General features: G+C 41.0%; 6 protein-coding genes, 2 long non-coding RNA genes, 2 other non-coding genes and 2 pseudogenes across 26 annotated transcripts; 6 read left to right on the top strand and 6 right to left on the bottom strand.

Moving 5' to 3' along the window:
* The first annotated feature begins 17,139 nt into the window (after positions 1-17,139).
* On the top strand, positions 17,140-38,008 carry BMF (Bcl2 modifying factor). Of its 6 annotated transcripts, XM_070468998.1 has the most exons (6): positions 17,140-17,289; positions 17,672-17,801; positions 18,725-19,480; positions 19,919-20,215; positions 21,734-21,894; positions 34,100-38,008. In XM_070468998.1, the coding sequence occupies exons 4-6, from the start codon at positions 19,924-19,926 to the stop codon at positions 34,199-34,201; spliced, it is 555 nt and encodes a 184-aa protein (XP_070325099.1). In that variant the 5' UTR covers positions 17,140-17,289; positions 17,672-17,801; positions 18,725-19,480; positions 19,919-19,923; the 3' UTR covers positions 34,202-38,008. The 6 variants fall into 6 exon arrangements, with proteins under 6 accessions (XP_070325099.1, XP_070325100.1, XP_020728011.1 ...); XM_070468999.1 differs by having other exon boundaries at positions 17,703-17,801; positions 18,725-20,215; XM_020872352.2 differs by having other exon boundaries at positions 19,268-20,215.
* Positions 38,009-81,746: 43,738 nt separating this feature from the next.
* Positions 81,747-84,982, top strand: SRP14 (signal recognition particle 14). 2 transcript variants are annotated; one of them, XM_020872376.2, is made up of 5 exons: positions 81,747-81,857; positions 82,007-82,079; positions 82,600-82,712; positions 83,898-83,930; positions 84,431-84,982. In XM_020872376.2, the coding sequence occupies exons 1-5, from the start codon at positions 81,834-81,836 to the stop codon at positions 84,518-84,520; spliced, it is 333 nt and encodes a 110-aa protein (XP_020728035.1). In that variant the 5' UTR covers positions 81,747-81,833; the 3' UTR covers positions 84,521-84,982. The 2 variants fall into 2 exon arrangements, with proteins under 2 accessions (XP_020728035.1, XP_070325098.1); XM_070468997.1 differs by lacking the exon at positions 83,898-83,930.
* EIF2AK4 (eukaryotic translation initiation factor 2 alpha kinase 4) lies at positions 84,665-185,522 on the bottom strand. 4 transcript variants are annotated; one of them, XM_020872373.2, is made up of 39 exons: positions 185,304-185,521; positions 170,224-170,336; positions 166,984-167,086; positions 159,792-159,944; positions 157,713-157,793; positions 156,111-156,259; positions 152,733-152,848; positions 149,498-149,655; positions 148,079-148,614; positions 143,147-143,253; positions 142,395-142,552; positions 138,317-138,744; positions 137,706-137,775; positions 135,533-135,616; positions 133,488-133,610; positions 131,193-131,297; positions 129,012-129,069; positions 128,205-128,284; positions 123,460-123,561; positions 122,180-122,233; positions 119,302-119,538; positions 117,381-117,456; positions 116,722-116,843; positions 113,212-113,261; positions 112,113-112,281; positions 110,751-110,867; positions 108,969-109,034; positions 105,178-105,348; positions 104,634-104,768; positions 101,521-101,628; positions 100,828-100,956; positions 99,211-99,297; positions 93,415-93,527; positions 90,396-90,454; positions 89,406-89,503; positions 88,146-88,214; positions 87,424-87,468; positions 85,978-86,096; positions 84,665-85,500 (listed from the first exon to the last, which is right to left on the bottom strand). In XM_020872373.2, exons 1-39 carry the CDS (start codon positions 185,445-185,447, stop codon positions 85,443-85,445), a joined length of 4,950 nt encoding a protein of 1,649 aa, XP_020728032.2. In that variant the 5' UTR covers positions 185,448-185,521; the 3' UTR covers positions 84,665-85,442. The 4 variants fall into 4 exon arrangements, with proteins under 4 accessions (XP_020728032.2, XP_070325093.1, XP_070325094.1 ...); XM_070468992.1 differs by lacking the exon at positions 159,792-159,944 and having other exon boundaries at positions 185,304-185,522; XM_070468993.1 differs by lacking the exon at positions 119,302-119,538.
* LOC110124047 (myosin regulatory light polypeptide 9 pseudogene) lies at positions 124,898-125,796 on the bottom strand (annotated as a pseudogene).
* Positions 164,379-164,483, top strand: LOC139035744 (U6 spliceosomal RNA). Its single transcript, XR_011488463.1, has one exon. It is a non-coding gene; the product is annotated as a U6 spliceosomal RNA (small nuclear RNA).
* On the top strand, positions 182,727-309,367 carry GPR176 (G protein-coupled receptor 176). Of its 2 annotated transcripts, XM_070468996.1 has the most exons (5): positions 182,727-182,959; positions 183,141-183,306; positions 184,745-184,837; positions 301,528-301,780; positions 306,478-309,367. In XM_070468996.1, the coding sequence occupies exons 4-5, from the start codon at positions 301,536-301,538 to the stop codon at positions 307,598-307,600; spliced, it is 1,368 nt and encodes a 455-aa protein (XP_070325097.1). In that variant the 5' UTR covers positions 182,727-182,959; positions 183,141-183,306; positions 184,745-184,837; positions 301,528-301,535; the 3' UTR covers positions 307,601-309,367. The 2 variants fall into 2 exon arrangements, with proteins under 2 accessions (XP_070325097.1, XP_020728033.1); XM_020872374.2 differs by lacking the exons at positions 182,727-182,959; positions 183,141-183,306; positions 184,745-184,837 and adding an exon at positions 194,918-196,007.
* A 1,927-nt stretch (positions 309,368-311,294) lies between these two features.
* On the bottom strand, positions 311,295-322,463 carry LOC110124049 (uncharacterized). Its single transcript, XR_011488224.1, has 3 exons — positions 321,816-322,463; positions 315,369-315,447; positions 311,295-311,353 (listed from the first exon to the last, which is right to left on the bottom strand). It is a non-coding gene; the product is annotated as an uncharacterized lncRNA (long non-coding RNA).
* Positions 320,536-542,883, top strand: FSIP1 (fibrous sheath interacting protein 1). 6 transcript variants are annotated; one of them, XM_070468991.1, is made up of 13 exons: positions 329,701-329,785; positions 330,064-330,175; positions 330,760-330,904; positions 338,956-339,139; positions 343,927-344,081; positions 345,629-345,722; positions 369,190-369,288; positions 371,419-371,543; positions 373,010-373,120; positions 380,647-380,805; positions 390,914-391,054; positions 523,254-523,764; positions 539,744-542,883. In XM_070468991.1, the coding sequence occupies exons 3-13, from the start codon at positions 330,878-330,880 to the stop codon at positions 539,788-539,790; spliced, it is 1,653 nt and encodes a 550-aa protein (XP_070325092.1). In that variant the 5' UTR covers positions 329,701-329,785; positions 330,064-330,175; positions 330,760-330,877; the 3' UTR covers positions 539,791-542,883. The 6 variants fall into 6 exon arrangements, with proteins under 6 accessions (XP_070325088.1, XP_070325087.1, XP_070325089.1 ...); XM_070468987.1 differs by lacking the exons at positions 330,064-330,175; positions 330,760-330,904 and adding an exon at positions 320,536-320,634 and having other exon boundaries at positions 329,653-329,785; XM_070468986.1 differs by lacking the exons at positions 330,064-330,175; positions 330,760-330,904 and adding an exon at positions 322,485-322,609 and having other exon boundaries at positions 329,653-329,785.
* Positions 327,502-338,649, bottom strand: LOC139035603 (uncharacterized). The gene is made up of 2 exons (XR_011488223.1): positions 338,103-338,649; positions 327,502-328,575 (listed from the first exon to the last, which is right to left on the bottom strand). It is a non-coding gene; the product is annotated as an uncharacterized lncRNA (long non-coding RNA).
* TRNAC-GCA (transfer RNA cysteine (anticodon GCA)) lies at positions 332,956-333,027 on the top strand. Its single transcript has one exon. It is a non-coding gene; the product is annotated as a tRNA-Cys (tRNA).
* LOC110124046 (kinesin-like protein KIF11 pseudogene) lies at positions 351,690-353,645 on the bottom strand (annotated as a pseudogene).
* THBS1 (thrombospondin 1) lies at positions 542,324-558,135 on the bottom strand. Of its 2 annotated transcripts, none has more exons than XM_020898499.2 (22): positions 557,976-558,135; positions 557,324-557,419; positions 556,420-556,979; positions 555,420-555,495; positions 554,935-555,134; positions 554,697-554,819; positions 553,600-553,693; positions 552,014-552,190; positions 551,524-551,700; positions 551,056-551,229; positions 550,697-550,824; positions 550,441-550,593; positions 549,807-550,025; positions 549,240-549,347; positions 548,515-548,674; positions 548,246-548,364; positions 546,404-546,638; positions 545,992-546,219; positions 545,551-545,822; positions 545,043-545,140; positions 544,802-544,941; positions 542,324-544,421 (listed from the first exon to the last, which is right to left on the bottom strand). In XM_020898499.2, the coding sequence occupies exons 2-22, from the start codon at positions 557,388-557,390 to the stop codon at positions 544,414-544,416; spliced, it is 3,516 nt and encodes a 1,171-aa protein (XP_020754158.2). In that variant the 5' UTR covers positions 557,391-557,419; positions 557,976-558,135; the 3' UTR covers positions 542,324-544,413. The 2 variants fall into 2 exon arrangements, with proteins under 2 accessions (XP_020754158.2, XP_020754159.2); XM_020898500.2 differs by having other exon boundaries at positions 552,014-552,187.
* Between the last annotated feature and the right edge of the window lie 996 nt (positions 558,136-559,131).

Here is a 559,131-nt window from a genome sequence, read left to right as displayed (position 1 = left end):
GAAATGGCAAAAATGCAAGACTAACCCATAGTGAGTTACACGTGGCCGCTTTCTGGGTCCTCTCTGCTTGCACCTCCCTTTACAAGAAGGGTCCACATCTGAGTCTTTGCGCACCACCCTCTATTCCCCTTCTTCTAGCTCATTTCTCCAAGCCTCCCCAAGGCCCATCATGGGCCCTCTTTGACTATGGGAAAACGTCTACACTGGCCTTGACGCAATGGTGGTTTCTTCCTCTCCAGCAAATTCCATTAGAAGGGAGAGAAGAAAAGTGAGGACCCTAGCAGCATATTCCTCTGGATCACACAGATGTCAGTTTCATCCATATTTCTCTATGCTTTTGTGCCTCCCAGCTCTCTCTCTTGCCAAATGTTCTTAGGCATTAAATCTGTCCAGTAGCTTGAGGTCTGATATGTTGCACTTTTTGATTGAAACCAATGAAATCAGGAATGCCCCTGAGGTCCAGTGGTTAGGACTCTGTACTTTCACTGCTAGAAATTTGAATTCAGCAGGTCAGAGTCATAGTCTGCTTTCTTTCTTTCTTTTGTAGTGTAGTGAACAGCTTACTTTCTTAACATAGTCTATATAGGCTCCTGTTTCTTCTCCACCTGTAATAGCTTTCTATATGTGTTTATAATCTCTTATCTGTACCCTTGGGGCCAGATAATATGGTGTATATACCATGGGTTTTTTTTTTTTTACCACACAGGGTCTGCGCCAGCACTCCATTTGTAAATACTTTGCTAATTTGGCAGAAAAAAATATAGTATTAATCACCCTAAGTGGGATAGAAATCATGAATAGCTTCACATCATTTTAATAGGCTTTGATGCCAAGTGGTTTTTTGCTTGTTTCTTTAAGATTTTGGAGCATTTTAGAATTTTGGATGAGGGGTTGTGAACATGCACCTGTCTTTCTCCTCCTTGTGGCTGTAACAACCATCCTTCTTAGCAGGCTTCATACCCCACTTGCTGATTCCTTTTAGTCACTTACAAGGAACACTGTACTAAACCAGTTTGTCCAAGGATGGCCAACTGAACACGTCGGGTGTGAAGCCCCATGTGGAAGTGGAGGGGAGTAAAACGGGAAATTTGGGTCTGTGGCTTTTGTCAAAGGAGGAAACAAACCCCTTAGCCCTCAGGAGGAGGTTGTGGCTGAACTTTACCCCAGATAAACTGGAGCACCTTCTATAGGGGAGGCCTCAGCTCTTTTCTCCAAGCCTTTCTTCCAGCAACTGCTGCATCTTAAGTAGACCTTCCGATACTCCAAACGGATTCCAACTGTTGGATTTGCAGGCCTCAGAGCAGGCTATGGGAACCGAGAGCTTTGGGGACCCTTCTCAGGTCATTCTGCATGAACACCTAACTTCTTGGCCTAAGTATGGACAATCCTGTGAAGAGAGAAGGTAACTTTCGCAATGCTGTGTGGGTGGATCTGGCCTGAGGGTCTTGTAGGATCTAGAGACATGAGTCATGGTTGGGCTCTGCCCTCAGGAGATCAGGTAACTCAACAGCTTAAGGGCACAGAGCTCCTTGAGTGTGGAATTTGGGGCCAGATTTCAGACTTCCTTCTTACCATGGGAGGCTCGGTCCCAGCTGTGGATGCAGCCACACATGCTGTCCCCTCCTACTTCCTCCAGGCACTGCCAGGCTTCTAGGACAGAGGAGTGACAGCTCATTAGATGCAGAGAGCCTGTGGAAGTTCAAACTTTAGAACAATCTGTCTGTCTTTTTCTGGAGCCAGGCTGGTCAGCAATGGCCAGAGAACAAAGGGCTCTGCAGGAGAAAACAAAATGCCACTTTAATGGTGTACTTTAAAGGCAGGTGTAATGGATCAGGGCCGAATCCTGCCCCCTCAACCCCACCCTTCAGCCCACCAGGGTCTGCTCCTCCGCCTGCCTTCCAGGAGATTTCCTTACAAGGCTCCATGCTACTGGCATGCTGCTGCATGTCTGCCCTGCTCTAACTGCTGTGTGTAGTCTCTTGGGGGGATGTAGGCACTGCCAAAGGGATGTGTGACTGGCAGGTTCTCTCTTCCCAGACTGAGGCACTCCCTGCAGTCTGAGGTTCCATGGGGGCTCAGGCCTGCCTTTACTCAGTGCTTTCAGGAGGGAGTCACTGAGCCATGGCTTCCCTGGATCTGGAGGGAGAAGAGGGAAGAACAGAGGGGTCTGGATCTGGAGCAGGGCAAAGGGGGAAGTAAAGAGGGTAGAGAGGTTAATAGAGAACACTCAGTTTCTGTGGCACTGGGTTTCTGGCCTCATTTCAGGGAGCTGCCCCCGAGAGCAGTAAGAGCTTCTGGGCTGTGACACTGTCCCGCCCTGGCCTGTGGTCATGCCACCTGTTTCACAGGCCAGCTTGTAATATTAGGGTTGATTGCAGTCACCACTGGGCGCCCTGATTAATTCACTCTGCACGGTTGCTTATAAGTGTATGCAAATGTATGCAAATAAGAACAACATCTGGACTATCCCAAGAGTCTTAGTGTTATTTTTGTTCAGGTTCCTGGGCTGGAAATGCGGGGTTCACGTGGGGTTCATATGGGCTAGGGGCATTTAAAGGACAGAACTGTTTCCTTTTTAAAACAGTCCATTCTCCCTCTACTTCCTTTTCTTCCTTCTATTAGAAATTCAGCCTTAGACTTGGTGAGGGAAAGGAGAAATGTGAACCCAAACCCAAAATTGAAAGTCCAGGAAAAAAAGCCCAAGTTTTCATGGGAATGGGTACAGCCTGGAAGCACTGTCTCTCCATTAAAGAAATAGGGTCATAAGGTTGTCATATTACTTTTGAATAATGTCATAATCATTTTGGAATTAAAACAAAGTTTATACTCAGCTATTTGAGTCTCTAAATTATGTGCTGAAATGTAGATTGTAACTGAAAGTGGATTAAACCACAGGTTTGCTGCAGCCCTGGCTGGGTAGTTACTGAAGAGGTATTTAACATGTAAATCTTATCCTGTTTTTAATGAGCAGTAGCTCTGAAAGACACAGATGCTGAGTTACAGGGACACTGGTGGTTCTGGGAGGTCATAGAGGAGACTCAGGCGACTGGCCTATCATACCCCTGGCTGCTCCTTCCCTTTTCTGGGAAAGGGAAGGGAAACTAACATTTTCTGAGCATCTATATGATCAACACCAAGCTAAGGACGAGCATGTGCGTCATCTCATTTTTAATCCCCAGTTTTTAAAAACAGATGAAGAAACTAGGATGCAAAAATGTTAAGTAACTTATAAGGGACACAGCAGGATTTCTTCCTGTCTGAGATTCCAAACCCCACCCTTCTTTTACTAACTAGCTACTTCCCTAAAACTGCCTGTAGCAGAGGAAGCTTCTGCTTTACTGGCAAGCCCAACCAAGAAGACTGGTGGCTATCCTCATAATCGCTGGCAAGGCTAGGGGCAAATATCTGCTGCCTCCAGAGGCTGTATCTTGCACAATCACTTGTATAGGTTGATAAATGAGCTCTAGGCCACCCTGGCTTCCATTTCACTCTGATAGGCTGACCTCCATACCAAGTTCTCTTTCTGTCTGAGAAGTAGTCTTGGACTTTGGAAGCATCAAAGATACACCAGATCAGGCAAGGTGTACATGCAGCGTACATGCAGCGAACAGGCTACATGCTGGAACAGTCTGGATTAGACTTCTGTGGTGCACGATTGGGGCAGATGAAGGATTTTTCTGGTTTCATGAATAAGGTAAGGATTTGAATGACATGAGACCCTCTGAGTTCAAGGCAGATGTCTGCTAGTCCTCCAGAGGGAATTAACACAGGTGATTAAAAATGAACATCAGCACCATGGAATATTACTCAGCTGTTAAAAAAAATTCATTTGAATCAGTTCTAAGGAGATGGATGAAACTGGAGCCCATTATACAGAGTGAAGTAAGCCAGAAAGATAAAGAACATTACAGCATACTAACACATATATATGGAATTTAGAAAGATGGTAATGATAACCCTATATGCAAAACAGAAAAAGAGACACAGATGTACAGAACAGACTTTTGGACTCTGTGGGAGAAGGCGAGGATGGGATGTTTCGAGAGAACAGCATGTATATTATCTATAGTGAAACAGATCACCAGCCCAGGTGGGATGCATGAGACAAGTGCTTGGGCCTGGTGCACTGGGAAGACCCAGAGGAATCGGGTGGAGAGGAAGGTGGGAGGGGGGATCAGGATGGGGAATACATGTAACTCCATGGCTGATTCATTTCAATGTATGACAAAACCCACTACAATGTTGTGAAGTAATTAGCCTCCAACTAATAAAAATAAATTAAAAAAAAAAATGAACATCAGGTTCAAACTTGCAGTGTCTGTTCCCCGGGATGGCAGTCACCCTAAGGGAAAGGGGCAGAACACATTGTTCCACACCCACTAGCTCAACCTCAGGTTAGGGAGTGGCTCTGTTTTCTCTTGTTTTTCTCTTCTTGTAGGGCATATTTAGGAGGAGGGGGCATAGATGGAAAAGGGGCATTATAGGACTTTATCTACAACCTGCATTAGTAAATTTATTAATTTTAAAGGCTGAATCTTCTTTTCTCCTTTTTAATGCAAGTCTCTATCTAGAGTTGTAGCCCTAAATTTCAGATGTCTGTTTGAATAACCTAGAGTTTTTAAAAATTCCAAGGCCTGGATCCCCTCCCTAGGGGGGATGGTCTGAGGGGAAGCATGCATGCGTGCTAAGTCGCTTCAGTTGTGTCTGACTCTTTGTGATCCCATGGTCTGTAGCCCGTTAAGTTCTTCGGTCCATGGGATTTCCGAGGCAAGAATACCGGAGCGGGTTGCCATGCCCTCCTCCAGGGGATCTTCCTGACTCAGGGATCAGACCTGCATCTCCTGCATCGGCAGACAGGTTCTTTACCACTAGCACTATCTGGGATGCCCAGGTGAGCAGAGGCGTAGGGATTTTTTCAAACTCCCCAGGTAATCCTACCATTGAAAACCACTGTATCCAAATCACCTGGAAGCCTTATTAAACCACAGACTGCTGGGCCCACACTCTGAGTTTCTGAGTCAGTGAGTCTGAGAAGATCAAGAATTATTAGCTGGGCTTCCCTGGTGGCTCAGTGGTAAAAAATCCACCTGCTAATGCAGGAGACACAGTTTTGATTCCTGATCCGGAAAGATCCCACATGCCTCCTAGAAGCTGAGCCCATGCATCACAATTATTGAGCCTGTGCTCAGAAGCTGCAACTATTGAAGCCCGTGTGCCCTACAGCCTGTGATCCATAAGTGAAGCCCCTGCAATGAGAAGTCCATGCATTGCTACTAAAGAGTAGTCCCCACTTGCCACAACTAGAGAAAAGCCCATGCAGCAACGAAGACCCAGCACAATCAATCAATCAATCAATCAATATTTTTTTTAAAAAAAGAATTATTAGCATTTCTAACAAGTTCCATGTGATGCTGATGCTGCTGAACCAGAGACCACACTTTGAAAAATCACTGTTCTAGAGAGACTCTTAAGGTAAAAGCAACTATTAATAATAATAACTACTATCATGTATTGAGTACTTATTATATGTCACTTAACACTTTGGTATTAAGCATTTTACATATTATAGCCTCATTTATTCCTATTTCTATACAATGAATTTTTAGGTACCTTATATGCTGTTTTTATAACGCTACAGTTATTTTATATGTGCTAGCTTGGACTCCCTAACTGGAACATGCATCTTCTGAAAATAAGGTTGATGACTTTTTCATTCTTCTTCTGGACTTTATTTTACTCGACTATGGTTGTTACACAGTACTGAACGCATAGTAATAGCTATGATTTGTTGAGCATCTAACATGTACCAAAAGCTCTCTGCTAGATGTTTCATATAATTTATTACAATTTCTACTTCCCAACAACTACCTGAGGATGAGTGCTATAATTATCTCCATCTGACAGACAGTGGAGCTAAGTTCAGAGAGATTAATATACTCGTTCCAAATCACCAGTAGGTGCCTTTGCTGGAATTTGAATCCCCATTTGTCTGACTCCAAAGCTTTGTTCTTACCCTGTTATTTTGGCTTCTTAACTGAGTCACAGCATTATCTCTGGCCACCTAGTTAAATCCCAAGGAGTCCTGGTCCTCTTTTCAATGGACCCTGGGAATGACTGCAGTGGAGAAGGGGTGGGAATGAGGATCTTGATGACTTTGAAGCTGCTGGCTAGAATGGCAGGGAGGCATACTCACTAAGGCCCCTTGGCTCCTGTAGCTTTTATCTCCCCAAACCACAATACCTGCCACATAGTTGGTACACAATAAATATTTATTAGAATAGCACTGATGCTCTCTACCTTATAGTACTTGGTTATATACTGTTGGTGTTAATGTCCTCTATTTCTTCTGTGTAAATTTTATCTCCTCAAAAGCCTATAACAGAGCAAAAGACAGGCAAACTAATATTAGTGATATATAGAAATGATTATACGTGAAGTGGAATTTGTAAGGTTGCAAGGTTGGTTTAATACATAAAATCAATCAGTAACTAATTCAATATCAATAAAATAAAGAACAAAATCACATGAACATCTCAGTAGAAACAAAAAAGCATTTGGTAAAATCTAAAAAATTTTCATGATAAAGACACTCAATAAACTAGGGATGAAAGGGAACTGCCTCAACCCGATAAGGGGCATCTACAAAAACCCTACAGCTAACATCACACATAATAGTGAAAGACTAAGAGCTTTTGCCCCAAGATCAGGGACATGACAAAGATGTCCACTCTTATCACTTCTTTCTTTTTTTTTTCATTTATTTTTATTAGTTGGAGGCTAATTACTTTACAATAGACTCTTGTCACTTCTGTGCAACATTTTACTAGAAGTTCTAGCCAGGGACGTTAGGCAAGAAAAAGAAATAAAAGACATACAGACCTTGAAAAAGTAAGACTATCTTTACTCGCAGATGACCTAATAGTGTACATAGAAAAGCCTGATGCCTTTAAAATAAAAAAACTATTGGACTAAATAAATGAATTCAGTAAGATTGTAGAATACAAGATCAATATAGAAAAATTAATTGTATTTCAATTGTATTAATTGTATTTCAATGCTCTAGAAATGAAATTTATATAAATTTATATAAAAATAAAATTAAAAAAACAATTGTATTTATAGCAGCAGCAAAAAAGTAAAATACTCAGGAGTAATTTAATGTGCAGAAGCATACACTGAAAGCTGTAAGACATTGTTGAAAGAAATTTAAAAATATGTAAATGAATGGAAAGATATCCCATTGTCATGAATCGATCAGAAGACTTAATATTGTTAAAACGGCCATACTTCCTGATTGATTTGCAGATCAATGCAATCTCCAATCAAAATCCCAGATGGCTGTTTTGCAGAAATTGACAAATGTATCCTGAAATTCACGTGGAAATATAAGAGACTAAGAATATCCGAACGATCTTGAAAAACAGGAGAAAAGTTGGAAGATTCACACCTCCCAATTTAAAACGCTACTATACAGCAACAGTAATTCAGATAGTGTGGTAATGGAATAAAGGATAGACACATACATGAAAGGAAGAGAAATACAACATAGTGACCAACACCATTCAATGGGAGAAAGAATAATCTTTTCAATAAATGATGCTGGGACCGCTGGATATCCATGCATAAAAAAATGAACTTAAATCCCCTTTTGAACACTATAAACAAAAGTTAGTTAAAATGGAGCCTAGGCCTAAGTGTAAGAGCTAAAACTTATAAAACTCTTGGAAGAAAACATAAGAGTAAATCACTGTGGCCTTAGGTTAGGTAATGGTTTTTTAGATATGACACCAAAAGCATAAGCAATATAAAAAGAATAGACAAATTGAACTACATCAAAATTAAACATGTTTGTGCTGTATATGACATCATCAAAACAAGAAGTCAAAAGATAACAGAACAGGAGAAAACGTATGCAAATCATATATCTGATAAGGGACTTGTATCCAAAATATATAAAGAATTCTTACAGAAAGTTAGAGTTAGTTGCTCAGTCATGCAAGACTCTTTGCGACCCCACGCACTGTAGCCCACCAGGCTGCTAGGTCCATGGGATTTTCCAAGCAAGAATACCAGAGTGGGCTGTCATTTCCTTCTCCAGAGCGTCTTCCCAATCCAGAGAGCAAACCTCGGTCTCCTACATTACAGGCGAATTCTTTACTGTCTGAGCTACCAGGGAAGACAGCCAATAAAAAGACACATAACCCAATTTTAAAATGGGCAAAATATTTGAATAGACATTTCTTTAAGGAAGATATGCAAATGACCAATAAGCTCAAAGTCCATGAAAATATATTTAACAGCATTCAGTTCAGTTCAGTTCAGTCACTCAGTCGTGTCCGAATCCTTGTGACCCCATGAACTGCAGCAGGCCAGGCTTCCTTGTCCATCACCAACTCCCAGAGCTTGCTCAAACTCATGTCCATCAGGTCCGTGATGCCATCCAACCATCTCATCCTCATCTCCTTCTCCTCCTGCCTTCAATATTTCCCAGCATCAGGGTCTTTTCCAGTGATTTAGTTCTTCACATCAGGTGACCAAAATATTGGAGTTTCAGCTTCAGTATCAGACCTTCCAATGCAGTATTAGTTATTACTTAAATGCAAATTAAACCCACGTGATTCTTCAAAAGATTAAACATAAATCTACCACTTGACCCAGCAACTGCACACTCCAGGTATACACTCAAAGGAATGGAAAACAGGTATTTAGACAAAAACTTCTATATGAATGTTAATAATATCAAATGGTGGATACAACTCAAATGTACATCAACTAATGAACAGATAAACAAAATGTGACAAATTCACGCAATGGAATAGTATTCAGCCATCAAAAAGAATGAAGTACTGATACATGCTACAGCATGGATAAATCTTGAGAGGACTGTAAGTGAAATAGACCAGTTACAAAAGACAAGATTGTATATGATTCCATTGTTGAAGTGTCAGGAATAGGCCAATTTATAAAGACAGAAAGTAGATCAGTGATTACTTGGTTACTTGGGCTGGGGAGTGACTGATACAGGGTATCAGGGTACAGGGTTTATTTTGGGGGTAATGAAAATGTTCTAAAATTGTGAGTATTTTAAAGAAACATTAGACTGTATACTTTAGATCAGGGATCCCCAACTTCTGGGATCTATTGCCTGATGATCTGAGGTGGAGCTGATGCAATAATAATAGAAATAAAGTGCACAGTAAGTGTAATGTGCTTGAAGCACTTCGAAACCATCTGCCCCACTGCCCTGTCCGTGGAAAAATTTTCCTCTGTGAAACCAGTCCCTGGTGCCAAAAAGGTCGGGAACTGTTGCTTTAAGTGGATGAATTTTGAGGTAGGTGATTGTAACTCAACTATATCTCAATAAAGACTATTTGGCACAGGCAATGAGAAGGCAGGCAGGAAATGTGTCTTATTCCTTAAAGCCTCTGTAACTCATATAGTTAGAGGCACACAGTATGTGTTCAATAAATATTCAATGTAAAGGAGATAATTTCTTTGCAGAGAAGTAATAATGATTTCAGTCAAACCTGTTGGGAATGTGTAGAAATAGGAAGAGACCTCCCTTCATTAACAAAGAATCAAAAGAGATCAAATAAAACAAGATCTCTAAAACATAAGACTAATTTTTTAAAAAGTGATATTTCAAAGATAATGACACAAACTTTATTTCAAGCACAAAGAAATGGAACACAGAAGCTCTCTGCCTACAGGGAATATTTGAACAACAAACATTCAAGCAAAAACTTCCTTCCTGCAGACAAGGAAACTGGTAAACTCCAGGGATCCTTTTAGAGGAACTGCATTCTAAACCCAACATTGTTTTATTCTCCTCTTCTGGGAGCTTACCTAGTCCAAAGGCACAGTGAAGGTCATAGCCTGTGATCCTGTCTTGGAGCTGAATTAGGCTGGGAAACAGTTTCTCCCTAAAGTCAATAAGAATTTATGCCTGGGGCTTTATACAGAGGTCAGTTTTGTATATTTTATATCCTCATTGTGAGAGTGATCAGGATGGAAAAAATAATTCTACTTTGAAGCATCTGGGAATTTTTGATATTTTTCTCCAGTTGTGAAAACCAGGATTGACCCCAATACTTAAGTTTCTTCATCATAAGTTTACATAGTCTCAGATGATAATGCTTAGAAGTTTGTCAAACCTGGAACAGGCTCCATAATCTGGTCTGATCTGGGGAAAGAGTTGAGGGTCTTTGGCTTCCCCCTTTATCCCTTAGAAGTTATCACATCTAGAACAGGTTCAAGATGACCCTGAATCCTTAGGAAAGAGACTGAAATGGCCATATCGTTACCTAATTTCATGTCGCAGTTTGACATTTCTTTGAACAAAGTTAACCAGTGTTGGTAATTTAAGGCTGGGCTGGTCCTAAAAGAACAACCTGCTATTTACTCAAATCAATGATTTCTGTGTCCTAACACCTGCCAAGGAGTAAGTCAGGTTTGCGTACAGAGAACATCTGAGAGCTGGGAGAGATCCATATAGTGATCACTGGTTTAGCATAGCTACCTCTCCAGTAATAACCCCACTTGTAGAGCTGTTTAAAATGTCACCCAGATGGAATCAAATCATTTTCAAATGGGAATGATAACATTAAAAGAAGCAGCCTCTAGCCTTTTCCATTCCTTCTCTGAGACAGACCAGCATTTTGGAACTGGAGACAACTCAGTGGTCTACATGAGGACTTTGGATGAATGCAGCTTAGACATATGGTAAAGAGTATCTTAGAGTGAAACAACAGATTAATTCTCATTCATTTTTATTTCAGCTTTGCTGTATTTTCTGCTTTTTTGTCTTTAATGACTGGTTATGAACATAATTCAATAATACATGATTAAAAGTAAAACAACATAAAGTAAAAATAAATTTTAGAAAAGCAGTACACATCCTCCACACAGGATGTCTCCACTAAAATGCTGAGCATCTTATGAGCTCATGAAGGTTGACTGCTGTGGCTGTGACCCAAGGTGAGGCCAGAGAGAGGTGACAAATCCAGAAGGAAAGCAGGGTAGGATGAGAGATTAAGGAAACAGAATCTGCATGGCAGATAGAGAAAAGGAAGTTGGCAGAGAGGGAAAGGAAGTCCAGGATGGGCAGAAGAGGAACTTTGGGGGCAAGGATCTATCCTTAGTTCCAGAAAATTCCATAACCATTTAGAGAGCGCAGCAAAGCCCAGAGCCATGTGTCTGCCTGTTTAATGGGCTTAAGACATCCTAGCTGTGTTGGCAGGCTCTATAGCCCCTTCCTCTCTGACCCACCTGAGAAGCTCACGCAGACCAGACAGAAAGTCAGAGGTGAGGTAACGGTGGCTCCTGGGACTAGTCTCCTGCATCCAAGAGGGCTTTTTCTTTGAGCTTACAGGATCTCTGATTGTTCCTTGGCTGGGAAAGCCCCTTCAGCCTGACTTACTCTCCCCCATCCAGCAGTGTTCAGAAAAAGGGTGAGTGGCCCCAGTACATCCCTACAAACCCATCCGAGTAACAAACCACAGTCCCTTGTCCAGACATGCACATTAGCCTGAACCTACAGGGCCAGCACAGGAGTAAGAGATAAGGTAGTGTGCTCGATGTATGCAAGGATAGAAGCAGGAACTGAAAATGTGCCCCAGAGCTGAGGCTGGGCTGCTGGACCGCTTCCTGCGGGTGATGCAATCGCTTCTGCCGCAGGTGGTGGCGGTGGTGGGAGTGTCTGCAACTGAGAGAGGTTGGAATTTACCTAGCTAGGTTGCCTCTGGCTTGGCCTTCCAGTTCTGGGGGCACTGGGGACAGAGTGTTATTGAGGGGGAAGGGGGATGAATCTTGCCTGTGGGGAGGGGCTGGGCGTGTCTTTTGGGCGGTAGATGTAGGGGATGTGAGCACTGGCTTTCATGCCAGACAGATGTGACATTAAATCAGGGTTCTATTGCCTGTCTTTGGAGAAGTGACCTTAGCTTAGCTTACTTAGCTAAGGAAGCTTACTTAGCTTCCTTGAATGTAAAATGGCACCGATGTTGATAGATCCCTGTTGGGATTGTTTAGGATTAAATGAACTGTGCCTGGCATTCAGTAGGTGCTCAACAGGTGAAAATTGTTTTGATTAGCACCCAGGGACCTCAGGCAGGCCTGGGATAAGAGGTTCGTGCTGCCCCAAAGTCCTAATCCCTACCCAGCCCACCTGTTTACCTAAATTATGCCACCTCTGAATCTGTCAGGGCAAAGATGTAAATGTGAGTGCTGGAAGGTCACTTATTGATGGCAGAGCTGGGAACTGAATTCTTTCTACTTGGCCTGATGATAGTGGGGCATCAGGCATTTCCCAGATACTCTGTGCATGGAAAGGCAAGACCACTTCTAGGGATGCTCAGCCTTCCTGGAAAGGCCAGTTTCCCTTACCTCGTGGTTTTGCAGCTCTTCCTGCCATACCCTCCTCCTACCCCCAGTTTCTCTTTGAGCTTGTGTGTAGGTGTGCAGATGAGGGTTCATGTTTGGGATGAAAGGGTGCGGATATATTCAGTGATCCCCGCAGGGATTTATCTGCACCTCCAGCTCTTGGCGTGGAGCCTAGCACGTGGCAGGTGCTGAGCAAATGTCTGGTGAACTCACACATGGGTAAGTGAACGCCTGGCTCGTTTTCAGATAGTGGCCCTCTCCCACTCCAGGACAGCGGGGGGTTGAGCGTTTGGCTGAGAAACAGCTGATCCAACTCATTTCTTGGCCCAGCACCTCTTGAACACCAGATTCAAAAACTGAGAGGCTCTGAGCTTGGAAAGCACAGGTCCCCGGCGCTTCTGGTGGCAGGTTTCCTTGATAGCAATTGATTGTACTCTGGCCTCAGCTGGAAATTTATGAAATGTTCATGCCAGTCCCAAGGAGACTGGGATGTAACTTTGGGATTACTGGGATGTAATGTACTGATGTAACTTTGCCCAGGAAAGAGGATGCATCGTGGGAGGAATAGAGTGAAAGGAAGAATATTTTGATTGGATTTCTTCATTCCTTGGCAGGATAAAGCCAACTTTTTTTCCCATGGGCTGAGCAGGCTGAGTGTTGGACTGGGCAAGAGGCAAGAACACTTCCTGAGGGCCATGCTTATAGTTTTTCTGTAAATCTGTCTCCATAAGCTTAGTAAACTCCGTCATGTGCCAGATCTGGAGGAGCGTAGTCTGAGGGTATCAAGATGTTGATGGCATCAGCTGTGCCTCTTAGGGGGAGGCTCTGCTGGTAAGAAGAAACATGTAAGCCAAGACAATGTAGATAGGGCATTCATCAAAAATTTTCCACTGAAGCTTTTTTCCCCACTCTTCAAACACAGGACTGTTTCTATTTTCTAGATGTGGAGAGGCACATTCATTCACTCATTCAGCAAATATTTTTTGAGTATTCCCCCAAACAAAACTGCGTACTGTCATAATGCATGTGATCCCAAACTTCACCTAATCTTTTAAGTTCCATTCGGCTTTCCCATGGTAGCCTCAGTCTCTGCATTTGCCTTTACATCGGTCTTGGAATTCCTAAATTTTTTCTCTTTAGCCGCGCTTTTTTGATTTGAACCCCACTCTCCAGTGATTGGTAAGGAGGGAGTTCAGTGACTAGGAAATCAAGTCTCTCCACTTGCTTACTCAATTAGAAGAAGCCACTCTGTTCTGTTAGGTTCCCCTCCCTCCCCAACTTCTTGCCCCTCCTCTGTGCCGCGTGCACACATAAACACACACACACACACACACCTCTCTGCAACTCAGAAGAGACTATTCCTTTACACACAGATGGAATAATGCACAGAGGGATAAATTCACTGTTAGAGCAAGTCCACCAAGGAAGGACACCATGCCTTCCAGCTTCCTGGACTTTCTTACACACACAATCCCTCCCAGAGGGAGTTAAGAGGCAAGAGGGTCGAGCAATATGGACTTCTCCACCAAGACCCCCACCTTACACATAAATCAGTTTCCAATCTAACCCCTCCCTAGGGGTTGAGTTACAAACCTCAGTAACCCCAGGGCGGCCTGCCTGGTAATTCCTATTATTCAGCTGTCAGCTGGTTTTTTTAAAAAACCTCCCTTCCCAGTGATCCAGTTACTAGAGGTTTAGAGCCCATTCCTTGTCTCAGAGAGAAACCCTATAGCCAGGTGAAACAATGGAGAGAGCTCAGCGGCTTTCTATGGGGAGCTGGGTTTTCTCTTCTGCTGAAAGCAGCCTCCCCTTAACTCTTTGCATTCCCTCCCCAATCTTCTGTGCCTCCCTCTCAGGCACCCAGCTGATGCCTTTCGGAGTAACGTGGCTTTTTTTTCGGCAAAATTTTGCTTCCCAGAGCCAGCATCAGTTAGCAGAGGAAAAAATAAAAAACAAAAAAACTGGGGCAAAGAATGGTTTCAACAGAGAAAGAGGGAAAGGAGATTCTGCTGCAGATGCAAGATGCATGTGCTCTGAACCACAAGTCCAGGGTTCTTCTGTTCCCAAGGTGCTGCTGTTGGTAGGAGACTTGGAGCTAAGACTAGCCTGGTAGGTCCTGATGCTTTGGGCTGAAGAGTCTACCCTGTGCTGGAGGGGAGAAAGGGTGCAGGGAGGGGTCTGCTTTGACAGTGATGAGAAGTGGGGAGTGAGGCTTCTGACCTCCCTGACCCCTTTATCCCTGACAGTCTTTTTCTGGTCCCTCTAGCTCATAAGGCTGGGCCCCTGCTGCTTGACCTTAGAGACTGAGAGCAAAGGAGGCCAAATTATGGGTGTCTTCACAGGGAGCCCATGGGGGCAAGCTGGGAAGGCCTGGTAGAGAGGTCTGTGAAGAAATGTCACTACAGGATATGACCCTTCTTCTATCTTCCAACCTGCTCAGACCCACTAAAATGATCCCCTCTGCTCCTTAGCTCCATTCCCCTACAATGGCGAATTTAAAGCTTTTACAGGGTCACAGACCCCTTTGGGAAACTCTTCTAAGCTACAGAGCCACCACCCCCACACAAAAATGCTTGTGTGAACCCACAAATACAATTTAGCAAGTTTCTCTCCTAAGGCTGAGGAGACTCTGGTGAGCCTGGTGAATACATGGACCCCAGGTTATAAGCTTTCTCTACCAGATTCCTTGCCTCGTGGACCCAATTCTACCTCACAGGGCTGTGGTAAGGCAGACAGAGCTTCAGCAGCTCAAGTGGGTCAGGAGATCCATGTACCCCAGGCCTGTGTTGCCCCAGAGGACAGACTCTGGCTTGTCCTTCAGTTCTACTCTTGACCCTAAGTCATGCCCATAGGCCCAACTGACCCACCTGAGATACGGACCCAGGAGGCAAGCCAGTCAGAAGAGAAGGATGATGGCCCTAAGGACGTATGTGTAGACTTAAGCAAATGTGGTGACGGCTCCTCAGTGCCCCGCATAGAGGCTGGTCTTGGCCTTCTCATCTGCTCACATATGGCATGACTGCTAGGTCACCCTGACCAGCTCTGACACTCCTTCTTGGCCAAGCCTCCTGGCAAAATAATATACCTCCTTTTGGCTCCAGCACCTCTTTTTGGACATCTGTCAACTTATGTGAGGACTGGGCTGATGGCCAAGCTTGACTCTTGCCCTGTTCTCTTTTCCTCTTCTCCATGTTTTGGGGATAGACTTTTCCTACTCTAGCTACCACAACCCTTATTATGCCTGGTCCACTTTCTTAGGTACCCTTTGAAGGAGTTAGGGACAGAATGAGCAGCAAAAAGGGCCAAGGAGACTTTAGGCTCCACTGGGCTGAGTCCCAGCTCCACTAGGCTTTAATCTGAGTTTACAAACTCAGAGAGAGCAGCTTGGTGTTCCCCACTGCCAGTCCCCACTGTCCCCTAGGTCAAGCCCCATCATCCCTCACCTAATCTGTTGCAGGGACTGGCTCCCTCTCACTGATATCTGGCCTCTTCATTTATCTTCCCGAAAATCCAGGCTTGGTCAAGTCAATCATCTTCTACGAAATCTTTGCTAGCTGACCTATGCCTCTGGAATAAAGTGCAGATTCCTCAGCTGCCATTCCAGGGACACCTCTGTAATTTGATCTGAACCTCCCTGCCCATGCTCACCCTTCCTCAGTCCAGGTGTGCACCCAATGATCCTATACGTTCCCCTGCCCTTGATCCCTTGACAAATTCTCCAGTTCAGCGCTTGATCGTGCTAAAGCTAGGTCTCGGCTATTTTATCTGGTATTCCTAATTGAAAAATTGCCCCATCCTTCAAGGTCCAATTCAAATGCTACCTCCCTAAAGCCTTCCCCAGCCTTAGCATTCTGAATTTTTCTGCATTCCCAGCAGTCATTATCCCTGGCATTACCACATTTCTTGTTGCTTTCCATTATCTTCTGGTAAGCTCCCTGAGGGCAGGCAACAGGTTTTTGTACCTAACCCATTACCTCGCACAATGCGGGTGTTTAAGAGATGTTTGTGAACTAGCCCATAGACTCCCCTGCCAATAGTAGGTGGTCTGCAGGACACGTTGCTTTCCTTGCAGCCCTAGCACCATCTCTCAGTGCTGCCATAAGCAGGATGTGTGTGTCAACTGCCAGAGAAGCCCCTGCATTCCTGATCTCTCCTCTCCTCAGCCAGATGCTAATTTTGTTTGATTGTCCGTTCCCAGTCAAGAAGAGAGCCTGTGGGTCCCTTTGGATATGTCTGATCTGAATGTCACTCGAGATAACAGTGTCAGTCACACATGTTTTCAAGTTTCCTACAGCTTTGGGGGCTGGAGTTTGCTTCTGACCTGCCCAGCAGCCGGGAAGTGCTTTGCCACCAGGTGGCCGGGATCCACCGGCACCCGTATCTTTGGCCCTCTGGATACTGCCAGCCTCATCATCTAAAATCTCCCCGCTTCCTTCTCTTCCTCTTCCTTTCTGGAGGCGCCGAAATTATTCAGACCATACCCATGAAAAGAGAAGACAAAAATCACTTTGGCGCCCCCTATCTCCTTCTTAATAGGGAGGACTAAAAGGCTCTCGAGTGCTTCCAAAGTCCGTGTTAGGAACCGAATCTGCGTGGGCGACGGCGCTCCAATTGCGTTTCTGGCGGAGGCCGGAATTTGGCTCGGTCCCTTGCAATGTTTCCAAGGGAAGGTTCGTACAATCGTGACAGTCCCTGGCAGCCGCTCAGCCCGGGACTTCGGGCTCCACTCTCCATTGGCCAGCCATCCGTGTGACGCTCCGGAGGCGGGGCCTCATCAGCTGTTTGCGGGATGCCCCGAGCGGGCGTATTTTGGAAACAATACCGCGCGGTGCAGAGTGGCCTCCACCCGAGCCTGCCCGCCTCCTGCCGCCGCCGCCCCTGTCTGCGCCTCCCGCCGCCCGCTGCTGCCCGGTGAGCGCCTGGGCGGCCAAGGGCCGGGCGGAGTTGGATCTCACCTCCTTGGGGAAGTGGGGAGAGGATCGCCCTGCGCGTGGGGGCCCGGGAAGGGTTGGGCAGCGGGCGTCTGGAGTGACCATGGACTGGGGCACTGTGGTGTGGGAACGGGGTACAGAACCCACATGTAGGTGCGCTGCTCCACGAAGGAATGTGGGGCTAGTAGCATTTGAGTCTCTAATGGCTTGGGTCCAGGTAGGCAGGGGAACCTGCGCTTCCCCGCTGAGCAGATCTGGGCGCCCGAGAATGGCCCCGTCTCTGGATCTGACATTGGGGTAGGGCAGGCAGTTGTGGGACGTCCTACATCCCTGCGGAGTCTGAAGGCTCCTCTCCTTAACAGCTGGGCTTTCCCCCCCTCCTTCCCAATTGAGTTTGGGCGCCAAGCCCCCGAGTGCTCGTCACGCTGGACCCTGGCACGGAACCCTGGCATCACGACTCGGAGGCCGAGATTCTCCCCTGGAGTCACCCAGGTCTGCTGTGTGTTGTGTGAGTGCGTGAGTGTGTGTGTGTGTGTGCGTTCCCAGATTTTAGCTTTCGAAGAGGTTCAGAATGTCTGGCTACTGCCTTCTCCTAGGAGGAGGAGGTGCCCGAGTTCAGCATCCCTGTTAGCGTCCGTAAGGGCTGGGATGGCTCCAGCAGGTTTTAGGTCTCCTTGCTAGGACTACTCCTCTGGTAGTGCACTTAGGAAGTGCACCCCTGCTGCCTGTTTGGACACCACCTCTTCAGCTCGGGGGAAGGGGAGAAGTCTCTTTACTGTATCCCAGTTTGCACTTGATCTTGCCCAGCACCCCTCTGAAGGCTCCCACCTGCAGAAGAGCCCTCTGTAGTTCCTGTGGAGAGTGGGAAGGGTCCCCCTAGGCTGGCAGACCCACACCCTCTGACTGCACCTCCCCCACTGTCCAGTGCAGGCAAGGGCTGAACTTTGGGGCTTTGCTGGGAGGGGGTGGGAGAGGTGATAAGCTTCAAAGGAAAAGCCAAGACAATGACTGCTGCTTGCTATTGGCTTTGGAGGGCCCCATCTTAGGTTGGGATTGCCAGCTTGCATAGAGGAGGTGGAAGGGCAGGAGGGGAGTCCCTGCCAGGTGACCGAAAGGACAGTGCTTGGTCCTTTCTGCAGGATGCCTTGTTTCCTGGCACTGATAAACTAGTTCTGTCACACCTTTTAGGAAAACACTGTCCCAAGAACACCATGTGCCTTTTTTTGCCATCCAAATGGGCAGCGAAGAGGTCAGGATAGGGACCATAGATAGCTCAAGGACAGGATGGGACGGAGGGAGAGTTGAAGCAGGTGCCTTAAAGAAAGCTTGCATTTGAGAAAGCCATGATTCTTGAATTAACTGAGCTTCCTCTAAGTACTTTACCAACCCAAAGACCATTTGGCTTGTTCTTCAAGGGCAAGAGACTGGAAGACAGAATTCCCAGGGGACCTCTAATTGACTCTGGCAGTGACAAACACCATCTCTCCGTATCCTTAGCCATTCAGGTGGTTGCTTTTCTGACTGCCCCAGGGACCCTGAGGGGTTCCTGGTGTGTGTATAGGGGACTGACTTTGAGCGCAAGAAGCTGGGTGACTGCAAGCTCATACTTCCAAGAGCCATCAAGTGGCGCAAGTGGAACTTCTTTGTCACCAAGAAACTCATATCAACAACCTGAGTTCAGGCCACAAGTGAGGTCACAGAGAGAGGGCTGAATTTCACTTCCTTCTATGAGGCAGGTTGTATGCATCTCAGGTTCGGGTGCTGGCAGGAATGGTAGGCTGTGGGGAAGGATTTGAAGTTGTGGAGATTAGTGACTCCACACTGAGCTGGGGAATTCTGGGCACTTTGCTGGATGCCAGACCTCTCCTCGGCTAAGCTGTGGTAGGCAGATAGCTCTACTCTGCTGAGAGGGCAGCTGCAATGACTAACTTGGGTTTTTCTCCCCCTCTCTCTCCCAGGACACACTCTTACCACATCGTTGAGCCTGTTTGTTGTGTTGAGCAAGCAGCGGGTGGAGACTAGAGTCTTGGGCGGGGCTTAGCAGGTTTGGAGGGAACCTGGCCGGGCTAGGATTGCTGGCTTTTGTTTTTGCTGCCCAGCCTGGAGCTCTGCTCAGAGTGAGATGAGAACTTGATGGTTACTCCTCAGACCAGCAAGGGGGTGTGTGTGTGGTAAGCACTGTGGGTACAGCCAGTCACAGCACCCTCTGCCCTCCCACAGCCACTCACAGAGGCTAGTCTTGTTGACATTTCTCCAGGTACCCTCAGTGCTTGTAGCAGCTGACCATACCCCTGCTATGGCTGAGAGTCAGTAGCAGTCCAACTGTGTGACTGTGACCAGCCTGGGTCAGAAGGAGGCTGAGGGGAAGGTGGCTCCAAGTGGGTGCAGGGAAGAAACATGGAGAATCCTGGAACTGCGAGGCAGCCCACATTTGGGGGTGGGTTGTCACCCTTGGCAATGCTTTATCTGTAGGGTTGACTGTCATCAGTGCCTGAGCCCACTTCTCCACATAAGAAGGGGGAGCAGGAAAGAAGGAAAGGGAGGGAAGTCCTTCCAGGTAGAGCCTGGGTGGGGGCAGCCTCCCGGATGCCTGCATTGCACCCTCACAGGGGAGATGGAGCCACCCCAGTGTGTGGAGGAGCTGGAGGATGACGTATTCCAGCCAGAGGATGGGGAGCCGGGGACCCAGCCCAGGAGCTTGCTCTCTGCTGACCTGTTTGCCCAGAGCCAGCTGGACTGCCCCCTCAGCCGTCTGCAGCTCTTCCCTCTCACGCACTGCTGTGGCCCTGGGCTTCGACCCACCAGCCAGGAAGACAAGGCCACCCAGACTCTCAGCCCAGCTTCCCCGAGCCAGGGTGTCATGCTGCCTTGTGGGGTGACTGAGGAGCCCCAGCGACTCTTTTATGGTGAGTGCTCTTAGCCTCAGGACTCCTCCCTTAGAGACTGGGGGAAAAGAGGGGACTTTCCCTCCCCAAACCTGCTCTTTGCTATTTCCTTCCCCAAATTGAGCAGCAGGGGCTATTGATCCCGCAACTCTTCACCTGCTGTCTCTCTGCTCATATACTGCTTCTTGCCTGTGCTCCTCAGGCCACAAGCAGGACAGATTGCCTTGCCATTCTTTTCTGCTCATTTGTCCCTTCCGGGAGGGATCCTTGGATCCCTAGTGTCTCCTTGGGTTGGAAGAAGGGCACCTGGGTCTTGGCTTTTACATATTGTGGCCTGTTGAGTGGCCCAGCCATTTGTGTTGTAATAGTGATGTACCTTCCGTAAAGTGGCTAGTGTTGCCCTGGAGAAGGCTGGGAGATCTGTGACTCGCTGTTGACACTGAAGGGGAAAACCCAGCTTGTTCTGGGAGAGAAGTTTCCTGGAGGCAGAAGGTCCCCCGCCCTGGTTGTCACTTGGGACTTTCTGTGTTTGGAAGGGGAACTGGAGAAAGAGGTTGGGCCTGCCTAGGCTCACTGCCAGCAAAGGGGCTGTTTCCAAGGCTCAGTCAGATAAGACCCCTTCATTTGTGGGCTTCAGTGGTTGGTTTTATTAGCAATTTGCCCTCCTCTGGCAAAAGGGCAGGGTTAGATAGCCAGTGTTCTTCATTTAGCACAAAGCTTATGGAGGGAAGGGTGGTTCAGAGGCTATCTTGCTGGGTCTGATGGAGCGGATTGAGGAGACGCTGCAATTATTCCCAGAAGGAGCTGCCCTATAGGACAATTCAGGCAAAGTAGTTCTGGCAGGAATCTGAGAAGATGGATAAGGCAGGCGGGCCGGGAGGAGGGAAAGACGGGAGCAGGCGGGCGCCCCTAGCGGCAGCTCGGTGACCAGCACTTGATCAGTGGGGAGAGCAGGTCTAGATGTCTGGCCTGGGGCTGGCTCCAGAGAGCAACTTGGCTAATCTGTGGCTCAGAGGAGTCTTCTCTCCCTATGTTTTTGTGCCACTGCCCAGAGCTTCAGGACCTGAAACCAGCCTTTCTCTGCTACACTAAAAAGTGAGGTTACTTTCTGATTTTGTTTCTCTGTCCCTTACTCTACTCAACTCAGGATCTCTGGAGAGCTGCCTCTGATGTTTTCCTAGAGAAGAGCTTCAGCCTGCTACTACCATATGAATAATGAATAATAAATTGTGGTCAAGCGTAGCTGGGTAAATAAGGACAGAAGGTTGGCAAGTTCAGCCACACTTATTACCTTTGCCATGGCACTGCCAGTGAAGGGAGGGCTGAAGGGAAGCCTGGCATCAGCTTTCATACTCTCGGGCAGCAGGCAAGTCAGGCTGTCCACATTTGGCAGAGTGCCCTGAGAAAGGCAAGCTCAGTTCCTCTCCCTTCCCACACTAGAGTCTACCCTTGACCCCGGGTCTTGACCAGGGGTGGCAGGCATGGGGAAGATGGGGCAGTGGTGGAGCTTGCTGAGATGTGGGCCCTCTGTCTTTGCAGGCAATGCTGGCTACCGGCTCCCCCTTCCTGCCAGCTTTCCTGCAGGCTTGCCCCTTGGTGAGCAGCCCCCTGAAGGGCAGTGGCAACATCGAGCAGAGATACAGATTGCCCGAAAACTCCAGTGCATTGCAGACCAGTTCCATCGGCTTCATATGCAGCAAGTAGGCACTGGGTCTTGGTTGGGGGAGGTGGTGTGCATTTGCTGGGGCTTTGGGGCTGGGGCCTGCCTCAGCAACTCTGTCTCTGCCAGGCCCCACGTTTAAGGCCTCATGTTACCGTGATTCTCGTGGACTGGAAATCGAGAATGGGCCCGGCTGGATGAGTGCTCTTGTTCTCACCTCTGAGATCCAGGTTGTTTATCTGCCCACTTTCAGCTCAGGTCCCTGGGAAATGCTCCGATCTCTTCTGGAGAATGGCGTAGCTTCTTGCAGCCTTGACTGACACCCTATCTCTTATTGAGTTCATCAGTGGGAGATGGTCCCTTGCAGACCTAAGGGGAAGATTTTCATGGTGCTGAGGAAAACTGGACAGTCGGAGGTACCTGGCTGCCGTGCAGTGGGAAATGGGTAACCAAGGCCTGGACGGGTCTGAGTTGGGGAAAGTGGTGGAACCGGTTGTAACCTGACACTTTCCAGCTGGGGAGGCCGCTCCTCATTGTCTCTGTCTGGAAACCAGGGCCGGGACTCTGGAGAGTGTGTACCTCAGAGTCTCTCCAGACCAGCGACCGGGTGCTCGGCGGGCAGCCTGGCACCAGCCCGCCAGGGCGGAGCATCGCGTGTCAGTGGAGCTTGTGGCAGAGCCCATCAACAAAGGCGGCGGCTGGCGGGCTCGTGTGGAGGAGCCCTCCGTGCCTCCGGGCTGGAGGCTGCCTGGCTCTGCAGCGGCAGTCTGGCCCGGCCCCTGGGCACTTAACCCTTCCTCCCTGGGCTGACTTTCTGGATGGCTGCCAAGGCGGGGAGAGGAGCCTGAGGCTGGATCCCTGCTAGTACAACCACCACTGAAGCAAAGTCATGCCACCTGGAAATGAACACATTCCCTGCCTCTGGAACAGTGTCCTTGCCTAGTCGGCTGTGTGTGTGTGTGTGTGTGTGTGTGTGTGTGTGTGTGTGTGTCTATATCTGACTGTATATCAGGAAATCAAGAGAATAATTAATCCACCATGATTGGACAGACCCTGAGGTTAGACAGGGAAATTCAGGTGACCAGAGGAGAGCTATTGATAATAGGTTTGACTTGAGGACCAAAGCATGGCCAGCACCTGGCAGGAGGTGGTGTGGGGAGACAGAAATTGAATTTAGGTTTCCTGAGATCCAGCCATAAGGGGTTAGTCTCTGCCAAGGTGAGAGTCTCTGCCAGGGGGTTCTGAGGGACACGTGGGGCTAGACCTGATCCTGGTGGGTCCCCCAGTCCCTCAGGAAGGGAGGGTGGCCCTATGCTTAGGTAATAAGGCAGCCTGGCTGCCTCCTCTGGCTCCAAGCTCCAGCCCCTATTCCCTCCTTTGATTGTTCTGTGGAAACTTGGCTTAGGGTTTTCCCTTCAGTCTACTCTAATTCTTGATTTCTGCCTCTTGGCCTTCTTCCTGCCCATTCACTTTACTCTGGTTGTGTAGGCCTGTGGTTGGCCTGAGCTCGCAGCTCCTAGCCCCAGTGCTGTAACTGAGAGGACACAGTGGCTCTGGGTTTCCTGGACTCACCCGGGGGACCACCTGGAAGTCAGTTTTCTGCATTCCCATTAGACCTGATCTCTCTCAACCGTTGTTTCCCAGAATGTTCCGCCATTCACTGGTGAGCCCTTATAGGCTTGGGAGCAGGCTGGGAGGCCTCTTTTGCCCAGTTGAGCCCTGGCACAGGACTAGAACTCAGCCCAGGGCCATTTCTTCCCAACTCAGTCCCGCACAGGAGAAGCTGGCCCTGATCCCAAGGTCTGACCCTGCCCTTTGTTGTTTGGTGTCACTGACCCCAGTGCAGAGCTGTCTCTTTGAGGGCCTGGTTCAGCTTGGGAGGAGGAGGGGCAGAGCCACAGAGTGGGAGGAGAACCAGAGGAGAGTCTCCCCAGCTCTGCACCTCCTCCACTGCTGGCTCCTGACTTCCCAGTGCCCCTCACCATCCTGCCAGCTACCTTCTCCTACCGTGCAGTGGCGGGAGGCCGGCCAATGAGGCCTAGAGCTGGTTTTCCCAAATTTTCCATCGCAAAGAGCCAGGCTTTTTGTCCATGGGAGTCTTCTTACATTTATCCCCCTCCTCCCCACTCACCCTGCTCACTTCCCTGGGAGCCCATCCTGTGGGAAGGACTGGGATCATGGCCATGGGCAGATGGAGTGCTGGCATGTGTAGGGCCTTTTAGCAGCTAGTTTTAAGAAGTGAGTCATTTTCTGAACTTGATTACAGTATAAACTAACATCTAGATATTTCGTATCCACACAAAACTGTTGTCACTCTTACATTCTTATCCTTCATCTTCTCTCCCTATTCCTTCCCCTCATCTTTGCAAGCAGGAAACTGAGGCATAGGGGTGGAAGTAATTTAGGGTTAAGTCTCGAGGCTTCAGATACAAAGTCTGAAGGCCCAGGTTTGAATGCCAGCTCTGCCAGCTACCAGCCACTGGGAAGACACTTGATCTGGCAGAGCCTATTTCCTCTTCTGTAAATTAGACCTAATGTCACAGAATTTGATCATGAAGATTCAGTGAGAAAATACCTATCTGAGTTCCAGGCACACAGTAGGTATTCTTTAATGCTTGTTTCCTTTGTCTGTATAATCCTGATCATCCCCCACATTTGTTCTTGTCAGTTCACAGTGCATCTTCCAGCCCACCTGTCCAGCTAGTCCCTAAGCAAAGTACCTCCTGTGGGCTCCCTTCCACCTGCCCTGTTCAGAGAAATTGGCTTCCAAGCTATTCACTTATGGGCCTTGTCCTTGTACATTTCTCCTGGGGGAATGATGATCAGTCTCCATCACTGTGGGTTGAGTTTTTAGATAACCAGGAAAGACAACTCAAGACGCAATAAGGTTGAAGGGGCCTGGCCATCTCCTCTCTTCTCAGGTCTGGGATGGTGTCCCAGGGCCAGACAGTGGCCATGGGTCCCCGAGTCCTGTAGGGAAGGTGAAGCTTCTGCCTTTTGGCCCTGGTTATTCTTTTTTTTTTTGGCCACATCAGGCTTGTGGGATCTTAGTTCCCTAACCAGGGATTGAACCCATGCCCTCAGCAGTGAAAGCATGGAGTCTTAACCACTGGACTACAAGTTATTTCCAGTTATTCTTTTTCTATATGAGGGGAGGCCCTAGGAGATGTGGAGCACAGGGAAGTGTGTGATGATGGTAGTGCATTATAGGATGGCATTATGGCAAAGTGAGTGTGTCAGCATGACCCTAAAGCCAACATGCTCCAAATTCCCCCTGGTGTTGGTTATTGCGGGCTGGAAACCGTCCCAGCATGTTTCTCGAGGAGCTTACTGGATGGAGGTCTAGCCTGGCTACCCACGTAATCTGTTCAGGATGGCTTCTCTGGACCAATGGGCAAGGACTGGAGACAGAAGCTGTGCTTGCTGTCAATGCTTTGGGTCTCCAAAGCAGCAAGAGAGTTGGTGGCAGGGTGAGTGGAGATAAAAAGCCTTTCCAAACCTGGTCACACACCTCTAACTTCCTCTGGCTGGGTCAGGAGTGAAAGATTCCCCTCTTTGCTCCTTTGTGAGCTTAGCTTAGCTGCAACATGTGATCTGTGGTGGTCTGGTGACCTTAGCATACCTTGACCTTGGCTCTGTGATGGTGCCTTGGTGTTTCTTGTCTGTCCAGCTTCTTCAGGGAACGTGGCAGTACAGGTTTACTTCCTCCCTGTGCTCAGGGGCTGCTCTGGCCCAGAAGGTGAGTCCCAGCTTCTTTCCATTCCCCTTGCTGTGGTCTCCTCCAGCATGAGTCAAAGAATGGAAAGAAGCTGGTGTCCTCTCCCCTTAGGAAAGTCTCCTGTCCCAATGGCACCATCTTAAACTTTGTGGGGTATTTCTGGGCAGTGTTAAGAAGCCAAGAATCTTTGGGGGAAAAAAAAAGTGGCTACTGGAGACCACTGAGTGAGTAAAGCTACAGGAGAATTGAAATTCTTGTTGGAAATGGCTTTTTCACTCGGACCAGGAGTGGCTCCATTCAGAAGAGTCAGATTTGGAAATTCCCTGAATAGTAATTAGACTTTATGGAAAATGAGATCTGAGAAAAATTTCTGCCACTCAGTGGAAACCATCTTTAGTTGCAAGGTCAGAGAAAGGATCCTGGAGTTAGACATAAAGTCTGGTTCAAGTCCCAGCTCTGTCCCTTACGGGTTCTGTGTTCATAGGCAAATCATGTAACTAACTTATCTGAGCCTCAGTTTCTCATACACACCTTGCAGAATTGATGTGAAAGCCCTTTGGAAATTGTAATATGTTTAACTATGAATTCCCTGGTGGCTCAGTAGTAAAGAATCTGCCCACAATGCAGAAGACCCGGGTTTGATCCCGGGGTCAGGAAGATCCTTTGGAGAAGGGAGTGGCAACCCACTCCAGTATTCTTTTCTGAAGAATCCCATGGACAGAGGAGCCTGGTAAGCTACAGTCCAGGGGGTCACAAAGAGTCAGCCACGACTGGGCAACTAACACACAATAACTATTAATGCCTAGACAATTTAATACTTTTGAAAATGGGTTTTAGGATTTTGTTTGGACCTGGTTTTGGAGTTCTTCGGGAGCTGTTTTGGAAGTTGTACCTGAGCTGGTGTTTTCTTGGTTTATTAACTAGTGACTTCTCTGCCAGCAGCCTGGATCTTTTGTTCAGGGAGCCCCTCACTGCTTCCTGACCCTTTGGGATGCTCTCCTTGTTGGTGAGTGGTTTTCTGAGTTCAGACTATGCTTAATAAAGTTGTTCAGGCTCTAGATGGGGAAGCCGGGGGCAGGAGCCCCAGAGATACTTTCTAGGGTAAGAAGGGTCCCTAGGAGCCAGCCCCAGAGTGGGAGGTGCCCCTCGGACAGTTCCTGGGGAAGAGTGAGGCTGGGGGAGGGGCCGTGGAGAGTGCTGTGCGTGAGAGCCAGTGCTGGGGCTTGGGGGCCCTGTGTTTGCTCTGTGGCTGGCTCTGTTTATATCGCTGGCTATATTTAGCTTCTGAGTCATCAGCGTGGCTGACTAGAGCCGAGTTCCCCACACAACTCTGCACCTGACTACTCTCTCTTCCAGGAGAAGGGCCTTGTAGTTCCGGACAGTCCATTCCCTCCCCACCAAGGCAAGCCATGGGGATGGGGTTTGGCTTTGGGTTTTTTTTTTTTTTTTTCCCCTCTTGGGGCAGGGAGGGTGATGGGAGGGAGGGATTTGGAGGAGGCATTAGAAAAGAAAGACAAAGAAAAAAGTCTGGTTTGCCTTTTGATCTGTGTCAGGCAACGAAGAGGGCATGTTCCATGACCAGTACAAAAACAGCCAGTGTGTGGGGTGAGGAGAAAAGTCTGGCCTTCGGTGCTCAGCTTTCCCATCCTGTCCAGGGAGTGGCCCCGGGCGGGATGAGAACAGTCAGCTGCAATGCTCACGTCGGGAGGCAGAGCCTTGGGGGTTCCTTCTCCCACTCCTTGTAGACCCACAACGGGCCTGGCCCCTCCTCACTCCCCTCTCTCCCTCACTTTTTAAAAATAATTATTTATTTTTTATTTGAAGTATAGTTGCTTTACAATGTTGTTTAGTTCTGCTGTGTAACAATGTGAATCAGCCATATGTGTCTCCCTCTCTTGTGACCAGAGCGAACATACCCCTCTTCCTCTCTGAGTTCTTAAGAAGCTGCTCAGTAGTTTGAAGGAGCTGTTCTCAGACTGGGAGAGACAGAGCCATCCCTAGGGGAAGCTGGGTCAGGGCCTCGGTGCTTCCTGTCTCCAGGCCATGGAGGGGCAACCCAAGGCTCTGGGGCATGGGTGACCCAAGGCTCTGGGGCATGGGTGGCAAGCACAGCTGGATCCCTCACCCCCAGGGACTGAAGTCGGTGGCCTCCAATTATGTTAGAGGAAGCCCTCCTATCTTGGACTGAGCTGGGCCCAGGCTGCCCTTTTGGGAGAAGCAATTGGTGTTGCCATGGTGGCGACTGGTGGCTTCAACGTCTGTTAGTGCTACTGGCTGAGGAAGCTCTTGGTGAGAATTTTTTTCCTTTTCCGTTTTGCCACGATGCTTGTTCCTCAGTGTCTGGGTCAAAAGCCGCCTGGGACGGGAGACCCACGGGGCCCATGGGGCTGCCTCTGGAGTCTCAGAATTCCTTGCCCAGCTTGGCAGCCTGGAATTCTGAACCTGGCTGCCTCTGGCTGCCATGGCCCATCTCAGAGTGAAAAGTCAGGGATTCCCCCAGAACTTCATGAGCCTGCCTAGAAGATAGTGCTCCTGGGGCAGGTGAGGAGCACCTGAGGTTGTCTGAGCTGAGGTTGTTGAGGGAATTGCTCCACAAAGTCGAGTCTGGACCAGGTTTCCCTTGTCCTCACCATGGAGTGGGGAGCTGCTCCAGGTAGCCATTGGCCCAATGCTTTACAGATACTACTCTCATTTAAGCACCACAGCAACCTTGTACTTCGATACCTCATTACCCCCATTTTACTGGAAGCCAGGGCTCCGAGAAGTGGGGTAACATGCCCATGTGACACTGTTGATCCTAAAACCATGGTCTTCCCATCACCTACCCCTGCTCCTCAGCAGGTGCAGCCCAGAAGGTAAGAATCTGATGGAGCTCCCACTCTCCATCCCAGCCCAGCTTTGCCTCCTGTGAAACTGAGTTCTTGCTTTTCTCCTCTTCAGACTGTAAAATAATTGAAGACAAGGCTTACAGCCTGCTTATCTTTGTGTCCTTCGTAACTGTTAGCTCAGCTGGGTACCTGGTAAAAGTTTGCTGAATCAAACAGAAACATCTTCCCGACTTCTTTTATGTGGAATTTTCCTGAAGTCTTCCTTAGCTCTGTATTCCTGTTGTCAACAGCAAGGCTTTGTGCTTCAGCCTCACTATGGTCGGTTTAGAGTTGATGGGGAAAGGAAAGAGGTGCAGTAGGAAAACGGCATTTTATAGAGAGTGTATTGCCCTATATTTTAAAAGAAACTGAGCATGGTTTCAGACAAGCATCTGAAGCTAACATTTCAGGCCAGTTTTAGCTTTATTTCTGTTTGATCTTCAGTTAGCTCTGCCTCTGAAAGGTTTATTGTCTTTCTAGTCCACAGCATCCTTACTAAATAGTTAATGATCTGGAAACAATTTCTTTAAACATACTAAGGGGAGGCAGTTAGGTGGTGATTCTCTTTGAACAGTTAATGTCATTTTCATAATGTGAATAAATACACTAATATTTTAGTGAAAGAACACAACTCTGGAGTCAGGGATCTGAATCACCCCCTCCCAACTAACATTAGGGGTAACTTTTCTGAGCCTCTACTTCCCCATCTGTAAAATGGGATTGAAAATAATACCTGCCCTTCCTATGGCCCAGATTTTTGTGAAGAGCAAAAGAGATGATAAGAAAGCATTCTAGGTAGGAGACTGTTATAAACTGATCTGTTTGGTCAATTTGCATTTTGTGTGTTTGGTTCTTTGAAATCAGAGCTACAGTGTAGCTTTGCTCCTTGCCCGAATTCTTTGGGGTGAATTAGCTCTTGCTGGAGCATCTGGTACACCAGTGACACACAGAGTCCCCAGCGGGTGTGAATTGGATACGAAGCGGGGAGAGACAGAGGGAGATTCTTATCAGGGGAGGGCAGGGAACACTCTTTGTGCTTAGAGCAGGGGCCATGTGGGATGAAACAGAGTTTGATATGTGTAATACAACCTTGTCAGACACTGCAGCCAGCTCTTAAAAAAAATAAAAAAGCCTTTAATAGTTGGGCCTCTCTCTAGGCAAGAGGCTGATCCTATCACTTCAAGTACATCTTCAGACCTGGCCAGACATCAGTTGTTCCTGGCTTCAGACAAGCAGGTTATCCTGGAATGCTGACTTTTCTATAGTCAGTGCAGCGTGCTTGTTGTATACCTACTGTGTGCCCTACATGTTCCCCGTCTTCCAGGATGAATGACCGGGTATTCAGTCACAGTGCCTTGCGCACAGTGGGGATGACGCCAACACTTGTCAGCTGACTGCCTTCATCCGCTGACCACAGAAGGAAAATGGGGCTGAAAGGAGAACCCCAGGTCTCTCATCTTGGTCGTGCTCTCTTAACTGAAGAGAGCATTTTTATCCACCATATGAGGACCCCTTCCTTTGGGGCATTCACCTCGATTCTTGCTTTCTGCGCCTTGGTCCTACCTTCTGGACCAAATTTGAAAGCTCTGGTGTACACTTAAATACCCATCAGCTTCCTATCTTCTGAGCCCCAGTCTTCTACCCCTGAGGACACCCTGGCTATGCACTCTGGGAACCGCCATTCTTTGTAGATGCCCAAACTCGAGGGGTCCCAAGCAGCTTGGGAGAGCTGAGCCTTGTGCCAGGTGGTTAGCACTCACTGATCTCAGGTGATGTGCCAGGTGCCTGAGAATCAGAGGCCAAGCGCACTCTTTCCTGGTTCCCTTTCCTTCTCCCTTTCTCCCCCACACCCTCTCCTGGAAGGATCCCGCTCTGTTGTTCCAGTGTCTTTGTGGACCTCATCCTGTTCAGTGAATGTTGATGGCCTTTCTTCTTACTCTTTCTCTCCCTGGCCTCCCTTCAAGTCCTTTTTCTTTCCTTTCTAGTCATGTCCTTTTTAAAAATTTTTAAAAAACATTTTATTTATCATTGTTCTTCATAATCAGGGCATTCTTTGGTTCTCTTACTATGTGGCAATTTGATGTCCTTTCAGAAAAGGGCCTTCTGGGGCTTGCCCTGTGGCAGGAGAAGGCTCGACGGGGTATGTGTGGCATTGCTCATGCTCGCAGAAAGGGTTGCTGGGACAATAGATGGTTTCCCAGGCCCTGGTCTTGCTGTGTCTTATGGCTGCCTGGGCAGCCTGCTTGACCCTGTACTAGGCAGCTTGTTCTCCAAGCCCACCCAGACCCTCCACCAGGCTGGATTTAGTTGTTGGAGCTCTGAGTTATAATCCTGAAGGTGATTGTGGGTGACAAACTCCGAATCACCAAGCTTTACAGTTGGAAATCACCTCAGTGGTTTCCAAATGCCTGTGTGGCCTGGCTGCCTTAGAAGCACCTGGGCAGGATTAACCTCCAGCTTTGCCAAGTCATTACTCTGGTGGGAGGAGATTGAAAGAGACTAAAGAAAATACCAAATCATGAAATGTTTTCTTCTAGGCTATAGGATCGTGAGTGATTTTATTTTCTCCTTTTTAATTTCTTGTATTCCAATTTTTCTAGAGTTGTATTATTTTTATGACTAAAATAGACAAGAGATGTTACTTCTGATTTTAAAAAATGTCACTCAGGGAAGCATTTCAATATACAAATTCTTGGGCCCTTCCCTGAAGATTCTGCCCCAGTTGTTCTGGGTGAGACTTGAGAACTCTGTATTTACAATAGCACCTCAATGGATTCTGTGACATAGCAGGTGTGGGAACCACTAATACCATACCTGCACTTCACCTATGGGGAGAGGGAAGACTCAGGCTGGCTGGTGAGAGAACTCAGCAGACCAGGTCCTCTGATTCCAGGCCCCCAGGAGCCACCCACTGTCTAGAGTGCCTCCTTCCTGATTCAGGAGCCCTGAGGCCTGTCCCAGGCAGAGGCACAGAACCTAGGTCCTTCCTAAGGCTGGTCCCTTGTGGACCTCAGCCAGTCTGTGTCTCCCAGTAATGTCTCCACCTTCCAGTCTAATATCACTGTCTCCTGGGTCCCTAGAACCTGCCATGATTAGAGTGAGGATTCTTTCTTGCCTTATCTGCAAAGACCATGGCCCAGGAAGTTACCCAGAGCAGTAAGTGGCCTCCATTAGGGGAATGGGGAGAGATTGAGGCCTATGGAGATGGCATTGGTTCAGGCCCCAAATCGTAGAGCTGTGATCTCCTTTCCTTGGCCCTTGAGCTGTTTTGAGACGATTTAGAGAACAGGAAGATGGAGGGCCTGCTCTGGTATAAAGGTATGTGGTAGCACTTGGAGCACAGTGGTAATGAGTAAGGACGTTGCTCTAGGGCCAGGTGGTCTGGGTTTAACCCAGTCCCTGCTACTTACTATCTATGTAGCCAGTTGCCTAACTCTCTAAATGATCTCATCTGTAAAATGGGCATGATAGTATATACATGTGTCATAGGGTCGTTGAGAGGATCAAAGGAGCTTAATGTGTGTAGAGCCCTTCTTCTAATACTCTAATGTGTCTTAAAGTCACCTGGGGATCTTGTAACAGATTCAATAAAGACTTTAAAAATGGCCCATATAAAAAAAAAATTCTTTGGAAAAAATGCATTCTGATTCAGTACATCTACGTTTCTTATAAGCTCCCAGCTGATGCTGAAGCTGCTGGTCCGTGGACCACACTTTGAGAACCAAGGACATAAACCAGAACCTGACATACTCAGTTTACAGTGACTGGATCGTGGTTATTATTGTTACTTGGCCTTTTCAAAGAGGCACCTGAGGAGCCTCTAAATTCCAGCAGACTGGCCTCCCTAGAGACCAGTCTTTTCCTGGATTTTCCTCCTATTCCACCCATGACCTTTGCACCTGTCCTGGGTAGCAACTGGGGAGGGGAGACAGGAGGAGGGGGTGCTCTGTCCAGCTGCTGCAGGCAGGCCTGAGTCTTCAGGTTTGCAGCTGAATCCGTTTTCATGCTGCTTTACTCTAACCAGATTTTGTTAAGCCTGGTGTGTTTCCTCTTTTTACTCGTCTTTGTTTACAAAACACAAGGAAGCCATCAGTCTCTGCAGTCTGCCAGGCCTCCTCTGTGGCACACCCTGCCTTCCCTCCCCTTCCTAGCAGGAGCTGTGCCTCCAGCTTTCTGGGTTTTCCAGTCTCCCCTTGTGCAGGGAAAAGAGCAGCGCTGTTGCTACAGATGGGGGGTGTGGCTGTCGGGGGGATATGGATACGTGACAGGGCCCTGAGGTCAGCCTCAGTTGACATCTCACCTCTCCTCTCTCTCTGTGGCCTCAGGCAGGGTGACAGGGAACCCAGCAACCTGCCCAGTTGCCTGGGGACAGGTCAGGGGGGTCAGGGCCTGACGTCCCTGGGAAGCTCTGGGAGTCCAGGAGCTCTGGGGACTGGCTTTCCAACTCTGCACTGACTTACTCTAGCCTCTTCTCAGCTGACTGGGAGTTGCCTGGTGGGGGCCGGGGCTGTGGTTAACGACTGCAGGGGCTCCAGCTCCCCTACACACGCACACCTCACCTAAACGTGATTGCTGCCCAGGCTGCTGCAGCAGTCCAAGTCCAGCCTCTGTGCTGGCTCCCTTTCTGCACACTAGGTTTTTATTCCCCTGTCCACTGAGAACCCCGTGGAGAGGGCCCCAGCCTCGTCCTCCTGCCCTGGCAGATAAAGAGAGAACAAAGACCGCCTCTCCCAGCACCCCTCAGTCCCCTCCAGGCCTCTGCCAGTACCTGTGTGGGTGGGGCACCAGCCACAATCCTGTGAGTCACTGACCCCTGACCTTTGCCCCAAGCTTCCCTGCCTGACAGTAGGACCTGGGATAACCTCCAGAGAGTAGTGTGCATTCTTTGTTTTTGTTTTGTTTTCAAGTATGTTCTTGCTTAACGTTTAATTGGCTCCAGTCAGTAGGAAAGCGCTCCAAGAGGGATTATTTATGGCTTACTGTCAAGAGCAGCTATAAAAAGGGCAGCGCGGAGCTGAAGATGCTGGGAAGGGAGAAAGGGCAGGCGCCCAAGTGTGTGTGTGTGTGTCTGTGTGTGTCTGTGTGTGTCTGTGTGTGTGCGTGTTTGCACTGGATGAAATCAGATTTTTGCTGCCTCAGCAGTGTGGTTTAAATGGAAGATTAACCCTTTGACCTTCACAGTGTCAAATCACTTGCAGATGGAGGCTCCCCCCCTTTCCCCCTTGTTCTCTGTGTTACTTTGGAGTTGGGGGAGAGAGGGGGGCACTTCTTCTCTTTCTTTCTGAAGAAAGTTTGTTGTTCGTGCAGCTGAGGTTTGAGGAGCTCAGGAGCCAATCTGATTAAAAGCAGCACTTGGCTAAACTCTGGAAAATCCTGCAAGCAGGGGAAAAAGTTTAATCCTCTTGTGCACAGTGCATAAAGAGCCTGGTCTTTTCTTTTTAACGTTCACACTGCAATTGTATATGGAGAACTCTGCTATCTCCCCCTCATCGCCGCTTCTCTCATCACTCCCCCAAATCCCCTATGTCCCCGAGTTTGTTGTCCTGATGGGATTAAAGTGCTGCTCTGGGACATGTGGATCTGAACTTCTGCACTGGAAATGATAAGCTGTCATCTAAGGTCGCGTTTAGGAGTTACATCATCTGTTTTTTTTCTTTTAGCACCAGCAGAACCGAAATCGCGTGTGGTGGCAGATCCTCCTCTTCCTACACAACATTGCTTTGAATGGAGATGAGAACAGGAACGGGGCAGGTCCCAGGTGAGGCTGGGCTGCCCCCTTCGCATGGGCACCATGGAAGGACATCGGCGAGGACTGATACTGCGTCTTGTGAAGTTGTTGTTTTGCGTTTTTATTTTTAAAATTTCTCTGTGTACATAAGACATACCCAAGCAGGACCTCTTTCCCTGTTCAGGGCCTCAACCAGGAGTGGGGGCCTTCGTCAAACACTGTTGAAGTAGAGGCTGGTGTGTCTGTGACGTGGAACCTCCTAAGGGCTTGGACAAGTAGATCCTTCTGTCATCGGTTGTTGAAGATGACCAGGTAGTGATCTCCCACGAGTGGACTGTAGTTTTCCCACAGGAACTTAAGAGATAGGAGCTTGGATTAGCCTTGTGGTTCCACCAAACCTGTCAGCCTTCCACCGTGAATGGAGCCCCTATCCGACGGGTCACACTGCTTTAACCGCCCCCACCACCCCAGGGCCTCAGCCAGGGGCTTTCCAGCTGTGCATGGCAACTTCACTAGGTCGGTCAGCCAGCTCCATGTCTGGGCTCTCATCGGGCCCAGGCATCGCCCGCCCCAAGGGCTCAGGGATTCTTGCCCAGCCCCTGTCATCTCCAGCAGACCTCAGGGAGGGTTGGGTTTCTCCATGGACCCTCAAAAAGTGCCGCAAAAATGAACCAAACTTCTGGGTAGGCCTCACGTCTGCCTTGGTTCCACTTGGAAGCCCAGGATTGGTCCTGAGGTGCAGAACCACTGCCCACTCTGGCTGCCCGGGACTGGCTGGGTGTCAACCATGGAGGAGCCAAATAGCCAGTCAATGTGCTGTAGCCAGCAGCTGGTGCCTTTGTCGGGTCTTCTTTTGAAAGAGCCAGCCAACAGACTGCGTCCCACCCCCAACAGCAGCACTCTAGGGCCGGAAGAGACAGGACCGGACTGTGGAGGTGCTGGGAAACCAGGCGGCCATCCCACCCATAAGAGTAAGCCCTAGAGGAACCCAGACCCCTTGGTTTCCTTGGAAACCAGTTACCTCCTCCCTTTTATCCCCATTCCTTTCTCACACCTAGTGGGATCCAGGAAGAAGCCAGCATAGTGGCTTTGTCAGCTGAAACCTGTCTTTTAGAGTAACAGACCGTGATCAGAGTGAGGAACTGTCAAAGCTGGGTGCACATTTCCCGTCTTCCTTCAGCTTCCAGCCAGGCCAGAGAGGCAAGCTCTGGAACTCAGCAGGATCACCACTGCCTCTGAACTCCTTCTTTTCTCTCCCTGCTGTGGCACTAATGGAGAGAATTTAAAGCAGCCCGCCTGGCAGATCTGAGAGCAGACACAGGGAATCTGAAAAGATGCAGGGAATCTGTTAACTGGACACCTAGAAATTAAATTATCATTTTTTCATATGTGAGCAAAGTTAACATTGGTGCTAACGGTGAAGCAAGGCCCGAAGAAAAGATGGCTTCCCTGGGCAGAGAAGGCCCCAGGGCTACCCAAGGAAACTGGAGGAGTCCAGAGCAGACTCTCGTATCTGAACAAGTCCCAGCTCCTCTGATTGTGCAGAGAGGAGGTCTTCGTTACCACTGAAGGACACACTGATCTGGAGGTACAGTCAGGCAGGTTGTTCACTGCACAAGGGCACCGGCAGAGGAAGGTGATGGAAGCTAGAATCTAGCCCATGCTCTGCTCACTAAGTTGTATGCCCTAGTGTCGGGCTGTGCCCACTTACAAGAAGGGTGCCTTTCCTAATTTGCACAAAGGTGCCCTATGAGCTCACAGTGGCTTGAAGAAGGACTTCAATCTGTGCATCAGCCTTGGTTTTGTTCTGCTTGGATATTCTAGAGGTATTACCTACCTATTCTTGGCCAGAATTGTATTCTCAGGGTGTGTACCATGGTTTGTCTGCTAAGAAGATAGGTTCCTTCTTAAAGAGAAGGAACCCAGGGAACAGGCATGGAGACTGGTGCTGGGATAGGCTGACCATTGTGAAATCCAGCCTTCTCTGTGGGTCTTCACACCATTTTTCTGATGTGCAGGGGACATGTGTTATTTTTCCCTCTCCTGGACCAAGGCTGTGACTGGCAGGGTGCCGGTATATCTTGAGTGGCACACATAAGAAAACAGGATTATTTTTATCAGCCACTTTTACCTCCTCTTAGCAGACTTTCCATGTGAGCTGCGTGAGAGTGCAAATAAATGGTCCAGGCCTTGGTGCCTAGGCAATGCCATTGGCCTCAAGAGACCTTGCTGGGCTGAGCAGGATGTCCAGTGGCCTGTCCTGAGAACTGAGCCCACAGTCTGAGAAGCTCAGTTGAACATTGCACCTGGGGCTGGGTAGAGGGTGGTCTGACTGCATTGTCTCCATATTCCATGAAGCCAGGAACTAATTCACTATCCTAAGCAAGCCAGAACCAAATGTGAAACGCCCCTCCTTCCCTTCCCGCCAGAACCCAGCAGGTAGAATAGTCCCAGGAGGAAGAGGTTCCTCCTGGCTGGCTGTTTTTAATTGGTGTAGCGATCTAGACTGGCCTCTTCCCCCTCTGCTTGGTGACTTGGTCTGAACATTCCTCAAGTTCAACCTCAGGAGACCCGTCCCTCCCCCTGGGCTCCCTCTCCCCAGCCCCCACCCCCAGGAGCTTGGCTGTCTCCAGTTAAGGGGTGGAGAATCGGTTAGAGGGAGGGAGAGTCTGACCTGGCTCCTGACCTGTAACGGACTTGTGGAGCTTTTGTGGTTTGCTGAGGGTGGGGTTCGGGAGAGGGACTGGAAACTCTTCCCTGGTAGGAATTGCCCTATGGAGGGAAGGGAAGCCTGATGTTCAGGGTCAAAACAACTCTCCTCATTAAGAACCCCAGAGTAGGGGCTTCTGGAAGGTGGTAGAACTAGGGAGGGACCCCCCTCAGGCCAGCTGTCTGACTCACTCAGACAGTTCCTGGACTCAGCTGGGCCTCTATGTTTGCCTGCTTCAAAGCCTGGGCTGGTGGAAGGCTGCCCTGGGGCCTTTTCTTGCTTAGTCCAAGGATCACCTTCCTCAAGCTCCCAGGGCAGGGGGCTTATGTGACAGGCATGTCCTGAATGCTCAGAGGGGCCCAGCTGACTTGTCTCTCTGTCCCCAGTAGCCCAGCCTCATCCAAGGATGGGTTGGACATGGCAAGGAGGGACATGGTTCAGCCAGGGCCTCCTCTACTTGGGGGCTGGGGAGCCACTGTGATTGTCCTGGTTAGCACGCAGAGAGTTCTGATGAAGTGAGGTGGGGCAAGTGAGGGATAGCAGAAGCAGATCGGTTCTGTGGGGGCTTCTGCACATTGGTGCTGCAGGGTCCCTCTGTGTGTGGGTGGGGACACCTTGGTGAGAGACCACTCAGGCTGACTCCTTAACTCATTAGCCTGTGAAGCCTCCTGGGGACACTGAGCAGTGGGTGTCCAAGGCTGGTGGGCACTTTGAGCCTTGAGGGAACAGCAGAGCAAGCCATGCACTTCGCAGATGCGTCAGCCTCTCGGGCTGAAGGTGCTGAAGGCTGCAGGCTCCTAGTCTGCGCTGCCCTTCTCTCTGCTCAGCAGACCAGCGCCTCTCCCTGCTCTGTGAGCATCGCCCAGCAGGTTGCTCCATCCCTGGGTCCACAAGGTCTGTGGGGGGAGACCTAGTGAGAATGTAGCATTTTGTCCCTCCCAAGTTAGCTGTCCTGGGTTCACTGCACTCTGCCTCTGGGAGAGAGACAACAGAAGAGAGGGAGGGGATGGGAACTCATTGTTTCTAAACCTGTACAGGATATTTGGCTTTGTGTTCTTCACATGCATATATGTGTATATATCTTTATCCCCATCAATTGGTACAGTTTTTAATAAAACCATTTAAAGCAAAGCTGGTCTTTTTCAAGGTGTAGTCAAAATGCAAGGGGGTCTGTTAACGGATTAGAGATTCCCAACTTGCTTCTCCCAACTCGCTTCTTGCTGCCCTCATGAGTGACACCCCACCCCCGCCCGGGACCCCAGCTTTTGTCAGGACTTCCTTTCCTTCTTAGGGTAGTGAAGAGACATTCTGATCACACAAGAAGCACAGCAGAGGCCCCATGAAGTGGAAAAACACAAACTTTGGATCCAGACCTGGATTTGGATTCAGTTCCAGCCTCCACCAGGTGAATGACCATAGGCAAGTCAAATAACCTTTCTGAGCCTTCAGTTATTCTGTGTGTAAATTACTGGCATGCCTGCCCTGCAGGATTAAAGGGGGTGTGGACAAAGGGTCTGCCCTGGCGCCAGCCCTTGGCAATGGCAGCCTTAGTGACCAGAAGTGCCCTGGTGGCCCCTCCGCACGACTCCCCACCCCTGTCATTCTAGGCCTCGCTTTCCTTTTATCAAGGTAGCATCTCACAAGGTAGGCTAGTTGTAGGAGGACTTACTGGCTTGTCTTTGAGGATTAACAATGTGTCTGACTCAAAGGGGTAGATTAAAGCGCTTGACAGAGTTCTAAAAATCCTTGGGAAAAACCACTCACAGCAGTAAGCTGTGAACTGAAGGGCCAACTCACTCAGCCTGTGCTGGGCGCCCCCATGACCTGGGAAGGTGTTGACTCTCTGAGGACCAGCCTTGGACTCTGGTTCCTAGCCTGGTAGAAAGTGGGCACTTGAAGTGATGTCAGTTGTCTTGTCTAACCTCTTCATTTTAAGGAGGAGAAAACTGAGGCCCAGAAAGGGGATGCAGTTTTCTCTTGGGACTTTTTAAACGGCTGAGTCAGTCAGAGTGGGTTTCACCCCATCCATCTTGGTTTCCATTTGGAAATTGCAGTGCTCTTGCCTAGATCTGCAGGGAAGCCAAAACTCATCTATTTTTAATGCCAAATAACTGCCTCTTCTCCTGTAAAACATGGCACTTCTAACCACTCTATATTTGGACAGCAAGGTTTATTTTTACTGGAGTGTGGTAGAAGTGGGGCCTGGTGCCATATCCGGATGTTATTCTACATTTCACGTGCGGGGTTGAAGTTGCGCCCTTAAAGCAGCTCCTCTGAGGTTCGCGGGGTATTAGGTGATTGTGACAGAAATGACTTTCTTTCAAGTTGTCTATGCTTGCTTTAGGTGAGGCTGCACTGAGGTGCCCAGCTAGAAACCTGATAGCTCACCTGTCCTAGCCAGGCCCTCCATTCTCTCTCTGATCCCTCCAGAAGTCCAGTGAGAAGTTAAAGGCACAGCTGCCCAAGCTTGAACCCAGGCCCTGCTGTTTGTCAGCTGAGCCACAGTGGGCAGGTCACATAGTCTCTCTGTGCCTCGGTTTCCTTGTCTGTAAAATGAGATGAAGATAATCTCATAAATTTGTTGTGAGCATTAAATGTGTGACTCTGTGTAACGGACTTAGAATAGTGCTTGTTACATGTTCATTTTAAAATGTATATTAGCTGTTAATATTATTACTTTTATTATTATGATTTGTAGGCAGATGACCAATAAGCTCTGACCATTCTTATCTGGAAATAGCCCCCGCACCTATCTTCTGTCTACCTCTGCTACCCTGTTTCAGGGTCAGCTTTTTCCCTGGACAGCTGCAAGCCCCTACCTGGTCTCTTTCCCTATCTTGCCGCACCCCCAGCGCCTTCTCCGCTGCCAGGGCACCTTTCTAAAAGACAGACTCCATTCCACCCCTCTCCACTGGAAAACTCGTTCTACTCTATCCAGTCCATATTCATTTCTTAGCCTCTCCAGTCCCCCTTGTATGAGTATTCCGACCCATAGAAACTTGGGTTTCTATGGATCAGAATAGAATGGTTTGCCATTTCCTTCTCTACTGTATGTGTATTCTTATATGTGTATTAAGCATGACAAATTATCCCTAAATGTAACTGATTAAAGGGATTCCCAGGTGGCTCAAGTGGTAAAGAGTCCAGCTGCCAATGCAGGAGACGTGCGTTCAATCCCTAGGTCGGGAAGATCCCCTGGAGGAGGAAATGGCACCCTACTCCAGTATTCTTGCCTGGGAAATCCCATGGACAGAGGAGCCTAGTGGGCTACTGTCCATGGGGTCACAGAGAGTCAGACACAACTGAGCAACTGAGCATGCACGCATGTAAACCTCTTAAAACCACCAGTCATCTCACAGTTATTTATTATCATCTCACAGTTTCTATGGGTCAGGAAGTAGCAGCCCAAGGAGGCAGTATGTTGAGAGGCTAGTATAAAGATGGAGATTCCTGGAGCACCCATTCAGTTTACACTACACAAGTTCAGTGAGATGGGGGAACGGGGAGAGAGAAGTACATTCGCTAAGGTAGTGCAGCAGACAGGTCTCTGGCCCTGCATGCAGGGAACATGTGGTACCTGGAGTGAGTGTAACATAGGAACAGGATGTGACATAGGAACATGCATGACCTCTTATCACACCAGCATCTTATCCCTCAAAGATGCTTTTTTCTGGTCTAGTCTGGCTCTAAATGTCTGGTTTCCTCGGCTGCTCAACCGAGGCAACAGGACTCTCTTCCAACCTGAAGGAAAGCTGGCTGTCTGGGGTTTCCTGAGCAGTGATCCTGTTGTGCTTCATGGGTGTCTGACAGGATTTTCAAGGGCAATTTTCACTTCCTGTGATTTTGGTCTTACAGGAAGCCTTAGAAGCAGTCCCTGTGGAAATTGAGACTCCACTGGACCCTGAAAGCAGTCATTCTGCCCTTAATCCCCTGCTTTCCTGGAGAAGTTTTGCCCTAAGTGGGAAGGGTCTGAATGGAATTAGAATTGGAACTGCCCTGAAGGGAGGGTGAGAGTACTGATGGAAGTGGCATCCAGTCTGGCTGTGGCTTTGCTGCCGTTCAGAGGTGCCCTGGCTCCGTGCTACTCTGCAGGCAGATCTCTCACGGGCATTTGAACTAATGCCGAGCCCTGCCTGTGAGGCAACAAGGTTCACTGAACAAGTTGACGGCTCTGGCTGAGCCCCTTGCCAGGAGCCCTTCATCATGACGCCACTGTAAGTCCATGCATAGATTTGAAAGAAACGCATGATCCTTGCCCTCGACATTAGGTCCCAAAGAAAACCAGTTACTCTGAAGCAGTAAAAAGTTCACTTGGGTGGGATTAGGATTAGGGAGACAGGTTTTTAAGTTGACTCCGTCACTAACTGGCTGAATGACTTTGGGCAGGGAAGTGACTTCACCTCTCTGGTCCTTGGTGTCCTCATCTGGACATTAGGGTGAAATCAGACTGCCTGTCTGTGACCTGCCCAGCATTTTCTTCTGCAGTTTCTTTGTTGGGTCTTAAGCTCTTTTAAAAGAGATTCTGCTGGAACTGTATACCAATCCTCTCCTCAGGAGAAGGCACAGAATGCACAGACTCAAGGATTTTTGTGTCAGATCCCAGGCAGGTTACTTGGTCTCTTAGTTTCCAGATTTAAGGACTCTAAGGACAAAAGCAAAAGAACAAGTAATGCAAAAACTCAGAAACCAAAGCAAGCTCTTTCCTCATTCTTCCCTTGCCTTTGCTTATCCCACAAGAAGTGATCCTCCCTCCCAGACACTTCACCCTTGTGTCCACTGTGAGGGAGAGTGGCGTCATCGCTGGAGGGACTATGTTTACTGCAGTCTTGATTTCAGAGATGCCCACTTCTCCATCAGCACACAGGGGACTGAAGCTGTGACAGTGTTGTAGCCCTTCGATCTCATCCAGCTTGAAGTGGGGCAGTGAGTCTGGGCACCTTCCTATAAACTCAGGGAGGAAAGGGGCTTCTGAAGAAGGTGTCTCGGAGGATCGTGCTGAAGGAGCTGGCAGGAAGCAACTGGACACTGATGATGAAGGAAAGCATGGCCTGTGGCTATGGCAGACCCAGGAGCTGCCAAGGTGAAAGGCCTGGGAACCCTGAGCACCCCTGATAAAAGGTTCTTGCTTTATATCTGAGTGAGTCCAGGGTTCTGCCTGGTGATTCTGCCTTTGAAGTGGAGAGGGATCAGTGCCTGGCAGCAACCTCATTTCTGACACATCATTACATTTGCCCAGAGTGCCCTTGAGCGCCAGGTACAGACTTTACAGGGACTGTACACGTACACACACACACACACCACACACACACACACACACACACACACACACACACACACTCAAGTGGGCTGAGTACTGGCTTAAACAGCGACGACAGTCTGGTAGATCAGCCCTGAGTCTGGTAGATCAAACCTGCAATCAGCGAGCCTTTTGCTGGAGCACTAAAGCTGGATACTGCTCAATGTGCCGCTGCTGTTGCTGTGCACCTAACCTCAGTGAATCCCTTCTGAAACGTAGAGAAGAGCTGGTGGTATTTCCTCAACTGAGGAAACTGAAATTCACCTGTAAGAATGGATGTCATACCATCAGGACCGCCTCTTGCCACTGGCAGCCACCATTTACCCAGAACAGGAACCAGCATTTTCTTGATTAGCATGTGAATGACTGTGTGCCTGTGTAGACAGGACTCCTGGTGGCAGGAACTGGTCTGTCTCATCCACCACTCTATCCCCACTATCCAGCAAAGAACCTGACACTTGCACAATGCTCAGAAACTTTTGTGGAAGGAAGGAGTGATGAATAAGAACGGGAGGAATGGAATGAGTACCAATGTGATATTCAGCGAGATAGGCCATTCTCGCCATATTTATTTCTGAACTCCTCCTGAGTCCCATGGGTCCAGGCGTTAAGTGGCAAAATGAATCTTGTTTCCTTTTCCTCCCCTGCCGAAGTCTAGAAGTCAGATTTTTGCAGACTTTCAGGAAACTTGACTTGCTCACTTTAGTAAGATTGAATGCAGGGATTTCTGGGCAGAGGTGGGGTCAGGGAAAGGGCGTGCTGGCACTGGGGCAGATGGGCTATGAGCAGTATAGGATGGTGGGTCAGGCTCAGTACTGGCTGTGAGCAGAACCCAAGCTCACCCAAGCCCATGGTGAGTGATGCTGCCATGGGCTGCCAGTGCCTGAGTGTATAGCCAGGGTGGGCTGAGTCAGCAAGCTGCCAGCCTTTCTCTGGCAGTGCCAACTCTCCTCCCCTGGAGGGGGGCATTGAGGGGAGAGATGTGGTCCAGGCTGCCGTGTCGCCCTCTCTGGTTCGTCCCAGCCATCCACAACAAGGAATGGGAGGAGTTGGGGGAAGCACTGGCCCTGGAACAGTGTTCAGATGTTAGGATTCCAAGGAAGTTCTGGTGCCTCATTTATCAAAAACTCTCCCCCTGGACATTACTCTTGCTTTCAGTTGCTTCAGCCTGCCTCTTCCCCATACTGGCTATAGGAGTACTTGTGTCCCTTTGCAAGCCACAGAAGCTCTATTTATTTATTTACTTATTTTTGAGGTCCTCTGCTCTACCATGAGCCACAAATAGAAGCTCTCCTCACGGAAGCCTTGGAGCCTGACACAAAGAGTTAATCTCCCTCCAGTGGCATCCTGTCAGACCCCTGAAACCTGTGTCAGCCCACTCTTTCCCGGTTCCCCTGTGTTTAGCCTCAGGACAGCCTATTGCTCGCTTCTTGCACACAAAGGCTTCTCTGTTTCTGGCCAGGCTGGAGTCACATGCTTTCACTCTTAACCCCAGAGCTTTAAAACTAAACACCCACCCTCTTTGGCCCCGGATGACCCTGTTTACGTCTGCTGAGCCAATTCCAAACAGCAACGGTAGTGAAACTTCGATTGGGAGAGACTTCTCGACTACTTGGTGTAAGAGAGCAAAACTTCACTTTGTACAATGTGAGGACTTCAAGAAGTTTTGGGAAACAGCTTAGAGGGGAAAAAAAAAAAGCAAAAAAAAACAAAACACAAGGAAGCCGACAGCCTGCCCCAACTTCTCTATTTTCTGAAGTGTCTCTCACCAGAGACCCCAGGGGCTTAGGACAAAGCTTGCAAGAAGCAAAATGGTGAGCCAAGTTTTAATGGGTGAGGCGAAGGACATTCTGAATTTTCTTATTGTGATCCTGCTTTTTTTTTTTTTTTAACTCTTAAGGAAAGGAGTATTATCTTTATTTTTAAATTTATAATTTTTTTTTTTTTTTTAAAACAAAAGATGTTCTCTTCACTCCATGCTACTGAAAATAGGAAGGAAAAATTCCCTTTCTTGGTCTAAGGGAGTGACTTATGAAACTTTAGAGGCTGTTGGAGAGGAGGTCTGGACCGATCCATTTCAAAGTTCTGGGTCAGAAGGACCTGAGTTTCTGTTTTTTCCCTAAAGATTTCTTTTCTTTCTGTCTTTGTGTTAGCCCATGTTAGCTGTGAAGGAAGTCAAATTTCCTTTGATTGTTTTTTACCCTGATCAAAGTGGTAGAAGTTGAAGAGAAAAATACCAGAGCCTGAGATCGCTGGTAACACAGGAGGCCCCAGATTAGATATCTGTAAACAGTATAGAAATCAGAAATGAGTGTCTGTTGGTCTCATGTCCATCCCCAAAGAAAGTAGTAGGGGTGGAGCCAAAAAAACCAGTTCTGTGTTCAAGGGGTCAGTGAAATTCCAAGACAGGGAATGGCAAATAAGTTTCATCTCAAGTGATAATACTGACAAACTGGCAGCCACCTATGTTGGGAAGGATTCTGATGGTCTATCTAGACATAGCAGAAAAGAGTGCCTTGATTAATCAGTGCTGTCTGCTGGGCATGAGGAGGAAATGACAGCACATGTTTGCTGTCTCTGTCCTAGTGCAATCTCAGAAAGTTAGAGTATTGTACATACATAAAGATGACTAGAAAACAGGCAGTCCCAGAGAGGAAATGGCAGACAAGATGGGAGAAGACATAGTAATTATAGCAAAGACACTGGTGCTCACTAAACACTGTATTTAGTCCTGCATTTTAGGCAGGCCATGTCACAATTTCTGAGCAGTGAAGTAGAAGCAGAAATGCTGTGCGTCACCTCCAGGTTGGAGCAGAAAATATCTGTGAGCCGTTTTTTAATTCTCTTCCCTTGTTCCAGTGACTTGAGGGGGACTCTTATTCAAGTAGTGCCGCTACCACATGGTATAACCTTTGTTAACCTGGGTCCCTGAGGACTATGTGGAGCAGAGGCCCTGGCCACCCTGGAATGAACACATAACATAAGAAAGAAAGAAGACTTCTTGTGTCCACTGTATTCAGAGTTACTTTATTACTGCAGCATATCCTATCCTGACTAACAGAGTTAACAAGGGGGAACAATTTTTTTTTTTTTTTCATTCTCTGCCCATATTTGAAGTTACTATTTCAAAAAAAATGAAATGATAGAACTTTGAATATCAACTCTGGTGTATATGAGTGTCACCAATCTGGAAGATACTGTCTGCAGTAGGGATTACAATTCTACAAAATAGTGAAAATGCATTTGAAAGTAATTTGAAAGTATTGGGTTGGCCAAGAAGTTCATCAGGGTTTTTCCATAGGATGTGACAGAGAAACCCAAATGAACTTTTTTTGGCCAACCCAATATAAGCAACATACAAATAAAGTATATTTTAGACATAACTTCCAGGACTAGTGCTTACTCTGCCAATACTACCATCACTGCCTGGGGCCAGAGAGGATGGTGAGAAGGATAACTTGTGGGAAGGAGAAGAAAAGATTTCAGATTCCTGAAAACCCTAGTGTTGGGGTACTTGGGCTGGAAAACTCTAGATATAAAAGGTAAAAGATATAAAAGGTAATTTATTATACACCAAAGGATTTCTTAGGAAAAAATGCTGATTACCACCAATCACAATTAACAAAGTATTCCCATGCCAGAATCTGTTCACCAACCTCTTCCGAAATGTTTGCACAGATGGTTCGGTTTATGCACTTGTTATTAATAACCAGCAGCCTTGTTGATCAGTTTTCTTATTTTCTTCTCAGCTGTTATTCTTCCTTCTTCCCACCACAGCTATCAGGATTTGTACTACAGTGCAATTGCCCAATCTATTTTTTTTCTCCTCAGCTGCCCACTTCCCATTCCCATATCTCAGAGTCCAATGCAGTGTTCACTGAGATCATACCCATTTAAGGTTCTGCTCATTCTTCTTTGGCTCTTTAAATCTTTGCATCTCTGATGATTTCTATAAGTGTGATAGCTAGGTCAGAGATATTAGGAATGCTAACTGCCATATTATATAGCAACCCCATGGCCAAATCTCAAGGGCTTACCACACAAAAGTTTACTTCTCATACACAGCTGTCTAATGTGGGTACTAGATGGGTGATTCAGGGATCCAGACTCCTTCTAGCTTGTCACTCATCTAGCTTCAGCATGCACCTTTAAAAGCCCCTATTGATGGGTGAAGAGAGGGTGAAGAAGGCATGTCTGCTTCTTCACCACATCAGCTTGGAAATGATACTCACTAGCTCCATTCATTTTCCATTAGTGAGCTCTAGTCACATGGCACTGTACTTATGCCAGGAAAACTGAGGGATAGAGCTCCTGGCTGGGTGGGCACTTCCCAGCATCACCTGCATGCTATGGAAAGTGAAAGTGAAAGGGTTAGTTGCTCCATTGCGTCCAACTCTTTGTGACCCTAAGGACTGTAGCCCACCAGGCTCCGCTGTCCATGGAATTCTCCAGGCAAGAATAGTGGAGTGGGTAGCCATTCCCTTCTCCAGAGGATCTTCCTGACCCAGGGATCAAACCCAGGTCTCCGGCGATGTAGGCAAATTCATTACGGTCTCAGCCTGCATGATATGGAAGGGGACATAATTTGTGCACACTAACCATTTCTGGCCACAAAGGGTATTCCAAGTCCATCTGCATTAATTCAGTAAGGAAAGTCCCCAGCACTGCCTGGTCACACGATTAACTAAAGTGGCTAAAATTCCCCCCCTCCCCCATACTCTATTCCCCTCCTCTCCTCATTAGGCTCAAAGTGAATCACTTTGATTCTATGGTGTGATTTTCCTGTCCTCTGGACCTCCTTCCCCTTCCACTTTTACCCGGCAGCTTGACAGTCTTGCTTAGAGGGAAGTTCCCACCTTACTCTTCTTCCCTTTCAGGCAAGTGACTTGCTGAATGCCCTGGTTTGCTCCTCTGTTCTTCTCGTACCCTCGGTGCTGCCCCCTTTCCCCGGAGCCCCAGCATATATTCCTCTACTGTTTGAGTCTTCTCCACGAGGCTTCTCCTTTGGAACCTCTCTGGAAACCAGTTCCCTCAACTCTTAGAATTTTGATTTTCAGAGAGTGTTCCTGCTGATTCGGGCCTGCTGTTCACCTCATCTCCTGGCCTGCTTGCAGTCCTACTTATTTAGTCCTGTTCCCATCTCCAGGGACAGCACACAGTTTGTGTCTGGCTGGCTTCAGTGCTGATCTGGAAAGGTAGACTCGAAGCCCCGGGCTTGTCCCTGGGCCTGGCAGGCTCTCCTTCGATGAGTGGTTATGGCTGGCATGGGAAGAGCAGGCAAGGCACTTCTACCCCCAGGTCCTGCTGACCATCTTAATAGAGGAGGCGGGAGGGAGAACAGGGAAGGAGGCACGGTGTTAACTGTGCATGTGCAGGTCCTGAGCGCTGTGCTAGGTCTTCTGAGTTAGACTGGCCAAGTTCAGTGCCGAGCAGCACATATGCCTTGAGAGAACCAGGGAACTCCCAATCTGGGCTGGGAGTGCCTGCCACACATTCTGGGCCCAGAAGCCCCTTCCAAGACCCCTGGAATCCAAGGTTCTTCCCAGTGAATAACGTCTTTGCAAAGCTTCTCCCGCAGGAAGGAGGCATGTGGGGCAAACTCCTGTTTGTCACTGGTCCCTAGGAAGTGTGAACAGGAGAAGCAAGTTATAAACAATCCATTACCTGCTTTCGGAACTGGCGATGCAGGAGCTCTAGTGAGAGGAGCTAAGGCTCTCCTAGCTCCAGGTGCTCCCTCTTTCCCTCCTTCTTTCTCTCCAGGCCTCCGAGTGTCTAATCTATAGGAGAGTGTTGGCAAAGAGACCCCCAAGCCAGGGTATTGACTGAACTCTGAGTTGCCTTGTGCTTCAGACTCCCTCCCCCCCTCCCCGCAACATACCTGCTTTCAGTATAACCCTTAGGAATGAACCTTATGCGGGGGAGGGAAGGAGTGGGAAAGACATCAGTTTCCTTGAGAGAGGTGGGGCAGGGGAGCCGCAGCGAGAAAGCTGCTCTGTCTGCAAAGGAAGCCAGAAAGGAAGACAGAGTCTCTTTGAACTTCTCCCCTCCAAGCTGACAGGAAAAGTGCAAAAACACCATCAGACTGGATCAGGATGCAAAGGCAGCAACCAGGAAGACGTGGCTCCTTTGAAGGTTGCCCGCTCTGCGCGAGGCATGCTTCTGGAGGGGAATCCCAGCTGGTGCGGTAAGCAAGCCTGGCTGCTCAGACTGACCCCCGGCTGGAAACAGGCTCATGGGGCTGTTGGGTTCCTGGCATCACCAGAGCCAGAGGAAAGGGGGATGTAAGATGTATATGCCAAAGAGCTGGCCAGGGACAGTGGAGGATCTGGTGAGGAATGCAGAGGCCAGCACAGAAGAAGGAGAGTTAAGCAAGGGCAAGCTCATCCAGGCCCCTGGGGAGATACTGCGCTGATGAGGCCCAGCCGTGAGGGATTGGGAAGGTCAGCACTGGCCTCAGGTGGGGGGACTGGCAGGATGTGAGCAGAACTTACTATGTGATTTGTGGGAGCCAGTGCAAAATGAAAATGCAGGCCCATTGTTAAAATGTGATGAAAAATTTTAAGATGGCGACAGCAGACTATTAAACCAAGTTCAGGCCCTTCTAAGCACATATGGGGCCCTATGTGGCTGATCAGGTCACAGGTCTGTGAAACCGGCCCTGGATGTGGAGGTTATCCAGTGTGAAAGGCCTGCAAGCTCCTGGGCCAAAAGGATGAGTCCAGACTATAAAAGTGAAGGGCAGAGTGGAAAAAAAAAAAGAGTCAGACTCCCTGAGGAGTCTTTTGGTTTTTAAAAAATACTGGGGAAAAATAAAGACTCTCCATTAACAACACGTTTTTAACTTTTTAACAGGCCTTCTCATCTCTAAAACCATATAACAAAGGTGACAATTTTATGAGCCAAGTTATACACAGCACATTTTATGTTCCTAAACGACCTAAGTGATTTTTGTAGGTCCTCAAAGGACACTAAAAAAGTAAGTGCAGTGGTTGAGGGGGGGATGAATTGTATGTATTTCTATTTCTCCATCAAATGTCCAAACTTGTTTTACAGGAAAGTCATCTCTCCCACTACTCCTCCCTTTGTCCAAAATGCCTGGACACTTATCCTGAGTGCAGACCAGTGTGTCTCTTACTTGTCACTGCATCTGTTTTTCACAGTCCAGAGGCTGCAAGTCCCCAGTGTGGTGAGCACTAGGTCACTAGATGGATAGTACATCCCCCTCCAAATCCCCCACCCCTCACTCCCACCCCATCCCAACCCACCCACCCTCAGCTAGTCAGTCATTCCACTATCAGATCCCTCTGAGAACAGGTCACAGAAAAGTAGAGGATCCAGCCCCAGAGCTTGAAGAGGGAAGTGAGGGAAACTGAGGGTTAGAAAGAGAACTCAAGATGGCATGAGAACTCGCTGTTCTTCCTCCACTGTCAGAGGGCTGTTTCAAATGCCTCTCTCACTCCCTGTTTCAACCTCCCTCTCTGGGTCACAGTGGGGTTAGGGTTCCTCTCACTGTCTCCTGGGCTGGGATGCACTTGTGCGCCTGCATCTCTGAGGATGTGGGACCATCAGGCTGCCGCAGGACCTGACCTCCCTGCTTTCCACCCCAGGCCTCAGGGAGCAGGGACTGTATGGACATGTAGCCAGGTGTTTTCTCTCCTCCAGGTTTATTTTTCTGAACATCTCAGGGGAGAGATGGACTGACCCCTCCCTAAAATGTAGAGACTCTTTCTGGCAGGATGATGTCTCTGATATCAGACCCAATCAACAAGACTGTGATTAGCATAGATCTCCTTGAACAGACTGAAGAGTCAACTTGAGATGGAGACACGTGTGGTGGTGAAGGGTTATACTATACTTCACTGCCCAGGGGAGAGCCTCCAGGGAAGTCTGGGAGCTAGAAGTAAACTTAAGAAAGCAAAGAATTTCCCTTGCACCCAGCCAAGCCCCCACTCATAAACTGCAATGCGAACAGCTTCACAGCAGCCAGGCTCGAGAGAGAGGCCTCAGGTTGGTTTCCCTGCCACCCCTCCCACTCCCTCTTCAGGGGCGGGGGGAGCTGAGGTGGAGCTGAGCCAAGTGGCCCTGCAGGGTTTTCGAGGGACAGGAAAAGCAAGCCTCAATCTGGAGAGCAGAAGGGAGGGCTGCTTCACCTGCTCTTCCTGCTGACAGACACCAGCCAAGCTCAGAAACCTCCTGTGGTCCTCCTGCTCTCACCGTCCCATCCCCGACTCCCCACCCCACCCCCATCCGTGGGGCCACTGTGAGCCTCGGAGGCAGCCAGGGACAGGAAGAGGCTCTATCAGGGCAGTCCCCTGGGGAGGACCAAAGGTCAGAGCCGGGGGTCTGGAGCCTCAACAGGCGGCCCTTCCCCACTGACAGTGACGCCTGCAGCTGGCTGGGGCCCGGCCAGCGGGTGGCAGCAGCCCCCGGGGCAGGCCTCATGCCCTCGTGGCCGGGGTGACTGAATCTGCCAGCTGTGGGGCCCGCCCGTGCCAAGTCTGCCCTGGCTCCGTCTAGGCGTAATCGATGCTGGCGCCAGGCCAGGCCCCCTGCCAGCTCCGGTCACACTCGGCTAACGCCAGAGGCCCAGCCCATTAACTCCTCGCCAAAGCCCATTGTCTGGGTCCCTGCCCGGTGGTTTATTTACTCCGGGGCTGGACGGCGGGGGCGGGGAGGAGGTGGCCCGGGCTGGCGGGCCGCGCGGGGAGGAGGGGGAGCGTGGGGCTCGGTGGCTGCTCGCGGGGAGGGGCGGAGGGCTGGCTGAGCCCTGTTGGCCCGGCGTCCAGAGCCCAGAGGCAGGGCACGCGGGGGAGGGTTTGGTTTATTTTTTAGTCTTTTTTTTTTTTTTTTGCCACATCAAAGATTCCCTGTAAAGGCGGAGCAGTACAGATGCATTTCCAGAGGTTGATCGGTACCCTAGGGTGGGAGCAGGCGCTGTAGACGCTGGATTCTTAACTCCCAGACAGTGGCCTCCAAATCCTCTAAAAGAATTTTTAACATTACTTACCCTCTTGTATTTTTTAAGTTCACATTTAAAATTTTTCATCGCAAGTTTAAATAGTCCCAAAGGATATCCTTTCTCGCATCCTATGAGCATTGATTTTCTTTTCACTTAACATGTGCCTTTTTTTGATTAGATATTATAGTCATGAAAATTCAAAGAAAAATGAATGTTGACACTTCAAAATAAAAATTTTAACTTCTCTTTTAAATGTTCAGTTCAGTTCAGTCGCCCAGTCGTGTCCGACTCTTTGCGACCCCATGAACCGTGGCACGTCAGACCACCCTATCCATCACCAACTGCCAGAGTCTACCCAAACCCATGTCCACTGAGTCGGTGATGCCATCCAACCATCTCATCCTCTGTCATCCCCTTCTCCTCCTGCCCTCAATCTTTCCCAGCACCAGGGTCTTTTCAAATAAGTCAGTTCTTTGCATGAGGTGGCTAAAGTATTGGAGTTTCAGCTTCAGCATCGGCCCTTCCAATGAACACCCAGGACTGATCTCCTTTAGGATGGACTGGTTGGATGGAAACTAAGTATCATGGCAATTTGATACCCTTCATTATCCATTAAAAAATAGAGAAATAGACAAATTTTTCAACAGTTGGAAATTTACATTGTTCTTTTTCTCCATGAGCTTGTATTTCCGTTCTACTCCTGTTATACATTTTATCCTAATACATTTTTTATGATTGAAAATCTTTTGAGTAAAAATATCAATAAAAGCTTTTAAGTTACAACTTCCTTAGCTAACAATTTTTGTTATGGTTTTAGTTGTCACAGTGATTAATACTAATTGATCATAGCCATGTAAATAATTATACAATTTGATAAACTATTAAACATAAAAAATAAACTTTTTTTGGAAATACATCTCTTAATGAGGTGGCAGGGGCAAGTTTTCTTCCCATTAGTGCACCTATAAGTAAATAACTATGATTTACTGCTAGACTGAAAGTTCAGCATCTATTTCATTCCATGTTTTATTTTTATGGATTTAAACATTGTTCACATAAGTAAGTAAATAAATGGAAACCAATGAGTTTTGTTACAGGAATGACATTCAATTCTTCGAACGTCTTCCAAGTTATATGCTTAATATCTGACTCTTCTGCTAGGAGTGAGCTCCAGACATGATTTAAACACACAGATACTTGTGGCCAAACTCTAATTCATGTTTCCCAGTCCAAGCTCCTACTGCTCACCTCACTATAGGCCACTCATTGAGAGATGAGGTGTTGGGGCAAGGAATAGCAGACTGAGAAGGAGCATCTTCCCTGAGTTAGAATTTAGGCTTCTCTTATACTAAAGGGGGAGGGGGTAAAGTCCAGGTTCCCCATATTTGGTTGGGGATGTGTTAATTTCTTCCTTCCTGCAGCCATTCACAGGTGAGTCTGGTTAAGATGTTTCTTGTGAGTTACACAATGGTATTTTAGCTTAACACTCATTATGTGGGAGACAGGGTTCCCAGAAATGGGCCAGTCTGTACAATTTAAACTGATGGGCAACATACCCTTAGTAATTGACTCCTAATAGAATACAAAGATTCTTCCCTGTTATATTCACAGCCCTCAGACTGCCCTTAGCAGAGCTCATCTCCCTCTAGTCCAACCTTCCTGAGGCTCCCACCTGAAACCTGCTATTTATCAGCATTATTTATCAAGGGTCCCCTGAACTGAGGGAATAAAGTGGCTGGAAGCTGAGAGAGACCTGGTTCATCAGTTAGAAGCATTAGTCTATCTCAGGGTCCTAGAGAAGCAGTTTCTAGACAGTTGGCAAAAGCTGAGAGGCAGCATTCCCAGATATACAAGTTATGTACATATACGGCTGTCAGTCCCTACATTATGTGGATTACATTTTACTTTAGAAATTAAAAACATGAAATTTGTTTTAGTCCCCACCCTTCTTTGTAACCCAGTGCTCTAGAGCTTTCACTCTGGGGTATCCTCAAAGCCCCAGGGAGCGTGTGGGGCTGGGGTAGGACGTGGCACTGGAATTTCTGCTCTGGCTTCTCAAAGAATGGTGTTTTTCAGTCCTTCAGCCGGTGTTCCCTACGAGTACATGCCAGGTGCTGAGCTGGTGTCTGAGAACACAAAGTGATACGCCCTTTTGTTGTGCAACAATGTAAATATAGTAACAGTACTGCATTATACACTTAAAAATGATGAAGATGGAAAATTTTATGTTATATGGGTTTTTTTCTGTACACAAAAAAAGGCGGTATCTACTCTTAAAGAGATTATAGAGTAGTGAGGGGAGACAGAATTTGCCCATTAGTTTATCTGGCAACTTTTCATTAAGGAATGCCAGTCACATTTCCGGCCCTGAGTAGGTGCTGAGGAGAAGCCTGTAAGTAAAACGGGGCACGTTTGTGTCTTAGGCAGCTGACGGTCCATGACCAGGCAGCAACATACACCTGCATTGCTCAATACAGTAACTACTAGTCACATATGACAGTTTAAAGTAATTAAAATTAAATACATGTAAAATGCAGACTTCAGTGTCACTAGCTACATTTCAAGTGCTTGATAGCCACAGGTGACTGGTACTACCATATTGGAAGCACAGAGAGACAACTTTCCCATTATTGCAGACGGCTCTAAAGCATGAAGTATTGTCACTGCAATGAATGAGATGAGCCAGATCATCAAGTAGGATCCTTATCAGCTGATCCAGTGCCTCAGGGGCAATTTGTAAGATTTCCTGTGTAGGGAGGTGCAGGTCTAGGGATAATGTGGTTCTGGGCCCAAGAGAAGTCCACATCTCAAAGAACAAGCAATGTAAATCACCATGTGGTTACCAGGTTCCCACTTGGGAGCTCTGAATTATGGCCTAATCTCCTCTCACACTATACTCTTCCCTCAGTATATCACATGACCTTGCTTGTGCTGTTTTGTCAGCCTTGGTCCTTTGCACTAATTAAATTCTCTTCAAGGCCCAGGTGAAACACCACCTCCTTTCTCCCCACAGCCTTTCTTGAGCCCTGTATGAAGCTGATTAATATGTACTGAGCACATATTGTATGTGTTATAGGTGAGCATGGATGGTGGAATGTGGTCCTGTGGCCACAAGATGAAACAGGAGCCCTCAGATTTTCAGTGTGAGTGGTTTAAAGGTCCCTGAACCATGTGGCTGGCCATGGTGGCTTCACCATTATCAGCACGCATGCCTCAGCAACAGATGCTGTAGATCCCTCTGTATGGTTAGGCCACTCAAGATGGCTGTTCTCTTGCTCTCTATACATCCCCTCCCTGACCAGTACCTGTTTCTCTCATGTGACTATCCAGTCTTCTTAATTATAGAGCTTAATTTGTCCCTGGTAACTGATGAGTCCATCTGATGTCAATTCCCTCTAGAAATGGTAGCCTCCTTCTCTCCAGCAATGAAGTCTACTGCCATGTCCTGCCTGTTATCTGCCACACATGGTGGGGTATTACTCCAGGAACCTTTGTGTAGGATCCCCCTATCCAATAATTCATTAATGCTTCTGTCACTGTCTCCAGGCTCTTTCTTCAGTCTCAAAGCTGGGCAACAAGTCACTACAAGGCTTGCAGGCCTGTAGCCCAATAATCCCTTGTCCGGCTCCTAAACTGTGGATTCTGAAGAACAGCAGCAACCTGACACATCCTGTCTCTACCTCCTGCCTCAGGTTATGCATAAAATACACCAGAAAAGGATTCGGTGAAGGAGTCTGCCCTTTCATGCCTCAATTATCCAAACTGAGAGATGGTGAGTTGAATCTTTACCAGCTGACCATGACTCCAAAGTCTCCAGAGATTCTCAAAGAAGTCCTCAGAGAAGAGATGGGGGCCAGTCTGATTTCCTATGCATCAGAAAATCTACCTCCTCCTGGTGAGTTTCAAGAGGAATAGGCATTGGACTTCTCTGGTGGTCCAGTAGCTAAGAATTGGCCTTTCAATGCAGGGGATACGGGTTCAATCCTTGGTTGGGGAACTGTGATCCCACACGCCATGGAGCAACTAAGCCCACAAGCTCCAACTACTGAGCCTGCACACTTGACAGCCTGTGCTCCACAACAAGAGAAACCCTTGCAGCAATGAAGGAGACCCAGTGCAGCCAAAAAAAAAGGGATTGGTATTGCTGCCTGAGTTCTGAAGTGATGCAGATTTTGTTGTTTAGTCACTAAGTTGTGTCCAACTCTTTGCAACCCCAGGGACTGTAGCCCACCAGGCTCCTCTGTTCATGGGACTTCCCAGGCAAGAATACTGGAGTGGGTTGCCATTTCCTTCTCTGAATGATGGAGATGTATGCTAGCAAAATGCTTCCTGCCAGCATCTGGCTAGCTACCTTCTCCAGCCTGCAGAACCTGGCTGAGTGAGAGTACAGTTTCTTTGTTTACACAGATGATGCCTTGGGCAGGGCAGCCTGAAGATCCCTGCCCCTCCCCACCCCTGCTAATGGTGGGGATGCTGTGTGGACCAGTGACAAAAGGATGAGCTATGTAGTCAGGCTTGGGTTCAAGTCCTGCTTCTGCCATCAGCAAGTCCACTAGCCCTGGGCAAATAACTAAACCCCTCCACATCCATTTCCAGATTTGTAAAACGGACAATGATACCTGCTTCCTAGGGAACTAAACTGTGTGTGTTTTAGAGGTTGAAATTCTCTCTCTGCCACTTATTGGCTGTTGGACTTCAGATGAGTAACATAGATATTCTGAGTCCCTGTCACTCCATCCCTAAAGGGGGGATCAGACAGGGTGCTGTGAGGAGTACTTAATGCCTGATGCACAGAAAGTGCTTCATGCATGTTGGCCTTCATTGTTTGACCTTTCCTACAAGTGAGGTAAGCAAGGTGGATATAACTCTTTTTGCCCAGTGGGTCAGGGAGGATCACACTTGCTTTTGGGGAAGCCTAGATGAGAATATGGCTCCCTCACATCCTAGCTTCAAATCAAGCCCCCTGGCTGAAGCCTTGTTCTGGCTGTTTCCCTGGGCTGGGCCCCAGGTGCCCAGAGTTGCCAGATAGTGACCAGCCCATCCCTGAGCCAGGGCTTCTGGCACCGCTCCCTTCCAGAGGGTCTGGGGAGCCTCTCCATGTCAGTCTGTGGCTCTGTCACTTGTCCCTGCTTGTCTTCCCCATGGCCTGGTGGGAAGTTCTGGCTCCTCACTCATGCCTGAAGTTTCGTCCAGTGCCCAAGGGAAGGCACGCCTACCTTCTTGGTTGCTCAGGATCAGAGCGGCATGGGATAGTGCAAGGGGCATTTTAGAGCAAGGGAGGAGAAAGAGAGCTCTCCTGACAGTGGGAATGTGGTTAATATAAAGCAAGGCCCCCAAGGAAAATAAAGCCTGGGCTAAATGGTGGGGCATCTGAGAAGACAGGTGGTCAGGGAAAGGAGACAGAGAGAGAGCAAGATTTACAGGGCTGGGACTCACCTTGTCTCTTCTCCATTTTATAGGTAAGGAAAATGATGTCCATTTTGTACAGTTACACAACTGTTTGTGAGAAAGGTTGGGACGATATTGATATTCTAGCCTCTTAAGTGTCCACTCAGTTTCCCTTCCGGTACCCAAAGCTGCCCTCATTTTCCATTCTGAACAGTTGGTGTCTGGGAAGATTTCCCCTCCCCCAACCCCAACATTGCTACCTCAGGGTCACATACCACCCAAGGGACCAGGCTGGGATGAGACTTATGCAGCTCCCCCAGAAAGACCATCAGGATAATCCCATTCATGCCTTGCACCCTTGCCCAGTCACCTCCTGGAGTCTGAGAACCTTGGTCGCCCTCTTCCCCCAGACTTTTACTTTCATAAAGCTCTGTAATCATCCTAATCTGATCAATCCCCCAAATCCTTTCTCTTTACTCTCTGGAACTCATGGTTTACCGTCAGCAAAATCTCCCCATATACTCAACCTTCTCTTTGAGCATTTCTTTACCTTCCTGCTCTTAATGGAAACCTTCCTAACCCCCAAAACACAACTCCCTTGTAGCCATGCCCTGTGGTTGCTCTTTCTTATACATCCTTCATACCAATGAGTCTGGAGGTGGGGAGTTGTCCTCTTCACTCCTGTTGGGGATTTCTAGGATTTTTCTCCTTCCTCCTCACCCTAAAACTTCATCTCCTTTGAAGGCATCAGAAACGCTGTCTCCTCCAGGTGAATTTCAGGAGGGCAAGATAGTGCCATCAGACCAAATCAGCCACCTCCTCTTTGAGTTGAGGAAGTTTACCATACTCTAGGCCATTCCACTCAATCCCAGAATATTTTCGTGCCTGGCTCATGATCTTCCCCTCCACCCCCATGCCTTCATTATTTTTTGAGACCTTAACCATCATCCTTTCATTCACCAAATATTTTTGAGCATTTACTATGTGCCCAGGAAGCATTCTTAGAATTGAGGATATAGAAGTAAACTAGAGAGAAAATGTTCCAGCCTTCAAGGTTTTTACATTCCCATGGGAGTAAGGGTAATTAACAAGTAAGTACTGCATAAAATAATGTCCCTGGTGGCTCAGTGGCAATGCAGGAGCCGCAGGAGCCGCCAAATTCATTCCCTGGGTTGGGAAGATCCCTTGGAGGAGAAAATGGCAACCCACTCCAATATTCTTGTCAGGAAAGTCCCATTGACAGAGGAGCCTGGTGGGCTGCAGTCCATGGGGTTGCAAAGAGCTGGATATGACTGAGCAACTGAGCACACAAAATAATGTTAGGCAGAGATACGATGAAAGGGAAAAAGGCAGGTAGAGGGTTAGTGCAGGTGATGAGGAGTTGTCTTAGACACAATGGGCAGGGAAGGACTTCTACACAGATAACCGACCCAACACCTAGCCTTGACGTCCTCTCTGCACCAGTCTTCCTCCCACCTTTGCCACACACACCCATGCCCATGGCCTGAACTCGACACTTCTGAAGGCCCCACTCCCTGATCACCACTTCCTGTGTTTTTAGCTCATCAACTCTATCACCTCCGTTCTATTCTTTGTCCCCTTTGGGACCACCATTCCACTGAACTCACCCTCTTTCACTGTCTGTCAGTCCCTTGATTTCCCATTAACCTCCTTCTCCAGCTTGAGTCTGTGGTCTGTGACAATAATCACCTTTTTGCACAAGCCCTTCACTCTCTTGGCCCTTTCCTTTCGGTTGGACTCTACTGACACACCTTGACCCTACTTAACCCCAACACCCTTCCTACTCTGCACCTGTGCTGAGTAGCTGAGCATCGTGGGGAAAAATTCACAGCCATGCCGACTAGCTACACTCTACGTTTCTGACCACAAACCTCAAGTGGGCACTCAGCTTGCCCAGTAATCCTATTGTGTTTCTCTTTTAGATTCACTGCCCCACTTTCCAGATGAGTGTTTCACATCTCCTCTCTTCTCCAGTCCTCAACACCTCCTGTTTGTTCCCCACTGTTAGCTAACAGTGCTCCTTATTTTGCTAAGAAAATAGATGCAATCATATGAAAAGTATTTGTCTTCTCACCGTCAACTCTCCCAGGGTGCCTGCAACTATATTCTAGTCACTGCCTTCCTTTCTTACAATGAATGGCCTCCTCTCTAATTCCCAGCCAGCCCCTCTTCTTGTTCACCAGATTGCAATCCCTTGGCTCCCTCCAGGACTTTGCCCCAAATCATCCTCTTTCCTGCACTACCCAACTGCCTTTCTCCACCAGATCGTTCCCTTCAGCAGATAAATGTGCTGTCATCGCTCTCATCATAAAAGCAAACCCTCCCCTGACCCTATGTTCTCTCCAGCTCTGCCCTGTTTCCTCCCACCCCACATTCTCACCCCATGCCTTCTTAGCCCACTCCAGCCAAGATTTGTCTCTACCACCCCACTGAAACTGCACTTGTTCAAGTCTCCAATGCTTTCCTCTTTGGCATCTCCAAAGATCAGTTTCCTGTCATTTTATTCCACCTCTCAACTGCATTTGCATAGTAGACAAATCGCTCTGGTTTCCTCCTACTTGCATAGCAGCTCTTTCCTGAGTTTCTTCACTGGCTCTTACTCTTCTTGACCTTTAAGTGTTAGCACGGTATGGGGACTTCTCTTCTGCTTATAGTCTCTCCTGCTTAGATCCCATCTTGGCCTGTGACATTCAATGCCATCTAGAAGTTGGCGTCTTTAAGAAGCAATGATGGGGGGAGGACTTCCCTGGTGGTCCAGTGGCTAAGACTCCGTTCTCCCAGTGCAGGGGGCCCTGGTTGGGAAACTCAGTCCTACATGCCACAACAAAGATCGAAAATCCCATGTGCCGCAACTAAGACCAGCTGCAGCTAAAGAAATAAATCAATAATACTTAAAAAAAAAAAAGAAGAAGCAATGAGGAACAGAGTAGAGGATGAAACAGCAGCTCCAGCTCAGGACCCGCTGTCTAGATATGAGTCCCACTCCACCCCGATGAACTCTGTGACCTTAATCATCTGTGTCTCAGTGGGATCTCCCCCAAACAGAGTCTGAGACAGAGGCTTCAGTGTATTTGGGAACATGACCCAGGGAACAGGAGTGAGGGAGAGGAAGAGAGAAACACAGGTAGAGGGTTGCTGGTCTAGACGTGAAACTAGTTGGCCGTCTCTAAGTGTGACTGATGCTCCATCCTGCAGGATCTTCTGAGAAGCTTTATGAAATGTACTTCAGAACCTCCCAGAAGAAAGGGGGAGGGTCACTTGTACATCGGTTCTTATGAAGTCACCCCAGAGATATTAACTACCTGCCCTTCTGGGTGGCTCATGGGTCAACACCAAATGGATTCCATGGGTGTCCCCCACACCAGGATGTTAGGAGGCTTTAAGACAAAAGCAGAAGGATGCTGTTGGTGCTTTTGTGTCTTGATGCTGGTCAAGGCCTGTGCAACGCTGTTTACCACAGTGGGGTCAACTCTTCAGAAGGGAGGCCAAGGGAATCTGAAGTGGTGCACACGATGTGCCCAGCATGTGATCAGCGTGAGCTCAGTTGCTCAGTCGTGTCCGACTCTTTGCGACCCCCTGGACTGCAGCCCACCAGACTCCTCTGTCCTTGGGATTATCCCAGCAAGAGTATTGGAATGGGTTGCCATTTCCTCCTCCAGGGAATCTTCCTGAACCAGGGATCAAACTGACATCCCCAGTGTCTCCTGCATTGACAGGTGGATTCCTCACCACTGAGCCACCTGGGAAGCCCTTGTGTCCAGGACAGATGCGGGTAATTGTAGAGCTCTCCTCACTGGACTGCTAACCCTCAGCTTGCGACCGTTGGCATGGTGGTGACTCTGATTCTGATATCTCCCTTACCTAGGGGACATCTCAGAGGCCTGTCATGTTCAAAACTGAGCTCTGAGCCCTGTCCCTCCCCCAACCCAACTCTTCCTCCAGTCTTCCCCATTGTAGTTTAAGAGCCTGGATTCATCTCTCTCCTCCTCCCCTTACATCCAATCCATTATCAAATTCTAGTTTCTAAATACCCGAGTCTGACCTCTTCATTAATTTCTATCACAAAGTGACCAGCCCAGGCCAAGTCACCATTCCCCCACGTATCCCTCACCCCTGAGCCTGGCCCAGGGCAGTAGCCTCCCAGCTATCTCCGCTTCTGCTTATGATCCCTTATAGTTTATCCTCCCGCAGCTCCCTGTGTGATGATGCTACTCCCTGATTAATGCAGGCCTCCAATAACTTCCCATTATCATTTTTTATAACAGCTTTATTGTATAACAGCTTTATTGAGATATAATCCATATACCATGTAATTCACCCTTTAAAGTATACAATTTAGTGGTGTTTTATTTTTAGTATATTCACAGGATCGTGTGAATGACCATGGCTGTAAGCAGTATTAGAACATTTTCATCAACTGCCCCCACCCCCCGCGTTGTATCCATTAGTAGTCACTGACCCATTTCCTCCCAACTCTCCCAGCCCTGGGTGAATCTACTTTAGAGACTTATCTACTTTTACTCTCTATGGATTTGCCTATTTTAGATATTTTCCATAAACAGAACCATGTCTATATGTCTTTGTGACCAGTTTCTGTTTCCTGTTATTCTTAAAATAAGACCCAAACTTCTCGCCATGGTCCAGCGCCCATCGGAGGCTCCCCAGCTCACTGCCTGTCTCATTGGCTGCCCCTTCCAGCCTCACTTGATGCCTCTGTGCTGTGAGCAGTCTCACTCCTTCACCCTCAGGACTCCGACCTTGCTCTCCCCTTCATCCGTCCTGGACTCTCTTTCTCGGATCTGTGAATGGGCCACTTCTCTTGACTCGTGTCTGTCCTAATGTCACTTCCTCAGAAGGATTTCCCTCTTTTCCATCTCATCTGCAATCTCTAACCCTTCCCCTTACAATCTGAAATAGTTATTTGTTTACCTCTTTGGCCTCTGTAGACCTCTGTAGCACAGAGTTGTTTTTTGTTTTTAATTTCATCCTTTTTTGGATTGTCCTCAAGTCATCCTTTATTGAATTGTCCAACTCTGAGTTTTTTTTGGACACACCATGCAGCATGTGGGATCTTACTTCCCTGATTAGGGTCAAACCCGCACCCCGTGCAGTGGAAGCCTGGGATCTTAACCACTGGACCACCTGGGTAGTCCCCTAGAGGGAAGATTTTTGTCCTATTAACGTTTGTATCTTCAGCAAACAGGGCAGTTCTGGGTGCCAAGTTAGGGCTTGACATTTGCTGCAAGAATGATTGGGTGGTGCTTCTGAGAAGTCCCACTGAGGAATTTCCACAATTCCTTCCACCTCCTTAAATAGGATGAGACACATTCAAAGTTACAAGTTCTTCCCTGAGTTCAGTTCAGTCGCTCAGTCGTGTCCAACTCTGCGACCCCATGGACTACAGCACTCCAGGCCTCCCTGTCCATCACCAACTCCCGGAGCTTACTTAAACCCGTGTCCATCATGTCAGTGATTCCATCCGACCTTCTCATCCTCTGTCGTCCCCTTCTCCTCCTGCCTTCAATCTTTCCCAGCATCAGGGTCTTTTCCAATGAGTCAGTTCTTCGCATAAGGTGGCCAAAGTATTGGAGTTTCAGCTTCAAAATCAGTCCTTTCAATGAATATTCAGGACTGATTTCCTTTAGAATAAACTGGTTGGATCTCCTTGCAGTCCAAGGGACTCTCAAGAGTCTTCAACACCACAGTTTAAAAGCATTAATTCTTCGGCACTCGGCTTTCTTTATAGTCCAACTCTCACATCCATACATGACTACTGGAAAATGAAAACCCACAACATTATAGTTGTCGTTCATTTTCTTTTTCTGCTGGGTCTTGTGATCCTTGTTCATGTGCCATGCACCCCATATACCAGCTGAGCTCTCTTCCCTGGGGCTCTCTTCACGAATTCTCTTCCTGGAGTCCCTTGCTCTCCTAGGGAACAGCACCCTGATGATCAGTCCTGAGGCTTAAACACAAATGAAACACCATGGCCTGGACCACACAGTCCTCTGCTATCTGTGCACCTCATCTGCCAAGCTGAGTGCTCTGGGCTTCGGCTCCGGACTTGGTCTTCTTCTTCCCTTGCTTCTTCGGAGCCTAGACATTGCCTCCTTCTTTTCGCTTTCAAAAGCTCAGCCTGGTGGGAAAACAGGCCTTTTCACATATTGCTGGTGGGAATGAATGTGGCACAATCTCTAGAAGACAGTTTGCAAGTCTCTCTAAATTACAACTGTCCCAACCCTTGGACCCTGTGTACCTATGCATATGGGAAAGGACAGATCCTGTACTGTCTGACAGCAAGAGATTAGAGACTATCCAGTGCTGTCAGAGGAGGACTGGCTTAGAACAAAGAACAGTTTGCTAAGTGTAAGAGAAAATGCAGAACCTTCCATGTGTGGATATAGGACAATCCCCAACATGTAGTGTCAAGAAAATTTATGACTGTGATAAACTACCTCTTGAATAATAATGAGGAAAACCAAGAAATATATTTATATAAAGAAATACTAGAAGGAGAAGCATTTTTTTATATCAGGGGATGAGAACTGTTAGAAAAAAATTAGAAGGAAGACTTCCCACTGAGATTTTTAATGTTGTTTTTGTATTTGAACCATGTGACTATAATTACATATTTAAAGATAAAGTAACAAAATATATTGAAAGATCACAGTCTTTTTTTTTTTTTTTAAGATCACAGTCTTATTTGGGGGGTTCTTGTCTTCTAAGGACGCTAAGATTTTTCTTTCAAGAAATTGAAAGTGTTCAATAGTCATGACTGGGTGCAGAGAGAAACCCCCTATGTTGCTGGCTGTGATGTCTGGGGTGCAGCCTGTCACTCATCAAGGAAAGGCCTGGTTTTATTCATCACATGTTCCCAACACCAGCACAAGGAATCATACAGAGCAGGCTCTCACTAAATATTCGTCGACTGAAATACAGATAAAAGTGTGAATAGAAAGATTCCTAACTCAATAATGGAGAATTTCAGTCTTGGTAAACTGTCCATACTGATATAAAATTGTCAAAATGGGTGACTCTGAGCAAGAAGGAAAAGGGCAATGCTGTTTAAGTCAGAAATCAGAAGGTGGCATTCAGACATGGGCTGCAGCTCTCCCAGCCACAGATTTACTGGAATTTTCTTGACACATGGGGTCTGGACAACCACAATGAGTAAATGCCCATGATAGTGTAATAAGAGCAATAAAGCAAAAACACATAAATCAGTAGCCCAGTGAAGCAGGACCACCTCATTGAGGGCCTCCTCATCAAGGTCCCTCTTCTCAGGAGCTCAAAGTGCTTTTCACGGGGCTTTGCCTCCACACCCCTGAGGGCAAACTGGGCTCAGTGGCGACTCTCAGCCAGAGCTCCGTGCTTGTGGCCACGTGGCACTGCTGCAAACCAGCCAAGCACAAGTCTGGAGCTCACAGTGAACTCTTGGCACTGGCCTAGGTGGTTGGCATCAGCCCTACCCGCTTAGGGGTGTCAGTTTACGCAGGAGCCAAGATTGAAGCTTGCCCAGTGCCCGCCCAGCACACACCCTCACCTCCTCCGGCCTGGCCGCCTCCCTGCAGCCGTCCCTGTCCTGAGGCAAAGGAGTGAGGACCGCACTTGCGGCCGGTGCTGGGCCCTCTGTTTCCCTCCTCCCCACTTCTGACTCAGGGGTTTCTGCAGATGGGTAGATCTGCTTCCTCTCAGGCCTTCTTTGCCAAATCGCCTGCCCCGCTGCTTATCCTGGGTGAGGGAGCTGTTTCTGAGGGGGAGCTGGGCTTTTTCTGCAGACTGGAGGCCACAATAGCCCTGAGCCAGAGGCCATAAGGTCTCAGAGGCAAAGTGTTGAGCTGAAGCAATTTGCCTGGAACTGGACGTGAGATAAGCCAGAGACTTGAGCCCTGTCACCACCTGTGCCTGTCAGACCCCAGCCTCCCCGGCCCTCCATCTCCGAAGCCTCTGGACCCAAGTGAGCGTTGCTCCATTGGGACCTGGGCAGAGCACCTCATGTGGCACCAGCCACATGTCCCCCTGGGATATGGGTGTGTGCCCAGCACCCAAGGGCAGGGCAGTGGGCAGGCTGTTAGCATGGGCTGAGCCTCTGGACCTCATTCCCTCATCCCAGGAAGGTGGGGGGCGGGAATGTCTCAGCAGGGAAGCTTCCACATTTTTTGCTTCATTGCCGCAGAGTGAGTAGGGCTCTGAGGTCCCTTGAGCACACTGGTCTGCCCCAGAGGGCAACTGGGGCAACCTGCCCTTTTCCAGGCAAGACAGAGAACAGCGCCCGCCAGAGTCTAGCGTTGTGGGTTCAAGGCTGCCTTGACCAGCAGAGGCCTGGCCCCGCCAAATCTCACTTCCTCCTCTTCCTTCCTGTCCATCCCACTCACCTCTCACACTCAACTCACCCTCAGCTTCAGGAGCCCCTCTCCCTCCGCTCCTCCCCTCCTCACCCAGGGGATGCCAAGCCGGCACTAAAAGAGGCCACCAGCTTCTTCCAGAAATCAGTGGAGTGGAGCCAGGGAAGCGTTAAGAGGCCCTGTGGAGAGGGTCTGCGGTTGCCTCTGAAACGGGAGTCTCTGCCTTTGGCCTTAGGGAAACCCGGCAGACCCCTCCCAGGTTTGGTCACTCAGCCAGAGCCCTCCCTGTGGCGGGTCCAGGTCCCAGGGCTGCCAGACTCTGCTCTGCCACCCCCAGCAGCTGGACCAAGGCTGAGGCACCCCTCCCAGGGGCCTCAGGCCTGGGGCCTCTCAGGTTCCCTCAGCGGGAGGGAGGGGGCTGCCGCAGAGCCAGCTGCAGCTGTGGGAAACCACACACCACAGCCTGCAGGTGCAAGGGGCCTGGGGGAAGGGGAGAGGATTCATTAACTATTTCTTGGAAGCAGGCCTTCTCCATTCCTTCCATTCCCAAACTGTGGCTTCCCTAAGATGCCAGGTACCATGCTTGGTGGTGTAGGGTGGGTCCACGGCCAAAGAAAAATCAAAAGACCTCTGATGCAGGGAATGCAAGAGACAAGCCCCCACCCGAGACGTCCAGAAGCCTGCAGAGCGAGGCCAGGGGACTGTCACTGACTCTCAGCTAGCTTTGGGGGCCGCTGAGAAACCTTGATGTCATTCCCTCTTCCTGTCTGGATCCTTGGAGCAATTCCGTGTCATGGGGCACTGCCTGGGGGGCTGGACTGGAGCCTCCTCCTCAGGGATGGTACTCACTACCCACCGCCCCACCAGTCTGCCCACTGAGGACCCCTCAGGGGGCAAAGGGCCTAGTCTCAGAGGAGGGATAGATGGCCAAGTAGGTCTGCTCACACCCAGCCCAGGCCTTGGGGTGGGAACTATTACTATTGAGTAAACTGTGGCTTGGATGCTGCTTGGGGTTTCCAGGGGCTGGAAGCCATTCAAGGGGAAAGCTTTCACACAGTCCCCGGAAGGGCTCCTTTCTGCTGGGCCTGCCCCCAGAGCTTCATCTGGTGCTTAAAGCTGCCCATCTGCCTGCCTGCCTGCCTGCCCACATCGGTCTGACTTCTCATCCTGCCCGTCCAACTGCCTGCCGTGGAGCACCCATCAAGGTCTGTCTTCCTGCAGGGGGCCCAGGAGGTGCAGGACCCTCTGGGAAAAGGCAGTCTTGCTCTTGTTTAAGCTCCACTCCCCTTCTCATTCTCATGAGTGATGTATAAGTCATCACTCATCCCCCTACTCTCTTGATCATTCCTAAATGTGAGCAAGGTGATATTTTCTAGGAGGAACCAAGTTCATTCTGCACACCTGTCTGAGCGCGCACTGCTTGGCAGGCTGTGCTAAATCTTGGAGTGTAGAGATACATCTTTGCTCTACAAGAGCTCACAGTCTGGCAGGATAGACGTTCACAGTCTATTCAGAGAGAGAAGACTCTTCAAGGGAAGGTATCCCATTCTTCAAGGTCAGAGGAGGATCAGAGGAGGGGCTGATGATGACAACAGATGTCTGCAGAGAGCTGGCAACTGTTATACAAAATGTTGCTTCTACTACTTATCCTCTACCACCACCTCCTTGGGAGGGAGGGGGAGATTGCCATCAATTTCTGACCTTATCAATTTGCCCCATCCTACCTTTCTAACCTCAGCTTCCTCCTCTTTGCCTTACAGGGAACATCCATTACAATTGCAACATAATACAAAAATGTATTTGGTCTTGATCTTACCTGGCACAGAACTTAAAAAAAAAAAAAGCATGCTATTTCCTAAGTAATGGGAGTTTTTTTGGAGTTGACAACCAATCCTTTTGGTCACAATTGAGTTTTTGCTAATGAGGAGACTGGTGGTGGGTCCTTAGATAGTTGGAAGTGGGGGGGACTGGCCCTTCCAGAAAGAAGGTGGGAAGTTTCATCCCCACCCCACTCCCAAACTCTGGAGAGAAGAGGGCAACTGGAGATGGAGTTTAATCAATCATGTGGTCAGTGGTTTAATTAACCGTGCCTGTGACATGAAACCCCACATAAAAACTCTGGACATTGAAATTCAGAGGACCTTCCTGCTTGGTGAACACATTGATGTTCACCAGGTAAGGTGACACACCTGATCCGTGAGGACAGGGCACAGAAACCCTGCCCCCAGACCTTCCCTGTATGTCCTTCAGTTTGGCTCTTCCAGAATTAATTGTACTTTATAGTAAAACTCTAAGTTTAGTACACTTAGTAAGTTCTATGAGTGATTCTAGCAAATTGTTGAAGCTGAAGGGAAGTAGTGGGAACTATTATAGACAGAAGTGTGGGTGGTCTGGGGACCCCATTTGCATCTGTGATCGGAAGTAAGGGCAGTCTTCTTGGGGCCTCTGCCCTTTAATTTATGGGATCTGAAGCTAAGCCTGAGTAGTTAGTGTCAGAATTGATCCTGAATTCAATTGCAGGACTCCTGGTTGGTGTCAGAATGTACAGCTAAAGAGGCCTGCTTATAGCCTTCCCTCTAAATCACATGCGTTCCTAATCCATCCTCCTGTCTGAAATGTCTCTCTTGGCTCCCATGTTCACTAGTCCACTAGCCTCAGTTTTTCCAAATCGTTCCTATCCTTCAAAGCCCACCTCCTTCACAACTTTTTGGCAGTAGAGGTGCTGTCCTGAAGCCCTTCCTGGTAGGCAGAAGTCTGACCCTCCTGCTAGGTGGCATGTCTGGGGAGAGGGATCTGGTGCTGGGGAGCACTTCAGGTCAAGGAGTGAGTGAAAGTCGCTCAGTTGTTTCCGACTCTTTACGACCCCATGGACTATGCAGTCCATGGAATTCTCCAGGCTAGATTACTGGAGTGGGTAGCCTTTCCCTTCTCCAGGGGACCTTCCCAACCCAGGGTTCATACCCAGGTCTCCCGCATCGCAGGTGGATTCTTTACCAGCTGAGTCACAAGGGAAGCCCAAGGAGCTGCTCTTTAAATGCTCCTGGTCAAATAGAAGGAGAAGGCTGAGTCAGAGTAAGGGCGCTGCTGGCCTGGCTGAGCTCTCCTTGAAGATGCAGCCTCTATACAGGCCTGTCCACCTCTCCCCTTCCTCTGATTCTGGGAGAAGCAGTGTCTTGGGGTAGGCAGGGACTGGGAGTTCTGGCTCTGCTGCCCCAGCACCACTGGTCCTGATGGTAAATACAGAGTTTTGTCACCTTCTCCATGGTGGCGCTAGTGGTAAAGAAACTGCCTGCTGATGCAGGAGATGTAAGAGATGCACGTTCAATCTCTGGCTGGGGAAGATCCCCTGGAGAAGGGAATGGCTACCCACCCCTGTATTCTTGACTGGAGAATCCCATGGACAGAGGAGCCTGGCGTGCTACAATCCATAGGATTGCTCAGAGTTGGACATGGCTGAAGTGACTTAGCATACACACACCATAGTGATGGGCAGCACTCACCCAGGTCAACACACACCTTCTTGTGCATGTACACTTGGGTGTGTGTGCACACACACACAAACATAGACACACAGAGGAGCATGCCAAGCCCATGTCTGCATTGCTCTGGGTTACAGCTGGGAAGCGCCACATGTCGGCTTGGTCTGGCCATGCTCCTCTCTCCCTTTGCTTTTTTGCCAACATTGGTCTTGGCAGAGCACAGCCCCGCAGGCGAAAGGCCAGTGGAGACCAGCATGCTCCCCTCCCCCACACCCTCTAGCCTTCCTCCCATCCTACACACTCCACCCTGTGCTGAAGCTGCCTCCAAGAGCCTAGGGTTGTGACTCCAAAACAGCTCAGACAGCATCTAAGTCACGTAGGTGATCTGGTGGGAGGCCAGAGAGCAGTGTCATTCAGTCTCCTGGCCCTTACACTGGATAATGAACAGGTAGTAGATGGATGAGAGCTAAACTGGACTCTTCTCTTAAGGGCTGCTGAGGCCTGGGAAGCAAACAGGTAGTGTTTCAGAAAGTAACCCAGAACCCCAAGGCCTTCTGCCTCTTCACTGCCCACAGGGAACAGGTCTGAGCTACCAGACCTTGGTCTGGCTTCAGAAAAAGCAGGTCTCCTGTGATATCTGGACTGCCCCCCTTCTCTCCTTTTTCCAGTCCCTACCCTGCTGAAAGTCTCTCCCAGGATACTTTGGGTCCTTGAAAGGCAGAATCTTAACCATTTATTTTTAGCTTGACTGTGGTCTGAAGGGCTTGGTCCCCATTGAAGGAATTTTAAGGAGCAGCTTCCATGAAGAAGAGCATTAGGAAGGCTGGGCTTTTTCCTTCTTTGTGTTACTGCCCCTTGCTCTGCTCTCAGGTATGTTCCTCCTCCCAGCTCATTGTAAGTTGGGGGTGGGCAGCTGTGACTGATGAACAACCTCAAACTATCTAGAAGGAGTCTAGCTCTTCACTAAGTGTTGGGGAGCCTTCTATAAAATGAGCTTCTCTTGAGGTGTTCTCAGTCCAACAGATCCACTTCTCGTTATCGTGGGGATCTGGGGGAAACAAAACTCTACCATCTCAGGTCCTAAATTGAATCCCATTCCTTTTCTTTTTAAAATTTATTTTCTTGGCCATGCCATCTAGCATGTGGGGTCTTAGTTCCCGGACCAGGGATCAAACCCACCTTCTTTGCATTGGTCTCAACCACTGGACCTCCAGAGAAATCCCGAGTTCCATTCTATTTTATCTAGCCCTCAATCAGAGTCTTATCCTAATTTCTCTCCGTTACTCAAGCCCTAGTTTTCACAGCAGCCCCAAAGCGTCCTCAGAGCATGGGTCTCTCACATTTTAAACTGGAAGTCACCCAGACCTCATCCACCCCAGCTCTTCGTGTTACAAAGGAGACTGAAGTCCGCCTAGGGGAAGTGACTTGTCCAAGGTCACACAGCTTTTCCCTGGCAGGATTAAGATGAAAAATCCTGCATTTTGATTTTGTGCTCTTTCTGAAAAGCCACACCACTCAGCATCTCCACTCAGTTTGGAGTTTGGGACTCGGAGTTTAGGTCCTATTTTTAGAGACATCATTAGAAATTCAAGGGTGAGGTCTTTATGAAGAGACAGCGCTTGTTCCCCTCCCCGAAGCTCTTGTTTTGTGTTACATTGCATCATGCAAGAGAGGGGGTGAGGGGGGCTGCTGGGCTGTGGCACGCCTCTGCTGACTTGTCCAAACCGACCTGGGGAGCAGGTGTGGGCCCTCTGTCCCCAGAGCTTCTCGAAGAACAGTTTGTTCTGCGGGGGCTGTTGCCGGGGCAGAAGGAGAGTGACAGACACCGCACACAGCCCTGGAGCCTGCTGCAGCTGCTTCCTGTTGTCAGATGCTCCCCGGCTGAGGGGGTGAACTCCCTGGCACCCCCCTCGCCCCTGCCTAGCTCTCCACGTGGCTACCTACCTCCCTAGGCCGCTGACATCCCATGGATTCAGAGGAAGACCAAGTTCAAGGAGTGAGAGCTCAGAGGAAGAAAGCGGCCTGGGGCCAGGCACACTTCCAGTGTCATTCTGTGCAAAGAGAATCTGTCCTGAGAATATGCCTGTTCACTCCTGCCTTGTCTCCCCTTCCCCAGTGGAAGACCTTTTTCATCATTCCTGCTGAGCCAAACTCTCCCCAGGGGCGTCCCCTGGGCCTGGTCCACAGTGACTCCCCTCTTCCCCTCACCCTCCGCTGGCCGTACTGGACTGTCCAGTATGCAGCATGAGTGTGTGGGCCCCAACCTCACACTGCCTCGTCTTGTGGTTTGGCTTTTCACCCGGGTTTATTTTGTCTCCTCTTTAAGACTCAAAGACAGGAGAATCTGGGTCCCTGACCACTGCCTCCTACTTCAGACAAGATCCCGCACAGAGCTGAGCTCATGCTGACCCAATTGGAGGAACATGATGAATCCTCATTGAATGTCCCAATGTCCCTGCCCTGGTTCCCATGTGAACCACAGTCACCCCAGCCTGGGGTGTGTGTGTGTGTGAGTGGGGGAGGACCATGATTTCGGCTGCCCTGCCCGGAATTTTCTGTTTGATCGTCACCATGCCTCATTACAGGAAGCTGCCCAAGGCCTCCTTGCTCCAAGCTTGCTTCCAGATTCCCCTCTGACTCATAATGAGAGGACTATGGGGCTGACCGAGTGGACCATCTCCTGTCTACACAGGGTTCCCCCAGTGTGAACGCTGGACAGGCAGGGAAAAGGGAGAATGGTTGGTGCCTGCAAGGCAGCCACTGCTCACCTCAGGGCACCGCTCAGAACACTGCCAGGGGAGTTCTCTGCTTTATCCTACTTCATCCCCAATCTCAGGGAGGGCCTGGCTCATTGTGCCCAGGGGTTCTGAGAGGGGCTGGGGTGGAGGTGGAAGGAGCCCTAAGCCCAGACTCTCAGCCCAGCGCTCTTCCCTGCGTTGTGAAATGGCCTTGAATGAGGGCCAAGCAGGAAGCCATCTCCTATAGCCTTTAACCCAGGGGTTAACCTTGGGGTGTAAGGCTGGGCCCCAGGCTCTTCTGTCCCCAGGGGATGGCTGAGCTTGACATTGAGCCCACCTGCTAGGAGACAGCCTGATCTGCCCTTGGCTAAGCAAGAGGGTCCGTGCCTCCTCACACCTACATGGGACATTCAGAGGGGTGTGAAAGGCGGTGCAAAGTGTGTGGGCCTGGGGCTCAGGGTCTCCAGCCTTTACTCTGCCTTGAGGAGCTTCATGACCTTGGGCAAGTCACTTTCCCTCTCTGGGCCTCACTCAGTTTTCTTATCTTTGAGCAACTAGAAGGGTAAGCGTTGGACTAGAATGATCTTGGAGGCCTCTTAACAGCTTTATATTGTGACTCACTAAGTCAGTGGTCTAGTGATGTTATTTACCAGGACCTGGCTCTGATCTGGCAAGGGGTCAGTTCACTGTGTCTGTCTAGGTTTTGCCATATAAATCTGCATCTGCTGGTCTCTCAGAACGCTGGAGTCGGCTTCCCTGGACAATCAAGGATAAATGATGACAGAAGACAAGAGATGAAGAGCATCTGTTACTTTGGGGATTTAGGACACCTGGGTAATTTGCACAGAAACTCTGGCTACATAATTTCCTGTGCTTCACTTCCTGGCAGGAAATTTAAAAATTTAGGATCCCTAATCGTCATGAATAAAGGGGCTCCTTGTCCCACTCACTAAACTCTTAAAAGTAGGGGGAGGAGGAAGGCAGGAAGAACACAGGGTTCTTCATACCCTAGACCTCCAGCCTGCCTGGGATGACTTGAACTATAACCATGCTGGCTTTTCTGGGCCTCAGTTTCCCCTCATACAAGCTGGGGTGTGGTGGCCTCCCCTTCCTGAGGTTCAGCAAGGAAGGAGAGCATTGGTGAGAGGGGTAACTCTGTTAAAGGTCACATGTATTTCATGAGGGCCATTACCCAATTCTGCACACTCTGACCTTCCAGAGGTGTGTGGCAAGGTGCCCATGGGGTGTCATCTGTGGGGTACTGGGAATTGCTTTGAATCTCCCCAAAGCCACAGCCACCTGAAATCCTACCATTAGAGTCTTTTCTTTGTCTAACATTGCCCAAATTGCCTCCAAAAATGGAGTGTGTGTGTGATGTATCTAACCATCTGTCGTGAACACGTTAGCATGATTTAGCTACCAGATGGGTGGCCTGTGCACCACTAGCTGAGGTTAGTGAGAGACTGGGGTTTTGGTGGGGGTGGAGGGGAAGGTGTTTTGGAGGACTGAGCGCTTGTACTGGGGCACTGCTTGAGTAGGAGGGGAAAATAACTGAAACCTGGCCTTCCTGCCAGACTTTCTCAGGTCCTACTCCACCAAAACAGTGTGAGCAGAATATTCCCATTTTACAGTTGAGGAAATGGAGGCTCATATAGATGAAAGAAGTGACTTTTCTTCAGAAACACAGCCAGAAAGTGCTGAGTTGGGCCTAAAGTCCAAAAATTGAGAAGCCAGGAGGCAGGATTTTGTCTGTGTGGGGGGTGGGAGCAGGGTGGGAAAGGGGATGGAGTGTGGGAGGGAGGCAGGGAAAGATGAGAGATGGAGAGCAGAGTCCTGGGTTTTACTACTGTGCCCAGAGCTGGCCACCTTTCTGACTTCCCTCCCTTCTCACCATCTCCTACCCCTTTCCCACCACTGTCTCTGGTCTGGGCTGCCCTCAGTTTGCACCATTTACCCATTCTTCACCCTGTCAGGGGCAGTGCAGCGAGGTGGCTGGCTCTGAAGTCAGTGAGCCCAGGTTCAAACCTCCACTCCACCTCTTACTAGGGTTGTGACCAAGTCACATCTTTCTACTTGCTGGTGCCTCAGTGTCTTCCAGAAGCTGGACGTCAAACAGCACTCACCTCATAAGACTACTATGAGAGTTCAAGAGATAATACATTGGGTTGGACAAAGTGGTAAAGAATCTACCTGCAATGCAGGAGATGCAGAAGACCTAGGTTCGATCCCTGGGTTGGGAAGATCCCCTGGAGGAGGGCATGGCAACCCACTCCAGTATTCTTGCCTGAAAGATTCCATGGACAGAGGAGCCTGGTGGGCTACAGTCCATGGGGTCATAAAGAGTTGGACACAACTGAGTGACTGAGTACACATGCAATATTTGAAGCAACCAGCAATAAGCCTGGCACTAATAATTTCTTAATAAATATAAGCCAGGTATTGTGTGAGAAAAAAGGAGTTCCTCCTCACAGAGAATTCGGTCCACTTCCTATGACCCCAGCACCTAGAATGGGGCCTGGCATGAGTGGTTGCTTGTTTAGCTCACATTCAATAATTGAATGAATGATATCCATTACAGAGAAACTCCTAGCCTCAGCAGAAGGCTGAATTTTCACTATTTTGAAAAATAATGGGAACATTCTTGGATTTTTTTATGTTCTAAGGTCATGTGACAAGATCTGGGAAGGTTAGGGCTGCCTGTGGCCGCACTTGTCCGGTGAGATTGGGGCGTCCCCTACCGGCCCCAAGGAGCACTGCAGGCAGGGCCCAGGGAGGGCCACTCCCACCCCTGAGACTCTTGCCTGGAGGGGGCCCCCGGTGGCAGTGCCTACTTCCCTTACCTTGCCACGCGCAAGGGGGAAGGCCAGTGCTAACCACAGGCACTCATGGGCTCTGGAAACTTCCCTAGGGCTCTCAGGTGGGGCTGGGGCAGAGAAGCATTAGCTCCTAAGTTTGCAAGTGGAAGTGACTTCAGCAATTTAGTCTAAGTCCTTAACGTAATGATGAAAAACAAATTATTAATAAACACATCTGTTGGACACTGTGAGCTGTTTACATGGATTATCTCACTGAAACCTGAAAACAACATTTTGAGCTATGTATTGCACAGAGGAAACTATAGACAGGCACGTTGCTCAAGGTCGCACACAAAGAAGGGGACCAACGACAAACCCAGGTCCCCTGACTCCCAGTCCGGTGCTCTCATGCTGTCTTTCCAGGACACTAAATCCAGGACTACATCCTGGGGGCACAGTCGGGCAGAAGGCTCTGGAGGCTTGAGTCTCCAAGAAGACACACAGTGAATACTTGTTGACTGACAGAAAGAATAAAGGAAATGGTAGCTACTCCAGGTGTTTGGTTGGATTCAGCCCAAGGCATGGTGATCAGGAGGCTCTTCTCTCACTCTGGGGACCCAGACATCTAGAACACATCTGGGGGATGTTTGGCCATCTCCCTCTAGTCACCTCTCTCTCAGATGCCCGCACACCTTCTGTCAGATGCCCCCACCAGACCTGACCACCTCTCACAGACCCAGGAGGGCTCCCATCACCTCACTTAGGACCTTAGGACCTGACTGCCATCACCCTGAACCCAAACCTCCCCAACATCACTTCCTATTGCATTTTGCTGCTACCCTCTCTCCTTTCTTCTCTTAAGCTGATCTTAAAGTCAGCACACTGGGGTTAGAGTAAGGCAGGTCAAACCTGAAATGTGGTCCCCCTCGGTAACTGGAACTAGTCAAACTAGCACAGTATCTGCCAAGATGGACACTGATTTATGCTTGTTGTCATGATCTGTTTCTGTAGAATGAACCTACCTTGACAAACAGGAAACGGGAACAGCCAACTCCCACCCAGGTGAGTAGGATATGATAGTGCCCACCTTAGCTCATTTCCTCCTCCTCATGGCACTTGAGTCTTGAACTTCATCTCCATTTTACCAGTGAGGAAATTGAGGCATAGAGGATTTAAGTAAATTTGGAATAAGCAAAAGAGATTAGTGGGTGTCCAATAGAAAACTTTGCAGTGTTTAGAGCTCATTCTCTGGGCTGATTAGAGCCTTTGATTGCTTCTGAGCTTGTTTGCTATTCTAAATTGCAGAGAAATGATGGCAATGCAATGATTCCTATCCTTGGTTACTCAAATTCTGTTTGTTTGAGGGACAGTACCCTCCTCTTGTGGAAAAGTCAATTTGCTTCCATGTACATTGATTTCAATATTCCTGTTCTGTATGTGTGTTTGTTCTTTGGAGTCTCCTTTGAATGGATTGTGACACCTACCTGGTTTCCTCATTATAATGCTAAGGTAAATAGCTCTTAAATATGAGTCATGATTTTACCTTTTATTTTTTAGATTATCTTTTAATAGGGATAAAAGGTAATTTGTTTCTGGTCATTTAGACAAGGAGAGGAAGACCTGGGGTTCAAAACAGACAGCTTGGATGCAGCATCTGTGTTTATAGCTGTCACTCTATGTTCCAGGTACCTTAATTGCATTAGAGTGGCTGCAGCTGTAAATTAATCAACCCTTGCCTAAATAAGACCCTTGATCCTAAGTCAGACCCTAGCTCTGATTAAAAGCTAATAAAGTAAATGGTGGACACGTGTGACCCCAGCATTCGGGAGAGACGACCTTAGGTGGTATAAGCAGGACACTCTTCCAGGCCCTACCGCTGAGGAGCACTGGGTCTTTCCTCCCAGGTTTTCTGGTAGTGGCCTTGCACTTGACCTCAAGGAGATGGTGGAGTTCCAGGCTGATCTGTGTTGCCCAGGCTGATCTCTGTGCAGGCCTTTGCTGAAGACCAGGATGTGGGAGGGGATTTGGGAACAAGTTTTCACTCCCCAGGTCTCCTTGGGTGAGGGAGAAGGAGCCAGAAGCTGTCTGGGTTGTACAGCTGGGAGACAGTGACCGAGCTTCCTGCCACATATGCTCCAAAAGCCAAAAGTCATCGACCTGATTGCAAGGTAGGATTTCAGGTGCTTAACAACATTAGAATTTAACCATGCCTTATTGACAGAGACTTTCAATATTTTTGTTCACTGAGCAACCTTTACTCCTAACTGGATCATAAACGATTCCATTTTTTTTTCATTGGAGAGTTTATTTTCACATGTTTGTTTTTATAAATTGATTCATTCCCTTCTTGTTTTTATTCATTATTTTTACTTTTTGAATCTAAAGTTTTAAAATTTAGCCACATTTATCTTGTTTCACAGTACTTGTTTTTGTCATCTTTTATTTATGGCAAAAATACATGGTTTCCGTTTATAATAATGATTTTTTTAACTTTTCTATTTATTTTTAATTGGAGGATAATTGCATTACAATATTTTGTTGGTTTCTGCCATACATCAACATGGATCAGCCATAGGTATACATGCCCCCTCCTTCTTTGGACCTCCCTCCACCTCCCACCCTATCCTACCCCTCTGGGTTGTCACAGAGCACCGAATTGAGCTTCCTGAGTCATACATCAAATTCCCACCGGCTATCTACTTTATATATGGTAATATATATGTTTCCCTTCTGCTTTCTCAATTCATCCAACCTTCTCCTTCCCCGATTGTGTCCACAAGTCTGTTCTCTATGCCTGTGTCTCCATTGCTCCCCTGAAAATAGGTTCATCAGTATCATCTTTCTAGATTCCATATATATTCATTAATATTCAATTTTGTTTTTCTCTTTCTGACTGACTTCACTCTGTACAATAGGCTCTAGGTTCATCCGCCTCTTTAGAAGTGACTCAAATGCATTCCTTTTAATGACTGAGTAGTATTTCATCATATGTATATACCACTGTTTCTTAATCCATTCATCTGTTGATGGGCATCTAGGTTGTTTCCATGTCCTAGCTATTGTAAATAGTGCTGCAGTATACACTGTGGTACATATATCTTTTTCAATTATGGTTCTTTCAGAGTATTTGCCCAGTAGAGGGATTGTTGGGCCACATGGTAGTTTTATGATAATGATATTAAATAAACTTTATATACAAAATGAGTCAACTTAAAAGTGTTAACTAATAATGCAGGAGGTAATTGGGTAATGGCAGAAATCAAGATGGTGGTATCCAAATGATGGAAGGTGCCTGTGTGTGTGCTCAGTCATGTCTGACTCTTTGTGACCCCATGGACTGTAGCCTGCCAGGCTCCCCTGTCCATGGAATTTTCCAGGCAAGAATTCTGGAGTATGTTGCCATTTCCTCCTCCAGGGGATCTTCCCAACCCAGGGATTGAATCCTAGTCTCCTATACCTCCTGCATCTCCTGCATTGGCAGGCAGATCCTTTACCACTGCACCACCTAGGGAGCCTCGGTAGGAAGGTGGCTGGGCTATAAATTATAGCACTGCTTATTACTCTTTACTGAGCATTCATTGCATGCCAGCCTCAATGTTATCCACAGCAGCGCTGTCCGACAGAATCTGTGCTAATGGAAATGCTAATCTATACCTGCACTATCCAAGCTACATGGGGATATTGAGTCCTTGAAATGTGGCTAGTGAAACGAAAGAACTGAATTTTTTCTTTCAATTTTTTTTTTTTTTTTTTTGCTGAACCACATGAGCTTGTGGGATCTTAGATCCCTGACCAGGGATTGAACCTGGGCCCACAGCAGTGAAAGCACTGAGTCCTAACCATTGGACTGCCAATGCCTGATATTAATTTAAATGCAAGTATCCATGTTTACTATATTAGAGCAAGCTGAAGGGTCAATGGACATGAGTTTGAGTAACTCTGGGAGTTGGTGATGGACAGGGAGGCCTGGCGTGCTGCAGTCCGTGGGGGTTGCAAAGAGTCAGACACGACTGAGCAGCTGAAGTGACCTGAACTGAAGGGTCTTAAATATAGTATTTTACAAACTCTTTATAACATCTATGAACTGAGTGTCATTATCACTACTTTGCTGATGAAGAGATTTAGACTTGAGAGGTTGCCTGAGGTCACATAATTAATAAGTAGCAGAGATGGCCATTGAACCCAGACCCGTTGAACTACAGAACAGGTGCTGTTAATCACTTCCCACAGAAAAAGCCCAAAGAACATTTTGTTGGTAGTTGAATTGTACTGGGCCACATGTGATGCAAAACTGGCAGACTATGGTATTTCTTTTACTAAGAGTGGCTTGTTCTGTCACAGGATGGCCTTGGGGTGTCACACAGGATGGCTTGCAGGACTGTTGATTCTTGAGTGGAACTGAGGTGTGACTGAGCCCATGGGTAGCAGTGAGAGGTGTCTACCTTGATGGCTAATCCTGACAAGGCCCCAGATGGGTCATGGCCTCTAGGCTCTGTGCTCCTTGAGCACAGGGTTCTTTCCTTCATCCTGGTATCAGCAGCACCAAGCCCATACCTCTAAAATACATTTCTCAATGTCCAATGAATAATAGAGGGTCAAAGCACAAGGAACATCATTTAAGCCAACCTTTGGACCACACAAGTCTGTAACTAGTTTCATGACCATAATTAAATTCATGACCACAAATATCAAGTGAGCCCTCGCATTCCCTGGCAGTCTACAGCACAAATATGTTCAGTCTCTGATGATTTCACAGTTTCTTCCACATGTCCAGCACCTTGAAGATCTTGTGTAGCAGATATATGCTGGCTTTCAGTTCTCCAGGATCTGAACCTATTTGTAATCCTCCATTGTGTGGGTCTTGGTGAAAGGCAAGGAAGATAAAAGGGTCAGAGAGTCACTCCCTCATCCACCCCAGAACTAGGGCTCAAGCATTGTTGCTCTTGTTTAGTTGCTAGGTCATGTCCAACTCTCTTGTGACCCCAAGGACTGTAGTGTGCCAAGCTCTTGTGTCCATGGGATTTCCCACGCAAAAATACTTCAAGTTGCCATTTCCTTCTCTTGGGGACCTTCCAGACACAGAGGTTGAACCCAAGTCCCCTGTATTGGCAGGCGGGTTCTTTACCACAGAGCCAGCAGGGAAGCCTGGGCTCAAGCATATAATCTGTAATTGGCCAATCTGGTGCTTACAACCAGGACTCTGATTTCTGAGCTAGTGACAGCAAGGCCCAGGGATCTTTAGAGGCTATTTATAGTGGTGGGCATTGCAGAGTGGTCTTGTGCTGGCAGCTTTATAGGAGGGGTTTTCACCAGACTGTTCTAGTGCCATGGGCCTATGAAGATGCCTTCCCAGTTTTCAGTTATAACTTTTACCTTTTCACTGAACTCCAAACTTGTGTATGTAGCTGCTTACTTAATAGTTCCACTTGGATATGTAATAGGAATCTCAGATATTACAAGACCAAAATAACCCCTTTCTTCTTCTCACAAAACTTTTTACTTCTCAAGTTTTTCCTGTCTTAGCAAATGGCATCACCATCACCTAGTTGCTCAAATCAAAAGCCTATAGTCATCCTTGATTCCTCTTCTCTTCTTAATGTTCACAGCCAATTGTGTATGAGTCCTATTGACTCTACTTTTGAAGCATACTAATCTGATTGCAAATGTTGCAAGCACCTAGAGTTTTGTGATAACCTCTAGGGTCACCCCCATCGCTCCCCCAAGTTATTTATGTCCCAATACTGGGAACTTGTGAATAGGTTACCTTGCATGTTTAAAGGACTTTGTGATTAAATTAAAGATCTCTTGACATGGGGAGATTATCCTGGATTATCTAGGACAGCCTAATATAACCACAGGGTCTTTATAAAAGGGAGGCAAAAGGATCAAAGTCAGTAGTAGGAGACGTGACAATGGAAATAAGGGGTTATAAAGAAGTGAGGAAGGGAAGGGATGCCATGAGCCAAGGAATGCAAGTGGCTTCTAGAAAGGCAAGGAAACAGATTTTTCCCCTGAAGCTTCCAGATGGAATGTAGCCCAGCAGACACATTGATTTTAAACTTCTGACCGTCAGACCAGTAAAACACTAAGTTGTGCTCCAACTCCAATCACAGTGCTTGGCACAGGCTAAGAGACCCTTAGTGAAAACCCATTGCATGATTTCATACTTGACTTTATTAAGGGCTTAAGGTTCAACTTGGCAACAGCAGGGCTGGACCTAGACCCCAGGTCTCCTGACTGAACTGAGGTGAAACTAAGACCTGGCTCCGGGCCTTCCTGCTAGAGCTGGGGCCACCTAGCCTGGTCAAAGAGGAATAGTTCAGAGGTAATACAATGGCAATTTGATCTCTGGCTCCCCTGCCTTTTCTAAAACTAGCTTGAACATCTGGAAGTTCATGGTTCATGGATTGCTGAAGCCTGGCTTGGAGAATTTTGAACATTATTTTACTAGTGTGTGAGATGAGTGCAATTGTGCGGTAGTTTGAGCATTCTTTGGAATTGCCTTTCTTTGGGACTGGAATGAAAACCGACCTTTTCCAGTCCTGTGGCCACTGCTGAGTTTTCAAAATTTGCTGGCATATTGAGTGCAGCACTTTCACAGCATCATCTTTTAGGATTTGAAATAGCTCAATTGGAATTCCATCACCTCCACTAGCTTCATTCATAGTGATGCTTTCTAAGGCCCACTTGACTTCACATTCCAGCCATGAAATTAAAAGATGCTTACTCCTTGGAAGGAAAGTTATGACCAACATAGACAGCATATTCAAAAGCAGAGACATTACTTTGCCAACAAAGATCCGTCTAGTCAAGGCTATGGTTTTTCCAGTGGTCATGCATGGATGTGAGAGTTGGACTGTGAGGAAAGCTGAGTGCCGAGGAATTGATGCTTTTGAACTGTGGTGTTGGAGAAGACTCTTGAGAGTCCCTTGGACTGCAAGGAGATCCAACCAGTCCATCCTAAAGATCAGTCCTGGGTGTTCATTGGAAGGACTGATGTTGAAACTGAAACTTCAATACTTTGGCCACCTCATGCGAAGAGCTGACTCATTGGAAAAGACCCTGATGCTGGGAGGGATTGGGGGCAGGAGGAGAAGGGGATGACAGAGGATGAGATGGCTGGATGGCATCTCCGACTCGATGGACATGAGTTTGAGTGATCTCCGGGAGTTGGTGATGGACAGGGAGGCCTGACGTGCTGCAATTCATGGGGTCGCAAAAAGTCGGACACGACTGAGCGACTGAACTGAACTGAACTGAATACAATGGCAATGATAAAAACGACAAGAGCTAGTGTTTATTGAGCAGGCTCTATGAGCCGCGCACTGTTGTGTTTAATATTAGCTCATTTACTCTTCAAAGCCACACTGTGAAGTGGAAACTATTATTATAGGTTGAGGAAACTGAAGCACCGAACTGCTAGGTAACTTGCCCAACACACAGCTGAATGTACACAGCTATAAAGGGAAAGTCTCTCTATCGTGTCTGACTCTTCGAGACCCCATGGACTTGCCCATGGGATTCTCCAGGCCAGAATACTGGAGTGGGTAGCTTTTCCCTTCTCCAGGGGATCCTCCCAACCCAGGGATCGAACCCAGAACTCATTGCGGGCGGATTCTCTACCAGCTGAGCCACAACTATAGGTTTCCATCAAATCCTTCCGCGCTCTCACTCCCTTCCGCAGCTTGCGTGAGGGGATTGCTTGTATGTGAAATCTCGCACACTCCAAAGGCCCTCGGGGTCGTTGCTCTCCCGGAACAGAAGGGGGCGTCCCTGAGCGCGGGCGCGAGGTGGGTGGGGCGGGGAACGGTGGAAGCAGGGATTGGGTGAAAGAGATAAGAAACCTAATGGCGGAAGTCCCGCCCAGGCCGGGTGAAACTTCCGGCTCCAACGGCTTGGGGCTTGTGCTGACCGAGCGGAGCCAGCAGCGCCAGGATGGTGCTGCTGGAGAGTGAACAGGTATAGCCAGAGCTGGCCGGCTGAGGGACCGATGCTGTTTGGGGCTTAGCTAGGGACCTCTGTCTCGTTCTTCGGGAGGGACAGGGACTTTGACTAGGCGGGAAGAGGGTTTGTGGTTGCCTAACGGGGCCGGGCTTGTTGTGTTCCAGTTCCTGACGGAGCTGACTAGGCTCTTCCAGAAGTGCCGGTTGTCGGGCAGCGTGTTCATCACCCTGAAGAAGTGTAAGCAGCTGTGGACGCGGCAAGGCCGGAAGGGGGCTGGGAGGCCGAACGAAAGACCGGCCCGGGTGCCCAGTGACTGGGAGCCTCAGGCAGAATCTTTCTGCTGCCCATCCTCTGCTTCCCCTACCTTCCTCCACCTTCTACTGGGCCCATTCAGAGCTGAGGGGCCAGAGAGTATTAGGGATTGGGGCTGGTGCGGCCCCCAGCACTTAGCCACCTAAGTCAGTTCCGGTTCCAGTGGGCCCCAGTCATGTCAGGGCTGTCCTTGTCAAGGATTCCAAAGCCGCGCCATGATTAGTGAGATTTAATGTGCTTTGAAATTACAATGTGCCCATCGTGGGAGTAGCAGGTAGGTTCCCAAGGTGTGACCAAGCCATCTATGATAGCAGATAATGTGGTTAACAGAACTAGATCAGTGGAGGTGGATTAGGTATCCTCTTTGTATGCCTTCCCGACTTATAACTTTTTGTCTATCTGTTAAGTCTGTGGCTGTGTTCACCAGGATGTATTTTCCATGCAGATGATGGCCGAACTAAACCCATTCCAAGGAAGGGTACTGTGGAGGGTTTTGAGCCCTCAGACAACAAATGTCTGTTAAGAGCTACTGATGGGAAAAAGAAGATCAGCACTGTGGTAAGTTGGATTCCTAATACTCCTGTTTTGGAGTTTAAAGACTTGAACTTAACTGAGGATGGGTTATATTTGTACCCGGTTTTGTGGGGTTTTTTTTGGTAAGTTACTAAATAAAGCCTAGTGTGTAGTTCCCTAGCTGTTTTGAAATCAAGATCTTTTATTACCTTGGTAATAGAAAGGCCAAGAGCAAAATTAAAATGAAGAAGGTAGAAGTCAAACACTTGTTAGAAAAAAATATTAGCGCATTGGTCCTTACTCAGAGTAGCACTGAAAGGAGCAGCTGGCAGTTGATTCCTTATTCTCTTACTGTGCTGGGGCTTCAGTGAACAGTTTCTTGGTACCAGATGCTTTTTACTTTTAAGCTGATATTCCTTTATGGTTGTGGTTCAGGTACCAAACATGTATTATATCAGGTTTTGAATTTGAGTATGTAGCCTGGCATGCTACAGTCCATGGGGTTGCACTACTGAGCATATGGCACATTGAATAAGAGTTCCCTTTCAAAGTGGAAGTTGAATATGGCAAAGCAAGAGACTCCTTGGATCAAATGAATACTTCTTTATTCTATTGGGGCAGAACCAGACTGCCCTCTAATCAGTATAGGATATTCACAAAAATATGGGCCATAATTAGTTGATTAATGTTCCATTACTAGGTATCTTGAGAAGATTTTTACAATAAAGCAAGCATTTATGTGGCTTAAAAAAAATAAAGTTGGGTGTCATGAAATACAAAAAACTAAGGAATCTTCAGACATAAAATTTCTCTTGTGGTAGCTTGCAGTTTGCTTAAATGGGCCTGAATTAATGGAAGGTAGGTTTAAAATAAGATGGGGAGGGTGTAATTTAAATGTATCTTGCACAAAAGGTTAAGTTCTTTGACATCTCTTAGACTCCTTAGAAAAAGTCAGTGCAATGTGTTTAAGAGATTTCAACATAGGCGAGAAGCATAGCTTCTTAAGCAGCCCATCTTTCCCATCTTGGTACAATTCTAAAAGTGCAGAGCTACTTTACTTGTTCCTCAGGCAGAGGAAAGTGGAGTAGAAAAATAGCTTTCCCATTCCTACAGTGGGGAAGAAATATTTTTAAAGATTAGGATGTCTTCATGAGGCTTTTGAGTTTTACTGGTGAGGCAGATGATTTTTTTTGTGGTAACAGGGGTGATCTTTTCCCCCTTATTTTCCAGGTGAGCTCCAAAGAAGTGAATAAGTTTCAGATGGTGAGTTTCTGGTGTTCTCTGGGTCCCATTTCTTGAGGCAAGAGTCAGCCTAATGTTTAACACTGGGTTGGGTTAAGATTGTGATTTAAGTTCACTGCTCTCCTGTGATACTGTATTTTACCAATAGTTTACAAGTAAAAGCTGCCAAGCTACAAATTTTACTTCAACACTGACATTGTCTTTTTAGCTAAATTTTGTTGTCTTAGGCTTCATATATGCCATACTTACAGTACAGTTATGTAAGTTGCCTGCAGTCTTCCATTTTTGCTTAAAAGAAAAGTAAAAAATGTGCAGCTCACTAGTGGGTGTTGCTGAAGCTGCTATAATGTGAGGGTGTTTCCCTTACACCATGTTGCTTAGGCTACAAGTGTCCCATAGTATTCTATACTTTAGCAGTTAGGCTTTCTGATTTTGGCAACCCTAAATCCATTACGGAAGTAGGGCAGATGCTGCACCAACTTGCAACTGTTCCCACTAAGGTCACTCTCTGTGTCTTTTAGGCTTATTCAAACCTATTGCGAGCTAACATGGATGGGCTGAAGAAGAGGGACAAAAAGAGCAAGAGTAAGAAGAGCAAAGCAGCACAGTGAAGGGCACCAGCTTTCCCGCTTTCACCAACTAACCACTGAATTGCTATTTTTCCTTTGGTTTTTATTTTTGGCCACAAAGCTGAGTTTCTGACTCCCTTTAATGACTGTTTTCATGTGAGATTAGGGTCATTTTTGGATGAAGGGCTGCAGTGTTTACAGGGTAGTTACAAGAAGCCAGTTTATCTTAGATCTGGCTAAGTGGTTTGTGTTGGACAGTTGTATATTCCTGGATAATAGTTTACAGACTCTCTAGCCATTTGTGAAGAGCAGTGTATTATTTAACCTGTATTTATCAGCACTGACCAACTTTGATTCTTTTTCCTGCCCCATAAAAAGGTTCTGGCCACAGCTCCTCATTCTGGAATGATGTGATATGAATAGGCTTGAGGCCCTGTCTTGTGGTTTACTGGAACTGAAATCTGACAATTTTATTAAAAGTTGCGTTATTTCATGGGTTTCCCAGCTGGCTGTATAATTTTATCATCTTAGTGCCTTTAGCAAATTTGAATGAGTTTCATAGCCAAATAAGAGTTTGCTTAACCAGACTAAGGATAAGCTTATTAGAGAATCATCAAGAATAAAGATTCCAAGTTAATGATGATACTTGATTTCTTTATGCCCTTTACTTTGGACATTTTCATATGCTTGGTATATAGGGCTAAGAGAAGAACAAAGCTGTTTTCTTGTGTTCTAGCTCCATAAACCCTGCAGTGTTAATAGATTTGCAATTAAAAAGCAACAAATATATGAAAACATTTATTCAAAAGATAAATTTATAATATATTACACATGAAAAACCTACAAAGCTCAGCTTTGTAGGATAGCTTAGAATGTAAAGCTAATTTAAAATTACAATGAATGTACAATATTTTGTAATATAAGCTCCTGTCTGTTTGAACAATGTAATGATAGTTCTTTAGGATTAAAATAAGATTCTGTAGTAGTCATCTCTGTAGCTGTACAGGAAGAGCACAGACACCCTGCAAGAGGAGGGAGAAGACAGGATCAGTGTAATGCGTAAAGAACGGGGCTGATAATTTATTTTTAGAACACTTAACTGCAGGAGTTCTGTGTATTCAAAAACAAGATGGAAGGCTAGTCACTAGAAACATTTTAGTGTTTGAAAACATGAACAACGCATTCTGACAAGGGGACATAAAACATAGGAGTTACCTGGGTGATTAAAATGGTAACTGGGATAGCTGCTACTGAGATCACTGTGTTGTTATTGATAAGATCATGACTGTGATTCACAGTCCTGACATGTATTTACTGGTCACCAACTGCAGTTCTAACATAGTAACTTCTTAGTCATCTAACCTCAACAAGACAATAACATATTTGTCACTCCAAAACCCCTTCTTGGGGAAAAACTCCTAAAAACAAACAACAGCCCCCTGACCCCAGCTTGAGTTTTAACCTATATTGAAACCCGCAATGCCTAAGTGATAACTTACTTTTTTTCTACTTTGATGTTATAAATCTCATCACAGACTAATTTGAGGTATCTCTGCTTTGGCAGGCGTGACAGCAGCTGCTTCACAGTTGTGTTAAATGCCTGTTCATCAGCATCCCACTAGGAAAAAATATAGATAAAACTTAACAGGTACTAGGGTTTATTAATTGGCTTTTCCTGGGTCACTAATGAGGTGTCAATGCCATCCCCCCTCTAAGTACACTGAAGAAATCAGTTACAGGGGGGAGAGAACTAGTGGGGAGACTGTTAGTGTTCTTCCTTTGAAGAACTGAATTTCTTTATAAAACCAGCTTACTAGATCCTGCCTAAGAATGATGCAGCCCCAGTGTGTTAATGTGACTACACCAGTAATTTCTGCCAACTGTTGACTTTAGGTGAGATGGAGATGCCACTTCTGATGTGCACCCATTTGAGTGGCTCATGAAGCAGTAAATTACCAGTATCATGCTATATGCTTATTTACCAGATGGGAGAATACCAGTGGGGATGGAGGACAGGGGAGGGGGAAGTCAGCTTATAAGAGAAGCTACAGGATATATTGTACAGCACAAGGAATATAACCAATATTTTATATAAATGGAGAATAACCTTAAAATATAGCATGAAATGTCAGTTCTGGGGCAGAGTTCATTTTTCATCTAACTTAATCTGACTGAACACTCTGGATAGACAAAAGTATTCTTTGGTTAGATATGCTGCAAAAATCACATGTATCTTTTCTTACAGTTAAATATTCTTATAGCAAAGGTAAATATTAAATTTTTTAAAAAGTTCAGTTAGGTTATTTGATAATAAAGGTATGTACCTACTAAAAAAAAAGCATATAAAAAAGGACCTACATTCAGTTTTTACAGAAAAAGCTTCCATATAGTTTTAGTTATGCAGATGAGCTTTTCCTGGTTGGAGTGAAGGTTTGAAGCAGCACAGTATAGTGGGTGAGAGTGTAGATTCCACTAGTTTGCCTAGGTTCAAATCCTGGCTCTGCAACTCCCTAGTTGGGTGACTTTGAGTAAGATGTTTAACCTCTCTGCTTCCATTCTCCATAAAATGTAAAATAAGGATCTGTAAAAAGGTAACGGTATGTATCCCTTGGGGTTGTTATGATTAAACGAGTTAACATTCCTAAAGTGCTTAGAACAAGGCCTGTTAGAGCTCTACACACAAAAAAAACCCTAGGTGTTTGTTAAAAACATCTCTGAAACGTTAAAAAAAAAAAAATTAGAACACTAGAAAAGTGTGATTCCCTCAAAATCTGATTTAGTAATACATGTCACATAAAAGAAACAATGTTCCTAAATTCCTGGGACTGCTAGAAAAATACCTCATATCAAAGAAAATAATGCCACTTTCAACTTTCTTTTAGCAAATCAACAGCAAACTTTGGGATTTTAAAGACTAATAGTGCAGAAAAGTTCATCTTGCTTACCTCTAATGACAGAAACTGTAAGATTGTTTCTTTGGGTAGATCCACCTGTTGATACACAAAAATGTACATCATGTCAGGGATCCTAAGCAGCACATACTGACTTGTGACTGTGGTGTCACTTTGGATGGAGCAGCATGAATGGGATGCTTCCGTGCTGCTTACTGAATTTGGCAGTGATGTGATCTCAGCACTCAGAACTAACACATCATACCGCAAAGCTTTGGCAGCACTACCTGCAAAGGCCTGCAAAGTGAAGAGTGAAAGTTGCTCAGTCGTATCCGACTCTGCAACCCCATGGACTATACAGTCCACGGAATTCCCCAGGCCAGAATACTGGAGTGGGTAGCCATTCCCTTCTCCAGGGGATCTTCCCAACCCAAGGATCAAACCCAGGTCTCCCACATTGTGGGTGAGTTCTTTACCAGCTGAGCCATGAGGGAACCCCAAGAATACTGGAGTGGGTAGCCTATCCCTTCTTCAGTGGATCTTCCCAACCCAGGAAGGGAACCAGGGTCTCCATTGCAGGCAAAGTCTTTACCAACTGAACTATCAGGGAAGCCTGAAACATTTAGAAAAATGATTTTCATTTTCAGTCCCCCTCCCAATCTTTCAGAGGAAGAAACTAGGAGAAACAGGCTGGTATCCCAATTCTGTTGACAATGAGCAAAAATTTGACAGTGTGGACAGAAGCCATCCTCAGAAAGTTAAAGAAAGTGACTTACAGCCAAAATTTCAATTTCGCTGCTTTTCTGATGTAAGTTAGCAAGGGAGGTCTGAAGTCGGGTTTGTACCTAACAAGAAGGAAAGTGTGTTAGAATTCCAATCAAGCCATCTTTCTTGCCATTTCAGTTCTTATTCTAGGAAACAATCACAGTTGACAAACCAAATATTATATAAGGATTTGCTCTTCATCCACCTCAGTAAGATGAGTGTCTAGTGTATTACAACCTCAGGGAAAATGAGATTTTATAGCCTACCTTGATCATTTGTTTACTAATCTGCTTATTTCTTTATAATTTTGAACTGACATGTAATAAAAGCTCAGTACTATAAAACAGTGCATGTGGAAGCAGGGAGACTTTAGTATTAAGCTAAATTTAAGAAGAGGACAGTGACAGCATTGAGAACATGGAACTGAAATGTCATAGATATGAAAAGTGAGTTTCCACCCAACACACTGAGAAACAGCCAGGAAAGCTAACAAAATGAGGTAACTTGATCTTTTGTGTTTCAGTCTAATTACACTCCTCATAATGGCTACCCTCTCATACCCCACTTCCAATAAGGCCTGTGTCCTGACTCCGCTCATTAGCTCTGTCCACACCGTTCTTCCCTCCGTCCCTCCCATTGGACACCCGCACCTCTCTCTCTGCCTACTGGAGTCCTTCGGGGATCACCTCCATGAAGCCTGTCTTGATCATCCATACAAACACTGATCTTTCTCTCCCCCCATGTCTGTAGCATACTCTAACCCTTATTCAGTATACTTAACTCAGCATCCTATTACTGATCTTCTTCTATTCTCCAACTATATATATGCTTCTAAGGTTATAAAGTCTTTGAGGACGGGGCCATGTCATGTGTTTTCCATTTTACCTGGCACTTAGCACAGAATCAGGCAAATAACAGATACCAGAAACATGTATGCAGTGAGAAACCTGCTACACGTCTTGTGGTAGATCTCTTCTGCTTTGTTATGTACAACAAAACCAAATGGGATCAGAAACTTTTTGCTTGGACTCGGTAATTCTGACAACAGCTGCTTCTGGGTGTCCACAGTGTACACTGAGGCCTCTTTGGAGGACAAACGGGGCAGAATCTTGGCACCTGTGATGCTTTGTGTTGGTGAACTTTTCAGAAGTCACCAAGTTCAGGAATTGGGAAGAAAAACATTTCTAGGAAACTGTTCCTTCGTTCCCTTTCTTGTTTTCTTCCTCCTTTGTGGCTCATGTTAGAAAGCCAAGAACACTCTGACCATGTACCTGAGTCTCATACCGCCTTCTGGTGCTGGCTGACAGCTTTTCGGGGGCAACCACACTCACAATGGGAACAACCGTTGCTCCATGGATTTCAAACAAACCTGAAACAGAGTTTTAGCAGTTATGGCCTTATCTGGTCCCACTTTCTATCACACACCACAGAGCTGGCAGAGATGATTAGGATCCACTTGGGGGTGATTCTGTGGACTGGATTATGTCTAAAGCTTTGTTTTCTGTCTCTGCAACTGTCTGCACTTGACCAGAAACCCAGGACCCCACTTATCCCCTAGTAGTTCTGACACTTCTGTCAGGATCACCAGCCTTCCCTCCTTCAGTGGGAGGTGACAAAGGCACAGGAAGGCAATATGAGTCAAACCTCATGAACCTAAGGAAAAAAAAGGCAAGCTTAACATTTCCCAAACTATAATTCTTTAAATTCCTCTAAGTATTTGAAATCTGATGGTGGCAGAAAGCCTTCTAACAGAAATGAACCCAAAAAGCTTAATTCTGTTAAAAGTCAAGTAATGTGTTCTCGTGGACTTCACTGGGACATTTCTTTTTCACCTGGGTTGACAAATGTAGTAAAACTAAAGGTGTAACTATCACCACTGCTTCCTCTTGGCTTTCATGAAAACAAATGTACATAATGTCTCCAGGGCACTAAAAAATCCTTTTCTTCAATCTTCTATATGGGAAAAATTTATCCACATTTGATCTACATAATAAACTGAATCAAAGGAAGATTAAACCACTTGTAAAAATCAGACAGACATATCAGGACCAGAAGAGTCACCAAACTCCCAGTGGTTTTATCATTTTCTAGAATGTAAGTTTCATAGGGATTAATTCTTTTTGGTATAACTAATTGTACATGTTACTTTAAGAGGATATTACTGATGCAGTGAGTTAGCCACAGTTCTAAGTATTTAAAGCAAACATGTACACACACACACACAAGCATTATTATGTTTAAGTTACAATTAGTTATTATACCTGAAGCATTAGAAAATGATCCCTTCAGATTTTGTACTGTAAGATTATCGGAAGCTTCTCTAAAAACAAGCAAACAAAAACAGTTAGAATAAACAGTCACTAAGACAAAAGCAACACATAATTTATAGTGAGCTACACTTAGAGGCTTTCTATTAAATATAAAATACTGATATTTAATAAATATTGATTAGCGGAGGAAAACAAAATTTGCCCTTAATTATGCTTTTGATTAAGAGCAAATAAAAATTATAAGGGATGTCACTTCAAATTAACAGTCTTAGAGACAACATTCTGATTTATTCAGCTGGGTTTGGATTACTGGCTCAACATAAGAAGCTAATTTCAATGAAATACAATGGGTGTTCTTTCTGCTCTCCTCACAATACAAGGAAACATTAGCAATGCCCCACCTTCATTATGGATGCAACCTTGGTAATCACCCACAAGAGAGCATTTAGTAAATGAGATTCTTTCAGAAGCTGTGAATGGATGTTCTTTCAAACACTGAATTAATTTATAGCCTTTGAGAGACATAATAGCACTCTATCTTGGGAAAACAGGGAAATAATCATTCACATGGAAGAAAGATTTTAAGCCCTTCCCTGCTTAAACTAAATCCCATCTGGCCTGTTAAGTGTCTTAATAATGTTTGCCTGTACTATTACTAATAGTTGCTATTAATTAGTTGACTATTTTTTGTTTTCTCTTCTAAAGCTCTGCCTTTGATTTGGATTCTTAATCCTAGTATCTAGAGACTTCAAGAACATTATATATATATATACACACACACATATATACCCTTAGAAAAAGCCTGACAGTGAATTTATTCAAGCTAGGTGGAGATGGGTGGGGGCGGGGGTGGGGCCAGGGAAGGCCATGCAAGCAAGAACATTGATTTTATATAAGTCAGGATTTCTCAGCCTGACATTTGGGCCAGATAATTCTTTGTTGAGGTGGAGGTGGGGAGTCAGTCCTCTTAATTATAGGATGTTTAACAGGAGCCCTGGTGTTTACTGGGCTTCCCTGGTGGCTCAGTTGGTAAAGAATCCACCTGCAATGCAGGAGACCGGGTTCAGTCCCTGCGCTGGGAAGAGATTGCCTGGAGAAGAAAATGGCAACTCACTCCAATATTCTTGCCTGGCAAATCCCATGGACAGAGGAGCCTCGGCACAGTCCATGGGGTCACACAAGTCAGACATGACTTAGTGACTAAACCACCACCACCCTCGTGCTTACTAGGTAACAGTAGTAGATAACAACCAGAAATGTCTGCAAATATTGCCAAATGTCCCCTGAAGGGCAAAATTGCTGACAGAGAATTTACTGATGTAAGTCAAAAAAAGTATTTAAAAAAAAAAAATATTTATTTATGGCTTTAGATCTTAGTTGCAGTATGCAGGCTCCAGAGCACCTGGGCTCTGTAGTTGTGGCATATGGACTTAAGTTGCCTTGTGGCATGTAGGCTCTTAGTTCCCTGACCAGGGATTGAACCAGTGTCCCCTGCACTGCAAGGAGGATTCTCAACCACTGGACCACCAGGGAAGTCCCCCAGTAGAGTACTTTTTTTCTAAGCATAAATAAAAGACTTAAAAAATATAGAAAAGCAAGGGAAATGATCCTTTGTAATCCCACTAATCAGAAATAACTGTAATGAAAAATTTGGTTCATCATTCCAGACATTTTTCTGTGTATGAGCTATATATTTTGATTGCAGCAAAAATGGGATCATATCTTATTTGTGGACATCCTTCCTTATAAACTCAGCTTTATTAGAAAAATAATTTTTAAAGGCTGCACAGTATTTCACTGTATTTACTATAATTTGAACAATCTTCTATCATTGAATTACTGTGAATATAAGTGAGGTTCCCCCTCAAAAAAAAGAAAAAAAAAAAGAAGTGAGGTTCCCAAAGTGTGGTCCAGAGACCCTGGAGGTCCCTGAGATCCTTTCACAGGGTATTTGCAAGGTCAAGAGTATTTTCACAATAATCCTAATATGTTAATTATCCTTTTATTTGTATCCTTTCATTAATGTGTAATGGAATTTTCCAGAGACTACATGATGTATATCATAAGAGACTGAATGCAGAAACAGACAACATAAGACAATAATAGTAATAATAATAAAACAATATAGTTTCTTCTACTTATGATTAGAGATTACAAAAATTAAAACAACAATATCTGCAAAAATTTAAAACAATGCTACCTTTTCTACTAAATTTATTTTGTTTTGGAAAATAGTTATTTCCATTAAAAATGTTATTTAGGTTTGCATGTCATGAGTTTATTATTGTTATTTTAGAATAAGCATTTTTAAAATGTTTACATTTTAGTCTAACATAGAAATATTGATAGATATAAACCACATAAACGAAGCTCTTAGGGGGTCCTCAAATAATTTTTAAGGGTATGAAGTGGTTCTGAGACCAAAAGTTTTGAGAACTGCTGTTAGAAATAATGTGTGTTGATAGACATCTTTGTACTATCCCTATGGAATAATTTTACTGTAAATTCCTGAAGTGCAATTGCTGGGTCTTTTTTTTTTTTTTTTAAGTTTTAAGGCTTTTAACTGTTAAATTCCTATGCAGACAGTTGAACCAATTTGCATTGCTATGATGAGTGAGAACTTTTCCCAGAACATTATTTCCCAAAATATTAGATCTTTCAAAACCAGTGACAAAACACTACTGCAGGTCACTGATTAACAGACCAAATGAGATAACGGCAGCTAGACTGTGGTTCCTCAGGCTTTTCAAAATGATAAAATAATCTTTGATGTTTTATGAAGGACAAATGCTGAGAGTAAGTTATGACTAGTTTTACAGAGTCATATAATTAAACTACTGAGTTATTCAGAAGCTGTACTATGGTTCATTAAAAGTTACCCTGGAAAAAAAAAGTTATCCTGACTGGTCTTTATCTCCCCAAAGGATCAAATTGACATTTAAAATAAATGTATGAAAATTCTATGTAGGCAGTTGCAGCTGGTTTTCTGGTCTTTTGTTTACTAAGTTACCTGGTAGTCCTCTCATCACTGACTTTAGTCCTCAGTTTCTGTACAACGTGGTCCACGAGATCAGACTCCAGCACACGTTTCTCTGTTTGCCTGTCCTTCTCAAAAGACTTAACCTTAAAAAGAATGAAACAGATCCATCATTTCTGAAGGCAACAGGCTGAAGGGTACCATAGTAAGACTCTTCAGTCAACAGTTCAGGTTGGTGGCTCTTAGCCGGGGGTGATTTTGCTCCCCACAGGGCATGCGGCAATGATTAGAGACATCTGTGGTTGTGACAGCTGTGGGGGGTGACACTGGCATCTGGTGGGTCGACGCTAGGGATGCAGCTCAACATCCTACAACAATATCCTACAACAGCCCCACAAGGGAGCATCTGGCCAACAATGTCAAAATGTGGCTGCTGAGAAACCCTGTCTAGATTTTATTATAGACAACAGAATTTAAAAACAAAAAAAAAGGCCAAGACAAACCAGCTCCTATTTCATTAGATTCTTTCACATGTTTTCCCCTTTAAACATCCTCGGGTCAGTCACCAAGATTTCTACAACTCCTCCCCCTCCTTTCCAAACCCTAGTCCTGTCATCCCACTTTTATGGTGCCCGTCTGTTCATCTTCACTCCCATGGCCCATGCCCTGCCTTGGCTTGGGATAGTCTGATATTCTGCCCTCAGCTGTCCCCAGCTTCAGTTATCCCTCACTCCGTGACATCTCTCTGCAGGTTAATTTTTCTTATATAGTCTGATGTTCCCTACTGTCCAAAAACATCCACCGGCTCCCCACTAGCTGCTAAATTAAGTTTGAATTCCCTAGTTGGGCATTTGGGCTCTGTATGATCCAGCTAGAACCATTCTCTCCTGCTCAAGTGCCCCTCTGCACAATTCTGCTTCACTCCAAATGGACTATTTGGGGTAATACCAGAATAGTTTTCTGCTGGCCTGCCTCTATCTTTGGGACCACCTACTGAAAGAACTGCCATTACCGTTGTTATTCCTTTGCTTAAAAAGCCTTTTTAGTATCCTGCCCATCCATGGGGGTCCGGCATTAACTGCACCTCCACTCTGAAGACTTCCCTGCTACCTCTGTAGTAATCTCTCAGGTTGAGGAATCCTCAGAGAATTTTCTTATAGGACTCTCATGGCATTGAGCATTTTCTAGCTCATAATCATGCGTGAATGTCTTCTGTTCCCCACCAGATTACAGGTTCCTTGACAGCAGGACCTGTGGCTTATATGTCCCTGCATCCCTCATGGCCCTAAATTCAATCCCTTCCACACTGTGAATGCTTAATATGCACTTGCTGAATGGGTGAACATAGTGATGTCTTGCCCTTCAAATATAAAGATGATGCTATTTTATATTTAAAAATATACATATATATATGCTGCCACTAACAGAGGCAAAAGAGTCAAAAGAGCTGGATGAGCTGGAACAATGTACTGAAGTGAACAAGATCACATGTAACAGAGACAAATATGAGGTCCTGTCGTCAAGCCTTCACTGCAGAAGACTGGTCAGATATGGTGACAGCTGTGGGAAGGCCAATGGGTTTCAGCTGATGATGACTTCAGGAGGACCAAAAGAACTACATGGTAGATAAAGTTAGTTTACTTGTAGGCTATATTAGGAGAAATATGTTATCTGGATTGAAGGAGTTTACAGACCCTTCTTGTTTAGTCAGAATATGCTTAGAGCACTTGTAGAATTCTAGTATCACATTTAAGGACAGACACTGACAAAGTTAAATGTGTCTAGAGGAGGTTAACTAGGAGGGTGAAGGATTTGGAGAATCACTTTATGAGGAATGGCTTAAGTAACTGGAATGATTAAACCAGAAAAGAGGACACTTAAAGTGGTCCACTGCATGGCAGTGGTATCCTAAAATTCATGCGAAGGTAGTTAAGAGAAAGAGGAAGAATTAGACTTGGTATTTTGACCATTCTAGTGGCAGAACTAGGACCAAGGAATGTAAATTTGGGGAAGCAGATTTTTATTCAAGATTTTAAACTTTGCTGATCATTATAGCAGGGGGTTATGATGCTGTAATTATCCAGCAGAGGCTAGACGGTCATCTCTTGGTAATATTACAGGAGCAGTCACTGCTCTGGAAGAGGTGTGATCAATAGGACTAGGGTCATTTATGATTTTGTGACTTATCAAGCAGGCTAGCAGTGGAGACTTACAAACATTCCCATAAAGAATTAACTTCTGTAAGAACTACCTTCCTGCCTTAAATGACTAGAAAACCAGACAAAATATATAAATACTGTTTTTCAGACAATGGACAACAAGCAGTGGAGGACTGTTATCCTGAGAGGAGGGGAATGAAGTGAGCCTTCGAGTGCCCTAGGTAACTGTGCTGAGGAAGTCTGCAGACTGCAGTGCAGGGAGAAGGAACCTAACCAGAGGCCAGGAGTCTTGCTGAGCTGGGGAGACAGACTAGAGCTTAGGTAGGCCAGGATAACTAGAAACTGTGGCAGAGGACTGAAAAGGAGAGAGTTACACCCAGAGAAAGAAAGATTTCTGAAGCTCTGCAGAGAAGTCCACTCACATCTTTGGCAGAGAACTGATCTGTGCATGGGAGATAGGGAACTATCCAAGGCTGGGGAGACAACCAGCAGAAATGAGTGGGCATAATAATTCCTGAAATCCACAGAGATGGGAATAGTTCTTGTTCTTACAGAGTGGAGAGACCTCATAATACATGGAACCTAAGGCAGAATCCTCCAAAGGGCATTGCCTTAGGTGTGGGGCTAAATTAGATCTAGACTAAAGGCTGCCCTAACAAAACTTAAAGGCTGGAAAGGATGAAGCAAAAGTCAAGGAAATTAACTACATCCCAGAACAAAGTCCAGCAGTATGTAAAGGAACATAAGGGTAATTCCCTGGCTGTCTAGTGGTTAGGACTGGGAGCTTTCACTGCCGTGGCCCAGTGTTCAATCCCCATTCAGGAACTAAAATCCTGAAAGCTGTGCAGTACAGCCAAAAAAAGGGGGGACATAATAAAACACAGTACAAAAAATGTAAACTTCACAATGTCTAATAACTACTCACAAGTTAACAGGCATAAAAAGAGGAAGGAAAATATGATTCATAACCAGGGCAAATTCAGACCAAAAATGTCAAGATGATGGAATTAAAAATGACTATTATAAAGAATATAAAGGAAACAAGAACTATGATGAGGGAAGAAATGGGAGACATTTTTTAAAAAAGACACAAATGTAACTTATACAGATGAAAAAACCAGTACCTGAAATAGGAAATGCACTGGATGGGATTAATAGCAGATAAGACATTGCAGAGAAGATCGGCGAATGATCCAGAATAAAGCACATACAGAGAGAAAAAGCAAACAAAACCCACAAAAGAACAGCCTCAGTGAGCTCTGCTGCTGCTGCTAAGTCGCTTCAGTCGTGTCCGACTCTGTGCGACCCCATAGACGGCAGCCCACCAGGCTCCCCTGTCCCTGGGATTCTCCAGGCAAGAACACTGGAGTGGGTTGCCATTTCCTTCTCCAATGCATGAAAGTGAAAAGTGAAAGTGAAGTCGCTTGGTTGTGTCCAACTCTTAACGACCCCATGGACTGCAGCCCACCAGGCTCCTCCATCCATGGGACTTTCCAGGCAAGAGCACTGGAGTGGGCTGCCATTGCCTTCTCCCAATGAGCTGTGGGACAGTATCAAATGATTAACTTCTGTAATCAGAGTCCCAGAGGAAAAGGGACAGAAAAATATTTGAGGAAATAATATCTGAATAATTTCCAATTTTATGAAAACTGTAAGCCTACAGTTCAAAGAAGCTCTATGAATACCAACCATTAGAACACAGAGCACGACACCAAGGCACGTCATATTCAAGCTGCAGAAAACTAGTGACAGAAGAAAATCTTAAAAAAGGTGCCAGAAGATAAAAAGGTAAATCACAGAGGATCAAAGCAGACTTTTAAACAGAAACTATCAGATCAGAAGACAATAAATCAAGACAATGTTCAAAGTGCAAAAGGAAAAACATAAATCATGAATCATATATCCAGCAAAAATCTCTCAAAAACAAAGGTGAAGTGAAGACTTTCTCAGACTAGTAACAGTTGAGAGAATTCATCACTTGCAGACCTGCACTAATCAGAGATAATAAGAAATTCTTCAGGCAGAAGGAAAATAAAATCAGAATGCTATGTGGCTGAACACAAAGGAATAAGCAGTTCCAGGAATGGTTAAATATATGGGTAAACATAAAGGATGTGCATGCATGCTCAGTTGTGTCTGACTCTTTGTGACCTATGAACTGTAGCCTGCCAGGTTCCTTGGTCCATGAATTTTCCAGGCAAGAGTACTGGGGTGAGCTGCTATTTCCTCCTCCAGGGAATCTTCCTGACCCAGGGATTGAACCCACATCTCCTGCATTGCAGGTGAATTTTTTTTTACTGCTTAGCTATAGAGGAAGCCCTATAAAGGACATTCCCTCTTTATTTCAAAAACCCCTATAAAAGGTAATTGATTAATTAAAACCAAAATACAATGTATTATGAAGTTAGTAACATATTTAGAAAACAAATTGGCAGCAATAGCACAAAGGATGGTGGGGGAAATGCAAGTATTTGGTTGTAAGGTTCTTATACTACATGTGAAGCCATATAGTAGTTTTTGAAGGCAGAATGTGAAAGTTGTATACTACAAACCCGAGAGAAGTCACTAAAATATACCACTAAAAATAAGAGTTATAGTCAGTAAACTAGTGATAGAGATAAAATGGAATAAAAATTATTTGATCTAAAAACAAAGCATGAAAAGAGAAAAAAAAATGGGAGAAAAAAGAACAGATGGAACAAACAAAACAAATAATAAAATGGTAGATTTAAGCCCAACCATTTCAATAACTGCATAACATATCAATTATTTAACCATTTCAATAAAAGGCAGGGACTGTCAAAGAATGGATAAGGAAAGCAAACCTCAACTTAGTGACTGTCTCTAAATCCAAATTTAGTAGAATGAAGAAAAAAAAGGAAATAAGTAAAACAGAACACAATTGAACAAAAAATAGAGAAAAATCAATGACATAAAAAGCTGGTTTTCTATAGACAAAATTGATAAACCTCTAGCTAGGGTGATCAGGAAAAAAAATCGGGGGGAAAGATATAAATTACCATATCAGGAATGAAAGGGACTATCACTACAGATAGTAAAGGTCCCAGTGTTTTTACTGGTGAATTTTAGCAAATATTTAAGAATGAAATAATACCAATTCTACAACATTATCCAGAGAACAGAGGATTCAACTCATTTACAAAACTGAAATCACTCTGCTATCAAAACCAGACAAAGATATTAAAAGGAAAAAACAAAGGGAAAATATATTGATTTTTCTCCCTTTAAAAAAAGAAATAAAGGTTATGAGGTAATCTATTTATGAACTTTTTTGGTTAAATACAACATAGTAAAATTGGTTAAGAAGTTAACCAGAGATATGTCTGCCAGGAGATATTAGCTATAGTTATTATTTTTATTTCCTTAGATGGAGAAAGGGAACAAGGGGGAAAAAGGTAGAGAAAAAAACCTAGTCATAGCTTTTTAATTTTTTTTCTAAGTTCAAAGAAAAGTGTTCAGATTCAGATTCTCTCTTCTTTATTTCATACACTTTCTCCAAAACACAGGCCTAGCAATTCAAAAGGAGAATGAAATAATGGGTTTCCCAGGCCCAAGGCTAGGACCTCAGTGGGAAGGTTGGGCATTCCATGGTTAATACAGTTTGGGAAATCTAACTGTTGAATTGTGAGAGGTTTCCTCTGGTCTTTACCTTGACATGGCTTCCTTCTTTATCCGAGACCAGGGCCACATAGGTGATTTCATGATGTCTGCAGTACTCCTGTAATTCCTCTTGGGACTGAAACAAATAAACACAAAGCACTTGGAAAAGCTTCGAGTAGTTAAGGAGAATGAAAACACTATGTTCAGTGTGTTCTCAAAGTGAGTAACTAAACATGTTGATCCAATGGTGTATATAAATAAATATTAAGCAAGAAGAGTATAGGATTCAAAGGAGGAATAAGATTTCTTTTGTTTTCTGTGTTTTCACTATTGTTCTAAGGGGCCATATCACTCAGTGTGGTCAGGACATAGTAAGAGGTTTTCAAAAACTTCATATGTTGATTGTTGCTAAATATTCACACACACACACACACACACACACACACACAGAAAAGGCCTTCGGGGAAAACAAGGGCAACAAAAGAAACAGTAGAAGGCGAAAAGCAGAACTGAAGCATAAAGCAAAGAAGTATCAGAGCAGAGAAGCCTGCAGGGGACACCCCTGTGCTGGGCTGAAGTCACCATTACTGAGCTTATAATTTTACTTTAAGACAGAACACTGCTCTAACAATTTCTGAAACAAGTAAATGGAAGAGGATACTGCTCTGTTAAAGGATTATAATTTATTGCTCAGCATACTTCTGACATGAATTTTTATATAATACACACAGAAATGGACAGCAGCAGCTCCTGGCAGGTGATGTGGCATAAACAGGTGAGAGGGTCGGGTTCTGTTTCCCTGGGCGTCTCTTCATGCTCTGGGGCCCCCTGAGTGAGGGTGAATGTGTGCACACCTTGGAGGACCGGCTGGGATTGCAGCCCCTTCTGATCTGCTTGTAGAGAAGTCAGTCATCTGAAGGCCCCCCATCTAAAGGGGAGGCCGGGTGCTCAGTGGTGCCATTCTTCTCATCTCCACACCCAGAGCAGGTGTTAGGCCAGTTGTGAGAGGCCTGAGGATACAGAGCTAAAAACACGAGACACAGAATGCCTCTGGGAAGTGTGCTGGGCTGGATAGTGGCCCTGCAAAGATGTCCACATCCTCACCCCTGGGAATCTGTGACTATGGTATCTTATATGGTAAAAGGGATTTTGCGGATTGATTAAAGATCTTGAGATGGGGAGATTATCCTGGGTTATCAGGATGGGCCCAGTATAATCACAACGGTCCTGGTAAAAAGGGACGGGAGGGTCAATTAGCGATGGAAGGACAGAAACAAAGTGCAGAGGAAAGAAGATGCTACCCTACTGAGTCTGAAGACAGAGGAAAAAGCCACAAGCAGGCATGCAGGAGGCTTCTACGCACTGGAAAAGGCAAGGAAGTGGGTTCTCCTAAAGCCTTCAGAAGGAACCAGCCTTACCAGACACCATGATTTTAGCCCAGTGAAACTGATTTCAGGCTTCTGAATTCCAGAAGTGTAAGATAGTAAATAAGTGTTGTTTTAAACCATTTAGTTTGGTAATTTGTTACTCCAAAAGTCAGAAACTCCTACAGGAAGCAAATGAAATCATAGAGACAGTTTGGCAGAAACTAAAGCCATAGACGCCGATTTGCTGTTGAAGCCATGACTAGGCACCCTCCACTCACAAGTGCTTTTTGTCTCCTTACCTGTGACCAGTCATACATGATTTCTGCTGTGATTCCAGCTGACCAGAGTTTCTGGGTTAGGTTGATGGCCCTGGACATGGACATCTGACCAACACTTACAACCAGAAGGTCACAAGAGCTTACTGTAACCTGGATCAGAAACATTGATTACATTTAGAGGAGGGAGATTCCGGGCATGTATGTGAGACCATGGAGGCAGCACTCATGAAAACAGGCATCTTAAAATCACATACGGCAACATAAATGCACAAGTCTTTGCTTCAAAATGACATGGTAAAAAAAATGACACAGAAAATTTTTATATTAGTCTTTTAAGATAAAAGACTTGAAATTATTTCTAAGTTATTAGGAAGATATTCTTTTTCTCTGGGAAAACTAATCTTGCCTGAAACACAGAGGAAAAAACCATTTCTTTGTATAATTATGACCAGAGGGCTTTGATATGAGTCTGTTAACAAGTGTAATCTCTCATATTTACATAGCATATTACAGATAAGAAGAGTCAGGCTACCAGACTAAGGTCCCCCAGCTAGAAAGCAGAGGCTAAGTATCGACACCAAGATTTAGGTTTGTCCCTCACAGCAAAGACAGTCTCCCTAAACCTCAGTCTATAGCCCACATCTGGGGCTCCATGTGAATGACCGCAAAGGAGAGCCATCTCAGAGCATGCTGGAAAGCAGAGCTAGTACTTACAGGCTCTTCCATGTTGAGGACAGCTGTGGTTATCTTGTCTATGGCTATGCTGACCCCGATGGCAGTAGGAACTGGCCCCAGAGCCTGTGGTCCTCTAAACTGGGGAATCTGTGGAGACACAGACAGCTCTGGTTATGAAATGGAGAAGAAAGTGTGATGATAGGAAAAGCGATGATTTGGGGGCATGCACTCTAATAGCAACTTATCAAAGGGTTCAACAAAATAAAGTGTGTAAGAGTGTGTGCGTGTGTGTGTAGCAAGAGAGAGAAGCAAGCATACTTGCAAATTCAGGAAATGTTAATGCTGCACCGAGCCCTGCACTGTTCAATTTGGCAGCTGCTAGCCACATGGGGCTTGAGCATGTGAAATGTCTAATCCAGACTGATGTTTGCTGTATATGTAAAACACACTGGCTGCAAAGACTCAGAATGGAAAAGAATGTAAAATAGCTTCTTAATAATTTTTAGATATTCAATTACATGTTGAAATAGTATTTGGGTATACTGGGTTAAACAAATGCTAACTATAAAGACTTAGAAAAAATGTAAATAGCTCCTTAATAATTAAAAAAAAATTGATTACATGTTTGCATATTATTTTAGATATACTGGGTTAAATAAAATACATTATTAAAATTAATGCCACCTTTTTCTTTTTACTTACTTTATGTTACTAGATAATTTAAAGTGGCATACATAGGTTCTGGACCAAGATGGGTAGATACACTTCTCCCAGTTCCTCTAAGTACAGCTAAAACCCCTGGACACTAAAGATAAAACAAACATAAGACGACTCTGAGAGTGGAGAGAAGATGGCAGGGACCATGGGATCCGAGGAACCACATGTGGTGAGTTCCCTGGGTTTGGTTTTTGCCTCTTATACCCAGGACTGAGTGCTGCAGAAACTGTCATCCCAGAAATGCCAAGAACAAACAAAAAAGCCCCAAGGAAAATCTGATCTCTCTGGTCAAAAAAATCAAACAGTGGCAACCCAGCAAGAGAGATAATCTGTAGACAATACTAGCCCCGGTCGACCAAACGTCTCAAAAGAAGCACAGACACTCCCACTCATGATGGCTGAGTGGGGTCAAGACATTCCCCCTCACCCAGAGAGGCCCCACCAAGTCCCAGGGAGTGGTATCTGAGAACACTGGGGGGAGCCGGGACTTTCTATCTGTCTGGGAGTAATGCTTCCCCCAATGGTGTCCGTGGAGACCAGGAGCCCCAACTTCCACCCCACCCAAGTGGTAACAACGTGCCCCTCCCCTCCTGGGTGGTGCCAGAGGACACTGAATGGACGCTGAAACTTTCACTACTTTCCGGCAGTAACAAGGCTACCTGCCAACTCCCCAGCCCCCCACCCCTCCACTATACTACCAGTGGAGGCCTGTGGGAAGCAGTAACAAGGCACCCCTCCCACCCTGGGGATGTAGAAGGAGGCCGAGTAAGGAACCTGATCTTCACCCCCAACTGACAGCAGGAAAGTGGAACCCCCTGCCCGCTCCACCCCGCCTCCACTATGCAGTATCAGAGGAGGCCTAAACCGGAAGGTCTAGGTAAGTTCTAGAGTCTAGTCACGCAAGACTCAAAATGTCCAGGATACAACTGAAAATCAGGCATCATAACAAGAGCCAGGATCTCAAAGTGAATGAGAAAAGGCAAACCGACAGACACCAACAAAAATGCTACAACAGGAATCATAAATGGGCTTCAAACAAATTAAAAAAGGTAAAGTCTCAGCAAAGAAGTGGGAGACAAAAAACTCACTGGATGGGCCCAACAGCATAAATGGAGGTAACAGGAAAAACAATCAGAGAAACTGAAGATAAAATCACTGTAAACAGCAGAGAAACGAGACTGTAAAGAAAGATGTCCCAGAACCACAGAAGCATAACAGAAGATGTAACATTTGTGTTATCAGAGTTCTAGAAAGAGAGAAAAAAGAAAGTAAAGCTGAAAAAATTGTGGAAAAAATAATGCCTCATACTATGCTGGATAGTGGTCAAAGTTCCAGCTTCCCATTCAGCCTCCTCCCGAACACCCCAGAGGGGAGGAGGGTCTTGTTCCTGCTTGGGTGGGGGTGGGAGTCAGGGATCCTGGCCTCCACTGACTCTGCTGGTGTGGGGCGCACTACCCCAAGGCAGATATGGAAGCCCTGGCTCCCCACTGAACCCGCTCTGAGGCCTGCTGGTGCCTGATAGGAGACTCATTAGCAAAAGACAAACCTACAGATTCAAGAAGCTGGGAAAAATCAAATAACAGGACAAATGCAAAGAAAGTCCTGCCAAGATACATAACTGAACTTCAAACTAAAAACAAACAAACAAAAAAATCTTAAAAGCATCAACAGTCATCTTTCCCATAGCGGAAAAATAATTCAAATAACCCAGATTTCTCATCAGAATCCGGAAGTTTTGGGTAAATACAGTAAACTTCCTTCTTTTCTTGAGTTTTTCAGAGTTTGACACTGGACGCAAAGAGCACAACACCGTGTGACGTGGCCTCAGTGTGCGACAATCACACACAGGGGATGGGGCCGAGGACATGAGGAGTTAAGGCTCTGTTAGTAGATCCCACTGCATCTCAACCGTGGTGACAATTACAGGAGTCTACACATGATAAAACGGCCCAGAGTTCGACACACACACTGTATGTGGAGGTCCGTGTCCTGGGTTTGGTGTTCTATTACAGTTATACCAGCTTCAACCACTGAAAGAAACTGGGTAAAAAGTACATAAGACCTCTCTGTACTATCTGGGCAATAGCCTGTCAACCTATTAGCTATTTACACAAAAGTTAAAAATAGTACAAATGCATTTCATAAGACATATCTATTCCTAGTTGAAATATATATAGGTGTTCAATAATACCAGTGATTCAATTTTTCTGTAGTTTCAAACGATTTCTTCCCTGGTAGTCCAGTGGCTAAGATGCAAAGCTCCCAAGGCACAGGGTCTGAGTTCGATCCCTGGTTTGGGAACTAGAGTCCCTATGCCACAGCTAACAGTTTGCATGCCACAACGAAGATCAAAGCTCCTGCGTGTGGCAGCTAAGACCTGGTGCAGCCAAATAAGTAAATATTAAAATGACAAGCTGAGGAAGAAATGCCCTCACCAGCAGGTCATATCTACCACCAGCTGCAAGGATTTCAGATATAGCCCTCTGCCTCCGTCTGATGAACGCCACAAACTGGAAGATGATTCCGCTGTGCTGCTGCACCTTGTAAACCAAGCCCAAATTGATCAGGACCTGTCAAGGGAAATGCCACATGGATGTGTCAAGGGCTTGAAATGTAAACAGTGCACAATGCTGAAGACCCCATTTTCCATCATGAGCATCAGAACAATCTATTTAGTATAAACAAAATATTCAGTAAGATTTGGTACATGGTCTGTTGGACTACAGCCCACCAAGAAAGAGGAGCTCTGTTCTCTTCAAGAATAACCACCTCTCTTGAGGCCGACATAGTAAGAATTATTGCACAATAGGAATTGTGATGCTCGCAAAGAAATTCTGATACAAGCCAAAATTATTACTAGGTATCAAATGTTCCAAAATGTAGAAAGCAGCATTCTTCTGGAAAAATAAAACCCATTTCCTCCTTGCACTATTATTAATGCTACAAACTGGCGCTGTCAGAATCAAACAATTGCCAAACCTGTAACTTTATGCCAAGTTTCTTTAACAGTCCAACAACCTCCTCCAGATCTTTTAAGCCGTACTTCACCAACTGGGCGACACCTGTTTTTTGTTTTATTAATGAATTTATGGTTGGGGTTAGATCTTGTAGCTCTCCCTTCTGCTCGATAAATTTGTAGAGTCGACACAGCTGGAAAGCAAGGAGGCACAGTTAGCTTCCAAAATCCATGGCAGCAAAGGCTTACTTTGCTGCATGTTTCCTATACACAAGGGGAAGTGGCAGAGCTTTTGCACCTCCAAGAGGGTGGATTTTGTGGTCAAGGCTAATTTTAGTCCCCACTAAGGATTACTGTTTTCCAACAACTCTAAGGCACCTTGCAGAAGTGCTCCAGGTCCCTACTCACAGTTCATTTTTAGTCCCACACACAGTGAATGCTGACCCCAGCAGGGCAGACCCTGACACTAGCAAAGCCTCCATTATATATATTTTCAGGCCAGTATTGTTCCTCTTTGCCTTCCTCATGCTCGTGAATTTCCATGACTACAGGCACGTCAATGAGGGACAGGAAGGCAAAGTCTAACACTACACTGAGTTAGACAGGACAGGAATTCCCTGTCCTCCCTTGAATAATTCCAACTTGTAGCTTTGAGATGCATTTTGGATGCCACCTCCTACAGGCAGCCCCCACTGCCTTCTCTTCTGGCTCAGACCTTATGCCAGATCCCAGCTCTCAGCACCTGTACTCGCGGTCTCCGCCAGGAGGGGGCAGCAGCTAACAGTGATCTATCTGTGGACTGGGCACAGGCCCTGGCCCAGTGCGCCTTGAAGAGGAAATAACTATGATCATAAAACCAGAAAAAAAGACTCCAGGGGCCAAAGTGGAAACTAAGAAACAAAACTATAGCTACTTTGAGACTATAGGCAGATAGAACCTGGTTCATCTATAAACAGGCATTCGGAATTGAAGAGCTGAATGAAGACTTATGAATGAAGCTTAAGGTAGTTTCATAATCATAAATCACTTGTATTTTTAAAAAAATCTCAAAGTGTTACTAATTTCTTTAGTTTCTTAAAGATAACATTTTAAAATTTTATGTCTTCGATTTTATTTTCTTAATAAAAAAATCTTTTAAACATTATCAGTTCAGTTCAGTCGCTTAGTCGTGTCTGACTCTTTGCGACCCCATGAACTGCAGCACGCCAGGCCTCCCTGTCCATCACCAACTCCCAGAGTTTACTCAAACTCATGCCCAGCGACTCGGAGATGGCATCCAGCCATCTCATCCTCTGTCGTCCCCTTCTCCTCCTGCCCCCAATCCCTCCCAGCATCAGGGTCTTTTCCAATGAGTCTTTAAACATTATACTACCCCATTAATTGGAGAAGGAAATGGCAACCCACTCCAGTGTTCTTTCCTGGAGAATCCCATGGACAGAGGAGCCTGGCAGGCCCCAGTCCATGGGGTCGCACGAGTCAGACACGACTAAGTGACTAAACCACCACCACCACCCCATTAATAAACTGCCAGAAGCATCAGAGTTTACACCCCCAGATTCTGGTCCTCAATCTATCACCAACTAACTCCATGTAACCTGGGATAAGTCATGCATCTCTTTGGGCTTTAGGTGCCTCATCTGTAAAATATGAACACTGGGCCAGATATTTGAAACTTTCCTGCAGCATTTCTACTCCCTCTTCTAACACTCTTAGGGTTCCCTTTAAAAATAATGAGAGTACTAAATGCCTATGCGTGCTAAGTCAGTTGTGTCTGACTTTTTGAAACCCTTTAGCCCATCAGGCTCCTCTGTCCATGAGAATTCTTTAGGTAAGAATACTGGAGTGGGTGACCATGCCCTCCTCCAGGGGATCTTCCTGACCTAGGGATTGAACCCACATCTCTTATGTCTCCTGTGTTGGCAGGTGGGTTCTTTACTACTGAGCCACCTGGAAAGCCCACCAATGCCTATATTAGATACTAATTTTTCCATTTTGAACTAATCAGACACACAACTTTGAATTAACGCTTAATATCAAATGACTGGGCTTCCCAGGTGGTGCTAGCAGTAAAGAATTTGCCTGCCAATGAAGGGACGTAAGAGATGCAGGTTTGATCCCTGGGTTGGGAATATCTCCTGAAGGAAGGCATGGCAACCCACTCCAGTACTCTTGCCTGGAAAATCCCATGGACAGAGGAGCCTGGTGGGCTAGGGTCCATGGGGTTGTGGAGTCAGACACTTCTGAAGCGACTGAGCATATACACAAATCAAATGACTAATGGATAGAAATTTAGCAAAAAGCAAAGAAGCTGACATTTTAGCAACCAATGTGGCTATCTTCTGCAAGCGTGAAGTATTTTGAAATGTGGTATTAGTTCAGAGAACCTTTTGGGCTTGAACCATTTTAAGGAGTCACTGAACTGGGCGGTTTCTTGGACAGATTCTTTGTGTCTTTAATACACAGGACTATTTCTGCACATGGCTATGTGCTCTGTACATATCTAGGGTATTGCATAAAAAACTGTCCTTTGTACTAGAATATTATTCCATTGAGTCACTTTATAATTATTAGTATCTCCTATAATAGTTAACATTTAAAATGTAATCTGGTTTAATTTCCAGAGTTCCTAGTGCTATGTATCTGGTTTACTTTCCCAACCTGCAAACTATTAATATTTGAGTGAGTTCTTTAAACTGTGACGCCCAGTGAAAGTTGTGAGCTGAGGGTAGACACATACTGGACGGATCCCCTCATGGCTTTTAAAGGCCAGTATGAAAGAAGAAGTTGAAAGCACGCTGTGGACTCTTCCACTGACATCTCTTTACGTCCTGAACACTGTGCCTGACACACGGTAGGTGTCCTAGAATCTAAATAACTCTGCCTGGCCTGCATATGATCATATTTTATTTTATCCCATAGGTGAATTTTGCTCATCACCAAAGGGTTCCCAGGTTGGCTCAGTGGTAAAGAATCTGCCTGCCAAGCAGGAGACACGGGTTCTATCCCTGGGTGGGACGATCCCCTGGAAAAGGAAATGGCAACCCACTTCAGTATTCTTGCCTGGGAAACCCATGGACAGAGGAGCCTGGTGGGACACAGTCCATGGGGTTGCAGGAGACTTAGTGGCTAAATGACAAGAGGATTACGTAATTGAGTGTCAGACCAGGTCTAGAAGGGATCTGGGAAAGTTAGAAAAAAAAATCTTCTCTTAAACTTCTCTTGAATAAATATTAAGGAAAATGTAAGAAATCCCTGTTGTCTTTTGCTTTTCAGGGACTCAGTTAAGTGTCGGTGACTGGTAAAGATCTGGGCCCAACCTGATGCTCAAAAAGAGAACTGACAAACCTATTTACTGTGAGATTTCCTCACTGCCAGTGCGATTTTAGGAGTAGGTAATGCCCCAGAAAAGCCAGAGCTATAATGCAGCTCTGAGGTGCTGGAAGACCAGGAGGTGGGGGAGGCCCGTGAGGTGGAGCTCTGGGCCGCAAACGATCCTGCAGAATCTACTTCAGCAGAGGCCAAGCAGTGTGAGGTACGCTCGGCAGGAGGCTCCACCGAGCACAGCCTTGGCAAGGAGTGTGAAGAGAAGGACATGGTGTCAGGAAAACAGCATGGGGACGCATTCTTTGATCATCATGGCCCTGATTTCTCTTCCGCTAATTCCAGACGTTGCCATGGCACCTATTAACACTTGAGGGAAAAGCTGTCTGAGGTGGCGGGAAGCGCTGCTGCCTGACTGCAGTAAGAATTTGGCATTTTCTGGAATTACAGCATTACAGAGAGAGCCGTAATCACACCATTGAAAGATACTTACACTATTTGACGACAAGGATAGATTACAAAATTTAGCTTCCACTTCTCTCCTCGTCAGCTTTTCTGTCTAATGGAGAAGAAGAAGGTAACAATGAGAGTCACCACATTTGGCTGTGAACAAGATACAGTTTCCACGCTAATTCTGATGGGTGTATCCTTCATTTTGGACAAACCGCTCCTCAACATGAAAGACGGATTAACTGATTAAAAGACTTTTTTTCCCTCCACAATTCACATAAGCTATAACTAACATGGTTTTAAAATGTGGGAAACATTGAAAGCAAGAGAAGGGGGCAAAGAGGATGAGATAGTTGGATGGCATCACTGACTCAATGGATATGAGTTTGAGCAAACTCTGGGAGATAGTGAAGGACAGGGAAGGCTGGTGTGGTGTAGTCCATGGGGTTGCAAAGAGTTCGACACGCCTGAGCGACTGGACAACAATTCCTGACATAAAAGAATTAAGAAGGGGAGAGCTGTACTTGCTGACTGGTGAGGTGACCCAGAGGCAGAGAGGCCTACCCAGGGGTGCTTATGCTAGAGTCGACTGACCATATCCCCTAATGAAAGCCACGTGTGGACAGGCTCTGAGTGCCACCCCATGCTGCCAGGCAGCCAACAGGATATGAACAAAAGTGATGGGAAGCTCTCTGCACCATCCCTGGGCTTTCTGCCAGCCTCTCGCTGACACTCTGTTCTGTCTGTCCCTGCCAACAGCAGCAGCACTTTGGGAGGAGAAAAGAAACATGAAGAAGCAAACACTAAAGTTAGGACCCTTGATGTGTCCCTGGCAGATGAAATAAAAGCTAGTAGAGCTATTTAGTGTACAAAAAACAGTCAACCATTATGAACTTCCCCAGCTTATCCTGTCTTAATCGTAGGCTGTCTGGCATGGCTAGTGACTGTGTCTTCTTGATGTTCTTATTTATTATAAAAATAATATTTAACATGAAAAGAAATTAGAAAAGATAAGGAAGGATTCACCTCCACCCCAGCACCGTAATATTTAAGATCTTCACTGTCTCCCCTTCAGGCTTTGCACAAATACCAGAGAGTAATAAATACAACGATGTGGCTAAATTCAGAAGGGCAACGGGAGGTGATGCTGCCCCAGTTTCACATAATGAGGTGATAAATGAGGCCCCAAGAGAAGTCTAAACCAGTTTCCCCCAGTCTATAAATGACTTCACTGATAAGCTCAGACAGGCTGGAAGTATTAAGGGCAGGACATAAGTCTTTTACTATCAAAACTAATACTCCCTTTCTTGGCTTCTCTAAAGGACAATAACAGTGCTTGTGAGATTAACTTAGGCAAGTTACTCTCCATAAAGGGTTTAGAACAATGCTTGGCACATATATTCTGAGCACAGTGCATGCTTAGTAAAGGCTGACTATTTTTAAACTTATTACAGGCAAGTATCAGGACCAATTACTTAGTGACTTTTTTGCCTTAAGAAGCAAGTGAGTGAAGAAGTTTATTATCTTATAAATTAAATAAGATAATTCAATCTTCAGAAGTTACCCTTGCAAACACACCATGAAGGTCACTAGCAGCACAAGGCTTAGCACAGAATAAAAGCTCCACCAATATTTGTCAACTATGGATAGAAAAACAAAACCAAAACTGCTGGTAGAATTAAAGCCAACTGGTTCTTTTACCTTAGAGCAATGAGGGGAAGGAGATAAAATTCCCAATTCAGTTTTATGGTTACATCACTAAGAAAATTCTCATCAGCTATTATTATTATCCTTCAATATCAACTCAAAGGAATTAAAGGCTTACCACAGCATCATACAAAATAACATAGACTTGGCTGAGTTTATCTTCTGGGATCCCACAGTGTAAGAGTATTGCTTTCAGTAACATGGTATGGTTCAAGTAAATACTGTAATTTCTTTCCTAGGATAGAGAAATTATTATTTTCATTATAAAAGCAACACAGGCACCTGATGAAATCTAGAATCTTATCCCCAGTTTACCAACCTGACACAATGGAAGAAATTAATTTTAGCACATTGCCTTCTAGTTTACTTTTTCATACACATTCTTCTTACATTGTTGTGGTCAGAGTATAATATATTAATAATTTCATCTTTATCGTACACATCAGAAATACTTTCACCTCCAGCTACGTTCAAAAGCCTGAGCAAGGTGACATAGATTTCGAACAGGGAGAAGACCTGGTTCAATACTGACTGACCCATAAGGCTAGCTGGTGGAGTATAAGCACTCACAGGGTGGTGAGCTGTGTGCTGAGCCAGGCACAGTGGGCTGCAGACAGTGCGCCCTGAAAGAGTATGCTCTGCCTGGAGGAAACAGCTGGCCACTAACATGTGGGTTCTCATCTCACGTGCTGTGAGAGCTGAGAAGGAAAGCTGGCTGGCCAATCAGGGAGGCTGCAGGCAGGCTCCCGGGCCCCCACTGCGGCTGGGTAGAGGTCTGTCTGGACAGGGGCGCACGGTGACTGATGGGAGGTCAGTGGGGATGGGGAGGGAAGGCCGAGGAGAGCAACCACTGTGCGCAGAGGAGCCACCACTAGCTGGGGGGTTCCACAGAGACCACACAACGTGAGGCCAGTCGTTAAGAGCCTGGGCGGGCACTTCCCTGGCAGTCCAGTGGTTAAGACTCTGGGCTTCTAATGGTGGAGGCATGGGTTTGATCCCTGGTTGGGGAACTAAGATCCCATATGCCATGCACTGTGGCTAAAAATTTTTAAAATTAAAAACTGTTGCAAATCAACTAAACTTCAATTAAAAAAAAAGAGAGAAAATGCATTCCATGTAATCTAAAGCAATAAAATAATTAGTACATATTTTTAAAAAAAGAGCCTGGGTGTAGGAGGTAGCTAAGGGTTCCCAACATGCTCAAAGTATACTAAGATTCTTAGCTGAATTCCTCAAATTTTGGAAGAATGAATGGAGAAGCTACAGCTTCCCCCCAACCAAAGAAACAAAACCAAAATTCATTCCTCTCTAGGCAGAGCATGAGACCGTCTCAAAGGCTACATCAAACTTTCCCAAGGACTTGAGTAACAACGTGATTCATGGCCAGCACCATCTGAGGAGCTGGTGGTGGTCCCACGGAATCTGGTGAAGGACTCTGTCTAGCAGGATAACCTTGGGATGTTAGGGTATGGGAAGGAACCTGAAGTGCTGGAAACTCCTGGATGATTTCGTAGATGGTGTAGATGACTTCAGCGGTGGGCAGGGAGCTGTTGGTAGTAGAGGTGACAATATCAAATGCACACTCCAGAAGTTCTTTGGGATGAAATCGGTCCAATTTTCGAGGTCTGAACACACGTTCTATGCAATATCTGTGGAGAGAAGCCCAAATTTCTAAGGTCATTGCTTGCTGGAATTACATATGTATAAGAGATTGTTGAATAAAAGAAATAATATGGAAAAATCAATCAATAGTATGATTAAGAGAACGTAAAGATAGATTTGCCCAGAATAATCATGCCTTGTATCTAGGTTTTAATTCCCAGTGTTGCCATTATTAAGCAATGAGGTTTATTTATTTTTAAAAGTCTGAAATAGATATGAAATAACACAGAAAAATAATTTTATCATAAGTGCTTGCTTTCTACATAGTGATACCCACACTTTATGATTAGGAATTATTTACTTGGAATTGAGAATAAAGGCATGTAAAGAGCTTTGACTTTGTTGAGGAGAGGAGCTGCAAAGTCAGGTGCCTTGCTGACAATGACATTGCTCCAATTTATGAAGATCTTGGTGTTTGACCCGTGGTATTTGAATGAAAACCTTTCCCCAGAGGTAAGTGCTTGGAGGTCCTTGGTGTTCAGCACTCCTGTTGGGTTTCCTCCACTTCTCCACAAGCTGTTTTTATTCAGTTACCTGTGCAGGCAGTTTTCACACAGAGACCACTGGCCACTTGTCCTTTCAATTAAATTTTAAAAGGGGCCATCTGTGATCAAGAACAGCCAGATGTTTTTCCAAGCAACCATTTGTGAAAGTAATTAGTCAAGTGGCTTGGGGACATTTAGAAGGCACAGAAAAGACTGGGAGTTTCAGGTTGCTACCCAAATGCAATATTCCTACAAACAGGAGGATGCCAGTCTTGATCATACAAAGGGGTACTGGGGCTGGGCTTTGTGACCATTCTCCAAGCTCAGTACTTTAAACTCCAAATACCTGACTATGTAATGATCACAGTAGATGAAATGCTCTTTTTGGGTTTCTTTGTCACATGCACCAAATGAACCCCCATTTTTTCTTACCGCTTTAAATTCAATATATTATTTCTCGCCACATATCTTGCAAAAGGAACCTGAAAAATAAAGTTTCAAAGGTCGGTATCAAGACGTGACAACCACTACTCCTTTTGTTTTTTTAACCTTTGAGTTGTAAGTCACACACCACAGAGTTCACCTTTTAAAGTTTACAATTCAGTGGTTTTGAGAATGTTCACAAAGCTGTGCACTGCTCGCCACTCACACTCCTTGGAATGTTTCTGAGTTGGTCAGTTAGCAGCCGATCTCACTGCTGGATGTAACACCAACCTTATTCGCTGTGGCATTTCTTGGGTTTTTAGATTTGAGAAAAAAAATCACTTTTAGTGAAATATACTCTACCAAATTTTATTCTGTGCAAGTTATATGATGACTTATGAATTTTTTTTAAGTGTCACATAATACTGCAGTCAAAATGGGTATTACCTCTTACGAATTTCCCGACTTTCCCATAGATCTTACAGAAGAAATTCTTAATAACCACCAGCTAATAATCACCACAGCTTATAAAACCATTACCAGACTGCCTCAAGAGATCTGACATGGTATCACTAACTAATAGGTCAAATTCCCAAAGGGCAATTATTTTTTATTTGGGGGGATTTAATATATTTTCTCACAGAAAGAAAGCTAATGTTTAACAATCTGCATTTTAGTGTCCTAATGTCTAGACAATAAGGAGCCAGTTTTAAGTATAGCTATGTAAATGTTTGCCCTTCTGTACTTTCTCTAACAGAGCCCAAATCTGATATGCTACCTACTCACCTCTCACTCAAAATAATTCCAAACCACCTGACTTACTGCAAAAGAAAAACTAAATCCAAGGGCATAGAAGAAATTTCCTCTTAAACCATAAAAGCAAAACATGTTCTTACAATATGCTGCAAAACATAGATATGAAAAAAAGACAATGTCCTGATTCCAGACCTCCCTCCAGAAAAATACAGTCAAAAGTTCAAGTTTTTGACACTTCAGTCTGGGGATACAAACAAGCTGATATGTGTCATTATTCACACGCATGTGGGAGCACTATATATATCTCAAACATACCAGGTGCATTCAAACACACATCTTTGTGCACCTGCTCAGCTGTTTTTTAAAACTTTTTTCTTTCTCTGTATAGTGAAAATGGAATTGTTCAGTTCAGTTCAGTTCAGTCACTCAGTCATGTCCAACTCTTTGTGACTCCATGAACTGCAGCATGCCAGGCCTTCCTGTCCATCACCAACTCCCGGAGTCTACCCAAACCCATGCCCACCGAGTCGGTGATGCCATCCAGCTATCTCATCCTCTGTCATCCCCTTCTCCTCTTGCCCTCAATCTTTCCCAGCATCAGGGTCTTTTCAAATGAGTCAGCTCTTTGCATCAGGTGGCCAAAGTATTGGAGTTTCAGCTTCAACATCAGTCCTTCCAATGAACACCCAGGACTGATCTCCTTTAGGATGGACTGGTTGGATCTCCTTGCAGTCCAAGGGACTCTCAAGAGTCTTCTCCAACACCACAGTTCAAAAGCATCAATTCTTCAGCACTCAGTTTTCTTTATAGTCCAACTCTCACATGCATACATGACCACTGGAAAAACCATAGCCTTGACTAGATGGACCTTTGTTGACAAAGTAATGTCTCTGCTTTCTAATATGCTGTCTAGGTTGGTCATAACTTTCCTTCCAAAGAGTAAGCGTCTTCTAATTTCATGGCTGCAATCACCACCTGCAGTGATTTTGGAGCCCAGAAAAATAAAGTCAGCCACTGTTTCCCCATCTATTTGCCATGAAGTGATGGGATTGGATACCATGGTCTTAGTTTTCTGAATGGTGAGCTTTAAGCCAACTTTTTCACTCTCCTCTTTCACTTTCATCAAGAGGCTCTTTGGTTCTTCTTCACTTTCTGCCATAAGGAATTGTTAGGTAGTTAGATTAGGAAAAAGGAGTCCAGAATGAAGTGGCTTAAACACAAAGAAGGGAAAAGCCCATGAAAATAGAACAAAGGAAGGTCTGAGGACTGGAGTGAGAATCTCAGGTGAAACAAACAGCCCTCCTGGCTAGCCCAGTTTACATAGGGCAGGCTTAGGGGGAGGAGAAAAAAACATAAAAAGAGGAACCAAAATTGAGCCTTTGGCTTCTCTTTTCTTTGTGTCTTTTGGGTCAGCCCGCCCTCATGCTGTGAGGGTGTATTTTCCTTTCCTTGTCAAATAAAACTGAGTTGTAACACTGAGCTGTAACACTGATCTATCCATCACTTCAAATTTTTGCTGTGGTGAGTCAAAACCAAGGAAATTACACACTCTCCTGACATAAACTGAGCTGTAACACCAAGCTGTAACACTGGTCCATCCATCACTTCAAATTTTTGCTGCAGTGAGACAGAATGAGGAAATCATAACCTCCCCCCAAAGAATCATATTAGAGTTCTTTTGAAATGTACATTTTTTTCCAGCTAATAGGATACCATGGATATTCCTACAGATGAAATATAGATATGGATCTATGTAAATATATATAAAATATGCATTTTGATATTTTACCTCTTTAATATTCCATAGTAAATTATTCAATCATTTTGCTACTGATGAATATGCAGTTTTCAGTTTTTGACCACCATGATAAATTGGCAATGGATGTCTTTTTAATATTTGTATATCAATGTGTTATTTCTTTAAATAAATTCCTCAAAGCGGGATTGCTAGCTCAAAGGGTGTAGTATATGCGTTTACTTTATTAAATATGTTCAGATTATTTTTCAAAAGGTTCAGCAACTTACATTGTCATCAGCAATATATTAAAGTACCTATTTTCCTAAACCCTAGTCATCTGTGGGCATTAAAGATTTTTGCCAGTCTGAGAGGTGAAGTTCGGACACCTTGGCTTTGTGTTTCCTTATTAGTGAGGTTGAGTATCTGTGAGAAGATTATTAGCCCTATGCATCTTCTCTTCAGAGAACTGCCTGGTTACAGCCTTTACTCTCCTCTCTACTCGTAAGTGCTTTCTGTACAAGAGGAATATTAACCTCTTGTCTGTCACATGCATGTACAGTACAGATGGGCTTGCTAGCAGCCAGTACCATGTGAGTGATAACCAGTAAGCGTGCTGATGTCAAAGGGAGCCCTGGGGATAAGAAAGCAAGCTTGAGCAGACTTCAGCACACACTCAGCAGTGACACTTGCTGTTACAAGAATTCAACGGTTCTAGACATTAACGTATGGGAAATGTCTGGGTTGGCCAAGTTAACCTGCTATGATCACCGGGCGGAGCTCAACACTGATGTGCAGACATGGCACCTGCAACGCAGGGGTCAGGCTTCTACATAAGCACTAAGGTGGATGCACACACGGTCAAAGGTATACCATGATGCTCTCACCCTGATAACTCTCTTAACATTATGTTTCCTAGAGGTGACATTAAGAAAATAAGCCTGGGGGGAAGAATGATTGGTGGGGGTATTCCTTTAATATGATACCAGCCCTGGGACCACACTGTCAGCAAAGCCTCCCAGCCTCACCCGCAGGTCGAAAGGCAGCATCACCAGCATCCCGCTGTGGTCCATGAATAAAGCAGCTTCGTTGTGCTCATATATTTGTCTGTTTCGGGGAAGCAGCAGTGGGGTACACAACTGGACAGCTCCTACACCAAATGAGAAAAAATATCTAGTCACTGTTTCTCATGCTTTCCAGACACAAAACAAACACAAACGTGACAGTTAAGAATCTGCCACTGGGACTGCTGAAATTACTTTATCTTCAATTCTCTAAGTTTACTAATGGAAAGCTCATCTAAGGTTAAGTTTGTTAATTTAGTCACATTTCCTTTTTTTTGGCTGCACCACACAGCTTGAGGAATCTTAGTTCCCTGACCAGGGATCGAACCCAGGCCCATGACAGTGAAGGCACTAGGTCCTAATTGCTGGACTGCCGGGAAATTCCCTAGTCGTATTTCTGACTCCACAAACCAACTGTATTTTAGCAACAAGGTTATAATACTCAAATCTGTCTCCCTTTCACAAGCTGAATTATGAAAATAAGCTTAAATGTCATGGGTGTCAAGTGAGTATAAATGAATTGAAAAGTAAAGCATGGCTGCACCCAAGTCCATTAACATGACTTTCTGAAGAGGAAACAAAATGTCTTTTGAGAAGGTCCATGTTTTTAAAAGAGGACATACCGTGTCTTTTGAAGATGCGGATGATGGTTTCACACACGTGCTGCTGTATCTTGGCTGTGCGGATGGAGAAGTTGCCCTAAAACATGACCAATTCAACTGTCATTAAAGCCTGATCAAAGGAATTGCCCAAAATATCTTTCTGTGGGTGGTCATGTGCATTATATTGCTTATTCCCAAGATCACAAAAGAGATCTGAACCCCTTTTGAACATATTCAGGAAAGGAGAAAACTACATGTCTTGCAACATGTCCTATTTTGGGAAGGCTTCCTCAGTTCAAAGTCCAAGCTCTCAGCAACAGTGATGCGTGCCTTTCAGAGACAGCTAGTCCTACACACAACTCTCCAAAAGGACTTTCAGAGATACTGTGGCAGTCAAACATCTAACAGCATCAAACCCCCTCCCACAGACTACAATATTTCATAGTGGGCCTCTTGAAAGCTACATGGCATTTACATATTTTGTAAATAACTTTCTTTTTCATTTTTTCTTATAATACAAGCAGCACTATTTCACTACAGAAAATTTATTAAAGACAGCAGAGAAGCAAAAAACCAACAATTAAAAAGTCAACCACAATCCTGTAGATATCTAATATACCAGTGAAGAAAAACCACTTAGCCCCTGAAATCTATACTGATCTTCCACAAACCTTACCACGACTTTCTCTGCTACTCTTCAAATTCTATTTTAAGCATATGGAAATGTAGAGAGAATATAACAAATATATATTATTAACTCACCCAACTTTCTAAAATTTTAACATTTTGCTATACTGTTTCAGACTGTTTTTGCTTTTAAGAAAGAAAACGTTGAAGTCTCCCAAACCTGCCTGTGCTTCAGAAACCACCTGAAAAGCTTTCAAACTGAGATTCTTTTTGCATATTTATTTATTTGGCTGCAGTGGGTCTTAGTTCCCTAACCAGGGACTGAACCTGGAGCCCCTGCACTGGGGGCATGGAGTCTTAAACACTGACCACCATGGAAGTCCCCGAACAGAGACTCTTATTAAAGTGCCTCATACTCACACTCCAAGTCTCTATACTGGATGTAGGGCCTGAGCTTCTGCATTGTAGGGCCTCACAGGGGACTTTCATGTGCAGCCAGTATTGGGAGCTACTGGCTGTTTGACCTGGATCTGAACTGGTTTTTTCAGCACTGGGCAGCTGGGCCAGGGCTTGGTCTCTAAAAGCACCCCTGCTTACTCTCTTTGGTTAGGGGGTGGATCAGGAACTCCTACAAGTAAGTGATTAAAAGTGTGACTCTTCCTAGAATAATGCACATGCACACATTTTGCATACACAGACCTCAAACTAAGAGCTTATGTAGGACCAGGACCTATGGTATAGCACAGTTTGGAACTATAGTCAATTTCTTGTAATTATTGTTGATCGGTGGCTAAGTTCTGTCTGACTCTTTGTGACCCCATAGACTGTAGCACACCAGGCTCCTTTGTCCTGTGCCATCTCCCGGAGTTTACTCAAATTCATGTCCATTAAGTTGGTGATGCTATTTAACCATCTTATCCTCTGCCATCCCCTTCTCCTTTTACTTTCAATCTTTTCCCAGCATCAGGGTCTTTTCCAGTAAGTCGGCTGTACATATCAGGTGGCCAAAGAACTGGAACTTCAGCTTCAGCAACAGTCCTTCCAGTGAATATTCAGGGTTGATTTCCTTTAGGAAAAAACCTATAATAAAACCTATAATAACCTATAATAAAAAAGAATCTGAAAAAGAATATATATAACTGAATCACTTTGTTGTATACCTGAAACGATTACAGTACTGTAAATCAACTATGCTTCAATTAAAAAAAAAGAGAATTTATGTTGGAGGCATTAAAGGAACCCAGGAAAATTCAGGAATGGGACTCGATCCTTTTGTGGAGCAGGTAAAGCTCTTTCAAGCCATGGCTTACCCCACCTTCAGTATGTCACTGTCGTAGGTGTAGTCGATGGCGGGGGAGATGCGCTGGGCGAAGATCTGGCCCATCATGGTGCGGTAGGCCTTCCCGTCCACGTTGGCCAGGGTGTGGTGCAGCACCTCATGCAGCTCCGATTCCTCCATCTGGGGCGGGGGCAGCAGCTCGCTCTTGAGCAGTTCTGTGGCCGTGGGCCGCTTCGCCGGATCGTGGTTCAACAGCCAGGAGATGACAGATTTCTACAACACAATACTGGGAATGGGATGCGATGGACGGTGCTCAGGAATTCTCCCAGCAAGCTGGTGGTTGGTTCAGGTCCCAAAGGACACACTTCTTCCCCGTAGATGGTGCATTTTACTTGGTATTTCTGAAATTTCTGAATTTGTCATTTCCCCTCAATAGTTCATTATGGTCACAGAATGGTGCAACAAGGTAATATTAATATAATATCTTTCATAAAAGGTAGAGGCCCTTTTTGTACTTCACCGTTACAAAGGACCAAAAAAACCTTCAACAATGGCATAGAAGCAAAAGTTAGGCTTTCTAAATACTGTATCTAAAATACAGCTTTTTGGGTACAGTTCTTAAACCAGACAAGATATAAGAACATAAAACAAGCTATTTTTAGGTGCCTAATTTTAGTAGAAAATATAACGCTTAAGAGCTGCTGGAATTCCTAAATCAGTAGAAAACATCTTGTTTTTATGTTATCTGTATTAATACCATTCCCTTGAATTCTCTTCTGTTACTCCTTTATTAAACCTTCATAGCTACTACCTGATTAAGCAGGGAACTATTTGAAGATACTATAGTTCCCCGCTTAAACCTTTGAAAGGCCCCAGAATGATTCTGTAATTCTCTTGTTTGTAAGGAGTTAGAGGAATATTTGAGATCAGAAAACCTCATCTATATGATGAATCTCATTAAGCACCTTTAATTATATATCTTTAAAACACCCTCCCCCACAATCCTTAATCCTGGTTGAGGCTAGAATAAAAAACACAGGTAATTATTTTTCATATAAAGAAAGGAACCGACATGATATAACTTTATGAATATATATGTTAAACTGGTAAAAATAATATCCTATTCAGCAAAATCAATAGTAATACTTAATTTCTGTATGTGGCAATAACTGTTATACTCAGTCAATAAGCATTTTCTATGCTGCCTTCTTGCAGATAAAAAGCAACAATGTGATATGGGAGGCAGCAGTGGCAGTGGCTGCGGTGGTTAAGTTCATACAGTTTATATAAGATTAAGTTTATATATGGTTTATATATGGTTAAGTTTATCCAGCCCCAGTGCAAATGCTCCAGGGAAATGCTATGATTTGAGTATTTACGTATGACACCCTAAAAAACACAGGGAACAGCTCAGTTCAGATCAATGATAATAGCTAGTAAAAGAAGGAGAAACAGGACTCAATGTATTTTTTAATGTATGCTCAGTCGCTCAGTCATATCCAACTCTTTGCAACCCCATGGACTGTAGCCTACCAGGCTCCTCTGTCCATGGGATTTGGAGTGGGTGGCTGCTTCCTACTCCAGGGGATCTTCTTGATGCAGGAATCAAAACTTGTGTCTTCTACACTGGCAGGCAGTTTCTTTACCACTGAGCCACCTGGGAAGCCACTTTCTAATGGTTCTTCACTAATTCAACATTTGAGGCAGAATGGGTCCCTCAAACCATAAACAAATGTCATATGTTAAATGCTACCAAATTATAGGATATTAGTGCTAATATAAAATAAAGGATATTTAATATCTCTATTTTACAGGGGAGGAAAAGTAGTCTAAATAAGTTAAGTGACTTGTCCATCCAGATACAAAACTAATAGTAAAAAAATAGCAAATTAATGCAATATTCTAGCTAGGTTTCCGTTCTCAACATTAAAATTTAAATAAGGGATTCTGCCTTGATTATAATTGTTAAGAAATCAGTTTAAGGAATAAACTTCTGCATGTCAAGAGTATTAACCATGGAAGGTTCCTCTAAGGCAAACAGCCAGCACTAAGAAGAAATGCACATCAGAAGCACTGTAATAAATTCACTAATAATTATTCCTTCATATTAGCCACATGCTAATAATTTACTATGACATACATATACTACAGGGGCTTCCCAGGTTGTGCTAGTGGTAAATAACCTGACTGCCAATGCAAGAGATGTAAGACATATGGGTTTGATCCCTGGGTCGGGAAGATTCCTTGGAGGGCATGGCAATCCACTCCAGTGTTCTTGCCTGGAAAACCCACAGAGAAGCCTGGCGGGCTACAGTCTATAACATAGGAGAGAGTCAGACACAACTGAAGGCGGGCTACAGTCTATAACATAGGAAAGAGTCAGACACAACTGAAGCCAACTTAGCAGGCATGCATGTGTATACACACACATACACACACACACATTTATAGTATGGAGAAAAAATTATTTTGTTTAAATTACTGTACCATCTGACTATCTGGTCTTCCCCTTTACAATATGAGCTACTTTAACCAACATTAGACAGGACAAAATTACAGTTTTAAAATGTATTTTCTTTTTCTTAAAGTTTCAAGCTTTATCTCAAACAACGAGCTGTTAAGAGTATTCTCTTTCTTCAATAGCTAAGACCAAAGGTCCAAATAGTACTTCAAAAGCATGATGAATCACAAAAAAGAACCCTGGAGTTTGTTAATTTTCTATGCCAGCCCTTGGCATTTTTACAGTGTATTTCAAGTCTAAATACATTATAAGTACTCCATCTTTTGATATTTTCCCCCCACGTTGTTCCCACGACACAAGAGAATGAGTGGCAGAAGATTACTAATTGAAGAAGAAAAATAGTAATTAAAACTCCAGAGTGAGAACACAGTAATTAAAGTATCAGAAAATTACCTGCTTTGTATGCTCTCCATCATCGAAGTCTTCTGGAAACTTAGGCGAAGTGGGCTAAAAAAAATATTATATTCAAGTCAGCAAGTGCTTGGCAGACTGCCACATTTTCACAATAAAATGTGAAAGCATTGTATTCACCAGAGGTAAGAAAATCAAATAGAGAAATGAAAATTTGCTAACAAGGGGAGATGGACAAGAAACTCATCTTGAAACCCAATGTCCATCCTTTCAAGGACATATGTATTATTTTAACACTAACTTCACCCAAATAACAGCCTAGGTGACAGAAAGCACTTCGTTTGAGAACAAAGTATTTTAACATCTAACGGCTTCAGAGAAAGACAAGAGTAGCTTTATTAAACAAACAAGGGTAAAAACACAAAATGGTCAACACAGAGTAAGAGAAAACCAACATGAAAATCTCTACCCACCCCCTCGAATTTCTCACCTTTCTGGTAAATAAGACCTCAATCATGACATTAACCTGGCAGTTAAACTATCACACTCCTTCCTGAGATACCTCACGGGGGTATTCTTAGTCACACTGTGTGTGATTAACACCAACAGACATGCATACTTGGTTCTGCTCTAGGAAGGAGGAGGAAGATTCCCCATCTCTCTTACACAGGAATATGTGAATCTAAATCTTCCTCATGCTAACCTTATTCTCCCCTCATCTTACTGCTGATGCCCATGGGCACCCTTGACCTCACACACTCCAACATTAGTCCTTTTTAGTTTGGGAAGAGGCAGGGATCAAACCCAAGAAGACTGAAGGAGATCTCATTGTGAAAAAAATTCAAGTGGCTGATTTTTACCCCAGACCCTACTTACCTTCTGGTCATAGTGGTATTCTTTTTTTTCTTTTCTCATATAGTGGTATTCTTTAGGCATTACTACATCCATTCAGCTGGAACCTTTTAATTTCTAGATCTAAATATTTGCTATCCTTATAACCCCTTCCCACTGCTATAACTGTATTGATATTATGCAAAAATTTAAAATTCCTATGTTTTAAAATCAAGAGGAAATCTCAAAATATTTTTAAAAAGGATAATCTAGCAATATCTCTAAAAATAAATCAATTTAGGGTAAGTTTCTTATCACTGTAAGTGCATAAGCTGAGATGAATTTCCATTTACTAGAAAACATAGAAAACTATAGCAGGACCACCTCTTTCTATATTATAAATAACAGATAAATACCCAGCACTGAATTCTAATGTCCATGCTAAGATTCAGGTTACTGGAAATGGAGGCACTAAAGCATCTGATACATACATCTCTGAGTTGGTTGAGAACAAAGATTCTTTCTGAGGCTGTGACCATGGGGTGATAGGACATCTCAAAGAAGATAATCCCCAGGCTGAAGAGATCCACTTTCTGAGGAGGAAAAAGAATTACATTTAGAGCCTGGATATGAAAGCATAATCTAAAAGGGAATTAGAGGATGAGCACTGTTAGATGGGATAATGTTCACCTAAGTGAAAAATAAGCCACATGGAAAAAATTCACTGTCCTTAAAAAAACCCTGTAAAGTATAAAATAAAGATGAGATTTTTTAATATTTAGATGATAAAATATTTGGCATGACTTCAACATTTTTCTTAAAAATGGATTGTAACTGGTTCAGCCCTACCCACAGACATAGATAACCCTTGGCCACACACTTGAGAATAATCATTATAGAGCAAGGACAACTGAGATCTTTAAAAGAGTTAGCTTTGTATCTTTACAGGGCTTCCACAGTGGTTCAGTGATAAAGAATCCACCTGCAATGCTGCAGATATGGAGACACAGATGCGATCCCTGGGTCGGGAAGATTCTCTGGAGTAGGAAATGGCAACCCACTCCAGTATTCTTGCCTGTAAAATCCCATGGACAGAGAAGCCTGGTGGGCTACAATCTATGGGGACACAAAGAGTTACAACTGAGCAACTAAATAACACAACAACAAAATTGCATTTTTATTCATCATCTCAAAAGGGAAACACAGCACAATCTGCATCTGATAGCAAGTATCAGCTACTGATTGCAAAGCCATACTGATGAGGACAGAAGCATAGCACAACAGAAAGATCATGTGACAAGTCCTCACAAAATATGGAAATACAAGTAAAGAGGGCAAAAGGCAAGTCAGTGCAGAGTCTCAGGTAGGGAGCTGCCAAGGGGAAGAGGATGTTCAGAAGGTCCTGTGCCTGTGGCAGCCGAGCACAACCAGGCCAAGGGTAAGACTGCTCATGGTACACTGCACACAGGCACAGAAGCAGTTTGCAAGGAAAACTTGAATGCATTTGGACTCAAGCATTAGTAGGAGAGCCTCTCTAACCAGTGACTGCCAAAGTCTTAAAAACAAACATTCATCATGTCATTTCCTACATGTGGAATATACAGAAAAGCACCAAGAATAAAATAGCAACCACCCATAACCCCATTGACTAAAGATATTTACTACTGATGGCTGAGATATGCCCATTTTGTGCCTTTTAAAAAAATATCTACACACACACACACACTAAAACTAGAACCAGTGTCATCTGTAACTTTTACTCTAACACAAAAGAATATTTTAATACTATAATGTCATTTTTCTAAAATGTGATTTTAATGACATATTCAATTACATGGAAGCCCCATAATTTAACCAGTTCCCTACTTTTTTTTTTAAGTTTTTATCATAAAGTTTAATTATGGTTCAGAAAAAATTGAGTGAATAACCTTCTCTGAAAAAATATATTGACTCTGTAGACTGCAGTTACTGGGGGCGGGGAGGGTAGACTGCAGCTGGTAAGTTAAATTACCCTATTTTCTATTCTTAAAATGACAAGAAGTCCCACATCCAGTCTGATTATAGAGATGCATGTGCCCCAAATGGCTGAGAATAAATACAACAAGAAAGGCAGAAGCTGTAAAGCTAAGGGCATGCAATAGGCTCTAAGAGAAAGTCTCAGAAATACCCAGAGTGGCAACAAGGAACGTTCGGCTGGAATTTGAAGTTCTTTTTAGTCGTCTTTGTCTTTCGCTCCATGCTTAAGGATGCGAGTGAACTCGATGTAATTGAAATTTGCCTTTTTGTCAATAGGTGCTTCTCTGTACAGCTCGTCCACTTCCTCATCTGTAAACCGGTCTCCCATTGTGGTCAGCAGTTCTCTCAGGTAATCCTCCTGAATGGTGCCAGTTGCTTCTTCATCAAAGCAAGCAAAAGCATTTCTGACGACATCTTCTGGATCTGTGCCATTTAACTTTTCACCAAACATCGTGAGAAACATGGTAAAATTTATGGGACCTGGAGCCTCATTCATCATGGCATCCAGATACTCATCAGTTGGATTTTTTCCCAGGGAAGCAAGCATGTCATGCAAGTCTTCCTTGTCGATGAACCCGTCCCTGTTCTGGTCGATCATGTTGAAGGCCTCCTTAAACTCCTGAATCTGGGACTGGTCGAACATGGCGAACACGCTGGAGGTCGCGTGCTGCGGGCGCTTCTTGGTGGTCTTGGTCTTTGCTCTTTTGCTCGACATGGTGGCAGTTAAATCCCTAACTCTGCTGCGAGAATCCGAGAGCTTCTGGAACCTCCTCGCTGCCTCAGCTGCCGCTACCAACCCCCAGTTCCCTACTTTTAAACACTTATTATTCCGCACTGTTATAAACAATGCTATGACAGACCCCTTTCACACCAATCTTTTTGGATGTCCCAGGTTGTTTCCTTAGGATACATTTCCAAAGGTGGAAATTCCATTACCCTCTTGCAAGCTAAACTGGAATGGTGACACTAAAGGTGCCTCCCCTCCCTCAGGGTGGGCATGCCCATCTCTACACCCTCATCCTCGCCTGGTGTTTGGAGGTCTCCTTCAATTCTGTCACTGCCTGGTGCTCCCCTGTCAGAATCAAAAAAAACCACACTAGAGTTGCCACCACAAGCTTGAAAATATGCTTTGATACAGACTGCCTGCCTCATGTATTTTAAAAATTTACCTCTATGGGTCTTGCTCTAAGTGATCTCATCTGGGCTCAAGCTTTTAAATCCCATCTATGTGCTGGTGACTCTCAAATTTATACCTCTGACTTTGACCTTTCTTCTGAACTTGAGTCTTTAGCAGCAGACTGGACCTCTCCAGTCAGATTTCTCATCTGGCATATCCTTCTTAACATGCCCCAGACAGGGTTTTCTTTGCCATCCTCTCCTCCACCTCCCAGGTCTTTCTTCAGGGTTCCTTGGCTCAGTCAACCACCCCTCCCCTCGCCTCTCCAGGCAGAAAGCTGAGTACTGTCCTGTTTCCCTTCCTTTTCTTCACCCAACACCCACTCCATTAGGAAAACTTGTCACTTCCCCTCCAACGTGTATCTCATATCTGCACACTTCAGAGATATCACTTTGGCGACAAAGGTCCAGATAGTCAAAGTTATGGTTTTTCCTATAGTCAGGTACAGATGTGAGAGTTGGACCAGAAAGAAGGCTGAGTGCCAAAGAATTGATGCTTTCGAACTGTGGTGCTCGAATAGACTCTTGAGAGTCCCTTGGACAGCAAGGACATCAAACCAGTCAATTCTAAAGGAAATCAACCCTGAATATTCATTGGAATGACTGATGCTGAAGCTGAAGTTCTAATACTTTGGCCACCTGATGCCAAGAGCTGATTCACTGGAAAAGATACTGATGCTGAGAAAACTGAGAGCAGGAGGAAAAGTGGGTGACAGAGGATGAGAGGGTTGGATGGCATCATTGACTCAATCGACATGAGTTTGAGCAAGCTCCAGAGATAGTGAAGGACAGGGAGGCCTGGCGTGCTGCAGTCCATGGGGTCCCAAAAAGTCAGACACGACTGAGCAACTAAACAAACCCGGTCTCTATTGCCACCATTCCAGTCCTAGCTCAGCCGCGCCATTTGGATTTCTCCAAGGCGTCCGGCAGCAGGTAGAGTGAACTCTCTCACTCAAGATCCTTCAGGGTCTGCCGGTGCTCACTCCTCATCACGGCCACGCTGGCCCTGCATCACTGACGCTGGCATTCCTCCCAGTTTTGCTCCGTGCCTTGTGCCCCCATGGCTTACCTCGCTCTAGCCAGTCTGACCTTCTTTGGGACTGTCCTAAGTGCTCCACGCCATGCCAGCTTAAACCCATGCTAACACACTTCTCTCTGAGGTGCTATTTCCTCTGCTTACCCCTCTCCCCTCCCAGCCAAGCTCCAGGCCCCAACTCTTGTGACTTCTCCCTCTTTTCCTCTTTTATCAGGACAGCCGTCCTCTCGGGGAGGCTTTCTGTAGTCAGTCAACCTAAAGACGATGCTCCTTTTTGACCTCTGGTCACTGGATCCCATTTCTTTTCTTCTTAGTTCTTACACAGTTTGTGATTTAAGAATTTTACTTGTTTGGTTCATCCATCAGTGGACAAGCCCCCTGAAGGCTGGAATAAGATGTCTTACTAGTTGACTGCCTTGTTCCCTGTGGTCCCAGGGCCATTAGTTCAAATCTTCTTTAGATGGACAGAAGGACTGCAAGCTCCTCGGCAGCAAGAGTGCCAGCTTCAGTCACTGTCTTTGGGCATCACGTGTCCTACCTGGAACAGTCACTCAATACACACATGATACAGACTTGGACTTCAAGGAGATGAAATCAGTCCATACTAAAGGAAATCAGTCCCGAATATTCACTGGAAGGACTAATGCTGAAGCTGAAACTCCAATACTTTGGCCACCTGATATGAAGATCTGACTCACTGGAAAAGACCCTGATACTGGGAAAGATTGAAGGCAGGAGAAGAAGGGGACAACAGAGGAAGAGATGGTTGGATGGCATCACTGACTCAATGGACATGAGTTTGAGCAAGCTCTGGGAGCTGGAGATGGCAGGGAAGGCTGGCATGCTGCAGTCCATGGGGTCGCAAAGAGTCGGACACGAATGAGTGACTGAACTGAACTGACAGAGTAAACGAATGTTTCCCGCTATCTCAGCTGGTAACTGAATCCCAAGTGCTGTGATCTTCATCTCTCGAGATCTTTCCTTTTCCCCCCACAGCTTCTTTTTTACCTGGTTGTATGCAGATTTGGTGCTTCCTTGGACCTCAGGGCTTACATATAAAGCAGTGCCAACCATCCCAGTCAAATGACCTGCATGGAAGAAGGCAGGGAAAAGGTGTCTAATAACAGAACTTACAGATAAGGCAAATTTTTATTAAAAAAAAAAAAAGTTTCTTAAGAGTGAGACACAGTCTGTTGACACTATTCACGGGAAGAAGCAGCATACATTTCACCAAGCTGTCAACCCTAGATCATGGCTGGCCGGCCACATACCTTGGCTCTGCTGTGGTAAGAGCAGATCTCAGGCAGGGAGAGCTCAGACAGGCCAGGTCACGAAGTGACCTCCCATTACCACCTGGGGTCACAGCATGACTGCCTGCCCACAGAACCAAATTATTCTAACTGAAGATCTAATTTCTTAAGAGTCCTCAAGAACAATCAATATAGTGAAAAGGGGAAAAAAATTAAAAGAATGTACATAATTTTGTTAACTTAATGAATAATTATAATTTGCTTTAGAATAAAATCTTTACAAATTAAAAACAGGTTTCAAATTGAGAAATTTTATACTGTGTTGCATATTTAAAACTGTCCTGTTAAGTGTTCTTAAGTAAGAGTGCAGGGAGAAACTTGGAGGTGATGGATATGATTATGGGGATGTTTTCTTAAGTGTGTATGTACCTCGAAAGGCCTCAAGTTGTATACATTACATACGTACAGCTTTTTGTATGTTTAAAAAAAAAGATAAAAGAGGAAAAAAGAAAATTTTGTGGACTGCTTATTAACACATGAATTAAATACAGTCTTCTGGATTTACCTGAAGGGTCTGATTTAATCAAGTGATCTCCTGATGTATCATCTTGTTTGCCGTCAGCCTAAAAATATAAGTAAGCCAAATATCAAATTAAAATATTATTCCACAGGAATGGATTATCACTTCCAAATGAAGACTGAATAAAAAATACCACAAAGAATCCAGGACAACTACAATAATGCTTTTCTGAGCTATAAATTTTTTTAGTTCAGTTAGCCTACTAACGTAGGGTTCACTGGAAACCCAATGAGGTCAAGGAGAGGGGCAATTCACCACAGACCTCCTTTGTGGCAGAAACCCCTTAAAAGTTTACCAAAACTAATTTATTTTCATATTTCAAAACAGAATCTATTTACTGGAAACAGTAAAAGAAGACTAGTAACAACAAACTCACTTTCTAACTTTCCCACTGCTATTACTTTATCTGGATCAATTTTCACTCTTCTCTCCCAGAGGCTGGTCACCAAATGTATCCCTCTAGAGCTGCTAATACCTCTTAGGGAGCCTTACCTCCTCCACACATCTGTGACAGTGCTGTCTTGCATTAACCCGAATCACTATTTTTCTGACATCACTCCATGGATTCCTGTTATAAGCACTGCCACTGATAACAACAGCTGTAACATTCTCAGAGCCGGGCACTGTTCCAGGGCTCACCTAAATTCTTATTTTATTGTGGTGACAACTCTGAATTCAGTACTTATATTAGGCATATGTTTTAGAAAAGATACTATGAGGTTAAATAACTTACCCAAGGTTTCTGACCCAGGGCAGTGGGCATCCAGAACTTGAGCTCTTATCTACTTCATGTGCATGTGATCAGTCGCTCGGTTGTGTTTGACTCTTTGCAACCCCATGAACTGTAGCCTGGCAGGCTCCTTTGCCCATGGAATTTCCCAGGCAAGATACTGGAGTGAGTTGCCATCTCCTTCTCCAGGGGATCTTCCCGACCCAGAGATCGAACTTGCATCTCCCGCATTTTCTGCATTGGCAGGCAGATTCTTTACCACTGTGCCACCTGGGAAGTCCCCCTTATAGGGGAGGCCCCTATATACTAAAGGCCGACAGACATAGACTGAATGTCTGTTTATAAACTAAAGCCAACAGACATTGACTGTCTATAGACTAAAGACTAAAACTGACAGACATTGGCTATAGACTAAAGCCAAGACATCAAATTAAATTTGTTCGTTTGGTCTTAGCACTCTTTGAATTCCCCGCCATTTTGGTCAGGATCACGTCCTTACTGTCCCCCTTCCACTCCCTCCCTCTCTGTTCCTTCTAACGTCACCTTCTAATTTAGCTCCTTTGGTGCTTCTCACCATTCATTTCTTCCTCTGACCACCCTTAGAATTAACTGTGTTTACCACAGACTTTGGTGCCTTAAGCTCTGGCTCATGATGTTAAGTAAAATTCTCCCCCTAGTATTTAATCACCTCCAAGAACCCCTAACCTTAAGCCATCTTCTTTCATGGCTCCCCTACACACTCAACCAACCAGACAACAGGCTGGCCTTCGACAGTCATGTCTGCTTACCCTAGGGCCTCTGCTTATTATGTTCTTTCTCTTGGAGCCCCTGACTCCGGTGTCACCAGGCCCTGCCCTCGATCCCAGCCTACTGGACTCCCACCTGTCCTTCCAGGACCATCTGAAATGCTGTTTTCTCTATACAGTCTTTCTTTATCCTCATAACCATATGTAAATCTTCACTGTCTTTTAATCTTATATAACTATTTCTCTCACATTATTTTAGCTTTATTAAACTACAATGTTGTGAATAACATTAATACTTTCTGACTTACGCTGTCTAGAACTCATTCTCCTGATGTTTCATGTTTTTGAATCTTATTTCCTTAAGTTAAAAGTCCCTAGAGTGTAAAACATCTTGCCCAGTGTCTGGTATGGCAGACAAAAATACCAAATCATTTCATAAAGTATTATATGCCTTTGCCCTAAACATCACCCACAAACTAATAATTGTATGTCTCTCAAGTGGAATGTACTCACTAAAACATATTCACAATCTCAAAGTCTGCAAGATAATTTGCAGCCACCCCTTCAGACTTGTAAACTTCCTGGGGATCACACAGCAGAGTTCAGGGAACTCATGAGAATGTTAGAAGACAGGATAATCAAGGTACATGTGTCCGTTTTTAGGCACACTTGAATAAAAAAAATACTCACAGCAAAGGCTAGATGGTCGGTCGCCAAACCAAAATCACCTATTTTGACGTGGTCATCAGAATCTAAAAAAATGTTGACAGGCTTCAAATCTCGGTGAATCATTCCCTGATGGAAGAGAGCAAAGAAACCAACAATATTTTTTCCTAAGAACAGCTTATATTATTCCTGTTTCCTCGTTTAAAAGGATAACCTAGTGATAAAAATTAGATGAGGCCATATCCTGCAGACCACGCTAGTCTAGGCTGTCTCGCCTCTGTAATGTCTCCCGACTGCCTTTGCCACCCTCTCCCAGTCGACCTGCTGGTGGTCCTGATCAGGTCTGATCCAAACGGTTCCCTTTGGCATCCCTCTATCAGACTTTCAATGATCTTTCTCTCTATTGCATCATATCTCCCTGTTCTGGTCAGAGAGACAAACACCATTTTCATTTCCTTCTCTGTATATTAACTCAGTTCAGTTCAGTTCAGTCGCTCAGTCTGGTCTGACTCTTTGCGACCCCATGAATCGCAGCATGTCAGGCCTCCCTGTCCATCACCAACTCCCGGAGTCTACTCAAATTCATGTCCATTTGAGTCGGTGATGCCATCCAGACATCTCATCCTCTGTCGTCCCCTTCTCCTCCTGCCCCCAATCCCTCCCAGCATCAGGGTCTTTTCCAATGAGTCAACTCTTCACATGAGGTGGCCAAAGTATTGGAGTTTCAGCTTCAGCATCAGTCCTTCCAATGAACACCCAGGACTGATCTCCTTTAGGATGGACTGGTTGGATCTCCTTACAGTCCAAGGGACTCTCAAGAGTCTTCTCCAACACCACAGTTCAAAAGCATCAATTTTTCGGCACTCAGCTTTCTTCACAGTCCAACTCTCACATCCATAATGACCACTGGAAAAACCATAGCCTTGACCAGACGGACCTTTGCTGGCAAAGCAATGTCTCTGATTTTTAATATGCTATCTAGGTTGGTCACAACTTTCTAAACTAGACATCTGTAAATTATAGTCCTGGTCTTTTAGTATAAATATAGTACAGTATAAACATTTTAAGGTTAAAGAAACTTGAGGAACAGGAAAAAAAAACATATTTATGCTAATACATTAGACAATCTCATGTTTAAAATGTAAGCCGCGTCTCATCCTGAAGCTAGGTCCATCAGCATTTACACCATGATGACAATTTCTAGTTTTAAAGTGACATTTGATACACATGGCAAGCTATGTTACTCAGTCTCATCTCTGTTCTTGCTAGATGACTTTCTGGTTTTCCATGTTCCTAGGAAGGGCAGCACTGAGTCAGAATCACATACCTTGGCATGAATCAATTACATTCTCACTTTATCTAAACCACTCAGGGAAACATTCTCACCTTCCATACTTGTTCAATTATTCCACCTAAACCAGAGGCTGGCAAACTTTGTCTGTAAAGGGTCAGATAGTAAATCTTTTAGGTTTTATGGGCCACACAGGCTCTGTCACAACTACTTAAGTGTACAGTAGCAGCACAAGCACAGCCACGGGCCACACATAAACTGTCAGGACAACGTGACTAACGGACACACATAAACTGTCAGGACAACGTGACTAACGGACACACAGAAACCGTCAGGACAACGTGACTAACGGACACACAGAAACCGTCAGGACAACGTGACTAACGGACACACAGAAACCGTCAGGACAACGTGACTAACGGACACACAGAAACCGTCAGGACAACGTGACTAACGGACACACAGAAACCGTCAGGACAACGTGACTAACGGACACACAGAAACCGTCAGGACAACGTGACTAACGGACACACAGAAACCGTCAGGACAACGTGACTAACGGACACACAGAAACCGTCAGGACAACGTGACTAACGGACACACAGAAACCGTCAGGACAACGTGACTAACGGACACACAGAAACTGTCAGGACAACGTGACTAATGGACACGCACTTGAATTTCACAGAATTTTCAGGTGTCATGAAATATTACCCTTCTTTCAGTTTTTTTTACAACCACTTAAAAATGTAAAAGCCAGCCTTAGCTCACAGGCTGAAGAGAAGTGGGTAGGGATCCTGTGGGCGCCATAGTCTGCTGACCCCTGTCCTATCCTTCAATGTTTCCTTTTAACCGTGAGGTTTTATGCTATTTTCTTATCTTTTGATATGTTCTATTTCCTGTAAAAATAGATTATTTCATAATACCCATAATTTCCCCCTCTATTTCAGTTTTTCTCAAGTCTCACATTTACTTTTGTTATAAATTTTATGTGAAATATCTCAGATGTGAAATGTTGCCAAGCTTACTTTCTCATGGATATAAGCCAATCCATCCAGAATCTCTCGGAAAAGCCTCCAGAGCCTGACAGTGTCTCGATACAGCCCCTGGTCAATGGTGTCTCGTAAAGTGCTCTTTTCACAGTACTCCATCTATAGATAAGAACAAACCAGGCAGGATTTGATGACAGAGTTTCAGTCAAGGAGAACAATGGCAATTACTGTAATCCTGTATTTTAAAACATGTACCACAGATTTTAAGTACTTTCAGGAAAGGCTTATCTTTTTTTAATTAAAAAAAGAAACCAATAGTATTAAAAAAAAAAACTGGGGGGAAGAAGCATAATCTTAGCACTCCAACAAAATCATTCTTATTTTTCATATTATTGTTCATTAAAAAGTAAGACTTGAAAAGCCCTGTCACAAGTAATACAAAAACAGAATTAAATAAAATTTTATTTAGTTTTATAAGATCATTACCAAGCCCACATTTTCAAGAAGGGCTAATTAGTAATTCCATGATGTCACTAGCTTCTCTCATCTGTAGGTTAAATTAATGACAATGGCCTTCAAGTCTAGAGTGAAACTCTGTAAATATCAAAATATTCAAGAAAGGGCTCTATCTCATCCTGCTTGACTGTATTAACCTATCAGAAAACAATGCAATGTCATTTAAGTCTTAGATTAACATATAGCATTTGATTTATGAAACCAGACTGTATGTTTCAAACTAGCATCAAAATTAAGATTTCTCACGGAGGATTTTTTTGTTGTTGCTTTTAAAGAGAGGAACATGTCATTTTAAAAGCGAGAAACACCCTCTCAAGCTCAGAATGATATCTACAGATTCTGACCTGTCTTCCAGAGGGCCTCTGCCTCCCACCCCATGCTGGTACCCGCACTTCGCACACCTCCCTTACTTACTTCTGCCTCACTGTAACTGTTCAGAGAGTCCTGGAATGGAGAAGCTACTCAATAGTTAGCAGTTTGGGGGACAAACACTTTACCATGAGTGTGAGTGGTTTATGTTAGGAAAAACCTAAAACCAGCTGCAGCGTCTGTAAAGTAGCCACCTAACTAACCTCTTTTGAAACATTACACTTGTCTGAGGGTTCCTTCTTTGGCATAGTACTGAATCTCACATTTAAAGATCTGCCTCCTTGCAGATGTGATTGAAAACACTAATAATGACCCACAGTCCTGTTCTCTTGGGCCAGAGGCACGTTTTCCTCTTTGGTTTGTGGCTGTCCCTCTGCTGACAGGCTCCCAACTGTCCAGAATGTGCTCCTTGGGAGAGGGAGCAGGACAAAGGCTTCCCTTTAGCAATGCCTCATTGGAGCTGCTTCTCCTCTCCCCCAGGGGTTCCAGGACAAGCCACTTTCCTAAAGCCAGGCTGGTGTGTCTTCTGTGCACACGAGGATGCTATATGCCTCGTAACTTACTTGCCCAGATTTAACTTGTTAGACAAAACAGAATTTCTGTACATGTACAGTCTAGCGCCTGTGGCCTCGGGTATGGTTCTAATTACTTTACACACATTACTGTGTTTATTCCTCACAGTCATTAAAGTTTAGAAAGTGAATGTTTAGTCGCTCAGTCGTGTCCGACTCTTTGCGACCCCATGGACTGTAGCCTACCAGGCTCCTCCATCCATGGGATTTTCTAGGCAAGAATACTGGAGCGGGTTGCCATTGCCTTCTCCAGAGGATCTTGGTACCTGATATTGTTTAATTTACAGGTGATTAAATTAAGTTACAGGTGATTAAATGTCCCAGCATCCTGGCACACAAGATGCTGAAGAACTTTGCCTGAGCTCACATAGCTGTGACTGGTGGATCCAGGAAGTGAACTTCCACAATCCACTGGAAACCACTGCCTTATGCTGTCTGCTGCTTTAGTACCAGAGACCTCGGGTTCAAGGCTGAGGGAAAGGGCCTCCACTCTGCAATCCTCTTGGCCAATTCATCCCTGGCAGTGCTGCTGAGCCCTCTTCTGCTCGCTCTCATCTCTCAAAACCTACTCGGCAGCAACTGCTGGGAGTTGCTGAGTCACTGAGCTGTGTGCCAGGGCCTCACCTGGATGTATAGGTAGTGCACAGCCTCGGTGGTGGCTGGTGGCTCACTTTCATGACAACTGTTCTTTCCATTGCAATCTTCATCCTAACCCAAGAGGAACACAAGAGAGCTCAAAATGAGGCTGAAATGAAACAAGGTCATTACTGTCACCAAGTTGTTTATGCCTGCCCTACTGCATACACGACCATCATGCTGCCTTGGAGGGGAGGTCTGTGAGCAGAACAACCACTGTCCTTTTTGACGCTCACTGCACTTAGAAGGCAACTTTGCCAATATCAGAATCTAACGCATAGTTTATAGGTCTATTACTGTATAGAACAATGAAAGGGACAACAGGAAATAGGTATTAAAGGTGCACAATCCACAGAAAGATTCGAAGTCAATTCCTTCTTACCACTGTTATCATCCTATGGGTAAGAAGGGGTAGAATGTATACAGGTTTATATTTTAAGGCTGCAGTTTTACTGGAATGTCACCTTTGATGGTGGGCTTCCTTTGGAAATAGAAACAATTTAAGTATGATCATGTTACCAAATGGCACACTACCCTTAGCTACAGCACTCAGGAACCACCACCCAGTTGCCACTTAGGGTGACCAATCCCCCACACCACTTTTCCACACGGCTGTCCCCTATAGCTATTTTTCTAACTCATGTCCCTTCAAAAAAAATTCTTTCTTCTTCTAAAAGACATATTACCCTTTCTTACTCCCAAGTATGAAAAAATATTAGGTAGTATTTGACTGTTTCTGATTTGCATTTTTTTATTTTTTTATTTTTCAATGTTTTATTTATTAAAGGAAAAATAACTCATTATGGAAACAATCAAGTTCTACCTTTTTTTTTTTTGGTGGGAGGAGTGGGTGGAGGTGGATCTTAGTTTCCTGACCAGTGATCGAACACTGGGCCCTCAGCAGTGAAAGCTCAGAGTCCTAACCACTGAATCACCAGGGGATTCTTCAAATTCTACTCTTGAATTATTTATTCATTCTAGGGATTACCTGTAGAAAATTGTTAATCTCTTAGAGGCTTCTACCCATCAATTAGAGTGCCCCATAGGATATCTCACTTACTTGAGCAAAGCCAGAATTGTAAATTTGGTGCCCCCTTAATAATTAAATGCATAACTAATGCTAAAACCAAAGCAGTTAACTTAGACTACTTATGCTATTATTCCTTAAACTTCCTCAGGGGTTTAAGGGGGATTTTAATAGAAAAGAGAAGTACTTACAAAAAATGCTGGCTAATGCATTCAAACCTCATTCAAACCAATTTAACTGCTTGTCTAAGAGAGTCTATGTGTAGACTTACCTTTATCTACTGTGAATGCACCCTGCTTGTAACTCTATTTTTATTTTTGGTAATAAAGTCACTGTATCCAGTCCCCAGCTATGGAAGCTTTCTCTAGCAACTACCGACAGCCCTAGAGATCACAAAGCCTCACCCTGAACTCCAAGTCATCAGCACTGAGGGGCTCTGCTAGCCTGGGTGAAGGAAGATACAGAACTGAGTGGGGTCCAGGGCTTAAAGCAGTGCTTTCAAATCTTTCAGAGCATGTTATATTTTACAATACCATACTCATAAGAGACAAGTCCTGTGAGCAGTTTACCTTTAGTAGTGTTATGCATTTTGCATTCTATACTCCTCTCTATAGCAGTGAAAATAAAATGAAGCTGGTTGTAACCCTTGAAACTGATTTTATAACCTGTTACAGGATCATGACCTACAGTGTTAAAACACTGTTTTAGAGGATGGTTTATGAGAGTAAGTCATCAAGATTATAACTGATGTGAGAGAGACCCACATAACTCCACAATTAGGCTGTTTATCTCCCCAAATAATTTGCATTCAACCTTCATTCCCAACCACATGTTTCCCCAAGTCCTCTAGGAAATGGTTTTCACTAAAAGCAAAGCAAAACAAAAAAATCCAGCATGTCAATTTATTCCTTTCTTCTAAAAGCAGGCATATTTTATTTTGTGGATAAATTAAGACATATAAGTAATCACAAGGATAGTGTATTTTAAATAATCATGCTTTTTAAATTGACAGTTTCTATCTTTGCATGTCAGATTAAGGCTTTACTATTTTACCTGAGGTCTATAACATCAAATATTTGCTATGTTCCCATCCCATGAAGAATAAAATGGTATCATTTCCATTTATATATTTACCTGATTTTGGCTTTTACTGTTCTCATCTTCATTGTCAAAGATGATATCACTGTCAGAATCTGAAGCAGGCCTTAAAAAGAGAATTAGAGAACGACTAAAGAAACCAAATTCCCTGTTATATATAAATCAATAGCTAGGGGTCATAATAAACTGCATCCAATCAGATACAATGAAATAAAACCACGAATGTAAATAACTAGGATGGATTCTGAGATGAATTAAACTTTATTTTAGGACCATTAATTATTGGTTCTGTAACCCTTTTTAGAACTGCAGTAGGCCCCATGTCAAGACTCCAAATTAGTTCCTTTATTTCCAGAGTTAGAAGCTCTTATCTAAAAAGAATACTCTTTAAAAATCCTATTAAATGTATTAACAGGAAGAATTGGAAGAAGTTTCTACTTTTCCTTCCTCCAGGACTTGGATTTTGGAGATCTCTTGAAGATAACAGGAGGTTAAAAAAAAAAATCTTTGGACTGAGTTTGGTTCCTCTCTAAAATAAGCTCCATGTACACGTATTCCCACATGATCTACAGGACTGGATTTCTAACCTAGTCCCCCTTCGCCTGCCCGGGCCTGGCAGGGAGGCAGGATGCGCCCGAAGCTCTTACAGGAAGGACTGTGAGAAGACGCCCTGCTCCTCGTCATCGTCCTCGTCGCTGCTGGAGTCTGGGCCTGCGGCAGGGAAGCGGGTGCTGGCCGAACGCTCCCCGGACGTGCTCCACTCCACCGAGCTGCTGAGGATGGGCGGCGGCGCGGCCGCCTCCACGCTGCCCGGGCCGTCCGGGTCACTGTCGCCCGCTGGCTGGGTTAAGGCTTGCCCGTCCTGGGCCTGAGGCCCCGAGTTCGGGGGCGGGGTCGCCGGGCCCGCCGGCCGCTCGTGTCTCTCGATCCAGGCATTGTAATAACGCACGATGTTCTCATGGTGGAGGCGCGACAGCAGCGTCACCTCGCCCTTGATCCTGCGGAAGTGCCTGCTGGCCGGGTTGATGGGGATGCGCTTCACTGCATAGCAGCAACCGTCCAGCTTGTTCTGCACCTGCCGCGCGAAAGGGAAGGAAGAGGGGTCCAGCGGGTCTGCCACTCGGAACTACACAAGGATTGGCATTCCTACTGCACCAGCCCGCCCCTCCCAGGGGAACCCCTTAGCCAGAATCCACAGCTACAGTCGAGGACCACACATCTGAAGCTCTTAGGCTGAACAAAGTTGTGACTGCCAAAAACTTAGAAAACATCTCACCCCAAGCTAGATATATTTGGCTTGCTAGGAGACTCTGAGGAAAAACATAATATCCATTTTACTGTATAAGCCTTTTGGAGAGGAGGTGGCACACCCCATGGCAGGCAGGATTCATGGCACTGGGGATGGAACACAAACCCCCTGCAGCAGAAGCATGGAGTCCTAACCACTGGACCACTAGGGAATTCATAATCTCCATTTTAATTTACTCACAATTATATCCCTGCCTTTCCAATATCACATCTGCTATCTAAATTTCCAAGTAAGCCTTGTTGCTTTTCCAACTTTGTTTTTAAAAAATTATTTATAAACTCAGTATAAAGTTTTAGAAGGTGATTTTAGTTTCTTTTCAATATTTTTTTTACACTTAAAGTCACTAAACACAAACTGAACTCCAATAGTTATAACAGACCTGCATGCAAATTCTAAACATCAGCTTATAAAGAATTTGGGCAAATGACAATTGCCTTGAAACTCATTTTTTTAAACTATAAAATGGAACTTATACCACTGTCCTTACCTCAAAGGTGACTGAAGATTAAATGAAGTGATGTGAGTGAAGCACCTGTATCAAGGCCTCACAGAGAAAAGTGCTCAGTAAATATTAATAAAAGTAACTGGCAATAACACATTTACTGCCCATTGATTTTTATTACTAAGATTGAAGATTTACAATTGATGTTATGTAAGGAAACTAGAACAATACAATTTAGAATAAAAGAAAAATACAAGAAAACATTTCAAAGGCAAATCTCCGTATATTACATAGAGGCATCCTTACCCTGGGCAGTTTCACTACACAACTGAATCGACTGAAGAATTTTATTTAAAATTTTGTTTTCTGAACATTCCAATCCCAACCATGCAGGTCAACTGAAGTGATAAAAACTAACAAGTTGCCCATAGCAGAGGGAGAAACTAGTTGGTTACAAAAGATAGCATCATTCTCTTGCTTGGCTCATGGGCTTCAATTTCTATACCAAAACTACTTTTAGGAATGAGAAAGGAACACTATAAAAATGAGTTTCAGATTATCTTTTTTGGGGGTATGAAAACAGTGGTACAAAAGATGTTTTTGAGTAAAACAGGTCAGTCTGAATGCTGGGTGATATCTCTTAGTGATGCAAGCAACCTCAGGCAAATGAAATAACTTCTCTGAGCCTCAGTTCCCTCATCTGGAAAATGGGATAATACCTATTCTAGAATATCATAAGATTAAAAGACAAGGTTTGTGAGCCACCTAGCACAAGCCTCAAATAGGGAATGTTCACTCCAAAAATGACAGCCCTTTTACTGCCATGTTAATAGAGCGGAGGATGGTGGGAAGTTTTGGCACTGTCTTTCAACCTTATGTCTCAGCATATATCACACATATCACATATATAACCAAGCAGGGTTCCATAGGGCCTTCCCAGGATAAATCAGTCATAAAGTCCCCAGCCTGCCTCTTGTTTGTAGAAAAGCTTGAGTCACAAAAGGCTGCTCAATAATGACTGAAAGAATGTGAACACAGAGTGACCAAAAAATAGTAGTTGGGCCAGGAGAACTGGGATGATTTAAAAAGTGAATCAGCCATAGAGCAGTCAGAGAATCTTTAGTTCTTTCCTGAAGGACATAGATAACAGTGTCTGAAGCACATTCTTGAATTGTTTTACAGATACTAAAACCCCCACCAGATGGAAGAAACTAACTGCATGATGAGCATGAGCATGTAGCCCCCCAGACCAGGTGGAGTCCAAGGACTTAAGATGTTAAGTCCTGTGATGCCACCCTGTTACCATGTCATCAACCAATCAGAGAACTGTTCATGAACTGATCACTCACCCTGAGGTTCTTTCACCTTGACATTAGAAAACTGCTTCCCTGGAATTGATTGGGGAGTTTGGGTCTCTTGGGCATTAGCTACCCTTACTCTTTGCTTGGCGCCTGCACTTTCCCTCACTAAATCCTGGTGTCAGTAGATTGGCTCTACTGAGAGTGGGTGAGCTGACCCAAGTTTGGTCTGGAAACAACTGTGAGTCACTGGCTGTGGTGTGGGGCCTGGTACACTGGAACTCTTAGGAATTCATTTATTAAAATGCAGAGGTGCATGAACAGTAACAGTTCCAATTGCTAATGAAATGCCAGACCTCTGAGCAGAAAGCCCTACCTTAATATGAAAATAGAGATGGGGTGTGAGGGCTGTGAGGTTCTCAAAGTGAGAAACCACAGGAAAAACACGGGGGCTTAAATTACTGAAATGTTTTTGTTATATGAGTTTACTAATCACTCCAGAAGGCAGTGAAGGACAGGAAAGCCTGGCATGCTACAGTCCATGGGGTTGCAAAGAGTCGGAGACAATTTACCAACTGAACAACAACAATAATCATCATTTTTAAGTCTTATAAGGAAATGAAGTTTGATCATGTTTTGCATTGAAGAATCTAAACATAGAGAAGTTAAAGAAGTAGATCAAAATTATGCTGTGAGTTAAAGGGGTAATATATATTTCAATCATCTACTCCTCTTAAAGATAACTGTGATTACCTGATCAGAATATGTCTGCCCAAAGCAGATTTATTTAGTCATCTAATGTCTACACTTTCAAAAAAGTTGAAAATTTTCCATGATATTATGACTTTGTTTTTTGGAAAACTAGCTGAAGTTTGTCTTTCTGTCCCTGATTACTACAGAAAAACTCATTTGCTTCTTTTTTCAGTGTAAAAGGCCTTCCACAGTGAGACAGGCAAAGCTTTTTAATAAGACTCTCAGAATCCTAAACAGACATTTGCTCTATTGATGGTGGGCTACCTTCTTATGGGTAAGATGACATATTTCTCATATGGATTTGATAACGGTAATCTGGGTCTGTTAAATTCTAACAAAATAGTTAAATTACACAAAAAAGAACTGAAGTCTGTCTCTCAAGGGGAAGATGATAATAAAAGTTGCCCAAATAGCCTGGAATGAGGAAGGCAAGACCTAACAGCAGCATACCTTACTAACGTGTCACTAGTTTTCCATCTTGGTAAGAGCTGGAAAATAAAAGCCATTAAGACCATCTGGGCCATTTCCCAGTTTGAATTCCATCTCAGTTCTAACCTTGTAACTCTCTGAGCTACAGCGACTCTAAAAGCAAATGGGAGAGAAAGAGAGCAATCTTCTTTCTGAAGCAAAGCACACAAAAACATTCTTCATGCAGAGGTCTTGACTCCACTTGAGGGGCTGTTATAATCATGTGGTTATCATGTTAATGCACTGCATCAAGCAAGGGAAGAGGAACGATGCATTCTTAATGTGTCTAGTATAACTTTAAATAAAGCCTTTAACTACATTAAGGGGAAGATGATCATTGTCTCAAATAGTTGTATTCACTTTCCTCCCTACCCTCAAAATATAAATCCTTACCTCTACAGAGATGGAACAGGGAAAGAGCTCTAAAAGGGGCTGGGGACAACTCTATATCACACCTTGATGACGGCTCCAAAAGCTCCTTTGCCGAGAAGCTGTAATTCTTCAAACTCAATGAAATAGCGGGAAAACTGTCTCTGGGTCTCACTGAAGAATGCAGCACTGGGTAGCTGGTTGCTAGGAATGACAGTCTCCACATAATCTTGTCCTCCAGAATCTGAGATAAAACAAGAGAGGCAACTGAGTAATTGAAAATAGAGAAGAGCTGCGACATCCAACCACGATGCAGTGTGGGAGGAAGGGCCCCAGCCGAGGAGCTTTAAAAAGTACCTCTTACCTGGCTGACCCTTTAATACTTTCCTCACCTCGTATGCCTTAAAGTAAGTAGAAACATTTAATTAGCCCAAGTCTACAGGGAGGGTAACTGAGGGTAAAGAAATGACTGAGCAACAGAGCCAGGAGCCAGATCCAGGTCTCTTGATCATCCCAGTCTCTACTGAGGCTCCTTCATCTGCTACTTGAGTAACAGCAGGGAAAACTAGTTCCAAGGCAGTGAGGGTGACATGATAAGGGTGAATCCACATGAAGAGGCTGCACCGACAGACATTCCATCAGAGGAGCTATGAAAAACCAGCTATGGCCAAACACCTCCATGTACACAAGACACAAGCACTGAATGGATTTATGTATAGCTCAGCATAAAATAGATAAAATAAATGATCCATGCAGTCCTTTCCAGTCTTAGGTTTATGTAGACTTTCAAAATAATTATGTTAAATAGGCTATCAGAAAAGAATGGTAACAGACTCACCTTCGGGACTTTGTTCCAGTAAAGGTATTTTAGGCTGAGGATTTATAAAGCTGTGTTTTAACAACTGCTGAGGACTCCATCTTTCCTTGTCATCTAAGCAGACACACCTCAGTGAGGGAAAAAAGAATCTCAGCAATGCACAAAATAAATGCTAAATAAAGTAATCCAAGGCTTTTAAGTATGGGTTTATCTTTCGAAGATACACATTAGAAAAATCAAGTTACTTGCGGACCAAAACGTGCCCCTAAGTGAATTTAATTTAATAAACGTTCTTGCAGGATTTATATGCTAAGCACCAGGCTGCATAAGTGGGAGAATAAAAAAAGTATAGTTTCCAGAGGCCAGAAGACTGACTCGTTTTTTTTTTTTTTTTTGACTTTTCTTTTTGCATATCTTTTATTTATTTTTTATTTTTCGTTTTTTAGTATTTTTAAAAGTCTAGTATAAGATAGCACAAGTAGGTCATGAACTCTCACTCCCACTAATAGCTTAATGACCTGCCCGGCTACACGAAGCCTTTCTGGGGACCAGTTGTCAGAGTTTCCAAAGGAAAAGCAAATCAGACAGCTAGCTGATGCAGGGCTGGGGCCCAAAGTGACAAACTTCAGATGCAGCCTGCTCATCATAGTTTGAAGTATGCTGGTAACAATTAAAAACAACTTTTCAAAAGTCCCACATTTTATCACCTGCGTATGTGCTCAGTCACTTCAGTTGTGTCTGACTCTTTTCGACCCTACTGACTACAGCCCAGCAGGCTCCCCTGTCCATGGGATTCTCCAGGCAAGAATGCTGCGGTGAGTTGCCCTCCTCCAGGGGATCTTCCCTACACTGTGTCTCCTACATTGCAGGCAGATTCTTTACCTACTGAGCCGCCTGGGAAGCCCATATTACCACCTAGTTTCTTTTAATTATCATTCCTTGAGCCTTTCTGTTTAATGTTTAATGTTCTAACAAACAATTTGTTTAATAATAAAAACAAGCTATACTTTTAAGCTAGTGTTTTTCAAAGTGGGACCCCTCGAGCAGCAGCATCAGTATCACCTGGGAAATTTGTTAGAACTACCCATTTTCTACCCCAGTCCTAGTAAATCAGCAACTATGGGGGGTTGGGCTGTAATCTGTGCTTTAACAAGCACTCTAGTTGGATTCAATCCAAGAGAAAGTCTGAGAATCACTGTTCTAACTAATCCAATAAACTGCTTGGCTTTCATAACAATGACCCAAGTAGCACTGCTTGGTAGCACGTGGCCCTAATTATAAAAAGGTATTTAAAACAATCAATCATCATTGTGAATTATGGACTTAAATCTACACCTATGAAGTGGTGACAGCAACTACCATAAAAGGTAATATTTAATTTTCTCATGGCACAGTACTGAAAAGTAAAGCACTCCTAATTTCATACCTTGAGAGGAAAGAAAAGACTGCAATAAAAGCATTTGTAAAAGATATTGTATTGCCCCTAAATTAAAAATTAACTTTTAATTACATCACTAACATGTGAATACTTTCTCCTTGCAAATATTAAAACATTACTGATAAGGATAAAGTCTTGGACAACCATTCAAACAAAAGATATAGTTTGAATTTGTGAACAAAGAGTTAAAAAAGACATCATCCTGTACATATTTTTCATCAACTGATTTCTTCATCTGACTACATAAAAGGTTTTGCACCCAATTTTACTGAGACGAGGGTGTATCCCCACACCAAGAAGCAATTTCCCAATACCAGTTGAGTGTCACACAGTTCAACTCAATTCTGACACTATCTACCTGGAGAGAGCATCAGATCCCAGAGGTTAGGGGCTCAATCTAATGAGACTTCCTTCCCTACCCTGACTAGAGACACCGATAACAAGTCCATGCTGTCACCTGGCTACCGATGGAATGGAGAGTCCAATGACCTCCTCCTTGGGTTCAATTAACTTGCTAGAGCAGCTCACAGAACTCAGAAACATTTTATTTACTAGTTTATCAGCTTAATGTAAAAGGCTATATAACTCAGGACCAGTCAGATGGAAGAGATGCAGAGGGCAAGGTATATAGGAAGGGGCTTGGAACTTCCTTGCCCTCTCTGGGCCACCACCCACTCATCACTTCCATGTGTTCACCAACCTGGAAGCTCTCTGAATCCTGTCTTTTTGGTTTTTAACAAAGGCATCACTACATAGGCGTGAACAATTAAATCACTGGCCATTGGTGATCCATTCAACCTCTAGCCCCTCCCCTCTCCACAGAGGTTGGGGGTAGGACTGAAACTTTCAAACCCTAAATCAAGTGGTTGGTTCTCCTGGCAACCAGTCCCCATCCTTAGGTGCTTTCCATCCTCAGGTGTCTTGTTATGTTATTTGCTATTATCCCTGTCTTTTGGAGGAAAAGACTCAGAGTAGGGAGTTTAAGTCACTCAACCAGTGAGGGATAAAGGTAGAATATGAACTGAGCTGTCTGGCTTCGACTCTGGACTCTATCCTATCACAGAGACTGATCTAAAACAAACCTTTCTTCAAAGGATGTTCACCAATAAGTAAAAATGTAACTACAAATGAAATGCTACTACACTTGTCTGGGAATGATTTTTTGTTGTTGTTGTTAACTGGGGTTAGACAGCAAAGGTAGTAAAACAATACTATACATCTGCTTCTTAAATAAGCGGTCTATCAAACCACTTTAGGAAGACAGAGAAATATATGACTCAATCTAAAGGACAACCATATTATTAACAGAATAAGAAATGGTGCTGATCTCAAGTTCAAAACCGACAGAGCATAGAGCTGTTCTCTAAGAGGAGAACTAGGAAAGTTTTGGCTACTTTCCTAGTTCCTAAAATAAAGTCCTTCATTTTACTATTAAATATGAAAGATATGTTCTACTTAAACTTCCCAGTATTGTTTGTTTATATTACTAACCTTTACTAAATTATTCTTGACCAAGGAGGAAGGGCAGAAAGCTAAAGGTGACATTCTGAAGGAGGAAATGAATCTTTTCATGAGTGGTTCTATCCCCATTTTCCCTCTGATGTCATTTTAGTCAACTTCATCATCAGGGTGCTTTTATAAATAGTTTAAAAGTTCTACTGCATTAAAGAGAAATCATAGAAGATTTCTTTAGAAATTTTAGATGTTTACATACATTGAGAGAACACCACATCAAGAATCGTTAGCCACTTTCTACAACTTTGTGTATTGTGTCTCTTCTATTTATTTATTTCTTAATTAAATTATAGGTGATTTACAATGTTGTGCCAATCTCTGCTATATAGCAAAGTAATTCAGTTTTGCACACACATACATCTTTTTAAAAAATATTCTTTTCCACTATCGTTTATCCTAGGAGATTAGATGTTGTTCCCTGTACTATACAGTAGGACCTTGGTTTTATCCATTCTATACATAATAGTTTGCATCTACCAACCCCAAACTCCCACTCCATCCCTGACCCTGGCTATCACAGTCTGATCCCTATGTCTGTGAGGCACATCTACTTCTATTTAATGGTACACACAAACTATCTATTTAAATATAAGTGCAGCTACTTTCACTTCTGTAATGGGTAAGAACAACTGAGTGACAGGAAATAGTAATATTATAGATCAGGCCAAATGGCAGCTGGAATAGATGAGAAGAGAAGAAATGTAAAGGGTAAAAGAAATGTAGGGAATGATGAAGTGAGTAAAAGTGAATGCTTGGGGGGAAAAAAAAGGTGGAAAATATGGTAGTGTCAGAAAGGGAAGAAACCAGTCCAGGTTCACTTCTGCAGGACCAGGGGAATGTCTAGAAAAACCCAGACTAAGGGATCTTATTTTATAGAGAAACTGACAGAACCAAGGTGTAGCTTAGACAGAGGCAGGGCAAAATAAGGAATCACTAAATCGAAGGACCAGGACAAAGACTTTTGGCCAAAGGAAAACCTCAGTAAGGACTATCTCAAAGTAGATAGAACAGGCAAATTAGAGGTATGGTTTTAAAGATACAAACTACTATATATAAAACAGATAGGCAAAAGATTTGCAACAGATAAACAAAACAGATAAGCAACAAGGTCGTACTATGTACCACAGGGAATTATAGCCATTTTCTTGTAATAACCTACCATGGAGTATAATCTGCAAACATCCTGAATTACTCTGCTGTAGGCCTGAAACTGGGCATCCCTTGTAAAGAATCAGCTTGCAATGTAGGAGATCTGGGTTCGATTCCTGCGTCAGGAAGATCTGCTGGAGAAGGGACAGGCTACCCACTCCAGTATTCTGGCTGGAGAATTCCATGGACTGTATAGTCCATGGGGTCACAGAGTCAGACACAACTGAGTGACTTTCACTCACCATACCTGAAATTAACGCACTGTAAATCAACTATATCTTAATTAAAAAAAAACAACACTTGGCTCTGTAATTAAATCTGTACCTGTAATTTATGGATGTTGAGACTCCTCTGACTAGGGCAAGGAAGTCATTTGCTTTCTACAACTTGGCTGAATGGGACACTGCTAATGAAGGAGAATGGTTAAGAAAAACTAGGGGCAGAATCGTACTCCTAAAGCTGTTTTATAAATGGAAGGTGTCGTCTTTGACCCCTTAGGAACCAGCAGTAAAGGTGGCCTTTACCATTTGGAATACCTGGGGCATTTCTCCCCCTAGCAGCAGTCCCTACTGACTTCTTAGCGTATACCAGGCAGTCCCCAAAAAGTAGTTTGAAAGTCTATTCTTAAGCCCAAGTGAATTTAAAAGAACATAGGAGTTATGAGAACAATAAACCTAAATGAGAAAATAGAACATATGTGGCTGGGAAAGGACTGGGAGAACAAAGACGTAAGTTGAAACCTGTTCTTCACTTTGCAGATTATACACATGACTTAGATGTTAAGCACATTCCAGCACAATCAAAAGGAAAGGAGTAAAATGCAGTTAGAGAAAAATCTCAATGACACTCACTTCTTTAGAAAATCTTGAAAATCAGCTGGTAAGTCACTAGGGATGGTCACAGGATACTCTTCACACTCTTGCCCTTGGCTGAGGGAGAGCAGCAGAAGGCCGAGACGCCAAATATCCCCTTTCTTCCCAGTTTTATAAGGTAGGGCACTGTCACTGAAACGAACCCGGGTCTGCTCAAACACGTCCTCCTTGCAAATGTCTGCCAGGCGCTTAGAAATGCTGTAGTCCGTAATCTTGACGGTGCCCTCTGCATCCACCAGGACATTCGATGCGCTCAGAACCTTGTGCACTACGGAATTGCTGTGCAAGTAGTCGAGGCCTGACAAGAGCTGAGCTGCATACTTGCGAAGCTGATGTACTGGGATCGGGCCTGAGTGGCCCAGGTGGGCTGCAAGGGAGATCCCGTTCGTGTGCTCCACTAAAATATCCACCACGATGGAATCGTCTTGCTCTTTGAGGTTCATCGCAAAGTAGCGTACTATGTTTGGATGGCTCAGTTTCACCAGGGAGCTGAATTCCGTTTCTGCCCCTTGAATCTGGAATGGATAAAAACAGTAAGATGATGATAGCTGGGTTGGTCAGCATTAACTAGTGTTTCACCACAAAAGTGAAATATCTGAATAGAATATGTGCTTTCTGACAGCAATGAGAAGGAATATGCCCTGAACTGAGTCCTCCCCTAAACCACATGGTCAGCTTAATAGTTCTTAAAGATGGACAAGTTTCAAAAGCAGCTTCTTTTGCAATATGGCCACCAGAAAAAAGAAACATTAATTTTAAAATGTTTTCCTGATTATAAATATTCACTGTCAAAATTTTAATAGGTACTAATACAAAAGAAAAATCCCACAATTTATCTTTATGGTCACCACTCAAAGACAACTGTTATGATTTTAGTGTATTTACTTTCAGTTTTTCTTTTTGTAATAAATACACATACATTTCCAAACATGATGCTTCACCTATTGTTTTATAACCTCTTTATTTATTATGTAGCAATGCAATATTAAATGTTCTCCTTAAGCTAAGTATTATGAATGAATTATACAATTCTCCAGTCCCCTAAAATGCAGTTGTGAATATTTCAAGAGACTGAGAAAATGCAAATAATTGCAAATAGCGCAGTTATGAAGTGCTCTTTAGTCCCTGTTGGAGAGAGAGAGCTATTAATGGAATAATAAGAGCTAAGAAAGGAGGTTGAGAAGCAGCTGCAGGAGTCTGGACCATGCTCTGAAACTTCCGAAAGAGGCAGCAGGGTCTGGGAACACTTATGATCCTCCATCATCCCCTCTGGTTGAACAGATCTCATCGCATTCTGGGTTTTCTTTGCTGGCCAGTCAAATGCTGAGTACTTGGTTTTGTCATTCTCTTAAGCTCCAGGTGAGTCCTTTTGCTCAGTGAGCCATCTTGGATGCCTACCTGCTTTTTGCACTTATCAATCTTCTCTTTTTCTTGACTGGTAAGGAATGGACCCATTTTTTTGTGCCATTGAAGGACCCACTCATACAACAAGACAAAGTTGCCAGTAGCTGTTTCCAAAGCATTGTAAACTAATTTTCCAAGCTGTTCATCACTGCCTGCACATTGAAAGAAAATATAATTAAGTATCATTGGTACATTTTCTGTGGGCATAAAAAACAACAGGGAATAGTCATTTGTTCAACAATGGATACCATGTACTAAGAAAAATGTGATTTCATGTAATACATGCTCTTTTGTAACCAATTTGTGGTGTTTTAACAATATACTCTGAACTTTAAAATATTAAATTTTATAAAGGGACAATATTTGACAGTGAGATCTTAGTATCAGATCAATGTTTTCTTCCACTAGCTGGTATTCATAATGTTATTTTCATAACCACCTCTGACAATTGTGCCTGCTGGTGTGGTAGTGTAACCTTCATATAGCTAAATACCAACTAACATTGACAGAAGGAGTTTGGAACCAGGAATGCTCCATCAATGAAGATCAGCATGCATAGTGAAAACAGGTTTTAGTAACTCAGAAATTTGAATACATCAATGATCTTCTAAACACAAAATCTGAATATGCTCAGTAAAGACAAAGTGGCCAATGGCTTTGAGGGAAGGAACAAGTCATGACAGTTTAAATTTGAAGTGCTTGAGAGAGACATATTTATTTTGTGATAGGCATATGGTGTCCACCTATGCCTGGGAGAGCTAAATTTTTGTAATGCCCTAAAATTTTTTACAAAAATCTAAATTTTTATTAAAGACTGTAATAGAAAATCACCAAAAAATTGGAAGTGGAGAAAAATATCACCCACAATATCACCAATTTGTCTTTTTCTTCTAGAACCTTCAACCTTTTTTCCCCCAATTTACCAAATTGTAGCATATATAACAGGGTTTCTCACCCTCGACACTACTGACATTTGGAACCAGAAAACCCTTTGTTGAAGGGGGTTGTCTTGTGTACTGTAAGATGTTTAGCAGCAGCCCTCTCCTCTATCCATGAGATGCCAGTAGCACCTCCACCCTAGTGTTAATCATCAAAATATCCAAATATTAACTAACGTCCCCTAGGGAACAAAATTACCCCAAATGAAAACTACTGATCTATTCTTTTTCTCTTACTATGTAAATAATAGTTTTCCATGATGTTACATTATCTTTATAATGAAAAGTAAAGTAACCTGTATACACAAGACAAAGTAGTTTTTGCAAAAATAGTCTAGAGAAATGTGGCTGAACTAACTCACGAAAGAGGCAGTGATCCTTCGTAAATATGGGGACAATTTAAGAGATTTTTAATTTTAATTGAAATGATTTGTTTTACTAGTTATAAATAATTCTGGACATTCTTAGCTAAGGGAAAATAAAAATAAAAACCCCTAGTGTTTGAAAATCTGTCAACCAAAGTAAGCAACCTGTGGAATGTAGGATCTATGAAGCACATGTTGGAGATACAGGATAGTAAATATTAACAGGATGGAATGTGATGTGATGTACAGAAAGCCTAATTAAATTTGTGAATTATATGGCACAATGTCTTGCAATATATATATCCCCAGCTGGGACTAAGTGGGTATTTCGTAATTGCTGGCTGCATTTTTTTTTTGTATTCTAATTCTATTATTGCCACCCACCTTTTGTCACTTCTGTGTTGTGGGGATAATAAAAAGGACAAAAGAACACACTGAAACAAGTCTGAAGAAAATGCTACCATAAGAGCTCAGACCAATACTCCACTGTGTGATCATTTATATAGAAGTCTTTCCAGTGCTTTAATATTAATATGTAGGGAATAATATCTGGGGAAATTCTTGATTCCCTCTAGGTCCAACAGCTTTAAATTGAAAAGCAAATGTTAATTAGTTGATCTTTCACAAAACCATTTCTTAAAAAATTAGGACCCATTTTAGAAATTAAACCCATTGTGAGAAAACATAATAAATAATTTACTTGGTGGTTTTACATTAAAAAAAGTTCAGATTGCAAATGTGTCTCCTAATGAGGGTATTAACAAAGGTGAATCTGTCTAATGAGTACCAAGGAGACTAGGAGGCCAAGGTAAGGTAATACACAGTTGGATTGATTTGCCTTCCTGATTTCCCCAGACCATTAAAAGTAGTGAGTTTTATGTTGCCAATTCATGAGTCAGAAATGCCTTAGAGTCAAGGACAGCCTCAAGACCAAAGCAAATCATCTCTAGCAAGGTCTTAAACCTTCCCAAATGGTGGCTGTGTCTGAAGAGGACAGGCTCTGCATATGTGCAGAATCCTGCACAGTCCATGCCGCCTCCATCAGCCCAGGTTACGTGTCCAGATCACGGACTCTTCAGATGCTTGCTTTCTTTTCTCTCTACCTGCTGCCCTCTCCCTGGCAACTTCCCTTTCTGTGTACATCTCCTCAAAGAGGAAGGGAAAAAAGATACCTTTAAAAGAAAGAAAACTTGATTTAGGTAATTTAGCTGCCTATTAGCTCTGGTAAGAATACTCATGGGATTGAAAATGAAACTTAACTGTCAAATTCACCATATGCAAGTGATCCCTACACCAATTAGTGGCTGTATCTGTATGACTGATAAAAGATAATGTACATTTAGAGCAAAGGAAGTAGACACAGAAAACTTGATTTTAATATAAACAATTCAAATAAATTTTTGAACAAGAGTCACTACAAATAGCCATCTGCTAAATAAGATGGCTAGACTGATAAATAAAACAAATAGAAAATAAAGTGAATTTCCTGGTCTGGTACAGGATGCCAAGCAAGAAAATGCTAAGCAGGTGAACAGCAAATTAAGAAAATGAGACTTAACCCTCAAAGATCACAGGCATTAGAACTCATTTTTCTAGACATATTTCTTCAGTAACAGATGTACATGATGCAAAATTACAGATTTATAATATTTCAACCAACTTGGTTTTGAAAAGTTTGGCTAATTCTAATGATGACAAATTTTGTCTTTCTGCCAACAATATTTCCAGTATCCTGGGGTTTTATTTCTATCTTACAGAAATGGAAAGCTTTTGGTTATCAGTAACAGGAGCTAGAATGATTGTCAGCTTACCGAGTTTTTCTGCAACCACGCTGGTCTAGACGATGTAGCGTCTATTCTCCCCTGTTCCTTCATGATTAACTTGTGTAATTAGAATAATTTAAACGAGTTTAGCTAGTTTACTCACCAATACATTTCCCTTTGTGCACCATGAGCTGATCAGGACTACCCACCGAGAAACACAGGATTTCACAAGAGCCAGGAGAATCTTCACTACTACACATAGAATACTGACGTTCTCGCCTTCAAAATAAATTTGGACAATGATTTTTTTTAAGATTAACACAGGAAATTTGTGCCCCTCCATTTTCTCCTGCTTACTAGTCAATTCACTGTCCAATAGCAGTCTCTGCTGGGAATTGTGCTGAAGGTGCTAATGGGAAAGCTGTCCAAGCCCCCACTCCCCACGGAGTCTTCCCCATGTGAATTCTACAAACCCTGTTCTAGATGGGCGCTGCCCTGTAGGGTAGCCACACGTGGCTACTTAAATTCAATCACAACTAAATTAAATTAAAAATTCAGTTCTTCAACTTGAGTAGGCACATTTAAGTGCAGGGATTCCTCATTGTATTGTGATATTGTGCTTTACTGAACTTCACAGATACCATGGCTGCTTTTTTTTTTTTTCAAACAAATTGGAAGCTTGTGTCAACCTTGTGTTAATAAGTCTATCAGCACCATTTTTCCAATAGCATTTGCTCACTTCATGTGTCTGTGTCACACTTTTGTAATTCTTGCAATAGTTAAAATCTTTTCATTATTATTATGTATTTGTTGTGGTGATTTATGCTCAGTTACTACCATGACTCACTGAAGGCTCAGATGTTTAGCATTTTTTAAGTAATATTTTTAAATTAAGGTATGTAAACTGTTGTTTTTTTTTTTTTTTTTTAAGATACAGTGCTATCACAAACTTAACAGACTCCAGCATAGTGTAAGCATGACTTTTACATGCACTGGGAATCCAAACATTGAAGTGACTCACTATACAGTGATACTCATTTCATTGTGGTGGTCTGCTCCTGCAACATCTCTGAGGTATGTCGGTACTCAACAGCCCCAAGTGACTAGTGGCTACCACAGTGGGCAGCACTGATAGAGGACATTTCCATCATCACAGAAGTTCTATGGAAGTGATTTAACACAAGTTCATGTTGATCCCACATCCTGTGTACATGCATATCTGGAGAAAAATGCAAAATTGGGGCTTAAGAACACTACAAATTCCTAGTCACTAACTGGGCCCCACACTACAGAATGCCCAACCCCTACACTCAAAGCCTAACCCTTCTTTCTCTCTTTCCCTTTTTTTCTGAGTGGAAAGCCAGATTACAATGCAAAAATTACAACTAAATTAGGAGAGCTCTACAGGGACGAGGTAAAGAAGAATGCCCTTGATGGTCAGGATAGGACACTTGTTAGAAATGCTATGATGAGGCACAAATCTCTAGGAGCAGTCCTCTCATTGTGAGTGTGATTCTGACCTCCATGTTCACTGAAGCCATGAAGCAACGAGCAGTGAAATCCACAATTTCTGCGGGTCCGTCCGCCTAGAAAGTTACTTGGCACCTGAGCCATTTTTTCTTTTTCTCAGACTCAGAGGAAGGACAGCCACCCTGTCCTCAGTTTCTCCTCTGGGACCCTGGTCCATCAGTTAGTCCCTCTCTTCTTTATGTTCAATCTGTCCCTCTCCATTGGCTCCTTATCTTCAGCCCATAAATCTCTCCCATGTCCATCCTCCTCTCCCTCAATCTCCTGCACCATCTTGTTTTTCATTTTCTAACTTCTACACTTGCTGTCTCCATGACTGTCCCTTCCATTCACTCTTCATGCTACTGCAAGGTCAATGAAACTGCCACCTACCCCTACTCACTCTCAATTGGATTTTTCTCCTGGGCTCTTTCTTTGGTTGGTGGCATAGTCACCCATTCTGTCTCACTAGTCAAAATGTGCACGTCTCCCTGAGCTCCTAGATCTCCTGCAACTAACTGATTCCTAAGTATGAGCCTTTCTTCTCCAATTTCCCTGCCTTGTTCAGGTCATCACCAAATTTCTCCCCATTATTAACTGGTCTTGCCACTTTCGATTCCCTCCCCTAAAACCTTCCCACACTGCTGAGAAAACCTATTATGATTTGAGTCTCTTGTACTACATGTGTGTCCACAAATTCTTAAGGCCAGGGAATGATTAAGCACATAGAAAGTAAAGTTGCTCAACAAAGGCAAAAGTGCATCAGTGAAAAGCTGGGCCAAGGGGCCAGGTACTTGAGACTCAAGCCTTTAAGGTCTTTCTACTAGAATAGTCAGGGGTTTTCTGTTCTCTTTCTCTTGTTTTACACAGTGTAGACTTTTCATTACATAAAGACTTACTGGTTTTTGATGTATCCCACACAAAAAAGAAGAGCAGAGCTGCCCTGGTTAAAGAGACTGCAGACCCTACCAGGGCCAAAAAGACAATCTGTCCCTTTCTATCATCCTTCCTGCCTCCCTCCCTACCTTCATCAGATGTTTACTGAGCTCCTACCCTGTCCCTGCCAGGCACTGTGCCAGGCCCTGAAGAAAACAGAAGCAAGAATCCCATACTTTCACAAAAGAAGAAGACAATTACAAAGCAAACAAATGAAATGAAGTTTAGCTAGCAGTAACTGCTATGGAGAAATTTAATAAAGCAGGAAACTGGAGAACAAGTAGCTAAGGTGTGGAGTGCTCAGGGAAGGCATCGGAGATCACGTGTGAGGGGAGAGCTGGGGGATGAGGAGTCGGCCACGCAAAGCAAACTGAAGGGGAGCATCGCAGGTCGAGAAACTGGCCGAGGCCATGAGACGGGAAGGAAGCCCAGTGTCCTCAGCAGCAACGGGAGGGGGGCCCTGGCAGCAAACTGGGGCTCCCGTCCTCACGTAAAGGATCTCCTCCACCTGTGCCCACGGCAGCGCTCTCCCCACACCTGTGGTGAGACCTAAGGCGTTACAGACTGAAAACAGTGTGAGTCTGACTGGATGATGATTCTGATGGAAGAAAAGCTTTTAAATCACTTACTGAATGACTGGGCTTCCCTGATGGCTCAGACGGTAAAAAATCTGCCTGCAATGCTGGAGACCCAGCTTCAATCCCTGGCTTGGGAAGATCCCCTGGAGAAGGAAATGGCAACCCACTCTAGTATCCTTGCCTGCAGGATTCCATGGACAAAGAAGCCTGGTGGGCTACAGTTCATGGCGTCACAAAGGGTTGGACACGACTGACCAACTAACATTGAATAGTTAGATCATCAAAAGTCAGATCAAACTGCACTGGAGGCAAGATTGTTAAGGTTAATAACTGTTATATAAAGGGAAATAAAACTGGCTTCATGAAAGATATGTGGAAAGTATTAAAGCGAATGAAAAATTTTATATTACTAATATATTAAGATATACAGGCTTTGAAAAAGTTATTAAAATTGTCATGTGACAACTCAACCAAATTTCACTAGAAGTTGTTTTAAGGGACTGGAAATCTCAGGGACTTACCTGGACCTTCCAGAGGAGTTGGTCCGATGTTTACCATTTCCTACAAAGTCAGGAGAGCCTCCATGTAGAATGGCAGCTGTTCTGTGTCCTCCTGGGTCTTTTTTAGAGGTATGATCTTGGTTTGACAAACTAGCTATTTCTAAACGTTCCTTAAAAAAAGAAAAGTAAAACCTACTTTAGACCTAAATCATAATGGAAGACAATCATGGTAATCATAAATATGTAGAGCATGCAAATTTCATTTAAGCTGAAGATTTTCAAGTGTAATAAAGTTGAACTCAACTTTTTAAAATTAGTGTCCAAATATGTACTGTTTCAAGAACTGAAGGTCAAGGTTACAGTTTTAAGAGAATGTGAATTTTATAAATACTTAGAATTGTGGAATATGCATGAAAAGTTAGGGAGAAGAGCAAGAGATGAACAGAAGGAGGCATTCAAACAGAGCATACTCAATATCCTGTAATAAACCATAATGGAAAAGAAAAAAAATGTTCTAGTACTATTTGCAAAAAGGGCTATCCTTTCTCCAGAATTATCTTTGTACCTTGCTCAAAAAATCAGTTATATATAAATATATGGGGTGGGGGGTCTATGTTTAGATTATCTCTTCTATTGATAGAACTAGTATTGTTTTATTATCTATTTTGACTCCAATATTAAACTATTTTGAACACCGTTTAAAAAAAAAAAGAAAAAACAGACAGCAGAGTGGCTGTCAGGAAGGCAGATTAGATGTAAGAGAGGTGAACAGTCGTATCACCTTAAATTTGTATATAGCTTTGTACATTCACAAAGGGTGGTACATTTTTCTGTAGGAATGGTTACATAAGACAGACAGGAAAGCATTATCTGTACCACATTAAGGGGTGAAGAAAACAAGTTCAGAGTGTCACCTGTCAAGGTCACCAAGCCAAGGCAGTAAAAAAGCCAAAGCTTTCAGCCAGGTTCTGTTTACTCCTATAGCAGTACCTCCTCCCACTGCACCTCACTATTTCCCTAAGGGGAAATGCCATTTCTTTAAAGGAGAATGAGCAAAATTCTCTCTGGATTTCTACAAACATGTGTAACTGGTTTTCTGATTGAGCTGGACTCAGGAAAAATACAGGACAAAGGACTATATCCTTTTTCTACCACTGCTTTTTAAATCTGTTTTCAATCACTCAATGAAATCTCAGGCAGATCCATCTGGTTTCCATTCACTCTTCAGTATGAACAAATAGTTTTGTTTTCCAAGTAATAATTCCAGTCTGGGTTGATTATCAAAGCTTCAATCTCCCATCTCCTTCAACTCTGTTGATAAACTACTCTAGTTACGTAAGCCTAAGTCTTCTACAGATAATACACAACTCAAAGTTTGGTAACTATCTGGAGAATATAAAATACACAATGAATGATATCTGGTAGACTTTTAAGTGCCTCATTTTAAACTTTACTACTGATAGCAACAAAGGAGGGAAAAAGGAATAGTGAAGAATAAAGGACAGAGGTCCTGACTTCTGAGATATTCAAACATTATGAAGATACAGTAATTCAATGGAAAGAAAAAGACTGTATATTTAGCAAAATGTAAACTATTTGACCATGGTAGAAATTCTAGAGTACCTGCTTAGCCATTTCTTTCCTTTTTTTCTCCTCTTTTATCTCTTCTTTCCTTTTCTGAATCTCATGAAGGATTTCACGTTGCTGAAATAAATCATACTGCCATCAAATGCTGATTTCTGAAACCCACACAACACACAAATTCTGAAATCACAAAAAGTCTTTTGAATTTCAGTCCTAAGAGTATGTAAAAGCTTAGTACATACTATAGTTTCAGCAGTTTTATCAGAGTTCTTATGCAGCAGGCTTCCCACTTAAATGGGTGTTAAGACTGTGTGGGGAGGGACACTTCCTCCCCACTTTTATGTGGAGGGACTTGTGGAAGTTCAGAGTCCTAACGACTGGACCACCAGGAGATTCCCAAAGTGGAGGGATTTTCACTGTGGCAACACCACTGGCCTCTCACTTCACCCCACTCTTGACTGGACCCCTCCCTTTTGGTATCTGCCTGTGTGCAGAAAACAGGCACTTGTACCTACTCTTTGCCCAGGTGGAGGTGGACTGAGCCGGCACCACACCCGTAAGTCACAGACCTTCAGCTGCACTCCCCAACCAGCTTTCTCATTATTAAAAGTGGCATTTTGATCTATTCATTTGACCCATGTATCTATTACTCAAATGATTCTGAATTTATATAAAGTAGTGTTTTTATGAGCCTCCTAAAGTTCTAGGTGATAAATATCAAAACCATTGAGAGACTAACCAAAAAAAATTACAGCAATAATATAAAATGTAAAAACATATCCAAAACTTACAGGTAGCTACAGCAGCACATTGAAACAAGACTGTTAATTAAATATCTTTATCTTCTAATTAAAATGTCTCTGCCTAAGAGGTAAGGAACTTTAAACTTTAAATGATAACTAGGCTACACAATTAAATAGGAGATAAACAGTAACAAAATGAATGGAACTCACAAAGACAGTGCTAACATAAGCAAAGGATGAACAAAATGAAGTAGGAAAAAAAGAGCAAGGAATATAACATAAGAAAAGTAGGAATAACAAAATCCTAGAAGTGGACTGTAACATCTAAGGGGAGAAAACTAAAAAGCCTCACTGAGAGATAAAAATATATGGAAAAACTATTCCTGGATCGGAAGTCTGAACATTGCCATGATGTAAATTCTGCCCAAATGGATATATAAGTACAATTTTACTGAAAATTCCAGAGGTGGTGTTTTGATCTTGAGAAAGCAATCCTATAATTTCTCTGTAAGAATAAATGTGTGAGGATAGCTGAGAGAAAAAAAAGGACAATGAAAGATGAAGGGACAGGGGTCCTGACTCCTCAGATAGTCTAACGTTACAAAAGATACAATAATTCAAAGACTGTGGTACAGACCTGAGAAAAAAACAGATGAATTGAACAAAAGAGATAATTCACAAATAGAACTAAGTACAAATAAGTAGGTAAAATACCCTTTAAAGGAAGCATTACAAATCACCTAAGAATGATTATTTAATAAATGTGTTAGGAAAATGTCTGGGGGGCACTCAGACCCTCATTTTCACAATCTACACCAAAATAAGTTCTAGACAAGTAAGTTTATTAAAAGACTAAATAGAAGAAAAAGAACAAAAATCAAGAAGGAAATTTATATACATGTATTATGTTTGATGAAAGGATTTTTAAAATAACACAGGAGTGTACATCCTTATGCAGACTAAAGAAAAAATACAAATGGTGAGTGAACAAAAAAAGAAATGTTCGGTCTCTGGCTTTGGCAACTCGTTTGGGCATGAGATGCTTGTCCCACAGAGGGAAGAAGGTAACAGCCTCTGAACTCTGCACAACTTTACAAGCACACAAAGAAGTTTGCTTAAACTGACTTTTTTCTTTCATTTAAAGACCAGGACTAAGGGTTCTAGGGGCAGCACTGATACTTGTTGGGAGGGACTCACTCATAGTATTTATTTTTTGGTCACTCCTAGGGCTTCCTTTCACATGAATTCATGGTTCTTAGATCAAATGCTGAGCAAAACTTAATAAATATGGATAAGTAAGTAGGCAGAGACAGAGATTAAAAACCTATAGGGGCTCTCAGTCCTCTGGCTGGCCCCGTGGTGACATGGGTCTCACCTCCTCTTCCTCTTTCCGCTTGGCCTCTAACTGCCTCCGCTGCTCCTCCTGAGCTCGCCTTTCCAGCATTTCTTCATGAAAAGACTTGGGAGGGGGCTTGTTGTGCTCGCAGAGAAATGACTGCACATGGTAAGCCAGTTCAAATATCATCACCTAAACACGTGGATGGAAATCAACCACAAATGATCAAGTGATGCGAAGACAGGGTCCAACAGCGAGACTACAGAAAAACATGCAGACCATCCGAGACCATTCACAATGATGATATTAATTTTGATGCGACACATTCTAAATTAGTTATAGGAGGTAATCACGGCAGGAAATAGCTTTTCAGCACTCATCTCATTGTGTTGCTATCAAGACAAATCACTAAATAAATAAAAAGCATCACTTTTCTTTTGTAGTCCTATTCAATTTACTGGTGTTTTCTATATAAATAAATCTGATAACATACTTAAGATTTTTAAGATTGCATAAAAGTAAAAAGTTTTTACTTCTTAAGGTTTTCCTTAAAAGGTTTCCCTGACTGGAAAACCTGCCTATATAAGGACAGTTGAGCAGAGAATAATCATTGCTAACATGAGTGCTTACACCTATTCATGAAGCCTACTGAAAACATTCTAGTGAAGTACACATGTGAATATTTAACGGCCTCACTCTCTACCTGCTAGCAATGGGCCAGCAGAAGGCGGATCAATACTTGGAAAGCACTTCATTTCCACTTAGGGAAGCATTCACAGTATCAGAAGGAGAAAGCCTCCCCTCTCAGACATCAGATGTGAATGTAGGAAGCCACTCTCCCCAGCCCCGTGGAGTCATAAATTGTAGCTTGGTTGGTAAATCAACAGAACACATGTTTCTGGGACCCACACTGAATGACTTTCCCAACCCCACAGAGGTCAAGACTGCCAAGTGCCTTCTGCAGACGAAGACCGCCACTCTGAAACTCCTTTTTCTTCAATGACAATGAAGCAGATGGAAAGTTCTCATTTCTAAAAGGACTTAACAGGGTGGTCGAAAGTAATAGATGTCACTGTACACAAAAATATACAGTTCTCCTGCTGTTCACCTTTCTCTTTTTGAGAGAAATCACAGAGATCGTTGGCAGCACATATGTACAGCAATGATTGGAGGAAGTTGTATTTTTTCATTGTACTAGAAGCTGTGGCTTTCATTGGATATATTTCTGTTTACAGTTGAGAAACACCAGTCTGGAATCTAAGAGGCAAACTATTGTATGACAAGCTCTCTTACAGAAAGCAGGTGAAAGGAGGCAGTCTCTGTTACAAAACCATTTCTATACCAGAAAGAAGCCAGGAGCCAGGTAGTGGAGGACTTTTCTTTTGCTAATCTATATAATTCACTAGCATTTTCTATACAAGTCTGACAAATCATATAAGACTGGATGTAAATAAGAGCTACTCACCATACTGACTCTTGTCCTCCTCCTCCCCACATCTACACAGTTCACTGGCTTGCTTCTCTCAGGCCTCTGCTCAAATGTCACCTTATCAGGGGTGCCCCCGACCTCCTTATCTGCAGCAGCTACTCTGCTTCATGGCATAGTACACATCTCTATTAGTCAGGGTTCTCCAGAGAAACATAACCAAATAGAAGGGGCGCACATGTGTGTGTGAGTGCTATGTGTGTATGTGTATATGCACACACAAAGTCTCCCTTGGTATCCAAAGATGCTCAAGTCCCTTATACAAAATGATGCAGTATTTGCATATCCCCTACACCCATCCTCCCATATACTTTAAATCACCTCTACACTACTTACAACACCTTCTAGAATGAAAATACTATGTAAATGCTATGTAAATAGTTGTTGGCATGCAGCAAACTCTAGTTTTGCTTTTTAGAACTTCCTGGATTTTTTTTTTTTCATGAATATTTTCCATCTGTGGTTGCCTGAATCCAACTGCTGATGGGTGCTGATGGAGCACCCACAGATACAGGGAGCCAATTACATGTTGTAGAGAAAAAAAGAGAAGAGAAAAGAAGAGAAGAAGAGAGGGAGAAGGGAGAGGGAAAAATCGATTGAGATTAATTTTAAGGAATTGGTTCACAAGATTAGAGAAGCTGCTAAGTCCAAATTCTGCAGGGTAGGCCAGCAGGCTGGTGACCCAGGGCTGAGCTGATGTTGCAATTCAAGTCCAAAGGCCATCTCCTGGCAATGCCCTCTTCTTCCAAGGAGGCCAGTATTTTTCTTTTAAAGCCCTCAACAGATTGGGTGAGGCCCACTCATATTATATAAACTGCTTAACTAAAAGTCTGCTGATTTAAATGTTAATTTCATCTAAAAAATACCTTCACAGAAACATACAGAATGTTTGGTCAAATATCTGGGTACCATGGCCTAGCCAACTGAAACATAAAATTAACCATCACAACTTCTATTAAAAGAGCTAAAATAAAAAAGTCACAACATTAAATGCTGGCAAGAATGTGGAGAAACTGAATCACCTACATATTGCTGGTAGAAATGGAAAATGGTCGGTCAATCTGGAAAATCTCAGCAGTTTCTTAAAAAACTGAATACAGAGTACCATACACCTACAACTGCACACCTGAGCATTTATTCCAGACAAATGAAAACATGTTCACACAAAAATCTGACAGAAATGTTTAGAGCAGCTTTATTTTTAACACACCCAAACTGGAAATAATGCAGATGTCTTTCACTGGTGTATTGCAAAACAAACATCTTATATAGACATAAAATGTCTTATATAGACATAAGATGGAATACTACTCAGCAATAAAAAGTAACAACTATTGACGCATGTGACAATCTGGATGAGCTTCCAGAGAATGATGATGAAAGCAGGGAGCCAATCCCAAAGGTTACATACTAAGATGCTACTTATGTAACATTCTTGAAGTGAGAAAGTTATAGAAATGGAGAATAGATTAATGGTTGCCAGGTATCAAGGAGGGTGTGGGGATATAAGGAAAGAAAGTGAAAGTCACTCAGTCGTGTCTGACTCTTTGCGCCCACAAACTATATAGTCCATGGAATTCTCCAGGCCAGAATACAGGAGTGGGTAGCCTTTCCCTTCTCCAGGGGATCCTCTCAACACAGGGAAAGAACTGAGGTCTTTCACATTGCAGGCAGATTCTTTACCAGCTGAGGCACAAGGGAAGCCCAAGATACTGGAGTGGGTAGCCTATCCCTTCTCCAGCAGATCTTCCCAACCCAGGAATCAAACTGGAGTCTCCTGCATTGCAGGTGGATTCTTTACCAACTTAGCTATCAGGGAAGTGGGATAAAAGGAGGTGGCAACAAAAGGGATCTTGTGGTGATGAAACTATCCTGTATCTTGACTTTATCAATGTCAATATCCTGTTTATGATATTATAATACAGTTTTGCAAAATGTTACCATTGGGGCAACCTGAGTAAAGCGTACATGGCCTCTCTCAGTATTATTTCTTACAAGTGCATGTGAATCTACAGTTATCTCAATATAAAAAGTATGTTTTAGGAGAAGGAGGCAAAGGGAGGAGAAGGGGACAACAGAGGATGAGATGGTTGGATGGTATCTCCAATTCAAAGGACATGAGTTTGAGTAAGCTCTGGGAGTTGGTGATGGACAGGGAGGCCTGGTGTGCTGCAGTCCATGGGGTTGCAAAGAGCTGGACACGACTGAGCAACTGAACTGACTGAAGAAGTATAATTTATTTATTTTTATTGGAGTATCATTTCTTTACAATGTTAAGTTTCTGCTGTACAGCAAAGTGAATTAGCTCTATGCATACATGTATCCCCTTTTTTGGGACTTCCTTCCCATTTAGGTCACTGGAGAACATGAATAGAGTTCCCCATGCTATATAGTAGGTTCTCATTAGTTATCCATTTATACACAGTAGTGTATAAGCCAACTCCAATCTCACAATTCATCCCACTGCTCTCCTTCCCTCCTAGTATCCATGTTTATTCTCTGCATTTGTCTCTATTTTTGCTTTGCAACTGAGTTCATCTGTAACATTTTTCTAGATTTCATATATATGCGTTCATATACTATATTTGTTTTTCTCTTTCTGACTTAACTCTGTATGACAGTCCCTAGGTCCATCCATGTCTCTGCAAATGGCTCACTTTATTCCTTTTATGGCTGAGTAATAGTCCATTGTATATATGTACCACGTCTTCTTTAGCCATTCCTCAGCTGATGGACATTTAGGTTGCTTCCATGTGAAGGCTATTGTAAATAGTTCTACAATGAGGACTGGGATGCATGTACCTTTTGGAATTTTGGTTTTCTCCAGGTATATGCCCAGAAGTGGGATTGTTGTGTCATAGGTAGTTCTATTTTTAGTTTTTTAAGGAACTTCCATACTGGTCTCCATCATGGCTGTACCAATTTACATTCCCAATAGTATAGGAGGATTTCCTTTTCTCCACACCTTCTCCCAGAATTTATTGTTCATAGATTTTTTGATGATGGCCCTTCTGACCTGTATGAGGTGATACCTCATTGTAGTTTTGACTTGCACTTCACTAATAATTAGTGATGCTGAGCATCTTTTCATGTGTTTGTTGGCCATTTGTAAAAAGTATAATCTAAAATAAAGTCAATGTGCTCTCTTCAGCAGAACATATGCTAAAACTGGAGCGATACAGAGAAGATTAGTATGGCCCCTGTGCAAGGATCACATGTAAATCTGTGAAGCATTCCATGTTTTTTTGGTTACCAAGGGAGAAAGAGAGGGGGGAAGGAGGGATAGAGAGGCTGAGATTGACAGGTTCACACTATTACATATAACACAGATAACTAGTAAGGACTGAGTGTACAGCACAGGGAACTCTTCTTAAAAGGCAGTAATGACCTGTAGGGAAAACGAATCCAACAAATAGTGGATACTGTGTGAGTAGCTTATACACTGGAAATCAGTACAACATTGTAAATCAAATAAACTATACCATAATAAAAATTTGAGTAAATAAATAAAATAAAGTCAAAAAAAGGTGGGGCTGGGGTGAGTGGGACAACAAAAGCAGAAATAAACAAGTGGGACTAAATCAAACATTTCTGCACAGCAAAAAAAAAAAAAAAGATTCTGCACAGCAAAGGAAACCGTCAAGAAAATGAAAAGGCAAACTACAGAATGGGAGAAGATATCTACAAATCATATATCTGATAAGGGGTCAATATTTAAATATATAAAGAACTAATACAACTCAGCAGCAAAAGTAAAAAAGAAACCCCAAACAATCCAATTAAAAAATGGACAGAGGAACACAACAGACATTTTTTCGAAGAAGACATACAAATGGCCAACAGGCACATGAAAAGATATATAACATCACTGATCATGAGGGAAACACAAATCAAAATTACAATGAGCTATCACATCACACATCAAAAAGACAGCAAACAAGTGTTGGTGAGGATGTGAAGAAAAGGGAACCCCGGTACACTTTTGGTGAGAATGTAAATTGTTGCAGCCACCCTGGAAAACAGTATGGAGGTTCCTCAAAAAATTAAAAACAGAACTACATATGATCTAGCAATCCTACTTCTGAGTATATATTCAAGGGAATGAAAACAAAGGAACTTGAAAAGTTATCTATACTCCCATGTTATTGCAGCATTATTCACGATAGCCAAGCTAAGTGTCAATGAAAAAGTGAATAAAGATGTGATATAAGTATACATACACAATGAAATATTCAACCATGAAAAAGAATATCCTCCTGCTTGCAGGAACACAAATGGAACTTGAGGCACTATATTAAGTGAAATAAAGACAAATATTGCATGATATCATTTACAGGTAGAATCTAAAAACGCTGAAACAGGGACTAGAATGGTGGTTACCAAGGGACTGGTAGGTGAGAGTAAAAGGGAGATATGTAGGTCTGAGTATACATACTTTCAGTTATGAAATAAGTAAGTTCTGGCAATCTAATGTATAGCATGATTATATTGCTGTTGTTCAGTCGCTAAGTCATGTCCAACTCTTTACAACCCCATAGACTGTAGCAGGCCAGGCTTTCCTGTCCTTCACTATCTCCTAGAGTTTGCGTGATGATTATGTAACAGTTATATAATACTGCACTGTAAAAATCAAATCAAACACAGCAAAGAATTTTACAAAAAATGACAAATCATGAATCCAAGAAACCAGAGGATTCTGTAGCTGAATTTTCAATATAACTCTGTATTATTTTTCAGTTAGACATTAGACTACATTAGAAAGAACTTAAAACTAGAAAGAACTCTGGAGTAATTCCCAAGGCCTATTTTTTTGTCCAAGCTGTTCTACAATCACTTTATCTACCACAACAATCACTGAAGTTCTTGGAAACACAGCTTAGGTGGGCAAAGGTTTTACGGGCAAAAAGCACTCCAGAGGGCACACTCTAACTCACTGTGGAAAGGAATGCAAGTGAAAAACTACCCAGTCACTTTCCTAGTGACATAGAAGCCTAGGGCTAGTCCTTACTTAACTCTTCTCAGTTTTTATAGGATGGGATAAGTTAAAAGTGATGTGCATAGGCAAAAACACTGCATAATCTTACACAAAAGTGAGGAGAAGACAATTATACCTAGGATACTCAGTGGGCTTAAGGAACAGACTGTAATACTTGCCCTAAGAGGTCACCCAGCCTGGCCTTCCAGAGAGAGTTCTTACCCAAGGAGGAGCTCATGCAGACCCGAATGTCATAGGATTAAAAAAGCATCAGTATTGAACTAGGTGTAAATGTGCAGGTATAAAAGGGACATTGATGGAGCAGAGTGAGTCCCTAATTATTGAGAAGTAAACAATTAGTTCTTCTGATATGAAAAGGGGAGATGTGCCATAGTTTGGTCAGAAATCACTTGTTTGTAAACATTTTCCAACGTAAATGTTCAAGTCAAGATGAGGTCATGATGCCAGGCTCACAGTGTGCAAAAAGTCTGGTCAGTTTCATATAGAGTGTTTCCAGAAGAATTAAGTATCAACAGTACTGTCTATATACACTCTACAATTTGTAATTCATAAGTACTGTTAATTAAAGCAATACAAACAGCAATATTCCCCTTTGTAGATACCAATAAAAAACAGAACATTCTGGTGAAAGTTAGATCTGAGGTGCAGTGGGAAAGCCTTTAAGTCAAAGAAAAGACTGGAAGGCAAACACTAGTGAATATGATGAGATTTTTATCATTCTGTCATAATCCCAGTTTTACAAATCATACCTCGCCACAGTGTTTTTTGGCCATTTCTTCTAGGCGGGACTTTAACAAATTAACACTTTCATTTGACAGACCTTTGGCATTCTTTAATTCTATTTCAGGGACTCTGGAAAAGAAAAAAAAAAAGAGTTACTCTAAAAAGTACAGATTGTTTGCATTAATATTTGCTAATTTTCAAGCTCGGAGCCTGGGGTTTCCGTAAAGGCCTCACTTGTGGACTTCTCTGTACCCCTAGGAACATTTCCTTTCATCTCAAAAGGATTTCAACTTTACCCCAGCAACTCTGTTGACACAGCACTCAACATGGAGTCGCTGGCAGCCTGTAAGGCAGAAAGGGGGTGGCCAGGTGTCAGGATGGGCTTTCGAGTGCCCTGCTCCCCAAGAGGACCAGACTTAAGTGGGGCTCGATCGGCTGTCTCTCCAGCTCCTCTGTCTCTGATTTCAGCTTTACAACATGATTCAAATTTCTAACATCAATAACTATTTACTGCCTTTTAACAAATGACTCCAGCTGTGTGTGATTCTAGCCTAGTAACTTCACCATGCACTCCCTTCTATGGTAATGCTCGATCCTGGCTTGCCCCCTAACATCAGCAAACTCTGACAGCTCACCCACAAGGGTCTAAGCACTCTGTGATCATTTGTCTGCTCCTAGCATAAAGCAGGATAAGAATAACTATGTGTGAGATGGAGGCACAGTGTTCTAGCTAGTACTCCTACAACAGGCTGTGTCCCAGGAACTCATTCTGCTATAAATGAGCTCACTCACTCATGTCATGCACACTCTGCAAACTCTGCTAGTCCAAGGGTGCCTACCACATGCTCTTCTTCATCTCTACAGGGCGCAACTGACAGTCAACACCTTCTACCCAAGGAAAATACCATCAGCCCGCCCTTGGAGTTCCTCTCTTTTCCAATCACAACACATCCAATAACAACTCTTGAGATTAAGTAGGCTTTATTTAATTTTACAGATAAGAAAATGATTCATCACTTCCCACCCAGCATTTCTGAGTAATTCATGGCATTTTACCTTGATGAAGCCTTTACTATTCACTTATCTATGCATTCTTTCAATGCTTCATTATAACAGATTACTACAGTCATCATCTACCTGGATAGATGGAAATCTTAGAGAAAGTCTATGTAAGGTCCATTTAATCCAGGATTCTCTTTCTCATATAAAGGACTCATATAAAGGTATAAAAGACTATTTTGCAGAAAAGGAAAGTTTTCCTGCATGATATTATCTCAAAAGATAGGAATGTTTTCCCAAGTCAAGACTTACATAATATTTTTTTAAAAAAATCAAGCAGTCATTATATAGCAATATTAACTATTAAGCAATATTAAATATTAAGAATAGCGAAAAATTTGTCTGCAACACTAATTAAACACTGTAAAATTTCCAATGTTCTCTTCATGCCCTTGGTACATAATTCATAAGTTTATGTAGCTGATATTACAATGTTTACTTTTTAATTTTTGTAAACACTTGCACGCTGTTTCTTAAATGATATTTTTATCAAGGGGACACATCAAGATTTACCTGATGAGTTCTCTAACATAGTGGTTCTCAAACAGGGGTAATTATGTCCCCCCTCCAAGGTGACATCAGTCAATGTCAAGAAGGCAAAGAAGCTCTGTGCCCCTCTACATATTTCTTGCCTAAGCATCTCTTCCATCTGGCCAGTCCTGAGTTGTATCTTTGATAACAAACCAGTAACAGTAAGTGAAGTGCTTTCCTGAGTTCTGTAAACTGTTCTAGCAAATGATCTGGGGCGGGGGCCGGGGGGTGGGGGTGTCATAGGAACGTGCAAATTTATAGCCAGTTCATCAGAAGTACTGGGACTTGCAACTGGCATCCACGTCTCGTCATGGGACAGAGCCCCTAACTCAGCTATCAAAAACTATGGACAGTTAGTGTCATAACCAAACTGAATTGTTTAGACACCCAGTTGGTGTCAGAAAAGACACTACCTATTTGGTGTCATGAAAAATAAGACCGAGAGAGGCACTGTCTTATTTTTCTTTCATAAAATTAATTACTTTTCAATTAATGCATAAATTAACTTTCTGAATGTCTACTATATTCTACTCTAGGCACAGAGGTTGGGCTAAAATTCAGTTACTAACTTCAGGGAGCTCATCTTGACCTACCTGTATTTTCATAAACTCCATCACCTCTTAAGGTAACAAATTCCATATATTTACCACCCCAGTGGGTGGTAAATATACAGTACATCCTTTTACTCGTCACTTTCCTTCACTGGCTTCCTGCACAACAAGCTCAATTAAAAAACATCATCCAGGCCAAATCTGCTTTTCTGCATGGAATGTCTGGGAAAAGATTACATGGAATATGCATGGTACTTGAAATGAAGAATATTTGAGCCTTGACAGCTAATGCTTTTGTTTTACTAGTGGATCTGAACCTGAGCGGGTGTTACCTTCATGGGGAGTTTAGAAATACATGAGGTTTTTGGCTGTCTCATTGACTGGAAAACTCTTTAGGCATTTAATGGGTAGAGGCCAGCGATGTTACATGACCTTCCATCTTCCTGACCCTGAAAGAGGGCAAGTAAATCCTTCTCTACGTTAGGAAGTCAAGGTCCCACTAGGCTCGGAAGTCTACTCTAAATCCTAATGTAAACTGTACTTTAAAACTAAGTACACAAGGCTTTTATAGTCACTGCACCTTGATCTTTTCTCCCCTAAATTGTTCCTCTTCCTAGTTTGTGAAAAAATTAAATGAACGAAAGTTAACACAACAGAAGAAGCAAACATTAGTCATGGAGCAAACAAAACCACCCATAGAGACTATTAACTAGAAGCCAACCTAACAGGAGACAGGCTTCATGAAAACATCTATTGCTGATGTAGTTCTGATGAATTGCAGGTGATAGGAAATAAAATTTTAAATGGAACAGGGGCCAGAAGGAGAAAATACCATTAACTTCAACCTGTTCCTATGTTTTCAAAACCGAGAACTGAAATCACATCAAAGCTATTTATAAACAGACTTCCCTGGTGACTCAGACGGTAAAATCTGCCTGCAGCAAAGGAGACCTGGGTTTGATCCCTGGGTTGGGAAGATACCCTAGAGAAGGGAATGGCTACCCACTCTAGTATTCTTGCCTCAGGAACTCCACGGACAGAAGAGCCTGGTGGGCTACAGTCCATGGGGTTGCAAGAGTTGGACATGACTGAGAGACTAACACACACATTTATAAGTGAACTCACACATCTGGATAGGTGGGTGGGCATTTCACTCTCAAATCCACTTTTACGTACACTTCTTCACCAGTCAGGCCTCTAGGGTACAGAACTAAATTGATTTCAGGAGGCTCTTTGACCTAAAAGAGAAAAAGAAAAAATTTTTTTTTCTCTAGAGAGCCAGTCATTTACGATTAAGATAATAATTATTTCAGCTCAAAAGTTCTACTTTTTAAATATTACACATAGTTTTACTTTATACAGGTGCTTTGGTCACATTTTCCTAAAGCATGGTTTAAAAACAAAACTTGTGCCAGAGAGAGTACATTTTCCTTTTCAGTTTTCTAAGGAGTGACCTGAAATGTCCCACACAGCCTCCATTTATTCAAGTAAGCAGGTGTGCCCTAGAGACTGACAGTGCAGGAGCAAATCTCCACAGACAGGGAGCCAACCAGCTGACACAAAGCAGGAGACATACAAATATTTTCAAAGAGTGACCAGTGTTGTGAAGAAAGCAAAGCTGAGTCATGGAGCAGACTGGTGGAGGAGGAGAAAGGACTCAGACAGGTGGGTCAGAGAAGGCCTCCTGAACAGGGGCTACTTCAAATACTGAGACAACACGTGAAAATCTTGACAAGCAGAAATCTGATAGCTCTTCTAAAACTGTGTATGCTTTCAACCAACTGTTTTTCCCCAAGTAACTACATATTCCATTATCCTTTATTTATATATGCTCTTTCCAAAAAGGATTTGAGGCAGTTTAGATAATTTATAAACATAAACCTACCAACTCTGTGAGGTAGGTGTCATCTCCACTTTATAGACAAGCCGGTTCAGGCTCAAAGTTTCTTCCCCACAAACATATGGTGGCAAGGCTGGACTTCAAATCCAACTAAGACACCTAAACCTGTGTGTTTCCCATCAGCCCTCCCTTGTTAACACCAATCCTGAGTTGCTGGATTGCTAGACTAAGGAGCTGAAAGGAGCTGAAGCTTGCCTTTGCCTTGGAATGTCCAGGCAGCCAGAGCAAAAAGAGAAATGTGGCCTTATCAGAAAAGAGAAAGCATAAAAATTCTTCCAAGAGTGACAAAGTATTGAGAAACATTAAATTCTGACAGAACATGAACCTTACTTGTGGCACTCTGAAGTATACAGTCAGCTGTGTATATAAAATACATAAACTCGGTTTTCATTTATAATAATCCTTGATTTTTTAAAAAAAGCTACTGTAAAAATTCAGTCTGTGTTGGTGGCACAGGAGAGAGAAGGTGCATTTGAGATAAAGCTGACAGAGAGACTGGGCCCTGAGAGAGGAAACCAGAAGGCTAGTGTCTTGTAGATCTCTGGCTCCTTGATGCGGAGTAGGATGAGGAGAGAGGACATCCACTGAGAGGAAACCCGAGGACTGCAGGTGGCCATGCCGAGAGCAGACCCGAGCATGAGAGGAGTGGATGTTGGGTGAGGATGAGACCACAGCAAGTCTATGACAACTCTTTCAAGGAGGTGTCGGTTTGAGTTAAATTAAAGGAGACAGGAAGTGGGGCCATAGACTGGAGGTGAGGGGTGAAATCAAGGGATAATTTTATTTTGTTCTGTTTTAAAGAAGAGAGATACTATAGAGTATGAGGATGTTGATGGAAATATTATGGAAGAGCAGGAAGGAGACCAAATTAGGATCTGAAGTTGATGGATCCTGGGCAGAACAGAAACAGGCTAAACTGATTGGAGGAGGGGCTCTCCTAGAATGACAGGAAGATGTGAGGGAAAAAAAAAAACAAAAGCAGGTAGAGGAGGCTTTCCTCTGAGGATCCTCACAGGAGTGAGAATGAAACTGAACCTGTTAGATTCCCAGTTTTCTGTTTCCTCTTCAATCAAGACAGGCTGGCTGTTATCTGCTTTACATATCAGACAGAATTTAACAGGGCAAGCATTTATTTGCTAAAAGCAGCAAAAATACCAATTCTCACTTGCTAAGAAGGAAAGGACAAACTATTATTTTGACCAGTCTTCTAAACAGCCTCACTTCTGGAAAAGCTTTTCAGTATGGAAATTTTCAAACAAAGCTGATAATGATATAATGAACTCCATGTGCTTACCAGCCAGTTTCAATAATGACCCAATTGCGGCCAATCTTGAGTATCTATGTGTGCCCTATCCCCACGTGCCATGTTGGGTCATTTTGAAGTAAACCCTATCAAACAGTCTGCCTGTGTTGTTATTATTCACTTCCCAACATCAATCCAATGAAGTAGAAAAAGGTATATGTCTCCATTTTAGAGATGTAAAAACTAAGAGAAAGGCTAATTAGACAGACTCAAAATTTCCCCAATGCTTTCTCCATCAGGTTGAATCTTTAGATTTCTCATCTCATAGGCCTCAAATTTTAGAGAGACACTACAGTCACCAACTTACACTTTTGTCAAGAAAATACTTTTTTGCTCCCTCCCTACTGCAGATATCACTTCAGAAAATAGAGAATATTTTAGTACCAAAAGTAGAAAAGTATAAAAACAGAATAAAGTGTAGTCAATTTAGCTTATATTACTATATCTTCACATATACATTATTCTGCCTTTCATTTTCTAGTTTGGCTGAAGACCAACGAAAACTATATTTTAGAATACAGATGGGGATACTGCTGTAAGTCCATACTGACCCACATAGCTTAAAGAGTCAAAATAAATATGAAAGTAAGAATACACACACACACACACACACACATATCTGTAACTGAGTCACTTTGCTGTAAGGCAGAAATTAACACAACACTGCTAATCAACTATACTTTAATAAATTAAAAAAAACAAACGGGAAATGCCAAACAGATAATCTTCTTGAAGTAAAATATCCAAGACCCTGCAGGCCCAAGGTGAAAGAGGTGGAAGCCAAGGTGTTAAAACACAAGCACAGTATCTAGGAGCAATAGCAGATTCTCTGTTTTGAAGTAACAACATTGCAGTAGTCTTCTATAAATGAAAGGAGCAAGAGTCACCTAACTACTAATATATAAGCAAGTTGTGTAAGTAGAAACTACGAATGCAACCAACGGATGGACTTTCCTGGGCTCGATATAGAGATAAACTTGTAACAGACAACATATGCCATAGGAAGGGGGTTACCTCCGCACACATAAGATAACAAATTTGGTTTAGCATTCCCTTTTCTCTTTATGCAGTAAGTGCAGCGTGTACCTGAATGTAACTGACCTTCTCAGGAAACAGTACAGGGAGGCCCGCATTTCATGTCTGGAGTCACTAGAACAGAAGCCAGCTTCAGAAAAGAGAGGCCACTAGGAGACTACACATTTTGAAGATATTCTTTACAAAGTGAAAGTAAAAGTCGCTCAGTCGTGTCTGACTCTTTGTGATCCCATGGACCATACAGTATACGGATTCTCCAGGCCAGAATACTAGAGTGGGTAGCCTTTCCCTTCTCCAGGGGATCCTCCCAACCCAGGTCTCCCACACTGCGGGTGGATTCTTTACCAGCTGAGCCACAAGGGAAGCCCAAGAATACTGGAATGGGAAGCCTATCTCTTTCTAGGGGATCTTCAGGACCCAGGAATTGAACCAGGGTCTCCTGCACTGCAAGCGGATTCTTTACCAACTGAGCTATCAGGGAAGCCCATACCATTCTTCTCTAAAGGGGATGCTTAAGGTGATGCTTAAGAAGGAATAATGAATCAAGGTAAAGACTCCTGGAAAGCATCAGGGAAGGTCTCTCTCAGTCACCAGGGGACCACCAGGCAGAACATCAGTATATAAAACAATGGCCTAAAAAAGTGGTTGCTGCTGCTAAGTCGCTTCAGTTGTGTCCAACTCTGTGCAACCCCAAAGACGGCAGCCCACCAGGCTCCCCCGTCCCTGGGATTCTCCAGGCAAGAACACTGGAGTGGGTTGCCATTTCCTTCTCCAAAAAAAGTGGTTAGGATCCTGCAAACATTCCTGGGATGACTCAGCCTTAGGACAAATGCAAGTCTAGTGTTCTAGTTACATCTACTGCACAGCAACACTAGCAGGACCGTGGTGATAATAGTGGTGAACTCAGATAATGCCAAAGCAAACGCTGAGGAAAGAGGAAAGAGTTTGGATACAAAGTGAAGACACTCCTGGATGCCTAAAGGTTTCAGCTTTAAGAAATGCATGAGTCCAGTTATGGTGGTCTGGATGAAGGAACAGACCCAGGGATGCTGATGAACGACCTATGTTGGACAAAAATCTAACAACTTGTCTGGTTCTGAGTACCAAGTGAGACCAACCCAAAGAGCAGGACATTGAAGCTACCAGGTGACTACCAAAGCTTTCGTCTTTGGCTGACAGCTTGATTGGGCCAGAATGATATTCCTCTTCATGAAGCACAGACTTTGGAGTACTGTTTCCCCAATATCCACTCTCCTTTTATTTCTTTGTAACAGAATCCTCAATTTTTTTAGCTGAATACATTTCCCCAACTCGTCTGCAGCTCAGTGTAGCTACTGGATTAATTTAAAGCCAGTAATATGAAAGACTCATTTGAAAAGACCCTGATGCTGGGAAGGATTGAAGGCAGGAGGAGAAGGGGACGACAGAGGATGAGATGGTTGGATAGCATCACTGGCTCAATGGACATGAATTTGGGTGAACTCTGGGGAGTTGGTGATGGACAGGGAGGCCTGGCGTGCTGCAGTCCATGAGGTCACAAAGAGTCGGATACGACTGAGTGACTGAACTGAACTGAATATGAAAGAATTGTAAGATACAATTTCCAGGAAGTGAGCTTTATTAAAAGAAAGGCATGAAGCTTTTTCATCCCTCTCTCCTTCCAGCTGGCAGGATTGCAGATATGATGACTGGAAGCTAGACAGCCATTTCAGACCATGTAGGGGGCAGTAAGGTTGGTAGAACAGTAATTCAGAAAAAGCCCTCAGCTCGACTTTTACATATAAAAAAATAGACTCTGTTATTTGAAGTTTTCTGTCATATGTAGCTAAACTTAATTTTAACCAGCATAGGCTCACTGGGGAAAAAAAAAAAAAAATGACAGTCAGGGAACAGTGCTTTCAGAGGTAAGAACAGAAAATTCACCAGGCTTTTCTCAAGCAACCTGAGAGTCTCCCCTACATGTAAAGAAGCTCTTATGCAAAACATGTTTAGGATACCAAGCATTAGCTCATATTAGGACATTCAGGGATTCCTGGAACTGAAAAAGGATTTCATTTAAAAGTTCAACAACCAAGATATATTAAAGATTAAGATTGGGTAGGGCATCTTCCATGCCTTTAGAAGATAAACTGTCATTAGAATTTAATATTGATAAAATCTTTGATCTAACCTGCACAAGGAGATAATGAATTCCTGGAAAAAATATTTGCAGACAGAAAAATACATAGTAAGGGGTAAACAAAATTTTTTGAGAGCACGTAATGAGAGGAAAGCAATGTAGAATGTATTGCTACAAAATATACAAAATTCTACATGAGGAAAAAGATTTGTTTTGAAGATTGAAAATATAAGTGACAAGAAGCAGTCATGGAAAGAAGGCCACACTGTAATGAAATATGAGAAAAATGCTTTTCAATGAGATCATGAAGTTGGATACTCGTTTGAAGTATAATACTGTCTACGGCCATACCACCCTGAACGCGCCCGATCTCGTCTGAAGTATAATACTATACATGTACTCAGTTGCTCAGCTGTATCTGACTCTTTGCAACTCCTGGTACTGTAGTCCACCAGGTTCTTCTGTTGATGGAATTTTCCAGGCAAGAATACTTGAGTGGGTTGCCGTTTCCTTCTCCAGGGGTTCTTCTTGACCCAGGGATCAAACACACATCTCCTGCACTGGCAGGCAGATTCCTTACCACTGGGCCACATGGGAAGCCCTTTAATACTATAAAACAGTAAAAAAAAAAAAACAAAACCCTCAAGGTATAAAATGTGAATGAGTAATACAAACTCAGTCCTAAAATATGAAAGGTAATACTCTAGACTAATTCCCACCAGAGTTAAAAAAAAGACATTAGCTCTTCAAGAAATAAACCCCAAGTACATTACTATACCCACAGGACTAGCAACGCTGACCTGGGGACCCTCTTTTCAGCAGACTACACACCACCTGGAGGAGTGCCGAGCCAACGCCAGCAGAAACACCAGCTTCTCAGTCTCAATACGCTTCTCTTGGGTACCTCCTCACACTCACCCCAAAATAAACTGGTATAAGCATGTGTCTATTTCTGCTAAAAGTACCGAAATGAAGGATGAGTGTGTGCTCAGTCATGTCTGACTCTTAGCGACCCCATGGACTATAGCCCAACAGGCTCCTCTGTCCATGGGATTTTTTAAGCAAGAATACTGGAGAGAGTTGCCATTTCTTCCTCTAGGGGATCTTCCTGACCCAGGGATCAAACCCTTGTCTTCTGGGTCTCCTGCATTGCTGGTAGATTCTTTACCTGCTGAGCCATAAGACTGTTAAAAAGAATTTTATCAGCCATTCCACATAGGAGCACAACTTTTGGTTCCAAGGCATGAGGGTTAATGACAGCCTGTGATTAAAAGTCACTGGTTTACAAGATGAGTAGCAGAGTGAAGACAAGGTTTGGGAAATTAATTAAAAATACTAACACAAGAGGGAGAAGGATGGACTGGGAATTTGGGGTTAGTAGATACAAACTATTACGTAAACAACAAGGTCCTATTGTCTAGCACAATGAACTATATCCAATTTCCTAGGATAAAGCATAATGGCAAAGAATATTGAAAGAAGAATGTATCTACGTGTAAAACTGAGTCACTCTGGTGCACAGCAGAGACTGGCACAACATTATAAACCAACGATACTTAAAAAAAGAAAACCTAACACAGTCTGCAATTAACCACGTAAACACACTAGACTATACACTTAAAAATTAAGTTAGCATACTTTATGTTATGTATTTTTATCCACAAGCATATAAAACAAGCTACACAATTCAAACCACTTTCAGGTGTTTGGTCTAGAATTGTTATCTAGACTCTGCTAATCAAATTCCCCTTAAATTTTTTTTTCCATGTATTTTTATTAGTTGGAGGCTAATTACAACATTGCAGTGGTTTTTGTCATACATTGACATGAATTAGCCATGGATTTACATGTATTCCCCATCCCAGTCCCCCCTCCCACCTCCCTCTCCACCCGATCCCTCTGGGTCTTCCCAGTGCACCAGGCCCGAGCACTTGTCTCATGCATCCAACCTGGGCTGGTGATCTGTTTCACCATAGATAATATACATGTTTTGATGCTGTTCTCTTGAAACATCCCACCCTCGCCTTCTCCCACAGAGTCCACAAGTCTGTTCTATACATCTGAGTCTCTTTTTCTGTTTTGCATATAGGGTTATCGTTACCATCTCTCTAAAGTCCATATATATGTGTTAGTATACTGTAATGGTCTTTATCTTTCTGGCTTACTTCGCTCTGTATAATGGGCTCCAGTTTCATCCATCTTATTAGAACTGATTCAAATGAATTCTTTTTAATGGCTGAGTAATATTCCATGGTGTATATGTACCACAGCTTCCTTATCCATTCATCTGCTGATGGGCATCTAGGTTGCTTCCATGTCCTGGCTATTCTAAACAGTGCTGCAATGAACATTGGGGTGCACGTGTCTCTTTCAGATCTGGTTCCCTCGGTGTGTATGCCCAGAAGTGGTACTGCTGGGTCATATGGCAGTTCTATTTCCAGCTTTTTAAGAAATCTCCACGCTGTTTTCCATAGTGGCTGTACTAATTTGCATTCCCACCAACAGTGTAAGAGGGTTCCCTTTTCTCCACACCCTCTCCAGCATTTATTGCTTGTAGACTTTTGGATAGCAGCCATCCTGACTGGCGTGTAATGGTACCTCATTGTGGTTTTGATTTGCATTTCTCTGATAATGAGTGATGTTGAGCATCTTTTCATGTGTTTTTTTGCCATCCGTATGTCTTCCTTGGAGAAATGTCTGTTTAGTTCTTTGGCCCATTTTTTGATTTGGTCATTTATTTTTCTGGAGTTGAGCTGGAGGAGTTGCTTGTGTATTTTTGAGATTAATCCTTTAAATCCCCCTTAAATTTTGATGACAAGACTCAGTTCAGCATGGCCCCATGTTTATTATTTGCTTCTGTTCTCATATCCCGTAATGTGTGAAAGAAATTAGTCTGTGTAAAAAAACAACAAATCTAGAAATAAAGTAACATGTGAAAGCTAGATAATCTGAGCAAGTCTTTAGTTTTAAGTCTGTAAAGATGCCCCAAACAAAACAATAATGATAGTAAAAGCTTTCAGTTACTTTCTGTAACTGACCTTATAAAAATCACCAAGCTCATTCATTCATCTTCTGTTCTCAAGCATCTGCCTATTTGTCAAATGGCCAAGAACAAAAAAATAGCAAACTGCTAGATTCCTTAAAGTTTAATAATTATGACTCCATTTTAAATAAACATTAAAATATTCAAATCTGAGTTCTCCCCAAATTAAATACAAGTAATATAAGTGGAGGTGACGAATAGATTCAAGGGACTAGATCTGGTAGACAGAGTGCCTGAAGAACTACGGACAGGTTTGTAAAGCTGTATAGGAGGTGATGACCAAAATCATCCCCAAGATAAAGAAATGCAAGAAGGCAAAGTGGTTGTCTGAGAAGGCCTTACAAGTTGCTGAGAAAAGAAGAAAGTGAAAGGCAAAGGAGAAAGGGAAAGATATTCCCAACTGAAGCAGAGTTCCAGAGAACAGCAAAGAGAGATAAGATAAGATAGAATGGGAAAGACTAGAGATCTCTGAGAAAATTGGAGATACCAAGGGAACACTTCACGCAAAGATAGGCACAAGAAAGGACAAAAACAGTATGAACGTAACAGAAGCAGAAGAGATTAAGAAAACGTGGCAAGAATACACAGAAGAACTGGACGAAAAAGATCTTCATGACCCAGATAATCATGATGGTGTGTTCACTCACCTAGAGCCAGACATCCTGGAGTGTGAAGTCAAGTGGGCCTTAGTAAGCATTACTACAAACAAAGCTACTGGAAGTGACAGAATTCCAGCTGAGCTATTTCAAATCCTAAAAGATGATGCTGTTAAAGTGCTGCACTCATTATGCCAACAAACTTGGGAAATTCAGCAGTGGCCACAGGACTGGAAAAGGTCAGTTTTCATTTCAATCCCAAAGAAAGGGACTGCCGAAGAAGGTTCAAATTACCGTACAACTGCACTCATTTCACATCCCAGCAAGATCATGCTCAAAAATCCTTCTAGCTAGGCTTCAGCAGTACATGAACCGGGAACTTCCAGATGTACAAGTGGATTTGGAAAAGGCAGAAGAACCAGAGATCAAATTGTCAACATATGCTGGACATAGAAGAAGCAAGAGAATTCCAAATAAACATGTACCTCTGCTTCATTGACTATGCTAAAGTCTTTGACTGTGTGGATCACAACAAACTGTGGAATATTCTTAACAAGATGGGAATATCCCTGAGGAACCTGTCTGTAGGACAAAAAGCAATAGTTTAGAACTGGACATGGAACAACAGACTGGTTCAAAATTGGGAAAGAAGAACATCAAGGCTGTATATTGTTACCCTGCTTATTTAACTTATATGCAGAGTACATCATGCAAAATGCCAGGTTGGATGAAGCACAAGCTGGAATCAAGACTGCCAGCAGAGGCAGAAATACCAACAACCTCACATATGCAGATGACACCCCTTTAATGGCAGAAAGTGAAGAGGAACTACAGAGCCTCTTGATGAAGGTGGGAAAGGAGACTGAAAAATCTGGCTTAAAACTCAACATCCAGAAAACCAAGATCATGCCATTTGGTCCTATCTCTTCATGGCAAAGAGATGAGGAAAATGTGGAAACAGTGTCAGATTTCATTTTCTTGGGCTCCAAAATCACTGCAGATGGTGACTGCAGCCATGAAATTAAAAGACGCCGGCTCCTTGGAAGAATAGCTATGACAAACCTAGACAGTGTATTAAAAAGCAGAGACATCACTTTGCCAACAAAGTTCCGTCTAGTCAAAACTATGGTTTTTCCAGCAGTCATATATGGATGTGAGTGCTAGACAATAAAAAAGGCTGATCACCTAACAATTGTTGCTTTCGAACTGTGGTGCTGGAGAAGAGTCTTGAGAGTCCCTTGAACCGCAAGGAGATTAAACCAATCAATCCTTAAGGAAATCAACCCTGAATATTCATTGAAAGGACTGATGCTGAAGCTGAAGCTCCAATACTTTGGCCACCTGATGCAAAGAACTGACTCACCAGAAAAGACCCTGAGGCTGGGAAAGAATGAAGGCGGGAGGAGAAGGGGGCGACAAAGGATGAGATGGTTGGATGACATCACTGACTCAACAGACATGAGTTTGAGCAAACTCAGGGAAACAGTGAAGGACAGAGAAGCCTGGCATGCTGCAGTTCATGGAGTCTCAAAGAGTCGGACAGGACTTAATGACTGCACAACAATAACAACATTATTACAGTAAAAATGCCAGTGTAATTTTTTAACCAGGCAAGTTGACTCTAAAGTTCATAATGAAAAACCAAAGTAAAATTAGTCAGGAATATTCTGTAAATGATGACTACATTAAATACCAAAGCTGGTTATAAATCTACAGTAATGAAAGTAATATGGTCACAGAACCTAAACAGATTTCTGGGATAGAGTGTCAAGAAATACACCCCAATACAGTTGGGAATGGAAGCGGGGTCCCCTGCACTGCAGGCAGATTCTTTACCAGCTGAGCAACTAGGGAAGCGCATATCAAGCAAACAACCAAACAAAAATTGAGAGCTGTTTACCAGGCAGTAGGCATGTAGGTGTGAACAACAGTGAGAGACTTTATTTTTTGGGGCTCCAAAATCACTGCAGATGGTGACTGCAGCCATGAAATTAAAAGACGCTTGCTCCTTGGAAGAAAAACTATAACCAAACTAGACAGCATATTAAAAGGCAAAGACATTACTTTGCCAACACAGGTCTGTCTAGTCAAAGCTATGGTATTTCCAATAGTCATGTATGGATGTGACAGCTGGACTATAAAGAAAGCTGAGTGCCGAAAAATTGATGCTTTTGAACTATGGTGTTGGAGAAGACTCCTTAGAGTCCCTTGGACTGCAAGGAGACCCAACCAGTCCATCCTAAAGGAGATCAGTCCTGAATATTCACTGGAAGGACTAATGCTGAAGCTGAAACTCCAATACTGTGGCCAACTGATGCAAAGAACCAACTCACTGGAAAAGACCCTGATGCTGGGAAAGATTGAAAGTGGGAGGAGAAGGGGAGGACAGAGGATGAGATGGCTGGATGGCATCACCGACGTGGTGGACGTGAGTTTGAGTAGGCTCCAGGAGTTGGTGATGGACAGGGAAGCCTGGTGTGTTCCAGTCCACGGGATCACAGAGTCAGACATGACTGAGTGACTGAACTGAACTGAACTGATCCTTATGAAGCCAGTCTACTCTTATGCAATGTAAAGGTGGCATTTCACATTAATGGAAAAGATTCATACTCGGAGGTAAGAACTTAAAAAAAAAAAGTTGAAGGAAGCTTTTTAAAAAGTCATGAAAGATTTAAAAGAAAGCCTTGAAGAATTCATTTTTGGTAACACTGGAGCAGGGAAAAAACCACCACAGGGACCATGTAACAACAATAAAGAAAAAAAGATCATTTTGACTATATTGACTGTAAGTTTTTAAAAACTGCATATATTACCTAAATATCAAAATGCATAATCATTAGGGGAAAATATTTTCAATATAATAACCTAAAATGCTAATTTTCTTAACACATAAATTAACAATATATGGTATGCCTCAAGATATAAATAGCTCTGACAAATGAATGAGAGAATAGACAACAGAGTGTAAAAATAAACTAAACAACATCAAAAAGTTCACAGAAAAAAACCATGGCTTACAGACAAAGGTGGTCCTAATAACTTATAACTAAAGAAGTAAACATGTTTCATCTATTTATTGGCAAAGATGAAAAAAGTCGGACACCTACAATGTTGGTGAATATGTAGGTAAAGAGGTACTTATACACCACAGTATAAGTGGGCCCAGAAACAGAAGCAAGGTTTTAGGAGGGAGGTTTGTAATAGCTATCAAATTATAAATGAGCAGGCCTTTGGCTGACGGAAAATTAGCCAAGATAATTAAGTTAACAATACATTTATAACTTCAGAGGATATTCCATTTTAAACTAGCAGTGTCCAAACTTTAGTATGTAAAACAATTTTTAGCATGTATTCCCAAAGTGTTTATTTATTAATGAGATATATATATATATTATATATATGCTACTAAACCAAACTCTATAATACATCTCACAAAAAGAAGTTTAAAAAACTTCAGATGTTTAAGAAATTAAAGTTTACTCAGGTCAGTAATCTTGAGCTGAATTTACTGGCAGCAAATTTGGCCTGAACTGACATGAGGCTATTAATAGTCTTTACACATCCCACTGAGGGTGAACGCTTGAATATTCACACGTTTCACTGCGCTTGATTCTGGATGCTGCTCCAGACACTGAGGGAAAGAAAGTGAAGCTGCTCAGTCGTGTCCGACTCTTTGCAACCCCATGAACTGTAGCCTACCATGCTCCTCCGTCCATGGAATTTTCCAGGAAAGAGTACTGGAGTGGGTTGCCATTTCCTTCCCCAGGGGATCTTCCCAACCCAGGGATCGAACCTGGGTCTTCCGCATTGCAGGCAGATGCTTTACCATCTTTATCACCAGGGAAGCCATTGAGGGAGGTACTAGGTAAGTATGGAATATGCACACATGGCCATGAACACAAATACTTCTGAAACCTATCAAGCCTCAGGGTTTGGATAAAGGATTGTGGACTTGAATAATCTTCCTCTAAAGACTGGCAAGTAAAAAGTACCTGTTGAATTATTACATTTTTTTTTTTAACTTTTTAAAACTTTTTTTTTTTAAGGAGGAGGAGCTAAGATGGTGGAGGAACAAGACGGGGAGACCACTCTCTCCCCCACAAATTCATCAAAAGATCATATGAACGCTGAGCAAACTCCACAAAACAACCTCTGATCGCTAGCAGAGGACATCAGGCACTCAGAAAAGCAGCCCACTGTCTTCGAAAGGAGGTAGGACAAAATATAAAAGATAAAAAGAGAGACAATAGAGTTAGGGACAGAGATCTGTCCTGGGAAGGGAGTCTTAATAGAGGAAGTTTCCAAACACCAGGAAACCTTCTCACTGGCGGGTGTGGGGGAAGTTTTCAAATCCTGGAGGGCAACCTAACTGGGAGGAAAAATTAACTTTTTTTTTTAACTTTTTTTAAAAATTGAAGTATAGTTGATTTACAATGTTGTGTTAATTTCCACTGTAAAGACGAGTGACTCAGTTATACACATATATACACTTTTTATATTCTTTTCCATTATGTTTTATCCCACGATACTGAATAGAGTTCCCTGTGCTATACAGGAGGATTTTGTTGTTTATCCATTCTATATGTAATAGTTTGCATCTACTAACCCCAAACTCCTAGTTTACCCCTTCCCCATCCCCTCCCTCTCGGCAACCACAAGTCTGTTCTCTATTGAATGACTACCTTCTGATTCATTCTTATGATTACCAATTAGCTGCTTGTGGGGCCTAGCAAAGTGTTAAGGATATTTGCCCATGTACCTCAGGGTACAGCTATCTGAATTCTTCTACCTGCCTCTTACAGTCTTGATTTTTATTTTTATTTATTTATTTATTTATTTAATTTATTTTATTTTTCTTTTTTCCCGGCCCCCAGTCCTCTGCGGCTGGGGACGCCCAGTCTTGATTTTTATTTACTATACTATCTTGTTATAAAGGCCACCAGCCATAAATTGAGATTATCAGTATCCCCACAAGCAGTTCCTTGTTCTTTTCTGTTTTCTTGCAGTCTTAGGACCAGATAATTAAGCTGTGTAAACTAAATACACTGTCTCTGAATGAAGTCTTAGGAGCTTTGTATTGAGTACCAATGTATACTTTGTGACACATACTTTAGTTACACTTCCTGGTTCTCAAGGGAACTGAGAAGTTACCAGATCACCAAAAAGTTACGTTATTATTTTAAGTATGTATAAGGGGAATATTAAGGTTTCTACTATTTCAGTCTTAAAATAACTCTTGAAATTAAGTACTAGGAAAGTAAGCTCCCTGAAGGATGAGGGTTGGGTTTGGTTTGTGCTGGACTATATTCCAAATACCTAGAACAATAAATAGTTAAAGAAGGAACACATTGGGTGAGAGGGAGAATGTTTGGCCCTGACAGCTCCAGGAGATTCCAGATCTTTAGCAAATCCTGCATGTGCTGATAAAGTGCATGTTGTAAAATGCCAAGACTTAAAGGCAGATGAAGAAAGGTAATACTTTTTGAAAAATACTGTAGATAACAACAGCTTGGTAGATAATGTTTCAAGGATGAGGGAAAAACTGTATCAGCAGCTTAAAATGTGTCTTATTTCCAGACAAAAAGGAAACTATTTTAGTCAAATGCCGCTTTAAAAGGTTTGGACTCAGCACACTCCCTCTTCATTACAGCTAAGAAGAATATATTCCATACTCTTGAAGGAAGGCACAGAGGAAAGTTCCTCCACACCGCAAAACACAGTGAGGATGCCTGAGGAGTACAGGGTAATTACACGGCTAAGAGTTCTGAACACATACCGGAGGGTGAGACTTCTGATTAAGGACATCAGTAAGATCTGTGCAAGAGCCCTCAGTTCCCAAAGTTGCAATGGGTCCCCATGAATGCGCTGTGGTATCAAATCCAAGGAGACAAGACAGTAAGGAGGCAGGTATGGTATGGAATGTCAGAGGGAATAAGAAGCAAGGCCAGGTAAGACGAGAGCCGATTTAGGGGAAAGGCTGTAAGATAACTTGTCCCAGGCAGAGGTTCTGGAGACCCGCCGTGCGGCTGCGGGTGCAAGGACAAAAAGTGAGAGCGGGTGGGTCGCGAGGGATGAAAGGACTCCAGAATCCGAAGTGGGGGTCGGGTGTTCCCTTCCGGCAAGGCCGGGCGGGCCTAGCCGCGGTAGACCGCGCCAAGGGAGGCTGGGCCGCAGCACGCCAGCCCCGACCAGACACGCCAAGTTCCTACCCGTCCGCGCGCGTCCGGCCGCAGGTCCTGGAAGTCGGCGCCATAGATGGCCTCCAGGGCCTGCAGCTCGTGGTCCTGTCTTTGCGGGTAGCTCTCCGGCGGCTCGTCCCGGCCACGCCCGGGGGCCCCGCGGCCCCCGGCCATAGCAGTGCGGTGAGCCAGGCAGAAGGGCCTGGCGGTAGCGGGTGGGCCCCAGGCTCCACTCCGGGGGCGGGATCGTGGGCGGGGCTTCTAGCCGGGGCGGGCCTTCTAGCCGGGGCGGGCCTGGGGCGAGGCTCCGAACCGGAGGCGGGGTCAGGGATGAGGTTAGGGGCTCTACGCTGGCGGGAAGGATCCGAGCTGCAGCTCCACGCCCGCAGTGGGCGTGTTGGCGGGGCGCTGAGTCGGGGGCCCGGTCAGAGTTGAGGTGGGTCCCTCCGGCACGAAGACTAATCTAGTACGGCTGTGTGCTCAGTCGTGTCCGACTCTTTGCGACCCCATGGACTGTAGCCCACCAGGCTCCTCTGTCCGTGGGACGTTCCAGACAAGAATACTGGAGTGGGTTGCCATTTCCTTCTCCAAGCTAGTACTGTTAGCGCGCTAACAGCTGTGGTGTGTGAGCGAACCAGCGGGAGTTTGGCCTACATTTTTCCGGGGGAACCTGAGCGGAGGAACTTGCAGAAACAAGAGAGATCAGATTAATCAGAATGGAATGATAATGCCAAAGGGTATGGTTTTCACGAAATAAGTCTCTAACAGAAGTGGCTGTTGGAACTCCTTTACTCTTGCAAGGGTAAGAGACGAAACAACAGACTTTGATGGATTTTCCAGCTGCTTTGATTCACCTTAAGCCTTCAAGAAGACGACCAGGAGTAAAAATTGTGACCAATACTCCTTTGCCCCTGTTTTATACCCTCACACTCGTCCCCTTAATCATAGATTCAACATCGTAGTGCCTGTTCTTTGTCCCTGTCTGCCCACCCTGTACCACCATGCAGTTTCAACTGAAAATGTTGTTCTACTCAGACATCTTATGAGCAACATTCCCAGGAAGAGAATTACATTGCTTGCCCAGTTTGCTTGATGTAAATTTAAGAGGTCTCTCTGTTGTGTCCTGTCTCCAATCATATTTTTTCAAGTTTATAAAATAACCTATCTACCTGGACCTTGTCATTGCATTTCATCTTCAGTTGGCTACTAATGCTGCATATTGATTTAGAATAATCATATCATTACCTCAAGTTAGAGTTAAGTGACATTTCCTTCTGTCTACCTTGCTTACCCATATGTGTGTGGTATTAAGGCGCTTCAGTCGTGTCTGCCTCTTTGTGACCCTACAGACTGAAGCCCACCAGGCTCCTCTGTCCATGGGAATCTCCAGGCAAGAATATTGAAGTGGGTGGCCATTTACTCCTCCAGGGAATCTTCCCTACCCAGGGATTGAACCCACGTATCTTATGGCTCTTGCATTGGCAGGCGCGTTTTTAACGGTGGCGCTACCTGGGCTTACCTCTGTGTTTCTGTTGTTGTTGTTGTTAGTCACTCAGCCGTGCCTGACCCTTTGCAACCCCATGGACTGAAGCCCACCAGGCTCCTCTGTCGATGGGACTTTCCAAGCAAGGATACCGGAGTGGGTTGCCATTTCCTTCTCCATATACTGTTTGCTAAATAATGATTATTTGATTTTCTTGCTGTCATCTATATACTCAATTTTGGCCAGATAATACAAGGCACTAGTCTGACGAAGGCCCCTTCAAATCTTCCCTCCCTGGGGGACCTGTTTGTTTTTCTTCCAGTGATGCCTGTCTAGGTAAATAGCACCACCGCCTCCCCAACGCAACCCAAGTAAGAGTAATCCTGGACATCAAGAGAGCTGCCATTTCTTTCATTCATCCACTTCACTCTATCCCCATGACACTAAGTTGGTTCGGTCACCATAATCTCTTCCCTGGATGACTTCAGCAGTTGGGAAACTAGTCAGTGCTTTCATTCTTGCCCCACTTTAAGCCATTCTTCCTATTGCAGCCAAAGTAATGTTTCTAAGTAAAAAATATGGTCATATCACTCCAATCCCTAAAATCCTTCCATTTCTCCATTAAAAAAAACTACAGTACTCTAATTATGGAAATTTTCACACATACATTAAAAGCAGAGGAAATATTATCACCGGCCCATACTCGTCACCCAGTTTCAACAAATTTAGATATTTTACCAATCTTATTTAATCTCTCCCCTCTTCTCAGCCCCTAACATACACACACACACACACACACACACACACACACCCTCCCTAGGGATGAATCTCAAAGAAAATTTCAGATATCATTCTTTCTATAAACACTTAGGTACATATCTCTAACAGATAAGGATATTTTACAAAGATAACATAATACTATCCTTACACCCTAAAAAATAAAAATTGCTTAGCATAATTTAATATCTAGTTTATATTCAAAATTCTCCATCTGTCTAAAATTAGAATCTGTACTGGATGCTGGACCTATCAACATATTTTCAGAACAATCAGCAAAATTCAAAGAGGGTCTTGTGGATTAGACAGCAGTATTATATCAGTGTTAATTTCCTGACTTTAATGGTTGTCCTGTGGTCAAATAGAAAATGTCCTTGTTATTAGGAAATTTCCACTCAAACCTTAAGGGGTTATTACATTTCCAATTATCTCCCAAGTGATAGAAAATAGAGGCATGATAAATCAAGCGTAGCTGTCAACCACTGGGGGATTTAGGTGGAGGATATATGAGAATTCTTCAAATAATTCTTATCTTTTATGTAAGTTTGAAATTATTTCAAAGTCAAAATTTCACAACAGCAACAACAAAAAACTTGGCAAGCTGTTTTCCAAAGTGGGCATTCCCACCAGTTTATGAGAATTCTTGTTAGTCTACATCTTTGCCAATAATTGTTAAATTTAAAAAATTGTAATTGGTGTGTAGTAATATCTCATTGTGCCTTAATTTACATTTTCCTGATGATAAATAATGTTTGTCAGCTTTTCATGTGCTTATTTGTCATTCATATATCTTGCCTGTTCACACCTTTTAATCATTTTACAAATTAGGTTGTTTGTTTTCTTATTATTGAGTTTTGAGAATCCTTTATATATTCTGAAGTAAGTCCATTATCAGATATGTAATTTGCAAAGATTTTCTTCCAGTCCGTGGCTTGCCTTTTTATTTTCTTAACAATGCTTTACGAAGAGAATAGTTCTTACTTTTGAGGGAGCTCGGTTTATCAGTTTTTATCTTTCATGAATCATGTTTTATCGTCCTATCCAAGACATTTTTGCCTAACTCGAAGTCACAAAGACTTTCCTCCATGTATTCATCTAGAACTTTTGTTGTTTTTGGTTTTTCATTTAGGCCTATCATGAGTTTTAGTTAAAGTGTTAAACATATACCGACCATATAACTAGGGATTTATTTATCAAAGAGAAATGAGAGCACATGTCCATATAAAGACTTGTAATTGATTGTTCATAGCCCTTAATCACCAAACTGAAAACAAAAAGTGATGGACAAATTGAGGTAAAAACAAACTGAGATGTATCAATAAAATCAACAGAACACTATTCAGCAATAAAAAGAAATATGCTATGTATAGTAATAACATGGATGAATCTCAAAATAATTTTGCTGAGAGAATCCAGACAAAAGAGTACGTACTGTATGATCCCACTTACACAAAATTCTAAGAACAAATAAACTTAGAGATAGAAAGAAGGTAAGTGATTGCCCGGGGTTAGGATGACAGAGGTGAGCCACAGGAAGGGATTCCAGAAGAATGGAGTAATGGATATATTCATTATCTTAATTATGATGATAATTCCACAGGTGTTTGCATATATCAAAACTGATCAAACTGTACAATATGTGCAATTTGTTGTATGTAAGTTATACCCTTCCCAGGAGTGTCAGTGGTAAAGAACCCACCTCCCAGTTCAGGAGATGCAAGAGACTTGGGTTCGATCCCTCGGTCGGGAAGATCCCCTGGAGACGGGCATGGCAACTCACTCCAGTACCCATGCCTGGAGACTCCCATGGACAGAGGAACCTGGTGGGGTACAGTCCAAGGGGTCACAAAGAGTCGGACACAACTGAACAAATAACACTATTGTATGTCAGTTATACCCTAATAGTCTGTTGAAGAGATTTGTTCTGTTTTGTTTTGTTTTGTTTTACAGTGCTTTGTATTAGGATCCAAACAAGGTCCACACATTGTATTTGGTTGCCTTGCGTGAAATAACAGCAGGCTTCGGATCATTCAAAAGTAAAGACTGCCCCTTTGCCTGGCTGCCAGCAAATAACCTCTAAACTCTTGGAGCATTCAGCCTGCTAACAGTGGGCTTCACATACAATTTTCAGGACACCCCAAGATTTCCTTATTCTCTAGCCCTTCCTTAAATCCTTAGATCAGTTCTCCAAGGAAGAGTCTCTATTTACCTGTGCCTTCCTTGTTTCTCCAAAGTATCAATACATCTCCTGGACTTGCTGTTTACCCTCAGTTTTCCAAGGGAAAACTCCCAGATTATTGGTCATTGTCCCAAATTTTAAAATTATAATCTCATTCATTTCTAAAGGATATTTTCACTGGATATATATAGAATTTGGGGTCAGTGGTTCTTTTCTTTCAGCACTATAAAATGTTATGCCACTTCTTTCTGGCCTATGTAGTTTGAATTCAGTTCAGTTGCTCGGTTGTGTCCAACTCTTTGTGACCCCATGAACAATAGCTCACCAGGCCTCCCTATCCATCACCAGCTCCCGGGGTCCACCCAAACCCATGTCCATTGAGTCGGTGATGCCATCCAACCATCTCATCATCTGTTGTCCCCTTCTCCTCCTGCCCTCAATCTTTCCTAGCATCAGGGTCTTTTCCAATGAGTCAGCTCTTTGCATCAGGTGGCCAAAGTATGGGCGTTTCAGCTTCAACATCAGTCCTTCCAATGAACACTCAGGACTGATCTTCTTTAGGATGGACTGGTTGGATCTCCTTGCAGTCCAAGGGACTCTCAAGAGTCCTCTCCAATACCACAGTTCAAAAGCATTAATTCTTCGGAGCTCAGCTTTCTTTGTAGTCCAACTCTCACATGCATACATGACCACTGGAAAAACCATAGCCTTGACTAGACTGACCTTTGTTGGCAAAGTAATGTCTCTGCTTTTTAATATGCTGTCTAGGGTGGTCATAACCTTCCTTCCAAGGAGTAAGCGTCTTTTAATTTCATGGCTGCAATCACCATCTGCAGTGATTTTGGAGCCCAGAAAAATAAAGTCAGCCACTCTACTATCATTCACATTTTTTTTCCCTATAGATAAAGTGGCATTTCACTATGGATACTTTTAAAGATTTTTTTCTTTGTTTTTGTGTCCAGAAGCTTGATTATAATGTGTCTTGGTATAGATTTCTTTGAGTTTATCCTGCTTAGAGCTCACTTAGCTTCTTGAATCTGTAGGCTTATGATTTTTGCCAAATATGGGAAATCTTCATATTCAAATCACCTCTTTGAATACTTTTCCTGCCCTGCTCTCTTTAGGTTCTCCTTACAGGAAGTAAAAGCATTTACCTGTTCTTATAGCTGTCTCTGGCCTGGCAGGAGTAGGAGAGGCAATGTGGCTCCTGCTGCTCAAGAAAGTGTGAAATAAAAACTGCCCTTTTTTGGCATCACTTTGTGGGTATTTGTATGCAGCTACATATTTATATACCCAAATGAATCTTGTCCTTTAAATTATGGAATAAGTTAACTATATATTTTTAATCCACAACTATGCCACTACTTCCCAGTCATACTATTTTATAATCATATCTCCTCTTTTAGCAAAGAAGATACTGTCTTGATCTCTTAATTCGCCAGAATTGATCTTTGATAATTTTTGGCTCTTTCAAAAAATTTCAAATTTATTTTTAAGGAGCATATTTGTCACCAAAATGTTTCTTTTTATGATGCAGGAAAGAACAGTCCAGCTTCTGAAGTTAATTATAAAAGAGAGTCCCCCAAGTATTGAGAAACCATACGTTCTTCAACAGTTAAACAGTTTCCCAAGGTGACTTTTTTAAAGGTGATAGATAATATTTATGGATATTTTATTTTTGGCATACTTGCTATTAAGAAATTAGGTTGCTTTATAATCACTAAGTGTATATGTGTGTGTGAAATTACTGAGGCTTTCTGGGGGAAGAGGTATTCAGTCTTTCACCTTCTAGTTATTCTGGATGAATTTAATAGCAATCTATAGGTACAATGACTATTAGGGATTGAGAAATTGCATTAGGAATTATAGATGCATATCAGTAGAAAACCATTTCCTAGTCCACATATTGATAATCTGGAATATGAAAAGGACTGTCTTAGGATCTTTTAAACAAATAATTGCTTTGATGATAATTTAACTTACCCCAGACTAAAAACCATAAAGTAAATGTATTTAACCCAATAGTGTAAAAGCTAAATTCTGGACTTCTAAATCTTCAAACAAAATTTCTCTGAAAGCCAATTGTGTCCTTTGTTAGTAACAAAGTAAGTGGTTCTTCCATTTTTTAAAATACAGGACTTGTTCAGCAGTATTTTATTCATATCTGCAAAGAGAGAATTGTTTAAAATATTGACAGATAATGCTTTATTTTTATATTTATCATCTTTAAACATCAACAAACAGGATTCAATCTTACATAGTTATACTTTATTGATTTCCTATGATGTGCAAGGTACTGTTAGAGATTTTCACTAATTTAGTATCTTATTGTCCTCTAAACAGCCTTGCAAAAGAGGCATTTTTTTATCCCTATTTGATAGAGGAGGAAACTGAACTTAGAGAGGTCATATAACTACCCAGTGTCACAGGTAGAAATGGGACAATGGGCATTAAAACCCAGGTCCAACTGACACCATCATGTCTCTCCTCCTTGCCCCCTCCTCCATATGCTCTTTACCTTGAGGGAGTTGGTAGGTTTGCCTGTGTAAAGAGACAATCTGAGTATGCTAAGCTTAAATACTCCCCAAAGAAGCTATTTAAATGACAAATTTATCAGAGACCAGTAGGTTTTTGGACATGAAAAATCCAATAATTTAATTCAGAGATGCCCAGGGGCTTTATTATGAGCTACCACTTTCATTTTACAAGCACCTAGGATATCCTTATTGCCACCAATATACACAGATTTTTTTTTTAAAGTCCTGACTCGCCTTCTATTCTCCAGAAATAAAGTCTATGCTCTCTTAAATATGCAAGCCCCAGTTTTCAGGATTCTATCTGCCAGGATAGCCTGGTTTATGCCCTGATAATGAGCAGCTCCAAAAATCTTGGTTGTTTAGTATAATAAATATTTATTTCTTGCTTATATAAAATTTTATGTTATGTCTGGGTGGATCTTGAGGGCATCTGCAACACCCACCCTCCCAATATGGTGACTCAGAAGCACAGGCTGCTTCAGTATTTCAGCTCTTCCAGTTCAACACAAATCCCCTTCCACAATCACAATGAAAGGCAGCAGAGAGACTTGAGAATCACAACCGGCTTTTCACTACCATAGGCAAGAAATGATTTGTCACTTCTGCTTACATATCATTAGTTATTGTAGTCACATGACCTTGTCCATTTGCAGGGGCAGATGAGAAAAATAGTTTTCTGTGTGACGATAAGGCTTAGACAGTCTAGAATCTGCCTGCAATGCAGGAGACCTGGGTTCTATCCCTGAGTCAGGAAGAGCCCCTGGAGAAGGAAATGGCAACCTGCTCCAGTATTCTTGCCTGGGAAATTCCATGGACAGAGAAACCTGGTGGGCTGCAGTCCACAGGGTCACAAAAGAGTTGGACATGACTTAGTGACTAAACAACAACTACAAATGCCGAAAAGGAGAATGAGATACCACTGAACTCTAGTAATGTTTGCATAATAACCTGCAGTTGTCTATGTCTGTTGTATAGGTATAGAAATAGCCATTTGGAAATAGAACTACTTAGTCCAGATGAGTAGCCAGCAGCCTCTTTTCTTAGCACACTGCTGCTTGGGTTTACTGATGCAAAACACTGCCACCAAGCTTTTTTCTTCTCTCCACCTTTAGTGAGAGGCCATGCAGGGACATGTGACAGTGTAGTGTTGGGGACACAAGGGAGGAGGAGTAGACAGTCAATAATGAAAGGGAAGAAGCAAGGGTGCAATAAAACTCACAGGCTCCTCACTTCCCCCCAACCTTCCCCTTGGTCGTTGCAGTTATCTCCAGTCCTATTCTATCTCCTCTTTCCCCTATCCAAGTCCCTTCCTGCTCTTTGATACATAGCCAAGAAAGCTGGAATCCAGGAATATTTTTGAACATAAATGGATCCTATATCTTTCTATAGGTATGGAAATACTTATCAGCACCCATATGCTAACACTGGGAAGACTGAAGAAGGTAGGTCTTTGGAGAGCCCTTCCAAGAAAAGTAATTAGGTGCAGAGGGAGGTGGGAGGGAGGTTCAAGAGGAAGGGGACATATGTATGCCTGAGGCTGATTCATGTTGATGTATGGCAAAATCCATCACAATATTGTAATCATCCTCCGATTTAAATAAGAAAAAAAAAGAAAAGTAATTAGGGAAACTAGGGAAAGAGAAGTAGCCCTATGGTGGCATGATTAGCCTTCAGACAACCAAGAAATAACTGTAATTTTAATCAATTCGTAAGTTACTGTCCTGGGACCTAGTCCTACCCATCACTATGTCAAAGCCCTCTACTGTGTCCTTCACTTATTTAAAAAAAAAAAAAATAAGGTCAAAATAGGCAAATTTTTAGTTGTCTTTTCATCTCATTTCTCCTTTTCTCTTTCCCCCCGATGCTCTGTTTGGATGCCATACCTGTTTTTTTTCCCATTAGGCTTCTCTGTGCCATTTTTTTTCTCATTTACTTGGTCATCCCAGCTTCCCAATTGTTTGCATCAGCGGGCAGAAAGTTGCTTACTCCTCAATCCCAGAATTCACCCTGTTGGGGTTGGGGTCTGTGTATATGTCCCTATGGACTGTATCGTATGTGTGAGTGTGAGTGAGTGTGTGTGTGTATGTGTGTGTCCCTATGCGTGTGTGGCCCATAGACTGTAGACCTCCAGGCTCCTCTGCCCATGGAATTTTCCAGGCAAGAATAATGGAGCAGGTTGCCATTTCCAACTACGCAGGTTCTTCCCCACCCAGAGATGGAACTCTAGTCTCTTATGCCTCTTGCATTGGCAAACGGATTCTTTACCACTGCACCACGAAATGGGACTAAATGAAAAAGGCCCAGGAAACTAGTGCACTGGATTTCTAAATCCCATCTTTCTTAAATAACTTCAGCTACACCCAAGGCCTGACGGACGAGACTGGGCTCCGTGCCCAGGTGGCAACGACGACGTGGAACTATCAGCCTCAGGCAGCCCCAGCTGAAGAGATAAGGAGTAGTTAACGACAGCATTAAAATATGAGAAGCCCCGGAGGAGCACCGGGCTTGTCCACCGGAGCCAGACCCGGCTCCTCAGTGCTGTCAGGCTCGTTGGTGGGGAGGGGGGCAAGATGGCGCCATTCTTCCCTTCTCCCAGGCTGAGCGTAGGGCGGGGCCGCGCGCGTCACGTGACCGCGCTCGCCGGCCGCGCGCTCCCCATTGCCCCAGGCGCACGGCAGGGAGTCCGGTGCCATCGCAGACGGTGGCTCTTCACTCCTACTAGGGATGTCTTCTCGTGTCCCCGCAAAGTCTGGAGGCGCTCTCGCTGCAGCTGAGAGCCGGAGCGGGTCCAGGAAACGGGGCACTGGGCCGCGCAGAAGCAAAGGGGCTGCAGAAGAAGATCCTTGCCGCCCGCGCCGAGGCGGGAGGTCTGAGCACTCAGCGAGGGGCTGGGCAGGAGACCTCGCGGGCATTCTGAGGGACAGCCGGGCCGGGCGTTGAGGGCGAGGCTGTTGGGGAGGTTCAGAGCTTTCCACCCTGACCATGAGCGCTGTGAGGGGCTCCAGGGTCCCCTCGGGACGCCAAGCATTTGACTTGGCCATTTTCCGGGTTTCCCATGGCCATCTAGCCTCGAAGCCAGCAGGACTGAAATGGGCTTCAGCCAAATGTTTTCTTCCCTCTGAGGAGAGGGCCTGAGTCTGTCAGTCTGAGGAGACTCGAGAGGGCTGTCCTGGCCTTCGGTGGTGGGAGCTGAGGTTAAAGAGGGCGGCGGGAGCAAAGAGCGCCCTCCTTGACTATCAGAAACCTCCTGTGTTTCCCTCTCTGCTAAGTGGGCTTGGCCGAGCTGACCACCCAGGAGGGACGGACGACGCTCGGCGGGCTCTGACCGTGCCGCCTTCATGTGGCTGCTGACAGGGACCCGGGAGGGAGCGGGCATGGGGCAAAGCCTCGCCCTCTCAGCTCCCCGCCTCCCAGGAGCCGGGGCTGGCGATGTGGAAACCTGAGGGGATCCGTGGCTGCCCGGGGTTCTCCAGGACTCCACCAGGCACCCGCGCGTTTCTCCGCGCACGGGGCTGGAGCAGGTGGCGCCGGGGTCTGAGGCGAGCGCACGGGCGGGCGACGATTGAGCGGGAGCCCCAGCCTCGCCATGGGGCATAACGGTAGCTGGATTTCCCGAAATGCCAGCGAGCCGCGCAACGTGTCCAGCGCCGAGGCGGCGGGCGGCAACCGCAGCGCGCTCGGGGAGTTTGGCGAGGCGCAGCTGTACCGCCAGTTCACCACCACCGTGCAGGTCGTCATCTTCATAGGCTCGCTGCTCGGTAAGCCGGCCGCCGGGGCACCTGCCAGGTGGGCTTCCCCGAGAGCTCAGGCTCGGAGAGCCGGGATCGGGGGTCGCTGGAGCCTCCTTGGGTTTCGGGATGCCTGGAAAAAGTGCAGATAGTTGAAGGAGGTTTAAGAATGCCAGGGTAACTGAAGGGAAGTTAAGCAGGGATGGTCGACCGCAGCGCCCAAGCTGGAAACGGAAGAGTTTCGGTAGGGTTTGGTCCCGAGTGTAGGTCAACCTGGAGCCTCCCGGAGAGGCGGCTCTTTGCGGACCGCTTTGGGATGGGCACGGGGTTGTGCCCATCATACTTAACATCTTGGGTACCATGGCGGGGCGCTGGCCCCGACCTTTTGTTTACAAATACAGAGCCACAAAGCTTCAGTTTTGTTGCCGATGACTGATGTGTTTTGCGCTCCTATCTATTCTTTGTATACATTTCTGGTTTTTTCCCCAAGAACCTTATTTTACGCGCTTAAAAAAAAAAAAATGACTTGCTTCTTTGGAACACCGACCTCCGAGTAAACAACCTTGTGGAGTTAAGCTCTGTGTTGCCTTAAGATTTTTTTTAAACCCCGAAACGAAATAAATCCCAATACACTTTTCTCCGCAGGTTTTTTTTTGTTTGTTTGTTTTTAAAGTACAGGATAAAGGTAGGAGAAAAAACACAAAACACTACACACAACAAATTTAGGAATACTTGTTGGGGGACGAAAAGACCAACGAAATGAAATGAGTGGTTAGTAAAAGTGCACTAATGTGAGAATTACCTGAACTTCTGGTAGCTACTCTTTAAATGATAAATGATACAATGAATATTCATTTTTGTTGAAATTTGTTGCATGTTGCATATTACTTGTAAATATGTGGCTTCCTTTCAAATATAAATTCTCTGATAATGACATTTATAACGTTGTGAAAAGATTGTTTATAATTATGTGTGATATTATGGCCAAGAGCAGTCTTAAAGTTTCAAAGTAGGAATAGATTACTTTTTTGTAGACACTTGTGAATTTCCATGGAAACCAAGATAATTGACATCAAAAAGACCATGAAACATCAACTATACCTTAATTTAAAAGAAAAAGAAAGAATAACACACTGTAGTAAATTAAAAAAAGACTATGAAAGAATTGTTTTTAATTTCCTTATGTAACTTCTCTAATTGTCATCATCCTGTCCCATTCTGGCATATTTATCTTTCACTTTTTGTCATGAGGACATTTTCAGGAGCTGACACTAATGGGCTATATGTAGATTTATGTGTGTATGTTATGTGTTTTTATGAGTGGAATATATATGCACAATAACAAAGCAAAAGCTTGTGTCCCAAATATTTTCAATATTCACTTAACAAACAGTAAACACTGGACACCACCTGGGTATCAGGCACAATGCACTAGAGATTTTTTAGAGTTAAATTCTAGTATTGCCACATTTACTTAAAGAGTAGATTATTATTGGGGAGGCAGTAGAAGTGGCTGCATTTTTATTTCTGCATTTATTCTGCATATATCTGCATATACATATATATGAGAGAGAGGAGAGAATGTTTTGTTTTTTTCATTGATAACTTTAACCCTGAAGAAAGATGGTACCTAGAGAAATTTTCTCATAGGTTGAATCTAAAAACTTCAGTGCTATTGAAATAGAAAACAGAGCATGTATATAAAGGACAGAACAAACAATACACAGTTAACTAATGCTTTGCTTCCCATGTACTTTCAGTTCTGGTAACTTGCATTGGATTCAGGAATTCCTAGGTAAATATGCCCTTAATTGAACTTTTTCCACACAGCACTTTAATTGCCATGCAAAAACTGCTTTTATGGATATCTTCAAAGAGAAAACTGATTTTGCTCCTGATCTTTGGTTATACTTGACTTGACCTAGTCAGGATTCCCCCTTACACATGACTTAAGCCCTTCTAAGAAAGAATTCCATTTGCTCCTTTTTATTTTTTCTAAGAAGTATAAATATGGTTAAATTTCTAGAAATCAAAAGTCAGAGAACTTGTGCAAACATGAAAGGCATTTCTGGTTTTCATAAAGCTTAGCTACATAGCATTGCCCTGTGCACTTGTTACAGGTATTATTGGTTCATTGTTCTCTGGGGATTTGACCCATACAAACATGTCTGTGTCATTAAATCCTGGTAAATGCCAGTTGAGGCTCTCAGAGCTTAAGTTCCAGAGCCATGTGTAGTCAGTTGCATGGCAAGTAAACTTGGGAAGCTTGGTTTCGTGAAGCCCCAAAAGAGAGAAAAATTATCCCAGAAGAATCTAGGATAAAAAGTAAACAGAAGAGTGAATAGTATCTGGAGTAGCATATGACACTGATTTAATCTGCTTGTTTCCCCTGTCTCTGAACATGGGAGAATGAATTTTTCCCTTTAAGTAAATTCAAATATACTTCCCATATTGTCAAAATTGATTTTCGTTGGGATTTCCAGAAACCTGCTATATATGAAAATTTCTTTGTACTGTTGACATCTTACAGCTTCTTTTGAAAACTGTTTTAGTGCCATATGAGAAAAAATAACATCAAGGAATAGCTATAATATTTCAACTCAAGGGAACATTATTTGCTGTGTTGAAAATGAACTCGAGAATTGCATATATTATTATTCAAGTAATGCCTTTTGAAGATTTGTGTGAGTTAGTGTCTCTCAGCTTTTTTGTGCAACATCTTGGGATATACAGGTAGATGTTGAAAGAGAGTCAAATAGTTCAGATTGCCCTTTGATAAATATATAGCATTAGTAGTGAGCAATGTGAAATCAAAGACTAAGAAAGAATTGAAACCATCGTTTCCAATAAATGTGTTGGATCTAACTCCTCAGAGTTGAATTTTTTCTTTTCCCTTATTCTCTTTGGATTCACAATCCAAGGACCTGGAGAGTGGGACCCATTCTGGTGCTTTGACTTGAAAAAGGTCAGTGGCTGTGACCTACTGGATTACCTCTCAGCTGCTTCTGGACAGATTGTCTCTTACCTGTTATTATCATCATTGGAGGCATTTAGATTTTTATAAGTGAAATTTCTCTTATTTAAAGAAAATTAGCACTGCAGAAAATAGCCAACAAGTGTGTATCCTACCCTGAAATTTATTTTAAAATAGAGAAATCAGCCTGCTGTCCTTTTGCCAAACCACCATATGTACAGTTCTTAATTTTAACCTATCTCCGTTTTCCTTAGCAATAGTCTACAGTAAACAGACTATACCTATATGAAGTTGATGACCTCAAATAAAGGTTCAAGTTGTCTGTTGCGTGATTTCTTGAGATGGTCATTGAAGTAATAATTTCAAAGGAAAGAGGGAGGGAAATTATATGTTGAATTGATTTGACAGATATGGAGGAACACTATTTTTGTTCATGATTGTCTCTAATCATTCAACAAAATTATATTGAGTATCAGCAGTATTCATGGCACTTGTTTGACAGAGAAATATATTTGTGCTTTTGATACTAGTTAAAATTAACCAGTTAATAGCTGGATAGTTCTTGGAGCTCCTTAGTTAAATTTTTGAGAGAAACAATGTTACTGCTAGTTTGTGTTCATAAAGCATATATACAAGAATGATTTTTCGTAATTATGTACAATATAGTATGTTGGCCATAATTATAGCCAATAACAATGTAATATCAACAGTCTGTATACATACATACATACATACACATACACATACATATATATATATATGGCTTCTCTGGTGACTCAGTGGTAAAGAATTCACTTGTCAGTGCAGGAGATGCAAGAGATGTGGGTTCAATCCCTAGGTCAGGAAGATCTCTTGGAGTAGGAAATGGCAACCTACTCCAGTATTCTTGCCTGGAAAATTCCCTGGATGGAGGAGCCTGGCGATCCACAGTCCATGAGGCCACCAAGAGTCAGACACAACTTGGCAGGCACACACACATACACATGATATATATGATAGTAAATATGATAATATATATTATACTATAATATAATAAATATATTGTTGTTGTTGTTCAGTTGCTCAGTCATGTCCAACTCTTGGCAACTCCATGAACTGCAGCATGCCAGGCTTCCCTGTCCTTCATCATCTCCAGAGCTTGCTTAAACTCATTTCCATTGAATCGGTGGTGCCATCCAATCATCTTGTTTTTTGTCATCCCCTTCTCTTCCTGCCTTCAATCTTTGCCAGCATCAGGGTCTTTTCTAATGAGTCAGTTTTTTGCATCAGGTGGCCAAAGTATTGGAGCTTCAGCTTCAGCATCAGTCCTTCCAATGAATATTCAGACTGATTTCCTTTAGGATTGACTGGTTTGATTTCCTTGAAGTCCAAGGGACTCTCAAGATCTAGTCTTCTCCAACCCCCACAGTTCAAAAGCATCAATCCTTCAGCACTTAGCCTCCTTTATGGCCCAACTCTCACATCCATACACGACTGCTGGAAAAGCCATAGCTTTGACTAGATGGACCTTTGTTGGCAAAGTAATGTCTCTGCTTTTTAATATGCTGTCTAGGTTGGTCATAGCTTTTTTTCCAAGGAGCAAACATATTTTAATTTCATGGTTGCAGTCACTGAAGTGGTTTTGAAGCCCAGAAAAATAAAGTTTGTCACTGTTTTCATTGTTTCCCCATCTATTTGTCATGGAGTAATGGGACTGGGTGCCATGGTTATAGTTATTTGAATGTTGATAGTTATTTGAATAGTTATTTGAATGGTAAGCCAACTTTTTCACTCTCTTCTTTCACTTTCATCAAGAGGCTCTTTAGTTACTCTTCATTTTCTGCTATTAAGGTGGTGTCATCTGAGGTTATTGATATTTCTCCCAGCAGTCTTGATTCCAGTCTGAGCTTCATCCAACCCGGCATTTCTCATGATGTACTCAGCCATGTAAGTTAAATAAGCAGGGTGACAATATACATCCTTGATGTACGCCTTTCGTGATTTGGAACCAGTCTGTTATTCCATGTCTGGTTCTAATTGTTGCTTCTTGACCTGCATACAGATTTCTCAGGAGGCAGGTAAAGTGGTCGGGAATTCCCATCTCTTTAAGAATTTTCCACTGTTTGTTGTGGTCCACGCTGTCAAAGTCTTTGGCATAGTCAATAAAGCAGAAGTAGATATTTTTCTGGAACTCTCTCGCTTTTTAAATGATCCAGTGGATGTTGGCAATTTGATCTCTGGTCCTTCTGCTTTTTCTGAATCCATCTTGAACATCTGGAAGTTCTTGGTTCACGTACTATTGAAACCTTGCTTGGAAAATTTTAATCATTACTTTGCTAGTGCGTGAAATGAGCTCTTGCCCGGTAGTTTGAACATTCTTTGCCATTGCCTTTCTTTGGGATTGGAATGAAAACTGACCTTTTCCAGTCCTGTGACCACTGCTGAGTTTTCCAGATTTGCTAGTGCATTGAGTGCAGCACTTTTACAGCATCATCTTTTAGGATTTGAAATAGCTCAACTGGAATTCTATCACTTCCACTAGCTTTGTTTGTAGTGAGGCTTCCTAAAGCCCACTTGACTTCCCAATCCAAGATGTCTGACTCTAGGTGAGTGACCACACCATCATGGTTATCTGAGTCAGTAAGATCTTTTCTGTATAATTCTGCGTATTCTTGCCAACTCTTCTTAATATCTTCTGCTTCTGTTAGGTCCATACCATTTCTGTCCTTTATTCTGCCCATCTTTGCATAAAATGTTCTTTTCATGGTATAAATATATATATCATGATAAATATCTTTACCATAATTATAGCCAGTAATAATGTGATATCATCAGCAGCCTTATACCTGCTTTTTTCTGTTTTTGGTATGTCTAGAAACCTAGTAGACTACTTCAAGAATAAGGTGTTCTGAATTGACCTAAGGAGTTTGAAGTGGTGAGGTCAATAGTTATCAGCCTGGGTAGATGAACTCCTAATATACTGACTCAAGCTTCCTCATGTTTCCTTTGATTTCCATATGCTATATGCATTTCGCCACCCCATTCTCTTATAATGTTATCTGTAATATGCAGGAAAGCAGTCTGACTTCCATCTGAATGAAATGCTTTTGATAATCCTTTGTTTTTCCTTTCTAGACCTTGAATTTACCAATTCTTCTGGAAATTCTACTGTGAAAAACATAAAAACTTTATTAAAATTAAAATTCATGTATTACACATTTCACCCAATTTTAGTATACAGTTCAATGGTTTTTAGTATATTCATGGAATTATGCAGCCATCACCACTATTGAGTTTCAGGAAACTTTTTAATACCCCCCCAAATAAATCACACATCCATAGTAGTTGCTTCTCATTTCCTCTATAAATACTCTGAGCCTTAGCTATCCACTGTACTGCACAGCCATTCCTATCTGTTTCCTTCTCCTTTCATCTCCGTATTCTCTGAGACACAACAGTATTGAACTTAAGCCAGTTAATAATCCTGCACTGGCCTCTAAGTGTTCAAGTGAAAGGAAGAATTGCATGTATCTCACTTTACATCAAAAGCTAGAATGATTAAGGTTAGTGAGGAAGGCATGCTTAAAGCTAAAATAGGGTGAAAGTACGGCTTCTTGTGCTAAACAGTTATCCAAGTTGTAAATGCAAAGAAAAATTTTTGAAGGAAATTAAAAATGCTACTCCAGTGAATACATAAATAGTAAGAAAGTGAAACAGCCTCATTGCTGATATGGAGAAAGTTCAGTGATTTGGGTAGAAGATCAAACCAGCCACAACATTCTCTTAAGCCAAAGCCTAATCCAGGGCAAAGCCCTAACTTTATTCAATTTTGTAAAGACTGAGAGAGGTAAGGTAGCTTCAGAGGAAAAGTTTGAAGTTAGCAGAGGTTGATTCATGAGGTTTAAGGAAAGAAGCCATCTCTGTAACATAAAAGTGCAAGGTGCACCAACAAGTGCTGATATAGAAACTGCAGTAAGTTATCCAGAAGATCTAGCTAAGATAATCAATAAAAGTGACTACATTTGTAGACAAAACAACTATATTGGAAGAAGATGCCATCTAGGACTTTCATAACTAGAAAGAAGTCAGTGCTGGGCTTCAAGCTTCAAACAGGCTGACTCTTATTAGGGTTTAATGCAGCTGGTGACTTGAAGTTGAAGCTGGTACTCATCATTCTGAAAATCCTAGAGCCCTTAAGAATTATTCCAGATCTACTCTGCCTGTGCTCTGTAAATGGAACCCAAAACCTGAATCACTGCACATCTACGTACGTGGTTTACTGAATATTTTAAGCTTACTGTTGAGACCTACTGCTCAGATGAAAAGATTCCTTTTAAAATATTACTGCTCATTGACAATGAGCTCTTGGGCACCTAGTCATCCAAGAGCTCTGATGAAGATATGCAATGAGATTCACGTTGTTTTCATGCTTACTAACACAATACCCATTCTGCAGCCCGTATATCAAGATGTACTTTAGACTTTCAGGTCCAATTCTTTAAGAAATATATATTTTGTAAGGTTATAGCTGCCAGGATAATGATTCCTTTGATAGATCTGGGTGAAGTAAATTGAAAACCTTCTGGAAAGGATACACCATTCTAGACGCCATTAAGAACACTTGTGATTCATGAGAAGAGGTTAAAATATCAACAACAACAGAGGTTTAGAAGGAGTTGATTCCAAGCCTCATGGATGACTTTGAAGGGTTCAAGACTTCAGTGGAGGAAGTAATTGCAGATGTGGTAGAAACAGCTAGAGAGCTAAAAATTAGAAATGGAGCCTGAAGATGTGACTAAATTGCTGCAATCTTATGATAAAACTTGAACAGATGAGAACTTACATCTTATGAATGAGCAGGGGAAGTAGTTTTCTTGAGTTGAAATCTCCTCCTGGTAAAGATGCTGTGAAGACTGCTGAAATGATAGTAAAGGATTTAGAATATGACATAAATGTATTTGATAAAGCAGTGACAGGGTTTGAAAGGATTGACTACAACTTCAAAAGAAGTTCTACTGTGGGTAAAATCCTATCAAACCATATTGCATGCTACAGAGAAGTCATTCGTGAAAGGAGAAGTCAATCAATGAGGCAAACTTCATTGTCTTATTTTTAGAAATTGCCAAAGCCACCTCAGCTTTCAGTAGCCACAATCTGATCAGTCAGCAGCCATCAGCATGGAGGCAAGATCCCTCATCAGCAAAAATATTATGGCTTGTTGAAGATTCAGATAATCGTTAGCATTTTTTAGCAATAAAGTTTTTTTTTGGTGTATCTGAACATCTATTAAATAGATTTTCTCTTGTAGACACTTTATTTTATAAATAGCAGTATATGTAATTGGTAGTATTAAAGTAGTGTGACCTATGAAGTTTGTAGACATTTTTAAAAAGAGTTTGGAGTAAATTATATAGATTAAAAAATTTGAAATATAGCAATAAAGTATTTTTAATTGAGGTATGTACATTGTGTTTTTAGACATGCTATTGCACATTTAATAGACTTACAGTATAGTATAAACATAACTTTCATATCCACTAGGAAACTAAAAAATTCATGTGACTCACTTTACTGCAGTATTCCCTTGTTTGCATTGGTCTAGAACTGAACCTACAGTATTTTGGGGGTATGCCTGCATATGTTGAGAGTTAAAGTATAGTAGGTCTTCCTAGGTGGTGCTAATTGTAAAAGAACCCGCCTGCCAATGCAGGAGACATAAGAGACGTGGGTTTGATTCCTGGGTTTGGAAGATCCCCTGGAGAAGGGCATGACAACCCACACCAGTATTCTTGCCTGGAAAATCCCATGGACAGAGGAGACTGGCAGGCCACAGTTCATAGGGTTGCACAGAGTCAGACATGGCTTAAGTGACTTAGCACAGCAGAGCACAGAACATTTTAATGCTGGTAGACAAAGCAACTGACTAATTTATTGTCTGAAAATTTCACCTTTAATTATTATTATTTTTGATCCCCGAGTCTCAACTCCAGATATTCATGATTCTGCAAGAAATATCCTTTTACTTTATTGGAATTTTGTAGAAAGGGAGGAAATTTGTCTCAAAATGAGAACAAACAGATATGGCTTTGCTTTTCTCTGGGGTGTCCAAGTCTCTGAAATTATCTCTTCCATCGAGTTTGCTCAAGGGTTTCTCTACATGTAATTATTCTGAATAAGTCACTTAGATGGTTGTGACTGGAAGCTGTTGTGAAAACTGTTTTATTGTCAAGGAACTTCCAGATTGGCTGGGTGGGAAATCTTTGTTAGCAATAAAGTATAAAATCTGAGAGGAGTTTTTGACTAGGCTGAAAGACATGAGTAACTCTAGGTGAAATCTAAGAAGTAAGTATTTACCCTAGGCAAAACTGAAAAGTAAGAAAACTGTCTTTGAAAAATCAACACCCATTTTCAGAGTTTTTATGTTCTCATATTCACTCCATCTCTTTCAGACACCTCTTGTTTTCTTCTTGTCCTTTTGGATGCCCAGTGACCTTGTTCTGAATTGCTTACTTGTCTTCCTTCTTTCAAACTTAAAGGGAACTGAATTCCATTCCCTCATGGTGGCGTGCTAAATAAATAAGCCACTTCAGATGTCAATGTTTGCAGATATTGTTACATTAATACATTGACCTTAAGAGTACTTTTTAAAGAATTCACTATTTTAAGCAAAAAGGGTGACTACATTGAGCATTTCATATATTGACAGGAGTTGAGAAGAAATGGATGGAGTGGATCTTTTTGGAACTTCTAGTGACATCATCATGTAGGCAAGACTGTGATTGCATGTAGGGCATTTAGAAAAGTTGAGGGTATAAGTGCACACCTGGCATGTAGAGGAGCAGGAGGGTATCAGTTTGTACTAGTGTCTTACTCTCTTTTTCATGGTTTTATTTCCCTCTTGTATAATTTGAGATGTATTGTGTCAGATTGTTATCTTGGGATGTTTATTGTGTCTGCTGATTCTTTCTTGTGGTGAATCGTTTCCTTGAATGCTTGTAAGTTTTTAATTGTGAGTCCATCTCCTTTTTCTGAAGGATTCTGTGAGGTCTGGGCTACAAGTGACCTTCAGTTTCACATTTGTTTCTGCCAGGTATCATAGGGCCATCACTAGCCCAAGACCTCAACTGCAGGAAAAGGTTCATTTCTTTGTCATCTCTTTGAGGTAGAGGATGCAGTTTTTCACCCTCTCTTTCACTGAGGTGGCCACTCTTGGAGGATTCTGGCTTCATGCAGGGATTTCATTCCAACTACCTGCTTCAAGGAGTGTCCAGCCTCATTCAGTTTGTGTGTAGCTGTAGACACCCAAAGTTAACTGTTAGAGCCTATTTCCTGATCTGAAAATTGCCCCTCAATGCAAGCTCTTTGGTCTCTGTTTTAGGCAATGGGGGATTTCCCTTTTATTTCTTATGAGGTTTGCAATGAATTTAAAGATCTCTTTTGTTTTATCCAACACTTTAGGTGTTTGTAGCAGTGTTCTAAGTTCTGCCATGGAGCCAGAATTGGAAGTTGGAGAATTGTTGTATTGTTCAGTCACTCAAGTCATGTCTGACTCTTTGTGAACCCATGGACTGCAGCACGCCAGGCTTCCCTGTCCTTCACTATCTCCAGAGCTTACTCAAACTTGTATCCATTGAGTCAGTGATGCCATCCAACTATCTCATCCTCTGTTGTCCCCTTTTCTTCCTGCCTCCAATCTTTCCCAGAATCATGGTCTTTTCCAATGAGTCAACTCTTCAGATCAGGTGGCCAAAATATTGGAGCTTCAGCCTCAGCATCAGTCCGTCCAATGAATGTTCAGGATTGATTTCTTTTCTGATTGACTGGTTTGATCTTACAGTCAAAGGGACTCTCAAAATTCTTCTCCAACACCATAGTTCAAAAGCATCAATTCTTCCGCGGTCAGCGTTCTTTATGGTCTAACTCTTACATCCATACATGACTGCTGAAAAAACCATAGAGACCTTTGTTGGCAAAGTAATGTCTCGACTTTTTAATATGCTGTCTACATTTGTCATAGAGCTTTTCTTCCAAGGAGCAAGTGTCTTAGTTGGAGAATAAGCAAAACATATTAAAATAGAAGCTGGAATGATTGCTAGATTTGATTTTAGGAGATACGCTACCTTAAAATGGGGTGATGGCATTAGCTCAGAATAGGGAAAATAAAGTGGATGAAGAAAGAGAGCTTAAGAAGGTTGAGGAATCTAGTCTAAAGAACATTAAGAGTACATAGGTTGTGTGTTTAGTTGCTAAGCCATGTCTGGCTCTTCTGTGACCCCATGGACTGTAGCCACCAAGCTCTTCTGTGCGATACTAGTTATAGTATAGCGCTATACCTAGTATAGCTTCCCTGGTTGCTCAGCCAGTAAAGAAACTGCAGTTCAGGAGACCGGGGTTCAGTCCCTGGGTCAGGAAGATCCTCTGGAGAAGGAAATGGCAACCCACTCCAGTATTCTTGCCTGGAGAACCCCTTGGACAGAGGAGCCTGGTGGGTTACAGTCCGTGGGGTCACAAAAGTTGGACATGGCTTAGTGACTAAACCACCACCACCAGTGCTGTACCTATTGTATAACTGACTATCTCCTAGCCAACTCCTTTTCCTAGACTTAGGTCAATTAATATATTACAGGACTTAATTATGCGATCTTGATTTGTGTTAGTTTAATTCTCCTAAAATTCTACCATGAAGCTAGGGTATTATAAAGCATTACTGACAAAAGGAAAATAAGTGTAAATAAAGCTTGCTTTAACACACTGTAAGGCATGGCCAAGATTCAGTAAGCCAAAAGTGTAGCCCTGAACCTTGTCATTTAACATCTCCTTCCCCACAGTATGTACACACACTCACACTTACACACACACACACACACACACACACACACACACACACACACAGGATTTCTTTCAGGAGGCCTCTAGGAACAAAAACACTCAGGAATTTTGTTGTTTTCTTTTGCTTTTGCATTTACAAGCAATTTCCAGGGAAATGCATTCAAATGGCCTCAAGCAATATTTCAATTGGTGAACACACTTGATTCTGAAGAATGTTGGGAAACTTATTTTTTTGGCCTGCACTGCATACTTGCTTCACCAAATCTGAGACACTCTGAAAAACTTCCAGTTTAATCGTAACCACTGATGTCTAGGCACCTTCCCATTTAAAATAAATTTCTAACAATGGTTTAACATTAATTTTAGAATTCAGTTTGTTTTTTTTTAATTACTATTTTTTCTGATGAAAGTTGCCTCTGAGGAGCAAAATTACAGTGATAGAGGCAAAGCATGAAACGTATATACCCTTTCTGTTTCTGGCTGCCTCATTTTTTTGTCTTTTGAGAAGCTTTAAAAATACAGAAAAATATTAACAAATTACAAGCCCACTATTTAGAAAAAACAAATGGTAACATTTTGTCATACTTGTTTTCTGTACATTAAAATGTTACAGATAACAGGAATCTCCCCTTGAGCCTCTTCCTAACCCACTACCCCCTCTTCTCCTTCTCTTCAGTGCTGATGGCTGCATTGAATCAGGTGTCCAGAATAATCTTCCTCCCTGTCTGTGTCCTGGTGTTGCTGCTTGATGCTGACCTGTGATCATGTTTTGTCAGTTGATGCTTAGTCGATACCTATGACATGGATAGTTGACTCCATGTGCAATGTTAATTGCCATAGGATGGTCACATTATCTAGGAAGACAATATACATGGGCAGTTTAGGAACTTCCCAAAGGGTCTTCAAAAGGCAAGCAGAGTTTAGTTAATGGGAGATGGATGCTACCCATACAATGTAGGTGCCCTTGACTTACCTGCCAAATGGTAGTTGCCAATCAAGAATACTGCTTTAGCCTTATATGTACACTGGATTTTGTAGTTTACAACAATACTACATTATTCAAATCATAATATGAATTATGAAACATTGTAGGGACAATTTTCTGTTTTCATTTTCTTAGCTCATCCCATCCCTCTAACAGTACTGCTTTCCCTTAACAACACATGAGCATCCACTGGTGAACTTCCCTTCCAGTATTTATGAGGGCTTTTAACTGCAAATAACAGAGCTTATTGTCAAAAGAAGACACAGCTATAAAAGCATTCTAGAAAGAAAAACATTTTATTTACAAAGGTGGATTGCAAGGGAGTTCAGGTTTTTGAAGGACTGGCTTCCCAAATGAAATACACAACAAACAGTTATTTTTTAAAAAGCAACCACAAGATTGGGCTGCCCTGGTGGCTCAGTGGTAAAGAATCTACCTGCCAATACAGGAGATGCAGGTTCGATCCCTGGGTCGGGGAGATACCGTGGAGAAGGAAATGGCAACCCACTCCAATATTCTTGCCTGGGAAATCCCATGGAAAGAGGAACCTGGCGAGGTACAGTCCATGGGATTGCAGGAGAGTCAGACACAACTTAGCGACTAAACAACAAACACAGGATTACCATGTTTACAGTTACTCTGCTCACTGTGGGGAAAAAGGCAGTTATCTCACATGAGTGTTGTAACCTCAGAGATTGTGTCATATCTTCAGATATGTCATATGTGTGTCATGTCTTCCTGGGATCCTATTTCCCTGTCTTCAGTGATTAGTCCAGGAATGGGTCATGGGGTCTAAGGTTGGTCAATGCCGTTGGTGTAGAGAACCCCTCTTTTCCAAAGGGATTGCTGAGCAAAGATAAAGGAAGCTGATCCATAGAGAATGAGGTGTAGAGTTGAGGGTGAAAGTAAAAGAGGTGACTGTAAAAGTCAATAAAGTTGCAAAACAATTAAGCTGTCTTTATTGAGTTGGTAATTTACAGGAAAGAGTCACAATTTCAATTGTTTTGGGGACCAGAGCTAGACAGTGTGATCCTATATCTTTTTATTGTCTTTAGTTTGGGGGAGTGGTGGGACTCAGAGAACAGACATATATTTGTTTACTCCTGACCAGGTGGTATAATATGCACATTTTGGCATAATGCAATGGCGCAAGGTGTGTGTTTTTCTTCTACATCAAACTAGCCTGCTGATAATGAGGAAAGAAATTTCCTTCAGGATATTAAGTTGCTTATAAAATGTATGGGATTCAGGTAACCAAACCTGAATGCTACAGGGCTGAGACCTTGTCAGGAAATATGCACAGCGTACCACTAGTTCTAGCAGAAATGAAGCTGTTGTTGTGTACCACCAGTGATGTAGAGATTAGACTCTAGAACCCTGTGACATACCTGGCTGTGAAGGACTAAAGACATCTGTCATTCTTCTGTACTTACGAGGAAATCTGATGACTGCACCAGCCACCACCTCATGTTAATCATGTCTGCTTTTCTTGGGAACATCTGCTGGCCAGAACTTGGATATAAGCCTGTGCTCTAACTGCAAGGCTGTCTGAAAAAGTAGTATTTTTAGCTTTCCAGCCTTTGCTGCAGAGAGTAGCAGATGGTTGGAAGATTATGGAATGAATATTTAGTGAACCAAACTGTAGTATCTACCACTTTCTTCTTTGTGCAGTTCCTTATATGATAGCCTCTCATAGTACTCTGCTTGACTTCATGCAATCTGGGAGATAGTGGAGGGCACATGACCCAGGCCTTGCTGGTCCTGGGATCCTATTTCCGTCTTCAGTGATTAGTCCAGGAATGGGTCATGGGATCTAAGCTTGGTCAATGCCACTGGTGTAGAGAACCCCTCTTTTCCAAAGGGACTGCTGAGCAGAGATAAAGCAAGCTGATCAGTAGAGAATGAGGGTAGAGGTAAGGGTGAAAGGAAGGAGAAGGGTGACATAAAAGATATCCTGGTGATACTGTGCGAGTCCCTGGAGGTTCAGAAATTGTCTTCTCCAACTACATGAACCCAAAACTCCCAGCATCTCCCTTTTTGCTTCAACTTCAGTGAGTTGGCTTTTTGTCATGCACGACAGGAACATCCTGCTTGATATGCATAGTATTGCCTTCACCATTCATACCCTGCATTTGTGTAAACAAGTTCGGAGGGGGAGTGACATGCACCTGAGCATATTCTCACAACCAGGTAGGGCCTGATGCCTTGAACGTCTGATGCCCAGGAAAGAAGAGCAGCTGAGACCCAGAGCCCTGAGTTGAATAAGAGCCAGAGATGGGCTGGCAGCTGGAGAGATGCTCACATACACTGAGGGTGACTCTAAGTCTAGCAGTGCCAGAGGTCAGGAGTGGAAAATAAGCCCAGGAATGTAAAAGAGGCTGAAAGCTGCCTGTGCGTGTACAGGGGCAGAAGCCCAGAGGAGATTCTACTGGACCAGAAAATACAGTGATGTTGGTTCTGAATGAGCGCAGAACTTCTGTTGCTTTTTCTCTCTCAGTTAAACATTGTTTTAAAAAATCAAGTTACTTACACATAAATAGTTGTTAATAGTTAATTAACATAAAAATTTAATTCCTAATATAAAAATTTAGAAGCTCGGGAAAAAAATCTGTATTAGAAGAGGAAAAAATTGCCGTTGTTAGGTGGAGCCTCCCGGGAGATGAGGAGCTCACCAGGCCTGGGTCATAAACTGGCTTCTGCTTCCTGAGTGCTTACAGAGCTTCTGGGGAGGCCAGAGGGCAAGGCTGTGGCTGAGTCCCAGGGAATACCACCCTCACCACAATTAGCTGTGGCGTGTAGTTAGGGTCCTGGGCACTTGACAGGTATATAGTTGGGGAAATGAGCTGCTCCATGTTTTCTGCTTTAAATTTCACCATGGCCAGTGTCTAGCTCTGATGACTGTTGAAGCCAATCACTTCTGTAAGGGGTGAAATAAATGTCCTCCATTGATCCAAGCCTAGGGCATGGGTGGGACAGTGGGAGGTTTGTCAGCACAAAGTCCAAGCATTCAAGTGCAGGGAGGAACCCGGGCCAGACCCATGTGGGCATTGTCAAGCTAAACAGATAATACTTAAGTTCGTTTTCTAAGTCTGTGAGTCTGTTTCTGTTTTGTAAATAAACTCATTTGTATCATTTTTTAAGACTCTGTATATAAGCTATATCATATATTTGTCTTTCTCTGTCTGACTTACTTCACTTAGTATGATAATTTCCAAGTCCACCCATGTTGCCACAGATGGCATTATTTCATTCTTTTTAATGGTTGAGTAAAAAAAAATGCAAAAAACCAAAATGGCTATCTGAGGAGGCCTTACAAATAGCTATGAAAAGAAGGGAAGCGAAAAGCAAAGGAGAAAAGGAGAGATATACCCAATTGAATGCAGAGTTCCAAAGAATAGCAAGGAGAGATAAGAAAGCCCTCCTCAGCAATCAATGCAAAGAAATAGAGGAAAACAGTAGAATGGGAAAGACTAGAGGTCTCTTCAAGAAAATTAGAGATAGCAAGGGAATATTTCATGCAAAGATGGGCTCAATAAAGGACAGAAATGGTATGGACCTAACAGAAGCAGAAGATATTAAGAAGAGGTGGCAAGAATACACAGAAGAACTGTACAAAAAAGATCTTCACGACCCAGATAATCACGATGGTGTGATCACTCACACTCACCTAGTGCCAGACATCCTGGAATGTGAAGTCAAGTGGATCTTAGGAAGCATCACTACAAACAAAGCTAGTGGAGGAGATGGGATTTCACTTGAGCTATTTCAAATCCTGAAAGATGATGCTGTGAAAGTGCTGCCCTCAATATGCCAGCAAATTTGAAAACTCAGCAGTGGCCACAGACCTGGAAAAGGTCAGTTTTCATTCCAATCCCAAAAAAAGGCAATGCCAAAGAATGTTCAAACAACTGCACCATTGCACTCATCTCACATGCTAGTAAAGTAATGCTCAAAATTTTCCAAGCCAGGCTTCAGCAATACGTGAAACTTGAACTTCCAAATGTTGAAGCTGGTTTTAGAAAAGGCAGAGGAATCAGAGATCAAATTGCCAACATCACTGGGTCATCGAAAAAGCAAGAGAGTTCCAGAAAAACATCTATTTCTTCTTTGTTGACTATGCCAAAGCCTTTGACTGTGTGGATCACAACAAATTGTGGAAAATTCTGAAAGAGATGGGAATACCAGACCACCTGACCTGCCTCTTGAGAAACCTGTATGCAGGTCAGGAAGCAACAGTTAGAACTGGACATGGAACAACAGACTGATTCCAAATAGGTAAAGGAGTATGTCAAGGCTATATATTGTCACCCTGCTTATTTAACTTATATGCAGAGTACATCATGAGAAATGCTGGGCTAGAGAAAGCACAAGCTGGAATCAAGATTGCTGGGAGAAATATCAATAACCTCAGATATGCAGATGATACCACCCTTATGGCAGAAAGTGAAGAGGAACTAAAGAGCCTCTTGATGAAAGTGAGAGAGGAGAGTGAAAAAGTTGGCTTAAAGCTCAACATTCAGAAAACTAAGATCATAGCATCCGGTCCCATCACTTCATGGCAAATAGATGGGGAAACAGTGGAAACAGTGGCTGACTATTTTTCTGGGCTCCAAAATCACTGCAGATGGTTATTGCAGCATGAAATTAAAAGACGCTTACTCCTTGGAAGGAAAGTTATGACCAACCTAGACAGCATATTAAAAAGTAGAGACATTACTTTGTCCACAAAGGTCCATCTAGTCAAAGCTATGGTTTTTCCAATGGTCATGTATGGATGTGAGAGTTGGATTATAAAGAAAGTTGAGGGTGGAAGAATTGATGCTTTTGAACTGTGGTGTTGGAGAAGACTCTTGAGAGTCCCTTGGACTGCAAGGAGATCCAACCAGTCCATCCTAAAGGAGATCAGTCCTGAGTGTTCATTGGAAGAACTGATGTTGAAGCTGAAACTCCAATACTTTGGCCACCTGATGCAAAGAGCTGACTCATTTGAAAAGACCCTGATGCTGGGAGAGATTGAGGGCAGGAGGAGAAGGGCATGACAGAGGATGAGATGGTTGGATGGCATCACCGACTCAATGGACATGGGTTTGGGTGGACTCCAGGAGTTGGTGATGGACAGGGAGGCCCGGTGTGCTGCAGTTCATGGGGTTGCTGAGAGTCGGACACGACTGAGTGACTGAACTGAACTAAATACTCCTTTGCTTATATGTACCACATCTTTATCCATTCATCTGTTGATGGATATTTAGGTTGCTTCTATGTCTTGGCTATTGTAAATAGAGCTGCAGTGAACACTGGGATGCATGCATCCTTTCAAACTATGTTTTTCTCCAGATATATGCCCAGGACTGGGATGACAGTATCACATGGTAGCTCTATTTTTAGTTTTTTAAGGAACTCCATCCTGTTCTCTGTAGTAGCTGTACCAATTTACATTCCTGCCAACAGTATAGGAGGGCTTCCTTTTGTCCATACTCTTTCCAGCATTTACTGTTTGTAGATTTTTTTTTGATGGCCATTCTGACAGGCGTGAGCTATATCACTTTGTAGTTTTGGTTTGCATTTTTCTAATAATCAGTAATGTTGAGTATCTTCTCATAGTTGAGGGGGAAGGATGTGGGAGATATAAATTGGGAATTTGGGATTGACATATACACACTACTATATTTAAAATATAGAACTAACAAGGACCTACTGTATATCACAAGGAACTCTGCTCAATATTCTGTAATAAGCTAAATGGGAAAAGAATTTAAAAAAGAATGTATACATATATATGTATAACTGAATCATTTTGCTGAAACTAACACAGCATTGTTAATCAACTAAGCTTCAGTATAAAATAAAAATTTTAAAAAAGACCATACAGAGGCAGAAGGTATGCAACAAATGGCAGAAAGTTGAAAGGAGCAGAGCAGAGATGTCCCACATAAGTTTCTGAACCACCTTTCAATTTAACATTGTCTTTGCTGTTCTCTTTGCTTTGGAATGTTCTTCCCAGACACATCCTGTGGCTGGCTTGTGTTCATCCTTTAAATTGCAGCTCAAATGTCCCCTCTCCACTTCTATCACATCATCCTGTTTATTTCCTCTATAGCAGTCACAACCCCTGAAATTGTCTTGTTTGTTCAGCATTCTATCTCTCTCACTGGGATGCACAACTACAAGTAGAGAGTTTAATGTACCACTGTGTCCCCAGCATCTGGAACGGTGTCTGGTGTATAGTTGATGCTCAGTAAGTATTTATTGAGTGAGATGTTTGGGGGCAACTAAACACAACAATTAATTAAATAGTCACTATCCTGATTTGCATGAGGCTTAGGAGCTTTCTGACCGTGAATTTTGCCCACAGCCAGGACTCAGATACAGTCATATCCAGTAGCCTGGAGTGGTGCTCATAAAAGCCAGATATCATGAGGGACAGCAGGTCCCTTGATAGGAGATCCACAAGGACAGAAGTTCTAGCCTGATTTAATTTAGAGGGAGCCTGAGAAGTAAGACAGGCAGCATTTTGAACCTGGCAGCATAATGTGTATGAGGATGTCACTATAGCTTTTACAGGCTTTTGGATCCTAGACAAAAATGACTGCTGAAACAGTTTAGGGACAGGATGCTCCCTGTGGGAGGGTGGCTAAGAGGCTGTGTTGTCATCATGGAGCTACAGGTGGCATTTGACTGTCTATACTGAGACAGGTGGCTCCTAGGTATGTGAAATCAGAGTGGTGCCCTGGAGTTTCTGTCAGTTGTTAGGGAACCACTGTCTGTTCATCCAGCTCTGTGTTGGGAATGGGGATGTGAATAAAATATGAAAAGAAACAATATTTTGTTTCTAGCCAAGTATTATAGGTTGTATATCCCTACTCCCCTCGAAAGATATGTAGAAGTCCTGACCCCTAGTACCTTATGTGACAGTAGGTTATTGTAGATGTAATTACTTTCAGTGAGGTCATACGGGAGTAGGGTGGGCCTTTAACCCAACATTAAAAGACATGTCCTTCTCACAAGGACATGTCCTTATAAGAAGTCTAAGTGAAGTCTAGGTGAAGAACCCAGGGGAACAGAGACAGAAGTAAAGATAGAGATTGAGTTATGCAACCATAAGCCAAGGAACACCAAAGATTTCTGGCAAGCCACCAGAAGTTAGGAATAGACAATGAAGGATTCCCCTACAGGTTTCAGAGGGAACATGGCCCTGCCAACACCTTGATATCAGACTTCTAGCTTCCATAACTGTGAGACAATAAATTTCTATTGGTTTAAGCCTCTCGTTGCCCCTTTGTAACCACATCCACTTTCCTCTTGCTCCTACCCTTTCTTACTCTGCAACCACTAATTTGACCTCAGTTTCTATAATTTTGTCATTTCAAGATGATTATATAAATAGGATAATATTGTGTGGAACCTTTTGGGATTGGTTTCTTCACTCAATATAGTTCCCTGAAGATTCATCCTAATTGTGTGTTTCAGTGTTTTGTTCCTTTTAATTTCAATTCCATTTATATAACTTCTTAAATGAAAGTATGAGCAACTCTGCAACTTTTCTGGTTATTCTTAAGTCTTAAAACACTCCCAATTTAGTACATAGTGTGTGCAAGTCTGATGAAAGAGGCAAAACACGAAACTTGATTGAAAATGAAAACTTCTCCCTTTCCCACAACCCCCAGTTCAGGTCTGTTGCCTGGGAGAAGCTTGAAGTTGGGTAAAGCTGTCTGGTTGGCTTCCTTCCCTATCTTGAGCTCTGGCCAAGGTTTCTTGACTTTTTGGATTGAAGCCAAAGTTGTGCCTGATAGTATAGGGGTGAAGGGGGGAAATGTAGGAGGGACAGAAAAGACCAGAAAGACTCATCCTGTTGTAATTGGCGTCATGCTTTCTGGACTATCCCTTATCCCTTGATGGTGGTGGTGTCTTCCCATATTCTTGTTTGGTAGCCCACTCTCTCCTCAGCTTCTGTGAATGCTGCTGGACCTCCAGCTTCTTTCTGCTGAGGACTGTTTATCCTTGCAGGTGACCCTCTTGGAGAAGTCATGAACTGAGCCCATGCCATTGCTTTTAAACCATAGCCCACATTTGATCCAAGGAAACTCACATGCATCCTTGGCCCCCAAAATTCTGGGAGTGCAGTCTGCCCACTTTAGCCTCTTCTTTAAGCAGCCCATCAACCCATCTCTTGCCCTGTAGGTTTCTCAGATGGGAACCAGTCGCCATTCACTGTGAACCTCAGTTGTAAGGGACACACACCAAGCTGTCTGCATGGGTTTGTTGAAGCTTCTTTCTAGGTTTGAGGGGAGAGATGGGCAGCCCCTCCCTTCTCACTTGGGTTGGTGAGACTCAGTGGTGGGCACAGCTCTCCATCTATTCTTGCAGGTGAGTGAGGAATCAAGTGTTAAAACCATTTGGACATGACTTTGAAAAATGTGTTTCTTGATCTGACTTCCTTACTTTGATATACTTTAATGTGTCTTGATGCCTTGGTCAGTCAGTCAGTCAGTTCAGTTGTGTCCGACTCTTTGTGACCCCATGGACTGCAGCATGCTAGGCTTCCCTGCCCATCACGAACTCCTGAGCTTGCTTAAACTCATGTCCATCGAGTCGGTGATGCCATCCAACCATCTCATCCTCTGTCATCCCCTTCTCCTCCTGCCTTCAATCTTTCCCAGCATCAGGGTCTTTTCAAATGAGTCAGTTTTTTGCATCAGGTGGCCAAAGTATTGGAGCTTCAGCTTCAGCATCAGTCCTTCCAATGAATATCCAGGATTGATTTCCTTTAGGATTGACTGGTTTGATCTCCTTGCAGTCCATGAGACTCTCAACAGTCTTCTCCAGTACCACAGTTCAAAAGCATCAATTCTCTGGCACTCAGCTTTCTTTATGGTTCAGCTCTCCGATCCATACATGACTACTGGAAAAACCATAGCATTCATTAGACGGACCTTTGTCAGTAAAGTAATGTCTCTGCTTTTTAATATACTCTCTAAGTTAGTCATAGCTTTTATTCCAAGAGCAAGTGTCTTTTAATTTCATGGCTGCAATCACCATCTGCAGTGATTTTGGAGCCCCCCCAAATAAAGTCTGTCACTGTTTCCATTGTTTCCCCATCAATTTGCCATGAAGTGATGGGGCAGGCAAATTTGACCTTGGAATACAGAATGAAGCAGTTGGCAAAGGCGAATAGAGTTTTGCCAAGAGAACACACAGGTCATAGGAAACATCCTCTTCCAACAACACAAGAGATGACTGTATACATGGACATCACCAGATGGTCAATACAAAAATGAGATTGATTATATTCTTTGCAGCCGAAGATGGAGAAGCTCTATACAGTCAGCAAAAACAAGAATGGGAGCGGACTGTGGCTCAGATCATGAACTCCTTATTGCCAAATTCAGACTTAAATTGAAGAAAGTAGGGAAAACCACTAGATCATTCAGATATGACCTAAATCAAACCCCTTACCATTATAAAGTGGAAGTGAGAAATAGATTCAAGGGATTAGATCTGATAGACAGAGTGCCTGAAGAACTATGGATGGAAGTTCATGACATTGCATAGGAGACAGGGATCAAGACCATCCCTAAGAAAAAGAAATGCAAAAAAGAAAAATGGCTGTCTGAGGATGCCTTACAAATAGCTAAGAAGAAAAGTGAAAAGCAAAGGAGAAAAGGAAAGATATACCCATCTGAATGCAGAGTTCCAAAAATAGCAAGGAGAGATAAGAAAGCCTTCCTCAGTGATCAGTGCAAAGAAATAGAGGAAAACAATAGAATGCAAAAGACTAAAGATCTCTTCAAGAAAATTAGAGATACCAAGGGAACATTTCATGCAAAGATGGGCACAATGAAGGACAGAAATGGTATGGACCTAACAGAAGCAGAAGATATTAAAAAGAGGTGGCAAGAATACACAGAAGAACTATATAAAAAAAGATCTTCATGACTCAGATAATCATGATGGTATGATCACTCACCTAGTGCCAGACATCCTGGAATGCAAAGTCAAGTGGGTCTTAGAAAGCATCACTACGAACAAAGCTAGTGGAGGTGATGGAATTCCAGTTGAGCCATTTCAAGTCCTGAAAGATGATACTGTGAAAGTGCTGCACTCAATATGTCAGCAAATTTGGAAAACTCAGCAGTGGCACAGAACTAGGAAAGGTCAGTTTTCATTCCAATCCCAAAGAAAGGCAATGCTAAAGAATGCTCAAACTACCACACAATTGCACTTTTCTCACACGCTAGTAAAGCAAGTCTCAAAATTCTCCAAGCCAGGCTTCAGCAGTATGTGAACCAAGAACTTCCAGATGTTCAAGCTGAATTTAGAAAAGGCAGAGGAACCAGAGATCAAATTGCCAACATCCGTTGGATCATTGAAAAAGCAAGAGAGTTCTGGAAAAATATCTATTTCTGCTTTATTGACTATGCCAAAGCCTTTGACTGTGTGGATCACAACAAACTGTGGAAAATTCTTAAAGAGATGGGAATACCAGACCATCTGACCTGCCTCTTGTGAAATCTGTATGCAGGTCAAGAAGCAGCAGTTAGAACTGGCCATGGTAAAACAGACTGGTTCCAAATAGGGACAGGAGTATGTCAAGGCTGTATATGGTCACCCTGCTTATTTAACTTATATGCAGAATACATCATGAGAAATGCTGGGCTGGAGGAAGCACAAACTGGAATCAAGATTGCTGGGAGAAATATCAATAACCTCAGATATGCAGGTGACACCACCCTTATGGCAGAAAGCAAAGAAGAACTAAAGAGCCTCTTGATGAAAGTGAAAGAGGAGACTGAAAAAATTGGCTTAAAGCTCAACATTCATAAACTAAGATTATGGCATCCGGTTCCATCACTTCATGGCAAATAGATGGGAAACAATGGAAACAGTGACAGACTTTTTTGGGGGGCTCCAAAATCACTGCTGATGGTGACTGTGGCCATGAAATTAAAAGACTCTTACTCCTTGGATGAAAAGTTATGACCAACCTAGACAGCATATTTAAAAGCAGAGACATAAACCGACAAAGTCCGTCTAGTGAATGCTGTGGTTTTTACAGTAGTCATGTATGGATGTGAGAGTTGGCCTATAAAGAAAGCTGAGTACCGAAGAATTGATGCTTTTGAACTGTGGTGTTGGAGAAGACCAATCCATCCTAAAGGAAATTAGTCCTGAATATTCATTGGAAGGACTGAAGCCGAAGCTGAAGCTCCAATACTTTGGCCACTTGATGTGAAAAACTGACTCATTTCAAAAGACCCTGATGCTGGGAACTATTGAGGGCAGGAGGAGAAGGGGACGGCAGAGAATGAGATGGTTGGATGGCATCACCAACTCAATGGACATGAGTTTGTGTAAACACCGGGAGTTGGTGATGGACAGGGAGGCCTGGTGTGCTGCAGTCCATGGGGTCCCAAAGTGTTGGACACGACTGAGTGAGTGAACTGAACTGAACTGATGGGACCAGATGTCATGATCTTCATTTTTTGAAGGTTGAGTTTTAAGCCAGGTTTTTCACTCTCCCCTTTCACTTTCATCAGGAGGCTCTTTAGTTCCTCCTTGCTTTCTGCCATTTGCGTGGTATCATCTGCATATGTGAGGTTATTGATATTTCTCCCAGAAATCTTGATTCCTGCTTGTGCTTCAACCAGCCTGGCATTTTGCATGATGTACTCTGCATGTGAGTTAAATAAGCAGGGTGACCATATACAGCCTTGACATACTTCTCTCTCAATTTGGAACCAGTCTGTTGTTCCATGTCTGATTCTAACTGTTGCTTCTTGATCTGCATACAGATTTTACAGGAGGCAGGTAAAGTGGTCTGGCATTCCCATCTCTTTAAGAGTTTTCCACAGTTTGTTGTGATCCACACAATCAAAGGCTTTGGCATAGTCAATAAAACAGAATTAGATGTTTTTCTGTAATTCTCTCTCTTTTTTAATGATCCAGTGGATGTTGGCAATTGATCTCTGGTTCTTCTGCCTTTTCTAAATCCAGCTTGAACATCTGGAAGTTCTTGGTTTACGTACTGCTGAAGCCTGGCTTGGAGAATTTTGAGCATTACTTTGCTAGCATGTGAGATAAGTGCAATTGTGCGGTAGTTTGAACATTCTTTGGCATTGCCTTGTGTGCTAAATTGTTTCAGTTGTGTCTGACTCTTTGCAACCCTGTGGACTGTAGTCCACCAGACTCCTCTGTCCATGGAGATTCTCCAGGCAAGAATACTGGAGTGGGTTGCCGTACCCTCCTCCAGAGGATCTTCCTGACCCAGGGATTGAATCCGAGTCTCTTCCATCTCCTGCATTGTCAGACAGATTCTTTACCACTAGGGCCACCTGGGGAGCCCTGATGCCTTGGTTAAATTTTCCAGTTCCAATGACAAATAGTAGGTTAATTAATTAATTAATTTATTTATTTTCGACAAGTAGTAGGTTAATTTAGAACTGCCTTTTTTCCTACTTAAAATTGATGAAACGATTTTTTTCAAATTTTATACATATCTCTTTCATATCAGCAACTGATTTTGCCAAAAGCATTTTAGAGCCACTTTACAGAGTTTTTCTTTGGTTTCCCTGGTGGCTCAGACAGTAAAGAATCTGCCTGCAATGTGGGAGACCCAGGTTCAATCCCTGGGTTAGGAAGATCCTCTGGAGAAGGGAATGGAAATCCACTCCAGTATTCTTGCCTGGAGAGGTCTGTGGATAGAGGGGCCTGGCAGGCTACAGTTCATGGGGTTTCAAAGAGTTGGACAAGCTCGGGCGACTACACTTTCATGTTTTATAGTTTTAAGGCCCATCATCACTTCTAAGCTGGGTAAGAGAGACACTGCTTTTATTTTATTTTTTTTAAACTTACACTGAAATTTCAACCTACACCACAAGTAAGCATTCTGATTCCTTTAGGACATTTTTTGGTCTCCATATTTATCTGGTTGCCATTCACAAACTCTGTGACATTATCATGTATGGCTTATTAATGAGAGCTGATAAAACTTGCAGTTGTGAGTTCACATGCCCATGAAACCTGAATGATACTGTTGCCTCCTATTAAAATACTGATATTTCATCAGATAACCTTTATAAGAAGACTAAAATAATATTGAAATGATAATTTTAGGTCATTATGCCTTCTGCAGACAAAATTCCAAATTAAGTAATTTATTAATTACTTGTTCCAAATAAAGTAGTTGAGAGTGTCTTGTATTAAGAGTGACTTTGTATTTTCTGAGTAAGAATGTCTGAGGATACCTCTGCCTCATGTTAGAGGGTTTGTGATGTTTATTCCCTGGCTCCCTGAGCATCCCTGTGTGTGCTCATTTACACCTTTAATTACAGCTTCTTTTTGTGGGGGCTTCCTGTGCAGTGTCTTAGGACAAAAAGCACTTCCAAATGCTGCTAAATGGAAAAGAAAGAATAACTGTCTGAAGTCAACCTGAGTGTGAATGTAATTTCCAGGAACATAAAGTTCAAGCGAGACTCAAGCTGAGACAAAATAATCAAATTTCGGTTTCTAGACCCTCTCACTGATTGATGAAAATAGCACCTTTTGTGTTTGTCCTGTTGTTTCCATGGCCTTCTCCCAAGGCTGTGAATCTTCAGCAGTGGTAATTCTACAAATTATCAGAAGCCCTAAAATGAAGCTTTCTGCCTCTGCCACGTGAAAGGCAGGATTGAGGACTAGACGGCTATTTCTCTGTGGGATGCCATTATTGTTAAGACTGGATGGGACTTTTCTCTGTAGAGCGCCAAATCATTTTTTCTATTTGGTACCAAGCCCTTGGGCTCTAGTTGGTGAAGTTCATACCAGGTGCTCAGGAATGGTGAATTCTAGCCTTGGCCCTGCTGTTGAGTGATGGGTTGACATGGTAAATCACTTCATCTCTTTGTGATTGTCATTGAGAGGCAGAGATTCTTAAAGGTAGTGGGCATAAAAATCACTCGTTAAAAAGTACAGGTTCCTGAGTTCCACCATCAGAAATTCTGTTTCAGTGGGTTTGGCCTGGGATCTTTTTTTATTTATTTATTTTTGACTGTGGTGGGTCTTCATTGCTTCACATGAGCTTTCTCTAGTTGTGGCAAGCAGGAGCCACTCTTCACTGGGGTGAGTGGGCTTCTCATTGCGGTGGCTTCTCTTGTTGCAGAGCACAGGCTCTAGAGCCCGCGGGCTTCGGTAGTTGTGGCACAGGCTCAGTAGTTGTGCTGTGTGGGCTTAGTTGCCACATGGCATGTGGGATCTTCCTGGACCAGGGATTGAACCCATGTCTCCTGCACTGGCAGGCAGATCATTGGCAGGCAGGTTCTTTACTACTGAGCCACAATAGGTTCCAAGACCCCTGGCCTGGGGTCTTGCAGCCCATATTTTTAATGAATGCTCTGTGATTTTGATGCAGGTGCTTCACACTTTAACATTCATCTGAGGGATGCCCAGCCAACTTCCTAGTGTCTTCTTAGATGGGCATCATGCAGGTTAACTCCCAAGTTATAGCCCCAGGGGCCAAGCAGTGAGGGTAGATGTTAGGGGAGTGAAAGGAAAGACTGGTTATTTATGTGTCTGGATCATTAGAAGATGTGTTTTTTTCCTCCTACGGGAGTAGTAGCATTAAGTTAAAGAAAGTGAAGTTGCTCAGTCATGTCCGACTCTGCGACCCCATGGACTGTCCTACCAGGCTCCTCCATCCATGGGATTTTCCAGGCAAGAATACTCGAGTGGGTTGCCATTTCCTTCTCCAGGAGATCTTTCCAACCCAGGGATTGAACCCAAGTCTTCTGCATTGTAGGCAGACGCTTTACCGTCTGAGCCACCTGGGAAATAGCTTTTAGTCAACTCATATTTGCAAAGAGCGGTTAGGATGGGGAGGAAGTAGTAATTTAAGTTTGGGGTTATTGGCACCAGTTCTACTCCTCTTTGAATAGCTGCTGCTGCTGCTAAGTCGCTTCAGTCGTGTCCGACTCTGTGCGACCCCATAGATGGCAGCCCACCAGGCTCTGCCATCCCTGGGCTTCTCCAGGCAAGAACACTGGAGTGGGTTGCTCTTTCCTTCTCCAATACATGAAAGTGAAAAGTGCAAGTGAAATTGCTCAGTCGTGTCCAACTCTTTGCAACCCCATGGACTGCAGTCTACTAGGCTCCTCTGTCCATGGGATTTTCCAGACAAGAGTACTGGAGTGGGCTGCCATTGCCTTCTCCATTTGAATAGCTAGTGTTACTTAATATCTGAAGGTAATATGGAAAAGGTAGATATTCAGGATTTGAATAAGCAGGGCCCCTTCTCAAATCTGACTTAGATAATGAAACTTACCTCAAAATTTTATGAGTGAGATTAGTTTCCTAATTCTGCCTCTGCTAACCATCTCCATCTCAGCCCATATCCTATAAGTAATAACTAAATTATTTATTCAAAAGACAGGAGGTTGGTTGCCTTTTGAGGTATATCCTTTATAAAAGTAGTGGTGGGGTAACTTGAGTACTTCATCTTATTTTCAGGTGCTCTGTCTCTGTCTCGCAACCTCATATCTCCATATGGAATTTCAATTGGAATAGTTAGCAGTCAGAAACATGATAGAACTGTCTGAAGTTACCTAAATTGGAAAACACTAAATCATCCTTCCATTTGTACTATGCAGAATTTATTTTTTACTCACAAATCTTTGAGATTGAAATAAAATTTTAGACAATAGGCAGTATCTTATGGGTATGTGTCATATGCCATCCCTAGTATTTTGGGCTTCTTTTGCTTTCATTCCTTTCATTCATGCTGGACTCCACCTTCTTGGGGCTTCTTAATACTTCAGTAATTAAGGCCTTGAAGTTCCATCCATCTGTCACTAGTCTGGATTTCCCAGGCCAACAATATCCCTGAGATGCTTTAAGCCTAAATGTGCCCTGTAAATATCCAATATGTATGCAGTAAAGATCCCAGACTGGGAAGTTAAGTCTTTATAAATAAAGCCACAAGCAGTGTAGTTATGGGAACACACATAATACAGTCAAGGGTCATGTTAAGTTTGGCACAAAGGAGAATAGAGAGGCAAGTAGGGGATCAGAAGGACCAATTAAAGGCTATTTGACTTTGGGGAGAATTATGACTCATTTAGCATGCAAATCTCTTGTTAGACTATGAACAACAAGGGAGTATGTGGGCATCTCTAAAGTACACTTCAATTTGGTCTGCTTATTAGGACTTCTTATTGTTAATATCAGGCATCTTTAATTTTTACTATGGGATCTTTGTGTACTATCTCAAGTTACAGAATGCAAAAGGTAATTTAAATCTCTGCTGCCCTCTTTTGTTTTTATCATTTATTTATTTTTTTTTGCTGCCCTCTTTTAATCTAACATGAGTCTTGTTAGGGAGTTTGGCAGGTAGGTTGAGCTGAACTCACATCCTGTTGACTTCATGTTAATGTCTCATATTGAATATTGACTCATATTGAATTTAGCATCTCTCAAATTCCCAAGCCTTTATTTCGCTGCTGTTATCCTTCTTTTTCATCAACCTGTCTTTATTGTTTAGGAGCCCAGGTTAGTTTCATCATTTAAATTCATCTAAATATAACTAAGATGTTTTAATTCTTTGTATCAACCTGTTAATTTTGTGGGGGAGGGGAGTGGATCTTGATGATGCCAAGTAACATTTTTGCTTTCAGTGATAACCAGCTGTGTATCTTTGGTGGTTGTTGTTGAGTTGCTAAGTTGTGTTCTATTCTTTGTGAGCCCATGGACTGTAGCCTGCCAGGCTCCTCTGTCCTTGAGATTTCCCAGGAAAAAGTGCTGGAATGGGTTGCCATTTTCTTCTCCAGGGGATCTTCCTGACCTAGGGATCAAACCTGCATCTCCTGCATTGCAGGTGGATTCTTTACCACTGAGCTACCAGGGAAGTGTATCTTTGGTGTCTCCTAAATTATCAAAATTTTAAAAAGTGTTGAATGATCTAGGGAGAGAAAGTTGGAAGTCTTGTCATTAGAGATCTGGTAAAATCCAGTCTACTTTTAATTTGCTAGTTAAAACCCTTTTGAAATAATTAGTAAACCAATTATGAATGGATTGAATAGAACTATTACCCAGTCCATACATATCTTACTTGCCAAAGTATTTTGAGACATTTTATCAGATGCTTTGTTGAAAACCAGATAGGTCTATTGTATCTCCTAGGCTTACTGATAGAATATAAAGAGAATCTGGCATGATTTATTCTTTTTCCAAATGGAAGTATAGTTGATTTACAATTCTGTGTTAATTTCTGCTTTATAGCAGTGACTCAGTTTTATATATTCTTTTTTGGTATTTTTTTTCCCACCATCATAGTTTATCACGGGATATTGAGTATAGTTCCCTGTGATACACAGTAGGACCTTGTTGTTTGTCCATTCCATATATAATAGCTTATATCTACTAACCCCCACCTCCCACTCTATCACTCCCCCAACCCACCCCCCCTTTGGCAACCATAAATCTGTTCTCTGGGGCATGATTGATACTTAGTGCATCTGTGCTGGCCCTAGTGATTACTTCTGGTCATCCTGTCACTAGTGTCAGGTTGACCAATATGAATTTTGCTGTATATTCTCTCCTCTTTTTCCTGTCTCTAGTCTTCTGGTTCCTTTCCTGTTCTTCATAATTCCTTAAAGTTCTCCAGAGTTTGTAGTTGTGCTTCTCAAACTTCAGTGTGTAAGTGAATCTGCCAAAGATCTTGTTACAAGAGAGGTTCTGATTCTGGAGGTCTGGGATGGAGCCTGAGATTCTGCATTTCTAACAAGCTTCTAGATGCTGTTGATGCTATTGGTCCTCAGACCACAGTCTGTGTAGCTTGAAACCAGAAGACTTGGCGTTCTGGATGAGAAATCTAGATTTGAATGTTCCTTTAGAACAGGAAGGAGGTCTCTGGTGAGTAAAGCTTTCAAGTTCTTATGTCTACTTACAAGCTCATTAGTATCCATATCCTCCAACAGTCTTCTGTCTCATTCCTTTACCTTTAATGTCTCTTACTCCACCTGGCTCTTTTGCCAGTCCCTTTTACCTTTCTCCCCCTTTAGTGTCTTTCTTCTTCTGTTCACAGTTAGGCTTCTTGGGAGAACAAACATGTTTTATACTTCTATTTTCACCTGTCCTGATTATCCTTCAATTAACAACTCTGATCATGTCACTCTCCTATCTGGAACCTTTCCCTGACCTCCTATTCCCTCTGTTTCCTTATAGTGACATTCTGCAGCCTGGCCCCTGTTTCCCTCTCCAGCTCACCTCTTCCACTCCAGGAATTCCAAACCACCCATGGTTCCCAGGGCACATTATTTTCTTCCCAGTCTCCTCAGCTTATCTTCTATTGTTCCTTTATCCATAAAAGCTCTTCCTTGGCTAACTGCTCTCATTCTTCAGATATTCCTTTCACTCTCTGTCTCCTCTTAGAAACATAAGCTCACATCTCTGCTTATAGTTAATTGTTTACATAATTCAAGAATGATTGAAAAGAGAGGTACTTGTATGTTTCCATTCTGACCTGCACCTGTAACTGTGGAACTGGTGTAAGGAGGTGTTATCTTGCCATGATGGTGATCATTCTTACTGAAAGATTTTAAGAATAGCAAGTCACTTGGTAAAATCACCATAATCTTTTTAAAAAAGGAAGATTTAACTATAAATGAAGAGGAAGAATATTTTAAATTAGTTTTCATTGTGTGAATTAGTCTACCTGACCTATGTAATATTTATTGACCTTATAACTTCAAATAGTTCACATATTTTATATTCGCTCCACACACATTTACAGAATACCTATTGTGTACAAAGGATTAAGATTTATCTCTGAAACACATACATTAAGACCATTGACATTAAGACCATTAAGACCATATTGACATTATAACTTTGTAGGAATGAAGCAATAAAATAAGAATATTTTATCAGATTAAAATATTGTCACTAATGTGGCCCACAGAGACAGTGATGAATGGTAAGGTTTTCAGATGATAATTCAGAACTTTGACAACGTCTTACATTGGCCACCCTTGGGAGCAGAGTGACAGAGTCTCTTGCTGGCTTAGAGTGGCCTCATGCAAATCACGGAATGAATCGGGGTTTCTTGACAGTAACGGAGTAGAGATGGAAAGCTGCCTGAAAAGATGCAGACACTGAGGATGGATTATTAGCTGATTATTCAAGCTCTAGATGCTCTGAACGTGAAATAAATTAAGTCCAAAAGAAATGAGGCTATGACCAGATAAAATTTTTTAATAAAATTTTAAAATGTTTTCCATAACTATGGTCATGATCTCACAGGCAACAAATGCAATTTGCTATCAGATGCATTATTGCCATGGCACTTGCAGATATGAGAAGGCATGGGGAAAGGTGGAAGTCAAAGGGCTAATAGACTTAAAACCTTATTTGCAAAATGGTCTTAATGTGCGTGTTTCAGAGATAAATATTAATCCTTTGTACACAATAGGTATTCTGTAAATGTGTGTGGAGTGAATATAAAATATGTGAACTATTTGAAATTAAATGAAGGGTTTTCATTAGGGAACTGTTCGTGGTAGTGTGTTGGGCTTCCCTGGTGGCTCAGATGGTAAAGAATCTGCCTGCAATGCAGGAGACCAAGGTTCAATTCCTGGGTTGGGAAGATCCCCTGGAGAAGGAAATGGCAACTCACTCCAGTACTCTTGCCTGGAGAATTCCATGGGCAGAGGAGCCTGACAGGTTGCAGTTGATGGGGTCTCAAAGAGTCAGACACAGCTCAGCGACTAACACACTAACACACTTGGTAGTGTAGTTTTCTGCCTGCTGGACCATGTTCTATCCTAGAGTTGCAAGGAAACCTAGAGGAAGACATGCAAAAGAGAAGAGGGATGGTCAGCTTCATTAAGAATAGAACATCTGCTGGTATAATTTCCTTTTCACTAGGGATGTGGAACTGTTGATGAATTACTTTCCAGCCGAAATGCCTGGAGTGGGAGCTCTGGTCTCCATTCTTTGCATTGGTTTCCTGGCCAGTCTATCTCTGGGCAAATGACTCACTTGGTTTATGTTGCCTTTTGGTATAATAACATTTATTCACACTGAACTCTGCCTCTGGTACGTTGCACCAGAAAACTAAGGAAAAAAAAAAACAACAACAACCAGAACTAGAAGCAATATTTTGAATTATGAAAGCTCAGTCATAATAGTCTATTTTGTGAAAAAGTAGGTCATGCCAAACTTACTCCTTTTTTGAGGATAATGTTCTTTGGATAAAAATAGGACTTGTGGCTCAGGTGGTAAAGAATCTGCCTGCAGTGCAGGAGACCAAGGTTCAATTCCTGGGTCAGAAAGATGCCCTGGAGAAGGAAATGGCTACCCACTCCAGTATTCTTGCCTGGAGAATTCACTCCATGGACAGAGGAACCTGGTAGGGTACAGTCCATGGGTCTGCAAAGAGTCAGACATGACTGAGCGACTAACACTTTAGATAGGATCAGTGTTGGATAAATGGGCCAAAGGGCTCTAGAATTAGATAGTTCTGGGTGTTCTGTCCTTGTGCTAACTGCTATTATTTTTAAGGTAATGTTTGTCTCACTGTAAAATAGTAGAGAATTTAGAAAACACAGAAACTTGTGAAGAAGAGAAGAGTAAATATTCATGAGCATTTTCTTATATCATTAAACATTTGTTAAAAGCACCATTTCATACTTTGTGTGGTATTTAGGTATTTAATCATTTAACCATTCTTATATTTTTGGACATGGAAGATGTTTCTTTTTTTAAAACATGAAGAGTAGTGCTGTGATGAGTATCTTTTAATTAAAAAAAAGTATTTGTTCAAGTTTTTTTCTCAATGGGGTAATTTCCTAGAAAGGGTGTTATGGAGTTTTATTTGTACATTTTTTTTTTAATTAAATTTTTGTTTCTCTCCGACTGCCGGCGACGGCCGGGTATGGGCCCAATGCTCCAGCGCCATCCATTTTCAGGGCTAGTTGATTCGGCAGGTGAGTTGTTACACACTCCTTAGCGGATTCTGACTTCCATGGCCACTGTCCTGTATTTGTACATTTTTAATATTTGCTTTTGAAGTTCTTGATAACTGAAAGCAGAGTAAAGGATAAACAATTATGCTGAGCACCAGTTTTCTTATTTATCTGTATCATAATCCTGGGAGGCTATACGCTAATATCTGCAGAGAACTAGCACGATGACTGGCAAATACGCAAATATTGTCAGTGTTTCTAGTCTTTGCCTTAATATCGCTATTGTCCATACTGTCAGTCTCTGTAATATAACAGCCAGATATTTTACCATAAAAGCAAGATTATTTAAGAACAGCCAGAGGAATTGCAACTTAGGGTATGTGAACTATGGAAGACTATAGGCAAATCCAGAGAACAAGGCAGGGGAACTTGCTATTATCGGGAAGAGGAGGGAAAGGGCAGGGGCTGTAATAACCAAAAAGTCCATTGGAGGAAGCTGTGAGTCCAAAGTATGGAGCTTCTCGCCATACTTAGAAGAAGAATCAACCAATTCATTGGTTGGATTACTAGAGTCCCTGGTCAGAGTGTATGTATGTGTGTGGGAGGTGGGAGGGAGGATTTTCTTCTTCCTGCTGGATAGTGAAGTTGCTGTTTAGACTCTAAGTTAAGTTGGATTCTTTTCAACCCCATATACTGAAGCCCACTTGGCTTCTCTGCCAATGGGATTTCCCAGGCAGGAATGCTGGAGTGGGTTGCCGGTTTCTTTCTCCAGGGGATCTTCCTGACCCAGGGATTGAACCTGTGTCCCCTGCATTGGCAGACAGGTTTTTTTTTTTTTTTTTATTTTTTTTTTTTTTACCACTGAGCCACCTGGGAAGGGAGGTAGGGTAGTAAGGAAGCCTGGATAGTAAAGTAGGCATCACCTTTCTGCTACAGATGTAGGTGTACATCGCCTTTTCCGAGTAATTGACTATCGCCGTGAGGCATGAGAGCTCCCCCTACAGGCCTATCCTCACTACAATTTTAGTTGAGATTTTTTAATTCCACCATACCAAATCATTAAGTGCTCAACCACCACAGTTATCTGTTGTTTAAAATAGAAAATAAACTCTAACTGAATTGTATGTCTGTGTTGTGATAGAGAATTTGTCTGTGTGAAAATCTATCCCAGTGCTCTTTTTTGAAAACTGCCTTTAAAAATGTGTGTGAAGGTGGAAGGTTGAGGGGAAAGACAGTGTTGGGTTTATTTAAAGTATTTCTTTTGAGTTAAAAAACAAACAGAAAATTGTTGCAGTCCATTGAAAGATTGGCACAACTGACTTCTATATCTATCTTGGTTTTAATATGTTAAAGCTTGTAGTTCACAACTGTGTGAATTTAATGTGCATTTCAGTTATGTGTGTTGGCTAGTGGGAAAATCAAGAGGGGGGAATCAGTGTTCTTGAAACCCCAAGTTGCCAGTGTAAATTAATATAATTTAAGAGCTGTGAGTCACTTCAAAAGATGTCATAAAATGGTAATTATAATAAATGAATCAGGGGATAATGAAACTTCATATCTGATTTCCAAAATTCTAGTTGTTTGAGAATGGGTCCATCTTGATAGCTTAAATTATTCAGGTAGACTATTGTTTTCTCTTTGATTTAAAATTTCTATTTAGAGCATCAGTATTGTATTTTAGTCTCATTCTGGGGTTCTAGCCTATTTAGGCTCAAAAATAGCATAAGCAGATTCTCCTGGCATATCATGAACTGTTTAAGGAGATTTTGTTGTTTATTGTCAATACCGTTCTGGGTCTGAGAGATGATTTCATATTGGGGTGTAATATCTGAACAGGTGAATAGAACCAGCTTTATAGTTTGTTTTGTCTTTATTATCATTATTGTTACATAGCTGGAAAAGATTTAAGAGGCTTCCTAATCTAGTCTTCTACCTTTTCAAAAAGGAGAAGGCCTCTGGCAACACTGACTGCTTCCTTCTCCGTGGCTTCTGTCTTTTCCCACTAAACTCCGCAGAAGACATATACCGTGGTGCTAAATTTAGTCTGTGGCCCCTAAGGAGATCTAGTCAAGTCCAGCTCATCCATGGTCAGGTGGACCTCAGCTTCAGTTTTCTCATCAAGTCCAGAGTCATTAAATGGGTGATGGGCAGATTTGTGTTTCTGCTTTTTTGTGAGCCAAAGGGTAAAAGTCAAAAAGGTTTCTTTAGTTTGGGTAATACTGGACACTTGTATGGAACTTGCAGCTAAAATAATGAGTAAACATTTGCTAAGCAAATTGACTGTTGCTTGTCACATAGTAAATGCTGTAAGCATGTTTGAAAATACAATAGAAAGTGTAATTTATAGTTAAAATCATTGTCTATGATTCCATACTGCCCAGCTCGGAAGAGCTTTACATTTGGTGGCTCCCTAGGCTTTTAGTGGCCCAGGCCTGAGGCTCATCTCCTCAGGCTTTCCTTCATCCTTGTTATTGTATTTTCTCAGTTACCTCTCATTAACTGTAACCTTCTGCAGATGGGAAACATCCTCACAGTGGAGCCCATTCAGATTTCATTGCAGTCTCTTGTATAGAGCTGTGCAGGGAACCCGAATCAAGGACTGGGGTGAATTGATTGTTTTAAAAAATAAATAAGAGATTCTTTTACATAATACTGCTTTCTTTTTTATATTGGAGCTGCCAAAAACTGAACTTCGTTTTTTCTGGCCTTTGTATTCACTGAAAGGAGATGTTTTGGGTCTTAAGTGCAGTGGTATATTGGTAAATGGTATGTTGGTAAATGTTTAACAACCAGCTCTCTCTTGGAAAAAAGCCTTGATTTGATGTGTTTGCCAGTTTTGATGGTGTGGATGTTCCCACCACAAATTTCAAGCTACCCATGTGACCTCAGTGAAGTGGAGCTGGGAAGAGATATGTACGTTCAGCTTTCCTGAGCTGGGAGCAGGTTCCTGCTTGCCACTGTAGGTACAGGACTGAGGGGATGTGCCTTTGGAAGGTCTGTGGAGATGCTGAGTGTGAATCTTCCTAGTGTTATTTGTCCACCTGCTATATGTCATGCACTGCTCTAGGTACCGGGGGTGTAAGAATGAACAAACTGAAGTCCCTGCCTTTGTGGCATTTATATCCCAGCAAGAGGTTTCAGAAATTTCCAATTTCAACTTTTTGAGATGCTAGCATTCTCATATTTGGGGACAGTTTGAGTGAAGGTCCCATAACACTTTATTCAGTGAGGAAAATAGAATGGGTTCATTTAATTTTTCCTGGGCTTAAAGCAGGGATTGTGAGGGAGAAGGTAGCATTGCTCTCTGAATTGTCCCCACCTTGAAGTGGCAGAGACCCTAAACCTTACAACACTGGGAGCATTAGCAGTATGCCACAAGGGGTGGGAATTAAAATGGCAGAGAAGATAAGGGTCTTGCTTGGAGTTTTAGTTCCCTAACTAATCCAGAGAAGGCAATGGCAACCTTCTCCAGTACTCTTGCCTGAAAAATCCCATGGTCGGAGGAGCCTGGTAGGCTGCAGTCCATGGGGTCACAAAGAGTCGGGCACGACTTCGCTTTCACTTTCACTCATTGGCGAAGGAAATGGCAACCCACTCCAGTGTTCTTGCCTGGAGAATCCCAGGGACAGGGGAGCCTGGTGGGCTGCCATCTGTGGGGTCGCACAGAGTCGTACATGACTGAAGCGACTTAGCAGCAACTAATCCAGAGGAGGTGACTTAATTGCAAGCCATTAGTCTTCCTCATTAAAAGTTAATGAACTGGAAGCTTATAAAGTGAACAAGATTCTGGTAACTGAAATCTTATCAAAGAATTGCAAAGGTCTACATCTTTAAGAAGGGTAAGAAAGGCATTGAAGAAGCTACTGGAAGAGCTCAGGGAGAAGGATAACAATACATGCTCCTTTGGAAGAGAAGTTAGGATTCTTCGTGAAGAACCTCAAATCAAGTGAAATTTTTGTCTAGGAATGTAGGTCGTTAGGAAACTCAAAAGCTTTAGATAAGCAAAAGCAGAAACAGTTAATTTCCAACAACAAACTTTATTGGAAATTAACTGTTTGATACTTTGGAAGTCCTGCTGGGGTTGCAGGGCTCTCCAGGACCTCTGCCCTTGCTGCTTTTCACCTGTCAAATGAATGATTCGTTCATCAGTTCAGTTCAGTTCAGTCGCTCAGTCGTGTCCGACTTTGCGACCCCATGAATCGCAGCATGCTAGGCCTTGCTGTCCATCACCAACTCTCGGAGATTACTCAGACTCATGTCCATTGAGTCAGTGATGCCATCCAGCCATCTCATCCTCTGTCGTCCCCTTCTCCTCCTGTTCCCAATCCCTCCCAGCATCAGGGTCTTTTCCAACGAGTCAACTCTTCGCATGAGGTAGCCAAAGTATTGGAGTTTCAGCTTCATCATCAGTCCTTCCAATGAACACCCAGGACTGGTCTCCTTTAGGATGGACTTGTTGGATCTCCTTCATACATAGTGTCTAATGATACTGCTGCCTTATTCAGTGTCATCATTCCAGTGAATGTAGATTGTAGACCATTCATGTCTCTGTTTATCTGGAATATGCATTGCTCATTCATGCCCAGGCCATCTCCATCTTCCTGAGAAGCAGGTTCTTCATGTTGGTTTGGAATTTAATTCTTGACTATGCAATTTTTAGCCAAACAAAGGAAACCCAGGCCCTTTTCTAGTACAAGGGTCCCTTTTAACTGTTTTGGAATGACCAATGTGTCTTCCTGGATGACTCAGCAGTAAAAGAATCTGCCGGGAAAGCAGAAGACGCAGGACATGAGGGTTCGATCCCTGGGTCGGGAATATCCCCTGGAGGAGGAAATGGCAACCCACTCCAGTATTCTTACCTAGGAAATCCCATGGACAGAGGAGCCTGGTGGGATACAGTGCATGGGGTTGCAAAGTTGTACTTGACTGAGTACCCATGTAGAGTGTGTGTCTTCAGCTATGGGTTTTGGATTACCTGTATCACAGTTGCCTTCTGGTACATCTCTAAAATACCCATTCCTGTGATGATCTGTGCCAAACCTACTGAACCAGAGTCTCTAGAGTGGGTTTAGGAATTTGCATTTTTAACAAGTTTCTCAGGTGACTCATGGGTACACTAAAGTTTGACAACCCCTGGGTTAGACTCAGAGACTGTTAGGAATTAGCCTCAGAGTTTCCCTGGGGTCCAACCTGAATCACATTGGAACAAAAGCTGCCTACCTATCCCTGCAGGCAAGCCTGGGAAAGGGTTGGAGCCTTATTTTTCTGTTTAAATTAGGATACCCACACCATTTGTTAGGCCAGTAGGGACAAGTCCCCTTCCCAAAGATCACTATTATGTGACACACTGGTGCTAACAGGCCCAGGTCAATTACCCATTACAGCTGGAGGTGAACATAATCAGTTATTTTGTTTTTAGCTGCTAAAATTTAATTCTGCTATTATCATGTTATGGAAATTTGCATGATGGTTGTCAAAAAGGAAATCAGTGTGAGTTAATACATTTTGTGCCCTTTACCTATTCTCTGACATTCTAGTATTCGTGTACCAAGTGTTGTTTCTTTCAAATCAGTAACATTTTAAAAATCATTCAGTCCCACACTTTTATGCCTCTGACCCTTTGGCCTGCTGCTGAGGTGAAATAGCACAGATATCTTTAGTTATGTCCAATGCCATCATTTTATAGATGTGAAAATCAAGGTTGGGGGAGAGGAGGTGACTTATCTGGGTGTGTGGAGGTGCAGCAGGCCCCAGGTCTCGCCTCTTCTAGGTGAGTGTTCTTTCCTTCCCTGGGCTGCTTCCCAGCAAGAGGGACGTGTTCCTGACAAGTTCTTTGATGAGTCTCACAGTTCTTGGCAGACAAATCCAAGATTCCCATTTCTAAAGACACATTATTTAGCATTCCCCTGTGAAAGCAGGGACATTGTGTTGAATTATAGATTTAGTCTAAGATTTGGAGAAATTGTGTCTTTCTCTCTGCATCTTGTTCCGCACTGACTTTCTGGAAGGGAGGAACAGTGCTTCCCTGATTATATGGGCCAGGGGACTGTCTTCAGTGCCTAGGAGGGCAAGTATGTTGTGATTACCAAGTCTGGTGATAGTTGTGCCATAGTCAATGTATCTGAAGCCTTGTCTCTAATTTACTTTGGAGACTGATAGGTGATTCGGAAAATGGGCAGGAGAGGCTGCTTGGAGCGAGAAGGTGGGGGAAGCTTTCTTTTGTTTTGCATTTCACATTCCTCCCTCTTTACCTGACTTGCTTTGGAGACCATTCTGGCTTTACAGGGGGGCACAGACACATCTGAAGGTGGAATCAGCAAGAATACACATTCAACAAACAGAGCAAAGCTAGAAAGTTTGGCTCAGTTCCTTCAGGTAGTGATGATGAGCCAGTGAATCTTGGTTACTAACATGATGTTTTCTAGAGTCTGGTCAATCTTTTTGGGGGAGCAGGGTAACATAAATCAGTCATGCACAGTAAGTTTGATAGAAAATGATCAAGAACTATTTCTTAGGGGAAAAAAAACCTCTGTAGTTAGTAAAGGTCTGAATCAATGACTTCTGACCTGTTAAACTTGAGCAAAACCCAGTGTTCTTTATCATGTGGCTGTCACAGCTTATTCCCCATTCAGTGTCTATCCTCTTATTATTTATTCCTTTCTTAAAAGATTCTGATTTTGTTTAGGGTAACAGAGTGCCTAGATAGAAGTACCTTCCAGATTCCTTTGCAGATAGGGGTGCTCAGGTCACCCAGGTCTGGCCAATTGCTAGTAAGTGGAAGTTTACTGGATGGAGCTCTGGAAATATCTTCCTTTTTTTCTGGTGGTAAGGGACAGGTCAAGCTGGGACATGCCTTTGTCTTTAGCCTAGGCCTTTTCTGCTTTCTTTCTAGCATATAAGTGCCACCCCTTAACCATTAAAAAATGATCAGAAGACCTGAAGAGACATTTTTCCAAAGAGGACATTCAGATGGCCAACAGGTACATAACAAAAAAGAAACAGGCTCACAGATTTAAAGAACAAACTACAGGTTGCCAGTGGGGAGAGCAAAGGTAGGCGGGGCAAGGCAGAGTAGGGGATTAAAAAGTACAAACTGTTATGTAGAAAATAGATATGCTATGGAGGTATATTGTACAACACAGGGAATATAAACAATATTTTATAATAGCTATAAAGAGTGTATAATCTTTAAAAATTGTGAATCACTATTTTATACACCTGTAACATATAATATTGTACATCAACTATATTTCAATTAAAAAAAGAAATCCCTTTCAATTAAAAAAAAAGAAAAAAGAGAAACAATTAAAAAATTCCATGTTTATCAGCAGTTTGGTAATAAATGTCTATTAAGCTGGCAAAAAAGCTTGAAAAATTAATAGTAAATGCTTCCCTTATATAAGTGAAAGCTATTATTTGCAATTTAATACATAATGTTTAGCAAGATGATCAATTTCATACCCAGTGATTTTTTTCTTTCTCCTTATTTTACTAAAATAGAAAATACTTCATAATTTTTGTCAGGAGTGGCAGCAAGAATATGATAACTCTGTCAGTTTAAGAAATTGGATAATTCAAATTGAACTTGTGTCCAGAAATGATAGACTTTTCACATGAAGAGTAGTCAGTGTTTCATCAGATGATAAATCTGTAAGTCTGCAAGAACATCTCCCTCAAACTTGCTCTTCAGTCTTCTCAAAGAACCTCTATAGTTTATTCTCAATATTCAAAATAAACATGTTGTATTCCTGAATGAGAGGATCAGGAAAATCAAACGACCAACTGTACTGCTGACATTTGCCACCTGAAACCACAGAGCTACTTCTTCCTGATGTTATCTGTGTAGAACAGGAATGCTTTAACCCCATCCCTTGGTTCAAAAGTTGGCATCAGCGCCCTTGACAGTAAGAGCACTTCTGGCGGGAACAACTAATCTAGGACTCTCTGTCCATTTTGTTGCAGAGCATGCTGAGAAGACAAATGCACAGTGGCTGTCATTTGATTATACTCATGTTTTAAACTATTTCCTGACACCCAGGTTAAGATCAGGAGGCATGTTGTTGTGTGTTATCCATTGTAGTGAACAAAGTGGTGGGTGTTTTGCATAAAGATAAAGCTTCTTTTATTTGTGTAGCACTCTCCTCCCTCACTGGAAACATAGCTGATTATTCCATCATTATTGATTCTAAGGCACCTTTTCCAATGAAAAATGTCTTTTGTTGATAAGTTTTTTGGTGAGAGACAGAAGCAAGAGTTTTAAAGTACTTCTCCCTCAGATATGTACTGTTGTTGTTCAGTGGCCCAGTTGTGTCAGACTCTTTGTGACCCTATGGACTGCAGCACACCAGGCCTCCCTGTCCCTCACCATCTCCCAAAGTTTGCCCAAGTTCATGTCCATTGCATCAATGATGCCATCCAGCCATCTCATCCTCTGATGCCCTCTTCTCCTTCTGCCCTCAGTCTTTCCCAGCATCAGGGACTTTCCCAATGAGTCAGCTTTTCACATCAGTTTACCTAAATACTGATGCTTCAGCTTCAGCATCATCAGTCCTTCCAAATGAATATTCAGGGTTTTTTTTCCCTTAAGATTGACTAGTTTGCCACAGTAAGCATTATCCTCAATGGCGAAAAACTGAAAGCATTTCCTCTAAAATCAGGAACAAGACAAGTGTGCCCACTCTCACTACTACTATTCAACATAGTTTTGGAAGTCCTAGTCACGGCAATCAGAGGAGAAAAAGGAAAGGAATCCATATTGGAAAAGAAGAAGTAAAACTCTCACTGTTTGCAGATGACATGATCCTCTACATAGAAAACCCTAAAGAAATGACCAGAAAATGACGAGCTAATCAATGAATATAGTAAAGTTGCAGGATATAAAATTAATACACAAAATCCCTCACATTCGCATACACTAACAATGAAAAAACAGAGAAATAAAGGAAACAATCCCATTCACCATTGCAACAAAAAGAATAAAATACTTAGAAATAAATTTACCTGAGAAACAAAAGACCTATATGTAGAAAACTGTAAGACACTGAAGAAAGAAATCAAAGAATACACAAATAGATGGAGAAATATACCATGTTCATGAATTGGAAGTCTCAATATAGTGAAAATGAGTATCCTACCCAAAGCAATCCATAGATTCAATGGAATCCCTATTAAGCTACCAACAGTATTTTTCAGAGACCTAGAGCAAATAATTTCACAATTTGTATGGAAACAAACAAAAAAAAACCTCAAATAGCCAAAGTAATCTTGAGAAAGAAGAATGGAACTGGAGGAATCAACCTTCCTGACTACAGACTATACTACAATACTACAGTCATCAAGACAGTATGGTACTGGCAAAAAGAAATATAGATCAATAGAATAAAATAGAAAGCCCAGAGATAAATCCACACACCTATGAACACCTTTTCTTTGACAAAGGAGGCAAAAATATACAATGGAAAAGAGACAATATCTTTAACAAGTGATACTGGGAAAACTTGTCAACCACCTATAAAAGAATGAAACTAGAATAGTTTCTAACACCATACCCAAAAATAAACTCAAAATAGATTAAAGATCTAAATATAAGACCAGAAACTGTTAAACTGTTAGAGGAAAACATAAGCAGGACTCTCTCTGACATAAATCACAGCAAGATCCTCTATGACCCACCTTCCAGAGTAATGGAAATAAAAACAAAAATAAGCAAATGGGACCTAATTAAACTTAAAAGCTTTTGCACAACAAAGGATGCTATAAGCAAGGTGAGAAGGCAGCCTTCAGAATGGGAGAAAATAATAGCAAATGAAACAACTGACAAAGAATTAGTCTCCAGAATATACAAGCAGCTCATGCAGTTCAATACCAGAAAAATAACCAACACAATCAAAAAGTGGGCCACAGGACTAAACAGACATTTCTCCAAGGAAGACATACACATGGCTAATAAATACATGAAAAGGTGCTCAACGTCACTCATTATCAGAGAAATGCAAATCACATCTCACACCAGTCAGAATGGCTGCCATCAAAAAGTGTACAAACAACAAATACTGGAGGGCATGTGGAGAAAAGGGAACCCTGTTACACTGTTGGTGGGAATGCAAACTAGTACAGCCACTATGGAGAACAGTGTGGATATTCCTTAAAAAACTGGAAATAGAACTGCCATATGACCCAGCAATCCCACTACTGGGCATACACACTGAGGAAACCAGAATTGAAAGAGACACATGTACCCCAGTGTTCATTGCTGCACTGTTTACAATAGCTAGGACATGGAAGCAACCTGGATGTCCATCGGCAGATGAATGGATAAGGAAGTTGTGTTAATATACACAATGGAATATTATCCAGCTATAAAATAGAATGCCTTTGCAGTCAGTTCCAATAAGGTGGATGAGACTGGAGCCTATTATAGAGAGTGAAGTAAGTCAGAAAGAGAAACACCAATACAGTATATTAATGCACATGTATGGAATTTAGAAAGACAGTAACAACGACCCTATATGCAAGACAGCAAAAGAGATACTGATGTAAAGAACAGACTTTTGGGCTATGTGGGAGAAGGTGAGGGTGGGATGATGTGATAGAATAGCATTGAAACATGTATATTACCATATGTAAAACAGATGACCAGTGCAAGTTTGATGCGTGAAGCAGGGCACCCAAAGCTGGTGCTCTGGGACAATCCAGAGTGATGGGATGGGGAGGGAGGTGGGAGGGGGGTTCAGGATGAGGGGGCACATGTACACCTATGGCTCATTCATGTTTTGGTGTATGGCAAAATCCACCACAATATTGTAAAGTAATTAGCCTCCAATTAAAATAATTAATTTAAAAAAAGCTTGACTGGTTTGATCTCCTTGCTGTCTAAAGGACTCTCAGGAATCTTCTCAAGCACCACAGTTCGAAGGCATCAATTCTTTGGCGTTCTGTCTTCTTTACAGTCCAGCTCTCACAACCATATATGACCACTAGGAAGACCATAGCATTGACTTTACGGACCTTTGTTGGCAGAGTAATGTCTCTGCTTTTCAACACACTGTCTAGGTTTGTCATAGCTTTCCTGCCAAGAAGCAAACATTTTCTGATTTCATGGCAGCAGTCACCATCTGCGGTGATTTTAGAGCCCAGGAAGAGGAAATCTGTCACTACTTCCACATTTTCCCCTTCTATTTGCCTGATATTTGATCTATTTGATTCTATTTCCCCTTCTATTTGATCTGATAGACAGAGTGCCTGAAGAACTATGGACTGAGGTTTGTGACATTGTACAGGAGGCAGGGATCAAGACCATCCCCAAGAAAAAGAAATGCAAAAAGGCAAAATGGTTGTCTGAGGAGGCCTTACAAACAGTAATGAAAAGAAGAGAAGTGAAAGGCAAAGGAGAAAGGGAAAGATGTACCCATTTAAGTGCAGAGTTCCAAAGAATATCAAGGAGAGATAAGAAAGCCGTCCTCAGTGATCAGTTCAAAGAAATAGAGGAAAACAATAGAATGCAAAAGACTAAAGATCTTTTCAAGAAAATTAGAGATACCAAAGGACCATTTCATGCAAAGATGGGCACAATAAAGGACAGAATTGGTATGGACCTAACAGAAGCAGAAGATATTAAAAAGAGGTGGCAAGAATACACAGAAGAACTATACAAAAAATATCTTCATGACCCCAGATAATCATGATAGTGTGATCACTCACACTCACCTAGTGCCAGACATCCTGGAATGTGAAGTCAAGTGGGCCTTAGGAAGCATCACTACAAACAAAGCTAGTGGAGGTGATGGAATTCCAGTTGAGCTATTTCAACTCCTAAAAGATGATGCTGGAAAAGTGCTGCACTCGATATGCCAGCGAATTTGGAAAACTCAGCAGTGGCCACAGGACTGGAAAAGATCAGCTTTCATCCAAATCCCAAAGAAAGGCAATGCCAAAGAATGCTCAAACAACTATGCAATTGCACTCATCTCACGTGCTAGCAAAGTAATGCTCAAAATTCTCCAAGCCAGGCTTTAGCAATATGTGAACCATGAACTGCCAGATGTTCAAGCTGGTTTTAGAAAAGGCAGAGGAACCAGGGATCAAATTGCCAGCATCCATTGGATCATTGAAAAAGCAAGAAAGTTCCAGAAAAACATATACTTCTGCTTTTTTGACAATGCCAAAGTCTTTGACTGTGTGGATCACAACAAACTGTGGAAAATTCTTAAAGACATGGGAATACCAGACCACCTGACCTGCTCTTGAGAAACCTGTATGCAGGTCAGGAAGCAACAGTTAGAACTGGACATGGAAGAACAGACTGGTTCCAAATAGGGACAGGAGTATGTCAAGGCTGTATATTGTCACCCTGCTTATTTAACTTGTATGCAGAGTACATCATGCGAAATGCCAGGCTGGATGAAGCACAAACTGGAATCAAGATTTCTGGGAGAAATATCAATAACCTAAGATATGCAGATGATACCACCCTTATGGCAGAAAGTGAAGAACTAAAAGCGCCTCTTGATGAAAGTGAAACAGGAGAGTGAAAAAGTTGGCTTAAAGCTTAACATTCAGAAACCTAAGATCATGGCAAATAGGTGGGGAAACAGCGGAAACAGTGACAAACTATTTTTGAGGGCTTCAAAATCACTGCAGATGGTGACTGCAGCTATGAAATTAAAAGATGCTTTCTCCTTGGAAGAAAAGTTATGACCAACCTAGACAGCATATTAAAAGACAGAGTCATTACTTTGTCAACAAAGATCCGTCTAGTCAAAGCTATGGTTTTTCCAGTAGTCATGTATGAATGTGAGAGTTGGACTATAAAGAAAGCTGAGCACTGAAGAACTGATGCTTTTGAACTGTGGTGTTGGAGAAGACTCTTGAGAGTCCCTTGGACTGCAAAGAGATCCAACCAGTCCATCGTAAAGGAAATCAGTCCTGAATATTCATTGGAAGGACTGATGCTGAAACTGTAATACTTTGGCCACCTGACGTAAAGAACTGACTCATTTCAAAAGACTCTGATGCTGGGAACGATTGAAGGCAGGAGGAGAAGGGGATGACAGAGGATGAGATGGTTGGATGGCATCACTGACTTAATGGACATGAGTTTGAGTAAACTCTGAGAGTTGGTGATGGACAGGGAGGCCTGGCGTGCTGCAGTCCATGGGGTTGCAAAGAGTCAGACATAACTGAGTGACTGAACTGAACTGAACTGAGTAGGGCTTGATGTCATGATCTTAGTTTTTTTAATATTCAGTTTTAAGTTGGCTCCTTCACTCTCCTCTTTCACCCTCATCAAGAGATTCTTTAGTTCTCCCCTTTCTACGATTAAAGTGGTACCATCTGCATATCTGAAGTTGTTGATGTTTCTCTCACCTATCTTGATTCCAGCTTGTAACTCATCCAGCCTGGCATTTCTCATCATGTGCTCAGCATATAGGTTAAACAAACAGGATGGCAGCAGACAGCCTTGTTATACTCCTTTTTCAATCTTGAACCAATCAGTTGTTCCATTCTGAGTTCTAACTGTTGCTTCTTGACCTGCATATAGGTTTCTCAGGAGACAGGTAAGATGGATTGGTATTCCCATCTCTTTAAGAACTTTCCACAGTTTGTTATGATTCACACAGTGGAAGGCTTTAGCATAGTTGATGAAACAGAGGTAGATGTTTTTCTGGAATTACTTTGATTTATCTATGATCCAGTGAATGTTGGCAGTTTTATATCTGGCTCCTCTTCCTTTTTTAAACCCAACTTGGACATCTGGAAGTTCTTGGTTTGCATAATGTTGAGGCCTAGGATGCAAGATTTTAAGCATGACCTTACTAGCGTGGGAGATGAGTGTATTTGTCTGATAAAACATTCTTTAGTAGTACCCTTCTTCAGAATTGGGATGAGTATTGACCTTTTTCAGTCCTGTGTCCACTCCTGGGTCTTCTAGATATGCTGATATGTTGAATGGAACACCTTGATGGCATCATCCTTTACGGTTGTGAATAGCTCTACTGGAATTCCATCACACCCACTAGCTTTGTTAACAGCAGTGCTTCCTAAGGGCCACTTGACTTCACGCTCCAGAATATCTGGCTCTGAGTGACTGACTATACCATCACAGCAATCCAGTTCATTAAGATCTTTTTTTGTATATTTCTTCCATGTTTTGTTTCCATATCCTCTTGATTTCTTCAGTGTCTACTAGGTCTCTACTCTTCAATCATGAGTGAACAGCAACTGGGTCTCACAAGGCTGAACCTGACTGTGAGGAAGCTTGGAAATTATCCTTTGGGCCTCAGGAAGCCCGAGTTCAGTTGCTTAGTCGTGTCCGACTCTTTGCGACCCCATGGACTGTAGCACGCCAGACTTCCCTGTCCATCCCCAACTCCCATAGCTTGCTCAGACTCATGTCCATCGAGTCAGTGATGCCATCCAACCATCTCATATTCTGTCATCCCTTTCTCCTCCTGCCTTCAATCTTTCCCAGCATCAGGGTGTTTTCCAGGGAGCCACAGTGTGGTCTTAAATAGGTCAGGACAAGTTCAGGTTTATATTTTAGTCAGATTATTCTGTTAGCTGTGTTAAGGATAGATTTGATGGCGACAAGTTTAGAAGCAGTAAAACCAATTAAGAGGATGTTGTTGAATTCTAGGTAAGATATGATGAAGACTTAGACCAAGGCATGGCAATAGGGATGAAGAACTGGTGACCTATTAAGAAACATAGGACACCCTTGTCTTGTTCCTGATCTTAGGGGGAATGCTTTCAGTTTTTCACCGGTGAGAATAATGTTTGTTGTAGGCTTATCATATATGGACTTTATTATGTTGAAGTAGATTCCTTGTATGCCCATTTTTTGAAGAGTTTTAATCATAAATGGGTGCTGAATTTTGTCAGGCTTTTTCTGCACCTGTTGAGATTATAACATGGTTTTTATCTTTCAATTTGTTAATATGGTGTATCACATTGATTTGTATATATTGAAGAATCCTTTCATCCCTGGAATAAACCCAGCTTGATCATGGTGTCTGAGTTCTTTGATGGGTTGCTGAATTCTGTTGGCTAAAATTTTGTTGAGGATTTTTGCATCTATACTCATCAGTGATATTGGCCTGTAGTTTTCTCTTTTTGTGTGTGTTGTCTTTGTCTGGTTTTGGTATCAGGGTGATGGTGGCCTTGTAGAATGAGTTTGGAAGTGTTCCTTCCTCTGCAATTTTTTGAAAGAGTTTTAGAAGGAGAGGCATTAGCTCTTCTCTAAATGTTTGATAGAATTCTCCTGTGAAGCCATCTGGTCCTGGGTTTTTGTTTTCTGGGAGATTTTTGATGACAGATTCAATTTCAGTACTTGTAATTGAGTTATTTGTAATTTCTATTTCTTCCTGGTTCAGTCTTGGAAGATTGAATTTTTCTAAGAATCTGTCCATTTCTTCCAGGTTATCCATTTTATTGCCATGTAGTTGATCATAACAGTCTCTGTATTTCTTTGTTATCTGTTGTAACCTCTCCTTTTTCATCTCTAATTTTGTTGATTTGATTCTTCTCTCTTTTTTTCTTGATGAGTCTGGCCAAAGTTCCCACTATTATTCAACATAATTCTGAAAGTCTTAGCTACAACAATCAGAGAAGAAAAAGAAATAAAAGGAATCCAGATCAGAAAATAAGAAGTAAAGCTCTCACTGTTTGCAGATGACATGATACTGTACATAGAAAACCCTAAAGATAGTATCAGAAAATTGCTAGAGCTAATCAGTGAATTTAGCAAAGTTGCAGGATACAAAATCAATACACAGAAATCACTTGCATTTCTATATAGTAACAATGAAAAATAAGAAAGAGAAATTAAGGAATCAATCCAATTCACTATTGCAACAAAACAATTAAATATCTAGGAATAAACTTACCTAAGGAGACAAAAGAACTATACAGAGAAAAGTATAAGACACTAATGAAAGAAATCAAAGATGACATAAACAGATGGAGAGATATTCCATGTTCCTGGGTAGGAAGAATCAATATTGTGAAAATGACTATACTACCAAATGTAATCTACAGGTTCAATGCAATCCCTATCCAATTACCAATGACATTTTTCACAGAACTAGAACAAAAATTTCATAATTCATATGGAAATAAAAAAGACCCCAAATAGCAAAAGCAGTCCTGAGAAAGAAGAATGGAGATGGAGGAATCAACCTTCCTGACTTCAGATTATACTACAAAGCTACAGTCATCAAGACAGTATGGTACTGGCACAAAAACAGAAATATAGGCCAATGGAATAAGATAGAAAGCCCAGAAATAAACCCATGCACCTATGGGTACCTTATATTTGACAAAGAAGGCAAGAATATACAATGGGGCAAAGACAGCCTCTTCAATAGATGGTGCTGGGAAAACTGGACAGCTACATGCAAAAGAATGAAACTAGAACACTTCCTAACACCATACACAAAGATAAACTCAAAATAGATTAAAGACCTAAATCTAAGACCAGAAACTATAAAATTCTTAGAGGAAAACATAAGCAGAACACTCAGTGACATAAATCAAAGCAAGATCCTCTATGACCCACCTCCTAGAGTAATGGAAATAAAAACAAAAGTAAACAAGTGGGACCTGATTAAACTTAAAAGCTTCTGCACAGCAAAGGAAATTATAAGCAAGGTGAAAAGGCAGCCTTCAGAATGGGAGAAAATAATAGCAAGTGAAACAACTGACAAAGGATTAATTTCCAAAATATACAAGCAGCTCATATAACTCAATACCAGAAAATCAAACAACCCAATCAAAAAGTGGGAAAAAGACCTAAACAGACATTTCTCCAAAGAAGACCTCCAGATGGCTAACAAACACATGAAAAGCTGCTCAGCATCACTCATTATTAGAGAAATGCAAATCAAAATGACAATGAGATACCACCTCACACTGGTCAGAATGGCCATCATCAAAAAGTCTACAAACAATAAATGCTGGAGAGGGTGTGGAGAAAAGGGAACGCTCTTGCACTGTTGGTGGGAATGTAAATTGATGCAGCCACTATGGAAGATGGTATGGAGATTCCTTAAAAAACTAGGAGTAAAACCACCATATGACCTAGAAATCCCACTGATAGGCATATACCCTGAGGAAATTTGAAAAAGACACATGTATCCCATTATTCATTGCAGCACTATTTACAATAGCTAGAACATGGAAGCAACCTAGATGTCCATTGACAGATGAATGGATAAAGAAAGAAGTTGTGGTACATATAAATGATGGAATATTACTCAAGCATAAAAAGGAACTCCTTTGAGTCAGTTCTAATGAGGTGGATGAACCTAGAATCTATTATACAGAGTGAAGTGAGTCAGAAAGAGAAAGATAAATATCGTATTCTAACGCATGTATACAGAATCTAGAAAAATGGTACTGAAGAATTTACTTCCAGGGCAGCAGTGGAGAAACAGACATAGAGAATAGACTTGTGGACATGGGGAGAGGGGAGGAGAGGGTGAGATATATGGAAAGCTTAACATGGAAGCTTACATTACCATATATAAAATAGATAGCCAATGGGAATTTGCTGTATGGCCAAGAAACTCAAACAGGGGATCTGTATCAACCTAAAGGGATGGGGTGGGGAGGGAACTGGGAGGGAAGTTCAAAAGGGAGGGAATATTTGTATACCTATGACTGATTCAGGTTGAGGTTTGACAGAAAACAACAAAATTCTGTAAAGCAATTATCCTTCAATAAAAAAATATAGGAGATAAGATTGTCAGGGCTTGATAATTGAGCAGATGTGGGGGTTAAGTTTGGGTTAAGGCAGAGTTGAAGGTGTTGATTAGTTTTCTAGATAGGATATTTGTGGTGGTGTCATTAATAAAGAGAGATTGAGTTCAAGGGGAGAAGCAGGTGGGATAAAGTAGGGTGTGAAGGGAGAAGATTTTAACTTTGGTACAAGTTGAGTTTGAGGTCCCTGTGGAATACCTAGTGAGCTATAAGAATCTAAACTTGAGGGTAAAAATGTAGAAGTCACCATAGTAGATGATCAAACCACGAGAGTGTGGATGAGTTCACCTAATGAGAGGATGTCGAGGAGGCATTTTAAAAAGCAAGTTAAAAGGAATCTTGTGAAGGAGACAATGAAGGGATGGTCACAGAGGTGGGAGGAGGATCATGGTTGTGAAGTGTCCCAGAAGCAAAGGGAGCAGAGAGTTTCCAGAAGAGAATGACAAATGGCATCAAACCCAGTGGAGAAAGACTAGGTGATGTCCATTTGATTGACAAGGAGGAACGCATGATGACCTTGAGACAGAATAGTTTCAAAAGAGTGGTGGGGTAGATTACTGTGGTTCAAGGAATAAATGGAAGTAGGAAAAGTGGAGGGAGAGTAAGCTTCTCCCTTAAGCCACCTGGGCTCAGAGGGTAAAATGTCTGCCTTCAGTGCGGGGACCTGGGTTCAACCCGGGACCCAGGACCTGACCTGGGTCAGGAAGATCCACTGGAGAAGGAAATGGCAACCCACTCGAGGACTCTTGCCTGGAAAATTCCATGGACGGAGGAGCCTCGTAGGCTACAGTCCATGGGGTCGCAAAGAGTTGGACATGACTGAGCAACTTCACTTTCACTTTAATCTATTGTGGTCAATATTAGTTTTCCTAGCCAGAGAAGTTCAGCAATAACAAGGTTTTGAGGGTATTCACTATGTGAGTGAGTGAAGGAAAGAGAAGGTCAAGTTCACTGAAGTTGACAGGTACAGAAATTGTGGGTCTGGTCACTTACATGGGCCTTTGAAATTATTCTAGATAATGGTAAGGTCTGGAGGGTTCAGAAGCTATGAGTTAGGCACTAAAATCTTCAGCAAATAATGAACAACCTAGAACTTTGCAGATTACAGAAATGAAGAGGAAGCAGAAGGAAATATAGTCAGAGGACATGAGCCTTAAAGGACCCATGGTTTACAAGAACATGGAAGGACAGTGCTCTAGATGTGGAGTGGGGAGTGAGGAATCTGATGATCCAATGCCCAGCCCTGAGGTGGAGTGCATAGTAGAGTCAATAGTAGTACCCAGTGGGGAAGCAGGACTCTTGGATTTCAGTTAAGGCCCAAGGCTACAGGGAATAGTCTGTGAAGCAGGCACTTGATAGTGTCAAGTGTTGGTCTTAATCTTGGAATAAAAGTTGCAGAGGGTACAGTGAGAGGTAAGAGAAGAAGGAGAGGAGAGCTAGGGCAGAGAGAGGCATCCCTGAGCAATGTGGTGATGAGAGTACAAAGCAGTACAATTTTGGATATATGACAAGGATGTGAAGTGTGGTAGAATTCACTGGCCTTAACATTTCAGTAGATATTTGCGATAAAGTTGCTTTAGGTGTTGCACAGGCATCTAAAAATCAACTGATGACCACTGACTAGTTCTAGTCAGGAATGTGTAGCTCCTGTTACCATAACAGAATGAGGTTAGATGGGCTTTTCCATGGATCAACACCGTACTTCCTCAACATTCAGCACTGGACAGAAAGATCAATATTAGGTTTTAGTCCGAGATCTTCCTCTGACCTCGTTTATGGTCTTGGGCAAATTACTTACCCTTTTAGTGTCTTCATATTTAAAGTGAAGGGGTAAACCAGATAGTCTGTGAAATGGTATGTTGATCCCATTTGTCCTCTGGTATTCTTCTACTAGATGTGGTGCTTTTGGTACCATTGTGATACCATTATAGCACTCATTAACCTTTCACTGTAATCTCCACCAGGATGGACCACCTTTCAGGCATAGACACACACATGCAAGTCAGGTACTCCCTACTCTCATTTTACTTCGCCTGTGACATTCAGGAAGGACTGTGTCCTCAGAGCCTAAACACATAGGGGTTTCTTGAGTGTTCCATTTGCCTGACTGCAAAGGATAGACCTTCAGCCAGCCAGCCCTCCCTCACTGTCATTCTATTCATTTTTTTTGGTCTCTTTCTCTTCTTTGGTATAATGATGAGCTTTATTTTCCAAAGAGCTTTAAATTGGTTTTGTAACTAATGGCAGGAAATATTTGTAGTGAAGGAAAATGCACATGTCTCAGTTTCTAGAACACTCCTATCAGGAAATACTGCATGTACAGTAAAAAGAGCAGGGAGTCAGGAACCAGGAGACATGGGTTTAATATACCTGTTACCAAGTTCAGAGGTGGATGCTGTTTTGTTTTTGGCTGCACAGCATGTGCAATCTTAGTTCCCCAACCAGGGATCAATTCTGTGACCCCTGCAGTGGAAGCCTGAAGTCTTAACCACTGAGCTGCCAGGGAAGTCCCAGAGGTGGATGCTAGTCGGATAAAGGGCAATGATATTTAGAATAGCATTTGCTCGAATATGATGGGGGCATCTTTTGTGTTTACAGCCTACATTTGGATATGGGTGGGTCTGAGTGAATGTGATTATAGATGGCTATGTGTTCAGAGATGTTTACTTGAACATATCTGTGTGGATTCTGAGGGGGAAACATGAACCTATTCTGCTCTTAGCTTTTGTTCTCAATCTTGTTCTTAGGTTTCCTGGCAACAGTAACTTTGTTAAAAGAGATCTCCCCAAGGCTAATGAGACAACAAACCAAAGATTGAAAGAAGAGAGAATATAAAAAGCACTGGGGACCAACATGGATTTTTGTTAGGTGTTTTCAGAGCTGCTAGACAGAGTAATTGGTTGGGTTTGTTTTTTTTTGGGGGGGGGGTGTGTGTGTGAGACTTTTAATTGAATTATTAAGAAAAATAGGATAAAATAAAGCAGCCAAGCTCTGGAAATGGAGAGGTGACACTATTTGTAAGTTGAATAAGGAACCATTTTTTCCCCCTTGATTCCAAGACCACTTTGAAGGAACAAAAGATATTGTAGACCATGTATTCTTGGATCACCTACTTGGCCTTTGCAAAAATTTCCCACCGGAATATAAGCTAAGAAAAATGTTAGTTTCCATGAGATATTGAATAGGGCACCCCCTAATAACAGCAATATTAATTAAAGTATAAAAATCTTTAATATAAACAAAAAATTGTTAATGAGCTTCCCTGGTGGCTCAGTGATAAAGAATCCTCCTCCCAATTCAGGAGACATGGGTTCAATCCCTGGATTGAGAAGCTCCCCTGGAGAAGGAGATGGCAATGCACTCCGGTATTCTTGCCTGGGAGATCCCATGGACAAAGGAGCCTGACTGGCTACAGTGCATGGGGTTGCAAAAGAGTTGGACACAAATTAGCAACTAAACAACAACAACAACAAAAACCGTTAATATTATATGTCTTGTATTGGAATATGCAAACTGGTAGGAGACCAGTTTGAGAACTGCAGCCCATACCAATCTATGATTCTAGAGGATGAGAGAGGTGTGGGAAATCCAATCTTATTGAGCCTGAATTCCCTGTGTACATTCAGATGCTAGCAATGAGATTTCCCAAGTGCAAAGGAGAAGAGATTCCTGAAATTTCCCCTTAATGGAGTATTGCATCTGTTAATTATTTTAGTTGTTTAACATCAATTTTAAATGCATGTTACTAGGACCTTGAAAGGGGTTACAGGTGTATGAATGCTGAAATAGTTTTTAAAATAATACTGCCCAATATTCTTCTTCTTTTAAAAACAATAAACTTTGGGAGGAATTTAGAATAGATTCATATATCTGCAAAAAGTACACACCAGATAAATCAGTCGATAACAGTTGATGAGTGTATGTGTACATATGAGAAACTTCTTTGAGTTAAGCAAAATGATAATGAGACTATTTTAAATGTTTACCATACTTCGCAGTTTTCAAAACATTTTCACATATTTTATTTCATTTCTTTGACACACCCATGAGGTAAAAAGGATTGGCATTATAATCCCCATTTTATATGTGAAGAAAAAGGGAGGATTTGAGCACGCTCCTAAAACCAATCTCATAGATTTGACCAAGCTCTTAGAGTGGCAGATTGGAGGGGTGTCTCGTTCTTGACTCTCAATCTCGTGATCTTTCTAATACTCTGTACTATCTTGGGGCTTCCCTGGTAGTAATGAATCCACCTGCAGTGCAGGAGACAGCATGCAATGCCGGGGACCTAGTTTCAATCCCTGTGGAGAAGGAAATGGCAATCCACTCCAGTATCCTTGCCTGGGAAATCCTATGGACTGAGGAGCCTGGCAGGCTACAGTCCATGGAGTCACAAAAGTTGGACACAACTTAGCAACTAAACCATTATCACCATCTGCAAACATGGCATTGAAAATCTCAGCATTTATGAATGAGTCAACTTTTCTTGTGTCCAAACATATGCATTTATCCATGAATGCCTTTTATTTTTTTTATTTTTTTATTTTTTCCAGGTGTCACTACCGTAGTCTCCAGTTTATTTATTTTTTTTTTCTTTTTTTTTCCATTTATTTTTATTAGTTGGAGGCTAATTACTTTACATCATTACAGTAGTTTTTGTTATACATTGAAATGAATTAGCCATGGATTTACATGTATTCCCCATCCCAGTCCCCCCTCCCACCTCCCTCTCCACCCGATCCCTCTGGGTCTTCCCAGTGCACCAGGCCCGAGCACTTGTCTCATGTACCCAACCTGGGCTGGTTATCTGTTTCACCCTAGATAATATACATGTTTCAATGCTGTTCTCTTGAAACATCCCACCCTCGCCTTCTCCCAGAGTCCACAAGTCTGTTCTATACATCTGAGTCTCTTTTTCTGTTTTGCATATAAGGTTATCGTTACCATCTTTCTAAAGTCCATATATATGTGTTAGTATACTGTAATGGTCTTTATCTTTCTGGCTTACTTCGCTCTGTATAATGGGCTCCAGTTTCATCCATCTCATTAGAACTGATTCAAATGAATTCTTTTTAATGGCTGAGTAATATTCCATGGTGTATATGTACCACAGCTTCCTCATCCATTCGTCTGCTGATGGGCATCCATGAATGCCTTTTAAATGTGGCTGTTTGTGCAACTAGTGTGAATTCTGCAAAGACAAATATTCCTCTGAAGACAAATCTTACCAAATTATAACACCTTTGTAGTTAAATAAACAAATAGACATTGACATGCTTATTGTCATAATAATATAAGATGTTTTCAGAAATGGTTGCTTTTACTTTTACTGTGCTCAAAAAATAAGATAGCACCTCTTATATTTAGGAATTAAAAAAAAAAAAAACAACTTGGACAGTTAGAAAGAAAGCAACCTTCCCTAACAAAAGGGAATCAACTATGCCTGCCACCAACAGATGCGTTATTGGAGTAATTTCCCTTTTTTATTAGTCTTTGCTGGATTCATGTTTGCTGGACTTGTACCTAATCTTGACGGGTTTTATGAACATCATTAAGTTCATATAATGTATATGAAAGTTATGAGGAGTATTCTATTACTCCAATTCTTACTGGCTCTGAAGAAAGTAAAAAGATCAAAGGTGAAGAGACAATGTTGAATTCTTCAAGTATTCAAGATGACTTATTTAACATCAGGAAGTTTCCTTTTTAAAAAAATAATTTTATTTATTTATTTTTGGTTGCACTGGGTCTTCGTTGCTGCTTGGGATTTTCTCTGCTTGCAGTGAGTGGGGGCTACTCTCTAGCTGTGGTGCACGGGCTTCTTACTGCATGGCTTCTTTGTTGTGGAGCACAGGCTCCAGTGCATGTGGCCTTCAGTAGTTGTGGCACATGGGCTCTAGAGCACAGGCTCAATAGTTGCAGTGTGTGGGCTTAGTTGCTCCGAACCATGTGGGATTTTCCAGATCAGGGATCGAACCCCTGTCTCCTGCATTGGCAGGCAGATGTGTAAAAAAGTCCCTCCATGGGACAGAGTTGTGCAATAATAAAAAAAAAAAAAAGAGAGAACCAGTCCCCCAGGAAGACTGGCTGGGGTCTCAGTTGCCCAGGGCCACGACGTGCCCAGGCTGCTGCTGGGTACACTTTCTCCTTCAATTGTGCTTTCTTTTTCAAGTCTTAATGCTCTGGGGTTGTGGCCACTAGAGGGGCTGGGCGCAGTCCCCAGCAGCTAGGAGGCCTGGCTGGCAGTGGGGTTTTTGCCACTAAGCTACCAGGGAAGTCCTAACATCAGGAAGTTTCTAAAATAATTATGTAATACATGCAAAACACCATCCTTATGCAATTAACAATACACAACAGGAATAAAAAAAAGTAATTGACAATGTGGAAAAACTTTGATGTTTGTTATTTAAGAAGGTATTGTCAGTATTAAAAATAGATACCAACTTTTATATAATACATTTTGAGTTTTTCATGTTATGTTTTAGTAAAAAAATGGTTGGTTCATTTCACAAATTTCATTTTATCCAGAAGTTTTAACATCTAGCCTGCAAAGTCTTTAATCAGAACCATTAATGTGGGTAAAATGTATCACTTGGAATTTCACCATCTGGCTTTGCACATTTCTGCTTGGTGATAAAGATATGCTTAATGAATAGACTTGGAAGAAAAGCTATGACAAACCTAGACAGTGGATGAGGTGGTTGGATGGCATCACTGACTTAGCGGACATGAGTTTGAACAAACTCCGGGAGATAGTGAAGGACAGGGAAGCCTGGTGTGCTGCAGTCCATGGGGTTGAAAAGAGTCAGACAAACTGAGTGACTGAACAGCAACAATAACAGCAACTTCAGCATGTACTGGGTTCAGTTCAGTCGCTCAGTCATGTTGAACTCTTTGAGACCCCATGAACTGAAGCACACCAGGCCTCCCTGTCCATCACCAACTCCTGGAGTCCACCCAAACCCATGTCCGTTGAGTCAGTGATGCCATCCAACCATCTCATCATCTGTTGTCCCCTTCTCCTCCTGCCCTCAATCTTTCCCAGCATCAGGGTCTTTTCCAATGAGTCAGCTCTTTGCATCAGGTGGCCAAAGTATGGGAGTTTCAGCTTCAGCATCAGTCCTTCCAATGAACACCCAGGACTGATCTCCTTTAGGATGGACTGGTTGGATCTCCTTGCTGTCCAAGAGACTCTCAAGAGTCTTCTCCAATACCACAGTTCAAAAGCATCAGTTCTTCTGCACTCAGCTTTCTTTATAGTCCAACTCTCACATCCATATATGACTACTGGAAAAACCATAGCCTTGACTAGACAGACCTTTGTTGAAAAAGTAATGTCTCTGCTTTTTAATATGCTGTCTAGGTTGGTCATAACTTTCCTTCCAAGGAGTAAGTGTCTTTTAATATTATGGCTGCAATCACCATCTGCAGTGATTTTGGAGCCCAGAAAAATAAAGTCAGCCACTGTTTCCCCATCTATTTGCCATGAACTAATGGGACTGGATGCCATGATCTTAGTTTTCTGAATGTTGAACTTTAAGCCAACTTTTTCACTCTGCTGGGTACTTTAAAGCCCATGAGACCTGCCTTGAGGGAGGGAGGTTATACATTTCTTTCTACAGAAATACTTTGCAATGACATATACTCCTACATCTCCACTCTTCACTTTTATCTTGTGTGGTAAGAGATGGAAGGATATTAACAAAGAATTGTTTATTAGTCCCTACTTTTTCTTTATAGAATCTCTCTACTCTCTGATACATGCCAGATGGAGATCTCAAAAGAAATACCTCAAAATATTTTTTGATTGCTCCACTAGACCCCTAATTTAGCATTCTCTGTTTGTATGGGTCACTGGTTTGTTGAGAATCTGATGGAAATTGTGGATCCATTTTCATGTGATTTCAGATAGTTCATTGACCCTCCCAAAGCCTATCCATGTAACTCCCTGTTCAAATTTCATATTTGCCGACTGTATTAGTTTTCTATTACTACATAACAGATAGCCACAGACTTAGTGGCTTGTGTGTATGTTCAATCACTCAGTCGTGTCCATCTCTTCGTGACCCTATGGACTGTAACCCACCAGGCACCTCTGTCCATGGAATTTTCCAGGCAAGAATACTGGGGTGAGTTGCTATTTCCTCCTCCAGAGGATCTTCCTGACCCAAGGACTGAACCTGCATCTCCTGCATTGGCAGGCAAAATAGTGGCTTAAAGCAGCACAGATTTTTTAAATCTCAGTTTTTTTGTGAGTCAGGAGTCTGGGCGCAGGTTATTAGGGTCCTCTGCTCAGAGTCTCACCAGGCTGAAATCAAGATGTCAACTGCAGCTGTGATCTCCTCTGAAGTGGGAGTCCTCATCCAAACTCATTCAGGTTGTTGGAAAAATTTATTTTCTTGCAGTTCTAGGACAGTGCTCAGAGCCATTTTCTTGTTGGTATTGCTGGGAGTCACTCTCAGGTCGTAGTGACTTGGCCCTCTCAAAACAGCAAGTTGCTTCTTCAAGGTTGTCAGGAGAATCTCAATCTAGTCAGCTGTGATGAAGTCTCATGTATCATACAATGCAATCAAGGGATTGACATTTCATCATCCACAGGTTCCACCCATACTCAGGGGCAGAAGATAATACAGGGTACATATACCAAGGTGGGGAGTGGGGGTCATTTTAGAATTCTGCCTACCACACCAATTCTCCATTTTATTAGTTTTCTAATGATGGTGTTAGGACACATGATAAGTTGTAAGATGTTACAGATAATGCGCTATTAATAAAGTACTGGAATTTACCATTTTCTCCTGAAGAGAGCAGATTCATGGTTATCCCCGAATGCGGTCACTCCCTTTCACTGGCTCGCCTGTAAGGAACAAAAATGGATGGAATTTCTTAAGTCCTCTGTGCTAGGCTGAATAATGACCTCTCAAAATATCCAGCTCCTAATCCTTGGAGCCTATGACTACTGCCGGATATAATAGAAGGGATTTTCCAGATGTGAAAATTTTTTCTTTTTTAATTATTTTTTGGGGGGAGTATAGTTGAAGATCCCCTGGAGGAGTAAATGGCAAGCCACTCTGATACTCTTGCCTGAAAAATCCCGTGGACAGAGCAGCCTGGTGGGCTGTAGTTTACGGGGTTGAAAAGAATTGGACATTAATGAGCAACTGAGCAGACATAGTTGCTTTATAGTGTTATGTTAGGCAGATGTGATTAAGTTTAGGATTTTAAGATGAGATTATCTGAGATTACCTGAGTGGGATTTAAGTGTGTAATCACAATGTAGGAAGGTAGAGGGAGATTTAACTACAGAGGAGATGTGACAAGCAGGAGGTTGGAGGGATCAGAGGTACAGGTCATGAGCCATAGAACACAGGCAGCCTCCAGAAGCTGGAAAGGCAGGGCCTCAGATCCTCCCCCTTGAGTTTCTGAAGGACCCATCCTCGTAACTCTAGCCCACGGAAACTGATTTTGGACCTCTGACCTCCAAACTGTGAGAACATAATGCATATTGTTGTAAGCTGCTCAATTTGTGGTGATTTGTTATAGCAGTCCTAAGATACTAACACACCCCTTATTAACTCCATAAAATTCTAGATAGGTCAACACCCCACATATTTGTTAATGAGACAGCTATGATGTCTGCATTTCTTTTTCATTGAATGTACTGAGATTATTTGGAGACAAAGTTGGAAGAGATGATGGGGGATATCTCTAAGAATAAAATGTGATTGGGGTGAAGGATTAATATTGTGCTATTGCAAGGAGGCAGTTAGCCTTTGAATAGGAACTCGTTGAGAGGGTAACATGGAAACGTGGATTACCATAGCCAATGGGAATTTGCTGTATGACCCAGGGAACTCAAACCTGGGTTCTGTAACAACCTAGAGGGCTGGGATGGGGTAGGAAGTGAGAGGGAGGCTCAGAAGGGAGGGGACACATGTATACCTATGGCTGATTCATGTTGAAGTTTGGCAGAAACCAACACAATACTGTAAAGCAATTATCCTTCAATTTAAATAAATTAAAAAATTTAATTTTTTCCCTAGGTCAGGGAACTAGATCCTACATCTGCAACTAAGAGATCCTGCATGCTACAACTAAGATGTGGCATAGCCAAATAAACAAATAAATATTTTTAAAAAAGAAAATGAAAGCAAGGAAGGCTTATAAAGAGAGAAAAAGATTAAAAGAGGAGGATATGAAGACGAGGGGAAGAGAGAAAAGAGGAAAGAAGCGACTGAGAAGTACAGTTTGGCTATGTAGACTTGCTCTGTAAATAGCTTGTGACGAGTAGCCTCCATCTGGAGGGTTGGTGGCTCAAGGTTGGACCTTTGGGAGCCAAGAGACCTGCCAGAGGTGAGCACAACAGAGCCCTTGCCTCTCCACAGCTCGGAGGGGATGTCACAGGAGCAGCTTGCTACAGCCTCCCATGGCTTGTCCTGATGAGTGTCTGGGGCTCCTGATCTAATAATCTCTACTTCCCTTTAAACAGATTTATGGAGGAAAAGGTATTGAGTACTTTTCTTTAATTTAACCAAGCCTAAGAATTTTTGAAATACCCATAACAGAATCCTAAGTAAATTAAAATTATAGGCCCTAAAAATGCAAAACAGAAAGCTCACCAAAGGGTTCTCTACCCTTTAACTTGCAAAAACAAACAGATGTATGAGGTGAAGGGGAGTGCTGCTACTTGAATGAAATGAAGAGGGGAGTGTATGAACAGTGTTTTTGGAACCTTAGATGTCTCATAGAACATTCTGTTGGGCTAAGGTGCTGACTTGAGGAACACTTATTTCAGTAGCAAGTCCATTCCTTCTTCTCTGTAGTCAGACCCTGTTATGAAACTGAACCTGCTACCTTGCTGAAGACAGGTCACTCAGGTGAAGGTCAAGTGTCCAAAGAGGGAGAGACTCTGGGCTGGCCCCTTTGCTCCTTCCTGCAGGCACAAACATTGTCCAGGCAGTGAATGATCAAACTGGTTACTGAAATTTTGGTCTAGTCTCACCTTTAATTATAATCACATGATTAATGGACTCATATTAGTACTTAATTAAAGATATGTGTCCTAATAAAGCCTCTGTCTTGAGAGCCCATAAAAGCACAGCAAGCATTTTGGAAAAGTAGTTTTTAAAATTGGCTGTAAGCATAAAGCATTACTCTGTCTTGGGGTGACCTCTTTGACTGCTCTACATAAGATGCTTACTTTTTTAGCTTTTATTTGTAATAACAAAATGCCACATACTGGGTATCTTAAACAACAAATACTTTACAGTTATGGAGACTGAGAATTCCAAGATCAAGGTGCCTGCCAGCAGTTCTCTGTGAAGACCTTCTTCCTGGCGTGCAGATGGCCGCTTTCCTGCTGTGTGCTCACATGGCCATTCCTCATTGTGTGCACATGCCAAGAGACCTCTTTCTCTTCTTCTTCTTAAAAGGGCACTAATCCCATCACGAGGGTCCTACCCTTATGTGTGTGCGTGTGTGCTGAGTAGTGTTCAACTTTTTGAGATCCTGTGGACTGTAGCCCTCCAGGCTCCTCTGTCCATGGTATTTTCCTTGGACAATACTGCAGTGGGTTGCCATTTCTTTCTTCAGGGGATCTTCCCAATCCAGGGATCAAACCCATGTCTCCTGTGTCTCCTGTATTGGGAGGTGGGTTCTTAAGCACTGCATCACCTGGAAGCCACCCTCATGATCTGATCTAAACCTAATTCCTCCCAAAGGCCCCACCTCTTAATAGCATCACATAGCCATTAGAACTTCAACACATGAATTTAGGGGGGACACAAACATTCAGTCCATGGCACTTTCAGTTCATTCAGTTCAGTCCCTCAGTCAGGTCCAGCTCTTTGTGACCCCATGAACTGCAGCACGCCAGGCTTCTCTGTCCATCACCAACTCCCAAAGCTTACTCAAACCCATGTCCATTGAGTTGGTGATGCCATCCAACCATCTCATCCTCTGTCATCCCCTTCTCTTCCTGCCTTCAAATTGTCCCAGCATCAGGGGCTTTTCCAATGAGTCAATTCTTTGCATCAGGTAGCCAAAGTATTGAAGTTTCAGCTTCAGCAGCAGTCCTTCCAATGAATATCAGGACTGATTTCCTTTAGATGGACTGGTTGGATCTCCTTGCAGTTCAGGGAACTTTCAAGAGTCTTCTCCAACACCACAGTTCAAAAGCATCAATTTTTCGGCACTCGGCTTTCTTTATGGTCCAATTGTCACATCCATACATGACTACTGGAAAAACCACAGCTTTGACTAGATAGCAAAGTAATGTCTCTGCTTTTAATATGCTGTCTGGATTAGTCATAACGTTTCTTCCAAGGAGCAAGCATCTTTTAATTTCATGGCTGCAGTCACCATCTGCAGTGATTTTGGAGCCCCCCAAGTTTCACTGTTTCCATTGTTTCTCCATCTATTTGCCATGAAGAGATGGGACCAGATGCCATGATCTTAGTTTTCTGAATGTTGACTTTTAAGCCAACTTTTTCACTCTCCTCTTTCACTTTCATCAAGAGGCTCTTTAGTTCTTCCTCACTTTCTGCTGTAAGTATGCTGTCATCTGCATATCTAAGGTTATTGATATTTCTCCTGGCAATCTTGATTCCAGCTTGTGCTTCATCCTGTCCAGCATTTCTCATGGTGTACTCTGCATATAAGGTAAATAAGCAGGGTGACAGTATACAGCCTTGACATACTCCTTTCCTAATTTGGAACCAGTCTGTTGTTCCATGTCCAATTCTGACTATTGCTTCTTGACCTGCATACAGATTTCTCTGGAGGCAGGTAAGGTGGTCTGGTATTCCCATCTCTTTAAGAATGTTTGTTGTGATCCACATAGTCAAAGGCTTTGGTATAGTCAATAAAGCAGAAGTAGATGTTTTTCTGGAACTCTCTTGCTTTTTTAATGATCCAGCAGATGTTGGCAATTTGATCTCTGGTTCCTCTGCCTTTTCTAAATCCAGCTTGAATATCTGGAAGTTGAAGCCTGGCTTGAAGAATTTTGAGCATTACTTTGTTAGCGTGTGAGAGGACTGCAATTGCACAGTTTTTTTGAGCATTCTTTGGCATTGCCTTTCTTTGGGATTGGAATTAAAACTGATCTTTTCCAGTCCTGTGGCCACTGCTGAGTTTTCCAAATTCTGCTGCATATTGAGTGCAGCACTTTCACAGCATCATCTTCTAGGATTTGAAATAGCTCAACTGGAGTTCCATCACCTCCTCTAGCTTTGTTCGTAGTGATGCTTCCTAAGGCCAACTTGACTTCGCATTCCAGGATGTCCGGCTCTAGATGAGTGATCACACCATTGTGGTTATCTGGGTCATGAAGATAGTTCTTCTGTGTATTCTTGCCACCTCTTTTTAATATCTTCTGCTTCTGTTAGGACCATGCCATTTCTGTCCTTTCTTGTGCCTATCTTTGCATGAAATGTTCCCTTGGTATCTCTAATTTTCTTGAAGAGATTTCTAGCCTTTCGCATTCTATTGTTTTCCTCTATTTCTTTGCACTGATCACTGAGGAAGGCTTTCTTATCTCTCCTTGCTATTCTTTGGAACTCTGCATTCAAATGGGTATATCTTTCCTTTTCTCCTTTGCCTTTCACTTCTCTTCTTTCACATATATTTGTAAGGCCTCCTCAGACAACCATTTTGCCTTTTTGCATTTCTTTTTCTTGGGGATAGCCTTGATCCCTGCCTCCTGTACAATGTCAGGAATATCCATCCACAGTTCTTCAGGCACTCTATCAGATCTGATCCCTTGAATCTATTTGTCACTTCCACTGTATAATTGTAAGGGATTTGATTTAGGTGAAACTTAAATGTGTATGTCCTGGTGAAAAAGTGCTCAAGTTGTTAGTTCCTATATTGTGTCTTACTGTATGTTTTGCTAAAATCCTCTGACTCTGCCTGCTGCATTGCTTTAATTTAGAAGATCCCCTAAACCCACAGTTGACACTGGGGCCTATTAGCCAGATTTACAGATTGGTTTTTCTGAGTAAAGCCTGTGTTTTCCTACAGACTGTGTTCTGACCACCTCACCAATCACTTACTCTGAACCAACTACCAGGTTTATCAAAAAAGCAATAAGGACTCCAAGAGTCTGAAGAAATCAGTTGGTGGATGGCTGTTCATGCTCCTAGACTTATTTTCTGTTTGTATCTTCCGTCTTCTGCTTTCTTCTTGGGCCAGCATAAACCTTAATTCACTCATTTTTGCTTACATTCTTGCCTAGCAGTATCTAGGTGATAGTGAAAGGTCCTTACAGTCCCAACCCACTTTTCTAGTGAGATGTCATTTATTGATGCTGAGGGTGGCATCATGACCTCCATCTTGGTTGGATCAGCCTGAGCAAATAGCTAGAATCCAGTTAAGACTGGAAGAGACTTCAAAGCTTATATAAAATCTTGTTTCCCAGGTACCCACGTTGTCTCTTATTCGAGAACTACTTGCGCAAAGATGCTTCAGTTCTCATCACTCATTGTAAAGGCTGGTCAGGACACTCCAGGCTCCTCCCTCCACCTCAGCCCTGCTTCCACTCTCTATCCTGACGCTCTGGCTGTCTGACTCATGCTTACTCCTCTATAATCTTATCTCCCTCTGCTGAGAACTATGTTTCTGTGCCTCCTGTCTGTCACACTCTCCTCTGGTTGTTCTAAAATCTATATCTGCTTATTTCACTCAGCTGTATGAAATCCTTCCATGGCCTTCCATAGCCTCAGAGTGAAGTTCAAACTCCTCAGCACCTTTCACATCTGACCCACCCCCTTGCCACCCTCATTATCAGCAGTTTCCTGAAAGGTCATGCATTTCCAGACCTCCATGTCTGGGCACATGCTGTCTTTGAGGCATCTTCCTCTGCCTCATTCTCATCCTCAAAATCTGGAGCCTGAACGCCAGCTTGAGCCTGCTGTCCTGTTTCCTACTTCTAGATTATAAAAGAACTCACTATCTTTTCTTCTAGTACTTGCGTGCTTTCATTTTTTACATTTAAATCTGATCCATTTAGAATTATTCTAGTGTATGTTATGAAGTGTGGAACTAAAATGATTTTTTGTAAATGTTATCTAATTGACACAGCCCTATTATTATAAACTCTCTTTTTTGCTCAGTGAGTTGTGATGCCTTGTTTATCATAATCTAAATTTCCAAATGTAATTTGTGTATTGTTTCTATCTGTTCCATTTTTTTCCCCATCTGTTCTGCTTTAATCAAAGAAGCTTCTTGGGTTCTTTTTAACAGCAATAGAACTATTTCCTCCACGTTTCTCTTCTTTTTCAGTTTTCATAATTTTTTTGGATCAATCATTTTTTTTCTTATGAAATTTAAAATTGATGTATCAAATTCCAGAGTAAAATAAACTTACTTGTTTTTATTACTGGATTCATGTTAAAATTATATGTTAACTTGAGAAAGTTGATAATCTTTATAATGTTGAACAGTCTTAGGTAAAATCAAGTAGTATCTCTTCATTTGCTCAAGTTTTGGCGTAAAATTTTCAGGGATCTTTGGAAATTTAAACATAGTGGCAACATTTCCAATGGTTAAAAATACATTTTGGCAGTTGAGACTTTATTCATATTATTTCAAGGGCAGAAATAGATATCAGAAATCTTATTAAAATATGGCAAGACATCATTTCTCATTTGATGATCACTAAATGATTTCAGAGCCTTCATTTGAACTGAATAAACATAAACAAGCGTGAATGATTTTCTAACATGAGCTGCTACATCTAGTTGAGGATCAGATATGTTATTTATAGAATTGTTGCAGATTTGTGACTTGCAACTAATTGTAGTGAGCCACTGACATTTGGAAAGAATCTTAGAATGTGTATGAATTTCAGCTCTGTGTTTATTTTTTTTAATTTATTTATATGAACCAGATCACATGCCAGCAAACTCATCAGTGAGCCTGCTTTTCTTATTTCATCAGGTAGAATATCATGTTTAAAAGTTCCTACCTTTTGTTTCTATAGGAAGGCTTTTTACATTTTAGTGAAATGACTCATAAAGCATGACATTTTGACCATTTCTGAATGTTTTATTTTTATTATTTTGAGCTCTGGTTTTAGATTGTGCTAGTAAAAATTTATGTTCAAATAATATGGAACAAAACTTCCCAACCAAACACAAAAAACAGTGTGGAAATCGGTTTAGTTTCAAATTGTATGTGTGTGTTTCGAATAGGTTAGCCACTCTACTTCTAAGAATGAGGATGTGTTAGCCAAGAACTAGGGACAACACATGCTGGAGCCAGGGGACAAGGACAGTGCAAACACTGAAAGTCAAACCAGGAGAAGTAAATTCTCACTCCAAGGGCAGAGGCAGCATCAGAAATGGAGACTAAACCAAGGGTCAGAAGTCAAGCAAATAGCCTGTTTTAGTCTGTTTAGGCCACTATAACAGAATACCATAGATGTGAAAACAGTGAGTGTTAGTTGCTCAATCGTGTTTGACTCTTTGTGACCCCATGGACTGTAGCCTGCCAGGCTCCTCTGTCCATGGAATTCTCCAGGCAAGAATACTGGAGTGGGTTGCCATTCCTTTCTCCAGGGTATCTTCCTGACCCAGGGATCAAAGCCAGGTCTCCTGCATTGCAGGCAGATTCTTTACCACTGAACTTCTAAACAACAGAAATGTATTTCTTACAGTTCTGGAGGCTAGGAAGGACTGGCAGACGTGGTGTCTGCTCAGAGCCCACTTCCTGGTTCAGAGATGGGCATTTTCTTCTTGTGCTCGAACAGGGTCGAAGGGCCCAGGTAACGCTCCGAGTCTCTTCTGTAAGGGCCCTAATCCTGTTCAGGTGGGCCTCCCTGGTGACTCAGATGATAAAAATCCGCCAGCAATTCTGGAGACCTGGGTTTGATTCCTGGGTTGGGAAGATCCCCTGGAGAAGGGAACGGCTACCTGCTACCCACTCCAGTATGCTTGCCTGGAGAATTCCATGGACAGAGGAGCCTGGCAGGCTACAGTCCAAGGTTGCAACGATTCGGACAAGATGGAGCGATTTTCACTTCACTTTATCCTCCTAACCTAATCATCCTCCAAACTGCCCCACCTTCAGTTACTGTCATAGTAGGGATTAGGTTTCAACAAGTGAATTTTGGTGGGGTCACAAACATTCATTCCATAGAACTGCCACTGGAATGGAAGTTCCTAAAGGGCCCCAAGGGAGAAAAGAGTCCTAAACAATTGCCTGGAACAGAGGGAGCATGCCCAAGGGCCCCATCTCAAACCCCCAAGGGTACTTGAGTAAACACAGTAAAATGCACAGGGTTTGGGTTGATAGTTCAACATTGAGTAAGAAGGTCTGGAACAGTCATCTTGTTAAGATTTGACATCAAGTCACTGCTTCTTTTGTGAAACACGACTCAACATTTTTTATGAAAAAAATTTGAATTGAAATACTAAAAGCTCTCCAGCTGACAGCTGACTGATGTTTCTGTGATGTGGACTGTCAGGTTTCCTGCTGCGGCACGGTTTATCCCACTCATAAAGGGCATAGAATGTTAAATGGGGATTGTCACAGCTTTAAAAAATGATTTCTTTTTCAAAGACTTGATAAAGGTACAGTTTCTTAGTCATGTTGATACTAAAATATAGTTTTATAATTATTCAAACACTTTTCATACTATAGGTAAAATAACTTATACTATATATTAATAATTCCTGAAAACATTTGCTTCCATGACTGTAATATATCAATCCTAAAGGAAATCAACCCTGAATATTCATTGGAAGGACTGCTACTGAAGCTGAAACTCCAGCACTTTGGCCACCTGATGAGAAGTGCTGACTCATTGGAAAAGACCTGATGCTGGGAAAGATTGAACGCAGGAGGAGAAGGGGACAACAGAGGATGAGATAGTTGTATGGCATCACTGACTTGATGGACATGAGTTTCAGCAAGCTCCAGAAGACACTGAAGGACAGGGAAGCCTGCCGTCCATGGGGTTGCAATGAGTCAGACATGACTGAGCAACTGAACTGAACTACATTACATCATAGTTGATAAGATTTTCAAGCTCTTACAATTGTGTGAATTTTCTTTCTTAACATAAGGAGAATGTTTGGAGGCTTTCCATCTAGAGGTTATTGACTTCATTCTGTCACAGTTCACTGAAACATTGAAATTCTGGAACATTTCAGAGATTTATTGAGGCCATGATGAACAGAATGTTCACAATCAGGACTATCTCAGAGGTTCTCTTCTTCAGTTAATTAACTGGTGCTAATTCCTTAGTTGGTCCACCTGTTTCCTGCTCTCTAAATGGAGCCAGTTTCTGGATATTCCAAAGCATTGTAATAATTAAGAACAGAATTGATGTTTCATTTTCAGGTTGGCCTTTAGCATCGGGTAATGTAAATACATGAGGAGGGCATGGCAACCCACTCCAGGTGTTCTTGCCTGGAGAATCTCATGGACAGTGGAGCCTGGCAGGCTACAGTCCATAGGGTCCCAGAGTTGGCCACAACTGAAGGGACTTAGCATGCATGCATGCAATGTAAATACGAAAAAGAGCAGAGTCAGCAACGGTTCTCCTGATGCAGTGGAGCATCATCCTAAAATCCCTGTGAGCAAGCAGGTTGAAATTGGCTTCTCTCATCCATGCTAGAGCCAGCCTGCATTCTGAGCCCTCAGATCTTATGATCTTTCTTCTTTATTGCCCAGTTTTAACCAACTACAGGAGGTGTAGCCAATAATTAGAAAATGATGGCAAATTAAGTCATTTCCTAACAGACATTCCAAAATTACAGATCACAAGAGGATGAAATCTGTAGGAAAACACACCACATTGTGAGTACTTGACACTGTGTGTGTGTTTCAAAGAGGCCATCTAACTCTCCTGTTATGTACTTGTAGCATAGCTATTTAGAGTTAAGGACATAATCTCTGGGCAACAGGAAAAGCTAACAGGCTCTCCCTATGACCTTGTTTTCATTAGCTAACACATTTCTAAATAACCCATAGGGCAAAGATGGGAGTCTCAAGGTGAATCAAAGAATATGTTTGATAGTTGATAACTGACTGGCTGACTTTGCAAGTGAGTGACCCAGCAAGTAACAGACTAGTTTTAAGCTTGTTTTTCAAAATCTTAGGATTAGTTTTTGACTGCTATAGTCAAACAGTGTGCTGCACTTGATTTTTGAAACATTGGCTAAGATTCTAGCCCCAGATAGCAAATAGGTGTCAGTGTTTTACATCTCCAGTTGATTGGTAGCAGCTGCATGTAGTGCAGTGTTAGGAAAGATTCTGAGGTCTTGTACTGGGCTCCAAGGCAAAGAGAACCGTGGCAGTTTTTCAGCGTTTGCTATGTTGAAATTTGGGGTTGTTTAGTTGCTAAGTCTTATGTGACTCTTTGCAACCCTGTGGACTGTAGCCCCCAGGCTCCTCTGTCCATGGGATTCCCCAGGCAAGAAAACTGGAGTAGGTTGCCATTTCCTTCTCTAGCTGGGAGTGGTAGTATTAATACATATGCTTTATTTGTGCTCTGGGGCCATTGGGAAACTGTTCTTGAACAAGAAACCATTGCTTTCAGGATTCTTTTCCCTATTTCTCATAATATTAAAGTTGAGCCAGTACATCATTCTTTTTTCTTTTCTGGGCTAGCAGGAAATAATAGACCAGAAGAGTAAGGACAGTATGATATAAAGGAATAAGTAGGTCCTTTCTTTCAGAATATATCAATAGATTATGGTGGCCTGGTGGGCTGAATCTGATTACATGGCCTTATGTTACCCTGGAACCACAATATCAAAAGGAGATTGTTCAAGGGTAGATAGCAACCAAGGGAGCAATTACAATCAAAAGCCTAATTAAGAGAGAAATCTGGCAATCCTTTTTTGGTCTTAGTCTTCAGTCACTGGGGCATTTTAGAAAAGAAATGAATATACTTGAGATGGAAGAAATGACTGAAAATGGTACTGAATCCTTCATGTGCTAAAATAAAATACATGCTCAAAAAAAAAGTGCTACGCTAAGTCTGTGTTCTGAGCAAAACATTTCATGTGTGAAATTTCAGTTGCTATGACAACCAGAGGCGGCAGCCCACTGACTTGTGTTCCTGAGGAAAATAAGAGTTGATGTTTATGGTTGAGAATCCAACACTGCCTTAGAGGAAGAGTGAACCTGGCATTTGTTGAAGTGCTGGGCCCTCAACTTGTGCCTCAGAGGAGATAAGTTCTCTGATGCTGTATGGTCATCTGTTTTTTTGGGTTAGGCCCTCCAATTATCTTTAATTATATGAAACATCAGGAAGAAAACCCCTCAACTAGAACATCAGTTTGAGTGGGAAAATTTTTTTTCAGTAGACAACTCACCTGAAATAGTTGATTTACAAATTCAGAGTAAGGAACAAAGTCCTGCTGTCTCTTACTCTTGATATTCTAATTCTTGAAGAAATGGTGGAAGCAAGGGTTTCTGACCCAGCAGTGCTTCCTTGTTTCTGGTCTTTCAGTCTTATGTTTTCTTCATTGCTTTTCTTGGAAGCAACGTAACCTGTGTAGAACTTTGGCAGCTCTAAATGTGTAGGGGCAACAACTGACATCCAAATTGTGAATGATGTCCAAGAAGAGGATAAGCTAACTGAACAATAACCTCAAATTCCAAATATTTGTGGAGAACAGACTGTTCTTCACTTCAGTTAATGGGATCATTATCTAGTTAGTTGTTCAGGTAAGAAACCTTGGAGTCACTTTTTACTTTTCTCTTTCACTCTCCACAGATAACCCATCAGCAAATACTGTTGCTTATACCTGCACCGTGCATCCCCAATCTACCCACTTCTCTGTTTCATTTCCCACTGGTAGTTGTAGGACAGTCATCTCTTACCTGGATGACTTCATGTTCTCCTAACTGGTCTCTCCCTCACTACCCCTGTTTTTTACCATTCATCCTCCCCACAGCTGACAGGATGATTTTATATACATATACATCATCAGTTCAGTTCAGTCACTCGGTTGTGTTTGACTCTTTGTGACCCCTTGGACTGCAGCACACCAGGCCTCCCTGACCATCAAAAACTCCCAGAGCTTGCTCAAACTCATATCCATTGAGTCGGTGATGCCATCTAACCATCTTGTCCTCTCTTGTCCCCTTCTCCTCCTGCCTTCAATCTTTCCCAGCATCAGGGTCTTTTCCAGTGAGTCAGTTTTTCCCATCAGGTGGCCAAAATATTGAAGTTTCAGCTTCAGTAGCAGTCCTTCCAATGAATATTCAGGACTGATTTCCTTCAGGATTGGTTAGTTTGATCTCCTTGCAGTCCAAGGGACTCTCAAGAGTCTTCTCCAGCACCACAGTTCGAAAGCATTAGTTCTTTGGCGCTCAGCTTTCTTTATGGTCCAGCTCTCACATCCATACATGACTGCTGGAAAAACCATAGTTTTAACTAGATGGACCTTTGTTGGCAAAGTAATGTCTCAGGTTTTTAGTATGCTATTTAGGTTTGTCATAGCTTTTCTTCCAAGGAGCAAGCATCTTAATAAATAAAGCTATTTATTTTAGCTTTTCTTCCAAGGAGCAAGCATCTTTTAATTTCTTGGCTGCAATCACCATCTGCAGTGATTTTGGAGCCCAAGAAAATAATATATGTATATTACTATATCCTTATATATTATCATATATATATTTGAAGTTAAACATTTTATTTTGAGATTGCTGTTGATTAACATGTAGTTCTAAGAAATAATACAGAGATCCCATGTACCAGTTTCCCCAAATGTTAACATCTTGCATGATTATAGTAAAATATCACAACTCAGAAAGTGACATCTCTACATCAAGGTACAGAACAGAACATTTTCATCACCAGAAGGACTTTTATAATGACAATTACTTCCCTTTCACCACCAGCCTCACCTTAACCCTGAGCAACCACTAATCCAATCTTCATTTCCTTAGTTTTTGTCTTTTCAGAGATGTTGTATAGGTGGAATCATACTAGTATGCATGTCTAGAACTTTTAGCATTATTTTGAAGAGTGGTGATTGTGAACGTGCCTTAATTGCTTCTGGTCTTAAGAGAAAAGCATTCAGTCTTTCATCATTATCTGTAATGTTAGCTGTAGATTTTTGGTACGTGTTCTTTATCAAGTTGGGGAAGTTCCTCTCTATTCTTATTTTTCTGAGACTTATTATTTTTAATTGGGTGTTGAAAGATGGAATGGGCTAACTTAAGGGAGGAGTTAGCCCATTCCATCTAAATTATTTTTAATTGAGTTCTTTGCTTCCTGGATTGATGTAATCATCTTTCTTCTTTAGTGTGGTAATATAGTGGATTACATTGATTGATTTTCAAATGTTGAAGTGGTTTTGGGAATAATGCATATTTATTTTTATGTATTGCTGAATTCTGTTTATTAGAATTTGTTAAGGATTTTTGTGTATATATTCACAAGGGATATTGTTTTATAGTTCTCTCTCTGTCTCTCTCCCCTTTCTTCTCTTTCTTTCTTTTTGTACCTTTTTGGTTTTTTGATATTTAGATAATATTAGCTTCGTGAAATGAAGTGGGAAGTGTTCGTTCCTCTTCTATTGAAAATTCTGTAAGAGATTGTGTAGAATTGATGTTAAATTTTAAACATTTGGTAAAATTCTCCAGTGACACTTACTGGGCTTGAAAGTTTCTTTTTGGAGAGATTTTTAAAGTACAAACTAAATTTCTTTATTACTTATGTGCATGCGTGCAAGCGTGCTAAGTGGCCCTGTGGACCATAGCCCACCAGGCTCCTCGGTTCATGGGATTCTCCATGCAAGAACACTGGAATGGGCCATGCCCTCTTCCAGGGCATCTTCCCAACCCAGAAATCAAACCTGTGTCTATTACATCTTCTACATTGGCAGGCGGGTTCTTTACCACTTGTGCCGTCTGGGAAGCCCCTTGTTAGTTATATGTTGTTCAAATGATCTGTTTGAACTACTGTGTTTTTGTTTCTTGAGGAGTTAGCCCATTCCATCTAAGTTGTCAATTTTATGTGTGTGGAGCAATTTCCTTATTTATTATGCTTACTATGTGTTTGATGTCTGCACAGTCTGTATTGATAGCGCCTGTATTGATAATACCTGATATTGGTAATGTGTATCTTCTCTGTTTCCTTTGTTATTTTTGTTAGAGGTTTGTCAATTTTATTGATTTTTTCAAAGAACCAGCTCTTCATTTCACTGATTTTCTGTGCTGTTTTTCTCTTTTAAATGTCATTGATTTCTACTCATTTTTATTTCCTTTCTTCTTCTTTTGTGTTTATTTTGCTTCTCTTTTTATAGATTCTTGAGTTGAGAGCTAAGATTATTGACCTGAGATCTTTCTTGTTTTCTAATGTAAGCACTTAGTGCTACAAGTTTCTTTCTCAGCACCACTTTGGCTGTGTCCTACAACTTTTGTTATGTTGTGTTTTCATTTTTAAACTATGTTGCATTTTTTGTTTTCACTTAGTTCAACATATCCTTTGATTTACTTTGAGACTCTCTCTTTGACCCAGGGATTATATAGAAATGTATTATCTAGTTTGCAAGTGTTTGGAGATTTTGATTTTATTTTTCTTATCAATTTCTAGTTTGATTCCATTGTGGTCAGAGAATACATTCTATAATTTGAAATTTTAAAAAAATTTTTGAAGGTTTTTTTTTTAAATGACTATGGCTGTGGTATATATGTGGTATATATGTTCCATGTGCACTTGAATACATATTCAGCTATTGTTGGACAGAGTATTCTGTAAATGTTGATTAGATCCTGTTGGTTGATGGTAGTATTAAGTTTTTCTATATTATCCAAGATTTTTCTACTAGTTGTTCTGTCAGTTGCTTGAAAGAGAGATGTTGAAGTCTCCAGCTATAACTGTGGATTTGTCTATTTCTGTTTTCAGATCTATAAGTTTTTGATTCACATATTTTGTTCTTTGATTCACCTTCATTTGAGGTTACTATGTCTTCTTGTTGGATTTACACTTTCATCCTTGTATGGGTGGTGTTCCTCTCTGTCTCTGGTAATTTTTGTTGTAGTTCTGAAGTCTATACGATATCGGTATAGCCACTTGCGTTTTCTTTGATGTTTGCATGGTACATATTTTCCCATCCTTTTACTTTCAACCCATGTATATCGTTATATGTGAAATGAATTTCTTGAAGACTGTATATAGCTGGATCATAACTTTTTAATCCTGTTTGCCAGTCTCTATCTTTTAAATGATTTATTTGGACCGTTTGCATTTAATGTAATTACTGATATGTCAGAGCTTAAGTCTGACTTTTTTGTTGTTGTTTTCTTTTTGTTCTCAGTTTTTTGTTTCTTTATTTTTCCTGCTTTTCTGTGGATTTCTTGATCATTTTTTCAAGTTCCATTTATATTCATCTGTAATGTTTTTTACTGTATCTCTTTGGATAGTTTTTTAGTGGTTGCTGTAGGTGTTACATTATATACATATAACTTATTAGTGTCTATTGGTGCCATCATTTTATCCATTCATGCTATATAAACTTTATGTCCTTTGCTCTTTCCTATTTATAGTATAATCCTTGTAAATATTTCCTCTATATACATTTAAAACCACATCAGTGTTATAATTTTTATTTCAACCATCAAACATAATTTAGAATTCTTAAGAGGAGAAGAAAATTTGTTGTATTTTCCTATATTTTTACTGGTTCCATTGTTTTCCTTTCTTCCTGAAAATCCAAGATTCCACTCTATCATTTCTTTTACATTTAAGAGAAATTTATTTAATTATTCTTTTGGGGTATGTCTGCCTGCCCTTCATTCTTTTTAAAAAAATTAATTAACTTATTTATTTATGACTGTGCTGGGTCTTCATTGCTGTGTGGGCTTTTCTCTCATTGTGGCAAGTGGGAGCTACTCTCTAATTGGGGTCCACAGGCTTCTCATTGTGGTGGCTTCTCTTGTTGCTGAGCATGGACTCTAGGGCCTGTGGGCTTCACTAGTTGTGGCATGTGGGCTAAGTAGTTGCAGCTCTTGGACTCTAGAGCATGGGTTCAGTAGCTGTGTCCCGCAGACTTAATTGCTCCAAGGCATGTGGGATCTTCCCCAGATCAGAGATCCAACCCATGTCTCCTGCATTGGCAAGCGGATTCTTTACCACTGAGCTATCAGGAAAGCCCTGTCCTTCATTCTTGAAGGATATTTTCACTAGACAAATGATCCTGGTTTGACAATTCTTTTATTTTAGCACTTGGAAATTGTCATACCACTTGTTTTGGGCCTCTTTGATTTCTGGTGAAAAAAATCCACTATCATTTAAATTGTTTTTTCACTGTAGGTAATGAAGTTTCATTTTTCTATTATTTTTTGTTTCTTGATGTGGACTTCCTTGAGATTATCTTCTTTTGGGATTCACTGTACTTGAACCTTTACATTTATGTCTTTTGAAAAATCTGGGAAATTTTTAGCCATTATTTTTTTGAGTTCTTTTTCAGTCTCACCATCTTTTTCAGCCTCAGCATCTTTCTCTTCTGCTTCCAGAATCCCAGTGACATGAATATTAGATCTTTTGTTACACAGATCCCTGAGCCTTGGATCATTTTTTTTCAATCTACTTTCTCTCTTATGTTCAGATTAAGTAATTTCTATCATTCTATAGTCCAGTTCACTGTTTCTCCCCTCTGTCCCTGCCCTGTTATGCTATCGAGTCTTGAATTCATCGAGTTTTAAAAAATTTTGGTTATTGTATTTTTCAGTTCTAAAATTTCTATTTGGTTCTTCTTTATGTTTTTTATCTCTTTTCTGATACTTTCTACATTACTGTTTATTTCAAGAATGTTCACAGTTGCTTACTGGCATTTTTCACGATGTTTGCTTTAAAATACTTGTTAAATAATTGTACCATATGTCATCTTGGTATTAGCATCTGTTGATTATCTTTTTTCATTTAGTTAGAGATTTTCATGGTTCTTGATATGATGATTGATTTTTCAGTTGAAACCTGGGCATTTTTGGAATTATGTTATGAGGCTGAGAATCTTATCCTCTTATTTTAGTTGGTGCTTTCTGATTCCACTATGACAGGGGAAGTGAGAATACGTTTGTTAGTGTAAAATGAGGATAGAGGCCTAGGTTCCCCACTGTGTCCCGTTGATGCACAACAGGGAAGCTGAATAGGATGTAAGTTCTGACTCCCTACTAGGCTCCTACTGATTCCTCCCTAGATGTGAGGGGTAGAAGTATCATGTTACTGTTCTCTTTATGACCTTCACAGACCTTATTGGCCTCATTGCCACTGGGACAGTCAGTGGTAAAAGTTCTTACTCTCTCCTTTGCCTTCTCTGACACCACTCTAGTCGGGGTGATGGAGTCCCCTTACATCCTGGCCAGGCTGGAAGCCCGGGCTCCTCACTTGGCCTCTGTTGGCAAGTGTGGCTGGAGTAATGGTGTTTTCTGTGTTATTTGGCTGGAAAGTGAAAGTGTTAGTCACTGAGTCATGCTGGACTCTCTGCGATCCCATGGACTGGAGCCCACCGGGCTCCTTGGTCCATAGAATTCACCAAGCAGGAATACTGGAGTGGGTTGCCATGCCCTTCTCCAGAGGATCTTCCCAACCTAGGGATTGAACCTTGATCTCCCACGTTGTAGGCAGATTATTTGCCTTCTGAGCCACTAGGGTAGTAATTGTCTAAAAGTTTTCCATCTTGTTAGGCTGCCTCTTTTCTAGTCTTTTGCTAGAATGGAGCAGGCTTTTTGATTGTTTTGTTTTTATCTTGGCCCATTGGTGTTTTCAGTTTACTGACACGTTCAGCTCTGAGAAACTGGAGGTACAATGAAAACACAGAGAATTCACCACTGTATTGGTTCCTGGGTCCCAAACTTCTGACTTCTCTCCCTTTTCATAGTCGTCTTCTTCTTCTTCTTTTTTTTATATCATGTCCAAGGTTTTAAATTGTACTCGGTGGGAAGAATAGAGAAAAGTGCATCTGTTTCATCTTCCCAGAAGTCCAGAATGATCTTTAAAAAAAAAAGTAATCCACATCACTTTCCTGTTTAAATCCTCCAATGTCTTCCACTGTACACACAATAACGGCTCCCCTATGGCCTTCAGAAGGACCCAATCCTGGCCATGCCTGCTTTTCCTTCCTCCGCCATATGCCTCCCTCCCTTTTGGTCATTTCACTCCAGGCATTTTGGCCTTTTTAAAATTTAATTTTCACAACAAATATACGTGAAGCCTCTTTTATATTCTAGGCACTGGGTGGGCATATTGTCTAGGCACAAAGCCCCTGCCTCCTAGGGCTTACATTTTTTCTATCCTTCCTACTCAAAAGCTTTGCACTTTCTCAGGTGTTCTTTCCTCAGCTCCCTCCTGTTCATTAAGGTCTCCATTCACAGGTCTCTTTCTCAGAGAGACCCTCCATTTCTACTTTAAGCAGGGGTTTTCTATTTTGACTGCATGTTGGAAACAGCAGGGTAATGTTAAATAAAATCTCTAAGCCCAGGTGAATTCATCACAGACTGATTAAATCCCGACCTCTGAGAGTGGCTCAGGTATCAGTTTCCAGAGCATTCAGGAGGTTTCTGGTGGTAGCCTAGGTTGAAGTCACTTAAGATTATCTAGTAAGTACCTCCCTTCTTTACTTTATCACTACTAGGTACTGTCTGAAATTTATCTTTTGTTAACTTGTTAGTTTTTCTCTAACTTAGGTCTTATCTAGTAGGAAAAGTAAAAAGTAGGAAAGTAGGAAATTTAAAGTCTGGTGAATGGGAAACTTTCTTACTTGTAATTACTGGGTTTCTGCTGAAGATTCTGGATGCTGAAACTCCATGCAGATTCTGGCTATGAGAGCAAGGACTAGATGTGACTTGATCTCTCTGAGTGCTCTGGTTGGGCTTCAGAGTTATGAGGTTTCTACTTTTGAACCAGAACTTTTGAGTGTTGTTGTTGTTTAGTTGCTCAGTCATATCCAACTCTTTGTGACCCCATGAACTACAGCACGCCAGACTTTCCTGTCCTGCACTATCTCCTGGAGTTTGCTGAAACTCATATCCATTGAGTCAGTGATGCCATCCAACCATCTCATCCTCTGATGCCCTCTTCTTCTTCTGCCCTCAATTTTTCCCAGCATCAGGGTCTTTTCCAATGAGTTGGCTCTTTGCATCAGGTGGCCAAACTATTGGAGCTTCATCTTCAGCATCAGTCCTTCCAGTGAATACTCAGGGTTGGTTTTCTTTAGGATTGACTGGTTTGATCTTCTTGTTGTCCAAGGGACTCTCAAGAGTCTTCACCAGCTCCATAGTTTGAAAGTACCAGTTCTTTGGTGCTCAGCCTTCTTTATGGTCCAACTCTCACATTTGTACATGACTACTGGAAAAATCATAGGCCTGGTCTAGAAATGGCCTCTCGAGTAGAATTCTAGCTGACCCTGCCTCCCTCTGTCTGAGATCCTGGTGGAGTTGCTCCCTGGTGCTGGTGACTCACTCTGTGTGAGTATTAGACCTTGGGGAATGTTTAAAGTAGTTTCAAACCAGGTGAGGATGGAGAGGTTATCTGTGTCTAGTAGGAGCCAATCAACATGACTGGTGACAAGTTGTGACCCCTGTTTATTACTGAAGTCAGATATCTCATCTCAGTTTGCCCTGAATTCTCTCAGTTTCATCCGTGGAAGTCCTGCATCCCACAAAATCTCTTTGTTCTGAGAAAACTAGGATGAGCGGTCACACTAGGAGAGTCTGAGAGTTATCTCAGCACATTTTCTGGTTGGATCTGGGGAGGGAAAAGGTTGAGAGGGCACTGGAGTGGTTTGAGATCATTGCTGGGCTGTCCAATTTGATTTTTCAAAGCCTTGTACAGTTAAGGGCTAGCTTTACAGGCCTCCCCTAGAACTGAAGGGAAAGTTAAATGAGTGAAGTGAGTCAAAATCACATAGAAAAGAGTACTTGCTACCTTATGTTCTGAAACTGGGCTAAATTCCCAGATCTTTAAACTATTTTTTGTTGTTGTTGAAGTCAGCATTTTCTTCCTTGTTAACTGCATCTGCTGCCATTGGATGTCTGGTATTTTAAAAATCATACCTACTCTAGAAAGAGATTTATTGCATTTTAAATCCCGATGACATCTTAGCTGGGAATTTGGCTTTTTTCCCTCCTCCAGCAGAGCTATGCTTATATAATAATCTTTTGCACAAGCAGAGTATGCTATTGGTTTGTCAATCAACTGATAAGTTCAAACACCAGATGTAGGCTAACTTGCAAAATATGTTTCTGAGAGTGGCTGTTTGATTCACTGTCACTGGGGCTGATCTGGAGTTCTGCCGTGGTATATGGGGTGGGAGTGGCTAGTTAGTAAACCTCTTAAAAAAATTTTTTTTTATTGTGGTAAAAGTCACATAATATAGAACATATTATTTTAACCATATTTAACTATACAGTTCAGTGACACTAAATATATTCACACTGTTGTACAACTCTCACTATCATCCATCTCCCCAATTTTTTTTCTTCCTAAACTGAAACTCTGTCCTCATTAAACACTAACTCTTTATTCCCCTCCACCACCACCCCTTGGCCCCTGACATCTACCAAGGTACTTTCTGACTATATGAATTTGACTATTCTAGGTACCTCGTATAAGTGGAATCAAGCAGTATTTATCTGCATCTAATATATATAGGAATCTGTTTTTAAGGTTAACTTATATATGTCCTACAAACAGATTGTACCTTCTTTTTTCTCCTCCTGTGCTATATAGTAGATCCTTGTTAGTTATCCACCTTATATATAAGTAGTATATATATGTCGGGGCTTACCTGGTGGCTCAACAGTAAAGAATCTGCCTGTAGTGCAGGAGCCACAGGAGATGCGAGTTCAATCCTTGGGTTGGGAAGATCCCTTGGAGGAGGGCATGGCAATCCACTCCAGTGTTTTTGCTTGGAGAATTCCATGAACAGAGGAGTCTGGTGGGCTATACTCCAGAGGGTTGTAAAGAGTCAGATACGGTTGAAGCGACCTAGGCATACATGCACGCACATATATATATGTCAATCCCAATCTCCCAATTTATCTCAACCCCCTCCCCCTCTTGGTGTCCATACATGTGTTCTCTATGTCTGTGTCTCTGTTTATGCTTTGCAAATAGGTTCATCTGTACCATTTTCTAGTTTCTACATATATGTGTTAATATACAAAATTCATTTTTCTCTTTCTGACTTACTTCACTCTGTATGAAAGTCTCCAGGTCCAGGCACAATTTTGTCCATTATTGTGGACAAAATTGAGTAATATTTCACCTGGGCTTCACAGGTGGTGCTAGTGGTAAAGAATCTGCCTGCCAATGCAGGAGACACAAGAGACATGGGTTCAGTTCCTGAGTTGGGAAGATCCCTTGGAGTAGGAAATGGCAATACACTCTAGTGTTCTTGCCTGGTAAATACCATGAGCAGAGGAGCCTGCTGGGCTGTAGTCCATAGGATAGCAAAGAGTCAGACACAACTGAGCAACTGAATACACACAATATCCCATTGAGTATACGTACCACATCTTCTTTATCCATTCTCTGTCGATGGACATGTAGGTTGTTTCCATGTCCTGGATATTGTAAATAATGCTGAAATGAACATTGGAGTGCATGTATCTTTTGGAATTATGTTTTTCTATGGGCAAATAGATGGGAAAACAGTGGAAACAGTGGCAGACTTTATTCTTTTGGGCTCCAAAATCGCTGCAGATGGTGTCTGCAGCCATGAAATTAAAAGATGCTTAGTCCTTGGAAGGAAAGTTATGACCAACTTAGACAGCATATTAAAAAGCAGAGACATTACTTTGCCAACAAAGGTCTGTTTAGTGAAGGCTACGGTTTGACTAGACCATAGTCAAATCCATACAGTAGTCATGTATGGATTTGGGAGCTGGACTATAAAGAAAGCTGAGCACCAAAGAATTGATGCTTTTGAACTGTGGTATTGGAGAAGACTCTTGAGAGTCCCTTGGACTGCAAGGAGATCCAACCAGTCCATCCTAAAGGAGATCAGTCCTGAATATTCATTGGAAAGACTGATGTTGAAGCTGAAACTCCAGTAGTTTGGCTAACTGATTCGAAAAACTGACTCATTAGAAAAGCTCCTGATGCTGGGAAAAATTGAAGGCAGGAGGAGAAGGGTACAACAGAGGATGAGATGGTTGGATGGCATCATCTGAAGGAGAAAACAGAACAGGCTCTATCTTGAGAGCAGGACTCCAATTTGGGCCAGACTGTGGACTTTGAGCTATATGCCCAGTATCTATGGAAACCACATACCAACTGGAAAATCAGGCCCCCAGAAGGAAGAGCCCCTCCATTGCTAAAAGAATACCCTAATTATCTGTGTAACCAAATAGAATCATACATTCTATTATGTTTAATGGGGTATGACCACAGGCCTGTTGATAATTATCCACTGTTAACTACCTAGGCTTAAGGCATATGAATCACGGGTTAACTTTGATTGTATCTTTCTTTTCCTTTGTTCAGACTAGTTTCAGGGAATTTGGGGAGGTGGGTTTGGGCATGTACACTTAGGGTATATAAGGTTTCAACAAAAACTGGTCGGGGTCCTTGGCTAAGAGGAGACTCTGCCTTGGGCCCGCCAGTGTAATAAACTGCACTCTACTATCTGCATTGTCCTTCTGAGTGAGTTTGTTTCCTGGAATGTGTGGCTGCAACACACCAACTAAACAGACATGAATTTGAGTAATCTCCAGAAGTTGGTGAAGGACAGGGAAGCCTGGCGTGCTGCAGTTCATGGGGTCTCAAAGAGTCAGACACAGAGCGACTGAACTGAACTGGGTAAATGCCCAGGAGTGGGATTGTTGGGTCACATGGTAGTTCTATTTTTAGTGTTTTTTAAGGAACCTCCTATTGTTCTCCATTGTGGCTGTATCAATTTACATTCCCACCAACAGTGTAAGAGGGTTCCCTTTTCTCTACACCCTCTCTAGCATTTATTGTTTGTAGATTTTTTGAAGAGGGACATTCTGGCTGATGTGAAATAGTACCTCACTGTAGTTTTGATTTACATTTAATGCCTAGGTTATTCTAATGATGGACTAAACTAAGGATAATAAAAATAATGATTTAGAAGTATAATATTTTTTGTTTATAATTTATACATACATACAAGTGAGGCCATTTTGTGCTGGTTTGTGCTACTTGTAGGGCACCAACCCTCTTCAGATTCAAATGGGACATTTCACACATGCTTTTCAAAGTCTGGGTGCTCTGTGACATCAGGGTATCAGTCACACTTATTTCCCTTTCCATTTCAACCATCAGGTTCTGATTCTACATTGTCTTCTTGTGTCTTCTTCATTTAAATTGCATCTTCTATATACTTTCTGCTAAGCTGAGATTATCTCTGTCTCCCAAACTCCCAGAAATTTGTCTCTTTTTATCTCCGTGTGTTCAAAGCACTGGCTAAAGTTTCTTGTAAAGTCTCTGAATTTCTCTTTCTTGTACAAAGAGAGTTGGGAAAGGGCTATGGGACTAGAGTCTCCTGTTACAGAGCAGTTTAAGATCCTATATTACATAGTGAGTCAGGAATACCACATTTCATTCAGATGATGAGAGTGCAGATTTACACATAGCAATGGAAGAGATAACATGGAGAGGTTAAAGTGTTGTGGAGGCATTGTAATCTGTGGGGAGCTGATGGCTGTGATTATCACCCTTTCAGCACAGAATGACAGACATGTATACATTGTCATGGGCTTCCCAGGTGGCTCAGTGGGTAAAGGATCCACCTGCAATTCAGGAGACGCAGGCAGACGCCTGCCGGATTGATCCTAGGGTCAGGAAGATAGCCTGGAGGAGGGCATGTATTCTAGTATTCTTGCTTGGAGAATCTCATAGACAGAGGAGCCTGGTGGGCCCAATCTATAATGTTGCAGAGTCAGACGCGATTGAAGTGGCTGAGTATGCACACATGCATACATTGTCATAATTAGCCTAGGCAATTAGGATTACTTCACAGATATTTGTTTTAATTGACTTTAGTAGGAAACTAAATGACAGTCTTATGTAAAAATAATTCCACAATGACTGTCTAGGTATCATGTTATATCATTGTTTAAAGTAATTTTTAAATTACTTTTGTCAACTTCATTGTATACTTTTGTCATTGTATACTTTTTGTATACAAAATTGTGTGCTGTTGTATACAAACTTGTATACTTCTGTCAACTTAAAATATGTTGTTGTTATTCAGTTGCTCAGTTGTGTCTGACTCTTTGCAACCCCCTAGCCTGCAGCACATCAGATTTCCCTGTCCTTCACCTGTCTTTCACTTAAAAAATAGTCACAACTTGAAAGTTGAGAATTATGTTTTATTCAGTGGGAATTTTTAGGACTTCAGGGCCTGGAGACAGCATGTCAAGTAACCCCAAGAGAACTGCTGTGAGGAGGTGAGGGGAGGAGCCAAGTAATATATAAATTTTGCAATAAGGGCGGGTAGTCTGAACATCAAAAGATTATTGTTAATTAAAGAGAACCAGATATCTCAAGCTAAGGAATTTAGTGCTTTTTTATGTATAGGAAGATGCAATAGTCTGGGCTCACTGAAATCGTTCCTTGCATATGCATCTAAGCTATCCTAAATCGGCATTCTGTGTTTTTTTACATCCTGAACTCCCTTGGAGCTTATAATAGGGAATAGCTGCAGTCCTGATGGCTGTTAGATAGCAGGTTTTCAACCCCTTCCTAAGGGCCCTTGGGTGCATGCTCAGCCACTTCAGTAGTGTCTGACTCTTTGTAACCCTCTGGACTGTAGCCCTCCAGGCTTCTCTGTCCCTTGGATTCTTCAGACAAGAATATTGGAGTGGGTTGCCATGCCCTCCTCCAGGGGATCTTCCTGACCTGGGATCAAAGCAGCCTCTGCCTGTGTTTCCTGCATTGTGTGCAGATTCTTTACCCTCTGAGCCACCTGGGAAGCCCATTGAGTGCCCTTTGGCTCAGAAACTCACACTGGAGGGCTGGAGTCGTGGATGACTGTGTCATCCTTGTTTATTGATGCGGCAAGAAATATTCCATTCTCACTTTCTAAAAAGAAAATCTGTATTTGTCTCTATGATCAACTATTTATTACATCCTTATTATGGTTATTAATAATTTTATTAATAAAATCTGAAAATAATTATATATCTGTATTTATGATTTTTTTATTATATATAAAAAGCACTTTATACATTATTTAAAGCAGCATAATTTAAACCAGAGTTTATTCATCTGAAATCTATGGAGGTCATGAACTGTCCACTGTTCTCCACTGTACTAGAGTCTGATAGTTTGGACTATATGAGTTACTGCAGGTAAAAGCATCCTCTCCAAGAGCTGGGTCTACCGTAGGAGTTTAGGCGGAATCTACCAGATTCAGCAGCATAGCCCATTTAAGTGATTGTTTGATGTCACATGTGGACTGTCTCAGGTGATGCATTAAGTGTAAGAGCTTGACAATAAGGATTTTTTTTTTTTGGCTTGTTCATTTTTTTTGCTTATTTATTTAATTTTATAGTTTTATTTATTGTTTATCCTGTACTTGATAATATTCTGGCTATTTGGGGGTTAGGATAATTGCATCCTTTCTCAAACCTAAAGCAGAACAAAGGTAAAAGTTTGTCCCAAATTGTGGATAATAGGGAGGTACTCAAATATCTCTGAGTGCCCAAAGTGCGAAAAATTCCTTTCTCTTTCTCTCTCAGTTTCTGTGCACTTTTTATAAAAAGAAACGCCTTTTGAAGTGTCTGTCCAAGCAAAAGAAATGAGTATTGAAGATAGTGGCAGAGACTGTGGCATGGTCTCCAGTAGCCTTTCCTGCTCCTTCCGTCACGATAGAACCCCTGATTTTTAGATGGGCGCATGGCTGCTTAGGGGCTTCCCAGGTGGCTCAGTGGGTAAAGAATCTGCCTGTAATACAGGAGAGGTAGGTTCAATCCTGGGGTCGGGAAGATCGCTTGGAGGAGGGCATGGCAACCCACTCCAGCATTCTTGCCTAGAGAATCCCATGGACAGAGGAGTCTAGTGGGTTATAGCCCATCGGGTCGCCAAGAGTCGGACACGACTGAAGCTGGTGAGCGTGGACACATGGCTGCTTAGATAAAGACAGGCTCCATGGCAACGAGTGTGGTCCTGTAACCAATGCAAAACATCACATGATAGATTCCTGGAATTTTCCTTAAGGACAGTTGACACATGCTGCCCTTCTCCCAGCTCATCCCTTCTCTCACCCTGCTGCCTGAAATACTGCTGTGTTTCATGGAGCTTTAGTTGTCAGTTGTACTGTGAGGATGGGGGTTCCCTATTTGGGATGATGTAATGGTGAGTTGGAAAGAAGTTGAGAATTTTGTTGGGCAGAGCCACTGTAAGCAGCCCTGAACTGTCGCCAGATTCTTAGATGAGACAAACACTTTTTTTTTTTTTTTTGCCTTGCTTGAGCTCCTGTTTCATATTTAGCCAAATCTGATCTCAAGTGATAACAATGATACTGCCCTTAAGGGAAGGAGATTTTATAGCCTTTCCAGTAAATTTATTAAAGGGCTTAATCATCCTTAAGGACAAAATATTCCTTTTTTTATTTTTAAAAGAGTTTCTTTGATGCAATCAATTCCTGTTTTCTCTTGTTCAAGTCTCTAAAAATGGAGAATGATTGATTTCTTTCTTGTAATAAATCTTTGTGGAATGTAAGATTTTTGTTTTTACCTTAATTGTATAGCTTTTTGCCCATCAGTGGATTTAGAACTCTTAAGCAGTTATTCTTTAATTTTTTGAAAAATATTCATAACCAGACTTTTTTAAATAAGAGTATTAGCTATGCTAGGCTTGTGGTTCTAATTATGTCTGTGATTTATTATTAGTGGGTTGCAACAAACTTGCTCTTATGAAATGAGTAAGCTGTTTGCTGAACTATGAAAGGAGGAAACAGAGAGACAGAGAAGGTACTGTAACATTGGGGAGAAGTAGTAGAAAATGGGTTTTCGGTGTGTGCATGTGAGTGGATGAGAGAGAAAAAGAGAGAGAATGTCTTCAAAGCAAAACATTGTATGTCTATTTGCTGCCCTGTTCTGTGGCTTCCTGGGGAGCAGGAGGCTCACCCCACTGGGGGAGCAATGCCAAATTCCTCTGGTGCATGAAATAGGGGACCCTGTCTGAGATGCTAGACATGCTTCTGTACCAGCTGTCTTTATATTCTCTCTGATTCAGGAGACCAAATTCCCTGCAAAATTGTCACTAAAAGCAACGTCTAAGGGAAATGTAATTAATTACATATTAAGACTTCTCTCTTTTCTGTGCCCCAAACCTTCAGGCACACAATGAAACTTTTTCTTTTTCTTTTTCAATAACAGCCTTATTGAGATAAACTTCACTTAACCGGATAATTCACCTTTTTAGAGCATATAAGTCAATGGTTTTTTAGCATATTCACAGAGCTGTACGACCAGCACCACAGTTTTAGGCCATTTTCTTCACTCCAAAAATGAACCCCACACCCATTAGCAGTCAGTCCCCATTTTCTCCTTACAAAGTGCACATGTTGTGTTTAAAGTCTTAGGCAGTAAGTGCTTCCTGAAGTTGGTGAGCAGTCATTCTTTCTAAAGTTTGTGCTTCTGCTTCCCTTCCAGTTACTCCAGCCTGAAGCAACAGGCCCGCAGGCGATGTGGGAGGAGGGCAGTTTGGTCTGTACTTGTCCAGGCTGAAGAGCCTCAGCCCTGTGGCTCACATCAGCATGGAAGCAGTGGTTTGTATTCCCCGTAGGACTTGCCGAAGTCTCCTCAAACTTCTTATTGATTCTTCTGATTCTCATTTTCATTTTATTGGAGCTGAGGAAAATCACACTTTCATGATTACTTGTCCTATTTCCCAAGTTGATTGCAAAAAACCATGTCTGGCACCTTTGATCACTGCTGTTGTCTCAGCCAGTGCTAATCTGTGGCTCCCTTGAGGTCCCTGTGGGCTGCCCTTTTAGCTGACAGAGGGCCAGCTCCGTGCTGATGCTCACCCCCAGTGAACCAGGAAGGGAGCCTGAGCAGCATCATACTGGCCTCAAGTAAAGCTGGGAAACACCAGGCTTATCAACCTCTCCATTCAATGTCTCTCCCTCAGGGTCAGCAAGATGCGGGTCTGTCAGCCAGGAGCTGGGGGGCATCTTTGCCCCTTTCTTCCCCACACAGGCTCCTACCTGTCCTAGGTAAGGAAGTTCCCCCAGCCTGCTGTCGCTGCTGGAAAGTGAGCAAAACATCATCTTTCCAGGTGGTAAGGGCCAACAAACAACTTAAGAAATATCTGTATTTCAACAATAGACTTTTGGAAATAAAAAAATTAACTCCTAAAGCTGACATTTTCGGCGTCACACTAAAGCTGGCTAGAAATAAAAGTTGTGTGTGTGTGTTTAAACATATTTCACTTCTTTTTTTTAGTTTAGAAACAAATTGTTACACATATGTATTATGTGTGCATGCTTGCTAAGTCGCTTCAGTTGTGTCCAACTCTTTGTAATCCCATGGACTGCAGCCTACCAGACTCCTCTTTTCATGGGATTCTCCAGGCAAAAATACTGGAGTGGGTTGCCATCCCCTTCTCCAGGGGGTCTTCCCAACACAGGGATCAAACTCGTTCTCTTGCATCTCCTGCCTTGGCAGGCAGTTTCTTTACCAGTTTTTTTAATTATGTCATCCCTACATCCCACTTTGCTTGAAGTAATCACTGTTGACAGCCTGAGATGTATCTTTCTGTATATTTCTGTATCTTCCTACAGGGACATGCCACAGTTTATCCTAATGATGGGCATTCAGATTGTTTTCAATTTTGGGAATCATGGTTAACAATCCTTCAGCAAATATAGCTGAATGAACAGCCTTAAATGTTTTCTTTTGTTTGTAGGATAGTTTCACAAAAGTAGGACTGCTGAAGATACATGCACTTATTTGATACTGCTAAGTTACTTTCCATCACTATAGCAATCTACTTGTCCACCAAAAACATATAAAGATGTTCATATCCCCACACTCTTTTTTTTTTCCATTTATTTTTATTAGTTGGAGGCTAATTACTTTACATCATTACAGTAGTTTTTGTCATACATTGAAATGAATTAGCCATGGATTTACATGTATTCCCCATCCTGGTCCCCCCGCCCACCTCCCTCTCCACCCGATCCCTCTGGGTCTTCCCAGTGCACCAGGCCCGAGCACTTGTCTCATGCACCCAACCTGGGCTGGTGATCTGTTTCACCCTAGATAATATACATGTTTCAATGCTGTTCTCTTGAAACATCCCACCCTCACCTTCTCCCAGAGTCCACAAGTCTGTTCTATACATCTGAGTCTCTTTTTCTGTTTTGTATATAGGGTTATCGTTACCATCTTTCTAAAGTCCATATATATGTGTTAGTATACTGTAATGGTCTTTATCTTTCTGGCTTACTTCGCTCTGTATAATGGGCTCCAGTTTCATCCATCTCATTAGAACTGATTCAAATGAATTCTTTTTAATGGCTGAGTAATATTCCATGGTGTATATGTACCACAGCTTCCTCATCCATTCGTCTGCTGATGGGCATCTGGGTTGCTTCCATGTCCTGGCTATTATAAACAGTGCTGCGATGAACATTGGGGTGCACGTGTCTCTTTTAGATCTGGTTTCCTTGGCGTGTATGCCCAGAAGTGGGTTTGCTGGGTCATATGGCAGTTCTATTTCCAGCTTTTTAAGAAATCTCCACACTGTTTTCCATAGTGGCTGTACTAATTTGCATTCCCACCAACAGTGTAAGAGGGTTCCCTTTTCCCATACTCTTTTATACTTGCTCTTATACATTTTTATTTTAGTTTTGCTAATTAATGGTGAGAAATGTTTTCTCCTTTTTATTTGAATTCTCACTTTTGCCATTCCCCGAGGATACACTGTATCAGTAATCAAGGTTCTGTCTTGGAGATGAACTTGCTAGCACATTTGCAGCTGCTTTTAGGCCTCCATTGGCTTCAGTTTCTCCAGGCAAGGGCTTTGAAGAAGCAGCTTTGATGAGAATGATGGATTTTGATCATAGATGCTGATGTGTTCTGTATGATTTAAGAACCATTGACAGGATGAATTTTGGAAAGGTTACAGGAACAAGAAGGAAACAGGCCATGTGTGTGCGCAGATGTTATAGGTGTTCTGGCTTTGCCCCAGCTCTGCAGTGGTCATGCCTTGCTCTACCCTGCTCTCTGCAGGACCTGGAGGAGCCCCTTGCACAAGGGGAGGACTTTCCAGTGGCTAGCATGTTGGGCTTAGAGAGAGGAGAACACGAAGAGGTGAGGACTCCCAGAGCCCATCAGCTTCTGAGCCTTTCTCCCATATTCCCTACTGAAACTAGATCCATCTTCCTGTGTGGTCGCCCTTTCCGGAAATTTTTTTTAGCTCTCAAGCATCCCTGGGTTCAGCGGTGGATACTTTTCAGAAGTGTACGCTCTCTCAACGTCCTTTGCTGAATAGTAAAATTTTCAAGGTTTTTGATCATCTTTACTATCATTATTCTGAATTCTTTTTTAGTTAGTTTGCCTATTTCCTCTTCATTTATTTGGACTTCTGTGTTTCTAATTTGTTCCTTCATTTGTGTAGTATTTCTCTGCCTTTTCATTATTTTTTTAAATTTATTGTGTTTGAGGTCTCCTTTTCCCAGGCTTCAAGGTTGAATTCTTTCTTCCTTTTGTTTTCTGCCCTCCTAAGGTTGGTCCAGTGGTTTGTGTAAACTTCATATAGGGTGAGATTTGTGCTGAGTTTTTGTTTGTTTTTCCTCTGATGGGCAAGGCTGAGTGAGGTGGTAATCCTGTCTGCTAATGACTGGATTTGTATTTTTGTTTTGTTTGTTGTTTAGATGAGGTGTCCTGCACAGGGTGCTTACTGGTGGTTGGGTGATGCTGGGTCTTGTATTCAAGTGGTTTCCTTTGTGTGAGTTCTCAGTATCTGATACTCCCCAGGGTTAGTTTGAGGTGCCAGGACTTCCTGAAAACACTGACTGGCTGGAAGGAAAGCCTTTATGATGGCTACTGAGCTAGCTTCTTGGTCTGCCCACCAAGTCCATCTGGAATGGTGCTTCCAGTGGCTCAGTCATGGGCTCTTCTGCCTCTGGATCAGTCTTCAAGCTCAGAGGGTGCTTACTGGAGTCTAAGATCCTCAGTTGATCATAAAATGATATAACTCGGGCACAGCCAGATGAAAGGGAAGCTGAGGGCAAGGCCTGGGGAGTGGAAGCAGGATTTCCATGACTTCTTCAGGCGCACCCCCACCTCTCTCCCTCACCTTCCAGTAAAATTTTGTAGAAGTGATTTTCCATTTCTGCTTCTAGCTGGCACCCTCGATTCCCTCATTTCTCGTCCTACTCTGACTTTCTCTGAATGAATGTTTCTTGGATCGGAGTTATACTACAATTCTAGGGACTGGCTTGTTGTGGATTGTAGCTTTCCTCTGGTGCATACGACTCCTTTCTTTTTTCCTCTCCTGCCACTCTGCCTGCCTCATCTGGCATGCAGTGGAGTAGGCACCCCAGTGTAATGCATGCTAACATTCTTGTGGGTCCTAACCCCCACAGATCAGTGTATATGATCTGGGAGACAGAGCATGATGTAGGAGGGCCTGCTTGACTCAGGTAGATCTGTTACTGAGTTTACGGTGGATTAGAGCAGTGTTCAATCCCAAACTGGCTGGATGGGTTTCCAAAAATGTTACAGTAATCTATTCTGAAAAGTGTATGCCCTACAGGATGCCTCGTCCATGAAGCCTAGGGCACTGCTCTTAGGGACTACCCCTTCCGGGTCTTTATATAACTTCTCAGCCATTAATTAGCAAAGATCAATGAGAAGTGATGGTACCTTCCACAGGCAAAAATTTTGGAGGAAAAGTTTCTATACACATTGCTGGTGGAAATGAGAAATCAAAATCACAGAAATAAAAACATCAGAAAATAGCATATATGTTCAGTATTTCTTGTAATATTATTTATAATGGCCAAGATCTATAAACCAAGTGAATGCCCATTTGGAGCACAAAGGGTGAATAATAAATTGTGATACACTCATATATGTCTGTAAATACAGTGTATATATTTATTTATGATTATATAGTGAGAAAATCATGCTGGTATCCACAAAGAAGGACAGCATGTACAAGTGATATACCATTTACTTAAAACTATGTTTATACACATAAAGAGAAATAGAGATGATGACCAGAATATTAATCATATTTATAAGGTGGTGGGATTCCAGGTAATTTTTCTTTCTTCTTATACTTTTCTGAACCATTTGAATTTGTAATAGTGAACATGTGTTAGTTTAAAAAAAAAAACACTCAGAAATAAACTGAAGATGTTTTCATTGTGAAAAAGCCGAGGGATAGAGGAAGGAAAGGCCAAACTTGTGATGAGTGGCCAGACTCTTCTGGTTTTTCCCAAGGCACATGATTCCAGAGATTAAGACAGGAGTGGTGATGTCTTTTATGACCCAACCTTGGGAGTCTTCCTGTCATTTTTCTGTACTCCATTATTTACCTATTCAGTTGTAGGAGAAGCCTACAGAGGGCCGTGAAAATCAGGAGGTGGGGATCACTGGCCATCTTGGAAGCTGGTTACCATAGGGAGCCTGAAGGTATTGCTTTTTCCAGAAGTCTTAACAGTTAGCAAAAATAGCTTTTCTCTGCATAAGACTTACATAGTCTTCTGTGGGAGCAAAGATGACTTTTCCAGGTTCCTTCCATTCATGTGCGTATAAAAGTCAATTTAGTGTTGTGGATTACCTTCTTATTCCTGCTAAAGAACTATAGAGTTTCTAATTGGAAAAATGACAATTTAAAAATGTAGACACTTCCCTGGCAGTCCAGTGGTTAAGACTCTGCACTCCCAGTGCAGGGGGCATGGGTTTGATCCCTGGTAGAGGAACTAAGATCCTGCATGCTATGTGGTGAGGTCAAAAAAATTAAATAAATAAATGTTGTAGCATGTCACTGTTCCCCTGAACATTGTATATATGCTCACTTTTATTTCCTTACTTGGAATAATATTAAATTTTGTTCATTAACACTTATTAGCCAATATTCTGCCTTCATCTATGGTGCTTACATGCTTAAACCTTTATAAGAAAAATGTTAGGAGCAAGACTAATGGAAACTGAGGCTTATTGAAAGTGAACAGATTTTATATTTTATCTTTTTTTAAAATTTTATCTTACTTACTTCAATCACATTGAATCAGTGACATTGACTGCACTCTTAAAGCAAGCAATTTACTAATGCAGAAAGTGGAAAATCAATATCTCACAAGATAAAAAATTCTTCCCCCTTTTGTTTTAGAATGGGAAAATAAGAGTTCATATCTCTTCATTGATTTTAGTGCTTTAAATAAGGTAATAGTATTTCATGCTGATTTTATTTTGAACCAGCAGGAAAATTACATGGTAAATAACTCAGTATTATTCAAATCAACTAATATTAGAGGAAAAAACAGGAATTGGAAGCTAGCTGATTATTCATGAAATGCTAAAATATTAGGAGAATTCTCCTTCTCTGTTTATCTGTACCACTGTGATTACCATAAACATGAAGCCTGGATTCTGAGAACATGATACAAAGAAAAAAATCCTTTTGCCAGTTTTCAGCAATGAGACTAATGAAGATTCAAGAAGATAAGGCCTAGGTTGCCTTAAATAATTACTGGGAAGCGCACATATAAAAATAGGACTTGGCATGGAGATAAATAGAATTGAAATTATTCTCCTTATTATTTTGCTCTCAGTTTTTGTTCTCTTCTTTCTCCATCCTCTGATACTACTTGAAGGAGACAAAAGAGGAAAAGAGACAAAGAGAAGTGTTAAGAGTATGCTTTCTGAAAGGTTTTATTCCTGCATATTCATTAGGAGTATTTCTAAAATCATATTACACCTGTGCTGCACCTAAATACATCTTGTTGGTTCAGTTCTTGTCTCACAAGGAGTCATATCCAAGTTCAGAGTCCAGACTGAGGCTGTCTCAACTCTTAAGTTCCTCTCTTGTTACCCACATGCCACTTCCCTGCTTCCTACAGAACTCTTGATTCCTAGTATTTTGTTTGACCATTTATCCCATTTTCTCATGTTGGTTGGCTTTGATGGGCTGTGTGCTGTAACTTATCTTTTCATTGTCTCTGTTGTGTGTCCTATTTTCCACCTTGCTCTGACTTTCAGATCCATCATTTCCTTCCAGAACCTTCCCTGCCTTGACCATGTTTCTCTGGCCTTGGACTGGATCTGGCTGCCTCCACCTTTTGTACCATCTGCTGCTCTGGGTCTCCCAGTCCCAGCTCCTCACTCTACAAACACCCCTCTGTTGCTGGCCTCCTCCTTTCCGTCAGGAATTGGAGAAAGTGGTGAAGGAGAGTCTACTCTAGAGTAAATGGAACCTCCTCAGCAGTGAGGAAGTGGTCTGAGATCTGTTATGAGAAGTTTTAGAATGTCATTTCTTGTTCCTCATCTTCCAGCCTTTCCCCTTCTCCTGCCTCTCCTTCCAAACTTAGCTAAAGAAAAAGGTATGGAGTTTTCAACTCTGAATTAGTGTCTTAGTCAGATTTGTGCCAGTTCATGAGGAGTAAGAGACTCATTTCCAGAATCTTACTCCCATACCTCTTATTAGTCATGCTGGGTCTCCATGGACTAAAGCAGGATTGGGCTCATTTTCCTTTCTTAGCCCTCTAATTATCTTACTCTTGTGTTCTTTGGAAATATTTCCAACATAATTTTCCCTTTCAGACCTCACAATTGTAGTTACTGGAAAAGAGAGAGTAGGAGAATAGAATGCATGAATATTCTGTGTACATTCGCTAGACTAATTACAGTATTGCGTGATGTATCCTTGAATGTGTCTCCCTCAAACTGCTCTGACACTGTGTGCTGGTGCTGGGGAGATAGTAAGCATTCAGTTTGTTGATCAAAGGCAGTTGCCATCAATAGATGTACCTACAAAACTGAGTACACAGAAAATAATTCTGATAGAGACATATAGAACTTCAAGCTTTTATTCATTCATTTATCTGGGTATTTATCTAGGTATAAAACCATTGTTGGTGCTCATGAGGGTCAATAAAATTTCCAGATAAGGTTACTCTCAGGCTTTATAATCTTTCAATGTTTTATTGGAGAAATAATCCCTCTAGGCTAATGTTTCCTAAGGCCCACTTGACTTCGCATTCCAGGACATCCGACTCTAGGTTAGTGATCACACATCATGATTATCCGAGTCATGAAGATCTTTTTTGTATAGTTCTTCTGTGTATTCTTACCACCTCTTCTTAATATCTTCTGCTTCTGTTAGGTCCATACCATTTCTGTCCTTTATTGTGCCCATCTTTGCATGAAATGTTCCCTTGGTATCTCTAATTTTCTTGAAGAGATCTCTAGTCTCTCCCATTCTATTGTTTTCCTCTGTTTCTTTGCACTGATCACTGAGGAAGCATTTATCTCTCCTTGCTATTCTTTGGAACTCTGCATTCAAATGGATAAATCTTTCCTTTTCTCCTTTGCCTTTTGCTTCTCTTCTTTTCTTAACTATTTGTAAGGCCTCATCAGAACCATTTTGCCTTTTTGCATTTCTTTTTCTTGAGGATGGCCTTGATCCCTGCCTCCTGTACAATGTCATGAACCTCCATTCATAGTTCTTCAGGCACTCTGTCTATCAGATCTAATCCCTTGAATCTATTTCTTACTTCCACTGTATAATCATAAGGGATTTGATTTAGGTCATACCTGAATGGTCTAGTGGTTTTCCCTACTCTAAGTCTGAATTTGGCAATAAGGAGTTCATGATCTGAACCACAGTCAGGTCCTGGTCTTGTTTTTGCTAACTGTATAGAGCTTCTGGGAAACATCACTATGAACAAAGCTAGTGGAGGTGATGGAATTCCAGTTGAGCTATTTCAAATCCTAAACGATGATACTGTAAAAGTGTTGCACTCAATATGCCAGCAAATCTGGAAAACTCAGCAGTGGCCACAGGACTGGAAAAGGTCAGTTTTCATTCCAATCCCAAAGAAAGGCAATGCCAAAGAATATTCAAACTACTGCACAATTGCACTCATCTCATGTGCTAGCAAAATAATGCTCAAAATTCTCCAAGCCAGGCTTCAACGCTCAAAATTCTCCAAGCCAGGCTTCAACAGTACATGAACCATGAACTTCCAGATATTCAAGCTGGATTTAGAAAAGGCAGAGGAACCAGAGATCAAATTGCCAACATCCTCTGGATCATAGAAAAAGCATGAGGGTTCCAGAAAAACATCTAATTCTAATGGACATGAGTTTGTGTAAACTCTGGGAGTTGGTGATATACAGGGAAGCCTGGCATGCTGCAGTCCATGAGGTCACAAAGAGTCAGACATGACTGAGGGACTTAACTGAACTGAACTGAAGAGCCTTTTCATTCAAAGCAATTATTTAAAATTCACCATGAATTTTAATAAACTAATTTCATAGCTTCTTCCTGCTAATCCAATTTCTGCTTAATTTGAACCTTCTGTATCATTTCAGAACAACTTCTGGAATCAAATTAATTATAATTAAAGTGACAGTTTTCTCATGCTAATAATGATCAGTTTAAAGAGTTGGGCAGATATCAGAGAGTTTAGTCACAAGTTATAGCAAATTGACACTTCATTAGTGAGGGAGAGGCTCAAACTTTTAAACTCAGAAGAAGAGCAAATTGTATTGAAAACCACCAGGTACAGAGCTCTGGCTACAAGCTGGTTTCCTCCACATTCTTGCTGCGGCCATAATTCTTAAAAATACCAGTAGCTACTTATCACCTTGCCAGTGCTGGGAAATTTACCCATGTAGGTTAAATGGAGAAATGTTTTAAAAATCAGAATAAATTAGAATCCTTTTTGTGAACTAGTTAAGCTTTCCTTTGGAAGTGTGAACTTTGTAACTCAATTTTAATGTTTGTATTTCCAGGTTCACAGAGCTTAACAGTGTCTTTTTTTTTTTTTTTTTAACTTTCCAGGATTTGCATTCTTTATTCTGAGGAATTCTTTATTCCTATCTTGTCTTACCATCACTCTCTCTCACTCTTTCTAATGAAAAGGAGTTCCCTTTGAGGGTTTTGCTTAGGCAGCAGGTTAAAGGGTTCAGAGAAAAACATGGATTTGCCCTTTAAATATCTAGGCTAATTTCATTCTATCCTGATGCTGCAACTTTGAATAGTATTTCTGGGAGCAGCCAGGGGTCTTAAAGGTTGCATCCCACCCCCCACCGTGCCCCACATTCTTTTAAAACTAACTCATTGCAAAAATTAGTTTCATAATGAAACTGCATCTGAATCATGCCTAAATAAAATGTAGCAATGCCCTTAGATATTTAGAGACATCTTTACTTTCTAATAAAGTGGTAAGAAACTGAATACAGTTGACCCTTGAACAACATGGGTTTGAACTGCATGGGTCCACTTAAATGTGGGTATTTTTCAGTGGTAATTACTAGAGTGCTACATAATCTGCAGTTGGTTGAATCCACAGATGTGGAGAAACTCTGGGTATGGAGGGCTGACTATAAGTTACATGAAGATCAACCTCTGCCTTATTCAACAGCCAAATGTAGTTTTTTTTTTTTTCAAATAATTCTGAATAAAATTTTTTCAAAATTTAAATTCTGATTAAAATTCTTAATTGCTTAACCTGTGTGTCTAAATGCACAAGAGTAGTGTCTACTTAATTGGGAAGATGGTAGGTAATTATTGTTTTTAAAAGTTTTTAAATAAATAATGAAGTATAGTTATAATCATTGTTTTATTGCTTGTACCATTATTATTGGCCAGATAGCATTTAAAAAACTTCCCCATAATGATACAAATACTCTCTTGATGGTTTCCCACTGTTTACATAGTTGAATTGAAAGCATGATGAGAAAGTCATCATTACATTGAGATTTTTCATTTTTCTTTATGAAACCATGTCAAGATCATTGATTCCGTTTTCAGTTTCCTTGACCATTTCTGATTTTTAATTCACTGTGGGGCTTTATTAAGATATATCATGTCTGTGTGCTCCTGCAAGATTTCTGTAGGCTGTTTGAAATGTCTTATAGTAGACTTGATGGATTCTAGGAGCAGGACTGCATCTGGAGAAGAGATGTCTTTGATCTGAGACCTGTCATTGTGATTCAAATGGAGGCTGGACAGCCTAGGAGGGAGCAGGTCTCGCAGTGGCCCCTGCCCTCCCTGCCAGGGAGACAGGGCCTTAGTGAAGTCACTGAATCCACAAGACAGCAAAAAGGAGAGACAGGTTGTGTGTGTCCCACACACCTGAGAACAGAACTCTAAAGTTGTCACAAATACCCAAACACATAGTCCCAGGAAGTATTGTGAACCCACGAGAAGTCTGCTGCGATTTTGCCAGCACCATCCAAGGATTTTTTTTTCCTTGGTGGACCCTAGTGTTCCATTTGAAATCTGCAGGCCAGTCAGTCCTATCTTGTCTCCCATTTCTGACTGCTTATTAGTCCCTCCAGGGTGCTGTCCTCTTCTATTGTCTCTATATACTGCTCCAGGTTTCTTTTCCTCTGGCCCAGCCTCTCTTTCTCTCTATGTCAGACCTTTCTTGGGAACTGCTGTGCAGCTAAAAGTAACAGTGACATATCTCCTTACACAGCACGTTATTAGGCATAAGAAGCTGTTCTAAGTGCTGTACGTATGTTACTTGTATGGGCTCATTTAATCCTTGTAATGGCTCTGAGACATAGGCATTGTTATCATGTCCACTTTACAGACAGTGAAATTGAGGCACAGGGAAGTTAATTCACCCATGATCACATAGTTAGTAAATGGTAGAACTGGGATGTGAATATGAGAGGAAGTCTTCAGGGTTTGTGCTCTTAGTCATTAAAGTATCCTGCATCTCCCTAGGGTAAAAATTTCCCCACGCACTAAACTTTTCTCAGAATGGTCCATGACCTGGTCTATAGCCTGCTCCAGAAAAGCAACCCCCATATAGTATGAGCTCATAACTGGACATTAAAAACCATGTGAGGGAAACCATAAAAAGAGAGCCAATATAGCACACAAATGGCAAAATGAACATGTTGAGAACGAAAAACAATAGAATAATCTAAAAGAAAAGTATAAGCAGTTTAAAAGCATGATTTTAGAGTAAAAAAGGAACAAAGCCATAGTAAGATGACTAGACACTAGAAATAAAGAGTAGGTAGTTTGCAGTAGACCCAAATATAAATTTCAAAAGGTTTAATGCCCAATAAGCTACCAGAAAGAAAGATAGTTTTACTACTTCTAGATGAATTGAGAATTGATAAAATGGAAGGAAAACCTGAGAAATAGCTTTCAGTTTGCAGAAGATAATAAATTAATGGAAAGTGGAGAACATGAAAGAGAGGTTAAGAGACTAGAATGAAGTTTAATGTAAGTCTGTTAGGAATTTCAGAAGAAGATAATAGGGAGAAAAAGGATAGGGCAAAAATTCAGAGGCCATGGATGAAAATTTTCTACAAGTAAGGAAAACATGAATCCTAGGATTGAGGAAGCATGCAAAATTCCAAATATTCCAGTAAGACCACAGAATTTTTATGAATGTGTGGGAAAAACAATGCTCTCATATGCCTTTTATGGAGGGTCATTTTGCTATATATATATATATATATATATATATATATATATATATATATAACATGCAAATTCTTTGACCCGGAAATTGTTTCTAGAAATTTATCTTCAGTAAATAATCAGTCGAATTCCTCCAAATTTAAATATATAAGGATGTTGAACTCAACATTGTATACTAGAGATGTATTGAAAACAGCTTTAGAAAGCTCATCAATATGCAATAGACAAAATACACTAGTGTATAACCACGGAAGCATTGTTGCTCTTATGGAGTTGTTAAAATGATGATATTGATCTATTTTTATTTATTGTCACAGAAAGATGGTTGATACGGAAAAAGATCTAAAAAACTATGTGAATAGTTGGTCCAATTGGCATAATAAAAACATCTGTATATCTAAATAGGAGTTTGGAAAGACAAATACTTTAAAGTTTATAGATAGTTATCACTGCATCGATAATTTTTACGTTCTTTTTTTGTCATTTTACGCATTGTCTTATATCAAGTTATACTTTGTAAAGGGGAGTCTTGATTTGTAATTTAGCTGAGGAGGAATGATAGAGTAATAGCAGTCCCAGGGAGAGTAGATTTGAACCAATGCCATCATGTTCTACCTCTCATTTCCCTTTCGGTTGTGTGTGTTATGAGTGTGTACTAACTGGTACTGTGCCCACAACCCTGGCACTGAATGTTGTCAAGGACTCCGGCATTAGGAAATATAACGTGAATGTGTAGGGAGAAAGAATGGATACAGAAACTTGAATCATCTCTAAAAGGGATTGGGTGATTTAAAACACAAGACGTCTAAAATAAAAAGTATCTCAAGGTTGAATACTCTGTTTAAAATATATACTGAATTATCCCTTGGTGTACCTTGTAAAGCTAAGAATCTAAAGTGCTCATGAGATTAAATGATCAAATATGTAATTTTCATGCTTTGTTGTTGTGTATGTATTTGTGTGCATGTACGTGTGTGTGTGTACTCACGTGTACACACACACACTTTTTTATAAAACATGTGACCGATCAAACTTGAGTATGGGTGCCCCTCACCTGATACTTTCTTCTAATTCAGGTTCTTAGAGCCAAATGCATCAGTTTTTAAGTGAGGAGAGAGAGAAGTAGTTTAGAGAAGGAACAGAACAAAGAGGCTTAGCTGTAGTTCTTAATAGGAAAAGGGGTTAGGTTTCAGATGCCACCTAGAGTTTTGTAAATAAGTGAAGATAAAATGTGACTACAGCCATTTCAGGTTTTTCAATAGTAACTCGATGAAAACAAGTTTTCTCATTCATAAGTGTAGACATACTAATAAGATGTGTGATTTAAAAAAACAATAAAAAGTATGCCCTTCATAATTGGGAGAGAGAAAGATGAGAGAGTTAGAATATGAAGGAAATGATATCTGAGATTAGTTTCAGTTAAGTTGCAAAACAATTTACTGTGTACATGCGAGACCCTGGCACACACCCTCTCCTCTCCTTTGTAATGAATTTTCTTGTTTGTTACATAGAATATTTTATTCAGCGTAGCCTCAGTTCAGTTCAGTTCAGTCACTCAGTCATGTCCGACTCTTTGAGACCCCATAGACTGCAGTATGCTAGGCTTCCCTGTCCATCACCAATTCCCAGAGCTTGCTCAAACTCATGTCCATTGAGTCAGTGATGCCATCCAACCATCTCATCACCTGTTGTCCCCTTCTCCTCCTGCCTTCAATCTTTCCTAGCATCAGGGGCTTTTTCAAAGAGTCAATTCTTTGCATCAGGTGGCCAAAGTATTGGAGTTTCAGCTTTAACATCAGTCCTTCCAATGAACACCCAGGACTAATCTTCTTTAGGAAGGACTGGTTGGATCTCCTTGCAGCCCAAGGGACTCTCAAGAGTCTTCTTCAACAACACAGTTCAAAAGCATCAATTCTTTGGCTTTCAGCTTTCCTTATGGCCCAGCTCTCACATCCATACATGACTACTGGAAAAACCATAGCTTTGACTAGACAGAGGTTTGTTAGCAAAGTAATGTTTCTGCTTTTTAATATGTTGTCTAGGTTGGTCATAGCTTTTCTTCCAAGGAACAAGTGTCTTATAATTTCATGGCTGCAGTCACCATCTGCAGTGATTTTGGAGCCCAAGAAAATGAAGTCTCTCACTGTTTCCATTGTTTCTCCATCTACTGGCCATGAAGTGATGGGACCAGATGCCATGATGTTAGTTTTCTGAATGTTGAGTTTTAAGCCAATTTTTTTAGTCTCCTCTTTCACTTTCATCAAGAGGCTGTTTAGTTCTACGCTTTCTGCCATAAGGATGGTGTCATCTGTGTATCTGAGGTTATTGGTATTTCTGCCAGCAATCTTGATTTCACCCTGTGCTTCAGCCAGCCCAGCATTTCGCATGATGTATTCTGCATATAAGTTAAATAAGCAGGGTGACAATATACAGCCTTGATGTATTCCTTTCCCAATTTGGAACCAGTCCATAGTTCCATCTCCCGTTCTAACAGTTGCTTCTTGACCTGCATACAGATTTCTCAGGAGGCAGGTAAGGTGGTCTGCTAGTCCCATCTCTTTAAGAATTTTCCATAGTTTGTTGTGATCCACATAGTCAAAGGCTTTGGTGTAGTTAATAAAGCAGAAGTAGATGTTTTTCTGGAACTCTCTGGCTTTTTCTATGATCCAATGGGTGTTGGCAATTTGATCTCTGGTTCCTCTGCCTTTTCTAAATCCATCTTGAACATCTGGAAGTTCTTGGTTCACGTACGTTGAAACCTCACTTGGAGAATTTTGAGCATTACTTTGCTAGCATGTGAGATGAGCACAATTGTGCAGTAGTTTGAATATTTTTTGGCATTGCCTTTCTTTGGGATTGGAATGAAAACTGACCTTTTCCTATGAAAAGGCTTTCCAGCGTAACCTACGAGGTGACAAAGATTAATAGTGTTAGAGAAAAAGAGAATGCTAAGGGTGTTCATTTATGTCTTATAGAAAGTCCCCTGGTGGACTGGAGACAGCCTCAGTATTAACAACTGATGATATTATGACAATCTCTTCATGGTAGATTTCTTTAAGTGGGCAGTTTTGTTATTAGATGGTTACCAGATTTTAAATCCTGTCTGTAAAACTTAAGTGAGGAAAGATGCTTCAGCAAGATCCTATTCTGCGTTTCAGTGGAAAAAGGCCAGGAAAAAAAATCCCAATATAGATGGAGCTTCAAATACATCATTATTGCTCAGCTTATAACCTTGGTGACAGGAGAGCTTGAGGGGCCTGAGGTAGTGGTATTAGTATAAACAGCTTTTCTATTGAACACGTGTGTATACATTCCCACGGCAAATTTCATCTCACTGAGGCAGCATACTTATGTAAGCAAAGTTTGTTAGAAAATTTCCTGGAAGCAGCTGGCCTACTTACCTAAACACAATGCCCTTTTTTTTTTTCCTGGCAAATAAGAAGTAGCTGTAGAATATTGTGTTTGAAAAGAGACTCTTGACAGAAAGTCATGTCAACATCTGAGGCACTGAGGCAGCTCCTGGGGTGACTTTGGCTGCAGCCCTGAATTCTGCTGTCCCCTCCCCTGGCACCATGGCTCTCCTTCTGTGTGAGGCTGAGCTGCCAGCTCAGTTCATTAGAGGGCATTCTCTGTGCCTGTACTCAAGAGGCAGCAGTATTCTTGGGTCATGACTGATTGGCCACGTGGACCTGGGTCTCTAACCAGGTCAAAGCCTCCCTAGTAGAATAGGCTGCCTGGTATACCTGAGCACTTGGGCCCTGTGAGACCCTGGGGATAAGGGCTATAGTCTCTGTCTAGACATGGCAGTTAGTTCTGAAACTCCAGTCTGGGGCCAGCTTGTTACAAATGCAAGTTTCCAATTCTATACCTGTGAGTCAGGATGTCTGATATAGTAATCCTTATGCATAGTAAGGTTTGAGAACTACTGCCTCTTGTGATATTCCAAATACAAAAGGGTAATTTTATTTATTGCAGGGACTTTTTGTTGTTATTTGTCCTTTTACAAATTCATTCATCTAAATATTTGTTGAACGCCTATTCTGTGCTAGATACTGAACTAGGCAGTGGAGTTATAATGGTGAACAAGATTGACATTTTTTTTTGTCTTCATGAAATGAAGGGAAAATGAATAAACAAATGAATAATTATGAAAGCTAAGAAGGCCACAGTATTATAACAGAGTATAGTGAGGGGAGGAACAGTAAATGTTTAAAATAAAAATATGGTTAGAGAAGGCCTCTCTGAGGAGGCAGCAATTATACTAAGACCTGGATTAAAAGGAATCAATCAGACATACAAGAACCTTGCTAGGCAGTATAAAAGCTTATACACAGGCACTGAGACTGAATCAGCCTCGATGTGTTTCAAGAACAGAAAAAAAGAGCAGCGTGACTATGCCCAGCAAGCCAGGGGCAGCATGGTGTGAGATTAGGCAGGTTGGTCCTGGATTGTGTAGGCTCTGGAGGACAATGGATAGGCAGAACAGACTGAGAGGGAAGGGAGAATCCAACATTTAGTGGCAAACAGGAGTCTGGAGTTGGGAGGAGAGGCCTAGTCTGGGGTGTGAATGTGAGGGTCATTAGTGTTTCAAAAGCAAGACATCTCAATGGATAGTTCAACCTAGGAAGAGGCTGCAGAGAGAAGATGGGAAAGGGCCTGGTAAAGAAGACTGGGAGCCTCCAGGACCTGGGAGAGGTGGGAGGGTGGGAGAAACACCAGGAGACTGTGGGCCTGCGGAAGCCACAGGAGAGAGAGACAGGCAAGTGTGTTATAGATGCTAAAGATCTAGATGAGTGCAGGCCTCTTCAGTGGCCACCAGCTGTATGTGGCTCTGGAGCACTTGAAATGTGACTAATGTGAAATGAAAATATGTTGTAAGTGTAAAATAAAATGTGCACCACGCACACCTAAAATGAATATAATGCTATGTATTAATTATATTTCAGTTTTAAAAATGCATGCCAAATTTGTGGTAAAAAAATAAGAATGGAAATATTTCATTAGTACTTTTTAAAGTAGTAATGATATGTTGAAATGATATTGTTTAGCATAGATTGGGGTCAATAAAATACACTATTAACATCTCACCTGCTTCTTTTTAGTTTTAAAAAATATGGCTAATATGGCTAATAGAAAATTGTAAGCCACATGTGTATCTTTTGTCCTGTTTCTGTGGCAGAGTTTGGTAACTGGAGGTCATTTGCAAGCTTTAGACTGGCTGAAATTTAGTAATCCCTAGCCAATTGTTTATACTCAGGTGTGACAGGATCATCATGATAATATTTATTATGCCCGAAATTAAATTAAAAAACTCACCAATAAAAATTCTTCTAGACTTTTTATATGTATGAAAGTGATTTAATAATTTCACATAAGTTGATAATATAATATCACCTTTAAGTTCTTTGAAATGAACTCTCAAGTGTGGTTTTTCAATCTTTTTTTTTAACCTGTATTTTCCTTCTTTCCTTTCTGTCTTCTTTCTTTTTATCTAAAAATTCTTTTGTTTTTATTTTTGCCTATCTGGCCAGGAAACTTCATGGTGTTATGGTCGACTTGCCGCACAACCGTGTTCAAATCTGTCACCAACAGGTTCATTAAAAACCTGGCCTGCTCGGGGATTTGTGCCAGCCTGGTCTGCGTGCCCTTCGACATCATCCTCAGCACCAGTCCTCACTGTTGCTGGTGGATCTACACCATGCTCTTCTGCAAGGTCGTCAAGTTTTTGCACAAAGTCTTCTGCTCTGTGACTATCCTTAGCTTCCCTGCCATTGCTTTGGACAGGTAAGATTAAGTAGCCAGGGGCATAACGTTTTTTAAGTGTACTGAAAAATTACCACTGTGAAGCAAATAGTGAATAGCTGATGTTCCAAATATTGCTTGTGGTCAAGAGAAAGAGAATCAACTGCTGAAACAGATGCCTCACAAAAGCCAGCAGCCCTGGAAAATTGGGCTGTTGAGAAAAGATGTGGTGTTGAGGAGGCTACATCATGAGGATGCCGGGGCAGAGCTGGGGCATGATATAATTTCAGTCTGGTTGGAATTGGCCATATTTGCTTTGCAATTGCAGTAGATTGCTCATCAGATTGCTAACTCTGCAATTAGGGCCTTTTGATGATGGATGAAAACATTTCTGGAAGCACAAGAGAACAGACAATTCAGTAGTTATTTAACAAGTGATTAGACAGTCCAGTTGGACCTGGCCAGATAGCACCAGAAATTCCTTTGTAGGATTTATTTCCAAGGTTTTATACTGTGATGGTGATTGCTTTCTCTTCCCATAACTTTTTAATGGATGTCCATTTGAAATAAATCTTACATCTTACATCCTAGCTATTGCTATTATACATAATTTGATCAAATTTATCACAGTGAAGTGTAAAGATCTCAGTAATCAACAACTTCCTGCCTTTTTTGTTGTTGTTGTGCTAGCACTTAAGGGATACAGCTGAGATAATAATACATTTTAGAGAACAAAATTAAATAAGCACACAAGAATTGAAAAATATTTTGTGTCCACAAGAATTTTTGATTTCAAGATTTACAAAAAGGAGAAGTTGCTGATGTGAGATGTGCTGATTCTTCTGACTTTATGTCCTGTGATAAATTTAACCGTTTTAGGTGTTAGAATTTTAACTCTTTGTCTATTTAAAACATGCTTAAACCTTAATGACCTATTGAGGGCATAGACTACAAAATCCATCTGTGGAGTCACTTCACCCTATCTGACTTGGAACCCAGATTTCATTAGCTGCCCAGTGTCAGCTGCATGACAGGACACAAAGTCATACAAAGCCTTCTGCATACTAGGAGAAACCATGGACTTTGTACTTAAAAGAGGGATCTTGGAGCCAGAAGTCTGACTTTAAGTCCCACCTGTGCTGTTTCCTTGCTGGTGGCTTTGGGCAAACCTCTCTGAGCCTCAGTTTCCTCAGGGGTAAAAAGAACTAAATGAACTATTTGTGGCCTGTGTTTAGATAGGCTGCACCAATATATATATATATATATATATTTTTTTTTTTTTTTCTCTAGTCTTCTCTTCTGTTTGGCACATTCTTTCTCAGATGAATTGCCTGCCATCCTTTTACAGCCACTGCAGCTCTTTGACAGTTTCTCCTTAGAAACTGACCATCCACAGGAGCAGACGAGGCAGGTGACAAAACCAAGTGACATGGACCAGTTTGGAGTTGTGTCTGCCTTCTTTTACATGGGGGTCATCACTCAACAGGTCCTTTACTACAGCATTGTATAAATTTAAGGCATAATGGATTTTCTTACACGTATTGTGAAAGGACTCACTAGAAATTTAGCCAGAGACTTCTCTGGCAGTCAAGTGGCTAAGACTTCACCTTCCAATGCAGGGAGTGTGGGTTCTGATCCCTAATCAGGGAGCTAAGATCCCACATGCCTCATGGCCAAAAAGTCAAAACATAAAACAGAGGTGATACTGTAACAAATTCAATAAAGACTTTAAAAATGGTCCACATAAAAAAAATTCTAAAAAAATGAGATAACATCCATCATCTCATATAGAAGCATATCATTTTACTTATGATGAGAACTGTTACAATCTACTCTTTTATCTTTTGAAAATAATTTTGTTTACTCTTGGCTGTGTTGGGTCTTCACTGCTGTGCAGGCTCTTCTCCGGCTGCAGAGCGCAGGGGCTACTCTCCAGATGCAGTGTGTGGGCTTCTCACGGCTGTGGCTTCTCTTGTTGCAGTGCCTGGTCTCTAGAGCATAGGCTCAATAGTTGTGCACACAAGCTTAGTTGCTCCACGGCATGTGGGGTCTTTCCGGATCAGGGATTGAACCCATGCCTTCTGCATTGGCAGGCAGATTTTTACTACTGAGCAATGAGCGAAGCCCCCTGACCTACTCTTCTAACAACTTACTTCATTCCTTTTTATTGCTGAATAATTTTCCATTGGATGCATATACCACAGTTTATTTATCTGTTTACTAGTTAAGGGACATTTGGGTTGTCACTACATTTTGGATGTTGTGAATGAATAATGCTGCTATGAATCCTGAATTTTTTTAAGAATAGGATGCAACAAGAGTGGAAACACGTCACTCAGGACAGATTGCTATTCCACCTAGAACAGTGCAATAATCCCTGTGGGTTATTTTTGAGCCTCTGGTTTTAGGCAAGAAAATACATAAATAATAAGAAATCCGTATTATCTTTCCAGCAGAAAATCTACTGTATTTTTGCCATCATTTTAAAGTTTTTTCCAGTGTATCTTTTACTTTATTTTTTTATTGAAGTATAGTTGATTTACAATGTTTCAGGTGAACAACAAAGTGATTCAGTTATATATATATATATATATATATATATATATACATACATACACTTATATATATATATATACACATACATACATATATATACATATATAAAATCTTGCCAGATTCTTTTCCATTATAGGTTATTACAAGATATTGAATATAGTTCCCTGTGCTGTATAGTAGGTCTTTATTTGTGTTGTTTATTTTATATATAGTATTGTGCATCTATTAATGGGCTTCCCAGGTGGTGTTAGTAATAAAGAACCTGCCTGCCAATGCAGGGGACATAAGAGACTTGGGTTTGATCCCTGGGGCAGGAAGATCTCCTGAAATGGCTACCAACTCTAGTATTCTTGCCTGGAGAATCCCATGGACAGAGGATCCTGGCAGGCTATAGTCCATAGCGTTGCAAAGAATTAGACATGACTGAAATGGCTTAGCACAGCTGTTAATATCAAATTCCTATTTTTTTAAAAAAGGTAAGCAAGTTCTTTTAGTAGAAAAACAAGGTTGGTAGATCCCTATTTCATTATTTAGTGATTACTCAAAAGCGTGTGGTGTACTTGAAGACAAAAGGAGAATAGTCCTTTCACTTCTTTCTCAGATATTTGTTTCATGGCACCAAGTCAGCAAGTTAACTGGGAGGCCACGTGCACTTCTGCGTCATTCTCTAGACACGTACACTCCAACAAAATGATGTATAGTGAACCTGTGCACTCGTGTTGCGTCTATTTCCCAACATATAATGGAATCAGAAATTATGGGAAACTGGGGTTCGTTACATGTCTTTTAGCAAATGGGAATCAGAGATAGTGGACATGTATTCATGTGTGGGTGTGGGTCCATCACATTGGGTTTGTTAAATGATGATTAGAAAAGTTTATCTATATTCAGAGAGAAAAAATTGAGAGTGTACATAACTTATACATTTCTTTCTCTTTTTTCCCCTCCCAGAAAGCGATCTAGAATACATTTTACCGTGCTCCATCCATCTCTGGTCATCCATGGTCACGTGTGTTTGCATCGTCTCTCCCCCAGCCTGTCCCCTGACAGACTCCACCACAGCACCACTTTCTCTTGACATTTTCCCAGGTGCTCCCTTTCCCCTATGTCCTCTGTGCATGCCTCCAGCAGAGTCATCTTCTCCTCGTTATAATTGTTTGCTTACATGCCATTTTTCCCCCATGTAGTTTAGAAACATTCTTGTGTATCCTTTCATCTTTGCAGCCCAGTGCCTGGCACAATATGTAGCACATGGGTGGTACTTAGAAATCCTTGTGACAGGAAATCACACATGCTCAGGTGGCCCCGTGAGGGAACATGTTAGTAGGGTTGGAAGGTCAACTCCAGCGTTAGCTGACTGCGCAGCCATGGGGTGAGCTAACGGTGAAGAAACTTGCTGTATCTCTGAGGGTTCCTGACTGCCCATTCAAGACAGATGTGGTTCCAGGGGTTTAACAAATTACTCAGTTTCCCCAAATCATAGGTGATATTGAAACAAGGTGCTTTGGGAATTCTGATTAGGTGGTTATAGAATAATCAAGTCAAGCTTGAAGGGAAAAAAAATCTCTGATTTTAACAAAGATATAACTGTGCGGGTATTTCAGACCTACTGATTGCTCTTAGGGGTCCTGAGCGATTATCATGGAAAATGGCTCCTGAGCCCACACGATTTTTTCAGTGGAATTGATTTTGAAAGACTTTGTCAGAGTCTATCCCTCACACTGGGTTCTTCTGCCCCAGCAGCTGTAAATGTTAATGATTCCCATGTATATATACTGCAGCATGAGTTTGCTTTGGATTTGTGTGCAAATTTCTCTCTCTTCATGGTTTTGAAAATTGCCCTTAAGCTCCTCTAGCCCATGTAAAATTTTTTTACAAATTACCCTTTACCCTTAAATTGAAAAAGAGTGTTTTCACAGCCGATGGAGATATCCTTTATATCGAGGGCACTCTTTGGGATTTAGTGCTGGTGGCAATAATTATAAAGCTCACAATGAATTATATGGCAAAGTCCTCAAAACTTAAGGTCTAGCTTCCAAATTCTCCTAGTGATCTCCTCTGTATGAGGCAGAATGAAAGAACTCGACTCTTTCTTTCTTCTCTCCTACTTTTAGTAATGTGAATTCCCCTAAGTTAAAGTGTATCTTCTTCTGTGAAGTGAATTTTGCTTGTGCCTTTGGCAGGTACTACTCAGTCCTCTATCCGCTGGAGAGAAAAATATCTGATGCCAAGTCCCGAGAACTAGTGATATACATCTGGGCCCATGCAGTGGTGGCCAGTGTCCCTGGGTTTGCAGTGACCAACGTGGCCGACATCTACGCCATGTCAACCTGCACGGAAGTCTGGAGCCACTCTCTGGGCCACCTGGTGTATGTTCTGGTCTACAACATCACCACAGTCATTGTGCCTGTGGCTGTCGCGTTCTTCTTCTTAATCCTGATACGCCGGGCCCTGAGCGCCAGCCAGAAGAAGAAGGTTATCATAGCAGCACTGCGGACCCCACAGAACACGATCTCTATCCCCTACGCTTCCCAGCGGGAGGCTGAGCTGCATGCCACGCTGCTGTCCATGGTGATGGTCTTTATCTTCTGCAGCGTGCCCTATGCCACGCTGGTCGTCTACCAGACAGTGCTCAACGTCCCCGACACGTCCGTCTTCTTGCTGCTCACGGCCATCTGGCTGCCCAAAGTCTCTCTGCTGGCGAACCCTGTGCTTTTTCTTACTGTGAACAAATCTGTCCGCAAGTGCTTGGTGGGGACCTTGGTCCAACTGCACCACCGCTACAGCCGCCGAAACGTGGTGGGCACAGGGAGTGGGATGGCTGATGCTAGCCTGGAGCCCAGCATGCGCTCGGGCAGCCAACTCCTGGAGATGTTCCACATCGGGCAGCAGCAGATCTTCAAGCCCACAGAAGACGAGGAAGAGAGCGAAGCCAAGTACCCAGGTTCAGGGGCTCTCCAGGCCAAGGAGCTACTTCCCACCTGCCTGGAGGCAGAGCTGGGACCACAGTTTGCAACTCCCGCACCACCCCCAGGCACCGTGGACTCTATCTCCCAGGTAGCACCAGCAGTGTCTGTGGAATCTGAGACATTTCCCGACAAGTATTCCCTGCAGTTTGGCTTTGGGCCTTTTGAGTTGCCTCCCCAGTGGCTCTCAGAGACCCGAAACAGCAAGAAGAGGCTGCTTCCTCCCTTGGGTAACACCCCAGAAGAGCTGATCCAGACAAAGATACCCAAGGTAGGCAGGGTGGAGCGCAAGATGAGCAGAAACAATAAAGTGAGCATCTTCCCAAAGGTGGATTCCTAGCAAGGCTTGTGAATCCTTGGAAGCCACAGGCCTTTCCACATTCCTGCTCTTCTTTCACTGGGCCGGTGATTTGTATGATCTCATTGCAACTCAGCATGGGTTGACTCCTCCTCTGTGGGCCAAGTGCTTATGAATGAGAGGGAAATCTATATATAAAATTGAATGTCCTCTTTATTGAGGATGTGTATATCTATATATATATATATGTTTATCTCAGTGATCCAAGTCCTTAGTAAAGTCCATGTTCCTCACACTGGAGACAAAAGCTGGGTAGTGGGGAACGGGTCTTGGGAGGGAACTTCGTGTGCATTTTCTGAGGATATCTCAGTTCTGGGGCCCTGCAGAGAGTACACATAGAGGAGAGTGTCTATGGAGTGCCAAAGGGAGCAGGTACTCTAAGAGAAGCCCAAGATAATTATGGAGCCATGTGACCATAAAGAAAATGCCTAGATTGATTTTAAAATGTGAAAGAAGTGGAGAAGAAAGACTGAGAAATACCCACAGCCTGTAGTCTTTAATCTTCCCAGATGATCTCATGAGAAAGATTCTATGCAGCAATCAGCAGGGGTAAAGGATATTGAAAATGATGATCTTGTGCCAACTTCTGGAATTAAAAATGATTTAAAAAGGCAAAGTTAGTATACATGGGGGCCTCTGGAAATGTCAAGCTAAAAATACTTGATTAGGAGAGGTGATTCTGCCCAAAAGAGTGGGAAAAGTTTGGTTCTCTTCCAAGGAAGACTCCAGACTCCAGGTGTTGCCAGTTTCATTTTCAGTCTCTTTGTATGACTCCCTTCATTTTGGGCATAAAGGAGGAACAAAACAGAGAAGGAATTCATCATTGTAAAATGCCAAGGCAACACCTAGCCCAGGTAAGCTCTTGGCTTCCTGTTTCCCAATGAAGTTATAGCAGGAGCCAGACAGGATAGGAGAGGGAGGACAATGTCCTCAACTGATTAGTCACCTGGAGGCTCTCACAAGTGATTCGAGACCACTTTGAGGTGGGTTTCACCAGGCTGAATTCAAAGTACAGATGACACTTCACTCTTAATGAGGGCAAATCAAGCACCAGCTCTGCTCTTTTCTGATGGGTGTTTTGTTCTTGTTTATTGTACCTAAGGGAGCCAATCCTGTGCCTTGAGCAAGCTTGAAGGGAGGGTGCATACTCAGTGGCAAGCAGCACATCCCAAAGGCAGTGGTCCTCACAGATCTCCTTGAACCACACTGGCCCTTGTCCCTTGGAGGAAAGTCAGACTGTGTGCAGGGAATTTCTTTTTCCTGTCCTTTCCTGGGTGTGCTGTCTTGTGATTCCCGACTATGAACCCAAAGACCCTTCTCCCCAGGAGGGAGTGCCTTCCTTTTCGTGTTTGTCTCGTCTGTACATTGTGTGCTCACAGCAGAAACAGGGGCCTGCCTGCCACCCCCTCTCTCAGGGCCCTGCGTGCCCTCTGTATGCTTCACCTTGTGGCCCTTCAAGTTTACCTTTCAGACATTCACAGCTGTCACAGCTTTCATCACGAAGGAACATAATCTGTCAGAAAATTGTGTCCACTTTAGAAGAATCTGTCAAATGTAGCCACGTTGATATTCTAATAATGTATATGTACAACTTAATAAGTTCTGGTGAGCCAGAATTTGGTAGATATTTCTTGTGTATGTTTGAAGCGGTTGGTTGACATCTAACAGATCATGGCCAGGTGTATTTCTATACTCTTTGAAGAATTATGTTTTAATAAAAAAAAAAATAAAAAAACAGTTTCTAAACTCAAAAAACGTTGTATGAGTGATTTTTTTCCCCCCTTACAAGTGGTATACTATCTGAACCTCTCTCTTCTTGCATGATCTCAAGTGAAAGGTATTTATTTTCTTCCCAAAATGTAGATACAGCATTCTAGTAGCATTTTCTTATGTTATTGCAACTTGAAAAATGAATTACCAAAAAGAAAGTGCAGTGTTTGAATAAATGTCCCCAACCTGGTTTCCAAATAGATTTGGTGGGTGGACTACCTAAACCTGTAGGTGGAGCTACACTGGGAAGAGTATAGTGCAGCTGTCATTACCCCTTATGGTTGGGACCATGGCCTTGAAGTCTGATGGTCAGTGTTTGAATCCTGACTCTACCATTGACCCACATTGTTATCTTGAGCAGGTGAGGTAATCTCCATGTATCTTGGTTTCCCCTCTGTAAAATGGGGAGATAATAACTGTGTCAGAAGCTGCTGTTGCCCTGACTCACATATTTCACCTCTAATTTTAGCCATGTCTACTGTGGGCCATTGTTGGCTGCATCCATTTATCTCCCTGAGAGCCATCAAGGCCTTGCTTTTCTCCTTTCTGCCCTGGGAGAGCTCCCTAGCTCTGGGGGTTAGCGCTTGACCAGTGGGGCATGGGCATCAGTGGATAAATGCCCCTGCTTCCTGGCTTTCTGCTGGGCAACAGTGGGAGGCATCTTTCTACTTCTCAGGAGGTCAAGCAGCTTGAGCCCCTATTGTCCACCAAGTGTCTGATTAATGCAGCCTTTTATTGACTCCTCTTCCTGCTCTGTGGGGCTTTCTCTATCCTCATTCATGCCCTCCAGGATTACCTCCCCAAAACCAACCACACAAAGCCCTTATCTCAAGCTCTGTTTTCAGGGGAATCCAATAGTATACCTCATGGGGTAGTCATGAGGATTAAATGACATGGTCTGTTCAACACAGAGCCTGAAACAGAGTAAAACTGTATCAATATTAGTGCTTACCTGCTACATTAAAAACAGTGGTTGAGGTTTTTTTGCAGTGTTACTCAGAAAATAATACTAAACTGATGTTTTCACCAGTTACCCCAACAATTATTTGTATTCATAGTGATGATAACTTTGAGGCAGTTGTGCATAGTCACTCAACCATGTCCGACTCTTTGCAGCCCCCTGAACTGTAGCCTGCATGAGGTTTTAGAAGCTGAAATATCTTCCCTGTAAGCTTCTGGCTTAACCAGTGTTTATCCCCATTTATATCAGGGCAATAAGTTAGTTAATAGGCAGAATAAAGGCCTAGTGACCTTCATAGAACTCAAACTGTCATCTCCAGCATGGTGTTATATGAATCTGTAATGGCTAATTATCTCCTGGGTTTGTAGGAGCCACTTAATTCCAAACTTAAATGAGTGAATGATATAATAAATGAATAAATAAGAGATACAGCACTTGGAGAAGTAGCTAAATCTCTCTGGGCAATGAACTGAAGTAAGATTTTCTGTCAGAGTTATTGCTGGTTCTCATCAATTTCCTTGAACTGACTCATACAAGGGTTAAAGGCATTGAATGCAAGGTTTTTGATCTACCTGTCTCTTCAACACCTAAGCCTCTCTGTATATTCACTAAAGTGAGTGTAAATTCTAAATTTGGAAGGAAGTTCAATATTGAGAAATACAGCTCTAGGCACGTGTATTGGGCATAAACAGTAATCCTTTTGTCCTCTGTATTGATCAGAACTTAGTGGTTAAATCCCTTTTTGCTCCCTTTTAATTTCTTTCTATATGTGTATTCACTGCAGCCCACATACAGAAGGAAGGTAATATCCACACAAAGGAGGTGCTAGAATGACCAGTGGTGTACCTTTTAAGGCAACAGGTGAGAAAGAGCATCACAGATGGGATAACACTTGAAATATTAACAATATCACAGCAGTGCATCTAATTCCTCTTCCCTCCTTACCTTGCTCAGCTCCTTCACATGTATTGCCTCAGGGAAGGTGGGGTGAAGGCATTCATTACCTCAAAGGAAAGCAAATAGCCTGTAAGCCCCTTTCCAGTTCTTGTATATCAAAACCAAGGGCTTAGAAAGGCAGAGGGAACTCTTGGGATTAGCCTAGTGGATACTTGGTCGTGATTTTCAAAAGTCGGTGGGTGCTCCTGGCATCTAGTGAGTAAAGGCCAGGGATGCTGCTAAACACCCTGTTATGCACAGGACAGCCCACCACTGCAAAGACTCATCTGGTCCAAAATATCAGTGACACTGTGATTGAGGAACTTTAGGTTAGCCAAACACTGAGAAGCCTTGAATGAGCCAAACATCGGGAAAGCTTGGGTTAGTCAAAGGTTTGAGACAGTTTGAGGAGGGAAAACCATCTCCCCTCAGTAGAAAAAAAACTTCCCTGGAATTGAGGATAGTAGAGAAGAGAAGTCAGGGGTAAGTGATAAGATACAGACATCTGTACCTTCTAGATAAAGGGGTCCTTTTGCTGCCTCCTGGACAATGCCCCAAGAATATAGTGAAACAAAGAAAGATTTGCACAATTGCAAGGGGACCTGTGTGTGCCTTGCTCTCTAGGTCCTGCATCCCTGTGGAGAGTTTGGTAGTGAGTCCAGGAGCCAGGGCTTCACTCAGGTATTTACGTACAAGTCTGAAAGAGAAAGCTGGAAGCCCAAAGGTGCAGAGGGATGGAAGGGATGGACTGCTGCATCAACTGGGGCAAGGAATGACCACGTAGGCAATGGCGCAGAGGACAGAGGGCGTCTCCACTCGCGTGCTCCACAGCACCCACTGTGTCATGTGAGAGGGAAGGAAACCTTGCTTGCAGGTTCTATTATCCCAGGGTCTCAAGAGGAAAAGTAAGCTGTAGCAAAATACTAAAGAAAACTATATATTTTCTCACACTTTGGGGGTGGGGGTGGGGGACTGAAGCAATTAAATACAATTTAAATTTGTATTTAAACCCTGAAGGGAGAATGAGGTTTTAAGTTTCTTTTCAACTCTGAGGTTTTTATGCTTCTGTAGTATATTATTTGACACAGAAATACATGGTTATAAAAATCATTTCTAGTTTATTTTGACTTCCCTCTAACAAAATTCTCATTCTTGTTTGCATTTTCTTCCTTGTGGATTTTATGGAAGAAATTTGGTGTAAACAGGTTTTATTTGTATACTACTACCCTAAAGTCCATGAAGAATTAGACTCCAACCTTCTGCCTCTGGGCTGTTTCTCTATGAGAAACATTTAATCTAAGTGCATGATCATTTAAAAGGCAAATGATACAAGGGATAATTTTCTTCTCAAACCCAACTTTTGAAAGATAATACTAGGACTTTACCTGATTTTAAATATAGATGAAATAATGACTACAGGTCTAGAGAAATGAGAAAATTGGAATTGCATTGAAAAAGAAAATGTACCTAAAACTTTGTTCAAGTTTTTCAGTGGTTAACTGGAAGTTGACTTTGAGAAAGACTAATACCTTCTGTCCTTGTGAAGACTGTTTGAACATATAAGAGTGCATTTACTGCTGGAGAGGGTGTGGAGAAAATGGAACCCTCTTACACTGTTGGTGGGAATGCAAACTAGTACAGCCGCTATGGAGAACAGTGTGGAGATTTCTTAAAAAACTGGAATAGAACTGCCATATGACCCAGCAATCCCACTTCTGGGCATACGCACCGAGGGAACCAGATCTAAAAGAGACACGTGCACCCCAATGTTCATCGCAGCACTGTTTATAATAGCCAGGACATGGAAGCAATCTAGATGTCCATCAGCAGACGAATGGATAAGGAAGCTGTGGTACATATACACCATGGAATATTACTCAGCCATTAAAAATAATTCATTTGATTCAGTTCTAATGAGATGGATGAACCTGGAGCCCATTATACAGAGTGAAGTAAGCCAGAAAGATAAAGACCAATACAGTATACTAACACATATATATGGAATTTAGAAAGATGGTAACGATAACCCTATATGCAAAACAGAAAAAGAGACATAGACGTACAGAACAGACTTTTGGACTCTGTGGGAGAAGGTGAGGGTGGGATGTTTCGAGAGAACAGCATTGAAACATGTATATTATCAAGGGTGAAACAGATCACCAGCCCAGGTTCGATGCATGAGACAAGTGCTCGGGCCTGGTGCACAGGGAAAACCCAGAGGGATTGGGTGGAGAGGGATGTGGGAGTGGGGATCGGGATGGGGAATACATGTAAATCCATGGCTGATTCATGTCAATGTATGGCAAAAACCACTACAATATTGTAAAGTAATTAGCCTCCAACTAATAAAAATAAATGGAAAAAAAGAAGATCATAAAGAAACATATCTGGGAAAGAAGTTTTGCTAATAAAGAAAACTGGTTCAAAACATAAAAAAAAAAAAAGTGCATTTACGTGAACACATCATAAGTTGGAACAGATGCCTTCATTCATTTCCTTCCTTCTTCACAATGTCTACTCTATGCCATCTCCAGGGGAGATCATGATTAGAGGAGACTTCTTGCTATATTTAAGACTAATCCATGTGTAAATATAAAAATACAAATTAACTTTAAAAAGTGAGACCTAAAAGAAAAAAATAAATAAGAAGAAATAAAAAGTGAGACCAAAAAAGTCTATTTAAAAAGCTTCTGAATTTTGCAATGCACCATCAGACTGAACAAAACAAAGAAACAAGAAATCATATGTATCCTTAAGGAGAATTGAGAAAATAAGGAGATATAAGCTTTCAGGTTAAGAGTGACTGATAGCTTTTTGCTGATATGTCAAATGATGTCAATTTACTCAGATAATTCCCCTGGTTTGGCTGTATGAGCTAGGCAACTGTAGGCTGTTCTGAATTATATTCCCCCCCCATATCTTCTTAATAACAAAGAAGAAATATTTCTTTTTCAAAACAGTTTTTGTTGGAGTATAGTTGATTTACAATGTTGTGTTAGGTTCTGCTGTACATCAAGAGAATTACTTATACATATATCCACTCTTTCTAAGATTCTTTTCCTGTATGAGTCATTACAGAGTATTGAGAAGAGCTCCCTGGCTTTTAGGGGTCCCCCTGGTGGCTCAGACAGTAAAGAATCAGCCTGCAATGCAGGAGACACCGGTTTGATCCCTGGGTTGGGAAGATCCCCTGGAGTAGGAAATGGCAACCCACTCCAGTATTCTTGCAGGGAAAATCCCATGGACAGAGGAGCCTGGAGGGCTACGGTCCATAGGATTGCAAAGAGCTGGACACGACTAAGCTTCACTTTCACTTTCCCTAGGTTTTAGTTTTTACTGGAGTATAGTTGAAGGATGTATTTCTTAAAGCACTTTTAAGAATCACTGCTTTTTAAGAGTAAGTTTGCTTCAGAATAATGCTAGTTTGCCTCAGAAATTAATTTAAAATCCCCATCATATTATAGATAAATATGTATAAAATATAGAATATAATAGATGAAACTATTCTAGAATTGTATTTATTTATCATTAACCATATACTTTAAAAAGCTAAAGTGAAGGTAATATAAATTCCTTTGCAATAACTACTTCAGATCATTAAAATATTAGAAGATCTTACTTAATTTTAATTTATAATTCTCTCTGCCTCAAAGTTTATTCCTGTGGTAGCGTTTGGCTTCTCTTTGCCTGCTTTGTATTTATATATGATTCACAGTAGGATATTAAAGCACAGTCCACAGACTTCTGTAGGAAATGATATGATCTCTATTTTGCAGATGGGAAAACTAGACGCACAGATGGCCCTAAGAGATGAAGCAAATTAGAGACAGAGCTAAAAACAGTACAGAAGGTATTAAGAACCAGCTCCTCCAAAGCACGGATGATCGTTATCATCTCTCATTATTATGACTATTTTCTGATTACCCACTTGGCACATATTATTAAACTATGCTGGAGACTGTATTAAAAGTCTTAATGCCTGACAGCTGTTTTTCTCAATGTTATTTCCCAAGTTTCTTCTGCTTCATGATTTCCTGTTTCGTGATAGAGTCATTCAGTTCAACTAAATGTTAAGAAACTTACCGGAATGCCAAAAATCACTCAGCTGAGAGTACTCAGAGTCGTTGCCTTCTGCCTCAGGTCCCCCTTGTTAATTCTGAGTCTGAAAGAAGTGAAAGTGAAAGTCACTCAGTCGTGTCTGACTCTTTGAGACCCCCATGGACTATACATGGAATTCTCCAGGCCAGAATACTGGAGTGGGTAGCTGTTCCCTTCTCTAGGGGCTCTTCCCAACCCAGGCATTGAACAGGGGTCTTCTGCATTGCAGGCAGATTCTTTACCAACTGAGGTATCAGGGAAGCTCTGAGTCTACCCTTAGTCTCTACCCTTAGTTTAATTTGAGAGTCATTGCCTTCACATCACTCTCACCCAATGCTCAACCATACTCTCCCATGCAGGCATACAAAATGTTAACAAGATTCTTTCATTCATAACAGTAAGAATTATTGCATTTAACACACATTTTTGTAATGGAATGTGTGTTCAAGACATGGTCCCTGCCCTCTGGACAGTTTAAGGGAGAAAAAACCCCCACAAGAGATAGAGAGCAGTAAATGATCAAATGCTGACAAAAGTGCTGAGGAAAATGAAAATTATCCTTCACTGAGAGTGTGCATCTTCCCCAGGGATCTTGTTTTCATGGATGGCAAATTTTTCTTTAAATCCAGGAAATTTCTTCCTCCATAAAATGCCCATTTACTTCATATATTCATAGCACTTAGAATTTGGAAGATCTTAGCCTAGTTATATACCACCTCTGTAATTTAATATGAAGAAATGGATGCCCAGGAGATTAAGAGATTTTTTTCAAGGCTGTGGACTAGAACTTGTGAGTTTAAAAAATGCCTAATCCATAAGCAAGATGTGTGGAGGGAAAACCAGTGCTTTAAAATGTCTTTTCAGTGACACTGAGAAGATGAAATATTTCTCTAACTAATGCCTTCCATTTTCTTCCTGCTCTTATCAAGAATAGATAGGTAACTACTACATATTGGCACTCAGAAATCCCCTTTACTTCTGATGCTTGCCGTCTAAAATGAGTGGTGGTGAGGAGTTGGAGGGGATTAATATGAACATCTAGTATCTGCCTCTGATAGGCTCTCCAAGCAACTAGATATGACTGGAGAAAGGCTGAAAAGCTTACTTGCTCAGAAATAGCTTGCTAGAGGATTTGACTCAGGGTAAGTGACCAACATAAAGGTAGACAAATGAATACAGGAATGCAGGTGTGCCACCGGAATACAAAATTCCCATAAATTTGGGCCAAGGTAATGATCTCTAGATACATAACAAAAAATATTTTGCAGTTTCCACAAAAATACCAAATTATCTGTGCCAAAACATACAAGATAAGTGAGCATTTAATGGATGACAGGTATGAATTGAACCTGATAATTCAACTTTTTTCATTCTTCCGCCTAGATTAGAAGCTTGCCTTTATTTGAAGCAAAAGTACTCATTTTATTAACAGCTGCAAGAAAACATTCAATACAGAATCTCAAGAACATTTTAATTTCTCTATTTCTACAAAGTAAGGAAAAGTATTCAGAAATTGCCTTCCCATTATTTAATAGATGGTTGTAAACTGGAGCCTGGAAAAGTGAAGAGGCTAGTCTTTCTAGAATCAACAATAGAGGGAGATGTAAACCCAAATCTCATAAAACCTAAACCATTTTTCAATTCATTCTACTGCATTGTGCTGTAAAAATAGTGCACGCTGATTGTGGTTTTGCTTTATTTAATTCTTTGTACATCACAGAGGACAAGACCGGTGGCTGTTACCACTGCCCAGATGTTTCTAAACAGGCAATTCTTGCTTCTCTGGTTGTTGAACATTTTTTTTTTTTAAATACTGGTATGAATACTGTGGAAATTCAGACTGGAATACATGAGCAGGTAGTTTCCAAAGTTCATTTTCTGTGAGTCTCTTTCTATTTTGTAAGTAAGTTCATTAGTATCATTTCTTTTTAGATTTCACATATAAGGGATTACATATGATATTTCTCCTTCTCTGTCTGACTTACTTCACTCAGTATGACACTCTCTAGTTCCATCCATGTTGCTGTAAATGGCAAAAATCAACATTTTAAATAACACCTGAAGTGACCCGTATGAACAAGAAAATCTGAGAACCCATTTTTAGCAGATTTATTTCATAGATTTTAAGTACTTAAGAAAGAACTAAACACACACTAAATGCATTTTTACTGTGAATAAAAATAGGATTACTTGTTCCAGAACTTCCTTTTTGCTGTTTAAGCCTTGATTGACTCCCCTGGTCTTGCCTCTTGATTAAATGGGTGGTGTTGTGGCCAAGCAGGACCAGGAGGAACAGGAGAGAGTGCACTTTCGGTAAAAGTGTATATGAAATAAAACATAGACTTTTTTTTAGAAAGTCTGCAGGTTTTATAGGAATACAAATAGGTGAGAACTTTAGTCTCTCAAAATTACCAATGGTTATTTGATATTAGGTATCAAATAATAAGAGCGTGGCATGCTGCAGTCCATGGGGTCCCGAAGAGTGGGACATGACTTGGTGACTGAACAATAACAATTTTATGATACGGAGAGCTTCCCAGGTAACTCAGCAGTAAAGAATCCGCCTTCAATGCGGGAGATGCAGGAGATGCAGGAAATGCTGGTTCCATCATTGGGTGGGGAAGATCCCTTGGAGGCAGAAATTGCAGCCTGCTCCAGTATTCTTGTCTGGGAAATCCATTAAGGCTCTCATCAGGCTCCAATCCATGGGGTTGCAAAGAGTGGACACAACTGAGCACATACATATATTTATAATATGTACTTAAAAAAAAAATCTGCTCTGATTTTTTGGGGATCTAAATCACTCTTATTTGGATGGCTATTATAGATGTGCATGCTCAGTCACTAAGTCATGTCAGACTCTGCGACCCCATGGACTATATATAGCCCACCAGTCTCCTCTGTCTGTGGAATTTCCCAGGCAAGAATACTGGAGTGGGTTGCCATTTCCTTCTGCAGGGGATCTTTCCAACCCAGAGATGGAACCCATGTCTCCTGCATTGAAGGTAGGTTCTTTACCACTGAGTCACCTGAGAAGCCCCACTTAAAGATGTACCCAAGCACAGTTCAAGCAAACAGAATATTTTAGTTCAGTAGCCTCTTGGATCACACCTGAAATCCAAGGAAAGTGAGTTTCTGAAAGCAGATTTGGAGTTTTGTTTTTAAAGGAAGGCAATCAGCACCATCTAGTGGATGCAAGTAAACTTTCTTCTTGAATTCAGTCCAGTGAGAAGGTGAAGAGAACAAACAGGCTTTGGAACTGGGTTGGAATCCAAGTACCATTTAGCTACCAAATGAACTTGGCAAAATCACTTAACTGCCGTGCTTTGCTTCTCAAGTACCAGCCTGGGTTATAACAGTGCTGTTGCGTAGGTGTTATGAAGTGATATGGAATGACATATCTGAGGCTTGTCCTAAACACTCGGTAAATGTTACTTTTAAATAACTAAGCCATAGATTCACACACCATGGGGACTGTCCGTTAGCACACATTTTTAATTGCCCTTCGAAAGAAATGACTGTTAAATCTAGTTTGTAGAATCTATGATACAAGTCTTAGCGAGGTTTCTCTCCTAGTATCGTGTTATATTTGGCTGAAGCTCATGGTGAGAAAAAGGAAATCGGGACAACAAGGCTGGAATGATAGTTGGGGCCCAGATGGAATACAATGTGGGCTCATTCATTCATTCAAATCTGACTCCACTCAGAGGGAGAATGTCAGGAGCAGAGAGAGATTGAAAACAAAAACAAAAACCAGCTTTGAAACCAACACTGCCATATGTCACCAACCTGGAATGAGACCAGGGAAATTTTAGCTTAAAATATCTTGAATCTAGATGAAATCTTTATGAATTATTTTGAAAGGCATAATTCTAGAATATTTTGGGGGTGGGGTATGAACACAGCAGAGAAAAATATGGTGCTCTAACATATCTGAATGTGAATTGTTTTGAGGGTGTAATTGCAATAGTTGGCATAGAAGCTATTTCAGGAAATTAAAAACAAAGACAATTTATTGTGTCCTAATACATAGCAAATACAATTTATTAAAAGTTTGCCCTCAAGGCACATACTGTCTCTCAACAACCTATAAAAGGGAAGCAGCAGAAGGTAAGTAAACTAAATGAGAATGACAGAAAGCCATTCAAGATGAGGTGAGTTTTATGCAAAATATAATCAGTGGGGACTTAGTTTGAAAGGTTACAAACAGTAAATGGACACTACATTTCTATTGAACTTGAACTTTCTAGTCACTTGCTTTATATGTATTTTATGCTGTGTAAGCAACAGTTTTAAAAAAATGAAAATAGTTAATCATGAGCACTGGACACAACCCTGATTTTTCTTAGTTGTTTTTTCCCCTCACATGCCCAAGAAATCTGAAATGTGTTGTTTTCTTAACAAGCACCATTGGTCACCAAAAATAAAAATGGAAAGAATAGCCTTTATTCATGAAATACCAGCATTGTGTGGGCATTTGGGGATTAGTCTGTAGCTACTCAGAGTGATCTGTGGACCAGAAGCATTGGCATCACCTGGGAGTCTACTGGAGTCTTGGGTTCCACCTGACAGAATTAGCACAGAATGAGGAAATTATAGCCCATAAAAATGTATGGAATTACCCAAGGTCACCCAGCTATTTAGTGCTGTGCTGTGTGCTTGCTGTGCTTAGTCGCTCAGTTGTGTCTGACTCTTCGTGACCCCACGGACTGCCCATGGGGTTTCTCTAGGCAAGAATACTGGACTGAGTTGCCATGCTCTCCTCCAGGGGATCTTCCAACCCAGGGATCTCAACCCAGGTCTCCTGCATTGCAGGCAGATTCTTTACCAGCTGAGCCACCAGGGAAGCCCATTTAGTATCAGAATCCAAACAGTGGCATATTTCCTCCTTATATAAAAATAAAAGAGTGTCAAGGGAACAGAGTAGGGCTTCCATGGTGGCTCAGAGGTAAAGAATCCGCCTGCTAAGCAGGAGACCCAGGATGTATCCCTGGGTCAGGAAGATCCCCTGGAAAAGGAAGTAGCAACTGACTCCAGTATTCTTGCCAGGGAAATCCCATGGACAGTATCTGGCGGGTCACAGTCCATGGTCACAAAGTCACAAAGAGCTGAACACCACTTAGCTCCCTGTCAAACAGAACAGCTTAGAGGGGACAGAAATGAGAATTATTATTTAATATAGGGTGGTCAGGAAAAACCCACCTGAGGAAGCTGATACCTGAAGGAACAGAAGAAACAAATCATATGGAAGGTTGGGGAACTGTGTTCCAGGCAATGTGTGTGAGTGTGTGGGTATGTCTGTATGTGTGTTTATTCATACTGGAAGAAGAACAAGGAGTAGGAGTAGCATTTCCAAATTCCCAACAGATACTAATCTTTGGCATGCAGGAACAAGAAATCAGAACTTCTAGGAGCTCTCCAAATTTTAAGTTATTCTTAGAATACTTCCAACCTTTTTCATATTCTTTACTTATTATCATGCTATCTGAAGCACTTGTTTAAAAAATAAGAACTACTAAAAATATTTATAAGAGATGTAGCCTGTAGCAAATATTCAAATATAGGAGTACAGAGAGAACATTATTAGGTGGGTACTATTTGAATAATGTAACACATAAATCTCCAAGCAAGGCTAACAGTGATTCAATGGGTTGGAAATTGCCCATTTAAGAACTTATTTTGAATAACAACTTGTTCCTTGGACTATCACTCATAGAGTTTGTGTAAAGTATACAATAAGTATCAACTTATTAACATTTATTTTACTTGCAAGAATGATTATTAGAAGACTGTGCAGAAACACACACTTATCACACTAACTTGCAAGCAAAACTGACCAGTTAAATTGTGATCGCCTCTTTCCCAGGTGCTCCTGTCCTGGTTCCTGGAATGTTTATCCCAGCTTCTGACTCACAGTGTTTCCTGCCCTTGCTTTTGATTTATCTTGACATCACTGGATCTCTATGTTGATTCCTAAGGTTTAACTCTTGTAGGAGAATTAGAACTCTGTCCAATTTTCCTGATTTCTCAACTGACTTTCTTTTAATTTGGAAAAACATACAAAGTTTCTGAGAAATGCTGGGAAGAAATTCTTGAGTAGAAACACTAACAAGGAGGACCTTGAGGAAGCAATTATTATCTCCTGAGATTGGCAGGATGCAGTTACTATTGATTAGCTAAGATAGGTAAGAAGGCAAGATGGAGGAGGGACCGTGGAGAAGTTCAGTTTTTTGACATCTTAAGTTTGAGGTCCTTCTTATATCGATGTAACTGTGGATAACCGTGTGGATTTCAGAACTGGAGATAGAAATGCAGAATTTAGAAGTATATGGATGACATTTAGTCAGGTTTTTACACCCACCCCTGCCCTAGTTCTGCACACATCACTTTTTATCTATTTGATCTTCTGAAAAATACTTACAGAATACATACCTCACCATCTAACAATGAGGCTAAAAGGTCCGTGTATTGAAAATGCTTTGTAAACTGTAAAATGCTGCTTATATTGGAAGAAGCAGACGACATTTGATGGCACTGAGGATGAAGAAAAGTCAATTTGAGGACCCTGGGAAATAGTCTTCATGCGCTGAGAATTATGGAACCACAAAAGAAAGTGCAAATAGCACTTATTACCGTCTTTGGATTGTAGTCCAATCTGGGCAAAACTACTATTTTTTATTTACATGCCATCTAACATTTACTAAGAACTTCACAGAACATTATGTGTTTGAGTGGCACAACAACGCTGTGAGGAAACAATTATTAACACCCCATTTTACGGAGAGGTAAACTGATCTCGGAGAGGATGAGCTGACCTTTAGCGCATCATATGAATAGTGAGGACAGAGGCATACAAGCATCCATACATCCTCGTTCCGAGTTCAACCTAAATACAAACAAACCATTCCACACCCTCCACCTTCCGTCCAGAAAACAGAGACAGCAGAGATTCCCCAGGTCTCAGGGTTTCGTCAGGTTGTGTCCCAGTCGTTCTTGGCCTCCCAAGTTTCGTTTCTAGATGGTACTGTCCTTTTCTCCTATCGCGAGACTGGAAGCGTCCGCTTCTGGTTGCCAAGGGAACGGCGTTCTGAGAGGCAAGAGGGCTTGGGACCCGCCGCTTCTTCCACTTGAACTGGGGTGGCGGGAAAAGACCCCTCCCTTTCGGGGGACAGTGGGTGACGCTGTGTCAATGCTCTGAAGACTGGACACTAGTGTTCGCCCAGAAGGTGAGGGACCGCACAGATTAGCAGCGGAGCTCTGTCGTCGGACTAGAAGCCAATGAAAGAGTGGAGCGGAGTCCCTTCTGGCTGCTGGGCTGGGGATGGGCGGGAGGGTGTCAGCGGGGGGCCGGCCCGGAGTCCTGGGAGGGAGCCGCGGGTCTGACCTCGGAGAGGCTTCCGTCTCCTCGAAGGCTGTGCCAGGATTTCCTGGACACTGCAGCAAACGTTCCTGACCGTAAGACCTAGTACCAAGGACTCCCACTGTCCTGGCCCATAAGATCTAGAACTTGTGTTACAAATTAATTACCAGCCATTTAAAATAGCCTATAAGTGACAAAGGATGCGGATAGGTATTTTACAGGAGAAAAAAAAAAAAGTGGGCAGTAAACATTTGACTAGAGATAACTTCTCTGGTAATTAAATAAATGTAACTCATAGATACTTTTTGACGCGTACCAGATTGACAAAGATGAAAAGCTTTGACATAATCAGATTGGCTCTGATGGAGAAACAGATGCCTTCGTCTCAGCATACCCTGTTGGTAGTAATGTAGTCTGGTACAGTTTTGTTGTAGGACAATTTGGTAGTTTACCAAAATTTGAAATGCAAGTGTTCTTTGACTCAACAATTTAAAAAAATTTATTGGAGTGTAGTTGATTTACAATGTTAATTTCTTCTGTATAGCAGTGACTCAGTTATACATACATATGTATATGTATATTCTTTTTCATATTCTTTTCCATTATGGTTTGTCACAGGATACTGAATATAGTTCCCTGGCTATACAGTAGGACATTGTTGTTTATTCATCCTGTTTTTAATAGGTTGCCTCTGCTATTCCCAAACTCCCATTCCTTCCCTCTCCTCTTTCCCCTTCCCCTTGGCAACCACAAGTCTGTTCTCTGTATCTGTGAGTCTGTTTCTGTTTTGTGTATGTTCATATTTGTTGTACTATATTCCTCATATAAGTGATATGGTATTTGTCTTTCTCTTTCTGACTGACTTTGCTTAGTATGATAATCTCTAGGTCTATCAGTGTTGCTGCAAATGGTGCTATTTCATTCTTTTTAATGGCTGAATAATGTATTTAATGGCTAAATAATTGTATATATGTACCACGTCTTTGGGCTTACCTGGTGGCTCAGAGGGTAAGCATCTGCCTGCAGTGCAGGAGCCCTGGGTTCAATCCCTGGGTCGGGAATATCCCCTGGAGAAGGAAACGGTAACCCACTCCAGTACTCTTGCCTGGAAAATCCCATTGATGGAGAAGCCTGGTAGGCTAGAGTCCATGGGGTCACAAAGACTGAACGACTTCATTTTTTCACTGCCTCTTCTTTATCCATTCATCTGTTGATGAACAGATTTACGTTGTTTCCATGTCTTGGCTGTTGTAAATAATACTGCTATGAGCATAGGGGTGCATGTGTCCTTTTGAATTATAATTTTGTCTGGGTATATGCCCAGGAGTGGGATTTCTGGGTTGCATTGCAATTTTTTGTTTTTTTGACTTAGCAATTCAATTTTATATTTTGGACATATAAACATAACTAAACAAAAATTTGTACAAAGAGGTTAACTTAAAATTGAGGTATTCTTTATATACCGTAAAATATACCCTTTTAATATTGCAGTTCTGTGAGCTTTGACAAAGGCATACAGCTTGTGTTTATGTAATTACCATCACAGTCAAGATGCAAAACACTTGTGTCATTCTCCCAGCAACCCTCTTATATGGGTTTATGTAGTTAACCCTTCCCTACCCCCAGCCCTGTTAACAGTCATCCATTTTCTGTCCCTATAGTTTTCTCTATTCTAGAGTCATATAATTGGAAACAAATGCTGTGAAGACTTTTGAATCTGGCCTCTTTCAATTTAGCATTATATAGTTGAGATTTGCCTAAGTTTTGTATCAGTAGTTTCCTTTTACTGCTGAGCAATGTTTCATTGTATGGATGTACCACAGTTGCTTATTCATTGTCTAGTTGAGGGACATTTGGATTGTTCCTAGTTTGGGGCAGTTGTTAATGGAGTTACTATAAACCTTTATGTGCAGATTTTTGTGTGATTGTAAATGTTTATTTCTTGGGTGAATATCCAAGTGTGAGATTGTGGAGTCGTAAGGTAAGTGTATGTTTAACACTGTAAGAAAGTGGCAAGCGGTTCTTCGACACTGCTATCCCATTTTGTATTCTCATCGGCAATATATAAAAGTTCCAGTTGCTTCAACTTTGTCAGCACTTGGTATTGTTAGTTTCTTACAAAAGTAATTTTCACCATTTGAATGTGTAGCAGTATCTCATTATGGTTTTAATTTGAATTTTTCCCATGGCTTAATGATGTTGACCATCTTCTTGTGCTAGCTTGCTATCTATACATCTTTTGTGATGTGTCTGCTCAAATCTTTCTTATTATTGAGTCTTGATACTTCTTTATATATTCAGGATGTAAGTCCTTTGCAGCTATGTGTTTTGCAAATATTTTCTTCCAAAATCTTACTTTTGTTTTCCTTTTCAGTAGTGTTGTTTGAAGAGTGGAAGTTTTAAACTTTGATGCATTCCAATTTATCAGTATTTTCTTTTATGAATCATACTTCTGATGTTGTATCTAAGACGTCTTTGTCTAGTCCAGGATCACACATATTTTATAGGAAGTTTATAGTTTTGAGTTTTTCTTTTAGGCCTGTGATCAATTTAGAGTAAATTTTTGTTTTACTTTTTATAGCAAATCTTCCATATAAAAGCTAAATGAAACTGACTTTTAAAATGCTACATCTATGCAATAGAATACTGTGCCATCATTTGAAAGCATGAAACGTATTTGTGTGTGGTGGTACAGAAAAATCTCTGAAATGCATTAAGTGTGAAAAAGCAAGTTGTGAAGCACCATGCCGTTTGTGTGTGTTTTGTTGGGGAGGAGTAGGTAGTTAAAGGATAGGAAGTTTGCATATGCCTAAAAATGTAAGACCTACAAAAATCTATTAACTGTGTTTCTTGGGATGAGGGTAAGCTGAACTTGAAAAACTTTTACATTGTTCTATATTATTTGCTTTTTTTCCCCCCTCTTATAGGCAAATATTTCTTATATGATAAACAAATATAGAAAGTTTATATAGTTTTTAGACCACAAATAGTTTTTAGACATTAAAATCATGAAGATAAATGCGATTCTACTTTTAAAAAAGGCTGGCTGAGAACAGCATTGAAACATGTATATTATCTAGGGTGAAACAGATCACCAGCCCAGGTGGAATGCATGAGACAAGTGCTCGGACCTGGTGCACTGGGAAGACCCAGAGGGATCGGGTGGAGAGGGAGATGGGAGGGGGGATTGGGATGGGGAATACATGTATATCCATGGCTGATTCATGTCAATGTATGACAAAAACCACTACAATATTGTGAAGTAATTAGCCTCCAACTAAAAAAAAAAAAAAAAAAAAAAGGCTGGCTATTCATTATAACTAAACAGAGGAGGGTTAATTTTCTTTTGATTCTTTTTATTGGTCCAGTGTCCCCGTTTTGGTTTTAAATCATTCATGGTGGTTGCATTTCTCACAAGCCTATATGAAAAAGTTTAAATTAATCTCACTTGAAATGAATGTTATGAAAACTTTGTACCTCTTAGTAGTGATTTGTTGCAAGTTAGAATCTGGTCATATATCCTTCTGTTTAATGGAATATCAAGAAGTGAATAATATTATATTTTAGAACTATTTTTAATGTAATAAGAAAATGCTGATCACTTAATGTTAAGTGAGAAATACATGGATTCAATTTTGTTGTAAAAATATAAAAATCAAAAATGGAAAAGAAATGTGCTAGCAGTGTTTAGCTCAGGGTGATGAATACTGGGTGATTTTTATTTATTTTTTAATATACTTTAATATATTCCAGAAAATTTACCTACAGTAAATAAATCTTTAATTATGAATTTAAGATACTAGAAAACCAGCAAGTAGAGATAAGCAAAAGGTAAAAGAAGACACAAGAACATCCATGAACCTACTAGTCCAGAACCCACCGTTGTTACTTCTTTGATTTGTGATCATCTTTCAGGTCCTTCTCTGTATATTTCTTTAATTAGAGAAATTGGTCTTATTTTTTAAACAGGATATTGACTTCCTTCCTTCCTGCTTCTTGCCTTCCTTCCTTGTCTATGCCCTTTGCCAGTTTTTCTATTGTAATGCTTCTTTTCCTTGTTAATAAGAGCTCTTTAAATATGTAAATATATTAATCTTTTGTATATTATCTATATTGCATATATTTTCTCCAGTTTCTCATCTATCTTTTAATTTAGAGGTTTTTTTTTTCTTTTTGGTTTGATACTCAAGAGCAGTCATTGTTATGTGATCACATCTACCAGTCTCTTATTTTTTGACTTATGCTCTTGATGTCCTGCTTGGTAAGTCACTAACCTCATTTTTGGGCTTCCCAGGTGTGTTCGTGCATGCTCAGTTGTGTGTGATTCTTAGTAACACTGTGAATTGTAGCCCACCAATCTCCTCTGTCCATGGAATTCTCCAGCCAAGAATACTGGAGTGGGTTGCTGTTTCCTCCTCCAGAGGATCTTCCCAACCCAGGGTTGGAACCTGTGTCTCCTGCATTGGCAGGCGAATTCTTTACCACTGAACCTGTGGTAAAGTGGCTTCCCAGGTGGCTCAGTGGTAAAGAATTCACCTGCCAAGTAGGAGATGTGGGTTTGATCCCTGGGTGGGGAAGATCCCCTGGAGAAGAAAATAGCAACCCACCCCATGATTCTTGCCTGGGAAATCCATGGACAGAGGAACCTGGCAGCTGTGGCCCATGCGGTTTCAAAAGAGTCAGACAGGACTTAGCAACTAAACAACAACAAAAAACCTCATTATTATGTAAATTAGATGTATGTTTCCTTCCAGTCCCTTGGAGATTTCATATTTTATATTTATTTATTATTAAGCAATTAAAAAAACTTTTATTAAAGTAATATAGTAAAATATGTCAAACTACATTATAATATTTACAATGGAAAAAAGGTCACATCCTTCAGGGACAAATATCTTGAACTTGTAAACATTATGCTTATTTAACTGTTGTTTAGATTTACCAAGTTTTGGATATTCTCTTTGATTTCCTATTTTGACAGATTAGATTTTTTATGCATTTCCTTTTACATACTTGTTCTCACATACACTCAATATAATTAAGGCACAGTATTTGGTTAAATCAATATTCAGTGCTTATATAATTAAAAGTATTTAATTATCATTTGATTGTTTGCTTTCTTGCACAATGCTTTATGTTTCTTGTGGAATTTCTCTGTGGCTATTGAGATTGTTTCCTAATACACTCAGCCACATCTCTTAAGTTCCTAATTCACTGCCCTTTATCCAGACTTTTTTCTAGATGGCCAAATCGTTAAGATTATTAGTTATATCCCTACCCATCCTGGGAAGTGTGTTTTATTTATGATTTTCAGGAGCAAACATAAAAGAACAGACCTATTTCTAAAGCAAATTGAGAGATTTCTGGAGCCTCTTAGCTGATCCGTGCCACTGGTGGCTCCCTGTGCCCCTCCCATTATTGAAGTGTATTATGCGGCTCTGCACAGGCTTCCATCTCATTGCTCCCTCTGTGCACTGCAATAAGTCTCCCTTGACAGGCTGCTTAGGGCATTACAAGACATTTGGCCTTTCAGTGACTTACGCTTTTTGATTGTGATGTGACAGGCCAGGGTGATCCGTCATCCCACAATAATAATGTCAGTGCCTTCCTGAGTGAGCCCCAAAACCCTTTCACAGAGTTGAATAATGTTGGGATCAATGCCTTTTTCATTTGCTGAGATGGAAAGAGTTGACCTACTGGTCCTTGACGCCTCGGTACATTGAATGGTTGTGAGCTAAATCATATTATTCCTCGGTGTGCCTTGGAGGAGCATGGGGTTGCTCATGTTTGGGCTTCCTCCTGTGTCTGGAACTTTCTTGGACTCTGCCTTCCCTGTTCAAAAAGAGAAAGATAGATGAGTCATTTTGTAGGGTAAGAAAAGGACATTGTTTTACTTGCTGGGCCAGAGGCAGTTGCCTTTATTCTCTTATGAGAGAAATGGTTTGATTCATAACCAGTAGGAATTTAGGAAAGGATTTGTTGGAAGATATCCAGTCACACATATGTAAAGCTAAGTATTGAGAAGGCGAACTCTGACATTCTCTCTGTTTCTTCTATTTTATTTGGCATGTATGCCACCCCACTGTTACTGAACAAATCTGGAATGGTCCTGATCAAGGGCATCAAGTTTGGCAGGATCAAGGTGCTGGCAACGCTCAAGTTTTCTCATTAGATTAAACCACCCTGCCTAATATCTCCTGCTTTAGGAAACAGTCCTGGAAATAGAGCAGCCAGACTGGTACAAGGCCTGTGGATGGTGTCACCCGAAAAATGGTTAAGGAAACTGGCAATGTGTATCCAGATAATGAAAGTCTGTCCTCTACTAGATAGAGTAGGTTCAGTTCTCTGTTGTTTCAGGGCAGAAGTAGAATTGTGGGTCTTAGCAGGGCAGGGTTGATAGAAGAGTGATTACTTGCAGCAGCAGCAGCAGGTACTCCATGAAGATTCGGTACCAAGGAAGAGAGGAGAAATCAGAGCTGAGAGGGAGCCCAGGCTGAAGGCTGAGCTAGAATAAGGCAAGTAAAGCCAAAAGCAAGTAGAAGCCTTGGGAAATTATTACTATAAAACATGAGTCTTGGCTGAGAGGTGTGGTTCTCGGGAAGTGTCTTCTAAGGCCTAGGACACAGTATAAGTTTCTCTTGGAGATGCAGAAAGCTACTGAATGGCATTCACTTCCGCACTTTTTTAGCCACTTTCAGAATCGAATATCCTGGGCAGCATTTTTTTTTTCCACTTAGAGCAATGTAAAATGTAATGATCCGTTGACATAGACATCTTTTGATGAAGTTAGGGTCCTGTGAGTTTGGTAGCAACATAATCCTTGTAACAAAGGCTCTGAGTTAACTGCATGTTAACAGTGATGAAACATTTAAACGTACAGGTTACAACTTGCTTAAAATTTTGTTTCAGGATATCAATGGATATTATAAAGGGAAACTTAGATGGAATTTCAAAACCAGCCTCAAATTCAAGAACACGTCCTGGGAGCCGAAGTTCAAATGCTTCTCTGGAGGTACTGTCACCAGAACCAGCATCCTTCAAGGTACTTTGCTGTTTAAAAATGATATAAACGACTTCTTTCAATCTCTAGCAGTTGGTAAACCAGAGTTGTTAACATCCCCTTCTAAGGTTCCTCTTTAAAAGGTGTGTTCTGGGAGCACTCACAGATTTCTTGTTTGTAACTTTGGATCTTTTAATGTGAAAATACTCTTTCCTTCTTTACTTTCCCATCTCTTTGTGGGAGGGGGGATAGAGTATGGCTTATTTTTCCACAGTTGTACTTTGATAATGCTCATTTGTTAACTTTTCTTCTTTCATAAGAAAGCTTTGTATTCCAATATCCACTATGCCACCATTGACTCTTGCTATGAAAAAGATTTAGTAATTTAAAAAGCAGTGTTTGGATCAAGACCACATGATATATATTTAGTAGGTACGTTACCTGGCTGTGACTCCCTTTATTATCTTTATTAGTCTTTCTATCTTTTCTCAAAATATCTAATTCGATGTTTGTTTTTTTTTTTTTAAGTATCTGTTTTTCTCTCTGTGATGTGGGGCAGTTTGTTTGTTTTAAGGTTGTGGGAAACAAAAATTTTGACGCTTATGGTGAAAATTTTCTTTGTAGTTTTTTGACTCCTTTCTCACTTACTCTTTCAACTTATGGGTTAGACTGCATTACGAAACTCTTAGAGGATTGTCTATCATGATTTAATGCTGGAAATAGAAAGCATTCTAGGCATTTCCAGCGTAGAATGCATTCCAGATCGAATACAAGAAATTCAGTTCCTAAATCAGTTGAGGGCCAGCTGAAAAGGAAGCCATGGGGGGGACTTCCCTTGGATTGTTGGTTCCCAGGTCTCACTGTGCGTGCATGCTCAGTCACGTGCAACTGTTTTGTGACCCCGTGGCCTGTAGCCTGTCAGGCTCCTCTGCCCATGGGATTTTCCATTTCCTCCTCCAGGAGATCTTCCCTACGCAAGGATCAAACCCAGGTCTCCTGTGTCTTCTGCATTGCAGGCAGAGTCCATCCTGCTGAGCCAGTAGGGAAGCCCAGTCACACCACCTTATCCAAACTCCAGAGATTTGAAAGCTGCTGCTGGTGCTGCCTCTGATATTCTACACGTCTCTCAGAACCATGAAACTGGTGACTAGACATGCAGAGGTGACTGCCTTTGATACTTCTTGTCAATATTATAGGGCTTCCTTGGTGGCTCAGTCAGTAAAGAGACCAGCTGCATATCAGGAGCTTAGCAAGATGGCTTCTACCTCATTTCTGCGGTAGAAATTTTGTGCAGATGCACCTAATTGGATGAAACTGACACATATCCAGAATCCGGCCTGCAAGCAGCTTTGTAAGATACAGTTTCTAGCTTAACTCTTATGTTTTGCTTCATCTAATCCTGCATCATTACTGTGTGTTAACTCTTACAGTATTGTAATAATTCTTGATATCTGATGAGATCGGTCTCCCCATCATATTTTTCTCTAGAACTGTCCTAGCTATACTTGGCTTTTTGTTGTTTTTATATTTTAGAACAGTTTTCAAGTTCTGTGAAAAATACTGTTGAGGTTTTGATTGAAATTGCTTTGAATTTATAGATTAATTTGGAGAGAATTTCTAATTTTATGATAGTAAATCTTCCCATCTATTTACATAGTATCTCATTGACTTCTTTGCTTGTAATTTAAACATTTTACATACTGTGAAATTCACTCTTTTTTGGTGTTTAATTCTGAGTTTGGCACATGTGTGGAGTGATGTTATCACAATCACAATATAGAACAGTTCCGTCATTACCTCTCAAAAATGCTCTCATGCTATCCTGTCATAAACAGTCTCCCCTACTCTTAATCCCTGGAAACTCTGGATCTGTTTTCTGTCCCTATAGTTTTTCCTTTTCCAGAAGGTCATACGAATGAAGTTAAAAGAAATGTAGCTTTTGAGTCTGGCATTTGTTTGCTGGCACAATGCGTTTGAGACTTATCCATGTTGATGCTTGTTCCAATAGCTCACATCTTTTTATTGCTTAGTAGCATTCCATTGTGTGGGTAAACCACAGTTTGCTTATTCATTCCCCAGGTGAGGAACATTTGGGTAGTTTGTGATTATGAATAAAGCTGCTGTAAATAGTTGCATACGTATAATAAGTATAAAGTAGTATCTCATTGAGGGTGTAACTGGAATTTCCCTGATGACTAATAATGTTGTGTTTTTATGTGCTTATTTACAATTCACATATCCTTTTTGGAAAGTTTATGTTCAAAAGACTGTATCTAGAATACATAAAGAACTCTGAAAAGTTAACAGTAAGTAAATAGTCTTTTGTCAGATAGATGATTTGCAAATATTTTCTCCTAGTCTATAGCTTGGTTTTTCTTTCCTTTAACTGTGTCTTTTAAAGAGCATTTAAAATTTTAAGTGCAATTCATCATGCTTTTTTCTTTTGAGAATTGTGTTTTTTGGTTGTATCTAAGAATCCTTTGTCTAACCCAAGTTCCCAAAGATTTGTTCCTGTTTTTTCTTTTGAAAGTTTTATAGTTTTATATTTTACATTTAGATACTTGCCTCTTTTGTTGCCAGTGAGAAGGCTTTTGTAAGCCCAATATTCATTCCAGTGTCGGTTGTCTAGTTTAGATATTTTTCTCTGGCCACTTTATTTTTTTTTCCCTTTGTCTTTGATATCTATTATTACTCCCCTAGGTATGGACTTATTTAATTTGTCTTTCTGGAAACTAGTACTACTTCAGTGTAGGGATGTGTGTTTTTTACTTTTTTTAAAAGAACTTCTTAGCCACTGTATTTTCACATGTTTCAAATATTGCCTGCATTTTTTTTTTTCTATTTTGACATCCTGGAAGTCCAATAAAATTTCTGTTGAACCTTTCTTTTCTATTCTTTATGTCTCTTAAAATTTTTTAAAAAAAATTTCATTTATTTTTCTGTGCATCATGCTGTGGAATTTTTAACATATATTTCTTAGAATTCTTTCTAATACTGTGTGAAATCTGTTCTTTAATCTATCCATTGAATTTTTAATCTTAATGATATATTTTTAATTTCTTGAAGTCCTTTGTCATTTATTTTCAAATGTATCTTAACCTTTTTGTGTTATTTGGATTCTTTCTTCAGACTCATTAGAACTATTTATCAGCTTTTTATAATAATATCTTAAGTCCTTTTGTTTATTCTGAATCTTGCTTATTATTAGGGCTTCCCTGGTAGCTCAGTTGGTAAAGTATCTGCCTGCAATGCAGGAGACCCAGGTTCGATTTCTGGGTTGGGAAGATCTACTGGAGTGGGATAGGCTATCCACTCCAATATTTCTGGGTTTCCCTTGTGGCTCAGCTGATAAAGAATCCACCTGCAATGTGGGAGACCTGGGTTCGGTCCCAGGGTTGGGAAGATCCCCTGGATTGGAGAATTCTTAAAAAGAATATCTTATTCTTTTTGTGTTATTTGGATTCTTTCTTAAGAATATTAAATATTAATCTTTATCAGATTTTTATAGTAATATCTTAAGTTATTTTGTTTATTCTGATTCTTGTTTACTGTTGGTCATGTGTTCATGGGTTTTGAACTTTGGGATTGTGAGTTTTAATTTTGGAAAATTTATGGAGCCTGATTTGAAGCTGTACCTTCCAGAGCAAGTTTCTGTTTGCTTCTACAAAATGGCTCAGAGATACCACTGGCATGAATCTTTTTTTTTTTTTTTGGCTAATTTTTCATCTTGAAGCATTCCAGAGTACATGAATAATATTAATTGGAATTCAAACCCACATAAAGCATGACTGCATGGTTGCACATTCTCAGGGAAGACTGTTTCCCACTTGGAACACAGACACGTTTTTTGTTAGTATCCTGTGCTTTTGGATAGATATATTTTTCTAGTCTGCACTGTTACTGAGGAGGCACCTTTAGGGATCCAGCTTCATGAAGCAGGAGAGGGAAGGGTCTTCTCCATCTTGTCTTGCATGAGCCCAAGTCCTAGTCTCCTAGCTCTGTGTAGGTGGTAAAGCCCAAGGCCATGGCTTTCTGAGGCCAGCATATTTTTCTTTTACCTGTCCTGGTACTAGTGGTAAAGAGTCCTGCCTGCCAGTGCAGGAGACATAAGAGATGCAGGTTCAGTCCCTGAGTTGGGAAGATCCCCTGGAGGAGGGCATGGCAAAGCACTCCAGTATTCTTGCCTGGAGAATCCCATGGACAGAGGAGCCTGGTGGGCTGCAGTCCATAGGGTCACAAAGAATCAGACATGACTGAAGCAACTTAACACACACACACTCCACTCCCACCCAACCCCCACCAGGGCATCTGCTTTAAGGATTTACGGTTCCTATTTCAGTTGTTGTTGTTGTTGTTCAGTCTCTAAGTTGTGTCTAACTCTTTGCAACCCCATAGGCTGCAGTACGCTAGGCTTCCCTGTCCTTCACCATCTCCCGGAGTTTGCTCAAACTCATGTCCATTGAGTTGGTGATGCCATCCAACTATCTCATCCTCTGACATCCCCTTCTCCTCCTGCCTTCAATCCCTCCCAGCAACAGGGTCTTTTCTAATGAGTCAGCTCTGCATCAGGTGGTTAAAGTGTTGGAGCTCCAGCTTCAGCACCAGTCCTTCCAATGAATATTCAGGATTGATATCTTTTAGGATTGACTGTTTTGTTCTCCTTGCTGTCCAAGGGACCCTCAAGAGTCTTCTCCAGCACCACAATTTGAAAGCATTAATTATTTGGTGCTCAGCCTTCTTTATGGTCTAACTCTCACATCTGTACATGATTACTGAGAAAAACGTAGCTTTGATTATATGGACCTTTGTTGGCGAAGTGATGTCTCTGCTTTTTAATACGCTGTCTAAATTTGTCATAGCTTTTTTTCCCAAGGAGCAAGTGTCTTTTAATTTCATGGCTGCAGTCACTGCATTGGAGCACTGAGTTTTGAGCCCAAGAAAATTAAAGTCTGTCACTGTTTCCATCTTTTCCCTGTTTATTTGCCATGAAGTGATGAGACTCGGTGCCATGAATTTATCTTTTTGAATGTTGAGTTTTAAGCCAGATTTTTCACTCTCCTCTGTCACTTTCATCAAAAGTCTCATTAGTTCCTGTCTGCTTTCTGTCATTAGGGTGGTGTCATCTTCATATCTGGGGTTGCTGATATTTTCTCCTGGCAATCTTGATTCCAGCTTTTGATTCATCTAGCCTGGCATTTTGCATGGTGTACTCTGCCTATAAGTTAAATAAGCAGGGTTACAATATACAGCCTTGATGTAATCCTTTCCCAATTTTGAACCAGCCCATTGCTCCATGTCCGGTTCCATGTCTTCTCCAACACCACAGTTCAAAAGCATCAATTCTTCTGCACTCAGCTTTCTTTATAGTTCAACTCTCACATCCATACATGACCCCTGGAAAAACCATAGCCTTGACTAGATGGACCTTTGTTGGCAAAGTGATGTCTCTGCTTTTTAATATGCTGCCTAGGTTGGTCATGACTTTCCTTCCAAGGAGTAAGTGTTTTTTAACTTCATGGCTGCAATCACCATCTGCAGTGATTTTGGAGCCCCCCAAAATAAGATGCCATGATCTTAGTTTTCTGAATGTTGAGCTTAGAGTCAACTTTTTCGGTCTCCTCTTTCACTTTCATCAAGAGGCTCTTTAGTTCTTCTTCACTTTTCTGCCATAAGGGTGGTGTCATCTGCGTATCTGAGGTTATTGATATTTTCCCCAGCAATCTTGATTCCAGTTTGTGCTTCCTCCAAGTATTTCTCATGATATACTTTACATATAAGTTAAATAAGCAGGGTGACAATATACAGCCTTGACGTACTCCTTTCCCTATTTAGAACCAGTCTGTTGTTCCACGTCCAGTTCTAACTGTTGCTTCCTGACCTGCATACAGGTTTCTCAAGAGGCAGGTCAGGTGTTCTGGTATTCCCATCTCTTTCAGAATTTTCCACAGTTTATTGTGATCCACCCAGTCAAAGGCTTTGGCATAGTCAATAAAGCAGAAATAGATGTTAGTTTCCTTTTAATTTCTTTTGACTGGAAATTTCCCCAGTATCCTTGTGAACTCAGAACTAAGTTCCATCTAAGTAGATGGAAGGTTTCAGTTTATTTGGTTTTCCATATAGCCCAAACTGGAACCTAAAACAGTTTTAGATTCCAGTAGCCCAAAACAATTTTAGACTCTTTAGTCTCAAGCTTACTGATTCATTATAAACCTAAACTCCAGAGTTATGGGTTCAAAATAGGCTCTGCTGACCACATTTTATGTGATTTTGGGAAAATTATTAATACTTTGACTCTCTGTGTCAGTTTCCTAATCTGTTCAAAGGTGTGGTAATACTGTCCACCTCTTAGGCATGTTTTGGGGATAAAATGAGTGAAATATCTGCCATTTTTAGAAGTGACCAGCACCTAGTAAGTACTCAATACATCTTGGCTAATTGACCTTAATTCTTTAACCTAATTGGTCAGTCCTTCCTGTGTTATTTTTCATGGGATTCAGTGTAAAGTCAGACACATAGTAGCTAGTCACATAACTGTGTTTAACAAATTTAGAATGAAATTTTTACCATTTTATGTAGGTAGGATAATATATTTACAAAGACCTGACATTTTAGAGTAGCAAAGGATTAGTATTTCTGCTTACATATTCCTGGGTGATGATTTTTTTTTTTAAAGCAGCAACTTCACAATATTGATGCACATGTTTTAAAACATAGCTTAATATTACCTCATTCAAAATTTATTTAAAAGAAATATACCAGCAATTAATTCCAGGCGTATTTTATTTGAACCCACAAAACTGTAGGTCAAAACAAACTCTAGCATATTTATTAACCAACAAGGACTTTGATACTTATATCAAAGGCAAGACTTTGTAAATGTTGTGATTTGTTGATTTGTCTTAATCAAGTTCGTGGAAAATCAATAAGGTTCATCTGGGGCTGGGGTAGAAAATCCACAGGTATGCTGCATGTTGACTGCTGACTGCAAATGATTCGGTGTCTGTAAGACGTTTTACATTGTCAGAATAATAAATCCTAGTATTTTGATTAGTTTTATTGCTCATTTGTCTTATTAATTTCTTGCAAAAATTTCTGAGTGGCAGAAAATGAATTTAAAATGCTAGAGGGTTTTTTTTTTTTTTTTTTTTTTTGCCATATGGTGTGTAGCTTGTGGGATCTAATTTCCCGATCAGGGATTGAAGCTGCATCCCCTGCAGTGGAAGCATGGATTCTTAACCACTGGACTGCCAGGAAGTCCCTAAAATGCTAGAATTTTAATGAAATTTCTGCAGTAATGGTATAGTTCTCATTCTTAGAATTTTGGTTTGTTGTTGCTTCTGAATATTTTTCTTGAAAGAGCCAATTGTTGCAACTGGTGTAAAAATCTCATGGCTTTCAGGTAGGGATCTAATTGTTTGAAAGTGTTTTTATAGACTATCTACCTTTCCTGGGACTAACATGGAGATATGAAGTAGGGGACATGGAACAATGAAAAGTGGAAACTGAATGTGGCTTTGAGAATGAAGAAGTAAGAAAAAGCAAACAGACCACAGGGTAGACAGTTAGAAGGGTCAGGAATAGAGAGGCCCATGGGCAGTGGGATGGGGAGATGGTTGGTGCTAGTGGGGTGGGAAACTGTGGGTAAAATTGTGAAATGGGCAGTATTTGCCTTTTGTTCTGTTTCATGTCTTTTGTCTCATTTTTCCTGCTCATTCTAAGAGTCAGGATCATATGGGATGATACATGTGAAAGATCTTTGTGTATACTGAAATGTGGTATCTGAGTAGTTGTTAATATCTCTTTATGTTACCCCTGTATAAAAACTCATCCTCAGGGAAAGGTCAGCTCGATTCATTTATGCCAAGATATAAATTACTGACAGGGCTCATGTGACTTCTCCTAGCAATGTCAGCATTTTCACGAAACTATGCAGCCTTAAGAATTTACTGGATATTATGGAATTTTAGGCTTTACCTGGCCTTTCACAGAAGAATATTTTTGAACAGGAAACCCTCTTTAACACTTCCAAGATCACATAAAGTAAGCATTGTTTTGCTTATTATAAATTGGGTCTCTACTAGTTTCAGTCCATAATGTACCTGTTTTCTTCTCTGTTAACTTGGGGCAGTAACACCTATCCCACAGGGTCATTGTGAGACGTGACTGAGGCAGTATGTGTCAAGCACTCAGCACAGGACCTGGCCAGTAGTAATTCCTCAGGAAACGTTAGTTGTGATTTTTATACTACTGACTCAGCTCAGTTCTCCTGGGGCTTATGTCCTAGTTCAGGTGAAGAGAGATGCTTGTGCAGTCGTGTAAGCAATTAAACCCTGACAGTTTAATTCTCAGCACTACCTACCTTCTGTCCTGGAGATTCACAAGGGGACCCAGATTGCAGTGATGGAGTGTAGACCATGAGCATGAAAGCCTCCAAGGGCTGAGTCCTGCAGGGCTGGAGCAGACATTCCATCCGTTGGAGGGGAAAGGTATGTCTCCACTTTCCCTGAGGTTTTTACCTCTCTTGTGGGCTGTGTTAATTTCCAAGGTGACTTTCACTGCCAAGCACAGCCTTCAAGCCCTGTGATCCCTGTTTTTGCTTCGTGCAGCCATGGATGTGTTTTCCTGTCCTCTCTTAGGAAAACAGCTGTACCAAACTGGTGTCTTCACCAGTTTTTAGCAAATAAACTTTGCTAAAATGGAAAGAGAAACCAAAATGAAATAGAAAAGCTGTGACTAGTATAAGAGTAAATGATTAACCAAAGTACATGGTTCTGATTTGAGGAACTCCATTAGAAGCACACTGCAATTCAGACTGTTCACTTTGCAGCTGTTCGATAGCCACATGTGACCAGTGACTATGTTGCTTAGTCCTGCTCTAGATCCTTGACTCTCCACCTGAGAGTAAGCTCAGGCAGCAGGGACCATCGTGCCTCATCCTCAGAGCTTGACAGAGAGAGATTCTCTTTGGGACTGATTCTTCTCTATTATTGCTAGAAATTGCTGGAGAGTGGTGCATATTACTTTGGTGCAAATGTTATTAAATTTAATTGTGTATGTAAATTGTATTTATCAAGTGTTATATTTCTAGAATAATTTAACACTACTGAATGATGCATGTCCTTATATATACTTATATTTGAGTTAAAATAGTCTAGAAATGTAAAATCAAAAACATTATTTTTGAAAACTATTTCTTTGGAAATCATTTTTAGGTTGATACTGCAATCAATTTGAACTCTGGTAAAGAAGGCCACTCAGAAAGCAATAATACAGAGGAGAGTAGAAACAGTAATGATAATAAAGGGGAAAGCTACTCTGAGAAAACAAAATTGCCTGAAGAGGGGTCAGATGAAGATTCGAACTTGGGTCAACATCAGTTAGTCCCTGAATGTTCAGGTAGGATAATTACTTGGTAATTAGCTAATGATGATTACAGATGCTATAGTTAAAATATTAGAATTACATATGTTTTTTATTATTTATTTTTATTTTTTATTATGTAGACATAATAAGATACTTTTTTTTTGTGAGCAAGCAAATCACCAAGTTCTTGTTTATAAGAATATTAAGAGTTCTTAAGTACATGTAGAAATATAATAAAATATGTCATATAATAAAATTGTTACTGTAATCATTTTAATGAAGTAGGAAGTATTTCTGTATTTTATGACATAATTTATTGATCTTTTTGAAAATTGTATGATAAAATGTATCCTGTAATATATAAATGGCTTTTAAGGGATAATCCCATTTTATTTTAATAACTTCTGGATTTCAAAAAGCTCCTTTTTTCCCATGGTTATTAATACTGGTCAAAGTGAATTAGAACTGCAGTCTCAAAACATGGGCTGTTTTGAGCCCTGGGCTCTGAGGCCCTTTTAGGAACTCTGCAAGGTAAAAACTAGTTTCATTGTAATACTGATATATCAGTAATATAATTCATTACAATACTGAAATGATTCTGTTTGCTTTTTTGCCCACTGAATGGTTTCACTGATGGTACAAAAGCATTGGTGGGTAAAATTGCTGGTGCTTTGACATGAATCAGTACAATGAATGGCATCAAAGTGTACTAATAGTCATTGTGTTCTTTAAGGCCTGGCACAGGCAGAAGAAAGAAATAGCCAATGTCACTCAAGAATGTTCTTGATGGAGCAGTAAAAATTTTAAACTCTAATTAATCTTGACCTTTGAGTACACATCTTTTCTATATCCTATGTGGTAAATTGGGAGGTACATATAATGCAGTTCCACTCTATGCCAAAATGTGAAGGTTGTGTTGAGGAAAAGTGTTTGTGTGGTACTTTGAGAGTTGAACTGGTCATTTTTTAATGGGACTCCATTTTCACTTGAAAGAATAAGTGGCAGACAAACTATTACCATTCAGACTTAAGTATTTTGGCAGCCATTTTTGTAAAAAATGAAATGGACCTGTTAATTCAGGAAAACAACTGACAGCACTTTTTGTAATGATAAAATTTGAGCTTTCAAGTAAAAACTTAGAATCTTAGAAAATTCGTGTGTGTCAATATGAGCTTCACAACTTCCTAGTACTTAGACCTTTCCGATAAAAGTCGGTGACAATATTAACAAATGTGATATATTTTGAAGGTTTGCATAATTCAGTGAACCACTGTTTTCCAGATAACCAATGCAGGATAAAGGATCCGTTTAACATGGAAAATAGATCCATGGATTTATGGAATAAGCTAAGGTTACAGATTTCACATTATAACTAACCTTTAAGAGACTATCTCTTGTCCAGTTTTGATATTAGTATTAAAGAAGAATTATCTTCTTCACCACCATTATCTGAAAAGGGTATTTCTCCTCCCCTTTCCAACTACTGTGTAAGGCCAAGTTTTCTTCATATACTTTAACTGAAGCAACAGATTACAGTAGATTGACTTTGAAGCAGATACGTGAATCCAGCTGTCTTCTATTAATCCAGATACTAACGATTGAAAATATCACTATTCTTCTCAACAATTTTTTTGGAAAATGTAGCTATTTGTCATAAAAGTGTTATATTTGTGTTAAAATGTAATAAGTAATGCCATGTTTATTATTTAAAAATGAATAAATTTATATTAATGATATTCTTCAATTTTGATTTCTAATATGGTAATTATCCATAGACATAACTCACATAAACAAAAGTTACTTTGGGTTCTCCATAATTTATAAACCATAAAGGAAAGCTGAGCTTGTAGTGGTGGCCTCCCCAGCCTGCACCCGAGGTGTGATGGCCTCTTCCCTCTCTGGCACCGGCCTGTGGGCTCCGTTGAGGCAGGGGCTGCTCAGTTGCCCCTCTCCGCTCAGACCTTGACTAGCCCACCAGGCTGGCTGGCTCCCGCTGCACAAACAGCCAGTTCCACAAACAGGGAGCTCCACTTTGGGGGCACCAGCTGAGGCTGCCTTGGGGGTCACAGGCTGGCTGGTGTGGCTGTGCTCACAGTGCCCACTGCCTCAGCCAATGGTTCTGGTTGATGGGCGTGTCAGCCACCTCCACATGGCCACGAATGGTCTCTGCCGCCTGCACACCTTGCTCTGTGGGTTGAAGAATGATGTTGCTAGAACGCCAGGTGCTAGTTCACACTTGGCTGCTTTCTGCAGTTGTACCTTTCTGCTTGGGGCGCAGTAGCAGCGAGGCGGACACCAGCTATAGTGGCCCCACTCAGTCATTGGTTGGTGCCACAGTGGGCCCCTCCCCCAAGCAAGTGACTGTTAATGAGCAACTGTCAGTCAGCAACCATTAGTAGCCCTGCTCAGCCATTGGTTGGTGCCACAGTGGGTCCCTCCTCCTCCCCCTGTTGTGTATTAAAAAGAGCCCAGATTTGGACTGACAGCGAGATATTTTTTTGAGATGCTAGTCTGACATCTTCTCAGTCTGCTAGTTTTTTGACTCAAGTTGTCATTTCTTGTTACAGCAGCTCGTTTTCTGGTTTATTGGCCTGTCATGCGGTGAGCAGAATGAGTTTGGGTTCAGTAGCAAGCTCATAAACTTTGAGAACTGATTTAAATTCTGTTTGGGATGAGAGTAGCTCTCAGACCAGGTGACTCAGGATTACAGTTATCAGAAACGAGGTATTAGAGTTGAGACTAGCTAGTGGCTCCATTTACATTGTATTGTTTACATTACATTATATTTAGTAGTGTTTATAGTACATTGCATTATATTGTTTCTGTGTAGCAAGAGTTAACTTCAAAATGCCTGCTGGATAGACCACCTGTATACATGGAGCTTGAGAATGCTAGGGCTGCCAGTTGGAGTTAGAACTAGAGGCTTTTGTGTTTGACGTACGTGAGCGATACAATTTGTAGAGTCTCCTTATTAGTAGGATCAGTATTCTTTTTGGGTAAGCTTCTTCCCTCTAAACATATCTCCTTTTCTTTTAAGAGAAAGTGATATACATTATAGGGAAACACCATTGGACTCTTTGTATTTTCAAAAGTTGCAAAACTTGGCTTTTGTTTGCATAATATGACATTTCTGATGATCTAAGCTGGGATAGCTGAGACTTCAGGATTTGAACACCTGTGCTCATTGCTAGGTTATCATCTTTCATCAGACTTTACAGAGGAATTATCTCCTGGCGGTAAAGAGCTTTAGCTCTGGAGTCAACACAGATCTGGGCAGAGACAGTCTCTGGCTTTTACTAGTTATAAGATGATAGATCTTGGACATGTATTTAACTCAGTTACAAATTAGCCTCAGTTTACTAATTTTTTGTAAAATAGGGGCAATAATTATTCCATCTCGCTGGTTTATGGTGAGGATTATACAAGATAATGAATGTAAATAAAGCATTTAACAGTGTGTCTATCAGGTAAATGTATAAATGTTAGTAGTAGTGATAGTATTAGTCGCTCAGTCATGTCTGGCTCTTTGTGACCCCATGGACTGTAGCCTGCCAGGCTCCTCTGTCCATGGGATTTTCCAGGCAAGAATACTGAGTGGATAGGCATTCCTTTCTCCAGGGGATCTTCCTGACCCAGGGATTGAACCCGGGTCTCCTGCTTTGCAGAAGGATTCTTTACTGTCTGGGGCATTAGCTGCTATTATTAATATGACATAATAATAATGATAATTATTAATATTATTAAGCATAATCATAAGTGAAAAATAACAGAAGTTCTAAATAGTTTCTAACTATCAATTATCCATAATTCAAGAACATTTTAGAGTGTTTTGGGCTTCCCTGGTGGCTCAGCTGGTAAAGAATCCACCTGCAATGCGGGAGACTTGGGTTCGGTCCCTGGGTTGGGAAGATCCCCTGGAGAAGGGAAAGGCTACCAACTTCAGCATTCTGGCCTGGAGAATTCCATGGACTGTATATTCCATGGGGTTGCAAAGAGTCAGACATGACTGAGCAACTTTCACTTTTACTTTAAGGTATTTCAGGAAAATAGAATAATAGGAAGGGGTGTACATGAAAGGTGTTTAGATACATGGTGTACTTTTCTGAATTTGTTTCTAACATGGTGGAATTACTCTGTGTCTCTGACATACTACATTTTACTATAGCTATTTGTGTAAGTGACTTCTCTTTCAGCTAGTCTAAAGCAATTTCAGGATAGGGTCTTTGTCTTATTCCTTGTTAATTATGAATATAGAAAGTATAGCAGAATGAAGGAAAAAGAATTTGGGGTTAAAAATCATATTAGACCCACTTCTGAATTCAGTGCTATGATTTATTAGCTATTTGAAAGGATTAAATTATCTCAACTGTAAAAGAGAAGTAAATGTCTATTTCACAAGGTTGTTAGATAATTATATGGGAAAAAAAAAAAAAAAAAGCAAAAGCAGGCTTCCCTGGTGGCTCAGATGGTAAAGAATCCATCTGCAAAGCAGAAGGCCCAGATTTGATCCCTGGGTTGGGAAGAACCCCTGGAGAATGGAAAGGCTACTCATTTCAGTATTCTTACCTGGAAAATGTCATGCACAGAGGAGCCTGGAAGGCCACAGTCCATAGGATGGCAAAGTATTGGAAACAGCTGAATGACTAACACTTTCACTTTCACTTTTTTCCAAACCAAAATACATGAAACCAATGTTAGTTATTAACACCAACCATAAACATTTGTTGAATGAAAGATCAAATAGTAAAAGTAAAACAAGAAAAAAAAGCTTTATGATTTTAATAAACTTCATGCTCATTTCTACTTTCAACATAATACAGATGAATTTGAATTAAAAGAATTAGATTCTCAACTTCAGGATGCTATTTGGAAGATGAAGAGGCTTGACAAGATATTGGTGAAGAGACAATACAGAGAAAAAGAAATTAAGAAGCAAGGTCTAGAAATGAGAATAAAGCTGTGGGAGGAACTTAAGGTAAGAATTGTATAACCTTATGCTGATATGTGAGAAGCAACTTCTTCTAATAAGTAGGAATAGCATGGCCTCTGGTAGTGTTAGTATGGTCTGCCTTAATTTATTTTGTGGAAGTAGGGCAGTAGTGTTTATATGTGTGTATGGGGTGAGGGAGCAGTGAGGGAGACAGTTTTCTGGAGCTGGAGAAGGTGATTTTGCAGGATTCCAGATTTCGGTCACTGCCCTGAGCATCTTCATTCCTCAGACAGCACAATAGGCTTGTCTCTCCAGTGTCTGGCCTGGGTGCCTGGGTTCCTCCATGTCTGGAATAGGAAGGAATTTGGTGCCTACTTTCATCAGCTATATATGTCAGCTTTTTCTTCAGCAAGCTTACAGTTTGGAGATAAGTACACAAAAACAAAAACATCTAACTCCCTGGTTACCATCATTATTTGAGTAAACTTCTGCGACAAACAGGCGAGGAGTTGACTATTTTACACGCTGGTCAAGATCTCTTTGGGAAGCTGTAAAATGCTTGTGATCTGTGACCATGCTCTATATACTTCTGTCTTAGTGAATTTCTAATGCTTGATTAACTCTCCTTGGCCTTCTTGGACCTTTTATTCTCTGTAGTATTGAGGGGTGGAAGTTGACCAGATGTTGGCACTGATTTGTATATACCCACTGCACTTTTAAGATAAGGAACATTATAACAATAGATGGATTGTTTTTGATAAATTCTTCCTTGATTAGTTGACTGACTTCTAGGAAATCTCCCAGGCAATGATGTGAATTAACAGTAAAGTAGTTAAGAATACATTTTTACAAGGTTCGCAGGAAGACCACTGGGATGGAAAAGTAAGTATATAAAATGCAGTGCTTTAAGCTGCTGCTGCTGCTGCTAAGTTGCTTCGGTTGTGTCCAACTCTGTGCAACCCAATAGACGGCAGCCCACCAGGCTCTCCCATCCCTGGGATTCTCCAGGCAAGAACACTGGAGTGGGTTGCCATTTCCTTCTCCAGTTCATGAAAGTGAAAAGTGAAAGTGAAGTTGCTCAGTCGTGTCCGACTCCTAGCAAACCTCATGGACTGTAGCCTACAAGGCTCCTCCATCCATGGGATTTTCCAGGCAAGTGTACTGGAGTGGGTTGCCATTGCCTTCTCTGGCTTTAAGCTAGAGAAAGAAATTTTAGCAGGAAAAGTTAGTCTATCACTTACCTCTGTTGAATATCAAAGCAAATTTTTACTTGCTTGGAAATATGAATTATAGCTGGAGTCATAATAAAATAATACCAATTTTGAAATATATGAAACTTGCTTATTATTAAACAGAAATTTAAAGCAAGGTAATTATCATATAGAGATAGACATATTCCAGCTCTTAACTGGCAATACTCATTGACAGAATTTTGAGGAAACAGGAAACATGAACAGATTTCCTAATTAAAGGAGTAAAAATGACCTGTATTTATGAACTGAATTGGAAACCATCTTAGAATTTAAAAAAATATATCAATGAATACAGTTGCCTTCTTTCCCCATGTTTAAGCTTTTCTTCTTTTTTATTAGTCTGCAAAAAATGGTGAAGTTTTGCAAAGTAACGAGGAAATGGAAAATACAAAAAAGTTTCTAGCTTTGACTGCTGCATCAGAAGAAACTGTTGGTGAGTAAAATTGATTCATCTTTATTTTTATCTCAGAGTCGTAAACTATTTGGCTTAAAGTAAGATTCCCAATTCAGTTATCTTTTCTTTTTCTTTGTGAGTTTAATTTTTCTTTAGGAGAAACCATCATGTTAGGTAGGGCTATATGAATCTATGGTGAATTTAGGTATGTTTCAGAGTCTTCTAGGGTTTGTGTCTGCTCAAAGATGGGGAGACAGGGAAGTGAAAAATCAGGAAGTAGACAAAGCATGTCTTTGCCTTTAATTACTGTGCCTCTTGGATGCCTCTAGACACCCAGTTTATGCTCACAGTCCCCTAGTTGTGTGAGAATGTCCCATGAGCTGTCTCACTCAGGCCTCTCACTCAGGCAACCTTTTATAAAAATCTGTTACTGATTTGTCCTTTTCCTATTCTCACAGTCCTGCTTTATGAGACCAGCTAGTTGATTCTGTGTTTCTACTCCCCTTGTGTGTATATAGCAGTTGATCCTTGAACAACATGGGGTTGTGCAGTTGAAACCGCCGTGCAGTTGAAAATTCAAGTATAAGTGTATTGTTGGCCCTCTGTCTCTGTGGTTCTACATCCATCAGTCAGTTCAGTCACCCAGTCGTGTCTGACTCTTTGTGATCCCATGAACCACAGCACACCAGGCCTCCCTGTCCATCACCAACTCCCGGAGTCTACCCAAACTCTTGTCCATTGAGTCGGTGATACCATCCAACCATCTCATCCTCTGTTGTCCCCTTCTCCTCCTGCCCTCAATCTTTACCAGCATCAGGGTCTTTTCCAATGAGTCAGCTCTTTGCATCAGGTGGCCAAAGTATTGGAGTTTCAGCTTCAACATCAGTCCTTCCAGTGAACACTCAGGACTGATCTCCTTTAGGATGGACTGGTTGGATCTCCTTGCAGTCCAAGGGACTCTCAAGAGTCTTCTCCAACACCACAGTTCAAAAGCATCAATTCTTCAGTGCTCAGCTTTCTTTAGAGTCCAGCTCACATCCATACATGACCACTGGAAAAACTATAGCCTTGACTAGATGGACCTTTGTTGATAAAATAATGCGTCTGCTTTTTTTTTTTTTCCCAGAGCCAAGTATAGCACAGGCCCAAGATTCTTTATTTCCTGGGTCTGCGACCCACATCTAGTCTGGTCGAGCAACTGTCAATTTAGTTCAGTCACTCAGTCGTGTCCGACTCTTTGCGACCCCATGAATCGCAGCAGGCAAGGCCTCCCTGTCCATCACCAACTCCCAGAGTTCACTCAAACTCATGTCCATCGAGTCGGTGTTGCCATCCAACCATCTCATCCTGTGTCATCCACTCTTCCTCCTGCCTTCAATCCCTCCCAGCATGAGGGTCTTTTCGAATGAGTCACCTCTTTGCATGAGGTGGCCAAAGTACTGGAGTTTCAGCTTAGCATCAGTCCTTCCAATGAACACCCAGGACTGATCTCCTTTAGAATGGACTGGTTGGATCTCCTTGCTTTCCAAGGGACTCTCAAGAGTCTTCTCCAACACCACAGTTCAAAAGCATGAATTTTTTGGCACTCGGCTTTCTTCATAGTCCAACTCTCACATCCATACATGACCACTGGAAAAACCATAGCCTTGACAAGATGGACCTTTGTTGGGAAAGTAATGTCTCTGCTTTTTAATATGCTGTCTAGGTTGGTCATAACTTTCCTTCCAAGGAGTAAAGGTCTTTTAATTTCATGGCTGCAATCACCATCTGCAGTGATTTTGGAGCCCCCCCAAATAAAGTCTGAAACTGTTTCCACTGTTTCTCCATCTAAACACTGCCAAAACGCCCAGAGTACTCCTATAGAAGCAGGTGGTCACTGTGCTTGAGAGGAGCCGGGTAGCATTGCCTGCAGGGAGTTGCAGGCTGATGGCCGCGGGCATTTGTGCAACCTCCGTGAGAGGCCTGTGGGATGCTGCGCCACATAGATTGAGCCTGCAACAGCTACTGAAGGGCCGTGGTTGGAAAGCGCAAATCTGACCTTGCTTTCTTGCTTGGAATCATTTGGCGAGGACTCAGTTCTCATCACTCAAAGGATAAATTCATAGTCCTAAAGTAACATTCAGTGTCTTTTTCATCACGATTTAGTACCCGTGGTAGCCTTAACATTTCCTAATTATTCTTCAAGACAATTCTGGACACTTCCTCCAAGAAAGGGGCTTGCTTTGGACCACTCTTTTCTGTGCTTCCTTAGCACTATCTTACAATTCTCTAATATCATTTACAATCACGGCTAGGTTTCCCGAGTGCTTACGTGGTGGTTCTATCCTAAACTATTTACCCTCACCAGCTCATTAATTTTCACACAACTGTCTGAGACAGTTGCTATCAGTCCCATTCTTCAGATGAGGAAACTCTGGCCTAGAGATGTTCTTTCACTACTCAGGGACAGTCTCCCACTAGACTATGAGTTCCAGGCTGGCACTGAAGGACTAGCTATTTGCTTTTCCGTGGGCCACACCCTGGGGTGGGGTCTGGTGGTGACACTGCATCCTATAGTGCTTTGCACACCAGCGCTGCCATTGGCCCGGCCAGTCTGCTCCTTTTTAAAAGTGAGGCGCCCACAACAGACAACACAGAAATACAAAGGATCATAAGAGAGTATTATCAACAACTATATGCAAATAAAATGGACAACTTGGAGGAAATGGACAAATTTTTAGAAAAGTACAACTTTCCAAAATTGAACCAGGAAGAAATAGAAAATCTTAACAGACCCATCACAAGCATGGAAATTGAAACCATAATCAGGAATCTTCCAACAAACAGAAGCCCAGGACCCGACGACTTCACAGCTGAATTCTACCAAAAATTTAGAGAAGAACTAACACCTATCCTACTCAAACTCTTCCAGAAAATTGCAGAAGAAGGTAAACTTCCAAACTCATTCTACGAGGCCACCATCACCCTAATACCAAAACCTGACAAAGATGCCACAAAAAAAGAAAACTACAGGCTAATATTACTGATGAACATAGATGCAAAAATCCTTAACAAAATTCTAACAAACAGAATCCAACAACATATTAAAAAGATCATACATCATGACCAAGTCGGCTTTATCCCAGGGATGCAAGGATTCTTCAGTATCTGCAAATCAATCAGTTTAATACACTACATCAACAAATTGAAAAATAAAAACCATATGATTATCTCAATAGATGCAGAGAAAGCCTTTGACAAAATTCAACATCCATTTATGATTAAAACAATCCAGAAAGCAGGAATAGAAGGAACATACCTCAACATAATAAAAGCTATATATGACAAACCCACAGCAAACATTATCCTCAATGGTGAAAAATTGAAAGCATTTCCCCTAAAGTCAGGAACAAGACAAAGGCGCCCACTCTCACCAGAACTATTCAGCATAGTTTTGGAAGTTTTGGCCAGAGCAATCAGAAGAGAAAAAGAAATAAAATGAATCCATTTTGGAAAAGAAGAAGTAAAACTCTCACTTTTTGCAGATGACATGATCCTCTACATAGAAAACCCTAAAGACTCTACCAGAAAATGACTAGAGCTAATAAATGAATATAGTAAAGTTGCAGAATATAAAATTAACACACAGAAATCCCTTGCATTCCTATACACTAACAATGAGAAAATAGAGAAATTAAGGAAACAATTCCATTCACCACTGCAACGAAAAGAATAAAATACTTAGAAATATATCTACCTAAAGAAACAAAAGACCTATATATAGAAAACTATAAAATACTGGTGAAATAAATCAAAGAGGACACAAATAGATGGAGAAATATACCGTGCTCATGAATCAGAAGAATCAATATAGTGAAAATGAGTATACTACCCAAAGCAATCTATAGATTCAGTGCAATCCATATCAAGCTACCAACGGTATTTTTCAGAGAACTAGAACAAATAATTTCACAATTTGTATGGAAATACAAAAAACCTCAAATAGCCAAAGCAATCTTGAGAAAGAAGAATGGAACTTGAGGAATCAACCTGCCTGGCTTCAGTCTCTACTACAAAGCCACAGTCATCAAGACAGTATGGTACTGGCACAAAGACAGAAATATAGATCAATAGAACAGAATAGAAAGCTCAGAGATAAATACACGCACCTATGGACACCTTATCTTTGACAAAAGAGGCAAGAATATACAATGGAGAAAAGGTAATCTCTTTAACAAGTGGTGCTGGGAAAACTGGTCAACTACTTGTAAAAGAATGAAACTAGAACACTTTTTAACACCATACACAAAAATAAACTCAAAATGTATTAAAGATCTAAATGTAAGACCAGAAACTCTTAATCTCCTAGAGGAAAACATAGGCAAAACACTCTCCAACATAAACCACAGCAGGATCCTCTATGACCCACCTCCCAGAATATTGGAAATAAAAGCAAAAATAAACAAATAGGACCTAATTAAAATTAAAAGCTTCTGCACAAAAAAGGAAACTATAAGCAAGGTGAAAAGACAGCCTTCAGAATGGGAGAAAATAATAGCAAACAAAGCAATGGACAAAGAATTAATCTCAAAAATATACAAGTAACTCCTGCAGCTCAATTCCAGAAAAATAACCCAATCAAAAAGTGGGCCAAAGAACTAAACAGACATTTCTCCAAAGAAGACATACAGATGACTAACAAACACATGAAAAGATGCTCAACATCACTCATTATCAGAGAAATGCAAATCAAAACCACAATGAGGTACCATTTCACGCCAGTCAGAATGGCTGCTATCCAAAAGTCTACAAGCAATAAATGCTGGAGAGGGTGTGGAGAAAAGGGAACCCTCTTAACACTGTTGGTGGGAATGCAAACTAGTACAGCCACTATAGAGAACAGTGTGGAGATTCCTTAAAAAACTGGAAACAGAACTTCCATATGACCCAGCAATCCCACTGCTGGGCATGCACACTGAGGAAACCAGAACTGAAAGAAACACGTGTACCCCAATGTTCATCACAGCACTGTTTATAAAGAGCCAGAACATGAAAGCCACCTAGATGCCCATCAGCAGACGAATGGATAAGAAAGCTGTGGTACATATACACAATGGAATATTACTCAGCCACTAAAAAGAATACATTTGAATCAGTTCTAAAGAGGTGAATGAAACTGGAACCTATTATACGGAGTGAAGTAAGCCAGAAAGAACACCAATACAGTAAACTAATACATATATATGGAATTTATAAAGGGTAACGATAACCCTGTATGCAAGACCGCAAAAGAGACAGATGTATAGAACAGTCTTTTGGTTTCTGTGGGAGAGGGCGAGGGCGGGATAATATGGGAGAATGGCATTGAAGGATGTAAAATACCATATGTGAAACGAATCGCCAGTCCAGGTTTGATGCATGATACAGGGTGCTTGGGGCTGGTGCACTGGGATGACCCAGAGGGATGGGATAGGGAGGTAGGTGGAAGGGGGGTTAGGATGGGGAATACATGCACACTCATGGCGGCTTCAAATCCATGTATGGCAAAACCAATACAATATTGTAAAGTAAAAAAAAAAAAAAAAAAAAAAAGTGAGGCACTGAGTGGTTGCTCGGTTTCCTGGGCTTGGGACGGAGACCAGGCCCGCAACTGGAAGGCTTTGGCCAGGGCAGGGCAGACGCCACGGCCAGCCACGGTCCCCGGGCGACAGCGACCCCCGCGGGCATGCCAGCATCCGGCAGGGGAGGCCTGTGCCGGCCGCCGAGCCGCTCCACGCCCCAAGGTCCCGCGAGTCCGCAACCGCACCCTCCCAGAGGACTGTCATGGCGCCCCAGCCGAATCCATCCGCGAAGAAGAAAGACGAAAAGGGGAAGAACATCCAGGCAGTGGCGAGACGCAGGCGGGGCGAGCTTGCAGGGTTCCGAGCCCTGGCCTGGGCTTTGCCGCCAGGCTTCTTCCTGCGCGGTCCGAGGAGAGGGATTTTGCTTGCGATTTTCTGAAGGAACCAGACCTTCCTGTTTCATAGTTTACTGCGTTTGCTCTGTATTTTCTTGAACACTGCTAACTGGTTTCTGGATCTTTTTACACTTTTCCTCCAAATCACAGAATCTCTCCTCCCAAAGACTGATTAACTGGTAAAGTTCCTGTGAATGGATTTTCTTTGCTTTTTTCACATCTTCAGTTAAGTTTTTACACACCTTCTGTGATTCAGCCAAGGAAGAAACTGTATTTTCGTTTAGTTCATGTAGATTGTTACAGTGTACTAAGAAAGCCATCCATTTCCTTCTTCTGATCTTCTATCTTATTAGCCACAATTGACGAAGTCTTGAAGATATTCTTCAGTTGACTATTGATTTCCAGTATAGATGCCACAGTTGGGAATAAAGCTGTTCCCAGTGAACTGAGGTGGTCAGTCTTAGGTACAGTAATCAATTCCTGAAGTACAGTTTTACTTTCTGCTGCTAACGACTGTTCCTTCAATATCATATTAGACATCTAAGAAACAAGTGTAGACACATTTTCTGGAATCGATGTGAGAGATCCAAGTGCTGCTGCAGTAGTAGTGTCTAATGCAGAGACACTGGACGTCAGCAGGGTACCAAACGAGGTCTTGTGAACTTCTAGCATGGCCTTTTGTTTCGTGCTGCCATCCTTAATTAATTCTTCCATATTATGAAACAGACTATTCAAGTTTTTGCCAAAAACATCTTGAGCTTCTGCATTATGCTGATCAACTGCCTTCTTACGATCCAGTTTAGAATGGAGACCAAATACATCTTTTGTAGTTTCTTCAACTGTGTTAAGCAACCTGTTGGCAGCATCATGAAGTCTCTCCTCAGTACTTTCCAAAGCCGAGGTGATATATTCTTCTTCAACAAGCTGTAATTTTGTTTCCTGCATATGTCTTTGAGTGGTTTCAAGTTCTTGTGTCTTACTTTGCAGGTCAGATTTGCACTGGTTAAGTTCATTTTTACTATCCATAAACAATTCTGTAACCCTATTTAGCTCTTCCTCAACAGCAGCAATTTTTTCAACCAATTCTACAATTTCTTCCTCTTGAACAGTTAGTTTTCCACTCATAGCTCTAAAATTTTCTTCAGTAATGTACATTCCATTTTTTTCACGAGTTGCTGCAAGATCCTGTTTCAGACGCTCTATCTCTTCTTTATATTCCTTAATCAGAGCTTTCTTGGTGAGTTTCTGGATAACCTCAGGCTTACTGAGTATGTTCTTTGCTCTATGAGCATATTCCAATGTACTTAGAGTTTCTTCCAGATTGAGAGATGCAGGAGAAATTTGCAATGACAGATGTTCTTGTACGTCCCCCAAGAGAGTCCTGGAGGATTCTAGTCAGTTTAGATTCTCGATAAGGAACATGAGGTGTTCTTTCTACAAGAGCAATGATAACCCTTTCCAGAGTCAACAGGGACTGATTGATATTTCCAGCTTCCTGAGCTCTCTTTTCAACTGCTCCAGAACGGCCAGTGTTCTCACTGCCTGCAAGATCAACCAAGTTCAGCTTTCCAATTTTAACAAGCTCCTCTCCATCAACTGTAGTTTCTTTCATATGTATTGTAACAGAAAACTGAGTGGGATGGACTTCAGTAGGCATTCATCAAAGTTGCTGCAGTTGTCCTTTTTGCTGTCCCCTTCTCCAAAATTTGATAGACTTCATCGTTGTTGTGTACTGTAATTTTTTCTAAACCTTTGATTATCACTCCCCTCTTGCTACGGGGATCATCAAACATCTGCAGTCTCTTAGAAACATCAGAAGACGGATTAAGGAGATCAAAGAGCTCTTTATTATAGATTTCCAATAGCGACACTTGCACTGAAAATTCAGTACCATTATCAGTAAGTTTCTCAAAAATCTGATGAAGAGTACATAGAATTATACCACCCAAAAGATCCTCCTCCCAAGTATACTCTTCATTAGGGGACCTTTCACCTTGCACTGTAAAGGTTTTTCCAGTGGCGTTTTCAGTTCAGTTCTGTTCAGTCTCTCAGTCGTGTCTGACTCTTTGCTACCCCATGAATCGCAGCAGCGCCAGGCCTCCCTGTCCATCACCAACTCCTGGAGTTTACTCAAACTCATATCCATCGAGTCGGTGATGCCATCCAGTTATCTCATCCTCTGTCGTCCCCTTCTCCTCCTGCCCCCAATCCCTCCCAGCATCAGGGTCTTTTCGAATGAGTCACCTCTTTGCATGAGGTGGCCAAAGTACTGGAGTTTCAGCTTCAGCATCAGTCCTTCCAATGAACACCCAGGACTGATCTCCTTTAGAATGGACTGGTTGGAACTCCTTGCAGTCTAAGGAATTATCAAGAGTCTTCTCCAACACCACAGTTCAAAAGCATCAATTTTTCGGTGCTCAGCTTTCTTCACAGTCCAACTCTCACATCCGTACATGACCACTGGAAAAACCATAGCCTTGACGAGATGGACCTTTGTTGGCAAAGTAATGTCTCTGCTTTTTAATATGCTATCTAGGTTGGTCATAACTTTCCTTCCAAGGAGTCAGCATCTTTTAATTTCATGGCTGCAATCACCATCTGCAGTGATTTTGGAGCCCCCAAAAATAAAGTCAGCCACTGTTTCTACTGTTTCCCCTCTTTCCCCATCTATTTGCCATGAAGTGATGGGACCGGATGCCATGATCTTAGTTTTCTGAATATTGAGCTTAAAGCCAACTTTGTCACTCTCCTCTTTCACTTTCATCAAGAGGCTCTTTAGTTCTTCACTTTCTGCCATAAGGGTGGTGCCATTTTGCATATCTGAGTTTATTGATATTTCTCCCGGCAGTTCTGATACCAGCTTGTACTTCTTCCAGCCCAGCGTGTCTCATGATGTACTCTGCTTATAAGTTAAATAAGGAGGGTGACGATATACAGCCTTGATGTACTCCTTTTCCTATTTGGGACCAGTCTGTTTTTACATGTCCAGTTCTAACTGTTGCTTCCTGACCTGCATACAGGTTTCTCAAGAAGCAGGTCAGGTAGTCTGGTATTCCCATCTCTTTCAGAATTTTCTACAGTTTATTGTGATCCACACAGTCAAAGCCTTTGGCATAGTCAATAAAGCAGAAATAGATTTTTATCTGGAACTCTCTTGTTTTTTTTGATGATCCAGCAGATGTTGGCAATTCGATCTCTGGTTCCTCTGCCTTTTCTAAAATCAGCTTGAACATCTGCAAATTCACGGTTCACGTATTGCTGAAGCCTGACTTGGAGAATTTTGAGCGTTACTTTACTAGCGTGTGAGATGAGTGCAATTGCACAGTTGTTTGAGCATTCTTTGGCATTGCCTTTCTTTGGGATTGGAATGAAAGCTGACCTTTTCCAGTCCTGTGGCCACTGCTGAGTTTTCCAAATTTGCTGACATATTGAATGCAGTACTTTCACAGCATCATCATTTAGGATTTGAAATAGCTCAACTGAAATTCCATCACCTCCACTAGCTTTGTTTGTAATGACGCTTCCTAAGGCCCACTTGACTTCACATTCCAGGATGTCTGGCTCTTGGTGAGTGATCACACCATTGTGATTATCTGGGTCATGAAGATCTTTTTTGTACAGTTCTTCTGTGTATTCTTGCCACCTTCTTAATATCTTCTGCTTCTGTTAGGTCCATACCATTTCTGCCCTTTAATGAGCCCATCTTTGCATGAAATGTTCCCTTGGTATCTCTAATTTTTTTGAAGAGATCTCTCGTCTTTCCCATTCTATTGTTTTCCTCTATTTGTATTGATCTCTGTGGAAGGCTTTCTTATCTCTCCTTGCTATTCTTTGGAACTCTGCATTCAGATGCTTTTATCTTTCCTTTTCTCCTTTGCTTTTCGCTTCTCTTCTTTTCATAGCTATTTGTAAGGCCTCCTCAGACAGCCATTTTGCCTTTTTTCATTTCTTTTTCTTGGGGATGGTCTTAATCCCAGTCTCCTGTGCAATGTTATGAACCTCTGTCCATAGTTCATCTGGCACTCTCTATCAGAACTAGTCCCTTAAATCTATTTCTCACTTCCACTGTATAATCATAAGGGATTTGATTTAGATCATACCTGAATGGTCTAGTGGTTTTCCCCCCTTTCTTCAATTTAAATCTGTGGATTCAACCAATCAAGGATTGTGTGATACTGTAGTACACATTTATTGAGGAAAATTTGTGTATAAGTCAACCTGTGCAATTTAAACTTACATTATTCAAGGATCCACTGTATATTGTGATTTGCCTCCTCCTCTTCCTTCTTTTCTTTTTCTTCTTCTACAAAAGTACTGTGAATCATGTAACTTATTTTAACCTTCTTAGTAATGAATGTTTTAGTGATTGGGAAGAGTTGGTATTTTTTGGGAAGACACTTTTGAAATCCTTTAACCTACATCATCTAAATTGGTCATATAGTATTGATTGGGCATTAGACTGGCTCTGAGTAGGGCTTCCAGGAGTGGGATTGCGGGGTCATATGTTAGTTCTATTTTTAGTTTTTAAAGGAAACTCCCCATTATTCTGCATAGTGGCTGCCCCAATTTGCATCCCCACCAACAGTGTAGGAGAGTTCCTTTTTCTCCACACCTTCTCCTGCATTTATTATTTGTAGACTTTCTGATGATGGCCATTCTGAATGGTGTGAGGTGATACTTCATTATGGTATTCAATTGCATTTCTCTAGTAATTAGTGATATAATGGAACATCTTTTCATATGCCTATTGGCCGTCTGTATATCTTCTTCAGAGACATGTCTGTTGAGGTCTTCTGTTCATTTTTTCATTGGGTTGTTTTTTTGCTATTGAATTGTATGAGCTGTTTGTACATTTTGGAAGTTAAGCCCTTTTTTGTCACATTGTTGGCAAATATGTTCCCCCAGTCTGTAGGTTGTCTTTTCATTTTGTTGATGGTTTCCTTTGCTGTTAGGTAGGAAAAGGTTGAAGGCAAAAGGAGACGGGGGCAGCAAAAGATGAGATGGTTAAATAGCATCGCTGACTAAATGGACATGAATTTGAGCAAACTCCAGGAGATAGTGGAGGACAGAGGAGCCTGGCGTGCTATAGTCAGTGGGTTTGCGAAGAGTTGGACACGACTTAGCGACTGAACAACAATGATAAAAATCTGTATTCTAGAATGCAAGAGTTAAATGCTGATTTCTCCACTGAGGCATTTCTAAGAGGCCACACTTGCTGTGCTTAACTCTGGAGCAGGGACTTTAGACCACTGCGTAAGGGAATCCATGGTAGCCTTTTAACATCAGCCTTTTCAATCACAGGGTTCACTACTGAGTGAGCTTTTGGTCCTAGAGGGCAAGACTTTTGTTTTCATCTGGCCTTTCTTCACAGATTTGAGCTATCAAATACATTTAATTTTTAAAGCCCATGGCAGGTCTATTTGGTTAAGTCAATCCTAAATGAAATCAACCCTGACTGATTATTCATTGGAAGGACCGATGGTGAAGCTGAAGTGCTAATATTTTGGCTATCTGATGCAAAGACCTGACTCATTAGAAAAGACCCTGATGCTGGGAAAGATTGAAGGCAGGGGGAGAGGGGGATGATAGAGGATGAGATGGTTGGATGGCATCACCGACTCAATGGACATGAGTTTGAGTAAGCTCCAGGAGATGGTGAGGTACAGGGAGGCCTGGTGTGCTGCAGTCCATGGGGTCACAGAGTTGGACACGACTGAACGACTGAACAACAACAACGACAATGTGGAGTTCACAGTTGTATCTCTGGAGTTACGTGACTACTGTAGACCCTTAGACGTTTACATTAACACTGATATTCTAACACGAAATCTTGTTAGACTTCATGAGCTGAAAGTTGAAGTTACCAGAGGCTTAGAAGCTACAGCCAGAGAAAGTCATTGCTTTAAATATTATTTCAAAGTTTAAATTTTTAGATTTTGAATTCTTAATTGTTATTATGTATTGGCAGTGTTTGTTGTGTGCAGAACAGATAAAATGTAAAAGTAGGGTCAGTATAAAAGGAAATGGGATCAAAGACACTTTTGGGTAAGCTAAGTGTCTGTTGTTCTTCATTCTTGCTGTCGTCTGTCTTGATTAGATCACGCTTGACCAGTTCACCAGAACAAAGAGACATTATTGTTGTTCTTCAGACTTAGATTGTTTTGATGACTAGTCTTTTATAGGAGGTGAATTTCTTAATGAAGCTTCTTGCTGGCTCTTTACATCATAGACATGTATTCAGTAGTCACACATATCTGATTTTTAAAAATCTTAAAATCCAAAAGGGATGGCATTTAGTATGTGCTAAGTGTCTGACTCTTTGTGACCCCATGGACTATAGCCCACCAGGCTCCTCTATCCATGGAATTCTAAAGGCAAGAATACTGGAGTGGGTAGCCATTCCCTTCTCCGAGGATCTTCCTGACCTGGGGATTGAACCCATGTCTCTTAAATCGCCTGCATTAGCAGTTGAATTCTTTACCACTAGCGCCACCTGGGAAGCCAGCGTTTACTATAGATTATGTTATTAGCCTAATTATACATTTTAAAACATTTTATATAACATAAATTATTAGCTTATTCCAAAAGAGGTAACTTTTGGACTCTTCAGTTTATGAAATGTGTTATTAGCATGTGTGAAAGAAATGAACAGAAATGCAAGAGTCCGATTTGACCACATGGCCACTAATTTTGGCCATCTTATATTTCTACTATTACAGCATAGCCTCATATCATGAAAGGGTGTGACACTGCTTATATCTGTTCCAACCTGAGGGTGGTTTCTTTCCCAGATTATTCTCTGAACTTCAACTACCCCCTCTTAATTAAAAATGTAAAAATTTAAAACTTAAGCAGTTATTTTGATCAAACCTATGTATAGCTATAAAATTTAAAGTAAAGTCTTCCTGTAAAGCTTATTATGAAAACAAGAAACCTTTTGCTCTATTTTCCTCCACGGTCCTTTTTTTGTTACCAGGAAAGCTCAAAACCTTTGTAAACTGTCCAGTAGGTGGCGGCATCTAGTTAAAATAGTGCTTTAAGAGTACCTCTTGAAGAATTTAGAGCCGGGCTTATTTAGACTTGAACTTTAAACACACATTTACAAATATCCAAACCTACTATTTACCATTCTTTTAATTTTTCCCCTTTAAACTAAGGGAAAAATCTTAGAATGTGTATTCTTTATTTTCCCGGGTCATTTCCTTAACTTCTTACTTAAGAGTAACTCAAAGGACTTTGGGCTAGTGGCAGAATGGCAATTTCCAACCTGTTTTCCAGCCCCCAAAACATAAAATGCATTGTAGTCCCTTTCTAACATCACAAATAAGCAACAGCAAAAAGAAAGTACTAGTGTATTTTTACAGGTACTAAACACAAATGAGGACTTTAACAGAAAGATAAAAACCACATTAAATTAAATTTTTTAAACCATATTTTAGCTTTATAAACCAGAGATAATAACCTCAAGTACTGAGGTCTTGAAAGAGACAGTATTGTACTTTCTAGACGTCTCAGAAATATTTTAAAAGTCTGTCTCACCACATTTTTGAAGGATCACTTTAAAGTTTTTCTAGAGAAATATGAAATTACCGAACCAGGAGTTTTCCCTTAGTTTGTAGCATTTATCTGGTGGATAGAGATAAAATTCATTACTCTCTAAGACAAATATATCTAGTGATAGGATTGTTTGTTACTGGTGTTTTGGACAAAGGTTATTCTTTTTTGCCTCTGTCACATTTGTGACTTGTGTTTCCAGCTCCAAATGTACAAGTTTGTGTAAGCACAAAACAGTGACATTTTAATCAGGTTTCTCAAAATTTGCAAATACCTCTTTTAAAGTGCTTTTCTGTGAAATTCAGGAAATTGTTGCTTCTACTCTTGGATGTTAATATTCCAAGAAAATTTGGTATTTTCTTTCTGCTCTGATTTGCAGAGGACTTAGGGAGAAAAATCACATAACTGTGCTGACTGGTATAACTAAGGAGTCTTGTTTTTTAACCTCTGTTGGCTTCTCAGTATAGCTTAGCAGTTTCTCTTACATTCTCCAATATAGCTCTTCTGAGTTATGACTATGAACTTAACCACCAGTCCTCTTCTGCAGGTCCTTAGCCCAGGCAGTCTTAGTGCTCAGAGAAAATGGACTAACTGGGTGGGTCTGTTCTTACTTTCTGCCTTTAAACTGCCCTGACTGTGCTTCTCCACCCTCTTCCCTCTTCCCTTAAATGAGGATGCGTGCTCTTTTTCTCCAAGGCTGAAGTCAGTAATATCCTGTGCCTTTCACCCTGCCCCTGGCTCCTGACCCATCAATTTTTCTGTCTCTTACCACCTTCATCTCTTTCATCTCCTCTGGGTCCTTCCCTTCAGTTAACCACATTTAAATCTTTTGACCATAAAACAGAATCAAAGAGCCCTCAAATCAACTAACTGAAAGTCACTCAGTCGCGTCTGACTCTTTGTGACCCCACAGACTGTACAGTCCATGGGATGCTCCAGGCCAGAATACTGGGAAGAGCCATTCCCTTCTCCAGGGGATCTTCCCAACCCAGGGATTGAACCCAGGTCTCCCACATTGCAAGCAGATTCTTTACCAGCTGAGCCATGAGGGAAGCCCCAAATCAACGAAACACGCATATAAAACCTCCTCCCTTGGTTCTTCATGATGCTCCCAAACAGGCACGCTGTTCCCTCCTCTCCTAGGGTCAGATTTCTTGAGCGAATAGTCTACACCTACTAGTGCTACCCGGTCAACTTCCATTTACTTCCCAACTGTATTTTCTTTTATCACACTACAGAAGCTACTTTATCAGTGGTCCTCCTAACTTCTAAATCTAGTAACTTACTGGGAAAAAACTTACCTGTTTTTTATCCTATTTGATATCTCTGTAGCATCTGACACAGTTGACCACTCATCAGATAGTAACATTTTTACTGGCTTCATTATTCCCTGCTGGCTGTCCTCTCCCTCTCCTTATATCCCATTCCTTCCTTTGTATATTTTCTCTATCTTGGCTGATGGTTTCATCGTCCCCCAGTGTCTGTGATGGCTAATTGTATGTGTCAACTTGACTGGATCACAAGATGCCCAGATGTCTGTTTAAAGATTATTTCTGGGTGTATCTGTGAGGGTGTTTCTGGAAGAGACTAGCATTTGAATTAGTAGACTGAGTGGAGTGTATTACTCTCCAGATTGTGGGTGGTCATCATCCAGTTAGTTGAAGGCTTGAGTGGAACTAAAATGTAGAAGAAAGGAAGATTTGCCCTCTCTGCCTTACTGTTTGATTTTCTTAGGCCCTTGGTGATAATTATTTTATTTATCCTAATTATTTTTAGTTGTTTTCTTTGAGTTTTGTTAGTTTATGATCACCTGAAAATAATACAATTTTTTTTGTCCTTTTAATAATTATTCCTATTCTGAGAACTATGTAAAGACTTAAGTGTTGAGATTTATGCAATGTATTTCAATATCTAAATTATTGAAAGTTTTTTCTTCTTGACAAACTAATGTTTCAAAAGTAATAGATTTAATTACTAAATTACTCTTTTGTTACTCGGTCAATGAATTTCCTGGTTATGGAGGATTATTCTTTTAATTTTAATACTAAATTATTCTTTTAATTTAGTACCAGATATGAATGGTTGAATTTATTCAGAGTTTTCACAACTATATTGATAAGTGAGATTAGCTCTGTGTGTGTGTATGTGTATATGTGTGGGTGTGCCCATGTGTATGTATGTCGTGGGGTAGTGGTGGGGTTAGTAGTGGTTGTGTGTATGCTTTTACAGGCTATGTTAACTTCATAAAATGAATGGAGCTAGCTGTCCATTTATTTCCATGCTTTGAAACAGTTTATATAACATGGGGATTTTCTGTTCCCTAAAAATTTGAAAGATTTCACTGGAAAAAACCCATCTGGTTCAAATAATTTCTTGGAGGCAATTCTCTGACTCTCTTCAGTGTCTTTCATATTTACTATTGTATTTCAGTTTACTAGTTTTCTGGAGTCGATTTTGACAGTATGTCCACGTCACTGAGATTTTAAAGTTTCCGTTAGTGTTTAAAAATGATAATTATCCTTCTTATTGTTTATATGCCCCATTTCTTCTAATTTTATTAAGTGTTTGTTTCTCTTTTTAATCAAGAGTTTTCATAAAGTTAATTTTTAATTTTAGCAGTTTTGGATTTATAGGAAAAATATGAAGAAAGTACAGAGATTTTCCATATACCCACAACCAGTTTCCCTTTTATTAAGATTAGTATGGTACATTTGTTAAAATTAATGAACTGATATTGATACATTATTATTAACTAAAGTTCATACTTTATTCTGATGTGTAGTTTTTACCTAATGTCCTTTTCCTATTCTAAGATCCCTTTCAGGATACCACATTGCATTTAGTCCTCATGTCTCCTTAAGCTACTCTGGGCTATGCACTTTCTCAAACTTTCTTGTTTTTGTTGACCTTGGCAGTTTTGAGGAGTACTGGTCAGGTATTTTATAGAATTTCTAGCAGTTGTGACTTATGTCATGGTTTTCACATGATTATATTTGTGTTGTATATTCTTGGGAGGGAGACCACAGAGTTAAAGTGCCATTTTCATCACATCACATCATATTATCAGTATAACATCACTGTTGATATTAACTTTGGTCACCTGGCCAAGGAAGTATTGATATTTGTCGTATTTCCCTACTGTAAATTTTCCCAATATTTCCCCTTTTCCATACTATCTTCTTTGGAAGAAAGTTACTATGCACATCTCATACTTAAGGAGTGTGGATGTTATGTGTCACTTCCTTGATGGCAGAGAATTTACATAAATTATTGTCAATTATTCAGTGTGGGAATACAGATTCATTCTCCCATTCATCTAGTCTCCCTATTTATTTATATCACTGTAGATGTGGATATTTGTTTTATACTTTGGATTATCATCCAATACCACTTTATTTTATTGCTCAAATGTTTCCCATCTTTGGCCATTGGGAGGTCTTTCAGTTGACTTTTGTGCCCCTTTGTCGTGTTTCCTCCTTTGTGAATTTTGTTGTTGTGTGCCCTTCCTTACTTTCTGCCACTGTAAGATGCTTCAGATTCATCTTCTATATTTCCTACAAAGTCCTAGAAAATCAGCTATTTCTTCAAGAAGCCCTGATTCCTCCTATTGGAGAATGATATTAGAAACCAGATCTGGATGCTTGATCAGCTTGTTGCTATTGGGAAGTTGTTGCTTCTGAGAAAGGAAGTATTTGTGTGTATGCTAACCTGTTATACACATATCTGTAAATATTTCTATGTATAACCATCTCTTTCTATATTAAGCTAAATATAGGTTCATACTGATGTCTCTGACTTTATTAACACATGGATCATTCTAGACTTTTCCTCTTGCTCATGTGTAACCTACATTCCAACAGTGAAAAACCTGGTTCTCAGCATTGGCCATCCATTTACTTAATTGCTCAATTCTACTATGCATGTGTAGTGATATCAGAATTTTTGAGGATATAACCTAATCAACTGGAGTAAAAAGCTCGCATGCAATTTCTATTGTCTCTAGTATTGCAGACTCTATTCATTTCCAGTTTACTTAAAGTGAGCATTTTCCCCTCTACCCTCTTCAGTGAAATTATTTTGTACATCAGTAACACAGATTGTTTTTACCAAATTCTGTATTTTGTCCTGGGATTTTTATTGCATCCTAAATAATCTTTTGATAGTTTTCGTACATTAAGGGTCACTCTCTGTGCTGTGAAGCTACAGGTTTCCAAAAATGTGTAGTGTCATGTAATCACTGTTATGGTATCTTACAGTGATTTTACCACCCTTAAAGATCCCCTGGGTGAATATCCATTCAACCCTCCCATCTTCCTCCAAACCCCTAGCCACCACTGATCTTTTTACTGTCCTTCTAGTTTTACTTTTTCCAAATGTTGTAAAGTTGGAATCATTCCATAAGTAACCTTTTCAGATTGGGTTCTTTAATTTAGCAGTATACAGTTAAGATTCATCCATATCTTTTTGTGATTTGATAGCTAATTTTTGTCACTAAGTAGCATTTCATTCTATGGACAATATCACTGTTTATTTTTTCTCTTCATCTATTGAATGATATCTTGATTGTGTCCAGTTTTTGATGATTATAAATAAAGCTTGTCAAACATTAGTGTGCAGGTTTTTGTGTGGACATAAAATTTCCGTTTTGTGGGTTAAATATCTAGGAGCAGGATTGTTAAATCATTTGATAAATGATAGCTTTGTAAGAAACTGCCTGTCTTCCATATTGACTGTACCATTTTGCATTCCCACCAGCAAAAATGAAAGCTCCTGTTGTTTTGCATCCTTGCCAGCAATTGGTATTGTCAGGTTTTTGAATTTTATCCATCCTAATAGATGTTTATTGGTATCTCATTGTTTTAATTTGCATTTATATTTCTGTAATGGCAAACAATGTTCAGTATCTTTTCAGGTGCTTATTTGCCATATCTATATTTTCTTTAGTGAGTTGTCTGTTCAGATCTTTTGCCCATTGAAAAAAAATTGGATTGTTTATTTTCCTATGGTTGAGTTTTCAGAGTTCTTTGTCTATTTTGGATGCAAGTCCTTTATGTGATATGTGTTTTGCAAATATTTTCTGTCAGCCTGTGGCTTGTCTTTTCTGCAGGGCAGAAGTTTTTAATGTTAATAAAGTTTAACTTATCAATTTTTACTTTCATGGATCATACTTGTGGTGGTGTTTATAAAGACTCATCACTAAACTGAAATTCACATAGATTTTTATCCTGGTTTTATAGTTTTGCATTTTCTATTTGGGTTATAATCCAGTTTGGTTTCATTTTTGTGAAAAATGTAAGGTCTGTGTCTGGCTTTTTTTTTTTTTTTTTTTTGCATATGAACATCCAGTTGTTCCAGCACCATGTGTTGAAGAGATTGTCCTCTCTCTATTCGGAAGTCTTGCTCTTTTATTAAAGATAAGTTGAGTATGTTTTTCTGGGTCTGTTTCTGAACCCTCTGTTCTGTTGCAGGGGTCTTTGTGGCTGTTCTTTTACTTTGTTCTTGCTACTTTGATAGCAGTGAGTGTTTTCTCTTTTTAAAATTATACTCGAGGATTTGTCTTTTTATACTTTTGTAAATCAGTTTTGAATTTCTTTGTTAATTCTAGCAATTACCTTTATTATTTCTTTTCTTGAAGTTGTTTTCTCTTCAGTTAAATTAGTATCTTAAATTAGCTTCTTCATTTAAATTAGTTAAGTTCTTTTTATTTTCTCTTAAAATATATGTCTACTAGGGCTCCCATTAAAAAAATACCACAGACTGGGTGGCTTAAACAGCTGAAGTTTATTTTCTTACAGTTTTGGAGACTATACATTTAAGATCAAGGTATTGGAAAATTCATTTTTAGTGAGCTGTCTTCCTGGCTTTCAGGTGCTCACCTTCTCACTGTGTCCTCACATGACCTTTTCTCTGTGCCCAGGGGAAGAAGAGGTGGGGGGTGAAGATACCTTTGGTGCCTCTTCCTCTTCTTATAAGGACACCAGTTCTACTGGATTAGAACCCTACCCAATAATCTCATTTAGCTTTAATTATCTCCTTAAAGTACAGCCACACTGGGGGGTTAGGGCTTCAACATATGAATTTTGGGGGCATACAGTTCAGTCCATAACAATGTGATAATGGCATCATTGCTATGAATTTGTTTCTGAATTTAGACTTAGCTTATACTGCATTCTTTCTTATGTGTTATTATCATTACTCTACATGTTGTTACTGTACTCTTATTTCCTCATTGACCTTATAGTTAATTAGAAAATGGTGCTTTTCCTTTGTTCTCCAGAATCTTTTATAAGCCCTCTGCTTTAAAAGCCAATATAGATATCTGTAATACTGTGGGCATTGTTTTGATCTTCTGAGTTTATTGAACTTTTCTCTGTAGTCTAACAGGGTGGTTCTTAATTGCATGGGACATTTGGATGTGTGCGTTTTTTAAAAAAATATTTGTTTTTATTTATTTAATTTTATTTATTTGACTGAGCCGAGTCTTAGTTGCAGCATGTGGGATCCAGCTCCCCAACGGGGGATTGAACCCAGGCCCCCCACATTGGGAGCGTGGAGCCCCAGCCACTGGACCACCAGGGAAGTCCCTGGCTGTGTGCATTTTTGGTTGGTGTCATGATGTGCGCTGGGAAGGGGTCTGTTTCTAATTCTTAGGGGAAAGTAAGAGCTCCTGGTCTCTTCCATGCTCCAGGCCAGCCATGCAATTGTATGTCATATGTTTCTATGTGTGTGTGCGTGCGTGTGTGTGTGTGTGTGTGTGTGTGTGTGTATTAGGAGTAGGGGAGAGAGTGAAAAAGAGATAGGGAGAAAGAAAGGGTGAATATATCATGACCTGTCTCACTCAAAACATGCCACACTGCCAGTGGTGCTTTGAAGCATCAGGAGTAGGTGTGGAGCACTGTGAGTGGAGTCTCCTCCCAGAATTCCAGGTGTTCAGTGAGGCAGAGCCCCCTGTGCTCTGGTTTCCCCATTTTCTTTGGTGATCTCAATCTAACTCCAGGATTTCACCTCCAAAAGGGTGAGTGCCGGGGAGCAGTCTCACTTGTGAGTCACTTGTGTCTACTCTAAACTCATCCCAGTGATGCTCTTCCAGGTCTTTCCCACTGTCTGGGATGGGCTTTCTTCCTTAGGTGACAGGAAGCAACTTAAATCAACCCTCCAATCTTCCTCTTTCAAGACTCATATTAAAAACTGTGCTTAAAACTTTTGAAAATTGTAAAACACTATAGAATTTAATGAATCTTTCATTCAATAAAATAATTAATAAAAAAATTGTGCTCAGCCCTTGAGCACAATCTCTCTGAAGGGAGATTTCTTTTTTCCCTTTAGCTAAATGTTTTTAGTGAGGACATTTGAAAAACTACCTATTAACTTTTAATTTTGATATAATTTCAGACTGAAAGTCTCAAAAGTATGAAGAATTCTCAAATACCCTTTACTCAGATTTTCCAGGTACTAGTATCTTACCACATCTTCTGTCTTCTCTACCGATGGACACAAACACATGCACACACACAAATCAGGAAATTAATATTGTTACAATACTGTGATCCAATCAATAGGCTTTATTCATGGTTCACCAGTTGTCCCACTTAAATCCTTTCTACCAAAAGAAAATTCAAGCTCTTGCATTGCATTTAATTGTCATGTCTCTTTAGTCATTCTTTGTATTCTATGACATTGGCATTTTTGAAGACTATAGGTCTGTTATTTTGTAGACAAGTTGCTCAGTTTGGGTTTGGTTATGTTTCCATATATTGGGTTCAGGTTATATATTTTTGGCAGAAATCCCACAGAAGTGGTACTGTATTCTCAACGAATCATAACAGGAAGTGTGTGATGTCGGTTGTTTCATCGCTGGTGATGTTAACTTTGATCATTGGGTTAAGGTGGTGTCTGCTAGATTTCTCCACTGTTAAGTTACTATTTTTCTTTTTTGCACTGGATAAATTATCTTGTGGGAGGATACTTTGGGGCTGTTATCCTGTTATTCTTTAATTTCTACCTGAATCAGTTATTATTATGGTGTTTATCAAATCATTATTTTCTAATTCCATCATTTTTTCTACATGAATTAGATTTTTTGGTTTGCTTTTTACTATAAGGAAGAATTTTCTAATGAAGGACTTTTGTAATTTAGAAAATGCTTTTTTCCTGTCAAGAAGTTGAGTTTCTACAGTTGAATGCCTTCCTTTCACTGTCTTTTAAACTCAAGGCTAAGCTATGAGACCTTTGTGTTAGGGCTGTACCCTAGCTGTACTCTTTCTGTCTGAGGCAATGATATCCTGAGACTGTGCATGAAGAGTCATAGGGTCACATGAATGATTTCAGCTAAGAAAAACTCCTTGGTTTAAACCCTTCAGTATCACCTTGCTATAATAGTTTTTTTCTTTTGCAGGTTTTCGTATTTTTATGTCTCTATAGGTACTTTAGTATAAAATTAAGTGAAACTGCTATTAAAGAGGAATTATGTGATCAAAAATATATTACCATTTTGGGTATATGATGCAACTTAAACCAATAACAGAATGTTACCAAATTGCTGACTTGCTGTTCGCTTCAATGAATATTTAAAAGCCCTAATAACAATGGTTGCAAAAAAATTAAAGTTTGAAAAGAACTTCAAAACTTTTTGTCTGCTGAGTAGCTTACCTGTCTTCTTGTAAGGATTAAACCACTAATTTGTTAGATTAACTCATCAAACATTAGACAAAGATTATGGTTGTACTGTCAATCCTGGTGATGCAACACTACATTATTATGAATTCCATATTAGGGAATTTGAATTGATGAATTTGTTTTTACTATCAGAAGTTGTATGTTTTGAATTTGTTGGTATTTGTGTCATGGTGAATATATCTTGGCCATATCATCTCCAAATGAATCCTCTAATATCTTCAAGACATGTCATGTTTTCTTAAGCAAAAACATTTCAATAAATGTGCCACAGCCTGGCAGATTCTTTCATGTTAAGGCAAAGTGATATTTATTTATGTTAGCTCTTTCTTGTAAATATATGGTGTCTAACTTAGCTTAATAGAACATAAGACAAATTAAACAAAAAGAGTTAAACACAGTTTATTAATTTTTTATGTGTAGTATCCCAAGAGAATCAAAAAAAGAAAGCTAATTGCCAAGTATCTCTCCGGTTTTCTCTCAAACACATTCTATTATTTTAATGATGGATATCTGAAATCTCACCTTGTGGATCTAAAATAAGCACTAGAAACACAAAGTTATTCAATGTGCGTATTCTCTGTTTTAAGAATGTTAGAATTTGGGTGTATTCTATCCAGGTAATTAATGTGATATTTTAGCACACCCTGGTGCATACTTCTTGCACAGAAGTTCTAGGGAAACTGTTGACTGGTTTTGATTTCTATGTTTCAGTGGCTTATGTGTACAAAGATGATTATCATGTCTATCTGAAAGTGACATTGTCTTAAGAAACATGTAGAGGAAATTGAGGAATATTGCAGAGAACATTATTAGGTCTTATCTGTTTTTTAAAAACAACTGTCCACATAAACGATTCCTTATTTATTTTGTATGTATTGAACAAATGATTTTTAAAAAATTCATTTATTTTTAGTTGAAAGATAATTGCTTTACAATATTATGTTGGTTTCTGCCATATATTAACATGAACCAGCCACATATATATATATATATATATATATATATATATATTCCCTTCCTTTTGAACCTCCGTCTGACCTCCCACCCCATCCCACCCCTCTAGGTTGTTACAGAGCCCCAGTTTGAGTTCCGTGAGTCATACATCAAATTCCCACTGGCTATCTATTTTACATATGGTAGTGTATATGTTTCCATGCTAGTCTCTCCATTTGTCCCACCTTCTTCTCCCTCCAACCCCCTGTTGCCCCATGTCCATAAGTCTGTTCTCTATATCTGCATCTCCATTGCTGCCCTACAAATAGATTCATCAATACCGTCTTTCTAGATTCCGTATATATGTGTTAACATATGATACTGAACAAATGATTTTTGAATCACTAGATCCTTCTTGTAACAAGCATGAAGATACCTTTTTCTCGGTGTTTCACACTCAGGTTCCACCAGAAGACTATGAAAATCATATACAGAATGTCAAACAAGGTATGTGATTTTATATATTGTCACAAGAAGATACTAGCTATATATACAAATATTTACAGATGAAATGATTTGATGTGATATAATTCAGTGGTGAGGGAAGTAGGTGAGGTTCTAGATGAAACAGGATTGGTCATGAGTTAATCATTATTGAAGTTAGTTGTTGAGGGTTCATTATAATAATTTTCTTTCAGACATTTGAAATTTTGTGTAATAAACAGTTAAATCTGGCTGCTAGTAATGGAAATCTAGTTTAAGTGAAAAAGAAAATTTATGGAAAGAATCTTCCTGGTAGATAGCTTCTTTGATTCCTAAGATCATATCCTTTCACTAGTCATTGAGAGGGTAATTCAATTCCATAATCCTAGAGAAGAGACCAACTGATCTGTCTTGGGTTAGGTGCCCACCCTTTGTCCAACCAATTCATCCAACCCAGCAAGAGTTGGGGTCACTACCAGGACATAGCAACCTCTACCTTGGATCACTCCCAGGATGGAGAGGAGAAGAAGCCATTTCTAGGCAGATAGTTTCTACCAGACTATCCAAGATTTTTTCCTACAATGTATTAAAAGTGTATTTTAAAGAAACTATTATAAATATAGACAAAGATGCATTTGATTTATTTTAATGTGTTGTTTAAGAGAATTATGAAACTTCAGCTGAATGAATAAACTTCAGATTTCAGTTTAAAAGACTATATACAACTTGGATTATGGGAAAGAGTTATATATTTTATATCTAGAAAGGCCACTTACCAAAAAATAACTCATACTTTAACTATTGGTGTTTGTAAGTTGCTTAGTAGTGTCCAAGTCTATATGACCCCATGGACTGCCTCTAGGCTCCTCTATCATTGTGGTTTTCCAGACAAGAATACTGGAGTGGGTTGCCATTTCCTTCTCCAGGGGATCATCCTGACCCAGGGATCGAACCCAGGTCTCCCACATTGCAAGCAGATTCTTTACCATCTGAGACACCGGATTGATTAAAGAATGAGATCTCAGTTATAAAGCATAGTTTTTTTTCCCCTAGAAATGTGTAACTTAAATTTGAGTAAAACTTTGTTTTTTTTTTTCCCACTCAAATTTATTTTAGTCTGAACAGAAATTAAATCCAGAGATCTCACGCTTTTTCTTGGTTTTTCCAACTAGTGTTATCAAAATTTATTCTTTAATTATTAAATTTGTACTGAATCTTTGATAATGAGCCACAAAAACACCAGTTGACTAGCTCCCTTAATCCTTTTTATTGAGGTTACCTCTCTTATAAAACAAAGATAACTTTTAAGTAAGCCTTGTCGGCATTGAGCTACTGGCTAGTGTTTTTTTTTTTTTCTGTTGAACTTTAATGTGGCAGTTTATCCTGTTTTGTAGGGTGGACTCTATTTGTCATTTAGGAAGACTATTTAATGCATGTTTTTAGAGCTTTAATGAAGGATTCACATGGTCTTTTAAAAAATGCTTTAAATGTGACTACGGTGAAAACAAGATATTTTGTAAAGGGGGTAAGAGGCCACGAGTATTTTTCTTGCTCTCGTCTTGAGTACTCAGGGTCTGAACAACTGACGTTGATACAAAGCTCTTCAAAGGTTGAGTAAAACAGACAAACTGAGATGGGCTTTACGGGTTTGTGCAGATAGGATGTGGGACGTCCAGGACACTTATGCCCCGACTTGGCTTAAAAAACAGGTTTGAACAAGAAGTTTATTGTTCTGAGAAGATAACAGCAAATCAATGAGTAGTAGGGAATGATTCTAGTCTTTAGAGTAAGTTTTACATCATGTAAATACTAAAATAAAATATATGTTAAAATTCTTATGACATCAGCGATTTCTCCTTCAAGTATATCACTTGAAGTTCTTTTCATATCTCCCATGATTCCAAAGGAATCAACAGCAAGAAGTTTGATACATGATAATGAATAACAAAGTTTTATGAGAACTTCATTGCAAATTGTGGTAGCACATTTATCTTTTTAAGAATAAATGTTTGTGTGTCTTAAGTTTCTGATCTGAAATTTAGGACCTTTTCTATGTGTGTTTATTTCCTATATGTTTCAATATATGCTTAAGATAAATTCTAGCATAATGGACAATTATAACTCTGAAAAAATTTTGAACTTTTTTATTATTAGATTTTACCTATGATGTGGAAAGAAATGAATCAATGATCAAAGCAGAAAATAAACCTTTCTCAAATACAGAAAAGATTGAGCTCAGGGGTAAACGCAGCCAGGATTTTATTAAGCGAAACATTGAGGTATGTACCTAGAAATTTAGAAGCCAGAATGTGGGACTAAATGAGTTGCAAAAATGGAGATAGCTATGTTCATTGTCTTTACATTTTTTTTTTTTTGACCATGATACATGTATATGTAATTGAAGCAATGCATATAACTGTAAGAGAAATTTTATGAACCAATGCTTAATTTCACTATTTTCTACTCTATCCTAGCCTATTCTGTCTCATCCTACCCTCTTAAAAATTGCTAGCTGCAACTTAATAATTTGTTTCATTGCCCAGAAATGAATCTTGTTCCTGCAATTTGAAAGACATTTATTTAAATAATAGTTTTATACACTGTTTCCCAGATTTTGAATTGCATATTAGTAAAATTGGTTTTATTTAAAGTAATGAGACTGATTTTATAGTTGGTGCATTTAGAAATTTGAGTGGAAAATGCTCTTGGCAGAGGTGGAGAGGTCAACTGGTTGTCTGCCTACTGGCCCTGCCTCTTCTCTCCAACTCCAGCCCAGTTCCTGTAGCAGCCTGTTACTTGTCTCTTGCTTTAATTAGCTCACTGATATACAGGCTTAACTTGGTTTTAAAGGCCGTGCAGTCTGACTTGGTTTGTCCTCAAGGCAGACTTAGACTAACCAAGGGCACAGGGACTCCTGTATTCGACCAGAATGTGAAATAATTTATAGCAAGAAATGAAAGTACGGTGAACAGAAGGTTCATGGCAAGCCACCCAGGCAGTTAAGTCAGTGGAAAGCTACATTGATAAGTGTGACGTTAAGAGTTAAGTAATTCTTCATAGTTCAAGCCTGATGTTTTTCACAATTAGCATGTCTTTTCCAGGCAGACTGGATTCATGGGTCAGCCTGCCACTGCCAGGACTGGCCTCTGGGACTCTTGACTTTTATGTGCTCCGTGTTCCTATGATCTGAAAGAAACCTTTTCCAGCTTGCTCTTTTTGCACTGTCTCATTGTTTGTTGACTTAATGTATAATTTTCCAAGAGCAGTAGGGTTTTCCCCATATCCAAGTTATTGCTGACACAGATAACAGCTCCACCATAGATTTTCCTTTTCCCTTTTATCAATAGTAACTGAATCCTATTTAAACCCCTGATATGATAGTCTTGAAACTTAAAAGCAATTTCGTTTAGTGGATATATGTCACATAGAAAGTTGTAAGATTCCTCCCAAATGTCTCAGCAAGTATGTTGCATTTGATACATTTAATATAAAGAGAGGTTTGCAAACTGCCCATGTTTTATTTTTTATATAAAGTGTTTGTTGAGATGGTTGAATATCTTTGTTTGGAGAATGGAGTTCTACCAAAATTTAGAATAAAATAAAATTACCCAGCAAATGAAAATGCCTAATATAACAAACTTTACCTTAGTGAATCTGTGTTGTGAAGCCTCAGATTCCATTTTAATTTTTCCTGAACTATGAGTTGCTTTGAGTATTTAATATTTTCTTTTGGTACATTCTGTAGTTGGCCAAAAATTCGGGAAAACCAGTGGCTATGATTGATAGAGAAAAGGAAAAGCTGGTTGAACTTCTGAAGGACTTAGACGATACTGATTCAGGGCTGTCCAGTTCTGAGGTAAGTAAACTCTGAAATTCTACAGGCTCCACACGTCTTAATTTTTATTTTTAAAATCATGTTGTTGATCAAATAGCAAAAATTGCAGTAATTTTTCAAATTATGGGGCAATATTTTTAACTTAAAAAATCTTGATTTATAAATTTATTTTTATCAAAATTTTCCAATTTATTCTTGTTGATTCATTATTGACTCTCTTATGTCATTATAAGAGTGACCTACACGTTGGCTTTCACAATAATACCCTCTGCATGTGATGTGATGGGCCTGCTCATTGATGACATAGAGATATGTTTCTCTGGATCCTTTTATTTTGGACATTTCTTATTATCCCTCAACTGATTCCACATAATTTCAGTGTAATCTTTAGTAATCCTTAAGACCACCACCTTGCTCCTGTCCAGGTAACGCTGGGCATTCAGTTCCCTGAAGAGTCTGGGGCAAGCACAGGCTGAGTCTGGGGAGTGAATCCAGGGTGTGAATGTGAGTGTTTATAGGGCCTGGGCAGCTCACATAAGTAGTGCAGGCTCAGCATTTGCTCTTGTTTGCATTATAAACTTCTAGCTGTATTCTTGCTTCCACAAAGAAACACATTGTCCTGTGTTCCCTGAAACTCTTAGCACTGTCATCTAATTTTTATTCCCCTGTGTTTAATAGAGATGATATGGCGACTGCTGCTGACACCCTGCAGCAGCCCGTTACCTAGCACATCTGTGCATCCATCCCCTGCCGTGACTCCTCCTCTGGAGAACTGTCCTGGGCCAAATGGGAGCTGACCAGTCCAGGACAGGATGACACCCCCACCCCTCCAGTCCCTTTGTCTCCTCACCTTGAAATAGGATGAGCTGTGTGCGGTAGTTTGTCCTCCAGAGCTTCCCCAGGGGTCAGTCAGTCTTCAGCTGAGACAACATCCTTGTCTGGCTTTGTTCCCTTGTCCTAGCCTGCCTTCCTCACACCCCTAATCCTGAAAGCACTCTTCCACTAAGTCACTTAAACAGGAATCTCTGTCTCAGGTTCTGGGTCTAGGGAACCCAGCCTAAGACAATGTAGGTTCAGAGGGCAGTTTTAGCTCTGACTAAAAAGCAGTGCATGTGCAGCAATATCTGGGCCAGTATGCCAGTCAGTGGCTGCTGCTGCATAGAAATCCCCGCCCAGGGCTGCCTAGATCCTCCCAATTTGTCAAGAGAAGCTAGAAATTCAGATTAAAAAAAACACAATTCTCTGTAATTCCCACTCCAAGAAAGGCTGGTGTGTATTCCTCCAGGTTATGTATTCTCAACTGACACTGTGTTCCGGCGAAATGGAAAATGGAATCTACAGACACTGGAGGTGGTTTAGGAGAGTGGTTGAGTATGCTGGCTTTGGCTGGAGGTGGTTTAGGAGAGTGGTTGAGTGCTGGCTTTGGAGACTGGCTAGAAAGCAGGATCTGTCACTTCCCAGTTATGTCACTTTAGGAAGTTAGATCTTCTCAGCTCAGTTTCTCCTGGACAGAAAGCTAAAATGGTCTCACTGGACTAGGATCAGAGTGTTGGCAGTGGGCTGCTTTCCTTTCTATAGTTTCTTCAATAATTAATTAATTTCTAAAATCTTACATCTTAACAGGGCAGGAACTTTGGTATGCTTTCATTTCCCTCTTCTCTCATTTCTTCTCCTCTAGAATGCATTGAAATCACTTGGAATTTTAGTTCCAGGATGTTATAAGTTTTTCTTTTAAAAATAGTATGCTGCTTATATTTTAGGAATCTTTCTCAACAGTAGCCAAATTTTAAAACCACCTTATTACCTGTGTATTTAAACTTAACTAATTGTTTATTGGGGTTTCTCTGATGGCTCAGTGGTAAAGAATCGGCTGCAATGCAGGAGATGTAGGAGTTGTGAATTCGATCCCTGGGTCAGGAAGATCCCCTGGAGGAGGAAATGGCAACCCACTGCAATATTCTTGCCTGCAAAATCCCATGGACAGAAGAGCCTAGTGGGCTACAGTCCATGGGGTCAAAATCATTTTTCCTGAGTTATTTTTCTGGAATTAAAAGAATTCCCCTAAATATGATGGTGTGTAGATAATTTTTGAGTGTTTGCATACTCGAAAATTAATTCTTCTCTCACTTGAATGATGGCATCAGATGGTAGCTTCAAATGGTAGCTCTAGATTTTCTGGAAGCTTGTTGGATTTTTCTCTTTATTTTTGAGTTCACCAATTTTATCAGAACTTATTTGTGTGCATCTTTAAAAACATTTTTGTTCTTGCATGACACCTTCTAGGTAGGCACTTTTAACCGGAAGATTCAATTTTTTCATCTGTTCAGAAAATTATCTTCTGTTATTTCTTCTCTTCTGTCATCTCTTTTTCTTTCCTTTTGGGCTTCCTATAAAGTGGGATATCAATTGGGAATGGGATTAACTGCAAGTTACAGAAAACTTTATAGACCATGACTTAAATAAGAAACTTACTTTATTTTTTTTTTCTGTAACAAGAAATCCAAGTGTAAGTAGCTAGTGTCTTTTGATCTTCTTGACTCATGGTCTTAATGTGTTTTTGTTTTTCAGTGTGCAAGATGACTGCTATATCTAGATGATATGTAAATTTTCCAGGCAGAAAGAAAGGGGGAAAGGAAAGGGTAAAAGAGATACCTCTAAAACTTTGCCTTTTCATTTGGGAAGCTGTGATCTCCCCATGACTTCCACCTGTACCTCACTGGCTAAGCTAAGACAGCATGTAGTCATTCATTTCAAACAGCTGTTCAGTCAAGACAGAGGACTCAAAGATTTCACTGTTTTTTTGTTTTTTGTTTTTTTTTTAGCAGAGGAAGGCAAAGAAGGAGGAGATTGGAAAAGGGGACCAGGTCAGTCTATGTACCAAAGCCCATACATGGGTATAGAATCTCCTGGATCTCTCCTCCAGGCCTTCAAGTATTTTTCTCATAGTCTTTATCCTTTTTGTCATTTTGTTCATCTACATTCATTGTACAGTTTTCTGAGTTGAGTTTCAAACATCTCTTCTGCTTACTTTGCTTGTGCAGCCCTCTTTTGAGATTGTTGCTATTTTTATAATTATTATTGTTTTTTAAACTAATACTTGCTGAAAGTTCTTTCTGCAAGTCCTCTGAGGAGAAGGTGTCCTTTTTTATTATCTGATGTGGGAGATAGACATTCTATATGGAGATTCTATGAAGCCAGATAGGTGGTGACACATGATGGAATAGAGATCAGAGGAGGAAGATGTGAATGTGGCAGGGAGGGACTGCCATTTTGAGGAAGGGACTGACCTATCTATTGTTTCCTGAAACTGTACCAGATTTCTTGCCATGCTTCAAATTTGCTGTATTCTTTCAAGTGTCTGTATGTCCTTTGGGAGTGCTCTGCCCCTTCACCTCTGACAAATCCAACATAAAGAGGATGACTAACATGATAATTATGTTTGAATTCCTCGGAACTCAACGCCTGCCTGTTGTTGCTTATAGTGGCATGTTGCATTGCATGGATGTAATGTTCTCTTCAGTTTGTCTTGGATACTTTGAATTTGTTAAAGATTTTCCCCTCTGTTGGGAGCTCACAACTACTAATGACTTCCCCCAAAGCCGGAAGCCTCTGCCGTCACCCTTCCCAGAAAAATGGGTTTTGCATTAAATCTTAAGTTCCTTACATCTGAATCAATATTAGATGGGTGAATCTGATTGTAGACCCTCATTACTGGCCTGAATCCTAGCTGTAAAGCAGGTGGTGAAGAGCATTTTCTGGGTTCTGTCTTAGGGAGGCGAGATTCCTACACATTGCAAGTATAGGCAGAAATACGTACATCACTTACTACATGTTACACACCTGTATGCAGGTCAAGAAACAACAGTTAGAACCAGATGTGGAACTATGGACTGGTTCCACATTGGGAAAGGAGTACATCAAGGCTATATATCGTCACCCTGCTTACTTAACTTATTTGCAGAGTACATCATTCAAAATGCTGGGCTGGATGAAGCACAAGCTGGAATCAAGATTGCCAGGAGAAATATCAATAACCACAGATACCCAGATGATACCACCCTTACGGCAGAAAGCAAAGAGGAACTAAAGAGTCTCTTGATGAAGGTGAAAGAGGAGAGTGAAAAAGCTGGCTTAAGACTCCGTATTCAAAAAATGAAGATCATGGCATCCAGTCCCATCACTTCATGGCAAATACATGGGGAAACAGTGACAAACTTTATTTTCTTGGGCTCTAATATCACTGCGTACGGTGACTGCAGCCATCAAATTAAAAGATGCTTGCTCCTTGGAAGAAAAGCTATGACCAACCTAGACAGTGAATCAAAAAAGCAGGGACATTACTTTGCTGACAAAGGTTTGTCTAGTCAAAGTTATGGTTTTTTCAGTAGTCATGTTCAAATGTGAGTGCTGGACGATAAAAAAGGCTGAGTGCTGAAGAATTGATGTTTTTGAGCTGTGGTGCTAGAGAAGACTCTTGAGGGCCCCTTGGACAGTACAGAGACCAAACCAGTCAATCTTGAAGGAAATCAACTGAATATTCATTGGAAGGATTGATGCTGAAGCTGAAGCTGCAATACTTTGGCCAGCTAATGAGAAGAGCCGACTCATTAGAAAAGACCCTGCTGCTGGGAAAGATTGAAGGCAGGAGTAGAAGGGGATGACAGAAGATGCAATGGCTGTAGGGCATCACCAACTCAATGGACATAGCTTTGCTCAAACTTTGGGAGATGGTGAAGGACAGGGAAGCCTGGTGTGCTGCAGTCCATGGGGTTACAAAGAGTCAGAGATGAGTGAGCGACTGAAAAACAACACACAATTTCCTTCTGTAACAGTATAAAACATGAAACATTTCAATTTCTGCTGCACTTAGGTTTTTACTTCCAGTGTCATTTAAAAAGAATTCCATTCAAACAAGAATTTAAAATTTATTAACCAATATTTAATAATTTATTCCATAGTTTTTTTTTTTGGTCAGATTCTTATTTCTCTTTTAGGTCATACAATATTTATATCACTTTTACTTAGGAAAAAAGATCAGAATTTATTTGTGACTAGTTAGATATGTTTTTATAATCATGTGTAATTTTCATATGCCAACTTGCAAGCATATTTTAAATGTTTATTGCTATAGTATATCTTATATGGATATAGTATAATCTCACTTTCTTCCTATTTTCAGACTTTTGCAATTATCCTTTATTATAAGTAACATGGCAAAAAAATTCAGTGTTCTGGGTTGCAAGAAATGGAGGCAAATTTTGGTTAAAAAAGGGAGAAAATGAATTTTTTGGGAGACTTGGGTAGCTCAAAGGCACAGTGGAAAGTTTGAAGGACCAAGTTTGTAAACCAGGCAGAAATCAAGGTAGCCAGAAAAATGGCCCTAGAAACTCCTCAGAAGCAGGCTGGTTCAGGGTTGCACTGCAGCCGCCAGAGCCAGACACCCAGGCTAACAAAGGTCACTGCTGCCACCTTCACTGCTCCCAACACTGGATCCTCACTGCTGCTGCTGTCACCATTAATCTCTTCCCCACCTTCCTGGCATCTTTGAATCTCTCTCTCCCTCAAGAGTCTAAGTCCAGGCAGGGTGTTTACGTCCAGTTGACTGAATCTAGTTCATTTGCTGGCCTTCTTGATGCCAGTGGGTAGGGAGGAGCAGTGTCTGGTGGGGACCTGTTCCCTAGAGAGGCTTACGCAATATTAGTGTCACTGAAGCAGGAAGGGAGATAGGATGCTGGGGCCAGGGAGAGACAAATGTTAAGTCTTTCTGCATAAGTTTTTGCATGTGCTTTTTCTGGTTACCACTTGGGGATTGATCCCTGGTATTAGAGTCATGAAACCAAAGGACATGAAATTCTTAGGCTTCCTTGCCCTCCATCTGCCCCTTTATTCTTGGTGTTCTTCTGTCTTTATGCTTCATGCTTCTCTTTGTGACCTCACCCATTCCCATGCTCTGAGGCTTTGAACCACTATAGAATTATGGGTGAGTCCAAAATACTTATTTTCCAAGTCTCTATCTTGAACTTCCGATAAACATATTGAACTACCTGACATAATCTGTGGATATCCTAGGGATATCTGTGAATATTGAAAGGCCCCAAGCAGAATTCATTATCATCATTTGCCTCCTCAAACCTACTGTGTCTGGTATTCCTTATTTTGATCCATATGACCACTATCCCCCTAGTTGATAAAAATCAGAAATTTGGTTTTTATGCTTGATTCGTACTCCTCCCTCATTCTTCCATCAAATTATCTCCAGATTCTGTACATTCTACTTCCTAAGTATCTCTGGAATTGATTCTGTCTTCTGCATTCCTAGGAAACATTCCAAGTTCAGACACTCATCCCTTTTCTTTTAGATTATGGCTTTTGCTTCTTAACTGGATTTTCTGTCTCCCATCTCACCCTCACTAGCTCCAGTTTTAAAGTGCACAGCTGATTGTGTTGTTTCTCTAAGATGTTACTAAGATTGATTATTTCCTTTAGGAAGCCTTCTCCAAACACTTTTTCTCCTTGCTCTTTCCTGTTCAGAGAGGCTAGTTGACCCTACCTGATCCCCGTGGAGTCCTGGGTTTACCAATACTTTTCACACCTTGTTAAAATCTTTGCTGTCAAGGGACTGAGAACTCCTAAAGGCAGGAATGTGTGAGATTCATATTGAATCACTAGTGCCCAGTATAAGGCCTCCCCATAGTAGGGGATTTTTTAAAAAAAATTATTTATTTTTTAATTGGAGGATAATTACTTTACAGAATTTTGTTATTTGCTGCCAAACATCAACATGAATCAGCCACAGGTATACCCATGACCAGTAGGAGATTTTTGAATGAAATATTATGAAAGGCTTTTAACCTGTGAAGAAACTAAAATTGAGATCGACACATATACACTGTTGATATTATGTATAAAATAGATAACTAATAGAACATACCATGTAGCACAAGAAACTCTACTTAATGCTCTGTTGTGAACTGAATGGGAAGGAAATCCAAAGGAGGGTCTACATGCGTACATGTACATATATTCATTTTGCTGTACACTAGAAACCAATACATCATAAACCAACTATACTCTGATAAAAATTAATTTACAAAAAACTAAAAAAAAGAGAAACTAATGTTGGTTGAATGGCTAGTTGTGATCTTGAAACCCAGACAAACCGAGTTTATAGACTCAATTACTTTTCAGGGACAAATTTTGAAAATAACATGTCCACTATAGTGTAAACATGATTTCTTCCTATTCAACAAACCACTTTTCCAGAGTGGAGAAATATGGATGTTATGAGACTCAGACTGTGAGGCTAAGAGATTTATTCCATAGTGGGAAAACCCTGCAAAATATAAGAATATACGTTATGCAGAGTTGGCAGATAATGAAACCTTAAACTGTTTAATTCTTTTCTTGTACTATCTCAAGTTAATTCTGTTTTTTAAATTTTAAATGTTTATTTGTTTTTGTGAGGAGCATTAATGTGACAGTTTGAAAGGTATATTTTGGGAAAAATGTAGTGTGAGAATGACCTGGTGGCCCTTGTTTCCTTTTAGGGAGATCAGTGTGGCTGGCTAGTCCCGGGAGAAGGATACACACTTGCAGTCACCCAGCATCAACAGCTTGCTGAAATTGATACAAAACTCCAAGAACTGTCTGCCACCTACCCAACAATTTTCAGCTCTTCTCCAAGACCAGAACATCAGATTGATGAGGTATATTTGATACAAGAGCCTATAGATTTCAGGTTTATATATACCTACGCTAGTTCACATCATTTGACAATCTTCTTGTTAACTAAAGAGATTTCTTCCCAATTGCTTTTCCCATGACTATAATTGTAGTGATAGTGATTTCCACAGCAGTGTGTATTTTCCCTGGCTGACTTTCTGTTCATTATTCTTTCAATTGATAATATGCTAGGATGGGGTTACTGAGAAAATATTTATTTTAATATCTTTATGACTTAAGCTAATTCTTGATCATGAACAGAGGAGAGGAGAGGGAAGAGAATCAACACAGCACTCATTCCTTTGAGAGCTTTATTTCTGTCTGTTCCTTGGTTCTAGAAGTTAGCAATGGTAGTCACCTGCCCCTTACTCTGCCACATTCTTTTAGCTCCTTTCATTTAACAAGCAGTGAAGCTCACCATATGGGTTTCCCTGGTGGCTCAGTGGTAAAGAATCTGCCTGCAATACAGGAGACTTGTAGGAGATGTGGGTTCAATCCTTGGGTCAAGAAGATCCCCTGGAGAAGGAAATGGCAATCCACTCCAGTATTCTTGCCTGGAAAATCTCATGGACAGAGGAGCCTGGTGGGCTACAGCCCATGGGGTCTCAAAGAGTCAGACACAGCTGAGTGACTAAACAATGAAGCTCACCATGCTGATGACTTCTATCCTGTGAAGATTCTTCACTTGATAGTTTCCTCAGATATTCTTTTATGTAGCTAGTAGAAGGTGAAGAAAAACAGAAGAATGACAGCATCTTTGGAAAAGTAAATTCTTTTTCTGCCCTAGGTTTCAGTATTTTGTGGGATCTAGTTTGCAGTTGGGTGGTAATTTTGCCTGAAGAGAAAATGGCTGGTCTTTTGTTAGTCTACTAATCCTCTATCAATTTTGTAAACATATCACCAAATCATTTTCTGTACAGTATTAGATGCATGTGAACCTACTTGTTTTTAAAAAGATTTAAATAATATCAGTAGTCTGTCGGTAATAATTCTGCTTTATAGTGAATCTTTTCTTCAAGCTGTCAGTTGAAGATTAGGGATCTGGATTTGGGTCAGTTGAACTACCTTAAGGGAAAGGAGCAGTGTTAATACGCTCCCAAGAAAGTCTGGTTGTGAGGGAACCTTTCTGGAGCCATCACAGCTTCCTTGATTTACACTCCTAAGGACCAGGCACAGCCGCCTCTGAGCCCTTTACATAGCTCAGTGGTGGTAGTGGGAACCACTGATTTCTGGATTGGGGTCAGAGGTCTGAGGGAGAACTATAGAATCTCTGTCCTCACCTAAATATGCCCTAGGACTTTGACACATGAGCAGTTTTGCTGCTAGTTTATTTTTGTTTACTGGGTACCCTTTCTCAAAAGGAGGAAGCCAGGACAGGGGAATAAAATTGTTCAGGGATATTCTTTGTTCTTTCTCTGTTATAGCTGATTTTTGTTGTTGTTATTGTTGTTATATTTCAAAGGTCCCTGAGATCTCAAAGCTGGATAATGGTCCTAAATACAGAAAATGGCTTTTTCACAATCATCAAATGTTATTCTTGAAAGAGAGACTTAGAATTTAGAGATTTGTTCAGCTGTTAGAACTTCTGATAAAGCGTGACAATGATCAGATGCTGTCATTGTCATTTAAATCACATTTCAAAGTTAGCATTTATGATTTAAATAAAATATTTAAAAAACAATAAAAGGGAAAACCAGTACCTTACTTCGTTGTTACATACTGATATTATATATTTTTATGTGAAACAAATTATATTTAGAGAAAAGAGAAAACTGCATTTTGGGACTCCCATTGGATACAGATACAGAAATGTGGCATCCTAGTTATTGAAAGGAGGTAATTAATGCCCCTTGTATGCAAAAAAAAAATATTTTGAGCTTATCTTTAATTTCCTGTTGGCATTTCCTCATTTCTAACTAAAACCAGTGTTGCACATTGAATTTTCAAGCTAGAAATGCTAGCATGGCAGATTACTTTACGGATATTATTTTTGGATTGGAATTCTTTTTGAATAATACACTGAAAAGTATCTCAGGATAAACCCCGCATATCTATTCAGTTGATGAATGGCCTCCAATCTTTTGCTGAACCACAAATATTCATAATGCATAGTTACGATGTTTTTAACCTTTCTGCAAACCTTTAACTCAACGGTAATTTTTCTCCACGTTTCTTAAGAAAAAAATGTCTTTTAAGTGGAATGTAAGTTTCTATTTTCAACAATCAATTAAACAAATATTAATCAAGTGCTCACTGCATGCAAGGAATTGTAGAGCATTTAAAGCTGAGTCAGGCACATAGAGAACTGTGGAGTGAGAAAGCCTTGCTTCAGGTTCTGGCTCTTCCACTTACTGGCTCTGAGGACTTGGGTGTTAATTAGAAGCACTTTAAACCTCAGTTTCTTCATCTGTACAGTTGTAATGATAATATTATTCCTGAGGGTTCTTTTAAAGTGGAGGCGAGTTACAAGTTAATATGTGTAAAGTACTTAGCACAGTGTCTGACCCCAAACTAAGCCAAAGATGTTATTATTAATATAATAAGGGACTTAAGGAACTTACTGCCTTGTGAGAGGCACAGAATATATATAGATAACTGTGGTACAAGACATCATAGGTAAGAACAATAGAAGGCTATGAGCAAAGTGCTTTGCTGGTTCAGAGGAGAGAGAGAAAGCACATCCATAAGGAATACCAAGAAAGTTCATTTCAAGTGAGGGATAGGAGGAGGAAGAGAAACCAGTGAGTGAGGTAGAGGAGGTCAGAGTTCCTGGAGAAGGCCACCATCACGTAGCATGAGGTTGAAAACTGGTGAAAATGGGTGAACGCATAGAAAAGGTCCAGATTTCTAGTTTCTTTTGAAAAATTAGAAAATCTGGCAACATTAGGCTTGAAGTGTTGATTGACAGTGTATAGGACTGAGCTGAGGAGCAACTGCTGCTTTCCATGAAGCACAAGTTTTCCAGTTTGCTGCACCATCCATCACGCCGTATTGTGTTGCCTACAAAACACAGGCCTCCTCCTTGCACTGAAGTACCTTGCCCAGCCCCTGCCCAGGCCATCAAAACATCTTTGAATGCCTGTTATTTCGTGAGAGATGACGTGGTGGTGGAAGCTGAGTATCCAGATTAATATGTGGCTTTACCTCCAACCTTAAAGCATCTCGTCGGATACTGGAGGATAGGACATATAAACATAGACCGATTTGTGCAGTGGGCCGACCATTCAGTGAAAGTACCACAATATGGGAACTTATCTTATGAGAAGTATAGAAAACATATGCTGGGGGAGCACTGGGAAAGGAAAGTTTGAAGAAGGAGTGGTATGTTAATAAGGAGTGATATGTTAAAAATTCATTTGAAAGTTTTAAAATTTTGATCAGGAAAATAGTTTCCCAAACAAGTTGAAACACACAGGATTTCTGACTTACCCGACTGTGGCAACAATAAGATGCTAAACTGGTAGGCACATAAGCCCAGGATGAATCAATAATTTGAGGGGCTCCAGAGAGGTGACTCTGAGATTAAGGAAGTATTGGTTGTTGTGAAAGGGGCAGATGAGGAATCTCTTCCTTATGAGTTTGCTGATTACAATGTTCTCATGTAGGTGCCCTTGCTATTAGCTTCATGGAGATGTTTTAAAAGCAGCGTTTGGCTTTCACATGTCTGATTTCTTTAGTGTAAAACAAAGCTCGTGGTCACTTTCAGAAGAAAGAATGGCTGCTGTTGCTGTAATGTGAGTAATATCATGTGGTTAGTTTTACATCTGCTTTTTATTTTCATTCATCATAGCAAAAGAGAACTAATTGAAGCAATTTTTTTCCTTAGGATCTGTGGTTTCACTGTGCATAGCTTTTTGTATCCATCCCCTAACCTCCAACAAATCAGTTATTTCTTTCCACGTACTGTAAATCCCACCATAAAATTGAGTGATGTTCTATAATTTAGTTACTGTATTTCTTATTTGCAGCTGTGTTACATTCCAGCTTTCTCCAGAAATATCCAAGATATAGGCGTTATGTAAGCACTCAGTTTAAGTCCTTAGCAACTGGATTCAATAATAAATTCTATTCAGTTTGGCTCTTGTAAAGAAGTGTAATTTATTCATCTCTCATGCAATCAGTCTTACTAAATCTAGCATTCCAGTTCATCATTAGATTTTGTTTTCCTGGTTGGGAGAGAGTGTTCAGAAATGGCTCTCATTGACATATGAGGAATTTCTTTGTTCTTAAGTCAGCTAGTTTAATTGACTATAAAGGTTCTCCTCAACTCAATTTATTTTCTTGTTCTTAAACTGTTGATTCAGTTGTATATGATTTTGATAAGACCAACAAATACTAACAAACATTTGATTGAGGAAAATTGTAGCTGTATTTACCTCTTCTATTGCCAAGAAAATTTTGACCAGCAATTAACTGTTTTTTGATCTCTTTCTGTTTCAATGTTAGCTAACCTTGAGGAAATATAAAACATGTTTTGATGTGTAATCTTAAAAGATGTTTTGTTATTGAGTCCAGAAACTTGCAGAGTTTCAATAATGGCCATGCTGTTCACTTGATCTCAAATTACTTAATATGCTGATCAAGGTCAGGAACCGAGGAGTTGTTTTATGTATGTCAGTCACAAGCCCAGAAATCTTATTAACCATCTGTTCATTTAAAAAAAATATAGAAGTATGCCATGAGAGCATGGGTTTCTGGATTGAGGAATAAACAGGAAGTTAATTCAGACATCCTTGCCTCTGATGCTAACCTGGCAAACATGTGCGTGTTCAAACTTAGTCATTCAGACTCTTTGTGACCCCCATGGATCATAGCCTGCCAAGCTCCTCTTGGTCCCTCCTCCAGGGAATCCTCCTGACTCAGGGATTGAACCCGCGTCTCTTGTGTCTCCTGCCTTGGCAGGCAGATTCTTTATCACTGCACCACCTGGCAAACATTCCCAATTAAATCTGTGAAATTCTTGCTACCTGTGTTTTACAGATTACTTTGAAGTTTATATTTCTTGGTTTTTCTATGCTAAGCCTCTTGTGTAGTCAAGATTTCTTTCATTTCATGGAAGTATTTCAGAATGATAAAAACAATCTGGCTAAAAGATTTTTTTTCTTTAGTTTTAGTACTGCCAGGCAAAAGATCCATCTGATGACAGGAAATAGCAGTAGCCTGTGGAAAAGCATACCATTAGCTTGAAAACACAGGGCAAGCTGGCTTTGTTTAGGCAGGTTTGTATTTTTCTGGCCCTTAACTCAATGCCTTATTTTCATATCAGATAACTTATGAAGGCGTGAGTAATTTCCTCTGTATTTGGCTTTTAGAAATGGGTTTACTTAGCTTCAAAGACCCCTGTTGGCTTAGTCAACATCACAGATATTTTTCTAAGAATCAACTTAGAATCCCTTGGCAATCAATTAGTCAAATCGGCAAATATCTTGACCTCATGATCTGTTCTATTCTTGTGGCTCCTTAGATATTCTGTGCATATTATAGAGAGTTTTTATGGAACTGAATTTTACTTTAACTGAATAAAGGCATTTTTGTATGACTCAAGAAATAGAGAAACAATATGCATGGTCAGAGAATCTGCTAAAAACTTTCACCCAGAGGAAATCAAGATCTTTCTGATGATCAGGAAAACAGATGGTACTGATTGGCACTTGGATGTGACAACAGAACCTCTCCTGGCACCACAGAGCTTCTTGAATATACCACTATGCAATCTTTGCCAGAACAAATGATTACCTTTTCTTGGCCTCTGCTTTCGTCACATGCTGTCCTTCAAATATTTGTACTATATGGTTATGCTATCAGAGACAAAGACTGAGGAAAGATATTATATATCCTTGGCTTTAACTGTGGTGAATTGCAGACTCAGCCTTCAGAACTGGAAGAAACTTTCTCAGAGGAAGTTGAGACCAAGAAAGAAAAAGTGACTTGCAGAACTCGGGCTAAAATCTAACCTTGAGACCAGTATCTTTTGGTACAGAGAGTCACATTGTCAAAGTAGAATGAAGATAGGCTTGGTAATATTTTGTTTTATTAAAAATAAAAAATAACTTTGTATGCATATGAAATCAGTATAGGGTTACTGTAGAAAATTCAGGAAATACAGAAGTGTCTAAGAAAAACAAGGTCAAATCAAGATTTTTACCTTACCTTACCTTACCATTTACCATCAAGCTAAATTTCCTTCCAGTCTATTTCTCTACAAGTGTGTGCACATACACACATACATACAGAGTTAGAGTTCTGGGCAAGGAACAGAAATTGACCCAGGTTGGATTTTGAAGATAATGAAATGAAGGAACTATTTATAGATTTAAAGAAAGGAGCCAATAAGGGATGCTGGGATACTTAGGGACTAGCACCAGGGGTTAGGGAAAAGAAAAGTTGTATTGGAACTTGGGGAGGCTAGAGTTGTGGTAGAAGAATCTGCCATCCAAAATTGTAATCATATTGGGCATGAGCAGAGGATTAACCAACTCCTTCCTCTTCAGCATGACAATTTGAGCTGTTTCTGTGGCAATCTGATGAAAGTTGGAATGTCAACAATGATAGGAGGCAACTTTGCTTATGCTAAAAATGACCTCTGGATTGGAAGAATTGTAGAGACCTGTAGGGGGAGCCATACTTTGGGCTTCCCTAAATGCAGTGATTCTTGTGGCTGGGAATGTCCCTTGCTGAGACCCAGATAATGTACCTATGGAGTCATTTCAACAGATGAGGCTTCTATTGGATATGAAACAATTAAGCCAGGGTAGCTTCCTTGCCCCTTGTACCTATATTGTTATGATGTGGACTGCAGCAAAAACTCCCATTGACCAGGGATACCTGACACTGTGTTTCCTGTCCTATAGTCTTCTGAGTTGGGCTTCCCAGATAGCTCAGTGTAAAGGATATGGCTGCCAATGCAGGAGATGCTGGAGACGTGGATTCAATTCCTGCGTTGGAAAGATTCCCTGAAGGAGCAAATGGCCACCTACTCCAGTATTCTTGCCTGGAGAATCTCATGGACAGAGGAGCCTGGTGGGCTGTAGTCCATAGGGTTGAAAAGAGTTGGACATGACTAAGCAACTGAGCGTGCATGCACTCATCTTTCTGAATTGACTGGTTCCAAGTGTGGCCTTTGTTTGCTCTTGAACATGAATATTCAGTTGAATCTAAGAAAATCCTCTTAATGGGCATGTCAGGGATATATTGCTGCCCAAATCATAGTGGCAAAGCAGGGAGTGGAAGGGGAGAATACCCTAAACTCTTTCTTGCTGCCCTATAACATTCTAACACTCCTTCCCAACATTGACTAAACCTAACCATAAGGCAGAGGTCAGGGAGAAAGAGTGAGTGTCCCAGCTTGCATCAAATGTTCATTATAGTTTATCATTCTGGTCTTAGTAGGCATTTGGCTAAGTGCATGAAGCTGCTCCGAATATTCATGTTCAGAGTTTGAGTCATCATTTTCATTTCTCTTAGATGAAGACACAGGAGTGGAATTGTTGAGTCATAGGATTAGACAAGCATTTAATTTTTTAAGAAATTGTCAAGCAGTTCTTAAAATGTTTGTGTCATTATATACTGATACCAACAATGTGTGAGTTCGTTTGCTCCATACCTCTCCAATGTTTAATTTTAATAAACTTTTTCATTTGTCCTGTTCTAGTGGCTATGTAGTGACCTCATTGGGACTTTAATTTGCATTTCTCTGATGACTTAATGATGTTGAGGGCTTTTTCATGTGCTTATTTGTCATTTATGTTATCTTTTTTATGAAGTATCTGTTCAAGTCATTTTAAAACTAGATTTTAAAAAAATATTGATTCTTGTTTTTATTGAGTTGTGTGGAATTCCTTGTATATATTGGATGCAAATCCTGTGTCACATTTATGTGTTACATTTTTCTCTTAGCCTGTGGCATTTCTTAGTGGTGGCTTTAGATAAGTAAAATTTAAAAATATTGATGAAGTCTGCTTTACAATTTTTTTTTGTTTTTCTTTTTTAGCCTATCCAATGATTTTTAGAAAATCACAGTTGTAGATTTTTAAAAAATGTCCTTTAAACGATATTTTTTCTATTTAAAAATGAAATGCAGTTTGGGTGTTTTTTAGGTCATTATATTCTATAGACTGAGTATGTACACACCAAATCCATATGTTGAAATCTAATCCCCAGTGTGATTATTTGGAGAGGAGGCCTTTGGGAGTAATTTGGTCATGGGGTGGAGCCCCCATGAATAGGGTTAGTGCCCTTGTAAAAGAGACCCAAAGAGCTTCTGTGTCCCTTTTATTATGTGAGGACATAACCAGAAGATGGCCATTTAGGAAGTAGGAAGCAGGCCTTCTCTAGATATGAGATCTGCCAGCCCCTTGATCTTAGACTTCCATACCTCCAGAACTGTCAGAAATACATGTCTGTTGTTTATAAGCCACCCTATCTGTGGTATTCTGTAATAGCAGCTCAAACAGATGGAGACACTGTGTATCTTAACTTCAAAGTGGGTCATAAAATGCTGGATGTGTAGAGCTGCGGGAAGACCTTGGTAACAGCTATTACAAACTCTTCCTTAACATTATGTTTCCTTCTTAAAGATCTTGTCACTTGTAATTTACTCAGTGGATGCTTCTAGAGCTTCCAGAAGCCAGTCCCCTTTGGGGGAAATAAGATGTAAGAGAGTCACTTCTTGAAATTGAGATACTCTTTTAATAGTCTCTTCATTAGAGCTTTATGCTATATGAATTTCATTAAAACATTGGAGTGATCAGAGTTCTGAGAACCAAAGTAACAGTCTATTGGCAGTGCTGATCCAGCTTCAGGTTTGTGTTGGGTACAGGGACACGGGGTGGGACCAGTCACGATCCCTGTCTGGGCTGGGACAGTGTGGTAAGTGCAGTGAGGGAACATGTGGCATGACTGGGAAAGAAATTGCCCTTACTGGGTGTGTCAGGAGATATTTTTTAGGGAAATATGTTTGTTCTGTGCTCAGAAAAGTAGGAGTCTCTATGAGGAGTTGTAAGGGAGAGGCATGGAGAGTGGCGAACTAGCAGTGGGCAGTATCCCTGAAGTTTTGAGTCTGAGACCCAAGCAACAAGAGATGAGCCTCAGAGCCATGACGGAGTGAGGACCTCGTCCGTTAAGTCAGTACTTCTCAAAGTTTTGAGCAGTTGTTTCTTCAGGTGTCCCTAGTCCTTATCTGTTGAGTCAGAGTCTCCAGGGTGGAGCCTGAGCCTTTGAATATTTTCACGGGCTCTGGAGGTGACACTGAAGCACACTGGAGTCTGAAAAGTACTAGTTCAAGTGATGATGAGAAGGCAGTAAGAAAAAGAGAAAGGCTTTGATGAAAAAGGTATTAAAAAATGATATTAAAAGTGAAATGGTGACCAACTCTATTTAAGGAATGAGAATGTGGGAAGATTCTGCCTAAGGCAACTTAAAAAATGTCATTTTTGCCTGTTACCTCATGACAATACAGAGTAGGAAACCTGTGGAGGAAATGTAGGAAGTTTAGTTATAGATACAAGACCAGATTTCTGTCAAGAAATATCCATTTTAATTATCTAGAAATAATACTAACTTTGGGAAAATATGGTTCTGTCAATTCAAATACTGCTGATAGTACTGAAGCCTAATGAGATACTTCCTAATGAGATACATAATGTTTATTCTTTTCAAAGGACATATTCAGCCTGTATTTGTTAGTTATTAAGATTTTATGCATGCATGTGATGTACTGTGATGACTTTGGGGCTAGATCTTAAAGTTATTATCCTTTTGCAGATGATGAAATTAAAGCTCAGAGAGGTTCTTTGATTCCCCTAAGGCCATCTCAGTCAGGAACCAGGAAAAGCCAGAGTTCAAAACTCCTGACTTTGAGAAGTCCAATTCTCTTTGCATTGTTGCACAACCGCCTCTTGTTTTATGTACAATTGGACCTTCTCCCCGCCAAATAGGAAGACATTAGAGAATTATTTCCAAGTATTATTTTGATGAGAAGGAATATTGTATGAGAAGCAAAGCCAACCTTCAGGGCTCAGTTACTCTGGAAAAATATGTGATGGTACAGTTCCAGCCTGTGAATGAATTTAATTTTTTTTTTTTTTGAATTAGGAACCTGACCTTAATGGTGATGATAGAAAAACAGAAGTAACCCCAGGAGAAAAGTTTCTTCGAAACACCAAAGAACAGCGGGATCAGCAGAATCGGTTGAGAGAGATAGATGAAAAGCTAAGAAAGATGAAGGAAAATGTGGTAAATCTTTATTTATTTATTTATTTATTTTTTCCCATTTAAATTTATTAGTTGGAGGCTAATTACTTTACAATATTGTAGTGGTTTTTGCCATACATTGACATGAATCAGCCATGGATTTACATGTATTCCCTATCCCGATCCCTCCTCCCACCTCCCTCTCCACCCGATTCCTCTGGGTCTTCCCAGTGCACCAGGCCCGAGCACTTGTCTCATGCATCCAACCTGGGCTGGTGATCTTTTTCACCCTAGGTAATATACATGTTTCAATGCTGTTCTCTCGAAACATCCCACCCCCGCCTTCTCCCACAGAGTCCAAAAGTCTGTTCTGTACATCTGTGTCTCTTTTTCTGTTTTGCAGATAGGGTTATCGTTATCATCTTTCTAAATTCCATATATATGCGTTAGTATACTGTATTGGTCTTTATCTTTCTAGCTTACCTCACTCTGTATAATGGGCTCCAGTTTCATCCATCTTATTAGAACTGATTCAAATGAATTCTTTTTAATGGCTGAGTAATATTCCATAGTATATATATACCACGGCTTCCTTATCCATTTGTCTGCTGATGGGCATCTAGGTTGCTTCCATGTCCTGGCTCTTATAAACAGTGCTGTGATGAATATTGGGGTGCATGTGTCTCTTTCAAATCTGGTTTCCTCAGTGTGTATGCCCAGCAGTGGTATTGCTGGGTCATATGGCAGTTCTATTTCCAGTTTTTTAAGAAATCTCCACACTGTTCTCCATAGCGGCTATACTAGTTTGCATTCCCACCAACAGTGTAAGAGGGTTCCCTTTTCTCCACACCCTCTCCAGCATTTATTGCTTGTAGACTTTTGGATAGCAGCCGTCCTGACTGGTGTGTAATGGTACCTCATTGTGGTTTTGATTTACATTTCTCTGATAATGAGTGATGTTGAGCATCTTTTCATGTGTTTGTTAGCCATCTGTATGTCTTCTTTGGAGAAATGTCTGTTTAGTTCTTTGGCCCATTTTTTGATTGGGTCATTTATTTTTCTGGAATTGAGCTGCAGGAGTTGCTTGTATATTTTTGAAATTAATTCTTTGTTGCTTCATTTGCTATTATTTTCTCCCAATCTGAGGGCTGTCTTTTCACCTTGCTTATAGTTTCCTTTCTTGTGCAAAAGCTTTTAAGTTTCATAGGTCCCATTTGTTTATTTTTGCTTTTATTTCCAATATTCTGGGAGGTGGGTCATAGAGGATCCTGCTGTGATTTATGTCGGAGAGTGTTTTGCTTATGTTCTCCTCTAGGAGTTTTATGGTTTCTGGTCTTACATTTAGATCTTTAATCCATTTTGAGTTTATTTTTGTGTATGGTGTTAGAAAGTGTTCTAGTTTCATTCTTTTACAAGTGGTTGACCAGTTTTCCCAGCACCACTTGTTAAAGAGGTTGTCTTTTTTCCATTCTATATTCTTCCTCCTTTGTCGAAGATAAGGTGTCCATAGGTTGGTGGATTTATCTTTGGGCTTTCTATTCTGTTCCATTGATCTATATTTCTGTCTTTGTGCCAGTACCATACTGTCTTGATGACTGTGGCTTTGTAGTATAGCCTGAAGTCAGGCAGCTTGATTCTTCCAGTTCCATTCTTCTTTCTCAAGATTACTTTGGCTATTCGAGGTTTTTTGTATTTCCATACAAATTGTGAAATTATTTGTTCTAGTTCTGTGAAAAATACTGTTGGTAGCTTGATAGGGATTGCATTGAATCTATAGATTGCTTTGGGTAATATAGTCATTTTGACAATATTGATTCTTCCAATCCATGAACACGGTATATTTCTCCATCTGTTTGTGTCCTCTTTGATTTCTTTCATCAGTGTTTTATAGTTTTCTATGTATAGGTGTTTTGTTTCTTTAGGTAGATATACTCATAAGTATTTTATTCTTTTTGTTGCAATGGTAAATGGTATTGTTTCCTTAATTTCTCTGTTTTCTCATTGTTAGTGTATAAGAATGCAAGGGATTTCTGTGTGTTAATTTCATATCTTGCAACTTTACTATATTCGTTGATTAGCTCTAGTAATTTTCTGGTAGACTCTGGTAGAGTCTTTAGGGTTTTCTATGTAGAGTATCAAGTCATCTGCAAACAGCGAGAGTTTCACTTCTTCTTTTCCTATCTGGATTCCTTTTACTTCTTTTTCTGCTCTGACTGCTGTGGCCAACACTTCCAAAACTATGTTGAATAGTAGTGGTGAGAGTGGGCACCCTTGTCTTGTTCCTGGTTTCAGGGGAAATGCTTTCAATTTTTCACCATTGAGGGTAATGCTTGCTGTGGGTTTGTCATATGTAGCTTTTATTATGTTGAGGTATGTTCCTTCTATTCCTGCTTTCTGGAGAGTTTTAATCATAAATGGATGTTGAATTTTGTCAAAGGCTTTTTCTGCATCTATTGAGATGATCATATGGTTGCTGTCTTTCAATTTGTTAATGTGGTGTATTACATTGATTGATTTGTGGATATTGAAGAATCCTTGCATCCCTGGGATAAAGCCCACTTGGTCATGGTGTATGATTTTTTTAATATGTTGTTGGATTCTGTTTGCTAGAATTTTGTTAAGGATTTTTGCATCTATGTTCATTAGTGATATTAGCCTGTAGTTTTCTTTTTTTGTGGCATCTTTGTCTGGTTTTGGAATTAGGGTGATGGTGGCCTCAAAGAATGAGTTTGGAAGTTTACGTTCTTCTGCAATTTTCTGGAAGAGTTTGAGTAGGATAGGTGTTAGCTCTTCTCTAAATTTTTGGTAGAATTCAGCTGTGAAGCCATCTGGTCCTGGGCTTTTGTTTCCTGGAAGATTTCTGATTACAGTTTTGATTTCCGTGCTTGTGATGGGTCTGTTAAGATCTTCTATTTCTTCCTGGTTCAGTTTTGGAAAGTTATACTTTTCTAAGAATTTGTCCATTTCTTCCAAGTTGTCCATTTTATTGGCTAGAGCTGCTGGTAGTAGTCTCTTATGATCCTTTGTATTTCAGTGTTGTCTGTCGTGATCTCTCCATTTTAATTTCTAATTTTGTTAATTTGGTTCTTCTCCCTTTGTTTCTTAATGAGTCTTGCTAATGGTTTGTCAATTTTGTTTATTTTTTCAAAAAACCAGCTTTTAGCTTTGTTGATTTTTGCTGGTCTCTTCAGTTTATTTTGCATTTATTTCTGCCCTAATTTTTAAGATTTCTTTCCTTCTACTAACCCTGGGGTTCTTCATTTCTTCCTTCTCTAGTTGCTTTAGGTGTAGAGTTAGGTTATTTATTTGACTTTTTTCTTGTTTCTTGAGGTAAGCCTGTAATGCTATGAACGTTCCCCTTAGCACTGCTTTTACAGTGTCCCATAGGTTTGGGGTTGTTGTGTTTTCATTTTCATTCATTTCTATGCATATTTTGATTTCTTCTATGATTTGTTGGTTATTCAGAAGTGTGTTATTTAGCCTCCATATGTTTGAATTTTAATAATTTTTTTCCTGTAATTGAGATCTAATCTTACTGTACTGTGGTCAGAAAAGATGACTGGAATGATTTCAATTTTTTTGAATTTACCAAGGCTAGATTTATGGCCAAGGGTGTGATCTATTCTGGAGAAGGTTCCGTGTGCACTTGAGAAAAAGGTGAAGTTGATTGTTTTGGGTTAAAATGTCCTATAGATGTCAATTAGGTCTAGCTGGTCCATTGTGTCATTTAAAGTTTGTGTTTCCTTGTTAATTTTCTGTTCAGTTGATCTATCCATAGTTGTGAGTGAGGTATTAAAGTCTCCCACTATTATTGTGCTACTGTTAATTTCCTCTTTCATACTTGTTAGCGTTTGCCTTACATATTGTGGTGCTCCTATGTTGGGTGCATATATATTTATAATTGTTATATCTTCTTCTTGGATTGATCCTTTGATCATTATGTAGTGTCCTTCTTTGTCTCTTTTCACAGCCTTTATTTTAAAGTCTATTTTATGTGATATGAGTATTGCGACTCCTGCTTTCTTTTGGTCTCCGTTTGTGTGAAATATTTTTTTCCAGTCCTTCACTTTTAGTCTTATGTGTCACTTATTTTGAGGTGGGTCTCTTGTAGACAGCATATATAGGGGTCTTGTTTTTGTATCCCTTCAGCCAGTCTTTGTCTTTTGGTTGGGGCATTCAACCCATTTACATTTAAGGTAATTATTGATAGGTATGGTCCCATTGCCATTTACTTTGTTGTTTTGGGTTCGCGTTTATACACCCTTTCTGTGTTTCCTGTCTAGAGAAGATCCTTTAGCATTTGTTGAAGAGCTGGTTTGGTGGTGCTGAATTCTCTCAGCTTTTGCTTGTCTGTAAAGCTTTTGAATTCTCCTTCATATCTGAATGAGATCCTTGCTGGGTATAGTAATCTAGGTTGTAGGTTATTCTCTTTCATTACTTTCAGTATGTCCTGCCATTCCCTTCTGGCCTGAAGAGTTTCTATTGATAGATCAGCTGTTATCCTTATGGGAATCCCTTTGTGTGTTATTTGTTGTTTCTCCCTTGCTGCTTTTAATATTTGTTCTTTGTGTTTGATCTTTGTTAATTTATTAATATGTGTCTTGGGGTGTTTCACCTTGGGTTTATCCTGTTTTGGACTCTCTGGGTTTCTTGGACCTGTGTAACTATTTCCTTCCCTATTTTAGGGAAGTTTTCAGCTATTATGTCCTCGAGTATTTTCTCATGGCCTTTCTTTTTGTCTTCTTCTTCTGGGACTCCTATGATTTGAATGTTGGGGCGTTTCACATTGTCTAAGAGGTCCCTGAGGTTGTCCTCATTTCTTTTGATTCTTTTTTCTTTTTTCCTCTATGCTTCATTTATTTCCACCATTTTATCTTCTACCTCACTTATCCTATCTTCTGTCTCCGTTATTCTACTGTTGATTCCCTCCAGACTGTTTTTGATCTCATTTATTGCATTATTCATTTTTAATTGACTATTTTTTATTTCTTCAAGGTCCTTATTAAACATTTCTTGCATCTTCTCAATCTTTGTCTCCAGGCTGTTTATCTGTAACTCCATTTTGTTTTCAAGATTTTGGATTATTTTTATTATCATTATTCTAAATTGTTTTTCAGGTAGATTCCCTATCTCCTCCTCTTTTGTTTGACTTGGTGGGCATTTTTCATGTTCCTTTGCCTGTTGGGTATTTCTCTGCCTTTTTATCTTGTTTAGATTGCTGTGTCTAGAGTGGGCTTTCTGTATTCTGGTGGTCTGTGGTTCCTTTTTATTGTGGAGGTTTCTCCCAGTAGGTGGGGTTGGACAATTGGCTTGTCAAGGTTTCCTGGTTAGGGAAGCTTGCGTCGGTGTTCTGGTGTGTGGAACTGGATTTCTTCTCTCTGGAGTGCAATGGAGTGTCCAGTAATGAGTTTCGAGATGGGTCTATGTGTTAGGTGTGACTTTGGGCAGCCTTGTATGTTGACGCTCAGGGCTATGTTCCTGCGTTGCAGGAGAATTTGCGTGGTATGTCTTGCTCTGGAACTTATTGGCTCTTGGGTGGTGGTTGGTTTCAGTGTAGGTATGGAGGCTTTTGGATGGTCTCTTATTACTTAATGTTCTGTGTAGTCAGGAGTTTTCTGGTGTTCTCAGGTTTTGGGCTTAAGTCTCCTGCCTCTGGATTTCAGTTTTATTCTTCCAGTAATCTCAAGACTTCTCCAACTATACAGCACTGATAATAAAACTTCTAGGTTAATAGTGAAAAGATTCTACCCCATGAGGTTCACAGAGTTACATGAAGAAGAGGAGAGGGAGGAGGGAGATAGAGATGAGCAGGAGGAGAAAAAGGGGGGATTCAAGAGGAAAGACAGATCTACACAGTTCTCTGCTCCCAAAGTGTTCTCTGTAGCCCAGACACCCACACAGATTCACAGAATTGGATTGGGAAGAGAAGGGGAAGGGAGGAAATAAGAGGTGTTCTGAGGTAGAAAACGGAGAGTCAAAAGTGGGAGAGAGTAATCAACACACTTCTGAGTAAAAATGGGTGCTGAGTATTGGATTCTTAAATGTCCAAAATTGATATCAAATACTGAAAAACAAAGATTAAAAATCTAGAGTAGAGGTTAGACTCTTAAAAATACAATATTGAAAACAAAAACACAAAAAATTTTAGAAATATATGAAGTTCAGTTTAAAAATATGGCTTCTTTTTTTTTTTCGAGGTTAGAGTGAAATGAAAATGAAAATTAAGTAGTAATAGAGGAGTAATAGAGGACTTTAAAAGAAAATAAGAGAAAAAATAAAACAAGAAAAAAAATATTTTCCTAATTAAAAAAAATAATAAAATATATGAAAATGAAAATGAAAGTTAAGGAGTAATGGGGGAGTAATAGGGAATTTTAAAAGAAAATAAAAGAAAAAATTAAAAAAAGAAATTTTTTTTAATTAAAAAAAAAAGTAAAAATATATCTAGGAATTTCTCTGGAGCTGTTGGGTCAGTGTGGGTTCGGTTCAGTTTCAGATAGCTCCTCGTTCCAGCTTACACTTCTCGATATCTATAGGCCCCTTCCAGTGTAGTTGGTGTTACCTACAGGGATTTTAATCTGTTGCACCAGTCACTTCTGAAGTGGTTCCCTTTGTTTATTTGGCTTCTGTTTGCCAGTCTCTTCAGTGTCTAATTTCCGCCCTGACACAAGCGGGCAGAAGTGGTCTCTTGTTCAGGTTCGCTTGTTCGGTCGTGCTGTGGGGAGGGAGGGGCGCTGCAGACAAATGTCACTGGCGTGTGTGGGGAGCACTCCCAGTGTTCCAGCCACACTGGGCTTGCCCCGCTCACGGGTGTGCGCTCTCCCCGTCTACACTGCTCAGGCTCCCCGCTGCTCTACATGGAGCAGGCCCTGTGTTGCGTGCGGTTCCAGTTTTCGGGTGCTCCACAAAAGCGTGGACTCGGTTGGGCCTGCGTTTTGTGCCTTCCCCCGCCCGAGCAGCTCAGGCAGCCAGGAGCTTGACGGGCGCACTCTCCCCGGGTGCGGTGCGCCTTCTCCCCTCCGCGGTCCCAGCCTCAGTTTCCGCGCGCCCCAGTCAGGTGCGTGCGCCTTGTGTCTATTCTTGGGAGCTGGCCTCTAGCCGCGACCCTCCCGGCGGATGTTGACCATCCAGAATCTCAGGAAGTCTTTGGTTAGAAACTGGAGGCCTGTTTGCAGTTTGGTAGGGGGTGCCGTCTCTGGGGCCGAGTTTGCCCCTTTCCCCTCCCCCTGCCTCCTGCCTCCAGCCGGGGATGGGCCAGTTCCCCCGGCTAGCTCTTCTCTGGAGTTGCTCAGTCCCTTTGTTCTGCGAATGGCCGGCAGTGTGTTCTGGCCGTTAATTTTCTCTCTCTCTCTTGCTGTCCCACAGATTAAGTTGCTATCTCACGTTTGCTCCCTCCGATTGCCCTCAGGGCATTCGGGCCGGTCCTTACCCTAAGCAATGCCACCCGCTCCTCTCCGTTCCGCCCCCAATTGCTGGTGGCGGATGCATGCGTCTGGGGTACTTTTCTGCTGGGAGTTGCTTTTAGGCATGTAATCTGTGGGTTTTATTTATTTTACCTCCCAGTTAGGTTGCCTTCCGAGATTCGAAAACTTCCTCCAGACCCGCCAGTGCGAGGATTTCCTGGTGTTTGGAAACTTCCTCTATTACGACTCCCTTCCCAGGACGGGTCTCCATCCCTAGCTCTTTTGTCTCTCTTTTTATCTTTTATATTTTGTCCTACCTCCTTTCTAAGATGATGGGCTGCTTTTCTGGGCGCCTGGTGTCTTCTGCTAGTGGTCAGAAGTTGTTTTGTGAAGTTTGCTCAGCGTTCAAATGTTCTTTCGATGAATTCGTAGGGGAGAAAATGGTCTCCCTGTCCTATTCCTCCGCCATCTTGGCTCCTCCCCTCTTTTTTTATTTAAAGTAACCATTTGATTGTATTAAAAAGTCCTTCACATCAGGTGGCCAAAGTATTGGAGTTTCAGCTTCAGCATTCAGTCCTTCCAATGAATTTTCAGGATTGATTTCCTTTAGGATGGACTGGTTGGATCTCTTTGCAGTCCAAGGGACTCTCAAGAGTCTTCTCCTACACGATAGTTCAAAACCATCAATTCTTCGGTGTTCAACTTTATAGTCCAACTCTCACATCCATACATGACTACTGGAAAAACCATAGTTTTGACTAGATGGACCTTTATTGACAAAGTAATGTCTCTGCTTTTTAATATTCTGTCTAGGATTGTCATAACTTTTCTTCCAAGGAGCAAGCGTCTTTTAATTTCATGGCTGCAGTCACCATCTCCAGTGATTTTGGAGCCCCCAAAATAAAGTCTGTCACTGTTTCCATTGTTTCCCCATCTATTTGCTACGAAGTGATGGGACTGATGCATGATCTTAGTTAATATTAATACTCACTAATATTGTTCCATCTTGAGCCTATTTCATTTTTTAATTACTTGCCATTTAAAGATGCGTTTTTGCTGATGAGAGAAAACTCTTAAATCAACTTAATTTTAAGACTGTTAGAAATGCTGGTGTAACATTGTGATTTTTCCAGCCACCCATTGGATGTTTCTGAATTTTGGCTTCATGTTTAATTTTGGTTTTTAACCTAAAATGAAGCATGGCAAGGCTGAACTTATGATTCTACCTACATCCTCTCCCAGGGCTGGTCAATCATAACTGTCAGCAGTATTTACTTTCTGCTTCCTACTAAATCCTCCTATCTTGAGTGAATTTCAGGCCTCTTTAAGTGTTAATCAGTACTTCTATTTGTGGCTCTGTCTTACCACTGTTCCTTTTGAGTTTTTTGAAAATCTTTTCTTTTTTTTAATTTTTTTTTTTAATTTTTTTTTTAATCTTTTCTTTTTTGTCTCTACTTGTATCATCCTTCTGTCAGCATCGTTACCTCCTGTCTAACCTCTTATAATCTTGTCACTTTCTTCTCTCAGTATTCCATTTCAAAAGCTGTTCCATGAGAGTATATCAGGTAAGTGACTTTGATTAGCTTCTGATCTCCTCAGAGCTCTTCAAGACTATCCCCCAATCCTAATCAAGTTTCTTCACCCCTCACGGTCATGTCCAGCTGAACTGCTCTTCCTATTTGCCAGCCGTGGACAGCAGCACTGGCTCAGACTTAAAAAGGGTATCTAGATCTACCTAATACCAGTCAGGCAACTGCATGTGGTTCTCTTTGTCATTCATTATTTGTTTACTTTTCATCGAAAGTTTAATGGAATTATGTTTCAGGGAAATTTCTGTTCTTGTTTTCTGAGGGATGTTTTTTCTCCTTGAGTCTGTTAGTGTGGGTAAGAAGTAGAAGAAGTAGGAATGTTTAGGAAGTACAAAGGTGTTGGCTAGTAGTTGTGGTGGTGGTGATTGGCATTGCAAACTTTGAAGTGGTAAATAAAATGTTTGTGATTTGACTGGTTTTAAGAACAAAGGTGTTGTTGGCCAGTAGCTGTGGTGGTGGTGATTGGTATTGCACACTTTGTTGTGGTAAATAAAATGTTTGTAATTTGGTTTTAAGAACAGTTGGCACTTCTCACCCCACACATGCCGATTCAAGGCAGGCAAAGCCTGTGATTATCCATGATTCAGTTCTCCTGATTTCTGACCATTTGTCTTATGCCTTGGACATGTACCCATCCTTTTATCCCATGTCTCTTATCATTATTTAGTTTTTGACTCAAAACCTGGGTCCTTTAGAAATCGTTACATTTCATTCCAGTGTCATATGGTGGTTGGCTAGACTTAAAAGAAATGTGATAGATATCAAGAGTTGCTTGATTATCTAAGTGGAAAAGAATAAAAAGTAAGTAGAGAAGGGCAAAAAAATGAATAGAGAAAAGCAATTATTGTGTTCCTACTACATGCCAGGCACTGTTCCATATATTGACTTATCTTCATAACCACAGTGTGAGGTAAACACTACTATCCTCATTTTATGGATGAGGAGATGTCAGCATGGAGAGGTTGAGTACCTCCTCAAGGTCATATTGCTGGTAAAAAGAAGAGATAGGAATTAAGTGGTTAGCTTCTAACAACCGTGCTACACTGCCTGTATGGCACTTATTTGCATTTCTTTTCTGATTAGCATTAGTTTTTGTTAAGTAAAATGTGCAAATTTATTATATTTACTAGCATTCATGGGCAAAAAAATTAGAAGCTCTTATGTAAATGGTAATTTCATGGTTTTCTGTTTTATGGTCAACACGTTCAGAAACTGATATCTGGCAGGTGAGGGCCCATGAGTGTTGGTCTGTACTGGCTTTGTGTTTTAATTGCTTAGTGTCTCATAACGTCCTATGAAGCAGACTGTGTGCTTTGTGTCTACTTCTGAGGAGTGATCTTGTGTCTGTTTCAAACTCTGTGAAGTCTGTTGTACCTCATAGACTTCTAGGTACTTTGTGGTTTGGGAAGCTGGAAACTGGAGTCTTTGTTTGTGTTGTCAGTAGCCTGGTCTTTTGCTTTGAATAAGTCACTTAGTCTCTTAGAGACTTAGTTTTATTACTTTAAAATCAAGGGAGTGGGGCTAGCTGGCCTTTGTCCTTTTGCCTGTCATTCTTGGCATATTTATTTTTAATGTGAAATGGTGTTACTTATAGTATCTAAAGCTCAGTTTGTGTGCTTCCTAACTAGTTGGTATTAATGGGTTTAAATCTTCTATTGAAAATTCTTTTGGAAATTAAGTAACTCTTTTTAGGAGAATGTGCCGTTGTCATTTACGTATATGCTATGCTGGGCTGTGCTTAGTCGCTCAGTCATGCCTGACTCTTTATGGCCTCGTGGATTGTAGCCTGCCAGGCTCCTCTGTCCATTGGGATTCTCCAGGTAAGAATACTGGAGTGGGTTGCCATGCCCTCCTTCAGGGGATCTTTCCAACCCAGGAATCAAACCCAGGTCTCCCACACTGCAGGCAGATTCTTTACCATCTGAGCCACCATATGTTAGCCTCTTACCTAAAGACAAGAGACTCTTGTTTTCTAAATGATAGTTTCTGTAAATGATTAATTGTGCAGTTTGTCTTATTGTCTCTGTTGCAATGGAACATTGTTGCAAAATCAGTGATTTATGTAAAAGAAGTTATCTGTAGCCATTGAACAGGTAATTAAAGGATCTAATCTACACCACTCTTAGGGATAGAAAGAGGAAAGACTGAGCTGAAGGGCAATGTCGGAGCCCTGTAGGGGCACTCCTGGAGCCACCTGGATCCCAGGACCGATTATCAGTGAAGGCTGGAAAAGTGATTTAATCCAATGTGTCTGACAGTAGCCTGAGGCTGCAGATGCACATTTGCCTTATTAGTCAAGATTGTTTGAGGCAGTAGGATTTAATTTAATCAAGAGGTGGTGGTGATATTGGTAGCAGTGGATCTAGCTCTTAGGAGCTAGGGGAAGAAGATACGATGAAATGAGGGTGAGGCTCACAAGTGTAATATGAAATTCAGTGGGCGTACAAGGGCCTGAGCACCAGCTCTGTAAATAGAGGAAAAATAAGCCATGGCTGCTAGAAGATAAAACAGATCTTTAGGGTTTACTTAGTATAGGTTAGCAGTATAATGTTGCTTCTGTGCTACACATCAAAGAAGGGGTAAGCAAAATGGATCACATTTGGATAGTAGAGTGACAGAGATAAGGAAGATATTAAAACCAGGTCATATGAAGGATTGTTGAAGAGGCTGGGTGTATTTATTTAGCCTGGTGAAGGAAAGACATGCGTGTGTGTGTGTGTCTGTGTGTGTATTCATGTGTGTGTGTATGTATGCATGTGTGTGTATGTATGCATGTGTGTGTGTGGTGGGAAGGAGGGGAGGAATGGTCTGGTAGAAAAGTCACACATGATTACTCCCTAAAGAGATTTGAAGGACTGACATTAGAAGTATTAGTTTTCTTCTCTGTAGTGTAGGAAAAGGAAAATATGGTGGTTGGGAAGCCATAATGCCACAGATCGCTAGTAAATACTAGGGAAGAAAGTCAGGATGATCTCAGTGGGAGTGGTCTGTCTGGGCCAAGGTTTTCAAATTAGGCTTGGGTAACACTTGCTGGGTTTAGTATTAAGTCCCACTCCTGGGCATTTGGGGCTTCCCTGGTGGCTTGGACAGTAAAGAATTCGCCTGCAATGAGGGAGACCTGGGTTTGACCCCCAGATTGGGAAGATCTCCTGGAGCAGGGCATGGCAGCCCACTCCAGTATTCTTGCCTGGAGAAACCCCATGTACAGAGGAGCCTTGTGGGCTACACATCATGGAGTTGGCAAAGAGTCAGACATGACTGAGCACAACACCTGGGTATATATTTGGAAAAGATGAAAGCTCTAATTTGAAAAGATACATGTACCCCACTTGGAAACAACCTAAATGACCATTGACAGGTGAATGGATAAAGGAGATGAGGTACACCAGAATATTACTCATCCACTAAGAAGAATGAAATACTGCCATTTTCAGCAGCATGGATGAACCTGAAGGTTATCATACTAAATGAGGTAAGTTAGAGAAAGAAAAATAGCATATAATATCACTAACATGTGGAATGTTACACAGTGATACCAATGAACTTATTTACAAAACAGAAATAGACTCACAGACAAAGAAAATGAAATTATGGTTATCGAAGGAGAAAGGTGGAAGGGAGGTATGAATTAAGAGTTTGGGATTAACAGATTAACATGCTGCTATATATAAAATGTATAAACGACAAAGACATGTTGTATAGCACGGGAACTATGTTCAATATTGTGTGATATTATGTGATGGAAAAGAATCTGAAAAAGAGTATATGTCTTATCTGAACCACTTTGCTGTATATCTGAAACTAGCACAACATTGTAAATCAACTATACTTCAGTGAAATAAAAAGATGGCTGGATATGGCTGGTGTAGGTCAGTTTCTCCAGCGCAAGTAAGCAGCTTGTGTATGCTGAGTATGCGAAGGTGCTGTGCTTTGGGCTCTTTTTCACATGTAGGGGAAGATTTGTGCTGAGCCATTCACCTCTCCTCTAGTTGATTTCCATTGTCTTTGGCCATGATCTGTCAGGCAGACTACTTGTGTGGAGATAATTTGAGATGATGGAATCAGGAGGAAATGGAACCAGCCATATTCATAGAATAGGCAACAAATGCCAGAAGTACCCTTTCCATCATTTTTCATATGGTGCCCTTTGGTACCTTTCATCCCTGACTTTCCCATCTAGCTCTGAGAGTCCCTTTCGCTTGTTTTGGTGCTCTGTAGGCTTCTCTGCCCACACTGCCTTCTCACCCCACTTTGCTTTACATTACCTACCTGGCTTATAGTCACATTACATAAGCTTCTATACATGGGACATTGTGGTTAAAAGTCAGACTACTTGGGTTTGAGTCTCAACTCTGTACTTACTCTCTGTGTAACCCTGGACAGGTCTCTTGACCTCTCAGCACTTCAGTTCCTAGATGTGTGAGATAGGGATAGTTGTAATTAATACCTACCTCATAGGCTGATATGAAGATTAAATTAGTTAACACATGTAAAGTACTTCAAACAGGGTCTGATACATTTCAAGTGCTATGTAAATGTTGTTATTATTCTTGTTATTATTAACATTATTAGTATGGCATTTACATAAGTTTGTTTCTATGATAAGGAAGGGGCAGATATAGTAGAGAGGATGAAATTGAAGTCAGAGAGATAAGCCTTGAAGAATCAAGATACCCTTTTCCCGACTTAGGATGAAAGCTGTGAAGGATGGCCTAGAAGGGGAGGTTCAGAGATGAAGAGAAGGTGAGAGTGTTCGTGCCCAAATGTTCTCTGTAAATTAGAGTTCAAGCCATATGGTCAGAATAAGAGGTAGAGTGGGTAAAGGGCCTTGAAGTAGGGTAGGAAAGGATGGGAATAGACCTTGTGAGGTTGGGAAGGAAGCAATAGTGAATGATGACTGCCCAGCTGAGACTGGAAACCCTAGCTATGAAATGGTGCCTGCTAGTAAGACTTGGAGTCTTCTCTGATGGCCCTCTGTAGTCCACCATAAATGGAGAAAATGGGTTGTGAATTGAGCAGGGTTGAGGAGAGGTTGGGTGATTGCATTGGAAGATCAAGGAGGCAAAGGGAATTAGTGGTACCTATGAGAGCATAACTAAAATTAAGAAAAAGAAACATGGGACTTCCTTGGCAGTCTAGTGTTTAGGACTTCACCTTTCAGTGCAGGGGGTACAGCTCCAGACCCTGGTTGGGGAGCTAAGCTCCCACATACCTCAAGGCCCAAAAACCGAAACATGGAACAGATGCAGTATTGTAACAAATTCAATAAAAACTTTAAAAATAAATAAATAAAGGAACAAATACACACACACACACACACACACACGTGCGTGCGCGCGCACACACCATGGATAGCAGCTGACACCCCTTGGCCCTTCTTTAACCTGGTTTCAATAAGTTATCTATACTGTAAGAGAATCCTATACTGCCATCAAAAGAATGAGGTAGATCTATATATCTTGGAAAGATGTCTGTGATACCGTACGAAGGAAAAAGAGCCTGTTGCATAAGACAATGATGAGTATTATTCCATTTTTGCAAACAAACAAAGCCATGGAAAAATCCTAGAATTATATATATCAAATGCTTAAGAGTGTTTTTTCTTTTAGTGGGGATGGGATAGATGGGAAGGTGAAAAAGGATATTCACTGTCTATATCATAAGCTATTGAAAGGGAAAAGTGTGTTTGGTTTCTGAGTGATTTTTAGATTATTTCTTATACTTTTATGTTCTAACTTTTATGCTTATTGCAATTGTAAATAGAATTAATGTTTAAAAATATGGAATGCATTGATGCATATAAAGATTGCTACTTACTGTCCCTCAATAGGTGGTATTTGTACATTTAGAAAAATAGAATGGGTCATCACAAGTAATAATGTTCAGCTTCACTAGTGATTAAAATTAATATTTAAGCAACCATTAGGCACTATATACATTTATCAGACCAGCAAAAACAATGGTAAATGTGATACGATCACATGTTACTAGGGAGAGGTGTGGAGGTGGGTACAGTAATATTTGAATGTCATTGGTGGGAATGTCATTGCTGAATGTCATCGCTCAGTCACTCAGTTGTGTCCAACTCTTTGGCACCCCATGGATTGTAGCCCACCAGTTTCCTCTGTCCATGAAATTTTCCAGGCAAGAATACTGGAGTGGGTTGCCATTTCCTACTCAAGGGGATTTTCCCTACCCAGGGATTGAACCCACATCTCTTGTCTCTTATGTCTCCCGCATTGGCAGGCAGATTTTTTTTTTACCAATAATACCACCTGGGGAGCCATTGACCTTCATAAGTAGTTTTATAAATTGGTTGCTTTTCCTTTTGGAAAGCAGTTGTTCAATTGTTATAGCAACAACTATTATACTTTTTATATTTTTGACCTGCATAATTCTAAAGAATGTTTTAGGAATATTTCTGAAGAAATAACACCCAAACCAAACCAAACGAAGTAACTTAAATGCCCTCAAATAGAATGTTAAGGCATTTATACAATCTTAACCCATTTAATACTATCATGGGACTAATAAAATAGCAAGTATGTGGATTTTGTCAGTAAAGGACTTTTGATTGGAAATGAGTGCTATAAAACAAAAATTCTAGGGATTTCTCTGATGGTCCAGTGGTTGACTCTGCACTTCCAATGTGCAGAGTTTTAGTTCCTTAATCAGGAAACTAAGATCCCACATGCTGCATAGCACAGTCAAAAATTAAATAAATAAATAGAATGAAATTATTAAAAAAAATTCTAGATGGATTCTAAGTATCAGCTACAACTATGTAATATAGATATGTATATATACTGATAGTTGTCTGAAGGGAAATACAACATGTGTTAATAGCTTAGCTTTATTTTTCCACTTTGTATTAAAATTTCTTTACTCATAAAGAAAAGAGAGTCATAATTGAGGCAATCTCTAATTTTCTTATTTTATTTATATACATATTAATCCTTTAATGTAATGATGAACTTTTTGGGTAATAAAGAAATAATTCATTTTTGGTCTTATTTTTCTGAGGTATTGAGTATTCCATTGTTATAATAAAATTAAGAGGATGTTTTGAAAAATAAAGAACATCTTTACTTTCTAGGATTAGATAAAAATTCCTTTAATGAAGTTGCATAATAATTCTAGCTTTCACAAAAGAATTCAATTTTAGTTTTTCCATTTTCTAAGAAAGAGTAGTCAATGTAATCTATCTCATTTACTCCTTTAATGATAAAATTTTCTCAAAGATGTTTTGTTACTATTGTCAGGAACAGCTTTCCACAGTTCTATTCATTCTAAATACACTGACCATACTTTTTGCGTCTTTATTGTGTCTCTTTTTGAATCTCAGTTTGAACTTAATTCATTTTTTTCATCATTTGGTAGTCTCTACTATTTCTTTCTAAATTCTTTTGCTTTTTGGTTTCCTGGAAACCACTGAGCCCGACCTTGTCTGGTGAACTGCATTGTCATGATTGCATCAAAATGTTTAGTACTTGAAGTCTTGTTGCTGAGCATTGAAGATAAGAATGCAGTTCACAAAGGGTGATAAATCCTTGTGTTCTGATTCTTATTTCGACATGCTCTTGCCACTTAACCTAGTACAAGAATACATGGACCTCAATCAGAAGACTGGAGGGTTCTTCTGCTCAGTGAATGGATGGAGGGTCTACCTTCAATTGCTATAAACGTGCCATAGATTCGGAATTATAGAATGTGAGAGCTGAAGGGGCTTTAGAGGTCACGTGGGCCAGTTCCATGGATCAGAAACCAATGCCTTGAACAGCTAAAGGATTTTTCAAAGACTCACAATTAGTTATTGAGAGACTTGGGCCAATCCCCAATTCTTTTGACACTTAAACCTGTGGACATTTCATTAAACCCAACTTCTCTAGGTCACACCTGTATAGTTCAGTCAATTTTCAGCTAAAGTTTGGGGCTACTCTCAAATGTGGGCTTTATTCTTAAACTGTTAAGCAGTCACTGTTTATACATCTTTTTTAAATTCAATAGAGTTCCAAACAAACCTAACATGTTTGTGGTTAAACTAGAAGACTAACTAGTAAGCTTTAGTATTTATACATTAACTAATTAAGGCCTGAGTTGGAAAAGTAATTATACTCTTTCTTTGGTGTCATCGTTCAGAACTGTAGGGTTCATTTAACCTTTATATTTTCATTTGTAATAGCTTTTAGGAAGATGGATAAAATAACATGGACACATAAAAATTGGTATTTTTTTAATAGCATATGTAACCTTTGTTTTTCTTCTGTAGGTGATGACAGGTATGTGCAATAATGATGCAAAATATTTAGTTGTGAAATTTTGAGAGTGAGATTTACACGTTGATAGTTAAACAAATCTGAAATATTTTCTTCTCTTAATCATAGGCCAAGAAACACATTTTGAAACAAGTGAAACATAAAAAAGTTTGTTCTCATAATCATAGAGAAACATATTTTGAAACAAAATTAAAAAAAATTTTACAAATATATTTGTGTGTGTGCATGAACACATACACATACATATATAAACCAATGCAGAAATTTGATAAAACTTCTTGCAACTGAATAATATCATCTAATGGTTGAGAAACAGCATGTACCAATTACAGGTACATGACTGATATTCAGAAATTATTGTGGAGTGAATAAATAAGCCAGTAGCCTTAGAAAAGATATTAGTTGCATGTGATATTTGAGTATAGTGTAGGATGAATTGAAAACAGTTAGCGGTAGTGCTTTGGAAATAAGATGTTGAGGATAATTAGATGTTTTTTCATTGGCTTATTTTGTTTCAGTTATCATTTTTAATCCATTTATAAAATATGTTAGTCAATTGCAGTTTTAAATCCATTTTGGAACAAGAAGAGTTGTAAATATATCTTGTATTCTGTTTATATAACAAATATTTTTATAAGTATGAAGGATATTTTCTTCTGGTTTTTGACTGTTCATGTATTATGATAATGCAGACTTGATATTATTATTGGGTGTGGTATAGTGCCTTTTCTGAATGATAATGTGCCATATCTTGAAAGTCATTTTCAAAATGAAAATTTTGATGGCAGCTTTGTTTCATAATACTGAAAAACTTTGTTTTTCCTTAAAGTTTTACTATTGAGAGAGGCTCTAGGAATAGATAATAAAACTAGTTAGATTTTAGCATAACACATTTTGCTTTCTGAATTGATTTTCAGAATTCATTGGTTGAGGCCATGTGTCATGGATGGGACCAATGCATGGACATACTTCAAGAAATAAGCAAAGAATAACACATTGAAGGATATAATTAAAAATAACCATATAAAGTAAGTGGAGAAGGAAATGGCAACCCACTCCAGTATTCTTGCCTGGAGAATCCCATGGACAGAGGAGCCTGACAGGCTACAGTCCATGGGGTCACAAGAGTTGGACATGATTTAGCAACTAAAGAGAGATGTAAAATAAAATAAATATTGTTAAAATTGTATACTCATAAAATATATTTAACCAGTATAGCATTTGTCAATATAAAATTAGAATGCATAGATGAAAATTATGACAATTTTAGAGGTTAAAACTAAGCCTATTACTTGAATGTTAACTTGAAGTAGAAGGAATACTGTTTAATTTATTTTTCAACACCTAAGGTAATTTTTAGTATCATTCTTTTAGTATATTAAATTCTAAGTGAATGATTGAATGATTCTTTCCCAATGGAAATGTTATTAGTATTCATTGTTATTGTTTAGTTGCTAAGTCATGTCCAACTCTTTGTGACCCCATGGACTGTAGCCTGCCAGGCTCCTCTGTCCATGGGATTTTCCAGGCAAGGCTACTGGAGTAGGTTGCCATTTCCTTCTCCAGGGGATCTTCCTGACCTAGGGATAAAACCCTTGTCTCTTGGGTCTCCTGCATTAGCAAGCCGATTCTTTACCGTTGAATCAGCAGGGTCGCCCCTATTAGTATTCATATATAGTCTTTAGTCCTTTTATTATTTCTTCAACCAGCTACAGCTGGTACAGTTTTTCACTAGACTTCAGATCCTAGCTCTGCTTCTGGTTACCAACTCAGACTCCCTGTGGCCAAAGCAGGGATTATCTAAAGCAGTGATCTCAGTGTAGATGGTCAGAGAACCATTTGCTACTGGTGGAATAAGGAAATGTGACCGAAACATAAATCTGTTTACTTTTTACTTCATCAAGAAAAGCTTGCTTAGTGACATGGCTGATTGAAATTCTGGCATATCTCTTTCATAGCAGGACATTAACAATCAGTTTGAGGCCTGGCATTGCTAGCAGGCCATTCTCGGAGGAGCACTGAGTGCAGGTCCATTCTTCACCTCTTCTTGTGAGGCCAGAGTGACCCATGTGAGGCTGGGGACCAGAACCACATTCATTCTGTGAAACTGGGGCCAGAGCAGAACCAGTTGGGCCATGTGGAAGACAGCCATGGAAGGACGCTGGAAAAAGCCGAAACAAAGTGAAAAATACTGACTGGAATCATATAAAGTTTTATACTTAGAAATAGGGGAAAACAATAGCCTTGCAGCCAGTCCCTGTGGCTGGTCTCTAAGTAGGTGGATTTGACTTCTAGTTATAGGGCAGACTAGAGAATATCCTCTTAGTAGGGAAAACCTGAGTATGATGGATAAGATGTGTTGTTTGAAAAGTAATTTTAAAAGCATTGCTGAGCTGGCAGAAACATAAGGAACTCTCTTGGAGGACAGAGATGAAAGGGCTGTGTGAATCAGGAGGGGGAAGTAGCCCCTGGAGCCAACTTTTGTCCTTGAGGTATCTAATGATCTCCAGTGGCCCAAAGCAGGCCATGTGTAGGGGGCTCAGGACATAGAGCCTGAGGCTGAGGAACTGGCAACCATATGATTAAAACCTCAGTGAAGGAGGAAAATCTTACTCTGGAGGGGGCGTGGTAGAGACCTTGCATTCCCATGTATGTATATATGTATGTATGTATGTATGTATGTATATGTGTGTATGTATCTGCCTTTATCTATCTATAGCTATCTCTGCTTTGGTTGTGGGTGGAATGGGAAAAAAAAGTCTTCCATGAGAATTTCTAACTACTAGCCTGCATGAAGGTAGGTTTTGGGTTTGAGTTCACACTACTTGTAGGGCCTGAGAAAGCCCAAGTTAAATGTTCAGTTGAAAGTGGTCTTAGGTTGGCAGTACTCCTGATAGAAGGAAAGGGAAATCTCTTCTAGAAGAATACAATTTAAATCCTTACAGAATTCCCATGAATTCACAATAAAGATCCCCTTCTCGCCTCAAAAAGCCATAAGGAAATAAGTCACCCTAAGCATTAATTGATAGAAAAAAAAAAAAAACATACTGCAGAATCAGTTCCACATAAACTGCAGCTTGGAATAGTCTATTTCAGAGTCAAAATAAGTCTGCTTAATATATTTAAAGAAATCAAAGAGACTTTTGAGAGTATGGCAAAGGAAGATTTGAAATGGAACCAATAAGAAGTCATTGAAATGAAAATATAATGAAAGTGGAAATTCTTGGAATGAGACCTTCCTTGATCTTTTCTCAGAATCCTGGCACTTACATTTATTTTCCCCCTCATTTTTCTGTAACTTTTCTGAAGTTTTGCATCATCCCTCTAGTGAGAACACCACCAGTGTTTTCCAACCAGCCAAAGAAAAGTTAATATGTAACTTTTCTAGAACAGCACATCAGTCTCTGAACTTTCAGAAAGAAAAAGGTATAATTACACACAACCTATATTTGTAAGAATACACCACTGTTATTTTTTCGCTAGTAAAATGGATTTTTTTCCCCAAAGCTTATCTGCCTTTCTGATGGAACACTTATGGGCAATCTTGTGTAGACACTCATAGGCAATATTTCTTTTCTGTTCAAAAAGTCAGAGACATACATCCCTTCAGATATTTGTAATAGGAAAGCGGTGAGCTAATTACTATTTTGATGCTTATAATTCCTGACCAGCTTTTAAAAGCCATGTTGGTCAGTGATGTTGGAGATTAATTTTAACTCTTCTGTCAATTAGAAAAAAACAAAACCCGATTTAATTAAATGCAAACAAATTTCTGAGTAAAACTCTTTTAAAGGTGGAGTATAGATTCAAGCTTTTGATCTATGGCTCCTCTGTCCATGGGATTTCCCAGGCAAGAATACTGGAGTGGGTTGCCATTTCCTTCTCCAGGGGATCTTTCCGACCCTGGGATTGAACTTCATTGCAGGCAGATTCTACCATCTGAGCCATCAGGGAATCCCATAGATTCAAGCTTTTGATCTAGTGGGAGAGGACTAATAAGCAAATATGATAATATTAAGCAGAAAAAAACAAGGGACATGAGAGAAGTACAAAGAAAGTGCTGCAATTTTTTCAAAATAGGTAAGGATTATAGCAGAGGGATCTGGAAAGGCTATGTGGAAAATGTAAAATCTGAGTTGAGTCTTGGGAAATGAAGAGGGCTTTCCTTTATGGAGATGGGGGTGGGTGTTATAGAAAGAAGATACTTTGTAGAAAAGGGCTAGATATGTGAAAGCTTGGGCCTTTCTAGGGAATAATAGGCAAGATCAGTGGCATTTATAGATTGATACAAAGTTTTGATTTCATGCTGGTGACACAAAGACAGGTGACAATTTGGAAACTTGAATTTTGCTGAAGCAAGAATGTGAACCAAGCTTTCTGCAATATTCTTATTTGGGAGGGATCACTTAGAGAGCAAGCATCCCTAGTTGTCAGCCCAGCACCAACCACCAACATAGTTCTAGTCTCAACTTGGCATCACATGGACCTTAAAGCTTGTGGATATTAAAAGTAATGTTTCTATGTTTTCTGTAATTTAAAAAGCTCCTCTAGTGGTGGTTATTGAGATTCGCAAAGAGGACAAAGACACTGGTTGCTTCAGATAAATGTAGAGGTGGAACGCTGAGTTTGCTATTGGATTGGATTGGGACAGGAGCTTGAAATTTTGCAAATGACCTGGGACAAAACCCTTTCTGTGATCAAGGGTCTGCTTGTATCTAGCTTGACTGGAAGGGAACAGAGAAAAATTATAGAAGTAGAATAGGGCCATATTTAATGGCAGGCTATGATAAAGTTGTATGAGTAGCTCTTTCATATGACCTGAGTTGAACTTATAGGAAAGTTTTTATTGGTGTGTTAATTGAACTTTCATAACCAACAAAGTTGATGCTGAAAGTAACTATAAGGACTATTCAAATAAGAAGTTCAGTAAAATGACATTTTCACATTTGTTATTGTTCAGTCATTAAGTTTATCGGACTCTTTGTGACCCTATGGACTGCAGTACTCCAGGCTTTCCTGTCCTTTACTATCTCCCGGACTGTTTTCAAGCTCATATCCGTTGAGTTGGTGATGCCATCCAACCATCTCATTCTCTGTTACCCCCTTTTCTTCTTGCCTTCAATCTTTTCCAGCAACAGTCTTTTCCAGTGAATCAACTCTTGGCATTTAGGTGGCAAAGTATTGGAGCTTCAGCTTCAGCATTAGTCCATCCAGTGAATATTCAGGGTTGATTTCCTTTAGGATTGACTGGTTTTATCTCCTTGCTGTCCAAGGGACTTGCAAGAGTCTTCTCCAGCACCCAACTCAAAAGCATCAATTCTTTGACATGCAGCGTTCTTTGTGGTCCAGTGCTCACATCCGTACATGATTATTGGAAAAGCCACAGCTTTGACTATACAGACCTTTGTTGGCCAAGAGATGTCTCTGCTTTTTAATATGCTGTCTAGGTTTGTCATAGCTTTTCTTCCAAGCAGCAAGCATCTTTTAATTTCATAGCTGCAGTCACCGTCTGCAGTGATTTTTGGAACCCAAGAAAATAAAGTCTGTCACTGTTTCCATTGTTTCCCCATCTATTTGTCATGAAGTGATGGGACTGGACGCCATGGTCTTCGTTTTTTGAATGTTGAGTTTTAATCCAGCTCTTTCACTCTCCTCTTTCACCTTCATCAAGAGGCTCTTTATTTCCTTTCTGCTTTCTGCCATTTGGGTGGTATCATCTGTATATCTCAGGTTGTTGATATTTCTCCCAGCAATCTTGATTTCACCTTGTACTTCATCCAGTCCAGCATTTCGTGTGATGTACTCTGCATGTAAGTTAAATAAGCATGGTGACAATATACAGCATTGACATACTCCTTTCCCTGTTGTTCCATGCCTGGTTCTAACTGTTGCTTATTGACCTGCATACAAGTTTCTCAGGAGATAGGTAAGGTGGTCTGGTATTTCTGTCTCTTTAAGAATTTTGCACAGTTTGTTGTGATTCACATAGTCAAAGGCTTTAACGTAGTAAATGAAGCAAAAGTAGATGTTTTTCTAAATTCCTGTGGTTGTTCTATGATCCAATAGATGTTGGCAATTTGATCTCTGGTTCCTCTGCCTTTTCTAAATCCAGCTTGACATCTAGAAGTTCTTGGTTCACATTCTGCTGAGGCCTAGCTTGAAGGATTTTGAGCATAGTCTTGCTAGCATGTGAAATAAGCACAATTGTATGGTAGTTTGAACTTTCTTAGGCATTGCCCTTCTTTGGGATTGGGATGAAAACTGACCTTTTCCACTCCTATGAGTGCTGCTGAATTTTCCAGATTTGCTGGCATATTGAATGCAACACTTTAACAGAACCATCTTTTAGGATTTGAAGTAGCTCAGCTGGAATTCTATCAGCTCCACTAGCTTTGTTCATAGTAATGCTTCCTAAAGTGCATTTGACTTCACACTCTAGGGTGTCTGGCTTTGGGTGAGTGACCACACCATCGTGGTTATATAGGTCATTAATATCTGTTTTGCATAATTCTTCTGTGTATTCTTGCCACCTTTTCTTAATATCTTCTGCTTCTGTTAGCTCCCTGCCATTTCTGTCCTTTATTGTGCCTATCTTTGCATGAAATGTTCCCTTGGTGTCTCCAATTTTCTTAAAGAAATCTCTAGTCTCTCCAGTTTTGTTTTCCTTTATTTCTGTGCATTGTTCACTTAAGAAGGCTTTCTTATCTCTCCTTGCTGTTCTCTGGAACTGTACATTCAGTTGGGTATATCTTTCCCTTTCTCCTTTGCTTTTTGTTTCTTTTCTCTGTCATTTGTAAAGCCTCCTCAGATAATCACTTTGCCTTCTTGCTTTTCTTTTTCTTTGGGATGGTTTGGTCAATTCATCCTGTGCAGTGTTACGAACCTCCATCCATATTTCTTCATAGTCTACTAGATCTAATCCCTTGAATCTATTCATCACCTCTACTGTATAGTCACAAGGGATCTGATTTAGGTCATACCTGAATGGCCTAGTGGTTTTTCCTACTTTCTTCAATTTAAGTCTGAATTGTGCAATAAGGAGCTCATGATCTGAACCACAGTCAGCTCCTGGTCTTGTATTTGCTGACTGTATAGAGCTTCTCCATCTTCGGCTGCAAAGAATATAGTCAATCTGATTTCAGTATTGACCATCTGGTGATGTCCATGTGTAGAGTCATCTCTTGTGTTGTTGGAAGAGGGTGTTTGCTATGATCAGTGTCATAACACTGGTCAAAACTCTGACAAAACTCTGTTAGTCTTTGCCCTGCTTCATTTTTGACTCGAAGTCCAAATTTGCCTGTTACTCTAGGTATCTCCTGACTTCCTTTGGAGAGTTCTGACAAATGTGGTCCACTGGAGAAGGGAATGGCAAACCACTCCAGTATTCTTTCCTCAAGAACCCCATGAACAGTATGAAAAGGCAAAAAGGTATGAGAGCAGAAGATGAGCCCCCCAGGTTGGTAGGTGTCCAGTATACTACTGGAGAAGAGTGGAGAAATAGCTCCAGAAAGAATGCAGAGGCTGGGCCAAAGCAGAAACGACGTTCAGTTGTGGGTGTGTCTTGTAGTGAAAGATGCTGTAAAGAACAGTATTGCATAGGAAGCTGGAATATTAGGTCCATGAATCAAGGTAAATGGATGTAGTCAAGCAGGAGATGACAAAAGTGAACGTCAACATTTTAGGAATCCACTAAATTGGGTGTGAATAGGTGAATTTAGTTCAGATGACCTTTTATCTACTACTGTGTGCAAGAATCCCTTAGAAAAAAAGGAGTAGCCATCATAGTCAATTAAAGAGTCCAAAAAGCAGTACTTGGGTTCAGTCTCAGAAACAACAGAATGAGTTCGGTTCATTTTCAAGGCAAACCATTCAACATCACAGTAATCCAAGTCTATGCCCCAGCCATTAATGCTGAAGAAGCTGAAGTTGAGCAGTTCTATGAAGACTTACAAGACCTTCTAGAACTAACACTAAAAAAGATTTCCTTTTCATCTTAGGGGATTGGAATTCAAATGTAGGAAGTCAAGAGATACATGGAGTAACAGGCAAGTTTCACATAATATTTGTTATATTCTCAAGGCTTCAAGTCTCCTAATTTTGTACCCTACATTAAGATTGTAGGTTATGTTGGATTTTTCTGTAATCTCCATCTCTTTAGGTAGTTTTTATATTTCTCTGGAAGAATTGCAATCATATATATATTTTTTTCATTTATTTTTATTAGTTGGAGGCTAATTACTTTACAATATTGTAGTGGTTTTTGTCATACATTGACATGAATCAGCCATGGATTTACATGTATTCCCCATCACGATCCCCCCTCCCACCTCCCTCTCCGCCCTATCCCTTTGGGTCTTCCAAGTGCACCAGGTCCAAGCACTTGTCTCATGCACCCAACCTGGGCTGGTGATCTGTTTCACCATAGATAATATACATGTTTTGATGCTGTTCGAAACATCCCACCCTCGCCTTCTCCCACAGAATCCAAAAGTCTGTTCTGTACATCTGTGTCTCTTTTTCTGTTTTGCATATAGGGTTATCATTACCATCTTTCTAAATTCCATATATATGTGTTAGTATACTGTAATGGTCTTTATCTTTCTGGCTTACTTCGCTCTGTATAATGGGCTCCAGTTTCATCCATCTCATTAGAACTGATTCAAATGAATTCTTTTTAATGGCTGAGTAATATTCCATGGTATATATGTACCACAGCTTGCTTATCCATTCATCTGCTGATGGGCATCTAGGTTGCTTCCATGTCCTGGATATTATAAACAGTGCTGCAGTATATCTACCTAAAGAAACAAAAGACCTATACATAGAAAACTATAAAACACTGATGAAAGAAATCAAAGAGGACACAAACAGATGGAGAAACATACCATGTTCATGGATTGGAAGAATCAATATTGTCAAAATGACTATACTACCCAAAGCAATCTATAGATTCAATGCAATCCCTATCAAGCTACCAACAGTATTTTTCACAGAACTAGAACAAATAATTTCACAATTTGTATGGAAATACTGAAAACCTCGAATAGCCAAAGTAATCTTGAGAAAGAAGAATGGAACAGGAGGAATCAAGCTGCCTGACTTCAGGCTCTACTACAAAGCCACAGTCATCAAGACAGTATGGTACTGGCACAAAGACAGAAATATAGATCAATGGAACAGAATAGAAAGCCCAGAGATAAATCCACGAACCTATGGACACCTTATCTTCGACAAAGGAGGCAAGGATATACAATGGAAAAAAGACAACCTCTTTAACAAGTGGTGCTGGGAAAACTGGTCAACCACTTGTAAAAGAATGAAACTAGAACACTTTCTTCACCATGCAATCATATTTGTTAGGATTATAACACATCTTTGGTAGACATCATCAGTTGCCTATCCCAGGTCCATTTACCCTTCTTCCTAGCTGATAAAACGCTGGGAAAGCCATATACCTAGTTAAACACACCTCACAGTCTCAGAGTTCCTTAATATCTATGGGTGGCCCTGTGTGCCAATTCTGGGCAATGGGATAGAAGCAGGAATGCCCTAAATAAAAAGAGAAAGACTCAGCTGACATGTGCCCTTTGCTGTTCATCCTCTCTTTTTCTTGGTTGAAGGATAAAAATATTTCTTGAGCCTTCAGGAGGCATCTTGAGACCGTGAGGGCAGAGCAGAAAGATAAAGGAGGATGTGACAGTGATAGTATCATGAAGCCACTTTATCAGTCCTCACCTGTTCACTTCTGACATATCTCTTGAGTTAGAAAAACTAGCCAGCCTTGGCTACTTTAGGCAGGTCTTTTCTTCTTTTTTAATGGAAGCCTACTTCCAGTCAGATACAAAATGTTTAACATTTCATGTCTTGATCTGAACCTGTCACATTTTAGGAACTCAGTATCCACATATGGCTAGGACTACTGTATTGGACATGGTGGTTTTAGAGAAGAACAAAGTGATTTATATGCTATAGAAATACACTGGTTTATTCTAAAAAAGAAAATTTCACCAAAATTCTAATTGTCTAGGGTAGTAGAAGAAATATGCATAAATTAATTTCTAGGCGAATCTAGCAATAGTGAGGAAAAAGTCCTATTGAAATTGTCCAACCATCTTTTTAAAGTGAGTCTGACCTGGGTTGTTAGATATGATCTAAAAAAAAAGATGATCAATAAATGAAAATTAAAAGATTTATTGAAACCATGTGTGTAATCTTGGAAGTAGAAAAAGTACTCTCAATTTCACTTCTAGGATATATTAAGAAGTAGGAAACTTATTTGTGTCTTTTTGCAGTTATTCACAATGTCTAGCTAAAATGTTGGGAATTTACTTAGCCTGTTTTACCATTCTGTTATTATAGCCTTTTCCTTCCTTGAATAGGGAGGGATGAGAGAAGATGAATTTGGGGAACACAGGAAAGGCTTTATTACTTCATTGTTATAGTCATTGAACTTCATATCAACTCAATTTGGATTTGATTCCTAAAGTTAGAATATCTCAATACTCTTTTATCTTGGCATAATATTTGCTAATGTAATTGTTGTTTATCTCAGTTCATTTAATGAATCAAATATTCCAAAGAGTATTTAACTCTTTACTCTTTTTTTGCTCAACCAGCGTCATATACTCTGTTTACCAGCAGCAAAGGGTCTGATTCTCAGCAGGGCCCAGCTCCCCTGAAGCTTCTCCTGCTGGAAGTACTAGAGAACATTTAAAAAAGGTTCTGCAGACATACGAGTTTTTTAGTTTGTTTTGTTTCATTTTGATATGACTAGAGACACTCTTTGTGAAGACAAGGGATTCTCTTGTGCCTAACTAGAAATAATAGATGACTGTTTCTGTTTTGTTTCTCTTATTTTTATTTTTTAAATTGGCATATAATTGATTTATAATGTGTTAGTTTTTGCTATATAGCAAAGAGAGTCAGTTATACACATATATACGTTCTTTTAAATATTCTTTTTTATTATGGTTTATCACAGGATATTGAATGTAGTGTATTCCCTATGGTATACAGTAGGACTTTGTTGCTTATCTATTCTATATGTAACAGATTGCATCTGCTAGTCCCAAACCCCCAATACACCCCTCCTTCATCCACAACCTGTTTGGCAACCGTAGGATGTTCTCTATGTCTGCAAGAGAGAATTGCTTCTAAAGACAATGAAGGGGAAATTTTGTTGAAAGATTTCTCTAGTAATAAAGTAATTATGTAAACCTGGTTAGCAAAAATGGCTTTTTAGAGAATTCAAGAAATCCAGAAGATATATAGAAGAAAGGAAAAATCACCCATAATGTCACCTCCTGGAAAGATGACCAAAAACACAACCATAGTTAACCCGTGGCTGTTACCCTACCAGACTTTTTTCCTATTCACATGCTGCTCCCCACCACACACAACCCCCTCCCCTCTTCTCTCTTTGCTTTCCTTCTGGGTTTCTTTGTCTTTGTACAAAACTGGATTCATATTCTACAGATATTTCATAGCCTGCTCTTTCCTTTAACATTCATTAATAGGCACATTCCTATGTTAATAAAGTATATACCAACTTCATCATTTTAAGTAATATGCTATTATGATGAGTCTATGAGTGTGTCTATTGTGTGAGTCCTGTGATTGTTCATCTCTAGTTATGGTCAGTATTTTTGTTGTTATAAACCATGATGGAGTGAGCATCTTTCTTCTATGCATTTGTTGAGTTATTTTCTTAGGATAAGTTCCTAGGTGGAATTGCTCAGTCAGAGTATATGTAGAAAGAGTTTGGCTCTGTGTTGTCAATATACCCTCCAAAGATGATGATTAATTTTTACATGCACCAACAGTGTTCCAGAGAGCTACATCTATGCCAGTTGTGTTATCATTAAAAAATTTGTTGACACTCTGATAGTTTAAAATGATATCATTGCTTTAGTTTGCATCTTTTGGTTACTAGTGAATTTGGACATGCTTTCAAATGTTTTTTGGCAGTTTGTATTTTTTATTTGGTAAATTTTCTATTTGTATATATTTCTTTTTAATAGATAGCTATCTTTATATATTTAGAATACATACTCTCTGTTACATGTTATAGGCCCGACTATTTCCAGGGTGTTAAATTATACTGACTATTTTCCAGTATTAAAGAAGTTTGCAAGGGGCTGTTTTTCTAGCTTATTATCATGTGGAGTCGTTTGTGAGAAGTATATGTGAGTTGTTGCAACTTGCTTTATGTTTCTTGAAATGGTATATCAAAAATATTTATATCCTTTCATGTCTAAGCCCTGCGTCTTTTCTGGAATATGTTTTGAGTAAATTGTGCCAGGGAATCGCCATCTAAATTATGTTCCTGCTAAAGTGTCTGTTACTGACTTTGAAGTTTGCTGCTAATCTTTTCTTAGCTACAGTTCTTTGGATCTAAGTTTTAGATAAGCAGTGGCAAGTAAAAACATGGAAGAGTGTACTTTCTTTTCTCCAGGGAGTCTACTTTTAATATTTTAGATTAATGTTAAAAACAGAATTAGCCAACACGGTTTTTATTTTTATTCTACTACCTATACGTTATATGAAAACACACACAGTTAACATCAATGATCTGATATTACCCCTCAGAATATTTTATGAGCTGATTATTCAAGCAACATGCAGCAGTTAGTAAATTTTTTTAAATGTATTAAGATTTGAAATATCTGTTAACTGATACTGTATTATATAATATACTTGAATGTTGAATAGTCCCATGTAAAAATGAAATAATAATTAGGGACAGAATGGAGATAGTAGATAATGCTATAGTTGGAACCATTTTTTGCAACATATATTAATCACCATGTTTGTATGCCTTAAACATATACGATGTTGTTAATATATGTTAATTATATCTCAGTAAAGCTAGAGAACCAAAAATTGAAATACTTATGAAAACACAGGGCTTTTCATGGTTTGGAAAGTTTACCCACTAATTGATGTTTTTAGCCACTGTTACATTTTTGAGTGTGAAAGTAACATGGTAGTATTAAATTTGATGATGAAAGCTAATAATATGTATTAAATTTGTGTCTCTAAGAATTTAAGACTAAATAGAGGACATGAGACAAATAAATACATAACTAGTGGGAGAATGTAAACAATAAAGATTTTGAAGGATAAAGTATAGAAGGTGGTATTTGATGCTTTGGCAAATGTGAAAGAAACCTCTGCAGAGTTTGAGTTATCCAGAGAGGAGGGGAATGGGACAAGCAGAGGAGCAATATCTGGATGTCTCAAGGGTGCCACAGGGATATGGATGGGAGTGGCAACTGTGGAGGGCAGGATGGCAGAGAATAGAAAGGGCAGCGACTAACAATGGGTCCTGATGTAGGGGTCAAGCACTAACCCCAGGTAGTCAGCTAGAACTTTGTCAAAATAGTGGTCTTGACATGACTATTGCAGGCAATCTAAGAAAATGGGTACAATGAGATATGCGCACATGAGAGAAGCACAATGTATGTGAAAGCAAGACGGAGAGCTGAAGTGGTTTGAGTCTGTATCCTGGGAAAATGTAAACCTCACTGACAATCTCTGCTGCAAATTTATGGGAGAATAAATGGACTAAGAAAAAGAGACTGTGTAATTCATTATGATTTTTCAATGGTACCTAACTCACATTATGTACATTTTAAATTATTTAATTAGTTGACTAAAAATACCTTTGAAAACTGGGTCATAGTGTAATTCACACCTTGTTTATAATATATAAAGGCATGAACTGATACAGTTTTAAAGAATTTTGTGTATATAATTTGGATCTTTTAAAAGTTGACTTTGTTTTATAATGCATTCTGGGTTTTAGCCATCCATCTTGTGAAAGAAAGTGTGAAAATGAAGGTCATTCAGTTGTGACTGTATAGTCCATGGAACTCTCCAGGTCAGAATACTGAAGTGGATAGCCTTTCCCTTTTCCCGAGGATCTTCTCAACACAAGGATTGAACCAGGTCTCCCACATTGCAGGCATATTCTTTAACAGCTGAGCCACAAGGGAAGCCCAAGAATACTGGAGTGGGTAGCCTATCCTTTCTCCAGCGGATCTTCCCAACCCAGTAATCAAACCGGGGTCTCCTGCACTGAAGGCGGATTCTTTACCAATTGAGCTATGAGGGAATATTCCATTTCCACAAGTTCCATAATTCTTAAAACTTTGATATTCCAACTTCCATATCCTTGACTCTGGGTTCAGAAAGTCCCAATGATAACTCATAGTAAATGGAGTGAGATCACAAGGCTTCAGAGGCCAAGATGGCTACATATTAAAATCTTTGAATTAGCATGAAAAACATAAAGACTTCTCAGTGACATTTGCAGAGCATCGTCATTGCCCTTGTTCTTGTAGTGCATTATAGTTTGGAAAGTACTTGTCCCTGCAGCATGACTCGATCTTCATGACAACCTTGGAGGCAGGCATAGTCATCACTGCCTCTGTTGTTACAGATCAGACACCAAGACAAGGGGTTTCGGTGACCTGCTTGCAACCCATATCTCTTGACTTCTGCAAGAGTTCTTTAAACATACATAGCCTCTGTCATCATTATTTGATCATAACTCCCTAATTAGATTGTATCGGAAGGCAATGCTTTTAATTTTCTTCTTCTTTGTAGGGGCCATACTGTTTCAGGTTTAGTGGATTTGGTATTCAAATATTTGAATGAATTCTTTTTTCCAAGAAAGGTAATAATACAGCTCTACCTTAAATAGATTGTTAAAACCTGCTCCACTCTGGCAGATGTTTTGAAAAAATTAGATATAGGAATAGGTCAATAGCCATGCACTCAGCTTGATTCCTTCGCAAAGATTTATTGCAGCGGTTAAGTGGAGAATCAAGTGGCCAGACAAATCTTTTAATTAGCCCGTGATCATGGAGCTTACCTCATTCATTCCCTAGATCTGCAGGGGCACAAAGGGAGGTTTTTTCAAATAATTTTCATACTGTTTTTTGTGGCTCGTATACTTGACTGTTCAGGAGCCACTAGACCATAAAATCCAGCCAGTGAGAGCATTGGAAGTCCCAGAGCTCAAAGGTTTATTAAGTGGTGTGAAACTCTATTGTTTTGTGCATGTGTTAAATAATTGCTGTCAGTGCAAGACTGTTAAAAATTCCCAGCTAATAATAACACGAAGAGTACTTTATGGCTTCAAAAGGAGATAAAAGAATTTCTTATTCAGCACTTTGGCCATATCACAGCAGATGTCAGTTTTGTGATTGTGAGGACTTTACTTTTGGCAGATGCTCTCCCTTCTGGCAGCAGAGCTCTAATTACCATATAAATTAAGCTGGGAAATGAGCGGAGGGCACAAAGCCTGGCCCCTTCTGCTCATACCCACATTGAGAGGGCTGCTGTGCCAGGCGGGCAGAATGGGGGCCCCAGCGATGGAGAGGGTTCCACCTCCCCTTTCTTTCCATTCAGATTGATTAGAAGAACATTAAGCTGCTTAGCTGCTGTGCAAACACAAGGATCATTCTTTCGCACTCTCTCTCTCTTTTTTTTTAACCCAGTGTCTTCTCTCCAACAGCATTCCATGAATTAGCCTAATCCATCCTGCTTTAATTCAGAGACACTAATTATATTTCAGCGTACATTCTTACACACTAAATTATAAGTATCCTTACTATAATCAGTTGTAACTAGTCCTTAAATTGAGGGTTTAGTACTTTCCTTTTATGGGATAACAAGCTTTGCTGTGTTATGTGATGGGATTAAATCCTTTAGGACTTGGAGTTGAAGATGCGGATGATGCATTATTTTTTTTTTTTTCCTAAAGAACTCTATGGAAAGATGGTAACGATAACCCTATATGCAAAACAGAAAAAGAGACTCAGATGTATAGAACAGACTTGTGGACTCTGGGAGGAGGCGAGGGTGGGATGTTTCAAGAGAACAGCATCGAAACATGTATATTATCTAGGGTGAAACAGATCACCAGCCCAGGTTGGATACATGAGACAAGTGCTTGGACTTGATGCACTGGGAAGACCCAGAGGGATAGGGCGGAGAGGGAGGTGGGAGGGGGGCCCGGGATGGGGAATACATGTAAATCCATGGCTAATTCATTTCAATGTATGACAAAAACCACTCCAATGATGTAAAGTAATTAGCCTCCAACTAATAAAAATAAATGGAAAAAAAAAAAAGAACTCTATGTTTTCTTCTAGCCAGAGTGTAATTCAAACTTTGCAATGTCCTTTTACAATTTGTAAAACGGTATTTGATGATTAGGTACATTTGGGATGTGAACTAATAACCACAATTTGTTGGGACATAATTATAACACAGATGAATAACAGTTTATAGTTGCAAAGTATTTCCCATTTAAATTATCTTGTTGGTATGTAATAACCCTCAACATGGGTAATTTAGGGATTCATATAAGGCCACATAGTTAATTGGTAGCATAGCTGGTGTAAGAAGACTTATCTGGCATTGGGGGGCTCTTTCCTCCCACCTTATGCTGCTTATTTACTGGAAGATTCCCCCAGTGTTAAGCTTACAGACTTACAAAATTCCTGATGAAATGATCCTTCCTATCAGCATTATTTGTTTTTTATTGGGCTTCGTGGAAAATCATTAGTTTGTAGTTTCAAGAGAACCACTTGTGAGTATTGTGCAAAATTTTACATTTTACTCATACCATAAAATAAGAAGGGGCTTCACTGGTGACTCAGATGGTAAAGAATTTACCTGCAATTCAGGGGACCTCGGTTTGAAAACCTGGGTTAGGAAGATTCCCTGGAGAAGGGAATGACTATCCGCTCCAGTATTCTTGCCTGAAGAATTCCATGGACCGAGGAGCTTGGAAGGCTACAGTCCAAAGGGTTGCAAAGAGTCAGACATGACTGAACGACTAACACACTTTTCACATAAAATAAGAAACCATATTTTTTACTCTTTAGTTATTCTAGTTTCTTTAAACAATTATGCTTTAAGAATATGTGTAACCGGTTTTAAGCATCTTTAGAAAATTATAAAGAAGGTAGTCTGAGTTTTTCCCTTGGGTGTCTATTCAGAGTGGGTGAGAGAACTACAGAGACTTTCTCTTTTCAGAAAAGGGCTGGGTAAGAACCACATCAGTTGAGAGATATATCTGTTTCCTGTCCAGTGTCCCCTTTCTGCCATGAAAAAAATTGTATACCCATTAATCCTCTCTGCTGTCTTAACTTACCTCATTGGGATTTCTCCTCTTTATTTATTTATTTTTTTAATTTTTTATTTTTTCCATTTATTTTTATTAGTTGGAGGCTAATTACTTTACATCATTGCAGTGGTTTTTGTCATACATTGAAATGAATTAGCCATGGATTTACATGTATTCCCCATCCCGATCCCCCCCCCACCTCCCTCTCCGCCCTATCCCTCTGGGTCTTCCCAGTGCACCAAGTCCAAGCACTTGTCTCATGCATCCAACCTGGGCTGGTGATCTGTTTCACCCTAGATGATATACATGTTTCGATGCTGTTCTCTTGAAACATCCCACCCTCGCCTCCTCCCACAGAGTCCACAAGTCTGTTCTGTACATCTGAGTCTCTTTTTCTGTTTTGCATATAGGGTTATCGTTACCATCTTTCTAAATTCCATATATATGTGTTAATATACTGTAATGGTCTTTATCTTTCTGGCTTACTTCGCTCTGTATAATGGGCTCCAGTTTCATCCATCTCATTAGAACTGATTCAAATGAATTCTTTTTAATGGCTGAGTAATATTCCATGGTGTATATGTACCACAGAGAAATGCAAATCAAAACCACAATGAGGTACTATTACACGCCAGTCAGGATGGCTGCTATCCAAAAGTCTACAAGCAATAAATGCTGGAGAGGGTGTGGAGAAAAGGGAACCCTCTTACACTGTTGGTGGGAATGCAAATTAGTACAGCCACTATGGAAAACAGTGTGGAGATTTCTTAAAAAGCTGGAAATAGAACTGCCATATGACCCAGCAATCCCACTTCTGGGCATACACACCGAGGAAACCAGATCTGAAAGAGACACGTGCACCCCAGTGTTCATCGCAGCACTGTTTATAATAGCCAGGACATGGAAGCAACCTAGATGCCCATCAGCAGACGAATGGATGAGGAAGCTGTGGTACATATACACTATGGAAGATTTCTCCTCTTTAATATTTAGATTTTAATAGATGAGACTGTGTGGAAAGCACCTTGACTTGTCGAGGTCAGAGACTCATCTGGAACTTAACGTCTTAAAGAAGAGCATTCCGCGATGGCAATCTGAAGCAGAGGTACTTAGTCACTAGGCAACTGCCCAGAAGTCACCGGCTGAGGTTGAATTCCCTTGGGCTCCATTTGGTAAGTCCTGTCCATTGACAGGACTTGGCTTACATACATGAAGAAATGATTACCATAGTAAGTTTATTGAACATCCATCATATCATATAGATGCAAAATAAAAAGAAAAGTACTTTTTCCTTGTGATGAGAAATCTTAGAACTTACCCACTTAAAAACTTTCGTATATAATATAGTTGCTCAGTTGCATCGGGCTTTTTGCGACCCCATGCACTGCGGCCTGCCAGGCTCCCCTGTCCATGGGGATTTTCCATGCAAAAATACTGGAGTGGGTTGCCATGCCCTCCTCCAGGGATAATATACAGCAGGGTTAATTATATTTACCACGTTTTTACGTCTCTAGGACTTCTTTATCTTATAACTGGGATTTGAGAAGTATTAGAGACCACTCTTTACCCCCTCCCCCCAGTTAGACATAATGTTTAATGTTAACTATCTTATACAGGGAGGAGCAGAAAAGATTCCTGCTATGTGCATTTAGATGATATTTGTGACAAAAGAAAAAAGAAAAGAAATATGTTCCAGTTCTATGCTGTGATATTGGAATGATATATTACCAAAGAGAGAAGGATACAGAATACTAATTCATAATTATGGTTTGGTGAGATATTCTTTGATGACCACAAACCAAACATTAGATGTAGAAAGTTATGTTTTCTAAATTTGTCTTTGTCTGTTTCCTTTGTTGAAATGAGGCACCTGTGTTTGTATTTTGCTTTGCTGGTATTTTGGGCCATAGCAAAGGAGGAAATAATGTTTTGAGATGAAAGAAACGGTGTGCAGGTGCCACCTAGTGGTCACATCATCATGTCTGAATTCTCTTTCTTGCCAGTGCTGATTGGGTGTCATTGGTGGGTTGCCTGGTAGAGTTGTTTCCTGGAGAGTCATTTTAAGATGTAAGGGGTGAATCTACTAGCATACTGTTATCCTTGGTAGGATAATGTTTTTACCTCTGTGTTATGGTCACTAAAGTTATTCTGCTCCAAGTTCATTATTTAAAATGAGTTTTATTAGCTGGATGGCTTTTGTTATTCTTTTTGCTAATGTTAGCTAATTATATCAGCAAGATTTGAGTTATACTTGAAAATTACAGCTCATGATTGTTCACTGTTTCATTGAAATGACCTCATATTTGAATATGCAGAGGGCCTGTAGAGTGTCTGGAGTGCATTGCAAGACCTAACTGACTTCTGGATGATGGCCAGGTGCAGTGAGATTTCGTTAAGTCTTTCTTGTTCTTTTAGGATTAATCTCTCTTTAGAAGAATGCCATAGAAGAAAAAGATCAATGGGAAAACTCACCTTTTAGAATACTTTTTCAGATTAGCTGTGTTCATTCAGCAAGTACATACTTCATTAGAAAGATAGCCAGGGACAGCTGACTATACTAATTTCTTTTCTTTACCCTTAAACCCATGTATTCCAGAAGTATTAAATATTGAAGTTTTTAAAAACAAACTGTTGGTGATAGAGATCTTAGGAGTGATCAGATTCCCAGAGGTGTATCTTCTGTTCTGTGACAAATGATCTTTGAAGGTTCCTCTATGTGTGTGTTTGATGTGGGAGGGAGTTACACCTGGGCAGCTGGGAGAAGGGGATACATTTATCATAACTGACTTTCATTGGGATATAAAACAAATTTCCTCAGGATGATTTTTACTTTATTAGTATTGTTTTGGTATCCATTTTGAGCAGTATTTGCACAAAGAATCTTAACATCTGATTAGGTACTAACATTTTGTCTTTATTATTAGCATATTGAATAATTTTTTTTTGTCAAAGAAATTCTCATGGTGGAATTAAATAAGATAATAAAGAAACAGGAGAGCATTTCAGAACAACATAGACTTTAGCTAAACACTTCTAAAGATGCCCTCTGAATTTGCAAAGACAACCCAGACTATACACCAGTTACTTAGGTTGTAAAGTGTCTACTGCCTGCCCAACACTGTGTAGGGGTCATGTCTGAAAAGACTGCAGAAGTATATATGATGGAGTGTGTTCTCAAGTTTCTGATGAGAGGCACTGTTGAGACAAGTGTGGCACCAGATGGCCTGTGTTTGCGTCCCCGCTCTGCCCCTTACAAGTAGTGTGAATTCTGAAAAGTTACTTGACCTCTTTGCCTCAGTTTCTTCCTTTGTGAGTGAAGATAGAACTGACCTTGCAGAATTGAAAGGAAAGTGCTTAGGACAGTGCCTCGGTATATGATGGGGAAACTCAAACATTAGTTGTTTTCCTCTTATCATCTGGTGAGGAAGCCAAAGCGTAGGCACCATAGACAAGAGGACACTTCAACCTTGTGTTTTATCAGGTAGGAAATTGTTAGGACTACTTATTAGATTGATTCACAAGAGAAATACAAGTATTGGCTAGGATATTTTGGAAAGGAAGGAATAATGAATAGAACTGAGTTTTGAATATTAAAAAATGATCTTAAGCCATTTTCTCCATTCCCATTTCAAGTGAGGAGAATTGTGATTCTTGATGCTGTTTCCTTCTATAGTGCTAAGGACAGAAAGCACACTCTCCCCATATTTGTTCACCATTTGTTTTTCATTCATTCAGCAACAATTTATGGATTGTGTCTCCTCTGCCAGGCTCTGTGCTTGGCACTGGGGATCCAATGGGGAGTGAGGCAGATAAGAATCATCACTGTAGTTTTTGTTCTCTAACCTTTTCAGTAATGTTCCCCATGTGCCTCAGTGTCCTCTCTGGATTCCTCATGTTCAACTTAAAAAAATTTTCATGTTAAAAAGCCATTGATTGTGAGAAATTACAAACACATGCAATGTATTCAGAGGATTCTAATGAAAATTCAGCTTCAACATTTATCAGATCTATGACCCCCATCGTGACCATATATGCATTAGAGTTATTTTCAGCCAAATCCAATACATCATGTCATTTCATCCATAAATACTCAGTATGAGTCTCTAATTGATAGGGTGTTTTTAAGAAATATAGCCATCATGTCATTATTCACCTAACAAAATTAATAATAATTCCCTAATATTAAATAATCTCAAGGATATTTAAAATTTTAAAAAAATTAAATTAACATACAGAAAGTTATGCAGAAAATGAACTTTTTTTGTGTAAGGTCCTATGAATTTTAACATATGTAAGAATGCAGAACAACTCCATTGCTTCTCCAAACTCTGCATACTCTCCCTTTATAGTTACCCTCTTCCCACATCTGCAAGAGAATACCACATAAATGGAGCAATGCAGCATGCAGTCTTGTATCTGGTTTCTTTCACTTAGCATAATGCCTTTGCAGTCCATTCAAGTTGCGTATATCTATAGTTCTTTCCCTTTCTTGCATATTTCATTGTGAATTATGAAATACAATGAGTAGTTTTTCATTGTATGGATGTGCCATAGTTTATCCTTTTATCCATTGAAGGATATTTGGGCTATTTCCAATTTTTGGCAGTAAGTAGAACTATTATAAACTTCGTATCCAAGTTTTTGTGTGACTATCAATTTTCATTTCTCTGAGATAAATGATCAAAAGTGAATTGCTGAGTTGTTTGGTAAGTATATGTTTACCTTTAGAAGAAATTGAAAACCTCCATTTTTCACAGTGGCTGTACATTTTGTATTCTTCTCCAGCCACATATGAGTGTTGGAACTGTTCCATAGTCTTGCCAGTACTTGGCACTGTTAGAATTTAAAATTTTAGCCTTTTTAGTGTGTAGTGGTATATCATTGTTGTTTTAATTTGTATTTTTCTGTGTCTCGTCATCATTCAGTCACTCAGCTGTGTCCGGCTCTTTGGGACCCCATGGACTGCAGCATACCAGGCCTCTCTGTCCTTCACCGTCTCCTGGAGCTTGCTCAAACTCATGTCCATTAAGTTGGTGATGCCATCCAACCATCTCATCCTCTGTCATCCTCTTTTCCTCCTACCTTCAATCTTTCTCAGCGTCAGGGTCTTTTCTAATGCTCTTCGCATTGGGTGTTCAAAGGACTGGAGCTTCAGCTTCAGTATAAATCCCTATGATGAATATTCAGGATTGATTTCCTTTAGGATTGACTGATTTGATCTCCTTGCAGTCCAAGGGACTCTGGAGAGTCTTCTCCAACACCACAGTTTGAAAGCATCAATTCTTCAGCTCTCAGCCTTCTTTATGATCCAACTCTCACATCTGTACATGACTACTGGAAAGACCATAGCTTTGACTGCAGAGATCTTTGTTGGCAAAGTAATGTCTCTGCTTTTTAATATGCTGTCTAGGTTTCTCATAGCCTTTCTTCCAAGGTGCAAGGGTCTTTTAATTTTATGGCTACAGTCACTGTCTGCAGTGATTTTGGAGCCCAAGAAAATAAAGTCTGTCACTGTTTCCATTGTTTCCCCATCTATTGTTTCCCCATTTAGTGATGGGACTGGATGCCATGATCAACATTTTTTGAATGTTGAGTTTTAAGCCAGTTTTTTCACTCTCCTCTTCCACCCTCATCAAAAGGCTCTTTAGTTTTATGCTTTCTGTCATGAGGGTGGTGTCATCAGCATATCTGAGATTATTCATAATTTCTCCCATCAATCTTGATTCCAGCTTGTGCTTCATCCAGCCCAGCATTTTGCATGATGTATTCTGAAGCAGGGTGATAATATGCAGCCTTGATCTATTCCTTTCCCAATTTTGAACCAGTTTGTTGTTCTGTGTCTGGTTCTAACTATTGCTTCTTGACCTGCCTACAAGTTTCTCAGGAGATAGGTAAGGTGGTCTGGTATTCTCATCTCTTTTAAGAATTTTCCACAGTTTATTGTGATCCATACAGTCACAGTCAATGAAGCAGAAGTATATGTTTTTCTGGAATTCTCTTGCTTTTTCTATGATCCAACAGATGTTGTCAATTTGATCTCTGGTTCCTCTGCCTTTTCTAAATACAGCTTGAATATCTGGAAGTTCTTGGTTCATGTATTGTTGAAGCCTAGCTTGGACAGTTTTGAGTATTACTTTGCTAGCATGTGAAATGAGTGTAGTTGTGCAGTAGTTTGAACATTCTTTGGCATTGCCTTTCTTTAGGATTGGAATGGAAACTGTGATCTTCTTGTGGCTTATGATGTTGAATGTATTTTTGTGAGCCTGTTCCCCATGTATATATCATCTTTGGTGAAGTGTCTGTCTTTTGCCCTTTTTAAAAGTTGGGCTGTTTATTTTCCTACTGTTGAAGTTTGAGAGTTCTTTAAATATTCTGTTTATAAATTCTTTATCAGATAAAGGACTGATGTATCTTTTCTGCAAGTATTTTCTTCTACTTTGTTGTCTTGTCTTTTCATTTTCTTAACAGTGTCTTTTGCAGAGCAGGAAATTTTAATTTTGAGGCGGTTTATCATTTTCTCTTTTTGGTGTTATATCTAGAAATCTTTGCCTAACCCCAGGTCACAAAGATTCTCTTTTATTTTTTTTTTGAAAAGTTTTATAGCTTTACATTTTATCAATAGGTATATGATCCCTTTTGAGTTAATTTTTGTAAGAGGTATAAGGTTTAGGTCAAGGTTCTTTTGTTTCTGCATAGTGTTAGTTGCTCTGTCATATCCAACTCTTTGAGTCCCCATGGACTATAGCCTACCAGGCTTCTCTGTCCTTGGTTTCTCCAGGCAAGAATACTGGAGTAGGTAGCCATACTCTTCTCTAAGGGATCTTCCCAACCCAGAGATCGAACCCAGGTCTCCCACATTGCAGGCAGATTTTTATTGTCTGAGCCAGGAATGCCTATTTGTCCCAACACCATTTGGTGACATTGACATCTTTTTCCATTGAATTGTTTTTACACCCTTTTCAAAAATAACCTGGCCATGTTTGCGTGGATCTATTACCAGAGTCTTTATTCTGTTCCATTGATCTATTGTGTTTGTCCTTTTGCCAGTACTGCACTGTCTTAATTACTGCAGTTTTATAGTAAATCTTCAAATCAGGTCATGTTGTTTCTCCAACTTTATTTTTCTTTTATCAGAATTATTTTGGATATATTAGTTCTTTTGTCTTTTCACATAAATTTTAGAATCAACTTGTCTGTATATATAGACAGTCATGCTGGGATTTTGATTGAGATTGTCCAAATCTGTAGGTAAGTTTGGTGAGAACTGAATTCTTTATTAAGCTGAATCTTCTAATCCATTAACATGGTATACCTTTCTATGTGTTTCGGTCTTTGATTTCTTTCAGTAGTATTTTGTAGTTTCAGTATGTAGATCCTCTACATATAATTTTTGGGGGGCTTCCCTGGTGGCTCAGATGGTAAAGAATCTGCCTTCAATGCAGGAGACCCAGATTTGATCCCTGGGTTGAGAAGATCCCCTGGAAAAGGGAATGGCTTCATTATTATGACTTACTCATCACCTTTATTATGTTGAATCTTCCAATCCATCAACATGGTACACAGTTCTATTTATTTAGGTCTTTGATTTCTTTCAGTAGCATTTTGTAGCTTCAGTGTATAGATCCTGGAAGTGGAAGTGAAAGTTGCTAAGTCATGTTCGACCCTTTGAGACCCAATGGACTGCCAGACTCCCCTGTCCATGGAAGCCATTCCCTTCTTCAATATAGATCCTATACATGGATTTTTAGACTCATATCAAAGTATTGTATTTTGTTTTTTAGAACTATTGTAAATGGTATGTTTTTTGAGTTCTACTTATACCATGCTAGTAGATATAAAAATATGATGAATTTTTGTGTGTTGACTTGTATCTGGTGAACTTGCTAAAATCACTTATTAGTTCCAGGAGGGTTTTTTTTCCCCTTCCTAATACTGTGGGGATTTCTCCATAGCCAGTCATCTTGTCTGGGATATGAATAGTTTTATTTTTTAATTTCCAGTCTTACACACTTTTTATTTCTTTTCCTTGCCTTTTTGTCTTACTGGTGAGAGTTTCCAGTACAATTTTGAATAGGGATGGTGAAAGTGAACTTTTCTGCTTTGTTTTTAATTTTGGGATGAAAGCATTCAATCTTTTACTGTTTAGTATGGTTTTAGTTGCAGGTTTTATTCAATTGAAGTTCTCTTCTATTCCTACTTTTCTGAAAATTTTAAAGTCAAGAATGGATATTAAATTTTGCCAAGTGCTTTTCTGCATCAATTGATGTGATTATTTTTATTATAATTTTTTTTTTTTCTGGTAGACTGCTACTCTGGTAGATTACATTGGTTGGTTTTTGTGTATTGAGATAGTCTTGCATTCCCATGATAAACCTACTTGGTTGAGGTTTATTTCAAGTTTTGAAGTTCCAGCTGAAGATGTTTGATAAGGGATCAACTAGCAGAGAACATGTACACTTGTGTTTGGACTGATATGTTGGAAATCAGTTGGCTATTTGGGTTGTTATTCTGCTACTATTCTGCTGACTTGTTTGCCAAGAACCCACCCAGAAAGCATCCGTGCCTCTGCTGCTTATACATTTTGCCTTTACCCGCTTCTGTGTACATATATTTGGTTTTGTTCTCTTTCTTTGCCTTTAGTAGACCAGAAACTTTTATCTATTGACCACTTCTAGGCATCTACTTCCTCCATCTGTGCTTGGCATAATTAATTTATAGCAGAAGAGTTTGGGGATAAATGACATTTTAAGAAATAAAAATCTACTTTAAACACATCTATGATTAGAGTATTGAAATTTACATGATATTAAAGAATTACTTTCACAATTATTTAGCATCATTTCATGAGACAAGAAAACAATATGGATGTCTTGTCATATATAGTCCACTCAGATTTGATTTTAAATTGCAGTTTATTTTGGAAGGTCCTGGAAACAAACCAGAGAGTAATATAAATGTTTGCATGTGGTTAACATAATTTGCTTGCCTCCCCAGGGGCTAAATTCCAAAGAATTTGTTTCTGTATTCTCGAGTCTGGAGACAGTACAGCAATGCAGAGATCCCTGTGAAAGCAAGCCCTCATCCACAGAGCCTTGGAGCACAGGGCCTCCCTGCCTGCCCCTTCCTGGGGAGCGGTGAGGATGCCGTGGATTGTGGCGTGAGCTCAGAATTCTGTTTTCTGTTAAAACATAGTCTCAGTTTCTTTGAGCAAACCATTAATAGATGTCAAGTTCACATTGTAGGTTTTAGTTCCCAAGCAGTGTTAAAAGCAAATGTGTGGGGTTTTATATTTCCAGCTGCCTATTTTTTTTCAAAGTAAAATATGTAGGTTTTGGTTTTCAGCAAGCCACATTTCTTCTAATAAAAACAGTTGGAACAAAATATGTTTTATAAGTATATAAAAATGTCAGACCATAATGATTTTAGTGCTTCATATTTAAAAAATGGGTCACTAATACTTAAGATATTAGTATCTGCAAAGAAAGTAAATTATGGAAAGTAAATGACAGTGTATCATTTATACAGAGGGGAAGGTAGTTAGAAACTAGCTCAGCACCCATATTGAGACCATTTTGCTTCAGCTTCTATATAATATGCACGTCTTTGACAGCTTTAAGTTATTTAAGTTTTGGCCTTAAAATTATTAAACTTTTGTGCTTGAAACTGGGCCCCAAAGTTTCAAAAATCCCTTCTGTGTTTGGAGACATATCATTAATGTGAAAAAGTACCTTCCTTCCATGGTCTCACCAGAGAAGACATCTCAGTAGGTTCTGGTCCCCAAATTAGTTGTTCTTCCTTCTCATATGTTCATTTCTATCATCTGATCAACACACTGAGCTCCTTTTGCCCTGTCTGCTAGGAAGCTCAGAAAAAGATTTTTCAGCCCATTCTAACAAGGCTGTGGGACCTTAGCCTATGTATTTGGCACACTATCATTTTCATCTTATTTCTTTCATCTTTAGTTTTCTTTTGCTGAAATTTTTTCACTTAACTCTCTTCCCTTGATAAACTGTAGTGTTATAAGTTGCTGTATATCCATATTGGAAAAATATAGTTGGAAATAGACTTTATAAATCTGATTTCTTTGACCACTTTATCTACATCATTGCATTTTCCTAGCACTTTGCCTTTTTGTTTTGCTTTTTCTTTTGGTAACTTAGACAATTACATATTCTTAAATGATAAAATTACAAACAGAAGAATTTCTGGGGCATATTTTAAGGGAAATTTTTACTCTTTTTTTTCAAATAATAAAAATAATGCTAACTGGTTAGAAAATCTTCAAATGTAACAAATAAAAGGTCTCTATAATCTCCTTCCAAAACAAAAGCAAAACTCAAAAACCAAGACCCCAAACTGCCAACTATTTGGTGTGGCCTATGGCATGACTTTAAGCTGTATTATATTGGGGTGGCAGTGAGAACTTTTTTTTCCTCTCCCATATTTATGTCTGGATAGAAGGTCCAGGTTCCACAGTTATCAAAGATCCAGGTTCTCTGTTTGCTCCTAGTCCTCGGTATCCGTGGGGGATTCGTTCCAGGATCCCCCATGGATACCAAAATCTGTGTATACTCAAGTCCCTTGTGTGAAATGGCAGTGGTACAGTCAGCCCTCCATATCTATGGGTTCTGCAAGGGTTGAATCCATGGATGTAGAACCTACAAATATGGAGGACCCCCCTAACTTCTGTCTGTCATTTCAGATATAGCAGAACTGTTACTTTTTTTTTTTTTTTTATTCCAGAGAAGTTTTATTTATTTTTTGATGCTTTTTTTTCATTTGTTTTTATTAGTTGGAGACTAATTACAATATTGTAGTGGTTTTTGCCATAGATTGACATGAATCAGCCATGGATTTACATGTGTTCCCCATCCCGATCCCCCCTCCCGCCTCCCTCCCCATCCCATCCCTCTGTTCTTAGTCAGTCAACCAGTGAATCTGGTTTCTAGTGTTAAATTTTTGTAGCTTTGGGGACTTAGTGTAGGCAGTTTTTACTGGGAGGCAGACTCAGGCTCTGTGATTCCATGCTGCCTTCCTGTAGGGATGCTGTGTTTCCAGTAGATGAAACCAGAAATCTATTATCATCATTGATTTTATGTAGTGATGACATAAAATGACATTAAAGAAAGAAAATCATACCCTTGATAATGCCCTTGATATGAAATCATATGATCCATATAAAATCATACCCTTGATAATAATTGGTAGCAGAATTTTATTTTTAGAAAGCAAAATTTGGAAATAAGTGTATTTCTTAATTTAAAAGTTTTTGAAGTATTTTTGTAAGGTGTGTTTCAGTGTTATCATTACTCTACATATGAATGCTTCTATATTTTAAATAAAATATTCACTGATATTTACCTTTCCAATGAGATATTTTATTTGCACAACTATTTTTAAAGCATGTGCTCATTTTGGTGGAGTTGCTCTTGTGGTGTTTAAACTGTATTTACATATTTTCCTCTTCCTTATGAATGTCTCATTTCTGACTTATAAGACTAAATACCAACTGTTTTTTTTGTGTGTGTGGTTGTTGGGTAGCTCACAGATAGAACACACACACAAAAAGAATGGTTATTATTAACTAAATATATTTGTGTTTCATTTATAAAGGGTTATTTTTGTTATTTTTATGTTTTTAAATATATTAATTACCAAATTTTATTTATTAGTAAAATATGCTAACCACTTTTAACATTTCAGTGTATTTCCTTTTTACAAGTCCTTTTTCTATGTATACAAATTACTCCTCCATACCCATATAGTAAATTAGAATATAAGTGTATGTGTATATGTATGTTTGTGTATATATATATATAATATATAAATACACAATATATAGTGCATAAATAATGTTATGTAGTAAAAATTCCCCTTTTAATAATTATACTTTGTGAATCACTTTTAAATAACCACCTAGCACCACATTACGTTGTGTGATATACCACATTTTACCATTCCTTGTTGTTGAACATTAGATTTTGTGCTATTAGAAAAAATGCTGCAACCAACAGCCCCATATATTTTATCTTTGTAGCTCTGATGATTTCCTTAGGATAAATTCCTAGGAATAGAATTAAAGAAATTAATTCTATTAGATTTAAGAATTTAATAGGCTTAAAGAAGTATGAAAAAAATTTAAACTCTTTCTACATAATTCTGAGTTCCCTCATTCAATCAAAAATTATTTCCTGAGCACCAATCATATGTTGTGTTAGTAGGATACAACAATGAATAAGGCAGTCCCAACTATCAGTTCACAGTCTAGTTGGGGGTCAGACATGTGTATGATTAAGCTTAAGTCCATGCTCTCTAGAAGTTTATATACTGATATATGCAAATAGTTGTGGAATGTGTTGATGTGTTTTCTTGAAATTAGGGCATCATGGAATACATTGTAGGAAATATTTGTGTTTTGATTAGTGTATACCACGAATCACATACCTAATAATTTTTGACATTAGCGAGTTAGAAAACCCAATCCGTTTCAATATCCTCATTTCTGTAGCAAGGTGTTTGTCTAAATTTCTGTTGTGTTCTCATTTCCATAGCTTTATGAGGTTTTTCCTACCTTCTCCCAATGTTCTGGTAACTTTCTGCCACTGCTGTGGAGGAGTAGAATACTACTCTGACACTTGAAATGGTTGATAATGAACCCATTTGCTTAAAACTATCTTACTACAATTTTGTTCTCATTTTCAAGGAAGAAAGACCCTTATTTTATATGTATTCTTTATAAATATGGACAAAGCATGTAGGAGTGAAACCTAAATGACTCTAGTAGTGATAACTCATGATAATGCTATTGTATTTAACCTTAGTTTCTCTGATACCTATTAAGCACTGCCTTAATAATTCAGGACAAAAAGGGCAGATTTTCCAGTTTTCAGGACAGTAGGTTTATTGGTTGTATTCATATAACTAGTATATTAAATATCTGGCAGTCAAAGGCAATTATTTGTCATCAGAATAGACTAGTGACATTAAGGATGGAAAAAGTCACATAGTGTTAATGTTATCTGAGAGTTGGGAGTCCAAGTGTGGTTTTCATAGAGCCCTCAGCTGCATTCCCATGCCCAGAACACGCAGTCCTTGGGAATAATTATCCTATTCACTGCTCGATAGGTTTCCCACATGTGAAGACTGCCAAGTTCCTCTGGCTTCTAATTTAGGAGCTAAAGAGATTTCCTTACTGGGCTCAAGACTGATCTTTGAGCAAAGGTATGGCTTTCCCCATTCACTCAAAAATGGCTGCAGATGGATACTATACCAAGTGTGGCAAGATAAGTTATGTGACTGAGCTATTTTCCAAAACATATCTTTTCATAATATTATACCTAAAAATGTTTTTCTCAGTTCAGTTCAGTGGCTCAGTTGTGTCTGACTCTTTGCAACCCCATGGACTGCAGCACACCAGGCTTCCCTGTCCAACACCAATTCCCGGAGCTTACTCAAACTCATGTCCATCGATTTGGTGATGCCATCCAACCATTTCATCCTCTGTCTTCCCCTTCTCCTTCTGCCTTCAATCTTTCCTACCATCAGGGTCTTTTCAAATGAGTCAGGTGGCCAAAGTATTGGAGTTTCAACTTCAGCATCAGTCCTTCCAATGAATATTCAGGACTGATTTCCTTTAGGATGGACTGGTTGGATCTCCTTGCAGTCCAAGTGACTCTCAGGAGTCTTCTCCAACACCACAGTTCAAAAGCATCAGTTCTTCGGTGCTCAGCTTTCTTTATGGTCCAACACTCACATCCATACATGACTACTGGAAAAACCATAGCTTTGACTAGACGGTTGAAGATGGGTTTGAAAAACCATAGCTTTGACTAGAAAAATATTTTTCTGGTGCACTGAAATTCTCTGAGGATGTCTTTATGACTGGGTATATGATCTCCATCCTTAAGTGAGTAAATATACTGTTTTTAATAAATACTGACAGATAGCATAACATATATCACTGCACACTTTTAGTTTTATCCATTTGTATTTCATGTGATCTTGATGAAGTACATACTTTTATTTAGCAAATGAAGTAAGTGAAGTAGATTGCATATTACACCATGAAACTTCTGAAGATTTGTACTTTCAGGATATATTTTTAGAGAAGTAGATATTTCAGTTTGGTTATTATTTGGATTCCTGGTTTTAAATATACCCTTAAGTTTTATATTTGAGTTTATATTTGATAAAAGGTGTCTGGTAATCTTTGGGGACTTAAATTTTCCAGGCATTACTATGTTGCCAAGATCTATCTATATTTTTGCATGCATCAGTAGTTCACTCCTTCTGAGGGCTGTGTAACATTCCATGGTGGGAATGTACTTAAATTTTTTATACATATTCTTAAAAGCTTTCAAATTGTGGTGCTGGAGAAGACTCTTGAGAGTCTCTTGGACTGCAAGATCAAACCAGTGAACCCTAAAGGAAATCATCCCTGAATATTCATTGGAAGAACTGATGCTGAAGCTGAAGCTTCAGTACTTTGGCCACCTGGTGCAAAGGGCCAACTCATTGGAAAAGACCCTGATGCTGGGAAAGATTGAGGGCAGGTGGAGAAGGGAATGGCAGAGGATGAGATGGCTAGATAGCATCATGGACTCAATGGACATGAATTTTAGCAAACCCCGGGAGATAGTGAAGGGCAGGGGAGCCTGGCGTGCTGCAGTCCATGAGGTCTCAGAGTCAGACACGACTTAAGTGACTGGACAACAATGACATTAAGTAGACATTTGGGTTATTTCCAGACCTTTTTTTTTTCTAACTATGAAAGCTCTTGTCATGAACATTCTTGTCTGTGTTATCTGCTTTACATGTATAAAAGTTCCTCTAGTTTTTACTACTTTGGAGTGGAATTCCTGTTTTAGGGTATCTGAATATTCAACTTTACAATATAATCCAAATGCTTTCCAAAGTAGTTGTACAAGTTTACATTCCTACCATCAATACTTAGGAAATATTTATTCATATTCCCTCTGAACACTTGGTATTATCAGACTTTAAAATTAGTGGTCAGTATGTGAGTTTATAATGGTCATTTGCATTTCTTTGATCACTATTAAGGTTAAAAATTTATTCAAATACTTATTGTCATATGTATTCCTTCTTTTGAAAAATGCCTGTCCATGTCTTCTGCCTAGTTTTAAAAATTGGATTGATTTGGTTTTTTCTTATTATTATATGAATTTTTAATATATCCTTGATACTAATTCTTGATGATTTTGTAGGTGGGAGATACCTTCTCCCAGTTTGTAACTTGTTTTTTCACTTTCCCTAAGGTGACTTTTAATGGTGAGACATCCTTGTTTTTAACAGTCAAACTTATTAATGTGTTATAATGAATACTTCTCTTTAAAAAATTAATTTATTTATTTTAATTGGAGACTAATTACAATATTGTGGTGGTTTTTGCCTTACATTGACATGAATCAGCCAGGGGTGTACATGTGTCCCCCTCTGTATTTTAAAGAAAACCTTTCCTTTCAAGGTCAGAAAGGATTAAACATTAAAAATAATTTTTAATTATTAAATTTAATTTAATTTAATTATTTATTTAATTTATTTAATTATTAATTAAAAGTTAAAAATAATTAAAAATTATTTTCCACTAAAATTAAAAAATTTTTGCATCTGATATGTTTAGTCCTGATCCATCTGGAATTAGTTTTCATATGATGTGAAACAGAGGTTCAGCTTTCATTTTTATTGCATAATTCACCATCTTGGTCATATATTAAAGTTATATGTCTGTTTGGGACTTTTCTTCTGAGTTCTTTTCTAGTCCATAGGTCAATATGTTTATCCTTGCTTGGAGTCATGGTCTCTTAATTGGGTGTTAAGAACTTCTAGTATTGGATCGGGCACAACTCCCCTCTGTGCTCTTCTGTTTCAAAAGTGTCTTGGCTTTTCTAGGCTCTTGAGTGTTCCACACGAATCTTTAAATTAGCTTCTAAAGATTCATGAAAAACCTTCTTAGGATTTTAATTAGCACTGTATTGGATTTTTAAGTTAATTTGGAAAGAATGTCATCTTTATGATATTAGGTCTTCATTAGGCTCCTATGAGCCTGATGTATCTCTCAGTCTATTTAGGTATTCTTTAATGTCTCCCAATAAAGTTTAAAACATCCCCCTGTTTGAACCTGGCATTTATTTTAAAATATATTTATTCCTAGTTTATTGATATTTTTAATGCTAATTGTAAATCATGTTTTAAAAATTTTGTATTTTAGCAGTTTATTGGTGGTTTATAAAAATGTAGTTAGCTTTTGTATGTTGATCTTATATCCAGTCATCTTGCTAAACTTGCTTCTTAAAAAAATAATGTTATTTGTAGATTCTTTGGGGACTTATATGTATACAGTCATAGTTGACATTGTATCTCTTCTTTTCCATTCTTTTTGCCTTTTTTCCTCATACTGTTTAGGAGTTCCAAGACAGTGTTGAATAGAAGTCATGATGATGGGCATTCTTTTTCTTGTTCTTGATTTTAAAGGCCATGGGGTGGATACTTGGGATGTACTATAGTGATTATGAGCATTTGGAATGAGACAGACTTAAATTTGAACCTTGGCTCTTCTTTTTCCAGCTGTGTGGTCTTTAGAAAATTTAATAACCACTCTGAGCATCAGTTATCTGAAAATTTTGCATGACATCTTCTCCAAGGTCTTTGTGAGAAACTACATCTATTACTATTATTGTCATATCACCATCATATATAACTAATTTTTGTATCTCCAAGTATACTGGATGCAGATTCAAATTATTGGTCTGATTTTTCCCTCAAGTGTGTTGAAAGTTCCAGGTATTTTATTCCCTAAATTCTGAAAAGAACCGCAGTGCCAAAATATCCTTATCTTTACTTTTCAACCAGTGATTGTTTTCTGTTGTGTCTGTAGTGACAGGCCCTTTCTAAGTTCAGCTCATATAGGGAGGTGTTTGGGCTGATCTCAATGCTGGGAACAATATTAACAGTAATTAATGCTCCTGGGAGCATCTCTTCAGCAGCCCCTGTACTGAATGCCTTACCCTTGGCATCTCACTAGATTCTTAGCCAATTCCCCAAAGCAGATTTTTCACCTTCATTTTAAACATGAGGCAGTTGGACTTGGAGAGGTTCAGTAACTAGCCCAGTGTCATGTAATTAGTAATTTTCAAAACCAGGAGGCACCCCTGGTCTTCCTGACTCTGAAGGCCATACTCATAACCAGTGCCTATCCAGATGCTATTTCCTGGAGAATTTTTATATCCCATTTTTCTGGATACTGACTTGCAAGTATGTGGAGCCCAAAACTCAGTGGGATTTGCTGAGTAGGTGATAGTTGGATTCTCTGTGCCAGTTGGGGAAGCCAGTCCCTACCTGAGGCAAGAGAGGCTTTGGAATTTCTGGAGGCTAGCTGGCCATTTTCTACTAAAAATTTAATCTAAAATGTTCGATGCTGAGGCTGGTAGGTTTGAGAGACTTTACATTATTCACTTTGGGTAGAAATATTTAGATATGTGACCTTCATGGCTATATTTTGAATTTTTAAGTCAGAAAATGAGGGTTTATAAAAGTCTTTGGAAAATATCTGTAGCATGCTGAAATAAAGTGAGAGTTTAATAAAAATATGCATTAATGCAGGAATCCACTGCCCTCACACTAAGCACAAGAGATCTCTGTTGAACCTTGGGAAAAATAAACTTACTCCCTTGGCTTTTATGGCGGTAGCACTAAAATTTGGTGGTTGTGCCCAGCACTAGGTAGGGGCATAGAGGGAAAACAGCCTGCAGGAGCCTTGGAGTTCTTTAAAACACTACCAAGTTAAACATTAACATAGTCTTTACAGAATGAATTCCTGATTCCTTCATTCCATCAGACAGCTGATTTTTTGAAAAGAAATTTAACTTAAAACATTAGTTTACTCTTCTACTTTTACCAAGTATTTAATTAATTGTAATTAATCAAAGCATAAAAGAATAAAAATTTTCATTTAAAAGTCTTTCCTTCTCCAGCACACCAAAAAACTGACACAAGTTTTAGGAAGAACTGTTAAATTTTTATTTTTCGCTCTTTTGCTAGTTCTCTACCTTGACCCAGTTAATATTAAAATGCTCAAAAAGCAGTCATCGTTCATCTTTCAACTTGATGAACAAGTATTTTCATTACAAATGAAGTATGTCCTGTAAATAATTAAACATTAATAAAAACTAGAATCAACCTGATTTGTTTCAACACCTCTATTTCTCTGCAGGAGGTGACATTTTTCTGTCAGTTTGTCCAAGTGCTATTTTTGCAGCCTCCCTTTTGCTTAAGTAGTGTATATTTGGCTTGGTTTTTGAATTCAAAGAATAGGATTGAATTCTAAAATGAAAAATAATATCATAACTTTCAGATTCTGTTTATAAAAATGTTGCAAACATGCTTACAATACATTTAGAAGTTTGTGACTCCCAAGAATTTCTATAGCATCCCTCAATATTCAGTATTTTTAGTGTATTTAAGTTATTGGTAACATTGATTAGCAGGCAGTATAACATGTCAATCCTATTAGGATTTCTGTTTAAATAGCCTTACTAAGATAGTGGCTATTTCTGCCTATGAAAGAAGCTAGGTGCAACATACAACCAATTGATCAATTGACCTTTCTTCAGTATTCTTTTCTACATCATTAAGAGAGCTGGATTTCCCTGGCAGTCCAGTGATTGAAAATACATGCTTCAACTGCAGGGGGCATGGGTTCCATTCTTGGTTGGGAAACTAAGATCCTGCATGCCACACAGTAATAAATAAAAACAACTCTCTGAGCTTCTAAAACATGCTTCCTTAAAAAAAAAGAAAGTGTAATAATCAATACTCTTTAGTTTACATCAAATACATGGCTCTTTAATTTACTCCCAATATGTGGAAGTACATTTTCTGCCATTTTCATGTGTTTTGGGGCCAAATTTGTTTCCTGAATTCCTATTTCTGTTCATCAAAAGATGTGATCAGTACTGGAATAGATTTACTCGCCCAAATATTGATTTGACACATTGTAGGTACTCAGTAAGGAATGTTTGAATGAATAAATACTGGACCCTGAATGCAGGGACCTTTGGACCTCTCTGCATGTCTAATTCAGTGGTCATATATTTAATGGTTTAGAGTGAACATTACTTTCTATATCACTGCTATCTATGTAATATAAATTATTCTTACCTCAATAATTTAAAACCCCAGTCTTTAAACATCACCTTCAAATTTAGATAAAAATAAAATTGAGGCATTGGCTATAATTAAGCAGGGAAATATATTAAATTCTGGTTTTCAAGAGTGTTGGAAAACAGACTTTCCTCGACTAATCATGATTCCACTATAAGTGAGAATTAAAATTAAATGGCTCTAGTTGCATTAAGCCTTGGCGTAACCCGTATGTGGATCCTCTCTCCCTTGTTGGTTTTATATACATGTTTTGCTGACAACAATGCTGATTGTGATTTACTGATGCCACCCAATTATAGAACCAGCTTTGTGTAACACACTGAAAACTAGACTGAGGGTATCGTATGTCTGGGTATTTATTTTTGTTCTCTTTTGCATTATGGAATTACATGTGCACATGTAAAAATAACCCTATTGATGTTATTAATTCACTTCTTATATTTCAGAATTTACTTTCTGAGATATAGTTGAAAGTTTGTGTTCAGTAAGGGTAAAACAAAAAGTCCTTTGAATGATAACCTGAAATAATGCATTATAATGAGAATGCATGTTTTAATGCTTTTTTTGAAGTCTACATTTTTTTTGATGTCATATATGATCTGAAGGGAAATCTGAAGCCCCTAATTATATTAACTAACTATACAGAGGGGCCAAAAGTTCTCTTCCGTACTTATTACAGAAGGAATTTCATCTATTTTTAATGTAGTAGATCTCTCCTGTATAGCAGTATGATGGCAGTGTCAGTTCAGTGATGCTGTCATCCCATTAGACATGCTACTTTAGTTTTACACTTTTATTTTTAGCTTCATCACTCTTTCCCAAAGTTATTTGAAATAAAAAATCAAATATTCAAACTTGGCCTATGATTAAATTGAGTTTTTTTTTTTAAAGTATCAGCTAGGATTCAGTTTACTTAAAATAGAAATAAAAATATCTGCTGTTAATGAATAGAACAATTTCAAGTCAAATTACTCAACAGACCTGTTCTTGGCATTTCAAATATGTGTTGATAGTTAAGTTTTACCTTGACCTAGAAAGTATCTCCAGTCAGTAGAATGTGGCTATTTGGATTCTTTAGCCAAGGTGTGTCAATGGAGTTTGAGGTGCAAGATGTTTATTAGGAGCCTCACCTGTAAAAGGGAGGAGGAGGAAGCATATTTGGGCAGAGGGAGAAGCTGAGCTGCCCACAGACCTGGAGAGCCTCCACCCACTGAGGATCGCCAATCCACAGTGTCCTGTGTTGACTGAAGTGGCTGGCCTTCCTATCCCCTCACTCCATCATTGAACGAAGGCCATCCAGGAAAATACATGACCTCAGGCCGGAGTCTTTCAGCAGCCGAGGCCACTCAGAGAGCTGCTTGCTAGAGGCTGTCTGTTGACCACACTCCCCACAGCCGTGCAGAAGGTCCTTCTTAAGGGAGGACTTAGCTCCACCATGTGGGGCTCTCATAATTATTATTAGCATTAATACTTATCTGTTGTACACTTACATCATTATCTTCATCTGACCAGTGAAAAACAGAAACAAAATAGTTTGCTTAAGATCTTGTGGATAATTCTAGACAAAGCTAGAAAGAATAACTTGTGTGTGTCCTACTCTCTTTGCCTTCAGCAAACTGACCTCATGCTGCTTTGGACATATTATTTTTAAATGGGTGGTCAGTGTAAGTGAGGAAAAAATGAGGGGAGGAAAGTATAGCTACTCAAGAGCTTGTGTGGTGACCAAGGAAGGGCCCAGGTTTAGATTCCGGCTGACTTGTCCTAGTTCATGCTCTCTCTGGCTCTGTGAAAGTCACGTCCCTAGTCACTCTCACCTTTGGGTTTTGGTTGGTTAATAAAAGGAATGTAGTTGATGTATCAACTAAATAGCCTAGATGAAGGTACATAGTGTTGGTGCTTATAGCAGGTAATACATACAGTACTCACTTATGTTCTTAAATACCCAAAACAAGTTAAGAAGTAAAATATTGTTGAAGAAATGAAGATTTGAACCTGAAGGCAGAGAGAACTTTTTCTCCGTAATTTTTTCTTTTCTATCTCTCTTGTACCTTCAGTGTTGATGAATTAGGAAATGAATTAACAGATTTATTTTTCTGGAGAATTTGCTGCTACTCTCTGGGGCCATTCTAGACAGATACGAGAGGGCACTTTTTTTTTTTTTTAAAGGAGAAGAAACATGGAATGAAAAAGATTGACTGAATCAGCAGATATTCATGGAGACACTTACTGGGTACCAGGCCTTCTTAAAATTTGAATAACATAATTCATTGGGACATTAATAAAAGTAAGAGATCTGAGATCATTAAAAACTGCCTGCATCTCCCTGTCCCACTGCCACTCTCTGGGTTTAGTCTCCCATTATTATCCTTGGTTTACTGAAGTAGGCTGGCAGCTGTTGTCCACCTATCTACCGTAGGCCCTCGTACAACCCATTCTTCACTCTAAGAAATTCTGATCAGCATTTCCTACTTTCATAAAGCCAAGAACACTTGGCACTGACTGTTGCCTGGAGCTTACCAACCTCACCTGTCACTATTTACATTTCCAAGCCCAGTTCCACAACCTATGCCCTTCCCTCTGTCCATCCCTCTTCCCTCACTAGCTCCTCCAACGGGCTTTGCCCCTTTTGCCCATGCTGGTTCCTAGTCTTGGACTGCTCTTTTCCCTTTCCCTTTCCACCTGGTTAACTTCTCATGTACACATTAGTTCCTTTGGGAAAGCTTTTGCTAATACCTGGGCTAGATTGGGCTTTCCCCCCTCCTCTATTACTCCCTGTTAACACTGATCATAGTTACATGTTTGTTACCAAACCAAACTTGGGTCTGCTCACCCAAGCACAGTGAAGCCAATCTACTGAAACCAGGCTGTGGTGAAGGAAAGTGTATCATTTATTGCAGGGCACCAATTAAGGAGCTCAGGACAGTTAGTGCTCAAAAAGCCTGAACTCAACTCGAAGTTCTTGAAGGGTTTTGGCAAAGCATTTTTATTTTACTTTATTATTTTTTTTTTTTTTGGCAAAGCATTTTTAAAGGCCAAGTGAGGTGGTGGTGGTGGGGTGTCGCAGAGTGTGTGATCAGTTCATGCACAATTCTCTGATTGGTTGATGGTGAAGTAACAGGTTCACTGGGGTAAACATCATAGTCCTTAGGCGCTAGTAGGTCTGGGGGCTACCTTCTTATGATCATCAAGTAGTTTATTTCTTCCATTTGATGATGGTTTTAGCATCTGTAACAAAGAAGAGAAGCTAAAGGCAAAGGAGAAAAAGAAAGATATACCCATTTGAATGCAGAGTTCCAAAGAATAGCAAGGAGAGATAAGAAAGCTTTCCTCAGTGATCAATGCAAAGAAATAAGAGAAAAACAGTAGAATGGGAAAGTCTAGAGATCTCTTCAAGAAAATTAGAGATACCAAGTGAACATTTCAGCAAAGATGGGCACAATAAAGGACAGAAATGGTATGGACCTAACAGAAGCAGAAGATATTAAGAGGTGGCAAGAATACACAGAAGAACTATACAAAAAAACTTCATGACCAAATAACCACGATGCTGTGACACTCACCTAGAACCAGACATCCTGGAATGCGAATTTAAGTGGCCTTAGGAAGCATCACTACAAACAAAGCTAGTGGATGTGATGGAATTCCAGTTGAGCTATTTCAAATCCTAAAAGATGATGCTGTGGAAGTACTGCACTCAGTATGTCAGCAAATCTGGAAAACTCAGCAGTGGGCATAGGACTGGAAAAGATCAGTTTTCGTTCCAATCCCAAAGAAAGGCAATGCCAAAGAATGTTCAAATTACCTTGCAATTGCACTCATCTCATGCTCTGGCAAAGTAATGCTCAAAATTCTCCAAGTCAGGCTCCAATAGCATGTTAACTGTGAACTTCCAGATGTTCAAGCTGGATTTAGAAAAGGCAGAGTAATCAGAGATCAAATTGCCAACATCTGTTGGGTCATCAAAAAAGCAGGAGAGTTCCAGAAAAACATCTACTTCTGCCTTATTGGCTACACCAAATCCTTTGACTGTGGATCACAACAAACTGTGGAAAATTCTGGAAGAGATGGGAATACCAGACCACCTTACCTGCCTCCTGAGAAATCTGTATGCAGGTCAGGAAGCAACAGTTAGAACTGGACATGGAACAATAGACTGGTTTCAAATTGGGAAAGGAGTACGTCAAGGCTGTATATTGTCACCCTGCTTATTTAATTTATATGTGAAATGCCAACCTGGTTGAAGCACAAGTTGGAACCAAGATTGCCAGGAGAAATATCAATAACCTCAGATATGCAGATGACTCTACCCTTATGGCAGAAAGTGAAGAAGAACTAAAGAGCCTCTTGATGAAAGTGAAAAAGGAGAGTGAAAAAGTTGGCTTAAAACTCAACATTCAGAAAACTATGATCATGGCATCTGGTCCCTTCACTTCATGGCAAATAGGTGGGGAAACAATGGGAACAGTGACAGACTTTATTTTGGGGGGCTCCAAAATCACTGCAGATGGTGACTGCAGCCATGAAATTAAAAGATGCTTGCTCCTTGGAAAAAAAACTACAATCAACCTAGACAGCATATTAAAAACCTGAGACATTACTTTGCCGACTTAGGTCCGTCTAGTCAAAGCTTTGGTTTCTCCAGTAGTCATGTATGGATGTGAGAGTTGGGCCATAAAGAAAGTTGAGCACCGAAGAATTGATGCTTTTTAATCAATTTAAAAAGTTTGAATAAGCTCCAGGAGTTGGTGGACAGGGAAGCCTGGCGTACTGCAGTCCATGGGGTCCCAAAGAACTGGACAGGACTGAGTGATTGAACTGAACTGAACTGAGCATCTGTAAAACAACTCAGGAAATATGATTCAGATATTATTATCTAGGTACTTCAGAGAGGAGCTGAAGCAGGTATTGGGGAGGGGTCTGTACTGGGGAGGTTCCATAGGGTCTTGCTCATTTATTTATTTAGGTGTGTGAGACGGTCTGTTTTTCTCCTCGGAGTACAGCCCCATGAGAAACTAGGTCTGTTTTGGCTCACATTTGGCAAGAACAGTCCTGGCATCGAGTAGGGACTCATTGAGTGTTTTTGAATGAAGGATTTAGAAGGCTCACATAATCTTCTCCAAACCAGCTGTGCTTCACACTTCAGGGCGGGGGCCATCTAAGGATGGACATGTGCCAGTGTAAATCCCACTCATATGAAGTTGTATATTTGCTACCACAAAGACTAGGAGCCAAACCTTTACTGTGATGTCTGCAATTAAAAAAAATTCTGATCTTTGCTTAAACCTGGTACTCTTCATGTTTTAGTGTATGCTTGTTATGGCAGGTTAAAAATATGGTACTTTGATTTTTAAAATTATTTTTCTTAATCAAGTCACTGAATTATGAGAAATGATAATCTTCAAATATTATTATTAAAACCAGTTTTTTTAAAGGACTCTTTTTTTGGTGGGGGGAGAAGATCAAGCACTTTATTCACTTTTTCCCCTAAAAACCCTCCCAATCTCACGTGTTTCCTTGGACCCAAAATTTATCTCTTTACGCATCAAGTATTTTGTAGGAAGAGCTGGAGAAAGAGTAGGATGGAAGTGAAGAGTGGAAATCTGTAGTTTGCTTACAAGAGGGAATGTAAACCTTCTCTTAATAAGTGCATTTCTTGGCCATTTTATGCTGGTCTGAGTTCAGGCTGGCCTACTTTAAGATGGACATTTTCTATTTTCATAGGAAACACATGGAATGTCTGGAATTCTGCTGAGAAAAAGGAATCTGTATCCTGCTGTGAAGCTGCCAAGTGCTTGCTTTTTGTTAGTTGTGGTCCCAGACTTCAATTCTAAAGGCATCCTAAAAATCGCACATGATTGACTGACGTCCAATACTGTGTCTTCAACTGAAAATGAGAGAGACTACATATATTTAGTTTGAAAAATTTGAAAATCTGTGTTTCATTCACTTTGATAGTATAATTTAACTGGCCATTTTGCCTTTATCTTTTATTTTGAAGCCATTTTCTTTATAAAACCTTCCATATGGATATTTATTTTCACTTTGAATAAATTAAAGCAATTGGTACTTTAATTGTTGCATCTTTGACATTCCAGTGGTCCCTATATATGAATGCCAGAACTAATGGACTAAAAAATAGTTCAGAACCATTCATGCAAATAACAATATTGGAAACATAACAAGAATAACTATTTGGAACTTTTTCTTATCTTTTTAAAATTACGGTTAAGTGTCTTCTTGTAAATTGCAAGCTTACAGATTTATAGTTAGTTAATATTAGTCTCTGTAAGTCTTGGCCATGTCATTCTACCATACACGTTAATCGTACCAGGAACAGGGCTGGCTGAATTTTTTAGTCTCATAGATAATAGCTTTATCTTATTTTATTTTTCAGTGCAGTTTGCCATTTTCACTTTGAGGAAACAGGAATTGATAGATCAATAGAGTTGATTAGCATGAAGTTTCTTGTTTCACTGTTTATTCCTTTCATGATTAACCAGAAGCTCCAAACTGCTGATAAATTATTTAATTTTGAAGTTTAATGAAGTTAATAAGTATGTGAGATTCTTCGAAGAGCATCAGTTTCTACACTGTGAATGTAAACTCTCTTGGGAAACACAAGAATTCAAGAAAAAAAGGAAATTAGGTGTTTTTCTTGCATAATCATTATCTTGTAGGAATCCACACAGAAAAATAGCTATTGTGCTCTCAGGGAGTTTTTTAAAAGTGGCTTTTGTTTAGCTCTGTGTGGAATGGCCCAGAAAAAACTCCGGTTTGTTCTTATTAGTAGCTTCCCATTATGTAGTTTATTTAGTACAATTAATTAATTAAAACTTTACTCTGCCTTTGTTCATAGGCAAGATAAAATTATCCACTACCTCCATAAGAATAGAAATCTTTAAGTCTAAGGATATGGATTGATGGAAAATGAAAGCTCTTTTTAGTGTTGGTGAGATAAAGTATAGTTAATTGACTTTGCTATGGAGTTAATCTTAGGGGGAAAAAACATCAGTTTTTAGTTTTCTCATTACAGACGTAGACTATCTTTTCATCAAAGTGATTCTCTGTGTGTCAACTTTATGTCTAAATAACTTGCAAATAAAGAAATTTTTTGGTTATCCATAAAATATTTTATGGTACATATTTTTTTGTGAAAAACTACGAGCTGGAACTTGGAAATTAATAAAGCAAATTTGGGCTTTTCTAACCAATTCAGCTAGTCCGTCCTGAAAAGTACAGGATTTTTAAAAAGTCTCTCCTTTGTTGTAGGAGGGATCCAAATGTATGGGAGCAGTTAATTTTCCCTGGATGTAGCTGTGTTTGTGTGATTTATGCTTAGTCACTCAGTCGTATCCAACTCTCTGCGGCCCCGTGGACTTGTAGCCTGTCACGCTCCTCTCTCCATGGGATTTCCCAGGCAAGAACACTGCAGCGGGTTGCCATTTCCTCCACCAGGGGGTCTTTCTGACACAGGGATCAAACTGGGTCTCTTGTGTCTCCTGCATTGGCAGGCAGATTGTTTACTACCAGAGCCACCTGTAAAACCTCCAGTAGTTGGGGGTATGCTACTTGATTGAGCGTGGTGGTAGAAGAGGTTGTGATTTTCCAAAAATATTCAAGGAATCCTTATTGCACACCTACTATATATGGGTACTCTTGTACATGTTAGAGAGCCATTGTGAACAAGACATCTGCTTTTAGGAGCTTCTCTTCTAGTGGGAAGAAATATTTTTGACAAATAGTATTCTCAAAGGTAGAGAGGAGGGAAGTTATTTCTGCATTTTCTCCCCTTGAATGGGTCATCGATGCTTTGTGGAAGGTCAAGAGTACATGCTTGGGGCTTAGCCTTGGTTGGAGGAGGGGCACCTCTCCTTGGTAATAGGAAGAAGAAAGGGAAAATGGGAATTGAGGCAGAGGTTTGAAACTTGATGGTGGTATTTTTAAGAACTCTTTGGTAGAGGCTTTTGTTTTGCCAGCAGAGTTGAGTGAGGTCATCAGGTGAAGTTGGTGTCAGGTGTCATTTTGAGGTGGTTAAAGGTGAGAGGAGCAGGTGTGAAATAGTGTCCACGGTGGGAGTGCACACTTAAGAGAAATATAGCAGCATTTCTGGGCAACACTGAGGAGAGCAATCATAAATATAAAACAAAATCCATCTGCTTGAATTTCCACTTTTAATATAATATTCAGCTCCTTGCCTACAGCTTGATGTCTGAGTTCATCTAGGGCTGAGGTGTTGACTGACTGCAATAAATTTGATGACTAGATGGATTCTTGACCAATTTTCATATAGATCTGATGGAATCCAAAGGCTTATTTTAAAAATTCTTTAAGATGGGCTCATTTAGCCGAAATTCCAACAGATTGCTTAATTCTAATTCTTTTTGAGCATAAAGACTTTTGCAGATTAACGTTTAAATATGCCTCACCCTTTTCAATTGCCATGTCAATTCATTAGCTTACTTTTTTAGAGGGAGTAAATTTATCAGGCAAAACTGTTATTGTGGAATTTTTAAAAAAATTTTTGAAGAATAACATAATTTTAGTAACACGAAGACCCTTTCCTTCTCTCAGTGCTCTCTTAATTGTGAAGACCTTTTCCCTGCCTCAAACCTGGCAGGTTATTTCATGGCTGCACTTCTCTGCCTTTGTTTCTAACAGTCCTTTAATGTTTTCAATTCAAAAAGCTTTTAGTTACCCTTAGGAATGGATCCAAAATCAGTGACAGAAATTAATAGACAATGCCTTTGAACAATGCTTTGTTACATTCCATTGCACAATATCTGTCTCCATCAAATTCCTTTCTTGCCAGTGGAGTAGAGTTTAAATAGAGTGGAGGATCACTGAATAAAGCCTTAAGAAGCATTCTTAAAACCTAGTTATCCCTTTAAGACTTCTATTTCCTTTTTCTCTTCCCCTGAACAATGTTTTATCGTGGAAATTAATTCTGCAACCCCTTTTGTTTCATACCTTGTTTCTCTCAATACATTGCACATTGTTACTTCTGCTCAAGTTACCTTCAATGAAAATGGTTTAGTCCATTTTCATTCCTAATCTTATAAGGGTGTATTATGAGTGTGCCAAGTGCAGTTCCTGTTGTTTTAATTTGAATATAACTACTGCTACTATAGAGACCTAAGAGTGAATTTTCACTATCCTCTCCTTACTTTATATTAGAATTTAATTTGGACTGAATATTAAGTTGGATATAGTAATATTAGGTTTGAGCACAAATAAACAGATAAATATAGAAATTACTAGTACCTATTGAGATACAAAATCAAATGTATATGTATATTTACTTATACCCTGGGGAGTAAATTTCTTCTGTTGCAATAGCAATTATTTGTGGTGTATTTAGAAATTCATTGTGTAGTGTATATAAATAGATTTTGTTGCAAAAGTCTGCACAGATGGGTATAGTAGTGTGATCTATTTATTTTCAAGTGGTAAAGAGTTGTGTTAAATTTAGTCACCATTATATGGCATCTAGGGGATTTGAGAACACTGGTGTAAACCTGTAAGGAATCTTTACACATCGTGAATCTTTCAAGTTTTCGGCAGAATTAATTTTATCAAAGCAAATTTTAACAAAAGAACTTGTTGAGTTTAGCAAGGATATTATCTAAGATTTTGTTTTAAATATATCATTTTGTATTTTTGCTGGATAAAGGTTTTTCCAGTGAGAAAATGTACGGGGCACACAAAACAGTAGTCCTTTGGCTGTGTTTTGAATTATGGCCTCTTCTTTTGTCCCATTAACCAGATTTGCAATTAGCAGGGAATTGTTTAGCTTTCCTCAGCACTATTTAATAGCAGTTGCTTTATGTTATCGATTAATAGGCTTTTTAAAAGAAAATCAATTAATACAAAACATTGATTGTATTCTATTTTTCCTACAACATAATAGATTTTTCTTAACCTTACAGCCTAGTGCTGGATGTTAAGATAATTATCCCCATCTAACTGAGGAAGTCAATTTAATTTCCCTGTACTGTTCAGTATGAAAGACTGGAGAAACCTCACTGCCTATTAATGTATCCTCTTCATTATTCTTCTTTCAGTAATATTATGCAAGTTAATTGAGAAAGATTCACAGAGTGTATGACTACACATCTTTAAGTTCCACAATATTTGTTATTTCAGAACATCTTACCTGCTGAATCTTTCCTTTTTGGGTAGATACTGGGACCCTCATGGTAATTCATCTTCGAAAGGGCCTTTTAGGTCCTGGGTTTTCAACTTTTCTAAATTTAAAAAAAAAAATTGAAGTAGGGTTGATTGACTTTTATATTTATAGCTGATATTTTAAGGCAGTTAAATCTATTCTAGGCATAGCACATCTAGAGTGTTGCTAACCAACATAACTTTATTAAAATTAAAAAATAATGCAACTTGCTGAAGTATTTGCTTGAATGTATTTGAATAATGACCTTCACCCCTCCTCACAACCATTTTTCCCACCAATCCTCACTCCAGCTAGAACGAGAGATGAGCAGCTGCACATGAAATCAAAGACAGTCTTTTAATGTTATCATTAACTGTATTTCTGAAAACTGGATACCAGCCCTTGCAGTTAGTCCTCTGACTCATTCATTTGGGTTACAGTGTCCTTCAGGGGGCGATCTAATAATTTTTCAAAGACATCCTGGCCTGTCTTAAGAATATAACCTTGACAATGCTTACACTGTATTAGAAGGTGTTAATGGAATGAAGGAGAGCAGGCTTCTGAATGCCTGATTAAGTAATATTTTTATATCCTGAAGTAATGTTAAAACCAGGCAATCCTAGTGGAAAAAAAGAGTGATTTCCAGCTGGGCAGAACTCTACTAGATATGACCTGAAAATTAATATTTGAGGTTAGAAAGTTATATTGCTTACAAATTTTCTCTGGTATGTGACTTGAGGGAAGGAATAAGGTAATAAGTTAATTAGTTCTGACGTCTGTAACCAAATCCATAGCACTCTGAGTCTAGATTGTCACATTTTCAGCAATTTGTGCCCAGTGAATTTTTACCAACAGTGCTTAAAAAAAATATATACCATCTTGAAGCTTATGGTGAGTAAGCAAAATCTCTTTGGAATTGTCTTCCCATCTTCATATTATTCAGATTTTTCTCAGGGTAATCATGTAATTAGACCTGAGTATGAAAAATATCCAAGTAGTTAGATTGTACAAAATAATCTGGGATTGATTTAAGTGTGAAACTTTTACATTTGCAAAAACAGGCTCAGAAGTGTCAAATTAGTAGCAGGAGCTCAGCTTCCCCATTATTTAGCCATCTCATGACTTTGATGTAACCTAACTAGAAGTTTACCCTTGTTCTATATGTTGAAAGAGAGTTGGTTTTGAAAATAAATGGGAGAAAAAATTCCACAGGGGATACTTAGTTCCTTAGTATTTTGAAGTTCCTAGTTTGCATACCAACAGTCTTGAATGTTTTTCACCAGAGAAGTCTTCATTTTCTCAGTGATTGCTTTTGGATTAAGGTTTCTATTTCACACAGGAAAATTCACTAAGATTTAGAATGCAGATGTTAAAAATTTACATAAGATTAATTTCAACTTTCTTATAAATAAAATTTTTCTCTAAGTTAAGCAAATAATCTTTTGTTTTAAACCAGTAAGTTGTTACATACTCTATGTTTTAAAGACTTTACTCAGCCATTTTTCATTTAGATCAATTATTTATTTTGTTAAAATATACCCAAAGTTACTTTCTGATGGAAGAAATCAAACTGTAGGATTCAGAATCAAGGAACAATCCACTGGTTTATATTCCATGTAAACTATTAAATTAATAATGTCTTAAATACCCAATGATCTCTTCTCTCACTCTATTTTTTTCTGATTAGTTTAAACTTTTTCAATGAGTTCAACTGATATTTCTTGAAAGTTATTAAAAAGACCACAATAAGCTCCATTTGCACAGTGTCTGGGGTGAAGAAAATATAAAAATTGTTGACATTTATGAGCTCTTCCTTCTGTCTGGGAGCAGATTGCCCTTCCTGTATCCCATGCTTAGCAAGGGGGAGGGGAACCAAGGACACGCTGTCCCTTTCACTCTCTCTGGTTTCCCCTGAGGAAGGTGGGGCTGCTCAACTGATTGGCCCAAGCTGAGGATAGACGTGTTGCTGGTTTTTACTTGCTGCTACTTGATGCGAAGAACTGACTCATTTGAAAAGACCCTGATGCTGGGAAAGATTGAAGGTGGGAAGAGAATAGGACGACAGAGGATGAGATGGTTGGATGGCATCACCGACTCAATGGACATGAATTTGGGTGAACTCTGGGAGTTGGTGATGGACCGGGAGGCCTAGTGAGCTGTAGTCCATGGGGTCGCAAAGAGTTGGACACGACTGAGCGCCTGAACTGAACTGAACTGATGCTGTCAAGGCAGATGTGGGCTCCTCTTTCTCTCTTCCTCTCTTGATCCTGGGGCAGGCTGGCCATTCTTGCTCTTGCAGTTTGGAGCTGGCCATTTTTCTTTTCCCCATAGGTGGGTACAGACTCTGTGGGAATTGTGGGGAGGGATGGGAGGAGGAAGTCACAAACAGGTTTGTGTTATTTCGTGTTTTGAAATATTTTTTGGTTTCAGATACTGTATATTTAGAAAAGATTTCAGAATTATGACTAAACTCTTGCTATCATAAGAGGACCCAATGACACTGAATTATTTTACATTATAGCATTTCAATTTTGAATTTAAAAATTGCAGTAAAAATTCCAGAATCAGAATACTATAATGTTGCATGCACTGACAGAGTGTTCAGATTTATTCATGTAATGGACTTCTGTTTATTATATACAAGGAAATAAATCAGTAACAAGAAAGAGCAAAAAGTGACAAATTTTAGAGAGCATTTGAAAGGCCATTAGTTTTTCTTTTTTCATTAACAGCTTTATTGAGTTGTAACTCACATAGTATAAAGTTCACTCTTTTAAAGTAAAAATTCAGTAGTTTTTTAGTATATTCACTGACTTGTGCATCATTCATTATTATCAAATACCAAAAGATTTCTCTAACCCTGTACACATTACTCATCACCAATCTCTTACCACTCCAAATCACTAAGCTTTCTCTATCTATGGATTTGCATAGTCTGGATATTTCTTTTTTTTTTTTTTTGGTGGATATTTCATATAAATGGAATCATATGTGGTCTGTTATGTCTGGCTTCTTTCATTTGCATAGTTTTTGTGGTGTATCCATTCTGTAGCTTGTATCAGTTCATTACTATTTATGGCCAAATAATATTTCAGTGTATGGAATATTTTTTTCATCAGTTGATGGACATTTGGATTGTTTCCATTTTTTGGCTATTGTGAATAATGATGTTGTGAACATTCATATACAAATTTTTGTTCGGATTTACTTTCAATTCTCTAGGATGCTTATTTAGAGATGGAATTTCTAGGTTATAGGGCAACTCTATGCTTGGCTTTTCGAGGAATCTATGACTTTTAATCAACTTCTGAATAGGAAGCAGTCAAATATAAGCAAGATTTTGGAATTAGATCACTTGGGATAAACTTGTATTGCTAAATCTAACTTAAAATCATACTTTAATGCACTGAATTATTTTGTGATTGTAGATAACTTTGGGAGACCTGTTTGGCTGTATGAGTTATGTTGATTGAAGGAATAGATTATCATGTCTGCTGAAGCTAAAAGAAGAATCAAATTTCCTTGTAGAATATTGGTTAATTTTCATTGATATTTCATTGTCTAAAATGGTAACCTGGTAACTAATGTTAATAAAGTCCTCATTTTTTTTAAAAAAGGATGGAGTAAAATAGCATAAAATAAATAATTTTATGTCAAAGTACATAGCCAATACTCTTTTGCTAAATTGCAAATTAATCCATGTCCCAGCGATTTTGTTCTACTAAATACACTGTTCTTGAATGAATGGCCACAATCCTAATTAGGCATTTCAGAATTTTTTGTTGCTAATATCTTTCCTATGAATTTTTACAGTCATCTCTTTTTATGATAACTTCCTTTTTGCCCACAAATAGTGATTTTTTGTATCTTCTTTTACTCTGGGATGAAATTGCTTCACTGAATGTCTGCTAGCTATGATTTTGTATTAATATTAATTTCATGGTCAGAAGGTAGAGACTTTGGTTATCTTCATTTTTATGTCCCCTAGGATTGACACAGTACTGGCACATTGTGGGTGACCCCAAAGTGTTTGTTTTATCAGTAAAAGAAAGAATGAGTAGAATTTGACACTGAAATTTTATTTTCAAGAAGGGGGAATAGCAAAGTAAAAGCTTCAGTTCAGTTCAGTTCAGTCGATCAGTCGTGTCTGACTTCTTTGTGACCCCATGGACTGCAGCATGCCAGGCTTACCTGTCCATCACCAACTCCCGGAGCTTACTCAAACTCTTGTCCACAGAGTTGGTGATGCCATCCAACCATCTCATCCTCTGTTGTCCCCTTCTCCTCCTGCCTTCAATCTGTCCCAGCATCAGGGTCTTCCCCAATGAGTCAGCTCTTTGCATCAGGTGGCCAAAGTATTGGAGTTTCAGCTTTAACATCAGTCCTGCCAATGAATATTCAGGGCTGATTTCTTTTAGGATTAACTGGGTGGATTTCCTTGCAGTCCAAGGGACTCTCATGAGTCTACTCCACCACCGCAGTTCAAAAGCATTAATTCTTTGGTGCTCAGCTTTCTTTAGAGTCCAACTCTCACATCCATACATGACTACTGGAAAAACCATAGCTTTGACTAGATGAACCTTTGTTGGTAAAGTAATGTCTCAGGTTTTTAATATGCTGTCTAGGTTGGTCACAGCTTTTCTTTCAACGAGCAAGCATCTTTAAATTTCATGGCTACAGTCACCATCTGCAATGATTTTGGAACCCCCCAAAATAAAGTTTGTCACTGTTTCCATTGTTTCCCCATCTATTTGCCATGAAGTGAAGAGACTGGATGCCATGATCTTAGTTTTCTGAATGTTGAGTTTTAAGCCAACTTCTTCACTGTCCTCTTTTACTTTCATCAAGAGGCTCTTTAGTTCTTCTTCACTTTCTGCCATAAGGGTGGTGCCATCTGCATATGTGAGGTTATTGATATTTCTCCTAGCAATCTTGATTCCAGCTTGTGCTTTATCCAGCCCAGCATTTTGCATGATGTACTCTTGCATATAAGTTAAATAAATAGGGTGACAACATACAGCCTTGACATACTCCTTTCCAGAGTTGGAACTAGTCCATTTTTCTATGTCCAGTTCTAACTGTTGCTTCCTGACCTGCATACAAATTTCTCAGGAGGCAGGTAAGGTGGTCTGGTATTCCCATCTCTTGAAGAATTTCCCACAGTTTGTTGTGATCCACACAGTCAAAGGCTTTGGCATAGTCAGTAAAGCAGATGTTTTTCTGGAACTCGCTTGCTTTTTCGATGATCCAACGGATGTTGGCAATTTGATCTCTGGTTACACCACCTTTTCTAAATCCAGCTTTAACGTCTGGAAGTTCATGGTTCATGTACCTGACTTGGAGAATTTTGATTATTACTTTGCTAGCGTGTGAGATAAGTGCAATTGTGCGGTAGTTTGAACATTATTTGGCATTGCCTTTCTTTGAGATTGGAATGAAAACTGACATTTTCCAGCCACTGCTGAGTTTTCCAAATTTGCTGGCATATTGAGTGCAGCATTTTCACAGCATCATCTTTCAGGATTTGAAATATCTCAACTGGAATTCCATCACCTCCTCTAGCTTTGTTCATAGTGATGCTTCCTAAGGCCCACTTGACTTTGCATTCCAGAATGTCTGGCTCTAGGTGAGTGATCACACCATCATGATTGTTTGGTCATGAAGATTTTTTTTTTTTTTTGTATAGTTCTGTATATTTTTGCCACCTCTTCTTATCTTCTGCTTCTGTTAGGTCCATACCATTTCTGTCCTTTATTGTGCCCATCTTTACCGAAATGTTCCCTTGGTATCTCTAATTTTCTTGAGGAGATCTCTCATCTTTCCCATTCTAATGTTTTCCTCTATTTCTTTTCATTGATCACTGAGGAAGGCTTGCTTTCTTTTTTTCCTCCACCATGTCAAGTTTATTATTCCAGTGGCACTATACATCTGGAGGTGCTCAGTGACACTGTGTGGGAGGGGTTTCCTGCCTTCTCACTTCTGTCCAAAGAGAACATCTACCTGCTTGTTTCTTCCCCCTTTCTGGAGGACAATCCACTATGGGCCATTTACCCAGATAAACCTCCTAATGCGTTTATTTTTAACTTTTTTTTGACATTATGTTTCCCTGTCAACAAAAAGTATTGGTTGTCCCATCCCCTCGCCCATCCCCACCGGCCAGATAAGTCCCTGCTGCAAGGGCACTCTGTTGCCCCTGAAATCTGGAAAATAAATATTGAAAGTGTTCATGCTGAGTGATGGCACGAAGTGGGCCCCAGACACCTGTCAGGCAGAGCATTACTGGGTCTGGACAGCCTCGAGGTGTCGTGGAGAATGTGGGGGCTTGTTGCTGTGGTCACTGTCCCTGGGCGCGAGGGCCGCGCCGAGTCCCACCGATGGCGGGCTGAGCGGAGGCCGCCTACAGCTTGTCCAGGAACTTGTTCAGGGCTGGGCTGCCTTCTTTCAGGCCTTTGCACTTGTGTGTCTCTGCCACCACTTGACTGGGGTGGCTGGTGTTGTCAAAGGGGTCACTGGGCAGGTGAGGAAGGCTTTCTTATCTCTCCTTGCTATTCTTTGGAACTCTACGTTTGGATGGGTATATCTTTTTTTTTTCTTCTTTGCCTTTCACTTCTCTTCTTTTCTCAGCTATTTGTAAGGCCTCCTCAGACAACTATTTTGCCCTTTTGCATTTCTTTTTTTTGGGGATGATCTTGATCACTGCCTCCTGTACAATGTCACAAACCTCTGTCCAAAGTTCTTCAGGCACTGTGTCTATCAGATATAATCCCTTGAATTTATTTGTCACTTCCACTGTATAATTGTAAGAGATTTGATTTAGGTCATACCTGAATGGTCTAGTGGTTTTTCCTACTTTCTTCAATTTAAGTCTGAATTTTGCAATCAGGAGTTTGTGATCTGAGCCACAGTCTGCTCCCGGTCTTGTTTTTGCTGACTATATAGAATTTCTCCTTCTTTGGCTGCAAAGAATATAATCAATCTGATTTCAGTATTGACCATCTGGTCATGTCCATGTGTAGAGTCTTCTCTTGTGTTGTTGGAAGAGGGTGTTTGCTATGACCAGTGCGTTCTCTTGACAAAACTCTGTTTATTTAGCCTTTGCCCTGATTCATTCTGTACTCCAAGGCCAAATTTGCCTGTTACTCCCCGTATTTCTTGACTTCTTACTTTTGCATTCCAGTCCCATATAACGAAAGGGACATCTTTTTTGGGTGTTAGTTCTAGAAGGTCTTGTAGGTTTTCATAGAACCATTCAACTTCAGCTTCTTCAGCATCACTGGTCAGAGCATAGACTTGGATTACTGTGATATTGAATGGTTTGCCCTGGAAATGAACAGAGATTGTTCTGTCGTTTTTGAGATTGTGTCCAAGTACTGCATTTCAGACTCTTGTTGACTGTGAGGGCTCCTTCATTTCTTCTAAAGGATTCCTGCCCACAATAGTAGATATAATGGTCATCTGAGTTAAATTCACCCATTCCAGTCCATTTTAGTTCACTGATTCCTAACATGTTGATGTTCACTCTTTGACCACTTCCAATCTACCTTGATTCATGGACCTAACATTCTAGGTTCCTATGCAATATTGTTTTTTTTTTACAGTATCAGACTTAACTTCCATCAGCAGTCACATCCACAACTGGGCATTGTTTTTGCTTTGGCTCCATCCCTTCATTCTTTCTGGAGTTATTTCTCCACTGTTTTCCAGTAGCGTATTGGGCACCTACCGACCTGGGGAGTTCATCTTCAGTGTCAAATCTTTTTGCCTTTTCATACTGTTCATGGGGTTCTCAAGGCAAGAATACTGAAGTGGTTTGCCATTCCCTTCTCCAGTGGACCACGTTTTGTCAGAACTCTCCATCATGATCCGTCTTGGGTGGCCCTACACGGCATGGCTCATAGTTCCACTGAGTTAGACAAGACTGTGGTCCATGTGATCAGTTTGATTAGTTTTCTGTGATTGTGGTTTTCATTCTTTCTTCCCTCTGATGGATAAGGATAAGAGGCTTATGGAAGCTTCCTGATGAGAGAGACTGACTGAGGGGAAAATTGGGTTTTGTTCTGATACTCAGTAAATCTTTTCTGTTGATGCATGTGGCTGTGTTCCCTCCCTGTTGTTTGACCTGAGTCCAAACTATGGTGGAGGTAATGAAGATAATGGCCCTCTTTCAAAAGGTCCTGTGCACGCACTGCCATGCTCAGTGCCCACAACCCTGCAGCAGGCCACCACTGACCCATGCCTCCGCCAGGGACTCCTGGACACTAACGGGCAAGTCTGGGTCAGTCTCCTGGGGGTCACTGCTCTTTTCTCCTGGGTCCTGGTGCACACAGGGTTTTGTTTGTGCCATCCAAGTGTCTGTTTCCCCAGTCCTGTGTAAGTTCTGGCGGCTCTTAATGGTGGGGTTAATGGCGACCTCCTCCAAGAGGGCTTGTGCCATACCCAGGTCTGCTGTACCCAGAGCCCCTGTCCCTGCAGCAGGCCACTGCTGACCCATCCCTCTGTAGGAGACACTCAAACACTCAAAGGCAGGTCTAACACAGTCTCTGTGGGTTCTCCTGGTGTGCGCAATGTTTTGTTTAAGCCCTCTGATAGTCTCTGGTGGGTATGGGGTTTGATTCTAAATGCTGATTTTGCCCCTCCTACCATCTTGTTGGGGCTTTTCCTTTGCCCTTGGATGTGGGGTATCTTTTTTTGGTGGGATCCAACATTCTCCTGTCGATGGTTGTTTAGCAGTGAGTTGCGATTTTGGAGTTCTGCAGGAGAAGATGAGCGCACGTCCTTCTACTCTGCCATCTTGGATATGTCAAAAGCTTATTTGCTCTATTTATAAGCATAATTTGAGCCTCTCAAAACACAGGAAGTTCACTACTAAATTAAAGGTGTGCCAGTTTTTCTCCAAGAACAGAAAAGGCAGGATAAAGCTTTTTTGTTTAAGGTTACTACAATAGAAAGAAACATGTCATTTTTTGTTTGCCAATACTTTTTTCTCATTATATCAATTGAACATAGTGGTGATGTGGATCAGTTATGATCCACCTTTATAAGTTGTGCAGCTTTGTCCCTGCTTTTATGTATGAACTCTTCTCCACATTGAAGACATAAAATTCTGAGTATGAAACTGATTTATATAGAAGGCTTCTTGGTTGATTTTTTTCTTTAAAATAAATTTATTTATTTGGCCACGCCAGATCTTAGTTGCAGTATATGGGAATCTTGATCTTCACTGTGGCATGCAGGATCTTTGCAGGACCTTAGTTGGGGCATGTGGGATCTAGTTCCCTGACTAGGGATCAAACTCAGGCCACCTGCATTGGGAGCATGTAGTCTTAGCCACTGGACCACCAAGGAAGTGCCTGTTGGTTGATTCTTTTCGGTAATTCTTTTCATTGATCCTGATTCAGGTTACTGCTCCCCTTCTCTCCAGTTAAGAGGAGGTTCTGCATATCATGAACATTTTGTGAACTTTTGGACCAAATCTGCATTTGAAAATCCATATTTCTTACTTCTTGTTGATTTCATTACTAAAGTTTTCTTTTTTACTTTTCATCACAGAGGGAACTAGGGTAATGGTTTTGTTCTCCTAGTTATTTCTAACAAAATTCCATGGACAGAGGAGCCTGGGGGGCTACAGTCGATGGAATTGCAAAGAGTCGGACATGGCCAAGCAACTGAGTACACACACACACACACACACACACACACGAGTAAAAGAATTCTTTAAATATATAATTAGGGCCTCTAGAGGTTTATAGAGTTATATTCATGCACAACATTCATCGTTTCTAAAGGATACTGATTTTTCTGATATTTGCTGTTTGTACTTGATAGCTTTCCATTTATTCTACTTTTTCCTTGTGCTACGAAAGTCAAGAAAATGCACTTTGTGTTAAGCTCCTCCAATTTCCCGCTTGTCTGATTTCGGCAGTCACAGAAACTACATTTTTTGTTTAGCAGATGCCCCTTAAGCTCTTCTTCATACAGGATTGCAGAGAAACCGTTCTTGGATTTAGCAACCTTGTCAGTTATTGAGGTTCAGTGAGTTGCTGGAGTTGGTTACATGATCTTCCCCTGAGTAGATCTGAGAAATTACTATACTAGCCACAGTGCTCATTGAAGAAGAGAGTGGAGTCACTGGTGAACAGGAACAGCATGACCAATCCTGTTACTGTTCAAAACTCAAGCCATCTTGGCTCGAAGTACTGAGATCCAGGATGTGAGAGCTGTGATGCATGTTTTTAGGTGCACAACCAGTATTCTGAGGATCGGTGCTGATGGCTTTTCTCCGGGAGTGCCAGATACATTTGGCCCTGCATCTGTGTGGTCTGTCGGAGCACAGCCAGCAAAGCTCAAAGCCCAAACCTCAGAAAGCAGATTTGGCTCTGCTGACTTCTCTTAGGGAGTCATTTAAAAAAAGAAAAAAGCAGCAATATTTGTGTTTAGCCTTTTTTAAAAAAGAAAAAAAACAAAAAAACAACAGTTATTCAAAGATGACTTACAAGTGCAAAACTTACAAAAGGTCAATATTTTGAAAAACAAGTAAAACCTATACAATCTAATAATTCATATGATTCTGGAAAGTACACAATTTCATTGGTGCTAATAACTCTGCTCTTAAAGGACTTCTCTAGAGTAGGATAAAGCCTGTGTTTAAGGAGTTTTAAATATGACTCAGAGAAATTGTTCTGGAAAAGAGAATTATGGGGACTTGGGGGCATGTATGGGCTTCCCAGGCGGCACCGGTAGTAAAGAACCCGCCTGCCAACGCAGGAGACACGAGAGGCAGCTTTGATCCCTGGGTCGGGAAGATCCCTTGGAGGAGGGCATGGCAACCCACTCTAGTATTTTTGCCTGGAGAATTCTACAATTGGGGCGCAAAGAGTTGGGCATGACTGAAGTGACGTAGCATGCACGCACAGGGGCACATATAGTTCATGCTGCCTGTCAGATCAGAATGGGAAAGACATGGGAAAGACATTCAGACCTGTTGGTAGTTAGGATAGTGACCTTCTTCTGCATGATGTGTGGGGTGAAGAATTAGCTCTTACCCTGAGCACTAGTGAGGATCCTGAGGAGTGATCACCTTCCATCTTCCTTGGGAACTGTTGAATCTTCTCCGAGACCTACTTTAGCCCGTGCGTGGAAGGGGAAGTCATGGAACGGTGCCCAGGTATGCTTTCCACAGAAGGTGTTACTTTTTATTTTTTCTTGGCATTAATGATGAGCCTTCTGGCTTATAATTGGGGAAAAGATCTGGGATCCAAGAAGTCTGAGCTCATTTGCCTTTGTCACCAACACAAGAGGGCCCTCAACCTGTATGCCTTTTCTGCTCTGTAAATGAGGGCACTGGATGGAGGAATACATGATCTCCTGAGTATAAGTAGTAAAAAATAAGTGATTACCTCTTTCTCAGAAAAATGGTTCAGAATTTCAAAAAATGTCACTTAATTCAGCAAATTTCAATTATCTATTGCATATTAATACAAACCTACAAGATGGTGACAGTGAGAACTTCTTAGAAAATACATTATAGATAGTAGGGTACTTTCCACTTATCTCTTGATTTTCGCAAAAACCATGTGAGGTAGGTTATTTTTGCTCACTTTATAGATGTAAAAATTGATGTTCACATTGATTAAGAATTTGCCCAAGTCTCCAGCAGGTGGCAGAGTCAGGACTTGAACTCAGGTCTTGGGCTTCAGGCTCACATCCTCAGACAATTGTTCATTCCCCAGGAAGGATGCTGGACATCCTTGAGATGTGTCCTGTAGCAGGAAAGGATGAGCTTTAGAACAAGACTGTCTATTGGTAACTTTGTTTTGGTTTTTAATTTCATGCGAGCTATAGGTATAAGGAATTTATATCCAATTCTGTGTTGTACGCATTGAAGTAACATTATGATAATGATAATTTAACTTGAAAAATCTTTACAAGCAGGCTGTGTACTATACTCAGGCATGATAAGCATTGTGGTAAGGCACTGTGCTTTTGAAGCCTCTTGCATTTTTACATTCTCTTCTGAGGTGTTACAGCAGACTCTTCTCTGGTTCCCCAACCTCCACAAACTCCTTGGTCCAGTCTGGTCTAACAAAGGTGTCTTTTTAGGAGTTCAAATTTATTCATATCCTTCATTCCTCTATGTACAGATGTTCTTGCCTGACTTTCAAAGTCCTTCAACTACACACAACTGTCCTTTCAGCCTTATCTGATCTCTTAAGTTTTATTCTGGACTTGGAGTTCTCTACTGAGTTTCTCCCGATGCCCTCAGATAATTACTCAGTGCGTTTGGTGACATCCTCTTTCCTCCATTTCCTACTTCTGTTTGTTCAGTGCACCCCAGTCTTTACAGCCAGGTCGAGATCCTTCTTCTATGTCAAGCCTTCCCATAAGACTCCAAGCAGAAGCAATCTCTTTCCCCTGTTTTTTTTTTTTTTTAATGGTGATGAAACATATGTAACATAAAATTGATCATTTTAACCATTTTTTCAGCTTTGATGAGATATGATTGATCAATAAAATTGTAAGATGTATGAGGTGATGGATATAGTAATTTGCTAGATGGTGGGAATCCTTTCAAAATTTATCCATATAGCAAATCACCATGATGTTCCCTTTCAATATCTTACATTTTAACCATTTTAAGTGCACAGTTCAGTGGTGTTAAGCACATTCATGTTTTCCTGTAACCATCATTTCCATCTATCTTCAAGACTTTTTCATCTTCCCAAACTGACACTTGTGTACTCATTAAACAATGACTCTCCAATTCTCCCTCCTCCCAGACCCTGGCAGCTACCACTCTACTTTCTGTCTCTATAAATATGACTACTCTAGGTACCCCATGTAAGTGGAAACATAGTGTTTGTTCTTGTTTGTTCTTTTGTGTCTAACTTGTTTCACTTACCATCATGTGCTCAAGGTGATCCATGTTGTAGCATGTGTCAGAATTTCCTTTCTTTTTAAGCCTAAATCACATTCCATTTTGTGTGTGTGTGTGTGTATGTGTGTGTGTGTGTGTGTGTGTGTGTGTGTGTATGTGTGTTTATAAATATACTACAGTTTGTTCATCCATCCATCCTTTGGTGGACACTTGGTTTACTTCCACTTTTCAGCTATTATAAATAATCCTGCTATCAATATGGGTATATAAATGTCTGTTCAACTGCTTTCAATTCTTTTGGGTATATACCTTAGAAGTGGAATTACCAGATTGTATGTTTAGTTTTTTGAGGAACTGATGTTTTCTGCAGTGGTTGCACTATTTTACATTTCCACAACCAGTACCTAAAGGTTGCAATCTCTGCATCCTCACCAAAACTTCTTTTCTTTCTTAATAGTAATCATCCTAATGGCTATGCAAATTGGTATCTCACTGTGGATTTGATTTGCATTTCCCCAGTGATTAGTGATGCTGTGCATCTTTTCATGTGCTTATTAGCCATTTGTATGCTATCATTGTAGCAGCACAAAAGAAGATTTGAAATGACCTGACATACTTCAGTACTATCAGGAAAGTTTTGAATCAACTGTTTTTTCCAAGCCAATAAAAGCAGTTCTGTCTTTAAAATCACAGAAGTCCTTGCACAGGCATTTCCAGTTTGGAGTATGCTGGTAGCAACAGGCCAGGGGTGACATAACCCTGCCTTCCATTCACTCCCACAATCAGCTACTGTTTTCAGAGGTTTCTGGGATTTAGGGGCAGTCCTGTCATATTACACTCAATTTTTGCATCTTACTGCCTTCTTGACTAACTTCTAGAAGCAAAGTGAGGGTTCATCCGAACACTGGCTGTGGTTGATGCCTTCAGCGTTCTCTTCATCTCAGCTGCTGTGTAGACCTACATATATCCATATGCAATGGGAATGGGACACTCAGTGTCTCAGTGAGTGATCCTGTTCTTGGACTAGTGGAAGGATCCAGAGCAACCTGCCTGAGATTTTGAGTCAAATCCCAAAATAAAATACATCATAGTCTCCCTTTAGGTTGGTCCATGTACTTCCTCTCCCGGGGGATTGGATGGCATCTGGGTAAGGAGGATGGTGTTTCTCTAGCTTGGCGTTTAAAAAGTAGTTACACACTAGCAACCAGTATTTCAGAGACAAAGACACTGACACTGAGAGTTCAAGAAATTTATTCAAGATTACACAAGTTTTGAGTTTCAGAGCCAAGATCTCTAGAGCATTATTACGACATGGGGGCTTCCCAGCTGGTGCCATGGTGAAGAATCCACCTGCCAATGCAGGAGGTGCAAGAGACATGGGTTTGCTTCCCCGGTCAGAAAGATCCCCTGGAAAATGAAATGGCAGCACACCCCAGTATTTTTGCCCAGGGAATCCTGTGGATAGAGAAGCCTGGTGGGGTTGCAAAGAGCCAGACATGAAGAAGTGATTAAGCACACATGCACACGCGTACACAGAGACACATTACAACATGGGTTTTGTGATAGGCATTCAATAAATGTTTGTTAAATGAATGGATGAATTAATAGATGGTCAGTCTGTTAATGTCAGCTGAAATGTCAGAGCAGCAGCAGAATTGGTTGACGATTGCAACTGAACAGAAGATATCCATTCTTAGGCTTGTTTCTCTGAAAAAAATTCTAGAATGGAGACATTCTTTTAATATAACAGGTCTCTAGTTCAATATGTTTGAGCCTAAATGGCAACTGTTGGTGGGGCGGAGAAGGGGGGATCATCTATATCCATGAAGACCCTTAGAAAAAGATTTCCTATGTGTTTAAATTTCTTTTCCATAAGAACAAGTTCTTATACAACTTAGTTCATGACATGTCTTAAACCTCTTTATAGACAGTATCCCTTCTCACATTGCTAACAAGGAGAAAACAGGTGCTGGGAAAACTGTAGTTTGGGGAACCCAGATGACAGGGAATTTCCTTGGGATCATTCTGTACTTATTATATAAACTCTCATACCCTGAAACATTTTGATTGGTGAAACTGATAAGACAGAGAGAATGCCAGCTTAAGCAATAGCATGTGATTATAAAGGTTTTGATGTTTTTCATGTATTACTGGAGAAGGCATCTTTTTATCAGCTAGTGTGTCTTTTTCCAGAACATGTGCAGTTCCATGATTCACCTTTAAGCCTTTAGGCAAACAGCCTCCCTTTAAAGGAAAGGAATTTACATGGTCAGAATAGGCAACTATTTTCATTGTCATTCATCATTTACCATACTTGGGGGCTGTGGAATTTTGTTCCCTGTTCAGTCCATTAGTCATGAGAGTCGTTGGTCACACAGGTCGTCCTGACTGATGTGTCTTTGTAAACTAGCCCTAGTGAGCCTGCAGGCCTTGAGACTGGTGAAAAATGAATACACTTCCTATGTCTGAAAGAATATTCTCTTTTTCCTCCTCTTTTAAAACTTCCAAAGGGCTGTCTTTTTCTGACTGGGCAGACTGAATTGGACTTATTTTCTCTAAAAAGGCTCTAGCAATTTTTCTCTGTAGATGCTTTATTTAAAATTTCTCTTCAGTTGTAGTATTTCAGGCATCCAGTATTCTCATCTATTGTTCTTTTGAAATTTTCTACCTTTGTGGCAATAAATGAGGTCATAATTTTCTAATCTAATAAATGACAAGACAAGTCCTTCTGATTAACTTTAAGAAATACGTCTTTCATGAAATTTATGTGACTTTGAGAACATTTCCTGGACGCATGGACACATGAGAGGACAGCTTCTCCTCCATTATTAGGCACCCTAGAAGGTTTGCTTAAACAACTGATGTACAACAGATGATCTTGTTATCTATTGCACTATTTAGTGATTTATACAATCTCTCCTCTAGTGATAGAAACCTTTGTAATTAGCAAGACAATCTCTGGGCTTCCCTGGTGGTTCAAGTGGCAAAGGATCTGCCTGCAGTGCAGGAGACCTGGGTTTGATCCTTGGGTCAGGAAGATTCCCTGGAGAAGGGAATGGCTACCCACTCCAGTTCTCTTGCCTGGAGAATTCCATGGACAGAGGAGCCTAGCAGGCTACGGTCCATGGGGTGGTGAAGAGTTGGACACAATTGAGCAACTAACACTTTCAACCTCTTATGAATATGAAAGTAGTTTGTGGAACCCAGAGGAAAGAGAGAAAAAAGCAATGAGAAACACATACCTTAAATTATTTATTGGTCATTAGGCACATTCATTTTTCACATTCCCAAAGGTATACTTGAACTTCTACAGAGTTTTTCAAGAAACTTGACGTGTTTTACACATGAGATCTTGCTAATCTATATATCCAAACTCAATTTGGAATGAGAGTAGAACAATTGGGAAAATGGAAATTGTTGCACACTATGAAAGTAAAAGTGTTAGTCCCTGGTCTGTGATCGCTCTTCGTGTATGATCCCATGGATTATATAGCCTCCCAGGCTCCTCTTATCTATGGAATTCTCCAGGCCAGAATACTGGATTGGGTAGCCATTTCCTTCTCCAGGGGATCTTCCTGACCCAGGGATTGAACCCAGGTCCCTTGCATTGCAGGCAGATCCTTTACCACATGAACCACAAGGGAAGCCCACACTATACACAAAGAAATAAAAATATACTATTAAAAAATTACAAGTCTTCGTATCTAGAATCTGACATCTATAACCCTCTATTTGGTGAGCTTCCAGAGACCAGAAACTGTACTTTTGATTCTGTAATGTCCTTAGTAACCTCTAGGATGCTTCTTTTCATGTCAACTTAAAGAGAATGGAATATTCTGAACTTCACTGCATTTCTCATCTACATCATCCAGGTTAATTATTGTAAATTGCTGTGGTTGGGAACTCTAAGTAGCCTTGTTCTCCCCAAAATAACTAGCACAACATATAGTTAATGATTAATATATTCTTAGTTAGTTGCGTTTGACTCAGTCCAAAGGAAGGTAGTGTCTGCTTGAAGAGCTTCCATTAGTTAATAATTATTAAATGTTATAACAAATAAAATGTGCTTAAGTCTTAGAAAAAAAAGTTTGAGCAATATCATAGAGTAAGTTTACTTTTCCTTTGGTTTCTTCCAGCAGAAAGAAACCCTTCTTAGATAAGTAGGATCCAAGATTAAGAGGGGAAAAAATAGAAGAAGTTCAGTTTAGTTCAGTTCAGTCACTCAGTTGTGTCTGACTCTTTGTGACCCCATGAACTGCAGCATGCCAGGCCTCCCTGTCCATTACAAACTCCCGGAGTTTACTCAAACTCATGTCCATCGAGTCAGTGATGCCATCCAGCCATCTTATCCTCCGTCGTCCCCTTCTCCTCCTGCCCCCAATCCCTCCCAGCATCAGGGTTTTCTCCAATGAGTCAACTCTTCGCATGAGGTGGCCAAAGTATTGGAGTTTCAGCTTCAGCATCAGTCCTTCCAATGAACACCCAGACTGATCTCCTTTAGGATGGACTGGTTGGATCTCCCTGCAGTCCAAGGGACTCTCAAGAGTCTTCTCCAACACCACAGTTCAAAAGCATCGATTTTTCGGTGCTCAGCTTTCTTCACAGTCCAACTCTCACATCCATACATGACCACTGGAAAAACCATAGCCTTGACTAGACAGACCTTTGTTGGCAAAGTAATGTCTCTGCTTTTTAATATGCTGTCTAGGTTGGTCATCACTTTCCTTCCGAGGAGTAAGCGTCTTTTAATTTCATGGCTGCAATCACCATCTGCAGTGATTTTGGAGCCCCCCAAAATAAAGTCTGACACTGTTTCCTCTGTTTCCCCATCTATTTCCCATGAAGTGATGGGACCAGATGCCATGATCTTAGTTTTCTGAATGTTGAGCTTTAAGCCAATGTTTTCAGTCTCCTCTTTCACTTTCATCAAGAGGCTTTTTAGTTCCTCTTCACTTTCTGCCATAAGGGTGGTGTCATCTGCATATCTGAGATTATTGATAGTTCTCCTGGCAATCTTGATTCCAGCTTGTGCTTCTTCCAGCCCAGCGTTTCTCATGATGTACTCTGCATATAAGTTAAATAAGCAGAGTGACAATATACAGCCTTGATGTACTCCTTTTCCTATTTGGAACCAGTCTGTTGTTCTATGTCCAGTTCTAACTGTTGCTTCCTGACCTGCATATAGGTTTCTCAAGAGTCAAGTCAGGTGGTCTGGTATTCCCATCTCTTTCAGAATTTTCCAGTTTATTGTGATCCACACAGTCAAAGCTTTTGGCATAGTCAATAAAGCAGAAACAGATGTTTTTCTGGAACTCTCTTGCTTTTTTGATGATCCAGCAGATGTTGGCAATTTGATCTCTGGTTCCTCTGCCTTTTCTAAATAGCTTGAACATCTGGAAGTTCATGGTTCATGTATTGCTGAAGTCTGGCTTGGAGAATTTTGAGCGTTACTTTATTAGTGTGTGAGATGAGTGCAATTGTGTGGTAGTTTGAGCATTCTTTGGGATTGCCTTTCTTTGGGATTGGAATGAAAACTGACCTTTTCTAGTCCTGTGGCCACTGCTGAATTTTCCAAATTTGCTGACATATTGAGTGCAGTACCTTCACAGCATCATCTTTCAGGATTTGAAATTCAGACTTAAATTGAAGAAAGTAGGGAAAACCACTAGACCATTCAGGTATGACCTAAATCAAATCCCTTATGACTATATAGTGAAAGTGAGAAATAGATTTAAGGGACTAGATCTGATAGACAGAGAGCCTGATGAACTATGGACAGAGGTTCATAACATTGTACAGGAGAAAGGGATCAAGACCATCCCCATGGAAAAGAAATGCAAAACGGCAAAATGGTTGTCTGAGGAGGCCTTACAAATAGCTGTGAAAAGAAGAGAAGTGAAAAGCAAAGGAGAAAAGGAAAGATATTCCCATTTGAATGTAGAGTTCCAAAGAATAGCCAGGAGAGATAAGAAAGGCTTCCTCAGCGATCAGTGCAAAGAAATAGAGGAAAACAACAGAATGGGAAAGACCAGAGAGAGATCTCTTCAAGAAAATTAGAGATACCATGGGAACATTCCATGCAAAGATGGGTTTGATAAAGGACAGAAATGGTATGGACCTAACAGAAGCAGAAGATATTAAGAAGAGGTGACAAGAATACACAGAAGAACTGTACAAAAAAGATCTTCATGACCCAGATAATCACAGTGGTGTGATCACTCACCTAGAGCCAGACATCCTGGACTGTGAAGTCAAGTGGGCCTTAGAAAGCATCACTACGAACAAAGCTAGTGGAGGGTATGGAATTCCAGTTGAGCTATTTCAAATAGAAGGAAAGGTTTAAGTAAATGAAATCTTTTCGTTGCTAATCTGCAGGTGGAAAATTGACAATTTCTTTTTTTCAGCATCGCTTAGTCCTATACAAGTAGCATTTGCTTCTGTTAAAGACATATATGACTAAGTATGTATTGATACTAACTCTGAATGTAGAAAATATTTAGAAATTAACTTTTAACCCAAACATCACTTCATGTTGTCTTAATCTGCACTGGAGGAATTTAAGTAAATGAGTTGAGGCTGTACTCCTCAAAATGGAGTTAGGCTTCATTCTTGAATAGCGCTGAGCTTCTTTTTAAAATAATATTTAGACTGATCTTCCCCTTCAGACTTATTTTCCAGAAAGCAACAGTGTGGCCTTTGAGGCTGACTTTGAGTTAGAAGGGAACCACCGAGGTCATCTAATGTAGTGGTTTCTCCACCTACTCACAGTGACACAGCTGTTTATTGACATAAGTTGGTTATGGGGGTACAAGTTGTGCCTTCTGCCTGGGGAGGATAAATCTCTTCTTTTTGCTCCTTAATTCATCCTCCAATCTGTGTGTCAAGAATTGAGCTATTTCAATCCAATTTCAGTTTACTTCTTTCCCTCAGTTAATTGCTTTAAGCTTCTTGGATGACATGAATTGGGGGAGACAGATGCTTAGTGGTTGAGATGGGGGAACTGTTAAAGGCAAAAGAAATCACATGAAAAAGATTTTCTGAGTTTTTCCCACTTGGGATCTGGCTCTTTTTATAGGTTGATTTAGAGGAGTGCAAAAAAAATTTGGGTTTCAGATCAAAGTGATGTAATCTCAAGAGGTTTCATAGAATCCTGTCATTTTAAGAAAGAACACTACTACTAATAATAATAACAAACAATGACAACAACCATAGTAAAACAACAGTAATAGCAATAGCAACAATGACGTGTCAAGTGTTTTATTTGTTATTTTCTTGAACACTCTTGACAACCCTATGAAGTAGATATTATTATAATGTAATCTCTACTTTGAGAAGGGGCAAATGAAGAAATGAGGAGGCATAGAGAAATTAACTTGCCCCAAGTCACACACTTGAAAGCTTCTTGAAAAAAATAATGCAGTTTCCATAGCTTGAACTAATTAAACATCCTTTTTAATAGATGGTTAGAAGAAAAAATATGAAAATTTGAGTTGCTTATCATTTTGCAATATATCAGGAGAAAACCAATTAATGTTGCAAAATTCATTAGAAGAATGGAATAGAGATTAACAGTCACCATTTCTGGAATCTTGGATTTATGATAAGATTGTTTTTTTTTTCAAATGGATTCTTGAAGTATAAGAAATTTTGTATTTGTTAACCTAGAAATTCCTAAATTTTGAAATGCATTGTTTGTTTAGTTGTTAAACCATAGAACTAGAGCTATCACTAGACACGGGGACCTGCTTCAGTTGTTTATCAGAGGTTTATGCCCACCCTCCTCTTTAAACAAGTTTTCCTTACCATAGCCAGTGCCCTTTGGGACTCCATCTGACCTATGACCAGAGATATATATTGTGAATTAAAGAGCACTTGGAGTGTTGCTGTGACTATTACAGCTGAGAGGCATCCCATTCTCTGTCTTGTGAAACCTTGGTTAATTCAAATTCAAATCACAGGAAGCCTCAGTTAACAGGGATGTTTTTTATTCAAAGGAGGTAAATAATAAGAAAATAAAATAACATTAGAATAATGAGAAAGCAGAGCACAAAGCACAGAGACTTCTCAAGAATGTTCTGGGAATGATGAGTTCAGTCTACTATATGATTGTTTTGTCCTTTCCTTTATGGGGCCGTACAGTGAATACTCATTTAAGGGATAATAATACTGAGATGCTGGAAGACAGACCATCAGAACTGGGAGGTTCCCATTATTATCTAGATGAGGACACTGAGGCCCAGGGAGGTGATCTACAAGAGGTCACTTTTAAGAGTGGTGCTATTTTATTATTTCATCCTGCCGTGGCCATCAGAGATTTGTTCATCATACTGCTTACTAAGGCATGGATATAGATTAATGTGTCTTAAAAAACTTTTACCAAGGATTGAGATAAACAGTATTTTTATGTTTTAATTGTTTGCTTTTAGTCATAAGGGTGGAAGGACTTAATAGTTTGGACATGTGAAAAGTGTTAAGATGCATAGAAAGGACAGAGGAATGATAGGATAATACCAGAGAGCCAGAACAATTAAGTGGTAAATTATGTACCAATTTTAAATAGGTACCAATTTTAAATACCAATGAACAACATTTCCCAAATGGGATTTCCCTGGGAATATCGGTAGAAATGTAAAAAAAGTTATCGTCCTTGTCCAAGTAAGTTTGTGAAATGCTGACTCCTTTATACCCTCTTAGGAATTCACAACTGATGTTAACTTTTTGAAGACTCTGAGAATTCCTATAGTGGAGAAACATATTCCACTTTGTTTAAACCAGAATTCCCAATTTTATTTGAGGAATGGAGTTTTTAACGGCACCTTTTGGTAGTTTTGAGTGTTCTTACTTATTTTTGGCTGTGCTGGGTCTTTGTGGCTGCATGTGGGCTTTCTCTAGTTGCAGAGTGAGGGCTGCCCTTGCTCGTCGTTGCGGATCTCATTGTGATGGCCTCTCCCACTGCAGAGCATGGGCTCCAGAGCTCTGGCTCAGTCGTAGTTAAGGCACAGGGGCCTGGTTGCCTTGCAGCATGTGGGATCTTCCGGAAAAGTGAAAGTTGCTCAGTCGTGTCCAGCAGTTTGCGACTCCATGAGCTATTCTTCAGGCCAGAATACTGGAGTGGGCAGCCTTTCCCTTCTCCAGGGGATCTTCCCAACCTAGGGATTGAAACCAGGTTTCCTGCATTGCAGGCAGATTCTTTACCAATTGAGCTATCAGGAAAGCCCAATTGACATTTAAACTAGCAGAGGGGTCTTATCGGATCAGGGATCAAACCTGTGTTCCCTGCTTTGGCAGGTAGATTCTTAACCACTGGAACACTGGGGAAGCCCGAGGGATGGAATTTTTTAGAGTGTTCTAGGACAGTGTTTTATAAACCCAGATTGAGAAATGTGTGATTTAGGGATCCTGAGGATAAGGGAGGCAGGTGGCAGTGAGCAGAATTGAGAGCTTTGTGGAGGGTGGGGTGTTTGAGCCAGGTTTTAAAGAATGGGTGAGGTATGAATATACAGAGGGGAACAAGGATGAGCAAAAGTGTGGTGCCAGGAATGAGCACCAGACCCAGCACTCAGTTGGTGCTCAATAAACGTTAACTGAGTGAGTGTATGAGTGAAAATATGATTTCCATGGAAGGCAGTTTGAATATTGGCTGGATTGGAATGAAAAATTGAGAGATGGATCCAAAGTTGAAGAGGCAGCATCATCAGACTCCTGAGGGTCAGGCTGACTATTCAGGACTCGATCCAACAGGGAACACTTGTTGGTTCCTAGGCAGTGGATGACAGCAGTAAAATGGTGTTTGGGAAGAATACCCCCAGGGAGGTGTGGAGCCAGGGAGGAATGAAGAAGACCAAAGCTACAGTGAAGAGCAACAAGCCTTAGAAAGTGATCTAAGCTCTGTGGTTAAAAAGTAGGTCACATACTGGTTTTTATACATACCTAAGTAATAGCAAAAACAGGAGACCTTTTTAAATATAAGAAGTAAGCTAGACTATTCCATCACAACCATGTTTCATATCTTGAAGAACACAGGGCTAGTGAAGTATTATCATAATAGGTAGGAAAAATGTCCCTGGAGATAGGAAACTTGTGGTAGGTATATATGATATAATATCTATATATCTATTACTAACACATATTTGTCCTTCATTATGCTAGCAAGGTGTGAAATTCAGGATAAAATATTGTCAGGAAATGTCACCAGCCAGAGTTCCTGAAGTGGGTTAGACTGCTGGCTTTCCAATTGTTTTTTTGTGTCCTCATATTGCAAAATTGTGTATATGAAGAGGCCAGTAATTTCTTTTTATGCATCTTATGAAAACTCTTAGGACTCTCAACATAATTCCTTTTCCCTTTCTTAAAGAAAGAAAACAAAGTGTTCAGTGAAATGCTTATGTGCCTGTTTGTCTTCATTTTGCTGTTGAGTTATTGGTTATTTTCTGTTTGCTTTGCTTAATTCTCTTTCATTTGCTCTTAGGCTAGACAAAGAGTTCAGTTCTCTTTGGGGTGAAATATTTTCCAGAATCAACCAAAATAAAAAACTTTACACACACACACACACACACACACACACAGGTCTTGAATAGCATTCCTTTCTAAACAATGATATAAAGATAAGTCACATCACAGCCATTGTTGCTTGGTGGCTTGAATGCGCAGATGGCTTTAAGGGGCGGTCTTGAAAGGCCTGCTCCTTTATTTCCTATTAGGTGACTCTGTTGGCTTTTATGCTTTTATTTACAGTGTAGCTTTTCTAAGAAGTACCCCCAACCCTGCACCATTGACCCTAAACCATCTACCACATCATACATGTGTTTTCCAATCTACTTTTACTTTTGCGCACAGAACTAGTATTTTATTTACATAATTAGCCATTTCTATTTGTGTGCTTATTTCTTCCAGGTTCTTAATCATTGCATCTGTCTTTTCCTAAGGAGTCAGGTCTTGGAGATCATTGCTCTGCCCCAGTGGTTATCAACCACTAAAGATAAGAATCACTTGGAGAGCTTTCTAAGCATTCTGATGCTTAGGTCTCACCCTCTAAAATCATAAATAATTTGTAGAACCCCCTATCTATATCAAACCCAAATCATAAAACTATATGTAGTGAGTAGGTGCTAGGAAAATCTATTAACATATGGTAAATGCTTTATATTAAGGTAATGAAAATTGTTTAGAAAATTTCAAACTGCTTTTTTTTTTTTTGGTAACAATTTTCTAAAGATCACTAGTGGTGAGCATCTTTTAATTAACTCAAGGGTAAAATCTAGTGATGATAAATTCACTTTTGGATTCAGACTTTATGATCCTGATTTAAAAAAAAATCAACATACTAATGCAATATAATATATGTCCTATTTAGCAGATATTGTTGGAACACTTAAACATGCATTTTCTTTTGGAAATTAGAAATTTAAAAAAGAAGTCTTTTAAGAAATATTTTGTTGTAGTTGTTCAGTTGCTAAGTCGTGTCGGACTCTGTGACCCCTGGACCGCAGCACACCAGGCTCCTCTGTCCTCTGCTCTCTCCTAGAGTTTGCTCAAATTTATGTCCATTGAGTCAGTGATACTATCTGCCTATATCATCCTCTGCTACCTGCTTCTCCTTTTGCCTTCAGTCCTTCCCAGCCTCCCCCCATTCTTGGTGTATGTGTGTTTTCAGTCTTTGAGGGATAATTTTTGGAATGACTGTTCTTAAATTTTACCCGTAAATTATTGTCCCATGGCCCAAGTGTGTTAGAGAACACCCAAACCAGTGTGTAACAACACCCTGTGAGAGACTTGGGGGTGCGGTAGGATGGTGTGGAAAGAGCAAAGGTGTGGTGTGCCCAGGGCAGGAAGGGGTGGGATCAACACCTGAGCCCCACTTACCTCTAGACAAAGCCACATATTCAGCATTTGGGAATAAACCCCAAATTATGCATCCTCAGGGCTTTTGTTCTCATGCTTCTTCCTGGCCACTTTGTTCTGAAAACCTTTTTTCATATAACTGCCTGATGTTATTCATCTCACCAATGATTGGATGAGAAATGGAATTGTACAATTTTACATGAGCAATTTGAAAGCTTGAATTAAATAATTTTCTAAATTTTTGAGAGCAGCAGATCTTGAGAAAGGAGTTACTTGAACAAATAGAAACTAACTATAAAATAGTTGTACCTTTAATTATGTACTTAAATCATCCTTTCTGCTAAGTTTAGTTTTTCAGTACTTATAAATCACAGTGCATTCCAGAGAGGTTTTGAACATCATGCATCCAGATGCTGCTTTTCAGCTCTAGTGGAAATACTTCTCTCAACTTCTGAATTTGAAACTGCTTTGCAAAATTCTCTTGAGTTCTTAGAGGCTATAAAGCAAGTCATGGGCAATTAAACAGAGGCCTCTCTTGTTTGTGTCTCAGATGCACACCAGAAAAGAATCATTTTGGCAGATTTGACTGATAAATGAGCACTGGTGGGGGATGCATGGTGTGCAATCAGAACATCTTGACGGGTGGCAGTGACAGAGGGTCTGGGGTGACCTGTCCCCAGGGACACAAAAGGGTTGCAAATTTCCAGTCATTAATCACCTCTGGAACAGCTGTTTTAAATGTTCAAACCTAACTGATAGGAACGTGGCACAGCCAGACGGCTGGAAGTTAATGTACTTTCCTGTAGGGAGGGGAAGTGTTTGGATACTCACAGGCAGTCAGCTGTGATGGGCATGAAATTCCAGGAGAAGGTGCACTTGAAGAGGTCAAGTGTATGGAGGGAATTTCAGAAATTGAGTTTTTAAAGTAACAGAAGCCTTATGAAACATCTAAAGATGCAGAAGGATGTCTCACAGATTATTTTGACTAATAGTTTCAGCTGAGGAAAATGACTGTCACCAAGGTTTGCTATTCATACACTTCATGACATGAGATCCTTTGTAGGCTTGTAAGCTGGGCTTCCCTGGTGGCTCAGCAGTAGAGAATCTGTCTGCAATCCAGGAGTCACAGGAGATGTGGGTTTGATCCCTGGGTCAGGAAGATCCCCTGGAGGAGGGCATGGCAACCCACTTCAGTATTCTTGCCTGGAGAATTCCATGGTCAGAGGAGCCTGGCAGGCTATAGCCCTTTAGGGTCACAAAGAGTTGGACATGACTGAAGCAACTTAGCATGGCATGGCAGGCTTGTGAATCATGTAGCCACATGGCCGCTCCTTCAGACCTTGTTTCAATTCATGGTTGGCACACTTGCAGAATTTTCCAATCATACCTCACTGGAAGGTTGACAAATATGACATTGATTGTTGAAGCTTAGATCCAATTTAAAAAGCTTGCTTGTGAAAGAATATTTATGTTTAAGAGTAAATTGCAAAGGCAGTTTGTAAAGTATGCACCAAATTGCAGGCACATCCAGAAATAAGGACCAGACTTAATGATCCCACTTGTTGTAGGTAACAGTCATTGTTTATTACTAAAGTTGAAGCACATCATCTAGATTTTTCCAGATATATCCAGAAGTCCCAGAATAAATACAAACAAATTTGAGACTTACAGGCATTAAGTACTTTCTCATGGGTGTGGGCAAGCTTGTTTCTGATCAGAAAACAGGCTGTGCTGTTCTTTTCATCTTTTTTCACTTTTTTTTTTTTTTTGTATCAGTGTTTCTCAGATCTTTCCTTACAGGTGCCTCAGGATTTGATAAGACCCAAATTAGCCTACTTGGGCAGTTCCACATAGGAGCATTGTCCAGAACAGGCCCACTTAGGATTTGTATGGGCAAGTATTTTCCAGAATTACTCTCAATACCTAAGAACTCAGTTTTAACTTTCTCTAATGACTTCAGTTTGAAATCCATAAAAAGCAAACAAAAATTTTGTGATTTCACTGTTATTACTTGTCTTTTAAATATTTTTTCATACCTGTAATTACTGTTCTAATAAAATAAAAGTCACTTCATGTATTGGATCTCTTTTTTTTTTCTTCTTCTTTTCTCTTTCCCACTTTATAATCAAACTTTCCTCTACCAGTACCTAAAATGTTGCCATTTTTCTGCCATACTTCTGACCTCAGGTGCAAAGGACTAATTACACTGCCACAGGATTCTCTCCAAAGGCCAAGTCTGAATATGAATTTGTTGATTCAGTATTATGACCTAAAAATGAACTGCTTTCAAGGATGAAATCAATTGTGTAAAGAATTTCTCCATTAGAGAAATTTTATTTTCTCACTAAAGCTCGTGGGAGAAAATCACAGTACAAAGTTATTTTAGAGATATGTTCCATGAAGGTCAACAAGTACAATGATAATAAACATCCAATTTATTCACTTTCCCAAAGGAATTAATTTACATGTTATTTTAAATTTTATTTAATCATATTCATTTTTTATCTTAGATTTCACTAGATGGACCTTCATGGTTGTCGATCTGTACCATTACTGAGACAAACTGAAATCATTTTGAAAGTTTATCCTACATCTCCTTTCAAAAAAAAAGCTTTGGATTTTCTTAAATTTTCTTACTTTTACTGAGACAGTTTCCTCCAAGAAATGAAAAATGATTTTATAACTTTGAACTTGCCAGCTGAGTCACAGCAGGCCTGAATATAAAATAGCTGAAAACACGTGTGTGCATTCCTACCCGAAGCAGCATTCTTTCTTCCATAGATCACTGTCACTAAAGAATTCAGTTAAATACAAAGACCCTCAGGTAGAAATGGGTTGTTGAGAGCCACCCTGAGTCTGAGTCTGTGAGAGAGCTGGAGAAAGCTACTCGTATGTGTAAGCCGTGCTGGAAAGGTCATTAGTAAATGTCTATCACTCCAGTGGTTTCTTGGATCCCAAGCAGGTTAAAAATAAATAAAATATAAGGGTGGGGGAAGGAAGCTTACATTGAAACTATTCTGTCTTATCAAAATTGGCAAGAATGCTCAGTGCTTTATTCATTATCATAAAGGATCAGCAGATAAGGTACTTTGTCCTGTAGTATTCTTCTGCACCATGAATACTTATAGTATTATATAACGATATTATAATATTGAATGATATAATAATAGCTGTAATGATGGAATCATGGATATTGTCTGTGAGTCATTTCAGTTTCGCTAACTCTGACAAGTATAACGTTAAAATTGGAGGCTTTGTAGCAGAATATTACATGTGAGGTCAGAAAATGAAGGTTGATTTCAAGGGTCCCAGTCCACATTCTATTATTATGACTACAATTTGCATTTTTATAGCACCTTTTAATCAAGGACTGCTCAATAATTTTGTGAACATCATTAAGGCTTACAGGCTGCTATACATTTACACTTGCAGCTAGGTGATCTATTCAGAGTTCTGGATTTTTTCCTGTTTTACATCTGATGGTTGCTGCAAATGTCCTAGAACATGGGTGGTGGACTTGTGTTTTAATGCTGTGTAATTTTGTTATAACATAGGAAGGAGAGCCGATTTTGGCTTTAAATCATGTAAATGGCAAAGTGGCAAATAGAGACTGGGGGCATGACTCATAGTTCTTCCACTGTATCTCCAAAACAACATTTCATCAGGGAAACCAGGAAAATTACATTCACTGGAAAGTCAAATAGAACACCACATTGGTTTAATATCATTTTATATGTCATATTTTATAGTATTAGTCATAGTGCTTATTTGATTTCAAATACCATAAACCCTGTTAATTATAGTCAATAAACAGTTTTGAGGATTTTTTTGCCTCCTTATAAAACTGGTTACTACGTATGATGTGAAGAGAGGAAAAACGACAGGCATCCAGGGGAGTTGTATGCATTTACTTACCCATTGGTCCAATTGACATTTGCCAGCCACCCGTGTTGATTATAAAAATGAGGGCCTGAATTTGTTCTTTTGCCCCAGTGGTAGGTAATGTGGTGGTACCATATCTCTTAGACTGAAGAGATGTGTACTGTAGAGAGAAACTCCTGCTTCCCTCTCTCTTGAGAGTTATGGGAATTAAAAATAATTTCAGTTTGAATTAGAAATGGAAAAAATTTGTATATGTAACTTGTATATCTTCCTTACTCATATCCTTCTGTGGCTATATGAGGCATCTTTGTCTCCAGAGACTTTCAAGCATCTAATAGATCTTACATGTAGTAATGAATCGTTTCTGTTCATGAGCTTTTTTGGGATTAAAATGTTTGAAAAAAAATCTGTACCATTTAGTCTTTTTTGCAGTACCTTGGTGGATGCCATCCCTCATAGTTCTGTTGTACCAGGTGAGAAGAGAACGTGGGAGAATTGTGTTTCACACATAGGCTCTTCCGCCTTTATTGTTCTCGTGTAGCCTTCATTTGGTGGGCTCCCCTAGTGGCTTGGTGGCAAAGAACTGCCTGCCAATGCAGGAGACTTTAGAGACGTGAGTTCGATCCCTGGGTTGGGAAGATCCCCTGGAGGAGGGCATGGCAATCCACTCCAGTATTCTTAACTGGCGAATCCCATGGACAGAGGAGCCAGGCAGGCTACAGTCCATGCAGTCACAAAGAGTCGGACACGACTGAAATGACAGCACGCACGCACACACACACACACACACACACACACACACAGCCTTCATTTGGACCACTTTCTGAGACTCCCCCTGAGGATCCAGTGAAGGAGTTAAGCACCTATCCTTTTTTTAAGCATTTGAGTCCTGTTACTACCAGTTGGATTTAGAAGTCCTGGTGTCATTATCGAGACAGTTTAATACATTTGCCTATTTACATTTTCCCTGATTGAGGTTAAAAGCCAGAGGTAGGGTGGGAAAAGGCCTAACTTGTGAGTGGGAAGTGAGAGCCTAGAAATCTAAATATTTGCTCTAGAGCTGTTTTCACCCATCCTGTATGCATCCTGATGCCACAGTGGAACTCAGTCAGCCCGTGAGTTTTGTAGAGAATGACTGTGTCACATTGCTATTAGAATGGAAGTAGAAGCAGTTCAAACCTACAAGTGGCTTGAAAGGTCTTGAATTCCTGATGAATGGTTAAAACTCTGGTGAATACAAGCTAACAAATATCTTGACTGTGTCAGACTTTAGGACTCTGAAGGATGGAGGTTCAGGTTTTCACACTGCTGCCAGGGCCTTGGGCCAAGGTACTCAGAGCCTCTGGGAAGTTCCTCATCTGTGAATTACTGAGGTTGAAATAGATGGTTCATGTGTTTCCTCCCAGCTCTAAGCTTCCTTGATTCTATGACATGACAACAGATCCCCAAAATAATTGTACAGCCAGACGAGACTTCATTTTATGTTATTAGGTGTAATGGTGTGTGTGGGGGGATCATTAATTATGCCTGGAACAGTATTATCTCTTTGGTGGCTCCTTGAGCTATTCCATTTGAAGAGCTCTATTAGTTGAAGGATAAGAGTTTTCAAGGTGCCATAATCAATGGATTGACTGCCAATAGGATTTTACAAAAGCAAGTGATGTCTTTCTCTATTTGTTTTTGCTTCTCATTCTTTCATTTTCTCACCTTTTCCACCTTTGCTGCTTCTTTCTTTCTTTTTTTTTTAAAAATATATTTACGTATTTATTTGTCTGTGCCAGTTCCTTGTTGCAGCATGCGAACTGTTAGTTGGAGCATGTGGGATCTAGCTCCCTGACCGAGGTCAAACCTGGGCCCCTGCACTGGGAGCGCAGAGAGTTTCAGCCACCGGACTGCCAGGGAAGACCCTCCTTTGCTTATTTCTTAGTTGACATTATTTGGGGACTAAGTATATTTTAGTAGATACACAAAGTTAATACAAATATTCATTGAATTATTCTCCTATATATTGAATATTCACTTATTTATTCAGATATATGTTTTGAGCATCTTCTCCATGTCAGGTACCCTATTAAATGCCAGCATTACAACAGTGAAAAGAGGAAATTTACCCTTGCCAAATGGTACTTGTAGTCCAGTGGAAATAAAGTATGATTTCTTGTTTCAATTTTGAGAGGAATTTGAAACTACTGTTTTTATAACTTGATTAAATTGCTTGTTACTTATTTGTGAACCTTTTCTTTTCCTTTCATGGATTAGTGAGAATTTATATGAAATAATAATTTTATCTCTTCTATATCACACTCTTGGGTATCCTGAGGATTCAACTGAATATTCAAACTTTTACAGTGTGTTCTTGTTTGCATTTGTGATTCAAACAGGAAAGGTGGCCTCTATATATTGCTGTATTTTGTGGGGATAGAGAGTCAAAGGATTACTTGGAGTACAAAAAAAAGAAAAAAATCTGACAACCATAGGACTCATGAAAAAAACTTCACATATTCACTTGTGTCACAAAGTTCCAATATAAAATAGAGTTTGTCCATTTCCTGACTACAGCCTTTTCAAGAACATAATTGTAGAGTCTTGTATACTAACTTGTAATTCTTTTTTGTTTTTACAGCTTTTATTGCCTTTAACTGAGATTGTTTGTTTAGTTACAGACCAAGTTTGTGGTTTCCTAGCTTTCTTTTCACAAGTTGGTAAGGACTTTCAAGGAGACCTAGGAGAACTATGTTAAAAACACTTAAATGTTGCCAGACTAATAAGAAAAAATACTTTACTGCCTCATCACCTCCAGGGCTCAGTCATTCTTCTTAAATGTCTTGATCCCCCGCAGACCCTCCAACTTTGGCCATGACAGCTATGGCTTTAGCTTCAGAAGAAAGGAAGGTGGTGAGCTTTGGCCTTAGGTATCACTTGGGGACTAAGAGAATTTGGTAAATTTTTAAGCTCATATTTTGAAGCTATCTGCTCTTTTTTTCTTTTCTTTTATTCTTTCCCCAGTATTACTTGTGATTTCACAATATCCCTCTGACTTCATAAACTACTTTTAAAATCTGAGGATACACCTTTATATTTTCCTCATCATATAGCACTGAGTCTTGACCTGACATTAACTTTTTTCCCCTAGTTTTACCATGACTTATAAGGTCAGTTAACTTATAAGTTAACTTAATTAACTTAATTACCATACTTAATTAATTAACTTAATTAAAATCCATCACCTCACTTAATTACTTTTTTTGATGGTGAGAAATTTAAGATCCTCTTTCTTAGCAAGTTTCAGGTATATAATATGGTATTTTAAATATAGTCACCAGGCTGTACATTAGATCCCCAGAACTTATTCATCTTACAACTGGAAGTTTATACCTGTTGACCAACATCTCCCCATTTTCCCCACCCTCCCCAACCCTTGGCAGCCACCATTCTCCTCTGTTTCTGAGTTTAGATCTTTTAGATTTCACGTGAAAGTGAGATCATAGAGTATTTATTTTTTTCTGTCTGACTTATTTCACTTAGCATAATACCTTCAAGGTCCATCCATTTTGTAACAAGTTGCAGGATTTCTTTCTCAGGACGAATGATACTCCATTGATGGTAGTGGTGGTGGTGGTGGTAATGTGTGTATATTTGCCACTGATCTATCCAATGACACTTCGCTCCCTTTCCATGTCTTGACTTTTGTTAATAGCTGGCACTAAGTATTATTTATAATACTTAGAAATAATAAAAACAGAATTGTGAAGCTTAAAAGTGAAGTGAAGTGAAAGTCGCTCAGTCGTGTCCAACTCTTTGCAACCCCATGGACTAAACAGTTCATTGAATTCTCCAGGCCAGAATACTGGTGTGGGTAACCTTTCCCTTCTCGAGGGGATCTTCCCAACCCAGGGATGGAACCCAAGTCTCCCACATTGAAGGTGGATTCTTTACCAGCTGAGCCACGAGGGAAGCCCTTATACTTAGAAATAATAAAAACAGAATTGTGAAGTTTAAAGTTTCTATTAAAATGGAACAAATTTGCTAGTCAAAGCCAGACACATACACACAGATATAAACACACATAGGGAATAGTAAAATAGAATAGTCACTTTCATCTTTGTCTCCTTCTTGCTGTTTCCCTTTCCCTCTTTTCTCTCTTTAACTCTTCCTGTGGTCCACCTAGCTGCATTTTTATGAAGTATTTTGTCTTCTTGATGTCTATCATGAAAATACACATAGTGAGATCTACATAGATCTACCACTCATGCTAACAAAAGGCTAAATTACTTAAATAATGTTCAGGTGACTTACAGCTAGAGGGAGGGACAAATCCTTGCTTAAGATGAGAGATCACTGTGTACTTCTGCAGCTTCTATATTTTTTCTTTTCTTAATATGGAGAAAAAAATGCCCTGCTCTTGGCCAATGGCAAAATTTCTAAAGTCGCCATGTACTCGCTAATTCCTTTGCCAAGTCACACCTCACCTGCCCTTCTGCCTCCAGTTAGACTTCTGGTTCTCCATTGTCGCTCTGTTGCCTTGTGTTGTCCCTCCTCTTAGTTGTCCTTGTTGAAAGGCAGATGTCTTTAACATGCTGTTCCATAATGTGCTTTAAGCACACTTAAAGGAAAGAATGGAATCAAGTTAGAAGAATTTTTTCTCTTCTTTGATGCTTGTATCCATTCAGATTGGTAGCAAATGTTTTCCCGTAGGTCCTTGTGGAATTTTAAAACATTCTTGAGAAAATATTAGCAGATATTTTAAATACCTTTTCATGAATTGGGCTTAAGTGAGAACTGAAAAAAGGATGAGGGAAGAGTATTATTTCCAGATTCTCTAATTTACATGGATAAACTCAAGGGAGCTTTTACTATTACCAGCTTCCTTTTTTTCATTATAAGCTACAAGTTTGGGGAGGAATGGATACATGTATATGTATGGCTGAGTCCCTTTGTTGCCCACCTGAGACTCTCACAACATTGTTAATTGGCTATACTCCAATGTAAAATAAGAAGCTTTAAAAAAAGATATTCCTCTCCTTCATCCCAAATACCCACAGATAAGGGAAACTTTTGCAACACTTTGTTCTCAGCTTAGCCTTGAAAATTTCCAACTTTGGCTCACACAAAAATCTCATCTTCCTGTCTTTTTCTGCTGTAATGATTCTTCCCAATAATATAAAGGAGACACCTGTATGAGATGTCCTTCCCTTCCCTCCTTTCCTTTCATTTTCTTTTTCTGACTGCCCAGCATATGATTCCTCTTCCCTTGTTTGAGAAAGTCCCCACTTTATGAATCTTAGGATTCAGATCTGACCCTCTTACTATAGCATCTGGGAAGTCTCACTATTTAGTGTCATAGTGGCCTTTGCCACAGGGCATACATAAGACCTAGCCTATCCATCAATCCAACTCTTAACTAGTGGTTGGGGCAGAAAGAGTGGAGAATCCACTCCATGTTACCACTGGGGATAGAAATGTCAGTTTCCTGAGGTAAAGTGCAGCACCGGTGATGTGATACGGGTCAGTAGCTCAGCTAACTTGCTGAATGGTCCGGTGGAAATGGCAGTCTTGAACTCTGGCATGATTCTGGTGGTGGTTGTTAGCCTCCTATTGTTCCTGATTGTTTTCCAAAACCCTTCTTAAACCTTCTCAGTGATTGTGTGATAATATCCAACATTGTTTCAATCAGTTGTTTCCACTTAAAACAGCCAGTCTCAGTTTTGCTGTTTCTATTACTTGCAACTAAGAACCCTGAGGTATGAAACTTGGTAACAGAAATGGTTGCAAAAAATGGAACTGCAGAGAAATTGGATGGTGGTGGGGGCTCTGGGATTGGTTGTCTGGTTTCAGTTCAGTTCAGTGCAGTCACTCAGTCGTGTCCGACTCTTTGCGACCCCATGAATAGTTGGAGCTAAAGGTAATATGAAGTGCAGCTGCATAAGGATTGAAACCCTGGCATACAATAACATTCAGGGGCAAGCCAGCAGATGGAGCCTTTGTGAACTTCTCAAATTAAGTAGTCATTGAAGGAAAAGGTCTCTGGGAACCAGGAAGGAACGTCTGTAAAATCCTATCTGGGATAGGATGAGGATTTGAAGGACTGGGGTGGTATGGTAGCTGCTTCTAACAGTGCTGGGCAGCTTAAAGAAAGAGAATTTGAGCTCAAATTCCAAAATGTTTTTCTCTCAGCATGGATTAAAAACTAGGCACTTTCCATGACTACGGTAAAAGAATCTCTTTTCTTTGTAATTCTTGGTGGCAAAGGTCAAAAGCCAAACGCAATCATGCAGGTTGCCGAATTAGTGTCAATTGAACTCACAGCTAGGTCTCTTATGTTAAAGCTGGGGCTTTGAGAGAGAAAGGGTGGGGCTCTGAGAATTAGAACAGGGGATATGGCAAGATTCGGTGAACTTAGGGTACCTTGAATCCTTAGAGTCGTCAAGCCACCCTTCCTAGCTGAAGTACCACCTGTTTTCCTGTTTGATGAGGCTGTTCCTCTTTTGATTGAATTTTCTGACACCTGAAGGAGTTGCATTACCAAGTCAGTTCTCCCTGTGTGCCTATGACCAATTCACAGATGTACAGCTAAACCTGGATCCCAGCATACCTCAGAATGCCAATAATAAAGTCAATGTTAGGAGGAAATAGGTTAGGGTGCTGAAAAATTGTAAAATTTTGCCAGTTAATATTGGAAAAAAACAGGAAATGTGAAAACAGATTTTGAAGGTTCTATGTCCAAGAAGAAAAATCGGTGGGAGCACTTAATCAGAGGTTCTGGATTCAATGTGCTTGTCTGAATAGGCGGCATTAATTCTAATCGTTTCCTTGATTGGTTGACCAAAACTGGGATGTGACCCCACTGAGATGCTAGAAATTCCTTTAAAGAATGTAGGAGTAAGGAATCTAAACACTTAGGGAGATAAGATCATTAGTGGGGCTATATCATTGGTATTGAATCTTTTGAGGGTGTCCTGATGAAACTCTTCAGTGAAAGCTTGAGAGATACAGTGATGAAGGGCCTACTCACATCTTTGGGAGAAAAATTAGCGGTCATTCTGTGTAGGCCAGTGATGCTAGTGGAAGATGCTGAAGCTGAAATGGGACTCCCTGATGTTACTAGGGATATTAAGATCCTGATATAATGGAGCTTCTGGAGAAGGGAATGGCAATCCACTCCAGTATTCTTGCCTGGAGAAATTATATGGGCAGAGGAGCCTGGTGGGCTACAGTCCATGGAGTCACAAATGGTTGGACATGACTGAGCAACTAACACACACACATAATGGAGCTTAAGTAGCAGCACTTTACCATTAGAAGGCAAGGTGGGAAACATGGTTACCATAACAGGCAGCAGGATGGGCATTTTGAATGGAACGACAATCAGGGATCTTTGGGAATAGCTACTGATGATGGGATCCCTGTGACTGAAATAGACACTTAGCTGTGCTCCTTGGTTCTTACAACCAAAATCTCAGCATCTTGGGCAAACAGAGGCTTGTTTGACTTTTCTTATTACAGGAGGATGGTTTTGGCTCTCCCCTAATTCCTAGACAGATATCTGTTCATAAGTCCAACATCCTTTCAATGGAAGTAAGGTCAAGAACTTCCTACAAAAGAGACCTGAGCATATTTATTGGAACCTCTTTATTGGAGCAACCAAACTCATACTTTGATATATGTTGTGCATTTATTTACCTGGCAAATGCTTTTTCCTCTAGGTAAATGAGCAGAGCATACTCTAGAAACAGTTTGCTTCTATCTAGTGAGAGAAGCAGAATAATTTCACTGCCTTGCCTCAGGGTAGGTGATATCTCCTTTAGCACTGTGTCACCATTTTGTCCACAAAGTTGTTGATCATCACACAGGATATCATGTTAGTCCAGTGTATTTTGACATGCTAATAGGATCTGGAGAGTAGGATACAGCAGGTACCACTGATATCTTGGTATATGATACATGTGTAGTAGTAGAAAGTAAACAGTCTAGGCAGCCTGCTGCCATCCATACAACAGTGAAGCTCTTTTCTCTGTCCCTTACCACTGACATAGTAATTGTCAAATCTAAAACCATGTTATGGATACTTTATTTTGCTGTGAGAAATAATCCTGAAAGGATCATATACTGGTGTGGTGATGGAAATGAATAAAGGAAAAAGTAGTTTGAGAAAGTTACAGTTCTTGGCCCAAAAATGGAATTGTTGGTTAAATTAAAGTAGAAAGTTACATTTAGAAATGGCACTAGTTTATGAAATCTATAATATGCTCTGTGTAGGTACTGCTAAGTGTTCTTCCTTCCAAGAGTAAGAAGGTTACTTAAGTGTATGGATGAGGGTAGGACAGTATAGAGAAGGGTTGTTCTGGCAGACTAGAGAATATACACATGCTTACATTCTTCTTGAAGGCATTTAAATAAAAAGAAAGATTAAAAACACTAGACTGTCCAAAAGAAACTTGGTTACAGAAGTAAGAAAAAGTGATTTATCAAATTATTCAAGCAAAGATTCCAAATAATGCCAGTATCATTCATCAAGTAGGGGGTCAATTTTACTGGAGAATAAAAACGGATGCTTAAATCATGACATGAGCACATACAGGTGCAGCACGTACCTTTCAAAGAAAAAGTATTTCATTCATTAGCCAAATTTTGTTAAGCTCCTACTATGTCAAAATACTTTTCTAGGGATAGAGTCATGAAATGATCAGTCAACATCTCTGTCCCCTTTGAGCTTGCATTCCAGTGGAAGGAAGCAGGCAACAACAACAAAAAATTATAGAAAATATAAGAAGGGGAAGCCCTGTGTATGGAGAGAAATAAGGCAGGGAAGGGACACCAGGAGTGCAAGTACCGAGGAAGCTGTTGTACTTTTACGTAGAGTGGTCAGGGAGGGGTTCCGTGAGAAGGTGACATTTGAAAGACATGGGAGGAGAAGTTGTGAAGGTATCTGGGAGATGGCCATTTCAGGAAGATGGACAGCAAGAGCAGCATCCCTATGACGGGAGCATGCACCTGCATGTTCAAGCAACAGAAGGGTAGTTAGTGTGACTGGAGGAATTGAATTGAGAGGAAAGTAGGAGATAAAAACACAATGGAGATAAGGGAACCAAACTCCTAGGAGTTTGACTTTTATGTTGAGGTAGCTGTGGACCATCGGAGGATTCTAAGTAGAAAAGGACCCAGTGGTTTAACTTACATTTCTGATAGGACTCTTGGGGTTGAGAATGCTCAGTAGGGCAGTCAAGGGAAGCAGAGAGAGCAGTCTGGAGGACAAGCAGCAATCTGGTGGGAAATGATGATACGTTAGCATGATAGTATGGAGAAAGTGAGAATAAGCTAGATTCTGGATATATTTTGAGGTAGAACAAATAAGATTTCCAGATATATTCTAGACATGGTGTGAGAGAAAGAATGGAACCAGGGATGTCTCCATGGTTTCTCACCTGAGCATCTGGAAAGCTGGAGTTGCTGTAACTGACATGAAGACTGTGGGAGGATTAAGGGTGAGATCAGGAATTTGGCTTTGGACATGTTAAACTTCAGGTGCATCAGTTCAGTTTAGTCTCTCAGTCATGTCCGACTCTCTGTAACCCCACAGACTGCAGCATGCCAGGCTGCCCTGTCCATCACCAACTCCCGGAGCTTGCTCAAACACATGTCCATCAACTCAGTGACGCCATCCAACCATCTCATCCTCTGTCGTCCTCTTCTGCTCTTGCCTTCAATCTTTCCCAGCATCAGGGTCTTTTCCAAGGCGTCAGTTCTTTACATCAGGTGGCCAAAGTATTGAAGTTACAGATTCAGCATCAGTTCTTCCAATGAATATTCAGGACTGATTTCCTTTAGGATTGATTGATTTGATCTCCTTGCTGTCCAAGGGATTCTCAAGAGTCTTCTCCAACACCACAGTTCAAAAGCATCAATTCTTCAGCATTCAGCTTTCTTTGTAGTCCAGTTCTCACATTCATACATAACTACTGGAAAAACCATAGCCTTGACTAAAGTACTCTGCATATAAGTTAAATAAACAGGGTGACAATATATACAGCCTTGATGAACTCCTTTCCCAATTTGGAACGAGTCTGTTGTTCCATGTCTGGTTCTAACTGTTGCTTCTTGGCCTGCATACAGATTTCTCAGGAGGCAGGTAAGGTGGTCTGGTATTCGCATCTCTTGAAGAATATTCCACAGTTTGTTCTGATCTGTTGCATATCTAAGTGGAGATGTTCAATAGAAAGTGGGACAGAAGAATTTAAAGTTCGAGGAGTGCTTCAAGCAAAAGGTATAGATTTGAGAGTCAGCCTTGTACGGATGCATGCGGTCACCAAAATGGTGAGATTAGTAGGAAAGAGGATTGATCCAAGGGCTGAGCCCTGGGGTATTCGCCAAGGTAAACAGATTGGTAAAATCAGGAGAAACTGGCCAAGGGGCCAATGAGGAGGAGCAACCAGTGAAGAAGGTGGAAAATCAGGAGAGCAGTGATCTGGAAGCCAAGTGAAGAGTCATCAGCTGTCTTACACTGCTGAGAGGTCTGGTTAGATAGTTCAGTTCAGTTCAGTCGCTCAGTCATGTCCGCTCTTTGCGACCCCATGATTCGCAGCACGCCAGGCCTCCCTGTCCGTCACAAACACCTGGAGTTTACTCAAACTCATGCCCATTGAGTCAGTGATGCCATCCAGCCATCTAATCCTCTGTCATCCCCTTCTCCTCCTGCCCTCAATCTCTCCCAGCATCAGGGTCTTTCCCAATGAGTCAACTCTTCGCATGAGGTGGCCAAAGTATTGGAGTTTCAGCTTCAGCATCAGTCCTTCCAATGAACACCCAGGACTTATCTCCTTCAGGATGGACTGGTTGGATCTCCTTGCAGTCCAAGGGACTCTCAAGAGTCTTCTTCAACACCATAGTTCAAAAGCATCAATTTTTCAGCACTCAGCTTTCTTCACAGTCCAACTCTTACCTCCATACATGACCACTGGAAAAACCATAGCCTTGACCAGACAGACCTGTGGTGGCAAAGTAATGTCTCTGCTTTTTAATATGCTTTCTAGGTTTGTCATAACTTTCCATCCAAGGAGTAAGCGTCTTTTAATTTCATGGCTGCAATCACCATCTGCAGTGATTTTGGAGCCCCCAAAAATAAAGTCTGACACCATTTCCACTGTCTCCCCATCTATTTCCCATGAGGTGATGGGACCAGATGCCATGATCTTAGTTTTCTGAATGTTGAGCTTTAAGCCAACGTTTTCAGTCTCCTCTTTCACTTTCATCAAGAGGCTTTTTAGTTCCTCTTCACTTTCTGCCATAAGGGTGGTGTCATCTGCATATCTGAGGTTATTGATATTTTTCCTGGCAATCTTGATTCCAGGTTGTGCTTCTTCCAGCCCAGCATTTCTCATGATGTACTCTGCATATAAGTTAAATAAGCAGGGTGACAGTATACAGCCTTGATGTACTCCTTTTCCTATTTGGAACCAGTCTGTTGTTCTATGTCCAGTTCTAACTGTTGCTTCCTGACCTGCATATAGGTTTCTCAAGAGGCAGGTCAGGTAGTCTGGTATTCCCATCTCTTTCAGAATTTTCCACAGTTTATTGTGATCCACACAGTAGAAGGCTTTGGCATAGTCAATAAAGCAGAAATAGGTGTTTTTCTGGAACTCTCTTGCTTTTTCGATGATCTAGCAGATGTTGGCAATTTGATCTCTGGTTCCTCTGCCTTTTCTAAAACCAGCTTGAACATCTGGAAGTTCTCGCTTCATGTATTGCTGAAGCTTGGCTTGGAGAATTTTGAGCATTACCTTACTAGCGTGTGAGATGAGTGCAATTGTGCGGTAGTTTGAGCATTCTTTGTTACTGTCTTTCTTAGGGATTGGAATGAAAACTGACCTTTTCCAGTCCTGTGGCCACTGCTGAATCTTCCAAATTTGCTGACATATTGAGTGCAGCACTTTCACAGCATCATCTTTCAGGATTTGAAATAGCTCAACTGGAATTCCATAACATCCACTAGCTTTGTTCTTAGTGATACTTTCTTAGGCCTTCTTGACTTCACATTCCAGGATGTCTGGCTCTAGGTGAGTGATCACACCATTGTGATTATCTGGGTCATGAAGATCTTTTTTGTACAGTTCTTCTGTGTATTCTTGTCACCTCTTCTTAATATCTTCTGCTTCTGTTAGGTCCATACCATTTCTGTCCTTTATTGAGCCCATTTTTGCATGAAATGTTCCCTTGGTATCTCTAATTTTCCTGAAGAGATCTCTCTCTGGTCTTTCCCATTCTGTTGTTTTCCTCTATTTCTTTTCATTGATCACTGAGGAAGCCTTTCTTATCTCTCCTGGCTATTCTTTGGAACTCTGCATTCAAATGGGAATATCTTTCCTTTTCTCCTTTGCTTTTTGCTTCTCTTCTTTTCACAGCTATTTGTAAGGCCTCCTCAGACAACCATTTTGCCATTTTGCATTTCTTTTCCATGGGGATGGTCTTGATCCCTGTCTCCTGTACAATGTTATGAACCTCTGTCCATAGTTCATCAGGCTCTCTGTCTATCAGATCTAGTCCCTTAAATCTATTTCTCACTTCCACTGTTTAATCATAAGGGATTTGATTTAGGTCGTACCTGAATGGTCTAGTGCTTTTCCCTACTTTCTTCAGTTTAAGTCTGAATTTGGCAGTAAGGAGTTCATTCTCTGAGCCTCAGTCAGCTCCTGGTCTTGTCTTTGCTGACTGTATAGAGCTTCTCCAACTTTGGTTGCAAAGAATATAATCAGTCTGATTTCGGTGTTGACCATCTGGTGATATCCATGTGTAGAGTCTTCTCTTGTGTTGTTGGAAGAGGGTGTTTGCTATGACCAGTGCGTTCTCTTGGAAAAACTCTATTAGCCTTTGCCCTGCTTCATTCCATACTCCAAGGCCAAATTTGCCTGTTACTCCAGGTGTTTCTTGACTTCCTACTTTTGTATTCCAGTCCCCTATAATGAAAAGGACATCTTTTTGGGGTGTTAGTTCTAAAAGGTCTTGTAGGTCTTCATAGAACTGTTCAACTTCAGCTTCTTCAGCATTACTGGTCAGGGCATAGGCTTGGATTACCGTGATATTGAATGGCTTGCCTTGGAAACGAACAGAGATCATTCTCTCGTATTTGAGATTGCATCCAAGTACTGCATTTCCTGATTCTTTTGTTGACTATGATGGCTACTCCATTTCTTCTAAGGGATTCCTGCCCACAGTAGTAGATATAATGGTCATCTGAGTTAAATTCACCCATGCCAGTCCATTTTAGTTCACTGATTCCTAGAATGTTGACATTCACTCTTGCCATCTCCTGTTTGAGCACTTCCAATTTGCCTTGATTCATGGACCTAACATTCCAGGTTCCTGTGCAATATTGCTCTTTACAGCATTGGACCTTGCTTCTATCACCAGTCCCATCCACAACTGGGCATTGTTTTTGCTTTGGCTCCATCCCTTCATTCTTTCTGGAGTTATTTCTCCATTGATCTCCAGTAGCATATTGGTCACCTACCGACCTGGGGAGCTCCTCTTTCAGTATCCCATCATTTTGCCTTTTCATACTGTTCATGGGGTTCTCAAGGCAAGAATACTGAAGTGGTTTGCCATTCCCTTCTCCAGTGGACCACATTCTGTCAGACCTCTCCACCATGACCCGACCGTCTTGGGTGGCCCCACATAGCATGGCTTAGTTTCATTGAGTTAGACAAGACTGTGGTCCCGTGATCAGATTGGCTAGTTTTCTGTGATTATGGTTTTAGTATGTCTGCCCTCTGATGCCCTCTCGCAACACCCACCGTCTTACTTGGGTTTCTCTTACCTCGGACATGGGGTGTCTCTTCACGGCTGGTCCAGCAAAGCGCAGCTGCTGCTCCTTACCTTGGATGAGCAGTATCTTCTCACGCCGCCCCTCCTGACCTTGACTGTGGAGTAGCTCCTCTCAGCCCTCCTGCACCCGTGCAGTAGCTGCTCCTTGGAGGTGGGGTAGAGACCTATTGATTATGTCTTCCATAACCAATGTAGAGGACATTGATTCCATGGGCAAGAGCGATTTAGATGGAGTGGTGGACTAAATCCTATTTGGAATGGGCTTAAGAGACATTAGAGGGAGAGGAATTTGATGACAGTAAGAGCATTTAAAGAAATTTCATTGTAAAGAAAATAAGAGAAATGGAGTGTTGGGTGGAGACAGATATGGGTTCAAAGTTGGGTGTTTTCTTATTTATTTATTATTTCTTATTTATTTTATTTTCTTATTTCTTTAGTTATTTTTGGAGGCTAATTACTTTGCAATATTGTATTGGTTTTGCCATACATTGACATGAATCTGCCATGGGTGTACATGTGTTCCCCATCCTGAATCCTGCTTCCACCTCCCTCCCAACCCCATCCCTCTGGGTCATCCCAGTGCACCAGCCCTAAGCACCCTGTCTCATGCATTGAACCTGGACTGGTGATCCATTTCACATATGATAATATACATGTTTCAATGCCATTCTCCCAAACCATCCCACCCTCGCCCTCCCCAACAGAGTCCAAAAGACTGTGTTATACATCTGTGTCTCTTTTGCTGTCTTGCATACAGAAGGCCAAATTTGCCTGTACTCAGGTGTTTCTTGACTTCCTAATTTGGAATTCATCCCCTATAATGAAAGACATTTTTTGGGGTTAGTTCAAAAGTCTTGTAGGTCTTCATAGAACGTCACTTCAGCTTCTTCAGCATTTATTGGTCGGGCATAGCTTGGATTACCGTGATATTGAATGGCTTGCTTGGAAACGAACAGAGATCATTTTCGTATTTGAGCATTGCGATCCAAGTACTGATTTCTGAATCTTTTGTTGATATGTAGGCCTTACTCATTTCTTTAAGGGATACCGCCAAAGTAGTAGATATAATGTCTCTGAGTTAATCCATGCCCAGTCCATTTTTGTTCATGATTCTAGATGTTGACTTCACTCTTGCTTCTCTGTTTGAGCACTTCCAATTTGCTGATTCATGGACCTAAATTCAGGTTTTGTGCAATATTGCTCTGTTACGCATTGGACCTTGATTCTATACGTCCCATCCAACGGGCATTGTTTTGCTTTGGCATCCATCCCTTCATTCTTTCTGGAGTTATTCTCATTGATCTCCGTAGCATTTTGGTCAACCTAACGACTGGGAGCTCCTCTTTAGTTATCATCTTTTGCCTTTTATGTTATGGGGTTCCAAGGCTAGAATGCTGAAGTGGTTTGCCATTCCTTCTCAGTGGACACATTCTGTCAGACCTCTCACCATGCCGACGTTTGGTGGCCCAATAGCATGGCTTAGTTTCATTGAGTTAGACAAGACTGTGTCCGTGATCAGATTGGCTAGTTTTCTGTGATTATAGGTTTTAGTTTGTCTGCCTTATGGTGCTTCGCAACAGCCCACGTTTATTGGGTTTTCTTTACTCGGACATGGGGGTCTCTTGACGGCTGGTCCAGCAAGCGCAGCTGCTGCTCTAACTTGGAGAGCGTATTTTCTCACGCCGCCTCCTGACTTGACTGTGGAGTAGCTCCTCTCAGCCCTCCTGCACCGTAGCAGTAGTGCTCCTTGGAGGTGGGGTAGAGACTATGATATGTCTCCATACATGTAGAGGACATTGATTCCATGGGAAGAGCGATTTGATGGTGGTGGACTAATCCTATTTGATGGGCTTAAGAATTAGAGGTAGAGGAATTTGATGACACGTAGAGCATTAAAGAAATTTGCATGTAAAGAAAATAGAGAAATGGAGTGTTGGGTGGAGACAGATATGGGTTCAAAGTGGGTGTTTCTATTTATTATATTTCTTATTTATTTTTTTCTTATTGCTTTAGTTATTTTGGAGGTAGTTATTTGCATATTGTATTGGTTTTGCCATACATTGAATGAAATCTGCCATGGATGTACTGGTTCCCATCCGAATCTGCTTCCACTCCCTTCAACCCCATCCCTCGGTCATCAGTGCACAGCCTAAGCACTGTTATGCATTGACTGGACGGTGATCCATTTTCACATATGATAATTACATGTTTCAATGCCATTCCCCAAACCATCCCCCCTCGCCTCCCAACATGAGTCTATCGTTACCATCTTTCTAAATTCCATATATATGCATTCATATACTGTATTGGTGTTCCTCTTTCTGGCTTACTTCACTCTGTATAATAGGCTCCAGTTTCATCCACCTCAATAGAACTGATTCAAATGTATTCTTTTTAATAGCTGAGTAATATTCCATTGTGTATATGTACCACAGCTTTCTTATCCATTCATCTGCTGATAGACATCTAGGTTGCTTCCATGTCCTGGCTGTTATAAATAGTGCTGTGATGAACATTGGGGTACATGTGTCTCTTTCAATTCTGGTTTCCTCAGTGTGTATGCCCAGCAGTGGGGTTGCTGGGTCATATGGCAGTTCTGTTTCCAGTTTTTAAGGAATCTCCACACTGTTTTCCATAGTGGCTGTACTAGTTTGCATTCCCACCAACAGTGTAAGAGGGTTCCCTTTTCTCCACACCCTCTCCAGCATTTATTGCTTGTAGACTTTTGAATAGCAGCCATTCTGACTGGTGTGTAATGGTACCTCATTGTGGTTTTGATTTGCATTTCTCTGATAATGAGTGATGTTGAGCATCTTTTCGTGTGTTTGTTAGCCATCTGTATGTCTTCTTTGAAGAAATGTCTGTTTAGTTCTTTGGCCCACTTTTTGATTGGGTTGTTTATAGTAGTGGCACAAAGACAGAAATATAGATCAATGGAACAAAATAGAAAGCCCATAGATAAATCCACACACCTATGGACACCTTGTCTTCGATAAAGGAGGCAAGAATATCCATGGAGAAAAGACAATCTCTTTAACAAGTGGTGCTGGGAAAGCTGGTCAATGACTTGTAAAAAAAAAATGAAATTAGGACACTTTCTAACACCATACACAAAAATAAACTCAAAATGGATTAAAGATCTAAATGTAAGACCAGAAACTATAAAACCCCTAGAGGAAAACATAGGCAAAATATTCTCTGACATAAATCACAGCAGGATCTTCTATGACCCACCTTCCAGAATATTGGAAATAAAAGCAAAAATAAACAAATGGGACCTAATTAAAATCAAAAGTTTTTGCACAACAAAGGAAACTATAAGCAAGGTGAAAAGACAGCCTTCAAAATGGGAGAAAATAATAGCAAATGAAGTAACAGACAAAGAATTAATGTCAAAAATACACAAGCAACTCCTGCAACAAAGTGGGCCAATCATATGGTTTTTATCTTTCAATTTGTTAATGTGTGTTACGTTGATTGATTTGCGGATGTTGAAGATTCCTTGCATCCCTGGGATAAAGCCCACTTGGTCATGATGTAGGATCTTTTTAATATGTTGTTGGATTCTGTTTGCTAGAATTTTGTTAAGGATTTTTGCATATATATTCATCAGTGATATTGGCCTGTAGTTTTCTTTTTTGGTGGCATCTTTATCAGGTTTTGGTATTAGGGTGATGATGGCCTCATAGAATGAGTTTGGAAGTTCACCTTCCTGTGCAATTTTCTGGAAGAGTTTGAGTAGGATAGGTGTTGGCTCTTCTTTAAATTTTTGGTAGAATTCAGCTGTGAAGTCGTCTGGTCCTGGGCTTTTATTGTTGGAAGATTTCTGTTTACAGTTTCAATTACCATGCTTGTGATGGGTCTGTTAAGATTTTCCATTTCTTCCTGGTTCAGTTTTGGAGCGTTGTACTTTCCTAAGAATTTGTCCATTTCTTCCAAGTTGTCCATTTTATTGGCATATAGTTGCTGATGGTAGTCTCTTATGATCCTTTGTATTTCTGTGTTGTCTGTTGTGATCTCTCCATTTTCATTTCTAGTTTTGTTGATTTGATTTTTCTTCCTCTGTTTCTTGATGAGTCTAGCTAATGGTTTGTCAATTTTATTTAACTTCACAAAGAACCAGCTTTTAGCTTTGTTGATTTTTGCTATGGTCTCTTTTGTTTCTTTTGCATTTATTTCTGCCCTAATTTTTAAGATTTCTTTCCTTCTACTAACCCTGGGGTTCTTCATTTCTTCCTTTTCTAGTTGCTTTAGGTGTAGAGTTAGGTTATTTATTTGACTCTTTTCTTGTTTCTTGAGGTAAGCCTGTATTGCTGTGAACATTACCCGTAGCACTGCTTTTACAGTGTTCCATAGGTTTTGGGTTGTTGTGTTTTTTTTTGGGGGGGGGTTGTGTTTTAATTTTCATTCATTTCTATGCATATTTTGATTTCTTTTTTGATTTCTTCTGTGATTTGTTGGTTATTCAGAAGCGTGTTGTTCAGTCTCCATATGTTGGAATTTTTAATAGTTTTTCTTCTGTAACTGACATCTAATTTTACTGCATTTCGGTCAGAAAAGATGCTTGGAATGATTTCAATTTTTTTGAAGTTACCAAGGCTAGATTTATGGCCCAGGATGTGATCTATCCTGGAGAAGTTTCCATGTGCTGTTGAAAAAAAGGTGAAATTCGTTGTTTTGGGGTGAAATGTCCTATAGGTATCAATTATGTCTAACTGGTCTATTGCATCATTTAAAGTTTGTGTTTCCTTGTTAATTTTCTGTTTAGTTGATCTATTAATAGGTGTGAGTGGGGTATTAAAGTCTCCCATTATTGTTGTGTTATTATTAATTTCCCCTTTCATACTTGTTAGCACTTGTCTTACATATTGCGGTGTTCCTATGTTGGGTGCATATATATTTATAATTGTTATATCTTCTTGGATTGATCCTTTGATCATTATGTGATGTCCTTCTTTGTCTCTTTTCACAGCCTTTGTTTTAAAGTCTATTTTATCTGATATGAGTATTGCTACTCCTGCTTTCTTTTGGTCTCTATTTGCATGGAATATCTTTTTCCAGCCCTTCACTTTCAGTCTGTATGTGTCCCTTGTTTCAAGGTGGGTCTCTTGTAGACAACATATATAGAGGTCTTGCTTTTGTATCCCTTCAGCCAGTCTTTGTCTTTTGGTTGGGGCATTCAACCCATTTACATTTAAGGTAATTATTGGTAAGCATGATCCCATTGCCATTTACTTTATTGTTTTGGGTTTGAGTTTATACACCCTTTCTGTGTTTCCTGTCTAGAGAAGACCCTTTAGCATTTGTTAGAGAGCTGGTTTGGTGGTGCTCAATTCTCTCAGCTTTTGCTTGTCTGTAAAGCTTTCGATTTCTCCTTCATATTTGAATGAGATCCTTGCTGGGTACAGTAATCTGGGCTGTAGGTTATTTTCTTTCATCACTTTAAGTATGTCTTGCCATTCCTTTCTGGTCTGAAGAGTTTATATTGAAAGATCAGCTGTTATCCTCATGGGAATCCTTATGTGTTGTTTGTTGTTTTTCCCTTGCTGCTTTTAATATTTGTTCTTTGTGTTTGATCTTTGTTAATTTGATTAATATGTGTCTTGGGGTGTTTTGCCTTGAGTTTATCCTGTTTGGGACTCCCTGGGTTTCTTGGACTTGGGTGACTATTTCCTTCCGCATTTTAGGGAAATTTTCAACTATTATCTCCTCAAGTATTTTCTCATGGCCTTTCTTTTTGTCTTCTCTGGGACTCCTATGATTCGAATGTTGGGGCATTTAACATTGTTCCAGAGGTCTCTGAGGTTGTCCTCATTTCTTTTCATTCTTTTTTCTTCTCTATTTCATTTATTTCTACCACTCTATCTTCTGCCTCACTAATCCTATCTTCTGCTTCCATTATTCTACTGTTGGTTCCCTCCAGAGTGTTTTTGATCTCATTTATTGCATTATTCATTATATATTGACTCTGGTCCTTGTTAAACATTTCTTGCATCTTCTCGATCCTTGTCTTCAGGCTGTTTATCTGTAACTCCATTTTGTTTTCAGGATTTTGGATCATTTTCACTATCATTATTTGGGATTCTTTATCAGGTAGATTCCCTGTCTCTTCCTCTTTGGTTTGGTTTGGTGGGCATTTATCCTCTTCCTTTACCTGCTGGGTATTTCTCTGCATTTTCATCTTGTTTAGATTTTTGTGTTTGGGGTGGCCTTTCTGTATTCTGGCAGTTTGTGATTCCTGTTTATTGTGGAGGTTCCTTGCTTTGGGTGGTGTTGGACATGCGGCTTGTCAAGGTTTCCTGGTTAGGGAAGCGTGTTGGTGTTTTGGTGGGTGGAGCTGGATTTCTTCTCTCTGGAGTGCACTGAAGTGTCCAGTAGTGAGTTTTGAGATGTCAGTTGGTTTGGTGTGACTTTGGGCAGCCTGTATATTGAAGTTCAGGGCTATGTTCCTGTGTTGCTGGAGAATTTGCGTGGTATGTCTTGCTCTGGAACTTGTTGGCCCTTGGGTGGTGCTTGGTTTCAGTGTAGGTATGGAGGCATTTGATGAGCTCCTATCGATTAATGTTCCCTGGAGTCAGGAGTTCTCTGGTGTTCTCAGGATTTGGACTTAAGCCTCCTGCCTCTGGTTTTCAGTCTTATTCTTACAGTAGCTTCAAGACTTCTCCATCTCCTTTTGAAGACAATGGGCTGCCTTTCTGGGTGCCTGATGTCCTCTGCCAGCATTCAGAAGTTGTTTTGTGGAATTTGCTCAGCGTTCAAATGTTCTTTCGATGAATTTGTGGGGGAGAAATTGGTCTCCCCGTCCTATTCCTCTGCCATCTTAGGACCACCCCAGGTGTTTTCTTAAGGTGAAGAGCAACAGACTTTTTGTATGCTCATAGGAATGATTCAGGAGGGAGAGGGGAACAGGGTGATGCAGAAGAGGATGGGGAGAATTGTCAAAACAGTGACTTTGAGTAGGCAAGAGGGGTCATCTCTTTGTGTAAGTGAAGGGGTTAGCTACAGAGAAAAGCGTGGAGAGTTCATCCAGTGATGATGAGGGCCAGCAGGGCATGAGGTGGAGATTCTGGTAGATGGGGTGGTGGAGCTTGTGGATAAACTGAGGGGAAAGCCAGGAACTCATATATGTGTTTATATTTTTGCAGATTTGGGGGTCATGAGAGTCTCAGGTTGGGGCTTCTCTGGTGGCTCAGCAGCAAAGAATCCGGCTGCAATGTGGGAGACATGAGTTCGATCCCTGGGTTGGGAAGATCCACTGGAGGAGGAAATGGCAGCCCACTCCAATATTCTTGCCAGGAGAATTCCATAGACAGTAGAACCTGGGGGCTATAGTTCATAGGATTGCAAAGAGTCAGACACAGCTGAGGTGACTAAGCACGGGCATGAAAGAGTCTCAGATCATTTAGGAGTAGCAATAGTTTACTTTGCTGTTGCTTTTTTTTTTCACTTTTTGTACAGTATACATGGCAACCAACTGTAGTGTTTCAGATTACATGCAGCTGGAGATGATGCAGCTGGCATCTAATCTTTTAGTATCTAGCTCTTAAATATGAAACGTATTTGAAATAAATTAGATTGATAATGTGCAGTGGTTTCAGTTTAGATACAGAGCATTAAAATCCCTGATGAATCTTCAATATCATGTGTTTATTAAAATAATTAACTACATCTGAAGATTTTCATTTCTACTGGCTTTATAGTTATGTATTATTAATTTTAATATGGTATGCTAGTTATGACATGATAATTATACTATGGGTTGACAGATTTATAATTTATCAACACAAAATTAATTTTAACAAGTTAGTCATGAAAAAGTCACTGGCTTAATTAGTGAATTCAGATAAAAATGCATTTTAATAATTAAAAAACTGGACTTATTAAGTTAATTGTTTTGGCATTTTATAAGGATGGTCTATGTGGGAAAAATTTTGGACATTAAAAAATGATAATTATGGATGCATGAGACAAGTGCTCAGGGCTGGTGCACTGGGAAGACCCAGAGGGATGGGATGAAGAGGGAGGTGGGAGGGGGGATCGGGATGGGGAACACATGTAAATCCATGGCTGATTCATGTCAATGTATGGCAAAAACCACTACAATATTGTAAAGTAATTAGCCTCCAACTAATAAAAATAAATGGAAAAAAAATTAAAAAAAAAAAGATAATTATAGTAAGGGAATTTACATCCAACAAACAGAAGTGCTTATTTGAATCTACCTCCCTTTTTAAAAAAAATTTTACTTTAAAAAAATTTATTTTTTTAATTGAAGGATAATTGCTTTACATAATTTTGTTGTTTTCTGTCAAACCTCAACATGAATCAGCCACAGGTATACATACATTCCCTCCCTTTTGAACCTCCCTCCCATCTCCCTCCCCATCCCACCCCTCTAGGTTGATACAGAGCCCCTGTTTGAGTTTCCTGAGCCATACAGCAAATTCCCATTGGCTACCTATTTTACATATGGTAATGTAAGTTTCCATGTTACTCTTTCCATATATCTCACTCTCTCCTCCCCTCTCTGCATGTCTATAAGTCTATTCTCTATGTCTGTTTCTCCATTGCTGCCCTGTAAATAAATTCTTCAATACCATTTTTCTAGTGAAACTTCCCTTTGTTTCCTTTTTTTTCCAAATGCATTTTGTATTTAGCCTGTCATCCTAAAATTAATTATTATTAGCTGCTTTAGGGGAACTTGTGTTTTTACCATGCATTCTTGAAGTTAAAACATTAATTAGAAATTTGATTAAAAGGAGATAAAGGCTCTTCATTATTTTGTCTGATTTGACAGTACTTTCTGTATCATAAAATCAGAAAATACACAGATTTAAAGCTTTTATTCCTTTTTCCCCTATTTTTTTCAGGAAGTTATTTTAACACATTCAATTAGGTGATGTTTCCAACACCACCATGTTGAACATGGATTGTACTTATTTGTCTTGATACCCTGCATATTTCATTCTAAATAAGTGACTCAGCACCCCCACCTGGAGTTGGGGCTGTAGCTAATCCTTGCTCATCACTGGAATTCAAAAGAGAGAATGTTAACATGACATGATTAGAAAATATATCCTGTGAAAGGTGGGGACCCTATTTTGTCTTGTTTATTTGAAATATTTACTTCCTAATAAACAACCTTTTTAGAAGGCTCTTTTCCTATAAATACTTATGAAAAGAAATGGTTTTCTGCTGTGCATGTGAGGCTTTCTATATAAATAGATGAGCAGATTTCCATAATTAAACCTAACCACAATCAAAGACTGTGATTATTATTCAGTTCTATTTTCATGGCAGACCAAATTAAACCTCTATGTCAAACATGTAGTGAATATCACAGTGATAGGCCTGGAATATAGACTTTTTATTGCACTTGGAAATTTTTGTGAATCTGAAACATTTTTCCTTGGTCAGTGGGTATGGAGTTGGTGGGATTGAGGGGGCATCCATAGATGGGGTGAGTCATTGCCTGTGGAGGGTGATATAGAGAATACCAGAAGTATCTTCTCCCTTCAGCCAGTTTGTCTGCCTGTCTGCTGTTGGCAGCATCTGAAATGTTGGGGATTCTTTAGGAGTTAAAGCTTTGTTATCTGGTTTTCTCAAATAGTTAAGTGAAGTTTCATTAATCCATTTAAACCCTTACCTTCCAAAGCCGAATGAAGAGAGCAGGGTCCAGAGGCAACAGGACACAGGGGTGAGAAAGGCCTGGGCCATATCCTGGGGGGACAGGCTAAGCCACTGAGTTTAGTTTAGAGTGAGTGCTATTGTTGAAGGTGAAGGAGCACCCAAAGAAGGTCTCATGTGACCAATAAAACTTTGCCATGTGTCTGTTTTCTGCCACAGACATGGGAACACGGAGATGGGAAGAATCTAGGCCCAGTCTTGAGAAACTTAACATCTATTAGGAAGGACAGATGAAGGGGGTGCTGTGCTGATATAACCTGGCACTCCAGGTTTGGGGGAAGAAGGGAGCAACTGTCAGACACCAGAAGAAGGTTCTTGATCATACTTCTGCTTCAGGTTTGTGAAGGGGAAGGGGCTCTCCTAGGCTGTTCTGTTGTATAATGTTTTCAGATGTAGAGTGTGGAGGGGACATGCCATGGTACCATACTACTGCCAGAGTGCTTCCCCTGGAAAATGGAGCTTAACTAACTCTTCTGAGCATCTGTGTGAAGACAGTGAAAGTGAAAGTCACTCAGTAATGTCAGACTCTTTGTGACTGCATGGACTATACAGTCCATGGACTTCTCCAGGCCAGAATACTGGAGTGGATAGCCTTTCCCTTCTCCAGGGGATCTTCCCAACCCAGGGATCGAACCCAGGTCTCCTGCGTTGCAGGGGGATTCTTTACCAGCTGAGCCACAAGGGAAGTCCAGTAACATTATGAAAATTTCTGGGTTTACATTCTGACTTCATTTTTTATTACATATGGACCTTGGACCAAGAGACTTAATTTCTCTGAGCCTTAATTTCCTTATCTGTTCAATGTGAAGAATGATTTCCCAGTTCCCTCATTGGGTATTTGGGAGAATAGAATGGAATAATTATGTCAGCATTCTTGGTATATACCAATGGTAGTCTTTGACTTTGTATAAACTCTATCCATATCCCAACTCCACACCCCAACCCTAGTGCAACTAACTAATGACCAGGGCTGGAATGGTTACCTGCCTGATGTAGGACTCAATGGCCAGAGAGGTGGAAAGAGTCATCCCTTTAATACGGCTTCTTGCTCTGTGTAGAAGGGACAATTAAATTCATCATTTAAGAGAGAATATGCATCAAGCAATTTAGATTCTTATGAATTTGGATCCAATTTACTACATGATTTTTTTTACTTTCTGGAGAATTTAGCTCCCACAATTTGGGTCATAGCAAAACTTAGCAGTTATTGTTCCCAGCATATTATCCTAAGTCTCAGTGGTAGCATGATTTCACTTTCAGATTGGCAAATGTAAAAGGACAGTTCACTGAGCAGCAATATTAATAGGGAGCTTCATGTTTATGTAATGATGTTGGGCTTTGTGTACCATGCAGAATGTATGGGGTAATTAGATGTTTCAGATACATGTCTAGACAGGGTAAAGCCTCAGGAACACTGTTGAAACCCTGGGAAAAGCTACAGGTCACCCATTTGTGACCAGAAAATCTCTCCTTGATTATCAAGTTAAACATGGAGTTAACTCTCTGGCCCTAGATTTACACATAAGAGGAAAATCAGATCTGATGAGATGAGACAGGACTGACCACTTTATAGCTAGACTAGGCCTCACTGTGTGACTTCTTTGAGGCTGCTAAAAATGGGATCTCTCAAATATCTGCTACTGTCCGGTTGTGGGGCCTGGATTCCCATTCTTAGAGTTGCCTCTTTGGACTAAGTCATTCTATTTGAAGAGCTTGCTCCGTGCAAAGATTATCCATAGACCTAGATTGCTTTGTCTGAGGGGGAGTAATGAGGACACATTTCAGCACAGGTAAGTTTTGATGGGAGGGCAGCGAGACATTTAAAAAGGTTTGGAGTTGAATGTACTTTTTGAGAAGCACGTGCTCAGGGGAGAGGGTTGAGGAGACGGCCCTGGGTCTCCAGATGCCTTAGGGCAGGGAGCAGAGCAAAGAAGGGATATTAGTGAGAGGGAAACATGTCCTCTGCATGAAAAAGCCCATTTCACCTATATTCCTGTGCTTCACAAAATTCATCCTGAGTCCTGACATTGATTATTGTGAGCAGTGATAAAAGTGTCTTGAAACCATCCCCTCTCTTGTCCTTTTTGGTTACTGCAGTGCTTTCAGGTACTGAAGACTTTAGAGCATCTGCCTGAAGTGTCTGCTTTGGCAGGGGTGATAGAGATTCACTTTCAACCTGTTGCTCGCGTGTGTCCTCTCCCGGCATCTGATGGTTGCCATAGCCCCGTATGAAGTCATTAGAGGACAGCTCACTCTTTGCAAACTACTGTGACATAGTCTGAAAAGCTCTATTCCTGGTACTCCAGACAGACTCTCAAGGGGTAGGGGCCACTGGAAGTTGGGATGTGCAGATTTCAGTAGGCAACTTCGTAAGTGGGTCATCTAGCCCCTGCTTTTCAAATCAAGTTTAGTGTTCCTCCTGGTGTTCCGACATTGCTTGAAGTCCTTCCTACTTTGCATCAGGTGCAGTGCCAGCATCGTCACACTTGTATCTCATTCTCATTGCCTATTATTGGTTGTTAGTACTCCTCACGAGCAGTTGTTAGGAGTCAGTGAGTTGTTAGTGTTTCACTTTTACAGTTTAGACATGTGAGGCTTTGAGAAATCGAGTACTCTGCCCAATATGAAATGGAGCAACTGGGAATGAGAGAGCTGGGGTTTAAACTCAGAAATGGCAGCCTCAGCCTCCTACTCTTGCTGTTAAAGGTGTTTTTTTCTCCTCCTGCGGAATTCTGTTGCTTTTTTCCCCTCCTGCCAGAAAGATAGCATGCAGCCTAAGAACACCTAACTTGAGGCACTTTACCAAATGGAATGTCAACAGCTGTGGGAAAACAACATGGAGAAAGGATGCTGGAGATGCATTTAAGAAGAGGACAAATGCCACATATTTGCACAGCTTGCCCAGCACTTCGTTTTGACCCATCAGTAACTGCTGACAAGGAGGGGTCTGCTCCTGCTTAACTCTCTTTCGAGCCTGGTCTTGAACTCTGCCCACCCAGAATGAAGGCAGACCTCCCCTATCTTGGCAGTGAATGGAACTTTGTACGGAACGCCATACCATGGCCACTTTTACAGCTTGTGTTGGTCATTTTCTGTTTAGCTTGACACTCCAACCTCAGCCATCTCCCCTTGGCTCCAGTTCACATTCTCCCTCCAGCTCTGCTATCTCTGACTGCGCTGGGCGAGTGTCCTCCCAAAACTCCAAGGGCTTTTCTCCTTTGAGCCAAGCCCTCGGGCAGTGCTCTGCTGCGGCAGTAGGAACCAGCTTTAAGCCACGGGGAATACATGTAAATCCATGGCTAATTCATTTCAATGTATGACAAAAACCACTGCAATGTTGTAAGGTAATTAGCCTCCAACTAATAAAAAAAAAAAAAATAAAAACTCATAGTGTATGAAAAAAAAAAAGCCATAAACCCCAAGGGTCCCAAAGCATTACTTTGCCTCTTATGACCTTGAGAGTGCTGGCCACAGCTCTGCAATGTATGTGCGCAGCCGGCTCTGCCTTGCAAGCCTCTGACCAGTTTGTAGAGGTTGGGGCGGAGCTCCAACCCGCTCCCAGGCTCATCCTGTGCAGCTCAAGCTGCCACTTCCAGAGCCCTGCCCAGATTTGGAAGCTGTGGCTTATTGTGACTGTCTCAGTCTGGAGGAGCAGAGCCTGAAACTTACAAGCTGTCACTTAATTGACTATAGTAGCACCAGAAAGGCAGAAGTGGGTGGGGGCAGTAAAGCTGGCCACAGCAAATATAGTTGATTGTTTCACCTTGAGGGATGTCTTCAGAGAGGATCCAGACAGGGACTACATATTAGGGCAGTCCTCCCAGAGGGAGGAAGGGAAAGGATTTTATTCACTGGTTCTCAGCTCTTGGTTAAAATCTACCCTAAGGGCCAATTTTTGCACAAGTGTGGGAGTGGCCAACTGAGCATCTCCCACCTCATTAGCAAGTCACAACTCAGCCTCAGTAGGACAGCCCTGGATGAGAGGATAGAGGGGCACGAAGTGCCTGAAGGTGACAGGAGGGGCGTGGCAGTGAATCAATAGCACGCCTGCATCTATAGCTGTGGGGGCGGCACAAGCCTTGTTAGATCCGCTCCGCCCTGCTGCAGGCAGCTGCATGGCTCCCAGTGATGGAAGAACTGAATACAGTCTTACTGCAGCATTTTAATGCCAGTGCAACTTGGTCCCTGGGCTTGTCTGTGCTGCTAGGAAACTTCTTGTACATTCAAGGACATAGTTTTCCTTTCCAGTTCCCAGGGTTGGGGCATCTCTCTGAGGGATGTCACTCGTGTGGGTTGTGTTATGGAACCAAACTTGAGTCTGCTGTCTGGGGCACAGTAAAGCCAGCTGACTGACACCAGGTTGTGGGGAAGGAAGTGCAGTGTTCACTATAGGGCACCAGGCAAACAGTCCAGGGCAACTTGTGCTTAGAAGACCTGAACGCCCCACAGACTTTCAGGGAAAGGTTTTTTAAAGACAGAGTGAGGGAGGGGGTTTGTGGGGTATGTGATCAGCTCGTGGACCTTTTTCTGACTGGTCAGAGGTGAGGTAATAGGAAGTCACCATCATCAATCTTCTGATTACAATCAGTCTGAGATCTTTGCTTGTGGCAAAGTACAGTTCACTTCTTCTACCTGGTGGGGGCATCGGTACCTGCAAAACAGCTCAAAGGACAAGGCTCAGAATGTTATATGAAGTCCTTGAGGAGGAACTAAAGGTCCTTGACTTTGTTTAATGGCTAAACTATTACTGTTTGGTCCTGTTTGACTGTTTTCTTTTGCCTTTGCATTTTTATTTTTTTCACTTCTCTGATTAAACTTAATCTTATGACTAAAGTTTTTCTACAGACAAAAGACAGGCAGCGGACATGGGGGAGGGAAGGCTGTTCTGGGAAGGCTGCATAGGGTCCTGCTTGGTGACCAGTGGGGTCCAACTGAGTGTCCTCTCTGCTTGGGGCTATCTGGATAATACCACCATAATCAGATCCTTCATAGCAAAAGGCAGAAGTACTGTTCTCGTTGCAGCTGATGAATATGGCATTGATGGCTGCTCTCTCTGAAAAGCAAAAGTCCTCTTGGTCAGAGCCTGTAGGCTTTGTTCAACCCATTGACAGACCGTGTGAGGCGGCCAGCTGCCACCTTTAGGGCCATGCTGTGTCTCCACTTTGTTTTAGCACCCCTTGAGATAGCCTCCTTTGTGCTCTTATGAACTGGGTGTGAGTGGTAGTTATCCTCCTCAACACCTGTTGGATATACTCCCCTGACCTTAGGGGAGCGCTTGTTGGGGATGGTCCTGTACTGGCCACAGCACCTCTGCCTGCAGGCTAGCCTAGAGTGTGCAAGTTGAAGATCCCAGAGACAGAGTTCTGAGATCGCCTTCTCCTTAATGGGAAGTTTAGATGATGTCAAGAGAAGTATTTAAAGTTCTAGAGAGGCAGCCCTGTGGGTCTTAGGTTCTTTAGGTTTTTGGTTTGGGGGCTTTTTATTTGGTTTTATCGGAGTAGAGTTGATTAACAATGTTGGTTTCATATGTACAGGTTTCATCAAAGTAATTCAGTTATACATGCATCTATTCTTTTTCCATTTAGGTTATTACAGAGTATTGAGCAGAGTTCCCTGTGCTATATTGGTCCTTATTGGTTAACTATTTTGATGATACCAAATTTGTCTAACTTGACTCAAGTCCCAGCTGACCTCTGACAAAAGGGTGAGGCTTGATCTGGACTCTGGCCCACATTTTAGCATTTAAATAGCTAGTGGCCTTCTTGACTTCTGACCCCATCATGACCTCCTCTGACCCAACTTATCTCTACATAGTAAAGATAAACTTCAAACCGAGAGTAGAGAAAACCATGCAAATGATTTTCACAACTGTTACTGTGCAATAAATCAGCAATATTGCCTCGCAGTGAGACGTGGTTGTTTTAAAAGTGACATACATGATTTATTTCTCCAGGGAGTGGGGGATGGGTGGGAGGTCCAGCCCCCTGTGACCCAAAAAAAATGCATTGTGTGTAGACTTGTCCACCTCATTGCCAACAACATCCTGGTTAAGCTTTGTTTTGCTGGGAGAATGTAGGGCAGGAGTGCCAGGCTCTTTCCAGCTGTAGAGTTGGTGGATCTACTGTTTCTATACTAGAAAATAGCAACTGCTGGCAATCCTCAAATAATAATTTCCCCCCAGAATGGAAAAATGAGAGCCCCCTTTCCACATCATTGTTTTATAAACCAAAGTTGTGAAGTTGATCTAGCTCCCCATCTGCACCCTTGTGACTATGTCCCCAACTAAATCTCAGTTCCTGGCCCCTTTTCACACTGGAGAAATGGAGAATCCCATAGCCTGCTTCTAGCTCCTCCCATCCATGCCCACCCTTCCTTTATACACTGGGATTCTGCTGGCATCCCACCCTTCTCATCCTCCTAGAAACAGAAAGCCTGATTTCATGGAGACCAGCTGTGGTACCTAGGCTGGGGAAAAAACCATCACTGAGTGCTTAGGGGCACAGCAGCCTTTCGTTTAGCAAACACATCAGGCAAACCCTTCCAAGCCCTGCCTCGCCCAGCCATTTGGGGAAAATAGGTGGCCTGGGCAAGGGCAGTGTCCTGTGCTACACAGTTACTTTGGCATGCAGGCCCTGCATCAAATCAGGCTTCCAACACCACTGCAACATTCGTGAACTCACTTCAGAGCCACTCGTCTTGACCTGTTTCACACTCTGTGTTATTCTATCCACAGATTCTCCGGCTTCTGACCTGGGGGCTGACTCATTTTCCTGTTTACAACCGTGCCTCAGCCCTCATTCCTAATGTTTTACAGTTTCTCTGGCAATGACCTTTGCTTTCCTTTTAACTAGAGTTCAGATTCTCCTCTGGCCGGACAACTCCTGAGTATTCTGAGTGAAAATGTTCCAGATCTTGCCTGGCCCCCAGGACCTTTGTGACTTCCTAAAGAGTGTTGTACCTGCCAGACTTGCCACTGTGCAGTTGGGGCAGTCTAAGTCTAAGAGAGAAAGGGGAGGAATAGGATAAAGAGGAAAGGAGCTAAGGGGAGCAGGATGAATAAGGTCATTCCTTCTATGAATCCTTGGCACTGCATTCTGGTTGATGCAGACATTAAATGGAATACTAATCACTTACCCCCATCAGTTTTTAGACTTTACTCTTAAGAGCTGCAACTTGTGATATGACTCTGTTGAGCCTATATGAGCAGATTGTTGGTGTGTCAACTTGCAAGTGCTGTTCTGTAATCCAACTGTAAGTCTTACTATTCTATCCCAAGTGATTATTTTCTGATAAGTAATTCTGCTTTTATATCTCAGTGAGCTGTTCAATGAATGCTCAGACTGAATGAGATTGGTGAAGTTAAGCAACACCTTGATTCTTAATCCTTTATACTTTATTAAATGTCAGGTCCCTTCTATTGGTTATTTACTTAATAGCAATTTCAAAAGTTGCACAATGATCAATAGATCCCTCTGCTCATGCCTTCCTCTTTGGGAAATACCCCTTACCCCAAAACATGGACTTGAATGGCCAAGTTCATAGAATGTGACCCTCACCACAGGTGATTGGACGAGTGCTTGAGCACTTGAAACTGACATGGTCAGTCTATCACCTGGTCAATGACCAACTCAGTTATCTTGCTTAAAAATTGAGCTAATGGACATAAAGACCATTGTCAGTCATTGGTGGGTGTTAGACTCTTAACGTTGTGTTGATTCATGCTACCTGGGCAAGCTGAGGTTGTGAGAGAGCAGAAACCATTAATAAGCAGAGAAAGCTGATTTGCAGAGAGGAGGATTGATCGAACAAGTAGTTGAGACCACAGGGACTGAGTAAGAGAACAAGATGAAACATGACTGGTTTCTGGGGGCTTCTCAGCTCGAGACCCCCAAGAAGCCTGTTGATAGTTCATTTCCTGCTTGTAAATGACTTCAGCAAACCATCCATGAGATGACTTCTTAGGTCTTTCATCAATACTCACCTCTACTGCCTGAATAAAGAGTTTTCCAGACAAGCAAAAGCTAAAGGATTAGTTCCTCACTCCCCACCTTGTTTTTTGGAGATAAGGATTTCTGTTCCTTGTGGCTAAAAACCTTTGATTACACCACTACTTAGGTGTTGCCAGCAATGGCTGCAACAAAGAGTTGTAAACTTAAATATTGGTAATTAAGCAAAAGGTGAAATGTTTTCTAGTTGCTTCTTTTAAAGTAGAACTTGATGTCATTGAAAGCTATTTACATCCATACTCTTGCTGTTAATCATTTAGGATGTTCCAGTTTTCCACCCTTTTCTTATTTGTGATGATTGTATTGGCTTTATAGGGTGTGTCTTCAGGAACTTAACATTTGCGGAGGGGGAAAATCCAACATCAGACATAAGCTTACATCAAAGGACAAAATTGCCTTTGCTAGTTTATAGTGCTTGACTTTCTGGTTATCTGCACCAGAGACGTAATCTTGATTGCCTTGTCAATAAATCCAGTGCAAAATGAGTAGAGATTTTTATGGCTGGGGAAACTCCAGATACTGAGCATAGCATTGGAGGCAGGGATGAGGGTGAGGTAATCCACAGTCTGTGATCCCTCTCCAGCAATTACAAGTTGCACTCCCCATCAGATTTAGCTCCTACACCAAACTGGTGTTTATAGGGGTGGAGAAGTATAAACAGTGGGCACCCTGGGAATGGAGCTGAGGTTGTCTTTTTTTTTTTTTTCCTCCCTGAAATGAACTGAAGGAGAGGACACTGTAAATCTGGGTAATATACTAAGCTAGTGTGGGTAATAAAATCCAAAGTTAAGTGAAATAATCTACAGGAAGAGTTTTTAATATCTGAGGGAATGGACTGAAGAATGAAGCTCAGTTTGAAAAAGGAAATGTAGAGAATGGTAGAGGGAGAACTCATTTATAGTGAGAGGCTGTGTAGCCTGGTAGATAAACATGTAGGTGGACCCAGACTACTTGGATTCAAGTTCCACCACTTACTAGTTGTATGACCAAGAACAGTTTTCTTAATTTCTTATTGCTTTAGTTATTCATCTATAAAATGGGAATAGCAATAGTATCTACATAGGCTTGTTATGAAGATTTAAGGAATTGATACATGTAAGGTGCATAGGGCAGTATTGGCCCAAAGAAGGTGCTTAGTGAATGCTGGTTATTATTCTTTAAGATATCACCTGGGGTGCCAACAAGACCAGCAAGATGTGTGAGAACTAACACCACAAGTGGTCTATAGTATTTTTTTTTTCTAATGAGAAAATTGAATACATTTACTCATTGACTCTGGAGTGTGTCTGTTTTGACTAAAACAAGAAAGAAGATCCATAAAAAGGCTACTAAAATGAGGACGGGAAAAGAGGGGCTTTCATAGAAGGAGAGAAAATAGATTGGGCTCTGGTCTGGAAAAATGAAGACTGAAATGCTCTATGATGAATTTCATAAAGGACAGGAATAGCATGAATAAATGACTTGTTTATGAAATACTGGAAAATTAGAGCTGGCATGAAAGATGAATACTTTGAGGTGAGGATGTGAACAGATGGTTACTTGACTCTGCTTGCACAGTGAGTCGTTCAGCTAATGGAGCTCATTAGGTCAGAGTTTCAAAGCAAACTGGATGAAGGATATGGGTTATGGCCCCTGCACTATCAAGGGTCATTAGGGATATTTGTTATAAGACCCAGTTTAGTCCCATTCAGCATTTGTAAATAACTTATACATTAATGTAGTACTTAGCCATTTCAAAACACTCAGCAACCTTAATTCATTTGATTCCCACAATACTGATTTACTGAGCTTAGATTGTGGGCAAGGCTCTGCAGAGAATCAAAAGATGAGAGAAATGGCTTGTGGTGGCTTGTGTTGTGTCTGATATATTACCACTCAGAAACACTGTGATGAATTTAATCTGCAGGCTTAATATACTTGGTTCACTTTTACATATAGTGTTTTGAGACTAGAGAATTTTTCTTTTTTTTTTGAGTTCAAGATTGGTATTGTGAAGAAATTCAAGAAATAAAAGTTCTCTTTTTGTGATGTTTTGTCTTCATAAATTCTACCCAGGTCACATTCTGAGGTACAGTTGAACATCTCATTCTTACATTTATTTTTAATTTTGGAGTAGTTATTCATAAAAAGCAATATTGGAGCTGGAAGTTAATGCAGAGTTCTTCTTCTTCAGTTCCCTATTTTATAGCAATGGGTTCTTAAGTGACATGAACAAGGTGGGAAAACTTGGACTAAAGCCCAAGTTCTAGTCTTCTATGTTTTCTTTCCCATCGAACTGCTTCCCGCAGAGGATCAGGGTGATTGTAGTTGAGCTTATTTCTCTGTGTGTATTTGTGTGTGTGTGTGCACATGCTTAGTTACTTCAGTTATGTCCAGCTCTTTGCAACCCTGTAGACTGTAGCCCGCCAAGCTTCTCTGTCCATGGGATTCTCAAGGCAAGAATGCTGGAGTGGGTAGCCATGCCCTCCTCCAGATTTCTGTGTATACAGACTCAGATGTGTTATGCTTTATCTTGGAGCTCTCAGGAATAGATATACTATGGACCCAGTGAAGCTTAAGCTCCAGGGCCCCTCTCTTGTATGAACCTTGAGTGGGGAGAGGAAGCTAGGTTGCAGTCAGGAAACATTTCTATATAAGCATTTTTGGTAAATGATCTAAAGAGATAACATAAGAGATGAACTTGATTTTCCAAGCCTCCATTAAGTTGCTGTGATCTTTTTCACATTCTAAAGAAAAAGAAACGCACTGTTATACCTATTTTCTATTTGTACTTTTGTATTATTTTTCTTGAAGAAGTACCTTTCCCCTGCTACAAGATTATATAAATTTCAGGCTCCATGAAATCTGGATAGGCTTCTGATACCCAAAGATATAGCTGGTTGACATAAGACAAACACCAACAGATATAAAAGCGAGATTGACAGTAACACAATAATAGTAGGAGACGTTAACACCCCACTCACACCAATGGACAGATCATCAAAACAGAAAATTAATAAGGAAACACAAGTCTTAATATAAATAGTGATGACCAGGGTAACCAAAAATTGTGATTTGACTATTTTGGAAAAATGGTAGGAAAGAGAAGGGATATTTGAAGTCACAAAGTTAAATCTTTGGCTACCGTTAAAAGAAGTCAGCATAGAATTGATGTAACAATACAGTAGCATTGTATAATTGATATGAAATGTGAGGTATTGACATAAAACTGATCAATTAGGAAAGAAAACTATTAAGAAACAGTATAAAATTCAATGGCAGGGGAAAACTTCTAAGGAATTAAAAGGAGTTGACTCTGAAAAACAAAACTAAAGAGTGGTGACAAATGGGGCAAGGAGCTACCATATTTTCTTAAACAATAAAAGTGCTATTCAAAATTTTAAATAAAATTAATTTAAAAATAAAAATTTGAAATATTAAAATGAAATTCCAACCAGCTCTTTTTTCCTTGTATAATATTTTAAATTTTATTTTAAATATTTTATTAAAGGATAATTGCTTTACAGATTTTTGCTGTTTTCTGTCAAACCTCAACATGAAGCAGCCATAGGTATACATATATTCCCTCCCTTTTGAATCTCCCTCCCATCTCCCTCCCCATCCCACCCTACTCGGTTGATACAGAGCCCCTGTTTGAGTTTCCTGAGACATATAGCAAATTCCCATTGGCTGTCTATTTTACATATGGTAATGTAAGTTTCCATGTTACTCTTTCCATACATCTCACCCTGTCCTCCCCTCTCCCCATGTCCATAAGTCTATTATCTATGTCTATTTCTTCACTGCTGCCCTGTAAATAAATTCTTCAGTACTATTTTTCTAGATTCCTTATATGTGTGTTAGAAAAAGATATTTGTCTTTCTGACTCACTTCACTCTGTATAATAGGTTCTAGGTTCATCCACCCCATTAGAACTGACTCAAATGCATTCCTTTTTATGGCTGAGTAATATTCCATTGTGTATATGTACCACAATTTCTTTATCCATTCATCTGTCAATGGACATCTAGGTTGATTCCATGTTCTAGCTATTGTAAATAGTGCTGCAGTGAACAATGGGATACATGTGTCTTTTTCAATTTTGATTTCCTCAGGATATATGCCTAGGAGTGGGATTGCTGGGTTATATGGTGGCTTTATTCCTAGTTTTTTAAGGAATCTCCATACCATCTTTCATGGTGGCTCTATCAATTTACATTCCCATCAAAAGTGCAAGAGCATTCCTTTTTCTCCACACCCTCTCCAGCATTTATTGTTTGTAGACTTTTTGATGATGGCTATTCTGACTGGTGTGAGGTGATATTTCTTTGTGGTTTTGATTTGCATTTCTCTAATAATGAGTGATGTTAAACATCTTTTCATGTGTTTGTTAGCCATCTGTATGTCTTCTTTGCAGAAATGTCTGTTTAGGTCTTTTTCCCACTTTTTGATTGGGTTTGTTTTTCTAGCATTGAGTTGCGTGAGCTGCTTGTATATTTTGGAAATTAATCCTTTGTCAGTTGTTTCACTTGCTATTATTTTCTCCCATTCTGAGGGTTGTCTTTTCACCTTTGCTTATAGTTTCCTTTGCTGTGCAAAAGCTTTTAAGTTAATCATGTCCCATTTGTTTACTTTTGTTTTTATGTCCATTACTCTATTAGGTGGATCATAGAGGATCTTGCTTTGATTTATGTCATTGAGTGTTCTGCTTATGTTTTCCTCTAAGAGTTTTATAGTTTCTGGTCTTACAGTTAGGTCTTTAATCCATTTTGAGCTTATCTTTGTGTATGGTGTTAGGAAGTGTTCTAATTTCATTCTTTTGCATGTAGCTGTCCAGTTTTCCCAGCACATCTATTGAAGAGGCTGTCTTTGCCCCATGGTATATTCTTGCCTCCTTTGTCAAATATAAGGTACCCATAAGTGCATGGGTTTATTTCTGGGCTTTCTATCTCATTCCATTGGTCTATATTTCTGTTTTTGTGCCAGTACCACACTGTCTTGATGACTGCAGCTTTGTAGTATAACCTGAAGTCAGGAAGGTTGATTCCTCCAGCTCCATTCTTCTTTCTCAGGACTGCTTTTGCTATTCTGGGTCTTTTGTGTTTCTATATGAATTGTGAAATTTTTTGTTCTAGTTCTGTGAAAAATGTCATTGGTAATTGGATAGGGATCACATTGACTCTGTAGATTACATTTGGTAGTATAGTCATTTTCACAGTATTGATTCTTTCTACCCAGGAACATGGAATATCTCTCCATCTGTTTATGTTGTCTTTTATTTCTTTCACTAGTGTCTTATAATTTTCTGTGTACAGTTCTTTTGTCTCCTTAGGTAAATTTATTCCTAGATGTTTAATTTTTTTTGTTGCAGTGGTGAATGGGATTGATTCTTTAATTTCTCTTTCTGATTTTTCATTGTTACTATATAGAAATGCAAGTGATTTCTGTCTATTGACTTTGTATCCTGCAACTTTGCTAAATTCACTGATTAGCTCTAGTAATTTTCTGATACTATCTTTAGGGTTTTCTATGTATGGTATCATGTCATCTGCAAACAGTGAGAGCTTTACTTCTTATTTTCTGATCTGGATTCCTTTTATTTCTTTTTCTTCTCTGATTGCTGTAGCTAGGACTTCCAGAACTTTGTTGAATAATAGTGGTGAAAGTGGACACCCTTGTCTTGTTCCTGATCTTAGGGGAAATGCTTTCAGTTTTTCACCATTGAGAATAATGTTTGCTGTAGGCTTATCATATATGACCTTTAATATGTTGAGGTAGGTTCCTTCTATGCCCATTTTTTTGAAGAGTTTTAATCATAAATGTGTGCTGAACTTTGTCAAAGGCTTTTTCTGCATCTATTGAGATTATCATATGGTTTGTAATCTTTCAATTTGTTAATGTAGTGTATCACATTGATTGATTTGCATAGATTGAAGAATCCTTGCATTCCTGGAATCAACCCAACTTGATCATGGTGTATGAGCTTTTTGATGTGTTGCTGAATTCTGTTTGCTAAAATTTTGTTGAGGATTTTTGCATCTATGTTCATCAGTGATATTGGCCTGTAGTATTCTTCTTCTGTGTTGTCTTTGTCGGGTTTTGGTATCAGGGTAATGGTGGCCTCATAGAATGAGTTTGGAAGTGTTCCTTCCTCTGCAGTTTTTTGAAACAGTTTTAGAAGGATAGGCATTAGCTCTTCTCTAAATGTTTGACAGAGTTCTCCTGTGAAGCCAACTGATCCTGGGCTTTTGTTTTTGGAGAGATTTTTGATCACAGCTTCAATTTCAGTGCTTATAAGTAGTATCCTATAGTATCCTTTCTTGTACAACTTTTTTTTTGTTGTAGAGTTAATAATCATATTATTTTCTTTTGCTTAATTTCTGTAATCTCTCTGAAAAACTGCCTTTCCTTTCTTTTCATATAGCTTCTTTTTTCAGAGTTCATAATTATTTTTCCTTTGACTTAATTTTCTGTGTATCTAGCTAAATAAATCTTTGGAACTTCTAAGCATTTATCCTATCAATATTATTTGGGGATGTGATCAAACATATCAGATAATCTTCCAGTTTTCCACCACCCTCTCTTTTATTCTCTCCCAGAGACTTCCTTCCATATTCCTTCACCCTCTTGCTCCAGTATGGACTGATTTTTTTCTAAGGTCTGGAAATTTCATATGTTAAGCCTTTGGTTTGATATTTGCTGAGTATAACAATCAGTGGACCGTTTCTAAATCCTAGTGAATTGTTTACGCATTACAAGGAATTTTATCTAAGCAGTTTTTGAAAGTGTATTTTAGTTATCTGGTACCATATAAGGACTGCTTTCATGTTCTAGCTGTCTAGCTTTATATAGTTGGGTGAAGGAAATGCTGCTAGTAATGGATAAAGTACTATATCTGGATACCTGAAATGTCTAGTGATTAAAAGTAGGATTTGCTAGTATATGATACAACTCTTTTTTCTTTTTTTTAGAAAATCTACAACTCCTATTTTTTTTTTTGCCATGCACATTAACCTTAAGGTGAATTACCTGAATTTTGAATCCCAGATAATTATTAAGAATATATTCCCAGACAATTTCTTCTTACTTTCAAACTCTTAATGTTACTTGCCACTGTGAAACTTGGTTTTTAATATATGGAAGTTAAATATAATTTTAAAACATATGATATACTTTAAAAGCGTGATATGAAGTTCTTTTTACATGCTACTTTTTGTTAGCTACATTAGAGACATTATGCAATTATGGGGAATTAACTATACTAGTTCCATAATAGCTCCCCACCAATACTTTGTAAATGCAGACTATTCAGTTAATTCTTACTGTGTACTACAGATTAGACCAATAACATTGCTTTACTTTATTGAAGTAAAAGTTAAGGTCATTACAAGTCATGATTAGGTTTTCTTATGGGGACTTCTTCTTGCCAGATAATTCACTCCCCTGTAAAGGAGGATTAATGTTATCCTAGATAATCTACTATGTAAATCAGGTACAGTGCTAATTCTTTAAAGAAGGAGAATTTTTTTCAGTGTCTTTCAATATATTTCAGTCATGTTCCTTTCCAATCATTGTTGCAATTCAGGTGGCATGCTGTTCAGTTGAATTCTTGTAGAACACATAGCTCTATAATTTTGTTTGATTAATTTTATTTCCTGAGAACATTACTGGAAGAGAAAAAAATGTTTTAAAATCCTTAATATCTTGTTTGAAACAATCAGCCCTGATAATGTTTACAAACAGAGATCAAATCCTCCTCCCAGAGTGCACTGCTGTTGGAATGCCCCTGGCCTCTGTCTCGACCTATAGCACTGAAGCCACTACACATCTCAGGATGCATCACCCCTTCTCCCGTCCTTTTCTGTCTTCCGTAGCATTGTCCACTGAAAGTTGAAGACAGACAGGAGTGGTGAATCCCCAGGGGCAGGTTAATCCACCCTGTTTGCCTGAGTTAAGGAATTGGGTGGTGATAGCGTTCAAACCCAGAAATGGAGGAAACAGAGAAACACCAACTAGATATTGTGGCAGAATTTCTTGCTTTCTATCAAAGAAGTGGTTACTTACTACCCTGCTTGATGCCCTGAGACTTAAAAAATTGAAGGGTTTTTCTAATATCTTCATTTCAGCCCAAGGTTATTACTACATGTAGAGTGTTAGTGGTTAGTTTGGTGTAGTAGTTCATTTCCATCAGTGTCATGGGACTTTTCCTGGATTTTGGTATGTGTGATTTTTTTCCCCTGTAATTTTGAATGGTTTAAAATGAATGATTGTACTATTTGGGTGTTTTGTGTAAAGGATTTTCTGTTACTTGCATTTATATTATATAACTGAAAGCTTACCGAAGATAAATGTGTTTACTCATTCAACTGACTATGAAAACTTTTGATTTGTCTCATCAGTTAGATTCAACCTCACTTCTCTCCGAGGAACAGTTAAGGTGTCTTCTGGATGAATGCTCGTTCAAACAAAAATCCACAGTTAGACTGTCTCCAGAAAGAGAAGAGAAAGACATTGAGGATATGATACCTGAGTTCCCCCAACCTTCTGGATCTATTCTCTCTGAGTCATTAAGCAGGTCAAAAACAAAGGTTCGAAGCACTGAGGTGGAGGACATAAATGTGCCTAAGAATGTAGAATGTGAAACATCTAGAGGCTACTTTCTCACCAAAGCCTTGGCTGGGCATCACATGTCACCAGCTCTTCTCCTTGAAGCAGAGAATGTGAAATGCCTTCAGTTTTCTGAGGACAATGTTATTAGTGATGCAGAAGACTACTTTATGTCTAAGACTCTGGGCATTGGGAGACTGAAAAGGCCCTCTTTCTTGGACGATCCACTGTATGGCCTCAGTGTGAGCCTTTCATCTGAAGACCAGCATGTGAAACTCAGCCCTCCAGAGAGACTCAAACCAGGTGAGGCTTGGAGAATACACTGAGAATCATCTTTATGAAATACCTCAATGTAAAGGTAATACAGTTCAAAATATAGCAGAATAAGGAGGTATACTTGAAAGTCACAGATGGGTCAATTAAGAGCATGCTAATGTAAGAACATATTTATTAATGTTTATATCAGATCATTGTTGGGATTAGTACTCTTACAAAATACATTATTTTTAATGATAACTAATGCCATTATTAGTTATGGTAGTTATGGTCATCCAGAAAGCAGTGTTGATTTCAGAGGAAAAGAGAAATTAGTTTGAGTGGCTACAAATAATTAGATTTGCTTAGTATTTTAACTTCCAAATATCAGTGATGAATATTTGTTCCAAGGAATGAATTCATGGAATGCTGTGTATCATTGTGGTTTTGTTAGTTTCAGTACACAAACTTCCAGTCCCAGCTGCTTGTATATTGTCAGGGTTTTTTTTTTTTTTTTTTTTGATCCAGTGTTGCATCTTACCAATGGTACAAAATACCAAAATACCAATTATGGAAAGTTTTTTGATGTAAACAAATATTCAATTATTTATGTTAGAGGTCTAACATAGTCTATGTTATATTTGTTGAGTTTATTTAAATAACTTCAACTTTTCCTCTCATGTAGATTAAAATATATTTCCTATTAAATCTATACCTATTACCTATTACATCAGTAATCTATTAATTCTGAACTAACTCCTTAGCCCTGTATTTCTAACTGCCATCTGGATATGAACTCAAATGAATTTCCTCATCCTTCCCTCTCAACTCAGATTTTCCTCTTGACTTCCATTTCCTCAATCACCCAGGCTTAAAATGTGAGTCATCATTGATTCTTCCATTTCCCTCGCTTCCCACTTCCAGTCTTCAAATCTTGTTTGTTCTGCTTCTGCAGTGTCTCCCATGTCCATCACTCACTCCCTTGCTGTTCCTACCCTCTCAGCTGGATCAGTGCGGTAACCTGATCGGGTATCTGCGCTCTGCTGTCTCTTCTCCTGCCATTGTCAACCACCTAAACTTATACCCCCAAAGTACAACTTTGATGAACACACTCTCCAGCTCAAAAAGCTTCTATTGCTCTCCTCTGTCTGTTGAATGAAATTTGAATTCCTTCACTTGCTGTTCAAGGCCTTCAGAATCTAACCTGAAGTTGTCTTCATAATCAGTCTCTATGTAGTTTCTTAAATGTTATTCAGATTATATAGCTAATTTGGGCTCAGGATGTACAGTGCTCTCTATGTTGCTCAAGACTGTTTCTTCTCAGGCATGTGCAGGTATACCTTCAATGGTAGTTGAATTCTAACCCCATCCTGTCTAAATGTAACCTTCCCTGCTCCTCCCTTTTAAGAGTTTTACTTCTCTTCTGAATGTCCAAGGGTATTAGTCCCCTATCACATCATTTTACACACAGTCTCACATTGTTAGGGACACACATCCATATACTCTTCCTTAGAACTATGTAACCTTTTTGAGGACAGAGGTCCTATCTTCTGATTCATTGTTATATCTTCTCTGATGTCCAAAGTGCTGCCTTAAATCAAGTGCCTGTTTAATAAATAAAGGAATTTAAATTATCCAGGTTTAGATGTGTGAGTGCATGCTAGGCTGCTTCAGTCATGTCTGACCTTTGAGACCCTATGGACTGTAGCCCATCAGACTCCAGGAATTTTCCAGGCAAGAATACTGGAGTACGTTGCTGTATCCTCCTCCAGGGGATCTTCCCAACCCAGGGATCAGACTCACCTTTCTTACATCTCCTGCATTGACAGGCAGGTTCTTTACCATTAGCACCATCTGGGAAGCCCCAGCTTTAGAATAATACACTGAAAATGCAGTTCACATTTATTCTTTGCATTGTGAATGAAAGCAGGTGGTATCGCTTAAGAATTATGCAAGCCTGATATTCTAAAGATTTGGAACTTTTTTTTTTTCTTTTTTAGTGAAATTCCACAAGCTATACTCTTTTTACCTAGCAGCAGAGTTTACTTACAACAGGTAATTCAGTTAAATGAGTGTGCTGTGTCTTCTCCCACCAACCATCTTCACTTAACAAATAGACTGTAAGAACTTTGTTCTACTCAATAGCAGTGTATTTTTCTTTTTGGACAAAAAGTTTTTATTAGGACGAAAGTATCGGCATTTCTTTTTTGTCAGCTGTAATCAAAACATATTCAGTTGGGTATGATGATTTATTGTGTATGGGGTCTCATTCTCATGGAGTCAGTATGTGGGGGTTGAGGAGATCATTTTACTGAGATATGACATTACTTCTATGTGAATGTCGGTCACACTGATGTATATCTGTCGCCAGGTAGAGCATGAAAATATGGAATGAACTAGAATTTAATGTGACATAATGGAAAGAAGCTCTGGTGATTTACTTTTAACTTCTGAAAAAATGCCTCTGATGGCTCTAGATATTCCCAGTGTTTGACTAAAACAACCCTGTGATTATGGAGGTTTAAGATAGAATAGATGTGAATATATGAACCATATTTTACTTTCTGTTTATTACATGATAAACTTTAAGGAATAAATCCTACATTATTATTTTGGATGCTTGTCAGCCTATCTGAAGCTGGGAGTTTTTCTTTTACTAACCTCAACATTTACAATTATTAAAATAACTGCTAATCAATTTATTCTAAAATACCAAATTGGACATTATGTGATTTATGCAAAAGTGAACCCCAAAACTAAATGCTAAACCAGTTTTCTTGGCAAAAAGCCTTTTAAAGATGTCATTATAATGAGAAATTACAGTGTATTCAGCTGTTATGTTATATTCCTTCTCTTTCTCAGGAAATAGATACGTGTGAATACATGATTCAGATGAGATTTCTGTAAGCAGACAGGAAGAAAACAAGAAAAATCATTCATCATTTTCTCTTTAAGTAGCAAATATATTGTTTTATTTTCCTACATGAACTGAGGTCTGTTATGAATTTTAAAATTCTGCTTCTAAAAGATAGAGTCAGATAAAACTTCAGTTCAGTTGCTCAATCGTGTCCAACTCTTTGCGACCCTGTGAACCGCAGCACGCCAGGCCTCCCTATCCATCACCAGCTCCCGGAGTTTACCCAAACTCATGTCCATTGAGTCCGTGATGCCATCCAACCATCTCATCCTCTGTTGTCCCCTTCTCCTCCTGCCCTCTATCTTTCCCAGCATCAGGGTCTTTTCAAATGAGTCAGCTCTTCGCATCAGGTGGCCAAAGTGTTGGAGTTTCAGCTTCAACATCAGTCCTCCAATGAACACCCAGGACTGATCTCCTTTAGGATGGACTGGTTGGATCTCCTTGCAGTCCAAGGGACTCTCAAGAGTCTTCTCCAACACCACAGTTCAAAACCATCAGGGTCCAAATTTAGTGACACTGAGGACCAATTTCAATTGTGGTATTGAAGATAAGGATTTGCTTCACAGATGTATTAGAAGTTTCCAGTGTGAAGTACCTCATTTTGGGGGAAGTGTAGTTGATTTATAATATTGGTTTCAAGTGTGTAGCATAGTGAGTCAATATTTTTGCATATTATACTCTATTAGTGATTATTACAAGATAATGTCTAGAATTCCCTGTGCTATACAATATATTTTTGTTGCTTATCTATTTTACACATAGTAGTTTGTATCTCTTAATCACATATCACTAACTTGCCCCTTCTCCTTCCCTCTCCCCTCTGGGAACCATTAATTTGTTTTCTCTATGTGTGAGTCAGTTTGTTTTGCTGTATACATTGATTTGTATTATCTTTTAGATTTCATATGTAATTGATATTATACAGTATTTGTCTTTCTTTGTCTGACTTATTTAAGTATAATATACTCTAGGTTCATTTGTATTGCTGTAAATGGTAGAATTTCATTCATTTTATGGCTGAGTAATATTCCATTATAGGTAGGTAGGTAGGTAGATAGATATGTCACCTCTTATGTATTTGTCTGTTGGTGGTCACTTGGATTCCAACCATATTTTGACTATTGTAAATAGTACTGTTAAGAACTTTGGGATACATGTGTTTTTTTGATTTAGTCTTTTAATTTTTTTTTTTTCCTGAGTATAGAACCAGGAGTGGAATTGTTGGATCATATGGTAGTTCTCTTTTTAGTTTTTTGAGGAAACTATATACGGTTTTCCACAGTGAATGTACCAATTTACATTCCCACAGACAGGGTACAAGGGCCCCTTTATTCCACATCCTCTCTAACATTTGTTAGTTGTAGACTTTTGGATGATAGCCATTCTGACAGTTGTGAGGTGATAATTGCATTTTATTTTGATTTGCATTTCTCTGATAATTACAGTGTTGATTATACTTTTTATGTGCCTGTTAGTCATCTGCATGTCCTCTTTGGAAAAATGTCTGTTCAGATCTTCTGTTCCTTTTTTGATTGGGTTGTTTTTTGATACTGAGTTGTATTAACTGTTTGTATATTTTGGATATTAAACCCTTGTTGGTCATATCATTTGTAAACATTTTCTCCTATTCTGCAGGTTGTCTCTTTGTTTCATTGATGGCTCCTATTGTTGTGCAAAAGCTTTGGAGTTAGGTTATGTTTGTTTATTTATGCTTTTACTTTTTTTGCCTTAGGCTACAGACTAAAAAAATTTACTACAATTTATGTCAAAAAATGTTATGCCTATTTTGTCTTTTAAGAGTTTTATGGTTTCAGTTGTTACGTTTATGCTTTTAATCTGTTTTGAGTTTATTTTTACATATGTTGTGAGGAAATGTTGTAACCTCATTCTTTTATATGTAGTTTCCCAGTTTTCCCAGCACCACTTATTAAAGAGAGATTTTTTTTCTCCATTGCATATTCTTGCCTTCTTTGTCACTGATGAATCGACCATAGGTGCATTGGTTTATTTCTGGGCTCTCTGTTCTATTCCACTGATCTACATGCCTGTTTTTCTGCCAGTACCATGCTGTTTTGATTTCTGTAGCTCTGGTATAGTTTAAAGTCTAAAAGGGTTATACATCCAGCTTTGTTCTTATTTTTTCTCAAGATTGTTTTGGCAATTTGGGGTCTTTTGTGGTTCCATATGAATTTTAGGATTATTTATTCTTGTTCTGTGGAAAATGGAAAATGTCATAGGTATTTTGATAGGTATTGCATTAAATCTGTAGATTGCTTAGGGTAGTATAGCCATTTTAACAATATTAATGCTTCCAATCCAAGAGCACAGGATATTTTTCCATTTCTGTGTATCATCTTCAATTTCTTATATAAATGTTTTATAGTTTTCAGAATATAGGTCTTCTACCTCCTTGGTTAAGTTAATTCCTACGTATTTTATTCTTTTTGATGTGATTTTAAAAGAGATTGGTTTTAAAAAGGAAACTTTTCTTTTTCTGATAGTATTATTGGTATATGGAAAAACAATAGACTTCTGTGTATTAGTCTTATATCCTGTTCCCTTGTTGAATTTATTTATTAGTTCTAATGGGTTTTAGGTGGAGAATTTAGAGTTTTCTATATAAAGTATCATCTTTATATAGTGTCATCTACAAATATGATAGTTTTACTTCTTCCCTACCCTTTTGTTATCTTTATTAAAAAAAACAGCTCTTGGTTTCCTTGATCTTTTCTAATTTTTTGTTCCTGTTTATTTCCTCTTTGATCTTTATTATCTCCTCCTTTCTGAGTTGACTCTGCTCCCTCTAAGTGTGTGTTTTCCCTCTCTCTTTTCAAAGCTCTTGCCCCAGAGCAGGGGACTGCTGAAATAAGTAAGGTCCATGCACAGACAGAAGTCTGATGTGCTGCTCATGGAGGCAGCTGTGTCTTTGCTCAGATGCAGGCTTGAGTGCTAGTCACCTTTGTTCCTCACAACTGATCACTGCCCCCAGCTTCTACCACCCCTGCGCTCTGGTGGAACCATTCCATGGGGCTGACTGGGGCCCATGTGGAGTCTTGATGTGTATCAAGAGGTGAGTTGTGGTGGAGCAATTGTTGTCAGAGATCTGAGCAGTTTCTGAGATTCCATTTGAGTAAATGCCAACAATGGCAACTGCCATCCCACCCAGACTCCACCTCAGGTCTGGGTTACCTCTCTGTCCTACAGTTGAGTCGTTTCTTGGTCGTGGGCACCTCAGATTCAGGGCCATGGTGTGGCATGGGGTGAGCAGGCTGGAGCTTCGGCTGAGGCATATGGCAAGGCAGGTGTGGAAAACCAGCTGCTCCTAGAGCAAATGTCTCTCTGTCCTGCCTTAGGCCTAGCCAGCATGTGTGCACTCTACACGAACAGTCTAAACTTCCCATAACCCTTCTAATTGTTCCAGAGGTCCTCCAACAAGCCAACGGGCTTATCTCCCCTGTGTAAGACCCAAGACTGGAGCACCCAATCTATTGCTTGAACTGCTCACTCCCCGGGCCAGGTGTCTGCTTGAGTAATCTCCATTTTCATCTTAATCCTCTCCCAGGGGCCCAGGTCCTGTCCCAATTGCTTTTCTTCCCTTCCTAATTCTTACAGCCTTGGCTGTATAGGAGTCCTTCTGCCAGTTTGTTTTCAGAGAGAACTGTTTCACATTAGATGTGTTTTTGATGTGTTTGTGGGAGAAGGTGAGCTTCATGTCCTTTCACTCTGCCACCTTGATTGCCCCCTCCTGAAGTACTTCATTTTTCATTTTGTGCTTTAAGCTTAGTGGTAACTACTGTTATTTGACTTTTTGGATACAAGGTCCAGTAAATTCAGTGTTACACTCACTCACTGTTGGGTTTCAGAAGACCGATAAATAGCATCTTCTCTTTCCCACTCCTATCAAACCAACTGAGAGATGTATGCTGCTGCTAGGTCACTTCAGTCGTGTCTGACTCTGTGCGACCCCATAGACAGCAGCCCACCAGGCTTCCCCATCCCTGGGATTCTCCAGGCAAGAACACTGGAGTTGGTTGCCATTTCCTTTTCCAATGCATGAAAGTGAAAAGTGAAAGTGAAGTCGCTCAGTTGTGTCCGACCCTCAGCAACCCCTTGGACTGTAGCCTACCAGGCTCCTCCATCCATGGGATTTTCCAGGCAAGAGTACCAGAATGGGGTGCCATGGCCTTCTCCTGAGAGATGTATAGATTCTGACAAATGAAGATTAGGAGGTTGGCTTTATTGCTGATGAAAAGTAGGGGATTGATGTCACCTGGGTAGGAAGCCAAATGGTCTTCTTGATGTTATGCCCTCAAGATAAACCTACATACTCACTCTGGCAGAGGTGAAAATCATCAAGCCTCAGCCATGGAGACCTGTCCATGTGGATCAGTAGTACAGAGGAGCAAAGGGCACCCTGGCAGAGAATAGTGACCCCCTTGCAGAGAGGAATGAGTTGAGCACGCTGTTTCTTCCCCTAGACTCACCAATCAGATAACTGACTGTTGTTACCCATGGTGGGGGTGAAGCTGGATGCATCTCCACTGAAATATCCCCCACATGGAAGTGTGAGAGGAGTAAGTGGTCTTTGATCACATCAACCACCGAGACACTGCGAGGTACACTAGTGCTGCAGGTCTGTGGTTAGTCTAGTACTTAATCAAAGCTTCTTATGCTGAATTGATTTCTAGATAATCAAAAAGGCATCTATGCATGTACAGTATTGTTTTTTTTTTCTAATCAAGCACTTGAGCTGCTTATCAACACATTCATGTAACTAAGTGGAAAATATGATTGGCAAATAGCAAAGATAGAGTAAGGCATAAATGGACACAAAGTCAATCATGCAGTAAAAAAGGGGAACTGGACTACACTAATTTTTCAAGGGAAACAGTGAAATTTCCCATAGGACCCATTTATTGAATAATTTTTTAAAAAATATCTATAACAAGTGTAACAGTGAATCAGATAGGGTTATTTTTAACATAATACCACTAAATGAAAACTAAGGAGACCAACTGTCTTGGTTTGCTCAGGAGTGTCTTGATTGTACGGTGAATGTCCCTTGTCTTGTGTAGCCCTCAGTCTCTGGCAAACTGGGATGGTTCAGTTCAGTTCAGTTCAGTTGCTCAGTCATGTCTGACTCTTTGCGACCCCATGAATCGCAGCATGCCAGGCCTCCCTATCCATCACAAACTCCCAGAGTTTACTCAAACTCATGCCCATCGAGTCAGTGATGCCATCCAGCCATTTCATCCTCTGTTGTCCCCTTCTCCTCCTGCCCCCAACCCCTCCCAGCATCAGAGTCTTTTCCAGTGAGTCACTTCTTCACAACAGGTGGTCAAAGTATTGGAGTTTCAGATTCAGCATCAGTCCTTCCAGTGAACACCCAGGACTGATCTTTAGGATGGACAGGTTGGATTCCCTTGCAGTCCAAGGGACTCTCAAGAGTCTTCCCCAACACCATCATTCAAAACATCAATTTTTCGGCGCTCAGCTTTCTTCATAGTCCAACTCTCACATCCATACATGACTGGAAAAACCATAGCCTTGACTAGACAGACCTTTGTTGGCAAAGTAATGTCTCTGCTTTTTAATATGCTGTCTAGGTTGGTCATAACTTTCCTTCCAAGGAATAAGCGTCTTTTAATTTCATGGCTGCAGTCACCATCTGCAGTGATTTTGGAGCCCCCCAAAATAAAGTCTGACACTGTTTCCACTGTCTCCCCATCTATTTCCCATGAGGTAATGGGACCAGATGCCATGATCTTAGTTTTCTGAATGTTAAGCTTTAAGCCAACGTTTTCAGTCTCCTCTTTCACTTTCATCAGGAGGCTTTTTAGTTCCTCTTCACTTTCTGCTTATCTGAGGTTATTGATATTTCTCCCGGCAACCTTGATTCCAGCTTGTGCTTCTTCCAGCCCAGCGTTTCTCATGATGTACTCTGCATATACATTAAATAAGCAGGGTGACAATATACAGCCTTGACGTACTCCTTGTCCTATTTGGAGCCAGTCTGTTGTTCCATGTCCAGTTCTAACTGTTGCTTCCTGACCTGCATACAGGATTCTCAAGAGGCAGGTCAGGTGATCTGGTATGCCCATCTCTTTCAGAATTTTCCACAGTTTATTGTGATCCACACAGTCAAAGGCTTTGGCATAGTCAATAAAGCAGAAATAGATGTTTTTCTGGAACTCGCTAGCTTTTTCAATGATCCAGCAGATGTTGGCAATTTGATCTCTGGTTCCTCTGCCTTTTCTAAAACCATCTTGAACATCTGGAAGTTCTGGTTCATGTATTGCTGAAGCCTGGCTTGGAGAATTTTGAGCATTACTTTACTAGCGTGTGAGATGAGTGCAATTGTGTGGTAGTTTGAGCAATCTTTGGGATTGCCTTTCTTTGGGACTGGAATGAAAACTGACCTTTTCCAGTCCTGTGGCCACTGCTGAATCTTCCAAATTTGCTGGCATATTGAGAGCAGCACTTTCACAGCATCATCTTTCAGAATTTGAAATAGCTCAACTGGAATTCCATCACATCCACTAGCTTTGTTTGTAGTGATGCTTTCTAAGGCCCACTTGACTTCACATTCCAGTATGTCTGACTTTAAGTGAGTGATCACACCATGGTGATTATCTAGGTCGTGAAGATCTTTTTTGTACAGTTCTTCTGTGTATTCTTGCCACCTCTTCTTATATCTTCAGCTTCTGTTAGGTCCATACCATTTCTGTCCTTTATTGAGCCCATTTTTGCATGAAATGTTCCCTTGGTATCTCTAATTTTCCTGAAGAGATCTCTGGTCTTTCCCATTCTGTTGTTTTCCTCTATTTCTTTGCATTGATCACTGAGGAAGGCTTTCTTATCTCTCCTGGCTATTCTTTGGAACTCTGCATTCAAATGGGAATATCTTTCCTTTTTTCCTTTGCTTTTCACTTCTCTTCATTTCACAGCTATTTGTAAGACGTTCCACTGTATAATCATAAGGGATTTGATTTAGGTCATACCTGAATGGTCTAGTGCTTTTCCCTACTTTCTTCAATTTAAGTCTGAATTTGGCAGTAAGGAGTTCATGATCTGAAGCACAGTCAGCTCCAAGTCTTGTTCTTGCTGACTGTATGGAGCTTCTCCATCGCTGGCTGCAAAAAATATAATCAATCTGATTTCGGTATTGACTATCTGGTGATGTCCATGTGTAGAGTCTTCTCTTGTGTTGTTGGAAGAGGGTGTTTGCTATGACCAGTGTGTTCTCTTGGCAAAACTCTATTAGCCTTTGACCTGCTTCATTCTGCATTCCAAGGCCAAATTTGCCTGTTACTCCAGATGTTTTTTGACTTCCTACTTTTGCATTCCAGTCCCCTATAGTGAAAAAGACATCTTTTCTGGGTGTTAGTTCTAGAAGGTCTTGTAGGTATTCATAGAACCATTCCACTTCAGCTTCTTCAACCTTGCTGGTCCAGGCATAGGCTTGGATTACTGTGATATTGAATGGTTTGCTTTGGAAATGAACAGAGATCATTCTGTCATTTTTGAGATTGCATCCAAGTACTGCATTTCGGATTCTTTTGTTGACTATGATGGCTACTCCATTTCTTCTAAGGGATTCTTGCCTACAGTAGTAGATATAATAGTCATCTGAGTTAAATTCACCCATTCCATCCCATTTTAGTTTACTGATTCCCAAAATGTTGATGTTCACTCTTGCCATCTCCTGTTTGAGCACTTCCAATTTGTCTTGATTCATGGACCTAACATTCCATGTTCCTATGCAATATTGCTCTTTACAGCATTGGACTATACTTCTATCACCAGTCACATCTACAACTGGGTGTTTTGCTTTGGTTCTCTCGCTTTATTCTTTATGCAGTTATTTCTCCACTGATCTCCAGTAGCATATTGGTCACCTACCAACCTGGGGAGTTCATCTTTCAGTGCCCTATCTTTTTGCCTTTTCATACTGTTCATGGGGTTCTCAAGGCAAGAAAACTGAAGTGGTTTGCCATTCCCTTTTCCAGTGGACCAACTCTCCACCATGACCCACCCATCAGTCTTGGGTGGCCCTACAAGGCATGGCTCATAGTTTCATTGAATTAGACAAGGCTGTGGTCCACATGATGAGATTGGTTAGTTTTCTGTGATTGTGGTTTTCAGTCTGTCTGCCCTCTGATGAAGAAGGATAAGAGGCTTATGGAAGCTTCCTAATGGGAGAGACTGACTGAGGGGGAAACTGGATCTTGTTCTGATGGGCGGGGCCATGCTCAGTAAATCTTTAATGCAATTTTCTGTTGATGGGTGGAGCTGTGTTCCCTCCCTGTTATTTACCTGGGGCCAAACTATGGTGGAGGTGACGAAGATAAATAATGACAACTTTATAGTCCAAATACATTTCCTCTCGAAATTCTGCCCATCAAAGGATCTCATTGCAACTTGCTCAATTGAGCCTGGGTACAGGTAGAGTGGGTTTGGGGAAGATGTTTCGTTGGTTTGAAGGAGGTGTGAGTGAATGTATATCCTTGCTTCTACCACCTGAACAGTCTGAAGGGAAATAGATTGTTTTGAGACAGTTGTACTATATATACAACAATGTGTATATGCATGTCTTACTGGTTTGCAGCGGAACAGTGAGATTCTGAAAATACTACCACTGCTAGCTGATTTTTTTCCACTAAACATATTTTATCCTGCTCGTAGGGTAATGTTTAACTCATCATTGCTTTGATGGAGTTCTCTTTCTCTCAAATAGTGTGTGCCTTCAGGCCTCCTAGTTATCATGTGAAATTACTTTTCCAAGTCTACTAATTGCTTCTCAGATGCTCTTAGTAAGCTAACCCTCCAGAGTTTCTTTAATCAAAATATCAGAGTTGGCATATTAGAAATTCCCAGTGTTAATTCCTGTTTTATGTAAGACCTTAGTATATAGTAAATTTGTATTTGATGAATTTATTTTTTCAAGTTACTCTCAACTAATTTTTTTTCTAAATATGTAGTTTGTTGAAGTATAGTTGATTTACAGTGTTTCAGGTGCATAGCAAGGTGATTCAGTTATACATATATACATATATTATTTTTGAAATTATTTTTCATTATAATTTATTAAAAAATATTGACTATAGTTCCCTAATTCAGTTCTTCTTAGGGTAGACTTCATAGAAATATTTTCCCCCTGATTATTTTCTCTATAATAAAATAACACTTTTGTCTACTGTTTTATTTAGTAGTATAGAGTGAACAAAGGCATGTTGGAGAGGTTTGATATTTAACTGTAATGAACTTATCACTTTATCAAGTATTGCGAACTTCTGATTCCACTGTGTCATTCAAATTGAATAAAATGAAAACATGAAAGAGTTACTGAAGATCATGACTGTAGACTAGATTTATTGGCATCCCTTGGGAGCTTGTTAGAGCTGCTGAGTCCCAGACCTACTGTATCAGGTTCTGCATTTTAACGAGATGCCCCCCAGCAGGTGTATGCACACTGAGGTGTGAGAAGATCTGAATTAGATGGTTTACTAGTCACTCTATTTTAGGATTATAAAAAAATAGCAGCCTATGTGGTGATGGTGAAAATATTATCAGAAGGTATCTTCTTTTCCTGTCTGCTCAAGCCCTGCTTTATCCTCTTCAATTTTATTGTAATGAAGACACTGCCTTTTCCTTCTCATTTTAATGAAGACACTACCTTCTCCAGACTGTCCTCTTACCTCCCCACTCATCTCACTTTTCCTTCTTGTGTGTAACCTTCCTCTTCACCACTGAGAGCAAGCAAGTCCTCCTCTTTAGTTCTCTACTGCTTTTTCATGGCTAGTATTTTATTTGGAGACATACCTAGCTGGTATGGGATCATCTGTACTTTGTATACTTTTGATTTTCAGACCTCTCTCTTTGGCATCTGCCTCAGGTCTGCCTGGCATGTAAAGCTATACTGAATCCATCCCTTAGACAGTGCTTTTTATCTCTGACTGCACAAAAGAATCATTAGGTGATATTTAACAACAGGTCAATACCTTGTTTCCATTCCAGAATTATATCCATTTCTAGGGGTTGGCTCTGGGCATCTGTGTTTTTTAAAGCCAGTTTCTGAGGATGGGGTCCGGGTGATTCTGTTGTTTAGTTATGACTAAGACCACTGTTCCAGGGTTCCATCGTATTCATTCATTAAGGATGCTGTTCCTAGGTTATCAGGCGAGTAGGGCATGATCACTGCTCTGAATTATTTCATAGGATATTGATGAAGGCAGGCACTTAAGCAGACAATCTCAGCATATGGGGCTGAGTTTAAGAGCTTCTGGACAAAGTATTTGGCAACACTAGAGGGATGATGAACGACTGGGGAGATGAGGAGGCGGCATTTGAGTTGAGCTTCCGAGGATGAGTGGTCACTTACTGGGTGGGTGAGAAGGAGAGCACTCCAGATAGGACTAGCACTTATGAAGATGTGGTGCCGAGGTCTTATTCCTCATCTCACACGTGAGATACTGAGGTGCACTTCTCACACATCCCACCTTCCTCTCCATGCTAATATTTCTTCTCCATGTATTGGCAATGTCACTACGTTTCTCATTGTGCTCTGAAACTCCAAATCATCTGTTGTTAAATATTAGATTGATTTTTAAAATAACAGCTTTCTCGACATCTACTCTAAACACCTGTGTTAGTTTCTACAGTTGCCACGACACATGATCACAACAAAAATTTATCGTCTCATAGTTCTGGAGGCCGAAGTCTGAAGTCAAGATGTCGGGAAGGCCACACTCTGCCTGGAGGCTCTGTGGAAGGATGCTTCTTTGCTTCTTACACTTTCTCAGGCTGTTGACATTCTTTGACTTCTTTGCTTTGTGGCCATATCACTCCAGTTTCTGACTCTGTCTTCACATTGTCATTCTCTCCCTGCACATGTTTCAAATCTCCCTCTGCTTTTCTCTTATAAGGACATTTGTTCATCAATATGGGTCCCAACTGTATAATCTAGGATGCTCTTGTCTCAAGATCCTTAATTATATCTGTAAAGATGCTTTTCCCAAGTGAGATGACTTTCATAGGTATCAGGGATTAGGATATGGATATAACCTTTTTGGGGTAACCTTTCAACAATACCATACAATTCAGCAGGTTTTAGAATGTTCACAGAATTTTGCATTCATCACCACTATCAATTTTACAATATTTTCCTAATCCTAGAGAAAAATACTGTACCCACTCACAGTCACTGCCCATTTTCTCCCAACCCCCCAGTCCTAGGTGATCACTAACCTACTTTATGACTCTATGAATTTGCCTAGTCTGGAAATTTATGAAGTTTATATGATAAATATGATAAATAAAGTTTATATGATTTATATGATAAATGGGATCATACAATATGTGGCCTTTTGTGTCTGACCCCTTACTTATTATAATGTTTTCAAGATTCATTCATGTTGTGGCCTGTATTAGTACTTTACTCTTTTATTATTGAATAGTATTCTTTTGTGTGAATTTACCACATTTTCTTTATCCGTTCATTATCTGATGGACATTTGAGTTGTTTCTACTTTTTGGCTGTTATATGTAATTCTGCTATTAATCTTGGTGTGCAGATTTTTGGGTAGATATATATTTTCATTTGGGGCTCCTGTGATGGCTCAGCCATCAGTTAAAAGAAAAAAAAGTCTGCCTGCAATGCAGGAGGTGCAGCAGATTGTGGGTTCAATCCCTAGGTTGGGAAGATCCCCTAGAGGAGGAAATGGCAACCCACTCTAGTATTCTTGCTTGAAAAATCCCACGGACAGAGGAACCTGGCAGGTTATAGTCCATGGGGTCACAAAGAGTCAGACATGACTGAGGGATTGAGCTCAAACATGTTCTTATTTCTCCAGGGGATATACCTAGGAGTAGAATTGCTGGCTCTATGGTAACCTTTCAAGCAACTGTCAGGTGTTTCCCAAGTCAGCTGCCTCATTTACATTCCCATCTGCAGTGTTTGAGCGTTCCAGTTTCTCCTGATTCTCTTTTATTGTCTTTTATTTGGTGCTATTGTCAATTCTGCCTTATATGAAAAGCTTCTTAACTTAGATTAGAAGAATATTTACATTCCACTTCGGTTAGTGTCACAATTTGTTTCTAACATTGAAGAAATGAAAGGTGATCAGTTCTTATTTACCCTATCTCTCACATTTTTGTTTCACCCGGCTTCCTGGAATCTTAGTACAAAGCAAATAATAATGATAATAATAATTTTGATGCCTGTCTCCAAATTAATAACTATTTTAGTTCAAAACCCAAAAAGCTATCCCATAGCTGTAAGCTCAATGAAGGCAAGCCCCTTATCTTTCACTTTTTCTTGTAAATTTTGTATACAGCTTGTGGTGACTGTGCAGTTCAGTTCAGTCACTCAGTTGTGTCCAACTCTTTGCGACCCCATGGACTGAAGCACACCAGGCTTCCTGGTCCTTCATGTTCTTTGAGTCAGTGATGCCATACAACCATCTCATCCTCTGTCATCCCCTTCTCCTGCCTTCAGTCTTTCCTAACTTCACGGTCTTTTCCAGTGAGTCAGCTCTTTGCACCAGGTGGCCAAAGTATTGGAGCTTCAGCTTCAGCATCAGTCCTTCCAATGAATATTCAGGGCTGATTTCCTTTAGGATGGACTGGTTAGATCTCCTTGTTGTCCAAAGGACTCTCAAGAGTCTTCTCCAGCACCACAGTTCAAAAGCATCAATTCTTTGGCATTCAGCCTTCTTTATGGTCCAGCTGTCACATCCACACATGACTACTGGAGAAACCATAGCTTTGAGTAGATGGACCTTTGTTGGCAAAGTATGTCTCTGCTTTTTAACATGCTGTCTAGGTTGGTCATAACTTTTCTTCCAAGGAGCAAGTGTCTTTTAATTTCATGACTGCAGTCACTGTCTGCAGTGATTTTGGGTACTTTGAATATTGATTTTAATATTCAACAAATATTAAATTTAATATTAAATAAATTGTTGCACAGTGGTGATTGTATAATAAATATAAAATGAGAATGTGAGTCGTCTTATGTGTAAAAGGATTTAATGTTTATAAAACATAGGCTGATAATTTTTCTTAATTATGCACAGATACCTGACAAATTTGGTTATTCTTTTTAATGTGCAGATGAACAGGAGACTGAAGATATGACAGAAGAATGTAAAGAATCTTAAACGCTGACTTGCTCGGTTGTGCTTCTAAGAGAGTTGGTAAATTAAGTTAAACCATATTTTTTCTAAATTCTTTTAATTCACTGAATGCATTATAGAGACCATTCCTCAAATGACGATTTTTATGTTTAGATTCTCTCTTTCTGGATCATATTTTTTTGATATTTTTGAGACTTGTGGTAAATTGTTCACTGGTTTTTCCTCATTGAAATTCCCAGGAAAGTTGTTTTCTATTGCATTATAGAAACCAACATTTTATGTATGTGTGCTATGGTAAAACTAGTTGAAGTTTTATGATAGTTTTGTATTTGATATTACACATTACTACTTTATTGGTATTTAGACAAGTTTGTTGACCATAACTTGTAGTTTTGCCCTGATTTCCCTTCTTTCCTCCTCTGTAATGCCTGTTAAGTAAAGTATAGCTTGCTGTGAAGAGAAATGAATTTTCCCAACAAAACAATGTTAGGCTATCCTTGCTATCTTATTAGTGGTACTTTTCATACGCAGAAGTTTGACAAATTATTTCATATATGACATTTAGTTTGTTATCTTCTTTCAGAGTTTCCCTCTTAGACTTCAGCAAATAAAGATCAGCTGGTTTTAAAAGAGCTGTGCTACTATTTTAAGAGAGAGGGTTTATTAGTTACAAGTCAGTAACCTGAATTTATGAGAACCTTTTATGTCTTTTCCAAACCCATGTGCTTCTGGTGTTTGATTGATATGTGTGTGTGTGTGTGTGTGTGTGAGAGAGAGAGAGAGAGAGGAGAGAGAGAGGGAGAGAGAGAGGGAGATAGATGGCGAGGAGATAGTCTATGGCTTTATAGTATATTTCTCCAAATGGTATTTGTTGCATAGTGGACCTTTATGTTACAAAAGTTTAACAGAGGGTATGATTAAGTAAGTAATTTTACCCTTGCAAGGAAGGAGACCCTTCCATAGCATGTAAACTGAAGGTACCTACCTCTAACAAGGAACTGGCAAGCTGAATTTGTATAATATACTCAACATGAAGGCTCCAAATTAAATGAAAGATTACCTTGATAAGAAAGAAAGTGTTCTTTAAAAAGCAGTGTTATTAAGTTTCTCTCTAGACCTGAGAGTTTGCCCCCAGAAAAGGCAGATAAAAAGTATGAAAGAGCAAGAGCTAACTTATTTCAGGAATAAATTTAGGATCTTAAAATTTGAGGTTTTTCTACTTATGACTCCTCAAGAAAACTACTGGCACCACCTTTATTGTAAATTCCCATAGGACCTAGAGTTTATTGCCCTTCAGTCCAGCTCTGAAACACATGACAATAAACTCCTATAGAAGGAGAGAGCTATCACCCTGATGGCCTAGTTTTAATTTTTAACAAGTCCTTTATTTCAGTGCAGCCTGCTTCAAAGGTTGGTCTTGGAGTGCATATGGAGCAGGTCTGGTAAGAAAGCTCCAGTTCCCAGTTTCTTCTGTCCCATCCTGACACTATCAGTTACTTTTGTTCTGTTCCTTAAAAGTGAATTAGAATTCTCTCCCAAGACTTCACATGCGGAGCTCCTCTGAGAATGAATGATGTCATGTCAAAGAATATTTCTTTCAAATCAGTTTTCCAAAGTTTATAACCAACAACTTCCAGTTCCTGACTCTTCACCTAGATGCCATAATGTGATTTGGCAATTTATGCTCATATATGACTATGCAATTCATACTCACATATGTTTCTAGAATGAGAGAGAAAAGTCAGTGAGGGGAAAAAAGATTCTGTCCCACTCCGCCTGTCCTTTTTGTGAGACCTTTAATCTACTCATAGAATTTTTTATTCTAAAGTTTTTAAAAATTCTTTTAAAACTAAAAACTGGCCGGTATTCTACATTCATGGTTACTGCACCTGAAGCTCAGGTTCTGCTTATTCTAAGACTTTGGTCTTCTCTTCACAAAATAAGTGGATATTTTATGTGTGTGTGTGTGTATTTATTTATTAATTTTAGGATTTATTCCCAATTCTACCTCGCTTAACTCATCTTTCTGACCAAAGGCATAGTCATTCTCCAAAATGTGGTATCTATAGAATTTGACCCAACTTTTCAAGGACAATTCACCCTTCATTAATGTTTCTAAGGCTTCTTCACAGCATGCAATTGTTGCCTGCCTAGTGTCCTCATTCATGGGTCAGAAGATGTAGCTGTATGTGCTTCACTCCTGTTTTCCTTTTTGTTTTCAGGAACAGAACTGGGCTTTGAAAAGGATTCAGTAAATGACATTTAGTGACATTAGTAAAATATAAACCTATATCCTTTTGAGTCCCACATCTTGTGGGAGTGGTCATTTCTCATCGCTTGTTTTTAGTATGGCAGGCTAATTTGTTTTGTTCTTTTATCCCACAAATGCAGCAAATTTGTCATTTAAGCAATTCAGTCTTCTTAAATTGTATAGGAACTGTGAATGTTACTATTACTGTGATTTCTTCTTGTGTGTGCTCTATTGGTTTAAGGATAGAATTTACTCATACCTCATAACATAAGGCCAGAAAACAAACAAACATGGATACAGTAAGTATAAATATAAATTTCCATATGATTTATTGTTGTTCCTTGTACATAAGAAACAGTAATATACAACTTACACTGCTTTAGAATGTAAAATGGATAAAAATGTGTACAAAAAAGCACATTCCTAGAAAAGTATTGGCAAATAGTAAAAACAGGGAGGAGGGTAACAAGCAAAAAACAAATCAACAAAACAAAAAAACAAACAATTCTTCAATTCAGTGTGCAAACATTTTATAAAAATAGAAATACTAACTCTACAGGCAGTATTTCCTGATAAATTATTTAAATAGCATATCTACACAATCTGAGATATCTATTCCAAAGGCAATGAGAAAATAATTTATAAAAATAAAGCAATGGTATACAAGATGATAGAAAAAAACAACTTTCAGAAAATGTATTTAACATTTCAATGCTATTTCCTTATTGGGAATACTTTTCTGCAAAGAATTTTTATACTATGTACAACATTGATTTTTTTTTTTTTTTTAGGTACTACAGTAGCTTTAAGTTTGTTAGACACTTAAACTCTTTCTGTTTGATCCCAAAATTCTTTACTCAGTCACACAACAAATGAGGTAATATTTGTATACAAGTTTCACCTTTGTCATTTTTTTCTTTTGGAAAAAGGCAAAAATAATAAATGTAGATACTTTTCATCTCCCTGGAAATAGGCACAAGGGATGGGATAAGACAGTATTAATGGCCTCTTGGCTTTCTTTGCAAACTAAGAACACTTGCAAATGGACAACCAAGTAATTCCACTTCGGAAAAAAAAAGGAAAAAAGAATAATTCCAAATCATTCGGTCTAAGCACAAAGTGAAGAGCAGCTTGCTATGCTGGTTTCCTTGTGCCATTCCTGTGAAAGATTTGCTGATCAATCTCAACTACCTGCTGTCAAACACTTTCCATATGAAACCTAGATTCCAGGTAGAACAGAGTTAATAAATAATCTGTATTTACAATCTTACAGTCATAATGACTTGTAGCAAAGATGATATGGATAGTCCTTACGCTTCTTCCTGTTCCATGAATAGTCTTTCAGACAGATCCCCCAGAATAAGTAAAAAATAAATAGTTTACATTGTAAAGTGTTTGTTTAAAACACCAAAAACTACAGTCCAAAAGAGACAACTGGAAAACTCCATGATACTCAGGAAAAAAGAGAGAAAAGGAATGTCTTAGTTGATAATTTTGTGCCTTTCTAACCATAAAAATACAAGCACGGGCTGCCTATCCCTTAAGAGGCAGCCTGGTGCTCACTGAGATGGTAGGTTTTCCTATTTTCCTGCTACATCTGCAGAAGCTACATCTGGAACACAACTGACAATTTCAATAGAACCAAGCTGTGGCAGCCAGCACTGCCTTGTGTTGGTTTAACTCCGACTCCCTATTCTGGTCACTACAGGTAATGTGTTAAGGGGTGGAAATCTGGGAGGAAGTCCAGAAGCCAGTCTTTTCCTTCCTTCCCCACTCCTATTTAAGTGCCTATTTATGTGGGTTAATCAGCTAACACCGGTCAGCATCATGAAATCCAGCAATAGTCTTTCAATCCCCTGAAAATGATTTAGTACCAAAAATGTAACAGTTCCTCCATATTTTCTTCATACAATCGTCTCTTGGGTATGCATCCTCCCCTTTGGGCTTTGGCCCCCCACCCCCCATTCCAGAGGGAGTAGGTCAGGGCTGGTTTTGTCAATTCTAGTGAGTCCTCCCTTCTCTCACATGCCTGAAAACATTTTGGAGTCCACTGCTCAGAGCTGGCCTCACAGTCGCATTCTGCTCTGACAAAAGCAGAGTGGGACAGGCACCTTCCAACCAAAGCATGTGGATGCTTTTGCTTTTGCAAAAGCCAACCAAATTCATTGTTTGTCTCCCTGGAAGATTCTTCTCAGTCAGAGGCTGAATGCAGGGTCTGATTTGGAAAATTGCATTTTCTTGATGCAAGTCACATGTTCTAGGAGTCCACACTCATGCAAGCAGAGAGCAAAGGCAGGCAGCAAGGAGCAATCCTGGGGGTTTTCTAAAGCCCATGGTTCCAGAAGGTGCAATACCAGCATTGGTTATGATCAGTCTTTTGATCAACAGTTTGATGATTAGGAATCTGTGAAATAAATATATAAACACATAAATACATAAACTAATTCACTGAGGCACTGTCATCTTAATATCCACTAATACATTAACAACCTTGGCACAGCTCTACTTTTATAATGGCAAAAATATATTTTATGATTGGCAGTTTATAAAATTACAATTAATGTGTTTGAACATTGTTGCTGGGCGTTTGATATAGCATAACCTTTCAGAACTTATGCTCTGCTTTCTAAGGCTTTCATTATTTCATTTTTATCACTGTGCCTTTAACAGCAAGATAGAAATAACCCTGTGTCTTACATAGCCTTTAAATCAGCCTCTTGCATGACTGGCATTCTTGATACTCTAGGGATTCCACCTGTATATTCACTGTCATTTTGCTCCTACCTCTGCATTCATATTTCAGGTCGGAGAAGAACACCATTTCTTGAGAGAAGACGAACAAGCCTAGCCTGCCACCAGCATAGGTTTTGTCATAGATGGGTCCTGAGTCAGCCATGATCTTCTTCCCTTCATACATCACCACTCTGCGGGGAAAAGGAAACCACATTAGTGCGCCACCCTTACTTTTGATCTTCTCCTTGCGTGTCAGTATGACTTCAGGGACGTTTAATCAGAGCAGTCTTACCTGATGAAACCTGTCTTTGGCCTGTGGCTCAGACGCCATCTGTAGGCGGTGAAATCTTTCCAGCCAATGTGACGAGGGTCATGCCACAGTGTGCGCACCTGGAGGAAAAGGAAAAGCAAGGGTTGAAACAGCTTCATTATGAGATTTATGTTAGATTCCATGAAATGGAATGGTACTTGAAATGGCAACTGAAAGGTACTGAGTTGACCTAAATTAGAGGGCTGCAATGTAGGATTTTTTCCCAAGGGCTTTATCATTGGCTATGTAACCGTGAATGTACATATCAGCAAAGAGAAGGGACGTTGACATTTTTGTTTGTTTGAAGAGGCTAAAACAGTTTTAGCCTTTTGATCTGAAGTGAGCTACCCTCTCAGATGCTAGGATGGTTTTTACAATGCGGAGCTTAATGCTACAGTTGGTGATTCTGGGAACTTGATGTCTAGACTCCCTGGTGGGAGGCTTGGCCAAACAGAGCATCCCTTCCCCTCCTGCAGGGCGTTGTTCTCACCTGGCCAGGGGTGTTTCCTGTGTGCCACAGCGCATTCCGCAGGTGCTCGCCAGGCCCCGTGGTGGAGTTCACAACCTTCACAGAAAGTCCAGAGTATCCCTGAGCCCTCGTGGGGTTGGTGTCCCAGTAGGATTGAGTAACTTGCTTCCACATCACAACATAGAAGCGGCTGCTGGACTGGTAGCCAAACACAAAGCCGGCATAGTCGTCATCCCTCTCAGTGTTGATGAAGAAGGTGCCGCTGAAGTCCACAGCATTAAATTCGTCATAACCTGGAAGAGGAGGCCACACCCAGGTTAAAACCTGCAGCCTTCCGGGGGTTCTCTGTCACGTTCGCAGCCATTTTTAGCACTCATGGGGACACATGCAACTGCCTGCTTTTACATTTGCTTCTTTCCCCCTGTACACACTGGCCTTTCGTTTGAAGAACTCTCTACTCACCTACAGCAAGTCCAGGGTCACAGTTGACAGTCTGGACGAGTTCTTTACCCTGATGGCGTACAACCCAGTTAGGGTCGTTCTGGGATGTCCCTTTGGGATCTAGAGGAATCATCTGGAATCGGCGGAAATCAGTCTCACTGATATCAACATTTTCGGGACAGATGTCATCAATATCTGGCACCTTGTCCTGGTCAAAATCATCTTTGCAAGCATCACCTCGACCATCACCTAAGGGCAAAAAGGGAAGAGTTCAGTGAAATTCCAAAATACCATTACTGGTGCCAGAAATTCACTGTCTTATCAAAGTTAACATTTAGTCTCTTCATCCTCAAATGTATTCAGCTTTGTTTTTATTTCCTCAATCCAGCCATGGTTTCAGTTACTCTCTTTAAAAGCGGCTCCAGTGACTCACCATCAGAGTCCTTCTGGTCAGGATTGGGCACCAGCCTGCAGTTGTCCCGGTCATCAGGAATGCCATCGTTGTCATCATCATGGTCGCAGGCATCTCCTTTGCCATCCTTGTCATGGTCAGCCTGGTTGGCATTGGGCACGTAGGGACAGTTGTCCAGGTTGTTCTGGTGGCCGTCTTCATCAATATCCTGATTGTTGTCACAGGTATCTCCAATGCGGTCTGAGTCAGAGTCAAGCTGAAAGAGACAGAAGGTAAATTGGAACGTGAATCACTGATGCTAAAGAAAACTTACGGAGATTCTTCAGTGTCTGATAAGACCAGTGAGGTTTCACATCTATATTAACAAATCTTACATGTTTTATTCTCGATCCTTCTTTGTATTAGACAGTTTTTAAAGGGATATTTGAGAGTTCTTTTAAAATAGAAAACTTTCTAAATAAAATTAAATAGAAAGCATCATTTCATCACTAAGGACAGAATGCCATATTAACTACTTATATCTTAATGATGAATTGAATGCTCTGGGTACAATTTATGTTCTATTCAAATTTTCAATTAGGAAATTGTTGACACGTCAACTTCTACTCCAGGTCATTAAATCATGGCAACACGGCACTGCTTTTCATACAGTGGGATAAATCATTTTCTTCTCTTTTAGGTATTTGGTTTTACATATCTAGCCCATAAGGATTGTCCAGTGTTGGCTCAGGTAAAGCCAAAATTCTAATTTTTTTCAAAACCATATTTATCAGAGTACCTTTTTTGCATTATTCAGTACATATGGAATGCCTACAGATTATTTATACACAAATTGCAATTTTGCTTGCCAGTATTTATGCTCTTTGCCATTAAGATTTTTACATGATTCTTTAATTGTTATAGACTTTATTACTATCTGAAGAACCAACACCTTATCCAGGGAGGTTAAATGGCATTGAGGTTTAATTTACAGTAAGACTCAAATTCAAAACAGATGACTCTCAATGGCATTTGATCAAGAATGCTATCCCAAATCATTCATGCTTTCCCCTATTACCCCAAAGCAATTCATCCTGGTGCTTTTTGTTTTAGAGAAAGTCATAAGAGCAAATATTAGGAGAGTTTCTGGATTTCTCCACAAATTATCTGTATTTATCATTTCTTGAATCTTTTAAAAATATTTGCATTTACAAAAAGGTGGTTTCTAAATTTCCAGAGTAATGGCTTTTAGGGGGAAAAAGGCCTTAATTTTCACACTGAGAAAATAATGATGAACAATTACACCAGAAAAGAAACACCTTCAGACATGGAACTTGTTCTGGCTATGTCTGTTTGCAGCACGCCCCAGCAATGGTACAGAATTATCTGTTTGCAATGCCAAAACACTTAAAGAATGACAAAGAAACAGGGATTTCTCCAGTTTGGAGAAGTATTTTTAGTTTGATTTTCTTGCAGTCAGATTATATCATGAGCCATGAAAATGGCTGTGTATCTTGCTTAGGGATATTTTCTTCCATCTCTTAGTTTCAAACATGATTAATATTCCTGTACAGTTGTCAGTAGCAGATTTCTGCTTTGTATAATTTATCTTAACAATGGTAGATTCCATTGAGCAAATCATGTGGGCTTCTTATAGAGGATAAGATTGAAGTTACAAGATTGTCATGCTAAAGACCTATGGAACTCTGCAAAGAGCTTAGGTCAGGCAAACGGTTCACATGAAAATGTTGTAATTGGCTATGAAATCACTGATAGCCATGGTAATGAAAGTGTTTGAACTTAAACTCTTCTATTTTTTTTAAAGAGGCTTAGAAAGGGATATTCTAACAGTTTACTGAAAGATTATGAAAGGAATCTACCTACCTGGTCTGGATTGTGTTCCAGGGGGCAGTTGTCACACTGATCACCAACCCCATCCATGTCAGTGTCTTTCTGGTCCACATTGTAGACATACTGGCAGTTGTCCCGTTCATTGAGGATACCTGCAGAGAACACGGGACAGGTAAGAGCTGGAATCTTCAGCCTCAGCTGTTTCAACCAGACTGCACACTAACAGCCAGCGCTGTTCAAGGCTGAGAGCTGAATGCCGTCACAGCTGCCTACGGGCTAGCTGGAATCAGGGAGCGCCTTACCGTCCCCATCAATGTCAGCTGCGCAGGCGTCTCCTTCCCCATTGTTATCTGTGTCAGCCTGGTCTGGGTTGTGGTTGTAGGGGCAGTTGTCACAGCGGTCTCCCACGTCATCTCTGTCATAGTCGTACTGAGCTGGGTTGTAATGGAATGGACAGTTGTCCTGCCAAGAGAAGAAGCAGAACATTGTACAACTTGATCCATGAAACTAGCCTCAAATCGCATGCATAATATATATATATGTGAAAATATATATATATATATAAAATATATATATGTGAAAATCTGCAACAAGCATTTTCTACTTCGTGGATATACTAATTCCCCTGTAAACTGATCACTGCAAAAGTTAAAAGCCAGGACATAATGAATGAAAAATGAATTTCTGTTGGTTATGAGTCAGTGAGATGTAAATGGAAACTCATCTCCACTCTCAGTGCATGCAGGGAAAACCTTACTGTGACCTAGAGAAGACATTTGAAACCAATATGGGGAGCAAAGTGTCATTTGTTCACACAGTGTAACTTTTTGTTCCAACTAGGGGAAGGGCAGGCTGTGATGAAAAACAAAACCCTCTAAAAATTCTCTTGGCAACACCTCTATCTGAAAACTACAGAATCACAATGAATAATTTCTGATGACTAGATATCAGTAATTTTGTTGAATCTTAAGGGTTACAGGCTGTTGCTGAACACAAAAGCTGAAAGAGGAATGGAAAACAATTTTACCCTGTCATCTGGAATCTTGTCATTGTCATCATCATCATCACAGGCATCACCGATTCCATCCTTGTCATAGTCTTCCTGCCCTGAGTTGGGAAGGTTGGGGCAATTATCCTGGAAAGAGAAGACAGTGCAGCTGCAGTTTGCAAGCCTTTTGCTCAGCTCATGAACTAGAGCATGCACCGAGACACTGCAGACAGAACTGAATGCTGCTCTGTGACAGCAAGTATTTTCAATGGGAAGACAAAAAAGTTTGCTTGGAAGATACACACACATAAATACTTTGTATAAATGCTCTAAGCTTTATATATACTGGGAACACGGGTCATGCTCTGCTGGCTTTTGGTAGAGAAGTGAACTTTTCTTGGACAACATAATCGACTGTGGAACACAACTGCCCAGAGGGCCTGCCCCATACATGTTCTTGGCACCAAGTGATTTAATAAGAATTAGTGTTCCTCTGCCTTTGGATGATTTAATCTTTCAGTTCCATTCCCAAAGTTTAAGCATTTAAAATTGCTCAGCTCATTCCCCTGATAAGGGTTTTCAGGAGGCAGGTGAGGGCAGGGCTACCTTTTTGCAGTGGTAAGTTGCATTGGCGACGCACACCAGGTCCTCGTTGGGCCAGCCATCCAAGTCTGTGTCCTCCCCACAGATGATGCCGTTGCCGGCGTAGCCAGGCTTGCACTCGCAGCGGTACATGGGGTCGCTGTAGTGGCCCAGGTAGTTGCACTTGGCATTCTTGTTGCAGTCGTGTGTCCCGTCTGTGCAGGGGTTTCGGGGCTTGCATACCTGAGGGTACAACATACTGACGTTAAGGCAAAGCCTTGGAGGGTCCCCAGCTCCCCACTGCCTCTAGACAGAGATCCACAGGAAGAGTGCAAGTCCTCCCCATTCTCCCCTGGGAATGTCGATGCCAGGTTATAGGCTGACATGGCTTTATGTGTGTTTTCCTTGAACTTGCACATCACCCTGGCACTTACAAGTCCATCTGCTCACAACTTACTCCAGCATGGTCAAATGTGATGGACCAATTTTCTCTGCTGGATGAACAATTCATTTTCTAGTACTGTTTCTAAAAGCTGGATTGACACTCACCCCGTTCCTCATTTTCCTTGAAGGGTGTGAGATGACATTCCCCCTTTCATGGCTAGCTCAGCCAAGGACACCCTCCCTCACTCCCATCTACTAGTCCCCTCTGCTCTACCTGTTTGTTGGCGGTGGCGTGTTCCACGCCCCGGCCGAAGGGCTGAGAGCCAGTGAAGCGCGGTGGGCAGGGCAGGCAGTTGTAGCCAGGGTCTGTGTTCTCACACCTGTGCTCTCCATTGTGGTTGAAGCAGGCATCAGGGACTTCTTTGCACTGTGGAAGAAACAGGTTTGTTCATGTTTAGAGAACACTGTCACAAGAAATGACCAAGGCAGATGAGGTGCTTTCCCAGGTCTGGTAGCTCCCAGCTGCTCACCTCATCAACATCTTTGCACGCGACGCCATCTCCACTGTAGCCTGGGGGACAGGCACCACACTTCCAGCTGCCATCCGGGTAGCTGGTACACTGGACACCAGCAAAGCAGGGATTGGACAGGCATCCGTCTGAGATAAGAGTGACAGGCAAACGTGGGACTCAGCTGCTGTTACTGCCACTCTGCTCACTTAAATGGGGGTGTGATATTGTAGGGTCTGTGTAACTGCTGACTTTTGAGATTATGCTGTCCATCTGGCATTTTAATCAAACCACTCAGGGCCATCCAAACTGAACCCCCATGAATGCTGAGCATGCCATTAAGTGGTTTTGTCCTGGGCTGCCTGGGCTGCGTGGCTTACCAATGGGACAGTCCTGCTTGTTGCAGATCTGGTTTTCTGTCACATCACCAATGCAGTCCTTGCCTCCAAACTGGGGTGTGGGGTTGTTGCAGAGCCGGCTACGTTTCTGTACCCCTCCTCCACAGGTGACAGAACAGATGTCCCATGGTGACCAGGGTCCCCAGCCTCCATTGACTGTAAGAAAATGAACCACAGGCCAAAGCTAAGACCAGTTTTCAAACACTTTACCTTCACAGGAGACTCTCCTGTGTTCAAGAAACCTCCATGACCCTGACACATGGTAAGGATGTCTGGGAAAAGAGTCTGAAAATGGTTCTATCTGTCGTTAGAAGAAGCTACTGTGCCCGGCAGGACTGTGCCTCTGTTTCTTTCTCTAGGAAGCAGACTTCCCCGATCCGTGACCCATGGATGCCAGGCAGCCAGCGGGGTGGAGCTGCCAGCATCATGCCGGATGATGCATGCACTTACTGGGGCAGGCGTCTTTCTGGCAGGCTTTGGTCTCCCGGGCTTTGCCCTCACATGGCTTCCCATTCATCTGGGGGCTGGGAGAGTTGCAGAGCCGGATCCTTGTGATCACACCGTCTCCACATGTTACAGAACAAGACGACCAGGGGGACCAGTGGCTCCAGCCGCCATCCTGTTTAACTAAAGGACAAACCTGATGGTTATATGGTGCTTCCCACAAGCCAAGCTCGACGTTAACACTTTAAATGCATCCTCTAAACCAAATCTTCAAACTCACCAAACTAAAAATCTTTAAACTATTTTTACCCCCAATTTACAGATAAGGAAAGAGCCTCAGAGAGGGTAAGCTGTGCTCAAGGGTGCACAGATAAGGCAGAGAACTGGGATTAGATCAGAGCCTAGAACCTGTGACCTCAACCTCTGTGCTCTGGAGTTGCTGTTGGTGACAACAAGGACAAGTCAGGTTTCCATATCCCCAAGTGGCCACACTTACATCTCTTGTCACACTCCTGGATGTGGCAGGTCCGCGTCTGCACAGAGGAGCCCTCGCATCTGTTGTTGAGGCTGTCGCAGGAGCGGCCACGCTGCTGGATTCCATTGCCACAGGTCACAGAGCAAGAGGTCCACTCAGACCATGGGGACCAGCCATCGTCTGCAGAGTCGCTGGCTGCTGAGCAAATGCGTGCATTTAGTGTGTTATCATGAAAACAAGCTACTCTTTGGGCTGCTCTGCTCAGGACTTTCTTCCCATGCCAGAGAGTGAAAAGCAATATATTTGTTAGGCCAATGGCCAAGTGGTCATTCTGTGCACAGCTTTGGGGTAATTGCATGCTTTGCCTGGGTCGGTACAGCTGAACCTTTCCCCCACATATGTTTCTAGTCATCCTCGCCTCCTTCCTCCAGTCTGCATTTCAAATGAGTTTCCCTTTTATGACTTAAGATGTCTTGGTAGGCATTTCCAGCCCCAGGCTTCCAAGAATACTTGGGTTTTAGGCAACTTATAGGAGTCACTTCTGACTTTCAGGAGAGCCAGAGACCCACGTGTTTGGCAGATGAATCTGAAGGCAGCGGAGCTGCTGTTGGCTCTGGCCCTGGATCAGTCATGAGGTCAGTTAGCGGGTTGCTCCTCTCACCCTAGCATTTGGGGCCTTTTCTGCACATATTTTCATAAGAGGGAAGTGTGTTTGTTTACCATCTGCTCAGGCGCCATGACTACAATCACGTCCTGTATCCGACAGGAGACAGAGAACTTGTTTTCTCTTGCCATCAGTTGGAAGTTTTCCTAGTAATTCCTAACTCAAAATTCAGCACTCCTCTAGCCCCTAGCTAGCCTTGTTCCCTTTAATCCACATCTGAAGTGAATGCTGGACAGAAAGCAGTGTACAAATGATTATGACAGTTCCAATGTCACTGACATCTCTGAAGGGAACCGATTCTTCTGAGCTGTGATCCGTGTGTGTAGGAAACGGGGGGTGTGGGGCTGTGGACATGAAGGGTGAGTGCTACTTTCCTGTTTTATGCATCTTAGTTGTGATAAATCATTTCTGTGACTTGTACTTACTACAGTGTCTCAGCAAAGTGATTGTACTGGCAGCAAAACCCAGGGACTGGGTACCATGAAACAATACAATTTCTTATGGAGCCCTGAGACTCAAACTACTATTTTTTCTCAGGTCTCCTATGCCTGTTGATAAAATGGGTAGAACTTTCAGGCCCAGTTAAGTCCATCAATTTCTCTGGTGAGCAGATTTTTCCTGACTCTAGGCCATAGGTCAGATTCTAAATCCAGTCAACTTAAAGCTATTGCTGCTACCAATTCATCTCTTCTTTTCTCAGAGGACAGAATTATATTCAATAAACTATACTAAGGTTATTGTCTACACCATAATCCAGGGTGGGTAATTAAGTTTAGTCATAATGGCATTTTTTTGGCTCTCTATAGCAGACAAGCCATCAGTTAGCCAGATGCTGCCCCAAGAAACTGAATGAAAACATGTGACAGAGATGGGACGGGTATTCTAGCATTATTTACAATTGATCCAGTCACTGAAGCATGGTTATACAATTTTAGGGACTTACGCCAGCATCGTGGGCAGCATTCTCCATCAGGAACTGTGGCGTTGGAGCAGGGCATGATGGGACAGGACACTTTTTTGCAGATGGTAACCGAGTTCTGCAGGGCAACAGTGAAGGAGAAATGAGTACTAAGCATATTGCAAGCAGAAGCTTACATACGGAAACGTTTCAATTACAAGTGGAAATGTCGTCTGGGCTATAAATGCTCCGGTGGAATGATTTTAATAAAAGATCTGCCTGTCTTTTGGCAGCCACCAGTACTGTAGAGACAGTTCTGGTGCTGGCTATTTGTTACTTCAACCCTCTAGAATTCTTCTCAATTGCCACTTAGTCACTTCTTCATGCACAGAACAGCATGAATTTATGCAGTTGGAACCACCTAATATCATGAGTCAGATCTGTTACTCTGTATCTAAAATCAAACTCCTGAAACTCAGCCAGGACTTTAAAATTTTTAAATTACATCTTTATGGGGAAAAGAAGATCAATGAGCATCTTACTTTCTCATATATAAATATGACTTTATATAATATTGGACAAGAATGGGAATTTAGTAAAGGTGGCAATCCATGATTTGTATTTAAGCTTGACTTTGCTCAATGAGCCAGGTAACACCCCCCAAACCCGTCTACCCCTGATGGTTAGGGGGTGAGCCAGAAGGACACATACGCTGCACGCAGTACCATCTGAGGTAAGTGGATAGTTTCTAACAATGTTGGGCTAAGTGATTTGAACAGCAATCAGTACTGTATTAAAGAATCTCCATGTCATAGCTGAATATGAATCAGGTCGGGGGGAAAAAGTTCCAACTTGGTTTTACTTACCTGATATTCAACACTTAGCTCTTGAACTAAAGCAGGTAAGTTACCGAGATATTTAAATAGATATATTCTTTTAGATATTATCCTTAGCCTGGGGTATAATTAAGACTTTGAAAACCTCTGAGCATTTAAATGAGTTTTATAGATGTCATAACTGCATCTTAAGAGAAAGACACCACTTGGGTATCCAGCCACGGAACATGGAAAGAGCCTCCGCAGCCACCTGGGTCTTTCTTCAGAGAGTGCCATCAATCCGTGCTTGTCTGCCGAGAGCCTCACCTGGCAGCGACACTCGGTGCAGCTGTCCACTGTCCACTCGTCTCCCGTCCTGTACTGGACCCCGTTGTGGTAGCAGAGTGGGGGCCTCCTCAGCTCGTTGGCCAGCTCTTTGTTCTCTTCGGTCTAAAAGCAGGAGAAAGGTTATTAGCATCGAGCCTCACTTTCATCTAGCCTTAGCATCACCGGGGACACACAGGCAGGGGCTCCTGCTAATAGGCGGGGGGCGGAGGCCACTGACCACTTTGCGGATACTGTCCTGCAGCGTGGTCACAATGGTGCGTAGACCCCTGAGCTCCAGGACCATGCTGGACAGCTCGTCACATGAGATGCCACAGATGGCCTGCAGGTCTTTTGTCTTGTGGCCAATGTAGTCGGTGCGGATGGCAGGGCTGGACCCATTCACCACGTTGTTGTCAAGGGTGAGAAAGACGCTGGTAGCTGCCAAGGAACAAAGGCACGCGGTGAGGAAAGTAGAATATCTTCAAGTAGATGCTCCCACCAGCCGGCCCCGAGGCATCCTAACTGTCAAAGACATTTCATTTTGGGTGAGGGATGCAAAAGGAGGGGACCGTTGAGTGTGGAAAACTGAGGTCACCTTTATATAAAGGTAACTATGTTACCTGGGGTAATTTATGCACAATCACCATTGCTTAAGTTTCTCAGCTTATTTTGGGTGGAATGCCCTCACTTTCCCATGTGCCCTAAAAACAGAGGGATGCTTACAGCTGGAGCAGCCTTTGTTCCTGAGGATGTCTTCTGGTGTGGTTCCAAAGACGAACCTTACATTCTGCAGCACCCCCTGTGAGCAGAGGATACACACTGTTTGTAGAGTGTTAGTGGGGGCCGGGGGGGTCAGTGGGAGGGGGGGACTGTTTATGCCAGAAGGAGCACACAACAGATGTTCTAAAATTTGAAAAGAACTCCCTTTCAAGATCACCGTGTCAAAATAACACACTGAATAATTGTTGGTGAATTGCCAAATTCACAGGCATTGCAAAATAACTTCAAAACTCTTAATTGTATCTTCTGCCAAGTCTGCAGTCTTTTACAAAGAATTCAGTAATCGGCCTACTTGGGGATACAGGAAATGGAATCTGATATTGAGACCGGAGGATACAATGACACTCTCCAGTGTCAAACAGTTAAATGTGGGAGTTTCAAAGCCATAGACCCAAAGATCTAGAGGTTTAAGCAAGGAAGACACTACAGTAGCAAATAGCCACTATTTTAATCTTTTCTTTGGGATCGTTACATCCCCATGAGGAAGCAAATAACAAAGTGGTATTTATCCTGCTCATAAAAAGCATGCACTTCAAGCAATATTATAATTGGTGCAATACATTTGAAATTATTTTCTTGAGAAGAGCATAAAGAGTAAAGTTTGAATGGGCAGTTACAGGAAAACCATTGTTTCCTTTAGAGGTTTTCAATGTCTGATCCCTAGAACACCAGCACCAACTTAACCTTGGAACCGGTTACAAATGTAAATTAGTAGGCCCCATCCCAGACCTACTGAATCCAAAACTCGAGGGGTGGGATGCAGCAGTATACATTTTAGTAAGCTCTCCAGGTGATTCTGATGCTCCCTACTGTGTGAGAACCACTGCTTTAGTGCACAGGCAATATTTCCTATACTGGAACCCCTGCCTCTCCTGTTATCACCCTCCTGGTCATAAGCTGCCTAGCAGTCAACCCCATGGATCAGGAATCAAAGCGGCCTCACCTGGAAATTGTCATTGACACCTCCTTTGGCAATGCGGAGTCTGGCGATGCTGGCCAGGTCCCTGGTGAAGATGCTCTGGATGGGGACATCCAGCTCCGCATTCTCCATCTTCTCACAGTCGATGTACAGCTGGGCCCTGTCCTCCTGCACAAACAGGGTGATGCTCTTCCACTGGCCAGTCGCCAGGAGTGCTTCTTCCACCGACACCACGTGCTGCTTCCCCTGCACGGTCAGGCTCAGGTCCAGGGTGCCCGCCTTGCCGTTGGAGACCACGCTGAAGAGCTGGCCAGAGTGGTCTTTCCGCTCCACGGCCAGCAGCGTGCCTCGGGTCTTCTTCATTTGCCTCAGGGAGGCCAGGAGGAGGAAACCTTTCTCCGCCCGCACAGCATCCACTAGGTCTTGGAACTTCTTGTCAGGCACAGGGGGGATCAGGTTGGCATCCTCGATGCGGAAAGCTGGGCTAGAAGGGTCAGGACCCTTCACCAGTCGGCGCCCAGAGCCCTTGCGGGCAGCTCCGGTGAGTTCAAAGATGTCAAACACACTGTTGTCTCCCCCAGACTCTGTTAGACAAGAGCAGGACACGGTGAGCCCCCTGGGTTTGGTGTGGGGTGGAGGCTCAGCTCTGGGGGGCGGGGGTGAGGCCGAGGGCTGGAATGAAAGCCCTTGACAGCCACTGGAAGAGCGAAATAAACGGCCCAGTCACAGGGAACCGGCATCCTGAGGTCTGGTCAGGGCTCAGGGGAGCTAAATAAACGGCCCAGTCACAGGGAACCGGCATCCTGAGGTCTGGTCAGGGCTCAGGGGAGAAGCGGCTGAGAGGAGCGCACGGGGTGGGGGGACCGCACCCGGGGTAACCCGACCTCCTCCTCGTTCCTCCCCCACACAAGGTATTATGCAGACTCACCTGGAATGCGGTTGGAGCCGCAGACGTGCAACAGGAGCAGGACAGCGAGTCCCCAGGCCAGCCCCATGGCGGAGCTCTCTGTGCCCAGCAAGGAGCCTGCAGCACGGAGCACAGAGCGCGGGGTCAGAGGCTGCCAAGCAGGGAGTGTGGGCATAACCTGGCTGGCCTTGGGGCTGGGGCCCTGGGGATCCCCCTTTGGGCCCACATTTGCTGGAAGGAAGGGCAACCGTATTTACTTTGGAGAAAGCATCAGGAAGAAAGTAATAAGAGTTGAGGGGAGATTACCGATTTAAAAGAGGTGGTGGGGGCAAGACCAGCCACTGGGGAGGGGCTTGAGAAGTTAAGGGTAAACACTGAACCAGGAGATGTAGTTTAGGGGCGCAGGGAGGCACAGTCCTTTTCTAGAGGACTGGTAGGACTTGGGGAAAAGAAGAAACTCTTGGGGTGTCCTGGTGGGTTACACTGTGAACCCCAAGGCTGGAGAGGATGGCTCTGGAGCCCTTCCACAAGAAGAGCCCCAGAGGCTGGGAGCGACAGCACGGGGAAGGCAGGAAGTATTGAGATCCGGGGTCCCGGAGGCGCTGAAGCCTGGGAGCTCCAGGTGGCTGGCCAGGGCAGCGCTCTTCCGCGGCGGCCGCCCGGGACTCCTTACCTGTGCGGACGCGGATGCAGCGGCCGGGGCCGGCGACAAAGGCGCCGCAACGGGATGGAGAGCTGGAGAGGCGCGGGGTGGAGGCCGTGGATTCGGAGGCTGCGGCTGGGAGAGCTCGCCAGGATGGGCTCTCAGCGGCCGGCCCGAGTGCAGTGGCTGGCGAAGCGAGGAGCCGCGCGCTTTTAAAGGGGCGCTCACATTCCTGGGGTTTCCTCTGACCAATGGGAGGCCGCGGGGCAGGAAGCGGGAGGGGGGCCAGTCTGGGTTCCTCTCTCCGCCCCCCGCTGCCTGGCGCACAACTTTCCAGCTAGAAGGTGAAGGGGGGCGGCGGGGGTCGGGGCCTAGGAGCACTGGAACTTCTCAGAAAAATAGGTGCCCGCCCACGCGGCCTTGGCGCTCACGGGCTCAGCACTCTGGCGCCGAGCGGCCCCAAGCCCAGTGCGCGCATCCCGAGCCGACGGGGCCCTAGCCACCCGAACCAAGACCCTTAGAGAGGCTTTCAGGCAAACTCCCCTTGAATGCCTGCGCGACGGCTGAAGGGTGGACACTTGGGGAGAGAACCCGTTTGTACAGAAAAAATTAAGCCCAACGGGGTAAATGGGACCAAGTAGCTGAAATGGGATCAGTAGCTGAAGGAGTTCCCTCTTGGGTACTTGTTGACCCTCGTCCATCCATTCAGGTGGGGTGGGGACCACGGGACCCGCTTAGCGCCGCGCCCCTTCCCTCGCCCCACGCCTGCCTTCCGCCTGCCCCCCAGTGGACGTGAGTGGGTGTCGCACTGGCCAGCAGTGTGGTCACCGGGCTCGGCTTCCCACGCGCGTCGGGGCAGCCTTTCCGCAGGGGCTTGCCGCCCGAGTCCCCGCCAAAGTGCCATCTCCCAATTGCTGCGGCGCTTCCACGGCTGGCCGCTTGGGGGCGATGTGCGAATTCTGATCAAGGGGACGCGAGCGGACTGCTTCTTTCTAGTCAGGAATGTTAAGGAAACTTATTCTTACCCACTTTCCTAAAGCCAAATTGGAAATTGTGTCTTGAAAAACAGCTTTTTGTGCCCACTCGTGCTGCTTAACGTGACTCCTGGTTGGAGGGTTTGCAGCACCATCTGGCTCCAGGGTCTTGAACTATTTACAGAATAGACTCATGGAGTAATAAATTACCT

The sequence above is a fragment of the Odocoileus virginianus genome, chromosome 6 (assembly GCF_023699985.2).
Source record: "Odocoileus virginianus isolate 20LAN1187 ecotype Illinois chromosome 6, Ovbor_1.2, whole genome shotgun sequence".
In the NCBI taxonomy this organism is placed as follows: Eukaryota; Metazoa; Chordata; class Mammalia; order Artiodactyla; family Cervidae; genus Odocoileus; species Odocoileus virginianus.
This window is presented reverse-complemented; position numbering and strand designations above follow the sequence as displayed.

Excerpts from the sequence above, each read along its gene's own strand:
- GPR176 (XM_020872374.2), top strand. The coding sequence starts at position 195,836 with ATGGGGCATAACGGTAGCTGGATTTCCCGAAATGCCAGCGAGCCGCGC. Across the intron at positions 196,008-301,527 it reads CTTCATAGGCTCGCTGCTCG|GAAACTTCATGGTGTTATGG; the intron begins GTAAGCCGGCCG and ends CTATCTGGCCAG. Across the intron at positions 301,781-306,477 it reads CCTGCCATTGCTTTGGACAG|GTACTACTCAGTCCTCTATC; the intron begins GTAAGATTAAGT and ends TGCCTTTGGCAG.
- FSIP1 (XM_070468985.1), top strand. The coding sequence starts at position 337,649 with ATGTCAGCATTTTCACGAAACTATGCAGCCTTAAGAATTTACTGGATA. Across the intron at positions 344,082-345,628 it reads AGCTGTGGGAGGAACTTAAG|TCTGCAAAAAATGGTGAAGT; the intron begins GTAAGAATTGTA and ends CTTTTTTATTAG. Across the intron at positions 369,289-371,418 it reads TATACAGAATGTCAAACAAG|ATTTTACCTATGATGTGGAA; the intron begins GTATGTGATTTT and ends TTTTATTATTAG.
- EIF2AK4 (XM_020872373.2), bottom strand. The coding sequence starts at position 185,447 with ATGGCCGGGGGCCGCGGGGCCCCCGGGCGTGGCCGGGACGAGCCGCCG. Across the intron at positions 89,504-90,395 it reads ATCATTTTCTAATGCTTCAG|GTTTGTTTGAAATCCATGGA; the intron begins GTATAATAACTA and ends ACTCTGTTTCAG. Across the intron at positions 88,215-89,405 it reads GAAGGCGGTATGAGACTCAG|GTACAAACCCGACTTCAGAC; the intron begins GTACATGGTCAG and ends CCTTCTTGTTAG.
- BMF (XM_070469001.1), top strand. The coding sequence starts at position 19,924 with ATGGAGCCACCCCAGTGTGTGGAGGAGCTGGAGGATGACGTATTCCAG. Across the intron at positions 20,216-21,733 it reads GCCCCAGCGACTCTTTTATG|GCAATGCTGGCTACCGGCTC; the intron begins GTGAGTGCTCTT and ends CTGTCTTTGCAG. Across the intron at positions 21,895-34,099 it reads ATCGGCTTCATATGCAGCAA|CACCAGCAGAACCGAAATCG; the intron begins GTAGGCACTGGG and ends TTTTTCTTTTAG.
- THBS1 (XM_020898499.2), bottom strand. The coding sequence starts at position 557,390 with ATGGGGCTGGCCTGGGGACTCGCTGTCCTGCTCCTGTTGCACGTCTGC. Across the intron at positions 551,230-551,523 it reads CCAGAAAGACGCCTGCCCCA|TCAATGGAGGCTGGGGACCC; the intron begins GTAAGTGCATGC and ends ATTTTCTTACAG. Across the intron at positions 549,348-549,806 it reads CAACTTACCACTGCAAAAAG|GATAATTGCCCCAACCTTCC; the intron begins GTAGCCCTGCCC and ends TTCTCTTTCCAG.
- SRP14 (XM_020872376.2), top strand. The coding sequence starts at position 81,834 with ATGGTGCTGCTGGAGAGTGAACAG. Across the intron at positions 82,080-82,599 it reads GTTCATCACCCTGAAGAAGT|ATGATGGCCGAACTAAACCC; the intron begins GTAAGCAGCTGT and ends TTTTCCATGCAG. Across the intron at positions 82,713-83,897 it reads AAAAGAAGATCAGCACTGTG|GTGAGCTCCAAAGAAGTGAA; the intron begins GTAAGTTGGATT and ends CTTATTTTCCAG.